Genomic DNA, 576716 nt, shown 5'->3' on the forward strand with positions numbered 1-576716 from the left:
TTCATTGTAAGCAAAGTTAACAGCGATTACAAGGTTTGTTTAATTTCTTTAAAGTGTTTTATGCACCGTCGTACATAGCCACTATTTAGCTCATAAATAGACCGACTACGAACAAACCATGTTTAGCCCAAAATAACCTTGAATTTAATAAAATTTTGTTTTTGCCAAAATAACTTGCAAGAATTATGATATTTTATCAGGCATGCAAATACACCAGTGAAATTAAGATGTTTGGTTTTATTTAACTTATCTGAATATCTGCTGTCACGCATAACATTCATTTTATTTGACCGTATTTCAAAGATAAACAAAATCCAGTTACAACTCCGAACCGCTAGATGGCAGCAGTACACAAACACGGGGCCAAATCTCACGAGAAAGATTTCCGCTGTTTGAAAAGCAACAACATCAGCGAGCAGCCACGAGGAGAGAGGAGAATAGGAAACGAAGGGAGGGGAATATCATTACTCGCCTTAGACTTGGACATTCTGGACTCAACGGTACACTATATAGAATTGGAAAGCACCCAACTGGAGAATGTATACATTGCAACCAGACAGTTGAGCATGTTTTACTTCAATGTGTAAAATGCAATGAGGAGAGGAATCGCCTTATTCAGTCATTGCAGAAAGTTAAACACTTTGATTTAACATTATCAGGAATATTAGGGAAAACAGCAAACAATGTATATGATTATGTTATTAAGTTTATTAAAGAATGTGAATTAAATAAGAGAATATAGAGTGTTTTTTTATTTTTTATTTTTAAGTATGTATATCTTGATCCACACTCCAGTCCAGTCGGTGGCGGTAATGCTCCTATAAGTTGGTTGCCAACCGCCAGTTAAACTCTAAAGAAGAAGAAGAAGCAGCCACGAGGAAAGCATGTACCACACTCGTTTGGTCTTGTAAGTGTTTTTATTATTTTATTTTACATGTGTTTAAAATTTATTTACTTTATTTGTTGTTGGAATCGCGACATTCTTGCGGGTAACTTAACAGTATAACGTAGTAAGTAACCCATGTTTTATAAAACCTAAACAGTACAACCTGCAATGTAATAAAATAGTGGAGGTAAATGAGTCTATGTAACGTTACACTGAAGATCAACATGAGTGATTTGTAGGCTGCTTTTTAGTAACAGCAGTAACTTAGCTAAGTTATTACTGTGTTGCTTACAGTAATGTAGGCAGTGTTGTGCTTTACAATTATGCATGCAGAGATAGATTGTGGGGGAAAGCTATTCCTCCATATGGATTTAACTTACAGGCCTTCAGTCTGTTGGAAAAAAGAGTTTTATTGTGTTAGTGAGGGAAAACTTGCAGGTCAGTGGGCATTAACCTTTAAGGTTCACTGTAAAAAAAAAATCCGTAAAAAAACGGTAAATCTCTGGCAGCAAAGTTGCCAGAGAAATTCCATCAAATTACGGTAAAAAAAAGTTTTTCAAAATTACATACAAAAACCGTAAAAATACAGAGAATATTTTACAGTCCTAATTCATTAAATTACAGAATATTACTGTTAATAATTGTTATAAAACTGTAGAAAAACAGATAAATTATGTGAAAATACATGAAATACAACTACTTTTCAGGTCAATCCCTGTAAATATACGGCTTTTATTAGTTATTTTATTAAATTGCTCTGTATTTACACAGTAATATTATTTAAAAATACAGTTTATCTTTGTAAAATAACTAAAAAAAACACCTGTATAAAAACGTATTAAGTATGTGAAAATACATGAAGTACACTGTAAAAAAAAATCCGTAAAAAAACGGTAAATCTCTGGCAGCAAAGTCGCCAGAGAAATTCCGTCAAATTACGGTAAAAAAAGGTTTTTCAAAATTACATACAAAAACTGTAAAAATACAGAGAATCTTTTACAGTCATAATTCATTAAATTACAGAATATTACTGTTAATAATTGTTATAAAACTGTAGAAAAACAGATAAATTATGTGAAAATACATGAAATACAACTACTTTTCAGGCCAATCCCTGTAAATATACGGCTTTTATTAGTTATTTTATTAAATTGCTCTGTATTTATACAGTAATATTATTTTAAAATACAGTTTATTTTTGTAAAATAACTAAAAACCACCTGTATAAAAACGTATTAAGTATGTGAAAATACATGAAATACAACTACTTTTCAGGTCAATCCCTGTAAATATACGGCTTTTATTAGTTATTTTATTTAATTGCTCTGCATTTATATAGTAAAATCCTTTTAAAATAACTAAAAAAACCTGTATAAAAACGTAATAAGTATGTTAAAATACATGAAAAACATCTACATTTCAGGTTAATCTCTGTAAATGTACGGCTTTTAATAGTTACTTTATTAAGTTGCTCTGTATTTATACAGTAATATTTTTTTTAAAATACAGTTTATCTTTGTAAAATAATTAAAAAGACCTGTGTAAAAACATAGCAAGTATGTGAAAATGCACGAAAAACAACTACTTTTCAGGTTAATCTCTGTAAATGTATGGTTTTTATTAGTCATTTTATTTAAAAGACATGTATAAAAGCGTAATAAGTATGTGAAAATACATTGTAAAAAAACTGTTTACTCTTAAATATAGCTTATCTTTACAAAACAACTAAGAACAATGTATAAAACCCAATAAGTACATAAAATCAAAGACTAAAATATTACAGAAATATATTTTAACAAAATTATTGGACAATAGAAAAATAATCATAGTATGTTAAAATACCTCAAAAGCTACATGCATAATCTGGAAATTAAGGTATGTAGTTGTCGTTATATAAAACAGCCATGTCTACCAACAATAATTTTGTGTTAAAATATAGCCAATCTCATGTATAGTAGCTAAGAAATGTTATTTCTTTCAGTAAAATAAAAACTATAAAAATGTAAAGGGTACCTCCTTTAAAACAGAACAGTCATTTAAGTGAATTGTAAACAAAAATGTTATGTTAATTGGACAGTAGAAATACAAGCAAAGCATGAAAAAATAGCTACATTATGATAATTAATAAAATAATTGTGTCAAATAAAATGTTTTACTGACTTTTCTCCACTCAATGGACTTCAATTGCAACCAAAATGTCGCACCTGAGAAATAGGGTCTTACAGTATCTGAAACGATCTATCATTTTATAAAATAATAATAATAATAATAATAATAATAATAATAGGTAACACTTTACAATAAGGTTCATTAGTTAACATTAGTTAATCTATTAACTAACTTGAACAAACCATGAGCAATACGTTTGTTACAGGATTTATTCATCTTTGTTAATGTTAGTTAATAAAAATGTAAGCTTTAATTGTTTGTTCATGTTGGTTCAGAGTCTATTAACTAATGTTAACAAGATTTTAATAAAGTATTAGTAATTGTTGAAATTAACATTAACAAAGATTAATAAATGCTGTATAAGTGCAGTTCATTATTAGTTCAGGTTAACTAATGTAGCTAACTAATGTTAACTAATGAACCTTATTGTAAAGTGTTACCATAATAATAATAATAAACATTTATATACTTTTTAACCACAAATGGTAATCTTGCCTGGCACATTGAAGACCAGCACATTACGTCATCACGTTTGAAAAATTTTAAATAATAATAAAATAAAAAACAAAGATGTTGAAATTGGAGGAAAAATGAGATGGAATTTGCTGCCCTTCCCTGCCTTTTTAAATGGAGTACACAGATAAATATATTAGATAAATGACATGACGGGTGACAATTCCAACGTGATGACGTAATGCCTGGCGCATCGCAGACCAGCACAAGCTGAACAATTGTGATAAAAAAAGTTTATAAATGTTCTGGGATTGTGACGTGTACAGCCTCTTGAAACTGCATTGATTTGCTATTGAGGTCCATTGTGTTGAGAAAAATCCTGAAATGTTTTCCTCAAACTTAACTTCTTTTACACTAAAGAAAGGAAAGAAAAGACATGGACATCTTGGATGGCATTGGTGAGTTAATGGTCAGGAAATGTTAATTTTGAGGTGAACTAATCCTTTAATAAAGGCCTTCTGAAGCAAAGAGATGCATGTGTAAAAACATATAACTTTGTAATCTAAATCATCTAGCTTCTGCCAGACGACAGTATGCATTCATATGGTGTCAAAAGAATTGTCCATCTTAGATTACACAGATCTCAGATTAAAAACAATCTACTATTTCCACACCTGGGTTGCCATGGTCATCCGATGTAGATCCACAAGCACAGGTTTTTCTATAATCTAAAATCACAAAAGGAGGAAATATAAAAAAAAAATATTAACATTTAGGTTTAGGACTAACTATGAATAACTCTTGCATAGTGCACCTTTAAAGTGTAATGGATTAGTTTAATGGGACACTCCACTTTTTTTAAGAAATATGCTCATTTTCCGGTTCCCCTAGAGTTAAACATTTGATTCTTACCGTTTTGGAATCCATTCAGCCGATTTCCGGGTCTGGCTTTACCACTTTTAGCATAGCTTAACAATCCATTGAATCTTATTAGTCCATTAGCAATGCATGTTTAAAAAAACCAAAGAGTTCCAATTTTTTTCCTATGTAAAACTTGACTTCTGTAGTTACATCGTGTACTAAGACCGACAGAAAATTAAGTTGTGATTTTCTAGGCAGATGTGGTTAGCACTATACTCTCATTCTGGTGTAATAATCAAGGACTTTGCTGCCATAACATGGCTGCAGCAGGCGCAATGATATAACGCAGTGCCCGAAATTAGTGCCCTGTGATTGAAAGTTACTAAGGGGACTACTTTTGGGCCCTGCATAATATAATTGCCCCTGCTGCAGCCATGTTATGGCAGCAAAGTCCTTGATTATTACACCAGAATGAGAGTATAGTCCTAACCATATCAGCCTTAAAAAAAGCAACTATTAATTTTCCATTGGTCTTAGTAACCTACACAACGTAACTTCAAGCTTTGAATCGGAAAAATATCGAAACTCTTATTTTTTTAAGCGCGATGCTAATGGTGTAATCAGATTCAATGGATTATGCTAAGCTATCCTAAAAGTGGTACAGCCAGACCCAGAGCGTTTAACTCTAGGGGAGCTGGAAAATTTGCATATTTTCAAAAATATTATGCATATTTATCCTTTATGCATTTTTTTTATTTCCAAACTCATTATGGAGGAAGCATTGATACCCCTTTTCCACCAAGGAAGAGCTGGTGCTGGTTTGGAGCCAGAGCAAAGCAAACCGGTTCTTAGTAAGCTTGTCAGTTAATCCATGTCTTTCTTTCCTCAGTGGAAGACAAAAATTATTTCTGAACTTTTCTTCACAGATTGGAGTTATATGGAACCCAAACTCTTCTTAGCTCAAATCAGCGCAGTTTCAAAGGTCTCTTAAGTGCTTTTACAGCCTCTGCACGATACCAGCTGAGGACAGGGGGTGGTGGTCTAGCAAAACAATTGGTTAAAAAAGGTATATACAATAGTTCGGATTGAGCTCAAGCCGGGAACTATGTCATCACACTCCACGGCGCATGCGCGAGCAGGAGGACTGCCCCACTATTTACACGCGAAACTTACATATATGGTACTAACGTTGGCCGAGCGTGATGACATACTAACGCCGCAGACCTAGTTCCCGGCTTCTTCCGGCCTGAGCTCAATCTGAACTATTTAATAAAAAGTACATACTTTTTTAGAAAATAATCCTTTTGTTAGATTGTTTCATTAGGATCCCCCTCGTCCTCAGCTGGAATTGTATTGAGCCCGTTGAAGCACTTCAAAGACCTTTGAAACTGCATTGATTTCAAACTGACAAGAGTTGGGTTCCACTGAACCCTATTTTGTAAAGAAAAGTCCAGAAATGTTTTCCTTTAAAAAAAAAAAAACTCTTTTTCACTGAGGAAAGATAGACATCGATATCTTGGATGGCATTGGAGTGAGTAAATTAAGAAATTTTCATTTTGAGGTAATAAAATTACCTTTAAAGGGTTAGAAATTAATCCTTTAAAGGGTTAGAACACCCAAAAATGAAATTTAGCCTGTGATTTACTCACCCTAAAGCGATCCTAGGTGTATGACATCCTTCTTTCAGACAAATAAAATCTGAGTTATATTAAAGTGCCCCTATTATGGAATTTTGAAAATTACCTTTCATAGTGTGTATCATAGATCTAAGTGAACGAAAACATCCAGAAATGCACTTTTATCATGGATAGATGCACTTTTATCAACTTCAAAACAGAAGCACCCATTGACTTCTAATATAAATCTGGGAAGAGCCAGGGAATTTGTTAATATGATTGTATTTGTCTGAAAGAAGAAGGTTTTATACAGCTAGAATGACTTGAGGGTGAGTAAATCATGGGCTAATTTTCATTGCAGGGTGAACTATCGCTTTAAGGCTTGAACATGCAGTAAAGGGACAGATTTGTTACCTTGTTTACAAATAGAATTAAAAAATATAACATTGGAGATTTTTTTCCCTAAAATAATTGTTTTCTGTACTCTTACCGTGCGTTCACACCAGACGTGTTAAGAGATGACAAAAAACGCTATTCATGCATAGTTGGACGCTTGAACATTTGGAGTTTACTCGCTTCATTCGCGCCTGAAAGCCGCACATGAAATTCTAGTTATTCAAGACATTTACGCAGAAATGTAATCATGGGAGGGGCTTCCACGACTCCGCTCGCTTCCTGTAATTACGTCACTACTAGAGAAAGCTCCTGATTGGTTAATGCGGGGCGTTTTTCTGCCAAAGGTCAGATTTTTCAACTGTGCAACCTAGACCCACAATTGAGGCAGATTTGCATCTACCGAACCACGGTAAATGCCTCATTAGCAATGCAAGACCTCCAGATGCGCGTAAATGCGTTTTTAAATTGACATAACATTGAAATAACTGGCGCTTGATGCCTCTACCGCAGCTGGTGTGAACGCAGCATTATGATAAGAAATAATGTAATAATCTGACCTGGAGTAATTCAGTTTGCCCAGTAGAAAATGACTAAAACAGTCCCCTCTTGGGAACTGGGATGCTGTGGTCATCTGCAGTAGATCTCCACCAAGCACAGGCTTTTCCACATAACCTGAAATCAAATTTAAATATTTTAAAATACTCTTTACACTTAGGATTTGTGAAATTGATAAGTTTAAGCATTCTTTAAAATTTCCAAACTCATTAATGGAGGAAACACTTAACCTGTTATTATGATTGATATTAAGGTTTGACCACAATACTGTGGTGAATATATCATTTGATTTAAAGAAAAAAAAAAGTTTACTTTAATGATACAAAATAATATAATTATTTGTCCACAGGATCACTTAACAGTAGCTACGTTTACATGGACACATTTTGCCTCCTATCATAGTGTTTACATGAACACTTAATGTGATCGGAATGATGTGCGTGTTGTGACACAAGATTTACATCAGATTTGATCATTTGACATGCACACATTGCACAAATATACTTTCACGCTGTTTCAAGATTTGCTTTGTGCCTCAATGATTATAAAGCAGTAGCAAAAAAACTCATTCACGTGTGCCCAAAAAGCGTATTTCACTTCACGCAGTGCTGCAGAGACCGTTATCGAGAGCAAGTCCAAACACACGCGTTTGTGGATCAGAGAATAAATCATGGACTGACCAGACAACGCTGTCTTGTATCACTTTATGGGGAATTGGAAGGATAATAGGAACAAGATTAACAAGACAATCACTTCTTGTGACTTCAAAACAGCCAAACATCAGTGTATCAACGGGGCAATTGCTTCTCTCTCACTCTTGTGTAGACACTAAGAGGCTGTTTACACTTGGTATTAAGATGTGTTTTCATCGATCGGATCACAAGTGGATGAGAGAGACACATTAAGTTTACACCTGGTATTTAAATCCGTCTCTTTTGTCCACTTTCGACTGCTTCTGTCCTGAATACTGTGAGGGGGGGGTCTGTGAGACTGTGGGCGAGTCTCTCTGCTGTCATTCAAACCCGAGCGGGAGTAATTATGAGTTTATATGGACGCAAACTAATATTATGTCGGAGTCCGCTGCTTGTGTTTAAGTTAACATGCTGCACAGTGTTTTGTACATGTATATGTTAGAGCTTTCTCTAAATTTTCCGCGCAATTGATGAAATAGGATCGTGCAACTTTCACACGCTTTCAAAACGAAACTACGGAGATCAGCCGCTTTAGTTGTATCAATGAAAGGCTAAAAATAGCGCTGTTCACCGTATGTTCACGCCAGAAGTAAAAAAAAAAGAGGTAAAACTTGTGTTTAGTATCTCAGATTAGATAAATGGGCAGAGAGAAGGCGGTCGCCTGTGGCTGTTCGAACACATTCAACCACATGGGCGTTCCGCAACTCCAAAGCGATCCGATCGAAAGTGGTTTCAACTACCTCTGGATGTGGTTGATAGTGGTCGAAAGTGGACGAGCTCAAAACGTTTTGAACACCGTTTACACCTGGCATTAGGGGTGTGACGGTCATTATATAACCGTGAGACCGACGGTTATAGTTGAACACCGTCATTAGAACTCTATAACCGCCAAAACCGTGTTATTAAAATATTTTTTAAAACATTTTTTATCATAAAGAATTTTTAAATACTAATTAAAAACAACTGTTATCAGTCTGTGTTACACGCGCCCCTCACGTTCTCACGCAGTGAAAAATACAGAGCGGAGCAGACACTGACAACGCGCTGACATACAGGACAGACCAGGTTACTTTTCGGTTACTTTTAAGATTTAACATATTAAACAAAGTCTCACCTTTCAAATCATCTCTTCCTTCTAGTTAATTTATAGCATCAAATAAACATGAATGACCATGAGAACGAATGTTGTTTTAACCGCGGAAAGGCGTCAGTACACTCCGCTTTTCAAGTTCAAATCCTCCCATGCTAATCTACTAACTCTCTTGAACGCACATTCACTGCTAGTTGTCTTGCTGTTAATTTTAAAGAAACATAGAGCAAGTATCTAATCAGTGTCTAGTTTATTCAAACGCCGGGTGAGCACTGTGCAGCGCATCTGCGGAGAGCGTTTGCTGCGCGTGGCCATTGTGCTTTTACACCGGCTGCGTTTAATAACAATCTCAAGTTCACATTACTTTCTTTTACCTGCATTTATGAGCAAAACCTCTTCAATACGCTTTTAATCCACGTTGTTTTCGTGCTTTTCTGGTCCGTGTAATGACAGATATAGACACAAATACAGACATAAAAAGCCCAATGCACAAATCTCTTTCTCTGAAGATTATTAAGATAGATGAAAGATAGAGGATTAATTTATGCTGGGCAGAGAGTGACAGCGCAGTCTTCTGGCAACAGTGTGTTTTTTTTAATATTTCATTGCTTTCTGTTAAATTGTTCAAAGTTATTACTGTTTAAAACACACTTGGCATCACATTCATGATTTTATGGTAAAATGACACTTTCCCCTCAATCCACGAGCATTTAAACGAGCAAAACGCCCCCCACCGACGGTTATGTGACGAACCGTCACATTTGACTCACGTCATAACCGTCATCACCAATTCTGAAACCGGCACACCCCTACCTGGCATTAACGTCGTCCACTTGTGATCCGATCGACGAAAACGCATGTTAATGCCAAGTGTAAACAGCCTCTAAGAAACATCCACTAGAGAAGCAACGTGCATGCACTCATCAGCCTTGCCCAGGTAAACTGATAATAACTTAGACAATAAAAAAATGATAATGAAATGCATGTAAATAAAGAAAACGGAATACAATATATAGATCTCTTATCTTCCTTATAAAACATCACATTAACATTCGTATTAAAGAAGAACTCCGGTCAATTTTAACATTTAGCTCTGTTGTTTGCAGATGTGGAGTGCTGTCCATACCGAGAACAATTAAAACAATCGCTGTTGCTTACAGTGTTATCCTCCTTTTAGAAAATGCCCCCTGTTTACTGAAACAGGGCCTGGGGCACGTTCAAGTTTAAAACAGTGTGCAACGTTTAGCTACAGTTTCCGGGTTGAACAACATATTTCCTGGAAACGGTGTGCACCGGTATGCAACGGGGTTTGAGATACGTTTTCTCTTGTTTGGTGGGTGTGTCAGAACTGCAGCAAACATGCGATACTAAAGAGACAGCTCGTACAATGGGTTTTAAAAATGATATTTAAAAAGACACAAGGAATGACCTTCTCAGCTACCGTAGTTGCAACTCTTGCGTCATTAGAACAGGGTGTTCAACACATCACCGTTTCTGTTTAAAAAACGTTGTGCAACGTTTTGTCGGGGCTGAATGCAGCCTTGTTGTAAATGTGCTTTTAGCTTCTTAACACCGTTGAAATGTCATTACAAGTGCCCAGCAATGTGAAGGGATTTATTCTGCTAAGATATGCATAAAAATGATCAGTCGTCGAACTCATGCAATCCACAAAAAAAAAACAATTTGCAGTGGTTATGTATGTCCATAAGTTACGGCCTATTTTACTTGCTACATAGTCATTACTATAGACATAACCACGGCAAGAACTTTTTTGTGGAATAAAAAAAATGTTTTCGACATATTGGATCATTTGAGTTCAACAATCGATTAATGTGGACTACACTGGAAAACAGAGAAGTAAACAGAGGTATGTGAGCTGGCTAAATTACCATCACTTTTAAGCATACCTTTCACATATTCTGCAGTCATATTTACAGTGTTCACTCAGAAGAAAACACTTTACATTGCTGGGCACTTGTGATAACATTTTCAGGGTGTTAAAGAGGCTAAAAGAACATAACTGGGCCCATTTTAGTCAACTGGGTGCAAATTTTAAAAGAGGATAACACAGTGTAGCCAACAACAATTGTATTAATTGTTCTCTGTACTGACAGCACTCCATTTACAAACAACAAAGCTAAAATGTTAAAATTGACCAAAGTTCTCCTTTAATGCAGTCTAATAGTGTATTATAAGTAACGTTATATAGCAACATTAAATATACTAGATTACTTTGAAATATGTTGTTAATTCATATTCTTATGATTTAACCTTCTAATGAAACAACTACAATGACATGAGAAACATCCAAATGAAACATTTACTACATTTAGCACCTACCTACATCATGTGCAGGCCTGACCACGTGCGTCACGCACAGCACAAAATATCATTCAAATGGATTCTTAAAACACGATGTACAATGCATGTTTATTAACAGTTAATCAGATCTATTTTCTTTCATAAAAATAATTAAACAAACAACATACCTGTAAACAGACCAACATCATCAGTGGATCAACGGCTTCTCTCTCACTGTCTGTCCTGAAGACACAGAGCATAACATGATTATTATAAGATTATGAAATTCATAATGTGCTTATTACACTTAAACACTTCATCACAACCGACACGATCAAATGCTGTTGAGCCCTTGAGCAAAAATATGCATTTGAACGATAAAACTCAGCATACCAGAGAAACGTCTACGAGAAAAGCACCATCACACGTTGTACATGGAGAAACCCGGGAGATGTTGCACCGATGACGTTCCCACCCTAAACGAAGACCCGAAGAAAAGTTCCCTTAATTCAACGTTATATTCTCTTCCTTGTGAACAATGATATGAACAAAATTGTTTGAGGTTCATTAACCCATTTTAATTATAAAACGGAGTATAACCACCAGTAAATTTAAGAAAATAATACAATATAGGGAAAAAAACGATTCAAATAATTCACACCAGTTACAAATGCATACTTTTTATATTGAACTGAAAACACTCTTACCTTCGTTCGAAACGCAGGAGAAAACACATTCCTTATTCCAAAATGCAAATGCAGCTCCATGATATCCGAGGATGGCTCACCTAAAGCAGTGAATCGAAGATATCCGCGCAAACCCGTTGAGGAGACGCATCTGACATCCGTTTGTGAATTCAAACTTCTAAAACACGTGACCAAATCATTGCTGCTCATTCGACTGTTACGACCTACGACACATTCGACGTTGTGGGCGGGAATTGGCGGCAAATTTGAATCTGTGTCGCACACATACACACACAAACAAGAGATGCATAAAGTGTGCTGTTGAATAAAATTGTGAATGTTAAATAGTTGTATGGAGTTGAAATTAGAATAATGTTATTTTTATTATTCTGTGGAAATATTTTGATCTTTGTCAAAACAAAGTCTGAAAAGGCAACAAAAGTTACAATCACATATATATATATATATATATATATATATATATATATATACACACACACACACACACACACACACACACACACACACACACACACACACACACACACACACACACACACACACACATACATACACACAGGAGATTCTGTTTCTTCAAGGTTGAGCTGCCCTGCCCCCATTAAGTTATTCTGTATGCAACCTTCATTTCATTGGTTAATACAAATTTATCAAAGACAACATCTTATATTTATTACATCAATTATTCAATGATTAATACTGATTAAGTAAGAAATACATTGCACATTTTATCCTGTGAACATTAAAGCATTAGTTAATGAAATAGTTGCCTGTTTGCTTTCCCCCTCAGGCCTCTCTCTTATCTTGATCTATACCATGCGTAAATTCCTCGCTAATCCTCCTTACAGCACACACACAAAAACTGGTAACTCTCCACTCTCAAACATAAACACCTCATTTCTACATAATAGCTCAGTGCATATATGAAACACACAATGTTTATAGAATAAAATGATAAATTAAAGAAATATAAAAATGGAACAAAATCAATTTCCACAGTCCTTATTTGGACATCTTTGTAACTTTAACACTTTTAGCAATCAGCATGAAATGTAGGCAGTAAATATGTAAAACATAATTATTCAACAACACAACAGTACTCCATTGTTCATGAATTGGTTAAATGCATTCATTAGTTAAACATACTAATTTTCACTTTCTCTAAATATAACATAGTTATAAAGCAAACAACTTGTTTATTGAAACCATCTGTTCTGCGTGTTTTCTCTTCAGGGCTTTGTTCCTACCCCCAACTGGAACAGCCTTTCAACTTTACACACAGACATTTACTCACATATCTCAGCACAGAAAGCATAATGGCACATATGGATTATAACATAACATACTGATTAATAAAACAACATAAAAATCCCACAATATATATATATATATATATATATATATATATACAAAGATTCTGTTGGGGTTTCTCCTGTAGCCTATGACTGTTGACCCTATACTTCACTACATCATCCACCCTATTTTTCAACATGGACAAATCAATTTCATACAAGATAATTTCATGTATGAGACTTTTCATTAGTCACTAGGTAAACAGCCTGAAAAATAACAAAAGTGTGGTAAACTGTAAAAATTACTTGTGCTTTATGATTATTGTATGTTTATGATTATGATTACACAAACTGTGTAATCACTTGCTGCACAGATTAAATTAAAATCTCTGAGAACTGTGGGCAGGATAATTAAGTGTATTAGGGGTGCTTTGCCCCATGCATTAATGTCCTGTATGAACTCAGCCCTGGTGGTTTTACACCCCAGAACTTGCCTGAGCTGAAGGTGACCCCTAAAAATGGATGAGTTGTAATATAAACCAGACTGCATTGTTGACAGGGATTTGGTTTTTCATAATGTGGCAAAGAAAAACGTTTGTGTGTAAAATCTGTGCATGTTGGACATTTGCAAGGAAAAACAGATACTAAATGAAGGGATAAAATCTCTATTTGTGAAGAAGTACATCCATCATGGAGAGTATTGTGTAAACATTCTATCTCCAAGCGATGTGGAGATCTTCAGTGTAGAGTTGTATTATAGCCTCAAATAGCTCGGTATCAAAGTTTAATAAGATTGTTCTGTCCTGTAATGCTTATGATGTTTTTCATATGTTTTTTGAATGTCCAAGACTTCCTTTATTTGTAATACTTGAAAGTTGATCACAAAATTGGGGTTTTCATATAACAATATCTTAGTTTATATTAGGATATAAATATAAAAGTTCATGGCAACAACAATGATTCTTGTAATTTTTTATTGGCCAAGCTAAGGCCTAGTCCACACAGACATGGGTATTTTTATAACCAGAGTTTTTCCTGCTGCGGTTTAAAGAAAATCCCCTCCACACATGCTCGCTTAAAGAAATCTCTGCCTACATGAACATGGAACAACACGAAATTACACGCTGTCAAGAGCATGCCACACTGGCAGGCGGTGATATTACTCAAATCATAAAGCCACCGTGGCCAATCAGAAGCCTAACACAAGTGACATTGCAAGGCGGTTTTACTGTCTACACAACAACACTGCACTCAGCGTTTCTTAAAATACACACCCTGGCAGGGGTTTTCAAAAATGTTCAGTTTTAGTGTTTAGTGTGGATGAAAGGCGTAAAAAAGTCACGGTTATAAAAATACCCATGTCCGTGTGAACAAGGCCTAAGTTTGCCATTTTGAAATCCCGCCAGTGCAAAAATGCAGGAAAATAAGGCCTAGTCCACATGGACATGGGTATTTCTAACCTGAGTTTTCCCTCCAAACAAATCCTGTTCACACATGCTCAGTTTAAAAGAAATCTCTGTCCACATGAAAAAGCAAAAACACGCTATCAAGCGCTGTCAAGAGCATGCCACACCAGTAGGCGACAATATAACCTCTGATGTCAAATACAGCAGATAATGGTGCACACTCTGACGTCGCAGGGCAAAAACCCTGGTTTAACTGTCTAAATGACAATACTGCATCCATCGTTTTCTTAAAATCCTTACCCTGGCAGGGATTTTCAAAAATGTTTGGTTTTAGTGCCCTGATACTGAATTTTTGCGTGGACAAACGGCCGAACCACGTTTAAAAATGCCACGGCTATAAAAATACTTGGGTCCGTGTGGACTAGGTCTAAGTCTTTAATAGAATGGTGAGTGTCCATTGAGTTTACATATTACAAATAAACAGATAATGTTGCTTTGTTTGAATGCAGATGGGATGTGAGAGAGGCTGACTTTTTAATAATGGTTGTTGTGGATCTTGTATCAAATTTGTCTTAAGCCCTGTTTTCTTTCTCTCTCTCTCTCTCCTATATAATTTGAAAATTACATTGCTGTAGTTTGCAATGAATTGTGGGAGCATGCTAAATGCAAATTTTACAGTATGTCTGCAATTTTGTATTTTTAAAATAGGCTAATATGTAAATGCTACAGGACAACATGTAATGACACTTATTATTTTATTTTATGTATTTATTTATTTATTGAAAATGTCAGCTGTGGTACTAGTTTGGAAATAAAAGCTTTGGCACTTTACAATAACTGCAATAAATGCAGCCTATTAAATGAATTATAAACATGCATGTAGATTCTTTTAATGTACAAATCTTTGTCAAAAATATTTGATAAGAAACACATTTAGACAACATGTATGTGTGATGTCACGATGTCATCAGCAAAATTTGCGCGCGGTGCACATGCGCATTGCGAGTATGCGCAGACAGGTGTCTACGGAGTGGAAAGAAGTTGTTGCATCTGATAATTCTTCAATCGTGTAAGTAATATTTTTATTTTGTCACATTGCAAACACAAGACGTTCATCAGAGTTGGGTATTAGCGTTAGTTTCTTTGCTGAATTTATTGGGCGAGTCTATAGCATATAATTTGATGTAATATGCGCGTGTTAGTTTGTTGCACATGGCATGCTGGAAGACAGGGCTCTCAAGTCAAGTCTCACGCATTCACCGTGATACACACGCATTTCAGTCAGCTCACACGCCAAACCTTGTATTTCTCAGGCTGAGAAGTAATAGATAAATTGTCCTGCTTCGAGGTTTTTTGTGCACTCAACTTTACGCAGCGCCGCAAGAACTGACAAAGATGACATCAGAGTACCGCGAGAAATGTTGCGGAAGAGGCTGATTTCAAATCGCTCTCGCGTTACTCTGATGTCATCCATATGTCGTTTATTGCAGCGCCTCGCCTCATGAAGTCAAGTACCTTGATCAATGACAAGTACAATTCTATAATCTACTCAAAGTGCTCTATTTTCATGTACTAATTTTGTACTTAATATAGCCTACATTTTTTGTTCCTTAGTACATATGAAATATGCTAAAATGTAATTTAAAAATGTATTTAGGTACCACTTGTAATACATTTGAACCCATCTTTGTATGAAAATTCATTTTGTAATACAAGATTATAGTATGTTAAATGCATTTCACTTCATATTCATGACATCTCAAACACGGAGGAAGATATTTTGAGGAATGTTTGTAACCCAATCTTTAATGAGCCCCATTCACTTCCAAAATAAGAAAAATAATACTTAGTCCCTTCTAATTGAAGCTGCCATATTTAGTTTTTTTTATGTCCTGTTTATATGAAATATAGTTTAATTTTTTTTAGGTAGCAGCAACTGCAGCTTACATGGAATGAGGATTATCGGATTCATCTACACTCACTGATCATCCAAGGTAATTTGGATACAATGAATACAAACTATTTTTTGTTTTCTTTTGTAATGATTAATTTTTTTCTAGTGTTATCTGTTTTTTTTTTTTGTTGTTTACACAAGGTACATACACTGCAATAAAGAGCTCAAGTAAATAAGAAAATTTACTCTTCGTATAGTCGAATAATCCAAAAAATATCATTTTAAATTATTTTTTATTCACTTAATTTAGATTGAAGCTAGACAAAATTTCTTGTCATTTTTCTTATCTTATATTCTGCATCTTGATTTAAGAATTTTAATATATTTAGACTGGAAAAAAGACAGAAATACTAAGCTCTTCTTTGCAGTGCATGCCATGAACCATACTGTCACAACCATTATTAATTCAAGTTTACTTTATATAGGTGAATTGATGACCTCAAGCAAATGGATGTTGTCATCTGAAGAGAAAGTTATCCTGGGCCCATGTTTAGAGGCATTTGGGGCATATCAGACACATATCAGAATCAAGCTGCATGCACACTTGAGTTTATTCAGAGGTAATTCAGAGCATAAACTCTTAACAAATATCTATTGTATACTTGCAAGTTTTTTTGACTTCTAGGTTAAGTTTTTTAGTTAGTGACTTCTTTTTTCAGGGGAGCAAATTCAAAATATGTGTTTGTTGTGTCATGTGAACCATGTGCATCATGTGTATTGTCAAAATGAGTGCCTGCTGAACACGCATCAAAAGGGTTTATGATAAGAGTGCAAACTCTACACTGTAAAAAAAAAACCCGTAAAAAAACGGTAAAAAGTCTGGCAGCAAAGTTGCCAAACACTTACCCTCAAATTACAGTGAAAAACCTTAAATTATTTTACGGGAAAATGTTGTTTTTTGAAAACGGATATTTACCGTAAACATTTTCTGTATTTTTACAGTCAACCTGCTGTAGAAAGAATAAAAAATTTCATAAAATAAATCTCCATTGAATGTTAAACGAAAGTATAAATCTGTATAAAAACTTTTAAAAATTGCAGAAATACCTTAAAATTACATAATTAAAACAAAGATTTCTGTTTTAATACAGTATTATTTAGTATATATTTAAGGTAATACAATTTATCTACGAGAACTCCTTGTCAAAGTAAAGACTTTTCCATTTAAAACACACAAAAAATTTAGTATAATTACCTTCAGATACGCTAATTTAAAGCCTAATACCAGTATATTGATCGACTTAAACTTTTATTTTATGTCATTATTCAATCTATTTACAGTAAATTCCTGTTAAATATTGGGTTTATCCTGTACAAAAAAATAAGATCTTGTGATATTACGTTTCATAAACATATTTTTAATAGTTATTTATTTATAAAAACATTATTTGACAGTAATTATAGACACATCTAAACTAAATTTAAAATTTTTACCATTAATGTATGCAGGTTTACATTATATAAACATTATTTGACATTAATTATAGACACATCTAAACTAAATTTACAAGCTTTTACCATTAATGTATGCAGGTTTACATTATATAAACATTATTTGACAGTAATAACAAGCAACTCTTCAATATATCTACATGTTTGTACCATTTAAATACTGGGGGGTTTACTTTATATAAAGATTTTTTGGCAGTAATAACAAGCAACTCTCCAATATTTCTACATATTTGTTACCTTTAATGTATGGGGGCTTTACCTTATAAAAAAAATTTTATTATGGTAATTATAAGCAACTTCCCAATATATCTACATACGTTTACCATTCATTTATGGGGGTTTACCTTATATAACCAATACTTGACATTAATTACAAAAACATCTCCAATAAATTTACATTTTTTTACCATCAATGTATGAGGTATACTTTATATAAACATTGCTTTATACTAATAAAACTTTATATCAACATGACATTTACTCAATGCATGGGTTCACTTTATATAAACATAAATGGACAGTAATTACAAGCAATTCTCCCATATATGTAAAAATACACATGTTTATTTTATGTAAACAATATTTGATAGCAATTACAAGCAACTGCCCTATATATATATATATATATATATATATATATATATATATATATACACACATATACTTTTTCCATTACATCATGGGGTTTACTTTATAAGCCAGTGGTTCTCAAACTTTTTCAGCGTGCGGCCCCCCTTTGTGTACGGTGCATTCCTTCGCGCCCCCCCCCAAAGAAAATTTATGACAAAAAACTGTTCTAAAACTTCACATTTTAATTAAACAAAACATTAAATTATACAAAGTAGTGCTACCTTTTTTTGGTTTAATTTCCCAGAATTCATTAGAATTTAATGTATTTTATAAAATGTCATAAAACTGGGGCCCCCCTGGCACCATCTCGCGGCCCCCCTGGGGGCCCCGGACCCCAGTTTGAGAACCACTGTTATAAGCAACTCCGATATATACAGACCTTTCTTATAAGTGCATGGGACTAACCTTATATGAATATAATTTGACAGTAATAACAAGCAACTCCAATATATCTACAGACTTTTCTTAATAGTACATGGGATTTACTTAATATAAACATTATTTGACAGTAATTGCAACCAACATTCCAGTTTATGTCCACACATTCTGTATTAGTATATTGTGTTTTAAATGTACAAAAAACAAACAGAAGGTCTATGTTAAGTGCATTTGCATCAACAACTTTTTCACTAAATACATACATACATACATACATACTTCTGATATTTTACAGCAATGTCCTTTCCATTCACTGCAGATCCCCATTTGAGATGTACATTTCCACTCAAAAGAAAAGTGTTCATTTTAATGTTAAGTGCATTCATTTGGTGCACTTTAAAAGCAAAATAAATAAGCTATGGCTCTATGAAGAATGTTACCCTATTGTTAATAATTTTGGGCCCTATGCACACTATTCCTACACCCCATGACGATTTGCGCGAATTATGGGTGCGACTTCTGGCGTGTAGTATCAGTAAACCAACGTTTTCCATGATGATTACGGTCATAAGCAGCAAAACAAAGGCGCTCTAAGGGAATTGAAGCGTTTTAGACCATTAATCATTTTTTGTTACATACCGGAAACATCTCCTCACTATCTGCTTGCTGCCTGTCCGTTGATCAAACTGTAAAAAAACGCGATCTCTGTAGACAGCCTAGACTTCACAAACGGCAATATCAACAAGTGGCCAAACCTAGCATCACAAAACAAAACAAAGTATTCCAGCCAATAAACGACAAAGGATTTGGGGGTGGGGGTTGGGCGCGTTCATGAAAGCACGGAAGGGAGGGGGAGGAGTTAGCTACGCTCCGTCTGTTTGAAAACAGTTTCAAACGTCAACAATAACTAACGTCTCGCAGATTCGCTTAGAGAGCCTTTAAACATGTGGGAACACAGCTTGTTACACCTCAAACAGAATAATGTTGTTATCCACATTATTTTCAAACGCGGGAGTAAGAGATGTGACGTATTTCCCTTCTTTGTGCGGGAGCTCAGTTTTAATGGCCAGCCAGTAGAAAACAGTGTGTTGGGAGCACGCATAAAACATGATTAAAACGGTTATGGTAAATATTTACTACACCAGCCATGTATGAGCCAGTGTGAGGATGAAATTAAGAAGTGTCCTGATATATCATATGAAGATATATTCAATCGTTTCATGTTGTTCCTAGGGGTGACGGGTCTTCAATGCATGCAAGTTTTTTTAAACTGCAATTTTAAATCGACTTTTGAGTTTTTGAGTGAACTCAAAGCTAAATGCTATCGAAGCGTCGCAGCGCGCTCCAGCGCTTACGTGCACGCACACAGATGATAAAGGGATGTATCAACAATTCTTAGTTAAGGTAATAACATATTATTGATATATGTTGAAATATGAAAATATGAAATAATATTGAAAATGATTAGACTATTCCTTTAAAATATGTGATTTATGTGGGTCTTTTCCAGGAGTATGACGTGTTGATAAAGTATTAATTAGACATGTTTATGATATTTGTTTTAGTTAAATTAAGTACAATCCGAGTAATGCTGAAACGTTTTAAATTAAATTTGGGCGCTGGTGTGTGTCTCGCATTGAACATTACGCCGCGGCAGTTGTGTGTGGCCTTGCTATGACGACCAGCTGCATTTAAGGGGTACTATCTCTGAGTATGATCTGCAATGGAAAATGGAGCACGGACAGAGCTGGTACGGGTAATGGTTGTTTAAGTACTGTTCATGCTTAACATCTAGAAAATGCACATAGGCTTAAAACTCCTTCTGTCAAACACAATAGAAGCTAAGTTCTTTCCAGTAACAAACAAACAAGTTCATATATAATCAGTATTAATATAAAGATGTGAATGTGCATGCTAAAAAAAGTTCATTTGGCAGATTGATATTCACCCACGTCCTTTCAGAACTTCAACGATGGCTATGATCCTCTGTAGTGGCTTTCACCAGGCCTTGTCCTGAAAAATAAAAAAGATGTATCATGCTTGCAAAAATTCCTACACATCAGCCGTGGCCACATTGTATTGTTTTCAATTTACACACAATGGCAACTTTGCCTCCCTCACAGCATCGCCAGAGCAGAGCCATTAGGTTGCCGCTCAACAATAATTTCAGTTTGGAGCTCGAATGAAAATTGAGCATGAACAAACTTTGCCTCTATTAATGCTTCTAATGCAGGAACATTAAAAGGCAGAGTCCACGATGTTTGAAAGCCAATGTTGATATTTGAAATCACCTAAACAAACATGCCCCTACCCCAATAGACTCTGGACCTTCTGTTGATAGACCCGCCCCACACATACGCAACCCGGCAAGGATGTCGGTTAGTAGACACGCTCCTTACTGCTGATTGGCTATAAGTGTGTTTTGGTAGTCAGCCCGTCTCCTTTTCCAAAGCGTTTTTCAAACATCGTGGACTCCGCCTTTAAGGGGTTAAAATGTCTTAAAAGGGTTCAAGCTGCTCTGTAGATGTGATCAACAAAATCTTAAATCCACTTGTAAATAATCTGGATAAACCAGTTGGATTTCCATACAAATCCTCACCTTGTGTTCATTAAGATGTGCTTTTCAGCTCTTCTTCGAACTCCTTTGCCGCTTCCCTCTTAGCTTCCAGGGTTTCAGCCTATCATGTTCTCAGCCATCTGGGTCACCAGCAAAGTAGAGTTTAACTTCACCCGGGCGATTCAAACTGTAGAGCAGGTTCAGAGGCTGGCTGTGCGAGAGCTGTCTGGTCTGGTTCCGACTTCACCACCTGGTCCTTGGCCTCTTGATCCTTGTCAAACTGAACACAGAATATGAACCATAACATGGGTGAGAAAGATTTGATAAACCCCTTTAGCGTCATATGGACAAATGTACAAACATTAAAATGCTACACATAACGTTAACTTACCTGTCCAAGTGGATTTCTCTTCCAGAAAATGGCCCTAACGTGATTTCTTGTTATTGAACAAAGCATTTGGTTTGTTAGATAATGATAAACCTTAACACCATCAAATAATTTTACCTGCAGCCACATTTATCCTATTATGTCTGAGGGTCTTTCCCTTAACAGTTTCCAGCAATTAAAGAAAGGACTGGTGAAGGTGACATGAATCTCCCCTTTCAGTGTGCCACTTCAGGAGAAGAAAGACAAAAGGACAGAAAGTTGCTCAGATTTGTAGAATGAATGTAAGAAAGTTTATTTGGTTACTGAACATAGGACAAAATATATTTACAGCAATTTCATTACAAACAAGGGGGGCAGCCGGAAAGGTGTAGGCTAAAGCCATGGATTATTACGCCTACCCTGTGTTACTTTATGAAATACAGTATGAAAATCATACTTAATACTATCCTTGGTTTTCGAATAGTACGTGGGTAAAATTGACTTACTGTAGTTGGTGAATGGGTCTTTCTGTTGGTTGTTCTCCCCCGATAAAAATCTTATTCCAATGCTTGATCTAAACAAGTAAGTTAAACAAATCAAATATCTTTTCAATGTCATTATAAAGAGGTTATGTAAACATATACTCTAACGAATAAATGACTGTTTTATCACTTTAAGTTACTCATTCCCACGCTTTTTTACCCCTCATGCGTTTGAGTTTTAAACTAACATTAGCTGACAACATTAATCATATAACGTCATATAAAACACAGCAATGTCAGATGGTAATGTACTACGAACACATTGAAATACGTGCTAATATCGCTACGCTAATAGCGAAGCAGTACAAAAACACACACAGCGATAACTTATTTAAGTTATCCTATGAGGTTGCAGTAACGTTATGCTACCCGTGTCCCTAAACGTTAGAGTGTTAATGAAAAATGATCTCTTACCTGATATGCAGCGAGCACCACTTGAGTATTTTTACAGACCCCGTACGACCCCTTCTTCTATTCACATTCCAGCTTTTGTTCTTCATTGACACATCAACTAAAATTAGCTGAAAATTTAAGAATTTAACAGGCAGATATAAAATAATCCAGGTCTGACAGAGAGATCAACGCAAAGCAGCAGCTGCTCCGACCGATAGTAACGGACGTATTTTCAAACTTAAAATAGGGGCGCAGACCCGCGCACAATATATATATATATATATCAACGTTTAAACAACAACTGACATTATTTTAATCATATCGACGTTAAAGGTAGATCATGTGCCGGCTGGGTAAATATATTAATTTACCTTTAGTGAAACCTGAATATCCTGAAAACGTTCCATACTTTATCAAGGCTCTCTACTCTGGCCACTGCCAGTATGGCGCGATCTTACGTTATGACGTATATCCCCCTCCAAAAGTCAAGCGATGTTATTGGTCGAGATTGCCTCTGCCGTACGATTCGTCCAATGATTGTACAACATTCAATTATTTGAATCTGCGCGCACTTTCTTGATACCTAAAGCACAGAGAGAGAGACTAGAAAAACAATTACGATGATTGTTTACACTTACACGGTTGTTTAATGTTTCAAGCATTTTAATGTCTTCAATTGCTTCACCCCCAGTTTACCAAAGCTCAAGTTTATGCAAGAGCCTTGGTTGAACTGTTGAGCCCCAGAATAAATTCCTAGTCTTTCACACATTGTTCACCTATTGTAAATTAAAAAATATAGCACCCCATTGTAAAGCTTTATTCATAGTGTGGCTGTTTTCCCCATCAACCGAGAAAATTGTGTAGTGGCCTAATGATTTCACAGTGAGGGCCTTGAATTTTGTTGAATATACAGATTGACTTTGTGTCTTCAATGTTTTTAAAGTGGACATGTGCCAATATAGTCTATGGTCAATATATACGATAACAGAAAACCACTGTCAGGGCAGCATTTCAAACAGACAAAAAGGACAATTTCACCCTTAAAATCCAAGCCAAAAGAGGACATATCAGGACACAAGATTCAGTCCTTTCACATCAACAAGCAGACAGGCATTAGGAGGTTAGTAGTTTCCAGCATTCTTAAGCCTGGTTGTCTTGCAGAAAAACTGTCCCAAAGCATGATGCTCAGAGACTTGAGGCTGCAGCACCACTTGCCAGACAGCAGCAGCTGATACAGTCCATGGGTGGGGTCTGAAAATGTTGCCATTCAATTTTTCTCTGCCACTTATGAAATTGTTACAGAACACTTCAGAATTGTAAACACTAAGTCAGTGCCTGACAGTAAAACACGGGAAATATGATGCATAAACAATCACTGACTATTCTTGATTTCAGAATTTTATATAAAACTTAAGCTGTGCAATTATTACCTGTACAATAACTGTATAGGCCTATTTAGCTGTGCAACAATACCTCCTGCAGTATTTCATCTTTCGAGGCAATATTTTTAGATCTGTGTCTGTAGTATAACACACAGTTATTATTATGTTCAATTTTTATTTACAACATATCTGCATGAAAGGTAGCCTACATAGCGCTTTTTATTTTTTTATTTTATGCATATATTTTTTATCTATCACTCTTATTTCTGCACTTGTTGAATCTTAAGCTGATGTGGCCAGCAAAGTTTATCTTTGCTTCTGAAATATAATACATTTCTTAATTGTATATTTCTGAATTGGTTGCAGGGGACTTGGAAGTTTTGCAGTTGCCCTGTATTTGATAGGTGTGAGGTGCTAATTTTAATTCCCAGCTGTCTGCATGCCATCTAACTGACATCAGAAGCCAAAGTTGATAAGATACAGACACAAAGTATGTACTGCAAAGTATGTACTGGAAAAAGAGCCTCAGGCCAGCATCTGTAATAGACTTTGGGGCTCATGGGCCCATGGACTCCGTAAAAGTGGGATGAAGATCACAAGATGGCCATTAATGACTGTGAAGTCAAAGACTTCTAACATGTTAGGATAGTACAAGCTTGTTTTACTCCATTCAGGTCGTCTGGCTCTGTCTGTCTCTGTTCTAAATACCCTCTGTGTACTGGTATTTTCATTCTGTATTTAGGCTATATGTTAGGGGAGTGGGCGTATGTATGATGTGAACTGGCTGCATTGTACTTTTTTTATTGCTGTGGTCGAAAACGGAAGTGTCCACAGCTAGCCACCGCCCGCCATTTCAGCAGCAATGTATAATGGCAATGGCATGCAACACGTCAGCCAAGTATGGGCAATGATGGCACTAGATCCATGATGGCAGGTAACATTTGGGCCAATTGTGGGTGGGAAGTATGTGGCCCAGATCAGTTTAGTGATTGTAAGCCACATTTGAAAACTGTGATTTACAATAAATAATTATAAGAATTTAAGTATTTTTAGGCTTTCTAAATCTTAATGTAATTTAACCCTTTTTAAATAGTTTTGTAATAAAAGAAGCTAATGTATTTGGACAATTATGTTTGTTTACATTTCAGTTACATAAACATGGTTTCAGATCATGGTCAAGATAATTTTGTTCAAGTGATCCTGAACTTCCAGACGTTTTTCTTTCTGAATTTTAAAGTATTGATAACGTTTCTTGAGCTGTACCATGGATTGTTTCTATTTAAATTTGCTTTTGCGCGCTTTTCATTGTAGCAGGGGGTTTATTCCTGCCCAACGAGAATTTTGTATGTTGGTGCTTTTGTTAATAAAAAAAGTTAGATACTGTATAAATAAACGATATATGTTTCACTGTGCTTTTTGCCTGCCGAAGTGTTAAAAACGATCGCGTTACATTTGGATGCGTAGTTTATTATGCAGTGCATCAAGAACCTACAAGCGGATGACATCAAAGTACTGCGAGAACGACTCGAAAAATCATGCGCAGGATTATGATCTCAAATCCCTCTCGCGTTATTTTAACGTCATCCGTTTGTACGTTCTTGCAACGCAGCATTATGTAGAACACCTTATCAAAAATGATTGAGATGGCCAATCAAATCAAAAAAAGGTGAGTGCCACTGGCCAATCACATAACAGATGACGAGCTTTCCTCTGCTTTCCTGTTGACGCAAGCCGAGCGGTGGCCAATCAAATAAACCAATAGGCGGGGTAACCGTTACAGGAGCAACGCTGCCTGCAGCCGGCCATCATAACGGACACAGATTTCAAAGCGGGTGAAAGATACTAGTTGCCAACCGCCAATAAAAGTTAAAGAAGAAGAAAGAACAAGATTACTAGTAAGTACCTGAACTTGAGTATTTAAACTTTTTCAATCATAAAATGTTTTAGTTTAAATGTCTAACAAACGAATAAAGGGATGCAAACGTTTACGTGATCATGTAGTATGTGTTATAGGCTATTGCAGTTTGATGGCCATTATTAGCTGTTGTTAGGCATAAGAATTACTGTAATCATATTATTAATGAAGTTAATTAAATTGGTTATCTGGTCTTCCCGTTGTTAGAACATTTATTAAAAAAATAATATTTGAAAATGTATTTCTGTAACGTTTAAATTTTCTTTTTTGGTGAAAGTGTGTCAGGTCTGTGTTCATCAAGACTTGGAAGACTATGGAGTAGGACAAAAAGGATGATGGGGTGTATATTCCAGTAGACACGTAAAACATCAAGGTAAATTAAATGTTGAGGCTCATGTTGTCATCTTTTTGTTTATATCCACCTGTTTCTTGACGTAAATGCGGGCGCCGCCATCTTTGAGCTTTCCGGTTTATGACTTCCGGTGAGCCACTATAGCTAACGGTAGCCTATTACGAAGGACACAAGTGTGCCGTTTTGTGCAATCAGGGGTTGCTATAATAGCTAACACAAATGCAGTAAATCTCTACAAAACATTTGTTTTAACCCCATCCAGTAAAACCTTTCATAGAAACTACCAGTAAACAATAAATACAAGAATTGTTTAAAAACACTTAAAATGCTGATAAAAAAATATGCTGATTTAACGTTAGCTGATTTATTTATTCTGCTACTATATATTATTACAAAAATGTGATTACAGTACATAATATACATGACATAATCCGCTTAGTTAATGTTTATAATAGTTCTTAATGTGTTTGAGCTTATTTTTGTTATGTTTTAAATAAAAAAGCAAATACTTTCATAAGCTCATGTCTCCACCTGCGTAAGAAGCGATGTTATAATATTTTCATAAACAAAAACAATACTCAATACATATGGAGTAGTTTAATGTTTATTAGGGTTTGTTCAAATAACTTGCACGGGTTGGTTGAATGATACTGCTGACTGTGTCAGAAAGCATCTTTTGCAGCGATTTTTGTGTGAGCATATCAATGAACACCCCTGACCACTCGGTGAGTTTCACGTCTTTGTAAACGAAAGTTTAATGCATTTAAGAAAGGATTGTTCCAGTGCACCTATTAGACCCATTATAGAGGTGGGAGGTGATACAAGAAACACCTGAAAATTCTCGGGGCAGCCACATATCTCGAAATTTCAGTCAAAACCGTTCTATTTCATCATAAACAATCCGAAAACAGGGCTTTAAGTGTAAAATACCGAACTTGTCCTTTAAGTACATGCTCAGATCTCATTTGCTTTTGAGTACCTTAATGAAAAGTACGTCTTTAAGGTCTAAGCTATGTTTCATTTTATTTAGACATTTAACACTTTCGTCCAAAGCAACTTCTAATGGTCTATCTGTCTGTTTTGAAGTATATCTTTATGCTTTTAATTGCTGTATTATATGGCTTTGGCTTAATAACAAATATTCATTTGCATCTATTTTCTTTAATATAACAGTGGGCTGCTGTAATGTTTACGTCTATGGAAAGAGGAGCTGAGAAGCAGTACTTCTTGTTGAGGACAATCTTGAACACTTTCTCATACACATTTATTATTATTATTAGTGTTGGATTGTTTTTGTTTCAATTTTATTAATTGTATTGTTTTAATTTTTCGATCGATTTGAAATTACCTCAGTTAGATTCATGCTAATACTTTAACTGGAACTTGTATCTTTCCGTAAAGCTGACTGTAGAGTTGGTTTCACATACACATGAAGTTGTAGTGTTTCTAATTAACTTAACTAACTTTTAAGTTCAGTTTGGTTCAAACTTGTATTTACCCATGGTAATTCATTTAAATTTTAATTCATGCTAATATGTTAATTTCAATGAAAAACTTCTGTATTTGTGTATAGCTGGTCATTTGGGCAAACTATGTTTCACACACCAGTGTAACTGTCACAATGTTTTTTTATTTTTTTTTATTATTAGTTTGTTCTAAACTTCTGTTTGTTTACTAAGGATTAAATTGCTTTGTAATTTAAGTTGTTGGTGTTAGATTCATGCCAATAATGTATTTGAACAAACTAGTATTTTTGTTTATTGCTGGCAGTTTATATTAGAATAGTTTTAACACATACAATGTGGATGTCGTAGTGTTATTGACTTGTGTTATTGATTAATAAAAATGGCAAATAATTTCAAAGTAATTTTTTGTGTTATTTATTAATATAATTTGGGCAAGATCAGGCTGAGTTATGGCTCAGTTTTGGAAGTTCTGGTTAAATGCTGGTTTTAATATGGTGACTTATGGCTGAGAACTGGTACCAATTAACCTGATCTGGGCCGGTTATGGGATATTATCTGGCCCTTGTCTCTAATCCAGAACTGGGCCATTGTAGGGCCGTCATTATTTGTTGTATGTGGGCCGAGGAAAAACTTCTTTTACTTTTGCCAAAATTGCTATGTGGGTCCTTAAATTAATGGGATAAGAATGTAGATATATTGGACAGTTGCTCTTAAATACTATAAAATAATGTTTATATAAAGTAAACCCTATACAGTAATGATAAAGTAATGTAGATATATTGGATAGTTGCTTTTATTTACTATAAAAACATTTATATAAACTGAACTTCATGAATTAATAGGAAAAGTATATAGATATATTAGATAGTTGTGTGTAATGACTATAAAAGTAAATTTATTCAACGTAAACCTATAGATTAATGGGAAAAGTACGTAAGTGTATTTGATAATTCCTTGTAATTACTATAAAAGTATGTTCATTTAAAGTAAACCCTGTAAATTAATAGGTAAAGTCTGTAAATATAATTGATAGTTCCTTTTAATTACTATAAAGTAATGTATTTATAAAGTTAACTTCATTCATTAATGAGAAGAGTCTGTAGATATATTGGATAGTTGCTTTTAATTACTATAAAAGTATGTTTTTTTCAAATTAAACCCTATACATTAATGGGAAAGGTATGTAGATATATTGGATAAATGCTTGTAATTACTGTGCAATATGGTTTATATAAAGTAATGACCATAAAAATATGGCTTTGCAAGCTATTATAATGTGATCTTATTTTTTCTACAGTTCAAAAACAAAATTTAACAGGAATTTAATATTAATAGATTTGATAATCCCATAAAATAAAAGCCTAAAGCTGTTAAAATACGGTATTTTAAGTAATGTTATGTAACTTTTTTGTGTTTTACATCTAAAAATCTGTACTTTGACAGATAGTTCTTGTGGATGTAATTGATAATGTTATGAATTTACCAAAGAATACTGTGTAAAAAAGAAGACTTCATTTAATTTTATCATTTTGAGGTATTTCTGCAATAATATCCAGTTTATATGCAGATTTATTCATTTCTTTTACATTCTACAGACATTTTTTAATGGGATTTTCTTTTCATTCTTCAGCAGTGGAACTGTAAAAATATAGTACATTTTACGGTAAATATCTGTATTTTAAAAAACAGAATTATTCCGTAGAATAACTTAAGGTTTTTTACTGTAATTTGAAGGTAAGTGTTTGGCAACTTTGCTGCCAGACTTTTTACCGTTTTTTTACGATTGTTTTTTTTACATGTATTTACCTTAAAGTTAAGGTTTCATATTAAAAAAACATATAGTTGTCTTAATTTTAAATATGTGATTTTTTTTGTATTTTTACATAGAATTCAATGTAATTTAACATTCAAGCCAATTAAAAATAAGAATAATCCTGTAAAAAAACTATGATTTCTCATTAAGTGAAATTACAGTTTATTAATTTTATTTTATGGTTAATGTTTTTAATAAAAGTTTTTTTCTTTATTTTAATGACATTTACACGTAATGTAAAAAAACAGAAAATTTCAGTAAAATAATACAGTATATTTCTGTGAAAAATTTTTTTTTTTTTTTTACAGTGTAGAGCAGATACTAATAACTATAACACTACAACCACTGCATTATGGGTTGAAATTAGTCAAAATAACAAATACATGGACATTTCTCGGCGAACTTGATGCACGTTACAACTGTATTTTACCATGCACAAACAAATGCCATAAGATTTAAATATATGAAATTCAGAATTTAAATGAATGTGTATTGATTTGTACAAATGGAGACATGTATGTGAATAAAAATTGTAATTTTTTTGTTATGTATTTATATATATCATAATTTGCCCATGCAAAAAAGGAGATGTGCATTTGTGGATCAGGTGACACGCCTGCATTTATCCCGTTCTGTTCATTTGGATTTTGAGATTTCCATTTTGCCGTTTAAAGCATTTTATGAGCCAAATACAAACAACTATCAATGAATGAACCAAACAAATGCGTTTCATTTTGTGTTGGAATTTAATTATGTGCATCAAACAGGATGAATGCACATGCATTGCCTGGTTCACAAATGCACATTGGTGGTTTTGTTTTTGCATGCACAAATTGTGATATTTGTGAATTTCAGTGATTATATTTTTTATTAGTTTATTACAATTTGTGTATGCAAAAACATCAATGTGCATTTGTGAATTAGGCGATGTACATGCATTCATCCTGTTTGGTTAAATACAAACCACGCAACAAAAGTCGCAAAATTTGAATGAACCAAACATGTGAATTTACATGTATCACCTGATTCACAAATGCACATCAGCATTTTTGCATGCACAAATTGTGATATAATGATACAAAATATAATCACTGAAATTCACAAATGTCTCTGTTTGTACAAATCTATGCACATTCATTTGAATATTGAATTTTACGGACACAAAAATGAAATGCATTTGTTTGGTTTATTCATCGATAGTTGTTTATATTTGGCTCATATAATGCTTTACATGGGGAAATGAGTCTCAAAATCCAAATAAACAGAATGGGATAAATGCAGGCGTGTCACCTGAACCACAAATGCATGCACATCTCATTTTTTGCATTTTTATTCACATACATGTCTCCATTTGTATAAATCAATACACATTAATTTAAATTCTGAATTTTATATATTCAAATTTAAGACATTTGTTCGTGGATGGTAAAATACATTTGTACTGTACATCAAGTTCACCAGTAAATGTGCATCTATTTGTGAATAATTTTCTAATTTCAACCCATACTGCATTGTTATAAACCCAGTATGAATTAAAGGATCTGCCCTGGACAGTTTTTATGTTTGGCAGAACTAAAACTTTAAAATCTTTTTCTAGCAAATTTTTATTTTATTGTTTTAGTATATGCTGATTTTTTATAATAAGATCTTCTGGTTGTTGTTTTTTTTAACAGAGAAGTTGTGGGCATCAGTCCGGAAACTGGATCAAAAATTTGCTGCTGGAATGTGAGACAAATAAAGGCATGGAATGAACCCAAATGTATGAACACTGCTACAAAAACTAATGGACTTTCAATGGCTTGCCAGTTAATTCCAATGGAATTGAAGAAGAGACTCTGACAAGATTTTCAAGTTGGTGTTTAATTTAAAAGTTTATCTTCATAGATAAGCAATTTAAAGGTAGGCACAGTTAAAACTATTTCTTGTGTGTTTGTTTAAACTGTAAATTTATGACTGAAGTTTGGTCACTATGTAGTAATGTGTTCCTTTGTGGTTAATTAAATGCTGCAGTGCTTTGTGGTATTCGTTGTTGTATTTCCAAGGCTAAAGCCTTATTTTGTGATCTGCATTGTATTGGAGAGTTTTGGAAACTAATACTTATTATCTTAATGCATTGGAAAGTTTTGGACTATTGAACAATAAATGCATTTGGCTACATCTGTGATTTTCTGTTATTTTAAGTGTTTTAGTTTACATTACATTAAATGATTTATCACAGCAGTTAAAAAAAATTACAGTAATTTTTTTACAGTGTAGGCTACCATGACACAAGTTGCAGCTCCAAAAACATTTCTTAGTCAAGTTGTATAGCTACAAGCAGCACAAAACCAAAGAAGTGGATTTGATGAAGTCATGTTGTAGTATTGCTGAACAATGTTCACCAGTTAGAGATTGAGGTGGAATGTGAGTTAACAGTGGACGTGGTCTTACTTTGCAGCAAGAGCAAAACCCTAAAAGTTTTAATGCTGAAGAGGGATACATTTAAAACACTATAAATTTACTGATTTATGTAATTTTACTTACATTTCTACAGAAAAATAATCAATAAAACATTTACAGAAATTTTCTGTAAAAATAATTTTTTAATCTGTAAAAATGAACGGCAAATTTCTGTGAAAATTAACGGCAAATGTCTGTGGAAATTAACGGCAAATGTCTGAAAATTAACGGCAAATGTCTGTAAAAATTAACGGCAAATGTCTGTGGAAATTAACGGCAAATGTCTGTGGAAATTAACGGCAAATGTCTGTGGAAATTAACGGCAAATGTCTGGAAATTAACGGCAAATTTCTGTGAAAATTAACGGCAAATGTCTGTGGAAATTAACGGCAAATGTCTGTGGAAATTAACGGCAAATGTCTGGAAATTAACGGCAAATTTCTGTGAAAATGAACGGCAAATGTCTGTGGAAATTAACGGCAAATGTCTGTGAAAATTAACGGCAAATGTCTGTAAAAATTAACGGAAAATGTCTGTGGAAATTAACGGCAAATGTCTGTGGAAATTAACGGAAAATGTCTGGAAATTAACGGCAAATTTCTGTGAAAATGAACGCAAATGTCTGTGGAAATTAACGGCAAATGTCTGAATATTAACGGCAAATGTCTGTGGAAATTAACGGCAAATTTCTGTGGAAATTAACGGCAAATTTCTGTGGAAATTAACGGCAAATGTCTGAAAATTAAAGGCAAATGTCTGTGAAAATTAACGGCAAATGTTTGTGAACATTAACGGCAAATGTCTGTGAAAATACATTTTTGATCTGTAAAAATAGTATGAATTGCCTTTAAAAAACATAATTTTGATGTGATTGTTAATTACAAGGAAATACTGTCATTTTAATGGTAAATCTTTAAATAACAGAAAATATCTGTAAAACAAAAGCATTTTACTGTTTAATAAAAAAATTGGAAAATTCTGTAAAAATATACAGAATATTACCTGTAAAAAAACGTTTTTTTTTACAGTGTTGGTAAACACTTGTACACTGAAGCATACAATACTGTACAATTACTGACATAGGCATGTGCTATTCAGGTGTCAAAGCTGTGCGAAACTGGAGGGAGAACCTTGAGAGACCGTGCCGGAAGAATGCTGGACAGGTAAATTCTCTAAACATGCAATATTAATCAGACATTGTGGTGTCAACACAGTCTTTCATGTGGTCACAAAAAATCAGAAAATATTTCAGTCTGCAACTGTTAACGACATTGTCTTTTGTATTTTAGAGTTCACTAAAATTAATTCATTTCAAAGTTCAACATGAATGGTGGTGGTCCACTGCAGAAGCAAGCATTTGAAAAAACATCAGTTCTCAGTTATTAAAGGTAAGTGTGTTTGTATGTAGTTTTAGGCTACATGGTGTTTCACAAAATAGTACTTTTAATATGACATTAGGTTATGTGAGGAGTAATTGACAACAGTCCGGTACTGCCTTAATATTTTCTAAATATTAAAAGCCCCAGATTAAATTACTCTTTGCCGATACAACAGTTTACTTATCCATACAATATTGTTTAGATGTTTTATTTTTAGACATTTGACAGGTTTTATGTCAATAAGATTGTATTGTGAATATTTTATGCTTGGCATCTTAAAGGGTATTTGCAGGGTATTTGATTTAGAAAAATACTAACTTTAGCCTACACGCACCAACGAGAAGCACACTCCTATCTCATTAACCAGTAAGACTAACAAAGTGAATAACATTACCAAAATAACCAACATAAACAACTGTTTTTATCCGAAATAAATACAGCACGTTTAGAAATTTGAAAAGATAAATATCATTACACTAATTCGTAAAGGAACACAAACTACATAAGCAACAAGTTTCATTAAAATACAATCTGAATCCATCAAAATAGAATCACACTGCATACCTACCTTTCCAAAAGAAACACTGCAACGACCCTTTCAGACCTGTAGCTGTTTCCATCTTGCAGAAAAGCAGTGAACTTACCAATGTTAATTTGGGTTTTTGCTCTTTGCTCATCCAGATGTTTTTTTGTTGTTTCAAAATGTCTTTCGTTTTGTAGCTCCTGTGTCAATTCAGCAGGAAGGTTTATTTGATTCTCCCTATTTTTACAGAGTGTGAACAGGTTGTGAAGTGGCATGCAAAACACGTTCACAGAAGAGGGGCAAAAATTTAATGCGTCCAATTATGGGCCGGAATGAGATTCTGGCAGTATGATAACCGTAAGCAAAAATACCACGGTGTTGTGGTATTGCCATTGTGACACTAAAATGTGTTATTTTCAAATGTCTGCATATTAAAACATCAACTTTTCAACTGGACACAATACAATTTATTTTTAAGCAACAAACAACGTTTATGCCAGGTAAAAATAAAGCCTTTAAATGATAATATTCTTTCAATTGTAAATGTAAACATGAATTCAATTACATGATTTAATTCACTTTGTGTAAACACAGTTCATACATTGAAAACGGTATCACAGAAAATTTTTGTGGTTTTTAAAACCTTGACTCTGAAAATCTCGGTATACCTTCAAACCGGTAACTGGCCCATGCCCACGTCCAATTATTGCATTCGGTCAGGGTTCAATGATATGTTGAACGTTTTTTGGTCCTACGCCTTTTACAGGTGACACAAATATATAAAAATACACATTTAGACAACTTAACATAGTGAGAGCTATCAATATTTGAGGAGACTTTCAACCAGCATAACTAAAATGTTTCTGGATCAAAATCAGATACCCTGCCTTTAAGCCTCTTTTGCTAGTTCCAAAAATGTCATTAAACACACGCAGAGAAACATGCACTTCTGTTAGTAATGAGAACGGTATGATTACTGTTGTTGACCTGTCAATGTTTATACATTACTTTTTCAAAAGAGAATGACTATCACATTTAACATAAAGCAGAAATACTTGTCTCATGCATTCTTTTCATATTTGGCAGATGCTGTGTTGAACAACTTCCCAGCAGCAACAGAACTGGAAGTGAAGGATGCAATGGGGGCATTTCAAACAGGCACCAGGGAGCACGGTAGTGATGGGTCGTTCGCGAACGCCGGCTCTGAGAGCTGATTCTTTGTAGCGAACGAGCAGAGCCGAATCTTCAGACGCAGGCCGGGGAGCCTGAGCCAGAAGAGCTGAGCCAGAAGAGCCGAATCAATGAAAAGAGCCGGACTGCCATGACTAAAATGTAGAGCCGGAGCTTGAGCCGAAAGAGCCGAATCAATGGAAAGAGCCGGACTGCCCATCACTAGAGCACGGGGGGGGGGGGTATAGAAATTAGTACAATTAATAAGTTGACGTGAACTGAAGATAGTTTGTTAATGTTTAGATGTTATTTCATTTTTAAAATTGTATTTTGTTATATATGCTTTTATTTTGTTACTGTTTTATTCTTTTTGTTAAGTAGTTTTTTGTCTTATCTGAATTTCTATTGTATTAACAATATTTTTTGTAATAAATTGCATGATTGCATGTTTATGAGAACCTTTTTTAATGGATTAAAAAGAATTCTTTAGCCATTCTTTTGTTCTTTATTAGACACACACGTATAGTCGTTTAATAGCCGTCTATTTAACGGCTAGTCTATTCTTGGGCTATGATAGACGTCTACTAGATTTTCACTGACAGCCCAAAATTAGCCTTGTTTTAGCCTAGACCCACATTCACCGTCTATTAGACGTATATATGTAGACGTTTAATAGCCGTCTATTTGATGACTAGTCTATTTCTTGGGCTATGATAGACGTCTACTAGATTTTCACTGACAGCCCAAAATTAGCCTTGTTTTAGCCTAGACGTCAGGGGGGTGTTTAGACGGCTACTAGACGTCTATTAGCCGCAAAATTGCTTGCTGGGTGCCCAATTCGGCCTAAAATGCCTTCAGGGGCATTCTTATGATGAGAAATGTCGTTTAAAGGCATTTCCAGCTCAGAAAAGCATTTTTCAAGCGATTTCAACATTTCAGGTTGGACTGTGACTTTTCATGCAAAAGTGCCCAATTCGGCCTAAAATGCCTTCAGGGGCATTCTTATGATGCGAAATGTCGTTTAAAGGCATTTCCAGCTCAGAAAAGCATTTTTCAAGCCATTTCAACATTTCAGGTTGGACTGTGACTTTTCATGCAAAAGTGCCCAATTCGGCCTAAAATGCCTTCAGGGGCATTCTTATGATGAGAAATGTCGTTTAAAGGCATTTCCAGATCAGAAAAGCATTTTTCAAGCGATTTCAACATTTCAGGTTGGACTGTGACTTTTTATGCAAAAGTGCCCAATTCGGCCTAAAATGCCTTCAGGGGCATTCTTATGATGAGACATGTCGTTTAAAGGCATTTCCAGCTCAGAAAAGCATTTTTCAAGCGATTTCAACATTTCAGGTTGGACTGTGACTTTTCATGCAAAAGTGCCCAATTCGGCCTAAAATGCCTTCAGGGGCATTCTTATGATGAGAAATGTCGTTTAAAGGCATTTCCAGCTCCGAAAAGCATTTTTCAAGCGATTTCAACATTTCAGGTTGGACTGTGACTTTTCATGCAAAAGTGCCCAATTCGGCCTAAAATGCCTTCAGGGGCATTCTTATGATGAGAAATGTCGTTTAAATGCATTTCCAGCTCAGAAAAGCATTTTTCAAGCGATTTCAACATTTCAGGTTGGACTGTGACTTTTCATGCAAAAGTGCCCAATTCGGCCTAAAATGCCTTCAGGGGCATTCTTATGATGAGAAATGTCGTTTAAAGGCATTTCCAGCTCAGAAAAGCATTTTTCAAGCGATTTCAACATTTCAGGTTGGACTGTGACTTTTCATGCAAAAGTGCCCAATTCGGCCTAAAATGCCGTCAGGGGCATTCTTATGATGAGAAATGTCGTTTAAAGGCATTTCCAGCTCAGAAAAGCATTTTTCAAGCGATTTCAACATTTCAGGTTTGACTTTGACTTTTCATGCAAAAGTGCCCAATTCGGCCTAAAATGCCTTCAGGGGCATTCTTATGATGAAAAATGTTGTTTAAAGGCATTTCCAGCTCAGAAAACCATTTTTCAAGCGATTTCAACATTTCAGGTTGGACTGTGACTTTTCATGCAAAAGTGCCCAATTCGGCTTAAAATGCCTTCAGGGGCATTCTTATGATGAGAAATGTCGTTTAAAGGCATTTCCAGCTCAGAAAAGCATTTTTCAAGCGATTTCAACATTTCAGGTTGGACTTTGACTTTTCATGCAAAAGTCCCCAATTCGGCCTAAAATGCCTTCAGGAGCATTCTTATGATGAGAAATGTCGTTTAAAGGCATTTCCAGCTCAGAAAAGCATTTTTCAAGCGATTTCAACATTTCAGGTTGGACTGTGACTTTTCATGCAAAAGTGCCCAATTCGGCCTAAAATGCCTTCAGGGGCATTCTTATGATGAGAAATGTCGTTTAAAGGCATTTCCAGCTCAGAAAAGCATTTTTCAAGCGATTTCAACATTTCAGGTTGGATTGTGACTTTTCATGCAAAAGTGTCTAATTCGGCCTAAAATGCCTTCAGGAGCATTCTTATGATGAGAAATGTCGTTTAAAGGCATTTCCAGCTCAGAAAAGCATTTTTCAAGCGATTTCAACATTTCAGGTTGGATTTTGACTTTTCATGCAAAAGTGCCCAAATCGGCCTAAATGCCTTCAGGAGCATTCTTATGATGAGAAATGTCATTTAAAGGCATTTCCAGCTCAAAAAAGCATTTTTCAAGCGATTTCAACATTTCAGGTTGGATTTTGACTTTTCATGCAAAAGTGCCCAATTCGGCCAAAAATGCCTTCAGGAGCATTCTTATGATGAGAAATGTCGTTTAAAGGCATTTCCAGCTCAGAAAAGCATTTTTCAAGCGATTTCAACATTTCAGGTTGGACTGTGACTTATCATGCAAAAGTGCCCAATTCGGCCTAAAATGCCTCCAGGGGCATTCTTATGATGAGAAATGTCGTTTAAAGGCATTTCCATCTCAGAAAAGCATTTTTCAAGCGATTTCAACATTTCAGGTTGGACTGTGACTTTTCATGCAAAAGTGCTCAATTCGGCCTAAAATGCCTCCAGGGGCATTCTTATGATGAGAAATGTCGTTTAAAGGCATTTCCAGCTCAGAAAAGCATTTTTCAAGCGATTTCAACATTTCAGGTTGGACTGTGACTTTTCATGCAAAAGTGCCCAATTCGGCCTAAAATGCCGTCAGGGGCATTCTTATGATGAGAAATGTCGTTTAAAGGCATTTCCAGCTCAGAAAAGCATTTTTCAAGCGATTTCAACATTTCAGGTTGGACTGTGACTTTTCATGCAAAAGTGCCCAATTCGGCCTAAAATGCCTTCAGGGGCATTCTTATGATGAGAAATGTCGTTTGAAGGCATTTCCAGCTCAGAAAAGCATTTTTCAAGCGATTTCAACATTTCAGGTTGGACTGTGACTTTTCATGCAAAAGTGCCCTATTCGGCCTAAAATGCCTTCAGGGGCATTCTTATGATGAGAAATGTCGTTTAAAGGCATTTCCAGCTCAGAAAAGCATTTTTCAAGCGATTTCAACATTTCAGGTTGGATTGTGACTTTTCATGCAAAAGTCCCCAATTCGGCCTAAAATGCCTTCAGGAGCATTCTTTTGATGAGAAATGTCGTTTAAAGGACTTTGACTTTTCATGCAAAAGTGCCCAATTCGGCCTAAAATGCCTTCAGGGGCATTCTTATGATGAGAAATGTCGTTTAAAGGCATTTCCAGCTCAGAAAAGCATTTTTCAAGCGATTTCAACATTTCAGGTTGGACTTTGACTTTTCAAAGTCAAAGGCATTTCAAAGGCATTTACTTTTTAAAATGCCTTCAGGAGCATTCTTATGATGAGAAATGTCGTTTAAAGGCATTTCCAGCTCAGAAAAGCATTTTTCAAGCGATTTCAACATTTCAGGTTGGATTTTGACTTTTCATGCAAAAGTGCCCAAATCGGCCTAAATGCCTTCAGGATTTCAATGCCTTCAGGATTTCAACATTTCAGGTTGGATTTTGACTTTTCATGCAAAAGTGCCCAAATTGGCCTAAATGCCTTCAGGAGCATTCTTATGATGAGAAATGTCGTTTAAAGGCATTTCCAGCTCAAAAAAGCATTTTTCAAGCGATTTCAACATTTCAGGTTGGATTTTGACTTTTCATGCAAAAGTCCCCAATTCGGCCTAAAATGCCTTCAGGAGCATTCTTATGATGAGAAATGTCGTTTAAAGGCATTTCCAGCTCAGAAAAGCATTTTTCAAGCGATTTCAACATTTCAGGTTGGACTGTGACTTTTCATGCAAAAGTGCCCAATTCGGCCTAAAATGCCTTCAGGGGCATTCTTATGATGAGAAATGTCGTTTAAAGGGATAGTTCGGGCAAAAATGATATTAAACCCATGATTTACTCACCCTCAAGTCGTTCGAGATGCATATGGCAATCATTCTTCAGACGAACACATTTTAAGTTATTTTAGAAAATGTTTTAGATCTTTCAGTGGATATAATGTGAGGTTATGGGGTCCACACCCGTCAAGTCCAAATAAAGTGCATGAATCCTTTACAAAATTCATCCATCCGGCTCCGGAGTGATAAACGAAGGCCTTCTGCAGGTAATCCGTGCGGTTTTGTCGTAAAAATACACATATTTAAAATGTTATAATTTAAAATAACTGGCTTCCGGTAACGGTACACGCGCGTTCACAGGAGATGGATGCCGGCGAATGACGTATGACGCAGCGTACGAAACGTGGTGACGTAGAACGTCTGCGACAGCGCAGCCAGAGAGCAGAGGTAAACAAAACTCCATTCAGGATTTCCGCGATCTAACAAACGTGCATTTAATCGAAAATGGCCGATGATTTTGATATTAGAGAAGAAGATATTGAGTTTTTTACACAGCCATATCTGTTTGAACCTGAGTACAGCGATGAAGAACTCAGGAATATGGAGGAGGCTGCATTAGCAGTGGCACAATTAACAGCTGCGAATAGACAAAGAGTCGGAGAGACGTGGTGGTGCTCATGCAGAAGATGCGAGGCCATGGCAACAGAGGTTGAGAGTGTTTGCTGCCTTGAATGGAACACTGAAATGCCACCTTTGGAAGCAATTGATACCGCTGTTGAGATGACCTCGTCCAGCTGCGTTACAGAAGATACTGGCTTTCCGCCTTTGTTGTGCCAAAGTGTTCTTGAGGTTATCTTCCGTTTACCTCGCATAAACTGGAGACGTCGTCCAAGGCCTGAAGGACCCGGGGGCAGACTAACGGTGGAGTAAGTGTAGTTTTTAGTAAGTAATATGATATTACATGAGCGGCAGATCTATTTTATTCACAAATTGCATTTTTTTTACAGTCAACTTCGTCTGGTAGCATACAGAGTTGTGCTTGAATGGATGCTGAAGGGGGAAAAACTTGGAAAAGGAAACCGCAAGGTTCTTCCCTCCTGTGTTGTTCTTGCCATAAGGGAAAAATACCCATCCCAGTCTGGATCCTATGTGGGTTTCAGAGAAGCAGATGATGCCTTTGCCGTGATGTAGTGTACAAGTCTGCTACCTACTACATTATCTTATATATATATATATATATATATATATATATATATATATATATATATATATATATATATATATATATATATATATATATATATATATATATACACACAAACATAGACTCACATTTTATATACTGTATATATTTTATATACCTTTTTTAAATGTTTAATTCAACAAATACATTGATTCAAACACTTTTACTTTACTGATAAAGATTTTTTTTATTTTATTTTTTATTTTATTTTTATAAAAATTGTAAAAATTTTGAGTATTGTGTTTCAAGTTCTTAAATAAATAATTACACAAACTTTTTAAATAAAGTAACATTATAATTTTTTTTATTTCTAAACAGTGTTGCTATTGTCACATCAATGCTTTTACTTCAAGGCAACAGTTCTCTAACATGACATAAAAACAAGAAAACAATGAAATGTTAGATAAAAATAACGTAAAACTAAAAAAGAAAATGAGCAGTGACCAATAATACTTTCATCAAAGTGACAGTAAGGCATAAGAGTCTATATAAAGCATTGTGCATATGCTTTACGTATAAAATCTTGACTCGTGCATTGAAATAGCAGCGTCTTAGGCAAGTTTTGGCACAATATTGTTCCCAGTAAGGCACAAGAGTCTATGTAAATATTGTGCAGATGCTTTACTTAGAAAACCTGGACTGGTGCATTGAAATAGCAGCCTCGATGGCAAGTTTTGGCACAATATTGTTCCCAGTAAGGCACAAGAGTCTATGTAAATATTGTGCAGATGCTTTACTTAGAAAACCTGGACTGGTGCATTGAAATAGCAGCCTCTTTGTCAGGTTTTGGCTTTGTTGCAATATTTGCAGGTAATGTGGGAATAGTACGATCAGATGTCTCGTCTGGAACTGCAGTGTTTGGGTTTCTTCGGTACTCCAGAACCGTATTAACCAGTTCATCTCGAAATGTTTGTGTGGTTGGGTTAAACAGTTTCTTTGCGACCCACTGCTTGGAGTGCTTGGGAAAAACAACATTGTAGCGCTGTACTCCTAAAATGAAAAAAGACATACATGTTACTGTGCAACTTATGATTAGCATAATGTTAAACTAATGATCCATTCAAATCAGCACTTTGCATCACATTTTATAATTTTGAATTCATTATTAGTTTAAACTTTTGTGGTGGTAATATTCTGCACTTACCAGAGGCAGTTGTGGCCTGTTGACGATTTACATTTTCATTATGATCCATAATTGCAAGCTGTGTGCGAGCAAACATGGAAGAATAATGAAAGTGTAGGTTCTTTGGACAGTACTTGAGTAGCATGGAGTGGAATACTTCAAGCTTGCCTGTAAAGTATGTAAACATAATAAGCATTTTGTTCTAAAATAATCTCTTTGCACACATATATACACATTGTATTGTTGGTGTAACATACCAGTATGCTTAAACAGGGACATTTGCTGCAGGTCCTTCAGAATACCTTTGTCCAGAACTATTTTCTCCAGTGTATGGTATGCACGAGACTCTTTAATAATCCACCTCTTCCGTCTCTGTTGGTCAGGATTGAGGTCAGGATGGAGACATCTCTTTTGTATTCCATCCTCGGTCCAGCGATGTTCCCCAGAGATGTGATGAAGTATTGACTTCCATTTCCAGATTAAGTCCTACATAACATTAGAGTTAAACATGTCATTATGTAATTTTAATGTAATATACTTGAATATCATATTTGTAATACTATATGGTGTACAATTTAAAACTTACTTCAGGGTCACCTCCACAACTAGAGCAGCAATACCACAAATGGTTGCAGATGCACTTGATCCAGGGCTGGAGATCTCTGTTGTCCTTGTATCTTGACAAGGATAATAATTTCTTTAGCAACCCTGCGAAAACATTATTAGTACTGTTATCACACTAAATACAATTAAATGTATATAAAAAATATATATTTTTTAATTACTCAAAGTAATCCTTGAGTAAACATTCACATTCATTCAAATTGTGAAAATTAAAAACAGTGTTGTTCATTTGCAGAATAAAATTTTAACTGATGTTTTCTTACCCTTCACCACGTGCCATATATCAAATTCATGGTGAATAAATGGATATTCCACCCGCATTATCTTTCTTATGGATGGAGATCTGTCAGTGGTCAACACATCTACTTTGATGCCTTTCTCCAAAATATGATTTAGGCCTCTTTTAAACCCAATGGGCTCCATGGCCGTTGAGCTAGATGCTTCTGTTACCTAAAAAATATAAAATACAAAAAAAATTTCCTTTATATTATGTTACAACATGTTTTACCTCTCTTGATACTGTTTTCTCTTAGGGTATAATAAGTATAATGTACTTTAAGATTGTACATTAATTTAGAAATATAGTACCATTTGTGGTGTTTAAATGATTTAAAATGTTGCATAATAGCACACTATCTATCAACATGCACACTCACCTGCACCAACTCAAAGTGTGCGATTTTATCCGTTGTGTCATCCATAAGACTGTATGTGTTGTATTTTGCAGAAAACCCAGGGCTGTAACAGGTACGACATAAGATGAAACGGTAAACTTTTAGTTTATCAGTAGTTTCTTATTATTGTAAGTAAGGTGTTTCAATTACCTGTCTGATCTCCCATCCCCTGATAAATGCACCTCAGTGTGTAATGCATTTTCAACTAGTAACTCATTCAAAATCGTATCTTGTTTTGGTTTGTAAGTGGCATTAACTGCTGGAATGAGGTATGACGACTGCATTGAATAGAAAGCGGTTTTCTTTGGCACCTGTAAGTTCAGCAGTGCAGCCCAATCAGCAAGGCTGGCATAAGTTGCACCACTAAATAGCACACTTGCAGAAACCAGAAGATTATTTAGGGGCATTCCCCGAACATCTTCGCATGAACTCCAATGGCCCTGATGCTTGTTCTCACATTCCCACAGCACTTCGATAAGGCTCCCCGAGGCTTTTTTCTTGGTGTCAGTAATTAGTGCTCCACAATCTTGACATCTTCTGAACATCTTCATCAAGTTTGATTCGTTTACAATCCATTTTCTTTCCTTCCACTTCTCATTTTCTCTTTCTTCCTCTGTGGTTGTAGTTGATGTTGATGATGTAGAGCTGGCAGGAACAAAACTTGAGTCCTTGTCTGATGGACAATCTATTGAAAGCATGCTGATATCCAAATCACAGTCTTCAGATTGTGGTTCAGTCTGTGATGTCTGATCCTACATGACATATAAAAAATGTAATCATGTAATCATGTTTAATTATAAAACTATTAATTGTGTTAATTCACGCATTATTATATTCCACACAATGATACATTTTTCGGGTAATTTAAAGATAATTTTTAGATATGTACGCATCACAACTATCATAGGTTGTAATAAAATTGAACGATAAAATCCTTTTTGTCAGTACTTACCAATTGATATGAACTTATGGGGGGTAAGGCAATATATGTCCCAGATGTAGATGGACCTGTCCTACTGTAAAAGGATTCTGGACTTCTAAGCGTGAACTTGAGTCCAGCTTTGCTGCTGTGTTTAACTGGAGTTGACTGTGGAACACCCTCTAGTGATGACACATCCAGGACAACTTTTTCCTGATCCTTTTCTGTTGATGTGAAAAACAAACTTGGCTGAGCCTGCACAGCAGAATCCCTTTGTGTTTCCTAAAACAATTCATAAAATAAATAGAGGTTAAAGTAGAAGTAATTTAAGTAAAAGTAGTTATGTAAACAACAGTTAAACAACATAATCCAAACAACACGACAACCGAGCTACACATTGCATGACGAAACACATAGGAGTACTTACTGGCTGACAGATACGTATTGGAGGAAAGGCAATGTATGTCCCAGATGTTGATGGACCTGTCCTACTTGGAATTGATTCAGGACTTTTAAGCATTAATTCGAGTCCGGACACAATTCCTTCATTATCTTCTTTGCTGCTATGTTTGACTGGAGTTGAGAGTGTAACATCTTCAACAAAAGTTGATACACCAAGGACATCTGTTTCCTGATCTTTTTGTGTAGGGTAACAGAGACTTGATTGAGTAGCAACAACAGGATCCCCTTGAGATTCCTACAACAATAGATCACACATGATTATAAATAAAAATCGAAATATTTATATTACAAAAAATTGTGTCAATGACATTTTAACGTCTTGTCTTATGGAAAAACTTTAAATAAATGAGATAATAAAATGTGTAAAATCAATATTTAATGTTTCTTAACTGTAATGTACTGATTGTTGCCGTTGTTATCGTGGCATAATACCCTACAGTGTGATACAAGACTATCTGGACTTATATTACAACCTGCTTCATATACATTATCCCATACATGTAGCATAACGATCAATACACAATACAATATACCCTACAAGAGTACTCAATACATACCGGATTTTGCGGGAGAAGTAACACAGGGACGGGCACGGCTGACGATTTCAGAAGTCGTTTTTTATTTCCAATCTTCTCCTCGTAGTCTTCTGGGCTGAAATGTTCACTGCACATCCTATATCGCAGGAGTTTTTCTTTTGGTGTATTTATATCCCAACCAATAGCCAGCAGCCATAACTGCAATCGCTCCGAATCATGTACTGGGAATCTATGAAATGTTACTGCCGCATCTTCCTTTGACGACCGGGCGCGTAACCTTACCGTTTTAAATAAGTTTAGGCATCCAGGGTAGATGCAGGCTCGAACCATTTTAAGCCTATTACAACGCTTCAATACAACTAAATTAACGAACTCTTCGCGGAAATCCTTAATGGAGTTTTGTTTACCTCTGCTCTCTGGCTGCGCTGTCGCGGACGTTCTACGTCACCACGTTTCGTACGCTGCGTCATACGTCATTCGCCGGCATCCATCTCCTGTGAACGCGCGTGTACCGTTACCGGAAGCCAGTTATTTTAAATTATAACATTTTAAATATGTGTATTTTTACGACAAAACCGCACGGATTACCTGCAGAAGGCCTTCGTTTATCACTCCGGAGCCGGATGGATGAATTTTGTAAAGGATTCATGCACTTTATTTGGACTTGACGGGTGTGGACCCCATAACCTCACATTATATCCACTGAAAGATCTAAAACATTTTCTAAAATAACTTAAAATGTGTTCGTCTGAAGAATGATTGCCATATGCATCTCGAACGACTTGAGGGTGAGTAAATCATGGGTTTAATATCATTTTTGCCCGAACTATCCCTTTAAAGGCATTTCCAGCTCAGAAAAGCATTTTTCAAGCGATTTCAACATTTCAGGTTGGATTGTGACTTTTCATGCAAAAGTGTCCAATTCGGCCTAAAATGCCTTCAGGAGCATTCTTATGATGAGAAATGTCGTTTAAAGGCATTTCCAGCTCAGAAAAGCATTTTTCAAGCGATTTCAACATTTCAAGTTGGACTTTGACTTTTCATGCAAAAGTGCCCAATTCGGCCTAAAATGCCTTCAGGGGCATTCTTATGATGAGAAATGTCGTTTAAAGGCATTTCCAGCTCAGAAAAGCATTTTTCAAGCGATTTCAACATTTCAGGTTGGACTGTGACTTTTCATGCAAAAGTGCCCAATTCGGCTTAAAATGCCTTCAGGGGCATTCTTATGATGAGAAATGTCGTTTAAAGGCATTTCCAGCTCAGAAAAGCATTTTTCAAGCGATTTCAACATTTCAGGTTGGATTGTGACTTTTCATGCAAAAGTCCCCAATTCGGCCTAAAATGCCTTCAGGAGCATTCTTATGATGAGAAATGTCGTTTAAAGGACTTTGACTTTTCATGCAAAAGTGCCCAATTCGGCCTAAAATGCCTTCAGGGGCATTCTTATGATGAGAAATGTCGTTTAAAGGCATTTCCAGCTCAGAAAAGCATTTTTCAAGCGATTTCAACATTTCAGGTTGGACTGTGACTTTTCATGCAAAAGTGCCCAATTCGGCCTAAAATGCCGTCAGGGGCATTCTTATGATGAGAAATGTCGTTTAAAGGCATTTCCAGCTCAGAAAAGCATTTTTCAAGCGATTTCAACATTTCAGGTTGGACTTTGACTTTTCATGCAAAAGTCCCCAATTCGGCCTAAAATGCCTTCAGGGGCATTCTTATGATGAGAAATGTCGTTTAAAGGCATTTCCAGCTCAGAAAAGCATTTTTCAAGCTATTTCAACATTTCAGGTTGGATTGTGACTTTTCATGCAAAAGTGTCCAATTCGGCCTAAAATGCCTTCAGGAGCATTCTTATGATGAGAAATGTCGTTTAAAGGCATTTCCAGCTCAGAAAAGCATTTTTCAAGCGATTTCAACATTTCAGGTTGGATTTTGACTTTTCATGCAAAAGTCCCCAATTCGGCCTAAAATGCCTTCAGGAGCATTCTTATGATGAGAAATGTCGTTTAAAGGCATTTCCAGCTCAGAAAAGCATTTTTCAAGCGATTTCAACATTTCAGGTTGGACTGTGACTTTTCATGCAAAAGTGCCCAATTCGGCCTAAAATGCTTTCAGGGGCATTCTTATGATGAGAAATGTCGTTTAAAGGCATTTCCAGCTCAGAAAAGCATTTTTCAAGCGATTTCAACATTTCAGGTTGGATTGTGACTTTTCATGCAAAAGTGTCCAATTCGGCCTAAAATGCCTTCAGGAGCATTCTTATGATGAGAAATGTCGTTTAAAGGCATTTCCAGCTCAGAAAAGCATTTTTCAAGCGATTTCAACATTTCAGGTTGGACTGTGACTTTTCATGCAAAAGTGCCCAATTCGGCCTAAAATGCCTTCAGGGGCATTCTTATGATGAGAAATGTCGTTTAAAGGCATTTCCATCTCAGAAAAGCATTTTTCAAGCGATTTCAACATTTCAGGTTGGACTTTGACTTTTCATGCAAAAGTGCCCAATTCGGCCTAAAATGCCTCCAGGGGCATTCTTATGATGAGAAATGTCGTTTAAAGGCATTTCCAGCTCAGAAAAGCATTTTTCAAGCGATTTCAACATTTCAGGTTGGACTGTGACTTTTCATGCAAAAGTGCCCAATTCGGCCTAAAATGCTTTCAGGGGCATTCTTATGATGAGAAATGTCGTTTAAAGGCATTTCCAGCTCAGAAAAGCATTTTTCAAGCGATTTCAACATTTCAGGTTGGATTGTGACTTTTCATGCAAAAGTGTCCAATTCGGCCTAAAATGCCTTCAGGAGCATTCTTATGATGAGAAATGTCGTTTAAAGGCATTTCCAGCTCAGAAAAGCATTTTTCAAGCGATTTCAACATTTCAGGTTGGATTGTGACTTTTCATGCAAAAGTGCCCAATTCGGCCTAAAATGCCGTCATGAGCATTCTTATCATGACAAATGTCGTTTAAAGGCATTTCCAGCTCAGAAAAGCATTTTTTCAAGCGATTTCAACATTTCAGGTTGGATTGTGACTTTTCATGCAAAAGTGCCCAATTCAGCCTAAAATGCCTTCAGGAGCATTATTATGATGAGAAATGTCGTTTAATGCCTGGCTCACACTACAGGATTTTTTAAATCCTGGCAGATTATGAAATCTGGTTGCAGCACACACATAAGGAGAATCTTGTCAGATATTCTTCTCTCAAATCTTAAACATGCTCACACTACAGGAATTTAAAATCCTAGTGCATCACACACTAAAGGATATTATTAGGATTATCTTGCCAGAGCAAGCACTTCACGTCACCTCAGGAGAAGAGTATATAAAGGAATGAAGATTATGATATATTTATTATGATTTCTTTTTAAATATTTACAAAGTAGCAGCTTTCATTTTGAAACCTAGATTTCTCCTCCTCAGCTCTTGTTTATGGCAATGATCATGATATGTTTTAAGGATGTGTTATGCAGGCAGTGTTTGAATGCATACTGTAGATGTATGCACAATCTAGCACCAACTCAGGTCTAATCCTTATGCAAGATTTACTTAAATTTAAACATCTATTTAAAACATATTTTAAATATAATTGGCTAGTCTATATATCACTTGTTTTTTGTTTTGTTTTTTTTGCACATTTAGGAGTTACTATTAAGTGATGTATGCTATTTCTATCAATGCTCTGTTTTCCTGTTTCTTCCTAACAGGAATATTATTGTAGGTTTATAAGCATTGCTGCTAAATGACTTATGCTTGGTTAAACTCTATTTTGCACTGTTGTTTGCATTATTTAATTCCACTGAATATATACTGCTCTGCAGTGATATTATTTTTAGCTATATACTAGGTAAATTCTATTTTTCTTGTTTATTCTTCTGAGGCTACTGGTCTTTGAGAGCTTCTAAACAAATTTCATTATAGTTTTATTATGACAGTAAAGTTTCTATTTTATTCTAATCTATTCTATCTTGCAGTGTAGTGTCTAGTGTTAAATTCAGTATTTACATTACCAATGGTTCTGGACAAATATGTAATTTAATGTGAAACGTTGTAATTCTGGAAATGAGGCGCATCAGATTCACAAGTGTGCGGTGTTTCAGCAATCAGTTTCTGTGCGTTTGTGGAGCACGTCACAAAAAAGAACTGAAAATCGTCATATCAATTTAAATTCGTTTTGTTAATATGCTAATTATTTAAGTGCAACATATTTCGTGTATGCCTATTTATTTTATTAAATTTCCTCTATACACAGAATAGCTGCAGGTGCGTGATGTGACTGACCATCATCATGTTCTGTTGTTTTTAAGATATTTTAGATAATGTTTATAAAAGAGTGAACAACGTGAATCAAGCAAGGAATTCATTTCGATATTTTAAATCGCCTGTCTGCCCCAACGAGCTGCAGTTGTGGCGTAATGAAAGTAGAATGAAACATTAACTTCCACAAACTATTTCTCCGGCTGCGCTGTCTACCCGTACTGCAGCTTGTTTGGCGATCCCGAAAGCTGTCAATCATCTCCGTCTCTCATTGATTATTGTGAAAGTACTGACGTAATTATGCGGATTTAAAATCCTAAATATCAAACATGTTTGATAAGATCGGGGCGGCCCCGATTTGCTTGAGAGCATATCGCAAGGTGTAAGTTTAGACTTTTAAACGTCTCACATTACAGGATAATCTGGGCCGAACTTCGGAGCCGATCAAGGTCCATTGCCCGATTTTCCCTCGGATTCTCGGGAGGGGAAAATCGGGGTAAATTCGGCCCGATTATCCTGTGGTGTGAGCCAGGCATAAAGGCATTTCCAGCTCAGAAAAGCATTTTTCAAGCGATTTCAACATTTCAGGTTGGACTGTGACTTTTCATGCAAAAGTGCCCAATTCGGCCTAAAATGCCTTCAGGAGCATTCTTATGATGAGAAATGTCGTTTAAAGGCATTTCCAGCTCAGAAAAGCATTTTTCAAGCGATTTCAACATTTCAGGTTGGATTTTGACTTTTCATGCAAAAGTGTCCAATTCGGCCTTAAATGCCTTCAGGAGCATTCTTATGATGAGAAATGTCGTTTAAAGGCATTTCCAGCTCAGAAAAGCATTTTTCAAGCGGTTTCAACATTTCAGGTTGGACTGTGACTTTTCATGCAAAAGTGCCCAATTCGGCCTAAAATGCCTTCAGGGGCATTCTTATGATGAGAAATGTCGTTTAAAGGCATTTCCAGCTCAGAAAAGCATTTTTCAAGCGATTTCAACATTTCAGGTTGGACTGTGACTTTTCATGCAAAAGTGCCCAATTCTGCCTAAAATGCCTTCAGGGGCATTCTTATGATGAGAAATGTCGTTTAAAGGCATTTCCAGCTCAGAAAAGCATTTTTCAAGCAATTTCAACATTTCAGGTTGGACTGTGACTTTTCATGCAAAAGTCCCCAATTCGGCCTAAAATGCCTTCAGGGGCATTCTTATGATGAGAAATGTCGTTTAAAGGCATTTCCAGCTCAGAAAAGCATTTTTCAAGCGATTTCAACATTTCAGGTTGGACTGTGACTTTTAATGCAAAAGTGCCCAATTCGGCCTAAAATGCCTTCAGGAGCATTCTTATGATTAGAAATGTCGTTTAAAGGCATTTCCAGCTCAGAAAAGCATTTTTCAAGCGATTTCAACATTTCAGGTTGGATTTTGATTTTCATGCAAAAGTGCCCAATTCTGCCTAAAATGCCTTCAGGAGCATTCTTATGATGAGAAATGTCGTTTAAAGGCATTTCCAGCTCAGAAAAGCATTTTTCAAGCGATTTCAACATTTCAGGTTGGATTGTGACTTTTCATGCAAAAGTGTCCAATTCGGCCTAAAATGCCTTCAGGAGCATTCTTATGATGAGAAATGTCGTTTAAAGGCATTTCCAGCTCAGAAAAGCATTTTTCAAGCGATTTCAACATTTCAGGTTGGACTGTGACTTTTAATGCAAAAGTGCCCAATTCGGCCTAAAATGCCTTCAGGAGCATTCTTATGATTAGAAATGTCGTTTAAAGGCATTTCCAGCTCAGAAAAGCCTTTTTCAAGCGATTTCAACATTTCAGGTTGGATTTTGATTTTCATGCAAAAGTGCCCAATTCGGCCTAAAATGCCTTCAGGAGCATTCTTATGATGAGAAATGTCGTTTAAAGGCATTTCCAGCTCAGAAAAGCATTTTTCAAGCGATTTCAACATTTCAGGTTGGATTGTGACTTTTCATGCAAAAGTGTCCAATTCGGCCTAAAATGCCTTCAGGAGCATTCTTATGATGAGAAATGTCGTTTAAAGGCATTTCCAGCTCAGAAAAGCATTTTTCAAGCGATTTCAACATTTCAGGTTGGATTGTGACTTTTCATGCAAAAGTGCCCAATTCGGCCTAAAATGCCTTCAGGGGCATTCTTATGATGAGAAATGTCGTTTAAAGGCATTTCCAGCTCAGAAAAGCCTTTTTCAAGCGATTTCAACATTTCAGGTTGGACTGTGACTTTTCATGCAAAAGTGTCCAATTCGGCCTAAAATGCCTTCAGGAGCATTCTTATGATGAGAAATGTCGTTTAAAGGCATTTCCAGCTCAGAAAAGCATTTTTCAAGCGATTTCAACATTTCAGGTTGGACTGTGACTTTTCATGCAAAAGTGCCCAATTCGGCCTAAAATGCCTTCAGGGGCATTCTTATGATGAGAAATGTCGTTTAAAGGCATTTCCAGCTCAGAAAAGCATTTTTCAAGCGATTTCAACATTTCAGGTTGGACTGTGACTTTTCATGCAAAAGTGCCCAATTCGGCCTAAAATGCCTTCAGGGGCATTCTTATGATGAGAAATGTCGTTTAAAGGCATTTCCAGCTCAGAAAAGCATTTTTCAAGCGATTTCAACATTTCAGGTTGGATTTTGACTTTTCATGCAAAAGTGCCCAATTCGGCCTAAAATGCCTTCAGGAGCATTCTTATGATGAGAAATGTCGTTTAAAAGGCATTTCCAGCTCAGAAAAGCATTTTTCAAGCGATTTCAACATTTCAAGTTGGAATGTGAATTTTCATGCAAAAGTGCCCAATTCTGCCTAAAACGCCTTCAGGAGCATTCTTATGATGAAACATGTCGTTTAAAGGCATTTCCAGCTCAGAAAAGCATTTTAGAATGAGATTTCAACATTTCAAGTTGGAATGTGACTTTTCATGCAAAAGTGCCCAATTCTGCCAAAAACGCCTTCAGGAGCATTCTTATGATGAAACATGTTGTTTAAAGGCATTTCCAGCTCAGAAAAGCATTTTAAAATGAGATTTCAACATTTCAAGTTGGAATTTGACTTTTCATGCAAAAGTGCCCAATTCTGCCTAAAACGCCTTCAGGGGCATTCTTATGATGAAACATGTCGTTTAAAGGCATTTCCAGCTCAGAAAAGCATTTTAGAATGAGATTTCAACATTTCAAGTTGGAATGTGACTTTTCATGCAAAAGTGCCCAATTCTGCCTAAAACACCTTTAGGAGCATTCTTATGATGAAACATGTCGTTTAAAGGTGCAATTTGTAAGATATTTGCAGTAAAATGTCCAAAAACCACTAGGCCAGTGTTATATATTTTGTCCAGCTGATTACTATCAATATCTGTAATGTTTTCAACTACTTGTAAATCGTGAGATAATTTCCATTCAAAACATTGTTACGGGGCAGTGCAGTCTCATGTCAATGATGTTAATATCCATGTGACCCTTTGTCACCGCCTTTACTGACGTAAACCACATGAAAACACTGGTCGAGTTCGAAAAAATAAAATGGCGGCCAAGGAAGCGACTGGAGCACAAATTTAGTGTAAATAAACGTATATTTTCACTTTTTACACATTTTAATTGCATTTCTAGCGAGAAATTAGTATTGTAGTTTTCAAATATGTGATTAGTTATCACAAAGGCGCTCTCTGTTCATATTTCAAACACGCTGCCTTTGAAGTGCGTCGGAAAGCCTTTCTCTGAGCTGCCTTCAGGCCTCCGAGTCCGAAGTCATTTCCTCATGAGGCAGCGAGGCAACAAGTCCTCACTGCCTTGAGTTTTCGGACGCAGCCAGTGTCGTGGACAAATGCAGAACTATGCGATAGCGCCTGTCGGGCTACGCGCTTGCTTATGAACTTATGGATAACTCTTTACCGTCTGCCGCTGGTTGTGTCAGCTCCTGTTAGCGTACGGGCCAACCAAACGACCCAAGAAGAGTTTGGAACAAAACGAGAGAGGATCAATTTGTTGTTGCATTATCTGGAGCTTCACGACAACATTTAACTATACCGAGATTCTGATCCTGCTTGTGTTTTACGCGATGGGTGAGTTGTTTTGATTCGTAACCCTTCAAAAAACGTATGCTATTATATTGATCACAACATTAGTGTGTAGATTGTAATCAGCGCGTCTTCCCGCAGACGATATGCACATCAAAGGTATTGTACAGCAATATAAATGGTCATTTTAAGACACTTCACAAAAAGATTTGAACTGTCAATACATTATGTAAAAAATCATTGTAGATTGTAAGTTGAAAACTTAATTCTGTGCTGTGTTAACCATCAAATTTGGACTAATACTGTAATATCTATGACTGAAAATTTCGTTTTGAACATCACATATAAACTTACATAATGAAATAAACGATGTCATCAAACGCAACATTTATAAGACTTGATTACCTTATCCATCAACGTGATTTCTCGTTCTCATCTGATTGATGGCCATCAGCGGTTGAGTTAAAGACTACAAATCCCATAATTCCACGCTGCTTCAGAGCGTCATCATTGTTATTGTTTGATCTGGCACCATCTAGCGGCGCAAATAATACAAACTGCATCTTTAAAGGCATTTCCAGCTCAGAAAAGCATTTTTGAATGAGATTTCAACATTTCAAGTTGGATTGTGACTTTTCATGCAAAAGTGCCAAATTCTGCCTAAAATGCCTCCAGGAGCACTCTTATGATGAAACATGTCGTTTAAAGGCATTTCCATCTCAGAAAAGCATTTTTGAATGAGTATTCAACATTTCAAGATTGAATGTGACTTTTCATGCAAAAGTGCCCAATTCTGCCTAAAATGCCTTCAGGAGCATTCTTATGATGAAACATGTCGTTTAAAGGCATTTCCAGCTCAGAAAAGCATTTTAGAATGAGATTTCAACATTTCATGTTGGATTGTGACTTTTCATGTGTTACCCTCCTCAAGTCTGGTAAGCCTGAGGGAGTAAGTTGCATGTACCACACTGGCCAGCACTGTAAAGTAATAATAAGAAACACTGTAAAACCGAATACTGGCTGCAGTCATGGACAATGTTTAATTGACTCTGATAGAAATATTGTTCCTTAAAGTCAAATATAAAACACTTTACAAAACATGTGCATTTATACAGTGACATAAATCACAGGTGCAAACGTCTTCATAAATGTGTTCAACATACGCCAAAATGTAAACTGTGAATATTTGCAGATCATTCAAAATGTATATCAAAATGTAAAAACTTTGTTACAAAACCAACATTTACATCATCATTTCAGTCATTTCTATGCATTAACATCATTAACATATTTCAATAAGGGTAGTTACATTTTAATCATAATCATTTTAATCTGAGTCTTTAACCAAATATCATATTGTTTACATCATAACAACATTCACAAGACATTGCCTTCATTTTCTAAACTGTCACAAATGAATATTGCATTTTGCTTCACATTATCCTCGTGTTTTACATCTACGTCACCATTTTGGCTCTGACTCACTCATGCTTACGCAGCCATTTTGGCTCGAGATACTTTCAGTTGCAAACGCATTTTAAACTCACTCAAAGTTTATCATCCGATAACAATCAACATTATAAACTCTTTAAACACATTAATGAACCCTTTTTAAATATATATTTTCTCATATTTCACTTTATATTCACCTATTCATCCATCTTATGTCTAATACATAAACGAGTAATGCTCCATGTGTCTTAAGAACAGTATTTCTCAGTCATCTAACAGAAATAAACACATACGTCTTTGAAGCACAGTGTTCCCTTTCAATACGGTTCAATTCGCATTGCGTCAGTTAGCTGACGCTATGGGGGAAACTCCTGTTTACTCCGTGACTGAAGCCTATTGGTTAACGTCTGTACAAAGTACAGACCAATGACGTTTGAACCCGCGCGCGGGATGCACACGTCCTTATATAAGCGCGGTTCAATCGTCAGGAGCTCATTATTTTCTCCTTCAGCGCGAACTTCTCGCTGCTCCGAAGAAAAAGAAGAAGCCTTACCTCGCCGTTGACAAAAGCCCTGAAGCGGAGTCCAGGCCTAGTGTCTTCCCCTGCCGTTTTCCGGCTGAGAACCGAAGATAGCAGAGTCCAGGTCTAGCGTCTTCCCCTGCCGCTTTCCGGCCGAGAACCGAAGATAGCCTTCGCTTGCCGTGGTACGAGCCCTGTGCAGCGGACACATGCCTGACGAGGTCTCCCCTGCCGCCCGGTAAGATCAATATTTTTAATATAAAGCTATAAGCTAAAAGAGCAGGCGCTGTTGTAATAGCGTCCAGCACAGCGGCTCGGTGAGCCTCTCTGCTATGAATTTCCTCCGAGCGCGTTACCGGTCTGGCACCTCCCACGCCGGGACCGCCCTTATATGCTTTGGTTGTCTTATCCATGTTTCGTGCTCCCCCTGCTGTTCCTCTCTCACCGGGATGAACACACGGCGAGCCATGAGACTAGATGGATGCATAGACAAGCACACACGGACTAACCCCCCTGTGTTCTGTCACACCGCAACCGTTCATGCTTACAGAGTCCCTTCGCTCCTCTCACATTCAGTGGGGAGATCTCTGGCACATATAATAATCCCCAGAGTGCATCGGGTGATACCGTTCATACGACGCATGGCTGTTCTGTCTGTGTTGCTGCTCCCCTCTGCCGTTCCTCTCTTGTTGAGATGAACAAGCGGGGAACCGTAGAACTGGATAGATGCATACCACAAGCAAACACGGGCGGTCTGCCCCTGTTCTCTGTCATAGCACAGCCACTCGTGCTCCACGCTCGCGGAGTCCCTCGCTCCTTTCCCCACAGTGGTGAGGTCTCTTAACGGCTTAGTTAGCACGCGGTATTACGGCTCGCTGCCTCTAAATGCAGCTGTCCAGTGTTCAACGATTACAGAGCTTCATGCCCCTCCCCTCCTGGAGCGGCGCGATCTCATTCGTCTGCTCGATAGGGCGGATTCGCGCTATTGGAGCACCAAGAACACTCATTATAAGAGAGCTTCATGCCCCTCCCCTCCTGGAGCGGCACGATCTCATTCGTCTGCTCGATAAGGCGGACACGCCTCTATTGGAGCGCTAAAACACTTATTATAGAGCTTTACTGGCCTGAGCCTATCTCACTTTGGATAGCTCACTATTCGTCTGCCCGATCATTTCTCTCTGGTTTAGACGGAATCAGAGGGAGAACGAATTTGTTTATAATATACTGAGGCCCGAATACCTCCCTTTATTCAGTCCCGTCCTATATCAGTGCGCTGAATATTGGTACATTCTTATATACCCGGTTTTCTGCCCTTTTAATAAACGGCAAAACCGCGGGCCTCACGGCAGACTTCCTCTCTGCGATGGGTTCAGTCTGACATTAAACCACCTAGACATACTGCTCTGCTCCGTGAGCCGTTCGGTCACCGTCACTACTGAGGCTTGTGCACCTGAACGGCTGAGCTCTGGTCTCCGCAGCACAGCTGCATCAACAGAGAACAAAACTGTCTGGGAGAAAAGGGGTTAAGTCGCGCCTCGGCTGGACTGCCCTGAAATGTTTTCTGTGTGCTGTTTATCCAAACATACTGTGTAATACTGTCGGTTATGCAACCTCACTATAGTGGCGAACGGTATTTAATTCCTCTAAAAAGAGTAATTTCCGTGCTTACTATACTGTGTATTGACACCCACGGTTGTACGGTGTCTCTAAACACTTTATCGCCTTAATGACAAGCAATCAGCAATACGCACACACGGCCCGCTGTCCATAATTCTATCGATGCTTGCCGAAAAAACCCCGGTTTGGCCATATACTGTGTATTGACACCCCACGACTGTACGGTGTCTCTAACACCTTTCTGCCAAATTCGCTCGCAGCCCACCTCAGTTTCTCCGCTACGATGCTGATGGCTCAAACGAGCATGGTCTTACGGCTGTTATTCTCTCTTCCTAGAGAGACGACAGCCTCAGACTTTTGCATGGCTCCAAGCGTTTGAATCGCGCCCTCTCCGGACGGCCACTCAAAGGCTTACAGCTAAGGTTTATGACGTTTTCCCCTCTAACGAGCCTCGGAAAGCTGAATATCGTGGCATTCTGTTCATAAGTCCACTTCAGTTTGACTAAGCAAAGGTCCCGCCCCGAGCTGACGGCCGGGAAGCTTGCTTAAGTTACACACGGCTGCATGAAGTGCTGTCATTACGAGCTAGCCCAGCATCTGCTGTGAGTTGAACACGCTTTACGACGGCAATCAGCCTTCGGCGCGTGGAACGCCGTTTGTCAATTCAATTTTATTTATATAGCGCTTTTCACAAAAGTCAATTGTTTCAAAGCAGCTTTACATAAATAGAAGCAGTGAAAAGCACAGAAAACGACAGATAGCACAACAGAATACATGATAGCATGAGCAGTTAAATTTGCTGCGGCTATGACTCAATATTATAATTGCACGTATTACTAAAGCAACGTATAGAAGAGGAAGCTAGGTAAAGCCCAAAAAGGCTGCCTCCCCGGGGTGAAAAACCCCCTAGGAGAAAAAAAAACCCTGTGCTTTTATCCGAGGAAAAATAAGTCCTAGGAGGGAAAAACCCTTGGGAGAACGGAAATGGAGATTTAGCGGTTCTGCCGGTGATCGTTGGTCAGGTATCAGCTGGGCATAACGTTGAAGGACGGCCAGTAGATCAGAGGTGTGCCGACTTTCACATCTACCGGGACTGGGTCTGTTTGTCTCGTCCTCGGGTCGAGGACGAGACAGGGAGAGAAAAACAAAATCGTATTAGCGTAGCAGCCGTTCATATGTATTGAAGTGTCACACAGTGATGTGGTTTAACTCAGCTTAGTTCCAGACAGACTAAATATTGCGGCATAATAATATTATCCACAGTTGAGGATTTAGCAAATTGGGGGCCCAATGCGAGGGTATATATGGTAAATAAGGGTCACCTTCCGATCTTTAAGAGAAAATGAAACCTGACGACCCGTTTGACTAAGGCCTAAAGCCCCACTGTCGTCGTTAATGCAGGTTCAGTGGCAAACGGGTCTATATTGTATACCATTTACAGGACCAGGAGAAGACGCCAAAAACATCGCAACCCGACCATACGTGTTAACCCGTTTGACTAAGGCCGGAAGCCCCACTGTCGTCGTTAATGCAGGTTCAGTGGCAAACGGGTCTGTATGGCATACTATTCATAAGACTTACAATAGCGCCAAAATCGCAGCCCGACCATACGTGCCAACCCGTTTGACTAAGGCTGGAGGCCCCACTGTCGTCGTTAATGCAGGTTTAGTGGCAAACGGGTCTGTATGGCATACTATTCGCAAGACACACGAAAGCGCGAAAAACGCAACCCGACCATACATACCAACCCGTTTGACTAAGGCTGGAGGCCCCACTGTCGTCGTTAATGCAGGTTCAGTGGCAAACAGGTCTGTATGGCATACTATTCACAAGACACACGAAAGCGCGAAAAACGCAACCCGACCATACATACCAACCCGTTTGACTAAGGCTGGAGGCCCCACTGTCGTCGTTAATGCAGGTTCAGTGGCAAACGGGTCTGTATGGCATACTATTCATAAGACTTACGATAGCGCCAAAATTGCAACCCGACCATACGTGCCAACCCGTTTGACTAAGGCTAGAGGCCCCACTGTCGTCGTTAATGCAGGTTCAGTGGCAAACGGGTATGTATGGCATACTATTCACAAGACACACGAAAGCGCGAAAAACGCAACCCGACCATACATACCAACCCGTTTGACTAAGGCTGGAGGCCCCACTGTCGTCGTTAATGCAGGTTCAGTGGCAAACGGGTCTGTATGGCATACTATTCACAAGACACACGAAAGCACCAAAATCGCAACCCGACCATACGTGCCAAACCGTTTGACTAAGGCCGAAAGCCCCACTGTCGTCGTTAATGCAGGTTCAGTGGCAAACGGTGGCAAACTATTTAATGCAATTCATTTTAAGTGTTCATGTAGAAAAGGTTTTTATTTATTTAATTGGTTGGTCTGTGTTATGACCGTGAGTGCTTTGTTCCGTGAAAATAACTATTGCGAGTTAAGAACCTTTACTAGACAAATTATGCGAATGCTTTGTTGAAGAGAAAAGTTTTAAGTCTAGATTTAAAATGATCGACTGTGTCTGATTCTCGGACATCGGTTGGTAAATCATTCCAGAGCTTAGGGGCTAAGTAGGAAAAGGATCTTCCACTTTTAGACACTTTTGATAGTCTAGGGATAATCAATAGGCCAGAATTTTGCGACCGTAGTGTGCGTGATGGATTGTATTCTGATAGTAATTCTCTAAGATATGAGGGTGCTAAGCCATTTAAAGCTTTGTAGGTGATTAATGATATTTTAAATTGGATGCGATATTTAACTGGTAGCCAGTGTAAAGATGCCAGAATTGGGCTTATGTGGTCATACTTCTTAGATCGAGTAAGTACCCTTGCAGAAGCGTTTTGAACTAGCTGAAGCTTGTTGACCTGATTTGAATGGCATCCCCCGAGTAGCGAGTTACAATAGTCTATTCTAGAGGTCATAAAAGCATGAATAAGCTTCTCTGCGTCAGATGTAGACAGTATATGGCGTATTTTTGAGATATTTCTAAGATGGAAGAATGCTGTGCGGCAGACGTTGGCTATCAAAGGATAAGTTGCTGTCGAACATCACACCTAAGTTCCTAACCGTGGAAGATGGCACCACAGTACAGCCATCTATGTGCAATTTGTAATCTGACATATTATGTTTGTAGCGATTTGGTTCAATAATAAGTACCTCTGTCTTATTGGAGTTGAGCTTAAGAAAGTTATGTGCCATCCAGTCACTAACATCGCTAATGCAGTCTTTTAGCTTAGAAAACGTGTGTGTTTCGCTGGGATGCGAGGAGATGTAAAGCTGGGTATCATCCGCATAGCAGTGAAAACTTATGTTGTGTTTCCTGATAATGTCTCCTAGGGGTAACATGTATAACGAGAACAGGATAGGACCTAAAACTGATCCCTGCGGTACACCGTATTTAACCAGGGAGTGATATGACTCTTCCTCATTTACATAAACAAAGTGATAGCGATTGGTTAGATATGACCTAAACCAGGCTAGCGCCTGACCACTGATACCAACATAGTTTTCTAGTCTATTGAGTAGGATTCTGTGGTCTATTGTGTCAAATGCTGCACTAAGGTCTAGTAATATAAGAATTGAGATTTCACCACGATCGGATGTTAATAGGAGGTCATTTGTAACTCTAAGCAACGCTGTCTCTGTGCTATGGTGGGGCCTGAATCCTGATTGGAACTTTTCATATGTACTATTATTTGTCAAGAATGTGCGTAACTGGCTTGCCACTACCTTTTCTAATATTTTCGAAAGAAAAGGGAGATTTGAGATTGGTCTAAAGTTATTAAGTTCTCCTTGGTCAAGCTGTGGTTTTTTAATCAGCGGTTTAATAACTGCTAGTTTGAAAGCTGTTGGAACATATCCTATTTCTAGCGATGAGTTAAAGATATTTAGAACCGGGGTTGACACTACAGGGAATACTTCTTTAAGTAGTTTTGTGGGAACGGGGTCTAATATACAGGACGATGATTTGGATGATGTGACTAGTTTAGAGAGCTCATCTATTGTAGTAGGTTTAAATGAATCAAGATGTTCGTATGGTAGTCTAGTGTTAAGTGAACTAATGGGTAGAGTGGTGGCTGCCTGGGTAGCTACGATGTTTTCCCTAATAGCCGAAATTTTGTTAGAAAAGAAGTTCATGAAGTCGTTACTATTGTGTTGAAGTTTACTATTGGTTTCTGTTTGTTCTTTGTTTCTAGTCAGTTTCGCAACTGTGCTAAAGAGGAAACGAGGGTTATTATGATTCTCATTTATAAGCTTGCTAAGATATGTAGATCTGGCGGTTTTAATAGCCTGTCTGTAGTGTTTAACACTCTGTTTCCATGCTGCGCGCCATACTTCTAACTTTGTGCTTCTATAATTTCTTTCCATTTTTCTAGCTGCCTTTTTAAGGGCTGCTGTGTGATGGTCATACCATGGAGCTGGTGGTTTTTCTTTGAATCTCTTTTTTCGAATGGGAGCAACGGCATCCAATGTGTTAGAACAGACATTGTTTAGGTTTTCTATTTCAATATCTAGATCGTCACAGTTATCTGCTACATGTTTCATTTGGGACAGGTCTGGAAGAGTGCTAATAAAGCTATCTTTAGTGGTGGAAATTATTGTTCTGGCTAGTCGGTAGCATGTTGTAGATTGAGTGATCCTATCTAGAAGTACAGTGTATGACACAAGGTAATGGTCAGAAACTGCATCACTCTGAGGTGATATTTCGACGTCATTAATATTGAGTCCGAGTGACAGAATTAAGTCTAATGTGTGATTACGAGTATGCATTGGCCCTGTCACGTTTTGTCTAATATTGAGAGAATTTAGAACATCTATAAACGCACGTCCTAATGCGTCTTTTGGGTTGTCCACATGGACATTAAAATCACCAACAATAAGAGCTTTATCTACAGTGACTACAAGCTCAGATAGGAAATCTGCTATTTCATTAAGGAAATCTGCATGGTGACCCGGTGGTCTATAGATTGTCGCTAAAGCAAAAGAAAGCTGTTTGTGGTTACGATCAGTTATTTCCATATTTAACAACATTACTTCAAATGATTTAAATTTTAGCTCAGATTTTTGGTTTACTTTAAACATTGTGTTGTATATTGTAGCTACACCACCCCCTCTCCCCTTTAATCGAGGTTCGTGTTTATAATAATAGTCTTGTGGGGTGGATTCATTTAAACTAATGTAGTCGTCTGCTTTAAGCCAGGTTTCTGTTAAACAGAGTACATCTAAGTTTTGGTCTGTAATTATTTCATTGACAATAGGTTCTTTATTGGTAAGCGATCTAATGTTAAGAAGGCCGAATTTTAAGATTCGAGATTCATCTGTTAATGTATTGTTTTCTAATTTTATTTGAATCAGATTTGTACCAGATGTAACAAGCGGTGCCCTGTATTTATTTGTTTGGGGAACAGATACAGTTGAAATGTGCTGATATTTCGGTAAGATTGACTCGAAGTGCTGGGATATAAGTGGTCTTGACATATCACGGCAGCTAACAGATGGACGGTTAAGCCGATCCGTCTGTTTCCTGACCTGGGCCCTGGATAGTCATACTATATCAGAATTAAGACTATTGATCAGATTTTTAGTGAGTATAGCACTTCCTTCCGATGACGGATGAAGGCCATCTCGGGTTAGGAGAAATGGTCTTCCCCAGAAATGCTTCCAATTGTCTATAAACCCTACATTATGCTGAGGGCACCACTTTAACATCCATCCATTGAGAGACACTAATCTACTATGTGTTTCATCTCCCCGGTAGGCGGGGAGGGGACCAGAGCATATTACATTGTCTGACATTGTTTTTGCAATTTCACACATCTCCTTAATATTATCTTTGGTGATTTCCGACTGGCGGAGCCTAGTGTCATTCGTGCCGGCGTGAATAACAATCTTAGAAAACTTCCGCTTAGCATTAGCCAGCACTTTAAGTTTGGATCTAATGTCAGACGTTCTGGCTCCCGGTATACAGTCGACTATGGTGTTTGGTGCCTCAATGTTAGTGTTCCTGAGTATAGAATCTCCAATGACCAGGGCACTTTTAAAAGGTGTTTCAGCTGGTATACTCCTTAGGGGATCGAATCTGTTAGAAATTGTCGTTATGTTATGGGTCTTAGAAGGACGCCTTATATGACTACGGTGGTTTAATTAGTTTGTCTCATATCAATCACCTTGTACTGTGAATACGGTACATTAAGGGGATGATTTAGCACTGCAGCACTCTCGACCGTGTTATTGTGATAATGCGGTCGGGCAAACTACCGTGGTTTCATTATTTACCGAACCAGACTGAGATCTCGCCCCCTGAACAAGCTGACGAGTCATCTCCTTTATAAACTCATTGCATCGCTTTATAAGCTATGTTCAATCAGAGTGATACGCATCTCATGCTTAAACTACCAAGATTCAAAATATTAACCCATTACGATGGGCGTGCGGAGATGGCATCCGTGGGACACGACCTACATTACGTGCCTTATGACACATTGACACAAGCTGCTAGGACCCCTTTCACGAGGCGTCCTTATGCAAAGTCTGATCCATTCTGTCTAGTGACATTGAAAGTCTAAACCCCCCGCGAATCGTGGGTGGAACACTTTTCTCCTCACTACAGAGGCACGGCGGCTCTCTCCCCTACCTATATCTATGTGGCCGTGATAACAGCGAACCACGCTTTTACGACCGACCATTCATTTAATTCACAAGCCTGTCATCTCTCAGATGCGGACGGCGGCGGTAACAGCGAACCATGCTTTTACGGCTGGCCATTCACTTTATTCATAAGCCTGTCATTTCTCAGATGCGGACGGTGCCCGAGGCACAGCGCTCTGGAACTGTCCAAGGTCCTGTATGACAGATACGTCTGACGTACATCAGAAGATCAGCTGTTCATCTGCGTCACAGATCACTCACTAGAGCACCTGTCAATACAGGTTATTTATGGATCGTTGACGTTATCACCTCCCGTGACAATTATGCTCACTTGTCTTAGAGCATGGGCATGGTCTTAGAGGTTTCTAATTTGACAATTGTGACACGGCCGGCTGGTCCCCGCCGTCCACGTTGTCAGTTTACAGCTTCGACATCCCTGCTTCGCGCACTACTGAGGTTTGTTGCATTAAAGGTGCGCCCATTAGCTCACCTGTATGCACGATATGGTTTTTAATTATATGCGTCCACCGTGCGCTTAGAGAAGCTCACATGTACACGCTATAACATTTTGGTATACAATAAGATGCCCTTGGAAAAGCTCACCTGTATACACAGCTGTGTTATGCTTTGTGACACATACATTGTTGCCCACCGTTACGTTCATCAATCATATCTGTACACATTCACGGCGCGTTCTGTGCACTGATTTATCTATACGCATTCACGGTGCACTGAAGAGTTCACCCGTGTGCGCCCAATTTATTATCAGAACACATGACGGCGCGCTCGAGAATCTTGCCGGCATGTGCATTATAACACTCTGATTCATCTATATGCATTCACGATGTATTCAAGTGTTCACCTGTGCCCGTGCAATTTATAGTCAATACACATTTACGGCGCGCTTGGAAAGCTCACCGATCTGTGCACTATAATACTACCTATATGCATCCCGATGCGCTCGAGGGTGCACCTGGGTTCACACTATTGTGGTATCTGTATAATCCCACGCTACGAACCGTTCTGCCGCATATTATAGTTAGATCGGCCGTTCGTGAGCTTCGCAGATCACTCACTACACGTATGTCTGTTGTGTACTGATACTGATTGATGCAACAGTTAACCAGTAGAGGGCGACATTTAGCTGTGTTGCTATGTGTTGTTTGTTCATGGAGGTGAAGCAATAAAGCACTCTTGAGAATGGCAGTCTGTGTGATGAGTTCAGTCAATACATGGTACCAGGAGTTAACTCGTAAAACATGAGTGTAATGAATAATATACGCCCACCGGACGAGTTGAAGTTGACGGGTAATGTCCACGCTAACTGGAAAGCTTTTAGACAAAGTTTTGAGCTTTATTTGTTAGCTATTGGACTCGATGAAAGAAACGATTGACGGAAGATAGCTCTGTTGCTAACTGTAGCTGGACGGGCTGCATTGGATGTATACAACACATTCGTCTTTTCGGAGGAGGAAAGGGACACGCTGCCCGCGGTACCATAAGTGCACTGTTTGTTCTAGTAGAGGAGGATAGATAGACAGCCGATTATAGGTCTGAAAGCAAGTGAAGGACTTGGGCTTATAAAGAGAGTTCATGTCATTGATAGTGCTCTAGTGACCACTAGGGGCGCAGCACATAGCAAACTAATGGACATATGTGCAGATTTTACCAAAGAGATAGAGAAAGAGTACAAAGATGTATTCCAGGGTATCGGTTGCTTGCCTAATCAGTACAAAATTCGGCTGAAAGAAAATGCAGAACCAGTTATCCATGCAGCAAGAAAAGTGCCATTAGCCCTGAAGGAAAAACTGAGAAAAGAACTGCAATCCTTGATAGACAGAGGAATAGTGAGAAAAGTAGAAAAACCTACAGACTGGGTAAATTCACTTGTCATTGTGGAAAAAAAGAACGGTGATCTGAGACTTTGTATCGATCCAAGAGATCTGAATTAATGGATCAAAAGAGAGCACTATAGGTTGCCAACTAAATCAGACATCACAAGCGCAATGGCTGGAGCACAATTCTTTTCCAAGTTGGATGCATCATCTGGATTCTACCAAGTTAAACTGGATGAGGAAAGTGCATTATTGTGCACATTTAACACCCCTTTTGGTAGACATTGCTTTCTACGCATGCCTTTTGGAATTGCCTCAGCTCCAGAGGTTTTTCACAGGACTGTACAACAAATATTTGATGGCATGGAAGGTGTGGGAGTCTTTCTAGATGATGTAGTCGTCTTGGGTGCCACAAGGGCAGAACATGATGAGCGACTGAGGAAAGTGATGGCACGAGTACGGGAAACAGGAATGAAACTAAACAAACAAAAGTGTCAGTTCGGGGTGAGTGACATTACTTACCTGGGAGACAGAATATCTGCTGCAGGAATACAGCCAGACCCTGAGAAAATAAGGGCTATACAAGAAATGCCACAACCCAAAGAAAAGACGGAGTTGCAACGTGCATTGGGCTTAGTCAATTATGTGGGAAGATTTATTCCAAATCTGTCGGCCAAAACCAAAGCATTGCGCAGTTTGCTGGAAAGCCGAACTGATTGGAGATGGGAGCATGAACAGCCTAGTTAAAGGACCAGTGCTGAAATTTTTTGATCCAGAGCTTCCAGTGAAAGTATCTACTGATGCTTCTAAGGACGGACTTGGAGCAGTTCTTTAAAAACATGATTTGGCATGGTTTCCAGTGGCATATGCATCACGAACGATGACCGAAGCAGAAAAAAACTATGCACAAATTGAAAAAGAGACATTAGGAGCAGTTTTTGGATGTGAAAAGTTTCACGAATATATTTATGGAAGAGAAGTGGTATTGGAAACAGATCATAAACCACTGATTGCGATCTCAGGAAAGGCACTGGGAGATGCTCCTCCTCGCATCCAACGGTTAATGCTTCGTCTCCAGAAATACAGTCTAAAGTTTGAGTTCACACCAGGAAAGCACCTGGTAATGGCAGATGCACTCAGCAGAGCATCTTTGAGCCAAACATGATCAAGTAAAACCGAAAACGATGTGCAGGTTCATATAGACTGCATACTGAAACACCTACCAGTGTCTGAAGATAAATGGAGACAGATTGCAGAAGCAACGGCAGAAGACCGTGAGCTAAAAGAAGTAATCGAAAAAATCCACCTGCCAAGAGACCAAAAGTTGTCAAATCCATATCAGAGCTTTAAAGATGAGCTGTCAGTGGTGCATGGGGTGCTCCTGAGAGGGGAACGGATCGTCATTCCTACCTCCATGCGCTCACAAATGGCAAAACTCGCGCATGAAGGACACTTGGGCATTGAGAAATGCAAGAGATGCGCAAGAGTTTTAATGTATTGGCCACACATGAACAGGGACATAGAAGCACTGGTACAGCGCTGCGAGACATGTCAGCGACACAGGTAAAAGCAACCTTAGGAACCCCTTATGCCCCACGATAAACCAGAAGAACCGTGGAGAAAAGTCGGAACGGACTTGTTTCACCTAGCAGGGAGGGACTACCTGGTCATCATGGACTATAAGTCAAACTATCCAGAGCTGGCGATGCTGACTAGCACAACAGCACAGCAGGTGATAAAACATACTAAAGCCATCTTCGCGCGACACGGAATTCCGGTGACGGTGGTAAGTGATAATGGACCACAGTTCAGCAGTCAAGACTACAGAAACTTTGCAGAGACTTATGGGTTTGAACATGTAACATCAAGTCCATTGTACCCCCAGTCAAACGGCTTGGCTGAAAAAGGAGTACAGATAGTGAAGCGCCTGTTAAAGAAAGCTGCTGAGACTGGAGAAGATCCTTATTTAGCACTGCTAAACTACAGAGCATCCCCTCTAGAATGTGGACGGTCTCCAAGTGAAATTCTCATGAACAGGAAGCTGAGAACACGGCTACCTTCAGCCGAACACTTGCTTCAGAGGAGACATGGAGATTATACAAAGTTAAACAGCCAGAGCAAAGCCTATGACAGGAATGCCAAACAGTTATGCCCACTGGAACAAAAGGACACGGTACGTGTCAGATGTGATGGAAAGTGGGGACCGGTTGCAAAGGTCATCAAAGTGACAACACCAAGATCCTACGAGGTACTTACAGAATATGGTAACACACTGCGAAGAAATCGCCGTCATCTGTTGAAAGTGCCAAACACCTGTATAGAAAGTACAGACATGGTTATCTCTGATGGACTAAATGAGCAAACAACGGTAGAAGAAAACTCACCTAGCTCTGCAACTATCCCTGAAAACATCACAAAAAACTTACCTTCCACTGAGATAAAAGGGGGAAGACCACGTCGTCACGTGATGAAACCTAAAAGACTGATAGAAGAGTGTTAAGAAGAGTAGTTATAGAAAACAAAATAATATATATATATATATAGTATGCAACAAAGTTTTGTGCAGTTAATGTTAAGAATATGCAGAAAGATAGTGTTGATCTAACATGTTTTCTTTGTTATAATGAGAAAGTGCTGTTACAGTTTACAGACCATGTTTAAGTTGTTGTTAAAAAAAAAGAAAAAAAAGGGGAGATGTACTGATACTGATTGATGCAACAGTTAACCAGTAGAGGGCGACATTTAGCTGTGTTGCTATGTGTTGTTTGTTCATGGAGGTGAAGCAATAAAGCACTCTTGAGAATGGCAGTCTGTGTGATGAGTTCAGTCAATACATGTTGCTAACAGTGGTTATTTAGATGGATCGTTGAAACCATCGCACTGGCTCACGCCCCTCTATGAGCTATGTCCTATATAGAGCCCACTCTGTCCGAGTGGCTTCTTCATGAACTTGGTCTACAGGGGTATCTATATTTGATATCTGCTACGCGGCCGAATGGTCTTCGCCGTCTACGTTGTCAGATTGTACAGCTTAGACGTCCCTGCCCTATGAGCGCAGGTTCTCTCGGCTCAATCATGCACGCTCATGCGTTTTATGTGTACACCACGGTGCGCACAGCGAGCTCACCAACGTGACTCTGAATTTACTTATCTCGCACAGCCGCGGCGCACTCGGTACCTCACCGTCTTGTGCTATGTTATGTGCCCCCGGTGCGTTTAAAACCCCACCGTGTGCGCGTCAACAATTTATATGGTGCTTACACATTTGCTTTAAAGCTGTGAATATGCCGGGTATAGGGCCACACGCAGTGTCTCTCCGGTAAGGCACTTCAGTACGTTGTGTATGCATGGCGTGATGGGATTACGTTCCCCCATAGCGTCAGCTAACTGACGCAATGCGAAGTGAACCGTATTGAAAGGGAACGCTTAGGTTACTCACGTAATCCCGGTTCCCTGAAATAACGGGAACGAAGCATTGCGTCTCTTGCCGTGCTACAAACGTCTACGCAGCGAGTGTTATTCGGCTGCGCGCTTCAGTCGAATAATAATGAGCTCCTGACGATTGAACCGCGCTTATATAAGGACGTGTGCATCCCGCGCACGGGTTCAAATCTCATTGGTCTGTACTTTGTACAGACGTTAACCAATAGGCTTCAGTCACGGAGTAAACAGGAGTTTCCCCCATAGCGTCAGCTAACTGACACAATGCTTCGTTCCCGTTATTTCAGGGAACCGGGGTTACGTGAGTAACCTAAGCGTTTTACATTAGTGTAAACCAGTTTTTGAAACAGTTTTGCTCACCTGTAAAGTAATAATAAGAAACACTGTGAAACCGGAGTACTGGCTGCAGTCATGGACAATGTTTAATTGACTCTGACTCGCCCGGTTCATCACCTAGAAGCAATAGCGCTCAGCGCCCTCTACAGGCAGCAATTATAAACAGCAACAAAGCATTATTTTTTCTACTCAATGAAAAGATGAATGAAAATGATGCATTTACATCAATTTATATCAATAAAATGAACTTAAGAATATGATGAAAATGCTTTTAACACATAAATGCCACATGACATTTAAATTTTAAAGGGGGGGTGTCTTTTTTTCCTTCCTCTCTACACATATACACATGCATTTTATTTTAAAACACATTCATTTTTTTCAACCCACTACACTCTCCCCTACTTTCTTAGATGGCTCCTGACATCTACATTACTTCTGCTACTGGTAAATGGCCAACCATTATTTTGATAACTGGTAAATGGCCAAACATTATTTTGATAACTGGTAAATGGCCAAACATTATTTTGATATCTGGTAAATGGCCAAACATTATTTTGATAACTGGTAAATGGCCAAACATTATTTTGATAGGTGAGAAGCTGCTAACCATTATTTTCTTTTTTTTATTTGCTACATTATATCTTCATATAAAACACACACTAACAAAATAAGTTATACTGTATACGGCTATTGTTAGCAACTTTAGCTACTTAACAACATACAGCAAACACTGTCTTACTAACAACTTGGTTACAGTACACACTGAGGTTATGCAAAGGCAAAACAGCATGTATTATCCAACACTTGCTAGCCACTTAAGCTAGTGGAATAGTAGCATTCTTGTTCAGACTAACAAAATATTTGAAACAACCGAACTTTAGAAGTCTAACAACGTTGCTTCACCTCAGTGTGTATATTGGTGAAAACGTTGAAGGTATGTAAAACCTTGTGCTAAACTAAGTGTTACACTTAAGTCCAATTCATTAACTGTATGCTATAACTTCAAACATATTTACATGTCAATGATTATCAATAGGAGAAAGTCATCGCTCCGATACAGGCCCTTGGACTCCCCTGGCATCCTGTGTACAGCATGAAGTTTTCAGCTTAGGAGGTATATTCCAGGCCTATGTCTTAGTGTGCAGTGTTTTAACAGTATTGAAAATGGTGCCTTTAGTTTTTATTTAAAAAAAACATGTTTGTAGATTTCCAGAGGCTACAAAATGAGAATCAAGCCCTGAGGTGTGACAACCAAGCCCTCAGGGGGGAGAACCAAGCTCTGAGGGAACGAAATGCACAAGCAGGTAAGAACATGCAATCTTTCTTAAATTTTACCATTTTGTCTGTGATGTTGGTCCAAATTTACCATATGCCTTTAATTTTGTAGTTTTGGATGACAGTGGCTCACTTCAAGAGCAGGTGAAGCAGGTTGGGGCAATGTTAAAGACGTTTACTCGCACTGGGCAATCAGGTATGACTTTCAAACAACACCTGTAGTGTAGTTGTTTAATTCCCAGTGGGGCCACCTGTACATATAGTAGACCTAGATATGTCATAGTTTAGTAGTTGAGGGACCAGGGCTGACTTTTTTTCTGGGAACCCCTGTAGGTGCAGATCAGACCCTAATGTTGCGACGTCTTGGAGAGTTTGGTTGTGCGTACCATGGACAACAAAATGGACACTATGCTGCAACATTTCAGTGCCAATGTGTCTGTTGGAGAGTTATGTCTCCCAGGGGATCTGTAACTTCCCCTAGACACCCAGGAAGATTTGGTGTTGCTTGACAACACTTTGAGGCAGGATATAGAGCTCCAGGAACGATTTGTAAGTGTGCAATTTCACCGTAGGCCAAAAAGTAAAATTAAAATTGTACACTGCATATAGAGTTTGAATCCACAGCCTGTCACATTTATGTATGAGAAACGTGAGAGAAATGTAATTTGTAACACTTTTTTTTTTAATTTTCAGCTTCGGTTTTTGGCAATCAAATGTGGGAGGGACCTAAAAACAACTGTGTGGCGAATGCTTCAGAGCTTCTTTACTAATCACCTTTCTATCAATACAACCTGGACTGGTGTAGGGAATAAAGCGTGTTTTAGAGACCTGTTCCTGAAGACCATTGTTCAAAGTAAGTTGTTTTTTTATATTTAACTAGATGTTTATGGCCTTATGCTATTCAAATGGATTGACAAATCTGTGTTTTCTACAGGAGCTATCCGGAAGAACCCGGCAACCCAGGATGCCACAGATGAGGCTGTTCAGGTTAATGTTATGCGTTACCTGAAAGGTGCATCGGACCGTGAAGGTGGAAAAAGGCGGCGCACAGCTGAGAGAGACCCAGAGCTGACCCCTTAAACTGGAACCCTTTCTCTATCCTGCTTAACTGATTTTCTGTTAAGTACACGTCAAGTTTTGTTTATCCCAGATACAAAACTTCTACACTGATTACTGGCTATACTTGCCCATATGTACCACCCCTCTCTCCATCTCCCAATCTGGACATGGTCTAACATCATATTTGACCAATGGTTGATACCCTAAATCTATCCTTGCACTGCAGCAGGGGCGTCATGCACCAATTTTTTTTAAGGGGGCACAGTGTCAACAGCTCACAGAAATTTGTGCATACACAGACATCAAACGAAATATTATAGAGCTTTCAGTCTTTTCCATGGCACTTACATTTCTAACAATCTGAAAACCCCTGCTTTCATGCAAAAACCTCCAAAATAAAAGTGATGACTAACTTTCATATCAAATACTATTCAATCGGAATAATGACACATTTGCATCATATTCACATCTGAAACGGCATGTTTTATTTAAGTCTTAATGGCTTGTTTAATTGTGTCAATAATGCATTTTGCACAACAACTACATTATCATATAAAATTAATGTAATTTTAAATCCATAAAGTATATAAACAACGAAAATGACATAAGCTATAGCCACGTGATTGATTTTAATGTTCAATAATGATTTAAAAAAATATGTTTAGATAAAATTATTAGAGGAACGGATTTTTGCATTAAATTTTACCTCATGTGAGCATGTGAGATTCCGCGCCCGCGTGAACTTTGGCGAACTTTGGCGTTGTGCCAAGAAGATGAATCTCTGCTAATATAACGTTGAGACGGTCACATTTAAAACCATACATTTTCTACACAGAGAAGGTTAACTGCACATTACCGTACTGGGGTTTGGAAATGTTGTGAGCGTTTCTAACACGTTTTAATTCCTCAGATAGCCAAATGCAGCAGCAAGCCAGCAACAGCAGAGAGCTCGTGAGCGCGCCCAGACACTGATGACGTCTGCGACTGCGCTCTGACTGCAGCGCCAGCTGCCGCCAGAATAAAAGTAATGTAACATGATCAAAACACGATCAAAACGGGGAAAATCTCTGAAAAGTGACAAGGATGCAGCACAGAATGTATAATATTGTGCATATTAACAGATTAAGAGTCAAATAACAGATTAATGGACGCTTATTTGATTTTGAGGTTGGATGCAAAATCCATTGGCTCAAAAAAAAACCAAGGGGGCAGGTGCCCCCTCAGTTTGAATGGGCATGACGCCTCTGCACTGCAGCTATAACTCTTATTACTAGGTTTACCCTTTTCTCTTATTGTCCATATTTAATACTGGTCTCTTATATTGTCTATATTTATTGTTGTTCACTACACTTTAACCTTGCACTGTTACACTTTAACTTTGCACTTTTGCACTTTACTACCACTGATACGTACCTACTTAGCACCTTACCACGGCATACTGAACCACAGGGTCAGTCACTGCAAGTGCCTTATACATTACATTCATTTGGATTCTTGTTTTAATATTTTAGTGTGTTTTTACTGTTCATTTTAGTCGTGTGGATTTTTTTAATTCTGTTTGTTAATGTGTGTGGTGTTATTAGCTACTGGGACCTTTCATTTCCCCTTGGGGATCAATAAAGTACCACTTATCCTATTGTTATAAATTACTTGTAAATGTGATGTTATACCTCCATTTATTTGGTATCCTGCACATTCTTTGGTACCAAATATCCTCATTACTTGATATAATGTTTACTGGTAGCCTCTGTACATTATTAAAAAATATAGTGTAATAATAGAGTGTTCTAATTTTCTTGTAATGTGTTGTTTTTTAACCAAATTTTATTTGGAAAACTGCATGTTCTTTAGTTCTTTTTTATTATTATTTATATTTCGGTGCTCTTAAACATCCTGTGTCAATGACGGTTACAGTACTTTGAAATGTGCAATAAAAAACGCCAAATGGGAATTTGTCTGGTTTGATCAATCATTATTCTTGATAAACTGCATGCTCTTAATAAAATGTATATATTAAATATATATATATATATATATATATATATATATATATATATATATATATATATATATATATATATATACACACAATAAGCGGCGGAAAAAAAGCATTTGCCTCCGGCGGGCCGCGGAACAGCCGCCTTTAATATAAGGCGGCCGAACGGCGGTTGTCCAGCGGCCCAGCCGCAGAATGAAGGCGGTAGACAGCCGGCTGCCGCTTTTAAAATGCAGCTGCCGCCGGCGGTGCGCCGTCAGACGTGTTTGCGATTACGCCTTTATGACGCTTCTACTGTCTCCAGAGCACCGCCGGTGGTCCGCCGACTCATTGCTATCTTTTGCTATCTGGGACCTCAGTAACTAGTAGGACACCACTGGCAGCAGGGATGAGGGGGCATATACTGGTGGTAAGGGGCATTTACATGTGGGATGTATTGCGGTAAGGACCAAAGTGCATTTGCTTCTGCTGTCCAAGGTCGATATGATGGTTTGCCCAGTGTGCCATAGGTAAACATTTCTCTTGGTTTTCCCACTCTTTGTGTCCTTCTCACATTTCCTTCTTCCATCGCTTTTCTTTCTAGTTCATTTTCTGCAACTTTGTCTTTCCTTATCTTTATCTGGTGTCACAGACCTATGATTTGGGCCAGGGACACATGGAGTTTCAAAGATTTGTTCCAACTCCTCAACTTGATTTCTTTCGTCAGGATAGAATTCTGTTGCAGTTGGACGGAGGTAAGAACGGTTTAGGGTTGTCTGAGTCTCAGGTTCACCTTCTGTTGGTGGAACTGTCACAAATCTGTAGCAAGGTATGTTTGTACCAAGGTTATACTGGTAAGTATGTTCATCCTCCTCTGAAGCATCAGAGTCTGACTCATTCTCCAGCTGATTTCTCACTTGTTTTCTGTGTTTTCCTTTCCTTGTTTCCTTTGTTTCAGCAACAGGATCTTCCAAAGGTAAATCATTGACTGCGAGCAAGATGTTGCGATGAAGTACACGAAGGGTCTTGGAACCAGTCTCGGATTGTATCTTGTACACTGGGCCATCACCGATGCGCTCTACGACCCGATGCACCTCCTTTTCCCAGTATGCACGTAACTTTCCCGGGCCACCTCTTTCCGAAAGGTTTCTGACCAACACCCGGTCTCCTGGTTGAAGAATGGCACCTCTTACTGCTCGGTCATAGTATTTCTTGCCCTTTGCTGAAGATTTTTGATTGTTCTCTTTTGCAATTTGATATGCTTGCCTCATTCTGTCTTCCCATTTCCTTGCAAAAGCTTGTTGGTTTGAACTCTCTGTCTTGTGTTCCAGGTTAAACAGCAAGTCGACAGGCAAATGGGGTGAGCCAATAGAAGCGTTCACGAGCAAGATGGAGCACTTTCTCCACTCCTACATGTCCCATTTCATTGTGCAAGTTTTTAAGTACTCTTGTTTTGAACTGCGGAGGGAGAACTAGTTGTCTGGTCTGTCCTATTTTACGGTACAAAATCCCATCCTCTAGCTCCAATTTGGTCCATTCAAAGAGAAGCCGCCTTGTTCTTTGTTTCATGTTTTTCTTGTCTTTTTTGTTTGGTGTCCAGCCCTGTTCTTTCAACTTGATTATCTCACATATCGTTGGATCATCTCGTTGTGCAGATTTGATATCTTCAGGGGTCACTGTGGAGATGCTGCCCTCAGTGCACATTACCTATTCCCTTGGAGTGTTTAGCTCTAAGGCGGCAACCCATGGAACATCACTGTCAGCCACAGCTTTACTACCCTGCCAAACAGCAGACACAGTTTCAGGTGATAAGGTTTGTGTGTGTTCACCCATGACTTTGTTCAGTTTCAGAGGATGTCTTGACAGTGTATCGGCGTCAACATTTGCTTTACCCGACCTGTATCGAATGTCAAAGTGAAAGTCTGCTAACTCACCCACACAGCGCTGCCCTACTGCACTCAACCTTGCTGTGCTGAGAACATAGGTCAGTGGGTTATTATCGGTGTAAACTGTGAATGTTGGAGCATAGTAGAGATAGTCTCTAAACTTGTCACAGATGGCCCATTTGAGTGCCAAAAATTCCAGTTTACCCGAGTGCAGGTGGTAGTTCTTTTCTGCCGGAGTTAGTGTGCGAGACCCATACCCAATGACACAGAGTTTGTTGTTCTGTTGCTGATAAAGTACAGCCCCCAACCCTTCGTTTGAAGCATCCGTGTGTAATACAAAGGGCAGTTCAAAATTTGGGTAAGCTAATATTGGTGGGTTTGTCAACATGTCCACAAATTTGGAAACAACACTCTGATGTTCTGCAGTCCAAACGATTGGGGTTCTGGAGTTAAGCTGCCCTTTTTCACTCTTTCTCGGTGCACCTCGACGACTGGGAGTCTGGGGGTTTTGTGTACTCTCACTTGTTCCAGGTGGCATTTGGAGAAGCTCAAAGAGTGGCTTGGCCAGTCTCGAGAAGTCTTGGCTGTAAGACCTGTAATAGCTCAGGAATCCTAGCAGCGTCCGCACTTCTCCCACTGTGCGGGGTTCTTTATTCTTCAGGGCACGGACAACCTCCAAGTCTGCTGGATCTATCTGGATTCCATCTCCCGACACCAAGCGACCAATGTATCGCACTTGACTTTTAAAGAACTCACATTTTTTTGGTCGGAGTTTAATTCCATGAGCCCTCATTTTACAAAACACATTTCGGAGGTGGTCAACATGATCGCTAAATGATTTTGAGTAGCACAGCACATCATCTAAATAGGGGGCGCAGCACTCATCTCTAAGACCCTTTAATACCCATTCCATGCCTTGCTGAAATGCAGCTCGGGAATTTGTTAGGCCAAAGGGGATACGCACCCACTCATATAATCCCTATGGAGTGTTAAAGGCGGTGTCATGTCTTGAGTCCTCACTCACAAATCCCTGATGGTATGCGCTTCCCTGATCCAGAATAGAAAACCATGAATTTCCCCCAAGGCTGTCTAACAGATCTTGAATCCTCGGGAGAGGGTGTCGATCAGGGAGGGTCTTGTGGTTAAGAGCTCGAAAATCGACACACAAGCGTAAGCTACTGTCTTTCTTTCTAACGCATACCACTGGTGACGAATACGATGAGGACGACTTCTTGATCCAACCTCTGTTCAACAGATTTTGCACATAGTCTTTGACCTCCTTTTAAAGTGGTTTTGGGATGGCATTATAACACCTCTGAACTGGTGTGTTATCTGATAGACGGATTTTCAGCTGCAGATCAGGAATACACCCGATGTCTCCCTCATCCTGAGCAAACACATCTGACTCCTCAAACAACATTTCCCTCATAATATCTTGTTCCTGTTTATTGAGGTGTTCAAGAGCAACAGGTGGGTGCCATTTTTCTCCTACCCCTCTCTCATGATGTTCTTTTCTTTTACAGGCATCGTCCGCTGACGTGAGCTGAGATGAACACAAAAGTGCATGACTGATCTGTTTATTCAATTCAATTCAATTCAATTTTATTTATATAACGCTTTTCACAATTGTTAATTGTTGCAAAGCAGCTTTACATGAGTAGATGTAGAGGAGAAAATTGAAAATCAATACATAGTATAAGAAGTAGAATATAGCGGCTAAGGATAAAAAACCGTGTAAGCGAGCATATTAATAATGTAACGTATACAGTAAAGTGCTAAGTTAAGCCAAAGTTGGCTGACTCTCCCTGGGACTAAAAAAGCCCCTAGGAGAAAACCCAATGGGAAAAAATCCTAGAAGGACAAAAAACCCTAGGGAGAAATTAATATTTATAATATATAGACACGGTAGGGATAGGAAGCGTGTAAGCGGATTAAACTGGTTCAGCCGGTGGCCGTTGGTCGCGCATCGGTTGGGCGTCACGTTGAAGGACAGCCAGTAGATCAGTGGTGCGATGACCTTCACAGCAACAGGAACTGGGTCTGTTTGTCTCATTGTCCTCAGGGTCGAGGACGAGACAGGGAGACAAAAACAGAATTCTATTAGCGTAGGGGCCGTTCGCATGTAATGCAAGTGTCATACATTATAGTGGTTTAATTCAGCTCGGTTCCAGACAGGCTAACTATTGCGGCAAGAGTAAATTACCCGTATGAGGTATGTGAGTGCTTTGTTCTAGACAAAATAACTACTGCGGGAAAAGTACATTTACTGGACATTCTATGTGAACGCTTTGTTAAAGTTTATCTGTCTGTTGAATGTTGGAGGACAGGCAAACTGGTCTGATTTCACTGATGGGTTAGATATAACCTAACACAAGTGTCTGAGGTAGGTAAATGTTATGGTTTGTGGAATTTTGGACTGGAATTTTCACTGTCTTTGAGGAGTCACCAGGAGGCACATTTATAACAGCAGGAAATAACTCCAACCCTTCTGAGATTAAACGTTCTGACACTGGTTCAAACATCATGGTCCCACCTTTGTGCCATGCTTTTACTCTGCATTTCACCTCTAAGACTTGACCACAGGCGATGGTGACCCCCAACTTCCCAGTATTTACTGTATAGCTGGCAGTGCTTTCTTGGGAAAAGTTAGAATTCACTGCAGACACCAAGGTTTCAGCAACACCTTTTTGCATCTGCAAGGCCTCAGAAAGAAGATCAATTAGACTGATGTTATTTGCACAATCATTATTCTCCCTTATGATCTCTTAGATCACATTGAATCCAAGCAGTGGACAGTCCATGCTCCTTTGACTCACCAACAGGTGCACTTGGATGGCGATTTTGTTTTGGTTGCCACTTGATATATGTAATGAAACCTCAACCCATCCATCAAAGGGTACAGCTGTCCCATTTACTGCAGTGACGTGAAGTTGGTTATCTGCTAGTAGAGATTCTAGTGGTTGGATTTCGATGTTTGGTAAGTGTTTTTTTAGCCACACTCGTCCAGCCATGCTGACCTGGGCTCCACTGTCCAAAAGCATTTGAGTCTGGACACCATTTAAATGGCAAGTTATCATGCAACGACTGCCAATCAGCTGTGCAACACGTCTCTCTCCAATCTCTTTTGCTTTGTTGGATGTGTTCTGTGTTACAGGTTGCTCACCTTTAGATGCACGGGAAGGAGGTTGGGACACAAGATCTTCTTCGGTCACTGGTGGTCCCTCCCCAGTGACCTCTTCTCTTTTAAAGCCCGACTTTTCATGAGACAACCCACAGCTCGGTGCCCTGCTTGACCGCACAAGAAACAGTGAGTACACATTTCAACATTTTGGGATATACACTGTTTGCATCTGCCCTTTGTCTCTGATTTTAATGGTTGTTGTGCACTTGCCGCGACTGTTTGGGTTTGCTGTTGAACACCAGGGCCCATTGACATGACTACTTTCTCTAGATTCTTTGTCAACGCAGATACTTGTGCAGAAAGTTCATGAATGGCATCACGATTGGCTTTAACTTCTGCGTGAGTCAGGGGAGAACATTGCATATTCACATCATCCTGCTGTGTCACACTCACAATTATGACCTTAGATTTATATGTGTGACCTATTCGTTTTTGTCTTTCCGTTTCCTCACTAACAGACTGTGTAATCAGTTCTAGGATTTGATCATCTGAAGTTTCCTGTGTCACTATTGCTGTTTTGATGTCCCTCCGGACAAACATGTATTTTTCATTTAGACCCTGATATAGTGAATGTAGAAAAACACCTTGGACCAGTTTACGATCATACTGAAACTCAGATTCTGTCTGTTCTGAAGCAAACACTACCCTCTGCTTAAGCCCCATTAACCTATACATAAACTGTTGTGGGGATTCTTTGTCCTGTTGTTTTGCATTGCTTAGTTCCTGAAATAATTCAGTACTACTTTTGTCCCTAAGGTGAGCTCTAAGGAACCGTTTCAACTCAGCTACGGTAAGGCTGTCTTTTGTAATAAGCATCTCTTTGAAAGTACCAGGTTTGATAACTTTTAACACTGTTTGAATAACTTCTGACTCAGAGAAGTTTTCTGCTATACCTTCATCAATTTGCTTACATATGCTTTTGAAACTCAAGTCTGAATTTGAATCAGAGATTTGACCACCATAAATTTTGAATTCCCTACGTGGCAAATATGATGCTACATCAGAGAATTTAATCAAACCAGTCATTTGTTCAGACACTCTAGGCAGTGGAACAGTCTGTTCAGCTCGTGAATGTGATGTCAGACCTGCAGTTTGCGCTACCTGCACCCTTGCAGCCACTGATGTCGATGCAGAATGCGATACCAGTCCCAAAGTCTCTTCGTTTTCGGTGATATCTGAGGCAGAATAATGTTCCATAGCGGTCAACTCACGAACGAGGTCATGAAGGGTCAGCAAGCGGGCCATTCCTTGGTCCTCCAAACTCTGCAGTTGTTCTCCTGGCATGAAATCAACAATAAAGTCGTAGATTTCCACTTCTGTTGCCTCCCCATCTGGGACCCCCACTCCTTTCTCCACTGCGCAACACAGGGCTACCTTGTAGAGGGCTTTGCAGTTCGAAGAGCTGACCAGCAGGTGGAGCTGCTTCTCGATCTCCCACCGTAGTTCCCGAAGAGTAGCCATGGCTGGACTGCTGGTGTCTGCCGTTCAACTCACTGGTCTGGGATGTATGAGATTTAACCACTGTGGTTCTTTACTGATCAGCACCCATCCACCAGGTGGCGCTGATCCCGGACGAGCCCCCAAATTGTTACCCTCCTCAAGTCTGGTAAGTCTGAGGGAGTAAGTTGCATGTACCACACTGGCCAGCACTGTAAAGTAATAATAAGAAACACTGTGAAACCGGAGTACTGGGTGCAGTCATGGACAATGTTTAATTGACTCTGATAGAAATATTGTTCCTTAAAGTCAAATATAAAACACTTTACAAAACATGTGCATTTATACAGTGACATAAATCACAAGTGCAAACGTCTTCATAAATGTGTTCAACATACACCAAAATGTAAACTGTGAACATTTGCAGATCATTCAAAATGTATATCAAAATGTATGTTCTATGCATTAACATATTTCAATAAGGGTAGTTACATTTTAATCATAATCATTTTAATCTGAGTCTTTAACCAAATATCATATTGTTCACATCATAACAACATTCACAAGACATTGCTTTCATTTTCTAAACTGTCACAAATGAATATTGCATTTTGCTTCACGTTATCCTCGTGTTTTACATGTACGTCGCCATTTTGGCTCTGACTCACTCATTCTTACGCAGCCATTTTGGCTCGAGATACTTTCAGTTGCAAACGCATTTTAAACTCACTCAAAGTTTATCATCCGATAACAATCAACATTATAAACTCTTTAAACTCATTAATGAACACTTTTTAAATGTATATTTTCTCATGTTTCACTTTATATTCACCTATTCATCCATCTTATGTCTAATACATAAACCAGTAATGCTCCATGTGTCTTAAAGGGGTCATATGATGAAAATGTTAGCATTGCCACTTTGTAGGTTTGAGCAAAAATGTGTCGTTTTGGGTGTGTTTTTTAAAATGCAAATGAGCGGATGAAGTGCAAACACTGATCACAATGATGGTGGTTTGTTGTAATTGAAACTCTATTGTGCTGTCAAGTCCAAAAATGTGTCGTTTTGGGTGTGTTTTTTAAAATGCAAATGAGCGGCTGAAGTGCAGATACTAATCACAATGATGGTGGTTTGTTGTAATTCAAACTCTATTGTGCTGTCAAGTCCTTCCTTTCTCTTTCTTTCTCTCTGCACTAAACGGCAGTGCAGTGGTTGGAGAGTTCAGATTAAGGAGGCGGTATTATTCTAATAAGATATCCTTATGACATCATAATGAAAGCCAAATTTCAATGACCTATTTTTGCTCATACCTACAAAGTGGCAATGCTAACATTTTCATCATATGACCCCTTTAATAACAGTATTTCTCAGTCATCTAACAGAAATAAACACATACGTCTTTGAAGCACAGTGTTTTACATTAGTGTAAACCAGTTTTTGAAACAGTTTTGCTCACCTGTAAAGTAATAATAAGAAACACTGTGAAACCGGAGTACTGGCTGCAGTCATGGACAATGTTTAATTGACTCTGACTCGCCCGGTTCATCACCTGGAAGCAATAGCGCTCAGCGCCCTCTACAGGCAGCAATTATAAACAGCAACAAAGCATTATTTTTTCTACTCAATGAAAAGATGAATGAAAATGATGAATTTACATCAATTTATATCAATAAAATGAACTGAAGAATGAAAATTATGCATTTACATCAATTTATATCAATAAAATGAACTTAAGAATATGATGAAAATGCTTTTAACACATAAATGCCACATGACATTTAAATTTTAAGGGGGGGGGGTGTCTTTTTTCCTTCCTCTCTACACATATACACATGCATTTTATTTTAAAAAAACACATTCACTTTTTTCAACCCACTACACTTGCAAAAGTGCCCAATTCTGCCTAAAATGCCTTCAGGAGCATTCTTATGATGAAACATGTCGTTTAAAGGCATTTCCAGCTCAGAAAAGCATTTTAGAATGAGATTTCAACATTTCAAGTTGGAATGTGAGTTTTCATGCAAAAGTGCCCAATTCTGCCTAAAATGCCTTCAGGAGCATTCTTATGGTGAAAAGGGTTGTTTAAAAGACATATCCAGCTCAGAAAAGCATTTTAGAATGAGAATTCAACATTTCAAGTTGGAATGTGACTTCTCATGCAAAATTGCCCAATTCTGCTTAAAATGCTTACAGGAGCATTCTTATGATGAAACAAGTCATTTAAAGGCATATCCAGCTCAGAAAAGCATTTTAGAACGAGAAATCAACATTTCAAGTTGGAATGTGACTTCTCATGCAAAAGTGACCAATTCTGCTTAAAATGCTTACAGGAGTATTTTTATGATGAAACATGTCATTTAAAGGCATTTCCAGCTAAGAAAAGCATTTTAGAACGAGAAATCAACATTTCAATTTGGAATTTGACTTCTCATGCAAAAGTGCCCAATTCTGCTTAAAATGCTTACAGGAGCATTCTTATGATGAAACAAGTCGTTTAAAGGCATATCTAGCTCAGAAAAGCATTTTAGAATGAGAAATCAACATTTCAAGTTGGAATGTGACTTCTCATGCAAAAGTGCCCAATTCTGCTTAAAATGAAATTTGGTTGAAATAACGTCAGTTGTTTGTTCAACATTGATACAACGTTGAAACAACGGTGAATGGTAAACGGTTGCAAAGAGACAATAAAATAATGTTTTATAATTTGTGAATCATTCAGAAAAAAAATTTAAAAACTCATTTTATGAAATTGATGAAAATATTTAAAAATGTAACAAATAATTGAATATACAGGTAGCGAGGTAATCTCGCGAGATTACACGAGACTGGAGTGTTTTAATGGCTGTCTGCGAGATCGTGCGTATCACACGAGAAAATGCTTCGGAGAAAGAAGAGGTAGGGAAATATAAAGTCAATAAGTCAATGTTTTAAACGCATAACGTTATTTTATTCACATATACAAAGTGGTATGACAAAAAGCACTATGCCAATTCGGGTTTTTTCTGTTAGTTGCGAATATATCCGTTATAGTAGTTCATTTGCTAGTTCACGGGATGTTCCAGCCAAAATTGGACTTCGTTATTATGAATAATAATAAATTAATATGATATGTGTTGTTATCAACTTAACCACTTGGTTATTTTTGCTTCAGAAAAGCAACTAGTTATAAATGTAAGGGCTTTTTTGGACAACTTCGGTGAAAAAGTGTTGATATCGTAGTTCAGTCAGTGTATATCCGAGAGGTCTTACATGCGCCACAGACACCTATCAGCCTTTTGTAAGGAGGAGCAGCTTGAGTGCGGTGCGGTCAGTTAAGCTGCTTGCTTTCTCAAATTCATATTACTGATTAAGTGTTAAAACTTGATGAGATGTTGGTGTTTTATGGCTCACGAATTTGCAATAACGGATACATTTAGCATTTTGTGTTAGTGACATTAATCTAAACTTATTGATGACATTATAACATGGGCATCGAATCCAATCTTAATCATTCTGAAGTTTTCCACGACGGGGTAATGTGTTTAAATGCAGTTAAAAGGGACAAGATAGTCGACATGACCTTCATGTTTCCATGGCAATCAGTCAATCACATGTTACGTTTATGCTGCGGTCCTTCACGCAGTTTCCATGATTTTAAGCGGCATAAAACACTTAAGTTAATTCCTTTGTACGAAAATGTCATGTTGTGTCAGTTGGCATGTTCTATTCGAATTGAAATAAATTGTAATGGTGCAATTTTGCTTACTTCTCTTGTTGAATAGTTAGTGTAGAATATTGGTTTAACATATATTCATAGATGTGGGTGTAGTGTCTGTTTAAGAATCAATACGGGGCGGGGACTAGGAGAACGGAGTGTGCGGAAACCTAAGGAAGTACACATTAAAACAAGTTCATCAAAAAGAGCTTACACGACTCCTCATTTTATTGGGCACATCTACATGGTGTCAGAAGCGGGATCGCTGACGAATCATGGCACAAAATCTACGACGCATAGAACCGCTAGTTTTTGATGATGACATCGCTAACAACTGGTCGAAATTCAAGAGGGAATGGGAAGTGTACAGCCAAGCAGGACTTTCAAACAAATCAAAAAAGGTGCAAGCTTACACTTTCCTAAACTTAGCCGGTTCAGATGCACTAGATAAATACGAGTCATTTCACTTTCAAGAGGATGAGGACAAAGAGGATCCTCGTGTCTTAATTAAAAAATTTTATGAGATATGCTTACCGGAACGGAACGTAATAATGGACAGGCATGCATTCAATATCACAGTGCAAAAACCTGACAAAGGCATACAATCTTACGTGGCCACGTTAAGACTGTTGGGAAAGAAATGTGATTTTGGTGCATTGACAGATGAACTAATACGTGACAGAATTGTCTGTGGCATCCACAACGATGCAGTTCGCGCACAGTTATTAAGGGAAAAAGATTTGACATTAGAATCAGCCATTAGAATATGTATGCTGTTTGAGCGTTCTGAAAGGGGCACTAAAGAACTAAAAAAAGAAACAGAAGTGTTTGCAGTGCAGCAGAACAGAAGGCGATGTAACAATTGCGGTGGTGAGCACGCTACAGAGCGCAACAAATGCCCAGCTTTTAACAAACGTTGCAACTCATGCAACAAATGGAATCATTTTGCCCAGTGCTGTAGATCCAAGCCTCAAAACACTGGTGGATGGATGGCGCCATCTAGTGGAACTGGCGGAAAAAACCTGCATAGGATAAATGAAGTAGAAAGTGTGGACCAACATGATCATTTTCATTGTGAATGTGTGGATTTGATGGTGACAGTGGGGCCTCCAGCCTTAGTCAAACGGGTTGGCACGTATGGTCGGGTTGCGTTTTTCGCGCTTTCGTGTGTCTTGTGAATAGTATGCCATACAGACCCGTTTGCCACTGAACCTGCATTAACGACGACAGTGGGGCCTCTCAGCCTTAGTCAAACGGGTTGGCACGTATGGTCGGGTTGCGATTTTGGCGCTATCGTAAGTCTTATGAATAGTATGCCATACAGACCCGTTTGCCACTGAACCTGCATTAACGACGACAGTGGGGCTTCCGGCCTTAGTCAAACGGGTTAACACGTATGGTCGGGTTGCGATGTTTTTGGCGTTTTCTCCTGGTCCTGTAAATGGTATACAATATAGACCCGTTTGCCACTGAACCTGCATTAACGACGACAGTGGGGCTTTAGGCCTTAGTCAAACGGGTCGTCAGGTTTCATTTTCTCTTAAAGATCGGAAGGTGACCCTTATTTACCATATATACCCTCGCATTGGGCCCCCAATTTGCTAAATCCTCAACTGTGGATAACATAATTATGCCGCAATATTTAGTCTGTCTGGAACTAAGCTGAGTTAAACCACACCACTGTGTGACACTTCAATACATATGAACGGCCGCTACGCTAATACGATTTTGTTTTTCTCTCCCTGTCTCGTCCTCGACCCGAGGACGGGACAAACAGACCCAGTCCCGGTAGATGTGAAAGTCGGCACACCTCTGATCTACTGGCTGTCCTTCAACGTTATGCCCAGCTGATACCTGACCAACGATCATCGGCAGAACCGCTTAATCTCCGCTAAATCTCCATTTCCGTTCTCCCAAGGGTTTTTCCCTCCTAGGACTTATTTTTCCTCGGATAAAAGCCCGGGGTTTTTTTTTCTCCTAGGGGGTTTTTCAGCCCGGGGAGGCAGCCTTTTTGGGCTTTACCAAGCTTCCTCTTCTATACGTTGCTTTAGTAATACGTGCAATTATAATATTGAGTCATAGCCGCAGCAAATTTAACTGCTCATGCTATCATGTATTTTGTTGTGCTATCTGTCGTTTTCTGTGCTTTTCACTGCTTCTATTTATGTAAAGCTGCTTTGAAACAATTGACTTTTGTGAAAAGCGCTATATAAATAAAATTGAATTGAATTGAAAAAAATGGTAAATAAAGGAGAAATTTTCACCACTCTCTTAACAACCTGCAACAAAAAGGTCAAATTGAAAATAGACACTGGTGCTAAATGTAATGTCATGTCCCTATCCACATTGCAGTATGTTGACCCCCATGCTCAAATTAATCAGTCAAATAGGGTAAACCTGATAGCCTATGGTGGTCAAACTATTCAGACGCTGGGTACTGCCACCCTCATCCTCTCAGCTGATGAATTGCTATTCCATATAGTGGATAGAAATGTTAAAAGCCTTTTAGGCTTAAAAGACAGCATTAGGTTAAATCTCATACAACTCAGCCCAGAGGTACATACTGTACAACAACAGGCTCCTGAGATGACAGATTATGAGGATTTATTTTGTACTGACAGCATCGGCAAGCTTCCAGTCACTTATCACATGCGCCTGGATGAATCAGTGCACCCCACTGTGTGTGCCCCCAGAAGGATCCCGCTGGCCATGAAAGACAATGTTGCCAAAGAATTGGAAAGAATGACTAGACTGGGCATCATCTCGCCAGTAGAGGAAGCAACCCCTTGGGTGTCTGCCATGTCAGCTGCAGTAAAAAAAGATGGCTCCGTACGCATATGCTTAATAAATATCTTAATAAAGCTCTCTTAAGGCCTCATCACCCATTAAAGACTATTGAACAAGTGATCGCTGATATGCCACAGGCAAAGGTCTTCAGCATACTAGATGCGAAGTGCGGATTTTGGCAAATCCCTCTGGATGAGGAATCTTTGAATCTCACAACTTTTATGACGCCACTCGGAAGATTCAAATTTCTAAGAATGCCGTACGGAATTTCCACCAGAAGTGAAGTTTTTCAGAGATGTATGGAACAGCTCTTTTCTGGACAGCCATGTGAAATAGTTGTGGATGACATACTGGTCTGGGGCTCTTCTGTCGAAGAACATGACAAACACCTTAAATGTATCCTAGATCATGTCAGAGCCATAAATATTCAACTGACCCCCACAAAATGTCGTTTCAGGGTCTCCGAGGTGCCATATGAGGGCCACCTTCTCAAGGATAAAGGTGTAAAACCCGACCCAGACAAAACTAAGGCCATTTGTCACATGCCTATTCCAGAAGAAAAAAATTGGTTTGCAGAGGTTTCTTGGCATGACCAATTATATCTCAAAGTTCATACATCGTTACAGTGAGATAACATCTCCTCTACGTCAACTCCTGCGCCAAGACGTAGAATGGTGTTGGACTGAACAACATTCTGCTGCTGTTGAGACACTCAAGGCACATTTGATATGTCCACCTGTCCTACAGTATTTTGATGTGCACAAGCCAGTAACACTGTCTGCTGATGCTTCACAGCATGGCCTCGGTGCAGTCTGTCTCCAGGATGGCAGGCCTGTTGCCTTTGCATCGAGAGCTCTCACTGACACTGAAGTGCGCTATGCACAGATTGAAAAAGAACTCTTGGGATTAGTCTTTGCCTGTGTTAATTTTCATGATTACACCTATGGCCGGCCAGTGACTGTGGAGACAGACCATCAGCCACTTATAACGATACTGAGAAGACTCTGCATACAGCACCTGTGCTTATCCAGCGAATGATGCTCAAGCTTCAGAGTTACCATCTAAATGTGATCTATAAACGAGGCCGTTAACTGTATGTTTCTGATGCTCTTTCACGTGCGCACCTCCCCACCACAGACAGTCCTGAAGCCATTGAGGACTATTATGTTTTAGCTCTGGAAGGGGTCTTGTCGTCCAGAAGGATTGAGGAACTTAGGCACAGCACACAAGCAGATGCTGTCTGCAAACGCCTCATGGACACCATCCTCGCTGGGTGACCTGGCTCCTACAAGGAGGTCCCACATGACATCCGTCCATTCTATGCTATGAGGGATGAACTAACAGTGGATGATGGATTGATTCTGCAAGGTCAGAGGTATGTTATTCCTCATTCTCTACAGAAATACTACTTGACACAGCTTTATCAAGGCCATCCTGGCATTCAGTCCACCAAGCAAAGAGCTTGTGAAACTATGTTTTGGCCAACCATATACAGTGACATTGAAAGAGAAGTTTCCAGATGTGCTCCATGCAATGCGCTACGGCAGCACCAGATGAGAGAACCTTTACAACTTCACGAGATACCAGACAGTCCGTGGTCCATCACAGCAGCTGATATTTTTGAATGGGCAGGCAACAATTACCTTGTCTTGGTGGATTCATACTCTGGCTGGTGGGAGTTTGATGTTCTTCCAAATCTGAGCAGTAATAATGCAATCAAACAATTGAAACAGCATTTCTCTGTACATGGAATTCCCCACCAATTGATGACAGACAATGCAACAGCATTTTCAAGTAGGGAATTCAAAGACTTTGCTCACCTGTGGGATTTTCAACATGTCACAAGCAGTCCCAATTATCCCAAATCTAATGGTCTGGCAGAGCGTGCTGTCAGGTCAGCAAAGCATCTCCTAAAGAAGTATGCCCGTGATGGTTCTGACATTTATGCAGCCCTGCTCAACCTGCGTAATACACCCAGGGATGGCATGCCTTCTCCAGCGCAACGTTTGCTGTCACGTCGCACCAGATCTCTGATCCCCATGGTACCTTTCCAACTAATGCCAAGAGTTGAAACTGATGTTCAGGCTGCGTTGTTTGCACACAGACAAAGAGGAAAGATAAGCCATGACAAATCAGCCAGACGTCTTTCATCCTTGAAGCCTGGACAGACTGTAAGGATGGAGACAACCAGTGGATTTGACAAATTGGCTAAAGTTTCTGAAAAGGCCTGCCAACCTAACAGCTATGTTGTCCAATCTAATGGTAAGACCTATAGGAACCGCCGCCATCTCCTACGGGTAGCTGAGTCATATTGTCCTACTACCACCTTGTCAGTGCCCATACTCTCCTCAGAAACCCAAGCAAGACCATGTACTGTAGTCCCACAGGACACTTCAATAAAATAAATGTAACATGGCAATACCACAAAATAATGATAGTTCCAGGCATGAGGGTTCAGGCTTACAGGCCCCATTGGTGGTCACTCGATCAGGAAGAGTGTCCAAACCTAATTCTAGGTTTAAAGACTTTGTCACAACCTGATTACTTTCTCAGCATGTTCTGTTTAAATATAGGAGCATGGGTGCATGATGTTACTGTTCATTGCTATGCTGCACCTATGCTTTATGTTAGTTTATGTTATGTTATTGCGTAAAAACAATACAAAAAAGAGAGGATGTAGAATATTGGTTTAACATATATTCGTAGATGTGGGTGTAGTGCAGGGGTACTCAAATATGAACTTGAAAGGTCCACTTACCAAATTTCCATTCAGTCCGAGGTCCGGAAAAGTGATGGTCAAATTCCAAATAGAGAACTCTAACAAAAAAGGGTAATCCCCAAAACTTTCGAACTATACACAAAAAACAACATGTTATGTCTTTTAGTGTGAAAGGTGACACCTTCTTTGTGCCACCAGTTGTTTAAACTTGGGCATAAAAGGTGTGAGGGCCAGGCGGAGGCACTGATGTAGTGTTCATTGGTGAGTGTGGTGCGATATGCATTTTTCACCATGTTCATGGTTGAAAAGGCAGATTCACAGCAGTATGTTGAGGGAAACATTGTGAGAATTTGAAGGGCCATCTTCTGCAGGAGAGGAACACCTGCTGCAGTAACCATCTTCGTCCAGAAGGTGACAGGGTCACAGTGAGATTCCTGCAGTGCTAGGTTTTCTTGGAGCTCAATTAGCTCTGTTTGGAGAGAAGCAGCACTGGCCCATGTGAAGACTTTTGTGGCTTCAATTGAGAATTCTGCAATATTTTTGACAAGAAATGGATTTTCGATTCACAGCAAGACTTGTTTTCCAAGAGGGAAATCTTCAAAGCGAGTTTGGAAATTTTTAATCAGCTTGTCCAGGAATTCAGCATAATTGTGATGGTAATTTTTTCCTGCAGTCTGATCCAAAAGTCTTGGGAAGTGAAGCAGGTCCTGTTGTAAGTCACATTTGAACACCTCCAGCTTCCTCTGGAATGCACGGACAGCTGACATAAGGCCACACACTGTGCTGTTTTTGCCTTGGAGCTTTATATTAAGGTCATTGAGATGGGAAGTAATGTCAGTTAGAAAAGCAACAATTTCCATTTCCTCTTCATTCTGCATGAAATCCAAAAACGGTTTGGCTTTTGCACTCTTCTGGTCCAACAGAAATATCTCCAGCTCTTTTCGCAGGGCCCAAAAACCGCTCCAGTACCCTGCCTTTACTAAGCCACCGGACATTGTTGTGAAGAAGCAAATCATCAAATGTTGCATTCACCTCTATTAGAAATGAGCGCAACAAACGATGTTGCAGAGCAGAGGATGCTCTCAGATAGTTGACAAGTTTCATGACTGTTGTCATGACTTCGGAGTACCTTTCTCCAAGGTTGGCACACAAAACCATCAGGTGAATTATGCAGTGGTATGCCATGAGTTCAGGGTGGTGAGCTCTCAAGCGTGACACTAATCCCCTCTCTCTCCCAATCATACTTGGCGCTCCATCAGTAGCAATGGAAACAACATTCTTCAGGTCTATCTCTCTGTCTCGAAGCATCTGTGTCACTGCTTCATAAATATCATCCCCCCTTGTGTGTCCATGGAGGTTTGTGAGACCCAAAACATCTTCATGAAATTCTCCCTTTTCTTCATCCAAAAATCTGACAAAGACCATGAGTTGTGCATTGTCTGTGTTGTCTGTGGATTCATCCACAGCCAATGAAATGAATTTTTAAATCATAATCCAAATTAGTTTTCCATGCAGTGCGCAATCGTGATTCCGCGCTATATAATATGAGTGAGCGAGCGACGTTGCAGACCCAAACACGGGTAAATCTGGACCGACGCCAAAACCAAATTGCTATTTATAGCAATTTGGTTTTGGCGTCGGTCCAGATTTACCCGTGTTTGGGTCCGCACACGGACCGGAGTCCGCCTATTGAGTACCCCTGGTGTAGTGTCTGTTTAAGAATCAATACGGGGCGGGGACTAGGAGAACGGAGTGTGCTGAAACCTAAGGAGTACACATTAAAACAAGTTCATCAAAAAGAGCTTACACGACTTCTCATTTTATTGTGCACATCTACAGTTAGCAAGTTTTAATGGAAATAGAAAATATTGGTTATCTAGACAAATGTGCTCTTGTTTTCAGTATATTTTATAAATCTTTTGTAATGTCTTCGTTATCAGAGCCCTTCAAATTAGAATAGTGATGATGATCTTGTCAATGCTGAGATTTTCATGCATCAACAGCCACTACATCTGGATCAGGTTGTGTTAACCCTGCTATTCTACAGTATTTACTTAAATGCAGTATGCAAGTGTATGCATTCATGTTCTGATAAAGGTCATTATAGAATTCTCTTCCAATATTGCACTAATTTTACTTTTTTATATTTTGTCAGGATTGAACAAGAAACAGACAGCAAGGTCTGTCAGGTCAGAAACAGAATCATACAAACACAAGAAACTTCACAGGTGAGAATTGAGAGTGTTTTTTTAAAAACACCTGCTACTTGTTTCTCAAGACAATTATTGTCATTAGGAAAATATAAGAAACTAATTTAGGATACAATGGTTACTTTTCAGCACAGCAATTAATTTATTTTGTATGCCACTATTCCTTCTACAGTATTTAGGCCTACATATTTCAAACCCTTTGTTTTCAGTATACAGAGACAAAAGTTAATTAATAGTTCAGAGTGGATGTTGATGCAAGTTTCATAGAGGCTTCATATATTGACAGAAAAAAAATGGGTCTTTGTGGTGGTGTACATAACATCATTAATTTGTTCCTATCTTTATGTATTATGGCTTTAATTATAATATTTTTAATTGTCCATGAGCTACCACCCACCCTGGTAATGCACCACCAAGCTGGGAGATGAGACTTCCATTGGTTTATTGCACGTTACTCTGAAAACACACCATTACTCAATACGCAAATAGGAATCACCTTAAGCATTTTCCCCATGTTAAATTACTGTAACACAAGTGAATTCGGACACACTCTTTCAGACTGTACGCAGTGCGCTTTAGACCATTAGACCATTAAAATAGGGCCCCCCAGACTCTATTTGCTGTAGAAACAATAGGAGACACATTTATTTCTGGTTGCAGTTTGAAGCTTTTATCAGATCCTTTGAAGATATCACAAGACAAAGTCATAAATAAGGAACAACAACTTATACACAACAGACATCAAAACAGATGAGAACAATGAAACTGATAAACAGGCAAAACAGTAGGACCAACGAGAATTGATTTATGATGAGATAAGGACCAACAAACACAATTTAATTTGCTTTGTGTTGCAGTGACAACTTTACTAATATATAAAGAGATTTCAACAGGAATACAAACCCAAATAACTTAAAGGACAAGTTTGGTATTTTAGACTTAAAACCCTGTTTTCAGATTGTTTATTGTGAAATAGAATGGTTTTGACTGAAATTTCGACATTTGCGGCTGCCCTGAGAATTTTCGCGTGTTTGTGTTTCATCTCACCCCTCTACAATGGGTGTAATGGTGCACTGGAACAATCCCTCCTAAAATGCATTAAACTTTCGTTTACAAAGATGTGAAACTCACCGAGTGGTCAGGGGTGTTCACTGGTATGCTCACACAGAAATCGCTGCAAAAGACGCATTCCAACAGGTTTTATCGTAGTTTTTACCAACTCCATTGACTTGTATTAGATGTCCTGTGAGGTACAGTATTACTCCGTGCAGGGAACTTTGTTTCTATTCTTGCAATTGGCAATGGCGGATTAGCGCCACCACCTGGGCTGGAGTGTCTATTATTCAAGCTCTAAGCGGAAGAATGTACGGGTGTGAGCCGTTTGGACAAATAGGTCCACAGGTTAACAATGAATGCCAACTTTGGCTTAACTTAGCACTTTACTGTATACGTTACATTATTAATATGCACGCTTGTACGGTTTTAACCTTAGCCGCTTTATTCTACTTCTTCAATTGAATTGAATTGAATTGAATGCTAAAACAGCTGTTGGAAAGCATCTTTTGCAGCGATTTTTGTGTGAGCATATCAGTGAACACCCCTGACCACTCGGTGAGTTTCACGTCTTTGTAAACGAAAGTTTAATGCATTTTAGGAAGGATTGTTCCAGTGCACCATTACACCCATTGTAGAGGTGTGAGGTGAAACACAAACACGCAAAAAATCTCAGGGCAGCCGCAAATGTCGAAATTTCAGTCAAAACCATTCTATTTCACCATAAACAATCTGAAAACAGGGCTTTAAGTCTAAAATACTGAACTTGTCCTTTAACAGATGACATCAACTGAATCTTCCACTTCCTGTTTGCTGATTTAATCATTACAATCTGAACAATTATAAGCACTTTCCACTAACAGGGTAGAAAACATACAGTGTAAAAAGAATACCGTATTTCCCCCATTTCCACTTATGGTCAGTAAAAGGAAGCACTTAAATTTCAGAAAAGTTTGACTGTCAACCTCAGTCAGGAGGTTTAACACAAAATGAAAGAGTCGTTTAGTTTGGTATTAATTACAGCCTATACAGTATGAGGCTCGTAATCCAATTAGCAAATCCTTTTGAATGAACCATCATGTTAACAGAATGTGACAAAATTATAATGTTGTTTTATTATAATAAATGTTGGAGATAAAAAGTTCAAGGTCCCTGACGATGCATTTTAATACATAACTTATAGTTTTCGCAAGAAACATGTTGGAACATTTTTAAATGGTATAGGACACCAAAGTCTACCCTGTTTGTGGATGAAATACACTCTCTAATAAGATGCTGTTGCTGTATATTGTATTACTGTTCAAATAAGCTGCAAGATCTGTTCAAATTGCAACATCAACATTCTAAATAGAGAAAAAGCCTATAAGGAGCCTGTGCTGAGGAAAAGAAAATTAGCAATTTCAACTACAGTTTTTCCATTCTGAGCGATAGAGACAGAGCAAGGAAAAGAAACCTGAAAGAGAAATAAATGAAAGAAATGTAGAGTGAAGAATAAACATTCAAATGGAACACAAAATCTTTACAAAGAACAAAATTGCTGATGTCGCTGAACAAATAATGTTGTGAATATCTCTATAGAGTTCATTTGGCTGACTGTGATACACAAAATCTCTTCCAGACAGTTCCAGACAAGGCCTCGTCCACTACATACAGTAGGCAGCTACCTTCTATGGTAGCATCTTTACTGTTAGGGAACCTGAAAGTGACTTATTTCAAATGTTCTAGATAGACACAAGAAACAATAGACACAAAACTAATTTCAAGGTTTGGCATTAGCATGTTGCTAAGCTAATGATATGATGGTCTTATGGTTATAAACATGCATTAAAAACACAAACAGAAAGTAAAACAAACATTTTCTTAATTACACAGAATTCTTTCCTGATACTTGCCCAAATTATAAATAATAAACTATTTTCCATTGTAATTTTACAGAGCTCATCACAATGCATTATGGGATGCCTTCTCTGCGAAGGATACATGCGCTGTTGCCTTTGGAAAAGGTGTTTGTCTCTGCACCTATGATGTCTTTAAAACCTACATAGACAACCCATATGGTTTTGGAAAACAGTCATATTCAGACATCTCACAAACACAGATTTCCACAGGAACTTGGTGAATATCACACAATATCAAATCACTTTGATTGTCGCACATGCTGTGTGCCTATCGTAAAGACTGACAAACAACCAAATGTTTGGAAATTAAATTTTTTAACACAACATCACTTTCAATCGTTGTAACTTAACACCACACTATTCTTTCCCAAGTCATGTAATCTCTGCGCTAATGTTTCGCTGTGTACACTGCCGTCACCTCTTAGAAGTGAATTACCGAACAAAGAGACACATCAGTTCTCTTTTTGGCTCATGATGAAGTAACTTTTGTAACTGCACTGGTCTCATTGCATCTGCCAACCCCCATCTACGGTTTTACCCTATGATGTTCCTACGAATCTGTTTGTGTCAGAGCCCTCTGTCGTAACAGTTCTGCCACACGCTAACATGCTAAAGTCCATCCCCGGTCGGAGGGGTCACAGGGCGGACACTTTGACGATGTTGGAACTGGCGGTGGTGCTGATGGTGGCAGGAAGGTTGGATGGTCCGTGTCCATACCCATCAGAGGACGGTGAGGGGAGGCTAATGATGGCTGTAGTGATCTGCTGACCTCGGTTGTTCAGTCGACTCATCTCATTTGGGTTCAGGTTGAGGCTGGAACGTCTGGAAAAAAGCATTTAGGACAAATCAAGAGATTAATGTACTATTTTTATAACAAATATTTCACCCAAAAATGAATATTTTGTCATTAATTATTCTTACTGATGTTACTCCTGAAATTTTGCCTTCTTTTTGTTGACCCAACATCATAGCGTTTTTTTTTTTTTTTTGCAGAATCATCTGTGAATTGGTTAATCTGGTTCATAAATCGGACTCATCTGATTCAGTTTGACTCCTGTCTTGGTTCTTGAGTTAACAGCTCACTGGAGTTGTTTACATATTAGGTCTGTCAAAACTAAGATTTTGGTTTTAAAACATGTTGGAGTTAGAAAATAAAGTCCAGGACTTGTTTGATGTTAAAAAAGTTATTAAGAGAGATAAAGTTCAGGACCTGATTGATGTTAAAATAATTATTAAGAGCGACAAGACTCGAAAACTATCTTCCTTGCACTATTGCTCATAAAATCCTAAAAAAACCTTGACTCTTTCTGGTTGGGGGGCAGTATATTTTAAGGCCTAGTACGTATATTGAATTATCAGCCAATATTGAACTGAATTTCAGTTCTTCATACAAAGCTATCATATTACTTGAGAGACTTTTAGCACACAGGGCTTTTGGGTGTATGGAGCGAATTTTGTGCCAAAATTTTACAAACAAATACAGCATTTTGCAAACAAACTCAATCTGCTTTGCAAAGGGAAAACTTGACTCGCAAACAAACAGAAAACGCTTTGCAAATAATAAAGGCAATTTGAGAGAAAATGCAGATGTGTTACAAATATGTACTGTGTTTTGTAAATGTGACCATGATTTTTTCACAAATGTGACCATGTTTTTTCACAAATGTGACCATGATTTTCTCACAAATGGGACCATGATTTTCTCACAAATGTGACCATGATTTTCTCACAAATGGGACCATGATTTTCTCACAAATGGGACCATGATTTTCTCACAAATGGGACCATGATTTTCTCACAAATGGGACCATGCAATCCAGAACAGCAGATGGCGCTGTTTCAACTTTTTCAGGCATTGGAAAAAAGCCCAGGGGAAAAGCCCTGAATTTTAACATACATATCACCCCTGACAGTGGCAGCAACTGAATAAAGACATTTCATTTGTCGGGCTTCATTCTGTTAATCTCACTGATTTTATTGTAAGTGTTAATAATAATAAATGTTTGTTAATAGTAAACAAATTCTGTGTGTCAAGACAATGAATTCAACTTACAATGCTTATCAAAAGATGCAGGATAATAAATGAAACTCTTTGGAGAAAGAGTGTGGTAGGGACATAATAAACCCAACATCAGCTGTCTGGACAGAGTGGCCAGTTCAAGCAACAGTAACCAACCAACCAACCAGGATCATAGTCATTTGAGCACTCTGAACAAGATAAACTTCTACAAAATGTTAATCCTTTTAAAGTTGGTCTTATCTTGTCAGGCTAGGAGGACCAGTTTAAACCAGCTTCTTTCACAATAGCCAAGCTGGCAAAGCTTCCAGCCTAGTCAAGCTGGTTTGGGCTGGTGTGATCAGCCTGACCAGCTACAGTATAAAAGCAAAAATCCTTCTAATACTAGCTTAAGCTAAAACCAGGCTGGAACACCATCTTAACACTCTGGGGTCGGCTGCGGCGCGGGCGCCGCAAACTCTTTATTTTTCAATCACTCCCCAAAGAGACTTAGATAACTCTGCTGATTTTGGACATACAGATATGATTTATACATCATTTAAAACGTTAAAGTGTCTAGTTTTTTTCTGTCCACTCCCAATAAAAACAGAATGTTGTGCTTTTCGCAAAATTAAGAAAATAAACATGAGTCGCGTTTTGTTCTCTCTCCCTAAGTGAAGTCCTTTCAGAAACACGTCAGAAAAATGAACTGTAACTTAACGAATACTTGTCATACAAACAAAAGATAAATGTCTACATAATGCTTCGAATGTCTGCTTTTAAATGATGTAAGTGAAATCGAAAACAAATATTGTAATTCGTTGTTAACTGTATTAGAAGAGAGAGATGTACCGTCTTTCTTCTGTTGCTTCATTATCTATAATGAGCCACGCCCCGCTCCATTGAAGAGAAGAGCAGAGATCATCCATATTCATTAATCAACCCCACAGTCAATGGACATTCCGTCTCTGCAGCCATTCACTGCTGTGTTGAGTTTTAATCCGAGTGCTGGAAACATGACATCTACTTGTTTACTAGTGACTGTAACTAAAGTTATCTCCAGATGCGAGTGTGACTCGATCGACATCCAAACGCACACACAAACACACAATGCCTCATATTTGAAGCGCTTTGTGGTATCATTATAAAAGATGCGATTGCACACACCACATAACTGTTTACTCGCTCCTAAATCTCCAGACAGACGCGAGTGTGTGTGCTTCGTCAGTGTGATGGGATCGATGTTCAAACTCACACACACACGATGCCTCATTTTTGACGCGCTTTGTGGTATTCTTAAGATGCAAGTGTGTGTGCTTTGTCTGTGTGACGCGATGTCCAAACTCACACACAAACATACGATGCCTCATATTTGACGCACTTTGTGGTGTTCTTATAAAAGATGCAAGTGTGTGTGCTTCGACGGTGTGACGCGATGTACAAATGCACACACAAAGACACGATGCCTCATTTGACGCGCTTTTTGGTATTCTTATAAAAGACGATTGCAAACATCACATCTACTTGGTTACTCTCGCCTAGTAAATAAAAGTTATCTCCATGCGCTTATGTTTTCTTTGTGCTTCCGTCAGACGTGATCAACGGCCAAACGCATACACAAACACACAATCATATTTGACGCACTTTGTATTAAGACGCATCTAAACACATCTAAAACCCAGTTTATTCGCGTATATCTCTGCACAGTAAGTTTATTTAATGCAGGATCATGCATGTGAAGGCATTTCTTTTGTCTTGCTTTCACAAACAAACACTTAACAATAATGGCATCTTCACATTCCTGCCTAAAGGCTCATTATGCAGCTCATTATGCAAGTGTATTGTTCTTCAGCAGTGTATTGTCAATCACAGATTATTCAAGAGCTTCCAGCCTCCTTGCATATTGCCTTCCTAACCAAAAAGTGACTTTGAAATTGTAAATCAATATATTGTGTTATGTGAAGGAGTAAGCAGAATGATTTTCACATCATTTTAAAGAAAAAACTCTAGACTACTAGATCCTGCTTTGAAAAGTTTTAGGAAAACATGTTTAGAATGAGTTTTGTGGACTTATATCAGTCACTTAAATTTTTTTCTTTTTCAAAAACCACGCATAAACATTTTTCTCTCAAAAATACAAACATGTACATACATGTTAATCATATAATATAGTAGCCCAGTTTGTGTTGAATGCAGTGTTATAAGACTTTTGCCATTATTATGTTTTTAAGCAACTGAAAAAAGCACAAATGTCAGTGCAGGTCAAAACTTCTCCAGGGCCCTAAAAACCCCTTAGACCCCAGAGGGTTAAACCAGTCAACCAGCATAGGCTGGTATTAGCTGTTATTTTTCTGCAGGGGATATAATACATTTTATTTATAATGCACTTTCTAAAACTCAAAGCACCATAATATATGAGATTCTCAGGAACATACACATAGAAAAGTAAACAAGTTAGTAATAATCATTTTGCAATAGTAAGCTATTTTAAAAGGATAAGTCTTTAAGGATCACTTAAAACAGTCCAGTGATGGTGAGTTTCTTATCACCAAAAGAAGAGAATTTAGAGAATCAGACGGGGTATAGGGATTGACAATTGCAAATGTATAGAATTCAGATGGAATTCAATGTCTTTACACACAGAATGTGTTTACTATTAACAGACATTAATTATTATCAACACTTTCAATAAATCCAGAGATTAACAACATGAACCACGAAAAATTAATTTAGTCTTCATTCAGTTGCTGGCACTGTCCGGGGTGATATGTAAGTTAAAATTCAGGGCTTTTCAGGGAGACTAGTTGAAAATGCCTAATAAGGTTGAAACAGCGCCATCTGCTGTTTTGGATTGCATGGTCACATTTGTGAGAAAATCATGGTCCCGTTTGTGAGAAAATCATGGTCCCATTTGTGAGAAAATCATGGTCCCATTTGTGAGAAAATCATGGTCACATTTGTGAGAAAATCAAGGTCACATTTGTGAGAAAATCATGGTCCCATTTGTGAGAAAATCATGGTCACATTTGTGAAAAAATCATGGTCATATTTACAAAACACAGTACATATTTGTAACACCTCTGCATTTTCTCTCAAATTGCCTTTATTATTTGCAAAGTTTTTTCTGTTAGTTTGCGAGTCAAGTTTTCCCTTTGCAAAGCAGATTGAGTTTGTTTGCAAAATGCCAAATTTGTTTGTAAAATTATGGCACAAAATTCGCTCCATAGGTATTGTTATTGAGGTTTTTGTCTTTATATAGAAAAACGTGAAGTATTTAAACATTCTCATTTTGAATTTTTAAAAGAAAATAAACTAACACATGGATTAAAGTTTTCCGTCGCTAGACGTATTTCCGTCAATTGAAAAATTATTAAATTCACTTTTCATAAAGACGACGTTTATTCACCTTTTTAAGTGGGATGTGATCAAAGCCTGGAGTGGAGCCAAATCACGTTCCTCTATCCACGGTAAGTGTTCTGTAATCACGACGCACCGGATCCACTCCGGGTTTTCTGGCTGTATCACGTTAAGCTGAGGTAAAACTTTATTTCAGCTAGCATGGACAAACTTATAATGCAGGTAGGCTCCGATGTTTTGAAGATCGATAAAGGAGTAAAAGACCAATGGAGATTGACTTGGCTTAGCGAAATTATGAAGATTGGCAAGCCTTTCAGTTTGTGGGCTAAGAAAACCAAAAAGCCAGGTAACTTGCGTGTCTTTGCACAGTATGACTAGGGGTCCTGTATTTTGGGGGTAAATGATTTCTCCCGTACGTGATCACCCGCGTCCCGTTTTTGACTGCTATGCTGATCTAACCAGTGGCTGATACAACGGGTTTGTTAAACTCATGGGTAAACTTCATGTGGCGCCACAAGAACCAGGAGGCAGATGACATCAAAATCCTGTGAGAGCGATTCAAGGAATCTTAAGAGGAGACCGCTTCCGAAATGCTCTCGCGGTAGTTTGATGTAATCCACCTGTCGGTTCTTGCAGTTGCATTTGCGTGTGGTCACAAAAACGTAACATTTGTACATATATTTAAGCACTGCAGTTTAAAAACAAGTGATTTAAGCCATTCAAACAACAGTGCTAAATGCGGCCGCTGTTTCTGTGTCAGATGGGCACGCAAAGCCGCGCATTCGCTTCTCATAGTGTGAGTATTTTTGCCACTTTATTGGCCTTAAATAAACATATGCGTCAAAAATCCAGTCTTTGCAAGTATCCTCATATAAACACAACCATTTAGGTCTTAGGAGAAAGTAAACAGCAGAAACTTTGCGCACAAAATAGCACATCAGCGCTGCCTCTATGGTAACATAATAATTTGTTGATAAAGGTACAGTCATTCAATTTACATCTTTCACAATGGTTACAGACATCCTGTGCGAATTGTACACGAGTTTGACTCGAGTTACTCGTTCAGGGTTTTTATTCATACATAACATTACTGTATTAAAGCTGTGACTGTAAGCTGTTGTGTGAACAGAACAGACCCTGGATTATTTGTTTATGTGTACTGAATAATATGATATGAAAAAGTTGTATTTGTTTACATTAGTAAATGCATTATAAAACATGAACAAACAATGAAAATATAGAGTATATAAGCATTCTTGTTTATGTCATTACAGTAATTGACGGTAGTTCATGGTGCATTCACTTATGTTAACAGTTTCAACTTTGATTTTAAAAAAATATTAGTAAATGCTCAAATTAATATACAGTCTTGTTCAAAATAATAGCAGTACAATGTGACTAACCAGAAAAATCAAGGTTTTTAGTATATTTTTTATTGCTACGTGGCAAACAAGTTACCAGTAGGTTCAGTAGATTCTCAGAAAACAAATGAGACCCAGCATTCATGATATGCACGCTCTTAAGGCTGTGCAATTGGGCAAGTAGTTGAATTAGTTGAAAGGGGTGTGTTCAAAAAAATAGCAGTGTGGCATTCAATAACTGAGGTCATCAATTTTGTGAAGAAACAGGTGTGAATCAGGTGGCACCTATTTAAGGATGAAGCCAACACTTGTTGAACATGCATTTGAAAGCTGAGGAAAATGGGTCGTTCAAGACATTGTTCAGAAGAACAGCGTACTTTGATTAAAAAGTTGATTGGAGAGGGGAAAACCTATAATGAGGTGCAAAAAATGATAGGCTGTTCAGCTAAAAGGATCTCCAATGCCTTAAAATTGAGAGCAAAACCAGAGAGATGTGGAAGAAAACGGAAGACAACCATCAAAATGGATAGAAGAATAACCAGAATGGCAAAGGCTCAGCCAATGATCACCTCCAGGATGATCAAAGACAGTCTGGAGTTACCTGTAAGTACTGTGACAGTTAGAAGACATCTGTGTGAAGCTAATCTATTTTAAAGAATCCCCCGCAAAGTCCCTCTGTTAAAAAAAAGGCATGTGCAGAAGAGGTTACAATTTGCCAAAGAACACATCAACTGGCCTAAAGAGAAATGGAGGAACATTTTGTGGACTGATGAGAGTAAAATTGTTCTTTTTGGGTCCAAGGGCCACAGGCAGTTTGTGAGACGACCCCCAAACTCTGAATTCAAGCCACAGTACACAGTGAAGACAGTGAAGCATGGAGCATGATATGGGCATGTTTCTCCTACTATGGTGTTGGGCCTATTTATCGCATACCAGGGATCATGGATCAGTTTGCATATGTTAAAATACTTGAAGAGGTCATGTTGCCCTATGCTGAAGAGGACATGCCCTTGAAATGGTTGTTTCAACAAGACAATGACCCAAAACACACTAGTAAACGGGCAAAGTCTTGGTTCCAAACCAACAAAATTAATGTTATGGAGTGGCCAGCCCAATCTCCAGACCTTAATCCAATTGAGAACTTGTGGGGTGATATCAAAAATGCTGTTTCTGAAGCAAAACCAAGAAATGTGAATGAATTGTTAAAGAATCATGGAGTGGAATAACAGCGGAGAGGTGCCACAAGTTGGTTGACTCCATGCCACACAGATGTCAAGCAGTTTTAAAAAACTGTGGTCATACAACTAAATATTAGTTTAGTGATTCACAGGATTGCTAAATCCCAGAAAAAAAATGTTTGTACAAAATAGTTTTGAGTTTGTACAGTCAAAAGTAGACACTGCTATTTTTTTGAACACACCCCTTTCAACTAATTGCCCAATTGCACAGCCTTAAGAGCGTGCATATCATGAATGCTGGGTCTTGTTTGTTTTCTGAGAATCTACTGAACCTACTGGTAACTTGTTTGCCACATAGCAATAAAAAATATACTAAAAACCTTGATTATTCTGGTTAGTCACATTGTACTGCTATTATTTTGAACAAGACTGTATTTACAATTAATTAATAAATAAATAATTTATAAAAGATTAATTAAAGGTGGTGATATTCATGTTTTCTTTTAATATGCTGAGTTATTTAGCTGTTTCGCCTTAATCTGAAATTCCCTGCAAACTACAGCTACCACAGGAGACTTTAATATGGAATTAATGGGAAAAAATCTCCCCTTAAAATGTTATTGGTCTCGCCTACATAAAGTGTTAGTTAAAGGAATATGACTTGGCCTGAAAAATATTTCAAAATTTGTTTTCAATGTTTATTTAAGATTTAGACCAGCTAATTCCTAAATTGTACTACGCACAAAAAGTTAATGGTTACTGCTGATATTTAAATGCATATTCTATCGAGTAAGCATCTAGCTTAATTCGTTAATATAGAAATAATTGTTACTTATCCTATAGGGTCATTAAATTTTACATTAAAAAAAATTTTTTAAAAGGAAGGGTTCAAATGCAAAACCCTCTAAGTCCATCTGACATGTTTTCTTGCAGTTTTTTTTATCAGGCTCTCATGTTTAAGTTCAGTAATGTCACTTCAGTGGCAATGAAAAGGTTATTAGTCAATAATTTAATTTCCATATTTTTACAAATGTCACTTAAGTCATTTAATTGTTTTTTTTTTTTTAGATCTGAGTAGAAACACACATTTGTGTTATATTTCGTTTATCATTCATTCAAATATATAATTTATTTATTTTATCATTCACTTTTATTCTTATTTATATAATATCCATTTTAATTTAATTATCTATTTATTTTATTCTACAATACATTTCTTAATGTTGTTTAATCTTAGGTGGGTGCTGTATTGTCTTTTAAAGGGGACATACCATGAAAATGAGACTTTTTCCATATTTAACTATTTCACCGCCAGCGTTTTTTAAAAAAAGTTGCCAGCCAGCGCCAGCGTTTTCATGATTTTCACCAAAGTTTAATGCCTTCCAGAAAATGTTCTTCTTTAAATATATAAACATACAATATACCAAATAAAAGAACAGACCCTCTGCTTTCAAACAAAAAAAAACGTTTCATCCTACCTTCAGTGGTTCTTTTGCAATCAGCTTTTGAATATGGGTAGGTTTCTGCAAAAACACCACATTTTGAGCAAAAAGCAGAGATAATTTCATTTTTGTGACGGACTTTTCATAGAGATCCCATTCAGAGCGATCTTTAAAACAGACACGGACATGCGGCCGCTTGCCATAGGGCAATACTTCCGGGTTTAAAAAGTTGCGGAAGGGCGCCACCTGGTGGATAATAGCGGTATTGCGGAAAGACAGAAAATCTCGTCATTGGCAGGGAAGCGTTTTCTCTTAATTGACGAGATATCTCGTCAATGGCGGGGAAAGAGTTAAGTGCTATAATTGGGTCCCCAGTGCTTTTATCAAACTAGAAAATGTGAATAGATCAACCCAGTAACTTAGTTTTGTTAACCATTCGCTGCAAGCATGTGAAAAAATAGCTCATTGAAATTTGGCTCCCCTGGTGATGTCAGAAGGGGATAATACCGCCCTTTAATCTGCACCATCCAACCACGCCACTGACATTTAGTACAGAGATCAGCTAATTTGCATTTTAAAAGACACATTTTTACACACACCTACAGTACAAAGTGACAATGTTAACTTGTTATAATAAATTATCTATATGTTATTTTGAGCTAAAACTTCACTTATGTGCTCTGGGGACACCCAAGATTTATTGACATCTTAAAAAAGTCTTGTGAAATGTCCACTTTAATGCTGATATGAGTCTCCAATGGTCTCTATCTCAGTTTTTATTAACGTCACGGGAATGTTGTGAAACAGTACATTTCTACCTGCTAAATCTGCTTCTAGTCAGGCGAAGTTAGTAAGATAATCGAAGAGGTCAGACAGACCATTGAGAATGCAAATAAGATTATTGAAACCATCTTTATTATATTTAAATCACTTTGTCTCCTGCCTGATGCTGTTCCCTTTATCTCTGTATCTGCCTTGATCTAGTGATACTGGACTTTAATCGGATCTATAAGATCTGCAAGCCATATCCATAGTTTGATATATCATATTTAACAAATTTGAATGTCTTCGGCTGCAAAATCCTCTGAGTCATGAATAAATGGTCTTTTAAATGAATTTGAACCAAAAGTATTTAAGACGTGCTAAGAGAGAGCATTTTTCTCATTTGTAGCCCATTTTTGACGGAGGTGGCATTTAGTGGATTTTGCATCTGAACTCTTCATTGTTTTCCTAATGCAAGTTTATGATCCTATTGCGTACAATTCATCCGCACTTGTTATTCAACATTAAACATGTTTTTAGACATCTTGACATAAAATGCAATAACTTGTCATTTGGACTGTTGGTATGAATCCCTGTGTTTTTTTCAATCTACATATGAAGAGTTTGGTTCCAAAACGCAATAAATCCATTTTGACATATTTCGGTAAAAACTTGTTTTCTATACCAAGAAAGTGTCAAGATGAAAACCACTATTTTCTGTTACAACCTTTCACACAGCATCTTTAGGTTATTAAAACATAAAAAATTCAAATCCATAACTTGATTTTCAAAGATTTATTATAAAAAGATTATTTTTTCCACAAAATGCAATAAATCCATGACAAGTTTTTATTCAAAATGCTATAAATCTATTCAATCAATCGGCTATATAAATGTGCATTCATCTTTGCCATGTTATATTCATTTAGTTGACTAGTGGTATTCACTGATTAAAAATATAAACATTAATGTCATTAATCAAAACACTTACTTTGTCATATTAAGAACACTGTCATTGCTGTGGTTATACTTGACGTCGTTGCTTAACGTTTTTCACAGCGATCAGCTGTAAAATGTTTTGGTCCTGCTCGATTTTCGTTGACTTTGAGTAAAATTATGGAAAGTTTTTCATAAGATCTCCTGGGGTCAATGTGTTATCATGACAGAAACTTGATGCTGTCGGCCCGGGCAAACAAGCACCCGTCTCCCTAGTGCCTCTTGCGTAAATTATTAGATGTTGATGACTTACGTTTCTTTCCCGTCACAGAAAACCATCACAGGTTTATCAATGCTATTAAAGTATTATTTTGTTTTTGTTTGTTTGTTGATCACGAAGTAGAAAGTAGATGAGTAAACTAGGACTCTGTGTACTCATGGCGCCGCCATAGTTTGTTTACATTGCGTGGAATAGTGCGCTGTAATTTCTGGAACGGATTTATTGCGTTCTGTAAAAAAGGAGTAGTGGCGTTTATTGCGTTTTGGGAAAAAAGGGAGAAAAGATGACAGAATAACACGGCGGATATTGGATTTTACGTAAAATTAAGAATTTACTTTTTAATACTGACCTGATATAATACTGATTCTGGCAGTAACTCATTTTTTTTTTTTTCAAAAATGGCGTTTATTGCGTTTTGGAACCAAACTCTTCATATATCCCTGATTCATTATCCAGTACTAAAAATACCATGTAAAAGTAAAATTGTATCTTATATCGTATTGCATCTCATATGGACTTTGCTGCGGTACTTTCATAGTCATGCCTTGTCTTTACAACTTATAAATAAAAAAACTGTGGTATTATGGGCAATATTAACTCAAACATTAGCAGTGCAAAGGTCATGGGTTCAATTTTCACATAATTACCATCTTCCAGTATACTGTAAGTCACTTTCTATAGTGTCTGCCAAATGCACAAATGTAAACAGCATACATAGTTATAAAATCTAAAAATATGATAGCATTGTTGCCTTGCTATCATTTAAAATATTTGTATATATGCTCTATATTGAGATGTTTAGAAACCTTTTTGATAACCTGTTGTTTTGTAATGTTGTGTTGTAATTTCCAGTGGGTGGCATTGCATGAGCTATTGTTAGGGCTGGAAAAAGGGCAGAAATATGTGACGTGCTTGGCAGGTGGGAAAGGAACAGTTTTTAAGCTAGTTTAAATATCTTATTCGCTACTAAGTTTATATCTTCTACCTTGAAAATAAAAAAATGCAATTTATGAAACACGCATCCTTTCTGGACGCATCCTTTCGTCTCCTAAACCTGCACTGCCATCTAGTGTATGCAGATGAAAATGACTGGATACAGTAATGTCTTATTGATTTCTGACCTTATACTGTGGCCCGGATGATCCACACACTGAATGTCAAAAGCACTTAGCTCCTGCAGGCCTTGTGAGTGCATATGAGTGTGTGTGGTGGACATGCTGGAGTTTGGAAGCGGGATATTCTTCCTGGATCGTCGAGAGCAACACGTGCCGGTAAAACCCTCATGACTGGAAAGAGAGGGGCTGCGGGATGGGAAACTCTGAAGAGCATTCTCTGTACAGTTCTGGTCATACATCTGCTCGTCTACAAACTCATGGGCCTAGAGAGAGAGAGAGAGAGAGAGAGAGAGAGAAATAGAGAGAGAGAGAGAGAGAGAGAGAGAGAGAGAGAGAGAGAGAGAGAGAGAGAGAGAGAGAGAGAGAGAGAGAGAGAGAGAGAGAGAGAGAAGTAGGATACAAAAATTTCCACACTTAAACAGTTATCTTTAAAATATATGAGAAACACGTGAAGTATACAGTCTCTAATTTCCGAGAAAACGGCAATAACAATGGGAATATAATCTCTGTGTTATTTGAATGGTCTGACAGTTTGGAAACAAGGGCTCTGGTTAGTTTCAGTTTCAGCTATGCAAATATGAAAATAGTGTCTACTCCCCCCAGTGAAACATGACTTCTGCACTCTCAAAGAAAATGCCCAAAAGCATTACTGGAGCGTTATCTTTTCAAAAAGTACACAACTGTACCTAAATGTACCTTTTTAAAGAGTACAGTCTCAGTGACAGGTTTGTACCCTTTAATTTTTGACAGTGTGTGCAGGACCCACAATATGACATGTTGACATTCTTATTCAAAGACCATCAATCTTTTCTCTGTTTAAATCATTATATCGTAAATTATATCTTAGTGTTAATTTTGTCAGACGAGACGAAATATGTTCGTCAACGACCTTTTTTTCCATGACTAAGACGAGACGATGACGAGACTGCACCAATGTCCAAAAACGCTGACTAAGACTAAATTAACATGCATTTTTGTTGACGAAAAAAGACGAGACTAAAATGTTTTGCATAAAATAAAAACTAAGATAAAATCTCTCTTCATTTTCGTCTACAATCGTCTCTACTACATTTTATGCAATGAGGTCATATTTAAATGTGAATTAATTCATAAAAAGACTGCGTGCTCTTATTATGAAACTGCGCGTCTGTCATAACTCCAAACGAGCTCGCGCTGCTGAAGTCTCCATGCTAAGTGTCCACAATATATCATCCATTTGCAGTTTTAGTCCACAAACGTATTACATATGAGAAATATTGATATTTCTCCGTTGTTTCCATCGGATTTTGTATCAAATAATCTTCATATGGTTTTTCAACAATTGCACACGCAGCGATTCTACTATGGAAAAGGCATACGCGATCAGGTCAGTAAGAGTCTCATGTGTAAAATGACCCCACACACATTATGATTAACATTTCACAAACAGCTAAAAAGTTTAGTGTTATGCAGCACTGTGTAGATGTTTTTGTGTCGTATTCTCGTGCACCTGTTGTCTTCAGTAAGACGGCTTGTCTTTCTGATCCACATTCGCTATTTACCAAAATTGTTGATGTACCTTATATTATTCAAGTATTCTGAATGTACAGTATATTGTGAGGACAAAAGCTTATTATAAGTTACTGATCGCTGTCTGGGTGCTTTCCTATCGCCCATCACTGAATGAATGGTGGCGCAATTAACATGCGATAGAGATCGTCACCGCCATTAACAAAGTTGCATTCAACAAAAATCATTCAAAAAGTGTATTTTGTCAGGTGATTATGACATTTAACCAATATTTGAGATGTATGTAACACTATTTGACTGAAATGTTTATCAGAAATAATCTCAGAAATAATTTATTTAAAAAAAAGACAAAAATGTTTTAACTAAAACTTGATCAAGATATATTAAGTCTTCTTTTGACTAAAATTAGACTAAAATGACAAGACGTTTAGTTGACTAAAACTAGACAAAAATGACGGGACTTTTAGTCGACAAAAACTTGACTAAGATACCTTGAGTTGTCTTTTGACTAAAACTAGACTAAAATGATGAGACTTTTAGTCGACTAAAACTTGACTAACAAAAAAGATATGCACAAGACTAAGACTAAGACTAAATTAAAAATAGGTGACAAAATTAACACTATATCGGATCATTAACAGTGTGGTAGATCTATATAATATAATTTCCTCTTTTATTTTCAAAAATATTAAAGTAAGCCAAAAGTAATAATATAGTACTGTTTATCCTCAGTTATATGAATAGCATTGTGCTGATTTGATGTCATAGGGAAAGCAAAGCAGAGTAATTCACCACATGTTGTTAAAAAAAAAAAAACTAAAGTGTCCACTAAAGATGAACAAGAAAGCTAAAAGATTTCTCCAATCATTATGTACTTGGTATAGTTTCTTACTAAGTATTTTTGTCTTGTTTTCAGTACAATATCTAAATGTTCTTAAATCAAGATGTATTTTTTTTATAAGCAAAAATATTAAATTTAAGTGAATTTGTGCTTAAAACAAGCTAAGGAAATCTGCCAATTGGGTAAGATTTTTTAAAATAAAGTGTTTAAATGGCACCTACGGTCCGATTCACATTTTTACATTTCCTTTGTTGTGTTAGTGTGTATTAGAACATGTTAACGATATGCAAAAGGTACATACCCCAAAGTAAACGATGACGCAAGTTATCGTCTCCAACGTAAATCTCTTTTCTTGGACTACAACAAACATACGGATTGTTTACTTCCCGTGATTGATAATGTAGACAAAACCGACATTATCATAATTCCTCTCGTTTCGGACTCAGCCTGTAAGTTACACTCAAAAAAAAAAAAAATGTTGACTTTAATTAATTTTATTTCGTCAACAGGTTCCACATAATTTAATTATTTAATTTGAAAACAATTTTTTTAGGTTGTCCAACATAATAAAGGTTGTTTTAGGGACAAGTAATTTTTTTTAAGTTTAGCCAACTATTATCACTTATTTTTACTCAACAAAAAACGTTTAAGTTTAAATAACTAAAATCAGTTATGTTCTATGGACTAACAAAATTTGTTTAGAAGTAACATATTACACATGTGTCTATTCAAAGTAAACTAATGATTTTACAACAAAACATTAAATTCAAGCTTAATCAATCAAAATTTTATAATTTCAATAAATTAAATTTTTACTAGTTAGGTTTAATTAATTTTAGTTTGTCAACAGGTTCCACACAAATAAATTAAGTAAACTCAACTTAAAATTTGTTAGTTCCTTTAATAAACAAGTTTTTAATAACATCAGTTTTATGAAATTTTCTTAAACGAGAAAAAACTGTTAAACACACATGAGTGGCAGCATTTAAAGGTGGTAATTTAAAAAAAATAAAACTCCTGAGCAGTGCATTTAATAGACAAACACTTGAAAGATTGTATTTTTTATCTTTGTGTTTAACAAGCAGACAAAAAAGATAAAAAAAATACAATCTGTCAAGTGTTTTTTATAAAATGGTTTTAAGTTTAAAGCAGGCCTTTATGTTAAACGCCACAAACTTTTAAGTGCTCAATGTTGGTTCACTCATTTAATACATACATGTCAGAGAAACATGTCTCCCAGAACACTGTTGCATCCACACAAAAAAGATAAAATGAATACCATTTTTCAAGTTCTCAATATAATGGTTTCAAGTACAAAGCGGGTGTTTGTGGCGTTTAACACAGTTTTAAGTGCTCAATGTTGGTTCACTCATTAAGTACATACATGACAGAGAAACATGTCAACCAGAACACTGTTGCATCCACACAAAAAATATCAAATGAATACAATCTTAAGTGTTTTCAATAAAATGGTTTCAAGTACACAGCAGGCATTTCTGGCGTTAAAAGTTTTAAGTGCTCAATGTTGGTTCACTCATTGTTTAAGTACATACATGACAGAGAAACATTCCACCCAGAATACCGTTGCATCCACACAAAAAAAGATCAAATTTATACCATTTTTGAAGTGTTTTCAATAAAACGATTTCAAGTGCAAAGCCGGTGTTTGTGGTGTTTAACAAACAATGAGTGAACCAACATTGAGCACTTAAAACTTTAAGTACATACATGACAGAGAAACATGTCACCCAGAACACTGTTGCATTCACACAAAAAAGATCAAATGAATTCCATTTTTCAAGTGTTTTCAATAAAATGGTTTCAAGTACAAAGCAAGTGTTTGTGGCGTTTAACAAAGTTTTAAGTGCTCAATGTTGGTTCACTCATTAAGTACATACATGACAGCGAAACATGTCAACCAGAACACTGTTGCATCCACACAAAAAGATCAAATGAATACAATCTTAAGTGTTTTCAACAAAATGGTCTCAAGTACAAAGCAGGCGTTTGTGGTGTTTAACAAACAATGAGTGAACCAACATTGAGCACTTAAAACTTTAAGTACATATATGACAGAGAAACATGTCACCCAGAACACTGTTGCATCCACACAAAAAAGATCAAATGAATACAAACTTTTAAGTGTTTACAATAAAATGGTTTCAAGTACAAAGCAGGCATTTAACAAAGTTTTAAGTGCTCAATGTTGGTTCACTCATTGTTTAAGTACATACATGACAGAGAAACATGTCAACCAGAACACTGGTGCATGCCACACACACAATAAAATATAAAATGGTAAATGAACTTAAGTGTGAAGCACTTCAACACTCTCTATCACTTTAACACTGTAAACTGGAGTGGTGGCGGCATGACCTCCCTCAGCATTAATGCTGTGAAAAAAATTCTTGACACGCGTTACATGACAAAGAAACATGTCACCCAGAACAGTGGTGCGCGTCACAAAAAAAAGAAAAAAAAAGCTTTATTTTTTCAATTCAATGGTTTCAAGTGCAAATCAGTCCTTCATGTAAAACGCCAAACTTTCAATGTTGGTTCACTCATAAAGTTTGTTTCAAGTGCAAATCAGTCCTTCATGTAAAGCGCCAAACTTTCAACGTTGGTTCACTCATAAAATTTGATTCAAGTGCAAATCAGTCCTTCATGTAAAACGCCAAACTTTCAATGTTGGTTCACTCATAAAGTTTGTTTTTAAGCATCTGTACCTTGGGTGAGAGTCTGGAAGCATCCAGCTGCAGGAAGATTTTCTGAAGCACCTCAAAGAACATTTTTAGTTCCTGAGGATAGCTGAGGTTCATTGCATATATGACACCCATTAAGATTGCACATGCAGAAGCTATGTCTCCCAAGTCATGAAGCACTTCAACACCCTCGATCACTATTCCAACATCAACTGGAGTGCTGTTGGCATCACCTCCCTCAGCATTAATGCTGTAGATGCCAAAGACAAGTTCATCAAGCTCCCTCTGGGCAGTACAGCCATCTGAATCCTTTCCACATACAAAAAAAAAGGACAACAATGAAATCACCAGCCAATTATAAAATTCCAAAGAGCTCATTTCCATTGCAGTTTTCTAAATAAATGTTTAAAAATAGTGCTTGATTACTAACTTATTGTGGTATATGACTTTTAGGAATGGCAATTATGGTCTAGACTAAATCAAGTTTATGATCGTTTGATCTTAAAAAATGGAAGAACTATAATCTTATTAAAATAGAACTTATGGCAGAGCTGATGTAAGATGGCTTTAGATCATACAGGTGTACTTACTAAAGTGGCCATCAAGTGTACAAAATCAGTTTGGACAAAACTGATTTTTTGTCCAAACTGATTTTGTTAATCTCAATCTGTTGGAAGCTGATCAGCTCATCAGAGTGCTGAAGTTTGTCCAAACTGATTTTGTACACTTGATGGCCACTTCAGTAAGTACACCTGTATGATCTGAAGCCATCTTACATCAGCTCTGCCATAAGTTCTATTTTAATAAGATTATAGTTCTTCCATTTTTTAAGATCAAACAATCATAAACATGATTTAGTCTAGACCATAATTGCCATTCCTAAAAGCCATATACCACAATGAGTGTGTTTACATGCACAGTCTTACACAGATTATGCTTAATAAACTGATAACATGTGCGGTCACCCTGCTGGAAAACCAGCAAGACCAGCATATGTTGTGTTTTGGTGCTGGTATGCTGGTGACCACCAGCACCCAACAAGCATGGGAATGATGCTGGTATATGCTGTTTTTAAGCAGGGCATGTAAACTCATAAAACGGGTTTTCTTGTAAAGGAAAAAGCCCCTAAGTTGCACAAGCAAAAACTGATCGACACAGGTAACTTTTTTGCTCATTACCCCAATTTTGCGTTGCAAGTAAACACCTTAACCAGTTTTCACGCAGTTTTGTTCACGTGTGCATGTCTCCGCGTGTGAAAGATAAACGTCACACGTGGAAGCACAAAGTAACACATAAAAGTCTGCATTCAACTTAAGCAATTGACAGAGAAACTGTGGAAATAAAATCTCATGTTACATTTTCAAGTGTAGATATGAGAAGAGATATGACAGCATAGCTTAAAACAGATTTCCCATTGGCTTTTAGGCAGTGAAAATACGGACTGCGAGAAACCTGACAAATCTCCAAATGTAAACGCAGTTTTCTGCATAGCAGTTTATTGATTTGCATGTAAATGCAAGAAAACAGGTTTATATAATAAACAGATTTTTGATACTTATCCGCTTATTCTGTGCATGTATACGCACCCAATGTTAAATGGATAATTTGATATTCTTAAGAGCCCTAGACCACAGTTACTGCTGCAATAATTGTTAGCATTACCTACCATATACTCTTTGAAGAGACTGCTCGGATTTTCATTTAGATAGATACAAAGTGCCCGGAGGAGGCACTCCCTCTTCCTTTCAACGGTTTCATTCTAAATAAGAAAAAAAACAGCATTAATATAATATACACCTATTGCATCAGTATATCAGTTTCCTCAAAATTCTGGTCATTTATCCAGTGTGTGTAGATACGAAATAGCAATTATTTAAAAGGGGAAAAAAATTCTGTTAATCTCAAAAATCTTTGTAAAAATAAAATAAATAAATTCATATGGGGTGCATTTGCAGATGTTATTGGTTTCTGAAAAATGACAACACAAACTAGACAAAATGTACTTATTCCTAAATGTGTTCTACGAGAGTTAACTATACCCGTGCAGTCGGTGCAAAGATGAGGTCCTTTAGATCCACCTGCCTTCTTCAGCACTCTGATGAGCTGATCAGCGTGGTGGTCAAGTTGTGCAAAAAACTTTGTGACGAGGGGAACAGTGGTAATTCTCAGAAATTCTGCTTCCACCTTTGAATAATGTCCACAAACAAAATGTTATTGATGTATACTACAATTATATTGAAAGACACTATGTTACTATATTCTTTAATTCCTTCACATGGTCATTTAATGCATTATACAACATTGTTCATTGATGTTTTAATAAGCCGTTTATACCTCAGGCACAGTGAACAGTCCTGGCCATCTGGTCTTGAACTCCGATATCATGGGTTGGTCTCTGACTACCTCCCGTCTCCTGTACGCAAAGGTCTTGGCCATCTTCTCCTTAATAACTGCATTGTTGTGTCTTTTTTTGACCTCAGACAATAGTGACACTCTTTCGCCTTCAAGGCTGTCCTGGGTCTCGCCAGCAGGAAAAGGGGGGCAGAAATTTACTTCTGCCTTTCTGGGTTTTTTAACCTTATAGGCCGGCTGGCACTTATCTGCAGGTTTGTTTTTGAGGGAATTAATGCTCATTTCTGGGCACCCCAAGTTTCTTAATTTTGTCCTATAGTTGGCCATCTTGTACTTGAGGCTAATTTTCCATCCATAGTAACCACTAGAGGATCCCTGTTCCCTCAAACATGGGTGAGCTTTGATTAAAGCTTCAGCAACAGATTCTATTTCCAAATTTGAAGGATACGCCTTGAACTTAATTATTTTCTCAGCCAGACTTTCCAAGATGTCCGACTTCAGTTTGTGGCTGGGGTTTAGGAAAACTCTGTTTGACATGAAGGCCTGGTTTGCACTTTGAAGTTGCATCTCCACATCATATGGAAACGTAGGTATTTGAAATTCTGTAGGCCACTGTGATCGGGCAGTCCCTGAGTCAGGGGAGGGGAGTATTACAGTGTCAGTAGAGGATGAAGATGTGTCCTCACCACTCTGGTTCAAACTGTTGACTGACTGACTGACATCTGGCGCATCTGACAATAAGATGACTTTCACTGTACTCTTGTCTTGTATTTCACTAATTTGATTAAGGTTAACAAAGTTATTATCAAAGTCGGTGTCCATGTACTGGAGTCTAATTTCCCCCTCTATATCAAACTGACGTTTGATCTCAATTGAAAGATCCTTCACAGAATTTGGCATACCCGATTCTATGGTCAGCTTTTCAGCATTATTGGCACCAAGGATAATCCGCAGTTTCACCGGTGCAGCCATCACGCAAACACTTCAACCTAAAAAAAAGCCATGGTGGGTATTAAAGAATGAAAATTGAAAAAGTCAGCAACTTGATAAAAACTGAAATCAAAGCAAACTTCACAAAAGGAAATTGTCTCCCCACAATAGCCTTCTTAAATGCAATTTGTGTTGTACATTTTTTAAAGTAAAATTAGTACTGACATATCTCTTTTTTCTATAGACATGCAGGTTATATGGAGATTTTAAATGTAGGTGTGAGAATGTGTTTAAACGGCTGTTTTTACAGTATGTGTTGGCCCTGTGATGGACAGATCAACAATTCTGATAAACACTTAGGAAGATATTTTGAGAAACGTTTGTAACCAAACCGTTCGTAGACCCCATTCACTTCCATAGTGGGGAAAAATGCGTACAATGGAAGTAAATTGGGTCCACAAAAGGTTTGTTTAAAAACATCTCAAAATATCTTCCTTTGTTTTCATCAGAACAAAGAAATGTCTACATCATCAATCCCAGGAAGTAAACTGATGCCTAAAATCCATGTGTTTGTTGTAGTCCAAGAGATTTACATTGGATTTGATAACTCGCGTCATCGTTTACTTTGGGGTTTGTACCTTTTGCATATCATTAACATGTACTAATATACACTTACACACCAAAGGAAATGTAAAAACGTGAATCGGAGAATAGGTGCTCTTTAAACAAATTACGTGTTATCTTGTACTTACTGTGATCAATTAAATATTTTTTTTTTACATTTCAGACTCAACATCAACAAAATTGAACTGTGATAAAACACCACCAAATTCCTGCTACTACAGTGTGCACCCGTTTATTATCCCTTTACAGACTGACAAGTATATACATAAGTGAAAAGTTAGTGTTAGGTGCTCATGCTAGAGATCATTGTACATTTAGAAGGGTTAGTAAGAACAGCTCTTTAACACCACCTACTTTTGATATAAGGATATCTTTTAAATGTAACCAGTCGGAGCGGCCCAACGAAGTAGTCATGTAGTGGGTACTTCTCGGTCAGGGCATCATGTGATATCAGGAACATTTGACCAGTTGGACATGGTTGCAGTTCAAAGGCCCGATAGTGCTCTCTAAACCAAGCTGAGAACTTCTTGACTATGAAATTAACTGTATCCTGAAGTATACATATCCTTATTATCTGTGCAAATTCAGGCAGCCCATCAGTAAATTCACAGATGACCATCATTCCTGTTCTATAGCAGATCCCTTTGCAATCTGCACTTTTTGCCATGTCTACTTCTGCTATTGCTGGGTACATCTGCTGGATAGGCAATGATACCTCCTCTTTTAGTACCTCAAGAGGAACTCTCGAGGCACCTGAAACTTCAAAGCCAGGTTTACGTGAAGTCGATGAGTGTAAGTGATAGGCAATCATCAGCTGATGTTTCTTTGCCAGTGTCAAAGCAATATTCTTGAAACACTTGCTATGATGAGCAACATTTTTAAAAAAGCTGTGTTTGCCCTCAAATCGCATGGTCCACAGGCCAACCAAAGGGCCAAAACACTGGATCATGTGAGGGTAATGCTCCAAGTAGTGATGTTTGGGCAAAAGTTTCTGATTAGGAAATGCTTCTTGGTATTTTTGCCTGTGATCAGAAATTTTGCACTGAAGATATCCAATGGATTCTTCTGTATGTACCTGGGCAACTACAAGTTCCACAATCTCTTTTAAATCCAAGATAATCTGCCACACTGATTCCCCTTCAGGTATAACTTCTCCAATCATGAAAGGCAACAACCTTAAGAGAGTCCAGTTTTCAGCAGCATTGCCACCAATTGTGTTTTTGTTTTTAAATGACTGTGGCACAATATGGGGGCGGTTTGTTTTATCATCTCCCTTGTAGGGAAAATTGAGGATTACCTTATTTAGAGTATCCAAAGAAAAGTATTTTTTTGGACATTAACGTACCCAGACACTGTGCAAGTTCCACTGGAACAATACCCTCAAACAGATCATGGAGTATATCAGGAGGATATCCAGTTGTGACATTAAAATGAGAAAGAGTCTCTGTCAGCACACATGCCCTTTTCACTCCAACACAAGGTTTTCCAACCTCCTCTGCACTTTTCACATGTTGATTATGGCTTTCTTTAAATCTTAGACGAAAATCACCTGACAGAACCTGCTTGTACTGAATTTCACTGAAACTGCCGGTGCAAAATCGGCACACGTACTCTCCAGAAAAATTTTCTACAAAGCCTGCAAGCCCATGGGCACCCAGATTGTCTGCAACTACAGACTGTACAGTGCCTTTAATATTTTTTCCCATCTTTGGGACAAATACTCCATGCTTTTCCAATACAACCAAATCATGCAAGAGAGGTTCAAGCACTTTACCATATCCATAAGTCTTGATATGTTTACTTTTACACAGCAAAGCCAAATAGATAGATGATAAAGAGGACTGCTGACCTGGGGGTAAGTTGCCTAAAATCCAGTACATAGCACAAAGTTTGTGCTTCGTTCTAGAAGTTCCTAGAGGATTACAAACTTCAAAGTCATCAATATAAAGAGTGACAGAAAGTTTCAACTCCCCTTCAGATAGAAACTGATTTTGTTTAAAAAAACTCTCCATCGTGAAACGACTTGTATTCTCCTGCAGTTTCATTTGAGTAAGCTCTACAGTTTGCTAGTACATCATCAATGATACAATCTTTGCTAAGGAGCTGCTGCAGTGACTGTAGTAATGATACATATTGGTATGTATGTTTGCTGTCCTTATTCAAAACATACTCCACTGGTTCAACTAACTGAAACTTCTCTTTGAAGTATTTTTTCCGCTTATAAGCAGAATAAAGTGGGCCCTGATCTCCCATACATTTTGCCAATGGGTTAGAGACACATGCTGCAGAGGCCAACTCCGCAATTTCTGCATCATTAAGAGCAAGATTATGCTTGGTACAAAAATCTGAAACTATGGCATGCAATGCAGGCAGAGCAGCCGAACTTATAAGAAAGTGCAAATCCTGTAAAAGTTCATCGACTGCACTGCTGGGAACATGGAGTATATATTCAAGCTTAAGCAGCACTGCTGCTAATTTCTCCTCTATTGACTTCTCATCTCTTTCTTCTGTCTGAAAATTAGAGAGCACCTCTCCCAATTCTGCACCTTCTTCATGTTCCTCTGGAAGGCTTGGGATTTCAGAACTGTCTCTTACTGTAACTATTCCAGGTTTAAAATCACTATAAGAATAAGAAAGGTGCTTTCTATTTCTATGCGATTTGAATGTCCCATAAATGTTTATCGTAAATGCACAATCTTTGAACATACAGGAGATGGTTTCATGAGATTTAAGATGCAGATTTATGTGATTAAAATATTCCTTATCATTGCCAAGTTCAGCGAATGCACAAACATGACATCTGAATGTAGACAATGCTGTTGTTCGCTGAGATGAGTCTCTTTTATGGAATCTACAGAGGTGTGATCTAAGTGCATTCCATGACTTGAATGTACATGGACAACTAGTATATGGGCAAGGATATGGGTGCCTACGCCCATAGTGAGGATGTTTTAACCTATAATGTTTTAGTAACTGAAATCTAGTTGAGGTCTTTGAACCGCAACCTTTACACTGCCACATTTAATATCTGTAACAAGCACACACACCACCAAAACAAAAAATAACAGATGCATATGACTTAAAATAATAATAAAAAAAATAAATTCAATAAACCGTTAAAAACTGAAATTATCAATTGCTACTAATACTTTAAAGGTATAGCAGAAGATTTTTTTTCCGGATGGATTATTAAGACTATTGGTCATCCCAGTTGTCAATCATTTTGGTGAAATGTTGACGTAAGGCCGTGTACATGCTCGTCCCTAGGTTCGCTTTCTGCACATGTGCACTTTTAGGTGTACGTGTGGTGGTCTACGGTTTCAACCATTCATTGAAGCTCCCGTTCTCACCGTGTTTTTCAAAATAACTGAGGGTCGCAAGAGAAAAAGTGTGGCATGCTATTTGGAGAAATCCATTTAAAATCACTGCTAGTAAAAGTTGATGTAAGCTATGATTAGCGATGCTAGCCCTGGCACAAGTCATGAATAGGGTGACCATACATGCCATTCTTCCCGGACGCATCCCGTCCAGGATTTTGTGTTCGTCTTCCGGAAGTCGTATTTGTCGACCGCATCCGTCATAGAGGATTATTATTATTATTACAGAAAAGCAACCGTTACATTTTAAGGTAAGAATAAAACTACGATTGTATATCTTTTGTTTTTAACTGAATGGTGTATGCGGTCAACAAATACGACTTTCGGAAGACGCACCGAAATCCTGGACGGGATGCGTCCGGGAAAAATGGCACGTATGGTCACCCTAGTCATGAACCGCACAGACACGGTAAACATGCCGACAGCAACTTTAACAGAGTGAAGAGAAGAGGCTCGTGCATGCTCTCGTGCCACGTTTTATAGGTGTTCCCTCTCGGGAGCAGCTAGAGTGTTGCGCATGTGCATTTTTTTTTTAAGTGGAGGGGCAGTTCTTTAAAAAAAAAAAAAATCGAAAATCTTCCAGCATACCTTTAAAAGTAAACAGGAACAAACAGATGAAAAGATCACGCAAGAAAGAGTATTTACATTAGTAGATGTTGCAGATCTTACCTATTGTGAGTGAAACACCTTGGCAGGAACAGAAAACACACCTTTTATTAAAGACCTGGAAAATTGCAAAGGATAAACAAACAAAACAATTTAATAAAGATTTTGTGAAATTGAATTAACAATAAAATAATCATGCTTTGTTATTTTTATTTAAAATATCACAACAAAATGGTTTAACTGGTTAACTTTGTATATCTCTTAAATATTTCTGCAAAACACTTAGGGGCGGTTTCCCAGGCAGGGATCAGACTAGTCCTACACTAAAATAAATTTAAGAGCTGTCCAAACTGAAAACAACTTGCACTGACATATCTTAAAAAACATCAGTGCCCTTTGTTTTGCCTGAAGATGCACACAAGTAATGTTTTTAGTAGACATGTCTCTTAAAACTAGTTATATTTCCTAAATAAACTAGGGCATAGTCCTGGCTTAAACTAATCCCTTTCCGGGAAACCACCCGTACACACTGCATATTAATTCGGTTGTCACTTCACATTTAAATGCTTCATCCTGTTCTGTACACACACACACACACTTTATGGGACTGACAACCGCATTCTACAACCGAATAGGCTTTATGCCCAGCTGCACTACTTCCTGAACTTCAGCCAGCTCCTTGTTTCCTGGCTGCCATTATTGGCCAAACTGATTAATCCAAGTCAACAATAAAACAACAATAATCAGACACACCTGGATTAATCAGTTTGTCCAACAATGGCAGACAGGAAACAAGGAGCTGGCTGAAGTTAAGGAAGTAGTGCAGCTGGCCATAAAACCTATTAACTCCCGCAAAATGCAGGTAGTGACAACCGCATTTACAGAAACTCTGCATAGTGTGTACATAACCGAACTGAACAACTAGTAGTTAATCAAGTATTTAAACGTGCATCATCAGGTCTCTGTTCCAAAAAAATAAATGCCTAGAAGGGGAAAAAGTCTTCTGTATGCGCAGTTCAGAAAATGACAGAGGACCGAGCGTTTGCTGTGAACTAACCTGCGCCACGTGGCTAAGCAAGCATGCTAACTTCAAAGCTAGAACTGAAGTTAGAACACTAGAACTCTCTTAAACAGTTTGGCCAGTTGCATAAACATAAGTCACTAAGTTAAAACGGTGTCTTAAGAAATATTTTGACAAACTAGAAATTAGTTAGGACAGTCTTACTTTTTGGCTTCAAATTAGACCAATCTACATTTTTTATGACTGACAATAAAACGTTATCATGTCTTGAAGAAAAAAATTGTTGACTAACTTTGTAAGACTAGTCTAAGCAGTTAATGCAACTAGCCACATGTCAAAAATAAAGAAAATATATCTTATTAAAAATAAAAAGATCGATACTGGTGGAAAAACAAATATCCTCCTACCTTTACCAGCCGTTGAAAAAGACATCCGTCTGTGAAACCAATCGACGAAAAACTTTGCAGGGGTCTTTCCGCACGTGTAGTCTGGCGAGTCACGCTCTTCTTCTTCTTCTTCTTATTTGAGGTTTATGGCAGATCGCGTCGCACTATACTGCCACCCTCTGGATGTTAGAATTTTAAAGTTAACATAAAGAGTTTGTGTTTAAACAATGTGTTAGGATTTTGTACAGTTAATTTGAGACATAATTACATAGACTTTAATAGAAAAAAACATTTCAAGTCAACAAATACAATTATTATAATTAAACTGAATATAAATATATAATGTAAAGTCCACAACCTTCCTCGTTAATTTTTTTGAGTGTAACTCCTGTTAGCAACTGAATCTTTTAAACATGGTAAGGAGCGTCATGATGAGTTTTGTACAAAATCTGTGCATTTCAGGAAGAGAGGGAAATCTGGAGCTACAAAAATGTACAGTATGTGGGAAATAATGTGTTTTTTGAACCATAAACCATGCAAATACAATATGTTATACCAAATACACAAAATAACGTTTCTTTTTAGCAATAAAATAGGTCCCCTTTAAAAAAAATATAAACTTATTTCAATATTTTTTTCTTACCCCATTAGCTAGTCTTAAGATATTTGTACTGAAAACAAAACAAAAATAACAAGGAAGTCATTTTTTGAGGTGTATCTGTTTTTGTTTTTTTGTTTGTTTTTTAATATATGATTGTGGATTTAATTTTGTGACGTAGTCTTAATGAGGTATTCAGTCATTCAGTTTGATTGGAAATTGATTATTTGTCAAGTTACCATTTTAAATACAAGTTTGAGTTTGAATAGTATGTTGATGCCTGATGAGGAGCATGCAATAAAAACTTTGCTAATAAATACATTTTTATACAGTTTTGCAAGCAAATAGTTTGTGGGATTGTTTTTGTTTGCACTGTATATAGAATTTGGTGCTATCAACATTAGCGTGCTATTAACGCAACATGCAATTACTGTTTGGTTTTTCATTTTTAAAACATGCAGGAATTCGAAAATAAAGTGCAGGACCTGCTTGATGTTAAAATAATTATTAAGAGAGATAAAGTTTGCATCCTGATTAATGTTAAAAGAGTTATTATAAGCGACAGGTAATAAAACCTACTGCCTCACACTGACTGACTGATCTGAACCGCATGCACACAAACGTGCGAATCTGCAACCCGATATACAAACATCTACACAGAATTACAGTTAAAAAAAATCAGTTTTGACAATAATTCACACAGATATAATCTTTTATGTCTAAAATGAATGTTGCTGAAAATATCTGATCCGTAACATTATATTAGATCCTGTAGATCTCAATGTCTCAATGTCAATCAAACAATTAAAGAAAAAGTCGAATATATTGTTTTTGACATTGTGTTTGCCAAATCTATTAGTTTTACCAGTGATTTTAAGATTTTTTTTCTCAAAATTGACTTTGCTGACTCTGTCAACTTCAAAAAGGTGTAGTTCGTCATGTTTTGTCAGATACCAACAAATAATGCATTGTTTTCAAGTTTCTAAATATAGAATGTCAAAATATAAAGTACTCATTTTTAAAAATGTGCTCATTCCGACTGAATTTGCCAGCACAGGTCACAAATGATGCAGCAGCAAAGAGAAATGGAGAAAAAAGGGTCTTCTGAAAGGAAGATTCACGTACAAAACAATGGCTGATTGTTCTGTTGAAAATGTAAACAGGCTGAGGCATTTGCATAAAGCATCTATATTTATCCACACCCATGTTAAGAGTAGGGATGGGTACCGAAACCCGGTATTAAACTGGCCCCGGGGCTAAATTATGAAAGACCGTAGTATCAGTAAGATCTGACGCTATCGGTTCTGCTTTCGGTCCTGGAGAAACAAATTAAAATATATGTACTATGTATTCTTGCTTAATAATGTTTTCGTGCACATTTGATCTCAACAAACATTTCTAATTTGCGATTAAATCAAGACGTTTGTCTGTGAGATCAGAGAGATCTCTCGTGCACGCCGCGGAAGCTGTCTGTCACACACAACAACGAGCACGGCCGCACGCAAATGTAACAGCACACAAATCCCGCTTAATTTAAAGAGTGACGATGGCGGATAGAGGAAAACGTTCAAAAGTGTGGTTATACTTCACAAGAGTTGATGCAGACAACGCTCGTTGTCATACAGGTAAGTTCAACAAGATGTTTGCATGTAAGGGGGGAAACACAAGCAATCTCAAAGCATCTTTCAGAAGTGCATTACGTGCAGTCAGAAACTGTCCCAATTCAAGGGCTGCAATCTTCTAAGCATGCAACCTTACCGAGCACTTGGTCTTTCAAGGTGGCACCCTCAGAAGTCCGCGAAGAGAACGTCTCGGTTACGTATGTAACCCTCGTTCCCTAAAAGAAGGGAACGGAGACGTCACGTCGTGACCGACGAATTGGGAATTGGGAACCGCTTCGCGGGTGACCTATCTACTTCGAAAACTATCAGAAACGCCAATGAACTTGGCATGCAGGTATTTGCATAATGCCGGCGCCGCCCCGCTAGGTGCGTATATAAGCCGCAGGTGCATAATACCAAATCAGCTATATTATTGCTGAGAAGCCGAGCAACAGTGCCCGGCCTGAAAACAGCAATGGAACAGCAAACTGTGGCGACGGGACGGGACGTCTCCGTTCCCTTCCATCAGGGAACGAGGGTTACATACGTAACCGAGACGTTCCCTTTCAGTCGGTCACTACGACGTCACGTTGTGACCAACGAATTGGGAATCCCTACCAAAACGCCACTGCAGCTGAACCCTTCCAGTGTCTGTAAAAGCCCTCCGCCCTCCACATAAGGGGCGGAACCTAAGGCGAAATGCAGAAGGCCGGTCACTACCTGTTCCTTAACCCACGATAGTGAAGCAGCGAACTGGGGAAGCGTCTAAACTGAGCGGAGCTAGAACACTGCGGAAGCCATACCCTAAGAAGGTTGAATGGATGACATAAAAATATGAAACAACCGATAGGTTGCTCATAAGAAGTCTCTGAACAAAACATAGTATGCAGAGAGATGCAGAGCAGGCTCTGCTAAGGAAAACGTGGAGGATTAGTACCCCACGGAGTATACACACAAATGAACCCCACGTAGGGGACAAATGTGGACGCCTAGCCTACACAGGTTTACAGAGAATACATCAGTGATAGGTTGACAGCGGATGCTCCGCAACACCAGCTATCAGGGCGGTGGAGGAGAGGCAAAAAGAGTTTTTGCGACGTTTTTACCCCGATGGCCTTCCATATTGGTGCAAATGTGCAGCACCAAAATAGAGGCTCCAAGCCGACACACGAGCCGACCCTCGGCATTCTTAACTAGTTAGTAGAAAGAACCCGAGTGGAAACCGGTTCGACACGAACACTATAGAATCTTGTGAACGTATTAGGTGTCGCCCAGCCTGCAGCTCTACAAATATCTGTTAGCGAGGAAGCACGAGCCAGTGCCCAAGATGATGCCACACTGCGTTTAGAGTGGGCACGTAAATTAAACAAGGCACGTCCTGCTTCTGATATGCAAAGGCTATAGTATCCACAATCCAATGTGACATACTCTGCTTAGTGACAGCTTTTCCTTTCTGCTGACCACTGTAACAAACGAAGAGCTGATCTGAGGTCCTAAAGCTTTGCGTCCTGTCTATATACACACATAGTGCACGAACAGGGCATAACAAAGCCATGGCTGGGTCTGCCTCCTCCAAAGGCAGCGCTTGCAGGTTCACCACTTGATCTCTGAAAGGAGTGGTGGGAACTTTGGGCACGAAGCCGGGCCGGGGTCTCAGTGTTATACTGGATGCAGCCGGACCGAACTGAAGGCACGAATCATCGACCGAAAATGCATGAATATCCCCTATCCTCTTAACAGAAGCCAAAGCAAGGAGAGTTGATGTTTTCATAGTAAGAAATTTAACACTCACACTATGCAGAGGCTCAAATGGGGCTTCCTGGAGTGATTTCAGCACCAAGGACAGGTCCCAAGGAGGAATAGAGGGAGGACGCGAAGGATTCAGTCTTCGAGCGCCTCTGAGAAATCTAATGACCAGGTCGTGCTGACCCACTGTCCTACCGTTTATGGGTGAATGGTGAGCTGATATCGCAGCGATATCGACCTTAATAGTGGATGGTGACAACCTATTCTCCAAACGACGCTGGAGATACAAAAGCACAACACTAATCGGGCATTCTCAGGGGTTCTCACGTTGGGAAGAACACCAGTCGACAAACAGGTTCCATTTAAGCGCGTAAGCCTGCCTCGTAGACGGCGCTCGCGCTGCAGCAATAGTGTTAGATACCTCTTGCGGTAAATCACTCAAATCCTCCGTGCCCTGTCCAGAGACCACACATGGAGGTTCCACAGGTCGGGGCGCAGGTGCCATAATGTGCCCTCTTGTTGAGAAAGAAGGTCCTTCCTCAGGGGAATCTTCCAAGGAGGGGCTGTCGCGAGGAGAGAGAGTTCTGGAAACCAACTCCTGGTTGTCCAATACGGTGCCACCAACAGCACGCTCTCCTCGTCCTCCCGGATTTTGCATAGGGTTTGCGGAATGAGGCTCACCGGAGGGAACGCGTATTTGCGCATGTTTCGCGGCCAGCTGTGTGCCAATGCATCCACACCGAGCGAGTCGTCGGCTAGTGAATAGAACAGGCGACAATGGGTCGTCTCTGGGGAAGCAAACAGATCTATCTGCGCTTTGCCGAAACGTCTCCAAATCTGCTGAACCGCAATGGGGTGGAGCCGCCATTCGCCGGGATGCGCAGCCCGAGAGAGCGCATCCACCTCTACATTGAGCGTGCCCGGAATGTAAATGGCACGAAGAGACCTCAAATTCTTCTGACTCCAAGTGAGGAGGTGACGGGCGAGATGCGACAGGTGACGCGAGCGTAAACCGCCTTGACGATTGATGTACGCCACGGTCGCAGTGTTGTCTGTGCGAACTAATACATCTTTGCCCTGTAACTCGTTGCTGAAACAGACGAGCGCAAGATATACAGCCCACATTCTCGGCAATTTATGTGCCAATGCAGCTGGGGTGCCGTCCAGACCCCCGAAGCCGCAAGCCCATCGTACGTGGCCCCCCACCCCGTGTCCGAAGCATCTGTGCATACTATTGCATGCCTGGAGACCTGTCTCAGAGTCACACCGGCTCGGAGAAACGCACGGTCTGACCACGGAGTGAAAGTGCGACGACATGCAGGTGTAATGATAACACGGTGAATGCCGCACAGCCACGCTGTCCTCGGGACTTGATCGTGAAGCCAATGCTGAAGCGGTCGCATATGAAGCAGTCCGAGCGGAGTTACAGCTGCGGCTGCTGCCATATGCCCCAGGAGCTTCTGAAATTGTTTCAGCAGGACCGCGCTCTTGCTCTTGAATGTATTCAGGCAAGTCAGAATCGACTGTACACGCGCTTCTGTTAGACGAGCTGTCAAATCGATCGAGTCCAGTTCCATCCCGAGAAAAGAGATTCTCTGCACGGGGCAAAGCTTGCTCTTTTCCCAGTTGACCCGAAGACCCAAACAAGCGAGGTGTTCTAGAGTTAAATCCCTGTGATCGCACAGCGTCTGACGTGTTTGAGCTATTATGAGCCAATCGTCTAGATACGCAAGAATGCGCACACCTTTCTCTCTCAGGGGTTTTAAAGCCCCCTCCACTACTTTGGTGAATACACGGGGCGACAGAGAGAGCCCGAATGGGAGGACTTTGTACTGGTATGCTTGCCCCTCGAACGCAAAGCGGAGAAACGGCCTGTGCCGGGGGAGAATCGATACGTGGAAGTACGCGTCCTTCAGGTCGATAGATGCGAACCAATCGTTTGGACGAATGGATGGAAATATGCGCTTGGGCGTCAGCATCTTGAACGGCATTCTGTGAAGTGCACGGTTCAGCGAACGCAGGTCCAGGATCGGTCGCAAGCCGCCGGTTTTCTTGGGTAAAATAAAGTAAGGGCTGTAAAACCCCGACCTCATCTCGGCTGGAGGGACCGGCTCGATCGCGTCCTTCGCCAATAGGACAGCGATCTCCGCACGGAGGACGTGCACATAATTAACTTAATCATGTGAACATAGCTTCATGATCAAATGTTAACATTGGCCAAAGTACCAATAAGAATACCGTTAAAGTACCGGACCGTTAAGCAGTATCGGTAAGAGTAGTAATACTGTTATAACCTTAACGATACCCATCCCTAGTTAAGAGTATTAAAAACTTAAAGGCGTGGTTTCAGGGATTAGCCTAAACCAGGACTATGCCTTAGTTAAGTTAAGAAATATAAATTATAAACTATAACTTTAACAAACATGCTTTACTAAAAACATTATTGGTGTGCATTTTGAGGCAAACAAAGGGCAGTGATATAATTTGAGATATGTCACTGCAAGTTGTTTTCAGTTTGGACAGCTTTTACATTATATTAGTCTAGGACTAGTCTAATCCCTGTCCAGGAAACCACCCAATAAGTGTTAAACTAAGGTACATTTAGAAAAGATGTGCGATTCATTTGTGATTAATTGCAAGTTAACTTATGAAATAATGCGATTAATCTAGATTAAATAATTAAATCGATTGAAAGCCATAATAGAAATACTTAAAAGTCTATATATATTATTTTTGAAAAGTACTGTATATACCTTATTGTGCAAAAGTCTTGGGCAGCCTGGCGCCAGGATGGCATAACTTGGGGGCATTTAATCCCTTGGGAGGGGGGGCTCCCAATAAGTTATACCTTATTGCAACTGATTCCCAGTGGCGTGTTTACCTACCACGCAAACCACGCAATTGCGTAGGGCCTCGCGGGCTTGGGGGGACCCCTACTGGCCACAAGGTGTGTGAAAGTATGTTGCGTTTATTCGGACCCAAATCTAAGGCACGGAGCGAGCGAGAGATGTGCAAGTATGCACGCAGAATAATATATGCGCGCATCCTCTCGAGGGCACATATAATATGGGAAGCCGAACTCATCAAAAGAAGGACGAAACTGCGCCACTTGAGTGATCTGCGCTGCGCGAACCAATTATATGCGCGGCTATGGCGTTTAATCAGACCCAAAAGTCGCGCGCACAAAAACGCAGATGAGCGAACTCTACGGGACAGCACACCTCTGCACAGCATGCACAAATGCAGCCACACAAGTGCTGGAATGAGCGCTCGCTCGACTCTCTCTGTGCTCTCGTAACTGCACAACATTCACTCGATGATCAAGTTTACTTTAAAGACTTTGGGCTTCACACTTGTGATTGGTGGTTTGGTTTGATCGGTGACACGCATCTTTCCACACTCGTTCAGGTATAAACATGATAAAGACACCACAGAGGGGTTTAAATAATGTCTAAAATAAATAAATCATATTCTGTATCTCATCATTGTCATTAAAATCTCATCTTTAGTGTATGTCTAGTAGTCTATATGCTTTTTGTATCTCACAGTAAGTTTGTTTTTACCATATGAACATGAGAGTTATGTGATTCCCATCCATAAATTCAAGCAATAACCAACTTACAATTTTCTTTGCTGGTGTTTGTTAGTTCAGTTTTTTAGATCAGTCTAAATCATAATCTAATGCTTCCTCTTTTTCCTCATTTAGTTTTTTTAGTAAGATGTCAGACACTGAAGTTGCAGTATTAATTACATTGTTTTAAATACATCCTATAATACATTTGCAAGCAAAAGAAATATCTGAGAGGGGCGCGAAACATTTTTTTTAAACCAAGAATTTTTGTCATGCCAAACTGTAACAATTTAGTGTTATTTTAAGCAGTGTAAAACAAAATAAACCCGGTTTATATATATCTCACTTAATTCTATATACTGAATATTATTGTTGTGCAATTCAATTGAAAAACCTTGGGCAATGCTGGGGCATTGGGGGCCTTGGATCTTGGACTTTGCATAGGGCCCCCGAAATGGTAAACACACCACTGCTGATTCCCAGCTCCTTTTTATTTATATTATTTATTTATTACAGCTACACTTCAAGACAGGGTGTGTTAATTTGATAATTTTTGGTGTTATGCTATTTAACATGATATTTTGTTTTTATTTTGTGTTATAATAAAACACAAGTTGTATTAAATGTAATTTAATGATTTAATCCAGTTATCTCTCACCTAATCTAAGGCGGATGGCTTCAGCATGCAAATGAAAAACATAAGGCGCAGTGGAATTTTGCGACAAAAGTGACGTTTCCTTGATTGATGTTTCAGCCTTGCAAGGTTTTTAACATTCGTTTCTTAAATGCAACTCACATGATCTAGTTAGGCCACTGTCACTATTATCATCATGGGAAAAGCAGACACAAAAGCGAACTGTGAAGATAAATCAGACTTTATTAATGAAACTGAATCAGGAATGCCATCCAGGCTGAGGCTCCATCTTCTGCAAAAACGAAGTGACTGAAATAAGTTGTAGCACTGAATTATCTGAAAATAAAAAGCTCATCCCTTTAAATGGTAAGTAAAATGTTTGTGACCTTGCTTTTTTGTTATGGGAGGCGTTAATGTGCAAAAAATATAATTAAGATTATTATAATGCTACAGTACACAGCAGTCTTATATAAAAAAGAAAAGAAACAGTAATGAGCAGTAGGCTACTTTTTAGAACAATGAAACAAATGTTGGAAAAGTGATATATTTGATTGTTTTTTATGAACTGTGTCTCCGCTCATCATAGAGATTTTTCTTTCGGAATTGGTGGTGCTTCTGGTTTGTTACTCTCTGTGCTGTCTGTGGTCCTGGATGGCTTTTTGATCTCTCTGCTGCACGTCTGACTCCACACCTGCTCTTTCGATTCTTCCATCTTCTGACTGGACTCCCCCAATAGCAAACTGGACTGCATGTCTCTCTGCCATGCTGCAGTTGTTAGCCGTGAACAGTAGCCATTATGTTTATTAGTAAAGTCTAATTAATATTTGCATGAAGTTCGCTGTGATGATGATAGTGACAGCGATATTACTAAGCTCGTGTGAGTTGCTTTTAAGAAACAAACTGAATTGAAGGAAACGGAGGCGTCATGTCCCGTTGCTACAGTTGCTGTACCACTGCTGACCCGGCCGGTCTCCAAGGCTTGGCTCCACAGTGAAAAACTACTGATGCGCACCTGTTGCCCTTTAATACACACCCAGTGGGGTATTGCCAGCAAATGCTGCATGCCAACACTTATTGGCTTTTTTCCGTAACAGGGACAATTTACTGTGACCTCTCTTGGTGTTAAACACAAGGTTGTACTTATTCTTGAGAAGTGGAACAAAAACAGGTTCGATGTTAAAAAAAATCTACTTGTACTCAGAAAAATTAAACTACATTTATGTTTGACACAACATCCCAATTTTTTTCTTTCTTAAATTGGATTATGTAATATGGTTACACTTTATTTTGATAGTCCACTTTAGACATTCTGCTAACTATAAATAACTTTGCAACTACATTTCAACTTACTTTCATTAATTTGAAACTATATGTCAACGAACTGTCATTAGAGCATAGACAGTAAGGTTTGGGGTTAGGTAAGAGGTTTGGGGTAGTGGAATAAGTTGACATGCACCTGCAAAGATACTTATAGACAGTTGAATGTCTGTTAAGATATAATCACAATAACGTGCTAGTAGATATTAAGCAGACAGTTTACTAATTCTCTAAAGATGTAGTTGATAAGTAGTTGCAAAGTTACTTATAATTAGTAAAATGTCTAAAGTGGACTATCCAAATAAAGTGTTACCTGTAATATAATTTTAAAGTGACACTTTGTAGTTTTTCAACCTTCATAATATATTTTCAAGACCCTTGTGATGGTACATCGACTTAAAATAGGTTAAATGACATGTCCACCATAGACTGACGGCATCTGTATTGCTTTTACTCATCTTTTTAAACTTGGGGTTTCGGCAGTAACCCGGCACATAAAAAGAACTACAAAAATCTGCTTTACGGCATACGTCACTTCCTCCACTTACTCAAATTCGGACGTGAGAGTGCAACTATCTATTTCCCTGATGTTTTTGTCATGGCTGAAGCAGCAACTAAGAATAAGAAACCCAAGGTTTTGTCGAAGGAGACCAGAAAGTGAAACGGGAGAGTGACAGAAGAAAAGCAAGGACGAGGATCAGTATTGGGTCAGCGTTCGCTTTTTGGCGTGAACTAAAGGAGGAGGAGGAGTTTCTGACCGATGCTGACTTGGCCGTCATGGTTTTGGACTAGTAAGTAATGTTATAGTGCTTGCATATATGTCCTGTCTGTTTGTTTGAACGTGAATTTTGCTGAAGGCTACTGTTGAGAGTGTAGAGAGTGACTGGTAGTGTCACGGACCTATGACACAGTGACCCGGGTTCGATTCCTATTTCAGGCAATATTTTTTTTATATTAACTTTAACCAAGCGACCACCATTACAACTGGCTTGTAAACGTGAGCTATGCGATCTCTATGCGATCTCTTGGCAATAAAGCCATGAAATTATATTCATATGACATGCTGGAAGGCACAAGCAGACTTTTTGGTTTTATTTTTCCCCCCTCCCTCTTTTTACTTTTAATTACAAGAAATACATTTAGTAATTCTCCAAATTTGCTTGGATTTATACTGCATAGGATTAGCTTTGTTACATTAGATTAAGCTAAAGTCCATTAGCTACACAAGTACAGATGCAGAAATATAGGCTATAATACATATTGCATATTTGTATAATTGTAGTTTGTGTTGATAACAATAGCGTTTTAATAAGTTCAATTCACACACATACTATATTTGAGATTTTGTTGTTGTTTTTATAACTAAAAACCACTGTGAAAGTCTGCTTAGGGCACCCATATAGCCACCCTGAGCAGGGCTTTAAGTGGGCCAAAAGAGGTGCCGGTACTCTATTTTTTTTGTTTTTTTTTTGCTGAATCGACTTCTACATTGAAGGGGGTTTATATTCAGCAGTCAACAGACGACATTGTAAAAAACGTATAAATCCTTTTATAATTTTGTGGATTTGCTTGAGCTAGAAAGAGCTACTGAACATAAATAAAATATGCAAAAGGATTTTGAAAAAATACCCTTAGAAAGAGCTACTGTAGAAAGAGCTATTATTGAACATAAATAAAATGTGCAAAAGGTAGATATGTGAGTAAAAATTTCAGCATGGTTAAATGCTAAAACTAGTTGTTCAGAAAGAAAGAGCTTAAAAAAAATTTAAAATGACACCAAGACCATGATCTATGGGTTCAAGAATAACAAAATACTGGCCATTTAAAACTAGAAAGTTATGACTTTATTTTGTCCCATTGTTTTCCATTTTGCGGGTGGTAAAACTACTTTGCGTGTCGTTCAAATTCATTGAAATCTCGTTCACTTGTAGTTTAGCAATTAAACTAAATGTCTATTACAATTTCAAGAATGTTTTTACCCTGCACATCACCTGAGAAAATCCAATATTGCGTCGAGGGGAACCAAATTGACAGCCGCGGCAGTGGAGATTATCACGTACAGTACCTACAAAAGGGTATTGGATAAAGCTTTGCGTCTGACCTGCAGTAATATCATTCTGGCTTGGTGGGATGTCAGGCAGCGAGTCCTCTGATTCTGACCTTGTTCTTTTACTACTCAGAGTCTAAAACAAGGAGGGCATATTAAGTGTTCATTGTATTTTAATTTTAACCGAGCAGGTTGCACATTTCACACACAAACACACACCTCCCCAGACCTGACTGACAGCAGCAAAAGCGGCGCATGCGCTTTTAATTTGTAAACTCAAGGGTGTATGGGTAATGTAGTCTCTGCTCTCGGTGGGACGAATTAGGAAGCGTACATTGTCAGCGCAGCCAGAGGATTAAATTAAACAGATGTGCAAATGAGCGTTCCGGTACGCCAAAAGCACGTTCTGGGCGCACAGATAGGTGGTGGTACCCTCAAGAGCTATATTTGGAAGTGGCGGTACTGAGTACCGGCGCCTTCCGGCCCACTTAAAGCACTGACCCTGAGTGTGTTCAATCAAGACATGAAAGATCAGATTTTTGTGTAATTATTTTTAGACAGAATAGATCAGTTGCACCAACAAGGATTAGGGCTAAATCTGGTTTAAATCCAATCTTATTTATTTATATTTTATTCTGTTGCACCAAACTTTAAACCTGTTTAAAAATAATCAGGGTAACATTTAAACTGTCATTTTGATCCAGGTTTAAATTGTACAGTAAACCTAGATTATCTTTTATCCTGTTGCTCCATTACTTTAAAGAGATACTCCATCATTCTGTCGTATTAAACTATGTAATTACCTTAACTAAGAACAGATTGATACATACCTCTATCATTTTAGTGCGTGCGCTTAAGCACTGTGGCGTAATAAAGAATATTTTGAATGATTGTGTTTGACAAGTGTTGCTTTTTTAAATGCACGTTGTGACTCAGACTCGTAATGATTTTAGATTGATAAGGACTTCCTACTGATCAAAGACCCATAGTACACGCATAAGCTGCGCATAAAAACACACAATCAGAGTCTTGTGATTCAGAATTAATTTCAGATAGGTCTTTTTAATGGGAAACACAATGCATCATCACAGCTCTAAAAAACCAGGGGCCTCATTTATAAAACTGTACGTAGGATCCTTACTAAAAGTCTAAGTTACGCACAAAAGCCAAAAATGGCAAACCCCCCAAAATATTAAGACTTTAAATAAAGCACTGTTCCCTTTATAAATCACACATCACCTGCAAGTGTGCGCACATAAATCATCCTCAGATCCCACCATGCAAAGCCCATTCTTCAATTAAGTTTGTTTTTTATAAATCACAACCTTTGTCTGGGAATTGGCATACGCACGTTTTGACCCCCGTTTTGTGCGTACGCACGCTTTATAAATGAGACCCCAGACCCTCTGCTTTCAAAAAAAACAAAAAACTTTTCATACTACTTCTACTTTTTCTCTTTAATCACCTCTCAAATATTTGTAGGTTTCTGTAAAAATACCAAAATTTGAGCAAAAAGGTGAGATAATTGCATGAAGCACTTTTGATAGAGATCAGATTCAGAGCGATGATCAAAACATACACAGGTTTTATAAGTTGGGTAAGAGCACCACCTTCTGGATAGTATGGGAAATACGGAGTGCCGGAAAAACTCCTCATTGGCAGATAAGCGTTTTCTCAGGGAAGCGTTAACATCAGCGAGGACAGGTACTGGTACTCATATACTGCTCTTCCCCTCTGTCGTGGATGCTCCAGTCAGGAGCTGAAGAGCAGTGAATGAACATCTTGTTCATTATGTCACAATATATGTGCTTTGCGATATTTCCTGCCACATTACTCCATTAATCAATACATTAGATTGTTTTAATAGATCATCATGTTTTTATTTGAATCAGCCCTTTAGATTACCGATGTATGTAGGTACTGATTTATATAAAATTACAATCTTTAAACTGTTTATTTCCTTTTTGAATGATAACGTCAACATTGTTGCTATTTAATTACACCAGCAAATTCATCATGGCGGACAAAATAGGTTTTAATACAGCTTAAAGTTTTAATCTAAGATTTGTTTATCAGTGTTTACATTTAAGTGGTGCAACACAACTTGAATTAAAATTAAACTGAGATCAACAGACCCTAGATTAGCTCTAAACTCTGCTTAATTTAATCCTTGTTGGTGCAAACCACCCATTATGTTTGTTGTCAATATCATTGACTTAGATGAAGATCAGATCACATTTAAAGGCTAATTCACACTGGTCAGACAACTACCAACTCCAACAGACACCAACAAATACCAACAGACACCAACAGACACCCACTGTCTGTTGGAGTCTGTTGGAGTCTGTCTGACCAGTGTGAACTGGCCTTTACAGAATTCATTCAGAAAACCATGAAATTCAAAAAGGTTCACATACTTTGCCTTGCCACTGCATGTCGGCCTATACACTATGAACTATAATTTAATATGTGGCCCAATAAAATATTTTTCTATAGCTTATTGAGAAGGTTTACTTATATTTGCAGTTTTATTTGATGCCACTAATGGTGCAGGCAATACACATATCCTTTAAATAAAACAAGACATTATCATGAATGCCTTTAACAATATACTCACAGTTGTCTTTTCTAAGCAGTGCAATAGGTGGTGGTGTTGACTCTCCAGTAGAGATGTTGTCTTATTCCGATGCAGTTCCTCTCCTTCTGATCCCTGCCATACACACACAAATGCATGCATGAATGCATACAGGCTACACTTTACTCTTTAATCCCTCACAGATCCCTCCAAATGCATGCTGTATGTAATGTATGCTTTATCCCATTTAGGAAAAATCATGCATGAAGCCCAGTTTTCAGTTTGTTTACTCAAATAAACTGGTTCATCAATACCACTTGAAATCCAGACACTGCATGAGTATTGATGCAGACGGTACACACTGAAACTCTTTTATTTGATGTATCAAATGCCTAAACTCAATGAATGTATAATTTAGTCTATGACGTTTAATGGTGGTTTGGTGTTATGTATGTTCTGTATTTAGTACATGGGTCAGTGACATAACATGCATATTTTTGTGTTAAAGGGCATTTTTTACTATAAAAAGATTACTTGATACATCCAAGACACAGTCCACTTTATTCTACAACACCTTCTTATTTTAAATACATTTTCAGTATTATTTCAGTATTATGTTTGCTTTGGCATCTCACACTTGTAAAATATCATTTGGGTCAACTTTCCATACAAATTTGCAGTTTAAGACAACTGTTAAAATGGTCTTTAAATTATTTACAAAATTCAAATTAAGATATGTTTGCATTATTTTATGTTGAAAACCTTTCCTGTAAACAAATTCCACAAATATCAGTAGCTGATGGGATGTTAGGATAATTGAAAAACTTTTTGCTAACAATTTGGATATTTCTCAAATGTCCAGGTAGTATAACCAACCACAATCATGGTCCTTTTAATAAAAAGTATACAAGTGTAAACAGTAAACATCACATAATATCCTTTCCAATAATGTAAAAAAAACTAAGTAACAGGTAGGCTGGTACACTTTGTGTGTCAGGTTCACAACCAATTTAAAACTAGAAAAAACCATACCAGAAAAAAACATACCAGCTTTCATAAAAGGTGCAACTGCTCTGATTTTCACAAAGAAATAAAAGACATTAAGGTAAATCATTTTGATAAACTAATCATTAAGCTTATAATTTAGGTTTTAATTAATGCAAGCTAAGGTTTTAGCTAAGGTCTATAATTGTTACTATATATTTTTAAATTATTAATCTTAAATGTATAGTTCTCAAAAGTTAGTTGTACACTTTAAAAAGTTGTTTTACACTTTTAAACTTTGTTACACTTTAAAAAATGCTGGGTTGTTTTTAACCCAGGGCTGGGTCACTATTGGACAGAACACACTGCCGGGTTAAAATGACCCAACTGCTGGGTTGTTTTAACCCAATTGCTGGGTTATTGTCAAGCATCCATGTTGAAACAACCCAGCAGTTGGGTCATTTTTACCCGGCAGTGTGTTCTGTCCAATAGTGACCCAGCCCTGGGTTAAAAACAACCCAGCATTTTTTAGAGTGTAGGATTATAATTTTAAATTCATCTATCAAATAAACAACAATCAGCATGACACAGCACTCTTAGAAGGGAAATGTTGTCCCAGAAACCACACATCTCTGTGATTATTAGAACAAACCCATTTTTTAAAACAACTTTTGTTTTGACACATAATGTGTAAAAGCATAACACATACACACAAAAATGTGTAAAAAATTAACACATCCTGACCACCTTTTTTAAAGGGGGTATATAAATATTGTGGTAAGTCACTAAAATGTACTGAAATATTGTTCAATTAGCAAAATCTTTTAAACACATTGTTTCTGACCCTTTCTGACAAATATTCATTAATCGTTTTTTTTTATATTAACACATGTTCAGGAGCTTGTTTTTTCATTGACCCTTAATTGCGAGGAGTACACTCTGTACGAATTTATGAGTGAGAATAACAAGTAACTCTAGAAACTAATCCAAGACTGTACCACAACCGTACAACAGCTTTTCACATGGTTTCTCAAGGTCTTGCATTTTATTCTGTTTGACATTCACTTCCCACGCAGCTTTGAGAAATAATGATGACATGCCTGTAATTCAAAGTGCCAAACCAATGACAGCTCCATCACACTCCTTTGTTCAAAAAATTCCCCACTAAATGAAGCCGAATTATGCAAAGACAGAACAGAATATGAATGTCCTTGCTTTACAACTAACATGTTTTCATCTCCGTAGCGGTATGACACGCACAAATGCCGCTGATGGTTTAGATGGACGTCTGCCATCCCAAATCGTTTTGCGCGTCTCGTTCCTGCATTCCCCGCCACTCGACAGATACCGCAAGCTCGCCATCAAGGTCTGCTGGGTTGAGCTGAGTATTTTTTTAATGAATGCAAATGAATGTTAATTAGAGGTATTATTTTCAGATCTTCCATTTAATCGGGTGCAACATTCGTAGAAAGAAAACGGGAGGGGCAGGTCAGCGAGAGAAGCTCTCCACATGTAGACAGTCAAGGTCCCTTTTAAAGTCATCAGAACTTCTAATTAGGATGGAATGAGAGTAAGTTTAATCTGGCCTGATTTCATTAGCGTACGACTCGACTCACCCTTGATGGGAACATCAACAGTGAAAAATAAAAAATGGTGTCAAAGGCACTGGGATTTGACAGAGTAAATCTGGCCACTGCAGGTTAAAGAGTTGGACAAGATAGTGTCTAAGAAGTGCACGAGCTGTGTGTACTGTAGTGTGTAAGCGTTTGCTCTAATATATTCATGTATTGATACCTATTACACTGCTGGGTTGTTTCAACCCATAGCTGTGTAAAATTGGGAGAAATTTGAACGCATGGGACAGCCTAATATTTTCTTAAAAAACATGTATTTACTGTAATGATTTTCATTTGTTTACAATCAAAGCACCATTGATTTTTTTGTTTTAACATTATAATCGCTAACATGCAGGCTTGTGGAAAAATACATTGTCTATTATCATTTGTCATAACTAATTTATAAATGACTCAGCATCATCTGTATTAAAGAGAAAATAATCACTTGATCTGATGTTTAAAGTGGGCAAAATAGCTTTGACAGCCGACTTCCTGGAGTTTCACAAGTACTGAACAACTCTCTCACTCTCTGGTTCTCTCTCACCAATGTGTATAAATGCAATAAAGAGAGAAAGAAGGCAATGGACCAAAGCACTGTGAGGCAAGGGAGGAGGGACCCAAAATGTTTCTAAACTTAAAACACTTTTTTGCAATGTTTTACCACTTACAAAAATATTGAAAGAATATATTTTTATGTAATTTATAATACACATGATTTTTAATTAGGACTTTTATTTTCTATGAAATCCTGGATTATACAGTAATAAAAGTCCTCACTGTGACTGATGGTAGGAGGGCTGTCAATCAATTACATTTTTAATTATGTGGTATGCTCATTAATTATTGAAATCAATCCGAATTAATCACATATCATCACATCAGAATTTTTAGAAAAATGTGCCCACGTTTCATTACACTAGTGTAGAAGACAAATAAATCATTCACTAGACACTACAAAAATGGCCTTAGAAGTTAATATAATTTCACTGGTCTACAGTCTTCAGAAATCCTTTTTGCAGTCAAGTTTGTAGGTAGGCTTGGAGTCTTTCACACAGGACACATTATTTCATTTGTGATATTTTTCATTGTTTTAGTATATCTTCTTAAGGGTTAAATATCCTGTGGTCAGAATGACAGAATTGTACTGAAAGTACCACATTTTTAGAGATCTAATTCAAGATTTACACATTTGTATTGTACTGTAAACCAGATAAAATATGAACATGATGAATAGGACATGTGGTTTTGCATGGCTAAATAACATACTGTATATCTATTATCACTTAGGGTGTACTCACTTTTATTGTCAGCTATGTTAAGGTATTTGCAGAGGACAGTTAATATACACTGCTATACAAGTAGCACATTGACTACTCTAAGATATATCTAAATTTAATTCTATAGTAAAGATATAATAATGTTGCTGAAATGTGAGGGGTGTACTCACTTTTGTGAGATAATGTACATGTGCAGACACATGTCCATACATTTAGTCATTAGCAATGCTTTTATCCAAAGCGAGGAATAACAACAATTTTTTTAAAATGTTGCATTATATCTAAAAAATTTTTAGCACTCAACCTTGTTAAGTAAAGATGCTTAAGACCCCTGCGCTATGTGATATACATGTTGTTTCTCTATGTTTACTTTAACTTTCTTAGTGAACATTGTTTTTTCATCTTACAACCTGCTGGCATCATTACATCCTTATTATCCATCACCTTGTGCCAACATCCACAAAATGAATTGTATTACATTTAAATATTTTTATTTGATTATTTATTTAACATATTTATTGCTTTGTTTCCTTGTCTCTTGTTCCCCCATAAGTGCATTCTGAACTCTCAGTATTGTTGTAATGTCATGGTTTGGAAAGCAGGCACGTCAACATACAGTGTGCCCAATGTAGTGATTGCCATTTTCTGTATTAGACCCTCACTGTAGCATTATTGACACTGTTTTTATAGTTTAGTTAGAGCGTCATTGACACCAAAGACTTTTAATTCTCTTTGAATTCTTTTTGGCTAGTCAGTGTAAAGAGGTAAACAAAAGTTAGGTGCGTTTGATCTTTTGATTGTTTAATGTATTTGCTTGCCACATGCATATCCCTTTCCTGTATGTTGATTCTCACTGTAAACATTGCAAATATTATATATACTTTCTTTACATTTTCACTCTATTGCACTAATCTTACTACTTTGTGTAAACAATGGAAATTTGCATTATACCATTGTTTTGTGATTTGGTTTGCATCGTACATATTTTTTTAACACAGTCTCACCCCATGGCGTCAATATTTGACGACACTTGACCATGCGTCAATATGTTGACGCGGAGGGTATACCTTTCGCGTCATTTTTTGACGAACTGGGGACTTCAATACTATTATGTCTGTTGCATTCTCTTTCCTATTTTCTTACCATTTTCGCGTCGGTTTAGGGTTAGATTACGCAAAATTAAACCTGGCGTTGGGGTTAGAGTTAGGTACGGGAAATTAAACAGTTGTCACCTGGCGTTGGGGTTAGAGTTAGGTTTGGGTAGGGATGTCATTATGTAAATCTAACCCTAAACCGACGCGAAAATGGTAAGAAAATAGGAAAGAGAATGCAACGGACATAATAGTATTGAAGTCCCCAGTTCGTCAAAAAATGACGCGAAAGGTATACCCTCCGTGTCAACATATTGACGAATGGTCAAGTGTCGTCAAATATTGACGCCATGGGGTGAGACTGGGTTGATTTTTTATAGACCTGTTATGAGACAGTTCACACGATTACCCATTGGTAATAACTTTGAATCGCACCTTGTTGGTGCAACTAAGCTGATGTCTAGGCTTTGACAACTACACCACAACACCCCACCCCAAAAACCTCACAACTTTATCTTCACAAGAATAACACTAGTTTTGACATCAATGCACCTTGATGTATGCACAGATTTGCAGCATTGTTAAAAGACCCACTTTGGAGAAATACATTGTGATATGATTAATTTACTTGATATTCATAGTGAAACTGTAAGAGGAAAACCTCAAGAAATGGTCTCAATATATTTTACCTGTCTTGTCATATATTAGTGCAGCACTGGATGGAAACAGGTTGTTCGGGGGAAGAATTTTTTCTTAGAAAGTCTCACTTACCGTCAGATCCAACAGCTGGTTGAGAAGTCCGTTGCGTTTGCTCTGCAGGTAGGCGTTGGAGCTGCCCATCTTAGCTATTCTTATCCGGGCCAAACGGGCTTTCTGTGTGGGCAGAGAGGGACCAGAATCAGATGGCTGGTGCGTAGTGTAATGAATTATCTACCAGGATCCAATCAGTTATCCCATTCATCCATGCCAAGCCAGAGAAACATCGGGAAGGTGGTAAGAGTTGGGGGCTCTTTTGGGTGGAATTATTTTTTACATTGTTCAATTAAAGATCTTGTGTACATGATTCGGAGATAGACGGACCTTCAGAAATCTATAAAGGAATTGTGAGAAAAATTGTATGAAATGATTTTGATAACAAAAGTCCTTTAAATATAATATTTCTTCTTCAATTTATTTATTTTACCCTTGACTGAAATTGCATAATTAAAGCATATGAAAATTAAGTGCAAAATGAAAAAAAAGTATAATTATGTAAAAAGTGTGCAAAAGAATAAAAAATTTTAACAGTAACAGACCAAAGGCCTCATTTATAAAACTTTAGGATCCTTACTAAAAGTCTAGGTACGCCAAAAAAAATCAGATTTATAAAACCATGCGTATGCACATCAGCAAGTAATGTTCCTTTTATAAATAACAGATCACCTGAAAGTGTGCGTATGTGAATCTGCCTCATATCCCGCCCTGTACACGCCCATTTTTAGCCATAAATAGTCGATTCAAATCACCTCATGAATGCTGCCCACATTTTAATAAAGCTGGCATCCAATTGTTCATTCATAAGCTAAATGCGCCCGGACAATAAACACAAGTCACTGGCGTAATCCTCCAGAATTGCAATCACGTAGCATTACACACGGTGGTAACCGCAGCATTTATATATTTTTACAGCAATTACATCGTACAGCTTGTCAAAATTATAGCATAAATGAGAGGTATCACTAAAATAAAATAAATATGTGTTTTCTGCTCCTTCAGTACATGCGGCTGATGCGAGCTCTTCTCCAGCAGCACGAGCATTCTCCTCTGCTCTACAAAGAGCAGTCATATAAAAATGAATAATTTTAATTTAAAAACATAAATAGTAATTTCCTTTGACCTAACAGACTTGCACTTGAGACTAAATATTTATTTTAGTGTTATTGGCATACAAATGTTTCTTCATGTCGATTTTGTTATAATTAGGACTATTTTAACAATAACATAGGCGAAATAACTGTCCGGGAGCTTAATGGCTGTATTTCCAGACTTTGACATTTGATGATAAAAATACACAGTAAGTAAGGAAAATATTTGGTTATGTACACTGTGTTCTGCAGTTATCTAATGTTGGGGTATTTTATGCTATCCTGTATTCCATACAGTCAGGCCATCTCACGCACCTGTAGTGTACATTGTAATGGTAAGACAGCGCTGATTAAATATTTAAAATGAATTGTGAATTAATATTGGATTTTACAAGATGTTTATGAAACCATTATCACTCAGTACAAGCGCAAATAACACTGCTAGATTTCGTCGTCATAAAAACGTGGATCTTATATATGATATAGACGCTTTCAGCAGTAACAACATATAAAAGGGCTTTCGTGGAACAAATGTAACGTCCGGTAAACTCTGCTAAGAATCAATAACAACAAAGTCCTTTTAGAGTTGTTTATTTCTGATAACAAGCAAAATAAACAAGTAGATTACCATAGTTCATATTTCATAGCTAAACCGTATAAAAAACGTCACTGAGCTAACGTTGTGTTAAAGCTAAAGTTACTTTTAAAAGTAATGCATTACAATATTAAGTTACTTCCAAATAAAAGTAATTGCGTTACTTAGTTACTTTTCATGGAAAGTAATGCTTATGTTACTTTTTGGTTACTTGTGCTTTACTTTTTCTTGGCCGAGGCTTTATCTCTTTCAGGCCTTGCAGGTATTTTTTATAATTGAAAAGTTCTGCATTCAGAAATTGCATATTTCATCGCTACGTTTAGTTTAATTTAGTACATTTTTTTTTTCAAATTAATTAAACTAAAAAAGTAACTTGCATTAATTTTAAAAAAAGTAACTCAAATATTAATGTGTACATTTAAAAAGTAATGCATTACTTTACTCGTTACTTCAGAAAAGTAATATTATTACGTAATGCACATTACTTGTAACGCGTTACCACCAACACTGGTGGTGATCCATGATCACCGGTTCCTTCCCTCTTTAGGAAACCAAAACATTTGTTTTTTGTGATGAGGTATTTGTTTCAGAGTTCATTTTAGCCACTAGTCTGACCATTAAACAAACAAAATACGGAAGTAATGTTCCGACCAGACGCATAACTGCGACAATGCACGTGCGTCCGATAAAACTGATAAAAAAAGGAATATATTTGCAATCAAGCAGAAAGTAGGAGCACAGTTGCAGAACCACTGTATACAGGCTTAGGGCAACATGATGTTGAGTAAATATTGACAGAATAAAAATTTTTGGGTGAACTATCCATTTAAAATAACTTGGAGTGTGCTTGGTTAAAAGAATTGTCATGTACAGCTGAACTGTTTCCTTAATGTAATACACCTGATTCCACCATTCACTGTAAAGATATATATTACACATACAAAAAATTGTATGTTGTATCTATAGGGGAACAACCAGTGCAATATAGCACTTCTCTACCCTTTTAAAAATAATGGTGCTTCTCGATGCCATAGAAGAACCTTTTTTGTCTAAATGGTTTTTAAAGCACCTTTAACATCTGAAGAACCTTTCTGTTTCACAAATGTTTTTTTTGTGGTGGAAAAAGGTTATTCAGATTAAAGTTATGTAAGAAAAGGTTCTTCAAAGAATCTTTGACTAAATGGTTCTTTGAGGAACCAAAAATGGTTCTTCTATGGCATCGCTGTGAAGAACCTTTAAAGCACCTTTACTATGTTTAAAAGTGTAAGTGGTGCTATAGCATGACTGAAGCACCACTTACATAGGTTTACATAGGTGATATACTGTAGCACTTAACAGTGTTCCCCTATGATAACACTCCAGTGAACCACTTTTAGTACTATTAAGTGTATATTAGATTGTAGGTTTCTTTAGTCATTTCATTTTAGGATAAATACTAATTCTACTCATATGGTGCTTGTGCCATAATTTGTAGTTAGTGAATGCATTTGTCTTGGCTTCGTCATTGGCATGGCTTTTTGTGTACAGCAAAGAAGATCTAACCAGCATTATGTGAAGATCTAACCACTGTTATGTGACACATTTCACATAGCAGTATGTGGACAGGATCAGCTGGGAACAGAAATGAAAAGAGAATGAGGTGAGGTGGCTAAAACAGATGGGAAACAGAGGATCTCAGAAATGGCTGATATCAGTCCTAATTGCTTTTGTCCTATTCAAGGTGAGTATCAATTCTTAAGAGCCTATCACCTACTTGTTGGCAGATGCTCCCTAGTGACATATGAAGAACACAGCTGAATGGAGAAGGCTTAATTTTAACATAAGCCATTTGGTGCGAAAAACGGTTTGTTTTTCTGAAGACGCGGGGCGATGATGCTTTCCAACATAATGGTGTTTAGACATATTGAGGATTTTCCCTACGTTCGCCCTCCCCGCTGGCAAAGACAGAGTTGAAGTTTAATTAAGTAATGAACTTACAAAACAACATACGGCGTTCAAAGTCGCAAAAGATTTCAAAGAGCTAACAACTCTCCAAATCCACAAATGTCACGACTGTAACAGCTAAACCAATTGTGCTAATGGAATAAACAGTTTAAAATAGAAGCCCATTGCTCACAGGTGAAGCCATGTGTCATATAAAGCTCTAGAGACCAGCGCTGGATGTCTTTGCTTATGAAAATAGCCATGGGGAGGTAATGGAATAGAGTCCCCGCACTAATCTAAGCTCAATTCACTAAATGACTCTTCACGAACCATTATTCAAGAGCCGAGGCAGAGCATCTGCTATTTGCTCGGAGCTGCGTGCACTTTCAATTATTCACAATTTCAAAAGTTCAAAACAGCAGAGATCAAAAGTGTAAAATTGCAGAAATGATAGACAACCTGGAAATTGTTTTCAGTTATTTTTTCCATGGCCATAGGTACCTAAATGTATTGATGAAAGCAAAATGAGCAGAAAATATATTTTGATGTTTTGACAAGTAATAATATATGCCTGTTGAGCCGAGTCCTGACAACAAAAGACATAGGGAAACGCTCATCTTGCACAAAAAGGAACCAAAATATTTATGCGCTTTATGACAGCCTTCCCATTTCTAAATTTCTCTCTTGCAGACTCTGCTAATGGCAAATTCTTCCTCCCCGGCATGGTCCTGCTATATCCATCATTATGTTTTTAAAGCGTCACATAAAATTCACTTTAAACGTAGCTTTCGCACATCCACAGTACGTCTCAGCTGTCAGACGCTTCAAAAACTAGATGTCCTCTCGGCTTCCAAGATTGCTCTGGTCAGGTGGTCCTCCAAATCAGTGTCTTCTGACTTTAAATGAAGTGCCCCTTGACATACTCTGTGTCCTTCCTTGTCGTTTCACGCTTGACGTGTTTACAGCTCCCTGATTTCGGCCCATGCGAGGCAGCACTCAACTTTGCTCCCACATTACTGTCATGACCCCGGCTGCCCATTTAGGGCAGCCTCCAAAACAGGGTGGAGCAACAGTATGCATTCTGCCTCTCTGTCGGTCCAGTAAATTGGCTCTGTGATTTGGGCAGGGGGTAAAAGAATAGAAAGCCAATTGCCGTGTCCCTGCACACCAATGGTGAACTGCATCCAAATTCGACTTACAATGAGGTCAGCTTTCTGGATCAGCGGTCAATTTTAAATGATATTTTATGGGCAGTGAGCGTATGCGCGCTGTTTATGTGCGCCGAACGCCTTGCGTTTTTTGCCGCCGGTCGCATTACGCATTTTTTTAGGAGCACTGAGAGCAGAAAGCACCCAACTTCATTTGCATCTAAAATATTGTCCAATTGAATGAGGGGAGAGGCAGGCCTTACGTCATGGTGAGGGAAGTTTACAGTTGCTTTGAAGAACCGGACTCCACTCGCTCACTCTCTCCTGCGTGTTTGTGCACCTCTTACCCTCAAACAAGGTCAGAGCAAGTTCCCTCTTTTTAAAGTTTCTGCTAACATGACAGTAAACAGCAAAAGAGCGCTCACGCTTCAATATTTGATTGACAAGACAGCTGACTCTTTGGTTGCCTAGCAATATAAAAAGCTGCGTCAAGCCTTCCGTTTCCAAGCGTTTAAAACGCGTTTGGTGTGTTTAGCCCCTGAGAAAGCAAAAAAGCAAGCAGATCTCATCCTCATGGAATAAGACACCTGCATTGATATTGCTGAGATTTGTTTGGGTGTAAGAGAGATACAGAGGCAAGATGAAGCCCGACTAATTGTAATGTTCAGCCTGGAGCAGGCCAGTATTAGACTGAAATGAAGACAAATGAGAGACGGACAGAAGTGCAAAGGCTTATCCTGGTAATATCCACTCCCTTTAATCAGTGTATTGAGGCTTTGGGTGTTTTGAATGATGAGGCCTGCAGGAACGAGAGCAGGATTGGTCTGGTGGGAGGAGGATGATGAGAAGATCATTACTGATCACATCCAAACTGTAGAGAAATCGCCCAAAAGCACTCAATGGGGAGCAACAGGTTAGGGGAGTAAAGTGATAACGATTATCACTGGAATCTTGCTCACCTGAAGGTTAGAACTGTTGACATGGAGCATCATATGAAGAAGTCAGACAGTAATAGCAGGTGCCGTAGAATTTTCATTGATAAAGCAAAGAACAAACAGAAACCAATAGTAAACTTCAACACAATAGTAACGACTTCATGAACTTCTTTTCTAACAAAATTTCGGCTATTAGGGAAAACATCGTAGCTACCCAGGCAGCCACCACTCTACCCATTAGTTCACTTAACACTAGACTACCATACGAACATCTTGATTCATTTAAACCTACTACAATAGATGAGCTCTCTAAACTAGTCACATCATCCAAATCATCGTCCTGTATATTAGACCACGTTCCCACAAAACTACTTAAAGAAGTATTCCCTGTAGTGTCAACCCCGGTTCTAAATATCTTTAACTCATCGCTAGAAATAGGATACGTTCCAACAGCTTTCAAACTAGCAGTTATTAAACCGCTGATTAAAAAACCACAGCTTGACCAAGGAGAACTTAATAACTTTAGACCAATCTCAAATCTCCCTTTTCTTTCGAAAATATTAGAAAAGGTAGTGGCAAGCCAGTTACGCACATTCTTGACAAATAATAGTACATATGAAAAGTTCCAATCAGGATTCAGGCCCCACCATAGCACAGAGACAGCGTTGCTTAGAGTTACAAATGACCTCCTATTAACATCCGATCGTGGTGAAATCTCAATTCTTATATTACTAGACCTTAGTGCAGCCTTTGACACAATAGATCACAGAATCTTACTCAATAGACTAGAAAACTATGTTGGTATCAGCGGTCAGGCGCTAGCCTGGTTTAGGTCATATCTAACCAATCGCTATCACTTTGTTTATGTAAATGAGGAAGAGTCATATCACTCCCTGGTTAAATACGGTGTACCGCAGGGATCAGATTTAGGTCCTATCCTGTTCTCGTTATACATGTTACCCCTAGGAGACATTATCAGGAAACATAACATAAGTTTTCACTGCTATGCGGATGATACCCAGCTTTACATCTCCTCGCATCCCAGCGAAACACACACGTTTTCTAAGCTAAAAGACTGCATTAGCGATGTTAGTGACTGGATGGCACATAACTTTCTTAAGCTCAACTCCAATAAGACAGAGGTACTTATTATTGAACCAAATCGCTACAAACATAATATGTCAGATTACAAATTGCACATTGATGGCTGTACTGTGGTGCCATCTTCAACGGTTAGGAACTTAGGTGTGATGTTCGACAGCAACTTATCCTTTGATAGTCATATCGCCAACGTCTGCCGCACAGCATTCTTCCATCTTAGAAATATCTCAAAAATACGCCATATACTGTCTACATCTGACGCAGAGAAGCTTATTCATGCTTTTATGACCTCTAGAATAGACTATTGTAACTCGCTACTCGGGGGATGCCATTCAAATCAGGTCAATAAGCTTCAGCTAGTTCAAAACGCTTCTGCAAGGGTACTTACTCGATCTAAGAAGTATGACCACATAAGCCCAATTCTGGCATCTTTACACTGGCTACCAGTTAAATATCGCATCCAATTTAAAATATCACTAATCACCTACAAAGCTTTAAATGGCTTAGCACCCTCATATCTTAGAGAATTACTATCAGAATACAATCCATCACGCACACTACGGTCGCAAAATTCTGGCCTATTGATTATCCCTAGACTATCAAAAGTGTCTAAAAGTGGAAGATCCTTTTCCTACTTAGCCCCTAAGCTCTGGAATGATTTACCAACCGATGTCCGAGAATCAGACACAGTCGATCATTTTAAATCTAGAATTAAAACTTTTCTCTTCAACAAAGCATTCGCATAATTTGTCTAGTAAAGGTTCTTAACTCGCAATAGTTATTTTCACGGAACAAAGCACTCACGGTCATAACACAGACCAACCAAATAAATAAATAAAAACCTTTTCTGCATGAACACTTAAAATTAATTGCATTAAATAGTTTGCCACCGTTTGCCACTGAACCTGCATTAACGACGACAGTGGGGCTTCCGGCCTTAGTCAAACGGTTTGGCACGTATGGTTGGGTTGCGATTTTGGTGCTTTCGTGTGTCTTGTGAATAGTATGCCATACAGACCCGTTTGCCACTGAACCTGCATTAACGACGACAGTGGGGCCTCCAGCCTTAGTCAAACGGGTTGGCACGTATGGTCGGGTTGTGATTTTGACGCTATCGTAAGTCTTATGAATAGTATGCCATACAGACCCGTTTGCCACTGAACCTGCATTAACGACGACAGTGGGGCCTCCAGCCTTAGTCAAACGGGTTGGTATGTATGGTCGGGTTGCGTTTTTCGCGCTTTCGTGTGTCTTGTGAATAGTATGCCATACAGACCCGTTTGCCACTGAACCTGCATTAACGACGACAGTGGGGCTTCCGGCCTTAGTCAAACGGGTTAGCATGTATGGTCGGGTTGGGTTGTTTTTGGCGTTTTCTCCTGGTCCTGTAAATGGTATACAATATAGACCCGTTTGCCACTGAACCTCCATTAACGACGACAGTGGGGCTTTAGGCCTTAGTCAAACGGGTCGTCAGGTTTCATTTTCTCTTAAAGATCGGAAGGTGACCCTTATTTACCATATATACCCTCGCATTGGGTCCCCAATTTGCTAAATCCTCAACTGTGGATAACATAATTATGCCGCAATATGTAGTCTGTCTGAAACTAAGCTGAGTTAAACCACATCACTGTGTGACACTTCAATACATATGAACGGCCGCTACGCTAATACGATTTTGTTTTTCTCTCCCTGTCTCGTCCTCGACCCGAGGACAACAAGACAAACAGACCCAGTCCCGGTAGATGTGAAAGTCGGCACACATCTGACCTACTGGCCGTCCTTCAACGTTATGCCCAGCTGATGCCTGACCAACGATCACCGGCAGAACCGCTTAATCTCCGCTAAATCTCCATATCCGTTCTCCCAAGGGTTTTTCCCTCCTAGGACTTATTTTTCCTCGGATAAAAGCCCGGGGGTTTTTTTTCTCCTAGGGGGTTTTTCACCCCGGGGAGGCAGCCTTTTTGGGCTTTACCTAGCTTCCTCTTCTATACGTTGCTTTAGTAATACGTGCACTTATAATATTGAGTCATAGCCGCAGCAAATTTAACTGCTCATGCTATCATGTATTTTGTTGTGCAATCTGTCGTTTTTCTGTGCTTTTCACTGCTTTTACTTATGTAAAGCTGCTTTGAAACAATTGACTTTTGTGAAAAGCGCTATATAAATAAAATTGAATTGAAAAATTTAATTGAATATCTGAAACTATTATAACACACACAAAAGGATCAACCTCATCATGTTAATAAGCTAAATTTTATCTCATCTTGATGTCTTTATAAAAAGCAACTAATTTCAATTATTTTCCAATGCACACGTTTTAACTTAAACACGTACAAACACTGAAAAAAATAAAGATTTCACTTAGTGAATGTTGAAAGTCAAGGGCCCAACCAAAGCAGACACTGATCACCATAATGGTGGTTTATTGAAATGTCAAAAGTTTTAATATTAATGGAGGGTGCAAACGTGATTTTTATTCTTAACAGTGTTTTAATAGCTGCTTGCTATCTGGGATACTGAGACACGTTGTACTTTACATCCAACTGTAACTACAGCGGCAGTGGCCTAGTGGTTCATGTAGGTTGTCTACAAACCGGAAGGTTGGTGGTTCAATCCCCGGCTCCACCGGACCAAGTGTCGAGGTGTCCTTGAGCAAGACACCTAACCCCAGCTGCTCCCGACGAGCTGGCTGGCGCCTTGCATGGCTGACACCGCCGTCGGTGTATGAATGTGGGAGTGAATGGGTGAATGTGAGGCTAATTGTAAAGCGCTTTGGATGGCCATAGGTCTATTAAAAGCGCTATATAAATGCAGTCCATTTACCATTTTACAAGAGGATGTAACTGACAGAACTAGCAGGTCTGGTGTTTCCCATATAAACTCCTGCAGTGTACATTTAACACTGGTGATTTTGCTGTGTAATATCATCTAAGTGAGCAAAACCTTTAAGTCACAAACCTTTAACTTGCCTTTTAAAAAGGATAAAGCAATAATTTCAATACACATAAAAAATTAATCATCCATGATACCTGATTTACATTACAATAACCTAACTTCTACATTAGTATCTCAGAAATTTTTTACAGAGTGCATTTCATGGTTCATGTGTGAATCATTGAAGCATCATTACAGTTCTTTTGATTTTAGTATTGTCTTGTTACTGCTTATTACACGGCTCTCTGGAATGCTTGATTCTGATTGGTCAGTTGAGACATTTGCAGGTTCGTTCTTTTCAAATAATAACCGCTCCAAAATAATAACGCATAGCCGGACTACTTGTACGAGTAAAATCGCTCCGCGCCAATAAAGATCAATAAAGATTACTGTCTGTTTGGCGCCATCTTGTGACAAACACTCGACAACCACGACAAGACACAGACAGCTTACTGAGACTGAACTTGACAAAATAGAGCATGACAGCTACGAAGCCAACACACAAAAAAATACAGAATGGGCATTAAAACTTCTCAAAGACTGGCTAAAAGAGAAAAAATGGAGACAGACAAGTATGAAGCAGAGGATCTTAATAAGGTATTACGATCATTTTATGCATCGGTGCAAAGTTTCGCGGAAGGATAAAAATGTTAATTTAAAACAAATATGCCAATAAAATGTTTCCAATTCATATTCATGTCCAGTTTTTTTCTTATGTGGCAAGTAGCCGTGTAATAAGCGGGATAATGTAGAGGCAGCCGGTAGTTATTGGGAAATAAGCCCCTTCAGTGTGATACAAGACCCTCCGCTTCGCGTCGGGTCCTGATCACACTGTCGGGGCTTATTTCCCAATAACTACCGGCTGCCTCTACATTATCCCTTACATATCAACACTTTTAACATCACTAGTCGTGACGGTTATTAAAAGTAAAGCGCCCCTCTCATGCTTGTATTTGTTTAAGGTCTCTGTTGGCGGAGTCTCTTACAGCTTTTAAAATCTACCATTCTGAAAAAAATTATCTCCCTCTTTTAATGTGTCCACAAGCTTCACTTTAATGTGCATGTCCATGAGCTAACCGTAGTAACCAGTTTCAAAATAATTATTTGCACCATCCAGACACTATTTGAATAAAATGAAGATAACAGGTAGTGAAATTATAAATATGCAGAAGTTTACATAGACTGGATCAGCATCATACAAAACAAACTCCAAAAGCTTATGCTTACATGCTTGAATTTGGTGTATCCAAATATATGACATTTTTTGTAATTTATTTTTTTTCCTGTTGGAGCAGACAGTGAACAAGAAGCTAATATTTTTTGATTGGGTGTTTAGCATTGCACTGGCCATTGAAAACTCACTAATATGTCCATTTATATGTTATTTCATAGTTTAAAATGAGTTAGTATAGTTTCAATATGAGAACAATATATGTAAAATAAAGAAAGAACAGTGGTGGTGTAGTAGTAGTGTCCTTGTCATCCACTCAAGACATGAACAAATACCCAAGATCAGCAAACTAAGTTTACTATCTCAGCATTTTAATGATGTTATTAAATGACTTTGAAACAAAAACTCGAAAATGAAAGTTTTGAGCACTCAGGATGAGATAAATGGGAGTATGTAATGTGGGGAGATGGACTTAAATAAGAGTTTCTGAAAAATGTAAAGAATCAATATGCTACAGTTGGAGAGGTACAGTAAGAAGAAAACTGTAAAAACAAACAAAAAAGAAATTCCATTTCAAAGTTCTTAACATCTACAATCAATCCAGTTGAGTTCATGTCTGATAATCTCAGTATGATAATATCTCACCTGTTGTCCCTCCGATCAGCTTTTAATTATTAAGTTTTTCAAACCATCAGTAAACTTATGATTTTTGCATTAATAGTAATGTGTTAGGGCAGGATCCTGTAGTTTAGCTCTTCTTCTGGATAGCCGTTGCATCCTGGAGTGTTTAGTTTCAACCCTGTTCCTGACCTTTATCAGCTGTTTCATTTGGGTTGGAACTAAACCCTGCAGAATTGTGTTAGGACGTGTGGCAGGTCTGAGATCACCGGGGTCCACAAGGCCATTCAGCACATGCTGGTAGGTGTTAGTAGGGAATTTGCGATGGGGAGGCGGGGCACAGGTATGTTCACAAACTCACACTCGCACGCACAAGCAAACTGCTCACCCTTTACCCTGCGTCAGTGTAGCAAAGCTCAGCGACTAGTTAAATGTGTTCACCTGTACCTTCTGAGCACGACGCTTATCTGCCCTCTGGTTCTGATGATAGATTCGGCTAAAGTTGGACACGATGACGGGCACAGGCAGGGCTATTACCAGCACCCCGCTCAGCGAGCAGATGGAACCGAAAATCTTCCCCGCTATCGTCTTGGGCACCATGTCTCCGTAACTGGAAGAAAGAGTGAATCAGAAATGTAGAATGTACAACAAAATCATACTGAAAGTAACGGACACATGGGGAAAGGGGAAGAATGGACAAAAAAGCACACATTAGCTGCAATCAAGAAATACAAACATTCAAACATTTTGCTGAGGCAAATGTTCTCTTTAGTGCAGTTGTATTGTTCCTTCAGATATACATTGCAGAAATTGTCGCATTAACAACAGCAAACTTCCCTCAGTGCTTTAAACAGAGGTCACTGTGGCCTTGCCAGATTGTTGTAATTCAGTTTCATGGAAACCAAAAGCCCTGTCACATGTGGAGGTGAAGAACAGCTATCTGCAAAACCAGTTCAGCTTAAATAAAACCTGCCAGCCCACTCCTACGCCAACCTCTGTCTAGGGACAACAGTAAAGGTGTGTAACAGGCTAGCAGGAGCCCACAGCTTTATCTTACTCACAGGTACAAGCTGGTATGTATGGGTGCCAATACGCCAACTCCATAAGTATCTTAAATTATTAACTACTGTAGATGAACATTACATAAAGTTGTACAGTTTCAAAATTTGTCTGGAGTCCAAGACTTGGAACAAGAAAGGCCAATTTTACTCAACCTGTTTCATTCACGCATTCCAAAGCCAAAAGTTCCCCCATTGACCCAAATTGACTTCAACAGAAAGGACAGGTCACTAGGAACCAGACAAAATTAACACATTTTAGCGATATAAAGATTTTACCCCTAAGCTCTGGAATGATTTACCAAATAGTGTCCAAGAATCATACACAGTCGATCACTTTAAGTCTAAACTTAAGACATTCTTCTTTAACAAAGCATTCACATAAAGTTTCATGTAAATGTACCTATTCCCCAATAGTTAGTTTGTCCAGAACAAAGCATTCACGTAACTCATTTGGGTAATATACTTATGCCGCAATAGTTAGCCTGTCTGGAGCCGAGCTGATTTAAACCACAATACTATATGACACTTGCATTACATGCGAACGGCCCCTATGCTAATAGGATTCTGTTTCTCTCTCCCTGTCTCGTCCTCGACCCTGAGGACAATGAGACAAACAGACCCAGTTCCTGCTGCTTTGAAGGTCATCACACCACTGATCTACTGACGTCCTTCAACGTCAAGGGTTTTTCTCCTTCTAGGAGTTTTCCCACAGGGTTTTTCTCCTATGGGGTTTTTCATCCCCTGGAGAGTCAGCCAACATTGGCTTAACTTAGCACTTTACTGTATACATTACATTATTACTACGCTCGCTTGTATGGTTTATTCTTAGCCGCTGTATTCTGCTTCTTATATTTTCTATCAATTATTCTGTGTTTTCCCCTACATCAGGGGTGTCAAACTCATTTTAGGCTGTGGGCCGGATGGTAAATTACGCCATGAAGTGCGGGCCGGATAATTTTTTTAAACCTTAGTGTGCTGATAATTGTGTTAAAATTAACTTAACAAACCAATTAATTAGTTTGTTTAGCAAGAAAACCAGAGAAACACACAGCTCTGTGAAAACTAAATTTCATAAGGTCACACTCATACTGTATATTATACACACAAATTTACATCTGTACAAAACCCACTGGCCTTATAGGTTGAAAAGCTTTAATTTAACTTCTTTTGCCTTAATGCCAAAATTATTTATGAACCATTCACTTTTCTTTGGAATATATTTGTAATGAGAACAGTCATTTAGAAAATGCTAGATGGGGCAGTGGCCCAAACCAAAAATGGGACTATGGGGGGTGGTACTATTATTATGGTTTTAATAAAGTATTATAAATATAATGTATTATATTACTATCATCAACTTAGACAAGTGATTATAATGGGAAATATAATAAGAATTAAAGTGTGACAATCTGCTAAATATTCAATATGATTTACCTGCTGGCTTGATGGAGCTTTGAATCCATGTTTGCAATGTTGAACTGCTGCTAAAAGCCTCTCTTTCCGTTCTCTGTCGTTATTTTGTGAAGGCATTGGTGTTTTTTGTATTTTTTGTCTACAAAGTGTGCCAACAACAGCAAATTTAGTGTTTATATTAACTTAGATCTGATCAGGAACATTAAATCGATTAGACAAGCATTGTAACGTTAATAAGAATGTGGATATTTTGTTTTTGTTAGCTTGCTAAGTTGTTAGCACTTTTAGAACACTGACAGCAAATCATTACCGAAAGAAATACATAAACATACTTACAAGTTACTAATTCTGCGGTTTAACAACTGATATAATGTAATGAATCTACCTGTTAATGCAACGAACTTCGGAAACTGTCGTCTTCGCTCTCCAGGCAGAGAGTGGACACAGAGATGCTGCGGAGCGGGCGAGAAAACACGAAGTGGATCACCGGAATCAGTGGATCTTTAGCGGAGCGGTAACAATAAAACGGCAGGATTTTTGGGCACCGTGTTTAGTCTATGTTCCGCGTTTTGCTGCTTTCCGCAAGTCTCTCATATTAAAAACGAACTAGACACCTGCCTAAAAGGGTTTTTAAAATATGTATTTAATATTTAATAATACTGTATAAATCATCACGCGGGCCGGATTGGACACCTTTGCGGGCCGTAAACCGGCCCGCGGGCCGCATGTTTGACACCCCTGCCCCACATCTATTCATATAAAGCTGCTTTGAAACAATTAACAATTGTGAAAAGCGCTATCAGGGTGTCCGCGGGGTTTTAAAAAGTATTAAAAAGTGATATATCAAAATTGTCAAATTTAAGGCCATTAAAAGTGTAAAATTTGGTCTCAGAGGTATCATTTTTTTCCAAATTAGGTATTATTTTTTCAGACTATCAGGTGTCCTATTCTGATTGAAATTATATCTGCGTTAGTTCGTTTAAATATGGGCTTTGGCATATCTGGGCACATAATCAAAGATCTTTCGTCTCTGTGATGTGATCAAAGCCTGGAGTGGAGCCAAATCACGTTCCTCTCTCCACCGTAAGCGTTCTGTAATCACTACGCACCGGATCCACTCCGGGTTTTTGACTGTATCACGTTAAGCTGAGGTGAAACTTTATTTCAGCTAGCATGGCCAAACTTATAATGCAGGAAGGCTTCGATGTTTTGGAGATCGATAAAGGTGTAAAAGACCAATGGAGATTGACTATGGAGGGAAATGAGGAAGATTGGCAAGCTTTTCAGTTCGTGGGCTAAGAAAACCAATCAGCCAGGTAACTTGCGTGTCTTTGCACAGTATGACTAATGGGGGTCCTGTATTTTGAGGGTAAATGATTTCTCACGTACGTGATCATCCGCGTCTCACGTTTTTTAATGCTATGCTGATCTAGCCAGTGGCTGATACAACAGGTTTGTTAAACTCGTGTGTAAGCTTCATGTAGCACCACAAGAACCAAGAGGCAGATGACATCCAAATCCCGTGAGAGCGATTGACGAGGAATCATAAGAGGAGACTGCTTCCGAAATGCTCTCGCGGGACTTTGATGTCATCCACCTGTCGGTTCTTGCAGTTGCATTTGCGTGTGGTTCATAAAAACGTAACATTTGTACATACCGTATATTTAAGCACCGCAGTTTAAAAACAAGTGATTTTAAGCCATTCAAACACAAATGGCCTTAAATAACACATATGCCTCAAAAATCCCATCTTTGCACATATCCTCATATAAACATGACCATTTAGGTCTTAGGAGAAAGTAAACAGCAGAAACATTGCGCATAAAATAGCACATCAGCGCTGCCTCTATTGTAACATAAAATTTTGTTTATAAAGGTACAGTCATTCAATTTACAACTGTCACTTTACAACTATGGTTACAGACATCCTGTGCGAATTGTACACGAGTTTGACTCGAGTTACTCCTTCAGGGTTTATTTTCATACATAACGTTACTGTATTAGAGCTGTGACTGTAAGCTGTTGTGTAAACAGAATAGACCCTGGATTATTCGTTTGTGTACTGAATAATATGATATGAAAAAGTTGTATTTGTTCAGATTAGTAAATGCATTATATAACATGAACAAACAATGAAAAATAAAGAGTATAAAAGCATTAATTAATTCTTGTTTATGTCATTACAGTAATTGACGGTAGTTCATGGTGCATTTACTAATGTTAAAAGTTTCAACTTTGATTTCAAAAAATTATTAGTAAATGCTAAAATAAATACATTAACAATTAATAATTAATAATTAAAAGATTCATTAAAGGTGGTGAAATTCATGTTTTCTTTTTATATAGTGAGTTATTTAGCTGTTTGCCTTAATCTGAAATGCCCTGCAAACTGCAGCTACCTATATATGCCACAGGAGACTTCAATATGGAATTTATGTCAAATAAATCTCCCCTTAAAATGCTATTGGTCTCGCCTACATAAAGTGTTAGTTAAAGGAATATGACTTGGCCTGAAAAACATTTAAGTCAGAAGAATTTTTTTCACTTTAATCCATGTATATTCTTTTTTGTATGTTATATATGTCAAAATCTGTGTAAATAATAGAAAGGTCGCTGATTAACACTTGCAATTCAGTGTCGTGATGGTATTAAAAAATATTCTGAAGGTAGTAAAAAATGTATTAAAAAGTAGTAAATTTAACTTAAGGATTGCTGTATATACCATGGCTATATAAATTGCATTGAATTGAATTGAATTACCTAAGAATTTAAATTATCAACACTTTTAAACTGTCATCTGATACCACCACACTTTCTTCACGCCCACCGCACAAAAGTAATGGTCTTCCATTACTCCATGTTCTCGATTATTTGCAAGAGAAGACACAGAGATGTGACAGGTCTGTTGCTCATTCTTTAAAGATTTGCTTCAAAAACTCAAACTTTTAACACAGAAACACTCTGTGTGACACTTTAATGACATCATTGCATGAGAGGCGACACTTGCCAATGCTATAGAACTACACAGAGCTTTATTCAAATTGTTTTAACAGCGGAGTTAAGAAGATTTCCTTGAGGAAACTTTCCAGCCTAAGTTTGACAAATCCATATGTAAAATGTGTGACAGATATTTAAAACAACATTAAGGTTTACTTATTATGTTTACTAGCTATATTTTGTTAAACATGTCTCTGTATCTCTCATGTAGCTCAATTGGTAGAGCAGTGCGTTAGCATTGCAAAGGTCATTGGCTTGATTTCCAGGGAACACATAAACCAGGTGAATAGCTTGAATGTAAATAAATAAAAGCATCATTAATGAATACGTTTTCTCTCATAAACTCTCATAGTGATTAGACCATTTCTTCAGGAAAAGACAATCAAATTGTCCTTCAATAGGTCGACCTTTCTCCATTTATACAATCTGCACTGTGATTGGCTGGATTAGTTCCACATTGTATTGCTCACATAATGTGCTCACATGGGGATATTATCAAATAGGTTTCACTGTAAAACATGAAAGCCTCATTAAGTTGTCTATTTCTATTTAATTCAAATAAGCATGGCAAGCTTTAGATATTAAATGCATTTTTGAAAGTTTCCAAAAAGTTAAATGTAAAGTGTTAGTTGAAACAAAGCGTATCATTAAGTTTATTTAACTCACATTTTCATGGTGGCGTCTGTAATAGCTCGAGACAGGTTTGGATTTCATTCGCTGACCTACTCATACTTAACGAGCTTAGGTGTATGGTCATGCTGTATTCTGTATGCTGTATTCTGATTGGCTGAAAAATTTTCCATGGGTGTTGAATATTGTTTTGTAAACTCCACCCCTAACCTGTCAAATGTCTTAAAAATAGGCACCAGAGCAATGTTTGTGTTAATCGTGGTATAGAGTATACGTGGGAGTATCTGACTCCGGTCCTTTGAATTATATGGAAATAATGCACACCCACAGTGTGACACCACCTTGGGTGTGAATTATTTTCTTGTAATTCAACAGCCCGTCTTCAATTATTCCTTACGTAATGCACACCCAAGGTAGAAATGCAGAATGTCATGAAATTTTGTAATTCAATAGACCTCATCAATAAGTACTGTATATTGTATGTATTAGTAAATGCTGAAATGAATCTGAAAATGATGTAGACAGGGGGGGGGGCAGGGGGGGCACGGGCCACCCCCACAATTTGATTGGCCACCCCAAGTGCCCCCCCCCACACCATCAGTCTCGTCAGTATTAATTATGTACTAGTGGTTTTGCTTTTCTTAAAATAAAACTTCATATTTTACAGGGCTTTGATTTATTTATATTACATTTTTTTTATTAGCTTAAAATATTAAAATAAAAATTTTTGTGGAGGCTCCGCCTATGAAAAATTGTCTAGACCCGAGGAACCACTCTACCGTGACATGTTGTTATCAGAGTCAATTAGTAGGCGCACACAGTAACGAACGGTGGTGGCACCAAGAAAAAGCAAGGAAAAACACAGAGGACGGAGAAAGGAGTTTTATGCAGATAGTGAAAAAGGACAACAAAGTCATAGGTGAGTCAGCTGAGTTTTGATATGTTTCCTTAAATGTGGAAAGCTACGATTAGTAAGTTAGAGCTAGCTCCTCTCTGTTACTGTCGAGAATGCTCATTACTAAAGTTGAAGACAACCTAACGGTACATTAAAAGAATATATAAAGTCCCGTTTGCCTTTGCGTTTGTAATAAATAGTGGTGTGTTAGATCGCAGTTTATCCATACGGATCAGAACCCATGTTTCGACCCGCATGCGATTCGATCGAGGATTAAACAGGGATAGTTTATAATTTACACGTGTTTTAAAAGCTTGCAAATGTTAACTTTCAAGTGCTTTTAAGCAATTTAACACTAAAAAGGCACTAAGTGAGTAGCTGTATGCAAAGACAGGTTGAATGTGTCCGGTCCCGTTCCAATCAGACGTAATCCTTCTTATATCCTTCAAATATTGATGTGTAAACTTTAGGGAAAGTTGCGCTATTGTATCTCATAGTGTATGGAATAGATCAATGAAAAACAAAGTAACGTTTTTATGTGGAGTGACTGTTTAAGCTGCGCCGTCTGTGTGTGCATGCATTTATTTAAGACGACAAGTGCCCTCAATAGTTGACACACGGAGAGAGCTTTGCATTGATTCGGCGCATGCAAAAACATTAACATGTCATACGACTATGAATAAACGTTTACAATTTCCTCAGCCTCTAAACTTTCATTGCTATTAACTGTTTTCCTTTTGTTAAGTACATTTTCTGTTGCATGAAGCAGGTTTCACTTTCAGGTGCACAGGCTTCGCAAACTCTAGATAAAACACAAAGTTTAAACCAAGCATTGTCCAACATCTGATCCTGATCTAAACCAGTTTGGATTTATCTGGATTTGTCGACTCCAAACTTACTCTGAATTTTGAAAATAAAGAGTTTGTTGTTCAAATAGCTTCATGCAACAGACCACAGCCTCAGAAGCATATTTAAAGAAAACAACATTATTTTTTTCTATACATTAACTCATTGGGGCTCTGCGCAATATGCCATTTAATACAACCAACTGTAATATCTTTATTAAGATGATATGCGGACAACATTCAACTTAAGGAAATAAATTAGTTTATGACTTGACAAAGCAGAGGGAGGTTAAAACAAAAACACATCAGGAGGTTTAAATGTACTGAATGTATCAGGATACAGTATACAGTATTGTTACCTTCAATGTAGGGCAAGTTACACTAATTCACTGTTTATATGTATTTAAATGTGCCAACCCTCTCTAAGTCTGTGCCCCAGTCCGGCCCCCCCATGAAAAATTCTCTAGACCCGCCCCTGGCTGTAGAAGAATTGGTGATCATAAGTTCAAGTTAGCTAATGTATTAACTAGTGTTAGCAAATACAACCTTATTGTAAAACTAGGCATAATACTAAAATACTATGCATCATTGATATAAACTTATGATAGCGAATTTCCCTCTGTGAAAAACTGCTGTTAAAGATTAAGTCCTGACATGTGTTCTTCTTAATAAATGTCTTGATTGAAATCTCTCACTTACATCAGCAAGAAACAATTATTATTTTCACATTGATTTTTTTATATGATAATGTCTCGGTATCTTATAAACAATATACAATTTTATTAGTTATTTTACTTGCATTCTGTTTTTGGCAAATATATATTTGACTTGACTTCTTTGTTTGCACTAGTTTAGATTTGTTTAAACCAATAAAAGGCAAAAACGTTTTTAGTGAGGAGAAAGACTGAAAAAAATATGTTTTCTTAGAAGTGACAGAATGAGCTGTGTGCCACATTTGCGTGCAACTAAAACTAATACTGTAGTATGCTCTACTTAAACTTCAGCTGATGTGTTTGGACTGTTTCACACTGGAAGATTCTGGTATTTACAGACCTGCCTTCCTAGTTTAACATTCAGACCTCACATACATTCATATTTTACATAGATTTTTTTTGGGCTGAACGTAAGATGGTGACAGGTTGACCATATGCTGCCAACGGTCTCAGAGCCCAAGGGAGAGATATGGGTTGCTCTCCACCATCCTCATGGCTACCGTTTCAGACAATTTCTTTTAAAAAATCCCTGTGTACTGCCAAAATAAAGTCTGTCTTACATATATTGGCCAAAGGATATCTGAAAGGCAGAACAAAATGTCTCAAATTGTTCTAAAAACTGTGTGAAATGGACACCTCCCAGCAGCCAAATCTAGCTTTAAATGACCCTACCTAGTCTTAGTCAAAGTACTTTGTATGTAAATGCAACAGTTATGCACAAAACTTATTTAAAATAAAAAACATGAAAATAACAATAATTTAAAAACTTTCGTTGGCACGTATGGTCGGGTTGCAATTGTGGCGCTATCGTAAGTCTTATGAATAGTATGCCATACAGACCCGTTTGCCACTGAACCTGCATTAACGACGACAGTGGGGCCTCCAGCCTTAGTCAAACGGGTTGGTATGTATGGTCGGGTTGCGTTTTTCGCGCTTTCGTGTGTCTTGTGAATAGTATGCCATACAGACCCGTTTGCCACTGAACCTGCATTAACGACGACAGTGGGGCCTCCAGCCTTAGTCAAACGGGTTGGCACGTATGGTCGGGTTGCGATTTTGGCGCTATCGTAAGTCTTATGAATAGTATGCCATACAGACCCGTTTGCCACTGAACCTGCATTAACGACGACAGTGGGGCTTCCGGCCTTAGTCAAACGGGTTAACACGTATGGTCGGGTTGCGATGTTTTTGGCGTCTTCTCCTGGTCCTGTAAATGGTATACAATATAGACCCGTTTGCCACTGAACCTGCATTAACGACGACAGTGGGGCTTTAGGCCTTAGTCAAACGGGTCGTCAGGTTTCATTTTCTCTTAAAGATCGGAAGGTGACCCTTATTTACCATATATACCCTCGCATTGGGCCCCCAATTTGCTAAATCCTCAACTGTGGATAACATAATTATGCCGCAATATTTAGTCTGTCTGGAACTAAGCTGAGTTAAACCACATCACTGTGTGACACTTCAATACATATGAACGGCTGCTACGCTAATACGATTTTGTTTTTCTCTCCCTGTCTCGTCCTCGACCCGAGGACGAGACAAACAGACCCAGTCCCGGTAGATGTGAAAGTCGGCACACCTCTGATCTACTGGCCGTCCTTCAACGTTATGCCCAGCTGATACCTGACCAACGATCACCGGCAGAACCGCTTAATCTCCGCTAAATCTCCATTTCCGTTCTCCCAAGGGTTTTTCCCTCCTAGGACTTATTTTTCCTCGGATAAAAGCCCGGGGTTTTTTTTCTCCTAGGCAGCCTTTTTGGGCTTTATCCTAGCTTCCTCTTCTATACGTTGCTTTAGTAATACGTGCAATTATAATATTGAGTCATAGCCGCAGCAAATTTAACTGCTCATGCTATCAAGTATTCTGTTGTGCTATCTGTCGTTTTCTGTGCTTTTCACTGCTTCTATTTATGTAAAGCTGCTTTGAAACAATTGACTTTTGTGAAAAGCGCTATATAAATAAAATTGAATTGAATTGAAAAAATTGAATTTGATTGAACACACACATAAAAGCACAACCCCCTGAAACACAGACTAGAAAATAAACAGGACAGGTGGAGTGTATAGTGTATAGAATACAGAAACTTTACAGCAAGTTGATTTATCTTTCAATTCTAAAGGGAGATCAAAGCAGTTTCTATTATCCAAAAAGAGATTACATTTAAAGAAAGGGCTGCCATTGACAGGAGGGTAACATGGGAAATAAAGCAATTTGGTCTTCCATTGGAGATGAATTCAAACACAGGGTACAGGTCTAAAGCCTCTTTCAAAAAACAATACAGCATTCATTTCCATCTCATTTAAATAATAAATGACAATGTTTTGATACAGTTTGTCATGATGACTTAACCCAAGAACATTTACTGTAAGAACAACACTTCAGTGACTGCATTTTTTACAGTGTTTACACTACACTGTCCTATTACTTTGAAGTCTTGGTTTTCATTAACATGCACGTGGGTTGTTCATCATTTACACTACATAAACCACACATTAATCACACTGAAACCTGTTTCACTTCTAAAAGCATCATAATTCAAAAAAGTATAAAATAACAAATCTCACCCAAATGCAAATCAAATCACTAACAAGTCTATAGTATGTTCAGTATAAAAGATGGAATAGACAGTGACTCACAACAACTTTGAGACATGGAAAATATAGAAGCTTTTATCGGAGTGAGCCTGAGCCGGAGTGAGCTTACGGTCGGTATTTATTCATCAGTCTGGCTAGTGGCTAAACTGATCTCTGAAACAAATACCTTGTCGAAAATAAAATGTTTTGGTTTGCTAAAGACAAGGGGAGATGACAAGCATGGATGGGTGGAGAGTTTTGGCAGCCAGGCAAGAATTCAAAGACTTGTAGCTTACATTGTATACATTAATTTTACAAAGTAACATTAACTATGTGTAATAGTTGATACGCATTAGAAATTATATATAAACGAAGATCATTTATTTCCCTTGTTATCAGAAATAAACTACGGTAAAATGACTGTTGTTATTGTCTATGTGGAAGTCTACAGAAAGTTGTGTTTAGTCCACAACAGCCGTTTGTTTATGTTGTTGCTGCTGAATCCGTCTATAGGGTAAAATGAATTAAACTGTGTAGTGTAAACACTGTAAAAAATAAATTGTTGGCTCAATGAATTATTTTTTAGTAACTAGTTCCACAGAAATTTTACGTTCACTCAATTTCTGACTCCAAAGTGTTTCCTGGATTGATGTTTTTTAGTTGGCCCAAACTTGACTCAAATATAAAAAAGTATGTTTGCTCAACTAGCTTTATAGTTCATTCAACTAAAATGTTTTTGTTCAGAAAATCAGTTGAATCTTTAAAAACTTATAGCAAAGACTCTGTCAATTAAAATTTAAGTATTTAGTCAATGTTTTATGTGTTACTTCAATTAATATTTATTATTTGGGAATTTTTAATAAACTTTTTAAAATTATTTATCAAATAATTTATGCTGGTGTTGTTAACAAATACTTAACTTCAGTCACATAAAAACAAAAGCTTTATTCACTTATCATACAGACTGAACATACAGAATTAAGTCTTTTCTAAATAGAAGGCATAAAACAGTCCAAAAAGCACTCCAAAGTCAGTCAGAACATCTGAAGGGCCATTTAGGAAAACTTATTTCGCCATGTATCCCTCTGGTCTGCTTTCTCCACATCATCACCGCTCTGGTTTGATAAACAGAGGAATATAAATACACACACACATACATAAATACATGTTTAATATAATAAAGCTTGACGGTGAAAGACTTTATACCCTAAAATTGCCAAATTTCCCTCAGACATCACACGTAATTGAATTAAACACTATTGGGCGGTTTTCTCGGACAGGACTAATCACTGACTAAAATACTGACATCTCTTAACATATGAGTACTATTGTTTTGTCTCAAAATGCACGCCAGTATTGTATTTTATAAGGTTTGTTTGTAAAAATGTCCCAATTATAATTAAGACAGAGTAATAAACCCTGTCCGGTAATCTTAACTAAAATAGCTCCACTTTAACTCGGACACATAACATAACACACCTTTATATAACTTATATCTTTACAAAAATGTCGAGTATTTGCGTCTTTGCCAATTAATATAGTCTAAAATTAACATTTATTTACAAACACTTACCTGACGTGAACTTGACGAAACGGCTGATGACTTGTGTCATGTGAATCAGTAAGTGATTCTGGCTGTTAGGTGCGGATTGATCTCAGATGAAATGACCTGTGATCCAGATCCTTCCGAGTTAAGACATTTTAAATTAAAAACTCACGCACATACTGTACATACACAAACGCGCGTGCACACAGGTACACACACGGGTATATTTAGAAGTTTTATTTAAGATTGTTATGATATTGGGACTATTTCTCCATCCGCTCCTTCAGCTCTGAAGTTCAAATTCGCATGCAGTCCGGTTATAACAAATGTAAAAGATTTGAAACATCACTCAACAGCGATATCAATTAAGTGCAATCCTAAAATATGATTTAAAACATAACCCTTTCATTGTTAAGTATGAGAAATTAAAATGAATGAAATCACGTTTAAACGCCACAGAGAAATCAGAGCCAGCAGTCGATTTCTGATGCGCTTGCCGAGGCGAGGCTGCGCTGGGCGGGGTGTGAGCGCTTAAGCACCGGTGATTTTCTGGAGCTCATGTGGAGGTCATCTCCGTCCGAAAGTGTCCAAGCACATTTTTAAATAGACACTATCTTTATTAACCGACCGCATATTTAAACTTTAAGCACATACATTCACGCCTGAACAACTCTTACAATTACATTTTGTGACCAAATAACAGTAATATTTTGAGCATTTTGTTGTCAGGAAAAATAGCTGTCATAAGTCCACATATTTACCTGATTTGACTAAATTAGTTCAGTCAACACTAGCCATTCTGAATGTTGACTGGATTTGAAAATAACCATTCATTTAATGTTTTAAACACAGATTTATCTAGACTTAAATAATATGTCTTCTCAACTAGCTCAAACTAAAAAATTGGTTTAACTTATATATTTTTGCCTGTCCAACATTTCATTAATTGGATTTTTTACAGTGAAGATACAACATAGATAACGTATTTTTTTTTAAATTTACTGCTTTCTACATAAAATCATCAAAAATACCAGAACAAAATTAAACCAGTCCAACATAGCTACAGTATATTGGTTTGAGAACAAGCACAAGAACAACCCGACAGCTTTACAGTGGTCATCTGGATGTAATATCTAAACAATTCCTGATCTACGGGTGCCTGTCATAATGTTAATGATGTCATCCCTCTAGCCACTGCACCTCTGACATATGGACCTGTGTTGAAGAGGGACGGTGATTTGAAAAATATCACTATGTGTATTGAGCTTTATACTGCCTGGGGTTTTCAATAACGATACTTTAAGAAGTTTGCAGAAGCTATAGAATTTGGTAGCATTTTGAACTAGCACTTGATTTTACAGTACGTGTACTTACCTTGTACATATATAACACACACAATGCTTTTGGGAACATGGAACATTCTTAGATCATGCTGAGATAACATAAACCATCAGAGCTCCTCCGGTTCATGATGCCATTAAAGAAAAAAGGGAACATTCTCAATTTCACAATATTTTCTAAGTATTTTTCAAAGTGAGCTCTTTAAACCATTTATTTGTTAGTTTAAATAGTGGAAATAATGCACTGATGTGGTGGCACCACTGATAACATTGTACACACACACACACACACACACACACACACACACACACACACACACACACACACACACACACACACACACACACACACACACACACACACATTCTGGTTTCCATGTTTTGTGGGGACATTCCATAGACGTAATGCATTTTATACTGCACAAACTGTATATTCTATTCCCCTTACCTACCCCATTCCCTAACCCCAACCATCACAAAAAACATTCTGCTACTTCACATTTTCAAGAAACATCATTCTGTTTGATTTATAAGCTTGTTTCCTCATGGGGACATCAAAATGTCCCCACAAGGTCACAAAAACACTGGTATTCCTATCTTTGTGGGGACAATTGGTCCCCACAACGTGATAATTACCAGGTACACACACACACACACACACACACACACACACACACACACACACACACACACACACACACACATAATATAATATAATATAATATGTGATGGAAACAACTTGGTAATATGTGGCAGTAAGTGGACTATTTAGGTTGCAAATGTCAGTTTAACAGAATAAAAAGTATACACAATGACACACTAAAGCCCTATAGACCAGCTGTAAATATCCACACAAATATTTCATAATTCCCTGTAATTTTGCGTGTTCAAATATGTTGAGGTTGAAGAAGCATTCACTTGCGTTCTAGGCGGTGGAACAAGTCAGTGGCAAAGCTTACATTTTTCCTGCATTCAATGACACAGACCTTTAAAAAAAGGTCAAAGCACTTCTCAGAGGCACTGAACTTCTGTTTGCATCAGGTTAGTGCCTATTACAAACAGAATCCAATCATCAGAAGGTAATAAATTGAATTAATAAATTGTTCGACTGGACCCAAATATTATACATAAATCTTTATTTATATTATATATATATTATTTTATTATTATCATTATTATTATGTTCTGTATTATTATTATTATGTACCTTTGTGTGTGCGTATATATATATATATATATATATATATATATATATATATATATATATATATATATATATATATATGTGTGCATGTGATGACGAGGGAGGTGATGGCGCTGAGTTACCCCTCCCACTTCTGAACGTTTTACTGCAATTTAAATGTGCCAATTGGCCATCAATATTACAGATGTCCTGTGGTAAATTTGCATTGCTCCATACCCCTGTAAAACTAATCCCGTCCGAATAGGGCTTAAGTGTCAGTGATCACCAATAATTGATTAATATGTTCCTATTCGTTATGATAACTTTTATCATATGTGATTGTGTCTGTGACTAAAATAAACACTTAAAAGACAGTTTATTAGATGTATAAGTGAACTTCGCATATCCAGTGTTTCTCTTTATCAGCACCTACATTGTAAAAAATTTACTTCAAATCAACATATATTTTTATTTTGCATTAACTTAACAAAATTATTAAATTAAATTAATTACATGTTTTATAAGTTAAGTCAAAACTCAAAGTCGCAATGAAGAAATTTTTTTTTTTGTTCTGGAATATTGCGGTATTTTTCTGTGAGCTTGATTATTTTCAAATAATCATATACACTCATAATCTTTAATCAGAATCAGAATCTTTGAAACAAGGGAAGGAAAAATTTCCTTTCCTTTCTTTCCGGTCATATGGTATGATCACAGAGATTAGCAAATAGCAACATTACCCAGCTTCAAACGAACCAATCTGTTCTCGATGGATGAATTCAAATCCAGCTCTACTTTCCCGTCACCACGGGAAAAATATGACAATCACCAATTCCTTTTCATTTTCAACTTTGAAATAATAGGTTGAATTGACTTGAAAAACCAAGTTATTTTTACTTCATGCTGCATTTTTTTCTACAGTGTTACGTCACCACTTGTTCTGAAATCACAAATTCTGGCTTCAACAGTTAAATAGCATCACTGTATATTTTTTATGTGCAAAAGATAATTTATACATTGTTGTTGTAGTTACAGTAGCTCCTTCTTTATATTCCACACAGGGCTCGTGTCTGGTGCTTGACAAGAACTTCCAAGTTCCTTAACAAATGGCGAATTCCCAGCTTAAAGAACTGTTAGAATCCGAAACAGTAATTAAGATTAAGAAATCTGAATTATTTTCTTTTCAGCAGAAATGAAAAGTGTAAAAAAAGTATAAGATTTAATTTTAGCTTTCACTTGAAAGTGAATCTTTCTCAACTTTATAGAATACAAACACAAACCTCGACTAAATGACATACACTTATTTAGCTGCGAAACAATCTTCTGGGTACAAAAATAAACAATCATTTTTGAGTTAATGTTGCTTTATATGAGGGTTATTTATTTAGTCTTCTATAAATACATTTATGGCACTGTAAGAATAAATTGAATTGAATTGAATAAGAACATTACATCTCAAACGGAATCAGTAGATTTGATCCTCAATGTGGCCCCTGTGCACATTGATGAGTCTCATTTGTTTCAAAAACTGCCAGTATTTTTAATAATGTCTAGTTGTAATAAGAAATGATCCATGAGCTCATGACAGATTGCTCAACATCACTGTACACTGAAAAGAAATTAAGTCTGAGACAACAGGTGATATTTATCTTGATAATGAAAGTTTTCTGCTGATTGTTATTGTGGGTAATCAGAATAATTCCTGCATTTTGTTACAGGTCTGTTACAACCGGAGAATGAAACATCAAGAAAAATCAATCCGGGGAAAATTAATTCCTATTGTAACCTTTTGGTCCTATGATTACTCAGGTCTTTATTAAAACCCCTGTGCCAAAGCTTCCAGGACACGAGCAAATTTCTCCCAAGTTGATGGGCATCAGATGAAATAAGTGAGATTGGTTGTGCAGAAATTCAATAGGTGCTGGAAAACAAAACTATACCCTTCTGCCCAATGATTGGAATCTTGTTTTAGATTGGTCTTAAATCATGATGAAATGGCTTAAACATCCCAGCGTATGCCTTCCATCACGAGATAATGTGCACCTTAGACATCAACCTGATTCATAACTTTGAATGATTTTACTACTTTACTATACAATTAATGTCCTATTTAACATGGCATGTACCACTGGTACCTTTATGTACCTTTCAAGTAATAATATGAAGTGCAAATGAGTACATTTTGAAAAGGTACCTCCCAAGTGACATCTACGGACCATTTATTGGCCATTTTAACTGACAGTGCAGTAATGTATGTCAGATTGCAATATTTTGCAATTCTCCCAGTTGGAACCAACTTCCAATTTTCATATGCATGATTTGTGAATTTATCTGATTTTTGTATGACTATGTCATTTAAGATCTTAAACAACACAGGTATTGTTTGCATGCAAAACATCAATGCTATTAGTCACTCATAATAAATTACACCCCAAGATTTTTAGGTGTACACGTGACGGACATATTTACTTTAACAATGCTGATCCGTGACCTCCATCACTGACCTGCGTGAAGTTGGCCCCCCAACTTGACCCAACGCAAAACGTCGGCAAAATATGCTCAATCGTTTGTGCTCCGTTTGTGCTGGTTTGTGCCGCAAACATTTTCGTTTGTGCTGCTTTGGTTTTTTAGATAATTAAAGAACATTTAAAGGTCATACTGAGGTCACGTAGCCCCCAACATAGTCTTAAACGTTTGTGCTTCGTTTGTGCTGGTTTGTGCAGGTAAAATTTTCGTTTGTGCTGCTTCGGTTTTTATAATATTTGACTTTGAAATAAGGCGATGACGTCACTTAGCCCCCCCACATGCTTCAAGTTCACCCAAAGTATTCTTGTTTGATTGTGCTTCGTTTATGCTGGTTTGTGCAGGTAAAAATGTTGTTTGTGCAGTTTTCGTTTTTTAGATATTAAAAGAACATTTATAGGTCATACAGAGGTCACTCAGCCCCCCCTCCACATGCTCAAAATTAACCCAAAATAGTCTTAAACGTTTGTGCTTCGTTTGTGCTGGTTTGTGCAGGTAAAAATGTCGTTTGTGCAGTTTTCGTTTTTTAGATATTAAAACAGTTATTGGTCATACTGAGGTCACGTAGCCCCCAACATGCTGCAAATTTACCCAAAATAGTCTTAAACGTTTGTGCTTCGTTTGTGCTGGTTTGTGAAGGTGAAAGTTTCGTTTGTGCTGCTTCGGTTTTTATAATATTTGAGATTGAATTACGACGATGACGTAACTCAGCCTACCGCATGCTTCAAGTTCACTCCAAACTATATTTGTTTGTTTGTGCTTCGTTTGTGCTGGTTTGTGCAGGTAAAAGCTTTGTTTGTGCTGATTCGGTTTTTATAATATTTGACATTGAATTATGGCGATGACGTAACTCAGCCTACCGCATGCTTCAAGTTCACTCAAAACTATATTTGTTCGTTTGTGCTTCGTTTGTGCTGGTTTGTGCAGGTAAAAGTTTAGTTTGTGCTGTTTTGGTTTTTATAATATTTGACATTGAATTATGGCGATGAAGTCACTCAGCCTACCGCATGCTTCAAGTTCACCCAGACTATTCTTGTTCGATTGTGCTTCGTTTGTGCTGATTTGTGCTGTAAAAATGGATCACAGGATGTGTTGTTGAACAAGAATTTTGAGGTAAGCGTTTTTATTATGTGTTACAGAATTACCTAGGTTACCTAGGTGACCTCAGTATGACCTATAAATGTTTTAATATCTAAAAAACGAAAACTGGCAAACGAAACGTTTACCTGCACAAACCAGCACAAACGAAGCACAAACGTTAAAGACTATTTTGGGTTAATTTTGAGCATGTGGGGGGCTGAGTGACCTCTGTATGACCTATAAATGTTCTTTTAATATCTAAAAAACGAAAACTGCACAAACGAAATTTTTACCTGCACAAACCAGCACAAACGATGCACAATCAACAAGAATACTTTGAGTGTACTTGAAGCATGTGGGGGGGCTGAGTGACGTCATTGCCTTTTTTCAATGTCAAATATTATAAAAACCAAGGCAGCACACACGAAGATTTTACCTGCACAAAACAGCACAAACGAAGCACAAACGTTTAAGACTATTTTGGGTAAATTTGGAGCATGTTGGGGGGCTACGTGACCTCAGTATGACCTATAAATGTTCTTTTAATATCTAAAAAACCAATGCAGCACAAACTAAAAATTTTGCGGCACAAACGGAGCACAAACGATTAAGCATATTTTGCCGACGTTTTGCATTGGGTGGGGGGCCAACTTCACGCACGTCCATCACGGTGTGTTTATTTGTGACTGCTGACAGCCCCCACCACACACACACTTGTTCGAGAAGATTGAAAGCCGTGTCTAATCAACATGCGGCTCCACAGGCTGTTGAAGAGAGAAGCTAATGAGAGAGGTGAAATAAAAATGGATCTATTCACGGTAAGATAGAATCAAGGGAGCCGCCTAATTTCTGCCTGTGCCCTGAGGGAGCGAGTCAAGCCTTTATATAAAAGCGTGACATAAAGAGATGAACATGAAATAACTCCAAAAGAGAAGGCTTTGCTTGACTAAGGTCTCCGTATGACAATTGTAAAGTGGTAAATGCTTTTATGCAATGAATGCATGTGGGCATTAAAGCAGGAATGTACAGAACTCCACAGCTTAGTCTTCTGTAACAGTTTGCTTAACTGAAAGTCTAATACTTACTGTACATTCAGCATGAGGCAAAGATTCATGGTGCTCTAGGTCTGTTCCAAATGTTCAAAGATGGAGCTGAATTCTGGTTTCACTCTGTTTATAATAAAACTTTCCAGTCCTTGATTCTGATTGATCAAAATCTGTTTTATTCATGATGACGGCTGTACACAATAATTCTGATTTTCGCTGCACAGCACTCTTAGCAATATAAATATACGTGTGACACATTTTGTTAATGTTCACAGTCGGTCAGGGGCTATTTTTTCAGTGGAAAAATGTTTTTTTGTGTGTGTGATTTGTTGATACATATTTTTTACTTTAATATTTGAATTGTGTAGTAACCATTTTATAACAGGAATAATTTCCTGTGCTGTATCATGAATAAGTCACGGCTGAAGGGGCTGCATTGACTCCACTTCGCATAGTGGCTAACAACGCCCTTCAGCCGTGCCTTATTCACAATACACAAAAGCCTGTCATACCTAATTGCTTACTTAAAATTACTTTAAAGCCAGCAAGTGGCCTTTAATATTCATTCTCCACACTTTGTTTGCCTGGAAGAGCTGAGAACACATAAATGTTTTTACTCCATTAAACAATGCTCAACTTATTCTGAACCATCGTTTTGTTGAAGTAAACTTTCCTAATAAAACTGATACAACAGAACCAAATAGAGAGAAAACAATGTATGATTTTGCTGCAAATGACACTTTTCACAATAAAACAGTTTGTTCTTGTAACGGCACATTTCCCCATTTATTCCCTTCTATTTCAGTGTGTTAAGGTGCTTCCCTTTGGCCTAAACGTTAAAGTATTTGAACAGAAAAATTGCACTTAATGAAGCAGTGATGTACAGCCTAGGGCAGGACACGCTCTGCTCAGTTTATCTATTCAGATGATACGTCTTTTGTGTCTGTTATGGGAAAACACAAGCCTGAGTCCCACCAGCGATAATAGAGGACTTTGCAGAGGACGAGTTCCATGTTATTGTGCAAGCTGGAGAGGAGCCAAGGTGGCTAAATGATCTAAGTATTGTCATGATTTCGGTCTTATTGGCCGCTTTGTCTTTGTTTCACCATGTGTTGTGTTGTGTTTATGTTTTGACAGCTCCACACGTGCGCGCCTTCCACCTGGTGACCTCATTATCTCCGACTCTTCTCACCGGCGTCCCACACCTGATCCTTATTATTTGCCCATCCGGTTTGATTTAAATTCCCCTCGTTTCCTCTGTTCCTTGCAAGTTCGTCTTAGTATGTTCCTGCCCGCTAGCTTGTCTAGTTCTAGTCCTGTCGTGTCTTGGTTTCTGTCTCTTGTTGTCATTTTGGATTACTCACCGTGCTCTCTGCTGCCTTTTCCCCGTTAGACTCCGAGCCCTGCTGTCAGTCTCTCCCGAGTGGTGTGTCACCGTCAAAACTCAGTGCTCTCTCTGTCTGTGGATTCTCCGAGCGCCAGTCTACCTCTTGCGCTGTCCAGCAGCAGTGCGCTTTCGGGCGCGTAATTCTGCGTAAGGCTCGGACTGCCGCTGTGCGCTGTCCAGCACAGACTCTGCTGAAGACTCTTACTGCCTCTCTCTCTCTCTGTGCCCCGCCAGGATTTCTTCTCTGAGGATTTCGGATGTGCGAGTGGACGTTCTACGGCCGTGCTGTGTTTCCCACTCGGAGCCTTTCCCGAAGGGATTCCGTTGAGCCTGTCTCGCCTGTGTTGTCTCCTCCTCGCATACATCTCCACGAACACAGAGTGTCATCTCATATACATATTGACTTTCACTGAGTGTCTCCAGTTATACATCTTGAATAAACACCTCTGCGCTGGGATCCTTGTATTTGTCATTCCTAACAGGACGAACTTGCCAGAATGGATCCCGCGGAGGTTGAGGACTTATCTGCCCGTATGTCGGACCTTTCCTCACGTTTGGACCAGCTCAGTGCCGATGCCACCCAACTCAGCCTGCCATCGCAGACGGAGCCTCATGTTACTGCCCCACCTCCATACGACGGTAATCCTACCTCCTGTCGGGCTTTTTTGACTCAATGCTCTTTGGTTTTTGCCCTCCAGCCCCGCCGCTATTTCTTGGAGATCACCCGGGTTGCGTTTGTGATCACCCTTCTGATTGGCAAGGCGCGCGAGTGGGCTACGGCCGTGTGGGACGCCCGCGATCCTTGCTGTCGGTCGTTTTAGGAGTTTCGCGAGGAGATGGAGAAGCTTTTCGACCGTTCAGTGCGCGGGGAAGCCGCTGCGGCTCGGTTGGCACATCTGGTTCAGGGAGGACACACAGTCACCGAGTACGCCATCGAGTTTAAGACCCTAGCGGCTACCTGCCACTGGAATGAAGCGGCTCTCCGAGCGCAGTTTGTCGAGGGGTTGTCTGATGATCTCCAGGACGAGATCGCTGTCCATGATCTTCCTCCCTCTTTGGATGCCATCATTGACCTCGCTCTTCGGATCGAAGCCCGGAGATTGCTTCGCGATCAGCGACGCTCCATTCGCCAGCGAGCGTTTTCGGACAAGACCACCACTTCCCCCTCTTCACCCTCTGCCGTGTCTGAGCCCATGCAGCTGGGGCGCATGCGCCTGTCACAGAGAGAGAGAGAGAGATGCTTGCAGAAGGCTCTGTGCTTGTATTGCGGGAGATCCGGACATTTTGCTAAGACCTGCCCGTTAAAAGGCCGCTGCCCATCTGTGAATACGGGAGTCCTGGTGGGCGCCACTTCTTCAAAGCTCTCCCCTGCCTCTAGTACCCAGCTTCCCGTCATGTTGTCCTTCGCCGGGCGTGACCATCCATCCACTGCCCTTCTCGACTCTGGCGCAGAGGGCAACTTCATTGATGAAGCGCTGGTGCGCGCCTGGGGTGTCCCGGTTGTTCCTCTCCAATCCCCATTGGATGTCTGGTCCCTTAAAGGGACACTTCACCCATTTGCATTAAGCTTTGTATAGTTAGAACCCCAGTCATGTTTTTGAATGGTCGTGCATCATGTTCTCAGTTGCTGCTGAGACAGGAGAAATACAGATTTTAGTGTTGCACTTCCTTCTTTCAATGATGTAAAAATCATCATTTTGCATCATTGAAAGAAGGAAGTCCAAAATCTTTGTTAAGGGAGTGAGACTACAAAAACCCTTTTTCTCGGTCAAATAGGCACCAAATTCTAAATGTATGTTACATTTCGACTACAAATATGACACACTTTCAGCAAAGATTAATGTTTCTACGGGTGAAATGCTCCTTTAAGGGGCAGCAGATGGCGCGGATTACACATTGCACTTCTCCTGTGAGTCTCTCTGTGTCTGGTAATCATCGTGAGGAGATTGTGTTGCACGTCCTTCATGCGTCTCTATCTCCTATTATTTTAGGGCATGGATGGTTAGCGCAACACAATCCTCACGTTGATTGGCAGCATAGTATTATCTTGTCTTGGTCCCAGTCTTGTCATGTGTCATGTCTTGGTTCTGCTGTTTCTGGTTCTGTTCTTTCTCTTCCTCAGGTTCCGGCGGTCGATTTGACCGGGGTCCCGGCGGAGTATGCGGATATCGCTCAGGTGTTTAGTAAAGCCCGGGCCACCTCCCTGCCTCCTCACCGGCCATATGATTGCGCTATTGATCTCCTCCCCGGCACTTCTCCGCCTAAGGGTAGACTTTATTCGTTATCGGGTCCTGAGAGAGAGGCTATGGACCAGTATATTAATGATGCCCTGCGTGCCGGTCTCATCCGTCCCTCCACCTCGCCCGCAGGGGCGGGGTTTTTCTTTGTTGGCAAGAAAGACGGCTCCCTGCGCCCTTGTATTGATTATAGGGGCTTAAATGACATTACGGTTAAGAATAGGTACCCCCTTCCCTTAATGTCCACTGCGTTTGAGCTCCTGCAGGGGGCGCAGTTCTTTACTAAGCTAGATTTACGCAACGCCTATCATCTGGTGCGAATAAGAGAGGGAGATGAATGGAAGACAGCCTTTAACACCCCTACTGGACACTTTGAGTACTGCGTTCTGCCGTTCGGCCTTTGTAACGCCCCCTCTGTCTTCCAAACTCTGGTTAATGATGTGCTGAGAGACATGGTTAACAAGTTTGTCTTTGTGTACATAGATGATATTCTCATCTTTTCTCCCTCTATGCAGGAACACACTCAGCATGTTCGCCGAGTCTTACGCCGCCTGTTAGAAAATAAGCTGTATGTCAAGGCGGAGAAGTGCGAATTCCATCGTAAGTCAGTTTCGTTCCTGGGTTTTGTTGTTGCCCCCGGTGAGATCCGTCCCGACCCTGCCAAGATCAAAGCGGTGGCCGAATGGCCAGTCCCCGACTCCCGTAAGGATTTATTAAGATTTCTGGGTTTCGCCAATTTTTACCGGCGATTTATCAGAAATTATGGTCAGATTGCTCAACCTCTTACTGCTCTCACTTCCACTAAGGAGAGGTTTGTCTGGAATTCCAGTGCTCAGGAGGCCTTTGATATTTTAAAGTCCCGGTTTATCTCTGCTCCTGTTCTCTCTATTTCAGATCCGGCTGCTCAATTTATTGTGGAGGTGGATGCTTCGGATGTCGGGGTAGGCGCCGTTTTGTCTCAGCGGTCTGCTAAGGATGGCAAGGTGCATCCCTGTGCCTTCTTCTCCCATCGGTTAAACCCAGCAGAGCGAAATTATGACATAGGCAATCGGGAGCTGCTGGCGGTCAGACTGGCTTTGGGTGAGTGGCGTCACTGGTTAGAGGGGACCTCGGAGCCCTTCCTGGTCTGGACGGATCATAAGAATCTCGAATACATCCGTTCAGCCAGGAGGTTATCTTCTCGTCAGGCTCGTTGGGCGCTCTTCTTTGACAGATTTAACTTCACCCTTTCGTACCGGCCCGGTTCCAAGAATACAAAGCCCGATGCTCTCTCTCGTTTGTTCGAAAGCCCCGGTTCTGCTGGGGACGAAACCATCCTCCCGGAGGGGCGGGTGGTGGGTGCCCTGCGCTGGGGAATAGAACAACGGGTGAGACGGGCCGGCCGGGAGGGGGAAGTGCCAGAAGGGTGCCCAGCGGGTCGATTGTGGGTTCCGAATGCGCTTCTCTCCGAGGTCATCCGGTGGGGTCACGAGTCCAAGTTTGTTTGCCATCCAGGGGTTCGGAGAACGTTGGCTACCGTACGTCAGCGTTTTTGGTGGCCCTCTATGGGTCCCGATGTCAGACAGTTTGTGTTAGCCTGTCAGGTTTGTGCCCGTAATAAGGCCTCTCATCAAGCCCCTATTGGTCTGCTTAAACCATTCCCTCTCGTCCTTGGTCACATATCGCCATCGATTTTGTAACCAATTTGCCTAGTTCTAAGGGAAACACTGTAGTTTTGACCATTGTTGACCGCTTCTCCAAGGCGGCTCACTTTGTCCCTTTGCCCAAATTGCCCACTGCTAAGGAAACTGCCCAGGTTATGATCGAGCACGTCTTTCGCTTACATGGTCTGCCCACAGACGTTGTTTCAGATAGGGGTCCTCAGTTTATTTCTCGTTTCTGGCAGGAATTTTGTAGACAAATAGGCTCCACAGCTAGCTTGTCTTCACGGTATCATCCTCAGACCAACGGGCAATGTGAACGGGTTAACCAAGATTTAGGTAGAGCTCTCCGCTGTCTGACATCGCAATATCCGAGCTCCTGGTGCCAACAGTTACCCTGGGTTGAATACGCCCATAATTCTCTTCCTGTCTCTTCCCTTAACATGTCCCCTTTTGAAGCGTCCATGGGGTTTCAGCCCCCTTTATTCCCATCACAGGAACCTGATGCGGTGGTTCCGTCTGCGCTAGCTTTTGTCCGTCGTTGCAAACGCACCTGGAGAAAGGCTAGATTTACATTACGCCAGGTTTCCAGACGAACCAAAGCCGCGGCCGACCGTCACCGTAGAACCGCGCCCCGTTTTATCTGTGGGCAGAAAGTATGGCTTTCGTCCAAGGATTTACCTCTCCGTGAGCCTTCTCGCAAGCTGGCTCCACGATTCCTTGGGCCATACAGCATTGTTAAGGTCATTAATCCCGTGACGGTCAGGCTCAGATTGCCCCCAGCACTCGGTCGGGTTCATCCAGTTTTTCATGTGTCTAAACTGAAGCCTGTGTATTTTTCCCACCTTAACCCTGTTCCCTCTGCCCCCACCCCTCCCACCCCTCAGCTTATAGATGGTGCCCCTGTGTATTCGGTTAAATCGTTACTGGATATGCGTCGCCGGGGCAGGGGATTTCAATATCTCGTTGACTGGGAAGGATATGGTCCGGAGGAGAGGTGTTGGGTACCGGCCCGGGACATCCTGGACCCTGGGCTGATAGAGGATCTCCGCCGGCGACGGGGTGAGCCCCCTCATGGACCGCCCGGTGGCGGTCGTGGGGGGGGAGTCCTGTCATGATTTCGGTCTTATTGGCCGCTTTGTCTTTGTTTCACCATGTGTTGTGTTGTGTTTATGTTTTGACAGCTCCACACGTGCGCGCCTTCCACCTGGTGACCTCATTATCTCCGACTCTTCTCACCGGCGTCCCACACCTGATCCTTATTATTTGCCCATCCGGTTTGATTTAAATTCCCCTCGTTTCCTCTGTTCCTTGCAAGTTCGTCTTAGTATGTTCCTGCCCGCTAGCTTGTCTAGTTCTAGTCCTGTCGTGTCTTGGTTTCTGTCTCTTGTTGTCATTTTGGATTACTCACCGTGCTCTCTGCTGCCTTTTCCCCGTTAGACTCCGAGCCCTGCTGTCAGTCTCTCCCGAGTGGTGTGTCACCGTCAAAACTCAGTGCTCTCTCTGTCTGTGGATTCTCCGAGCGCCAGTCTACCTCTTGCGCTGTCCAGCAGCAGTGCGCTTTCGGGCGCGTAATTCTGCGTAAGGCTCGGACTGCCGCTGTGCGCTGTCCAGCACAGACTCTGCTGAAGACTCTTACTGCCTCTCTCTCTCTCTGTGCCCCGCCAGGATTTCTTCTCTGAGGATTTCGGATGTGCGAGTGGACGTTCTACGGCCGTGCTGTGTTTCCCACTCGGAGCCTTTCCCGAAGGGATTCCGTTGAGCCTGTCTCGCCTGTGTTGTCTCCTCCTCGTATACATCTCCACGAACACAGAGTGTCATCTCATATACATATTGACTTTCACTGAGTGTCTCCAGTTATACATCTTGAATAAACACCTCTGCGCTGGGATCCTTGTATTTGTCATTCCTAACAAGTATGTGATACCTTCACCTGTGTCATTAACTTAACACACACATACACACACACATGCACACACATTGGTCTTTTATGACTGTAGAATATAAAGATAGTGAATATGATTCAGCACTCTGGACAGCCCCTGCGTGCCAGCTGTGTGATTGTGGCCTAGCAGATTCAAAGTCATAGGTCTGTCTGATAGAGTTGCATACACCAGGGCTATTTTGTATACTTTAAAATATTAAATATATATATATATTTATATGTCACATTGAAAGAAAAACTTTGTATGTTATAAACCTGTAAACATAACAGATTTGAGAGGTGCAATATTTTCAACTGCAAAATATATAATTATCATTTTATATTTCATACATTCAATTCAATTCAATTTTATTTATATAGCGCTTTTCACAAAAGTCAATTGTTTCAAAGCAGCTTTACATAAATAGAAGCAGTGAAAAGCACAGAAAAACGACAGATAGCACAACAAAATGCATGATAGCATGAGCAGTTAAATTTGCTGCGGCTATGACTCAATATTATAAGTGCACATATTACTAAAGCAACGTCTAGAAGAGGAAGCTAAGTAAAGCCCAAAAAGGCTGCCTCCCCGGGGTGAAAAACCCCCTAGGAGAAAAAAACGTCTCGGTTACGTATGTAACCCTCGTTCCCTGAAGGAAGGGAACGGAGACGTCACGTCGTGACCGACGAATTGGGAACTCGCTTAGAGAGACCAATCTGCTTCGTACTCTACTAAAACGCCAATGAACTTGGCATTGAGATATTTGCATAATGCTGGCGCCGCCCCGCCAGGTGCGTATATAAGCCACAGGTGCAAATATGGAAATTAGCTTCATTTCGCTGAGAAAGCCGGAAAGTGTGACCGGCCGATAAACAGCAGGGAGCAGCCCTGTGGCGACGGGACCTGACGTCTCCGTTCCCTTCCTTCAGGGAACGAGGGTTACATACGTAACCGAGACGTTCCCTTTCAGTCGGTCACTACGACGTCACGTCGTGACCGACGAATTGAGAATCCCTACCAAAACGCCACTGAGGGCTGACCTCTTCCAGTGTCTGCGTAAAGCCCTCCGGTTCCACTTAAGGACAAGGAGAATTAGGTTTTAAGGCAGAAGGCCGGGCACTAGATGTTCCTTTAACCCCACAGTAGTGCTAGCGACTGGGAAGCGCCCTATCTCAGCGGTATAGGGACGCTGCGGAAGCCACCGCCCCGTTAAGGGCTATTGGTGGGCGAAAGTCAACCGTAGTTGAGGTATAAATGACAGCCGTGGCTGTGTAAGCAAAGCAGTGCTCTGCTGAGGGAAACGTGGGCTAGTAGGATTAACCCCACGGAAAATACTCACAAAGGAACCCGGTGGGACGCAATGTGGATGCCCGAGCCAAACACAGGTTCGCGAGGATGCAGCTAGTGAGAGGCTGGCAGCGGATGCTCCGCAACATCAGGCTGCCAAGGCAGCGGAGGAAGGCAAAACAAATTATTACGCGTTTTTGCCTTGATGGCCTTCCATACTGAGCTCAGTTTGGAGCAGCAGTCGGAGGCTGCAAGCCGACCTGCGAGCCTGTTCTCTGTGCTTCCCCTAACGAGGAAAGGGCACGAGAGGAGACAGGCTCGACACGAACACTAAAATCTAATGAACGTATTAGGTGTCGCCCAACCATCAGCTCTGCAGATGTCTGTTAGCGAGGAACCACGAGCGAATGCCCAAAATGAGGCAACACTTCTAGTAGAGTGAGCTCTCAAATTAAATGGACAAGGAATGCCCTGCAGATTATAAGCAAGGGCGATAGTATCAACTATCCAATGAGACATCCTCTGCTTAGTGACAGCTTTCCCTCTCTGCTGACCACCATAACAAACAAAGAGCTGATCTGAGGTCTTAAGGCTTTGTGTGCGATCCACGTAGATGCGTAACGCTCGTACGGGGCATAATAAAGCCATGGTTGGGTCTGCCCTCCTCCGGGGGGCAGCGCTTGCAAGCTCACCACCTTATCTCTGAAGGGAGTGGTGGGAACTTTGGGCACGTAGCCTGGTCTGGGTCTCAGTGAGACAGCAGGACCAAACTGAAGGCACGAATCGTCAACAGAGAATGCATGTAAATTCCTTACTCTCTTCACGGAGACCAATGCTAGCAGGGTCAGAGTTTTCATTGACAAAAACTTCAGACTCGCAGACTGCAAAGGCTCGAACGCGGAACCTGTAGTAGGGCTTCAGCACCATGGACAGGTCTCAGGAGGAATAGAGGGAGGGCGCGAGGGGTTTAGCCTGCGAGCGCCTCTTAAAATCTAATAACCAAATCATGCTGCCAACTGATCTGCCGTTAATAAGCGAGTGATGAGCAGAAATAGCGGCGATATCAACTTTAATGGTGGAGGGTGACAGCCTACCATCTAACCTATGTTGAGGATATATAAAAGCACAATGTTAAGCATTCTCTGGGGTCCTCGCGTTGCGAAGAGCACCAGGTGACGAAAAGGGTTTCATTTAAGCGCGTAAGCCCGTCTTGTGGACGGTGCTCGAACCGCGTCGATGGTGTTAGATACCGCTTGCGATAAATCACCTAAACCTTGCGCGCACTCAATGACCATACATGGAGATCCCACAGGTCGGGGCGCGGGTGCCATAATGTGCCCCTTCCTAAAGAAAGAAAGTCCTTCCTAGGGGAATTCGCCAGGGAGGGGCTGTCGCGAGGAGCGTTAACTCTGAAAACCAATTCCTGGTCGTCCAGTATGGGGCGACTAACGAAAGGCTCTCCTCGTCCTGCCTGACTTTGCACAGTGTCTGTGCAATTAAGCTCACTGGAGTGAATGCGTATTTTCGCGTCCCCCGCGGCCAGCTGTGTGCCAACGCATCCACGCCGAGGCTGCCCTCGGTTAGTGAATAAAAACCGGCGACAGTGGGTATCGTCCGGCAACGCAAACAGATATATCTGCGCACGACCAAACTTCTTCCAAATTAGCTGGACCGTCTGGGGGTGGAGTCGCCATTCACCGGGGCGCGCAGCTCGGGAAAGCGCGTCTGCCGCTGTATTGAGCGAACCCGGGATGTAAATGGCACGAAGGGACCTCAGATGCTTCTGACTCCAAAGGAGGAGATGACGAGCGAGATGCGACAGGTGACGAGAGCGCAAAAACCGCCTTAACGGTAAAATGGGGTCCGAGGAGGAGAACAGAGGTGGCCGCTGCAGGACGCCGACGGCGAGAGGCAGACTGAGGAGCCGGCGTTGGTGGACCAAGGGCAGCTCTCATCCGCCGGGGCACGACCTAGGAGATCGCCTCAGTCTGCGCAGCGGAGCTGTACGACTCCCCGGGCTCGCCGAAGAGGCCGGTCTGTGAGACAGGAGCATTCATGAAGTTGTTCCGTCATATAAGCCAGACATAGCCAAAGGTGGCGATCTTGAACACTGTGGTGGACATCGCACGACTGAAGGTCGCGGCTTCCCTCGTATATCTCTAAAGCCTTCGCTTGGTGAACCTGCAGTACGTTAATGCGTGCAGGGCTGAAGCCGCGTCTCCGCATGCCTGATGGGCAGCGCCCGTAACCGGACGACTGTCTATACAAACACGGGAGGGAAGGGTTGGGTGGTCCCTCCAGGAACGCAGCTGCATCGCAACCCCCCGCTCCACTGAAGGGATCCCCCTTAGCGGCTCCGTTAGTGAGGGAGATGAGGGGTGAAAGCTGAATGGCCGAGACGGCCGCAAATCACGTCAGCTCTTCGTGCCGTCGGGAAAGGAAGGCACAGGAGGTGAGGACCGTAGAGGTCCGGGCAGCTCCGAAGTACCAATCATGTGGGCGGGACGGTTCGGGCGGAGAGGGATTAACCCCTCCAACTCTACCGTTTCCGCCGCTCGAGCGGGCACGGCCGCCATCTCCGGGACGACTCCGCCTCGGAGGGAAAAAATGGGCACCCCTCTGATGCTGCAGAAGTGACGGGACCAGAAGGAGGTCCAATGGATTCAGCAGAAATCGCAGAACACGACTCTGCAGTCTCCACCGGAGCCTCAACCGGCTGAGGATGAGAAGGCCGGTAGGTGAAGGACGCATCCTCCGTCCTACTCAGCGTAGTGATGCGAAGAGCGTCCTGCGAGCGCTTGACAGCCGCACCATGACGGCGTTCAGCACTGCAAAGGCGCGGACGTCGTTCCCGTAGAAACGACAGTCGTCTCCGCAATCCAAGAGGGTTATGCTCTCACAGAGAGAACAAAAGCTCTCCACGAACGCAGCCTCGGAGTGCTCGATGCCCAAGCACGAAGACAGCGCTCGTGACCGTCACTGGAATCCCTGTACTTCTCGCATCCAAGATCGCACAGAGGAAAAGCTATCCTGAAAAGGACGCTGATCTCCGAATATACGAGAGAGTGGCTGTCTTTAAAAAGACACAGAGCTCTCACGTATCACTCTTTAGGGAAATCACTCTTTAGGTGCTCAGCTGATGATGCGCACAGGGAGAGGCAACGCACACACTAAACTCAAAACAAAAAATATGCAGAGCAGTGGAATACTGCGAGCGTCCGCTGTGTCAGTACTGCTTGTCAATCAACTTCAGCAACCGTTCCCAGAAGAGCAGAGAGTAGCTTCTCAGTAGCAGATAATGCCGGCTTTCGAAGCGAAAAAAGCTAATTTCCATATTTGCACCTGTGGCTTATATACGCACCTGGCGGGGCGGCGCCAGCATTATGCAAATATCTCAATGCCAAGTTCATTGGCGTTTTAGTAGAGTACGAAGCAGATTGGTCTCTCTAAGCGAGTTCCCAATTCGTCGGTCACGACGTGACGTCGTAGTGACCGACTGAAAGGGAACCCCGGGTTATAAAATGTACATGCTTATACATTTTATAATTGTACTTTTTCAAAATTCTAAAATATATTTAATTAAGCTTTACTTTCTAAAATAATTATTGAGCATATATTTAAAACATATTTTTGGCCATGCAATTTTTTCCCCCATATAAATAAACCAATGCTGGGTTGTTATTACCCAACCAGGGGTGTAACGTCCCAGAATTTGGGCTTAACAACCAGGAATAGATTTATAAATAACCCAATGGTTGGGTTTATTCAAATTTGACCTAACTATGCTTTAAAACAATCCAACATTTGTCGGGTGTATAAAAGGTAGAAGATAATATAATCCAGATACATTTCACCTGCAGCAAAGACACACATGGCTTGTGCTGATCACAATGCCATAATTACTATGACAAAATGTATTTAAATCTTTTCATCAAAGTTTCTGTTCATAATGAGGTGGCCTAAGCAGTTTATTGTAGTAATAATTAATGCATTTTTCTTAACTTTTGAGTTGAATAAGAATAAAACATTTTGTTTCTTTTGGTACAGTTTTGGGTCACCACCAGATAATATAATAATATTAAATACAGGTCATGATATAATCCAGTTTAGAATCACAGCGCCAAAGCTTTTAGGTTGAAGGGACTTTGGACTGCTATGGATGTAACAATGCATGCAAACCCTATGAGCTTTTAACTCTTCATCTAACTAGACAAACATTGCAGCGCAAGTTTTCATATTTTCATGAAATGAATTTAATGAAAAGGTACTGAAATCGCAGTCATATAAAAAGAGCATGTTTTTACATGCCACTCATGTCTGTGATATTCAGATGTCATTTGTTTAGGCATCCACTCATATTCTGAGACAATTTACACAAATCCTTACATTATTAGCATTTATTTTCCCTTGGTTTTTCCTGTCTAAGATTTTTGTCCGAGTTTACACCTCTCTGAATTGTTGACAAACCCTATGTTTATATTCCTGATGGTTTCAGGGAACCAGTAAATCACTTCAGCTGGAAAATGCATTAAAAATGCGATTTGTTATATTCAGCATGTGATATTTCCTAAAACCATAAACTTCGGGTTTTGTGAACCTACACAAATTTTTTTATTACTATCGATGTGTGAACTAAGCGAGTCTAGTAACGCTATAACACACACTATACAAATCTACAGTCATAGCGGATTATGTCAAAACAACACAATATAAAAAGAGACATTTTCCCCTAAAAACTTTATTTATCATATGACAAAAATACACATGGCAGTTTTATAAATTCAGAATGCATTAAAGTCACAAAAAGCCTTTTTTCACAAACATGTTTTTGTTCTGCTGCCTGAAACTCTCCTGATAACAATTGCCATGTTAAGAGATCTAAAAACCATAAAATGTTTGTCCAATCATTGCATTTGGTCCAAAGTCCCCAGGACATCGTACAGTATCCTTGCCTAGAAGCAAAATACCCTTATGAGCAATGTCAAAGTCCACCTGTCTCCAATTCTCAAAGCTTTCCAGGAAAAAATTGTGTCTGATGGTCAACCAACCACCTGCAGCCAAACCGAGTTTGGCCTTGACAGCATCAAGAGGAAAATCATCCAACATATTTACACTCTTACACCAAAGAAACAAACACTTGCGGCCCATGAATTCCTCTCTCGACTGCTACATGATCTTACAGGGTGTATTGTCAGGGAGCACTCAAATTATCCTTTACTGTACTGAACTGTACACAAGTGTGATTGCCCCATTCCCACTTTTAAATCGCACAACAAAGCTCAAAATTACCTAGATTCTAGGAGTTTACAGTGTGGATAAACTCAGATCTGCCTAATACTGCTTGGATATTTGGGCTTGTTATAATAGTTACTAAAACTCAAGTTATTAGTATGAGTAAGTAAAGGTAAAACATTATCACTGACTGTTTGAAAGCCTGACATAGCAACAAAAGGATACAAATGTGGTGCAGACTACTCAAATCTAATTAGATATGCTGTGGAAAGACCATTATAAAGCATGATGTCTAACCACTTTATAATGGAAGACGTAATTGCACCAGCGACTGAAGTTTCGGCAAATAAATCTGTTGTCACTTAATTGGATGTCTCTCTCCTGAGCTAATCTCTGTTCCTAACGCTGTGCTTGCTAAACGCGATCAATAGTGTCTGAGTCTGTCAGACACTTGATAAAATAGTGAATACAGAGTAATTAGGCAAAACTGCTACAATGTAATAGTGGCACGGCAATGCTAATGTACCTGAAATTAAACTGGCAAACTATAACGTGTTCTTGTATTGTTCCTGTATTGCTAGAACAGTGTTGTATCATCTCATGATTGGGTCAGATATGGACACTTCATGTAAGCCCAACAGTTTGGTTGGTCTGTATTTTACTCAACCATGGTTAAACAATCCAGCATATATTCAAAATGAATGGCCTAATGCAACCTTAAAGTATGGACGTTACTTTTTTTTTTAAAAAGCTAAGATGTTTCTATTTACAGTATGTGAGTGAAAAGCCTAGAACAATATTATATGTAAAAAACTTGAATTGTTTGGGATGTTTAGCCACTAGGATTCATAATGGAAAAATTATTTGTTTACTTGGAAAATAGAAGCCATATGAACGTTTTTTATTTTATTTTTTTGGTGTTTTTACTTTATAATGCTCTTTGCCACTAATTGGTCAATAAAACCCCTGAGGTAGCACCATACAGGATTTTCATGTTAATAAACAAACTTAACCATGCTCTACGGCTGCACAGGTGACCAGCGTATATACCGACCGACTCACTCTTCCTGAACCTGTTCACTCTATTTAATAAAGCGGAACTCCCTTAAAACTAACTCCAGCTTTGAAGACAGAAATGAATGCTTTTCCTGGGTTCCTACCCTGGCAGGTTTAAAAAAGCCTCTAAGTAGGTTACAGGCGAAAGAAAGAGTAAGAGAATGAGCGAGAGAGATAAGTAGGCTGCTGCTGAGACTTGGGAAAGTGAGGCCTGCTTCAGTGTTCCCCAGCAGCTACATTTCAGTACTGTGGGAAATTAATGTTAAGGTTTTATGATGCAGCACATAATTTCAGAGCCAGTCCTTTTACCAAAAACGCCTGTAAATCTTGTTCTCAATTTGATAGTTTCAAATGCATATATGTCCTGCGGCCTCATACCTATGCCTGAAAAACAACACCCTAAAATAGGCCTTAGCACAATCTTTTTTACAATGAAAAAAATCTCTTAGGGCCAGTTTTACTAAAAGCTTCTGCCCGCTAGGGCAAACCATCATTTTGGTTTACTAAAAACGCGCAGTGGATAATTAGTGTTAAAAAGGTGTGGTTAACTCTGCTTATTTGCAACCCTGAACTCATTTGCGCTGCTCTTAATAGATAGTGTTGGTCATTATGAAAATGAGATGTTGCTCCTTTGTGATTTAATTTGCAAATTTTTTGGTAAATTACCCACATATAATACCCATCTATGCTTTTATGGAATTGTGCTATCTCGCTAATTTGTCCCGTTTAGTAAACCTGGCCCTTAGTGTGTGTTTGCGCGAACGCTTGTGTGTGTGTGTCTAATAGCAAAAAAAAATTTTCTAATATTCAAATATGGTATTTTGTAATAAAACCCCTCGTAATAGAAGCTAACCAAAATCAGACAAAGGCCTTTATTGACGGACTGCAAAACATGATTCCCCCCCCCCCCCCCAAAAAAAAACCATGAACATAACTACGTTAAAACGTTAGGCTTTTTTGTATATTTCAAAATATACAAAAAAGGCCCAAAAATATAAATTTTATAAAATTTCAAATACAATTTTTTTCACCTATATATTTTTATAAAAACATAAACAAACGGCTTTTGTGGACTAAACACAACTTTCTGTAGACTTCCGCATAGAATCAATAACAACAAAGTCCTATTACAGTAGTTTATTTCTGACAACAAGGAAAATAAATGACAAGTTAATTACCCTTGTTCATATATCAAATCTAACGCTATCAACTACTACATTGAGCTAACGTTACAAACTAAAATTAATGTATTCAATGTTAGCTTCAATTTCAACAAGGTCAGAGATCACTTTAGCCACTAGCCAGACAGATAAATAAATACAGAACAAAACTTAACCTTGGTTCAGGGGCATAACCGCAACAACGTCCAATGAAACGGTCTATACTTCGCTACCCAGTGGTGCAAACGGATGGCGTATGATATCAAAGTATCACAAGAGCAGACTGCTCCCCTTGCTTTCTAATCGATCTCACTGTACTTTTATGTTTTTTTGCAAATCAATTTGCGCAGCACCATTGAACACATATGATCATCTGCAGTCAGGTGGCGGGTTGCAGAGATGCGGGGATGGCACGTTGTGTCATCTGCTTTTTAACGGCAAAATACTGTATAACGTCATATAGTTTGTATGTATGTTGTTAGGGGTCAAGCCCAGAATGGGCGAGACCCCTATTGGGATTGTTAGTTCCCTTTCAGTCGGTCACTACGACGTCACATCGTGACCGACGAATTTGGAACTCGCTTAGAGAGACCAATCTGCTTCGAATACTACTAAAACGCCAATGAACTTGGCATTGAGATATTTGCATAATGCTGGCGCCGCCCCGCCAGGTGCGTATATAAGCAGCAGGTGCAAATAGGGAAATTAGCTTTTTATCGCTTCGAAAGCCCGCAGTATCTGCTACTGAGAAGCTACTTGCTCTTCTGGGAATGGTTGCTGAAGTTGATTGACAAGCAGTACTAACACAGCGGACGCTCGCAGTATTCCACTGCTCTGCATATTTTTTGTTTTGAGTTTTGTGTGTTCGTTGCCTCTCCCTGTGCGCATCATCAGCTGAGCACCTAAAGAGTGATTTCCCTAAAGAGTGATACGTGAGAGCTCTGTGTCTTTTTAAAGACACCCACTCTCTCGTATATTCAGAGATCAGCGTCCTTTTCAGGATTGCTTTTCGTCCGTGCGATCTTGGATGCGAGAGGTATAAGGGTTCCAGTGACGGTCACGAGCGCTGTCCTCGTGCTTCGGCATCAAGCACTCCGAGGCTGCGTTCGTGGAGAGTTTTTGTTCTCTCTGTGAGAGCATAACCCTCTTGGATTGCGGAGACGACTGACGTTTCTACGGGAACGACGTCCGCGCCTTTGCAGTGCTGACGCCGCCATGGTGCGGCTGTCAAGCGCTCGCAGGACGCTCTTCGCATCACTATGCTGAGTAGGACGGAGGATACGTCCTCCACCTACCGGCCTTCTCATCCTCAGCCGGTTGAGGCTCCGGTGGAGACTGCAGAGTCGTGTTCTACGATTTCTGCCGAATCCATTGGACCTCCTTCTGGTTCCGTCACTTCTGCAGCATCAGAGGGGTGTCCATTTTTTCCTCCAAGGCGGAGTCGTCCCGGAGATGGCGGCCGTGCCCGCTCGAGCGGCGGAAACGGTAGAGTTGGAGAGGTTAACCCCTCTCCGCCCGAACCGTACTGCCCACATGATTGGTACTTCGGAGCTGTTCAGGCCTCTTGGTCCTCTCCTCCTGTGCCTTTCTTTCCCAACGGCATGAAGAGCTGACGTGATTTGCGGCCGTCTCGGCCGTTCAGCTTTCACCCCTCACCTCCCTCACCAACGGAGCCGCTAAGGGCGGGGACCCCTTCAGTGGAGCGGAGGGTTGCGATGCAGCTGCCTTCCTGGAGGGACCACCCAACCCTTCCCTCCCGTGTTTGTAGACAGTCGTCCAGTTACGGGCACTGCCCATCAGGCATGCGGAAAGGCGGCTTCAGCCCTGCTCGCAATAACTTTGCTACAGGTTCAAAGACAAGGATTTACGAGGGAGGCCGCGACCTTCAGTCGTGCGATGTCCACCACAGTGGTTCAAGATCGCCACCTTTGGCTGTGTCTGGCTGATGACGGACGCAGACGAGAACAACTTCTTGAATGTTCCTGTCTCACAGACCGGCCTCTTCGGCGAGCCCGTGGAGTCGTACAGCTTCACTGCGCAGACTCCGAGGCGATCTCCTAGGTCATGCCCCAGCGAAAGAGAGCTGCCCTTGGTCCACCACGCCGGCTCCTCAGTCTGCCTCTCGCTGTCGGCGTCCTGCGGCGGCCACCTCCGTTCCCCTCCTCGGACCCCATCTCGGCAGCGCAGGGGAACCGGTCGTCAGCAGCTCACCCCGCCCGCTTAGCCGCTTCCCGTTAAGAACGGGAGTTTAAGTGGCCAGTGACGGGCGACCCGGATTGGCAGAGGATCACTCTTCAGGAGACGGTGATTCGCTCCTTCCCCCCGGTAGAGGGTCGGGTGGAAAATTCTTGGTTTGCATGTGTTCCACCGGCTGTTAAGCCGGTACCCACTTAACCACACATAAGAGTGCATTCCTCTTCCCTCTCCAGGTCTCCGGAGGATCGAGAGAGCTGTGAGCGGCACTCCAGTTCACCCTACCTCTCCTCTATCGCCAGCGGGTGTCCTGAGGAGTCCGAGCTCTCCACTGAGGAGACCGGACCACCAGCACCCTCATCGGAGTCTGCGCTCTTCGCAGAGGAGACCAGACGACCGTCACTCTCACCGGGCTCAGGTCAGTGTCACACACACATACTGTAGATGTTTATGCTGTCACAGCAGACGCACGATCCGCCTCGGTTACGAAATACAATTACCAGCACCCCCCCAAAATTCTCGGGCTTTCGTTTCACTACAGTGAAAGCGTCCGACGCACATGTACTCCGTGCAAAAGTCGATGTCCTGCTGGCGAAGGATCGAGCCGGTCCCTCTTACCGAGATGATGATAGGGTTTTTCCAGCCTTTATCTCATAGTACCCAAAATACGCGGCGGGTTATGATCAATTTTATTTACGCACCGGCTCTACAAAGGTTATCCTTTAGGATGATAACGCCGAGGCTCGTATTTCAATATTCAGATTGGTTTGCAGCCTTAGACCTATAAGACGTGTACTTCATGTGTCCATCTCCCCTCGCCTTAGACCGTTTTTTCGCTCTGCGTCGTGGGGTGGGCATATTAATACTAAGTACACCATTCGAGCTGTCTCTCTCTCCCCGTGTCTCCATGAAAGTGCTAGTCACGGCATTAAAATCTCAGAGAGAGAGCGTTGTTCGCATTCTGCTTATATTTACGTCGACTTGTAATAGCCCGTTCTTGGCAGACGTGCGCGAACACAGAGAGTGAATGCTTCGGCATCTCGCTCGTTTAAGTCATCAGGTCAACTGGGAAAAAACAACTTTGCCCCTTGCAGAGGATCCTTTTTCTCAGTATGGAAAAAGACTCGATCGACTAATTGGCGTGTTTTACAAGAGCGCGCAACCAGTCAGTTCTGACTTGCCTCGGTTTAATTCGAGGGAAGTACGCGGTCCCTCTGAAACAATTTCAGAAGCTCCTGGACATATGGCAGCAGCTGCAGCTGTGACAGTGCTCGAGCTGCTTCATATGAGACCGCTTCAGCGTTGGCTTTACGAGTCTCGAGGAGAGCGTGGCGCACCGGCATGCACCGTGTAAACATTACACCGACGTGTCATTTCAATTTTACCCCGTAGTAGACCCAGCATTTCTGGGTCTCCTGGCATTCTGTAGAATGCGATGTCCTCAGCAGGGGATGATCAGCCACGTATGACGGGCTTGCAGTCTCAGGGGTGTGCATAGCACCCCAACTGCCGCGAGCGGTGCGCTGTATATCTGGGACTTGTACGCTCCGCTATGGAGATGCGAGGGAAGGATGTATTAGCCGACACCGACAACATTGCGACTGTTGCGTTATCTACCGTTAAGGCGGTTTTGCGCTCTCGTCAACTGTCGAATCTCGCTCGTCATCTCCTCCTTTGGAGTCAGAAGCATCTGAGGTCCCTTCGTGCCATTTACATCCCGGGTACGCTCAATTCAGCGGCAGACGCGCTTTCTCGAGCTGCGCGCCCCGGCGAATGGCGACTCCACCCCCAGACGGTCCAGCTAATTTGGAAGAAGTTCGGTCGTGCGTAGATATATCTGTTTGCGTCGCCGGACGATACCCACTGTCGCCTATTTTATTCACTAACCGAGGGCAGCCTCGCCGTGGATGCGTTGGCACACAGCTGGCCGCGGGGGATGCGCAATTACGCATTCCTTCCAGTGAGCTTAATCGCACAGACACTGTGCAAAGTCAGGCAGGACGAGGATAGCCCTTTATTAATCGTCCGTACTGGACGACCAGGAATTGGGTTTCATAGTTAATACTCCTTGCGACAGCCCTCCCTGGCGTATTCCCCTGAGGAAGGACTTTCTTTCTCAAGGAAGGGGCACATTTGGCACTCGCGCCCCGACCTGTGGGATCTCCATGTATGGTTGTTGAGCGCGCTCAAGGTTTAGGTGATTTATCGCAGCCGGTATCTAACACCATCGACGCGGTTCGAGCACCGTCCACAAGACGGGCTTACGCGCTTAATGAAACCTTTTTCGTCACCCGGTGCTCTTCGCAACGCGAGGACCCCAGAGAATGCCCATTAACATTGTGCTTTTATATCTTCTACATAGGTTAGATGGTAGGCTGTCCCTCCACCATTAAAGTTGATATCGCCGCTATTTCTGCTCATCACTCACTTATCAACGGCAGATCAGTTAGCCAGCATGATTTGGTTATTACATTTTAAGAGGCGCTCGCAGGCTAAACCCCTCGAGCCCTCCCTCTTTCATCCTGAGACCTGTCCATGGTGCTGAAGCCTACAGGTCCCCCATTTGAGCCTTTGCAGTCTGCGAGTCTGAAGTTTTTTATCAATGAAAACTCTGACCCTGCTAGCATTGGCCCCCATGAAGAGAGTAGGGGATTTACATGCATTCTCTGTTGACGATTCGTGCCTTTAGTTTGGTCCTGCTGTCTCACTGAGACCCAGACCAGGCTACGTGCCCAAAGATCCCACCACTCCCTTCAGAGATCAGGTGGTGAGCTTGCAAGCGCTGCCCCCGGAGGAGGCAGACCCAACCATGGCTTTGTTGTGCAGTCTCGCAGGTCGGCTTGCAGCCTCCAACTGATGCTTCATAACTGTTTCAGTATGGAAGGCCTTCAGAGCAAAAATGCGTAATGGTTTGAAATGTTCTTCCTCCGTTGCCTTGGCAGCCTTTGTTGCGGAGCATTGGCTGTCAGCCTTTCACTAGCTGTATCCTCGCGAACCTACATGTTTGGCTCGGGCTCCACATTGTGTCCCACCGGGTTCCTTTGTGAGTATTTTTCCGTGGGGTTAATCCTACCAGCCCACGTTTCCCTTAGCAGAGCACTGCTTTGTTTACACAGCCACGGCTGTCTTTATTTTTATCATCCACCATTAGCCCTTAAGAGGGGCGGTGGCTTCCGCAGCATTCCTATCCCGCTCAGGTAGGGCGCTTCCCAGTCGCTGGCACTCTGTGGGGCTAAAGGAACATCTAGTGCCCGGCCTTTCTGCCCTATCCTATTTCTCCATTCCCTAAGGGGATTTGGAGGGGTTTTCTGCAGACACTGGAAGAGGTCAGCCCCTAGTCGCGTTTTGGTAGGGATTCCCAATTCGTCGGTCACGACGTGACGTCGTAGTGACCGACTGAAAGGGAACGTCTCGGTTACGGATGTCACCCTCGTTCCCTGAAGGAGGGAACGGAGACGTCACGTCCCGTCGCCACTGGTGCTGCAACCTGCTGTTACGGCCGGTCACACTTTCCGGCTTTCTCAGCGAAAAAGAAGCTAATTTCCCTATTTGCACCTGCTGCTTATATACGCACCTGGCGGGGCGGTGCCAGCATTATGCAAATATCTCAATGCCAAGTTCATTGGCATTTTAGTAGTATTCGAAGCAGATTGGTTTCTCTAAGTGAGTTCCCAATTCGTCGGTCACGACGTGACGTCTCCGTTCCCTCATTCAGGGAACGAGGTTTACATCCGTAACCGAGACGTTTTCTTCTTCTTATTATTATTATTATTATTATCTATTATTCTTCTTCTTCCGCCATTGCGTCTATGGCAGCCCATAGAACCGTACGTAGGAAAGTTATGAAATTTGGCACACTCAAAGAGGACATTCCATATACTCAACACACCAAATTTGGAGTGTCCATGTCAAACCCAATAGCGCCACCAACAGTCCAAATTTTCACTTACATTTTTGGTTATAACTGCTGACCTGTACGTCATAGAAACGCAATTCTTGATTCTTCTGATTCCTTGGCTCATGCCAATTTGATATGACGTCATTTCCGTTATTCTTATTATTTCGATATTTTGAATTGTTTGTAAAACCTACTTTTTCGAACTCGTCCTAGAGCTTGTGTCCAATTTGCGTAAATAATGGGTGTGTAGAATCTAGTGACACTCATTTGAGTGTGGAGACCTGAGGATTCGTGCCCAGTTTCGTCACAGCGCCACCTAGTGTTCACGAGATTTGAAAGATGGCTATTTTTGCTTATAACTACTGCAAACTTGAGTCTAAAATTATAAAAGTGCTATTGTTAGATTCCGTGAGTCATGCCGAGTCAAATGATACCAAATGGTTTTCGGTCGGCCACTTTGGGGGTCGGCCATTTTGAATTTTAACTGTTTTTGTAGGAAAGTTATGAAATTTGGCACACTCGAAGAGGACATTCCAAATAGTCCCCACACCAAATTTGGAGTGTCTATGTCAAACCCGATAGCGCCACCAACAGTCCAAATTTTCACTTACATCTTTGGTTATAACTGCTGACCCATACGTCATAGAAACACAATTCTTGTTTCTTCTGATTCCTTGGCTCATGCCGATTCGATTGCACCATATGACGTCATTTCCGTTATGTTAATTATTTCGATATTTTGAATTGTTTGTAAAATCTACTTTTTCGAACTCGTCCTAGAGCTTTTGTCCAATTTGCGTAAAGAATGGGTGTGTAGCATCTAGAGACACTAATGGCAAAAAGTTATGGAATTTGTGTCGATTCACCAATCCGTTTCCGTATACCGCGCCATTAAATTTTACGTAGAGCGCGAACAAACGGATTTGAGGCTGTATCTTCGCCAAAGTAGTTTTAATGGCAGTCACGACATGAGGGTGCATGCACAGTTTTGTCACAGCGCCACCTAGTGTTCACGAGATTTTAAAAAATTGCTATTTTTGCTTATATCTAATGCTAACTTGATTTTAAAATTACGAATTTGAGGCTATATCTTCGCAAAAGTTTTGCACATTAATGTGCGTATTGCCAGTGGTTCAGTGGTTAGTGTAGATCAGGGATGGGCAACTGGCGGCCCGAGGGCCGCACACAGCCCGGGGTAAATTTTAATACGGCCCGCTGGACCATATTATACTTAATCAAATACTTTTAAAATTATGATTTTTGTATTAGGACTTAAAACCTCCCAACCAGGAGGGGGCGCTAGGTCCTGCGGATCGTCACAGTAAGCATAGTCCCGTGTTTGGGCTTATGTGAAGAAGAGGTCTTCACGGGGTCCGAAAACCCAAGGTCAGACCCAAGGCCGAGACCTGATAAGGTTCGGGTCTAAATGTTTCATGCGTGCCTTGGACACAGGTCGGGTACAATAATCGGGTCTCTGGTTATTTAAAATGAATGTGTTTTTGCCGAACGGACCCGAGAAGCCCTGAACTATGTGTGTTAATGTGTGTGTTAATGTCCTTTTCAAACCTCTCCTCTGTTTGCCAAGAGCGCTTAATTGTGACATTGTGTGGCTGGCGATAGGTAAATTTTCGTTGAGACAGACATGTCAGATCATTTTAAATGTACATTTTAGCGGTTACATTGGTGTCATCGTCATATAAACAAATGGAGCAGCTCGCCAAATTGGTTGCGAGCCCACCGGGGCTGCAGACTGCAGACTGCACACACGTCAGTTTACATTTGGGTCCAGTCGGGTTCAAAACAATGCCACTGGTTTGGGTGACGGATCGGACTCGAGCCAGATTTACTCTTAGATTTGAAAGGTAAAATACATTGTTATTAAAAATTTTATATATTTTGTTTTGAATGTATGTATTGTTTATTATTATTATTATGTATATTTATTTTAAATAATTTTGTTCTCTGAGGGCAGGATGAGAAACTCCTCTATACTAATTTAAAAGTGCCTTGTTTGTTACAGATGTTAAAGCAATGCAGTTAAGAAGTTTTATTTTAAAAATGCTTTGTCCACTGAAAATAAAGTTATGATTTAGAATTAGCATAGTTGCCAAGTTTAATAGTTAAAATCTTTAAAGACCGGTTCATTGTATAGTGTGGTTTTTTTAATTAAGAAAATTAAGAGTGATGTAAATTGTGCGTGTGGTTCTGGCCCCCTTGGTATAAATGAGAAAAATGCTGGCCCTCGTCCTTATCAAAGTTGCCCATCCCTGGTGTAGATTGTCTACGAATCTGTAGGTTGGTGGTTCAAACCCCAGCTCCACCTGACCAAGTGTTGAGGTGTCCATGAGCGAGACATCTAACCCCAACTGTTATATGTCATAAAAGTCACTGAGGGTGCATGGAACGGTTTGTCACAGGGCCACCTAGTTGTCACGAGATTTGAAAAGAAACTTTTTCTGCTTATAACTACTGCAAAATTTAGTCTAAAATCATGAAATTGCTATTGATAGATTCCTTGAGGCATGCCTTGAAGCAATCTCCTCCTACAGGGTTCGGTTGATTGGTTTGGATTTGGTACACACAATCTAGACTCTAGACAAAAAGTCATAAAACGATTTTGATAGACCAATCAGTTATTGTATAGCGCATCAACAAATATGATGTACGAGCACGCCGAAATGGATTTGAGGCTATATCTTCGCAAAAGTTTTGCACATTAATGGGCATATTTCCAGTGGTTCAGTGGTTAGTGTAAGTTATTTACAAATCGGAAGGTTGGTGGTTCAAACCCCAGCTCCACCTGACCAAGTGTTTAGGTATCTTTGAGCGAGACATCTACACCCCAACTGCTCCTGATGAGCTGCATGGGTGACACTGTATGAATAGGTGAATGTTTCACAACTTGTAAATGTCATTAACTGAGGGTGCATGGAATTTTTTGTTACAGCGGCTATTTCATTAGCGACATTTTTTGAATGCCCTTGTAAACTTTTCAGTGCCCCCTAGTGGTTAAGAGTTTTGAGGTTTTATCTCCAGATTGCTTTATTGTGTGTACACCATATTTGGTGGGTGTCATCACAATCATGACCTGAGGCACCATCTATTGTTTCGGTGCAGTGCCCCCAGTGGTCAAGTAATTTGAGGCTATATCTTAACATTGCTTAATCATATGTATATCAAATTTGGTGGGTGTCATCACAATCATGACCCGAGGCACCATCTATTGTTTCGGTGCAGAGCCACCTAGTAGTCTCAAGATTTAAAAAATTGCCATTTTTGCCTTAATCTACTGAAAACTTAGATCTAAAATCATGACAGTCATTACTGATACTTCATTCTGTGCCCTTTTTGGCTTGACCCCGGTATCGCTGCTTTGCAGCTATATTTGTGATTTGTATTTATACAGAATTAAGCATTTTTATTTTCTGAGCAACCGAGATGGTGCCCCTCGGGCAAGTTGGTGCCCTACATAGACAAATTATACAACATAGTCTATTTATAAAATAGACATAGCCCTACATAGGTACTCTGCGTATAGGCAGAGTTATTATCAATACATTTATACATTTGATTAATAATATAGTTGAGATATATTACAAATTTAGTGTTCCCCTAAGTATTGATCACAGTTAAATAAGGGTAAATGTACAGCCAATTATCGCGTGATAGCACCTTGAAGGGATTTATTTGCCATAACGCAACTGGCTGTACTGCAGGGGCGGATCTACCGGGGTGGCAGTTGCCACCCTAAAAAAAGCATTGCCACCCCATATGCCACCCCAGCGCTGGTATCCTAATATACATAATATATACCCGAGTAGGCTCTTTTAGCCAGAAAGGCAATGTTCTCTAGTGTGCATGTGTTTGGGGGTGGGAGACACATATCTGATGATGATTCGTGTGTGTGCGTCTTAGAGGAGGTGGGACAACCACATAGCTGATGATGATTGGCTTAATTTCCATCGTTAGCCAACCAGAGGCAGCAGAGTTCATTACCCGGTCAAAGACAAGCACGCACAGTCCAAGCAGAAAGTCTCAACAGTATAAAAAAAGTCTGCGCAGTCTTGCCAACTTGGTGACTTTGTCACTAGATTAAGAAACTTTTTAAGACCCCTTCAGCGACTTTATTAAAAAAGCGACCAGGACAAATCTAGCAATCTTTTCTAGCGTGGTTGGAGACTTTTGAAAACTGCTGTGAAAGCATGCATCGCCCTATCCAAGGCACTCACATGCAGCCCGGTTCTAGCGCTGCAGTCGCACAAACCCGCAACAACAGAGCGATGGCAAGTACAACGAGCTCAAAACAAAGGTAGCGGACGCAAACATAAAGTATAAAAATCACAAACGTTACTTTTCCATCGTTGAAGTGAAAGGCAAGAATGATTATGTAACGTGCAACTTATGCCCATGAAAAAAGAGTCTCTACACGTCTGTAGCAAGTAATTCTGATCTAATGAAGCACCTCACATTGTCACATGCTGCCAAAAAATTTGTGGTTTCTCTTTAGTGTCTCAAAGTGATTAAGTTGAGCATCACATCAGCAAATCAGAGTACTGAATACGGTCATGTTTTACAGATAAATGTTGCATTAAACTGTTGATTGTTTAATATTGCCTAGGTAGTTGTATAGGTATAGTTAGTTGCTTGGTAGTTAAAACAACTGAACTGCAGGTTTGTGTAAGTGTCACAGGACGGAGCGGACCACAGATGTTGCGAGTCACGCCCCTTCCTAGTTTTCTCCTCGAGGAGCTCCCAAAGACACCCCAATGACCAGACACAAGAGAGAAGATATGTATAATTAAAACAAGCTTTATTAATTTACTTAATAAAGATAATGGAATTCACAGGGCTTCGATGCAGATCGCCCTTACCGGATGTACATACAGGGGGTCAGATAGGGCAGATTTCGACCTCCACTTACTCTCCCAAGACTCACTTCAGCCTAGAGGCGGTCACTGACGACACAAGCACAGCATAGCACTGCAAACCTTCTCAAGTGTACACACTCACGACAAGGACATGGAATCACCCACTGCACTCCACACACTTTAGTGAAATAAGGTCACGACCATCGACTGACTGGGGTTTGTCCTGGAATTCACTGGCCGCTGACTTCGATGAAGATCGAGCTACAGCCGTCGCCATCTTGACACCCCTGTCTCTTCCTCTACTCGCGACTTCCGGCTCGCCCATAACTTTTTTTTTTTTTTTTTTTTTTTATATAGCGCTTTTCACAAAAGTCAATTGTTTCAAAGCAGCTTTACATAAATAGAAGCAGTGAAAAGCACAGAAAACGACAGATAGCACAACAGAATACATGATAGCATGAGCAGTTAAATTTGCTGCGGCTATGACTCAATATTATAATTGCACGTATTACTAAAGCAACGTATAGAAGAGGAAGCTAGGTAAAGCCCAAAAAGGCTGCCTCCCCGGGGTGAAAAACCCCCTAGGAGAAAAAAAAACCCCGGGCTTTTATCCGAGGAAAAATAAGTCCTAGGAGGGAAAAACCCTTGGGAGAACGGAAATGGAGATTTAGCGGAGATGAAGCGGTTCTGCCGGTGATCGTTGGTCAGGTATCAGCTGGGCATAACGTTGAAGGACGGCCAGTAGATTAGAGGTTTGCCGACTTTCACATCTACCGTGACTGGGTCTGTTTGTCTCGTCCTCGGGTCGAGGACGAGACAGGGAGAGAAAGAACAAAATCGTATTAGCGTAGCAGCCGTTCATATGTATTGAAGTGTCACACAGTGATGTGGTTTAACTCAGCTTAGTTCCAGACAGACTAAATATTGCGGCATAATTATGTTATCCACAGTTGAGGATTTAGCAAATTGGGGGCCCAATGTGAGGGTATATATGGTAAATAAGGGTCACCTTCCGATCTTTAAGAGAAAGTGAAACCTGACGACCCGTTTGACTAAGGCCTAAAGCCCCACTGTCGTCGTTAATGCAGGTTCAGTGGCAAACGGGTCTATATTGTATACCATTTACTCTCTTCCACGTTGGGCCGTTCACCTGCGAGGACTAGAACTCACAATATTTGCTGCGTGATTCACTCTCCCATAAGATGTAGCTTTCAAAGATGTTCAGAGGTACTTACAAGCACACACTAATACTCTCCTTTTGTCTCTTTCTCCTCCCAGTGGTCAGCTGAATCCTCTTTCCTTCGGTTTTCCTGACACCAGAAATCCTCCTTCGGAGACGCTTTTGGTGAGTATTCCTGTTGCACACACTCAGAACATATCACTTGTTTGCACACGTTGTTTCACACATCATCATTGAAAAGTATAAATACTCAGCCCAATCTCTTGTGTCCCTATATTCTTCTTCACCCAGTCACTCGTTATTCCTCCACCTTCACAATACTGCGCTCGCGCAGACACTCCACTTCCTCTCACCGGATCGGCTAGAACGAACTGCCTCGTTTGCAACTTCAGAAGCCCTTGATATCCTCCTCCGCTTCTCTCTGTTGTCCAATCCGTGATCGCCACATTCGCCTACCACACCTGTGCCTGATCAAACCTAATTTTCCCTCCCGGAGTTCCCGGAAGTGCCGGTGTTTGCACTTTACGGTCTGGGCGGAACCAATCTCCCACATCTTAGTTCCGCCCTCAGAAAGTCACCCCGTGACATCCTCCCCCGCCAATCCGTTCTAGGCACATTCACAGGGCTTCGTGGGATCACAGCCCATCCCCCAATCCACGGGGCTACGGGCACCGGCTCCTTAGGAGCCTCTTCTACGGGGCTAGGGTAGTTTGGACAGGGCTGGATCATGTTGCGATGCACCACTCGGTTCGGTCCAGCCTTCCCTTCGGGGCGGATCGTGTACACCGGTTGTCCAGGTCGCTGCTGGCCCTGAATTACATACAGATGTGGCCTTTAAAAACGCGCGTTTTCTCCCGCGGCATTCGCCAATTTGTCTCGCAGAGTCTCGCAGCATTCTGCAAGTGCTTTCGGCTACTTTCTCTTTTCCCTAAATGTGTTTCGCTTCACAGAATATCCACCAGGTGGTGCATAAAATCATTGTCATTGCCATTGTTTCCAGAAGTTAATAAGGGCATTGCTGAATATTTTACATTGCTACTGTATTAAAACAGCAAAGTGATATGTCAACCCCTTCTTGCCAGCATAACAGCGCATACAACTATTAAGATGTACATGCAATGCGAATTTATAGTAAGTGCAACAGAGAATTTAGTGTGAGCCTAAATGCGACTCTATTTACAATGAATATCTTAATTATTTGTGTTGTCGAATTTTGACACCGTTTCATTGTTTGTTCATAATATTTATAATTGTCAGTTTTTCTAAAAGTATCAATATTTTAAAGAGATTAATGTGGTATAAAAACGACATGTTTTAAAGTTAAAAATGTTGTAAAAAATATAGTAGTATTCTTATATTTTAAGAATAACAATATGATACATTTATACTGCGCTAAAATGCTTTACATGGAAAGAGGAATTCTTCTCAACCACTACCAATAAAGTTTAAAAATTATTCTTTAGAAAAAAGGCGTTTAAACCTGTACAGTTGGCATATGATATCTTTTTTATTTCGTTTTTACATATTTATATTTATAAAATCTTTAATAATAGGCTACCTTTCTTGCGCATATGCAGTCAGTGTTTCTACGTAATTCATAATTGTAAAAAATATTATTGTAAAATAGAATATCACTAAAACAATTTATTAAAGTAACTTAATAAAATGTCTTAATGTCACTTATGTGTTTTTTTAGTTGGTCAAACCAAAATAATTGACTAGAAATAGAACAGATATTTGTATCTATAATGATATGGGGTTATTATTAAGACGTTGGTTACTCTAATAAAATAGCGAACAGAGAACTGTGCCTTTTGCGGACGAAAAACACCTCCGAAATGTTGAGTTTATGAATATTTACACTTACAATATGTACTTTGTGAAATTTGTGTGTAAAATAATCAATTTTATAACATGTGGCTGTAGAGACAAACACGCCGCATCGCCTTCCAGATATCTTACCCGTTCGCATGCAACACTTTTCAAAACTTATTTATATTAAATCTAATTAATAATTATAAATTATGACATGAGAAAATTAGAAGTGTGCAAAAGAGCACAGTTCAGATATTGTTAATTAAAGCGGTTTTATACACCTTTCTGCCTTGTTTAAATTAACAAGCATTTTATTTGCCACTGTCAACACGTTTTGTGATTGATTTAATGATTTATTACAGAAACTTCTATGAGGCAAAACTATTGTACTAAGCATCTTTATATATATATATATATATATATATATATATATATATATATATATATATATATATAAAAAATATATTAGTATTCTTATATATTAAGAATAACAACATGATAAATTTATATTGCGCTAAAATGCGTTACATATGAAAGAGGAATTATTCTCAAACACCACGGCACCACCAATAAAGTTTTAACATTATTCTTTAGAAAAACGCCTCCGAGTTTATGAATATTTACACTTACAATATATACTTTGTGAAATGTGTGTTTAAAATAATAAATTTCATAACTGTAAAGACAAACACGCCGCATTGCATGATTTTATAAATACCGAGGTCCATAAAAGTATTTTCTAGGGCATGCACCCCAGGAAAAAAAGCTTCTTATTTCCCTGCTCTACATATATGAATTTTAATACATCAGAAAACCAAAGAATCAAATACCTATAGATTTCAAACCATGTCAGGATGCAGAAGACTTGTGTTGCACTGTAAAAAATTACCGTTAATTTACGGCCTAATTTTACGGTACTGAACTGTTTTATAAATTTACAGTTTCTTGCCGTAAATGGTTGCATGAGTGGTGAGCGTGGGGGAGGAACTGCACTGAAATTACTGAGTGGTATGTGTTGGCCACTTATTAATATGCATTTTATGTCTGGACTTGTATTATAAAGACTGAATAATTTTGAAACGTCATCAGTAGATGGCCAAGTACTGTTCCAATTCAAAGTTAACTTCTAGCAAAGAACAGTTAAAATCCTAGATGTGTTCCTACATCATACCTTTAATCGGGGACCCTTATGAAAATTAACCATGTTGTCTTGCTTTATTGATTGGCAAAACATGGTTTTACTACAGTAAACAAAAAATAATAATATTGAGGACACACTCCACGATAATGAAACCTTTAGTTTGATTAAAAGTCGATTAATATTTCTGTTTTATTAAATAAATATTCTATGTTGGCTCTAAACAGGCAACTTTCTTTCTTGGAAGCAGCACTGGAAGAAGCACTTTACTTTCATCTTTTATATCTTTATTTACTTTTATTATGTTATTATTGGCGGAGGCGCGTAAGGCGCGTGTCCGTATACCGAATGCTTTGATCACGTGATTATTCAAACCAGGAGACGCGCAATCTGGATTAACCGCTGTCCTCCTTAGACGAGTGTTTCGGTGGTATTATGAGGTAAGTTTCTTTACATTCGTGGTTACTTTACTGAAATTAGTTCACAGTGATGTTTATTCAGTTGTCAGTGTATTTCGATATGTCTAATATAATAAACCTTGATGTTGACCGTTGGTTCGTGTCGTTCGAGCGCTGAGTGGGGTGAGCTGAGCTCGGCGCAGCTGTGAGCTAATGGAGATCTTTTATTTGTCTTTATATCTTCTATAAAAATGTGTTATGCATGTTCTTAAAAGTATTTAACATAGTTAAGTTAATTATAACGCAAGTTTTCTCCAAGTATTGCAATGTGGGCTTAGTTCAGCTCCCGCCTAGATTGACTTAGCTCGTGAGTTTACGTTAGTGGAGATCTTTTAACTTATTTGTTTTTTTTATCTTTTAAAAAAATGTGTTGTGCTTGTTGTTAAATGTATTTGACATCGTTTAGTTAATTATAACGCAGGTTAACTACAAGTATTGCAATATGGGATTTGTTCAACAGGTCCCTCTTATGAAAAACAATGTTACCGTTTTACAGTAAACTTAAACGAGTTAAAGGCCATTCTGAATTAATAACTGTCGTATATTTATGGTTACTTCTTTCAGATCCCTTTCTTGGTGTGTCTTGATGTTTTATATTGGCTAAAGACAAGAGTAAGTATTACTTGGTTTATATTTGCACAGCCACCAGAATCAAACACAAGTCAAGTGCTCAAAAGTGAAATAGCATGTTGGTCTTTATAATGCAATGGATAAATGAAATTGCAATAACTAATGAAATAGTCAGACCACACTTTGACTTGATGTACAGTATGAGCGAAGTCAGAACACAGCTCATTCACACAAATCAAATCACTTTCAAACTTAAAGGGATAGTTCACGCAAAAATAAACATTATGTTATCATTTACTCAGACTCATGTTGTTCAATTTTGAGAAGCTTGATAAATATGGACGCAGGTGTCTAACTTGATATTAACTTCAGTTTTTACCTTTCCTAACAGTATGTCTGCAAATGCTGGTTCCATGTCACATGGCTTATTCGAGACTAGATCTACAAAAAAACACTCCAGGTGAGTCGTCATCATCATGAGAAATGTGCTCACTGCGATGTTTAATAGCAGGTAGCGAAACAACTTCATAGGTGCATACCACCACCTACTGTATTGGGAGCCCCATATAGTGTATATGTGCCCTCATGCTGTGCACCCGATACAGTAGGGGGCAAACATTAAACATTAGATGAATAAGAAGGTAATGTGAATGCGCGTATTGCTCTGGGGATAGTGTTGTATTATGGCACTTTTCCATTGCATAGTACTCCACGGTTTAGTTTAGTTTGGGTCGGGTCATCTCATCTCACTTTGGTGTGGTTAGCTTTTCCATCGAGTTTAGTAACACTTCGGAGTGGGAGGGATTATAGGCGTGTCGTTATATTTGCGCTACTTACTGCTGTGACATCATACAAGTGAGAGCGTCGCTGTACATTCCCATACATTTATTTATTTCTCAGTCCACCACAAAATTAAAATTGGCCACCACAAATAGATGTTTGCACATCGCGATTATCACTACCTATGTCTCACATGACAGTTTCTGTATAAACACCCGACTCGTGGCGTCAGTCGAATGCGCTGCGCTGAGCCTCATTGAAGTTGCATTTAAGCATATATAATGCTGACGTGCTCATGTTTTCGCGTCACGTTTGGTATCAGCTCGGGTTGCTTGGAACCCCAACCGAGGTGGTACGAAAAAAGTATCGGGTACTACGCACTGCACCCAGTGGAAAAGCTCCCAAAAGTAAGCTGACCCGACCCAAACTAAACCAAACCGTGGGGTACTATGCAATGGAAAAGTGCCATTTGAGGTTAAAAAAATTATATAAATACTGTTCGGTTATTCACACAAACCAATTGTTTCATTTCTTAGTATATGAATGTGTTGTCATAAGCCACATGGTTTAATTTGTATTTGTCTGTGCATGTTCTTTTTTCTCTATCAGATTTTGTTACCATCAGCTTGCATTATACAACTGACAGACTGAAACGGTTGGACTCAAAAATCTACATTTGTGTTCCACTGGAGAAACAAAGTCACCTACATCTTGGATGGCCTGGGGGTAAGCTGATAAACATAAAAATAATTTTAAGATGAACTATAGCTTTAACTTCGAGCCGATGCTAGAGTTATTTAAGTAAATGTCCAGGGATCAGGGAACATTTTCTGACTTTTAACCCCAAAAAAGTGCATTCATCCTTCACAGAGGTAATCCACACGGCTCCAATAGGTTAATAAAGGTCTTCTGGGGTAATGGTTATGATTGTGTAAGAAATATATTTTAAACTTTATAAACTGTATTAACTAGCTTCCGGTAACGGCACCATCTTGGACTCACATGATTCACACGAGTTTTAACGTAGTGAGCACTCGTTGACATGGGTATGTTGTGCAGTTACTCTTGAGTCCAAGATGGCATCATTACCGGAATCACTTAGGGTGTACTCACTTTTGCACTCACGAAGGAATATATTTTGAGTTATGTTTGTAAACAAACCGTTCATGAGCCCCACTCACTTCCATAGTAGGAAACAAGAATACTATGGAAGTGAATGGGGCTCATGAACGGTTTGTCTACAAACATTTCTCAAAATATATTCCTTCATGTTCATCGGAACAAAAATATTTAATCAGGTTTGTAACAACATAAGCGTGAGTAAATGATGAGAGACACACTATTACTGCCACGTGTAGTGTTAAATTTACTTTAAACACACTGCTTACAAAGTTTTTTTTAATGTTTATCTTTCAGACTACCTGACCTGTTCCTGTTAAGAGCTAGTCACTTTTTGTGGAATGTTCCTGGCCCATTTTTCCCAAGTTTTTACAAAAGTTTTTTCAATGACCTCAAAATTGATGTGTAAAAATTATAATAAACTTGAATTTGTTTAAATATTGTCTATAGACTGGGTTATTTTTGCACAAACCTATTTGGTAATTTTATGGTTCCTCATCTTATCTTTGCCATTCTAATATTTAATTACAAAGCAGCAATTTAGAATACGGTAATTAAACAGTAGGATTACAGTATGCAGCTGGAAACCCTGCTGCCAGTATTTTACCGTAAATTTAAAGAACAACCGTAATTTAGAATACGGTAATGAAACCGTAGGATTACGGTACACCGCTAAAACAGGCTTGCGGTATTTTACAATTAATTTACAGAACAGCCGTAATTTAGAATACGGTAATGAAACCGTAAAATTACGGTTATCTGCTGGAACCCCAGCTGCCAGTACTTTACCGTAAAATTACAGCGAAATTTTTTACAGTGTGGTCATTAGGAATACATTGTAATAATTACCTATTTTACCATCCTGGGCACACTGCTGCACACTTTCTCTTCTTTTGTTATTTATTTAACTTATGACTTCAACAGGTACTGTTTATTAGGCTTTAAGACTGAATGCAATAAAATGTTCAAGCCAAAATATGAACATTTAAACTACGTGCACGCGCGCTACGGGTGGATGAAGCGTTGTACCACGCACGTGATGCATCGCGTTTTCAAGTTCAAGCTTAGCAGAAGTCCAGTGCAACACAGTGAATCTTATCATTATACAGTAAAAAACATATCTTCAAGAATTAAAGGGTGGTGTTGAAATTTTGTTAATAAACACGCTGAATAACGGAAAGTGAATTACTGGAGGGAGAGAAAGCAGCGCATTAAATTTGGACACCCATATGTGCTCAGCTGGAGTAATGTTTCTTGTCCTGTCACCTTGACAGTCACTGTGGTTTTATATTGCTCGTCATTAAACTGCTGTATAATAGTCAGCGTTTGATTGCTTACATCTTTCTTGCACTTCCACTAACTGCGCATCTGACCTCTGTGTTGCACCTCTGTCTGCCTGGTTTGATTTTATTGGTCATCTCGGTTTCATTTTGACTTCATCTTACGTAATAGACCCTTTAACTGTTTGTACATAATGACATGGCACCGTATGCGTGCGCATTTAGGCAACGGAGGTATGGCAAGAATCAGCAGTGAAGCAACCTACCCATTTCACAAAAAATTCACACGGCCGCGCCGCTCTCAGAAAACCTGCATCTATGAAAAAAATGTGCACCATCTGCATGCAGAGTGCACACGCGCTGCCTGCACGACATCCAATCACTGCAGTCCCAGGTTGGTTTGGATGTTGGGACCGTACCAGCAGTACAGCTCAGCAGTGGTGTAGTCTACTAGGAATTGTGAAGGATTTCCGTATACCCGCTAAAAATAGCGTGAGGATGCGTAACATGGTTTTGTGACATTTTAAATTTTTAGTCATAGTGAAGCACTGACCATTAGCATGCTACACTTGCTACTTTAGTGGGTTGAAATGCATATATATTTGGTGTGTTTGACTTTCTGCCGAACTGCGCGATCCAATCGGCATATGAAATTACTATAGCGGCGCGAAAGTGACTGGGGAGCAGACTGGTGTGGCGCTACAAAAACCCACAGCCGAGTGACAGAAAAGTACCGCGAGAGCGATTCCAGTTATCACGTGGAGAAATCCGCTTTGAATCGCTCTCGCGGTACTTTGACATCACCCAGAGGTCTGCTTAGTGCAAATTAAGTCTAACCGGCTTTGACTTTTGACTCGACTTGGGACTTGCCTCATCTTTGACTCGGGACTCGAGGTCAAAGACTTACTTGTGACTTGCATAACAATGACTTTGTCCCACCTCTGCTTATTAGATGTCACATGCCGATCGGTCTGCGCGGCGCAGCAAGAAGCCACACGAGCGCTGAGCGTTGAGTCAAATTATAAGACGAGAAAATGACCGAGGTCTGGTCAGGGAATTAACCCAACACAAAAGTGAAAATGATAGCAATGACTCTATAGATAAGATCTATAGACATGCACATCAGTGTTTTATTTGTCTGGAGAAAAGGACAATTTGATATCCAAAATAGTGTCCACCACAATACTTACTCTATCATTATACTCAAATAAGTAGGGCCTACATGCACTGCTATCAAACGTGATGTTTTTTTGGTGTTTGTTGTAATCTGGAACTTGGTGTATTTCAAATGTGTTTGTTAAGTGTCTCCACATGAAAACGGAATTCCCTCCCCCAGCACAGTCCTGCAATGAGAACCAGAAAAACTGGTTTCTAACCATTTTATTTACATGTGAATAGTGAGAGCACCCCCTCAGGAGCTGTAGCAGGGTTTGTGCGGGGTCTTTATAAGCTTAAGCTAGGACTAAGCCTTAGTTTAAATAGGAAATAGAACTAGCTCCGCCTCCTCGGGTCCACAACACACATTGCCGGAGCTCCGGTCCGTCTCCTTCAGCAACAGGGTTTGGCTGAAGGTCTTGGTCCTTCGTCTGACTGGAGTGCGCGTGACAGAGGAGAGGAGACAGAGGGCCAACTTCCGGTTTGTGACGTCACGCTGAACAGATCCTGCATCGTAGCTCCGTCGAGTTCATCATCTAAAAGCTTCTTTTTACCATCTTATTCCTATTTATATAATATAACTTATTAGTTTTACATAGGAATACTTTACCATGACGATTATTGAGCAGTACTACCACGTGAAACTATTTATCACTAATAAACACCCAGTGTTAGCTTATAGCCCAATAGCATCCACACGGTGGAGGCTGAAGCTAGCTTTTTCCGATCTAATGGCGGATTCATCTGATATATGCTTTTCTGACCTATCCTCACCTGAGCGGGAAGCTGTGGAGGAGTTGTTTCCCGGTTTTAGCAGATCCAAGGCGAGGTACAGCGCCCACTTCACCCTGCCTTCCGACGTCCACAAGCGAGCAACAAAAAAAAGCTGTGGAGGAACCGCTGCCCGGCCTTCGCAGATTCAGCAAGCCAAACATCACCCTGGACCCAGACGTTCGCAGGCGACCGAGGCGTGTCACAACCGAACACCCCACGCGATGCAGCTCCGGGGACCGCGTTCGGGTAAACGAAGACGCCATCGCCCAGCATGAAAGCGGTAAGACTCCGCTTGTTATTGTTACATGTACTACTTGCCACATGTATAGTTTAGCTTCTGCTGTTAGCATAGAGGGGTTTACATGCACTAAGTGTATTGAAGTATTAAGGTTAACTGAGAAGGTTGCTGAACTAGAATTGCGCATCCGAACGCTAGTTGAGGATAGCAAAACTGCTAATGTTACGGTCGCAAATAATCTATCGAGCGAAAAGACTAATGGCTCGGTTCCGACATCAGATGCTAATATAAATATTACAAATACTGTATCGAGCGCGCATAGTGTTTATCAAAATACACATGGCTCGGTTCCGTCATCAGAGTCAAGTCGGCGGTCAAACTGGGTGACTGTTAGGCGGCATAGTCATATAAGGCGTCCTTCTAAGACCCATAACGTAACGACAATTTCTAACAGATTCGATCCCCTAAGGAGTATACCAGCTGAAACACCTTTTAAAAGTGCCCTGGTCATTGGAGATTCTATACTCAGGAACACTAACATTGAGGCACCAAACACCATAGTCGACTGTATACCGGGAGCCAGAACGTCTGACATTAGATCCAAACTTAAAGTGCTGGCTAATGCTAAGCGGAAGTTTTCTAAGATTGTTATTCACGCCGGCACGAATGACACTAGGCTCCGCCAGTCGGAAATCACCAAAGATAATATTAAGGAGATGTGTGAAATTGCAAAAACAATGTCAGACAATGTAATATGCTCTGGTCCCCTCCCCGCCTACCGGGGAGATGAAACACATAGTAGATTAGTGTCTCTCAATGGATGGATGTCAAAGTGGTGCCCTCAGCATAACGTAGGGTTTATAGACAATTGGAAGCATTTCTGGGGAAGACCATTTCTCCTAACCCGAGATGGCCTTCATCCGTCATCGGAAGGAAGTGCTATACTCACTAAAAAGCTGATCAATAGTCTTAATTCTGATATAGTCTGACTATCCAGGGCCCAGGTCAGGAAACAGACGGATCGGCTTAACCGTCCATCTGTTAGCTGCCGTGATATGTCAAGACCACTTATATCCCAGCACTTCGAGTCAATCTTACCGAAATATCAGCACATTTCAACTGTATCTGTTCCCCGAACAAATAAATACAGGGCACAGCTTGTTACATCTGGTACAAATCTGATTCAAATAAAATTAGAAAACAATACATTAACAGATGAATCTCGAATGTTAAAATTCGGCCTTCTTAACATTAGATCGCTTACCAATAAAGAACCTATTGTCAATTAAATAATTACAGACCAAAACTTAGATGTACTCTGTTTAACAGAAACCTGGCTTAAAGCAGACGACTACATTAGTTTAAATGAATCCACCCCACAAGACTATTATTATAAACACGAACCTCGATTAAAGGGGAGAGGGGGTGGTGTAGCTACAATATACAACACAATTTTTAAAGTAAACCAAAAATCTGAGCTAAAATTTAAATCATTTGAAGTAATGTTGTTAAATATGGAAATAACTGATCGTAACCACAAACAGCTTTCTTTTGCTTTAGCGACAATCTATAGACCACCGGGCCACCATGCAGATTTCCTTAATGAAATAGCAGATTTCCTATCTGAGCTTGTAGTCACTGTAGATCAGTGTTGGGAACGTTACTTTAAAAAAGTAATTAGTTATAGTTACTAATTACTTCTCAAAAATAGTAACTGAGTTAGTAACTGCGTTACATTATTATAAAAGTAATTAATTACCAGGAAAAGTAATTATTGCGTTACTTAAAAAAATCTAATATTTCAAATAACTTGAATACCCCTTACAAATTCAATATGTTAAATGACTAAAATGAATACTAAAGAGAAATCACCAATTTTTTGGCAGCATGTGACGATTTGAGGTGCTTTATTAGATCAGAATTACTTGCCACAGACGTGGAGAGACTTTTTCTTCATGGGCATAAGTTGCACATTACACAAACATTCTTGCGTTTCACATCAAAAATGGAAAAGTAGTGCTTTATACTTCGTGTTTGCGATCGCTACCTTTGAGCTTGTTGTACTTGCCATCACCCTGTCGCCTGTGTTTTCCGAGTGATTGATGCGCGATGACCGGGCTGCATGTCAGTGCTTTGAGATGGGGCACAGCAGCAGCACGCACCGCTGCTCGTTGAGAAGAGAAAAACGACGCGCATTTTCATGTCAGTCTACAAATGTCTCCAACCACGTCAGAAAAGATCGCTAGATTAGTCCTATAAAGTCGCTAAAGTGATAGAAAGTTCCTAAATCTAGCGACAAAGTGACTCAGTTGCTCTACACTGCTCGCTCGCTCAGACTCGGACTGTGCGAGTGGGCGTGCCTGTTTGTGAACTCTGCCTCTGGTTGGCTAACGTTGGAAACTAAGCCAATCACCATCAGCTATGTGGTTCTCCCACCCCCTCTAACACAGAGACACACCAATCATTATGTTTCTCCTAACACACACACAAGAGAACAACAGTGTTTGGCTGAGAGAGTGAGCATACGCGGCTGAAAATCACTTCAGTGAGATCAATTTTAGTAACGCGCAGCATTTTAATGTCAGTAACGATAACGGCGTTATAACGGGGGAAACAGTAATTTATTTGATTACTCGTTACTGAAAAAAATAACGCAGTTACTAACGCCAATTACTTATAACGCCGTTATTCCCATCACTGCTGTAGATAAAGCTCTTATTGTTGGTGATTTTAATGTCCATGTGGACAACCCAAAAGACGCGTTAGGACGTGCGTTTATAGATGTTCTAAATTCTCTCAATATTAGACAAAACGTAACAGGGCCAACGCATACTCGTAATCACACATTAGACTTAATTCTGTCACTCGGACTCAATATTAATGACGTCGAAATATCACCTCAGAGTGATGCAGTTTCTGCATGGAAACAGAGTGTTAAACACTACAGACAGGCTATTAAAACCGCCAGATCTACATATCTTAGCAAGCTTATAAATGAGAATCATAATAACCCTCGTTTCCTCTTTAGCACAGTTGCGAAACTGACTAGAAACAAAGAACAAACAGAAACCAATAGTAAACTTCAACACAATAGTAACGACTTCATGAACTTCTTTTCTAACAAAATTTCGGCTATTAGGGAAAACATCGTAGCTACCCAGGCAGCCACCACTCTACCCATTAGTTCACTTAACACTAGACTACCATACGAACATCTTGATTCATTTAAACCTACTACAATAGATGAGCTCTCTAAACTAGTCACATCATCCAAATCATCGTCCTGTATATTAGACCCCGTTCCCACAAAACTTCTTAAAGAAGTATTCCCTGTAGTGTCAACCCCGGTTCTAAACATCTTTAACTCATCGCTAGAAATAGGATACGTTCCAGCAGCTTTCAAACTAGCAGTTATTAAACCGCTGATTAAAAAACCACAGCTTGACCAAGGAGAACTTAATAACTTTAGACCAAACTTTCTTAAGCTCAACTCCAATAAGACAGAGGTACTTATTATTGAACCAAATCGCTACAAACATAATATGTCAGATTACAAATTGCACATAGATGGCTGTACTGTGGTGCCATCTTCCACGGTTAGGAACTTAAGTGTGATGTTCGACAGCAACTTATCCTTTGATAGTCATATCGCCAACGTCTGCCGCACAGCATTCTTCCATCTTAGAAATATCTCAAAAATACGCCATATGCTGTCTACATCTGACGCAGAGAAGCTTATTCATGCTTTTATGACCTCTAGAATAGACTATTGTAACTCGCTACTCGGGGGATGCCATTCAAATCAGATCAACAAGCTTCAGCTAGTTCAAAACGCTTCTGCAAGGGTACTTACTCGATCTAAGAAGTATGACCACATAAGCCCAATTCTGGCATCTTTACACTGGCTACCAGTTAAATATCGCATCCAATTTAAAATATCACTAATCACCTACAAAGCTTTTTGATTATCCCTAGACTATCAAAAGTGTCTAAAAGTGGAAGATCCTTTTCCTACTTGCATTATATAGTTTGCTACCGTTTGCCACTGAACCTGCATTAACGACGACAGTGGGGCTTCCGGCCTTAGTCAAACGGTTTGGCACGTATGGTCGGGTTGCGATTTTGGTGCTTTCGTGTGTCTTGTGAATAGTATGCCATACAGACCCGTTTGCCACTGAACCTGCATTAACGACGACAGTGGGGCCTCCAGCCTTAGTCAAACGGGTTGGTATGTATGGTCGGGTTGCGTTTTTCGTGCTTTCGTGTGTCTTGTGAATAGTATGCCATACATACCCGTTTGCCACTGAACCTGCATTAACGACGACAGTGGGGCCTCCAGCCTTAGTCAAACGGGTTGGCACGTATGGTCGGGTTGCGATTTTGGCGCTATCGTAAGTCTTATGAATAGTATGCCATACAGACCCGTTTGCCACTGAACCTGCATTAACGACGACAGTGGGGCCTCCAGCCTTAGTCAAACGGGTTGGTATGTATGGTCGGGTTGCGTTTTTCGCGCTTTCGTGTGTCTTGTGAATAGTATGCCATACAGACCCGTTTGCCACTGAACCTGCATTAACGACGACAGTGGGGCCTCTCAGCCTTAGTCAAACGGGTTGGCACGTATGGTCGGGTTGCGATTTTGGCGCTATCGTAAGTCTTATGAATAGTATGCCATACAGACCCGTTTGCCACTGAACCTGCATTAACGACGACAGTGGGGCTTCCGGCCTTAGTCAAACGGGTTAACACGTATGGTCGGGTTGCGATGTTTTTGGCGTTTTCTCCTGGTCCTGTAAATGGTATACAATATAGACCCGTTTGCCACTGAACCTGTATTAACGACGACAGTGGGGCTTTAGGCCTTAGTCAAACGGGTCGTCAGGTTTCATTTTCTCTTAAAGATCGGAAGGTGACCCTTATTTACCATATATACCCTCGCATTGGGCCCCCAATTTGCTAAATCCTCAACTATGGATAACATAATTATGCCGCAATATTTAGTCTGTCTGGAACTAAGCTGAGTTAAACCACATCACTGTGTGACACTTCAATACATATGAACGGCCGCTACGCTAATACGATTTTGTTTTTCTCTCCCTGTCTCGTCCTCGACCCGAGGACGAGACAAACAGACCCAGTCCCGGTAGATGTGAAAGTCGGCACACCTCTGATCTACTGGCTGTCCTTCAACGTTATGCCCAGCTGATACCTGACCAACGATCACCGACAGAACCGCTTAATCTCCGCTAAATCTCCATTTCCGTTCTCCCAAGGGTTTTTCCCTCCTAGGACTTATTTTTCCTCGGATAAAAGCACGGGGTTTTTTTTTTCTCCTAGGGGGTTTTTCACCCCGGGGAGGCAGCCTTTTTGGGCTTTACCTAGCTTCCTCTTCTATACGTTGCTTTAGTAATACGTGCAATTATAATATTGAGTCATAGCCGCAGCAAATTTAACTGCTCATGCTTTCATGTATTTTGTTGTGCTATCTGTCGTTTTCTGTGCTTTTCACTGCTTCTATTTATGTAAAGCTGCTTTGAAACAATTGACTTTTGTGAAAAGCGCTATATAAATAAAATTGAATTGAATTGAATTGCTCTGCTCCGCGCCAGTGTACGCGCTGCGCTGGTGCGTGTGAAATGACGCAAAGCGAATAATAACGTTTTCATTCATAGGCTTCACACTCGTGCTTGTGGGGCACCCTCGACAAAAATCATTTTGAGAAAATCATGCTTCTCCGAGGTCCACTGTGTTTTTAATCCCGTCTGAATCGGCCATGTCTGTGTTTTTCTCTGACGACCTTTGTAATCTGTAAATTTCAGAGCATTTTACCTACTGTTTTTCGCCGAACTCAGAGGTCATCTGAGAAATGTAATTGCGTCCGGATGAAAACGTCTGTGTTTGTTCCAATATCTTTTGAAAACGCGTTTCTTTTCGTGTTTTGGCAAACGTGATCTGCCGAAAGGTCTTACTAACTGATTTCCTGAATCCCATTCATTCAGATAGCCTATGGATTTTTTCCATTCGGCGGAATAAAATAATTAAATCAAGACGAGCTGAATATCATACACTGTTAAAACTGGACAAAACGGTAGTTAGTTTTGTAGGTGTTCAGCTTGGGAGTTATACTCGGTTTAACAAAAAATGGGAATAATAATACAACAGAATATTTGGAATTGGGGCAGGCAGAACATGAATTCACAAATCACAAAAATTTAAAATTAGATAAATTAGTTAATGCTCAAAAATGAAATTAAAAATAAAATATATAATTGCTTTCTTCAAATTAATATTATTATACTATGATGTACTTACTATTTTTACATTGATATTATTTGAGTAAATGTAGGCAAAAAAAATAAAAATAATAATAAGTAAGAATTATAAGAATTTATATAATAATAAGAATTTATGAATATTTACACTCACAATATGATTTTATTTACTTACTACAAAAGTATAACACCTTATACAAATTTATTCAACACCATTGCACACTTTATATCGAGTTTCATACCATGTAAAGGAAAACATGATAATATAAAAAGTACAGTAATGCAGAAAAGCGCATTACAACCATGTTCAAGCTATTAAAAACGTTCAGATGCAAAAATGAACTAAATGTACAATTAGATAAACTAGTTGATGATATTGCGCAAATGCTCTCGGTCTCTTCAAGGTCTACGCGAATTAGATGTTTGTTATAAGACTCAGTTATACATCACGTCTCTTCTAATTGCACAGAAAAATGAATCAAATGATGCGCATTTAAGTCGGATTTTTATGGAGAATAGGCTATGAGACGGTTTAACCCACGTGGACCGAACTAGAAAACGTATGCTTTCATGGAGTCCGTGTATGACATCTCTTTTATTCAGTTTTACATATTTTTATTTATATGCATTTAATAATACCGTAAGATCATGTATACACTGTAAAAATGATTCAGTGGCTTTGTAAATGTAGGCTATCTAAAATAAATGATTAAAGTAACCTAATAAAATAATTTAATGTCAGTTATTTGATTTTTTTTAGTTAGACAAACCAAAATTACAGTAATGACTAGAAATAGATATTTTGTTTAATATGTACATATTTTATTTGATGTATACGCCTTAATAATATAAGTATTTAATTTACAGATTATTTTAATCAATATATTTGATAAGGTCAGAATTATATATTTAAGTTTTTAAAACTGTAATAATTGCTTTCTTCAAATTAATATTATTTGTATTTAACATCAACTTAAAAAAATGTAAGTTTTACGCCTAACTTGAACTATGATTTACTTACTATTTTTACATTGATATTATTTAAGTAAATGTAGGCAAAAAAAATAAAATAATAAGTAGAACAAATGTTAATTTAAAAAAATCCCATATAGCCAACGGGTTTTAATCAGCAACAGAGAAACTGCGCCTTTTGCCGATGACAAACACCTCAGAAACTCCTCGAATTGAATATTTACACTCACAATATGATTTTATTTACTTACTACAAAAATAAAACACATTATACAAATTTATTCAACACCATTGCACACTTTATATCGAGTTTCATACCATATAAAAAGTACAGTAATGCAGAAAAGCGCATTACAACCATGTTCAAGCTATTAAAAACGTTCAGATGCAAAAGGGAACTAAATGTACAATTAGGTAAACTAGTTAATGATATTGCGCAAATGCTCTCGGTCTCTTCAAAGGTCTTCACAAATTATTTTGTTATAAGACTCAGCTATCACATCACGTCTCTTCTACTGTAAGTACACAAAAAAATAAGACGAATGATCCGCGTTAAAGTCAGATTTTTATGAAGAATATTTGACTGTTTATGTAACTGGCAAAAGAAAACTTCGCCAACCAAATGTTTTGTCAAAAAGCTTGCATATGACATCAAAGTACTGCCAAAGCACCGAGAATCCCTGTCATTTTATTTCAGTAGCATATAGTATGCTTAAAGCATAAAGTCGAGCACACATATTGTCGTCAGTATGGCCTACTTGAAACACGACTGCCCTCTACAGGTTTTTAATTTCCTGCGTCCCCCACCGAATCCCCCTTCTGCGGGATCTCGCAGAATTTCGGAAGTGCTCGCGGCATTCTGCTCTCAGAGACGCGCATTTTTAAAGGCCACATCTGTATGGGGTGGCCTCCCACCGATCTCTCAGCTTTCCTTTATCTTGCCGCCTGTTGTCCCGTACAAGCACTCTCTCTCCAGGGAGTAGGGGGGCCTCTCGGGCTGTCCGGTCGTATAGCCACTTATTTTTGTTTCCGGCCGCTCGTATTCTCTTGGTAACCGGCTCATAAACGAAGTGAAGACGTTGATGGTGGCGTCCCACCCACCCTGTCAAGCCCACCTCTTCCTCGGTCGACGCCGTTCCCAACACCAGATCTGTGGGCATCCGCACATGTCTGCCAAACATCAGGTAAGTAGGGGCGTACCCCGTAATACTGTGCATGCTGTTATTATATGCCTGGATTAGATTTGGCAAGGCACTCACCCAGTCGTTCTGTTGCTCCTGATCTAATGTCCCCAGGAGACCCAACAAGGTCTGATTGAACTCCTCGCACCCCCCGTTGCCCTGGGGATGGTAGGATGTGGTATGCGTCTTCGTACACCCATACAGTTGTCACAGCTCCACTTTACAGTGCTTTGTCCATTGTCCCAGCAATTTCCGTTCTGTTCATTTTGTGTTTGCCTTTCCGCCGGCGTTGGCCTTCGGCCCTGTTCCAACCATTTGCACAAGGTCCTCACCTCTCTATCTCCCTGTTGCCTCTCCCTCCAACGTCGGGGGTCCCACCCCCAGCTTACGGGTACCACCTCTCGTTGACTCCCATGCGCTTCCACCAGGCCCACCATGTACCTGTCCTCCTCTTGGTCTGTTGTCGTTTCCAATGGACTCCTTGAGCTCCCCGCGTCCGGGAGTCGGGACAGGTCATCGGCATTTGTGTGCTCCCGCCCAGGCCGATACTGGAGCTGGTAATTGTAATTTGCTAACTGAGCCACCCACCGCTGCTCCACAGCCCCCAGCTTTGCTGTCTGTAGGTGTACAAGCGGGTTGTTATCAGTGACCACTGTTATCTGTGCGCCCCAGAGGTAGTCTTTGAATTTTTCACTGAGTGCCCACTTCAGCGCCAATAACTCCAGTTTAAAGGAACTATAATTGGCATCGTTCCTCTCAGCGGGATGAAGGCTCCAGCTAGCATATGCAATAACCCGCTCTACTCCTTCCTGCTGCTGGGCTAACACGGCCCCCAAGCCGAGGTTGCTGGCATCTGTGTAGAGAACGAAGGGTTTGGTGAAATCAGCGTAGGCCAAAACCGCTGAAAAGCAGTCTCACACTCGGGACTCCACGTAATGGCAGGGGACCCGCGACCTCGAGGGCGTCCCGTCCTGGACAGCGGCTGATTCAGAGGCTTTGCGATCTTAGAGAAATTTTTGATAAACCGTTGATAGTATCCTACAAATCCTAAGAATGATCTCACTTGCCTCACTGTTTTTGGAGCACTCCACTCTCGTACTGCCGCTACCTTTTCTGGGTCCACAGAGACACCTGCAGCACTCACCCGGTGGCCTAGAAACTGGACCTCTCGCCGTAGCAGGTGGCACTTATCTGGTTGGAGCTACAACCCATACCTTTCCATCGCCTGAAAGACCTTCTCCAGATGTTGCAGATGGGATTCAAAATCTGGGGAATAGACAATCACATCGTCAAGATATACAAGTGTAGACTTCATCAACTGACCTCCCAGACATCGTTGCATCAGCCGCTGGAACGTGGCGGGGGCGTTACAAAGGCCGAAGGGCATCCTGTCCCATTCAAAAAGACCAAATGGGGTTGTAAAGGTGGTCTTTTCCCGGTCTACCTCTTCCACCTGCACCTGCCAATAGCCACTGGCCAAATCCAATGTGGAGTACCAAGCTGATTTTGTCAAGCTGGCAAGTGAGTCTTCAATTCTAGGCAATGGAAAGGCATCTTTCTTAGTCACTTGGTTCAATATGGGGTAGTCGACACAGAACCTCCAGGCCCCTGTCTTTTTCTGCCCTAATACAATAGGGGCTGCCCACAGACTGCTACTATCTCGAACGACTCCCCGGTCGAGCATACCTTGCAACCAGTGGTGGACAGTAACGAAGTAAATGTAATTCGTTACTGTACTTAAGTAGTTTTTTCGCGTATCTGTACTTTACTCAAGTACTTTTATTTTGGGAGACTTTTACTTTTACTTTACTACATTTTAAAGTCAAATATCTTACTTTTTACTCCACTACATTTTTAAAAAATCGGTCGTTCCTTTTTATTTATCAGTGGATAAAAAACGTAACTTGGCAAACTAAAGCTGCACAAAAAAAAACTAAGATGCACACGTGATGCGTCAAACCACCAATCAGGGTACAGCATGCGCTTCGTTTTGAACTTGTTTTGGTTGCCGCGCTGTTTCACGTAAGCTACGCGAGTCACTCGATTGCAGCAGCCAGCCAATGCATCGTTTGGAGAATCAAAAACAACGGAGGAGATAACTGACCCGTCACAACAACAATGGCCTTATTTACGCGCGTTTTTTTAAGTCCTTGAATAAAAGAACGAGTCCTTCGTGTCTTCTCTGCCTGCCTTGAAACTTTGCTATTTCGTTTTAAAAGAATACTCTTTCAAATCTAAGGAAACGCGTAGAGGTAAGCCATTTTTATTCTGGTTATATTTTTAAATGAGCAATCTTAACAGTAGCTTGCAGAAAACTGTTAATTGTGTTGCTAAAATATATAGGACGTTATCATGAATGAACTTTAAGCTATGCAGGCTGAAGCTATTTTTAGCCGTATAGTTAGCTGTTTCACTTCTGAAGCTCAGTGCTCTGTTATTTTGAAATGACAATGAATCACTATCAACACTGTTGTAAAATATAAATGACATTTTGACTAGCCATGCAGTGTATGATGCTTAAACAAGCAGGTGGATTGGAGTGCTCCCTATTAACTGAGATTGTTATTAATATTTTCAAAAGTTTTGCTTCCAAAATATATAAATACATTTAATTATGTATTACAATATACATATGACATGCTAAAGCACATGAAACGTTTCCGAAATTATATTATGTAAGGCTTGTTTTATTTGTCAAAGAAAGGGAGACTGATTTCTAGATAACGTTATGTATTTAATGTTTTGAAAACTATTGTGAACCTGTGCTTAAGTCAAGTTTTTATTACACTTAAACTGTTAAATTATTTAACAAATAAATCTTGAAATGAGACTTACTGCTCTCAAATCCTGTTATTTCATTTGATGCTAAAGGAAATTTTTTGTTTTTAAGGTTTTAGGCTTATGATAATTTTAATAGACATCAGTGTCTGATTTATTAATGTCCTTCTATTAATTGATTGGTTAGCCAAGAGAGTTATTTCACATAATTTGAGTTTTGTGACAAAAATGATACGGCCATAATAAATCACAGTACTTTTGTACTTAAGTACATTTTGAGGCAGATACTTTTGTACTTTTACTCAAGTAAACATTTTAAGCAAGTACTTCTACTTTTACTTGAGTAATATTTTACCCTGGGTATCTTTACTTTTACTCAAGTACACGATTTGTGTAATTCGTCCACCACTGTTTGCAACAGAGTCCTAACTTCCGTATATAAGGTGGGTGGTATCGGGCGATATCTCTCGCAACTGGGTCCAGCTTCCCCCATGGGGATCCGATGCTTCACGATGTTTCTACACCCATAATCTTCATCATGGGCAGAGAAGACATGTTGCCACTTCCTCAGAAGTTCCTGTAGCTTAAGTATCTGAGCCTGCTCCAATTCCTCTCCTCGTAAGGATTCGCCCAATAGATGGCCGGGCATCCCCTCCCCAGTGTTCCTAGAGGGCGAGTCTGCTTGAGTCAGGGCCACTTCGACCACGGTAGGGCATACCTGGCGGAAACTCACGTCCCTTTCTTCTCGCACTTGGTGGGGCTCTACCATCGTTATTCTCGCCAGACGTTGGTGTTTGTGTGGCTGCATGGCATATGGCTTCTCATTCCGTACCTTTACTGGAACTTGTCCCCGTCGGACCACCGCCAGACCTTGGGCCACTTCCACATGCTGGCAATCCAAGTGGGGTTCTACCAGTACCCAGCCCTCTGGTCCATGTTCTCGTTGGGGGACCCTTCCCATATTATGGCCTCACTCCTGGCTGGTACGGACAGTGCATAGCAACACGCTACTCGACCAGTCTCTTCCCTGTCCCTCCGGACCCTGGTCATCTGCATCCGGCGACAGTCAGCCACAACTCGTTCCCATTCTTGTCGTTCTCCAAACTGTATTTTCTGAACGGGCTTTGCCCGAAATAATTCCTCCCAGCACTCCGAGAGGACGTTCATACCTAGGAGGGCCCTGTGCGTTCCCAAGCAGTGGTCTTGGACAATGATCACTCCTTTCTGGGGCACGACAATTTTGTGGATTTCCAAGTCCGCCAATCTATAGCCAATATAGGGGATGTCCAACCCATTCGCTCCTTTCAGGGTGAGCCAGGGGGCCTCTGTTTCTTGCGTGTTCTGTTTCCCAAACAGCTCTTGCGACAGGCTCTCCGAAAATAGAGTGACTTGAGATCCTGTATCGACGAGACATTGTATCTTAACGCCGCACACTTGGACCTCTACCACAGGGCTTTGCCCAATCATCTTATCCTTCGAGCCAGCTTCCATGGATGGGTCATCTAAAGGGGTCCCGACCACACAACCCACTGTGGCCGGTCGACCTAAAAACCCCCCTCCGAGCCTCTTCGGGGGCCGCACTGTCGACTATAGTGGCCCGGTTCTCCACAACGGATACAAATAGGTCGCCCCTGTTCATCCCATTCGAATCTAGGGCGGGTTGGCCGGCTAGGTCACACCTTCGGAGTATACACGGTCTCGGGGGGCAGGCCTTACCTCATTCCTCGAGGCGCCAAGTCGTAGCTCCTCTAACAGCGTCTTGGACTACTCCGTCATTTGTTCCCTGACGTCTTTAAGGAGTTCCAATTTCAGGGCGTGTTTCCAGTCTGCTGCTTCCGAGGCAGACGCTGCAGAGCTACTTACGGCCGCACACACAGGAGGGTCTTTTACTTCAGCCTGATCGGTCTTCAAAGCCACCACCTCCTTCTTTAGGTCCTCGAACGTGAGCTCGGGGTCTCTTCGAAACTGTACTCGCAGGCTCTGGCGTACTGGGCCTTCTCTCAACCCCAACAGGAATTGATCTCTCAACAGGGTCTCTCCATCCGCGAGACCATGATCCTGACGTCCTTGTAGCCGTGTAAACTGCTACCGTAGTCTCAGGGCAAAGGCTCGGATGGGTTGGCGGGGGCCTTGTTTACAATTAAAGAACTGGGCTCTAAAGACAGCTACTGGGGTGGTATCGCCATACTGGTCTCTCAAGAACTGGAAGACAGTTTTGGCGGTGGCTCGGACGGCATCTGGGGCGGCCTGGACTTCCCGCCGTGCTTCCCCCTCTAGGGAGTTGAGGACAAATTGCAGCTGCTGTGCCGCACTCAGCCATTGGAGTCGGCCAAGTATTCGATTTGGGCTTTCCACTCGGACAGGCGTACTTCAGACACGGAACCACCATACTTCTGGACCCAGGGGTTTCCCATGAATACGGGCATGACACGGGGTGGGGCCTCTGGTAACTCGTTGTCGGCCATTGGGGGACCTTGGTCGCTCAACCCGAGATGGCCCTGCCAACTATGCCAAATTCTGTCACAGGTCAGAGCGGACCACAGATGTTGCAAGTCACGCCCCTTCCTAGTTTTCACCTCGAGGAGTTCCCAAAGACACCCCAATGACCAGACACACAAGAGAAGGTATGTATAATTAAAACAAGCTTTATTAATTTACTTAAAAAGATCAGGGAAGGGGGAAAGGGAAACTAAAATCCAATGGATTGGAGGGCACAGTCTTGAGTCACTATGACTTAGTCGCAGGTAGGTCTCAGGTGGGTCCTTTTCCTACTTCCTCTCCTTTCCTTGCGACGTTAATAGTTTCTTCACTGATCCTCTGCTGTGTTCTTTTCACAGGGCGCCAATCCCGAGGCTCTCGCCTTCTCCTGGGTGTAAAGAGAACAAGGGTGAGTAGTTTGGAAGATGGAGTTCAATACCTGGGCTTTCTGTGCGCCTGGCTGCCAACTCAGCTCCGCCCGTCGGATGGCAATGCAGAGGGACACTGAGGTAAGTATTTCACCGACTTCCTAGATGGAGGCACAGGTGGGTACTGCAGGAGAGGGCGCACTCGAGCTGTGGTGGAAACACAGGTAAGTATCGGCAAGTTGTAGGTAAAAGACAGACACAGTGTGCTCTTCGGCCGGCAAAGAGGTGTGTAACGCACTAAGCTGGTTCCCAATTATTTCCAGACAACAGACACTATACAACTAACAGAGGCTTTTGCCTTGTCTTCCAACAGCACAAATCGGTGGCCAGTAGCTGTTGGCAAACGGCAAGTATTCACAGGGGCTGGGGCTTTGCTTTAACTTGGGCAGCGTACAACACAGTCTAGCAGCTCATAGCTATAGACAGAAGGTAAGTAATTTCACTGGTGACTGGGGCTTTACTTCCACATGGACTACGTTCAACACAGTCGGGTAGATCTTAGCTATAGACAGAAGGTAAGTACTTCCACTGGTTACTGGGGCTTTACTTTCACATGGACAACGTGCAACACAATCGGGCAGCTCTTAGCTATAAATGACGGTAAGTACTTTCACTGGTGACTGGGGCTTTACTTTCACATAGACCACGTGCAACACAGTTTGGGTAGCTCTTAGCTATTGACAGGAGGTAAGTACTTTCACAGGTGACTGGGGTCTACTTTCACATGGACAACGTGCAACACAATCAGGTAGCTCTTAGCTATAGACGACGGTAAGTACTTCCACTGGTGACTGGGTCTTTACTTTCGCATAGACAACGTGCAACACAGTTTGGGTAGCACTTAGCTATCAACAGTAGGTAAGTACTTTCACAGGTGACTGGGGCTTTACTTTCACATGGACAACGTGCAACACAGTTTGGAAGCTCTTGGCTATAAACAAAAGGTGAGTATTTTCACAGGTGGACCAGGGCTTTACTTTCACTTGGACGGCGTGCAACGCAATTTGGTAGCTCTCAGCTATCGACAGAAGGTAAGTACTTTCACAGGTGACTGGGGCGTTACATTCACTGGTGACTAGGGCTTGACTTTCACTTTGGCAACGTGCAACACATTCTGGTGGCTCCTAACTATGGACGAAGGTAATGGCTTTACAGGTGACTGGGGCTTTACTTTCACTTCGGCAGGTGGGGACTCACATAGAACGATTTCATCAGGGCTGATTGACTTGTGGCAGTTGAGACTACAGGATAGTGAGCAAAAAGTAAGTTCTATATCTTAAGCGGTGGTTGGCATCCTGGCGTTGGCCTGCTCTGAGACTCCAATGGAAAACGGTAAAGCTGAAAACTGCTGCGGTGGGCCGAATATTCGCTGCTTGATTCACTCTCCCATAAGATGTAGCTTTCAAAGATGTTCAGAGGTACTTACAAGCACACACTAATACTCTCCTTTTGTCTCTTTCTCCTTCCAGTGGTCAGCTGAATCCTCTTTCCTTCGGTTTTCCTGACACCAGAAATCCTCCTTCTGAGACGCTTTTGGTGAGTATTCCTGTTGCACACACTCAGAACATAGCACTTGTTTGCACACGTTGTTTCACACATCATCATTGAAAGGTATAAATACTCAGCCCAATCTCTTGTGTCCCTATATCCTTCTTCACCCAGTCACTCATTATTCCTCCGCCTTCACAATACTGCGCTCGCGCAGACACTCCACTTCCTCTCACCGGATCGGCTAGAACGAACTGCCTCGTTTGCAACTTCAGAAGCCCTTGATACCCTTCTCCGCTTCTCTCTGTTGTCCAATCCGTGATCGCCACATTCGCTTACCACACCTGTGCCCGATCAAACCTAATTTTCCCTCCCGGAGTTCCCGGAAGTGCCTTTGTTTGCACTTTACGGTCCGGGCGGAACCAATCTCCAACATCTTAGTTCCGCCCTCAGAAAGTCACCCCGTGACATAAGCAGTAAATATCTTTTAAGCAGCTCGTTTTTAGAGTTAGCCTGTCAAGTCTTCTTAGCTAGTGTGCAGCAATCAAAATATTCCATACGTGCATATGCTATCGCTCGTTATGATATTGTCTAATGTTTTTATTTGTCTTCATTAAGGAGACAAAACTATTCAGTGTTGTGTATGTTTAGAAAGCTTAAAAGACAATTTAATGCTGCGTTTTCCATGATACTATGAAAAGAAAGGCTGATATCCATTTTTTTAACCAGAAAGAATAGAAAAATCAAATACTATGGGAGTGGAAGGTACAAATAAAACAGAAAAATATGTTGTGAAAGGCAGAGGAGTAGATAAAGTCATGAAAGAAAGAAACACAGAAATGGATGGCAAAGAGCTAAAAAGAAGTGAAAAGACAGAAATCCATCATGAAGTGAGTGAAAGGATTAAAGAAGAGGGTTATGAGAGAAGGAGATGTGTGCCTTTCATATGTTTTACATTAATATAAACTAGGCAAACCTATTTTATTTATATAACAGTCTTTATACCATTATGTTCAACCTTGCTCATCATGGTTACAGTCAGTGTTTTTAGGTATTGGTAAGATGTATGTATTAACTTAGTATTAAGACAAAGGGTGCTACAGTAGAGATGCTAAAGGTACTTATGGGAACATTGTTGCCTTTTTTTATGTTATAAAAATTTGAGGTCCAGTGTATACCCCGAATATAGTATATACAGTATATAATTTCTTGCATCCACGACAACCATGCAAGGATGCTTAGTTCATTGCCACCCCTCGTAGTTCTCATGCCACCCCCTTGCCACCCCATAAAAAATTTTCTAGATCCGCCCCTGCTGTACTGTACTTTATCCCACCTATTACACTTCTATTTGCTATACACTCTAAAAAACGTTGGGTTGTTTATTCAACCCAACTGCTGGGTTGAGCCAGTTGGGTTATTTTAGTGGGTTGTTTTATTAGTGTTGGGTAGTTTCTGTTTAACCTTGTTGGGTTGCATGTTGGGTCATTTTTCACATGACATAACTGTTATTAAACTAGTTTTGTCAGCTTCCGTTTGCTAGTCTGTAATGTCCAGTAGACCTTAACTATTTTAATGCTTGCTTTTACATGATTTAAACTAGGGCTGAAACAGTTCATCAAGTTACTCGATTAACTTGATTACAAAAATTCCTCGCTAAATTCCTATGACGCACACTATAGATGCAGGGATATGATTCACACGGACCGTTGTTCAATGTTGAGCAAGCACACCATAGTGCTTCATACATTTTGAATTTAGTTGGCGCGATGGCAGAGAGTAAAGATGTCCATAAACGGCAGAGAATGTCTAAAGTTTGGAATCATAACATTCTTATCATTACATTCAGCATCTGAACCGAAAACATCCACTGCTGTTTCACCAAGCGTTGCTCAAACAACGTAGCCTAAGCCTATTGATGTTCGCTGATTTTAATCCCATACTGTATTTGTAGCAATGTTGTGGTGCGATTTGACTGGATATGATGTTTAGCTTTGATGTTTTCAGGTAGTAAACGTATTCTGGTTTAATTGCAAGATAGTATAGCATAAAAAAGAATCCCTTCACACACACACACGCATGCATCCTCGTCTCTCTCACGCACCAAAATGCTACACTTATTCACCAGGTCCCACAGACACACTCCTCACAATGTGTAAACACTAATTGCTTTACTGATCACTTACCAATCACTGCTTTACTTTATAGTAGTATAGATAAGCCTAAAAATAGGTCAAACGTCAGATTACCCGTTTTGGCAATCTGCACCCCACCCACCTGCAAATTCCTGGACCGGGACACAACACACAATTTACTCAGAGGCGTCATGCCCATTCAAACTGAGGGGGCACGTGCCCCCTTGGTTTTTTGAGCCAAATGGATTTTGCATGCAACCTGAAAATCAAACAAGCGTCCATCAATCGGTAACTTGTCTTTTAATCTGTTTAATATGCACAATATTATTAATTCTGTGCTGCATCCTTGTTACTTTTGAGAGGTTTTTGCCATTATGATAGTGTTTTGAACATGTTACATTACTTTCTGGCGGCAGGCGCTGCAGTCAGAGCAGCCACAGACGTCATCAGCGTGAGCGCGCTCACGAGCTTTCATGTTGCTGCTGCATTTGGCTATCTGAGGAATTAAAACACGCAAGAAACGCTCACAACATTTTCAAACCCCAGTACGGTAATGTGCAGTTAACGTCCTCTCTGTAGAAAATGTTTAAAATGTGACCGTCTCGACGTTATATTAGTAGAAAGTTCTAGATTCATCTTCTTGGCACAACGCCAAAGTTCGCCAGAGTTCAAGTGGGCGCGGGATCACACATGCTCACAAATGAGGTAAAATTTAATGTAAATTCGTTCCTCTAATCATTTTATCTAAACATATTTTTTAAAATCATTATTGAACATTAAAATCAATCACGTTGCTCTATAGCTTATGTCATTTTCGTTGTTTATATACTTTATGGATTTAAAATGACATTAATTTCATAATGCAGTTGTTGTGCCAAATGCATTAATGACACAATTAAACAAGTCATTAAACAAAACTTAAATAAATAAAACATGTCGTATCTGTTTTAAATATGATACCAATATCATGTCATTATTCCGATTGAATAGTATTTGAAATGAAAGTGAGTCAACACTTTTATTTTGGAGTTTTTTGCATGAAGTCAGGGGCGCTCATATTGTTAGAAATGTAAGTGCCATGGAAAAAACTGAAAGCTCTATAATATAATTCGTTTGATGTATGTGTATGCACAAATTTCTGTGAACTGTGCACACTCTGCCCCCTTAAAAAAAATTGGTGCATGACGCCCCTGAATTTACTGTATTCTACTGTAAAGAATATACTTTTGGTTTACATGTTTATAGTTTGGTTGTATGCTAATGTATACAACAGTAATGTTTGGACTAATAAATATTTTTTGTTTCTACATTGGATTGGCGTTTCCGGTGTACTTGTTACCCCTCTCAGCAGATTACTTTCACTGAAGAACATTGTATTGAAATGTAGATATAAGCCTATGAAAGACCAAAGAGCTTTAGATTTAGAACAGCAGTGTTTACATGGTATATCCAAAAATGTATTATTATGAAAGAAGTGTTTGCCATTTGATGCAAATGCTTCATTCTGACATGTGTTTGTGGCATTTTGAATGCAGTGTTGCATTTTGAAGGAGATGTGAGCTACTTTGCATTTTGTGTGTGCAGTTTTAAGAATTATGTGTAGAGTTTTGAAAAAAGGAGACTTATTTTTGAAAACGTGTGTAAGCAATTGGTAAAAACTGTAATAAATTAAATTGCTTAATTGTTGGCACTGGCACTTATAACACTAAATAGGTAAAAATAGCAATCAAAAGGCTTAGTTTTGGAGCCAAATGTTTTGGTTGTTTAAAAACACAAAAAGGTTATCTGATTAATCGATCGATTAAGTGCTAGATTAATCGATTGATTAAGTGCTAGATTAATCGATTACAAAAAGAATCGATACCTGCAGCCCTAATTTAAACGTTTCATTTGTTCATTCGTTTTATGAAATATGTCTGAAACATTGCTTATTTTAATCATTTTAGAAACGTCATTTAGTTAGAAGGTAATATAACTGTTTAGAAATCCGGTCCAAAACAGCTAATAAGAGGAACCATGTAGGTTTTAAATAAATAATCGTTTGTTGTAAAAGTTGATATTGTAGTTAGTTGATATTTACTTTTCATTTACTTATGCTCTTTGTTATGATGGTCAGCAGAAAGGGAAAGCTGTCACCAAGCAAAGGATGTCTCACTGGGTTGTAGACACTTCGCCCTTGCTTACGAAAAGCAGGGCATTCCATGCCCCTTTATTTGAGAGCCCACTCTACTAGAAGTGTGGCTTCATCTAAGACATTGGCTCGTGGTTCCTCGCTAACAGACATTGTAGAGCAGCTGGCTGGGCGACACCTAACACGTTCACCAGATTTTACAGTGTTCGTGTTGAGCTGTTATCCTCTCGTGTTCTCTCCTCAAACTGGTAGAGATACTCAGAGTCGGCTCCTGTGTCGGCTTGCAGCCTCCGTTTTGGTGCTGCACGACTGCACCACTATCGAAGGCTATAAGGTCAAAACGTCAGAAAATAAGGTTTTGACTTTCCTCCATCGCCTTGACAGTCGATGTAGCGGAGCATCGGCTGTCAGCCTCTCACTAGCTGTATTCTTGAAAACCTGTGTTTGGCTAGGCACCCGTATAGCACCCCCTTGAGGTGTCCTATGCGCGTATTTTCCGTGGAGCTAATCTACCACGTTTTTCCTTGCAGAGTCCGCTCTGCTCTCTCTCTAGTATAAATATAGAGAGTCACGTCATAGACCTACGGGCTATTTTGCGCCACCCATTCGTACAATCTCCTCTGGGTAGGCTCCGCAGTGTCTCCTAGTTCCGCCAGGCCGGATTCGCTTCCCAATTTGCCTAGTTCGCTACCGTGGGTTTAGGAACAAGTAATGACCGGCCTTCTGCAGTAAGCCCAGATTCCGTCTCTCGTAAAGTGAAGACGGAAGGTTTTACGCAGGCACTGGAAGGGTCAGCTCCAGTGGTGCTTTGCTAGGGATTCCCAATCCGTCGGTCACGACGTGACGTCGTAGTGACCGACTGAAAGGGAACGTCTCGATCACGTATGTAACCCTTGTTCCCTGAAGGAAGGGAACGGAGACGTCACGTCCCGTTGCCACAGTTGCTGTTCCACTGCTGAGTGTGGCCGGGCACTAGATGCTCGGCTTTCTCAGCGAAAAGAGTAATTTGTATACGCACCTGCCTCTTGTTAAATACTCGCGCGGCGCCGGCAGATGCAAATACCTGCATGCCAATTTCATTGGCTTTTTAATAGTTTATCGAAGAAGATAGGTCCCCACGAAGCGGTTCCCAATTCGTCGGTCACGGCGTGACGTCTCCGTTCCAGGGAACGAGGGTTACATACGTAACCGAGACGTTGTTCCAAACCTGTATCAATTTCTTTCTTCTGCTAAAATTTGTACTTTTAAACCACACAAATTGCCAATCCCACCCCCCCCCCCCCATTTAAAAAAAAACAGAACTCACCATTTCTTAAATCAGAACGTGTCATGAGTTTACTCATAATCATATAAAAAAATGTCTCTTAGCATCTACCGATTAAGGCAACTCTTATGTACATTGAATAAAAAAAAAACTCTTATACTGTAGATTATTTTTTCTAATGAAAGAGTGCCTAATCCTATAACTGTAATTATAAAATAAGGAAACAACACACAGATAGCTATTAATGTTTATTTATTAAATATTTCACACAAGCATGCAAAAACATTTCTCTGTCTTTATCACCTTCAAATGTTACAACCGAAAAGCACGATGGGAAAAGACTTGCTTACGTCACAGCTTAATGCTTATTTGCCAGGGAATGTCAGCTTATGACTTTTTAACTCTAAAAACTCCACTTCCTGTAGTAGTTTTTATATTCATTCAACTTGTTCTTGACTTATGACATTTATACTTTTAATGAATTCCTTTAAACATTTGTATTTGTGTTGTATTATTTGTACTGTGTGCTGTTTATATTTCACACAGAAACAAATTTGTAGACTTAGATTACATCCCAACATTTACTAAGCCTTTTCCAGTAATGAACAGTTCATCTTTGTTGATTCTCCTTATAAACCTCTTAATGTAAATGCATTTTTTGGTATTGCATCTATTTAATCTGCGATAAAATACCCGAACGCGATCTTTTCCATTGCTGACGTTTGCAGTCACAGCGAGATTCATGAAGCGTCCGGCTTGCCTGCACTTTTTTCACTCCTCCCCTCACTGCAGCCGGCTACTCTCGCCTATATTTCAGGCGAGGCAAGCTGCATCACAAACAAGCCTTTTTTGTGTATGTGTTTGTCTTCATGTTTTGATGCAAGAACTGACGTCAAAGTACCGTGAGAGCGAGTCGAATTAAACTACTCCATAAGATTTCTTATGGATTTCTCCATAAGATTTTCTAAGGTACTTTGACGTCATCCGACTGCGGCGCCGCATAAAGTCAGTGACACGGAACTACAGTCACGTGACTTCACGCTCGAGCCGAAAGAGAAGACAATGCTGAATAAAGTTGTAATTCTTGCTATTTTTGGACCAAACTGTATTCTTGATGCTTCAACACATTCTTACTGACCCACCGATGTCACATGGACTACTTTGATGATGTTTTTATCTTTCTGGACATGGAAACCATACATAGATTTTCAATGGAGGAGACATAAAGCTTTCAGACTAAATCTAACGTTAAAACATCTTAAACTGTGTTCCGAAGATGAACGGAGGTCTTTTGAGTTTAGAACGACATAAGGGTAAGTCATTACTTACATTATTTTCATTTTTGGGCGAACTATCCTTATTTAGTATTCATGCTATTCCCTTTGGGGGCGAAAACCAAGCTGCTTATACAGTATGTAAATACACACAGACAATGACGCCCCCCGCTGCACGCTAGAATCTCCGGAAAAACAAGCCTATTTCAACCGCAAAATGTACGCTTTTAAATATACAAAAAACTGCTATCTCAAACATGGAGAGGCTTCTTCGTGATGTCAACTAACAGATTCTGCAATAAAACGAAAATCACAAATTTTGAAAATAAACACTTTGTTGCTCATTATCTCGAAATTTGCGCTGCTGACTTGTGTCCCTACTTTCCGTGACTGGTCACAAATATTTAAATCGATTGACAGCCCAACTGGAAAAACATGCTTACAAGAGGAGATACCATTAGTTAGATAATGACCACTAGTTTGGCAGTCTGTCAAAAGAGCAAACTATTTCAAAGTGCAAACTATTTCACCTGAGGTGATTTTAATGACATAAAATGGACTAATTAGCCACCAAATGTTTTGCTTGAATTATGTAAATCTGTGTTTTTAAAATGTTTAAGTAAAAATCCATAAGCCAACATTCTCACAGCAGCAGGCTGTTTGTGTTCCACTGGCAGCGCCTGTGTCGTTCTTGCTCAAAGCATTAGAAGACAGGTTTTAATATTAGATTAAGATGAAAAGTGAAACAAAGCTGTTGACATTAGTCCCCTGTGGCTTTATTCAGAGTAGAGGACATGCGAGATAAATGTAGCAGCTGGCATGGCTGATGAATTCTATAAAAGAAATGCTCATAGCCGCCGCACTAATATTTATCTGTCTCCATTGCAACCATGTCATGACACAGATCGAACTGGCTTTTTCAGACCTGTTTTATTGTACCTCTCAAAGACATAAGTCATGTACGTCTTGCTAATGATTTCTAAACAATCATAACAATGTTACCAAAAATGCATTACTGATAATTTGCATATATAAATATTCCAAAGACATAAGAAGAACACAAATACAATGTAAATAAGAAACCCATTGCTGGAATATGTTGGCTGTTTTGGGCTAGACATAATTATGGATGTATTGTTGACAGGAGATTTAAAATTACGGCATCAATCAGGACCAAACTGTGTCTTGAAAAGCGATTGTAAGGTTATATCTCTTTGACAGCATCACAGGAATCTCATTAGACATTTTTTACATATCCAAGCCTCAAAAGGTTGTTTATTTTAAGTACAGAAAATGCTTTGTTGTGTTTCTCTTTTCTCTAAACTTTCAAGGTTTTGATGTCTCTTTTTTCTCTTCTATCTCACAAAAAACCATCAAAGGGTAAAGCACTATTGGAATCAAAAGTCTTACTTGGTCTGTCCCTTTGCTTTCCATTTGCTCCTCACTCACTAATTGCTGCTAATTATAATTGGTTGTTAACTATCTTACACTCAGAGTGGTCTCAAGATGAAATACACCAAAGAAAAACATGGGTGGTCTCTTAGTTGATGCGAGTTTCTCCAAACTTAAAAGGAACAGTTCACCCAAAATGAAAACTCTTAATAAATTTGTTAAAGGGGACATATCATGAAAATCTGACTTTTTCATGTTTAAGTACTATACAGGTAATTGGGTCCCCAGAGCTTTTATTAACCTAGAAAATGTGAAAAAGATCAACACAGTAACTTAGTTTTACTAAACCATTCTCTGCAAACATGTAAAAAAATAGGTAATTAAAATTTGGCTCCCCTTGTGATGTCAGAAGTGATAATACCGCCCCATAATCTGCACTATCCAACCACAGCACTGCCATTTAGTGCAGACATCAGCTCATTTGCATTTTAAAAGGACACACCCAAAAACGACAAAGTGTGCTCACACCTACAAAGTGGCAATTTTAACATGCTATAATAAATTATCTATATGGTATTTTGTGCTAGACCTTAACATACGTACTCTGGGGACACCAAAGATTTATTTGACATAAAATGGTCTTGTGAAATGTTCCTTTTAATATCTTCAAGGCATATTAGGCAGAATGTTAGTCAATCAGCATTTATCTTCACTGTATGGAAAAACAGCTGCCTGAGTTTTATCAAAGTCCTTTTAGTGAAGTCGCACCACTAGGCGGTTATCTTTGCAATGCCTACGGACAATAGTTTATGTCATGCAAGTCTAAAGTCCTATTTACCTAAAAGGGGAAAGACAGATATCTCTAAAATCACGTGCAAAAATAACAATTAAACAACATATTTCTGACCAAGAAGTAAACCTAACATTAACTGTTACATCCCCTAGTTTCACAAATAAGGCTTAAGGCTAGTCCTAGACTAAGACACATGTATGAAAGGTCTCAACTGAAAATAACTTGCAATGACAGATCTAAAAATGTGTCAGTACCATTGATTTGTCTCAAGATACACACCCTTAACATCTTTTTCTAAGGCATGTTTATAAAAGATGCTTAAACATCTTAGTTTAAGTAAGGCCTAACCCTTGCTTTAGCTAAGCCTTGTCTGTGAAGCCAGGCCCGTAACTTTTGTTTCTTTAGCTCAAACTTAAAAAAAAAACAAATTATTCAAGGTCGTTTCAGCTGTGGCACATGCGCGCAGGTTAAAAAGCAGGTAGTGAGTGGGTAGCGAGTGGATGCGTTAAACCACCGAAAATTGAAAATTATCTATAAAATGTAAACGCATTTAAAATTCTGGGCATGTGATAATTTACTGGTCTGCCGTGCTTTATGTGTGTGACAGACACAAGAACTTTAAATACATGTTCATTTAAAAACATATTAATTTAATATATCATATGTCTGTCACAGTAAAGGTAAAGCGACTATATATTGAGAGTTAGGGGCTGATCACACCAAACGCATTTATGGCAGTTGTATGCGCTTTTTTAATGTTTTCTATAGGCAGTGAGCGTTATGCGTGCTGTTTAGGTGCACCAAACGCCTTGTGTTTTTTGCCGCCAGCACGTGCTTTTGAAGGAGTGCTGAGAGTGGAAAAACGCACGTCATTCATGTCTTTCCATTGTCCAATCGAATGAGGGGAGAGGCGGGCCTTTCTTTGTGGTGACAGGAGTTGCTTGAAAGAACCGGACTCCACTCACTCACTGTCTCCTGTGTGTTTGTGCACCTCTCACCCTCAAACAAGGTTTTTTTTAAGTTTCTGCTAATATGACCGTTAACAGCAAAACAGCGCTCACACGTCAATATTGGATTAACAAGACAGCTGACTCTGTGACCAAAAAAAGGCTCTGCAAGGTGCCTTGCGTTTCCAAGCGTTTAAAACGCCAGTGTTTCCTCTATATACATTCTACCGTGACGGCCCGCCACGCCTAAAACATTCTCGCCACGAAATCTCGCCGGATTAGCACTGTTTTATCCTAATCCTTCACCCAAACCCAACTCTAAACACAACATTTCACAGGATTTAGCCTACACGAAATATGTTACACTTAAATAATTATCAAATTGACAAAACGAATAAACAAGTATTTGAGTTTCTGTTCTTTTTTTGTGACGCCCTGTAAAACCAAAGCAGCAGAAAGCACGTCATGTTTTTAATGATTTTAAAATTGGCTAAGCACAATGTTTTCTCCTTATTGTGAGTTTACACAAATACAAATAGCTTAGACCATTTACAGTTCCATATCGTGCATACAGGTGAGCTAATGGGCGCACCTTTAATGCAACAAACCTCAGTAGTGCGCGAAGCAGGGATGTCGAAGCTGTACACTGACAACGTGGACGGCGGGGACCAGCCGGCCGTGTCACAATTGTCAAATGAGAAACCTCTAAGACCATGCCCATGCTCTAAGACAAGTGAGCATAATTGTCACGGGAGGTGATAACGTCAACGATCCATAAATAACCTGTATTGACAGGTGCTCTAGTGAGTGATCTGTGACGCAGATGAACAGCTGATCGTCTGATGTACGTCAGACGTATCTGTCATACAGGACCTTGGACAGTTCCAGAGCGCTGTGCCTCGGGCACCGTCCGCATCTGAGAAATGACAGGCTTATGAATAAAGTGAATGGCCAGCCGTAAAAGCATGGTTCGCTGTTACCGCTGCCGTCCGCATCTGAGAGATGACAGGCTTGTGAATTAAATGAATGGTCGGTCGTAAAAGCGTGGTTCGCTGTTATCACGGCCACATAGATATAGGTAGGGGAGAGAGCCGCCGTGCCTCTGTAGTGAGGAGAAAAGTGTTCCACCCACGATTCGCGGGGGGTTTAGACTTTCAATGTCACTAGACAGAATGGATCAGACTTTGCATAAGGACGCCTCGTGAAAGGGGTCCTAGCAGCTTGTGTCAATGTGTCATAAGGCACGTAATGTAGGTCGTGTCCCACGGATGCCATCTCCGCACGCCCATCGTAATGGGTTAATATTTGAATCTTGGTAGTTTAAGCATGAGATGCGTATCACTCTGATTGAACATAGCTTATGAAGCGATGCAATGAGTTTATAAAGGAGATGACTCGTCAGCTTGTTCAGGGGGCGAGATCTCAGTCTGGTTCGGTAAATAATGAAACCACCGTAGATTGCCCGACCGCATTATCACAATAACACGGTCGAGAGAGCTGCAGTGCTAAATCATCCCCTTAATGTACCGTATTCACAGTACAAGGTGATTTATATGAGACAAATGGTGTTCCACGCGCCGAAGGCTGATTGCCGTCATAAAGCGTGTTCAACCCACAGCAGATGCTGGGCTAGCTCGTAATGACAGCACTTCATGCAGCCGTGTGTAACTTAAGCAAGCTTCCCGGCCGTCAGCTCGGGGCGGGACCTTTGCTTAGTCAAACTGAAGTGGACTTATGAACAGAATGCCACAATATTCAGCTTTCTGAGGCTCGTTAGAGGGGTACGTGTGCCCGTCTTAAACGAGATGCCGCGCACGTCTGACTGTGCGCGCGCTTTGAGCTTTGAAACTTATTGTGGCGGGTAGCAAGCTCACTTGAGGTTGATATTACCCTTAATATCTCCGAGTATTGGAGCGGAGGTGTGAGCGTCTTCGGATCCGCTAATATAAATCAGCTATATGGCCGAAAAACGTCATAAACCGCTTGGCTGTAAGCCTTTGAGTGGCCGTCCGGAGAGGGCGCGATTCAAACACTTGGAGCCATGCAAAAGTCTGAGGCTGTCGTCTCTCTAGGAAGAGAGAATAACAGCCGTAAGACCGTGCTTGTTTGCGACATCAGCATTGTAGCGGAGAAACTGAGGTGGGCTGCGAGCGAATTTGGCAGAAAGGTGTTAGAGACACCGTACAGTCGTGGGGTGTCAATACACAGTATATGGCCAAATCGGGGTTTTTTCGGCAAGCGTCGATAGAATTATGGACAGCGGGCCGTGTGTGCGTATTACTGATTGCTTTTCAGTAAGGCGATAAAGTGTTTAGAGACACCGTACAACCGTGGGTGTCAATACACCGTATAGTTAGCACGGAAATTACTCTTTTTAGAGGAATTAAATACCGTTCGCCACTATAGTGAGGTCGCATAACCGACAGTATTACACAGTATGTTTGGATAAACAGCACACAGAAAACCTTTCAGGGCAGTCCAGCCGAGGCGCGACATAACCCCTTTTCTCCCAAACAGTTTCGTTCTCTGTTGATGCAGCTGGGCTGCGGAGACCAGAGCTCACCCGTTCAGGTGCACAAGCCTCAGTAGTGACGGTGACCGAACGGCTCACGGAGCAGGGCAGTATGTCTAGGTGGTTTAATGTCAGACTGAACCCATCGCAGAGAGGAAGTCTGCCGTGAGGCCCGCGGTTTTGCCGTTTATTAAAAGGGCAGAAAAACCGGGTATATAAGAATGTACCAATATTCAGCGCACTGATATAGGACGGGACTGAATAAAGGGAGGTATTCGGGCCTCAGTATATTATAAACAAATTTGTTCTGCCTCTGATTCCGTCTAAACCAGAGAGAAATGACCGGGCAGACGAATAGTGAGCTATCCGAAGTGAGATAGGCTCAGGCCAGTAATGCTCTATAATAAGTGTTTTAGCGCTCCAATAGAGGCGTGTCCGCCTTATCGAGCAGACGAATGAGATCGTGCCGCTCCAGGAGGGGAGGGGCATGAAGCTCTCTTATAATGAGTGTTCTTGGTGCTCCAATAGCGGCGAATCCGCCCTATCGAGCAGACGAATGAGATTGCGCCGCTCCAGGAGGGGAGGGGCATGAAGCTCTGTAATCGTTGAACACTGGACAGCTGCATTTAGAGGCAGCGAGCCGTAATACCGCGTGCTAACTAAGCCGTTAAGAGACCTCACCACTGTGGGGAAAGGAGCGAGGGACTCCGCGAGCGTGGAGCACGAGTGGCTGTGCTATGACAGAGAACAGGGGCAGACCGCCCGTGTTTGCTTGTCGTATGCATCTATCCAGTTCTACGGTTCCCCGCTTGATCATCTCAACAAGAGAGGAACGGCAGAGGGGAGCAGCAACACAAACAGAACGAACACCCATTCGTCGTATGAATGGTATCACCCGATGCACTCTGGGGATTAATATATGTGCCAGAGATCTCGCCACTGAATGTGAGAGGAGCGAAGGTACTCTGTAAGCATGAACGGTTGCGGTGTGACAGAACACAGGGGGGGTTAGTCTGTGTGTGCTTGTCTATGCATCCATCTAGTCTCATGGCTCGCCGTGTGTTCATCCCGGCGAGAGAGGAACAGCAGGGGGAGCACGAAACATGGATAAGACAACCAAAGCATATAAGCGCGGTCCCGGCGTGGGAGGTGCCAGACCGGTAACGCGCTCGGAGGAAATTCATAGCAGAGAGGCTCACCGAGCTTCTGTGCTGGACACTATTACAACAGCGCCTGCTCTTTTAGCTTATAGCTTTATATTAAAAATATTGATCTTACGGGGCGGCCGCAGGGGAGACCTCGTCAGGCATGTGTCCGCTGCACAGGGCTCATACCACGGCAAGCGAAGGCTATCTTCAGTTCTCGGCCGGAAAGCGGCAGGGGAAGACGCTAGGTTTGGACTCCGCTGCAGAGCTTTTGTCAACGGCGAGGTAAGGCTTCTTCTTTTTCTTCGGAGCAGCGAGAGGTTCGCGCTGAAGGAGAAAATAATGAGCTCCTGACGATTGAACCGCGCTTATATAAGGACGTGTGCATCCCGCGCGCGGGTTCAAACGTCATTGGTCTGTACTCTGTACAGACGTTAACCAATAGGCTTCAGTCACGGAGTAAACAGGAGTTTCCCCCCATAGCGTCAGCTAACTGACACAATGCAAAGTGAACTGTATTGAAAGGGAACTGATGCTTATGACATCACAGGCATCTAACTGCCCCTCCACTTTAAATAATTGGCTACATTTTTTGAGTGGTAGCAAAGTCAGCCAATCAGTAATGATATTGCAAGTTAAGCCAGTAGGGGGAGCCAAATAGGTGCATAACCACTTGTTTAAAATCCCCCACCCATCTGAGAGAGGTTTTTAGGAAGCTTCTAAGGCATTAGAGACCCAAACAAAACAAATTTTGTCTACATGTCACATCACAGAACAAGGATAAATATTCTGTTTAATAATACTATGTCACCTTTAAGTTGCAAGGTCATCACGCGTATGCTGTTTCACTGGCGCATATACACGGAAGCAGCGCATGGCTGCGAGAAAAGACATAATTAAACTTTTAATTTAACATATTACGAGTTTTTTGGACATTTCATGTGTAATCACTGTACTCATATTATCAAGTTATCAGGCCATTAGTCATTCAGAATATAGGCTATATAAGCAGCACACTGCTGACTGCTCAGCTGTCAATCTGCTGTGCTTCAGATCGACACTTACAAAGTTTCACATTAAATGACAAGAGTCAAATACTACTTATATGGGACTGCAAGACATAAAGAGTCGAATCTGCTTGGAAGGAAACTTACATTATTCCTGTGAAGAGAGGACGTTGGAATAAAAAGTTGAGGCAGACGGTGAGACTGTTTCATCTGTTTCAGACAGCAGGGTCAGGGTACCGGTGGGTGAAACGCATTATATTTGATGTAACGGGTGTAATAATATTAATGTGTCATTTGCGTTGTAGATGCAGGTCGGGACTCAATAGGCAAGAGTGAAATGAGGGTCTAACATCCAAGACCAGAATATGCTTATTTGTGTTTAAGCTCTGTCTGAAGAACGTGAAAGGTTTCTATTTAACTGTACGATTTGCGGTTGACCAGGTCGGAGTCTTTATGTCAAATGGACCGGGTGTGGAATAAAATTGCTGCTGATGTCGGATAACTGGTCGGGTGTTCTGTCAATCACAGCGGTGCGGATTATCAAACAGGAGTGTGCATGACTTTGCAACAGGGAACTGTAACGCTAAACACAGGCACGAACTTGCAATGCACACTACATTAAAACTACAATGAAAGACCCGTACTACGTAGCTATGTAACGTATTTTTAAGAAAATGCAGTGTAGATCAAACATAGAAAAGCAATATGCTATAAATATAAGGAAAAGTAAATGACAGCATGAAAATGATAAAAAAATACACGTTAGTTTACTATAGCCTATATTCTACATAAAAAAAAAATGTACATTTATAATCATCATGGGCTGAAAATCATTCCACAGCTGGAAAAAATCCTAGAGGAAACACTGAACGCATTTGGTGTGATTAGCCCCTTAAATGAAAGAAAATCAGAAGTTTTCCTGCCTGGGGGTAAGGTGGATCATTTATTATAACATGGTTCTGTGACATTAGCAGAGATGTATAAAGTACTAGGGACACAGACTTGAGTAAAAGTACAAGTGCTCTATCAAAAAAGTGACTTGAGTAGAAGTTAAAGTGTTCTTTAACACTCTGGGGTCGACTCAACTCTTTATTTTTCAATCACTCCGCAAAGAGACTTAAATTACTCTGCTGATTTTTGACATACAGATATGATTTATACATCATTTAAAACGTTAAAGTGTCTAGTTTTTTTCTGTCCACTCCCAATAAAAACAGAATGTTGTGCTTTTCGCAAAATTAAGAAAATAAACATGATGCGCGTTTTGTTCTCTCTCCCTCAGTGAAGTCCTTTCAGAAACGCGTCAGAAAAATAAACTGTAACTTAACGAATACTTGTCGTAGAAACAAAAGATAAATGTCTACATAATGCTTGGAATGTCTCCTTTTAAATTATGTAAGTGAGATTGAAAACAGATATTGTCATTCGGTCTAAACTGTATGAGAAGGAGGAGAAGTACCGTATTTCTCCAGTTACCTCATTATCTGTAATGAGATGAGATCGCCACACCCCCGCGCCATTGAAGTGAACGAGCAGAAACATCCATATGCATGACTCGTGCCTCCTGCAGTCAATGGATACGCAAATCCACAATCCAGTCTCTCTATTCCTTGTTGTTCAATCCGATTGCACCAAACATGACATCTAAATCTTTATTTACTTGCGTATGTGTGTCAGTATCTCCAGACGCGGGTGTTTTCTTTGTCTTCTGTCAAACAGTTGACGCGACGGGAACGCACATACACAAACACGCGAGTCAGTAAACTCGACGCACTTTTTGGTATTCTTATAAAATACGCGATTGCAAACAGTACCATCCTTTTTTAGTTGCGTCTAAGCGCATATCTCCGCACAGCAAGTTTATTAAACACAGGATCACTCGCATGTGCACACGTTTACTGCATTCATGATCAACAGGTGAGGTAATGGCGGCGGCTGTAAACAAACATTGATAAGTTTATCACGCTTGTCCCTTGTTGTGTTTCTACTATAATGATTACAAAAACACAAATAAGAGTCCAGAGAACGATAGGCATGTGGATAGAAGGGATACACCAAACAAAATCTTGCTGTATGAGCACTGTTTTATCATAATCCTTCACCCAAACCCAACTCTAAACACAAAATTTCACACGATTGTAGGATGTATTTGTATCTCATTTAGCCAGAGCCGCTGTTTTCATCCCAATAATCCTACCTCCAAATCTAATCCTAAACTTTTCGGCATTTGCTGTATCCCTTCTAGACAAAACCCACGGCGGCAGCTCGCAAAATAAAGAGTCCTGCCAGACTGGCTGTCTTTAAAAATAGATACATTTCTTTCTGGATTCGCGTTGTTCACTCATTTATAAATAAATAGCCTAAAATATCATAATTTCCCCCATGGGTTTAGTTTCATGCACAAATAGATTTAAATCAACAGATGATGATATGCTGGTCCGTGTACGTTTTGATAGTTTGTTTTTTCGTTTAAACCAAAAAACAAAATAACGAGAAACCACACGTTTTTCGTTTGTCGTTTCAAACTAAAAAACAAAAACCGCTAAAATAAGAGCCGTTCTTCCGTTTTTGGTTTCTGAATCTAAAAACGAAAAACGACTAAACCAAATTCAAATAACGGTCCGATTTTGGTTTTTGGAAATTACTTTTTTCATTTCTCCGTTTGAATATCTTCATTAAAAGAAAGACAGGTTGGCCACGTGACGCGGAAGTTATAGTAAATACAGCCTATCAAAATAAAAGCCGGTTATAATAATATGCAGCACCAGAGTAACGTTAGAAGAAAAAAATCAATCAATAAATAAATAGGCTTAGTGGTTACTGTTAGCGCAGAGTTGTTACTGTTAGCGCTATATTATATAATTAAATTAATATTTAATGTGGTTTCCACCAAACTGTTCCCCCTTTCTACCAGCAGGTGGCAGTATTTAAACGACTGACTGTATTGTGTCTTTGGTAACTGTGTTTTAAATCAAGATTACTGATACAGATGTATTTATTGTTGTTCATTTGCAACTAGTTATCATTATCGTCATTCACCCCCAGCCCAGAGTTAAACCTGCATGCCCTTCTGTTTTAACCTGATTCTAACACTGCATCAGCTTCTTAGCAGCTCAGATCAAACAAACATCAGAAATGTCTTAATGCAGTAGGCCACCTGGCCAAAATAATAATTTACCAGTGTGCTATATAGTGTGTGAATCTTTCTCCTCTATTCCAGTGTGTATAACATACAACACCCCCATTGTGTTACGCAAGTAAAGATGATCCAAGTCTTAAACATTTTTTCAACATATATAGCACATAAATGCTTTCAATGACATTGCATTTGCAATCTATGGCTGCCGAACATTAACTGTGAAGCCCTAAGGCTTAATTCTGTTTATTATAATTGCTTTATCCGTCTAGTATAAGCTTCCTCACATTATACAATTTGAATTAATGTTTGGGCAATGCGTGTATGCAGATGTGAAAGAGGAAAGTCTACTGGACAAGAGAAGACAACCAACCATGTATTTCATTCAGAGGTCTGAAATATGACAAAATACCCCCCACCCCCGTTTTCAATTCCACATCATTGTCCATCTGCACCCCCACATATTCTCACTCCTCCCTTTCTACTCAGGGAATTTAAAACTGTTCAATTTAAAAGTAGTGTACGATCAAATACAGGAGTATTTTGCATTAAATGGGTAAAATACAATTTATCAGCATTCATATAAAATGGGTCACTCCACGACTACAGCACTGACTCAGATTACTGATCGGAAACTGATCAGTTAACGGAAATTGATAAGAAAAATTTGGTTGGTACAGTTTTGTTGGATTTAAGTGCTGCGTTTGATGTTTTAGATCATAGTATATTAATAAAAAAAAATATGTTGTTATGGATTTGAAGCAGCTCCTATTAAATGGATGGAGAGTTATCTCAGTAACCGAGAGTATACTGTGTATTTTAATGGTAGTTACTCTGAGGTTGAAGAGATGAGGTGTGGAGTGCCCCAAGGTAGTTGTTTAGGGCCTCTTTTATTTTCTATCTTTACAAATGATTTTCCCCTTGTGTTGGAACATGCCACCATGGCAATATATGCAGATGACAGTACATTATATGCATCTGCAAGAACAGTAGATCAACTTAATAACATCTTAAATAAAGAAATGACCTTAATTACACAATGGATTAGTGCTAATAGATTAGTCATCAAAAAAGACAAAATGTATGGTAGTTGGGTCAAATTTTTTTTTAAACACGACACCCACATTAAACTTGTTATCTGGAGATACTTTGATTGAACAAGTAGAAGAAACTAAATTATTAGGTATGTTGATAGCAAGTTGTCTTGGAATAGTCAAATAAACCAAATTTTACAGAAAATGGGTAGAAGCAGGGCTATTATTAGACAATGTAGGAAGTTCATTCCTTGTTGGACAACAAAACAACTGGTTCAGTCATTAGTGCTTTCTCATTTGGATTATACCTCAGTTGTTTGGTCAAATACAAGTGAAAACAATCTACACAGACTTCAGGTTGCTCAAAATAAAGCAGCTCGAATTGTTTTGGGCTGTCCATATAGAACCAGTGTGATTGTTATGCATGATAGTTTGGGTTGGTTAACTGTAAAAATTAGACTTAAGTATTTTTTAGTAACATTTATGAGAAATATTATTGTATCCTAAACTCCAGAAACAATTTATAATTTTTTTCAGATACACATAATTATTGCACTAGACAAACAGGTGAGATGCGATGTGTGTTGCCTTTATGTCGAACAAACCAAATACAGCGGTCAGTGTTTTATCAAGCTATGGTGGCATGGAACTCATTACCAGGATTTTTGGTGCTGGAAAATAATAAAAAACACTTTCAAAAGAAGTTAAAACTTTTCTTGTTCACACAGTGATTATTGATAGGTGTATACTCTGCTTTTTATGAAGATTTATGTTGAATTCAATGACTTAGTTTTGTTTGTGAATATAGAATGTGTATTGGAGTATAGAATAATACCAGAAAATGAGCTGTTTTTGAGTTTTTCTTTTCTTTGACATTGAGCTGCTATGTCTTGTATATTGTTATTGTGTGTAGTTGTGTGAATGGTGTAAAAATATAAGTGAAACATGTAATGAATTTTGAGGAGACCCCAGGAAGAATAAACTAAAACACAATACAGTCAGTCGTTTAAATACTGCCACCTGCTGGTAGAAAGGGGGAACAGTTTGGTGGAAACCACATTAAATATTAATTTAATTATATAATATAGCGCTAACAGTAACAACTCTGCGCTAACAGTAACAACAAAGCCTATTTATTTATTTATTTTTTTTCTTCTAACGTTACTCTGGTGTTACGTTAGTGCTGCATGACCGGCTTTTATTTTGATAGGCTCTATTTACTATAAGAAATGAAAAAAGGAATTTCCAAAAACCAAAATCGAACCGTTATCTGAATTTGGTTTAGTCGTTTTTCGTTTTTAGATTCAGAAACCAAAAACGGAAGAACGGCTGTTATTTTAGCGGTTTTTGTTTTTTTGTTTGAAACGACAAACAAAAAACGTGTGGTTTCTCGTTATTTTGTTTTTTGGTTTAAACGAAAAAACAAACTATCAAAACGTACACGGACCTATGCTCTCTGTTTTGGAAAATAATATTAAAATAAATAAGCTTACACGAAATATGTTACACTTAAATAATTATCAAATTGACAAAACGAATAAAAAAGTATTTGAGTTTCTGTTCTTTTTTGTGACGCGCTGTAAAACTTAAGCAGCAGAAAGCACGTCATATGTTTTTAATTATTTTAAATAAGCACAAGGTTTTCTCCTTATTGTGAGTTAACACAAATAAAAATACAACATTTACAGTTTCAAATGTTGTTTTACTTTTATATCTATGACAATAAATGTAGGGTAATTTAAGGTGCAAGGTCATCACGCGTATGATGTTCACCTGCGCACACCGACGCAGCGCAGGGCTGCGAGAAAAGACATGATTAAACTTTCGATTTAACATATTATGAGTTTTTTGGACATTCATTTGTAATCACTGTACTCATATTATCAAGTTATCAGGCCATTAGTTATTCAGAATATAGACTAAGCGCAGCGCGCTGCTAAGCGCTCAGCTGTCAATCTTCCGTTCTTCAGATCGACACTCACAAAGTTTCACATTAAATGAGAAGATATTTGTCCAAAAAAAAGGCTAAATACTGAATACTACTCATATGGGACTGCAAGGCATTAATAGTCGAATGTTTGAAAGGAAACTTACATTATTCCCGTGGGAAGAGAAGGACGTTGGTAATAAAAAACTTGAGGCAGACGATGAGACTCTTTCATCTGTTTCAGACAGCAGGGTCGGGGTACACGCGGGTGAAACGCATAATATTTGATTTAACGGGTGTAATAATATTAACGTGTCATTTGCGTTAGACGCAGGTCGGGACTCAAGCAAGAGTAAACTGTGGGGCTTATATCCAAGACCAAAATTCGACTAGATTCCGATAGGTAGCAGTTTTTAAATGGCTCTGTGCTTATTTGTGTTAAGATCTGTCTGAAAACCCTTAAAGGTTTCTATCTAACTGCAAGATTTGCGGTGTGACTGGGTCGGGGTCTTTATGTCAAACTTGCCGGGTGCTGCTGATGTCGGATAACTGGTCGGGTGTTTTGTCAATCACAGCGGTGCGGATTGTCAAACAGGAATGTGCGTGACTTTGCAACAGGAAACTGTAACACTAAACACGAGCACGAACTTGCACACTACATTAAAACTACAATGAAAGATCCGTACAAAGCTATAAAACGTATTTTTTTAAGAAAATACAGTTTAGATCAAACATAGAAAAACAATATGCTATAAATATAAGGAAAAGTAAATGACAGCATGAAAATTATAAAAATACACGTTAGTTTACTGTAGCCTATATTCTACATTTAAAAAAAAAAAGTGCATTTATAATCATCATGGGCGCCCCCTGCCGCCACAGCTGGAAAAATAAAAAATATTTCAATAGAAATATATATAATGTGTGTGTGTATTTACATTATATTGTAAGTAAACCTTATCATGGTTTTACTACAGAGAAAGTTACATTCCTGTTGAACATCCCCACAAGGCTCATTATGTGGCTCATTATTCAACTCTTTTGTCTCTCAGCTGTCAATCACTGATTATTCAGGAGCTTTCCCGCCTCCACACATACGGTCTTTCCCAAGCAAAAGTGTCTTAGTAATTGTAAATCAATATCTTGCTTTATGTGAATGAGTAGGCCATATGATTTTCACATCATTTTGAAGAAAAAACTCTAGACTACTAGATTCTGTTTTGAAAAGTCTTGGGAAAACATGTTTAGAATGAGATTTGTGGAGTTATATCAGTGACTTAAAAATTTTGCTTTTTCAAAAACCACGCATAAACATTTTTCTCTCAAAAATACAAACATGTACATACATGTTGATTATATGATATTGTAGCCCAGTTTGTGATGAACACAGTGTTATGAGACTTTTGCCATTAATATGTTTTTAAGCAACTGAAAAAAACACAAATGTCAGTGCATGTCAAAACTTCCCCAGGGCCCTAAAAAACCCTTAGACCCCAGAGGGTTAAGCACAGCACTTACTGTAAGTGGAAGTACTAAAGTATTAATCATGTTTTGTACTTAAGTACTGCAAGTAGTTTATCTTAAAATATACTACTCAAGTACTGAAAGTAAAAGTACAAGTATTGCGTAATGTAGTTATTAAAGAAAACAGTTAAAAGTTTGCATATAGTATTGTTTATATTATTGTTTATGTTATTTCAAATGTTTAAGCTGAAGGACACTCACAATTCCTTTGGCTGTAGCAGCTAATAGGTAAATGTACAAGGTGTTTCAATGTATTAATGTTTCCTTCTTTCGCGCACACTCGCCATTTCTCGCGCATTCTCTCTCTCTCTCACACGCAAACTCTGTCTCTCTGCTTTGGCTCTCTCTTCGGTTCACATTTGTCCACACCCGCGGCTCATATTTGTGAGTGAGTGAGAGGGAGGAAGGGATCCGCCCTTCACTATCTCCGATTGGTTTAGACCACGATGTGTGTGTGTTTCTAATGTGTATCACCACAATGATAATGTGGGTTTGGAATGATTTGTAACATTTTTATAACGAGTGTAACAAGTAACGATGCAGCACATAAAAAATGTATCGGAGTAAAAGTATTAAACTCATCTAAAATATGTACTGAAGTAAAAGTGAAAGTAGGAGAAAAAAATAATACTTCAGTAGAGTACAGATACGGCCTTTTAGTACTTAAGTACAGTAGTGAAGTAGTTCTACTTCGTCTGGACATTAGAGCTGATCTGTGCATCTCTACTAGTCTATAGCTCTAAATTCTGTGCAAATTGGGTCATCAGGTCAGTGAAATTAGTGCTATTTACCTAGTTACCTTTCATAAAAGTTAAAGATGGCGTACCCGAAGTTTTATTCAGAAATTATCAGCTTTAAATTTTTTTGTATAGCATTGTAAATAAACTGTTTAACTTAAATAAAAAAAGTGCATAAGAAGATGAGTAAATAGAGAAGTAAAGAAGATTAGAAACTAAATAAATAATAATAGTAATTAAAAGATCTATCAGGGCTGTACACATAACAAATAAGCATTAAATATACACATTGTAAGACACTTTTACTTTCATATAAGAACATCACACACTTTTAAATAGCCTGCAAATGAAAACAAAAAAATAAAGTATCTGTATGACTTATACATCGGAACAGCATATAGACATAAAGTCACCAACATTTGCATCAACATTCTTTAAAATGTCTCCTCATGTTGCACAGGAGACAGAAAGTCACTTGGGTTTGGAAAATGTCAATTTTTTGATGAACTAACCTTAAAGGCATCTTTTTGGCATGGGCAACCAAGCTGTGATCAAGCCATCCTGGTGCTGTTGATTTATGAAAACAGCTGGTATTTGTAGCAATGCATATGAACCTGTGGCATAAGGAGCGCTCTGGAATATTGCAGTGAACAGACCAGTGCCAAGCTTATACCAGCTGGCTGGAAAGCTGTGGGTCGAGACCCAAACATATTTTTTTATCTTACACCCCAAAGGGCATCTTCTTATACATTTGAGCCTGATCTTACACTGAACATAAAACTCACATATGCTTCATTATTCATCTGCTGCTGTTTCCTATGCAATTTATGCAATTGCTTTACAAATTTGGCTCGTTTGGCAGAACGACATGCTTGAAACCGAGGCAATGTCGGGGTGCAATTTAAAAACAGAACAAACATCAAATTGCTTCAAAACACTGTCGAACGCTTAACCTTTCGACTTGGTTCAAAGGGTAGGACATGCCGTTTTATCACTCAGTTTTGTGCAATTGTGTTGATCTCATCTTTCAGTGCAAATAAGCACGTACTGTACGATCACCACCGGATCCGATTTTGAGGCTTGGCACATGGATGATTATCTCAATGGCAAAACAAACGTTGAGATAGAGCACTCCACTGTTTTTCACACAGACAGAAGGAAATTTCCAAAACAACAGCCTTTGAAATGCCACTGCTATGATATTAGAGCCATGCTTTATAAATAGGACTACCTTAGCACTGGCTCTTTATCTTCCTATGAGCGACTTCTTTTCTCTGTTTTTGCTTTCTCTGTCTGTCTAGAGCAGTGTTATTGATTGCGTAGCTCGCAAGGCCCCCTGCAGCTTCAATTTGTGGCTCGCATGGTAAATAATATGGTGATATGATCATGCAGTCATGTGCTTTTTCTGTCTTTTCTGCCCCGGACGGTAGCTTGGTTAGAAAACCATACCCATTGTATAAAGACGCATGTCGATAAGCATGTTCAACTGCACGTAGCGCTGCAGATCGATTGTCACATGACATCAAAAAACCGTGATCAGACTGCTTGCTATGCTTTCGAATTGTCATACAACAATGTCACATGCCAATCGTTCAGTGCTGCGTCGCATAAAATTAAGAGCAAAGGGGACCTCTAGTGGTGTGAGGAGGGGGGCTCTGCCGAGGGGCAACCTTTTAACCTCTCTGATGAAGCCAATACAGAAGTGACTTAAACTGCAATTCATCGACTGGCCGCTTGAGGCTGGATCCAAAAGAGAGTCAATACCCATAGTCTTTCATGTTAAAATGCCCAACTTTAAAGTAGAAAATAATGTTTACAGCCTGGTACAAAAGTGTTGTTGGTCTTTATAGCTAATTTTGCCCTTCATGAAAACTGGGGGGGGGGGGATTGGGTTGTAACTCATCCGTTTAAACCTCTGGGGTCCAACCATTTTGTGACACTGTCAGAGGTTCTGACATGCTCTTACATTTGGTCTTTTTTCAGTTGCTTTAAACATATTTTTGGACTGTTTAGGACTTTTTTATTAATTAATTAAATTATAAAATAATTAATTAAATTATAAAATAAAAATCGCAAAATATGTCCCAAATTTGAAAATGAAATGCTAAAATAAAAATTAAAACATTATATTAAATTATTTCATTTTTAACGTGATGAAGCAAAATTGAAAAAATAAATTAAATTGATGATTTGACATTTCATTTTCAACATAATCTTGAGTCAAGACTGACAATATTAAAATAAAAAGGCAAGATTGAAAAGGAATCTGTAAATACATTTTTAAAAGGCTTTTTATTCATGTCCAAGCAATAATTGGGACAAAATTAAAATGTAAAGTTCAGTTTTAATGTTATGTTCTGTTTTTCTTTTTCATTTTCGTTTTAATTTTCGTGTTCATTTTTATTTTCAACTTGTATGCAAATTTAATGTTAATTACTTGCTTAAAAAAGGGGATTGGCTGAAGCAGTGTTGCCAACTGACTGTGACTGTGTTGCTTGCCAACTTAGCGACCTTATTGCTATATCTAGCGACTTTTAGACCCATTTAGCCAAACTTAGCGACTGTTTGGATAAATCTTAGCTTCACATCTGTACAGATAGGCTACTGTAGCCGGGTGGCGCTGACACGGTGAAATGTTCGTCTACCCTCTGTGCATGGAGCTGAGCAGCGAGCAACATTTAGACTGTAGCCTACGAGCTGACTCTTGGATGAGATTCGAGTACATTGTTTACATTTCAAAGGAGGAACAAACACAAAAAAGTGGCTGGTCCGCTGTTATGTATGTGCGTATTTTCACAAATCTGATCCGGTGAGGCGTCAGTTCCATGAATTGCAGACATACACAAACAGTCACTTATGCCTGGCTCACACTTCAGGATAATCGGGCCGAATTTACCCCGATTTTCCCCTCCCGAGAATCCGAGGGACAATCGGGCAATGGACCTTGATCGGCTCCGAAGTTCGGCCCAGATTATCCTGTAATGTGAGAGGTTTAAAAATCTAAACTTACACCTTCCGATATGCTCTCAAGCAAATCGGGGCCGCCCCGATCTTATGAAACATGTTTGATATTTAGGATTTTAAATCCGCATAATTACGTCAGTACTTTCACAATAATCATTGAGAGACGGAGATGATTGACAGCTTTCGGGACCGCAAACCAAGCTGATGTACGGGTAGACAGCGCAGCCGGAGAAACAGTTTGTGGAAGTTAATGTTCCATTCTACTTTCATTCCGCCACAACTGCAGCTCGTTGGGGCAGACAGACTATTTAAAATATAGAAATTAATTCCTTGCTTGATTCACGTTGTCACTCACTTATAAACATTATCTAAAATATCTTAAAAACAACATGATGATGGTCAGTCACATCATGCACCTGCAGCTATTATGTGTATAGAGTAAATTTAATAAAACAAATAGGCATACACGAAATAAGTAACAAAACAAATTTAAAACAATATGACGATTTTCAGTTCTTTTTTGTGACTCGCTCCACAAACGCACAGAAACCGATGGGGCAGCCGGCAGAAAGCGCATTATGTTTTAAATATTACTTTACAGAAGCACAAAGTTTTTATCTGTATGACCATATAACTATAAAAGTAAATTAAGGTCATCATGCATGCATTGCTGTTCAGTGTTCACCGGCATGTAGGATATGTACTAACAAACATTACGTTATCACGCCATTATTGTTCGAAATATTAATGATCCGCTTGAACCTCACCCAAGTGCAGCGCTGATTGCTGAAACACCGCACACTTGAGAATCTGATGCGCCTCATATCGACACTTACAACGTTTCACATTAAATTACATATTTGTCAAAACCATTGGTAATGTTAATACTGAATTAAACACTAGACACTACACAGCAAGAATAAATAGAATAGAATAGAATAGAATAGAATAGAATAGAATAGAATAGAATAGAATAGAATAGAATAGAATAGAATAGAATAGAAACTTTACTGTCATTATAAAAATTTTATGAAATTTGTTTAGAAGCTCTCAAAGACCAGCAGCCTCAGAAGAATAAACAACAAAAATAGACCACATAGCACATAGCTACAAAATAATATCACTGCAGAGTAGTATATATACAGTGGAATTAAATAATGCAAACAACAGTGCAAAAACAAGTTTAACCAAGTATCAGTAATTTAACGCTTAGCCTACAATAATATTCCTGTTAGGAAGGAACAGGAAAACAGAGCATTAATAGAAATAGCCTAGATCACTTGTAATTACTCTTACATGTACAAAAAATAATGATATATAGGCTAGCCAATTATATAATTATATTTAAAATATGTTTTTAAATAAATGTATTTAAATTTAAATAAATCTTGCATGAGGATTAGACTTGAGTTGGTGCTAGAATGTGCACACATCTACAGTATGCATTCAAACACTGCCTGCATAACACATCCTTAAAACGTACCATGATGATCATTGCCATAAACAAGAGCTGAGGAGGAGAAATCACCTAGGTTTCAAATAGAAAGCTGCTAGCAAATGTAAATATTTAAAAAGAAATCATAATAAATGTGTCAATCTACATTCCTTTATAACCTTTTCTGCTGAGGTGGCATGAAGTGCCTGCTCTGGCAAGATAATCTTAATAATATCCTGTAGTGTGTGATGCACTAGGATTTTTAAATCCTGTAGTGTGAGCATGTTTAGGATTTGAGAGAAGAATATCTGACAAGATTCTCTTTATGTGTGTGCTGCAACCAGATTTCATAATCTGCCAGGATTTTAAAAACCCTGCAGTGTGAGCCAGGCATTACTTTTAAATGAACATTATCTGTGCTGTCTGTACCACCCCACAAGTATCACCCCTATGTGAGTCTTTCGGGGTCTACTCTGTACACTGCACTGGACACAACATAGGCTGCAGTTCTGACCATAGCTGAAGCGTGAAAGAAGAGCTACGCACATAAATGCGGTGCAGTGATGTCACGGCATATAGAAATACATATTATTTCATGTTGTTATTGCTAATATAATTTGTTGTTTTAATAATATATAAGATTACTGCTTTCCTGGGGTGGGTTGTTGTGCTGTTAACAGCCTACCGCGTGATTTTGTTGCTTCTTCACCGTGGTAAAACAAAATCCCGTACGGTCACAACCCACAAATCAGCGTTACAAATGAGGACCATTTACAAATATGCAGGGTTTAAAACTGGGCCGAAGCTGAACCCCGTCACAAAGGCTGAAGTCTTCTCCGGTGTGCCCGCTGCAAAAGTAATTTACTGGTCGCTGTGTATGTCCATTCTCATGAAATGCATACAAATAACACGCAGTGTGATTATGGTGCTATACGCCAAATTTCAATTTTGCGAGCATATGATACACCAGTCCTTCCCAGATTTCGCCGCATGTATTGCACGATTATCACACTGCGTGATACTGTATGTGTATGTGTATGCATATGAGAATGACTGACGCCTCACCGGATCAGATGTGTAAAAAATATGCACATACATAACGGCGGACCAGCTACTTTTAATGTTTGTTCCTCTGAAATGTAAACAATCCACACGTCAGCTCGTACAGTCTAAATGTTGCCCGCTGCCCAGCTCCATGCACAGAGGGTAGACGCACATTTCACCGTGACAGCGCCACCCAGCACTCGTTGGCCAGTACAATCGACACAGTAGCCTATCTGTACAGATGTGAAGCTTAGATTCATCCACCAGTCGCTAAGTTTGGCTAAATTGGTCTAAAAGTCGCTAGATGTAGCAATAAGGTCGCTAAGTTGGCAAGCAACAAAGTCACTGAGTTGGCAACACTGCTTCAGCCAATCCCCTTTTTTTAAGCAAGTAAGCCCCACCCACTGATTAACATTGAATTTGCATACAAGTTGAAAATAAAAATGAACACGAAAATTAAAACGAAAATGAAAAAGAAAAAAAGAACATAAAATTAAAACTGAAATTTACATTTTAATTTTGTCCCTATGATTGCTTGGGCATGAATAAAAACCCTTTCAAAAAATTTATTTACAGATTCCTTTTCAAGCTTGCCTTTTTATTTTAATATTGTCTTGACTCAAGATTATATTGAAAATGAAATGTCAAATCATCAATTTAATTTAATTTTTCAATTTGGCTGGAATGATGCTTCATCACGTTAAAAATGAAAATGAAATAATTTAATATAATGTTTTAATTTTTAATTTAGCATTTCATTTTCAAATTTGGGACATATTTTGCGATTTTTTTTATTTTATAATTTAATTAATTATTTTATAATTTTATTAATTAATTTAAAAAAGTCCAAAAATACCTTCCATACACAAAACCCATACTAAACATGTTTTAACAAGACTTTTCTAAACATAATCTAGTAGTCTAGAGTTTTTTCTTTAAAATTAAGTGAAAATCATCCTGCCTACTCATTCACATAAAACAATATATTGATTTAGAAATTGTAAGACACTTTTTGTTTAGAGGGGCCGTATGCGAGAAGGATTGATTGACAGCTTGCAAACAAAGGCTCGCATAATGAGCTGCATAATGAGGCAGTAATGTGAGAGGGAACTACAGTAAAGAATGTGAGGACAAATAAATGTATACATGTTTGTTTGAGGTTTATTAAGAAGTTAACAATATAATCAAAATAGAAATGAATGTCAGTAGGACATTTTCAGTTTATTTGGAAACAAACTCTATTCAAAAACTTAACTTGTATAAGAAACTGATAGACAAAAGAGCTGTAAACTTCATGTGGCTTATGTTACCATATAACTTTATGTCCAAAAAGTGTGAATGTTTTTCCACTTCATAGTTTTGTACTGATAAGAGGGATGCAGAACTGTAAGAGAGTTATAAACAGCTGTTAGCATAAATTGTCCACAGAAATACCCTTACATACATAACTGATGGGTAAATGATAGCACTACATTCAGATAAACTATCATGTACATAAACTAAATTTAGAACATCTCAGATAAACATCTGCAGTGATTAGTTATATAAAAAGCTGTTCAGATGACTGTTTTCAGATGCCCATCCCCTTATCGTCTAGCTTCTGTTTTAAACGCGTTTCTTTAAGCGAGTATGAACTTTAAAAACACATCGCATATGGCGTCCATGTGTGCGATCTCGCATCTCCGTGTAAACAACGCGGCGCTCATAACAAAACGGTGTCGCGTGTAAAGCGCAATGTATGGAATGCGTTGCATGTAAACAATATCATATTACAGCAGATCCCCCAGTGCAGCATTACTCAAAGTTGCCATGAAGGATACGAAAGTGAATAATGGTGTCTAACACTGTACAACAGAGGTTCCCAAACTTTTTTTCCTGCGCACCCCCTTCTATGTCCCAACCGGGTAGGCGCACCCCCCATCCCCACTTCAAAACAAAAAAAACAACGCTAAAAAGATTTGTTTTTAAAGACTCATGTTTAATCATGCGCAAATAACCAGGGGCCGGTTGCAACACCCGTACGTTAAGAAGTTGGGTGTTAAGTCCTACGTAGAGCTTAGCTACGTCTGACATTGTGAAAAATATTTACGCGTGTTGCACCATCTGAAACTACGACCAGACGCAGCTATGCTCAGCGTAGATGATGCGTGCCCCCGTGTATCCATTTAACCACTGTGATATTTAGATGCTATTCAAGTTTACTATGGTAAAAAACGTACAATTACTGCCGTCAGCTAATAGATGATATATGAGAGTTTCCTCATGTTTACCAGTGCACTCTCCTTCTAGATGCGTGCGTAACGTGCAGACCCATCATTCACGAAAGCCTTTACTGTTCGCACAAAAGGTGTATAATAGTTTCCAGATTCATTATAACAGCTCAAAATTAAATGAAAGCTTTAAATAAGTTCTCTACAGTGTCTTTGTAAGTATTTATGTATTTTATTATATAATTCATTGGCGGTCTCTTTACCATGCATGAACACACATTGCTCGCCTATCCTGTCCATTAGACGTGCCCATGTCTCGTCATATTTCATTATTTCTATTTTTGCCATAAAAAAGTCTCTCTCTCTTGGTCCCTCTCCTCCTTCGTGACTAACAACTTTATCATAAGACGTCCCACACTTTTTCCCTGATCTCAGCCAGTTAAGCATATTTATAATATATATGGAATGAATGAAATGAGTTGGCACGCATATAGGGGCTGCAGTGCATAGAAAAAGACAGCAGCTGTCTTCTACGTTTCTATCAAAAACTAATTAATTATAGTTTTTTATTTAAAATAAAAGCGATTACAAAGGAAATGTTTACTGTTCATTTTTTATTTATTTATTGTATGGAAAAATCCCACTTAAAGAAAAAGACCGCCAATACATTTTTCCTCTCGCGCACCCCCTGGTGGCAGCTTGCGTACCCCTGTGGGTGCGCGCACCACACTTTGGGAATCCCTGCTGTACAACATGTTAGAGATATCCGCCATTACGGGAGGTCACGCATACTCGTTTGTAAATAAGCATGAAAACAATATATGGAATCATATTACAACACACACTTAAAAGATCAAGCAGTGCAGCATTACTCAAAGATGCCATGAAGGATACGAAAGTGAATAACTGTGTCTAACACTGTACAGCATGTAACAATGAAATTGTTATTGTGAATGTACACTAATTAAAGAGGACCCTTCACAGTTTCAAATGATGTCAAACACATAAGTGTATGATTATTAATGATGGAGTATTTTAAGTAGAATCTGCTATGATAAGGAGAAAACACATCAATTTAAATTATATTAAGCGTTAAAGTTCTGCATAATTAAGGGCATGGCCACTTGATTGAAGGGTGAACTGCTACTGCTGTCACTAGAATTGTGCTAGGCGGGCGTGGTTTCAGCAACCAGCCACCTCAGCTTCACTCGTGTCCTAGCTCTTAACCCATTTTTGGTTATCTGCGAGTGATGCACGGTGATGTGCAGCCAAGATGGTGAATACAGGCACCGCCTTCTTTAAGCTTAAAAAATGCTCTTCACAAACCTATGAGTGTTGTCACGTACACTATGTCCATATTTTTTACGGTCTATGGGCACTGCATATGGACATTATAATTTAGCAATAAGGTAATCCTGGTTATGCCATGCAGCAGCCATTCACCCAGCTGCATCAGTAGATTATGTGTTTACCATTTTCGGGGCCCTAAGCAAAGTCCAAGGACCCAACAATGCAAAAGGTTTTTCATTTGAATTGCACAACAGTAATATTGAGTATATAGAATTAACTTAGACATATATTCAGTAAACCAGATTTATTTTATTTTAAACTGCTTAACAAAACACAATAAATAAATGTAGGTTAAAAAAAATACAAATGTCCATTGGCTTATTTGAAATGATACAGAATCGTTCTCTGTAAAAAGGGTCTTGATTTAATCTTAAACTAATGGATCAAAAACGTTTTTTACCGGGTACAGAAAAATATTTTCAAGCTGCTCTCACATATATCCTTATAGGATTTATTAAAAACAATGTACATTACAGCACTGCAACTTCAGTGTATAACATCTTACTGATTCAGACTGATCTAATAAACTGAACTAACAAACAGCAAACAAAGTTGTAAGTTTGTTATTGCCTGAATTTATGGATGGGAATCACAAAACTCACATGTTCATATTGCAGAAACAATCTTACTGTGAGATACAACAAGCCGAGTAAACAGACTAAATTTAGGATTCTGATGATATTTGATGCGATTTAGATACAGAATATGATTTATGTATTTTCTCAGTGATTTAAACCTCTGCGTGGTATCTTCATAGCCTATCATGTTTCTCCCTGTATTTCGCGACAAGTGTGGAACAAAAGATTATTCGCTTAAGATTAAGAGCTTTGTTCTACTTGTTTGCTTTGTCCTTTTGATTTATGTTATTGGTTGTTGTTGTTTTTTCTAACGATTATCTGTGTTTTATCATTCGTCAGGATTCAGGAGTAACTGCCACTTTGCATTTTTCTTATTAGTTAGCGTAGTATTTGTTTGGGCGCTGCATTCGCCAACATTTTTGGTTTCCTTCTACATTTTATTTTTGGTAGTCAGTTTAGTTTGGGGATTATTAGCTATTGGGGGTTTTGATTTAATAATTTATTTTCTTTGGCGTCACTCATTTTTTCCTTTTTCCCTTATTTGCTTTTTGAGCACGAGAAGGCAACAGCTGCACTGAAGGCAAATACGTTACCAAATGACAAATTCTTAGCCAGTGAAAAGATTTTTTAAATAAAGGTATTCCAAGCAGTATACGATAAATCAATCTGATTAAACTTTCACTGCAAAAAGTGAAACTTTCACTGTTACTCAATTATTATCATCAGGAAGCAATGCAAAAGTCACGGGTTTGATTCCAGGATATACACAGACTGAAAATGTATATAATAAATGCACTATAAGGATGAAAGTGACTTTTAAAAATGTAATTGTCTGCCAAATACTTATATCAAATAACTCTTTTATAATGTAATATGCATTAGTGCTTTCCTTGTACAAAACCTTGTGAGCTGCCTACAGATTTTAAAGTTTTAGAAAAATGAATTGCAATAGAAGAAGTTGCCATTTCATAGCTTGGGACTACAAATGGAGTTCTTGGTTATGCCTAAAATCTGGTCAAATTCTTTAGAAGACAGAAATGAGTCAATTATTGGCATACAATAGGAATAATGTGAATAGCTTAGCTCATCAGATTCTGATGAGAAATGAATCACTGTAATACAGATATCAATGACTTCTGATTGCAGGCTTTGGTATTGGGTGAACTTTGCAAAGACAATCCCATAATGCACTACCATGAGACCAAAAAGTTGAAATTTTAGGCACAGAAATGTCTGTTTTATAGTTTACAAAGTATAAATAGCATGAGTTCAGTTGTATATGTGTTTTGTATTTTATGCTTATTAACATATTATGTGGGTTCGGTCTGTTCACTTTAAAGTGGGTCTACAATAGCCATACAGTGTTTAGAAATGCAATTTTTCCCTTATATATTCATGATAAAGTTACTGCCTATAGAAAACATACAGTGTATTCAGTAATTATTTCACAGTTGTGTGTTTGCATTATAGATAGTATTATATAGTGTTGTATAGTGTGTGTACCTGATAATTATCATGTTGTGGGGACCAATTGTCCCCACAAATATAGGAATACCAGTAAATGTGTGACCTTTTGGGGACATTTTTTGGTCCCAGTAAGGAAACAAGCTTATAAATCAAACAGAATTATGTTTCTTTAAAATCTAAGGTGGCAGAAAGTTTAATGTGAAGGTTGGGGTAAGGGTTTGGGTTAGGGAAAGGGAATAGATACAGTTTGTATGGTACAAAATGCAGTACGTCTATAGAATGTCCCCACAAAACATGGAAACCAGAATGTGTGTGTGTGTGTGGGGGGGTGCGCATGCGTGCGTGTGTATAAAGTAACTCAGTCAGTTTTGGACAGAAAATCATCATTTCTCATGAGGGCCTCTCTGTATGTGGAGTCTCCGCGAGCTGCTCGATATTAAATGATTGATAAAACACCTGACATTTTCCAGGCAGTGATGATATAAACAAGGTCTGCCCGAGGAGAGACATATGTCTGGATAGAAGATAGTTGCCTTCATATTTCAAATATCTCTGCAATATGTCTTTTTAGACCAGCATGTCCTGATATTAACACAGACTATCTGTATATCTAATAAAAATGACTGAGATACATATCAAAAGAATATTATCTTCCATACAGACCATAAATCCTGATTTGTAACATGTTTTGGGATTGAATTTGGTACTACAACTGAATATTTTTTTTAACAATAAGAAATCAGAACTTTTTGCTTGTATTGTTTCATCTTGTGTATGGTTGCCTGAGCCTTGGATGTTACATCTATTAAATCACCAACAAAACCTCCTTACCACAGTCTCCATTGGAATTCAAACCAAATGCAAGAATTTCATAAAATTTCTGGATTTGGTGGACAAGGAGGGGGTGTGAGTCTGATGCAAAGATCACCTGTTTTCTTGCAATCACACACGTGAGACAGATACATGATTTGGACTTGAGTTTGACCAAAAACTGTGTCAAATTGGAGGAAAAGCTGTCAGGACTGTAAGACTGGAAAAGAGAGGCTGAACGACAGCTATGTCTGTGACAGAACAAGATGCAAGTTTTGCTCATTTTGCTAAAATGTGTGATACCGTGCTGATGCTTAACTAATCTATGTATAAGGAAAAGTAACCTCTCCATGTCTTGATTGAGCAACACATGCAAGCATCTATTGTCAGTGTTCTGGAACAATTGTCCAAGATGTAATTAGGACCTTCCCACTATGGGTCCCTTTGGTGTCGCTCCGACTTAACCACACCGCATATCTCGTGGTGGGCGGGTGAGGGTTGTCTTTGATTTCTCGCGTGCCGCTGACGGGCTACATAACATGAAGAATGGATACGTGAAGAGGGGCACTTCATCAAAAGATGAGACAAGAGAGAAAGCAATGAGAAATGGCAGAAGGAGGAGAAGATGGAAGGGGGTCTCATCTTCTGCTCCCCAGGGGGAATCTGTTTACAGCAATGGCCTTCAATCACATGCCAATATGAAGCTCTATATCACTGCTAAATCTGAGAGGCATTTCTCACCACAGTCAAATCTATTTATTTGCAAACACAGAGAAAATATACAGGTTGAAGTGAGGAAATAATTGGCCCGTGACGTCACCACGGAAAACGTTTTGTCCATACGTACGGATAGGGTGTCCGTGCTCTCTGTAGCTGCTGACCGCATGTTGGCCGCTTATTTGAGGTTGTCAAAGACAGAGTTATTGTAATGCATTCGGTTGATCCTTCTATTCAGATGCCCGTGTCACAAAACCGCAGACATCCAGCTGTTCGAGTGATTCAGGCTCACTGTGGTTGAACCACCTGATGAGAGCTCTTCTTTACTTCAATGAAAACTCACATCTTTACTGATCAATGAAACAAGGTGAACTCAGAAAGGGCAGAATGTCTGGCTGAACTTTAGCAAAGTCAAAGAGAAGTTGTATTGATCATGACCTTGTGTGAACTGGAAAAAGAGTCTCTTGATGACAGGTTATATATATTACACAACCGAAGTAGCTAAATTACTTTAAACTAAGTGGAAAACTAGCAATTAGGATTTATAGATTGATATATCAGTCAGTCCATTTAATTATTTAACCATTTTTGAACTTAACATTGAGGCATTTTATAAGATCTTGTTACAGGGTAATGCAACACTATAAAGCAACAATACAACATAATGCAAGTTTTTGTGTAAAATTGTTACTATTGTGTAAATAATTATATTTATTTTCTGATCTGATTCATGCCTTTGCTTGAGCTTTTTTTACATCAGATAAAGGGATAGTTCATCCAAAAATGAAAATTCTGTCTTCATTTACTCACCCTCAATGTTTTTGTTTCTTCAGACTAGCTTCATGGCGAGAACTGGTTAACTACAGAATACCTGTAGTAAACCTATGCTAACACAGGGGCTGCGTCGAAATGCCCACACCTGCGGGCTTGTCCACTTGAGAGCGCATGCATGCGACAGGAGGTAAGTGCGTAAGACTGTCCCATGTCACTGCTTTGGAGCGGCATTTAAGGCTAAGCGTATCCCATCCTGAGTTAATTTTTAATTACTCATATTTTATTAGTGTTTTTCTTTGGAAAACATACATTCCAAAACATATTATCATAATTTTTACTCCACTACATTTCATAATTTCAAGTTTTTGGTTTATATTTAATATTTAAGTACAGTAAACATCTAGTAATTTTTTGTACTTTTACTCAAGTAAAAATTATTTTCGTACTTTTACTCAAGAAAGTAAAAGTACACAATTTTTATGTAATTAGGCATTAAATCAATTTTAATATGCAATATATACTGAATACACAGTATGATTCTATGCTTTAGAATGTAGTGAACATTTTTTTGTAAAGAAAAGTAATTTTTTTCCCAAGACAAACACTCTGATAAAGCACAGATGCTTGGAAAATGTAACTAAAATACTTAAGTATTATAAACTTCTGATCCCATCATGCATCATGATCTGGATGTAAATCGCGAAACCCAGACCTCGCAAGGTGTCGCGAGGACTTTTAATTGAAAGTTAATAAATAGATATAACATATTTTGGTAGTAAAATGGAAAGTGTTGCACATTTCATTTGTGCAGACTGCACTGTGTATTTTGTAAAACATCTGCAACTGCTTTTATCACATAGGGCTAATTAGAAACAACTTGTGTCATTTATTCACTACTGAATAAACAATAAACTTTAATAAAGCTGTATGCACAAAATGAAGAGGTTTTTTTATATGTGCAAAGAATTCTGCTTCTGAAAGTTTTAGATAAGTATATTTAGAAAAATATAAAATGTTTTTCTTATAAGTAAATAAAAACAAATGCGTTTTGGTGCAAATTGCTGCCACTACCTGGATTGACATTTTCTACATGCACGCTTGGGATCTTCACGGCCACTAACACTTGGGCCAAATACAGGAAATACGTCATGTAAGTAGTCAATTGCAAAGACCGCAAGATATTTGAACGCAGCCTGGGAAAATGTGCCACCTGAACTAGCCAGTGCTCAAATTGGGGACCTTCTTTCTGTGAGGCAACAGTGCTACCCACTGTGCCACCATTCATGTTGTTTTAAACCTGTTTGAGTTTCTTGAGCGCGTACCATGCAACTTACCACCGGTACAACAATCTAAAGTTAAAATAGCTTTTTTACATTCTTTTATGAGCAAAACCTCTTCAAGATGCTTTTTTTGTCTGTAAAGAAGTTTATATAACTGCGATTTGTCAAATCCACATGTTCCGTGCTGTTCTGTTCAGTGTATAGACATTTACACAATTATAGACATAAAAAGCACATTATCCAATCTGTTTCTATGAAGTTTAAAAAAAGATACAATTGTGTTCACTTCCAACAGTAGCCTATAAGCATAAGATGTATGTGTTTTTTTGAAGTTTATTAAGCAAGTTGGGAATTTATTTTAGTGCTGAGCAGAGAACGCATTCTTCTGGCAAAGAGTGTGTATATGAAATAATTTATGCTTTCTGTTAAATTGTTTTTTTTTAAGTCATGATGATTATTTAAAACACACTTGGCATCACATTCATGATTTTATTGTTAATTTACAAATGTTTAGGTCAATTTCACAAGTTCGCCTGTCCGTTCAATCTTAAATGAACAAATGGTAAAACGACAATGGCTTGCTGTCCGAGGAGGGAACTCGAGCCCTAGACGCGGCTCGAGCTCGGAGCTTAAAAGATTGTTACCCATCTCTACTAGCCTCTGTTTCAGTGCATTTGATTGTGCCGTTTTGAGCTGGTCATTACATATTTATGAGCTGCTGCTCCTTTGATTACTCCCCAATACTAACGTCATGTGCGCATGCGCAATGTTATCACGAGCAGTGCATACTGTATTATTATTTTATATATTATATATTATTATTAACGGTTTATGTATTGCCAGCAGACAAATCAAGCAAAAAAGTATCACTAATAAGTACATTCCAGGTGAAGAAACTCATGACACATAATGATTCCAGAGTAAATTGTGATGTAGTAGTCTCAAAAATAGACTCGTTTTCCCTGGACAATGCTAACATATTACCGTTATAAAACATTTTCAAACGCATTATTTTCGCAAATTACAGAAATTAAGACCCGGCGGGGGATATATACTGCTTGTGGACAGCATGCTAATTGCTAGAAGCTAGCGGGAGGTCCGGACCGTATCTTGAGAAAGTGATGAGACTTGGGGGTACGTTAGCTTCGTCGGAAAAGCCGGGTCGGTAAGGCCCGGTCTTGGTTAGTTTGGCAAAACACTATTACTTAGTAAGTTCATGTAGAATTGTAAAACAAAGCAGTTAAATATTTCTTTTAACTTTCGAAAATTACGGTAGCTGGTCACTGGCTTTGCAGGAGAAACCACGCTTCAAACTAACTAGCATAGCGGTTAGCCACCTTGTCGTTCTCAATGGCAAATGACTGCTAAAACACACTCACAAGTTCACCCACTCAACGTGCACCAATTCGTGGGTGGGATGATGTCAGTTTTTTTCTGCTAACAATATCTATTTAGCCTACTGTCTACAAACATTAATAATATTAACAGTACTATACATCGTTTAAAAGGTCTATGGGTTTAGCATCAGTGTATGGTCTCTGTTTTGAGATACAGATGCTCTAGCATCATAAATGTTGTACTTTGTGACATAAGTCCAGATGACAACATGCAAAATATAAACGTAAATTCTTACCTTTATGTTGATATAACGATCGCAAATCGAATCCAGTCTGTTTCAGATGTGTGAATAATCCATAAAAGTCCAATAAAATACATCCAATGACCATTTTTGTCCACAAATGCGTATAATCCGTGAAATATAGATATGTCACAGGTCGGAGCGGACCCGAGATAGCTAAAGGGTCACGCCCCTTCCTAGTTTCCACCTCGAGGAGGTTCCCAAAGCCACCCCAATGACCAGACACACAAGGTACAAGTAAATTAAAATGCAACTTTATTAAATTATTTAAAATGAAATCAGGGAAGGGGACTTAAAATAAAGGCCTCTTCTGGCCTCCAGGCAAATTTAAAAGAACGGGGAGGGGACGGGCCTTTTGGGGTTCCTTCTATCCGTGGCGCCCTCCGTTCTCCTGGAGGCAGAATTGCAGGTAGCTGGTGCTAGTGGATACGGTAAGTACTCTTTGGGTAACTGGTTCGTGGTCTTCCTCCTTTAGAGGGCTCAGAGCTGTAACACAAGAGCACACGGCACCTTTAGCTGTGTCTTCCTCTCTTACTTACAGGTGGCCAACAACAATGGATACGGTAAGTATTCTTCGGGTAACTGGTTCGTAGTCTTCCTCCTTTAGAGGGTTCAGGGCTGTAACACAAGATCACACAGCACCTTTAACTGTGGCTCTTCTCTCTCATACAGGTGGGCTGGTAGCAGTGGATACGGTGAGTACGTTTACAGGTAACTGGTTCGCAGTCTTCCTCCTTTAGAGGGTTCAGGGCTGTAACACAAGATCACACGGCACCTTTAACTGTGGCTTTTCTCTCTCTTACAGGTGGGCTGATTGCAGTGGATACGGTGAGTATGTTCACAGGTAACTGGTTCGCAGTCTTCCTCCGTTAGAGGGTTCAGGGCTGTAACACAAGATCACACGGCACCTTAAACTGTGGCTTTTCTCTCTCTTACAGGTGGGCTAATAGCAGTGGATATGGTGAGTATGTTCACAGGTAACTGGTTCGCAGTCTTCCTCCTTTAGAGGGTTCAGGGCTGTAACACAAGATCACACGGCACCTTTAACTGTGGCTTTTCTCTCTCTTACAGGTGGGCTGGTAGCAGTGGATACGGTGGGTATTTCTCTGACCTCCAACTCGTACTTATATGGGACTTTTGATAGCCTACGATGTATGCAGTGGATGGATTTACACACAGACCTCCCGTGGTAAGATGATTACTTGTGGTTTTTACCTCCAAAGCCTCAGTCACAACGAGGGGGTAGAATACTGTCACCGTCGAGCCGAACGCTGCCCTCTCCTCTCCGTGCGTGTAGCTCCAGAGATCTGGACAGGGGCGCACCTTTGAAGAGGCTCCGTGACAGGCAGGTTACTACACGCTTACACTTCTACACACACTGTACTTTCCTTCCCAAAAGTATCAGCATTCAAATCTCTACTCACGCAAAGGTCTGGGTCTTCGGTATAATCCACCACCGACTTCACTTTCTCCACACAGGGGCTCTTTATGCCACACCCGTCTCCACACTGAATCACTGCACAACATATGATTTTGTAGCACTTTCTCCCACCGCACGGCGTCTTCACTCACGACCGACTCACTATAATGGCTCCTGACAACAAATACACAGCACAACACTGCACGACATCAAGTGTACACACTCAGCAAAGTCAAGACTCACCCACAACACACTTCAAGTGACAAATAGTAAGGTCAGGCCAAGATCTTCCCGGAGTCGGCTGTGGACCGGCGGGGCATTGTAATCGAAGGCTGATGGTTGAAAGTAGCTATTACAATGATCCTCCATCTTATAATGCTGTACTGCCGGCTCACCCTCCACTCTGCTCCGTGACAGGGCCGCTATCTTCGTTCGCTGGGGGCTTACACACACATGAGACGACGTACTCACAATAAATACATCCAACAGTAAATTTCCTTGTACTCACGGTAAGTTGTCACACTCTCTCTCTTGGTCTCCGTGGTATCCACACGGGCTAATTCCTTACTTGTTGCATATAATCCGGTCGTATTTAGCCAACGATTTCACTAAGAATATGCATGTCAAATAGTCTCACAACATCAATAACTTTCAATATACTCAGCCAACGATTTCTCCTCTTCTTCTATTTCCAGCTCACGTCACATTTAATCCTCCGTCGGTACACCACAGCAGCACAGTATCCACTTCACCACCGAACACAATGAATCCAGCCAGCACAACAACCCGATGGGCAAAAACACAGCACAGGTGTTCGTGTCCTCTTCCATGCTGCTCCTTGCATCAACAATCTCCACTCCTCTCTTCCGGCTCCTTTAGCCGTCTTCTCTCCGTTTGCCTTAGCGATCCCCGGATTAACGGCGCCTTTTGAGGAGTGGATATTTAATCCACCTTTGGTGGAGCAGAGCTTACCCATCAGCTGCTTCCCCGAAATCTACCGTCACTTTGTGTTTCACAGGTCTACTTATCGTGCCCATCTGCATCACCTCTTCCAATCACACGCTGCCACATTAAACTGGCACACCTGTTGCTCGTCAATCCATAATTTAAGTTGCCAAGGAGACCAGGAAGCACAGGTGCGTGAAAATTCGGGCCCGGGCGTAAACCCTCTTCAAGCGGAACCAATCTCCGCCGCTTTTGGGTTCCGGCCTACCATGGTCACCTTGTGACGTAAACAACAGACTATGTATCTATCAGATTTCGCATGAACATCTTGTAAAAGTATAATATCGCCTACAATCTGAGGACTATTTGCGTCGTAACACACTGTATATGAGATTACACTTTAGGTTCCTGTAAACACATAAACACGCGTTAATACTTTGTTTTTGAAAGTAGGCGGGAGTATAATCCATAATATCCAAATAGCGCTGTTATTTCCGTGAGCCATGATAACAGTATAGACCAGTAATTCTCAAAGTGTGGTCCGCGGGCCACTAGTGGTCCGCCAACCCCCCCAGTGGTCCGCCAAAAGATGACCTAAACTAGGCAAGTGTTTATACAATCGTCACTTTTTTAAGTAGATTTTTAATGCACTTGTAAAACTGTGATATCACAGTTTGCCATTCTGTTTTAATAACGTAAAAATGGATCGGTGGGCTAAACCAAAGAGAAGTCAAAAGAAGGATCAAGCGTCAACTGAAAGCAGCTAAAATCCACAGATCTATTAGTTTTGTAATGTATTAGTTTTTGTTTCATGTGTAAAATTCCTGTAATTTCAGTGATTTGGACATTAAGGGTAACATTTTTTTCAGCATTTTATTGTAACCATAGTTACAACCATAGACTTCATATACCCACCACCTCAGTTTTAAACTAAGGGCTCTTTGGAATGACATTAAGTGGGACCTAGGCTGTTATACTATGTTTAATTGCAGTTTTTTTCATATGTGCAGTTTGTTGTTCACATTAAGCTGTAACTCATTTCACAATTACTTGTTCAAATGAAATAAAATTCATATAATAATTTCTGAACATAGCATTGCATTTGTGTTTAAAAAATTAGTTTTGACTTGAAACAGTTGCATATTAAACTTAAATTTAGCTTATCCTTCCTATTTTGCTGTTTTTTGGAGGCGTGTTAGAGTGGGATTCTGTTAGGTGGTCATCAGAAAAAAAATGGAAGATAAAGTGGTCCTTGGGCTGAAAAAGTTTGAGAAACACTGGATAGAGGATATCAGTGAAGTGACTGCTCTGTGCTCTCTAGCTACCAGAGACACAAAATAACACCCCAAAACCCAGAAAAAGTGAGTTTTTCATAATATGGGCACTTTAATTAAGCGTGAGAATCGGCAACGAAACTATTGTAGCACTGATGCTTCAGCACCGCTTCTGCTATGTAAGTACTATACATGCTGACGTGTGCGGTGTGCATGCTTTAACTTGTCAACATGGGTGCTGAAAAACATGCGCTGCTTAAGTGCTACTCGCGCATGCTGTGTGAAACCAACAATACAGATTTAAAACAACATGACGGTGAGTAAATGATGACAGAATCTATTCCATTAAGTTCAGGATTTCACAGGCTCCTCCCCTAACCCTTTTGCATGCCTGGGTAATTTTAAACTTTGCATGCTAGATATTTCAGAAGCTGAAATTTGTTTAATACGTTAAATGATATGTAACTTGATATGTTAGTGTTGGTGTTACATAAATTAATCTGAAAAAAAAAAAACATTTCTGAAACTGAGCAGAGGATTTCCAGTTCCCAGCATGCATTGCAAAATGAGAATAAGGGGTTGTGCACACCAAAACTTATAAACGCGGCTGAAAATGCCTGGAGGACACCGATTGCCAGCTGTTTTTTTCAGCTTTCTTCAGCCAAGTGCTTTGGTAGCTGTGATACTTGAGCTGTGAGCTGGTTGGTTGCTGTGATACTTGTCCCGCCCCTCCTTCACTGTGATTGGATGGCCGTGTGAGAACTGACATTGACGAGTGGAACGTTTTACCCAAAGTTGAATCTCTTTCAACTGGCAACGCTCAACGCCAAGCGTGGAAAAACTGCTGAGCGCCGGTTTTCAGCGCAGAAAAACACAGCTTGCTGCTGGCTTATTTGAAAAACGGCAAGCTTCCATTGGAAACAATTGAAAACATGCGCCGGCCGTGGGCGTAAAAGCTTTGGTGTGCACGCCCCCTTAATGTAGAAATAGTGTTATTTTACACATGTTTAATTAAGCTGAGAACAGTAAGAGACACATTAATGTTTAGTATTCTGTTGTGTTGGTAAAGTTTACTATTGTGAAGAAGAGCACAGCATCTTTTTAAGTTAGAGACAGGCTCATGGAGTGTTATCTTGAGTGTTGCATTTTTAAATACCTGTGCTGAAATTAAAATGATAATCAGATTAACTCAATATTGGTTATAATTTCATTAGAAATTGTCAGAACTCAAAAACTGTTGCATACTTTTCTGTGGAGTCTAAACAATATTTGTACAGTGCAGTATTTCAATCCAGCTTCAACTATGAAATAAAAACAGCGACAAAGATTGGACAGCCAATAACTTTTGGGTCACAGCCCACGCCAGTCACAGCCTCCTCAGCAGGCGTGTTTGATAAAAGTCTGGCCACTGCATCCTGCTTTGAGGTTTCTCCTCATCTCCCCCAGAGCTTTACTGTGACCTTCACCTGTGCTCGCACGGGGAAGACCACTTTAATTTAAAATCACTCATATCACACTCTTTAAATCTTCTCTTTCCCGCAGCAAAAGCTATATAAAGGACGTGTGAGGCATTTGTCAAAAATTCAATTTACACATTGTCTGCAAATGCAAGCGGGAGTAGATAAAAATTGTCCTGTATGGCGGACCTACTGTTTTGCCTTGAAAACAAATAAACAGCTTAAAAAATACAAAGCTACGTCATACACTGACAATTAAAAGGAAAAATTAATACTCACAGCAGGTAAAATATATATATTTTTATAATTTTTTGTTTTGTTGTATACATGTAAGGCTTCATTCCAGTCACCTTCATGTGGTTTCTCTCTAGTGGGCAGCTAGCGTTTGTTTACAGTGATTGTATGATGAGGTGGCAGAACAATCAATACAATTCAATAAAATAAATAAACTGGAAATAAACCAAATCCAGCTTACTAAGACTTGGTAGGTATTGTAAAAAATGGTTTGTGGCAGAAGGGTCTCTTTCACCAGAGCTTTCCACTACAGGCGTAGGTCTAATGAGCTGTGTAATTAATGATACCTTTAACAAATCTTCATTCATCTAGAATAAAGAGCGTGTTGCTTTGGGTTATTTGTCAATTTTATTTACATCAAGCTTTCACCGACTACATTACAAGAATTTGTTTATTTAATTCATACAGTAACAGAAAAAAGACACAAAGTCAGTCCATTGAAGAAGTGAAACACATGAAATGAAGTAATGAGTGAATCGATCCAAGTAAGTGCTGGATGGCAAGTATTGATTCACTGGAGTTCTATTCACCTGCCATGTCTTTTCTTGACATGTGAAGAGAGATTCTGGAAAATACAAATGTTCTCATTTCTATTAAATACTATGAAGTTACTATGAAGTTGTTAGTGGCATTTGCTTGGCAAGCATCAATTTTAAGATTGTGCATTAGGTTAGAGATTAGAACAAAATACTCTATATAGACAAGAGTATCGGGACACTCCCTTCTAATAAACAGGTTAAACTACTTCTGTAACCACAAATCTTAATATACAGTAATGATATTCTAGACTAGAGAATTGTGTTGTTGTCATTTTATAGCAATAGTTTCGACAAAACATCTTTTTTATCGTATGTGTATGCATAGGAATACACTGTACCCAACTGTTTGGTTCATCCATATTTGACCCAATTTTTGAGTGTAGAATCATTCATATCTTTTTGTATTTGGTATCTATTTTGCGTTTCATATGCACGATGTCATAAGTTGCAAGTTTCTAAACAGGACTAAACCGTCAACACTGTTTCTCAGTTGTTGAATACTTTCAGGTGCACTTTCTCAATTGCAATTGCAGTTTTTAGTTCACCTGTCATTTTCGCTGGAAACCAGTGGCGGAGTGGCAATCGGGAGAGTCGGGACTTTTCCCGGTGGGCCGGTAGTGTTTTAAGGCTGCGAGGGCTGGTCTGATAATAGCCGTGCTTTCAGTCTTTAGTCATGCACTCCGGCCACACTAAAACCTATTTATCATATATTTTAAATGCTTCAGCGCTCAAAATGTATCTGGCCGCACCGCTCTCTCTATCAAGCCCGTCTCCCCTGGAGTTCTATCAGCCAATCAAAAAATAAAGAAAGAGGCTACACAATAGCCAATCAGAAAATAGGACTGTTGTATCTGGGTAAGATTTAACGCAACAACCAATTAAAAGCATAGCCTCGCACACCACAGAGGAATGGAGCTCCGAGCATCACTTTGAGCAGCACAGAGTAAGTCTGATCTCTGTTTTAATGTTACAACAAATGCACAACTTTGACACAAACAATGACAACTTGACTGCTGTTAGAGAATGTTTCCCAGATCCCAAATCAGCATCAGTTTTTTACGAGTGTCTGTAACTTATGCTGCGTTCCAAGCAGGTTTTTAAATCCGTGAGTTACGACTTCAAAACCACGACTCACGACCTTATGCGTTCCAGGCAGCCTGAAACTCGTGTTTTTACCTCCTTCTACCGGTGAAAGTGCACTGGAACGGCAGTCAAACCCGTGACTTCCCACCCGTGAACTCGTAGTAGATCGATGTACTCCCAGTTCAGAGTCGTGAGTCGTGGTTTTGAAGTCGTGAGTTACGGGTTACAGGTTGCCTGGACCGCAGCATTAGCCAACAGTTTACAGCCTGTTCACTGACAACACCTGCTCAGAACACGTAAATTAGTTTAAGCCTCGTTATATTTTCGTTATCAGACGATGACTGACATTTTGTCACATAAAATATCTCTCTCCAAACAGGCTTAATAATTTTATAAGCAACTGCTTTGCTACCAAAGTAAGCTTTAGCTTACCTAAAACTAGGGAACTGTTGACTTTAAGATCTTTTAAATAATAATTATTACACTTGGTATTTCATGTTGTTTAGCAGTCATTTTATTGTAATTTTAGATTTAAGCATTTGCTTATTTACAGCGAACCATTTTCTTTTTTCTTTTTTTTTGACCACAGAGGGCTGGTGGTCTATGAAATTTCACGGTAGATTTTTGTGTCCCACTCCGCCCCTGCTGGAAACTGACACATTTTGAGTCCATTCAGAGGTTGAAGTACTCTGTAAACCACCGGAGTGAAAGAATTATGCAAAAATAGGACACTAGATATGATGGAAATAATTTTACACTTTTAGCTGGATAGTGTAAATGCCTACACAGAGTATAATGGCAGCACTAAGAAGTACATATTTTGCATACGTTACATTCTGACTTCATAGGATGAAAAAAGTGAGATAGGTCAAATGCTGCTACTTAGGGACCAGCAATGGTTAGACTTTAGCTCAGCTGGTGGGCTTGGAAAAGTGTCCTTTGAATTACAGCATCATGATGAAAGAAGATTTCTTTAGCCAAAGGTCAAAAAGAACAGACAGATTGGTTTCTGGCCATTACTACCACCTGGACTTTTAGGTTGAAATTAAATTTTTTGGAATCTGATGATGGAAAGAATGGATGTGCATAATATCTCACACTGCTAAACAGGTGTGAAATTTCTCATTTTCACACATTTTCTCAGAAAAACCGGACCAGATTTCTAATAGGAAAAAGCTATAGGACAAATGAGATCTGTTAAATAGCTTCTGGACAGAGAGAATGAGAATTAAACTAAGATCAAATGGGAAATTTTGCTGAAGTTTCTTACTTCCAGATGTTTCTTCTGAGAAACAGAACACAGTAATATCACATGTGACTCTTGAGATCTCAGGAGTCTCAACCTTTGCTCAGATTTACTTACAACCAGGGCGGACGATTTGATATAAACTCAGACATTTCTTATCACTGTTCAAACACACAACAAAAATCTGAGCTACGCTTCACATATTCAATTTATAGCACACTATTCTTAGCTTATGCTAACAAAAGACTCTTAGCGTCGTCTTGTATCTGAGATACAGTATGTACAGTATGATGATAGCCGAGAGGTGTGTGTTACTTTATTGGGTGTGCTTGATATTTTGCATTAGTGCTGAGAGCCATTGACATTGCAGGCCCATTAAAACACACATTCATTTGACAATATGTCGAACCATGTCACTGTAGTGACAAATGCAACCATGTTGATTTCCCTGGAGCAAGCAAGTCCAATCTGTGTGATCTGAGAGTTTCCACAATGTTTGAGGTCTGGGCTTGCATTAATTCTGCTGTCGCTAGGTCCCAGTAAAAAAAATAGAGAAAACATAAAACACTGCGGTATGCTTTTTAAATCAACTTCCTAACATTTACTAGAAGTTTACTTTAAAAATACATTTACTCACACTTCGTATGTCTCCAAAGCTTTTAAGAAATAAAATTAGCACAACAACAGTGACATGTTTAAGTGACATGAAAATGGTTTATTTGACCTATGTGCTATATCTGAGGTCTTCTACTGTCATTCGATAGCTTTGTGTAAGAATCAGACGTAATTGAGACATTATTTTCTGATAACCTTTCTCTCTTCAACCCATTCTCACCAAAAGCGTACAAATGACACGCAGTGTGATTATCGTGCAATAGATACGCCAAATTCCGATTTTGCGTGCATATGATACGCCAGTCCATCCCATTCACTTATATGGCGAATCGTTTCGTGACGTTTTATTTATTGTTTTCTCATTTGTTTTCTGTTTTTTTTACCATTTTCGCTTGGGTTTAGGGTTAGAACAACTTTTTGTTATATAAAAATGACATCCTTCCCCAAACCCCAACTCTAACCCCAACTCCAAGCGACCATGGCTTAAATATAGATAAAAACTTAGAGAAACCTGTATATTAAATAACCTGCTTAAACAAATGTGAAATCTAACCCTAAACCCTAAAGCGAAAATGGTTTAAAAAACAGAAAACAAATGAGAAAACAATAAATAAAACGTCACGAAACGATTCGCCATCGTTTCAATGGGAAGGACTGGCGTATCATATGCACGCAAAATCGGAATTTGGCGTATCTATTGCACGATAATCACACTGCGTGTCATTTGTACGCATCTTGGTGAGAACGGGTTGCTCTCTTGTAAGCAGGATTATTGAGTCAGTGGTGTCAAGCAGGAACCAGAGTCAATCTTAACACATTGTTTGAACCAGATCAACTGTTTTATGAAAGAACAGACCCTTTTCTTGAATAAACTCATATTAATTTCACAAAATTTCAATATGTTCTTCACACAAATCATTTGGCATTAGAAGACGAATGGCACAGAAGTTATACGGGCCACTTTCATGGTACTTTTGTAATGCAACTAACTGAATTAAAACACAAAAGAACACATCAATTAAAGTCATACAGGCTTAGAATGACATAAGAGAAAATATTTATTTTGGGGTGAATTATAGGTGTGTAAATCGGCCAGTTCATTAGTTCATTGCGATGAGATACAATATAGATTTTTTTCGCGCCAGCGATGTGACATTTGCCGATATATCAATCACTTCTTCGATGCAATTACAATTCGATTTGATCCGATTAATATTTTGATCTTTTATATTACGTGCTTAGTTATGCAGTTACATTTTTACTTTCAAATGCAACCTAAATATATAATATGAACGTTTAATTAAACTCTTTTAAATGGCACAATCTATGTCCCAACATTTACAACAACAAACTAACAAAAAAAACCTTTTTAAAATAAAGAAAAATAAATAATAAGGGCAAAAATGTCCTATGATGACAACAAAGTCTTTCAGTATTTTGTGGCAATATGTGCAATAGTGACAAGCACTAGTTTTAGAGAAAAAAAATAATTTATATAAAAATAAAGCTGTTAAACTTAAGCATTTGATCTGTCACACAAAGTCAGATCAAACAACCAGACAAATGGTGCAGTGGTCTCTTTTGAGAGATTTTTATTTTTTAATCAACTGATGTTCAGGAGAGGAGACACTGAGTTTTGCATGGACAATATCACCTGCAATGCTAAAGACACACTCGTCTTAGGCATAAAACTTTTGCATAAATTACAGGCCACAAACTTTACAAATGTTTATCATGAATAAAAGTTTAGTGTAATATATAAAATATATAAAACCTCCATTGCCTACCCCTGGTATAGGCTTACATGTGATCTAAACATTACATATGGTGTATACCATACACTAAAAGGCTTGTGAAGACTGCACATAGATCTCCTCTGTATGTGTACATGAGTAATTCACCACAGTTCACTTTGTTTCAACATATTACTTAGGGCCGTAGTTATCTGGATTAAGTTAAACCCAAGTGGCAACGTTCAGGTCTCTATCATCGATTGACCGACTGTCTGCTAGAGACTATCTCCAAAAGGGAATCAATCCCATATGCCCAACTTTACACCAGACATAAATATGTTTACAGCCTGGTACAAAAAGTGTTTTTGGTCTACAAAATGTACCCTATATGACAACTGTGGGGGGTGAATGTTTTTATAACTCATTTGTTTTATATTTATTAAGCCTTAAAGTTCTGCAAAATTAAGGACGTGGCCACTTGAGTGACAGGTGCATTGCCCCTGCTGTCATTACTGTTGAGCTAGGTGGGCGTGGTTTCAACAACCTGGCACCTATTTTCCGCCCCTTTTCACATTTTCAGTTATATGCAAATGACTCGCTGCCAAGATGGCGATGACAGGCCATGCAACTTTGGACTTTACAAACCTACGGGTGACGTCTATCACCACATTTTTTACAGTCTATGGTTAAACCACACAACAGACCTGCAAAGAAAAATGTTCCTTATACAGAAAACATTTACAACAATAGCAGAAACTGTGCAAATACTTTTATATCAGTATTTCTGTTAGTCAAAAAGTAATAAATACAGAATATTTCAAAGTTAGACATGAAGTTTAATATACTTTAAATTTATTCTTGTGGATATCTAATTTACTTGCTAAGTATGTACCCAAAACAAAACTTGGATGCCACTGACTGTTTTCTTTTAAAGTGCTCAGAGGTGACTGATGAATAATACCACTGTGCTTATACCTCTAAAGGTAGTATAAAGGCAGTCAATCTTAGTGGTTATCAGCCAGTTCTTGTGCAAATTTTTCTGTTTAATATGCATCAGACGGTCAGTAAAGAGACTGTAAGAGTGTGCAGCCTAAGTTCACATAACCACAAGACTGTTCACTTATTTAAAAAGCAAAACTATACACACTTAAATATTTCTATTTTACGGTTATTGAACCACCTGCCTCAAGCTGAAGTCAAGATGAAAACAAAAAGCTTATTTCTGTCTTTGCAATATTGAAAGAAATCTTGAGATTGAGGGCAGTATTACATTTTTCATTAAACCATCCCTTTAAATGTATGTTAAAAATCTGTTAGTGTTGTGCGAACATCTCTAAATAAGAGCTTTCTCTGAGTTTACGCCATGTTTTCCATTTAGCTCATGACTGCCTACGTGACTCACTGTAAGGGCAACATGTGCGCTGCTCTGATAATTAACAGCAAACAATGTGGAGTGGTGCATACTTGAGTTCCCCTTCGAGTGAACTCGAGCTGCGTCGCCGAAGCTACGCTATGGGAACGCCCTCTGCGTGATTGCGTCTGAAGCACGTATGTCAAATCAGTCCAATGGTCAAGTGACACGTCATAGGCGGGTGACGTGGGAACCAGGAAGCTATAAAAAGAGCACCCAGCAAGCCAACTTCAGCTCTTTGTGCCTCAGCAAGCGAGTGTGTGTCATTATCATGTCTAAGTCCAAACAAAGTTTTAAGGAGTGTGCTTCCCCGTGTCCTCGTTTCATTACGAGCGAGGACTCGCATCATCTCTGTGTTATGTGCCTCGGGGCACAACACGCACGATCATCTCTTGAGAGGGGTGGTTGTGCACATTGTGATAGGATGCCGCTCCGTACGTTGCGCTCGCGGCTCGCACTCTTCGAGGAGGGTGGGGAGCCGCGTGTTCCCCACGGTTCTGGCCCCGCTGCTGCCGAGGCAGAGCGGAAGCTGCGATCGTGGGGATCACAACTAGATCTCGCGGACGAGCTTGAGACGGGTCTCCCCCTTTCTCAGCCTTCACCCGCGGGATCTAGTGCCCCGTCTCTGGATTCGGAAGCACGCGCTGCGGTTTCTTCCGCCCAGGGTGGGAGCCCAGATTTGCATTTATCGTCGTCCGAGGAAGTCGATATTATGTCTGTCGACGTGGTGGACGCTGAGGAGCCTTCTCATTCGTCCCCCGCGTTCGATGATTTGATGGAGGTTGTTACTAATGCCGTGGCTCGCTTAAAATTAGACTGGCCGGCGGAGACTCAGAGCGCGCGTCCTCAGAGTATGTTAGATGAGCGCTTTTTAAAACAGAAACCTCAACCTTCGCGGCGCAACATGCCTTTCTTTCCTGATCTCCACAGCGAGCTGTCGAGATCATGGAAAGCTCCGTATTCAGCCCGTGTTCATACCCCTCACGCCACCATGTATTCCAACATTGTGGGGATGGGTGAGCACGGATATTTAACGATGCCCCGGGTGGAGCAGACGCTTGCGAGCTATCTCTCCCCCGCTGCGGCGTCATCATTAAAATCGCCTTCGCTTCCCACGAAACCGGTTAGGTTAACCTCATCTTTAGTGGGTAAAGCTTATAAGTCTGCAGGGCAGGCTGGGGCTTCACTGCATACCTTAGCTGTCTTACAGGCGTACCAAGCAGAACTGCTTAAAGATTTAGATGCCGAGGCGGGGGGTACATCTGATTTATTTAAAGAGCTTCGTCGAGTCACTGATGTGTCACTCAGGGCGATTAAAGAAACTGCGAAAGCCGTGGGTAGATCGATGGGAGCTCTCGTAGCCACGGAACGCCATTTATGGCTTAATCTGTCCGAGCTTAAAACCTCAGATAGGGCTTTTCTCTTAGACGCGCCCGTTGCGCCCTCCGGTCTCTTCGGCGATGCCGTTAATACTGTCGTCGAGAGATTTGCGGAGGCTCGTAAGCAGTCGGCGGCGTTCGAACGCTATCTCCCCCGCCGTGCTCTTGATTATAGGGCTGCTGGGCGGGAGCAGCCATCGACATCATATAGAGCATCGCAAAAGCATAGTGTTGCCACTCGTGGTCCCCCTCAAAAAAAACTGGGGTTCGGGCGGTCGCGCTCAGACATCATCCAAGCAGAAAACAGACCTGAGGGCTGTTATTATGGCGAGGAAGGCGTCGGCTAAAAGAAGTCCTGAGGGACGTAGTGTCATATTTCCGAGGGCAGCCCCCAATCGGGGAGAGCCGGCAGTCACCTCACAACACGGTGCCCGTCTCTCCTCGATGCCCTCGGGATGCCAGTGTGTTAACCCCGCCGCGGTGTGTGTTTCGGGGCACAGCGGCTTCATATTCTTGTGTGACTCGTGCGCGGGGCACGCAACACCTCTCTCCGAGGAGGGAGGCATTAATATCACCCAGGTTGAACCCTGCCAGTTTGGTTCAGGGCACCGGGAAAAGTTTAAGCAGTACACAAAAAGCCAGTCTCGAGAGGCTGGTCCCCCTTATAGAAAATTTGGCAGCGTGGAAACTCCTGCCAAACGTGTCTCAGTGGGTTCTGCAAATAATAGAAAAGGGCTACAAAATTCAGTTTTGCAACCAGCCACCCCAATTCAACGGCGTGTTATCCACCATAGTGGGTGCTGGGCAGACTCTAACAATGGAACAAGAAGTAAAAACTCTCTTGTGCAAGGAAGCCATAGAATGTGTTCCTCCTCACAACAGGGAGTCAGGGTTTTACAGCCGCTATTTCATAGTTCCAAAGAAAGACGGGGGGTTACGTCCGATTTTAGATCTACGTCATCTGAACCGGTCTGTTGCAAAACTAAAGTTCAAGATGTTAACTATAAAGCAGATCGTCACACAAATCAGATCCGAGGACTGGTTTGTGACGATAGATCTAAAAGACGCGTATTTTCACATATCTATCCTCCCGCAACACAGGAGATTCCTGAGGTTCGCCTTCGGGGGCGTGGCTTACCAATATCGGGTTCTCCCTTTCGGTCTATCTCTGTCACCCCGTACATTTACAAAGTGCATGGATGCAGCGCTGGCTCCATTACGACTCCGGGGCATCCGTGTCTTAAACTACATAGACGATTGGCTAATTTTAGCCCAATCAGAGAGTATGGCAGCGCAGCATCGAGATGCTGTGCTGACCCACATGAGAGAACTGGGGTTAAGGCTAAATGCAAAGAAAAGCATGCTCTCTCCAGTACAGAGGACAGCTTTTCTTGGCGTTATATGGGATTCAACGACAATGCAGGCACATCTGTCCCCTGCTCGTGTGGAATCCATTCTTTTGGCTGTAGGCAGAGTGAAGTTAGGCCAGTCACACACTGTAAAACAATTTCAGAGGTTGTTGGGGCTCATGGCAGCAGCGTCCAATGTGATACCCCTTGGGCTGCTTCACATGAGACCGCTACAGTGGTGGCTCAAAACCAAAGGGTTTTCCCCGAGGGGCAACCCGTTCCGTCTGATCAAGGTCACGCGCAGATGTCTTCGTGCCTTAGATCTTTGGAAGAGACCATGGTTTTTCTCCCAAGGACTGATGTTGGGGGCTCAGTTCCGTCGAGTTACGCTGACAACGGATGCTTCCCTCACAGGCTGGGGAGCAACTATGGGGAGCCATCTGGCTCATGGATTATGGGGGGCCAGACAGCTCAGCTGGCACATAAATTGCCTAGAGATGATGGCAGTGTTCTACGCCCTGAGATGTTTCATCCCTCACCTGCGGGGCCATCACGTGTTAGTCCGGACAGACAACACGTCGGTAGTCGCGTACATCAACCACCAGGGGGGTTTGCGTTCACGCCCTTTGTACAAATTGGCGCGGCATATCCTTCTGTGGACACAGGGGAAGTTGCTGTCCCTCAGAGCAGTGTACATTCCCGGGTGTCTGAATCAGGGAGCAGACGTCCTGTCGAGACAGGGGCTGGGGCCCGGGGAGTGGAGGCTCCACCCTCAGGTGGTGGAGTCCATCTGGACGAGATTTTACCAGGCGGAAGTGGATCTGTTTGCGTCCAGAGAGACGACACACTGTCCGCTATGGTTTTCTCTCACACATCCAGCACCGCTGGGACTGGATGCCATGGTTCAGCCGTGGCCGAGGCTACGGCTGTACGCTTTTCCCCCGATCGCTCTGCTCCCGGGAGTTCTGGAGAGGGTTCGTCGCAACAACGTCCGCTTGTTGTTGGTAGCCCCACTCTGGCCGAACCGGATATGGTTCTCGGACCTGGTGTCCCTCCTCGACGGCTCACCTTGGGAAATACCCGTCAGGAGGGATCTCCTCTCTCTGGCGGGTGGCTCGATTCTTCACCCCCGCCCAGAGTTATGGAAACTGTGGGTCTGGCCACTGAGGGGGCCGGACTCATAGAATCTGGTCTCTCAGCTGAGGCTGCTGAGACCATTCTTCACTCCAGAGCTCCCTCCACGAGGAAGCTTTATGCCTTTAAATGGAGAGTCTTTACTTCCTGGTGCAGCAAACACCTGCATGACCCTGTGAACTGCCCAATTGGTACAGTCTTGGAGTTTCTGCAGGAAAAGTTCACCGCAGGGTTATCTCCTTCTACACTGAAGGTGTATGTGGCGGCCATCTCGGCTTACCATGTTCCTTTGGTCGGGCAATCCCTTGGGAGAGACCCGCTGGTGGTTCGCTTCCTTCGTGGCACTCGGAGGCTGAGGCCTGTAGTCCGACCCAGGGTCCCAGCTTGGGACCTGGCCGTTGTGCTGGAAGGTCTGTCCATGGCTCCGTTTGAGCCCATTGAGACCGTTCCAGTCAAGTTTGTGGCACTTAAGACAGTACTTCTGTTGGCAGTCACTTCTCTGAGGAGAGTGGGTGACCTTCAGGCCCTGTCGGTTTCCCCTACGTGCCTTGAATTCGCACCGGGGATGGTTAAGGCTTTCTTGTACCCAAGGCCCAGCTATGTGCCTAAGGTACCGACTAATGTGCCACGACCTGTCGTACTTCAGGCCCTCTGTCCTCCCCCATTTAGGGATAGGAATCAGGAAAAGCTTAACTTGGTGTGTCCAGTGCGAGCACTGGATGCCTATGTTCACAGATCTTCTTTGTGGAGGAGGTCTGAGCAACTGTTTGTGTGCTTTGGCTCGCCCAAGAAAGGCCTGCCGGCGACCAAGCAGACACTCAGTAAGTGGATAGTTGAGACTATCTCTCTGGCTTATGAGACCACTGGACGGCCTTCACCTATCGCCGTCAGGGCTCATTCTACCCGGGGTATGGCAGCCTCTAAGGCCTTGTGGCTAGGGGCTTCAATGCAGGATGTCTGTGATGCGGCAGGCTGGTCCTCTCCGGTCACATTCGTTCGGTTTTACGAGTTAGATGTTGGTGCTACGCCTGGAGCCCAGGTGCTCATGTCTTAAGCTGTGCGCGTTTTTACACACAGACAGGCATTTGGTAGTATGGTGTTTTGGTACATCGTTCCCATAGCGTAGCTTCGGCGACGCAGCTCGAGTTCCCTCGAAGGGGAACGTCTCGGGTTACGAATGTAACCATTGTTCCCCGAGAAGGGAACGAGACGCTGCGTCTCCCTGCCATACTCCCTGCATCCCTGTCTCGCCTTGCTTCGGCACAATTTAGCTGAAGTTGGCTTGCTGGGTGCTCTTTTTATAGCTTCCTGGTTCCCACGTCACCCGCCTATGACGTGTCACTTGACCATTGGACTGATTTGACATACGTGCTTCAGACGCAATCACGCAGAGGGCGTTCCCATAGCGTAGCTTCGGCGACGCAGCGTCTCGTTCCCTTCTCGGGGAACAATGGTTACATTCGTAACCCGAGACGTTTTGTCCTAATATGATTTTACACCTGGGGACCTTAAGCCCTCAGCGCAAGAAACCAATGGTATTCAGAACTGTAGATGAAACACATCCTGATAATCCAGACGAAGACACTTCAAGCTGTACTGATGAGCGAGATGCTGAATAAATAGTTGGAGCCCTTGCATGATTTGAATGTGTGAAATCTTCGTTTGTAATTAAGGGTCCTGTTTATCTTTTGTGACCTTCAACTATGCACATACAATTAGATATGCCTCATCCACCACGTCCAGCCCTACTAATAGACTTCACATAGCTTGCCGCAATCGTCCCGTATTGCTTTGATCTCCACATGAAAAGCATTGCAGATAGCGTTACTGCAAGGCGATCATATGAGTTTGCTAGGTCACGAGAAAGTGGGAAGTCTACACAGTCAACAGTGAGAGCTCTGAACATTGAGTTTAAAAAGTCATAATGACTGCTTTGAAACATCAAACAAAGAGGAAAAGATTAAGTGAATGTGGGTTCACGAAACTTCAGGGATGCTGAGTTTTGGTAAATTTTAATTGGCTCATAAACCAATTCAACTTGACAGCAGGTTTTAGTCTCATTTTAAAAAATTTCTAATATTGACAGTAATAAGTTACAGTAAAACAAAGCAAGCTTTATATTTAATTTTACATTTGCCAGATTCTACTAATGTGCATTGCGTTTAAGGTAAACATTTTTGAGTTTGTGCGTTTCCAGGGATTTTAACCCATGCACGTTGAATGAGTTGAGCTACAGGAAAACATACGAGATTTACTGTTTTCTACATAAAATCATCAAAGAACATGGGATGAATGAAGTCTGATATTGCATCAGTGCCGCTACAACGTACATCAAGGTGCTCCTGTGCATGGCACAGGGCGATTCATGTGCACCAAAAACAAAACATATCCAATGCATTTAGATTCTACACAGAATGATGTCTGCAAATGGTAAGTCAGCCTCAACATTATAAACAGAACTGACGAATAGAAGAGAAGTCAAACACCGCTGCATGCATACAGAGGCATAGCTAGACCACTTTTACTGGGGCATGTGCCCCAGTGAAAATCTGCTGTGCCCAAGCATTGTATTAATTTTAAGTTTCAAATTTTAACAATTCAATATTTTTATTATTTTCATTTACATTGACAATCACGGGCAAAAATTTATCCATATGGTGAAACGCAGACGCAGTTATTCAATTCACGCTTGTAAAAGATGCCGTAGCACTTAACTGCAAACTGCACTGCACTGCAAACATAAAGTGACGCACGCATGCAGAAATCCATGGCTGCGCACCGCACACGTCTCTGTGTTTCCCAAATGCATCACGCAGCCGCAAACATCGAAGTTCATGTGATAGCAGGCGACTGAGGGTAGGCTATTAAAGCATTATGAAACAAGTACGTTTCTAAATAATATTAAGAATCTTGTTTTGACTTTTATTGGCTCCTAGATGGACATCAGAAATATTTATAAACAACAAGACTTACTAAACAAAACAACAAAATACAAGACTTTATAAACAAACTACATCCTCAAAAGTAAGTTCTTACTTAACTGGAGCTGGGTGGGCAAACTACAGCCCAGGTGAATATACACATTTGTATTTTAGTGTCCATATTGACATGATAACATCACGCAGTTGCTGCAGATTTGTCGGCTGCACATACAGGGCACAAAGCTCCCGTTCCACCAAATCACAAAGATGTTCCATTGGGTTGAGATCTGGTGACTGTGGAGGCCATTTGAGTACAGTGAACTTTGTCATATTCAAGAAAACAGTCTGAGATGATTTGCGCTTTATGACATGGCGCGTTATCCTGCTGGAAGTAGCCATCAGAGGATGGGTACACTGTGGTCATAAAGGAATGAACATGGTCAGAAACAATGCACAATGCTCAACTGGTACAAATGGGCCCAAAGTGTGCCAAGAAAATAGCCCCCACACCATTACACCAGCCCCACCAGCCTGAACCATTGATACAAGGCAGGGTGGATCCATGCTTTCATGTTGTTGACGCCAAATTCGGAAAATTCAAACCATCTGAATGTCGCAGCAGAAACAAGACTAATCAGGCCAGGCAACTTTTTCCAATCTTCTTTTGTCCAATTTTGGTGAGCCTGTGTGAATTGTAGCCTTAGTTTCCTGTTCTTAGCTGTCAGGAGTGGCACCCGGTGTGGTCTTCTGCTGCTGTAACCCATCCGCCTCAAGGTTTGACGTTTTGACATTCAGAGATGCTCTTCTGTATATCTCGGTTGTAACGAGTGGTTATTTGAGTAACTGTTTCCTTTCTAACAGCTCGAACCAGGCTGGCCATTCTTCTCTGACCTTTGGCATCAACAAGGCATTTGCGCCCACAGAACTGCCACTCACTGGATATTTTCTCCTTTCGGACCATTCTCTATAAACCCTTGAGATGGTTGTGTGTGAAACTCCCAGTAGATCAGCAGTTTCTGAAATACTCAGACCAGCCCGTCTGGCACCAAAAACCATGCCACTTTCAAAGTCACTTAAATCACCTTTCTTCCCCATTCTGACGCTCGGTTTGAACTGCAGCAGATGGTCTTGACCATGTCTACATGCCTAAATATCTTGAGTTGCTGCCATGTGTTTCGCTGATAGGAAATTTGCATTAACGCGCAGTTGGACAGGTGTACCTAATAAAGTGGCTGGTGAGTGTATATAGCAGTGTGTATTTATAAAAACAGGTTCAACACTATAGAAGACATGTTAATTTACAACAACTACAGAACAGCAGTAATTAGGATTCAATTCAATTTGGAATAAGTTCAAGGCATAATTTGCCATGCACATCACTTACATAATGAAAATTAACTGATAATTAATAGTAACAATAGAAAGACAATGTTTTCAATTATTTTACTACAAATTAAACCAAAACATCTGCCGATGCTATAGTTAAACCATACTAAGTTATCATAACTGTGCGTTCACACTGCCACCGGCGAGAGTGTCAATAAAACATAACATTTATTCTTACGAGTGTCTTCTTTGTTCTTCCGTCAAACACATCACGCGATGGGAACGCACATACACAAATCCACGAGTCAGGAAACTCGACGCGCTTTTTGGTATTCTTATAAAATACGCGATTGCAAACAGTACAATCCTTATGTAGTTGCGTCTAAGCATATATCTCCACACAGCAAGTTTATTAAACACAGGATCACTTGCATGTGCACACATTCACTGCTTTCACAACCCAGTCTCACCCCATGGCGTCAATATTTGACGACACTTGACCATGCGTCAATATGTTGACGCGGAGGGTATACCTTTCGCTTCATTTTTTGACGAACTGGGGACTTCAATACTATTAAGTCCGTTGCATTCTCTTTCCTATTTTCTTACCATTTTCGCGTAGGTTTAGGGTTAGATTTACATAATGACATCCCTACCCAAACCTAACTCTAACCCCAACGCCAGGTGACAACTGTTTAATTTCGCGTACCTAACTCTAAACCCAACGCCAGGTGACAACTGTTTAATTTCGCGTACACTGTTTAATTTTGCGTTATCTAACCCTAAACCGACGCGAAAATGGTAAGAAAATAGGAAAGAGAATGCAACGGACGTAATAGTATTGAAGTCCCCAGTTCGTCAAAAAATGACGCGAAAGGTATACCCTCCGCGTCAACATATTGACGCATGGTCAAGTGTCGTCAAATATTGACGCCATGGGGTGAGACTGTGTTAGCTTTCATGATCAACACGTGAGGTAATGGCGGCGGCTGTGAACAAACATTGATAAGTTTATCACACGTGTCCCTTGTTGTGTTTCTACTATAATGATTACAAAAACACAAATAAGAGTCCAGACAACGATAGGCAGTTGTTCTTTTGAGCTTTTTACTGCACAAAAGTAAACCTCTCGCTGGCCAACCAAACACTAACCCTGTGTTCATTTTACGATGGCCAAACAGTATCTTTACCATGATAAGGCTACTATGTTTTTAAAAGATAACTTATATTTGTTAAATTAATAGAAAATATTTCAATAAAAATATATATAATGTGTGTGTGTGTGTGTGTGTGTGTGTGTTTACATTATATTGAAAAGTAAACCTTATCATGGTTTTACTACAGAGAAAATCACATTCCTACAAGGCTCATTATGTGGCTCATTATGCAACTCTTTTGTTCCTCAGCTGTCAATCACTGATTATTCAGGAGCTTTCCCGCCTTCACACATACGGTCTTTCCCAAGCAAAAGTGTCTTAGAAATTGTTAATCAATATATTGTTTTATGTGAATGAGTAGGCATAATGATTTTCACATCATTTTGAAGAAAAAACTCTAGACTACTAGATCCTGTTTAGAAAAGTCTTGGGAAAACATGTTTAGAATGAGTTTTGTGGACTTATATCAGTGACTTAAATATTTTGCTTTTTCAAAAACCACGCATAAACATTTTTCTCTTAAAAATACAAACATGTACATATGTTGATTATATAATATTTGTAGCCCAGTTTGTGCTGAACACAGTGTTATGAGACTTTTGCCATTAATATGTTTTTAAGCAACTGAAAAAAGCACAAATGTCAGTGCATGTCAAAACTTCCCCAGGGCCCTAAAAACCCCTTAGACCCCAGAGGGTTAAAGTAAACCATCCAGAGGCCGTTTATGTGCATTGCTATGCACATCAGCTTTACCTAGTTTTATGTCATATTTGTCAGGCCATACCGGAGGCCAAGGATCTCTCTGACCAGCTTCAGAGTGTGAACTCATTTTTTTAGACTTTCACTTGTGAATCATCCATAATTGTTGTTTGTAAAAAGATGTTTAAAATCATCTGAGGTTAGGGGCTGGACACACCAAAACTTTTAAATGCGTCTGAAAAACGCGACCTGGACAACGCCGAATGCCAGCTGTATTTCAGCTGAGTGCCAGCTTTCTTCAGCTAAGCGCTTTGGTAGCTCTGATACGTCAGCTGTGAGACGGTTGGTTGCTCTGATACTTGTCCCGCCCCACCTCCACTGTGATTGGACAGCCGCGTGAGAACTGACATTGATGAGCGGAGCTTTTCATCCAAAGTTAAACATTTTTCAACTCTCGGTGCTCAGCGCTGAGCGTGGAAAAACTGCTGGGCGCCGGTTTTCAGCGCGGAAGAAAACCGCTAGCTGCTGGCTTATTTCAAAAACGCCGAGCTTCCATTGGAAACAATTGAAAACATGGGCCGGCCGCGGGCGTAAAAGTTTTGGTGTACACAATCCCTTACAGCCATTCGAACTTGTGCAGCTTTCAAAGACCCGATGCTCAAGTCAGCTGCGGTCTGTAAATGCTATCTTACAGAATCTTCCTGCAGTTCTCTGCAGCATCAACAACTCCATGCCAAACTTAGCAGACTTTCCACAATATACCTACTGATGATGTTCAAAAATGTTCTGTCTGTATCTAAGAATCTGCACATATATTTGCAGAGTAAAACAATAGACCTTGCTAAAGCTGCTGAGTACAAAGAAGCTGTGTGTGACACTTTAAAGTAGACTAGCAAAGATGAGAAACCTGCTATGCTTCATGACACTGTCAGGACCATTTGTGCAGCAAATAAGATCTCAGAGCCATGTACTGCTACTAGAAAAGGGCAGAAGCAGAAACGCATGGAGGTTTATGTAGTGGACTCTAGTTGTGGAGCAGTAAGTGACCTCAGTGATGCAGAGAAGCTGAAAAGGAACCTGTATCTACCCTGCCTTGACAGAATGGTTGGTGAGATGGATCAACGTTTTTCATCTCTTAATGGACAAACTTTGAAAGGTTTTCAGGTCTGTAATTCTGGATCAGATAGCTTTCTTTGTGTGGAGCATCTCAGAGGCCTTGCAGATCATTACAATGTGGATCTAAAACCATAGGAGTTTTAGTGACTAAAACTATCTGGCTCACAAAAAGGAAAGCCTTTCCATTAAGGATATACAATGTGTTTTCAACTTGCTGGATAAACTTATGTTCCCAAGCTTGACACAGGTTATGCAGATCTCTCTGATAATTTCAGTCAATAGCTGTAGTTGTGAATGGTTGTTCAGTGTGCTGAGATGGCTCCACACTTGGCTGAGGTGCAAAATGGGACAAGACAGGCTTTACCATCTTGCCGGTTGAGAGGGAAGTTTGAACTTCAAAAAATGAGTGAAGTGACTATTTTGCCAAAATGAAGAATAGGTGGTACAGTTTAATGCAAAAAATAAAAAGAGGCAACTAAGTTTGGATTTAGCTGCAAACTGGGGAATTACTTTGCTTTTTTAGTTACAGTACATATGCTTTATTCTAACTTGCAGCCATTAAATGAGTTTTTTTCGCGAAAAAAAAGAAGAATTAAATTATTCGTTATTATAATTTTGTAATGTAGAAGAATGAAAATTCCTATACATGCATGTTTTTTATGCATAAAACATGTTAATAATGCTCATGTTAAGCAGAGGCGTCATGCCCATTCAAACTGAGGGGGCATGTGCCCCCTTGTTTTTTTTTTTTTTTTTTTTGAGGAAATGGATTTTGCATGCAACCTCAAAATCAAAGAAGCATACATTAATCTGTTAATATGCACAATATTACCAATTCTGTGCTGCATCTTTGTCACTTTTTTTCCAGAGATTTTCACCGTTATGATCGTGTTACATTACTTAATTTTGGCAGCATGCAATGAAGACCGCGCACTCACAGGCTCTTTGCTGTTCGCATATGAGGTAAAATTCGATGCAAAAATGCGTTCCTCTAATAATTATATCTACATTTTTTTATCATTATTGAACATAACATGACGTGACTATAGCTTACGCCTATGTCATTTATATTTGTGACCAGTCAAGGAAAGTAATGACACAAGTCGGATGTGGGGCATTTTGAGTTATTCACATATTCTGAAAGTGCAGTTCCCTTTCGAGGGAACTCGCGCTGCGTCGCCATAGAGACGCTTTGGGAACGCCTTCAGGTGAGTGCGTCTGAATGTGTATATCAAATCCAACCAATGGTGGGGCGTGACGTCACCGGCGGGGTGACGCAGGAGCCGGAAAGCATAAAAGGCGACGTTACAACCACGCCCACACTATCTCTATTGCCTCAGATGGCTATCTGTGTGTGTGTGTGTCAAAGAGTGTCTGAATAGCTTAAAAACTGTGTGACTGAATAGTTTAACTGTGTGGCTGATAATGAAGGAAAATAAGAAATCAGAAAGTTTAAGAGCTGAGCACGCTCACGCCGCTCTTGAGAGAGCGGTGTGACGTGTGTTCATTATGATAACTTACCTTTCAAAATGCTCCGTTGTTCCTCCTCTGGGTGTGGAAGCCTGCACTGCAGTCACTTCCCCTCATTGAGAGGGACGTTATCTCGTGTAATCTTCCCCCGAGGGGGTTGATGTATTCGAGTACAGGGTGGTGAGGACTCATAGCTATCCTCCCTCCGCAATGTAATGATTTAATCAAGCTCAGTATACGAGCTGCATGTGTCGAAGTTTAATCCGAATGGCCGGAAGAGCATCCGCACGTTAAGCTGCCAGAGCACTTCCAAAATGCTTAAACTCAGCCACACACCACTCGTGCTGTGTGTCGTTGTTTTGATGAGTCAAGACAATGATCGCGTTTCTCGCGGCTTAAGTCCTGCGTCCACTGAGGTGGTGTAACGTTAGTGTACTTTGACCGTGAAAGCTCTGCCTCGGGAGGGTTTGGAAGCACGCATTGCGGTCACTTCCAACCCGAACGGGAGCTCTATGCAATGTTTTACCTCTGAGGAGATATATGTTGTAAACACAGCCCTTCTCTTCACCGACCGGTTCAGATCCGCGTCCGCTAAGGCGGTGTGCACTTATCATTGCTATCGGGAGGGATTCGGGAGCCCGCATGTCGGTTTCTCCCGCCCCGATCGGTAGCCCGTGCTTTACTGTTTGACTGTGTCAGACGATGTTCGCGTGTCTTGCGGTTCGAGGCCCGTCTCAACCGGTCTATTAAATGAGAAGTTTATCGAGGTTGTTTCTCGTAACTGCTAGTTTTAATATGTATGAACCAGCATATATATATATATAAAATATAAAATATATAAATAAATATATATATAAAGAAAAGAAACTATATCATCCAGCAAATTAGATGAGAGTTTTCTTACAAAATGAGTGCAATCTCAACACCAGAGGCTTTATTTCTTTCCTGATCTCCATTATTATGCAAGTCATGGAAAAGACCATCTGACCATGTTTACACAAGCACTTCAGCTAGCTTTTAAACATAATAGGCTATATTTAGAGGATGTTTTTATGTTGCCATGAGTGGCTTCATCCCTTAAGCCTCCAACATTGTCAAATATATATATAAAGCCCTATCAGGGTATGCCCTCCTGGGGAGTGTGGGTTGTATCCGCCTTTTACGGGTCCCCACACTTCTCAGTACCCTCCTGTATTAACTGTGAACACTCTGCCTCTTGTAGTACAGAGCACAGTAAATCAGGGGGGTATTGCACAAAAGTAGAATTAAGAAAGCCAGGATAACAGAAAAGGCCCAGCTTGACCTAGTTTAATCAGCCCATCCTGGCTAAGTCTGTTGCACGATTGCTAAGTCAGGATGAGAACGGGCAGCTATGTCAAGCCAGGTGTAGCTAGCTTGGATAAGTGCACATTCATGGAATTCTTAGACAGACCACAGGATCGGTCACAGAATCACTGATGCAAAAATGGATAAAACTCATAAAAATTCATAATGAAACTGCAAACACTTAACTACTAATATGTGTATCTACAGTATTTGATGCAAAAAAGTGTGCATTATCTTAAAAAAGCTATTTATTTCCTATAACGATTTATATTTGGTGGAACTAAACCAAAATCATTGAATTATTATAAGATTTATGTACAGGATTTGACCATATGAAGAATTTTTTAAAGAAAATATTAGGAAAAGGCAACAATAAAAATGCCACCTCCTAAGCAGCAAACATGCTGGTGTCTCTGTAATACCAAGAAGCCCTCAATATGGGATCCTTCAGTGCATAAAAGTGGATTTCAACCCCACCCCCAAACTAAAGCTTCCAAAATTACTACATTTACTGTGACCTTCATGAAGTTTTCAAACAGTTTTATTCATCGACATGCCATAATACACTAAATAGTATATTCTGGATTGTTGGTGAATAGCCATCATGTTCAAACAAGGCTGGTTTGGACTGGAATATTGGGAAGTAAGATGGTAAGTCCCTTGAGGGGGCCAAAATTACATCTGGAAGATATGTACTGTAGAGTACCTAAAAGATGGGGAAAAGGAATCATGTCTTCTGAAATTAATTTACTTTCATGTAGGACAATACACTATAGCATGCTGCAAAAAAGCAACACTGACTATTTTAATATGGGCATGAAATAAGAAAAAAATTAAGGTACAGTATGAATACTATCCTCTGACCTTAGTCTCAGGAGTCTATGAAGCATCATTATAGTGCTGTCCATCTTTGAGGTGGACAGCACTATAATTCATATTCAAACATCAACTCTGGGATGCATCTTCAAGTGAAATAAAGACAGAAAATATAGACTTACAAGTTTAATAAATGGGAGAGTTAAAGTCCTGTACTGTCAAAAATATGCTCATATATTATTATGTAACTTAATAAATTATTTGATTTACAATGTTTTTTTTTCATTATCTGTCCATGCAGCACATTTGACAGATATCTGTTTTGTGGATTATTTTAACACACTAAATTTTGATAAAGTGCATTTTGCATAATAATTTGGAAAAGCACAATTTGCATATTTTTTTAAGTATTAAAGTATCTTTTGACATTTTAAATATGTCAAATTGTGTATTTAAATAGAATAACATGCACACTGTCATATAACTATTGAGATTAAAAACAATTTGTAAACTTATTGACTTTATTAAAAAAAATAGCATGTGCATAATAATTTGGACAATCCATCACAATTTTAACATTAAAAAAGTCTTGTATATCTGCCACAGGGGTGGTTGCAGTCCACTGCATCCAATGACAACAGGGAAAGCTGTAAAACAAAAGAATGCCTGTTCTACTGTGACTGCCCTAACACTTTATGGAGTCATCTGTTTATGTTACTTGCAATCTTGAAGAAGTGATTTCAGTGCTAGACTGACATTTCTTCACCTGAGAATCTATACCTCTGTGTCAGATATTTCTCATGCCTTAATGCTAGTCTACATATGTACTTAATTGAAACTTAATTGAAGCCTTTTAACTTCATCAGCCATTTCTTATCTCAACAACTGCATTGATAAATATATTCATCAAACCCCTGACAGCAGTCTTAATAATAACACTAAAATAACAGTAAATAAATTACAGTATATCTAGTATTTTAATGCAGGACCACGAAGTGACTAAAACACATGAATATCTAGTAGGATTGACAGAGAATAGCCGATTAATCTGAAATGGTATAGTCTGCTATACCATGCTGTGGATGTTTTATGAGGTGTTTAGCATCATTTTTTATGTAGTGGTCTGTTGGGGAATTGGCATGAAGGTGGTGGACAAATAAACTGGACAAGTTAATAAGAGGTTCTGGCTCTGTACATGGTATGGAGCTGGACTCTGTTCATGTTGTGGCTGAAAGAAGAATACTGTCAAAACTAAATTCAATTCTGAACAATCCCTTTCACCCACTACATAGGATGCTAGCCGACCAGAGAAGTTACATTTAGTCAGAGACTGATCACTGCTAAGTGTTTTACTGAGCGTTTTAGAAGATCCTTTATACCTGTGGCCATTAGGCTGTATAACTCCTCTTTGTAAGTGCTAGGACAATTCATTGTTGAAGTAAATTACCTTTTTTATGTTTTTTGATTTCTTTTCTATTAATTTTTAAATTAATGATGGGCATATAATTATGTTTTTATTTCTTTTTTCTTTCATTTCTTTCTTTCTATAGTTGTAACATTAAAGCAATTTCCCCCTGGGATTAATACAATTCTTTGAATTGAATTAATCACTTTAATCTTAGCCTGGTTGTTAGCCTGCTCTGGAGCAGGCTAGCTGCAAAGAGTATATATCCATAGTAACTTCATCTAGATTAATTTAGCCTCCCTTCATGCAACCAAGTCAGGGCTAAATTCAGCCAGGATAACTGGAAAATCCCAGCTTAATCCCTTATCTTGCTTTTGTGCAATACCCCTCAGGTTCCCTTGGTAAGAAATATAATAGCATGGAAAAACATTCCAAACATATCTCAATGGGTGTTATGCACAGAAAATTAGGCTATGCCTAATTTTAGAGCAGGAATTGGAGTTCCTTTTATTCAAAGGCTACACGAAACTGTCACAAAATTATGGTTCATGATGTTGACAGTCACTCACATTTATCTCAAATCAGATCCGAGGACTGGTTTTTGTTAATGGATTTTTCCTGCTCACAGAATCTCAGGTTTGCCTTTGGGGCATGGCATACCAATATCAGCCTTCCCTTCGGCCTAGATCTATCCCTTCACACATTTACAAAATGTGTAAATGCTGCCCTGGCGTCATTGCATCTTTAGGGCATTTGCATACTATTTATATTGATGATTGGCTAATATTAGCACAGTCAGCACAGATGGCAGCACAGCATCGAGATGTTGTGTTTGCACATCTAGATACCTAGCGTTGAGACTGAACACCAAGAAAAGTATGTTAGTCCCAACACAGGTGATCACATTTTGGGGATATTATGGAACTCTACGATGATGCAGGCGTCTCCTGCTCGTGTCATGTCCATTTTTCACATAAGTGAATGAGTTGAAGCTAGGTCAATCGCACACCAAGTAATGGTTTTAAAATCAGGGTTTTTCCTCGAGGGGCAACCCTTTTTGCCTGTTCAGGGTTACGCGCACATGTCTTCGTACTCTAGAATATGTAAAGATTTCGGGTTTCTGTCTCAAAGCCCGAGGTGAGGTGTGGTCTGCCGCTGCATGACATTAATGACAGATGCATCTCTCTTAAGCTGCGGATCAGCTATGGGAGGCCAATAGGACAAAAATCTCCAATCAGCTAAAACGCCAGGAAAAGTGTGCTTCTCCAGTACAGAGGAATTCTTTTCTGGGTGTAGTATGGATTTCTACGATAGCAGGCACTGTTGTCCCCTGCTCGTAAAGAATCCATCCTTTAACCATGGGGTTCCTTGAGGGGCAACCCGTTTCTCATGATCAAGGTCACACGCAGATGCTTTGTGCCTTAGTATTATGGAAGAAACAATGGTTCCTTTCGGCCAGTGTTGGCCGTTTTACCATGTTCAGGGTTACGCGCGCATGTCTTCGTGCCCTAAGAATATGGAAAAATGCTGGGTTTCTGTCTAAGGCCCGGAGTGAGGTGCAGACTGTTGTCGCATGACATTAATGACAGATGCATTTCTGTTAAGCTGAGGATCGGCTATGGAAAGCCAAAAGGACAAAAATATCCAATCAGCTAAATGCCAGGAAAATTGTGCTTCTCCAGTACAGAGGACCTCTTTTCTGGGCGTAGTATGGATTTCAACGACTGCAGGCACGGTTGTCTCCTGCTCGTATAGAATCCATCCTTTAACCATGGGGTTCCCTGAGGGGCAACCCGTTTTTGCATAATCAAGGTCACACGCGAATGCTTTGTGCCTTAGTATTATGGCAGAAACTATGGTTCCTTTCTCAAAAAAGGCCAGTGTTGGCTTTTTCACATGTTCAGGGTTACGCGCATATGTCTTCGTGCCCTAAGAATATGGAAAAATTTTTGGGTATTTGTTTACAGGCCCCAAGTTAGGTGCGGTCTGTCGTCGCAAAACATTAATGACAGACGCATCCCTTTCTAGCTGTGATCAGTTATGGAAAGCCAAAAGGGACAAAAATGTCCCATCAAATAAACGCCAGGAAAAGTATGTTTCTCCAGCACAGAGGACCTCTTTTCTGGGCGTGGTATGGATTTCAATGACTGCAGGCACGGTTGTCTCCTGCTCGTAAAGAATCCATCCTTTTAACCATGGAGTTCCCTGAGGGGCAACCTGTTTCTCATGATCAAGGTCACACGCAGATGCTTTGTGCCTTAGTATTATGGAAGAAACCATGGTTCCTTTCCCATGAAGGCCAATATCGGGGGCTCAAGGTCGTCACATCAGGCTTACGATGGATGCATCCCTCTAAGGCCGGGAAATGGCTATGGAAGACCATAAGGTCAAAATCTATGTAAGTCCACATGGAGCAGACGTTCTGCTGCGGCAGGCGTTGAGCTTGGGGAATGAAAACTCCACCCACATGTGGGGGAGCAAATTTGGCTCAGGTTCGGCCAAGCGAAAGCTGACCTGTTTGCAATTCAGGAGAATTCACATTGTACGTTTTGGTTTTCTCTTTTTCACCCAGTCCCACTCGGACTGGTTGCCATGACACAGGAAGGGTCTGAGGGCCTCCTGTGTGTTTTTCCCCAATTGCTCAGCTCCCGGGAGTTCTGGAGAGGGTCCGGCAGCACAGGCGCAGCTGTTGCTCGTAGCCCCGTGTTGGCTGACCCGAGTGTGGTTTTCGAACCTGGTCTCCCTCTTAGACGGCTCCCCATTTCAGGGGCCAATCTGGAGGGATCGGTGGTCTCAGGCAAGGGGCACTGTGTTTTACCCCTGCCTAGAGTTTTTGGTTCTGGCCTCTGAGGAGGACAGACTCATAGAAATGGGTCTCTCAACTGAGGTTGTGCAGACTATTTTATTTCCAGAGCTCCCTCCACCAGGAAATTATATGCATTTGAAGAAAGACTTTAATTATGTGGTGCCAAGAGCACTTATATGACCCAGTTAACTGCCCCTTGGTACAGTTCTGGAGTTTTTATAAGAGCAGTTTGCAGCAGGGCTGCCTCATTTGACCATTAAGGCTTATGTGGCAGTTATATCTGTCTTTCATACCTTAGTGGTCGGTCCCTCATTAAGTAGAGACCATCTATTCATGCGTTTCCTGTGTGGCCTCGGAGGCTGAGGCCTGCGAGTCATTTTAGGATCCCTGCATGGGATCTGTCTGTGGTCCTGGAGGACTTATTAGGGGCACCATTTGAGCCATTGATATAATTTCAGAAAGTTTCTTACTCTGGAAACTATATTTCTCCTAGCTATTACCTCCCTTAAGAGGGTAGGAGATTTAGAGGCTCTCAGTTTCGCCAACCTGTCTCGAGTTCGCTCCAGGCATGGTAAAGGTTTTTCTATACCCTAGATCGGGCTACGTTCCGAAGGTTTTGAGCAACATACCATGCCCCATAGTCTTGCAGACGTTCTGCCCTCCACCATTTAAGGACGCGAGCCAAAGAAAGCTTAATTTACTCTGTCCAGTACGAGAACTGGACATGTATGTGCTCAGAACAGCGGAGTTCAGGAAAGCAGAGCAGTTATTTTTGTGCTTTGGTTCGGCCCGGAAAGCTTTCCTGGCCACAAAGCAAACTTTGAGTAAATGGATAGTCGAGGCTATCTCTTTTGCTTATGAAGCCTCTGTATGGCCCTCTCCTTTAACCGTCAGAGCGCATTCAACTAGAGGTATGGCAGCATCTAAAGCCCTGTGGGCAAGTGCCTCTGTCCAGGATGTCTGTGATGCGGCAGGCTGGTCCTCACCGCTCACTTTTGTACAGTTTTATGAGTTGGATCTCACTCCTACTCCTGGATCTTTGGTGCTTAGGTCTTAGTTGTGCTTTTTACACACAGACAGGCACTCGTAGTCTGGCGGATTGGGTATAGCATTCCCAAAGCGTCTCTATGGCGACGCAGCGCGAGTTCCCTCGAAAGGGAACGTCTCGGGTTACGTATGTAACCCTTGTTCCCTGAGAAGGGAACGAGACGCTGCGTCTCCTTTGCCATACTTCCTGCGTACCTGTAAGCCGTCTTCGGCAATATTTCAGATAGTGTGGGCGTGGTTGTACGTCGCCTTTTATGCTTTCCGGCTCCTGTGTCACCCCGCCGGTGACGTCACGCCCCACCATTGGTTGGATTTGATATACACATTCAGGCCCACTCACACCTGAAGGCGTTCCCAAAGCGTCTCTATGGCGACGCAGCGTCTCGTTCCCTTCTCAGGGAACAAGGGTTACATACGTAACCCGAGACGTTTCTAAGCTTTCCAACGATGTGTAACACATGGAAATCTGATAATATTTGGAGAAGTTGTGGCCATTTGAATGTAACACATTCAAGAAAGAGAATGTTGAGAAATTTGAGAAAGAAAAAAGTTAACACTTTCCCTTTTCCCTGGCTGGAGAGACAATAGGGCTCATTTACATCTCATTTAGCTAAGCCATACCCCCTGTAAAGCCATTTTGAGATACAGATGTTCTAGCATCATATGTAGTATTTTATTACAGAAGTCCGAATGACAACATGCAATAATAAACAGGACTTTTACCTTTGTGGGGATCACAAGTCGAATCCAGTCTGTTTCAGATGTGTGAATCATCCAATGATTTTTGTCCACAAATGCGTATAATCCGTGAAATATAGATATAAAGTCTATTGTTTACATCAGATTTCGCATGAACTTCTAGGAGATAAGATAAACTTTTATTGTCCCGAAGGAAATTTGTTTTAGACACACAATACAGCTGCTGCACAATAACATACTACATTCATACAGTCATACAGTGCAAAGAGAAGGCCAACACTGCCTTGCTCACAGTATACATTGAACAACTAAGTTGAACCCCACCCAGTGTTCAACACACCCTTGGTCAACATAACATATGTTGTCACACACACTAGGGATTGGGAAAAAAACAAAAACAACTATTATTGTTGACCACTACCTAATTATTGGTTTAGTGCTTTAATGGACAGTGGGACAAAATAATTTTTAAAGCGGTTAAGCCTACATTGAGGGACTCGAAAGCGTCTTCCCGAGGGAAGAAGTTGGTACTCGGGGTGAAGGACGTGAGTAGGATCTGAAATAATTTTTTGAGCCTGTCTAGTAATGGTTTCTTCAAAAAGAGCCTGAAGTGTGGTATCCTGCTTGACCCCCATAATTTTCATGGTTCTCTGTATTAACCGTGTAATCTGGGCTTTTAAGTGTACACCAAGGTTTCCCAACCAGGCTGAGATGCCATATCGTAAAATGCTCTCAATTACAGCATGGTAATAGAGAAGCAACACTTTCTGATTTACACCAAAGACTCTCAACCTTCGAAGAAAGTACAGAAGCTATTGGATCCTAATACAAACATTTTCCACCTGAGTATTCCATGTAAGTTTATTATCAATATGAATGCCCAGATATCTGTAAGAATCCACCTGGGCTATATTCTAACCGTTAATGACTACTGGTGAGTGGTCTCCGGTGGATTTAGGGTCAAACACCATCTCCACTGTTTTCTTTGTGTTGATACTAAGGAAATGTTTATCACACCACTGGACAAAATTCTGTACCTCATGTTTATATGTAATAACATCTGATGTTCCAGATATGAGGCCTAAAATAGCTGTATCATCAGAAAATGTAATCATGTAATTGTTATTAGTACTGCATGTACATTCATTAGTGAATAATGTGAACAAGACTGGAGAACTAACACACCCCTGTGGGGCACCAGTGCTAATGTTCATAGGGACAGACAGTGACTTATTCACCCTGACCTGCTGACTACGGTTGGTCAAAAATGAGTGGAACCACTTAATAACAAAGGGGTTCACTTTCATCTGCTGCATGTTTTTCAGAAGAATATGAGGCTGTAAGGTGTTAAAGGCTGAACTAAAATCGACAAGCAGCAGTCTGGCATATACCCTAGGAGTATCAAGATGTTTAGCCACTAGGTGCACTAAACTGTTGATTGCATCATCAGTGCCTCTGCTGTGTTTATAAGCGAACTGATACGGATCTAACTGTGGGCCTACTTCCAGTTTTAGTTGGCTTATGATAATGTTTTCATGCACTTCATCACAACAGAAGTCAAGGCAATAGGTCTAAAGTCATTGTTTTCTTGTGGGCAGGATTTTTTTAGGAACCGGAGTAATAATTGCCTTCTTCCATAGAGTTGGTACAGTGTGAGAGTTTAGGGACCTCTGGAAGATAGGGCTCCAGACTAATGAAAGTTCCTCTGCGCATGTTCTCAATAGACGAGGAGAAATGCCATCTGGACCTGTGGCCTTAGTAACAATAACTTGCTTAAAAATCTTGTGAATGGTTTTAGGGTCAATATCCAATGTATAGGCATCATTAATAACGATACTGCCAAGCACTGAATCACATTCAGCTGAGAAATCATAATTTATCAAACCTTTTATAAAAATGGTTCAACTCATTTGCTTTTGCCAGTTCATCTGTAAGATGCAAGGGCTTATCTGTTGATTTCATGTTAATTGCTATTTTCACTGAGTCCCATAATTTTTTAGAGTTCATGTTTTGAAAATTTTCCTCTATCAGCCCCTTGTGGTGTTCTTTTGCCTCTTTCAGCCTGTGGTTTAACTCTTTTTGTACAGTTTTAAGTTGTAGATGATCCTTTATCTTAAATGGGTGATGTTTCCTGTTAATGCAGTCCTTCAGTTCCTTTGTGATATAGGTATAGGGTTTGTTGTTGGGATAGACTTTTACATTCTTTTTTGGAATCACACTATCAACACAGAACTTAATATAATCTGTAGTAACTATTGTGGCATCATCCAGGCTTGATTCCGTGGAAAATAGGTCCCAATCAGTGCATAGAAAACCGCCTTTCAGTGCTTCTATGCTATCCTCTGACCAAACGTTAATAGATTTCACCAAGGGTTTGGAACTTTTAAGGGCAGTCTTATAGGTAGGGATCAACTGAACAGTATTGTGATCAGAAATAGACAAGGGGGGTTTAGCTATGGCTGTGTATGCATGTTTTAGGTTACCATAGCATTTGTCTAAAATCCGATTTTTCCTGGTAAAACATTTAATGTACTGTTCAAAACCTGGCAGGGCAGTATTCAAATCACAATGATTGAAATCTCCAATGATGAAAATAGGGGCATTTGGAGTACGTTGCAATTGTTCGTGAACACAGTCGGCCACCTGTGTAGCAGCCCATGAAGCATTGCCATTGGGGGGTACATACACAGAGCAGATGAGAATATTGCCAAACTCTCGGGGCAGGTAAAATGGCCTGAGACTTACACATAACAGTTCAACATCAGAGTTGCTGATTTTCTCCCGGACTGTGTGTTGTCTACACCACTTGTCATTTACAAGCTTACAGTAAACGATCGGGAAGAATCGACTGCGTCTCCACACCATCGCAGCGACAAAAGCAGTTCCCTTGAGTAGATTCGGACCCCATTCCCACCGGTGTTGCAGGTAGAGAGGGGGTCGAATAATAGCGACATCGTCAACAACAGCAAAAAAGTAATAAAACACACGCCGCCATCTAGTAGTTCTCCCAATCCGTGCAAATCATACACACAAAAGAAAAGGAAAACGCTCAAGGACTGAGCATACAAAACAAAACCGAGTTGTTTTGGACTATTTTAAACAAACAAACAAAACAGACAGCAGCAGCGTAAGTGCGTGTCCATGTCGCAGAGCAGCGCATTTCTGGTAATACAACATAATATACAATCTGAGGACTATTTACATCGTAACATGTAAGGGTATATCAGATTACACTCCGGTATTTACGTTCCGTTAAACACATGAACCCCCCTTCAAAGTTTGTATTTAAAATAGTGAGGTAGTATAATAGATAATCCAAAAACAGCACAGTCGAAAACGTGAAGTCCTTAAGAGATGTTACCAATCGCTCGCTCGTTCCTCCATCAGCCAATGACTTCATGGAAAATATTGATAGACAAAACATGTAGCCAATTATATAAAGAATTCAATGATCTCTGTATAACTTATATGAGTTTGACTTCATGCTACGCTGCAAGACGTCAAAGTACCGCGAGAGCGAGTCGAAATTAAACTACTCCGTAAGATATCTTGAAGAGCTCTTGCGGTACTTTGACGTCATCCGACTGCGGCGCCCCATAAAGTCAGTGATGCGGCTGACGTACGATGCGGCTGACTGTTATTTGTTCCCCCCCAGCTTCTTTTACTTTTCTTTTGTTTTGTGCGCCCGAGCTTTGTTTACAGTCTGGGGAGACGCACGCTATAAGTTAAAAAATAAAAAATAAAACTAAGCAAACATGTCTGAGGAACAGGGCAGCCGCGTCACTACAGTCACGTGACTTCACGCTCGAGCCGGTAGAGAAGACAATGCTGAATAAAGACATAATTCTTGCTATTTTTGGACCAAACTGTATTTTCGATGCTTCAACAAAATCTTACTGACCCACTGATGTCACATGGACTACTTTGATGATGTTTTTATTACCTTTCTGGACATGGAAACCGTACATAGATTTTCAATGGAGGAGACCGAAAGCTCTCGGACTAAATCTAACGTTAAAACATCTTAAACTGTGTTCCGAAGATGAACGGAGGTCTTCCGAGTTTAGAACGACATAAGGGTGAGTCATTAATTACATTATTTTCAGTTTTGGGCGAACTATCCTTATTCAGTAGTCACGCTGTTCCCTTTGGGGGCGGAGGCGAAAACACAAGCGTATCCAGTATGTAAATATACACACAGACAATGACGCCCCCCGCTGCATGCTAGAATCTCCGGAAAAACAAGCCAATTTCAACCGCAAAATGTACGCTTTTAAATATACATAAACTGCTATCTGAAACATGAAGAGGCTTCTTCGGGATCTCAACTAACAGATTCTGCAATAAAACGAAAAAAAAAAAAAACTTTGTTTCTCATTTTCTCGAAACTTGTGCTGCCGACTTGTGTCACTGGTTTCCGTGACGGGTCACATTTGTGGATTTAAAATTACATACATTTAATAGGATAATGCAGTTGTTGTGCAAAATGCATTGACACAATTAAACCACTGATTCTTGGGAATTTTGGATAATACAGCTTTAAATTTTAGGAAAAAAAGTTAGTTAAATTACAAAATCTGAAGGTATATCATTATAGACCAAGGTCTTGGCTGTTCAGCAATTTACTGGTGCAACCTCCCCTGTTCGTATTTTTTCATAAAATGAAATGTTTCATGTGGTAAATATATTATTCAATTCAATTATTACTTTTGGCTTTTTTAATCAAGTTGAAATGATTATCTCTTAACCGAGGACAGCTGATTTTGTAGGCAATGGGCCAGCATATAATCATTAAATTAATAAAAAACAAAAATAAACCTATAAAAGAACCTTACATATGTGCAAAGGACCCCCTGATTATAACATTGATTCTTTTTCTTCATGAAAATGTTATTAATTTCCAACAGAATTAGCACTTTTCTTAGTGGGACATGTTTTTGCCAAAGTTTCAAGAATCAGTGAAACAAGTAATTTATTAAAACTTAAATAAATAAAACATGCCGATTCAGGTGTAAATATGATACCAATGTCATTATAGTATTTGATATGAAAGTTAGTCAACACTTTTATTTTGGAATTTTTTGTATGAAAGCAGGGGTGTTCAGATTTTAGAAATGTAGGTGCCATGGAAAAGACTGAAAGCTCTCTAATATTTAGTTTGATGTCTGTGTATGCACAAATTTCAGTGAGCTGTGCACACTGTGCCCCCTTAAAAAAATTGGTGCATGACGCCCCTAATGTTAAGTATGTTGAGGATACTTCAATAAAAATTTTACATACATGTTTGCCTTTCTCAGTACTTGCAGTGTAGGAATAGTGGGTTAAGCAAGGGAAATGTGATTTGTGTGTTGTGCAAACTTCTTGCACGCAGAAGTTTTTCAAGAAACAAATGATAGAAAAAGTATTGGGGGGCTTTTGCCCCAGTAGAGCCACTGTTATCATTGTTTTTATTCTGTAATAACAGTTTTATATTATATCTAAATCGGTACTCTATTAAACGTAATTTTTTATACAACTGTGGCGCTCACAAACTGTTAAATCTGGCTTTACTGGACTGTGCCATAAACAAAACGCTATTTGTTATTCTAAAAAGGGGGTGGGTCTACTTGAAAGTTCTGTACCGACTTACTGTTTTAATCGAAATTATGTCACCACACCAAATAATGTAACACGTTCCACGGCACTTCAGTGGAGCTTTAACCAGACAATCTACTAATACTATAATGACTTACGACTACAATCTACAATACTATAATGACTACAACAATACTATTAATAATACTATACTCATACTACTGTATAATGACTTATAATACTATAATTGCAAAGTTACTTACTGTATGGTTAATAAAATGTATGAAGTAGAATGTTATATATAAAAATGTTACCTAGTCTTGTATGTGACAAATACACATTTTACACAAAATTATAATAATGCAAGAATATTGATATGCTGAAATAACTGCCTGCATGTTGCATGTGCTCATCAGAAATCCCAGGTGTATAATTTTGCCACAGGATGAGATGTTTTTCACTAAATGCTTTTCAGTTTTATGCTAAACATAGATTTGAATAGACCTGCACTATTATCAGTATCAAAAATGCCACAGTTTGCCTCCGAAGGACAGATATATCCATTAACAAGGGCACTTGTATTTGTAAATGTATAATGTTTTGATATTCTCCAGATGGATATAGATCCAGACTCACTGACAGCTCTCCATACAGTACAGCATTGCTGCTCAGGATGTTGGTCTAAACATTTACAAAAAGTAGCGTGCTTTATTCTCTAAGTGCGGTGATTACCATGAGTCTCTTAAAAGCTCGCCATAACAAAAGTACCACAGGGTCCTTTGAAAACCTAAAAACCTACAGAGTTGCAAGAAAAACAGTGTTGAGTTGCAGACGCAGGCAGTGGGGCTTTGTAAATGAGCCTGAGAGGCAGGGGAAAGGCTAAGACAATTTAGCAGAGCTCCTGATGTCTCTATGACGACCTCATGCTGAGGGTCCGACAACTTTCCCGGCACGCTGAAAAATCTATTTTCTACTTTCTCTGCATCTCTACAGGTATATGGTCTTGAAAGCTCAAGGTGAGATTCATGCCGAGCGAATGGCTCGCAAAGAGGATCATCAAATAGATATTCTATTTGCACGCTTTCTAGATTTTAGATTACAATAAAAAATAAAAACCTATACCTGTCTCGTTGTACATCAAATTGCAAAATCTTAACACTAACAAGTTGCTTATACTCAGAGGATCTGAGAATTGTATTGCTCAGACAATGCAAATAGAGAACTTTGTACTCAGCAGCTTTATCAAGGTCTATTGTTGAAATCCTAATTAAATAAGCATTAAAAGTCCTGAAAAGTAGTTTTAATGAAAACCGCCTAACTAACCTATCTATGAACGACCTATTACTATATTTTTATAATATTATAAGGCCCCATCATCATAATTTCTCCTTCCTTCTTCCTAAAGAGTTTTATAAGAATTGTCTTAGACAAGCTTATTATTTAAAACTCACTTCTTAGCAATATGATTTGCTTATATGCTGACATTTAAGACTTTTGAAATTCAAGTAAATGTAATAAACTAATTTTGAGATGAGCACTGTCAACAAATTTTAACCTAACATAAATATATAAACATACAATATATCAAATGAAAGAACAGACCCTCTGCTTTCCAAAAAAATCTTCAAAACTATCAAAATTTTTAGCAAAAAGCTGAGATAATTGCATTTTAAATGTTATTTGTTAGAGAATAGGTTCAGAACGATGATCAAAACATACACAGAGTTTTTAGTGTTTTTAAAACCGTGGATGCTTTAGTGTTTGTTTTATTGTAATTTGGGTAAGAGCACCACCTAGTGGATAATAGCGGAAATATGGATTGCCATAAAAACTTCATGGGCAAGGAAATGTTTTCTCTTAATTGACGAGATAACTTGTCAATGGCGGGGAAATAGTTAAATCAGGTTCCCAAACACACATTTATTGCCGTTTAGTATAAAATTATGAATCATAAATTATGTTTAATTGCAATATTATAATAGCATATAGTAGGACTGTCCAATTATGGCAGAAATCATTATAATTGTAATCATTGTAATTGTAAATATTTATGTTGATTACAGATGTGGCCTTTAAAAACGCGCGTTTTCTCCCGCGGCATTCGCCAATTCGTCTCGCAGAGTCTCGCAGCATTCTGCAAGTGCTTTCAGGGGGGCTACTTTCCCTTTTCCCTTAATGTGTTTCGCTTCACAGAATATCCACCAGGTGGCGCATAAAAACATTGTCATTGCCGTTGTTTCCAGAAGTTAATAAGGGCATTGCTGAATATATTACATTGCTATTAAAATAGGAAAGTGATATGTCAACCCCTTCTTGCCAGCCAGGGGCGTAGCACAAGGTCCCGGGCCCTATGCATAGGCAGTCCTGATGGGCCCCCCATTTTTCCATATAGTTTTCTAATCACTACACGAACAAACTGTATGATAACCAAACAAGAATTGATTCAGAAATATTTTATTTTGCTGAAGTAACAAGACATAAAATTTTAGAACATTTATTTTTATTATGCTTTATTACTTTAAGGCATAAATTAAATCTTAAATATGCCATTTTAGTTTTGTACATTAACAAAAAGCTCCATTCATATTAAAAGACGAACAAAACATGTATCACTAGTCATTTTATATGGAAAAAAGGCAAAATGAAACAAATGCTATTGCTTGCATACTATAGCCTATTCATTTAAAATTAAACATTTTTTTTCAAAAATAGGCTATTGTTTTGTATGCAAACAGCTGTTAGTATACAGTTTATTTATTTAGCCTTTCAACTCAATTTGCATGTAGTCTATGACCAAATTATCATCTGAAAGTGTATATTCTGCTTTTTCATTGGGTTGTCTCAGTTCATTTTAGCACTAACAATCGCAGCCAGGAAAATTCAAACAGTTTAGCCAGAGGTGGAAAGAGTAATAAGATATTCTACTTAAGTAAAAGTAAAGTTACTTTAATAATATTTTACTTAAGTAGTAAAAGTAAAGTTACTTGTCTAAAAATCTACTCAAGTAAAAGTAAAAAGTAAGTCACTTTAACTTTACTCAGAGTAAAAGTTACTTTTTTACAGCGAGAAGAAGTGGAGAATTCTAGTATAGTTCAAAAACGACAAGGGAATATACATTTCAAACTACACTAGTCAACATTTGAAGTGGATCAAAACCTTTTCTAAAAGTTTTCTTAAAACCAATATCCAATACCCGTTCTTGTTTTAGGACAAATTTGGTGAATGTTTTTGATCCACTTCAAATGTTGACTACTATAGTTGTTTTTAATTGTAGGAATATCTTTACAATTAAAGTGCAATAGCAAAAAGTTAATAAAGTAAAAGCTTTTATATAACTAAGAAACATTTATGGAATAGTTTAATGATTTTTACAGGTGAGTATGCACTTTTAAAGCAAAAATAATGAGGTCAGCAGCTTGTAAATACAATCACTATAGTAAGGTTGAAATTGATGTATTGCTGGGAACATTGTTATATAGTTTAAATGAGCATATCATGAGATGAGTGCATGGCTATATACTTTCATCCTTATTGTCTTTTATCTTACTTCCCAGACCTGGGTACCTGATGTAAGACCTTTATTCTTATTTCTCTCTCTCTCTCTCTCCAATGTCTAATGACCTGCGCATTCTCAAGGACGTTCTTAAGTTGTGGTTGACTTGATGCAAAGCTGATTGACATCGGAAGATAATGCGCATGGTATTAAAAACGCGTCGTGCAAATGAGCGATAAAACCCCGGTCCACAATTCCGTTCTCATAAGCATAAATCCTACCTTACATAGGAATGAAACACTCGCTTCACGTCAGAGGAAAGTGGTCGCTTAAATATGGCCAGAGGTTTCTTTCATAAGAAATTAATTGAGGGTCTGCATTAGCGCGTGCCTGTCTCGTCCGTCTCCATGGTTCTTTTTGTGAGTTTAGCGCGTTCCCCGCCCATCAATCAATCATCATTCATCCGTGATTACCTTGCATTTTTAAAAATATTCTTTACTCAGTAACGGATATGATTTAAAAAATGTAGCGAAGTAGTATAGTAGGAAGTTTGTTTTTTTCTTCTGCTGTCTTTTCTTTCTGTTTTGGTGGCCCAATTTAGCTTTCTTTGACAAAGACATTTCAACCGCACGCAGAAGTTTGCGCTCTACCAGACGCACAACTACAAACAAAATGCGCGTGCAGATGGACTAAACCATTTGGTGCATTAGGAAGGGGTGGGACCGTGAGACTTTAGATAGTTTTTTACTTATACAAAATATATTCAAACAGTTATTCAGCAAATACACTAACTTTACATTTCATTTGACATTATAAAATTAAAATAAGAAATGAAAATATCCAGGTAAAATAAAATATATTCCAGACTTTCAAGGGCCCGCTTTCCCCTTGGGGCCCTGGTAATCAGTACTGGTTTTACCCCCAGTCCGACGCCCCTGTTGCCAGCATAACAGCGCATACAACTATTAAGATGACTGTACGTGCATTGCGCATTTATAGTAAGTGCAACAGAGAATTTAGTGTGAGCCTAATAAACCCAACTCTATTTACAATGAATGTTGTCGAATTTTGACACCGTTTCATTGTTTGTTCATAATATTTATAATTGTCAGTTTTTCTAAAAGTATCAAATTTTTAAAGAGATTAATGTGGTATAAAAAAGACATGTTTTTAAGTTAAAAATGTTGTAAAAATATAGTAGTATTCTTATATTTTAAGAATAAAAATATGATAGATTTATACTGCCCTAAAATGCTTTACATATGGAAAGAGGGATTCTTCTCAACCACTGCCAATAAAGTTTAAAAATTATTCTTTAGAAAAACGGTTGCGGGGTGTACAGTTGGCATATGATATCTTTTTTATTTCGTTTTTACATATTTATATTTATAAAATCTTTAATAATAGGCTACATTTCTTGCGCATATGCATTACTACGTAATTCATAATTGTAAAAAATATTATTGTAAAATAGAATATCACTAAAATCATTTATTAAAGTAACTTAAAAAAATGTCTTAATGTCACTTATATGTTTTTTTAGTTGATCAAACCAAAATAATTGACCAGAAATAGAACAGATATTTTTAGGTTATTATTAAGACGTACATCTAATAAAATAGCGAACAGAGAAACTGTGCCTTTTGCGGACGAAATAAACCTCCGAAATGTTGAGTTTATGAATATTTACACTTACAATATGTACTTTGTGAAATGTGTGTGTCAATTTTATAACATGTGGCTGTATAGACAAACACGCCGCGTCACCTTCCAGATATCTTACACGTTCGCATTCAACACTTTTCAAAACTTATTTATATTAAATCTAATTCATAATTATAAATTATGACATGAGAAAATTAGAAGTGTGCAAAAGAGCACAATTCAGATATTGCTAATTAAAGCGGTTTATACACCTTTCTGCCTTAGATTAAATTAAATTGGCAAATAAAAATGAAATTTTATTTGCCACTGTCAACATTTTGTGATTGATTTAATGATTTATTACAGAAACTTCTATGAAGCAAAGCTATTGTACTTAGCATCTTTATATATATAAATGTGGTATAAAAAATACATGTTTTTTTTAAGTTATAAATGTTGTAAAAAATATATTAGTATTCTCATATATTAAGAATAACAATATGATACATTTATATTGCGCTAAAATGCGTTACATATGGAAAGAGGAATTATTCTCAACCACCACCAATAAAGTTTAAACATTATTCTTTAGAAAAACGCCTCTGAAGTGTTGAGTTTATGAATATTTACACTTACAATATACACTTTTTGAAATGTAGTGTGATCCAGTATTGTCAAGTCTAGTCTAGTGTTTTGTGTCAGCAGTCTATGCTGTTTGCCCCCACGTGGGCTTTTGTTTGTCTTGTCTATTATTAAAATCCTTTGTTAACCCCTTCATCGTCCGCAATTGGGTTCATCTGTGCTATTCCTAACAGAATGAACCTGCCAACATTGAACCCAGCGACGGTGTCGGGGTCAGCTGGAGCCCCCGTTTTTGTTTTGTTGCCGGTCGTGGTACGTCCTTTCCCGGAGTGGCTTAACAGAGGGGTCCGTGACCGGTTCTTCTCCGAGCTGTGGAGGGCCGCTGTAAATTCAGATACGGACCTTGAGGACTTGGCGGCCTCTTTCGGCCCAATCTCCGGCTTGGCCGCTGTGTGGTTTCCTATTGGGCTGGCCGAGCCCGCGCCGCCCACCGAGCCCGCGCAGTCCGCGCCGCCCACCGAGCCCGCGCAGTCCGCGCCGCCCACCGAGCCCGCGCCGCCCACCGAGCCCGCGCAGTCCGCGCCGCCCACCGAGCCCGCGCAGTCCGCGCCGCCCGAGCCTGGGCATCAGCTGCAGCCTCCACCACCCAAGCCCCCTTGGACTGTTTTTTGATTAATGTCATGGACTTTTGTGTGTCTGATGTAGTTTTGTTTTTATTTTGTTTTTTGCACCTTTTGTTATTTTTATAGTCTGATGTTCATTGTCTGGTCATGCTGTTTTCTGTCATGTTTTCTTGTCTTGTGTGTTCCCTTTTGGGACGCCAGGTGGCGTCCCTTGAGGGAGGGCTACTGTCAGGACTCTGCCTTGAAGTCTTGTGTTATATTTGTATTTTGTCATGGTGGCAGAGTTCTGGCAGTCCCAGGCCTTATGTGGAGGCTCATGCCTTGTTTACTGTGGCATGTGCCTCCGGTGTCTTGTCATTTGTACCCCCCCCTCGTCCTCCTGCTTATTGTTAATTATTACTTATTCCCATCACCTGTTCCCTCCTCGTTATCTTGTTTAGTTTCTCTTATATAATGTTCTCTTGTCCTTGTTTCTGTGCAGGTTCATTTTGTATTGTCGGTGTGTGATCCAGTATTGTCAAGTCAAGTCAAGTGTTTTATTGTCAAGTCTAGTCTAGTGTTTTGTGTCAGCAGTCTTTGCTGTTTGCCCCCACGTGGGCTTTTGTTTGTCTTGTCTATTATTAAAATCCTTTGTTAACCCCTTCATCGTCCGCAATTGGGTTCATCTGTGCTATTCCTAACACTACCCAGTCTCACGTAGATCCGTATAAATAGCACAAACTGGAAAAATCGTGCATGCACCCCAGAAAAAAAATCTTCTTATTTCCCTGCTCTACATATATGAATTTTAATACATCAGAAAACCAAAGAATCAAATACCTATAGATTTCAAACCATGCCAGTATGCAGAAGACTTTAGGAATACATTGTAATAATTATTTTACCATCCTGGGCACACTGCTGCACACTTTCTCTTCTTTTGTTATTTAAAGTGCCCATCTTATGACTGCTTTTTCACAAGTTATATAGGTGTATGAGTTCCATAAAGCATGTTTCAAAAGTTGTTTGCTCGAAATAGCTTGTAGGAAAAGATTGTTACCCATCTCTAGTAGCCTCTGTTTCAGGGCAGTTCAGATTGTGCCGTTTTGAGCTAGTCTTACATATTTATGAGCTGCTGCTCCTTTGATCACGCCCCACTACTAACGTCATGTGATCGTGCGCATGCTCAGTGGTCTCATGAGCAGTACAGACCATACTGTGTTATTATTTTATATATTATTATTATTATTAACGGTTTATGTTGCCAACAGACAAATCATGCAGAAAAGTATCACTAATAAGTACACTACAGGTGAAGAAACTCATGACACACAATGAGTAAATTGTGATGTTACGTTAGCAGTCACAACAATAAACTCATTTTCCCTGGACAATGCTAACATATTCCCATTATAAAACATTTTCAAGCGCATTATTTTCACAAATTACAGAAATTAAGACCCGGCAGGGGAAGTATACTGCTTGTGGGCCACGTGCTAATTGCTAGAAGCTAGCGGGAGGTCCGGACCGTAAAGTTTTAAGAGGCTCGGGGGTTAGCATCGTCAGAAAAGCCGGGGCTGTAAGGCCTGGTCTCGGTGTGTCAAACTCATCATGACACAAAGATTCCAGCGTAAATTGTGATGTAGCAGTCTGAACAATACACTCGTTTTCCCTGGACAATACTAACATATTCCCGTTATAAACATTTTCAAACGCATTATTTTCGCAAATTACAGAAATTAAGACCCGGCGGGGGATGTATCATGCTTGTGGACTGCGTGCTAATTGCTAGAAGCTAGCGGGAGGTCCGGACCGTGTAACTTATATATCTATGCGGACCGTAAAGTTATTAGAGGCTCGCCTTGTCAGAAAAGCCGGGGCGTACGGTCTCGGTTAGTTTGGCAAAAAGCTTTTAGCTCTAGCATCATAAATGTAGTATTTTGTGACAGAAGATGACAACATGCAAAATATAACGTGACTTCTTACCTTTGTGATGAAACAACGCGATCGCGAATCGAATCCAGTCTGTTTCAGATGTGTGAATGATCCATGAAAGTCCAATAAAATACATCCAATGACCATTTTTGTCCACAAATGCTTATAATCCGTGAAATATAGATACATAGTCTGTTGTTTACATCAGATTTCGCATGAAGGTCTTATCGCCTACAATCTGAGGACTGTTTGCGTGGTAACAAAGTGTATATAAGATTACTCCGGGTTCCAATAACCACGCGTTAAAACTTTGTTTTTAAAAGTAGGTGGGAGTATAATCCATAATATCCAAATAGCGCTGTTATTTCCGTGAGACATGATAACAGCACAGAGGGTCTCATTCAAGTGACTGCTCTATGCTCTCTAGCTACCTGGTGGGTGGAGACCTGCGAGTGGGGTGGTGGGCGGGAAAATTCAAACTGAATGTGACGAAACTTTTTGTTACGTCACAACGGAGCTGAGTTTTAACTCGCGCAATCTGAGACTCAAGGCAGAGGACATTCAGAAACCTGTATCTCACTCAAAACAGCATGGATGGATTTTTTTCCAAGTTTGTATGCATGTGGAAGCATCAGAGACACAAATGAACACCCCAAAACCCAGAAAAAGTGAGTTTTTCATAATACCGGCACTTTAATTAACTTTAATGACTTCAACATGTACTGTTTATTAGGCTTTAAGACTGAATGCAATAAAATGTTCAAGCCAAAATATGAACATTTAAACTCCGTGCACGCGCGCTACGGGTGGATGAAGCGTTGTACCGCACACGTGATGCATCGCGTTTTCAAGTTCAAGCTTAGCAGCAGTCCAGTACAACACAGTGAATCTAATCATTATACAGTAAAAAACATATCTTCAAGAATTAAAGGGTGGCATTGAATTTTGTTAATAAACACGCTGAATAACGGAAATTTGAATAATAAATTTGGACACCCATATGTGCTCAGCTGCAGTACGTCACCTTGACAGTCACTGCGGTTTCATATTTCTCGTCATTAAACTGCTGTATAATAGTCAGCGTTTGATTAATTACATCTTTCTTGCACTTCCACTAACTGCGCATCTGACCTCTGTGTTGGACCTCTGTCTGCCTGGTTTGATTTTATTGGTCATATCGGTTTCATTTTGACTTTATCTTACTTAAAAGACCCTTAAACTGTTTGTACACAATGATGACATGGCACCGTATGCGTGCGCATTTAGGCAACGGAGGTATGGCAAGAATCAGCAGTGAAGCAACCTACCCATTTCACAAAAAATTCACACGGCCGCGCCGCTCTCATCTGTCTGCATCTATGAAAAAAATGTGCACCACCTGCATGCAGAGAGCACGCGCGCTGCCTGCACGACATCCAATCACTGTAGTCACACGTTGATTTGGATGTTGGCACCGTACCAGCAGAACAGCTCAGCAGTGGTGTAGTCTATGTGATACGCAGGTACACGCCTTATACCCACTAGGAATTGTAAAGGATTTCCGTATACCTGCTAAAAATAGAGTGGGGATGCGTAACAGCATGGTTTTGTGACATTTCAAACTTTTAGTCATAGTGAAGCACTGACCATTAGCATGCTACACTGTAAAAAGAATACTGTGAAAAATACAGTAACTTGCTGGCAGCAATTAGCAAGTAAGTTGCTGTATTTCATTTCACAGTATTCTTACTGTAAATGTAATAGCAGTAAAATTAAAATTACTGTAAACTCTTTTACAGTAATAATCACAGAACTGTATTTCATAACTACTACTGTAATAGGGATTACTGAATTTATTTTGTGTACTGTAAAATGAAGACACTGTTTGTCACAAAAATGCCATTTATTTTATCACTTTAAATTACAAAAATTCATAAATTAAAAATAGCATAGCATACATTTTTTGTGATACATTTTTTCTGTGAACATCTCAAAACTTTTCTGAACATATACATTTTTTTTTATATGTTAAAGCTTTTCTGTGAATATTTCATTTAATTTCAACACTTTTCTGAACATACAAAAACACTTTTTTTCTGAAAACACGACGCCACGTCGCCTCCCACCATTGTAATGAATTGAAGCCAGAAATGTCCGACCACGGTCGCCGCCTTGTTACGTAAAAACGTCAGTTTGGAGCCAAGGCATGCGCAGAAGGAATCGTCCGTGGAGGCAGAGCCTTTTGCAATCAAAGAGCCAGAGGCTTCACTTTTCGGGCTCTCTCTGCCTCCCGTGTATTCACCAAAGTAGTGGAGGGGGCTTTAAAACCCCTGAGAGAGAAAGGTGTGCGCATTCTCGCGTATTTAGACGATTGGCTCATAATAGCTCAAACACGTCAGACGCTGTGCGATCACAGAGATTTAACTCTAAAACACCTCGCTCGTTTGGGTCTTCGGGTCAACTGGGAAAAGAGTAGCTTTGCCCCATGCAGAGAATCTCTTTTCTCGGGATGGAACTGGACTCGATCGATTTGACAGCTCGTCTAACAGAAGCGCGTGTACAGTCGATTCTGACTTGCCTGAATACATTCAAGAGCAAGAGCGCGGTCCCGCTGAAACAATTTCAGAAGCTCCTGGGGCATATGGCAGCAGCCGCAGCTGTAACTCCGCTCGGACTGCTTCATATGCGACCGCTTCAGCATTGGCTTCACGATCGAGTCCTGAGGAGAGCGTGGCTGCGCGGCATTCACCATGTTATCATTACACCTGCGTGTCGTCGCACTTTCACTCCGTGTGCCTCTGAGACAGGTCTCCAGGCATGCGATAGTATGCACAGATGCTTCAGACACGGGGTGGGGGGCCACGTACGATGGGCTGGTGGTTTCGGGGGTCTGGACGACACCCCAGCTGCATTGGCACATAAACTGCCGGGAAATGTGGGCTGTATATCTTGCGCTCGTCCGTTTCAGCAACGAGTTACGGGGCAAAGATGTATTAGTTCGCACAGACAACACTGCGACCGTGGCGTACATCAATCGTCAAGGCGGTTTACGCTCGCGTCACCTGTCGCATCTCGCCCGTCATCTCCTCACTTGGAGTCAGAAGAATTTGAGGTCTCTTTGTGCCATTTACATCCCGGGCACGCTCAATGTAGAGGCGGATGCGCTCTCTCGGGCTGCGCGTCCCGGCGAATGGCGACTCCACCCCATTGCGGTTCAGCAGATTTGGAGACGTTTCGGCAAAGCGCAGATAGATCTGTTTGCTTCCCCAGAGACGACCCATTGTCGCCTGTTCTATTCACTAGCCGACGACTCGCTCGGCGTGGATGCATTGGCACACAGCTGGCCGCGAAACATGCGCAAATACGCGTTCCCTCCGGTAAGCCTCATTGCGCAAACCTTATGCAAAATCCGGGAGGACGAGGAGAGCGTGCTGTTGGTGGCACCGTATTGGACAACCAGGAGTTGGTTTCCAGAACTCTCTCTCCTCGCGACAGCCCCTCCTTGGAAGATTCCCCTGAGGAAGGACCTTCTTTCTCAACAAGAGGGCACATTATGGCACCCGCGCCCCGACCTGTGGAACCTCCATGTGTGGTCTCTGGACGGGGCACGGAGGATTTGAGTGATTTACCGCAAGAGGTATCTAACACTATTGCTGCAGCGCGAGCGCCGTCTACGAGACAGGCTTACGCGCTTAAATGGAACCTGTTTGTCGACTGGTGTTCTTCCCAAAGTGAAACCCCCCGAGAATGCCCGATTAGTGTTGTGCTTTTATATCTCCAGCGCCGTTTGGAGAATAGGCTGTCACCATCCACTATTAAGGTCGATATCGCTGCGATATCAGCTCACCATTCACCAGTAAACGGTAGGACAGTGGGTAAGCACGACCTGGTCATTAGATTTCTTAGAGGCGCTCGAAGACTGAATCCTTTGCGTCCTCCCTCTATTCCTCCTTGGGACCTGTCCTTGGTGCTGAAATCACTCCAGGAAGCCCCATTTGAGCCTCTGCATAGTGTGAGTGTTACATTTCTTACTATTAAGACATTAACTCTCCTTGCTTTGGCTTCTGTTAAGAGGATAGGGGATATTCATGCATTTTCGGTCGACGATTCGATTCAGTTTGGGCCTGGCTTTGTGCCCAAAGTTCCCACCACTCCTTTCAGAGATCAAGTGGTGAGCCTGCAAGCGCTGCCTTTGGAGGAGGCAGACCCAGCCATGGCTTTGTTATGCCCTGTTCGTGCACTACGTGTGTATATAGACAGGACGCAAAGCTTTAGGACCTCAGATCAGCTCTTTGTTTGTTACGGTGGTCAGCAGAAAGGAAAAGCTGTCACCAAGCAGAGGATGTCACATTGGATTGTGGATACTATAGCCCTTGCATATCAGAAGCAGGACGTGCCTTGTCCGTTTAATTTACGTGCCCACTCTACACGCAGTGTGGCATCATCTTGGGCTCTGGCTCGCGGATCCTCGCTAACAGATATTTGTAGAGCTGCAGGCTGGGCGACACCTAATACGTTCACAAGATTCTATAGTGTTCGTGTCGAACCGGTTTCCACTCGGGATCTTTCTACTAACTAGTTAAGAATGCCGAGGGTCGGCTCGTGTGTCGGCTTGGAGCCTCTATTTTGGTGCTGCACATTTGCACCAATATGGAAGGCCATCGGGAAAAAACGTCACAAAAACTGTTTTTGCCTCTACTCCACCGCCCGGATAGCTGGTGTTGCGGAGCATCCGCTGTCAACCTATCACTGATGTATTCTCTGTAATCCTGTGTAGGCTAGGCGTCCACATTTGTCCCCTACGTGGGGTTCATTTGTGTGTATACCCCGTGGGGTACTAATCCTCCACGTTTTCCTTAGCAGAGCCTGCTCTGCATCTCTCTGCATACTATGTTTTGTTCAGAGACTTCTTATGAGCAACCTATCGGTTGTTTCATATTTTAGTCATCCATTCAACCTTCTTAGGGGATGGCTTCCGCAGTGTTCTAGCTCCGCTCAGTTTAGACGCTTCCCCAGTTCGCTGCTTCACTATCGTGGGTTAAGGAACAGGTAGTGACCGGCCTTCTGCATTTCGCCTTAGGTTCCGCCCCTTATGTGGAGGGCGGAGGGCTTTTACAGACACTGGAAGGGTTCAGCTGCAGTGGCGTTTTGTTAGGGATTCCCAATTCGTCGGTCACGACGTGACGTCGTAGTGACCGACTGAAAGGGAACGTCTCGGTTACGTATGTAACCCTCGTTCCCTGAAGGAAGGGAACGGAGACGTCACGTCCCGTCGCCACAGTTTGCTGTTCCATTGCTGTTTTCAGGCCGGGCACTGTTGCTCGGCTTCTCAGCAATAATATAGCTAATTTGGTATTGTGCACCTGTGGATTATATACGCACCTCGCGGGGCGGTGCCGGCATTATGCAAATACCTGCATGCCAAGTTCATTGGCGTTTTTATATTTTCTCGAAGTAGATATTTCACCCGCGGAGCGGTTCCCAATTCGTCGGTCACGACGTGACGTCTCTGTTCCCTTCCTTCAGGGAACGAGGGTTACATACGTAACCGAGACGTTCCCATCCCTAGTCAAAACTATATTAAAAAAAATAAGTGCTTACCTCTGGATAAATCCCAATGTAGTGGCTGCCTCATACATAGTATGACACAAAAAGGCTGGAGCAGAAGTGAAATCACAACGGTCACTCAATTGGAGGAGAACTCTGCCCTCGATGGAAAGCATCCATTTTTTGCCCTCAGAATGGACTCTCCTAAAAAATATTAAATAAAAGTTGACATTGCACAGTATTCAATCTGATGTGGTTTACTATTTTACATAAGCAACATTAATTGAAAACACTAGCCCTACATAACTACCTCTTTCTTTATTAGATCAATAACCACTAGAGATTTTTGGAATGTAGGTGCAAGATGACATAAAACTTTGTTCACACACAGTGACTCGATACAAATACGCTTTATAGATGAAGTAACCCTTAAAATTGGCATCTATTGTGAATGTCGAGGGCCGGGATCTTACCGAGCATGATGAGCCTTGGAGTGCTTGGCAGGGAAATCTGGGCCTCAGCATCTGCTTACTGTAGGTGGAAGTTTCCTGTAACACAAAATAAACAACAACAACAAAAAAAACTTTTAGAAATCACAAGTACAATATTCATAAGAGTAAAAGTGTGTCAACAAAAATAACTTAGCATCAACCAAGAGAAAAACAGTTTCTTCATGTTACATGGTTTCTGTGCACTTTAACGTGTTTGATATATTAATATATATAAATCATAGAGAAACAACATTCATTGCATTTGAAAAGCATCATGCATTCCAGTTCATGTAGTTTATGTACCTGGAACGATGGTCGATGGCTCTTGTCTGCAGTCAAGGGAAAAAAAAGAGGTGAATAAAAGAACGAGTAAGATCTCGAAATATCTTACAGTGCGAGAATATTATAATAGTATAATATATATACACAATTTCAAACTATTTTGAATTCAGCAATGCTAACGTTAGATACTCTTTAATCAAATAAAAGACGTTAATGTCGCCAGATAAGACAAATATTTATACAATATGCTCCCAAAAGTCGGTTATAACACTTCAAATTAGGCTATTAACAATCTAACGTTATAGTTTCTGCAGTTTGACCTGCAATGAAGTTCAGAAAAATCGTGAAATTATGAAAAATGTGTGTTATGTTTTCTTTCGAATCGGCCTGCTTAACTCTAATGTCCGTTTCCTCAGGCAGCAACGTAAGCGAGCAAGAGAAAAAACAAGAGATTTAAACGAATATCGCGCCAATAAATACAAAAATACATACTTTTAAATTAATTTTGGTTCACAATGCTAACGCTTTAATTAAATTAAAGACGTTATAAATATAATGTTGCCGGATAAGTCTTACCTCATATCTCCTCAGCTGCGTTTTCTTTCAGCTCGAGAGACTGGTTTCAGCCTTCGGAGGTCGCACTCGTCTCGCATATGCAGGGTCCATACGCCATCAACCCTGGTTTATTTAAGTTAACTGACCATTAGATTCGCAAGTCATAAGCATATTAAACTATTTACTATTAACTAAGAATAACAGTCAACTTTATAATTGTTAATATTCTGAAACAAGACAGTTTTGATGACGTATGCAGCCGAGAAATGCGACTTCCGGAGCCTGCAGCCTTCGCATTGAGACACGGCCAATTACTATTATTATTAAATTATTATCCTTCTCTAAACTAATGACATTATAAAATGTTGCCAGACTAGAAAATATATCGAAATCATGCAGAAATATATATTTGTGGTAATAAAATTACAAAATGCACACACCAGACGGTGAAGTGTGCTGCTCATTCTCTCTCAGTGCACTCTTAAAGTTGAACAAACAGACTTTACAAGAGTAAACTTTGGAATTAAATTAGCAAATTTACCTTTCTGAAGTAAAAATTCAGATGAAAGTGTGGAATCTCGTAGCTTTCCTTGGCTGAAGAAAAAAATCCTTTAGAAATTGCTGTATTGTGATTCACAGGAAAAATATTTTTACTGTAAAATGTACCCGCCGTTGAAAAAAGACCATGATGGTTTGCAGATCTACAGCAACATGCTGTATACAAGTTCTACAGTAAGCATTTGCTCATTATACAGTAATAATGCTGTGAAAACTACAGAAATTTGCTTCGCCAACCAAATGTTTGCCAAAAAGCGTGCATGTGACATCAAAGTACTGCCAAAGCACCGAGAATCCCTGTCATGTTACTTCAATATCATATAGTATGCTTAAAGCATAAAGTCGAGCACACATATTGTCCTCAGTATGGCCAACTTGAAACACGAATGCCATCTACAGGTTTTTGTATTTCCTGCATCCCCCACCGAACCCCCCTTCTGCGGGATCTCGCAGAATTTCGGAAGTGCTCGCGGCATTCTGCTCTCAGAGACGCGCATTTTTAAAGGCCACATCTGTAAAAGTATTTTTTAACCTTCTCTGAGGCAACTGCATGCCCAGCGTCATATTCGTCATAGGTATTTAAACAAACTGCTCCTGAAATTATTAGTGTTTGAATATTCTCCAAGGGTCAACACATTTTACACATTAAAACTAATCAAAGCTAAAAACGAATAAAAGCTAAAAAAATCTAAATCTATCAAAACTCAGAAATGCGGCAATTAAGCAACAATCTTAGCCCACACTGTAAACATGCTGCATGCGCATCCAGTGTTCAAGCACAATAAACATGTGAACTAATAAAAAAGTATAATTGTTAGTCTTTGGAATCAACAAAGCAAAGTGACTTTGCGCGACCCACCTTATTTCCATGTGTGACCCACTTCTGGATTGTGACTTACAGGATGGGAACCCCTGATATAAATGACTCTTTCAAAGGCAAGTGAAGGCATACTGCGGGTGAAGCAGGTTGATTCATGATATTGGGCATGAGGTTGCGTTTTTGCACACTCATTTTGAAATTATATAAAATATACAGTAGTTTGCAGTTTGTATTATTTTTGCACAATAGTAAAACTAAATGTAATTTTTACTTTCCCACTGCTATCTCACAAAACACAGTGAAGATAAATCTGCACAGAGTAAATAACTAATTGTTGAGTGATCTATATCAACAAATTCAGCACCACCGCCATGGACAGCACCTGGTAATGTCGTACGTAAGAAAGTATACCTTATCAACCTGTTAAGGTATAGTTTGGAGAAAACATCTAGCCAGTAGTTAAGGTATACCTTTTAAGAGTTTTTATCATTATTGGGAAATGCATCCAAGAACTATAAAGCTGAAGTGTCTGAATTCAGACTCAAGTCTCTGACTGTAGATTTTGGTATCTTGGAAAATCTTAGCACAGTCAAGACGTTGTTGAGATTTTTTTTAGCAAAGACACATTTGAGATTATTTTGATTACATGAAACTTAAACAAAATACTTTATTTGAACCCATTGCTGTCTAGATCAACAACTGTAACGAGATCTTATTGTTATATGTTTTGAACATTTTACTATTTTATACCAACTTCCCATAATTTGTCACATTTTCCTAAACATAAATCCTTTACATCTAAATACATTTTCCACTACAATTCATACATCTGTGAACGTGTCCTGCATGTCTTAACCGTGAGAAAATACAGACCTATCTTACATGACAGAAAAAAAACTTGTTGATAAATACAGCAATGGAAGTTTTAATAAATAGGTCAGACTGTCACCTAGTTTACACTAGCTTGAGTATGCAGCCTAATTGCATTCATCAACTCAGCGGAAAGACCCCAGACTCTAGGAAAAATCTGTGCTAAACCAGTCTAGAAATTATCCAGGGATGAGAAATGGAAATGAGAAAAAAAAAAACAAATATATAAAACTAAACTGAGCCAAGCCTGAGTTCATTCAATACCACTAGGTTTAAAGGTTTGTTAACACTTGGCATTTCTGTGGCAGATTGTTTCAAATTGGATGATTTTTTGCATCCGTCCCATTTGTTTCATGTCACTGTCTATAGTTTTTATTACATTTATAGTTTCTATGTTAACACTAAATAATTGAAAAGAATTGAAAAACGAATTTGTGGACATCAGAAATACAATTTTGTGAAGGTGGAAAATCGTGAGGATATTAACAATCCATGTGTAATGGATTTCAACATGTCAACATTTTAATTGCTTGTGGTATAAGAAACCAAAAAGTCTTCTCTCTAGGGTGTCTGGTGTCCAAATGCAGTCAGCACACTGCAGGTGCAAAAGCTGTGGCCAAAAGATGACTCCTTTAAACCAGTTTCCTATGTAGCATCACATGTATTCTTCATAGAAAAGACAATCCCAGAATGCACTGCAGTACGCTTATGCAATACTTATTTTGACATGCTGGCTAGCCCTGCTCACAGAGAAATCTCATTGGTCTAAAACTATGAATAGCTTATGTTATATACATAGCAATCACACTGTTCCCTAACCAAGCATGACACTAAGTTTCTTATGGCAAGTTTTCTGGTTTGTCTTTCTACAATGAAAGTGTTGTGTAACACCATACAGTAATAAACCATTTATTTTGTATGTGAATATAGTATTTACTGTAGCACCTGATTAAACATACCAAGATATTATATCTGTAACACTCAAATGTTTCTGTGATGTGAGGATTTTGTAGATTTTTTGTGATGTCTTCATGGGACACACTTGACAATTTTCAAATCTTATCTTATTTTAAAGGGCCCATATTATGAAAAATACATTTTTACAAGGTGTTTGGACATAAATGTGTTTTTGTAGTGTGTGAACACCATAACCCTAAAATTGAAAAAAATGCACCCCATTAAACCAAAGCCATCTCATTGGACATACTCAGGGTTTCCCGCAGCATTTTGCAGTTCGGGCGGCCCGCCTAAGCTGGGATACCCTACCGCCTTAACTAGGTCGTCCAAAATAAATAATACAAAAACTTCATCACTTCATCTTCATTCACTTCATCTTGCAGCTATTCCTGTTAGAGGTATCTGTTAAAAACATTTAATTCATTAATAATCTAGTATGTGTTCATTTTCTCTCATAGTTTCTTCAAAATTAAGTTTTATTTGAGTGTTTTAAATAAAAATATTTAAATATTTAAATTTTCAGCATCAGCGTAAGCGTAATGGCCCGTAAGTGTAAGTGATTGCCACGCCCCCGGCCCCGCCCAACCCTACCACCTTAATGAACAAATTTTCTGATACTGTTCTGATTCTCTTGTTAACGTGACATCACATTGATATAGCCCTGCCCACGGCCACTGACTGCCTGGTTAATTTTACCCAAAAGCTTTTCTAAATATGTCTGCTATAGCACACAGTAGCACTAAAGTGCTAAAGATACTATCGTCTCAGACTGTATTTACAGGAATTAGATCTATTTTTAACTGAAAGCCCTCACTGTCAGGATAATTTTGTACATGATATAACAAATGATCTGTGGGGTATTTTTTGTAGCTAACATTTACAGGCACTTTCTTGGCACTACTAAGACTTACAACATGTGCCCTGTAAAGCCATGGGAGATGACATACATAAGGACATTATCAACTGATTTTTAACATTATAATCCTCTAAATGCACACCCTAGACCAGTCGACCAGACAGAGATAACACACCTGCTGGCTTTAGTAATGATTTCACAGAGACAAAAGATCTCACAGAAACTTCCCAAAACGTGACTTCAGAAGATTAAAAAACATGTTGTGATTGTTGGAATGAGAACAGTAAAATAATTATACTGACACAATACAATTTATACAATAAAAGTCCCTGTAAAAGCTAGGGGTTGCAAATCAGGCCCAAAAATCGGGCTTAAAACTTTCAGGTGTGGTGTCTGCCTTAAATAATGTGTTATGTATAAGGCAAAATAGCTATCAAATTATGTTGTTTCAACATATGTGTTGTAACTGCAGAAACTGTAATATGTACCGTGAAACTAGTTTATATATCATGTTTGAGAAGAAATATCTGCATTGTGTAGTTGTATTGGCATATTTCATGAAAACATATGAGTTGCTCTTCCCTCACTTATCCTGATAAAAAACAAATGGTGACGTCCACCATCAAAGATATGCTGCTGACATTGAATGAGATAGACAATCAGATGCTATTGATTCCCACAGATCACACACATTGCTTGAGACCAACGCAAATTGAGACTATGAATATATTTACTAGAGCAAAGCTGGTGTAGAGTTAATTATTAAACTCAATGGCAGATGGCCACATTTTAAGGACAGAGGATCAAAGGAAGTGATTTCTTTATTACAGAGCTCAACATTTTAGAAGCCGTCTGTATTGCTGCATTGCAAATTGCTAACAACCCCATGCAAATACATCCACATAGACATGAAAGAAAACAGACATGAGTATGCATAATGAACATTTTACTTTTTCAATTGGTTTACCCCTTGAAGCTGCCTTATATACTGTAGTTAGCTTTTTATTATTCAAAATACATTTCTTTGGTGTCCTTTGCATTAATTCACACTTCTTTTAAATTGTTTCTAGAATTACATTTGTAAATTGGCCTTTTTTGAGGCAAAAAGAAGAATATGTCATATTTACTTCTGCCAATGTCCATTTTTACACAACCACTTCATGCCTTTCATATCTGCACGATACCTGAATATTATTATTTTTCCACATTCCATTTAAACATGGCCACAGAAATTCATCTCCATTAGCCTGAAACCCAATTGCACCGGTCCTGTTTTTCCTGAATATGATTATAAATCTGGAGAAGCTAATTTTCCATGGTGCATCTGTAGTCACAGCAACTGCCACCCAAATTCCGTCTTTACATGAATTTATGTACATTTGAGCTTGAGGAATAACTATGTAAATCCTCTGATATTATTGTTGTTTCCGTTTTCATTGTTCTGTTTGGCCATTTCTTCCCAATTTCTACCTATATCTCTCTGCTGTAATCATATATTGCTGAATCTTTTTTCCTGCTGCGCAGTCGAGTTGTTTACTTTCCTCTAGCGAGTGATCAGAACATCAGTGATCAGTCTCACCATGTCTCCAGAATCAGATACTATAAAAAACAAGATATCTGAAAAAAGACTTTAATCATGAAGTAAAAACACACTGAGGTTATAAAATAACATTTTTAATCCATACAATTACTAGGAGAAATCGGTATATAAAAGTAAGTTGCCACAGTTGCAAACAGAAGCTTTACGAATTAAGTTAGAAATAAGCTTTATACATTTGTAAGATTCTTGACCATTTCAGTTCCAGCTTAACAATTTGGGTAGCAAATTCAGCACTGATCTGCCACAATGTTTAATGCAGGCTTTGCATAGAGGCTGAACGATGGACCAGTTAAAGGGATAGTTTGGCCAAAAATGATATTAAACCCATGATTTAGGCTTCAGTCACACCAAAAGCGCTTTAAACGCTTGCAAACGCAAGGCGCGACGCACTGCCTTTTGTAAAAAAAGAGCAGTGCGACGCGGCTTTTCATATTGCTAAGCAACCACCGAGTCAGCTGTCTTGTCAATCAAATATTGAAGCGTGAGCGCTCTTTTGCTGTTAACTGTCATATCAGCAGAAACTTTAAAAAGAGGACACTTGCTCTGACCTTGTTTGAGGGTGAGAGGTGCACAAACACACAGGAGAGAGTGAGCGAGTGGTGTCCGGTTCTTCAAAGCAACTGTAAACTTCCCTCACCACAACGTAAGGCCCGCCTCTCCCCTCATTCGATTGGACAATGGAAAGACACGAATGACGTCGGGCGCTTCTCCGCTCTCAGCGCTCCTTCAAAAACGCGTGCGCGGCAGGCGGCAAAAAACCGCAAGGCGCTCGGCGCGCATAAACAGCGCGCAAACGCGCCCTGCCCATAGAATATCATTCAAAAAAGGCGCCCGCAACTGCCATAAACGCTATTGGTGTGACTGGCCCCTTACTCACCCTCAAGCCGTCCGAGATGCATATGTCCATCATTTTTTCAGACAAACGCATTTTCAGTTATTTTAGAAAATGTACTAGATCTCTAGAAATGTGCATCCATCCTTCAAAAAAGTAATTCAACTGGCTCAAGGGGGATAAACAAAGGCCTTCTGAGGGTAATCCGTGCGGTTTCGTCGCAGAATTATCCACTTTTAAAACTTTATAAACGAAAATAACTAGCTTCCAGTAACGCTGCCATCTTAGTTGCATCCACATTCAGATGGGAGTGTATGCAGTTTGCAAAGGGTTTTTTGCTGCTACTCTGCACCTACGCCCTCCGCATTTCTCATACGTCAATTAGAAAAGTAGATTGCAGCATTCCCGGAAGCTAGTTATTTTCCTTTGTAACATTCTTAAATATGGATATTTCTACAACAAAACCGTGCAGATCACCCTCAGAAGGCCTTTGTTTATCCCCCTGGAGCCGTCTGAAATGCTTTTGTGAATTGATGCACATTTTTTGGGCTTGAAGGAGGTGGACCCCATATCTTTATATTTTAACAACTGAAATATCTAGGACATTTTATAAAATAACTGAAGATGTGTTTGTCTGAAAAATGATGGACATATGCATCTTGGTCGGCTTTGGGGTAAGTAAATCATGGGTATCAGTAGCATTTTTTGGCACAAGTGAACCGGGCAACTGCCCTGGGTGGCAATTTTTTATGAAACATGAGGGGGCGGCACGACGAGCAGTAAAAAAGCTGAGCAGTAAAAAAGAGCTTCAGCGAAGCTGGTTCTAATCTATCATTTTACTGTGGGGAATTTGTACCCCTGCTCGCTGAGAAATTGTGGCCCACAGAAGCTGTGTGAGACAGGGAAAGCGGAGCAGGGTGCAATGCAGGGGACAATTCACCTCTGGGTCTCTCCCAAATGGTACAGACAGGGGGACGGGGATAGGGTTGCCGCGGTGACAGAATTTTCCCACTGGTTAATCAGCGCGTCACAAACCCTGTGACCCATCTGACACCTCCTGCTCTGTGACGTGATGCGCGTTCAGCTCCGCTGAATTCATGCAGCAAACACATTCAGATGTTAGTGTGTTTGCCCCCTCTAACGAAACTAAATGATTTAATTACACGAAAATATCAAAACGACGGTGAAAGACGGTGTCGCGGTGGGCAAGTGATCTAACCGGTGAGAGGCTGAATTACCGGTAATCACTGTGTCACAGACTATCGCGGCAAGCCTAGATGGGGATTCACTGTATAGTGGAAAAATTTTGATTTTCTTCCAAATAACGCACATTTGATTCATAATATTATAAATACAGGCCTATAGTTTCTGTACATTTTTGTTTTTCTGAATAATGTAAAATGGCTGATAAAAATAGGTAATACATAATGATTATATGGTCACCAAGATGAATTGGTTTGGTCTTTTCTTCTGGTTGTGAGTGACAGGGTTGAGGGGATGGGAAATTGGTTGATTACCGAGTGCCAAATAAACAGAGATGGCCACGAAAATGTCAAAATCATCAGGTGCTTAATTTAGAAAGAAAAAAGAGGAGAAACGAGCAAAACATGAAGGTATGCACCATGTATGATTACTAAGGTATCCACGTCATGAATGAAGTGCTAAGGTTAATTGGAGGGTAACTTATAACTCTTAAGATTGTTAGCCTTTTTGCTATGATGCTTCCTATACAACATTATACCATGGTCTGTTTAAATACTCGATTCTGATTGGCTGGAAGGTGTGCATTAAACCGTTTAATGCACAGGTAGTTCCAGCCAGTTTGATTACAGTTAGAAACATTGGTAACCATAGTAACACAATTACACTTGCAGAGAGAGAGAGAGAGAGAGAGAGAGAGAGAGAGAGAGAGAGAGAGAGAGAGAGAGAGAGAGGGGGAGACGTAAGTGCATCTCTCTTTAAAGTGCGGCGGTAACAGTCAAGTGATAAATAAACCTACAATACGTTATACCTACTGTATAACCAAACAGAATGTCTAAAACATAATATAAACAGGACATCTAAAACCAAATATAAACGTATTGCTGCTGGAGACTTGCCATTGGCTGTTGTAATTGAATTAATAATGAGGTCAGTGTAAGAAAAGATTATAGGGGCTATTTTGGGGATGTTTTATAGATATTATTTTGTTTCATGGTACTATGTTTTATATAATTAAGTTTAATGTACTAATGTGTTAAATTATCTGATTTAAATATTAAAGATACTTTTCAAATTACTATTGTAAAGATCAGTAGTTCCATTCCGGTAGCTAAATAGTGCTCTCGTTAGCTCCTCCCCTACCTGTTGCATATTCAACAGAGTGGCAGAAACGGAGTAGCCCATAGGCTACCAACAGCAGAGAAACGCTATGCATCGGGTGGTTCATCGCCTCTACGTCGTGCATTAAAACCCTTTAATGCATGGCTAGCCGTGGATAAATACATAATTTGGTTTTAACTAAACAAACACGAGTTCTGTTGAGGTTGGAGTGGTCAAGTTTTAGTTTTATTTTGTGTTTCCTGTTCTTAGTGCAATAGTGTAATAATTGGATTCTCTTAAGTGTGTTTTCACATTTATGTGATAAAGGAGTTGTGTTATTTCGAATATTTATTCTATATTTTAAGTGGATATTATTCTTAATATTTTATATTATTTTTGCTCTCTGCTCATTAAATTTTTCATGTAGGATCTGATTGTATATATTTTTGGCACATTTATGCATTTAGTGAATATTTATTTAAGTTCTGAAAACTTATAGTGTGACATTTTGTGCAAAAATTGTGTATTGTCTTTTGTTGAAAGTAAAGTTGGAGGCAATGTTGAAGGTGGACATTGTGTAGCATGGCTCCGCCCTCCTACGTGCTTCCGCTTAATTTTCATTTCGCTTCAGCACTACGTGTGGGACTGCTGTGTAGAGTTTCGTTTTCTCCTGCAAAAATCTGCAGGTCCAATCAGCAAACAGAGGGGGTGGCTAAGAACGATGACGTTGAGGTTGTGCGTCAGTTTGAGTTGTAGTTCAGTAATGGCAGTGGAGACTTGAGAAAAGCTATTCGGTCCGTTGTTTGCAAAACTGCCGAATATACAGAAGCTAAAGCCGGAACAAGAACAATGTTTGCTAAGTTTTGTTGGTCTGATCATTTGGACTTGTTGTTTCCGGCCGGTTTTGGCGCATGATATACATCACGACCACACGTTAGCGATCGCCTATGGCAGATCCTGAGTGACTCTGAGCAGATCCAATAGTTTTAAACTTCAACAGAGGACCCTCCTTAACGGAAGTAATGCTTTGCAATGGAGCGTGGCCAGACTCTCTGTACAAATTAAACGAATGTACGAGAGTCTGGTTGGACCAGGCTAGACATTGTGCACCTCAAAAAGTGTTTCCTGTTGTAATTGCAATAACTGGATTTTCTGATGTGTGTTTTTTTTTATCTTATAATGAAGAATTTTTGCAATTGAGAAGTACTGTTTATTTTTCTCTTTCACCTATGTTGTTTTAATAAAATAAAAATATAACTAAAACGATATAGTTTTTTTTAAAAAAAACAATTGTATTGTAAAATATACAATACGACCTCTTTCAGTAGGTTTTAGCAAAAACTTCTTTGAGTCTCAGTATTAAAGGAAAGTTAAAAACATCTGGAGATGTCTTAAACAGACACACATCACAATAAGCTTAAAGCTAAAAATGACACAATCAACAGAATGTATTTTTTACATGTAATTATTGATTCACCACAAAACACAGACTTGATAGAAAATCCTTCTAAAAACAGACATTTAACAGAAACCGAGTTCATTTCAACACGCTAGAGTGACTATTACCGAGCGCACGTTGCCCATCTCAGAAGTAAGTCAGTGGAGCATGAACACAAATGCCCGTCTCCCCTGTGAATACTTCTGCTGCTATTTTAGGAGGGAACAGATGCGGTGACAATTAAAATGTGCTAAATATGGCTTAGACAAACACTTTCATCGAAAGCAAATAATGCTGCTCTGCAAAGAAATGAGAGAGAATTGAGCCTATGAACATAACGTTTGGAAAATTGGATTTAATTAAACAATCTATGACAGCAGTGGCTACAGTGTTGACACACATTTGTGTTCTGGAAATGTTTCTGCTTCTAACAAAGCAGATGAAGCACAGAAAGATGCCTGTGACAATAAATTGGCAGAGAAACAGAATCATGGGGAAGAAACAGACGGTTCCTTGGTATTACACTCGGTGGTCCAGTGAACATGACTCACCCCACAGCGGCCCAGTTTACCTGTTGATTGAGCGGATGCTTCCACAAATATTTCTTCTGTATCAGATTAGTCAATGAAACACTACTGAAAGGTGACACTTGATTTATATAGCAAATTAGGTGAGACCGTTTTATATGGGGGTTTTACAAACCTCCTCTTGGAGACCCACTGGCCTGCTAAAAATGACTGTAATGCTGTTAAAACATCTTATCCAAAACATGATGAGCTGCAGTAGGTGTGTCTGTTTAGGGTTGGAGCTAATTTCAGAACAATGGGTTACCAGAAAAGGGACTGAAAACCCTTGGCCTATTCAATTTAAAAATACCCTAAGTGAGGACTTTAATTGAATTAGTTTTTAGTTTTTGGAAAGCTCTTTGGGGGCTTGTCTCAGCCTCAGATGACATGCTTATTGTGGGCTAAATAGCATAACTAAATAGCAGGCACCACTCACATTGTGTGCAATTTTTTCTGTCTAGCCAAAATAAGTGCTCTGTGAGTTTTGTTAATTTACTTTATTACATTTATTTATTACTTTATTACTTTTATGTAATCTTCTGTTATTACAATGTGTATATATGCTGAATTATATGTCAACTGTTTACCCAAACCCACCTCATGCAGGTTAAAAATTAGAATATTTGCAGGGTCTGCAGTATTTACAGAAGTCTCTGTTTACATGGGTCGGAAACTCCTAAGTAATATGATGCCAGGCGTAAGTAATGCGTTTAAAAATGAAAACACACTAATGTAAACACAGTCTTATTCTACTAACCCTAACCTCTTTCCTATGCATTACAGGCTTCTAATTCTCTAATGAGAGTTAGTTGACATGTAATTGTAAAATAATTTATATTCAGTAAATTGTATACATTGGAGTATCGAAATAAAGTGTACCCTCTGTTACTATGGCAAGATTACTGCCTAGAAAGTCTTCTGAATACAACGGAAGGATATGGTGGTTTAGAACCAAACAGGGGTAAGTGATTTGTGATAAAATTGCCACTAACCATTTAAAAGTACAAAGTCTTTCTTGCCTTTTTACAGTCTAAAAATAACCTTTTTTCCACTTCTTTCTACCTTCTATGCTATAGTTCTGTAAATGTTGAAGACACTTTATGGAACCATACAGCCTGACAAAGAATCTCACAAGACTCTTTATTGTATATAAAACAGGTTATAATATGTAATCTAGTCTTGGTAGAATGTTGTTGTAAAAACTTTGCCCACTAACATCACAACACCCATTGGCGGAGTGTCTAGATGGGAACTAACAGAAAGTTTTGGGGTGGGCAGTGAGGCTGTCATGCTGTCTGTACAATAGGGGCTCCAAGCATCTTAGATGGTGGTTGCTATGGATGTGTTCCTCCAATTTGTCATTGGCCATGCATTAATTCCCTCTGAGATTACAGAAACCCAACAGAACATGGCTGTGTTCTTGATGCAACGACAGATTTCCAATTCATATCCCAGACCGTTCATAAAACAGAACTTCTGAATGTTCCCTGTACAAAGGCCATTTCTGACGCACTGCTTTTGGTGGATTTTATCCAAAAAGCATTCTATGCCAATGGTTATTTAAGACCGATCCGTGCTTAGCCCTTTATTCCATAATGAATAGGTCTTAAACTTAATTCTCCCACAATTACATTTTAGCATACGTGTATTGAGCATTCTGGACAAGCGACTGATCAGCTCACAGATGGACATCTGGTATTTCTGCAAAGGCTGCCCAGGAATCTAAGACAAGGATTGTTGGTCTGGGTTCTGCATCTACCCAGCAAATGATAACTGCAGGCCTTTTTTTACAATCTCTGTTCAAAGCCAGCAGCCCAACCTACTGTAACTAGATTACATGCCAGGGCTTTGTAATTGCACCACTGATAAAATCGCATCAGATACACTGAGTCAAAACATACACAGGTAGCCAGCCGTTCAGGAACTTCTCGATGTCTGTCAAACTGGCCAAACAAAGAGGGATATGCGAATGAAATCCAAGCACAATATCTTCATACCTTTAAATGCTTATGACAACAGCATGCATTATTCTCGAAACCCCGATACATCTAGAGGCAAAGAGTCTGGCGTAAATGGCTTGATTCGGATTGTGTTAACTGTTGCTTGTCAGCCATCAGACAGAGCGAGCAGGGTTTGATTGAATTTAGTCATCTACATAAACAGACTGTGATTAACAAACGTAATTGCCCGCAAATGTCAGCTTGGTTTCTGTGGGTCGCAGTTGTCATCAATCACTTTCTTTTCAACGCTACCGATCATTCCACCTGATTACGACACGTTAGCTAAGAGGGATGACTCCTGTCTACAGTCCAGTAGACCTGCAGCACTACAAGAACAATGTGAGTGGTTGGTTATATTAGATTTACGAAGGTTATGACCCAGGAACACATTATTAGCAATATTTACTTAACTTAGGCTACGGCTGTTATGGAAAGCATGCTAACATGCTACTCTTACTGTTTGTGTTGTGCAAAGTATGCAAATTATCAATATGCAACACCTATGCAGATGAACAAGTACTCTTGCCAAAGCACGGTGCTCTCAATTTGACCTTCCATTTCCAGTGTGCCGAATGACCTGAAAGTAATTATAGCCCGGCTTTAAACTTTTTTATTTACAAGATGATACTGACGACGTCTTTATTGTCTACGGAAGACTTTTGTAACACAATCATGTTACAAACAGTAAGTAAAACAAATATACATATGTCATGGACGCAAACACAATTTTTTTTGCCTCTTACACATTTAACATCAACAAAACCCAATTTGCACTGCAAAACGAAAACAATCTACGGTAATAGTGCATGTAAAATTACCAGTATTAATGCACTTACAGGGAAAGCGGGAAATCATGTTAATAGGAAACCCCTACCAGGTTATTTCGGAAAATGAAAATCCCTAATGGCCCATGGGGAAGGATACATTTGAACTGCTTTGGTTTTTAGCACTCAAATCAGCAATGAAAGATAACAGGGGCATATCTGCCCTTAAGGAACAGGTGCAGCAAAACAATTAATAAAAAACTGATTCTGTGTTGAATTCAAAGTCCCCTTATCCCTCAAGCGTATTTATCTTATTAGACAGAAAAATGTCAGCAGAGATAAAGAATGTATTAGGGACAACTCAATGTTAAATTTTCCACTCATCTTATCTAGTCTGATTCAATCAATTCTTAGACAGCCATAACAAGCCCGTTGCTTTTACATCATTCCCAGAGTGGCCCTGTATAATGGCGAAAAGACATCTTCAGGTCACAAAGCTTGACAAATAACATGTAATGTGAACAAGAAGTTAGAACGATCCCTTGAACAAAGACATCCTTAAAGGGATAGTTCACTTTAAAATGAAAATTCTATCATCATTTACTCATCCTCATGTTGTTTTAAACCTGTATGAATTTCTTTATTCTGATGAGCACAAAAGAAGATAATTTGAGAAATGATGGTAAACACACAGCAGTAAGTGACCATTGACTTCCATAGTAGGAAAAAACTATTCTGGAAGTATTGTGATAAACGATGAGGAAAATAATTTAATAAATGATGGTAAGCACCCATTAAATTCCATCATATTTTTTATTCCTACTATGGGAGTCTATGGTCACTTACTGCTGTGTGTTTACCATCATTTCTCAAAATATCTTCTTTTGTGTTCATCAGAAAAAAGAAATTCATACAGGTTTAGAACAACATGCGGATGAGTAAATGATGACAGAATTTTCATTTTAAAGTGAACTATCCCTTTAATGACTACTTAGCAGATCAACTGCTCAATATACAATATACTAAACAAAACAAAGTTTTTTTAAGTTTAGAATTATTTTTAAGTTTAGTAGTATTATATTGAAAGCGAGAAAGTATGCCAATATTTAAACACAACACAGTTTTCAGGTCTAATGTATTGACTTGCTTCATTGTGTAATCCACTTTGAGGTGAGCCAGTTGTGCAGTTTCATTAAAAAACAACAGGAACAAACATAAACACTAAACTTAACATGAACAAAACAATGGCATGACATGGCATGAGAATCACCAAATGACTGAACATTACATATGAACAAAGCTTAACCAAGGACAATGGAACATGAGGGCATATATGAAGACAGGGAACCATTCAGAACATGACACATCAGGGAAAGGGAAACTAGAGACAACCATGACAGTAAACAGTTTCAAAATAAATAATAAAATAAAATATCATAAAAGACAATGAACAATAAACAAGACAAGAACACAATACAAAACCATTACAGTCAGATGTGGATTTACATTGACTGACTGATTTAAAAAAAAACAGATGTGTGAGTTTATTTTACTCTTTTGCTACAGAGAGAATATTTTAAACAATTGATTTATATAATGTAATAGTGTTTTATTATAGTCAGAGTTTCTTAAGGTTGTTTAATATCAGTGGTGGTGAAACTACACCAACACCACCCATGGCTTTTAAAAAACTTAGGTACACGTAAAGTTTAGTGTACACAAGTAAAAACCTGAAGACATACAAATCTCAAATTACATTTGTTTGTGTGAAGGTGAAGAAAATATTAACAAATCAAGACGACCAACATTCTGGTCACTGCAAAATTATGTTAACCACAATAAGATTATCTCACTGTAGGTGTGGCCATCCGTGTTAAAATGTGAACCACTGTACATAAATATTGTATTAGTTATTGAATATGTAAGGGGATTTTAGAAGTGATGGCTATAATACTGCATTCACCAAAGGGACAAGAGGCAGATGTCTGATATAACCTTACGTTTGAATGAATTATTCATATTTTTGTAGGTGTACCACCTTGTTTGTACATCACTGCTATCATCAGTTTAACATTTGGCATTTTCCTTGATACTTTTGAACTTTTCACATCTGCAGTATGTCATGAATGCATTCATAAATCATGAAGTGTACATTTAAGAAAGATTTCTGTTTTCTCTGGATCTTAGATATCTGCTTTGAAAATTTGACCTTATTGGTTTGTCCTAATAGGATTTACATTTGAATTGTTGATTCCAAACTGTGTTATACATTCAAATATACTTAATATTTTTTGCATTTTCACTGTAGATTCACTAGCGGTGATATTTCAACCATGAAAATCATTCTAGTAACAATGCACTGGACTTATAGTTTTGATTACGTCATCACATCACATGGTCAGCCTGATAGTCTACTGCCACAAGTATTGACACCAATTTCCCTGTATTAAAGACATACTGTAAACATCCACTTGGACTAATGTTATTTTTGCAGATGATGGGATGCATAGAAAGCTGCTCTCCAAAGAAACATATTACCTGAGCCATATAAAGATGCAAATCAAACATTACCACCTGCAATTGACTTTCCAACTACAGCAAATCGAGTTTGCAAGAACCGAAAACAAGACCACCAAGACTAGGGTCTCCATCAAAACCCCTAGCTGCTTCAGCACATACTGTATGTTTTGACACAAACATTTTAGAAAATGTGACTCGTGTAAAAGGTCTAAATGAAAAAGTGATATGTATCAATCGTTAATAACGATGTGGGATATGGTCTGAAAGGTCTTTTGGGTTTCAGAATTTTGCCAAACAAAAGACTCTTGATTTATATCTTTCAATCTTTCCAAGTGATAAGATTAAAGGAGCATTTCACCCTTAGAAAAATTAATCTTTATTGAAAGTGTTTCATATTTGTAGTCGAAATGTAACATACATTTAGAATTTGGTGCCTATTTGACAGAGAAAATGGTTGTTTGTAGTCTCACTCCCTCAACAAAGACATTGCACTTCCTTCTTTCAATGATGCAAAATGATGATTTTTACATCATTGAAAGAAGGAGGTGCAGCACTGAAATCTGTATTTCTCCTGTCTCAGTGGAAACTGAGGAAATGATGCATGACCATTCAAAAACATGACTGGGGTTCTAACTATACAAAGCTTAATGCAAATGGGTGAAGTGTCCCTTTAAGTGTACCTTTAAATCGCAATGGCTCAGGGTTAATTTTCCAGCGAGCGACAGGTCTCTAAAAGAAATACTGAATGTTGCCAACGCTGAGAATTTGAGGAACATGTTCGCTGCCAGCTGACAGAAGGCATAATTTGTGGCACTCATTTATTTCTGAGTCTATAAATTTGAATGAGTGAATACAAAGCTTAAGTCTGTCAGACAGCAAAATAATGGCAATTTGCCTGGTTGCCTTCTGAGCCAACTAAAGGACCTTTTTGTTGTTGTCTCTTTATATTCAGCTGATATCTCATGCGATTCGATGCCAGAATATCATTCTAAATCAAAATAAAAATTTCCCTTACATCAAATCACAGTAACAACCAAAACCATTTGAGCCAGATTTATGACTCATTAGGCCAAATGCATGCCAATGCATGAATGCAAATGTCAGTAGAAATCCATCTGGTGGTAATAAGAAATTGGACATATTATTATGTTGGATAAAGTAAATATTCAAGCAAGATGGGACAAAACCACACCATCTCTACTCATAAAGTCACATAAGGCTTATAGCTTTACATTTTAATGTAAGTCTTTTAAAGTAAGCCATATGTGTGAAGTACAAGTGAATGAAGTACTTGTATACGATTTTATTTGATGTGGTTTGATTTGGTTTCACCGTACATCTGTCCAGGACCTGACCTCGCCCAGCTGCGTGCTGAGATAAGCTGCCAGCCTCAAATCATTACATCCATTTGGTCACACACCTGCATGGTGAGTTTGTCCTCTGTCCTGATGGAGACTTATCTAAGGATATGTGCTGCAAGTCCTTTGCAGATGCTGCTCTGTTTGAGAGCGTTTGATCAGCACATTTGACACGTCAAGAGCTCTTTCCATTCACATAAAGGCAATCACACTACATTCTGTTGTGCTCTAAATGTGAAAAATTAACCAGAACCAGATGCTATCTCTGCATAAATTTTCATTAAGTAAAATGCTACAAACATAGGCACATTTTTATCCTCTTGCATTACAGTAGATAAGCTCTTTATAAATTGGAATTCGATAAACAAGAACAAATTTTCTAAAACTAGTGTTGTTGTGTGACAAGATACTATTCTAAATGTTATTGTTGCAATATACTTTGCATTGTAGCATGGACAACTTTACAGATGAGGAAGTTAAGGCAATAATGAACTTGCACTGGTTTAAAGATAGGTAAGTCCCAGTGCATACACCCCTGAATTTTTGGTTATATAAATGAATGCATCTTGTATAATTGGTTGTATTTAATCTTCAATGTTATCTTTATTGTCTTGACAGATCAGTAATTAGTTTATTTACTGATAATTGAAAATATCATAAAAATTGGTGTGTATTTTTACATACCACACGTTCATTTACTTAAGTGTTAACACACACTGAAATGTATAATTTATTACTCATATTAATGGCATGTTTTCAATAACTTATTGACTCATTTACCTAATGAAATGTTCATGACTTTCATAAAATGACTTATTAAACAAGACTACACTTTAAAATCTTAAAATAAATAACATTTCTGTAATAATTTAACCATTTTGTAATATTTAGTTTGTTTGCCATGACACACAAAAGGCGTTTTCTCCTACATTAATTACACCAAAACACAACATAAATTTACAATAGATGTTAAATTTATTCAATCGCTGTAATCAACATCTTTAACATTCAGAGCATGCGCGTAATTTGCACGGGGGTTACGGGGGTCATGACCCCCGCAAAAATCAAATCCAGCTAATATAACCCCCCAAAAATCATCACATCATTCAGATTAAAATAAATATGAAATATTCGTATGTACACTTTTTTCAAACGATTTTCATTGTTGGTCGACACCAGCCAAAAAGAGGAAAAATCCTGACCAAACGGAGGTACGCTAGTTAGCTCAGCGTTTCTCAAAGTCAGTGTGTGGCATAGAGACATGACAAGTGGGGCGCGACAAACAGGTTTTGTGCCCATCTTTTTAATTCCTTTATTTATTGACCATACGCTCAAAACGAAACATAGACACATGTAAATGTAAGCCTTACTTAACCTTTTCACACGTAAGTCAAAAAGTTTTTTAAAAGTTTTTTAAGGCGACCGTTATTGATCGTAGGATCACTTTATTGCATTGATTCCCATTGAGATGCAGGCTATTTTTAACCTTTCATTGATAAAACTAAAGCAGCTGATCTCCGTAGTTTCATTTTGAAAGCGTGTGAAAGTTGCGTGATCCTATTTCATCAATCGGGTTGAAAATTCAGAGAAAGCTCTAACAAATACACCTAAAAACAATGTGCAGCATGTTTACTTGCTAAACAAGCAGTGGGCTCTGACATAATATTAGTTCACGTCCATATAAACTCATAATTACTCCCGCTCGCATTTGAATGACAGCAGAGAGACTCGCCCACTGTCTTGACAGACCACCCCCTCACAGTATATCAGGACAGAAGTGGTCGAAAGTGGACAAAAGAGACGGATTTAACCCTCTGGGGTCTAAGGGGTTTTTAGGGCCCTGGGGAAGTTTTGAGATGCACTGACATTTGTGCTTTTTTCAGTTGCTTAAAAACATATTAATGGCAATAGTCTCATAACACTGTGTTCATCACAAACTGGGCTACAATATCATATAATCAACATGTATGTACATGCTTGTATTTTTGAGAGAAAAATGTTTATGCGTGGTTTTTGAAAAAGCTAAATTTTTAAGTCACTGATATAACTCCACAAAACTCATTCTAACCCTTGTGTGGTGTTCGGGTCTGTGGGACCCGTTTTTAATGTTTACTAAAAGAAAAAATATGCAATTCATTGTTGTTTTAACCTCAGATTCATTGGCCTTGGCTCATTTTTATGAAGAACATAAAAATAAACATCTTTATAATTATTGTACACCCCCCTACACATTTATATTACATATGTGGTGTTCGGGTCCACTGGACCCGGGGGTAATAAGAGAGTAAAAATTTAATGTGCTAAGTAACTTCACTTATCTGGGACTCCTGTGAGGGCATGAGTGTGTTTGTATATATGTCTATACATTAGGGGTGGCACGATCCATGAAAAAAATCCGAACCGTTCGGTTCGCTTGTCTCTGTTCGGAGCGCGTGTGTGCCGCACGGTTTAACGGTTCATGGCATGCGCAATGTAGTCTCATGCCCTGTATGTGACCTCAGATAGCGTGTTTCCCTTTCGCGTGAAAGTAGAGGTGACTGGTTTGCAGTGTTAATTTTGTTGACGAAGACGATGACGAAAAATATTCGTCAACGAACCTTTTTTCACGGACGAAGACTAAATAAAAACTAAATAAAAGTCAGATATGGTGACGAAGACTGTAACGAAATATAACTGACACTTTAGTCAACAAATAAAAATAAGACGAAAATGTTAGGGAGGGACGAATGGAGAAGAGATCCAATCAGAGCTACTCATTTTGTGGGGAAAGTTTTGTGGGATCCTATCAGAGCGAATCTTTGAGGGTATGTTGATCTACGCAGGCAGCAGGCAGTAGAGGCATTTTAAAAACCCGAGGCAAAGTTCGTTTTCACAACAGGTTGTTTACATTACATTTAGTTGTACAGTCTTCGTTACCCAGCTTTGGCTGATTTCAGTTGACTTCGCTCATTAGCAACACGCTAACGTGTTGCGGTGCACCAGGTCTGAAGACATGTCTCATTAACAACAACAATGTCAGAGCTAGCGTCTAATCTGGTTACACTTCAAATATGACAAGACGACAGCCTGTAAAAATGACTCATCCAGAAATACATGCAAAGGTAAACATGCACGCTAAGGTTATTTTATAAGATAAACCACCGTGTTTTCGCTAATCTTGGAATAACATAGAAACAAATGGAATACACATCTGAACTGTATTGATTGTATTGGATTGTCTGAATTAATACTGAGTATAAATATTCAGTGTCCTCAAATTGAATGAAATGTGTAACGTTACTATTATAGTATATGTTGTGGTTTTACATGACTGGACAAAGTGCGTAAGTGCGTGTGTGTGTCTCTGTCTGTGTGTCTGCCCGCGTGTGTATCTGTGTGTGCATGTCATTTAGGGAGAAGGCATATCTTTTTCAGGGACCATGTATATTTTTTAGGTAGAGCGGGCCTTATGCTTATTTTATGTGATATTATCTTTTGTGAAAAAGCCACGGTCAGTTTTTTTGACATTAAGAATAAAATAAAATACGTGTTTTCTTTAACAACCATTAAATCTGTCTCTGTATTGCATATTCAAACCTTAATACCATTCCATAACAGACAAAAAAACTTAAGACTAGACTAAGACTAAAACTCTTATGATATTTCGTCGACTAAGACTAAAATATTTCAGATGACTAAAATAAGACTAAAACTAAATGGTGTGTTATTCAAAAGACTAAGACTAAGACTACATCAGAATTTGCTGCCAAAATTAACACTGCTGGTTTGGAGTATAAGTACTGCAGGTTATGTTACGTGTAGAAATGGCAAGTGAGATAGAAAAGGAAGTCTGCCCGCAGTTGAAGGATGCGCCAGCGTTGTATAAGTTTGGTGTGGGGAAACATATTTTTATTTCATGTTACCTATGATGACAGCGGAAATAAAACAATAGATTGAACTGCAGCCTATGGGTTGAATGTGCTGGAACAGCCACAGGAGACCGCCTTCTCTCCGACCATTTATCTAATCTGAGGTCTTTTACGTCTTTAGGGCTATTTTTAGCCTTTCATTGATAAAATTAAAGCGGCTGATTTCTGCGTAGTTTCATTTTGCTAGCGTGTGAAAGTTGTGCAATCTTATTTCAGAAATTGCCCCTCAAAGTAATCAGGACAGAAGTGGTCAAAAGTGGACAAAAGAGACGGATTTAAATATTACAGGTGTAAAGGTTATGTTTCTCTCTCGTCCACATATACTCTCAGTATTAAAGCAGCCTCTCAGTGATAAATCTAAGAGCTACACTGAAGTTGGCATTTTAATAAATGCAAGTTATCTTGGTGTGCTAAAAAGGCACACAAAGTTCATGTAGATGGCAATACACTTTCTCTTTTTTGCCAAATAAATGAAAAGCATGTTGAAATCATCAATGTCTTCCCTCTTGCTCTATCAAAATCTCATCTGGCTTTCCTCAGAGATGGTCCCAATAATGTGCTTAAAGTCAAATTCAGTTTGTGCATGATAACATGATATAACTTTTTTTTAATACTGTATCCTAAATTATGGATAATTAATACATTAATAAGATAATACATTTCTGGAGTGTTAAAAATTTAAAGAAAAAATAACAACAAGAACCGTACTGAACCGAGAACCATGACCATAGAACCGTGATACGAACCGAACCGAGGGTTTTGTGAACCGTGCCACCCCTACTATACATATGTGATGGATGTCAAAGTTTTGTCCTTCTGCACTTGCTGTAACAGCGCAAGGATACAACATGTTATATATCAAGCATGAACACTTGTCTGCCCCCACTGTCCCAAACACTTTACCTTTTGTCTAACAGGAACCATTCTACATTTTACTATTTTAATCATGGTTGTATTATAGTAAAAGTGTAGTAATCATGGTAAATTGGTGTCTTGATTACCATTTGTAAAACCATGAGTTTACCACAAAACCTATGGTGTGTGTGTGTGTGTGTGTGTGTGTGTGTGTGTGTGTGTGTGTGTGTGTGTGTGTGTGTGTGTGTGTGTGTGTATGAGTGTGTGAGAGAGAGAAATAGAGAAAGTAAAATTTCATATCCAAAGCATTTTCCTCATTTTAGGTTATAGCCAATAGCAACACATTTTACTGCAGTGTGTGGACATATGATGGACAGGAAGACACAAGCTGTGTCCCAATTCAAGGGCTGCGACCTTATAAGCATGGGACCTTAAAGATGAGCACTCGGTCTTTCAAGGTGGCAGCCTCAGAAGTTCGCGTAGAGAACTGAAATGAGACGGTCTAACCTTCGGACGACCCATAATTGGGGTCACCTGCTGCACGCGCCTCTCAGCAGGACATAGCGGAAACGTTTCTGACTTATTAAAATAAATATGAAATCAGAAAAATATTAATTTAGTTTAGAAAATATGACACGTTGATGTAGATTAAACTATTCAACAGTATATTAAATTAATCAACATTAGAAATATATGCATCATAAAAATAATAATATTAACACAAAACATAACTTATAATACTAAAACAGTGACAAGAAAAAATGTTTTCTGAAAAATACACTTTTTTAATAAAGGTTTTAATTGTTTATTTTAGAATATCCAGCCGTTATATGCAGCCGTTGCAGGCGCGCAATGAATCTTGGGATATCCTCGGCTGTTAAGGATCCATTCGTTCTATCCTTAACATCGCGGAGAAATGAGGACGCATTTTGAGGCTTCATTCTAAGCATCCTTTGAATTGGGACGTCCTTACCAGCCTCAAGTCGCGCTGCTGTGACGCAATCGGTCTTAAAATACGACCTTAGAAGGTCGCAGCCCTTGAATTGGGACACAGCTACAGTATACGTCAGTAAAAATCTGCTTCTTATGTGTTATGTAGGCCCGCATGAACAGGTTATGTGTTCAGTGTGGATAATGTGTTATGATACCGCATCTTTTCAGATGGGGCTTGTGCTGTGTAGACGGACACAAATGTGTACAATTTCAAACTAAGTTCAAAGAATTAAACATCAAAGTGATGAAAAACATTTTTGAGATGAAAAAGTGATGAAAATACTTATTTAAGAAAAAAATCTGGGGAGAATAGAATTTTCTTCTATTATTTCATTTTATCACAAAAACGAATAGCACTTTAATCTATAAATAGTTCTCTACCAGTGGTAAATTACAAGTATTAACCATAAATTCTGTCTATATTACTTGCAATAAGGCTAAAGTAATCATCTGTAAACAGTTATACATAAATTTGTATGACTGCATTGGTTTAAGATACGAATAATACAGTGGGTCCACTAGACCCACAAACATTGTCTTAGTAACAGAAATATGAACACCACACGAGGGTTTCCCAAAGACTTTTCAAAACAGGATCTAGTAGTCTAGAGTTTTTTCTTCAAAATGATGTGAAAATCATATGGCCTACTCATTCACATAAAGCAAGATATTGATTTTTCAATTTCTAAGACACTTTTGCTTGGTTAAGGCTGTATGCGTGAGGCAGGAAAGCTCCTGAATAATCAGATGTAAACATAATGTGTTTCTCTCGTCCACTTGTGATCCGATCGATGAAAACTCATCTTAATACCAAGTGTAATAGCCCCCAGGTTACGCACAGCTATGACACAGCAGAGGCTGAACCATGTTGCAGTGTGTCACATCCATCAGGACAAATTGGACCTCTTAACTAAGAAGTCAGCTTTTATCTGAATGGTATGTGTGTTAAGTTGCAGCCTAATATGTTGTAACATGTTGTGATTTACAGATAGGCCTTCTTTTGTATTTACATGCTTTTGTTTAGATTTTGTTAGTGGATAGTGAGTTTTGGTGATGCCCACCAATATGTGAAATCCTTTCTGAATAAAGGTGCAAGCTGCACTCCAGTGTGCCACCCTGTATTGTGCAATGTATTGAGAGTTGAATTGTTCATAAGACATTTGCTGCATGTAGGTGCCAATACAGTGATTCAATTGATTAATCTTTAAGTTCTTGTTTCTTAAATATTTATAAATATATATTGATAAAATATTAAACACACACAAAAAATCAATTAAGTGGAAGCTGCCACTGCTAGTGCTTAACAGTGTTGGGCAAGTTACTTCCAAAGTGTAATACATTATATATTACAAATTACTGTCATTCGAAAGTAATTAGTTACATTACAATATTACTGACTCTGAACTGTAATGAGATACACTACTTTTGCGTTACTTTTGAGTTACTTTCATCAAAATAACAGAAGTATGACTAGGCATTATAAAATGTTAAAATGTAGTTTATTGATGCTTATAAATCTAGAAGTTATGTGTTGGCCCTCGAGCTTTGAATAGGCACAGTGAAGAGTTATGGCAAAAAACAGTAACAATGACTGTCAGAGTCATAAACATGGACAAATAATCTGGTAAAAGTCTGGTAAATGATGGTAGACATACCAAACACAATAAAGCTAGAGCCCACTATAATGCAACCTATAGACTAATAACATGGCAAGACACACAACCTCTTTTCATTTCTATTCTTTAATTCACTTTTAATTCAGATTCACAGCACAAACCTGGCATGCACTGGGTTGACACAACTTATCAAAAAGTGCTATTGGAGGATCAGGCCTCAAGGAATACAGCTCATTTCAGTACAATATAAGGATTATATGTAGGTTAACATATAATTGCTTAATAAAACACAGACAAACAGAGGAACACTGCTTTTTGCCAAACAATGAATATAGGCTTAAAAACTTTAAACAGTGATGTTTAAATGTACTATTTAAATAACCATGTTTAAGTCTACATTAATGTTATGTTGTAGTTTAGGTTGCTGTTTGTAATAAAACTGTAGATAGCATAGGAATAGCCTAGCAATCTATTATGTATATGGACTGTAACCATAGCAACGTTAGCTTACCTTGTCATTGCTGGTGTGGTGAAATGGATTTTACTGGCAAGATTTCTAAAAGTCTTTACTTCTGAAGTTCAAGCAGCACAGGAGAACGATAGAAACTTTCTGTTGCTTTTACTTAGTGCTCTCATTCGCAGAATTATGCGTGTGCGGCGCTACCGGACCTGATTGCGACCACTTTAGTCAATGCTTATACAGCCGCGGACTTTCCAGATTCGGCTCTTTAAGAAACGCGTCAAATACAAAATTAAAGAAAAAATGAACATGCTGCATACAGCACCTGGAAACAGACATACGCTGCGTCCCAAACCGCCAACTTCCATACTATATAGTAGGCAAAGAGTACGAGAAGTAGTGCTTTTCGCCTACTATATAGTATGGAAGTATGCTGTTTGGGGCGCAGCTATTACTATTTTACCCGCAGGTTTTTCCTGTGTGGATGCTGGTCGCGCGCATTGGCCAAAAATAAAAAAAATTAAAATAAAACGTCTATTTTTGAAATGCATTGTTGTAACGCGCTCGTTACTAAGACTGTAACGAGTAAAATATTACCAAAATTTTATTAGTAATGCGTTATATTACTGCGTTACAGCAAAAAATAATATATTACTGTAAAATATTATATTTTGTAATGCGTTACTCCCAACACTGGTGCTTAAACACTTAATTTAACTACTATGTCATTATGGCATAATTAGTAAAGTGAACAGCTGCATTTATGTTAAGTAGTCTAAATCAGTGTACGGTCCCTTTTCCGGGTCCGCCCACAGGTCCAACGACGGTAGCCAATGGCGCGGCAGAAGTATATTTGCACGTTGCTGTCTTTCCTTTTCGCAACATAACAGAATTGGTTTAAAGATATTTGTTTACAAACAAATATGAATTAATATACATTACCTCGTTATTTCATGTGACTCCTTAATGAAACAGTTTAAGAATTTATTGGTGATTATTAAATTTAGATAAAATGATGGAATTTGGATAAACGTTTGATCATTCTATTTACTCATGTTTACATTGAACTCGTTCATTAGATCATCACTGTGTAGCTCCTATAGTCACATACACACATTCTTCCCTGTTATAGCAGAGGATAACAAATATTAGCATGTAATGCTAATCTTCCCTGCCTAAACAGAGGATAACAAATTCTTCCCTGCTATAACAGAGGATAACAGATATTAGCATGTAATGCTAATCTTCCCTGCCTAAACAGAGGATAACCAATACTTCCCTACTATAGCAGAGGATAACAAATAATAGCATGTGATGCTAATCTTCCCTGCCTGAACAGAGGATAACGTCTCGGTTACGGATGTAACCCTCGTTCCCTGAAGGAGGGAACGGAGACGTCACGTCGTGACCGACGAATTGGGAACTCGCTTAGAGGACCAATCTGCTTCGAATACTACTAAAACGCCAATGAACTTGGCATTGAGATATTTGCATAATGCTGGCGCCGCCCCGCCAGGTGCGTATATAAGCAGCAGGTGCAAATAGGGAAATTAGCTTCTTTTTCGCTGAGAAAGCCGGAAAGTGTGACCGGCCGTAACAGCAGGTGGCAGCACCTGTGGCGACGGGACGTGACGTCTCCGTTCCCTCCTTCAGGGAACGAGGGTTACATCCGTAACCGAGACGTTCCCTTTCAGTCGGTCACTACGACGTCACGTCGTGACCGACGAATTGGGAATCCCTACCAAAACGCCACTAGGGGCTGACCTCTTCCAGTGTCTGCAGAGAATCCTCCAAAATCCCCTCGGGGACATGGAGAAATAAGATAGGGCAGAAAGGCCGGGCACTAGATGTTCCTTTAACCCACAGAAGTGCCAGCGACTGGGAAGCGCCCTACCTGAGCGGGATAGGAACGCTGCGGAAGCCACCGCCCCTCTTAAGGGCTAATGGTGGACGATAAGAATAAAGACAGCCGTGGCTGTGTAAGCAAAGCAGTGCTCTGCTAAGGGAAACGTGGGCTGGTAGGATTAACCCCACGGAAAATACTCACAAAGGAACCTGGTGGGACACAATGTGGAGCCCGAGCCAACACGTAGGTTCGCGAGGATGCAGCTAGTGAAGGCTGACAGCCAATGCTCCGCAACAAAGGCTGCCAAGGCAGCGGAGGAAGAACAATTCAAACCATTACGCATTTTTGTTCTGAAGGCCTTCCATACTGACACAGTTATGAAGCATCAGTTGGAGGCTGCAAGCCGACCTGCGAGTCTGCTCTCCGTGCCCTCCCTGGTGAGGAAAGAACACGAGAGGATACAGGCTCGATACGAACACTGTAAAATCAAATGAACGTATTAGGTGTCGCCCAACCAGCAGCTCTACAGATGTCTGTTAGCGAGGAACCACGAGCTAGAGCCCAAGATGAGGCAACACTCCGTGTGGAGTGCGCTCTCAAATTAAAGGGGCAAGGAATACCCTGAAGATTATAAGCCAGGGTGATAGTATCAACTATCCAATGAGACATCCTCTGCTTAGTGACAGCTTTCCCTTTCTGCTGGCCACCATAACAAACAAAGAGCTGGTCTGAGGTCCTGAGGCTTTGCGTGCGATCCACGCAGAGTCGCAGTGCGCGTACGGGGCACAGCAAAGCCATGGCTGGGTCTGCGTCCTCCGGAGGCAGCGCTTGCAAGCTCACCACTTGGTCTCTGAAAGGAGTAGTGGGAACTTTGGGCACGTAGCCTGGTCTGGGCCTCAATGTTACGCTTGAGGCAGCAGGACCAAACTGAAGGCACGAGTCGTCAACAGAGAATGCATGTAAATCTCCTACTCTCTTTACTGAAGCCAATGCTAGCAGGGTCAGAGCTTTCATTGATAAAAGCTTCAGACTCGCAGACTGCAAAGGCTCGAACGGGGGGGCCTGAAGGGCTTTCAGCACCATGGACAGGTCCCAGGGAGGAATAGAAGGAGAGCGCGAGGGGTTTAGCCTACGAGCGCCTCTTAAAAATCTAATAACTAAATCATGCTGGCCAACTGATCTGCCGTTGATAAGTGAGTGATGAGCAGAAATAGCAGCGATATCAACTTTAATGGTGGAGGGTGACAGCCTACCGTCTAACCTATGTTGAAGATATAAAAGCACGATGTTAATAGGGCATTCTCTGGGGTCCTCGCGTTGCAAAGAGCACCAGGTGACGAAAAGGTTCCATTTAAACGCGTAAGCCCATCTTGTGGACGGAGCTCGAGCCGCGTCGATTTTGTTAGATACCGCTTGCGGTAAATCACCTAAACCTTGCGCGCTCAACGACCACACATGGAGATCCCACAGGTCGGGGCGCGGGTGCCATAATGTGCCCCCTCCTTGAGAAAGAAGGTCCTTCCTCAGGGGAATCCGCCAGGGAGGGGCTGTCGCGAGGAGCATTAACTCTGGAAACCAATTCTTGCTCGTCCAATATGGGGCGATCAGTAAAAGGCTCTCCTCGTCCTGCCTGACTTTGCACAGTGTCTGCGCGATTAAGCTCACTGGGGGGAATGCGTATTTGCGCATCCCCCGAGGCCAGCTGTGTGCCAATGCGTCCACGCCGAGGCTGCCCTCGGTTAGTGAATAAAATAGGCGACAGTGGGTATCGTCCGGCGACGCAAACAGGTCTATCTGCGCACGACCGAACTTCTTCCAAATTAGCTGGACCGTCTGGGGGTGGAGTCGCCATTCGCCGGGGCGCGCAGCTCGAGAAAGCGCGTCCGCCGCTGTATTGAGCGAGCCCGGAATGTGAATGGCACGAAGGGACCTCAGATGCTTCTGACTCCAAAGGAGGAGATGACGAGCGAGATGCGACAGGTGACGGGAGCGCAAACCGCCTTGACGGTTGATATACGCAACGGTCGCAGTGTTGTCGGTGCGTACTAGTACATCCTTCCCTCGCAGCTCCGTAGCGAAGCGTACAAGTCCCAGATATACTGCCCACAACTCTCGGCAATTGATGTGCCCGTGTCGGACGCATCTGTGTGTACAACAGCATGCTGAGCGATCTGTCTCATGGACACACCGGACCTGAGAAACGCGGGGTCCGACCACGGGGGGAATGTTAGGCGACACGCAGGTGTAATAGTTACAAGATGGATGCCGGCGCGCCACGCTCTCCTCGGGACTCGATCGTGAAGCCAACGCTGAAGCGGTCTCATATGGAGCAGTCCGAGCGGTGTCACGGCCGCTGCTGCTGCCATATGCCCCAGGAGCTTTTGAAATTGTTTCAGCGGGACCGCATTCTTCCCTCGGTATGAACCGAGGCAAGTCAGAATTGACTGGACGCGCTCTTCTGTCAAACGCGCCGATAAATCGATCGAGTCCAGTTCCATCCCGAGAAAAGAGATCCTCTGCGTGGGGCAGAGTTTGCTCTTTTCCCAGTTGACCCGAAGACCCAAACGGGTGAGATGCCGAAGCGTTAAATCTCTGTGCTCGCACAGCGTCCGTCGAGAATGCGCTATTATAAGCCAATCGTCGAGGTAAGCCAATATGCGAACGCCGCTCTTTCTGAGGGGTTTTAACGCCGCCTCCACTACTTTCGTGAACACACGGGGAGAGAGGGATAGCCCGAACGGTAAAACTTTGTACTGGTATGCCCGTCCCTCGAATGCAAACCGGAGAAACGGTCTGTGACGAGGGATAATGGACACATGAAAGTACGCGTCTTTCAGGTCTATTGCCGCAAACCAATCTTGGGGGCGAATTGAATTGAATATTTGCTTCGGTGTTATCACCCTGAAGGACCTCTTCTGCAGAGATTTGTTCAGAACGCGCAAATCCAAGATCGGTCGCAACCCACCGCCTTTTTTGGGTACTATAAAATACGGGCTGTAGAAACCCGATCTCATCTCGGTTGGAGGGACCGGCTCGATCGCGTCCTTCGCCAGCAGGACTTCGACCTCTGCACGCAGTACGTGTGCATCGGACGCTTTCACCGTAGTGAAACGAATGCCCGAGAATTTGGGTGTGTGCCGGATGAATTGAATTTCGTAACCGAGGCGAACAGTGCGTAAAACCCAACGAGACGGGCTGGGAAGCTGAAGCCACGCCCCCAGGGACCGTACGAGGGGAATTAACGGCACTGTCGGGGTACCCGCGGTGGGGCGGCTGAGCGGGACAGGTGGTACTGCCGGTACGTCTGCTGGGACAGCATAAGTATCTACAGTATGTGTGTGTGTGACACTGACCTGAGCCCGCTGAGGGTGACGGTCGTCTGGTCTCCTCAGCGGAGAGCACAGACTCCGAGGAGGGTGCTGGTGGTCCCGTCTCCTCAGCGGAGAGCTGGAACTCCTCAGAACACTCGCTGGCGATAGAGGAGAGGGAGGAAGAGCATGTAAATGCCCGCTCACATCTCTCTCGATCCTCTGGAGACCTGGAGAAGGAATAGGAATGCACTCTTTTTGTGGTTTTGTGGGTGCCGGCTGAGAAGCCGGCGGAACAGAAACAAAACGAAACCAAAGATTCTCCACCCGGCCCTCTACCGGTGGAGGGAGCGATGCCATCACCGTCTCCCGTAGAGTGATCCCATCCAAATCCAGGTCGCCCGTCTCAGGGCCGCTTCGATTTCCGTTTACCACGGGAAGCGGGTGGGGCGGGCGGGGCGGGCTGTCGACGGCTGTTCCCCCTCCGTGGCCTGGAAGATGTTCTAGTGGGGGGGGCGGAGGCAGCCGCCGCAGGGCGCCCTCGGCGAGGAGCAGACGGGCCCGCCGGCGCTGGAGGGCGAGATGCAGGTCGCTTGCGCCAGGGCATGATCTGAGCGATCGCCTCTGTCTGCTTCTGGGCGGCGGAGAACTGCTGGGCGAAGGACTCCACCGACTCACCGAAAAGGCCAGCCTGGGACACTGGAGCGTCCAAGAACTTGTTCTTCTCCGCATCCGACATGTCCGCCAGACATAGCCATAAGTGGCGTTCCTGGACCACCATCGTGGACATGGCACGACCAATTGCCTGCGCTGTCACCTTCGTAGCGCGAAGAGCCAGATCAGTGGCAGCCCGGAGCTCCGAAAGGACAGGCGAGTCGTGTCCTCCCTCGTGCAGATCCCTCAAGGCCTTCGCTTGGTGAACCTGCAGCAACGCCATAGCGTGCAGGGCTGAAGCCGCCTCTCCACATGCCTGGTGGGCAGCGCCCGTTAAACCGGAGGACTGTCTGCAGGCACGAGAGGGGAGGGTTGGGCGGTCCTTCCAAGAGGGAGCGTTGGCCGGACACAGCTGCATCGCGACCGCACGCTCCACAGGAGGGATCCCCGTATAACCCTTAGCGGCTCCGCTGGTGAGGGAGGTGAGGGGGGAGGGCTGAAACGGCCGTAATCTCATGGAAAACGGCGACTTCCAGGTTCTAGTCAGCTCCTCGTGCACCTCGGGGAAGAAAGGCACCGGTGGAGAGGGTTGAGAAACCCGGGCAGCTCCAAAGAACCAATCATCCAGGCGGGACGGTTCGGGCTGAGGGGGGGAACCCACTCTAACCCTACGGTCTCCGCCGCTCGAGCGAGCACGGCCACCATCTCTGGATCGAACTCCGGCGTCCCAACCCGACCAGAGGGAGGAAGGGCGTCGGGGTCCACGTCAGGGGGAGGAGGCCCACCCTCGGATGCTGCGGCGTCGGTGGACCCGGAGGGCGGCACGATGGATTCTAGAGACATCGTAGAACACGACGCTGAAGTCTCCATCGGCACATCAACCGGCTGTGGATGAGGAGGCTGAGAGCCTGAGGACGAATCCCCCGCTCGGCTCAGCACAGTGATGCGCAGGTCGTCCTTTGAGAGCTTCACAGCCGCACCGTGGCGACGTTCAGCACTCGCATGACGAGGGTTGCGTTTTTCCCGGAGGAAAGACAACCGTCTGCGCAAATCCACAAGGGACATGTTCTCGCAGTGAGAACACTTACCCCCAGCGAATGCAAAACGTAACAATTTATTAACCAGGTAACAATACAATTATTCAAAGGTCAATTCAACCAATAATAGTACATTACTCAATCATAAGACATATCAATATTATGAAATCATTCAAATTAATGTAATACATTGACCAATCATTCAAAACCCTTAATGGTACGAAATGAGAAAGTTTGAAAATGTTACTTGGAGATGAAAACTACACACAGTGCTCGTGTGGGAACTCTGTCTACAGACTCCTAGAGTAATTTGCCAACTATCCTTAAATACCCAGATCAAATAAACATTTATGTAAATACTTTTTAACAATTGGGATTTGAAGTGGGATTTGGATCCTACAAACCTGTGGGAGGCACCTCACCTGTATACTGCTGAGATGGGGTACACCCCCTTGTATTGAGTCATGTTTTTCTTAATTCTGTTAAACCTCGTTTATCCTTTGTTTTTTATTATTGTATAAATATATGAATGAGACCCTTATACCAGTCGCAACCGAACCTTTGCAAAGATAGGAAACATGAACACTTTAAATTGTTATTTGCATGGGATATGACTTTTCACATTATCATTTAATGAAACCTTAGAATGTCCTGTGTCAAGAGTGTAGAGAGAGAAAGGAGGGGCAGAGGGGGTTAGGCTTTTTGGCCGCAGAGTCAAAGTTTGCCTCAGGATGTGTTGTTTGAAAACCAAATGTTACCCTGTGGGGAGTCCCCTGGGTTCTGGTTCTCGAGGGAGGTGTTGCAGGATCTCGACTCCCTTGCTGTGAGTTCGGGAGGAAACCGGTAGTAATATAAAGATATCTCTTTGAAAGTACTTGTTGTCTCAAACACCTGTGGCCCCGCTGTGTCTCCCAGGAGGTGGTGCCTTTTGGTCAGGATATTACAGAAAATCTTACATCAGTAAAGGTATCACAATGTATTTCTAATACAGGAACGGCAAATTAGCATGTTACTTTTTACAAAAGAAAATGATTCAATAAATAAATAAATATGCCGTGAGTTTAACCCCCCCAATGGTCGACCCAAAGTTATGCACTTGATTCAGAGTATTTAAGCCCTTTATCCAGCGATCTTGATTCCATTTCTCATCAGTGACCGTAAACGGCAAATATTGCGATCGTTATAAATTTGAATTCAAATATTGCACCTCCGGAGGCTGCATCTTCCAAATGAGCAACAGCCATTGGGTCTTCCTTGCTACATCAGATTTGCGACATTGAAGTCTTTTAGTCAATGTACTTTTGAAATGTGAACCTTGACAGGGAGAAGCTGGATTAATGCTCTGGTGGATTAATAACGTTAATACTTCTCTGTAGTTCATAAACTCCAGAGAGGACCACGACTGCAGCACATCAACATTTTAACTACTTTTGGTACTGCTTTTGAAATTTCACAATAAATAAGTTATTGTGCTTACACTTGTATGTCTGTTATGCTTTTTATTTCTAACAGTACATGATTTAGTAAACTGTTTTAGGTAGGTTAGGGGTAGTACTGTATTAACAGGTTAAATATATATTTTCAATGTTGTATTGTTACTAAAATGTTCTACACATTTCTGTCTGTTACGGTGCATTCATATAAAATGAATAGTTATTTTTTTGATAAAAATAGAGGGTTAGGTTTGGGGTAGGGTTAGGGTGGTAACATTATTGATCAAATGGTTAAATGGAAATTATACAGCAATCTTTATGGTATATAAGCTAGGTTTAAAAAAAATGTTAACTGTAAAAACATAATAATGCTAGGATAAAATGTTGCATAGACATCTACATTGTACACTTCAGTATCTATTTGAATTTTAATACTATTTACAAGACCAAGCTGGATAATTACATATTTAAAAATATACTTTACATGCTTTTAGTGGAGCTGACTGTAGTTTAACTGCCTGAATTATTAGTAACATGTAGTTTAATAAGCAGCAGTTTCAAAGATTTAGACACATTATATATCAGGTGTCTTTAACTCTTTCACCGCCACCTACGAGATATCTCGTCAATTGAGAGAAAACGCTTCCCCGCCAATGACGAGATTTTCCGTCTTTCTGCAATACCGCTATTATCCACCAGGTGGTAGGGCTGCTCGATTATGGGAAAAATCATAATCCCGGTTGTTTTGATAAAAGTCTTAATCTCGATTATTTAACACGATTACTTAAATGACTGTAAAAACATGAATTTATACATGGGCTTGACATTTACTTTTTTGCTCAACAGCCAAAGTGGCTAGTTGTTTTCCAAAGTTACTAGCCACTCATCATTTTCACAGGCTACAATTTTGTTGCTGGTAAAATAAATTTTATATGATTAAACTTGACTTTAGCATCCTAAAATGACTTTAATTCAAGCAAATTTACTTGGTTTAGCTAAATTAGATGCAGATTGAATTTCAAATGCAGTCTGACCACCCAAATTAGGACAACATTTATTAGCTGGTATATACCAGGTATATCAGTATAGATCATATCATATATTTAGGTGCATGAAAAACATCCTAGTAAGGCATAAATAGTTTTACATTGAATGAATATATTAAAAGTGGAGCAGGGGTGTAGAAGATTAACTGAAAAGATAAACACAAAACCCCTCGACAACCACTTTAAATTATCAACAACAGCAGTCAAGAAATGTACATGAATTTTACTTTCAACTTGTTTTTGCAGATTGTATTTTCTAAGCTTGATCATGGTTTCTGTTAAAAGTGATTCAAGACTTTTAATGACAATTGTCGAGAGGGCATTATTGTTGTCCAAAGTAGCCTACATTAAAATGATGCGCAAACCTCTCAGCTGGCGGGTTTCCTTTGATTTCGTGTGCATTCAGGTATGCGCTAAATTTCTCTCCGCTCTTGCCCTGAGAATGTGCACGCAATATATATCTCTCCAATCACTTCCATGCAATTGTTTTATCTTTTCCGAAGTGTGTATAAGCTCAGACTGCGTCCTCTTGTGCATTCGCAAATCCATCACCTCTCGCGCGCTCTCTGGGAGGTGGCGCTTTGGTCCGCAACACTCCGCTGATCGCGCGCGCGTCTCCACAAACGGTCTCTGTGTGTTGCACTCGGTGCAGGGAGTGCTCATGAGAGTTGTAGTTTCCCAGTGACGAATTGCGCATTGGTTATCATTTTGCATAACTTTTAAGAAAACTACAATAAAAAATGTATATTCAACCAGCCAAAGTGGCTAGTGAGATTGGCTGTCTTACCCGCCACAGCCGAAATCTACCCGCATTTGGCGGGTGTTAATGTCAAGCCCTGCATACATACACCACACACACACACACACACACACACACACACACACACACACACACACACACACACACACACACACACACACACACACACACACACACACACACACACACACACACACACACACACACACACACACACACTTTACTCAGTTCAATGCATTGTTTAGTGTTGCTGCAGAAGGCTACACGTGTCAAAGCAGTATTGTTTGAGTGCCAGCAGAACGCGATTCACATTTTAAACAGGATCGCTTGAAATGCATATAACTTTACAAACATAAACAGGATTATTACCTAGTGACCTGACTTTAAACAGATGCCTGAGCGCGCAGCTCTCTGCACGTGTGTGAGAGAGATAGAGAGAGAGAGAGAGAGAGAGACAGAGAGCGGCCCACGATCCGGCTGATAATATTTTAAACGTGAGGGATAGTTTGCCTCAGCTCGCTTGAAAAGCATAAAACATGAGGATTTCTACTTTGTGTGCGAGGCGCAGCTGCTTATGACGCGCTGGATTAATAACTCAAAACGAAATAACAGAAATGCTGCACACTAATCGATCTCCCTCGATTATCTTATTTTTGCAATTGAAATGTGCAAAAATCGAAATTGAAATCGAAAAACGATTAATTGCACAGCCCTTCCAGGTGGCGCACTTCCGCAACTTATACAACCCGGAAGTAGCGCCTCACGTGAAAGAGGAAGAACTCCGTGTATGTTTTAAAGATCACTCTGCATCTGATCTCTATGAAAAGTCCTTCGCAAAAATGGAATTATCTCCATTACCAAAATTGAGTGTTTTTGAAGAAACCTACCCATGTTTGAGAGGTGATTACAAGAGAACTAATGAAGGTAGGATGAAACGTTTTTTTTTGTTTGAAAGCAGAGGGTCTGTTCTTTCATCTGATATATTGTTTGTTTATATATTTAAAGAAGAACGTTTTCTGGAAGGCATTAAACTTTTGTGAAAATCATGAAAAATGTTGCCGCTGGCTGGCAACTTTTTTTTAAATGCTGGCGGGGAAAGAGTTAACTGATATGTACTTGGGGAAAAGTATACAATATTGTGTACATTTAAGGTATCTTCATGTAATTACAATACACACCTGTTCCAAACTCTAACCCTAAACCCACCCTAACCCTAAACAAATGCATTTTTTTTATGTATACAGTATTTAAAGGAACAGTGTGTAGGATTGTTGCCAAAACTGGTATTGCAATCACAAAGCTTGTGGCTAAAACTGGTACTGCAATCACACAACTGGTGGCCAATACACAAAATGACAACATAAACATCAGTTGAGGGCTGCAACTCCACTTTTTAAATGACAATATCCTGCCGGACCACTGTTGGCAGTGATATAAGTATTTGAAATGAAAATGATTTCTTAATGTCTAGTGACAAATCAGGGCCATTTTATGATTAATTGATTTACATTTCTTACATACTGTTCCTTTAAGGACACATAATACAAAATGTGTCTAACTCCCAGTATAAGGCTTTTCAATGCAACATTTGCTGTCAGACAGATTCAACTGAGCAACACAATTGTGCAGATGTGATAAATAATCATTTCTGTGAGTAACCTTGCAGAAATCAAGAGAGATGCCAGGGAATCAGACCACAGCAGGTACTGTATGTGCTTCCTTGACAGAACAACTACAAAATAATTTTTATTACAGTAGTAAACACGCTCAAACATCTTTACGGGAAGACTGTACCTACAGTATAATAATCCTCATAAAACATGCAATATTGTGTAGATAAACAATCCTTCACCTTTTCAGTCTCTAAAATGAAAGGGGTGAATACACTCCAAATGAGTTGCACCCATATAATTGTTTATTTGAACAAGCTATTGTCTACGCAACTAGACCTGGCATATGCTACTGGAACGGTACAGCATCACCCTGCCGCAGCAGCAGTCTTTTTTAAAATGCGGAAAGCATGCTCGATTATACAGTGCATCTGGATGTATGCCCGGTCATAATGCTTTTTCCATCATTAGATCATCATTTCATGAATTAGTGCCGCAATGATCAATAACAATTTGTAAACAAAGATTATTTTAAAATAAAATGAGTAATAACACAACATTCTCGTTGTAAATCTTAAATATTTAAAAAGCCTGCTTTAGAAAGTAGGGACGTCTGAGCTGAAACAGAACGACAATGACTTAATTGAAATACACGTGGTGTGGCACCTCAGCAGCTCAACAGATGTTGAATAAATGACATTGTTAGTAAATAAGACAGTTTATTTTTGGGTGGTTTCCTGGACAGGGATTAGCTTAAGACAGGACTAGGCCTTAGTTTAATTAAGAAATATAACTAGTTTTAACAAATATGCCTTACTAAAAACATTACTTACAGCCCTTACATTTATTTTAGTCTAGGACTAGTCTAATCCCTGTCCGGGAAACCGCCCCTTTAAGTTTAAGTTTATTAAGTTTATTTTGTCCTGCATGACACAATTGTTAATTGTGGTTGCAAGATGCCATTCCAAGACTGGTACTAAAAGAAACCAAGCATTTCTGACACTGTCAGTAATTCCTTTTCAATGAGTTTACACCATAAATGAAGCTCTGGCACAGCTAAATTTAATTTTGCAGCTATCATTAAAGGGTCCCATTAATGGGGTCTGCGTTGGAAAATTGCCTGCAAGTTCTCGCACTGATAGAAGAGATATTTTTAATTTGCCTTCTCATTTTGATCTACAGGTCTGTAGGGTGTAAAAATGCTGCATTAATTTAATCTGAGACAAGGTTATGTCATCAAGGATTAGTGGGTGCTATCGCTCTTCAATTAATTCAAACAAGACGACTTGTCCTTTTAAAACATTTACAGAATGATAGATGCTTATAGAGAAGTTGTTTCCTGTCAAGGTACAATTGCTTATAATTCAAGCCTATGTGCTATATACCTTTGTTCAACATGAAAGACAAGTTCAGTTGATAAATGCACGACTGAGATTTATAATGAATCTCTACAAACAGATTTAATCCAAACTCAAAACTCCAACAAGCACAAGAGCTCTGTTCTGAAAGCTGGTGAGATGCTCTTTGTGGGTAGCATTTTCAAACAACATAAGAGCACTCTTCATGAAAATGCAGTGACAAAAAGACAGCGGGATAATTTATTTTAGGATAAATACTAAGCGGGACATATATCCACAGGGGATTAAATCCCAGAATGCACTTCAGCAACTCCAACAAAACAATCCATGTAAAGTTGTTGGCTGATGCAAAAGTAATGTTGATAATAAATGAATATAAACAACCCTACAAATTAGAATCAATAGTCATGTCTTTTCGCTACACCTGATGGCTTTACCAATGATTGACAGCTCTAGCATCCAATCAGCTCAGCTTTCAGACGCACTCACACAGAGCCCACATATTAACCTCATTTCCATTCTGAATTTTTAAAATGGAGAAGTAGGGTGTCAAAAAGAGCCGGCATCACCTTGTGACCTACCACTTAAGATATCCGATGAGGAACATGTCATTTTTTTCAGGGGTGTGGGAGTGTGTGTGCCATTGAATATGTCATTTTGAGATGATACCACTTAACAAAGCAATTACGTATATTACCCTTTGCATGTCTCTTCATGTGCATTAACAAAGATCATCTTCTTCAGTTGTTGGGTTTCATTGGATCAGTTAACCCAGTTGGTGTTTGTGGGGGCATTGTGCAATAACAGTTACATCCAACAGCGAACCTCACATTAAGTGAACTGTTGCCGTCTGTTGGTTTTTGCCGGCTCATTGTGAACTAGCCTTAATAGACACAAACATACATTCAACTTTAACCAGATGTAAAGCTCCCAGTTGGCACATAAGTGTTTCTTTAGGTTCACACTCCTCACAATTACATGACCCTGGCTAACAGCCCAGGCCTACATTTGTGCCACTGAAGCGCCTTCTGAATATCTTCACCTCACTTTCCATCTCCGAATAAATGATTAGCACACAGGAGAGAGTGCTAAACGCTGCTTTGAAGCAGATTATATATAGCCACTGATTAAGTCAGACAAGAACATGACCCACATGCATAACATTTCTCTGGCGTTATGGTCTGTTACTGAATGCGTTCGGGGCTTTACAGCTGGGAAAATTGCTCTAATTATAACGCAATGTCATACTTCATTGTGCGGAGAAAGCACCAAGGCGTTGGTGAGATGATTTGTGCCATCTGTAGGTGACAGAACGGAAAGTTACAGTATCGAAACTGAAGTTAAGAGTACGTAGTCCCAGCTGCCTAATTGCAATTCATACACAAATTGTTTAGTTATCCGGCTGGGAGGGGGGTCTTGCAAGGGAATGAGGTGCATCCACCTGCTCATCCATCATGTAGCTGACATCCCAGTGACTGGACATCCGGCAACAAAAAACATATCTAGCCGACAATCACAATCCCTTCATCAGCCTCCTGACCTTGATTTAATGCTTTGTTCCCTGGGAGTGCACTTGTGATTACAGACCCTTTCCAACCTCTGTACTTCCTATTACCTCCAGTCGTGTGCAGTGTCTGCAGTTCCTCAGAGGTGGAGGAGAGGGCAGATAGACCAAACGTCGAGAGATGCGGGGGTTAAGTACAATCATTTTTGGCTGGGAGAGCTCAGACAAGTCAGCAAACAGGTCGATTATGGATGATAGACTGCACTGAGAAATGCTCTGTGAGGAGATCTGAAGGTTAACAACGCAACAGTTTGTGTTCTGAGGACTGTGTTTCTTTTCAAACCTGCTATTTATGTTGGTCTCAGATGATAGGGATATAATGACGGCTGGGTTGTGCAAAAGTCAGAATTTAAGAGCATGGAGGTGAAGTGGCCACACCCCACAGGAAGTTCAAATAATCAATTCAAAGTCAACAGGTGTGGTGTCAACTTAATGACCTTGGTGCTAGATATACGCTGCCTCCGAAAGCTTTAAAATGCTGCCAGGAAGGAATCAAGGCACGTCCGGATACAATGTTTGGTTTACTCAATGTCTCCTGAGAAACCTTCATCTTCTTGTCCCATAATTCTATGTACTGCATGTTGTTTGTGCGTAGGGAATGTGATTGGTTTGAAAAAGTGTCTGGAGCCCATATTTTGTGTAAATAAAGTTATGTTTTACTTTGTACACCTTTTAATTGCATTTCTAGCAAGACATTGGTATTGTCGTTTTTTAATATGCGATTTATTACCACAGTGGTGCTCTCTGTTTATATATTTCTGTTTATATTTTTTATTAATTCCGTTACACTGTCTATGAAGGCTATCCAAATGTGTTTTCTGGAGCTGCCCTAAAAGCGCCGTAGTCATGCCCTCATGAGCACTGAGGCAAACAGTCAGCTGTTTAAGCTTTCGGACCCAGTCTTAATGCTAGACATAAAAAATCATGTAGTAATTCTAGTAACATTTGGACAGACTTCAGCTAGAGCGCTGTACTCTAGCTGAACCAGATGCAACAGAGCACGGCACAGGACAATATTTGATAGGTGCGGAAAGTAGACAATCATGTGTGTACGGGTGGCCGACCATACAATAATTTTATATAAATATAAACAGAATTATCTAAATATAAAATATCCAAAACGTACAAATAAATTGTTATCTGTCTCTTGGACAACAGCAGCAACAACAAATAAACATCTTAAGGTCTATGTTTAATATGATATGGATCACTGTGCCGTACACGGCACAACGCCTCCCTCGGACGTGAGGCTGCATAAACGTCATTGTAACTTTGAAGTATAAAATCTTCAAAATATACGGTCATGCGGCACATCGTTTGAAAGCTTAGACTTTCAGGATTCCTTTAAGCCCACAAACAAAGCATCAGGGTTTCCCGCAGCACTTTGCAGTTCGCACGGCCCACCTAAGCTGGGAAACCCTACCGCCTTAACTAGGTCGTCCAAAAAATATATAAATTCACTGCACATAAGGCAGTCAAGTGCATCTCGGAGAATAGCGTGGACGCGCTTCACACTGCGAGCGGGCACGCGGGACACATGGCCGAAATGAGAAAGACTATCTATCTATCTTTGTGCTATCTATCATCGTTCACAAAACATTCTACAACATCTGCTTCAGTTTGTGCTTATTAACCCTTTAGTTTCACTTCATCAAGCTGCTATTCCCATTAGAGGTATCTGTTAAAAACATTTAATTCATTAATAATCTAGTATGTGTTCATTTTCTGTCATAGTTTCTTCAAAATTAAGTTTTATTTGAGTGTTTTTAATACAAATATTTTCATCATGATGCGTACGCCCCGTCCCTTTGATTGCATTGCCCCCGGCCCCACCCACCCGCCTGCCCAACCCTACCACCTTAGGTTTTTTACTTTTTAGGTTATTTACTTACCTTCAAAATCTTGAAATGTAATATCCAAGCCTTTTAATCCAAAACCATTTGTGACCCGTCACGGAAACCAGGGACTCAAGTCGGCAGCACAAGTTTCGAGAAAATGAGAAACAAAGTTTTTTTTTTCGAAATTTGTGATTTTCGTTTTATTGCAGAATCTGTTAGTTGAGATCACGAAGAAGCCTCTCCATGTTTGAGATAGCAGTTTTTGTATATTTAAAAGCGTACATTTTGCGGTTAAAATAGGCTTGTTTTTCCGGAGATTCTAGCGTGCAGCGGGGGGCGTCATTGTCTGTGTGTATATTTACATACTGGATAAGCTTGTGTTTTCGCCTCCGCCCCCAAAGGGAACAGCGTGACTACTAAATAAGGATAGTTCGCCCAAAAATGAAAATAATGTAAGTAATGACTCACCCTTATGTCGTTCTAAACTCGGAAGACCTCCGTTCATCTTCGGAACACAGTTTAAGATGTTTTATCGTTAGATTTAGTCCGAGAGCTTTCCCCTTCATTGAAAATCTATGTATGGTTTCCATGTCCAGAAAGTTAATAAAAACATCATCAAAGTAGTCCATGTGACATCAGTGGGTCAGTAAGATTGTGTTGATGCATCGAAAATACAGTTTGGTCCAAAAATAGCAGAATTACGATTTTATTCAGCATTGTCTTCTCTTCCGGCTCGAGCGTGAAGTCACGTGACTGTAGTGACGCGCTGCCCTGTTCCTCAGATATGATTGCTAAGTTTTTTTTTTTTCAAACTTATAGCCTGCGTCTCCCCAGACTGTAAAGCTCGGGCACACAAAACAAAAGAAAAATAAAAGAAGCTGGGGCGGAACAAATAACAGTCAGCCGCATCGTACGTCAGCCGCGTCACTGACTTTATGCGGCGCCGCAGTCGGAAGACGTCAAAGTACCGCGAGAGCTCTTCAAGAAATCTTACGGAGTAGTTTAATTTCGACTCGCTCTCGCGGTACTTTGACGTCATCTGTATGTCAGTTCTTGCAGCGCAGCATGAGTCCAAACACACAGAAGTTACACAGATATCGTTGTATTCTTCATGTAATTGGCTACATGTTTTGTCTATCAATATTTTCCATGAAGTCATTGGCTGATGGAGGAACGAGCGAGCCATTGGTAACATCTCTAAAGGATGTCACGTTTTCGACGGCGCTGTTTGGATGATCTATTATACTACTTCCCTATTTTAAATACAAACTTTGAAGGCCGGTTCATGTGTTTAACGGAGTGTAATCTCATATACCCTTACATGTTACGATTTAAATAGTCTTCAGATTATATATTATATTGTATTACCAGACATTCATGCGAAATCTGATGTAAACAATCTATATTTCACGGATTGTACGCATTTGTGGACAAATATGGTCATTGGATAATCTGAAACAGACTGGATTCGACTTGTGATCCCCACAAAGGTAAAAGAGTCATGTTTATTTTTGCGGGTTGTCATTTGGTCATAAAATACTACATATGATGCTAGAACATCTCAAAAAGGGTTTTACAGGGGGCATGGCTTAGCTAAATGAGATGTAAATGAGCCCTATTGTCTCCCCCAGCTGAAAAGAAGAGTCCCTTTCGTCTCGATTTTCTCGGTTTGAGTATTTCTGAGTTCCTATATTCAAATGGCCACAACTTCTCCAAATCTTATCAGATTTCCATGTGTTACACATCGTTGGAAAGCTTAGAAACTGCACTTTCAGAATCTGTGAATAACTCAAAATGCCCAGATCCGACTTGTGTCCCTACTTTCCGTGACTGGTCACATTTGTTTGTCTCACAATCTTGACGTTTCTGACCGAATCACGATATAAATACTGTAAAACAATTGTTCACTACCGGACATTCGTTCGACTCTCACTTCTCATTCAAGACTTATAAGGCTACATTTGAGTATCACATTTATTGTGCAACCTCTGTGGAATTGCAGCCGTTTCATAAGAGGTTAACCTTTTCTCCTGGGATTATGTGTCAGAAAGTAGCCCACCACAAAATACCAAAAAAAATCTGATCATGACACAGCAGGTGGATCTCTTAGTTTAAAAAAATACTATGGACAAAAGTTCAGGTCTAACTATTTGTGTACAGTTTTAAAATCCAGATATACAGGTTTTACTGGATTCTGTCATTTTATGGTGAGATTTTTTGAGTCTTAAACTGTCTTGGGAAAGATTAAATGGTAGATGTGCTTTAAATGGGACATTTTTTAAGATGTCAAATAAATCTTTGGTGTCCCCAGAGTAAGTATGTGCATTTCTAGCTCAAAATACCATATAGATTATATTATTATAGCATGGTAAAATTAACACTTTGTAGGTGTGAGCAAAAATGTGCTGTTTTGGGGTGTGTCCTTTAAAATGCAAATGTGTTGATCTCTGCAATAACTGGAAGTGCCGTGGTTGGTTAGTGAAGATTAATGGGCGGTGTTATCCCCTTCTGACATCACAAGTAGATCCAAATTTCAATGAGGTATTTTTTCACATGTTTGCAGAGAATGGTTTGCTGAAACTAAGTTACTGGGTTGTTATTTTTCACATTTTCTAAGTTGATAGAAGCACTGGGGACCCAATTATAGCACTTAGACATGGAAAAAGTCAGATTTTCTAAATATGTCCCCTTTAAATAGTGTGCTATAAGTTTGGAGCAATGCTTTTGTTGCTTTAATTAAAATACTGATATGCCACTAAGTTCTGCACCAGTCTTGTCACTGTTTAACTAATGAAAGCTTAAAATACTTATGGATTGCACTAGAGAGGACCTAAGTGGACTATAACATATGTGTATTTTAGTTTCCATGGTCGCTCTTCAAAGCCATGTGTACAAATAAATGCTGTATTTGACAGCATTGCTGTGGCTGCTCTGGCTTTTTTATTTTTTGCACTTGTTACCAGTGGGAAAAAATAATTTTCTGTGTGTTTGATTTTAAAGGAGCATTTCACCCGTGGAAACATTAATCTCTGTTAAAAGCGGATCATATTTGTAGTCAAAATGTAACATTAATTTAGAATTTGGTGCCTATTTGACTGAGAAAAGGAGTGTTTGTAGTCTCACCCCCTCTACAAAGATATAGGACTTCCTTCTTTCAATGATGCAAAATGATGATTTTTACATCATTGAAAGAAGGAAGTGCAACACTGAAATCTGTATTTCTCCCGTCTCAGGGGAAACAGAGGGAATGATGCATGACCATTCAAAAACATGTTTCTAACTATTCAAAGCTTAATGCAAATGGGTGAAGTGTCCCTTTAAGTGTCACATATGCAACAGGACTAAACAAATCATTTAAGAAAAGGTTCAAAGGAATCAATAAATAGATTAATAAATGTACATGCAAATTTTGCCTACATAAATGATTGACAAGTTTATTGGCTTTTCTGAAGTATATTAAAAGCCATAGTCAAAACATGAGAGGCAATTTCCAATAACCACATAAAATTGTTTGGGAAATTAATTGCTTCCGTGCTTTGAATTTATATGTTGGTAATGAACCTAAATGGATACCTAAAAGTATTTTAGTGTAATCATCTTTTTACATCTGATCAGGCTTTAAAATCCTGTGAAATGGAAATTATTAACATTAACAGCAACACGCACAGCATAAAACTCAAAACACATGCATACCCCTCTGCATGCACGTAATTTGCACGGGGGTTACGGGGGTCATGACCCCCTCAAAAATCAAATCCAGCTAATATAACCCCCCCAATATAATCACATCATTCAGATTCAGAAAATAAATATGAAATGTTCCAAATGAACACTTTTGTTTGTTTTCTTTATTAATTTCATTTGCCAGCAAGAAAGATAGTATTATATTTTAAATAATCTGTATTGTACCCCCCGCCCCGACAACTTGGTATGACCCAGTGCTGTAGTCCAGGGTATACGCAGGTAATACGGCGTATTCTCACTTCGTTTTCAGTCGGATTTGCGTATACCCACTTCTAAACAGTGATTTAGTGCAGGGTATACGCAGGTATACGGCGTATTTCCACTTTTACAAATATACCCTAAAACACTCAGTAAAATAAGTTACTATGCGAGAGGAGGACCGAGGCACCAGATTCCATTGAAATATGATTAGCCAAAATGCCATTGGGCTAGGTTGCCGTCATTCTGACAATGTCCAAGCAATTGGATTAGAGAACTGTCAATCACTACCTGGTTCACTGCCTGCCATCATTCATAGGAAAGATGAAGCGAACTAATGAAACCTTTTTTTTTTCAGATTTACAAACAACATCGCAATGCTACATCCCCGTTTTTATCTAACAGTTCAAGCTAACGATAGTAATCAACATCAGTGTTGTTAACCAGCAGCTCAGCTAACGACTGCCAAGCGCCCTTGTCCGCTCCATCTGCCTCCCACACCCCAAGTCAGCGAGGATGCCGACAGAGATCCAGCCCGTCCCGCTACAGTTTCCAGCAAAGACATTAAACAAAGTGAGCACTGTTAAGTAACAGGAACTTGTAAATTATGTTAATAACTTATCGCAGGGCTCGAAATTACAATTTGCCCGGCCATCGTTGTATGTCAAAACTGCACTGACAATGAATCTGTTTAAAATCATTAAATCAGTTATTTGTTATGTCATATTTAGAGCTGCACTACCCAACTACAGTACTTGACATTAGGTTCCTTGACTAAAATATATAAGCATCAATTTAGAAACCCTGTATTAGGTTAAGAGTGTCATATGTTGTAAAATGTATTTAAATACAGATTAAATACTGTTATTTTTATATTTTTGTGAAAATATTAAGGCTTTTATCCAAAGCGACTTACAGTGCATTACAAAATATACAGAATATTAAAGTTTGTTAAAAAAACGAATAAACTATAACTAATAACTATGAACTAATCTCTTAAAACATCATGCTTCCCTCATCTTTTATGTTTTAGAATATAGTATTAATATATTTTTTATTAATGTATTAGGCCTACCTGCAATATTTGTAAAATGTCCCCCAAAATATATAATGTTAGCATATTCTGGCCTACACTTTCTGTTGCAAATCAGCTGTTCCAAAAGATAGTTTACAAGAAAAACTACTAGACCAGACTATGTGCAAGGTGAAAGAATAGTCTAATTATAATGTGTGAACAGTTTCTTATCTGCTATTTCTTATCCTGGACTAAAAGTATCACTAATGTATTTCTAATACAGGAAAGGCAAATTAGCATGTTACCCTTTACACAAGAAAATGATTCAATAAATAAATAAATATGCTGTGAGTTTAACCCCCCCAATGGTAGACCCAAAGTTAAGCCCTTGCCCCTCTGGTCCATCAATAAAACATCATCAAAAAATGATGTACTGCTGTTCTGCTTTCTATCTGTGAGGACATGTTAGTCCCTGTGATGTAATCAATATATGCTATCAATCACAGTATTAGAAGACGCCTCACAAACTCCCAAATCATAGATAACAATGTAAGCAACTGTTTCTAGCTTGCAATGTTTGTGCTTCACAATCCGTGACTGTAAATATCTATAACCAACATCAGTCCTATCTGATTTGTTGAAGCTGGATTGTGTAAAGGTGTAGATATTTGCTATGGCAAGCATCACTATTGGAATTAAATATATAATGTACTTTATAAAACGGTTAGTTCCAATCCTTCATTCTGATTGGTCAATAGGTGTGCTTTATTCACGATAAAACATGACTATGACCGCTTTACCCAACGGTTTTGTTTATCAATGCGCCCTTAGCAGCCACAAGTATCGGTTTGTTGTTTTTATTTCAGCTTTCATGCATATTACACATTGGAACACTTTTTTGTTCATGGTCAGGGACTATTTTTTACTCGAGGCAAGTGCTGTATCGTGAATAAGTAACGGTTACTTATTCACGATACAGCACAGCCTCTCGTACCTTATTGCTTACGTATATACATATTTGGGGTAAGAAATGTAAACTCCTGACCCTAAATTTAAACCTGTCCAACACTTTTTTGTGCTACAGACATCAATCATACTTCACATATACGTGGCTTTCTAAGGGGACATTTACTTTTTTAAAGCTATAGGATTGATTTCCATTTGTCAGATGATAAAAGGGAAAGAAAATCCCACAGACGAACATCAAAGGAAGAATCCAAGCCACATACAGTAACCAGATATCATAGAGATTTGGAAATGGGCTTTTATAAGTTGGGCCAATAAGTAACCACCTAGCAACCACAAAACCCTAGCAACCGCCTAGTGAAAGCCTGAGTGCATTGTGCTACAAATCACTTTGAACACTTTTGGCAACAGCAAAGCAACACCTTAACAGCCACCCACAACACCCGAGCATCTTGAAATGGCCCCTTTTAGCTTGAGTCAGTATGCAACCACACAGAATACCTCAGCAATAAATGCACCACTAAAGGCTATTCAAAACATCTTAACAACTGCATAGCAAACAGTCTTTCCAAATGAGTTTCACACAGACACATTCTTTTAAAACTTTTTTTTTTTTAATAAAGTTTCTGCTTCAAATCTATATCAATTAAAAGTGTCAAAGTGATTTTATATTGACAGGGCGTTGCTCAAATGTTGACATTTACATAATGGGAACAGATGGAAGCTGGTGACCTCATCACCTGAGCATATGACTGTTCAGCAGGTGAGGAGAAGGCAGCTTCTGCTACACCCTCTCTGCACACACACAAAAAACTTTTTTAAACCGGCAGGAATGGAAAACTCACCATCTGAAAGATCGATATCAGAGCACCAATGGGCATTGTTGCTTCTGTCTTTTATACAAAACAAACAATACACACAATACTCTGGTGTAGGATGGTCTTCTAAAATAATAAAACTGTTCTACATAGCATGTTTTGTCACTATGTTGTCTCAGACGCTGGTATGTTTGTCCTGTGATGGCTAACGTAGCTTCTCTATGCATTTCAAAAGGGAGGGGTGAGCTGTGGACAGAGCTGAATGTCCATAAAATCTACACACCCCACCTTTATAATAAAACCTAAATGTTGTAATACCCCCCAATATTGAAATTTTCTAATTATAATTAAGTTTTACATGTGAGGATATGCCTGTGCAGATGTGAATGTACTCTTAACATGGTGCAATACTATTTGCCTGTAGAATATTATATGCAATTCAACTTTATACACTGATGTTGCTTTTACACATATATGTTTACACACACTTTTCTGTTCAAATTGTTGAGACGACATTGAGTCTGGGTCTTCTAAATGGCTCTGCTAAGATGTTTACCATAGGGGTCAAGTAAACAGCATTGAGAAAGTGAACTAAACGCTTCAAACACTTAGTTTCTTCTAAAGCCTGTGAACTTAAGCGTGTTGTAATGAGTGATTTTCACTTTTGCCCAAAGCTGGGTTACTAAGAGGTGGAAGTGAAATAAAAATGCATTGATTTGTGTATTCCTGAGCGCGGCTTGTCTGCATAAAGCAATCGCATCTCCTGATACTTCTAAAATGAGACCTGCATATCAATACTTCCTCAAAGCCTGTGGAGGGCCTATGAGAAAAAAGCATTCATTTGTTATGCCCTCACTATACAAAATGCAGTGGTCCCATATGGCCCCCTGTCATGTCAGAATGAATTCTTGTTGTCTCACAATTGCACTCCAAATGGAGGAATGTAGGAGATTGAGATCAATATGGTACATTTAGCAGAGCTAAATCGCTCTTCTGTTCATAGAAAAGTGAGAGCGAATTTATTTATCCAAGGACAAATCACTCGGTTACCGAGGCTGAAGTCGCCTTCAAAATGAATGACTTGTTCGCCCAAATGCAATTAAAAAAATATCCTGATCTGATTTTGCATGACCTGTGATGAAGGAGAATCTGGCTGATGCATGATAAAAACAATCGTCTTGGCGGATTTGTGAAGAGCATTTGATCTTTATGCTCGAAAAGAGCATTAGGCGATAATTGAATCAAGCAAAAAAACAGAAAAGAGCAAAGTATAACCATTTTGTTTGTGTCATTGAAGTCATAGCCTGGTGCAGTGGGGTTTAAATGGTTGGTTGTGCTTCCCATATTTGTTCCTGACATAAAAAACCATACACCCAATAAAATTATGATTTTTTGTCCAGAATTAATGTAGAATTAGGCAGGATCCATCACGGGCAGGTTATGCAAAAAATGCATAAAAGTAAAAAAATATATGTACTTTCATACTTCTATTGTTTATGCATTTAAAAAAGTTACTGTTTTTCTATTCACCTTATGAAAATGTTATTTTTTTCTTTTATTATTTTTTTTAGCTCAAATGAAAATGCCCTATACAGCCAGGTCTGATGTTTGGACTGTAGAGGTTTAATGCAAGGTTTAATCATAGCACTCAAAATCGGCATGCAAGACAGGAAATAACTGAATGTATGGACATTAATATAAGGTTCAATAGCTTACAGTCCTCAGTTTATTTACATCTGATATTTGAACTGTGATGACAAATTAAATGTAAGTATTAACTCGAATAGCAATTTCCCACAGCAACTCTTTACTTTTAAATATATGCTCGTAGTTGCTGTACACCTGCTTTCAGTTTTGTAGTGAAAAGTATCCTGTCCTCTATGTCACGTGCTGTTGCCATGGTGAATTGTAATATCGGAGCTCAACTGATGATGGCTTTTGATCAGACGCTTAACTTAGAGTCAACCTACTTAAAGTCAATTGAACTTACTAATTTCAGCTGTTCTGTAACAAAAAACCACTTAGGTTACTCACGTAACCCTGGTTCCCTGAAATAACGGGAACGAAGCATTGCGTCAGTTAGCTGACGCTATGGGGGAAACTCCTGTTTACTCCGTGACTGAAGCCTATTGGTTAACGTCTGTACAAAGTAGGTACCGAGGTACCGAGCGCGCCGCGGCTGTGCGAGATAAGTAAATTCAGAGTCACGTTGGTGAGCTCGCTGAATGCACCGTGGTGTACACATAAAACGCATGAGCGTGCATGATTGAGCCGAGAGAACCTGCGCTCGTAGGGCAGGGACGTTTAAGCTGTACAATCTGACAACGTAGACGGCGAAGACCAGCCGGCCGCGTAGCAGATATCAAATATAGATACTCCTGTAGACCAAGTTCATGAAGAAGCCAAACTCGCACAGAGTGGGCTCTGTATAGGACATAGCTCATAGAGGGGCGTGAGCCAGTGCGATGGTTTCAACGATCCATCTAAATAACCATTGTTAGCAACAGACATACGTGTAGTGAGTGATCTGCGAAGCTCACGAACGGCCGATCTGACTATAATATGCGGCAGAACGGTTCGTAGCGTGGGATTATACAGATACCACAATAGTGTGAACAGGGGCGTAGCAAGCTTTTTAAAAGTGTGGGGGATGGATGTATATCATTTTAAATTTGATATAAACGCACCAGAAACACGCGTATGTGCACCTGGGATGGAATTAAGCACCACCCATGACACAAACACACCCTCTCTTCCTTCATAGACCTCTTTCACAAACTGTAACATTCATTTTTCATTGCTCACCTGTGAAACTTTCTGTGTCTCTCTCTCTCTTTAAACTGATGCCTTCAGCAACCTCATCTCCTAAACAAGGTGATAAAGGAATAAGGCTGTGGTACTAGCAAACCTTATTGAAACTTGAAAAGTAATATATTAAATTAATGCAAAAATATATAATGGTAATAGGCTACTGTTGTTTAATGTCAACATTTATCAACGTCCAGCTTTCAACTTCACTTACAGGATTTCTCTTGAAAAAGGTGTCAATCTTCTCCTGCCTCTTTCTTTTCTGTATCTTATTGATACTGCGTGACAAAAAGATAATGGTAAGCTCGATAGTGACATGGGTCTGACAGGACTGTTACTGCTAAATTTTGCTACTTGTGCCCTGAAAAGCTTTTTCTCTGGTGGTCTAAATGATGTAACAATTTACCGTTTTTACATTTAAATAATATAGGCTACACTTTTCTTTCATTGTTTCAAGTTACCTGTTGAAGAACTATGTTATCATTTCTCATTTTTTTCTCCTCAACAAGTACAATCATACACAACAGGTAGTATTAACAAAGTATTCAGCTAATCAACAAACAATGCTCAAAATATCAAATCGATTGCAATTTGTCCCTCATCCTCGTCAATTTCCTGCCTTCTTCATCACAGGTTATACATTGCATGCCACATTGTCTACATGGCCGAATTTAGCCAGCTGCTGAACAATAACCCAATAAGCATTAGTCCCAAACACATATCAAGCTTATTCAAAAACCTCAAAAGCATAGAGTTGATTAAAGTGTTTAATAAAGTTTTTTAAACACTCATTCAAAGTAGCCTACCTGAAAAAGGGAGATGTAAATAAACAAAGTTCCCGCCTCCTCAGCGCGAGCTGACCGATCAATCTAACCCACCAAGAGAGGCGGGACTTAAGGCAGAACAGCCAATCATCAGCCGGTAACACTCAAAGCCGGCGTCATGTTTGAGAGGGGAGGGGGAGAGAATGCAGCGCAGCGCAGCAGACAGAGAGCGGCCAGAGAAACGGAGGAGCGACTTTAATAAGGCGTTCTTGCAAAACTGCATAAAAAGTGTGGGTGTTGAACCCTCTCACCGGGAAAAGTGTGGGTGTTAAAACACCCACATCCCCCACGGGTGCGACGCCCCTGAGTGTGAACCCAGGTGCGCCCTCGAGCGCATCGGGATGCATATAGGTAGTATTATAGTGCACAGATCGGTGAGATTTCCAAGCGCGCCGTAAATGTGTATTGACTATAAATTGCACGGGCACAGGTGAACACTTGAATACATCGTGAATGCATATAGATGAATCAGAGTGTTATAATGCACAGGCCGGCAAGATTCTCGAGCGCGCCGTCATGTGTTCTGATAATAAATTGTGCGAACTCTTCAGTGCACCGTGAATGCGTATAGATAAATCAGTGCACAGAACGCGCCGTGAATGTGTACAGATATGATTGATGAACGTAACGGTGGGCACCCAACGCACCGTGAACGTACACAGATGAACAACAATGTATGTGTCACAAAGCATAACACAGCTGTGTATACAGGTGAGCTTTTCCAAGCGCATCTTATTGTATACCAAAATGTTATAGCGTGCACATGTGAGCTTCTCTAAGCGCACCGTGGATGCATATAATTAAAAACCATATCGTGCATACAGGTGAGCTAATGGGCGCACCTTTAATGCAACAAACCTCAGTAGTGTGCGAAGCAGGGATGTCGAAGCTGTAAACTGACAACGTGGACGGCGGGGACCAGCCGGCCGTGTCACAATTGTCAAATGAGAAACCTCTAAGACCATGCCCATGCTCTAAGACAAGTGAGCATAATTGTCACGGGAGGTGATAACGTCAACGATCCATAAATAGCCTGTATTGACCAGTGCGCAGATGAACAGCTGATCGTCTGATGTACGTCAGACGTATCTGTCATACAGGACCTTGGACAGTTCCAGAGCGCTGTGCCTCGGGCACCGTCCGCATCTGAAAAATGACAGGCTTATGAATAAAGTGAATGGCCAGCCGTAAAAGCATGGTTCGCTGTTACCGCCGCCGTCCGCATCTGAGAGATAACAGGCTTGTGAATTAAATGAATGGTCGGTCGTAAAAGCGTGGTTCGCTGTTATCACGGCCACATAGATATAGGTAGGGGAGAAAGCCGCCGTGCCTCTGTAGTGAGGAGAAAAGTGTTCCACCCACAATTCGGGGGGGGTTTAGACTTTCAATGTCACTAGACAGAATGGATCAGACTTTGCATAAGGACGCCTCGTGAAAGGGGTCCTAGCAGCTTAAGTCAATGTGTCATAAGGCACGTAATGTAGGTCGTGTCCCACGGATGCCATCTCCGCATGCCCATCGTAATGGGTTAATATTTTGAAGCTTGGTAGTTTAAGCATGAGATGCGTATCACTCTGATTGAACATAGCTTATAAAGCGATGCAATGAGTTTATAAAGGAGAAGACTCGTCAGCTTGTTCAGGGTGCGAGATCTCAGTCTGGTTCGGTAAATAATGAAACCACCGTAGTTTGCCCGACCGCATTATCACAATAACACGGTCGAGAGTGCTGCAGTGCTAAATCATCCCCTTAATGTACCGTATTCGCAGTACAAGGTGATTGATATGAGACAAACGGCGTTCCACGCGCCGAAGGCTGATTGCCGTCGTAAAGCGTGTTCAACCCACAGCAGATGCTGGGCTAGCTCGTAATGACAGCACTTCATGCAGCCGTGTGTAACTTAAGCATAAGTTTCCCGGCCGTCAGCTCGGGGCGGGACCTTTGCTTAGTCAAACTGAAGTGGACTTATGAACAGAATGCCATGATATTCAGCTTTCTGAGGCTCGTTAGAGGGGTACGTGTGCCCGTCTTAAACAAGATGCCGCGCGCTTCTGACCGCATCGTAGCGGAGAAACTGAGGTGGGCTGCGAGCGAATTTGGCAGAAAGGTGTTAGAGACACCGTACAGTCGTGGGGTGTCAATACACAGTATATGGCCAAACCGGGTTTTTTTTTGGCAAGCGTCGATAGAATTATGGACAGCGGGCCATGTGTGCGTATTACTGATTGCTTGTCAGTAAGGCGATAAAGTGTTTAGAGACACCGTACAACCGTGGGTGTCAAGCAATACACAGTATAGTAAGCACGGAAATTACTCTTTTTAGAGGAATTAAATACCGTTCGCCACTATAGTGAGGTCACATAACCGACAGTATTACACAGTATGTTTGTATAAACAGCACACAGAAAACATTTCAGGGCAGTCTAGCCGAGGCGCGACTTCACCCCTTTATTCCCAGACAGTTTCGTTCTCTGTTGATGCATCTGTGCAGCGGAGACCAGAGATCAGCCGTTCAGGTGCACAAGCCTCAGTAGTGACGGGGACCGAACGGCTCACGGAGCAGAGCAGTATGTCTAGGTGGTTTAATGTCAGACTGAACCCATCGCAGAGAGGAAGTCTGCTGTGAGGCCCGCGGTTTTGCCGTTTATTAAAAGGGCAGAAAAACCGGGTATATAAGAATGTACCAATATTCAGCGCACTGATATAGGACGGGACTAAATAAAGGGAGGTATTCGGGCCTCAGTATATTATAAACAAATTCGTTCTGCCTCTGATTCCGTCTAAACCAGAGAGAAATGACCGGGCAGACGAATAGTGAGCTATCCGAAGTGAGACAGGCTCAGGCCAGTAAAGCTCTATAATAAGTGTTTTAGCGCTCCAATAGAGGCGTGTCCGCCTTATCGAGCAGACGAATGAGATCGTGCCACTCCAGGAGGGGAGGGGCATGAAGCTCTCTTATAATGAGTGTTCTTGGTGCTCCAATAGCGGCGAATCCGCCCTATCGAGCAGACGAATGAGATCGCGCTGCTCCAGGAGGGGAGGGGCATGAAGCTCTGTAATCGTTGAACACTAGACAGCTGCATTTAGAGGCAGCGAGCCGTAATACCGCGTGCTAACTAAGCCGTTAAGAGACCTCACCACTGTGGGGAAAGGAGCGAGAGACTCCGCGAGCATGGAGCACGAGTGGCTGTGCTATGACAGAGAACAGGGGCAGACCGCCCGTGTTTGCTTGTCGTATGCATCTATCCAGTTCTACGGTTCCCCGCTTGTTCATCTCAACAAGAGAGGAACGGCAGAGGGGAGCAGCAACACAGACAGAACAGCCATGCGTCGTATGAACGGTATCACCCGATGCACTCGGGGGATTAATATATGTGCCAGAGATCTCGCCACTGAATGTGAGAGGAGCAAAGGACTCTGTAAGCATGAACGGTTGCGGTGTGACAGAACACAGGGGGGGTTAGTCCGTGTGTGCTTGTCTATGCATCCATCTAGTCTTATGGCTCGCCGTGTGTTCATCCCGGCGAGAGAGGAACAGCAGGGGGAGCACGAAACATGGATAAGACAACCAAAGCATATAAACGTGGTCCCGGCGTGGAAGGTGCCAGACCGGTAACGCGCTCGGAGGAAATTCATAGCAGAGAGGCTCACCGAGCCGCTGTGCTGGACGCTATTACAACAGCGCCTGCTCTTTTAGCTTATAGCTTTATATTAAAAATATTGATCTTACCGGGCGGCCGCAGGGGAGACCTCGTCAGGCATGTGTCCGCTGCACAGGGCTCGTACCACGGCAAGCGAAGGCTATCTTCGGTTCTCGGCCGGAAAGCGGCAGGGGAAGACGCTAGACCTGGACTCTGCTATCTTCGGTTCTCAGCCGGAAAACGGCAGGGGAAGACGCTAGGCCTGGACTCCGCTGCAGGGCTTTTGTCAACGGCGATGTAAGGCTTCTTCTTTTTCTTCGGAGCAGCGAGAGGTTCGCGCTGAAGGAGAAAATAATGAGCTCCTGACGATTGAACCGCGCTTATATAAGGACGTGTGCATCCCGCGCGCGGGTTCAAACGTCATTGGTCTGTACTTTGTACAGACGTTAACCAATAGGCTTCAGTCACGGAGTAAACAGGAGTTTCCCCCATAGCGTCAGCTAACTGACGCAATGCAAAGTGAACCGTATTGAAAGGGAACTAAAAGTTTCCCATCTCAGAGAAAGTCAACTCAGAGTTCAAGTTTGAACTCAGAGTTGGTTGAACCTCGTTTTTGAAACGGCCCCTGAAGACGGGGGGAGACCACGAGCATGGATCACAACTGTGCGGCACGAATTCAAGGACCTGTAGTTAACATTGTATACATTAATTTTACACAGTAATGTTAGCTTGGTGTAATAGTTAAAATGCGTTAGATAGGATACAGTATTTAAACGGAGGTAATTTACTAGTCATTTATTTCCCTTGTCATTAGAAATAAACTACTGCATAAGGCAGGGGTGTCCACTCCTGCTCCTGGAGGGCCGGTGTCTCTGCAGAGTTTTATTCCAACCCTAATCAAACACACCTGATCCAGATAATCAAGGTCTTACTAGGCAGACTAGATACTTTGAGGCAGGTGTGTTGAGGGAAGTTTTAGATAAACTCTGCAGGACACAGGACCGACTTTGGACACCCCTGGCATAAGGTCTCTGTTGTTATTGATTCTGTGTGGAAGTCTACCGGAAGTTGCATTAAGTCCACAAAAGCCATTTGTTTATGTTGTTGCTGCTGAAAGTCTATACAGATGGCACATGCAAATAATGAACAAAATCAGTCAGCAATCAACAAAATTTTTGTCCACTTTTGTGGCATAAATGTTGTACTATTGTTTTGGGTTATCTTTTAATAAAAGGCTTATTTACAATACAGCTCTACTGTTCAAGTTTAAATCCAGCTTGTGTCATTTTCTTACTTCTTTGCGTAATCTCCTGTCTTCTCTTAACAAAAACAATTCTTCAGCATTGAAACACAAAAAAGATTTTGACATGATTTATTCACCTCATGTCTTCCCAAACTGCTTATCTGTGGAACACTTAGAAAAACTTTAAATAAAAGTACCGTTCTGCTGCTTTTGCAAATTTGGAAGTCATATCACATCAGGTTATAGTGACCCGTTTATAGTTTTTCCTCAAAAAGGACAAAAATGCTGCTGTCATTAAAGTAAAATAAAGGCAGTCGTTAAAACTTGTCTTGCCATATGATATCTTTGCATAATAGTTCATCATTAACAACTGCAAATTCTTTAGATTCTTTAACAACTTTTGTGTTTTTTGCAAAATATTTAACAGTATAGGACTTTAGAATGATACAAGGGTGACAAATAATGACAGGAATTTCATTTTTAGGTGAACTATTCGCATGAACTTCACATGCCATGATTGGCTCATTCGCACACATTTCCCACTTCTAATAGGAACAGAATCGTTATGGTGGAAAATTTGGCAGTGCTTTGTAACTGGCCAGAAAAGGCGGATCTGTCAGCTCATCCTAACCTCCTGCTCCAATCTGTCCAATTATATGCAGAGCAGAGGGAAGCAGTGTGAGCCGGAAGCTTCTCTGAATAGCGTTAAGATAAGAAGCCTGTGCTAATTGAACCTGGCAGTGATGAATGAAGTCCTTTGAAGTTCTTTCTGAGTTTTCTCGGTGGACAGACGACATGACAATTTTTCACTGTGCTTGCGTCAACAAATCCTCAGAGCCATTCCACGATCTAAACAAAGCTAGGGTACGTTCGTCTGCCATCAAACGGTAACAGCAAACCATTCCAGGACATTTTTAAACAAATTAATCTGAAACGAAAACAAAAGATTGTCCTGAAATAAGTCTGTTCTTTAACTTTTATACAAAGCATCTCTTTTCATTGGCTCAAGGACATGCATGTCTTGTGGGGCTGTCTCACCGTCATAGATGTGCACATTCTTGCCTAAAGCCATGAATCTTGTGAACGTCCCTGCTTTACCTTTAAGGTCTTTGCAGGAGTAATGTAGACTTGAGAATAAAAGACTGCATTCTTCTTCAATGTCACAAGTGTACTGTAAGATGAAGTAATTACAATTATTTCTTCATTTAAAAATGCCATTTCATGGCAGCATGTCATTTTCACCATTGTCTTTTTTGGTTTGAGTTCACTCTCCATTCATTCAGATAAATAAAGGCGCATTTAGAGAATCTGGCGTGGGAACAATGGGCTTTCCAACCGAGTGAAAGGACAAAGTTAATGAGCATTGTCTGCTATGTTGTATCATTAAGAAGTCAAAGATTCTCAAGCCTCAATCTTTCTTTTGCTTTTCAATAATGTGCAGACTTTCCAGCTCTTACTCATTGCTTTAGGTTCACTCGATTTGAGAGAGAGAAAATTACAAAAAGGTCAAACACAAAATTAACACATTAAAATGTTTACAGTAGTTTCGCAAAGCATGACTTTTGCTTAATGTCTAGTTAACTTTGCATCTTTATTTGGCCAAGAACTGCCCACTTCCACAAAAAGAGATAGCACAGTATGAACAAATGTTAAGTGAGCAATCAAGGTTCTTTTTGTTTTTAATAAATTGGAAATTAGTGTTAACAAATGTCTGTCTGTCCAACAGTAATAAGTCCTAACTTTTTCACATACTGTAAAATAAATATATTGTAAATTCTACCCTGTTCACTGAATGAATTTGTATAATGTATGGATCAGTCTTCAGTTGCTTTAGATGAAAGGATCTGCCAGGTAAAAACATTTAAATATTTTGCCACTCCATTTCTAGATGAATTATGCAAATCAGATAACAGCGCACGGCACACGGCCAGAGAATTAGTGCCGAATGCAGAATCTGTTTTCTTCATTTTTAAATATGCATATTTGAAATTCATCTTTAGGATTTTTACAATATTTGATGTCTGCAGCCTAGCAAACTTAGGCAAACCATTAAACACAATTTTATCAGCTCTGTACCTCGTAAACACACCTGTGCTTCCGGTTAGGCTAATTTCAAATGTTGCCAGCCAATCAGATTGAAATTGTTTATTTTCTGCTAGCACTTGCCAGTTTGATGTGCAGGACACATCAGACAGGCAGTGAATTCACTTAACACTGCTTTCATCTTTTCTACTTACTTTTCAGGGTCAGCCGACCTTGAAAATTAGAAGTGGAGCCTTGTTCGCATCAGTTTGAGGCCTTGATAAATGTGATATCGCCCTTCTTTTGTGAGCTGGTGGATCTCATCAGAGTTTACTTGTGAGCTGTAAGAGGTCTCAAAGAGCAGACTTGGGACGAAGGCAGCAATTGTAGATTGGACGACGTGCCATTTAAACGGCCGACATATGGTCTGATTTATACACCTGAGCCATTGTAAATTCTGACCCGTTGACTGCCACAGTAAAAAACTATTTCCTTACAGTGCTCACCACAATGAAGCTGAGACACAGGGTTCAAAATACCAGGCAGGTTTTCTCCTAGCGGCAGATAAGAGATCAAGTCGCTGCTGCTAATAAAAGTCATTAGCCCTCAGGACACACCTGGACCATGCTGTCGGTTTGTTGCGTGTTCCCTCACTGGGGGGCATTTTCCAAATGACATTTATGCACCATTGAAGGGCCCTTCGTGTAGAGGGCGAGCCATTTGTAGGGAAGTTCCAAAAGTGCAGCACGTGCAGCGTTTTCAATGTAACATTGGTCTGTCAGTCCCTTCGCCAAGGGAGATCCAAATGCAAACATGGGACCATAAATCCCCTATAGACGGTTTCAACAACATAAGCAGCCTTCGTGGTCAACACATTACTTCTGGTAAACAAAGTCCTTTTAAAGTAGTTCATTTATATAACAAGCTAAATAAACAACATGTAGATTACCTAGGAAACCAAAACATTTGTTATTTTCAACAAGGTTTTTGTTCAAGAGTATAGTTTAGCAACTAGTCAGACCATTAAAAAAACTGAAACCGGAGGTAAAGTTCTGACCAGACGCATAATCGCGTCACCGCACGTGCATCCAATGAAACCGTCTTTACCCTAAAGGGACCCTGTGAAGGGAGTAGGGATGCTTACTTCCATTTGCAAATCGCCCTGGGTTAGATTTGTCTTAATAACGTCGGCCAGCTGAGATTTGAAATGCACATTTGATCGAGGTCCAGCTGCAAATCTCTGTCTGAACTACCTCTGTAGGATTCAGATCTGTTTATACAATGTTATCAGATTGTTGTGTTGATATATTGAGGATCGTGTGACAGACTTTACTCTTTGACAGATCGTCTATCATATGCAAATTGGATATTGAATTTCATCTCTTAAAAGTCAACAAACACTTTTCACAACCAATTTTACCTTTGGCATTGCACATATTTACAAACAAAACCAGACATAGGAATGATGTACAGGTGTAATTTGAGTTTAAGCTGAAACTGATTGAATTCTTTATCAAATTATTTATAAATAAAGACATTTGTGCCCAAGTCCGTGAAAACCAAGCAAAAATATTTTTTTGTGATTTACTACATATGATCCTACATCATTTAAAGAAAATTCTGTGAAAATATAACCTTGATATTTTGTAATATTGAAGTAAAATCATGTCAAAGATTGAAATCATTGAGTGAAATCAACCTTTGATGCTTCAAATCTCATTTTCAGATTATGAGACTTTAACCTGGATTTTTTACACACATAATCACTTTAAAACTTTTAAATCTATGCTTAAATAAATAAAAATATTGCCGTTTAACTGACCTGAGGGTTTTGTATGTGTTCAGTCTAATTGTGTAAATCTACCTCCTAGATATTTCCTCAAAAGAATTGAGAGATTTATGTGGAAAAAATCATTTAGTAATACATTTAGAGTGAGGGCAGGCAGAAGATAAAATAGTCTCCAGGAATTTGAGAGACATTTGAGAAAGTCGTTGCCTAAACATCAATCAACCTTCAAAAGATATAAGCACCGACCATCAATCTTTCTGCTCCACAACACCCATGACAGTGCTAGATTGTGGCCATGACTCTGTCTCATTGTTAACTGTAAACTGTTCCACCACTTTCAATTCAGACCTTTTCAACCCTGACATTTCTTTAAATTTCATTTTTTTGTCATTTCTGTAAATTGAACTAAGACAATTAAAAGAAAACCTTGAATTTGACAATTTTGAAGGAGATTAGTATATAAATATGTGTTTATATACTGTAGGTTACTTCTGAGTCTGAAATTCAAGTTAAAACTAACTTTCAAAAACATTTAGACAGCATACAGATAAATAGCTAAATTATACAATGTTGGTTGACTTATATACATTGGCCCACCCAAGCAGGGCCGTGCACAGACCTTTTCAGGGGCATGTGCTGAAACTGAAAAAGGGCACCCCCTCCAAATAAATATCACTTAATAATCATCTTAATAGCTTTATATTTATTCGCTATTAATGATTGAAAAAAATCACTATTAATGAATGAAAAATGACATTTTATGATAGCTTGGCATTATACAGTGCAAACGATATCTGCCCTTTTAAGTTGGCTTTAACAATTTACATCCTGGGTGTTTGTCTGTATTAGGCCTATTTGTAGTCATGTGTTTGTGAAGTGCTCTTGTGAACTCGCTCTTATTTAATTGTAGAATATATTAATTTTAATTTTTTCCTCTGCTTACATAAAGTTACATTAAAATATGTTTGAAGAAAAAAAAGGTATTCTGTTTGTTTTATAAGCTAATTTTTATTATTTGGTTAACATGTTTGTGTGATTGATATGTGATTGAGAAGAGGGGAAATAGGAGATTAAAGATCAAAATAGGAGATTATACTATACTATAGCCATACCATTAGCATATTCAACATGTATCTCTGCCTACCTGGCAAAAACTGTGCTGAGGACCAGGAACCTTGGTCTTTTGAAGGTGCAAATAACTGCATTACTAAAAAATATACTAAATACTAAGTAGACTTAACTCTATGCAGTTGATTTCAGAATAAAAAGTTATGAACCAAATAATCATACAACTCCCTTGACTAATTCAATGCATAAGATACATGCATATACAATAAATTATATCCAGATTGCATACTGTAATGAGTGACAGGGCAATATAATGTACATACTTGTATCCTTTACACGTTTTTCGTCTCTATCCAGTTTTCCCAACTGGGCATCTGATATCTAAGACCTTTCTAATCTGATATGTTTTTGGTGTTAATGTAGGCTAGTCATTTACCCGCGCGGGCGCGTCTTCTCGCGTGAGATGTGTTGACTTTAGTTTAACGATTGAGACGCGTCATGCAAAAAAAGCGGTAAAAAACCGACCGTGCATTCCGTATTGTTGTCACGGGTGCCCTTCACATGGGTGAACACTTGTTTAAAAACCGCTCGCGCTTTGTCAAAAACTCAATTTGGTCGCAGTTTGGAGCCCTTAGTGCCCCCTGATTGCCCACTCGACCAATCCCGTCTATGGATAATTCGGCTCTGCTCAAATTTATAAAACATGCGCCGTTATATACTAGTGTTTCTTTCGTAATGAGACAGCATTGTACTCAAACAACAAGATACTTATTTACCGTTGCAAGACGTTCAGCTGCCTCTGACTGCTGAACTTCAGCTCGCTGCACTCAGGGGGCGGAGTTAAGATGTTTGACAGACAGTTTGAGCGGATCCAAAAATATTTAGTTTTTTAATAGTTTTATTTGATAAATATATTTGTAAAACACACAGACAGAGGTAAATGTTTAACAATATCATTAATTTATATATATAAAATAATAATAATAAAATACCTCCAAAAAAGGGCACTTCGGAGTGTAAGGACAAAAAGGGCATGTGTTCTGCGCAGGTTGAGCCCTATCTGTGCACGTGCCTGCACCCAAGCACTATATTTTTACTACAGTAAAAAATAGGAAAGTAATATCATTTCAAAAAACTATTTTAGAGATACTTTTATTCAAGATGTACGTTACTAATAAAAAAGGTCACATCTAAAGAATCTCATAACTTGGAAAAAGCACACATTTTAATTTTACTAAGGTCTTTGATGACAATATTTCATTCTGGCCTTCAAAGTTTGTATAACATAGTTTAGTCCCAACTAACTAAACCTGACCAGAGCATGTGAGCGTAGCATAGCGGGGAGCAAGCGAGGAGCGGAGCGTGCAAAATATAGTCGGGGCGCAGAGCGGCTTACCCTTCTGTCATTCACTCGACGTCCAATAGCTTTGATTCTCTCTTAAAAGAGCCAATGAAAATTAGCGAATAAAATGCGAAGGGAATTTGCATACTGGGACTCCATCCGGGAATCTGGCTATAAAACAAAGGCCGGTAAGCGATTTTATTCAGATTTTATTATTCGGAGTCGATGTTAACATGTGTTTCGCCCAAAAAAAATATCCTAATTGCTCTGCGGCTTTTGGTGTTGACCATTCAATCAGCGATCCCTTGAAGATTCCTCTTGCCATTTCAGCAGCTAGTGAAAGAGTAAATTTCCTGCATACACAATCATTTTTCGTGTATACTGGGTATGATTGATACAGGGACGTCAGTTTGTGTTTAAAAGTGGTGGGGACAAAAGATCAGATGAAAAAACATTACAGCAGTATGGGAAAAATACTAAATAACGGCGCATCAAAAATGGGCATAGCGTAGGCCAGTCAACAACACAAAAATACTCAGCATAAAACCCTTAACAATGTCGACTGCACATATAACTGTCCCTGCAACACCAGCTTAAACGAATAGTGCCAAAGCACCACAGCAGCGCATTAAGTCAATAATTACAATGAAATTCATTACATATGTAAAAGAAAACTATAAGCATACAACGCAACATATGTGACCCTGGACCACAAAACTAGTCGTAAGTCCCCAGGTGAAAAAGTAGTACACTTCCATAGTGTACTTAAGGTGCTTTATGTTCGCACACTAGTTTTGTACTTAATATAAAATGAGCTGATTTAAAAGGGTAACTATATTTTATGGCGTAATAGCACTTTTGGGAGTACTTCGACTCGGCGCAGTAACACTCTCCCTCTCCCATTATGAGAGGGAGAAGGGGAGCGGATTTTTCAGGCGAGTCGAAGTACTCCCAACAGTGCTATTACGCCATACAATATAGTTACCCTTTTAAATCCGCTCCGAAAAGTGCTACGTTTTATTTTGTGCCCCCAAACTTGCTCGTATAACTACTCGTCTTAAATAGGAAAAACGTTGATGTGTTTGGTCACTTCTAACTTTATCTCTGTTTGGTACCATTGAATGAATGGGGTTAAGCTAAATGCTAATCAAGTGTCGCAGCGATGCACTTTCACTTTACATGCAAAGTGAAACCAAGATAATGAGCAAAAAACTACCTGTGCCGATCGGTTTTTGCTTATGACGTTCATGGGCTTTCCCCAATAAAAGAAAATCGTTTTAAGCGTTTACAAGACCCCACACTTTATCAGTTTATTAAGCATAATTGGCAAAAGACTGTGCATGTAAGCACATTCAGTGTTAGTTATTTTATATTCAAAAGAGAATGTCAATTATTGAGGTCATTCAAATATACATGTCTTAAATGCATAATAAGTCATTTTTACTGCTAGTAAAGTCTTACGGTACATTCACACGGGGCGTAAGCGTTAACGCTTAACGGAAGGCTTGTCTGAAGCGTGGCCAACAGCCAATCACTGTGGCCGCAACACAAGCTCCGGTCTTCCATAAACGTAATTGGCTGGCTTTGCCTAGGTTATTTGCATAAGGCGTTATGATTGGCTGACGCACGCGTTGCCGCTTGAAAAGTTGAGAAATGTTCAACTTCTGCCGCGAGCAACGGCACTGACACGGCGCCAACGGATCCACAATTCAGTTCGCCAACGCTTGACGTCACCCATTAAAAGTGAATGGGAAGCGTCAACGCTTACGCCCCGTGTGAATGCGCCGTTAGTGCTTGTAGTCTTTACCTTCAGTGTCAATAGGAATCAATCTGACAGGACTCACAAATCATGTTCATGGATGATGTGTGGAAGTAAACTTTTATAAGTGTTGACTTGATGAACTGGGAATAGGGCTGCACGATTTGGAGAAAAAAATCTAATTACGATTTTTCTGATCAAAATTGCGATTCGCGATTTAAAGTGCGATTCATTAGTATATAATAAAAGAGCTACATCCAGGTTTGTTGTGGTGGTTTTAATAGCACCAAAGAAAGATGCTGTGCTACTGTTTATTTAAAACCTCTTAAACATTGTACCAAGTTGTCTGCAGGACTTTGCTCTTCTGCAGACAAACTTTTTTTTTATCTAAGAACATTAAAATACAATTTAACAAAAATGTATTGAAAGTTTTATTTAAAATAATATATAGGCCAATATATTTTGGCTGTCACTACAACAATGCTTCTGACAAGCAAATTTTCTTTTAATCATAAGACTATACTCATCTTGTTTTACTTTTCAGGCATCTGTAATAAATGTAAATATATTAGTTATTAGAATCTATGATTTAACATAAGCAAAAAAATACAAATAAAACACTGCACACAGTCCTCACTGTAGGATTTTAAATGTGGAGCTGCAGAAGCTTGTTCAGTTAAGAGTAAGGAGTGATTTTAATTGTTGGTGTGTAATAAACATTTCTGACACAGAAAGCACCAGGTTACTGTCACTTTAAGACACAAGACAGCATTAAAACTTCTCTGCTTTAATGTACTGATAAACATCCAGCTGTTTATGTTCACTTAGACAAGAAAGAAAACTTAAGTTTAGTGATCACGCGTGTGCTGACTGCTCTATGTGTGTGCGCTTCATGAACCCTTGTGCCTGTAAATATTCAAAGCGGTGCAGATGTGCGCGTGCAAGAAACTATACTGTACCTCTTTCGTCGGCTGTGTTCCGGGCTTTAATGAAACCTGCTTATAGTCTGATAAGGCGCTTGTCATTGTTTGCGATGCATGACGAGAAACGGACGTATATACACACCTTTCTTTAAGTCCAACATTACACAAAAGGGAAATGTTTTCGCGCATTTCTGTCCTTTCATTTGCCGCTAAATGAGTTATAATGGGTTTTTAAAATGACTGTTAATTCCATTTGTATCCATTTCGCGATTCTGTCCGTGTTTTCCGCAATCGCGGAAATCATATGGCCGTACACTTTGTTGAGGAGTTGAACTGCTGCTCGCGCTCATGTTTTCCTAATGGTGTTATCTGACGTTATCAGCACCTCAAGTGTTAATGCACTCTATTGGTTTAAACTGCATCAAACGTAAAATGCGTATGAAGCGAACTGTCAAAAACTGCGTACTAGATGATTGTTATATTTGATAGTTTTGAATCGAAATAATCGCAGCTCTTTCGATTTAAAAACGATTAATCGTGCAGCCCTAACTGGGACTTTATAGAAGCCACAATGAGCAACATGTGCTAGGTGTCACTACTTCTGCATTTCGCAAGCAACTACTGCGCAGTAAAAGAATAAACTGAGAATAACCCAGACATGACACCATTGACAAGAGACCCTATGAAGAGGGGAAGAATGCTTTATAAAACTGTTAACTCTGAATTAAAACATTTGAAAACATTTGGGATAATGTAAATACACATGTGGAAATACTATAACACTTGCTAGTAGGTTTTTTTTGTTGTTTGGATTTTTTGGATGTTTTACTGCAAAAAATCGTACATATTGCACCTTTAAACATACAATTGCAGAAAAGCAACCCATTCATCAATTTCCAAATATCTCATTGGAGGAAAATAAAGATTAAAAATGGTACCTTTAAGGGAAGTCTTAGCATCATCTGTCAAATAAAAGTCTTTGACTGTTTCAAAAAGAAAAAGATGCCCACCTCACATTTGGCCATGTTTTGCTGTAATGTAGACTGTGGCCTGAAGCTGAACAAGGAAAAATCAAGTAAGCAAATCAGATTCTGATTCAATTTCACCTGATCCAGATTCACTCCGAGGGGTAAAATCTCTAAGACAGTGTTTTTTCTAGCCTTGTTCTTCAAGGCACACAAACATTGCACATTTTAGATGCCCCTATAATCAAACACAGCCATTAACTACTATACTACAGCATTCAGCCATATTTCAGGGTGTAAAGCATAACACACACACAAAAAAATGGTCAAAAATACCATAAAAATACACTAGCTGTCACTGGGATTGTACCCTTTAAAAAATACATCTTTGCTCCCAAAGAGTTCATATTAGTATCTCAAAGATACAAATTGGTACAGTACCAAATGTTCTGCACCTAATGGTGAATATTAAGACCTTTAAAGGGTACTGCCCCAGTGACAGCTGATATGTACAAATTTTGACCATTTTGTTTTTCTTACAGTGCACTTTGATATAAGTACCTGATATTTTCTCAGTTACTCATTATCTGAATATTTCATACAACCATGAAAATGGAAAATCATTGGACAATGTACACAAATAGCTTGGATGTTGTGATGCTTTAATCACAAGACATCCAAGAACTAATAGCAAGGTTAAAATAAAACCAATAAAAGCCATAAATATAATTGATAAAGTAAATATGCTTTGCAGTTACCAAAAATAGCTAAAATATATTCTAAAAGCCACTCAGCTAAAATTAGGATATCCAGACAATAGTTTTATCCTTAAAAGATCACAGATAAACTCCAGAGATTTGACTCAACAGACTTTTCATCAAGAGCATCATAATATGAGAACTGTATGTTGTTTTGAATTAATGACTTGATTCTAAATAGCAATCTAATTTTAATATTAAGTTATCTCACAGCTTCAGATGACTTCAACGCACAAGTCATATGGACCACTTTTACCTTTTTGTTACTTCTTATTTTATTTTTTTTAAAATTAGGATTCGAAGACAGCACATTTCTAAAACACTGCACTGCTGTTTTAATGAACATCAGCTGAGATACAAAACCTTACCATGATTTGTGGGTGACTGGAATAACAAGTGCAGCGGCAAGAAGATGAATAAAATATGAATTCATAATTGTTTGAATTGTGTTACGCTGTTATGGTCTCTGCGGATGGCTTCTCTCTGATCTCCACAGCTGCTTAGAGAAAAATAAAAACACCCCCATGACGTCTCGACTCACCCCACTGTCAATTTAGGGTTAGATCTGAAACCATCTTAGACTGAGACTGCAGGAAAACCTGCCTACTGCAGATGGCATGAGGAAACACGCGGATTTCTCACTTGATAAAATCCATGGTAATATTCTAAATAATATAAAAATAGCAAATACATAGCAGAGTCTCAGCACACATGCAAATGGAAATCTACACTTTGTGCCAACATCACTTACAGGAAGTTTACTAAAAAGGTACACATATCTAACAACAATCTATCTAACAAGTAGAAAGGACTTCAGCTGGGTTTTCGCATCAGGGTCACAAATATTCTTTTCCATTTATCATGCATTTAAGTGCGCCCTCTTTCATACACAAATTAATCTCTATGTACTGTATGCAAAGTACAAACTTGTATGCCAAAAATGTGTCCTTAGATTTCTAAATGGTTTGAGCCTCTCTTCCACATTAGGTGAGAAATATCCTGCTTGTGGGTAACATAAATATCAATAAAATCTAAATAAATGTCAAGACCATTAAAAAGCTCACTTATTACCCATGATTTAGAAAAAAAACCTAAATATCACTGAAAACTTATTAGACTTGATTAGCCGCTGAATTTGAATTTTGTTAGCAGCTTGTTTAGAGGGCCATTTCATGGTACAGATGAGAAATGCTCTAATCAAACACATAAGACACTTACGTCTACTCTTTCCCCATGGGTGCCTGTGTCTGTTGTGCTGGGTGAGCCGGGCCCGAACCTAGCAGTGGGAAAAATAATGGAGCTACACGGCACTTAACCCCCAGGGGTCCAAAAACGCGTTGACGCTTTTTGACGTGTTTTCTCCTTATCATAGCAGAATCAACTTAAAATACTCCATCATTAATAATCATACACTTATGTGTTTGACATCATTTGAAACTGTGAAGGGTCCTCTTTAATATGTGTACATTCACAATAACAATAGATCTTTGTGTTTTTGTCAAATAAAGAAAATAAACAGGGTGCGCATTCAGACATTTCTGTCTCCGTCAGCTGTCTCTCAAATCACGGTACAAAAATCAGTTGAAACTCTGCGAATACTCGTCACACAAACATGATACACATATCCAAAGAAAGCCTGAAATGTCTACTTTTAAACAAGCTAATTATAATCAAAAACAAATATTGACTGTTTATATAATCTGCATTGAAGTAAAGATAGTACTGTTTTTCCTGGCTGACTTCATTATCTTTAATTCGGTCACGCCCACAGGCGGTACACGCTGGTGACATGGTAATGAGGAGCAGCTCAACACAATAACAAACAGACGAAGTAAAGTTTGATCAGATTTAAAGACTTTACCGCATGTTTGGATTATAAACTTTATACACACGTGAGGAATATCTTCATTTATGTCTGAACATTGAAGAAGAGAAGTGTTTATCTTTAACGTTACCTAAGAAGAACAATGGAGGACGCACTGGAGGAGGATATATTCCTGAAGAAACTGTAAGTCATTTGTCTTCATTTATATTTGCTATCATGTTGTAATATGCTTATGGCTTGTGCAGTTCAGCCTACATAAGCGACCTCAGCAGACTGCACGCTTCGGATTGAAAAACTTTTGCATTGTTTACAAACAAGGACTCGCGATCACGTTATGGGGGATTTCATTGTTAAATGCTGTACAGTGTTAGACACCATTATTCACTTTCGTATCCTTCATGGCAACTTTGAGTAATGCTGCACTGCTGTATCTTTTAAGTGTGTGCTGTAATATGACTCCATGTTTACATGCGATGTGTTTTTAAAGTTCATACTCGCTTACAGAAACGCATTTAAAACAGAAGCTAGAGGATAAGGGGATGGGCATCTGAAAACAGTCATCTGAAAACAGCTTTTTATATAACTAATCACTGCAGATGTTTATCTGAGATACTAATTTAGTTTATTTACATGATAGTTTAGTTTATCTAGATGTAGTGCTATCATTTACCCATCAGTTATGTATGTAAGGGTATTTCTGTGGACAATTTATGCTAACAGCTGTTTATAACTCTCTTACAGGTCTCATCAGTACAAAACTATGAAGTGGAAAAACATTCACACTTTTTGGACATAAAGTTATATGGTAACATGAGCCACATGAAGTTTACAGCTCTGTTGTTTATCAGTTTCTTCTACAAGTTAAGTTTTTGAATAGAGTTTGTTTCCAAATAAACTGAAAATGTCCTACTGACCTTCATTTCTATTTTGATTATATTGTTAACTCCTTAATAAACCTCAAACAAACATGTATAGATTTGTCCTCACATTCTTTACTGTAGTTCCCTCTCACATTACTGCCTCATTATGCAGCTCATTATGCGAGGCTTTGTTTGCTAGCTGTCAATCAATCCTTCTCGCATACGGCTATGGGGGTAATATGATGCCAATATTATTGAAAATGGACAGACTAAAAGTCACAAATGGATATTACAACCTGTAAACACAAAACGCAATCTACAAATAGATTAAAAATCCACAAACACAGTCCTCGTAATCCGCAAATGTAAAACAAGATCTACGAATCGTCTTTGTGATCCACAAATATAAAACATGATTTACAAAAAGAAATCAGTGACTTGTACTTGAAAACCAGAATTTGAATGAATGTAAAGTGACTTCTTTGCAGATGAATATCATTTTCTATTTGTAGATTGTGTCACATTTGTTTTCAGAATTCTGACACTATTGTTTCGCTTTGGTGACAAAATAATGCCATAATCGTTGAAAATGAAGAGACTACAATTTGTAAACACGAAACAAATCTGCAAATAGGTTCCAAATCTGCAAACAAACTCCTCATGATCCGCAAATGTAAAACGAGATCTACAAATATATAAAAATCCACGAACAGACTCTTCATGACATACAAATATAAAATGCGATTTACAAATAGATTTAAAATCCGCAAACCAACTCTTTATGATTCACAAATAGAAATCATCGACTTGTACTTGACAAACAGAATTTAAATGAATGCAAAGTGATTTGTCTGCGCATGAGGGTCATTATTTGTTTGTAGATTGTGTTGCATTTGTTTTCAGAATTTTGGCACAACTGTTTCGCTGTTTTCCATTTAAAAAATCTACAAATGCCCTCCTCACAATTTGCAAACAAACCCAGTCTAACTTGTATTTTCCAACCATTGTAAAAAGACATTCTTACACATTCTGTGCAAAGTTCAGCATGCAAGTGTTGAATCTGTGTTTGCAAATCACAGGGCATTCACGAATCCTTCTGCACAAGTCTACAGATCTTTTTGGCACTATCTTTCCGCAGAGTTTGTCACTACGATCCACGCGTGTAGTCAGCCAATCAGGGGTATTGCTTCAAAGTAATGCCACGCCCCCTCAATAAGCTCTTTTCAAAATAAAAGCTGGGCTCACTGCCATTTACGTTGCCGGTGTTACAGCGCTGAAAGGCGGCCAGACCGCGTTATCGATATTATATTAATGATATTAAAGCATTTATGTATAGCATGGCAAATATGTAGCATTAACGTGAACTAGAACAACCCCTCGTTTAAGTTATTATCAGTGCCTGACAATTCAGCCGAGGTCGTTAAATCGTTAAAAACACTGCATGAAGCGGTTTTATCCTTAAAACATCAGTGTCTCTTCAACGAACATTTGCCGAGCGTCAGCGAGCCAGCTGGATGGAGTGGAGCTGCTAAGGTGACGCAGCTAAAATAAAGCAAGCGGGTGCAACGATAATATTGGATGTAACTTGCCGTAATTAACAAAAACATGAGCCTTTTTTGACAGCAGCACTAATTGAACTATTTGACCATATGCATTTGATATACATACCGTATATATATATTCCGGAATGCACTTACAAATCGCGCTGTTATTAGAAACATTTAACTGTTTCCAGACTGAGCATGGAGACAAACAAGCACAAGCCGTTTATAGAAGCAGCTGCCTTTCAGCGTGTACGGAATGAAGTCAAAACGGTCTCGGTTTTTAGACCGGCAGTCTGCCTGTGCCATTCCTACCTAATCCGGACTGCAAATTACATGTTAATATTATATCCACCATTTACAATCCTTCCTTTAAGGTCTGTTCTGCTTTTAACAGCTCAAAGCTATTACTCTCTGTAGCTTTCGAGTCCGTTGTAGGCTACAGGTAAATTTTGCAGTTGTTTTAGTTAACTTTGCAGCACATTTTATTGTCGGAAATGGTCCTGGGCTGGGTTTTCCTATAACGATTGAACTTAGCACTCAAGAGCGCTTTCTACAAGGTAAAACGATCGCTCGCAGCTGGGTTTTAAGTGCTACTAACGAGTCGCTATCCCTTTGTCAAGTGCTGAAATGTCACTTACTGAATGACTCGTAATTGTAGCAGAAGCTTGTTTAGGCTAATGATCTTCAGCCGATGTGCACTAATATTTTTTAAAATATTATTAATTATTTTTCAATGACTTATTAAATGTTTTAATAATTTGTGCATCATGAAATATTCTTTTTTCATATTTAGTTAGGACTCGTCCCACTGCGCAATGCCTTCTGCATTTTATAATATAGTTTAGATTTTTCTTTTTATTTGTTGTTTATTATCTATGTTTATTTATTATTAAGGATTATTGCATTACCCAGTTGCGAGCGATCGTTATACGTGCATCTTTGGGAAACGCACGTAAATGAACAACGAATGTTCGTTAAGCTCGTAGAAAGCGCTCTTAAGTGCTAAGTTTAATCGTTATCGGGAAACCCAGCCCTAGGGGTGGGCGATAAACCGGTAGACAAAATTAACCGGTAGAAATTTGTCAACCGGTAGAGATTTTGGACTATCGTTTCTATCGAGGTTACGTGCCCACGTCACGCTCCTGTGCGTGTGGTCGCGAAAACGTAACGTTTGTACACGTATTTAAGCACTGCAGTTTTAAAACAAGTTACTTTAAGCCATTGAAACACAGACAACAGATCTGTATGCGTGCGTTCTTTCTGTGTGTCAGGAGCGGACAAGTCGCGCAACCGCTGCTCTTTCTGTCTGTGAGGAGCGCGCAAGTCGCGCGACCTCTGCTTATTAAGCTCGTGAGCATTTTTCCCGCTTTATTGGCCTTAAATACACATATGCGTCAAAATTCCCGTCTTTGCAAGCATCATCATAAACACGACCAGTAAGGTCTTAAGAGAAAGTAAACAGCTTAAAGAGAAAGCGCATGTGTTACAGTGTATTGGATCCGGACTTTGGTCTTAAAGGGGAAGTTACCTAATTTTGCTCCTGTCTGTCACTCGTGTTAATCAAACAGCATTGAGAAAAAAATCTCTCACTGCTCCTGATTAAATCACTTTTCTACCTTAAATAAAAATATTTATAGGCCTATACATACATGCATAATTATTTATTATCATTCTTATTGACTGTGTATCTTCAGAGAGCTTGAGTTTTGTTTGTTTTTATCTTCTTTCTATGCTTTGTAATGTTTTTTGTGAGAATTATGAACATTTCTATGGTATTAAAGATTTAAACCTTATTAAAACATAAAAAAACTCTACCGTGATACATATCGTTATCATGATATAAAATTAATCCTATCGTGATAGAAGATTTTGTTCATATCGCCCACCCCTACCCAGCCCTGTTCGTTTGGAATGTGACTGGCACAAAGCTCTAGTCAGGACTGATTAGGCTATCCATTTATCAAGTATTGATTAATTATTTTCACTTAATCCCTTTTGCATTTTACAAAAAGTAGAATAGGCAGGCATATTCTGAATTTAATCAAAATTATGACTGTGGCGTTGAAGGAACCTTCCTTTAGTGATAAATAAATAAGTTCTTTTGCTATTATTATCTAGCAAATATGACTGTTTTAAACAAACTAAGTAGCCTATTTATTTATTTATTGGCAAATGCAGAACAACAAGGAACATGTAGAACATAGGCGACACGCCTCTACCTTGCGATGAAAAGATTAATCATGGGGAACATAAGCTAAATGTAATTTTAAAATGTATTTAATTTAAAAACTAATTTAAACCGAAAGCGGACTGTTTATGCTTGTCAAATTTATGCTGGCTCGGTCACAAAATTTCGTCAGGCAGTATTTGATATATGTATTTGTGTATATGGACTCGCTGACTATTCAAATAATATAATTAAATCCTCAGTAGCCATATCTGCTATACTGTTCTCTGCAGCCTTGAAAATTCATTGTATTTTTCTAATATATCATTTCCAATTCAGTGCAAATACAGTAGCCTAAACAATTATGATTTTGCCATAATTGTGCAGCCCTATATTTTAATATTATTTAAGTAAACTTGTTAAAAAACTACTAAAAGGGAACAAATGTGTTTTCCCCTATATTTCTATAAAAAAATGTAGGTCTTGTAAATACGTATGGGGTTGCAATAGTTTGGAACCTACTGATATACAAAACTGGCTAATATGTCCTGACTGGAGCTGTGCGCGTCTGCGAAAAAAAAAAAAAACGAAATAGGCGTCAGCTCATTTAATGTCATTGTGCTTTCAGTTAACCTGTTTAGAATTAGAAGTGTGCGCCCTGCCACCTCGACTTTAGGCGGTGCGTTCAAGTTCATATACAGCGCGAGGGGGAAAAGTCCGCGGGAGAAACTCAACAGCTTTAATGTACAAAAACCTTACGACAAACGAGAAACGTTCTAACGGAAGCCTTCAGTCAAGCAGGATTAAAAAGAGGATGAGAAACGTGCAAAATATACAATGTACAGTATATACAGTTATGTCATTAATAACTACTGCTTTTAAAAGGACTTTTAAGTTATTGTTTTTGTTTCATTTTCAAAGTTTGATACATTGTGCATAATGACATACTTGGAAAAAGGGATAATTCAACAATAATTTATAATTGTATATCTTTTATTAATTTTATGAAATACATTCAACTATATTTCAATGCACATTTAGGCCCTGAACAAAAAACAACTCGCGAGGGGAGGACTATGTACCCTTAATTAACTTTAAGGAATTAACTTTAGTGTTTAGAATTCAGTTAAAAACCAAAAAAAGAATTCTGTGTGCTTTTTGTTTAAAGTGCTTGTTTTTATTTAATGTATTTATTTATTCACTGGTGGTAGGGTTGGGGGACAATGAAGGGGAGTGGGGGGGGTTCAGCACATATGCTTGAACCACTACTGATTTGATGTAACGGGTGGAATAATTTTAACATGTCACCTGCAGTCCGGGTTAGGGTGGATTGCAGACTGCGGGTCTAAAAGCCAAGACTGTTTTGACTCGATTTGAGTGCCTAGCTCGATTTGAGTGTCTAGCTGGGTATGTGGTTTTACCTACTTTGTTTTTCTTATTTTACACTGTAAAAAATGTTTTGTGGCTTAGTAAATTTAACTAAATAAAATTAGTCAATTATATAAAAAAATAGGTTAAAACAAAAACTATTTTTGAGTACAAATAATGCAAAAATGTGAGTAATTCTAGATTAACACATTATTTAGTTAATTCCTAAATTTTATCATGTAAAATTTGTAAGAAGGAAATTAAATAATTATAAAAAAATAATAGGCTGTATTAACTTAAAAATATAGTGCATCATTTTTGCATCCACTTTTTAAAGTAAATTTTACATGGAATTTTTAGTAGGCCTAATTGCTTCTCCATGTAAAACTTACTTAAACATTGCAATTGCTTAAATTGCAAAGGCTTAAATTCAATGTAAAACTTAATTTAAAAAAGTGTATGTAAAAATTATGCACTGTATTTTTTTTTAGTAAATCCAGCGTATAATTTTTTTCATATTATTTTTATCAGTGTACTTAGTTTGTTTAAAACGGTCATATTTGTTATTAAAAATCATCAATATATGCTACGTAATAATAGCAAAATAACTTATTTATTTTTCACTAAAATAGGAAAGTTTCTTCATGCCACAGTCATAATTTTGGCTAAATGCAGAATATGCGTGCCTATTCTACTTTTTGTAAAAAGCAAAAAGGATTAAGTGAAAATAATGAATCGATACTTGATAAATGGGTGACTTGTTCATTATTGTAATATAAAGAAATGCATTACATTTTTTAAAAACAAAGCCCGCCTTTTAATCTTTCTGACTAGAGCTGTGCGCCAGGCAAATTCCAAACGAGCAGGGCCGGGTTTCCCAAAAGCATCGCTAAGTAGATCGTAAAAACAATCTTAAAATTCATCTTAGAATTATGGGCCGTTTCCCAAAAGCTTTGTAGCTTAAGTAGCACTCGAAAATCATCGTAGATCTACGAGTGCTCTGGAGTAATCGTTAATTTATAAGTGCATCGTAAGACAGCAGTTTTACAAGGTCACCTGCAGGACAACCAGCAAATTGCACTCCTGCAACAACGATAATGTAATGTTTTAAATGTAGGCTATATTTATTTATTGGGTTTTTTTTCTTTGTTTATTTGTTTAAATTACTTTAATATAATATATTTAAAATTCAAACGAGAAATGAAATTTAAATGACTAAACATAAATTAATTAAGAAGGAAAACGTATTTGGTACAATTTTGGTAAAAGTTGGTACTAGCAAATTGATAAATGGTTCCTACCAATTGCTGCTATAATTCATCTAGGCTACAGTAAAAAAATATTTTTTTGAAGGGTATGGCATCTGATTAAAGAAACCAAATAAATATTTACGGTACAATGCAATAATCCTTAATAATAAATAAACATAGATAATAATGCAGAAGGCATTGCGCAGTGGGACGAGTCCTAACTAAATATGAAAAAAGAATATTTCATGATGCACAAATTATTAAAACATTTAATAAGTCATTGAAAAATAATTAATAATATTTTAGCGCGACTTGCGCGCTCCTCACAGACAGAAAGAGCAGCGGTTGCGCGACTTGTCCGCTCCTGACACACAGAAAGAACGCACGCATACAGATCTGTTGTCTGTGTTTCAATGGCTTAAAGTAACTTGTTTTAAAACTGCAGTGCTTAAATACGTGTACAAACGTTACGTTTTCGCGACCACACGCACAGGAGCGTGACGTGGGCACGTAACCTCGATAGAAACGATAGTCCAAAATCTCTACCGGTTGACAAATTTCTACCGGTTAATTTTGTCTACCGGTTTATCGCCCACCCCTAGGGCTGGGTTTCCCGATAACGATTAAACTTAGCACTTAAGAGCGCTTTCTACGAGCTTAACGAACATTCGTTGTTCATTTACGTGCGTTTCCCAAAGATGCACGTATAACGATCGCTCGCAACTGGGTAATGCAATAATCCTTAATAATAAATAAACATAGATAATAAACAACAAATAAAAAGAAAAATCTAAACTATATTATAAAATGCAGAAGGCATTGCGCAGTGGGACGAGTCCTAACTAAATATGAAAAAAGAATATTTCATGATGCACAAATTATTAAAACATTTAATAAGTCATTGAAAAATAATTAATAATATTTTAAAAAATATTAGTGCACATCGGCTGAAGATCATTAGCCTAAACAAGCTTCTGCTACAATTACGAGTCATTCAGTAAGTGACATTTCAGCACTTGACAAAGGGATAGCGACTCGTTAGTAGCACTTAAAACCCAGCTGCGAGCGATCGTTTTACCTTGTAGAAAGCGCTCTTGAGTGCTAAGTTCAATCGTTATAGGAAAACCCAGCCCAGGACCATTTCCGACAATAAAATGTGCTGCAAAGTTAACTAAAACAACTGCAAAATTTACCTGTAGCCTACAACGGACTCGAAAGCTACAGAGAGTAATAGCTTTGAGCTGTTAAAAGCAGAACAGACCTTAAAGGAAGGATTGTAAATGGTGGATATAATATTAACATGTAATTTGCAGTCCGGATTAGGGTGGAATGGCACAGGCAGACTGCCGGTCTAAAAACCGAGACCGTTTTGACTTCATTCCGTACACGCTGAAAGGCAGCTGCTTCTATAAACGGCTTGTGCTTGTTTGTCTCCATGCTCAGTCTGGAAACAGTTAAATGTTTCTAATAACAGCGCGATTTGTAAGTGCATTCCGGTATATATATATACGGTATGTATATCAAATGCATATGGTCAAATAGTTCAATTAGTGCTGCTGTCAAATAAGGCTCATGTTTTTGTTAATTACGGCAAGTTACATCCAATATTATCGTTGCACCCGCTTGCTTTATTTTAGCTGCGTCACCTTAGCAGCTCCACTCCATCCAGCTGGCTCGCTGATGCTCGGCAAATGTTCGTTGAAGAGACACTGATGTTTTAAGGATAAAACCGCTTCATGCTGTGTTTTTAACGATTTAACCCTCTGGGGTCTAAGGGGTTTTTAGGGCCCTTGGGAAGTTTTGACATGCACTGACATTTGTGCTTTTTTCAGTTGCTTAAAAACATATTAATGGCAAAAGTCTCATAACACTGTGTTCATCACAAACTGGGCTACAATATCATATAATCAACATGTATGTACATGTTTGTATTTTTGAGAGAAAAATGTTTATGCGTGGTTTTTGAAAAAGCAAAATTTTTAAGTCACTGATATAACTCCACAAAACTCATTCTAAACATGTTTTCCCAAGACTTTCCAAACTGGATCTAGTAGTCTAGAGTTTTTTCTTCAAAATGATGTGAAAATCATATGGCCTACTCAATCACATAAAGCAAGATATTGATTTACAATTTCTAAGACACTTTTGCTTGGGAAAGGCTGTATGCATAGAGGCGGGAAAGCTCCTGAATAATCAGTGATTGACAGCTGAGAGACAAAAGAGTTGAATAATGAGCCACTAATGAGCCTTGTGTGGATGTTCAACAGGAATAACTTTCTCTGTAGTAAAAGGTTTACTTTTCAATATAATGTAAATACACACACACACACACACATTATATATATTTATATATATTTATATTGAAATATTTTCTATTAATTTCACAAGTATAAGTTACCTTTTAAAACCATAGTAGCTTAATCATGGTAAAGATACTGTTTGGCCATCTTAACATGAACACACTTCAACCCAGGGTTAGTGTTTGGTTGGCCAGCGAGAGGTTTACTTTTGTGCAGTAAAAAGCTCAAAAGAACAACTGCCTATCGTTGTCTGGACTCTTATTTGTGTATTTGTAATCATTATAGTAGAAACACAACAAGGGACACGCGTGGTAAACGTATCAATGTTTGTTTACAACCGCCGCCATTACCTCACGTGTTGATCATGAAAGCAGTGAATGTGTGCACACGCGAGTGATCCTGTGTTTAATAAACTTGCTGTGCGGAGATATGCGCTTAGACGCAACTAAATAAGGATTGTACTGTTTGGAATCGCGCATTATATAAGAATACCAAAAAGCGCGTCGAGTTTCCTGACTCGCGTGTTTGTGTATGTGTGTTCCAATCGCGTGAACTGTTTGACGGAAGAACAAAGAAAACACTCGCGTCTGGAGATACTGACACACATACGCAAGGAAATAAGGATTTATGTCATGTTTGGTGCAATCGGATGGAACAACAAGGAATGGAGAGACTGGATTGTGGATTGCATATCCATTGACTGCAGGAGGCACGAGTCATGCATATGGATGTTTCTGCTCATTCACTTCAATGGCGCGGGGGTGTGGCGATCCGATCTCATTACAGATAATGAGGTAACTAGAGAAATACGGTACTTCTCCTTTTCATACAGTTTACACTGAATGACAATATCTGTTTTCAATTTCACTTATATCATTTAAAAGGAGACATTCCAAGCATTATGTAGACATTTATCTTTTGTTTCTACACCAAGTATTCGTTAAGTTACAGTTTATTTTTCTGACGCGTTTCTGAAAGGACTTCACTGAGGGAGAGAGAACAGAACGTGCATCATGTTTATTTTCTTAATTTTTCGAAAAGCACAACATTCTGTTTTTATTGGGAGTGGACAGAAAAAAAACTAGACACTTTAACGTTTGAAATGATGTATAAATCATATCTGTATGTCAAAAATCAGCAGAGTAATTTAAGTCTCTTTGCGGAGTGATTGAAAAATAAAGAGTTTGCGGCGCCCGCGCCACCGTCGACCCCAGAGTGTTAATGACCTCGGCTGAATTGTCAGTTACTGATAATAACTTAAATGAGGGGTTGTTCTAGTTCACATTAATGCTACATATTTGCCATGCTATACATAAATGCTTTAATATCATTAATATAATATCGATAACGCGGTCTGGCCGCCTTTCAGCGCTGTAACACCGGCAACGGTAAATGGCAGTGAGCCCAGCTTTTATTTTGAAAAGAGCTTATTGAGGGGGCGTGGCATTACTTTGAAGCAATACCCCTGATTGGCTGACTACACGCATGGATCGTAGTGACAAACTCTGCGGAAAGATAGTGCCAAAAAGATCTGTAGACTTGTGCAGAAGGATTCGTGAATGCCCTGTGATTTGCAAACACAGATTCAACACTTGCATGCTGAACTTTGCACAGAATGTGTAAGAATGTCTTTTTACAATGGTTGGAAAATACAAGTTAGACTGTGTTTGTTTGCAAATTGTGAGGAGGGCATTTGTAGATTTTTTAAATGGAAAACAGCGAAACAGTTGTGCCAAAATTCTGAAAACAAATGCAACACAATCTACAAACAAATAATGACCCTCATGCGCAGACAAATCACTTTGCATTCATTTAAATTCTGTTTGTCAAGTACAAGTCGATGATTTCTATTTGTGAATCATAAAGAGTTGGTTTGCGGATTTTAAATCTATTTGTAAATCGCAATTTATATTTGTATGTCATGAAGAGTCTGTTCGTGGATTTTTATATATTTGTAGATCTCGTTTTACATTTGCGGATCATGAGGAGTTTGTTTGCAGATTTGGAACCTATTTGCAGATTTGTTTCGTGTTTTCAAATTGTAGTCTCTTCATTTTCAACGATTATGGCATTATTTTGTCACCAAAGCGAAACAATAGTGTCAGAATTCTGAAAACAAATGTGACACAATCTACAAATAGAAAATGATATTCATCTGCAAAGAAGTCTCTTTACATTCATTCAAATTCTGGTTTTCAAGTACAAGTCACTGATTTCTTTTTGTAAATCATGCTTTATATTTGTGGATCACAAAGACGATTCGTAGATCTTGTTTTACATTTGCGGATCACGAGGACTGTGTTTGTAGATTTTTAATCTATTTGTAGATTGCGTTTTGTGTTTACAAGTTGTAATATCTATTTGTGACTTTTAATCTGTCCATTTTCAATAATATTGGCATCAAATTACCCCCATATACGGCCCCTCTAAACTAAAAGTGTCTTACAATTTCTAAATCAATATATTGTTTTATGTGAATGAGTAGGCAGGATGAATTTCACATCATTTTAAAGAAAAAACTATAGACTACTAGATTCTGTTTAGGAAAGTCTTGTTAAAACATGTTTAGTATGGTTTTTGTGGACTTATATCAGTGACTTAAAAATGTTGCTTTTTTAAAAACCACGCATAAACATTTTTCTCTCAAAAATACAAACATGTACCTACATGTAGCTCATATAATATTTTAGCCCAGTTTGTGCTGAACACAGTGGTATGAGACACTTGCCATTATTATGTTTTAAAGCAACTGAAAAAAGACCAAATGTAAGAGCATGTTAAAACCTCTGACAGTGTCCCAAAATGGTCGGACCCCAGAGGGTTAAACCGACAAGCAGGGGTTTGAAAGCTCTGGGTCAACAACCATGTTGAAGCACTTTGGGTCAGACGGTGTTTAAATCAGCTTGCTTCACCCATGCAGCCCCTGCTGCGTACAGCAAATGAGGTCAACACTCAGACTGAGAGACCCGCGTGCTTCAGGGTAGTCAGTACTTGTTGCTTTTGAAGATCCTTGTGTGACCCAGTTTATTCACAAACACTCCTTACAATTATGAAGGTCAATGTGGGCCACAGTTTAGAGGATTCTTCACCATGGATGTAAATTTCATCTAACAAACGATAAACATAAAATTTCTCTATAGCAAGGGACACAAATACTTGAAAAGTCCAATATTCTTCTTCATAACTATTTATTTATTGCAATGTTTTTGAAGTTGTTTACAATTAAGCCACCACTAAAATTTGAACTTAATTTTAAATACTGTTAGCTAGGTAACGTTATAATCGATTTCAGCGCAGATATGGAAAATACATCAATTATCATCACTTTTTCATGATTAATTTAATAATGACTCAGCATCATCTGTATTAAAGTGAAAATAATAACTTCATCTTATCTTTAAAGTGAATAAAATTGACGATAGCCGTGGGAACGTATTTTTAGCAGGGGGTGCTGAGAAAAAAATTGTGTAACTATAAAAAAAATTTACACTGGAGGTATAAAACGGAGCAAGCACTCTACGTAAATTGTCTGTCAAAATTGTGTGTAAAAACTGTGTCTTAGTCAGAACTATTACTATACTACTCAAGAAATAGTTTTAATGGCTAGTGAGCAGTTCAGAAAGTGTGTGTTCGTCTGTTCTCGTTTCATAACAGGTGGGGACACTCACGAGTTATGTGTGCAGTATTTGGGGGCACTGACGCAAAGCATATGGTCTTATACAGTGCCGGTCCTAGATGCTGGGGGGCCCTAAGCAACTTTGTGAGGGGGCCCTGTCAGTGCCTTTATAAAACCCATTTACTGTCTCTGCTTAAATGTAGATATAAACAAAATGTTAACTAAAACCATGTTGTATTATCTTATAGCTGTACAGTTTTGCCAGATGGACTTTACTGGGACACTCATCAAAATACTTCCTAAGTATGACAGTGACACGTGTTTTCTGAAAAGCCCTACCCTTACAAAAATTATACATAGTTTTACCACAGTTTAAAAAAACCATGGTTACTGTAGTAAAACCATGGTTACCACAAAAATAAACCGTAAACAAAACCTTAGTAAAACCATACTGTAGTAAAACCAGGGTTTTGCTAATAGTAATCACACTAAACAATGGTTCCTACAGTTTTACCACAAAAACATGGTTAATTTTCGTAACGGTTAATCTGTTACATTGGTATTTACAAAACAAGGTCTACTGCCAAATATATTCTTTAAAATATGCAAGAACATCAGGCAAGCAAATGAAAAATTATGGATAAAATAAAACCAAAACAGCTTTTTGAAAATCTATAACAAACAACTCAACAGATTTTCCAATTTGCTTAAAAACTAAGGCATGATCAGACTCCAGAGGTAAACAAACCAAAATACATAGATATTTGTCTAAATATGCTTTAAATATGTCTAAATATACTTTAAATGTAATGTGCATTGTTTTAAAATGCTGTCACGAGTCACAAAACAGCTGGCATGAATGAATGTGTTTATTGTTTTTACACGCAAGTTATGAAAGATTTAGATTATTTATGTGTACATGTGTACATAACAGAACACACAGGACTAATGTTGAATGTGGGGATTTGGACTGAGTGTAATAAATTATTGCATGGTTAGTCAAAACTAAATAGGAATTTAAAATGTGTTCTTGGATCTTTTTACTTTACCTTTATGACAGTTTTTTTTCTGCTCCGGACGGATATCTTTAACCCAAATCCATAAAATAAAGATCGACTGACAACTTGAATTAAAGTATCGTGAGATTTTACTGCTTGTTATGCTTTTGAATGGCTCTCTTGGCACAATGATGTCACTCGCCATCTGGTTTGTGCAGCGCCAGATGATGTTAAGAGCAAGGGGGCCCCCTAGTGGTTCGGGGACTACGCACCATGTGTACTCTGCGTATAGAGAGGACCGGCTCTGGTCTTGTATAACACGGAAGGGGCTTATCTCGCGTACACTGTACATTATCTTGCATATTTTACAGCTCTTTACCTCATTAGTAATCTAAGGAACAGTACATTTTGATTTGAAATATTTAATTTGCTTATTTGTAACGAATGCAAAACTTTAGCGAGTAAAACCCATTTAATTTCGGTTTCAGCAAGACGTTCAAATGTCACAAACACACAATTTGGTTTAATCATCTGAAAATATAATGTAATATAAAAATGTCTTTTAATAACATATATTTAATTTTGTGTAATATTAAACTATACCTATCAAAATGATATTTGTTCGCATGCACCTCTAGAAACGTGTTAAATGCAGGTCAAGGCGCTTCTTCCTTCCAGAGTGCGTGGTAAAGTATAGCTTAAGACAGATATGCTGTCCACTTTTTGAACAACTATTATGTACTATAGGCAGTGATGTCATTGCTTGTGAGAAACCTGTCAATTTATTAAGTCCCATGTAAACGCAGTTGTCTACATACTTAATGATTTGCATGAACTCATGAAAAATTTTTCTATAATAAGCAGATTTTTGATAGTTATCCGCTTATTCTGTGCATATAAACTCACTAACTGACTGATGTTCAGGTGAACCTAATATTAAAGGTGAGCCTTAAAGTTTTATGTTTATGTGACACTGCGTTTACATTTAATTTTATATGAAGGCTAAATACAAATAAAAAATTAACCTCAAATTATTTATACCAGTATTATTATTATTGTTATTAAATATGATATAGTTTTATAGGAGGAGGCTTCATAGACTTGGCAAAATCATTTGTTCAGAAGTTTGTACATTTATTGTGGGCATTCTTTGCATTTTATCCCAAGGCTTTTTTAACATTCATACCGTTATCAGATTTATACCATATCGACCGAAATTTAGAAGTAGGCCTATACCGGCAAAGAGGCATTTTGGCCATATCGTCCAGTCCTAGCCCCTCCCCTTCAATAAAAATCTTTAAATGCAACATATCATGAAAATCTGACTTTTTCCATGTTTAAGTGTTATAATTGGGTCCACATCAGAAAAGGAATCTTATTATAATTATAATGTCTTTTAATCTGCACTATCCAACCACAGCACTGCCATTTGCTCACCCATCCCTTTCGAAACACACACAAAGCTATGTTAGCCAGCCGCCACAGGACAAACATGTCATCATCTTAGACACTGAAGTGACAAAACGCACTCTATAGAACAGTTTGTCCTCTAAGGGTTACTGTAGAAACATGACGGCGACTTCCATTTAAGGGGACCCGTGGTGTATGTAGATAAAAACGGCTCATTCTAAGGTAATAATTTATAATTTAATAATGCAGTTCATTATGAGAAGTCTTTAAACACCACTGATAATATAGTTATGTATATTAAATTGCATTTCTGTCAAGAGATCCTCCTAAAAGTTACACAGTGCACCTTTCATTTGAAACTGGTACTACAGCATAATCACAGTGATAATAGTAATGTATAATTTATGTTTATGTTTATGTGTGTAAGGCAGTGATGTTTGTCATCTTTTCTACTCGTCAGTGTTGTTTATAATGTTGATGCTGTCTAACCGTTTGAAATCTTTGATCTCCACAGTGTTTTAGAATACATCATGATGTGTAAACGGGTCTGATACGTTTTATTTATATCACAGATTTGTGCATATGATCCGCCTGTGCTATTGTGCTGAACTGTCGTACTTCAGTTAGCCATAAGGAAAGCACATTTACACAGTCTCAGTGGTTCTTAAACTTTTAATGAACTCATTTAATGAACTCATAAAAGGATTGTACGGTGGCCCTGAAGTGCAAACCACAACAACAAATTACTAAACAACAACAACAAATTAAAAAACAACAACAAATTTAAAAAACACTACAACAAATTAAAAAACACCACAATACATTAAAAACACTACAGCAAATTAAAAAACACTATAACAAATTAAAAAAACACTACAACAAATAAAAAAACACTACAGCAAATGAAAAAACACTACAACAAATTAAAAAACACCACAACAAATTAAAAAACACTACAGCAAATAAAAAAACACTACAACAAATTAAAAAACACTACAACAAATAAAAAAACACTGCAACAAATTAAAAAACAACAACAAATTAAAAAACACTACAGCAAATTAAAAACCACAACAGCAAACTAAAAAACACTACAACAAAATAAAAAACAAATACAAAATAAAAAACACAACAGCAAGTTAAAAAAAACACTACAGCAAATTAAAAAACACAACAAAAAATAAAAAAACACTACAACAAAATAAAAACCATAAAAAAATAAAAAACACAACAGCAAGTTAAAAAAACACTACAACAAATTAAAAAACCATAACAAAATAAAAAACACTACAACAAATTAAAAAACACAACAACAAATTAAAAACACAACTACAAATAAAAAACACAACTACATTAACCTACCGGAAGAGGTAGGTCCCAGTGGGCACCATGAGACATCGCTGATTGGACGACACTGCAGTTCGGCTATTGAACCGGACGTTATTCTTCCTGTAGCGCGTGGTTTGGAGAGGAGGAAGGACAGCAAAATGTTTTGCCCAAACTGCGGAAAAGAACTGGTTGAGCCGTCCCCGAACTTTTTCAGCGGCTGTGGCAAAAGGCTTAAAGAAATATCTACCATCGGAGACACCCAACAACCTTCGAGTAAGTTAATAAGAATAGTGTAATGCTTACGTTGCTTGTGGATGTAACGTTAGCTTACTACTATCGTTAGCGGTTTCCTGACCGTACCCTTAGCCGGCCCCAGCAGCTGCTACATTTGGGTCATCTGTAACATTCATGTTTGAAAAAAATGCGCTACAGTAAGAATAACTTCCGGTTTAAAAGCCGAACTGCAGTGTCGTCCAATCAGCGATGTCTCATGTTGCCCACTGGTACCTACCTCTTCCGGTAGGTTAATGGAGTTGTGTTTTTTAATTTGTAGTTGTGTTTTTAATTTGTTGTAGTGCTTTTTATTTTGTAGTTGTTTTTTATTTTGTTGTAGTGTTTTTTAATTTGTTGTAGTGTTTTTTTAACTTGCTGTTGTGTTTTTTATTTTGTTATGGTTTTTTATTTTGTTGTAGTGTTTTTTAATTTGTAGTTGTGTTTTTAATTTGTTGTAGTGTTTTTTAATTTGTAGTTGTGTTTTTTAATTTGCTGTAGTGTTTTTTTAACTTGCTGTTGTGTTTTTTATTTTGTATTTGTTTTTTATTTTGTTGTAGTGTTTTTTAATTTGTAGTTGTGTTTTTAATTTGTTGTAGTGTTTTTTAATTTGTAGTTGTGTTTTTTAGTTTGCTGTAGTGTTTTTTTAACTTGCTGTTGTGTTTTTTATTTTGTATTTGTTTTTTATTTTGTTGTAGTGTTTTTTAATTTGCTGTAGTGATTTTTCATTTGCTGTAGTGTTTTTTTAATTTGTTGTTGTTTTTTAATTTGTTGCAGTGTTTTTTAATTTGTTGTGGTGTTTTTTAATTTGTTGTAGTGTTTTTTAATTTGATGTAGTGTTTTTTTATTTGTTGTGGTGTTTTTTAATTTGTTATAGTGTTTTTTAATTTGCTGTAGTGTTTTTTAAATTTGCTGTAGTATTTTTTATGTGTTGTGGTGTTTTTTTAGTTTGTTGTAGTGTATGCAATAGTTAACAGTTTTCGTTGTGCAGTGAGATTAATAAACATTATGGCTTACAGTAAACACTCAGATTACAACATAAAAGTATTTCTCTGGCCGGATAGGGAAAATCGAGTGTATTTAGGATTTCCATGAGACACGGTTTCATAAACATTTGTAAACACGCTCATCTTAAGACAAACAACGCATTTCTGATGAAGCAACCACATTATCATCCACCTGCAATAGTAATCCCTTAATCTTTTAGCAAATTGCATTTATCTTTCATTCTGTAGGAAAAACGCACAAAAATGAACATAAATGTAAAGCTATAGAAAATTGTATCACTGACGTCAAATAACTTGCCTGAGCAAAAAGCCTCTGTCAAAAGACCTCTGTCACTTTAAACTCTGTCACCTGGGTCAGGTCAGTGTTGTTTTGTAAATTTTCTCTGGACTTTGTAAGGTCTTTTGAGCTTATGTTAAGGACATACAAGCCACGTCAGCAACGTCCACCCCACCTCACTTTTGTCCTTATTCGGCCTGTTCTCCGTGCAGTAAACGATGGATATCAGAAAGGTTTATATTTGTTAGCAGATGTAGCTTCACAGGTTATTACTCACCGTGACAGCTACTTATGCCTTCAGGGCTATTGAGGAGACGCAGCGTTTGCCTTTACGCCAGTGCTACACGCTCACTATGGCTCCGGTCCATTTTCCGCTTATTCACCACAGAACAATAAACATGCAATAAAACGAGGATGTGAATCACTGCTCGTAGTGGGTGAAATCTGTGTCATGCCATTGTGACATCACTTCAATTAAACCTAACTTTGTTTCTTATCATGGAGCAGTGTGGGGTTAACACAGAGAAAGCAGGCACTGGATTTTCTTAATATAGTATTTTAGTCGTGGAAACATAATATGACGTTTTTCTTGGGCTAGTAATGTGATGTTATTAAAAACATCATTATGCATAAATAATGAATATCTGATGAATAAGATTGGTGACTGTGGAGGCGTACGCATTAGTACGTCTTGCCAAAAAGCTACCAGTCTGTTCACTGTAATTCAGTGTTTTGCTGTATTATATGAATATTATATTTGCAATACAATACAGCTTAGTCAAGGTAGACACCGTATAGATTTTTTGACAAATTTTTACAAACATTTCAACAGAAGTTTCCTTACATTACCCTGTTCAATGTCATGCTAAAAATGAATGTAGCCCAACTTTTTTCTCCCCCATGCCAAAAGACTAGGCTGTACAAAGGGGAACTTAGTGCACCTTATTTAAATGCCCAAGACAACATTGTCACCCCCTACAATAGCCCTGCTACAGGTTACAAATTGGCACAGTTGAAGCAATAAGAACCAGACTTACCCAAGTGTAGTCATGGTGACAATGGTATACCAGAAAGAGGCTGGAATGCTAGTGAATTTGCTGGAGCTGGATCCCTTTTCTGCATAAAACATGACCGTGGCGAAGATGATGATGGCCATGGTAAGGGAGAAGAGAAGAAAGCCGAGCTCAGAGGCACAGCTCTTTAGCGTGTATCCCAGAATCCTCAGCCCCTGAGAGTGACGTGAAAACTTGAAAATGCGAAAGACCCGAAAGACTCGCAGGGTGACGAACGCTCCGCTCACGTCTTCGTTGTTGGTCATTACCAGGCCGATGTAGTAGGGCAAGATGGCCACCACGTCAATGATGCTCATCACGCTTCGCATGAAGCGGTAACGACTGGGGGCTGCGAAGAGGCGCATGAGGTACTCCACGGTGAAGATCATCACACAGGCTGTGTCCATGCAGAAAAATGCCACGGTGTAACGTTCGCCGCACGGCACGTCTTTTTGGTTGGGCATGGAACCGCAAGGGACCGTCTCCACTACATTGGTTATGACCGAGATTGCGATGAAGAACCCGGTCACGTAGTAGAACACCAAGGCCATGGTGCTAGTGTGAGGGTTCTCGAAGGCTCGCCACATGGTCTCACGAAAGTTCATGTTGGGCAGTTTGATATCTTTGTTCTCCTCCTGGTCGTCCATGAGTCTCTCTGCGTTTTCCCGCTTACGATCCTTGTATTCTTCGTAGCAGCAGTCGCCGATAATCTCAGGAATGATGCCAAAGAAAGCGAGTTCCTCGTCGTAGGCTGAGATGCACTCATATCGAGGATAGTGGAGCTTCCCGGTGCGGTAAAAGTTAAGGACGCTTCGAAAGGCGTCCGGGTCCCTGTCAAAGAAGTACTCCTTAGTCTCTTCGTTATAAAAGAACTCTTTCTCTGTACTGCCAAGAAGTGTGTCTGGGTAGCGGTCCAGTGTCGTTCTCCAGGTTTGAAAACGGCGCCCACTGACGTTCAATACGATAAGCTCATCTTGCCTCTTGCTGTGATCCCTGGGTGCCAGAGGCATAGGGCAGTTTGCCACTGGCATCCAGCCAATGGCAGCTGCTCGGGCAAAGGGAAGCCATGCCGCAACTCCAGCTGCCATGGTGACTCAAACCCAAGAGCTCTGGTCAGGTGTGCCACCTTCAAATGTTCCTCGCTCTAAAATCAGCCATCATCTGGGAGAGAGAAATCATATAAAGAGAGGTCAAACTGCTGGATGTCTGGGAGCTATTTAAACACACTAGAGGTGAACTGTGTGACTACCATACCCACTTATGGCATGGCAATCTGTTTGTTTAAGTGACCCAACTGGATACATAAGAACACTGGCTTAACCAGTTTAATGTATCTGTGGTGGGCCTACCTGATTGTTCAAATAATGGGAGAACATTCGCTAATTTAGCTATTACTTTTGGTGCCAGAAGTAGCACAGAAATTACACACTTCATCACTAAGATGCACAATGATGTTGTACTTAAACAAATATACAGTTTGTGATCCTGTCTGTGACATCCATTCTAAAGTTTCATATTTAAGCATCAAAGTTGGGTTTCCCTCATTGATTTTAATCTTTGACATGATCTTACTTAATATTTACAATATCAAGGTTATATTTTCACAGAATGTTCTTTATTATGTAGGATGATTTTATATAGAAAACAGTAAATTACAAAAAGTATGCTTTATCTGGGTTTCCACAGGCAAGGTCACATATTCTGGATTCAATTTAAGTGGGCCAGAAAGTAATAGTATATCTTATTAAATCTGTTTCAATACATGCCAGCCATGTCATTGCAGTCTTTTGTGATATATTAAGTAATTCTACCACAGTTACAATATTTTTACACAGTAAAAAGTGCAGGTGATAACTCCCTCATCAGAGCCTTTTAAATGACTTAACAGTCAGATCAATTTGATCATGTTAAATAATAAAACAATTTATATAATATCACATAAAGGGCACATTTTTTTGTTATGTGATAAAAAAAATAATCTACTGTAAATAATAATAAATGTATGTTGGATGGTTGTCAGAAAAGTGTAAATGGATTAAAACATCTATTATTTATAAACGTGGTGTATTGTGAATTAAATGTAGTATATTATTATTGCAATGTAATTAATGTTTAATGTAGTGAATTACTGTAACGCTATGCATAAAATGAACGAAACTAGTTATTAAGCTATCAAGCACAACTTGCATGATGTTTATTTGTAAAACCCTGGAGTGCTGTAACTGAATGAGATACAGTACCTGTTGAGTCGTGCGCTATAAAAAGTGAAAATGTGCACTTGTTACCTTAAAGAGCAAAATCTACCTGAGGTAACCTTTAAAACTAATGCAACGGTTTAATTCACGTAATCAGGTTTATTCCGCAATATTAAACAATTTTCTGCCATACAAGTGATGAAGTCTTACTGAGGTAAAATAATAGATGCTTCTGAACAAAAAACAAAACCAGAAAGAAAGAAAGAAAGAAAGAAAGAAAGAAAGAAAGAAAGAAAGGGAAATACAATTATAAGATCAATTCAATGAGGCTGCTGTATTTTCGCGTTAATGTCACGTGAATAAAAGCGCATTTCTCTTACGTGAAACCATAAACGGTTACTACAGCAATATATATCGTCTTCATTAAATTATGTGACCATTGTGTCCGGAACAGAAAGCGCGCAACACTTACCTAAAAGTCCGCGATGTGAAACTGGTTCAGCCGAAAACAGTAAATCCGCTTGGATATGAACTCTTGCGCGTTATCCACATAGGAGTGAGAAAGTGATAGATGAACAGACTCAGCTGAAGTGAGTATATGATGCTCACTGAATGTAACATGTCATTTTCACATCAGTCTCTCCATCAGCAACAGCATCAGCAGCACCTACAAAAGGACTGAAGACTCCAACTCTAAATACACCTGATAGCACAGTAGCCCTCCCCTCCTCTCTCTCTCTCCTCCCCCCCTCTCTCTCTCTCTCCGAATGTAAAGTACAATGGTACAAATACTTCATGTTTAAATAGTTTTTCATTTTCATATTTTAACAGTGAATAAAGTCAAATAAAATAGAATAAAAATACAGTGTACAAATATTTGCTAATTTACATAGACTTACCTTACTAAAGCAATACAAATGATACAATAAGCTACATCGAATCAGGGCAGATCACTCACTGTCACTTATATTTTGGCATGCAAGCACATATTGTACTGATAACACACAACAATTAGCCTTGTGTCCTCCTAATGCCTGGCTCACACTACAGGATTTTAAAAATCCTGGCAGATTATGAAATCTGGTTGCAGCACACACATAAGGAGAATCTTGTCAGATATTCTTCTCTCAAATCTTAAACATGATCACACTACAGGATTTAAAAATCCTAGTGCATCACACTACAGGATATTATTAGGATACTCTTGCCAGAGCAAGAACTTCACGTCACCTCAGGCGAAGAGAATATAAAGGAATGTTGACACATTTATTATGATTTCTTTTTAAATATTTACATTTGCTAGCAGCTTTCTATGTGAAACCTAGGTGATTTCTCCTCCTCAGCTCTTGTTTATGGCAACGATCATCATAATACGTTTTAAGGATGTGTTATGCAGGCAGTGTTTGAATGCATACTGTAGTAGCTGTGTGCACAATCTAGCACCAACTCAAATCTAATCCTCATGCAAGATTTATTTAAATTTAAATACATTTAAAAAAATATTTTAAATATAATTGGCTAGCCTATATATCACAATTTTTTGCACATTTAAGAGTTATTATTAAGTGATCTAGGCTATTTCTATTAATGCTCTGTTTTCCTGTAACAGGAATATTATTGTAGGTTATAAGTGTTGCTGCTAAATGACTGATGCTTGGTTAAACTAGATTTTGTTGTTTACATTATTTAATTCCACTGTATATATACTACTCTGCAATGATATTATTTTGTAGCTATATACTATGTGGATTCTATTTTTGTTGTTTATTCTTCTGAGGCTGCTGGTCTTTGAGAGCTTCTAAACAAATGTAATTATATTTTTATAATGACAGTAACGTTTCTATTCTATTCTATTCTATTCAATTCTATTCTATTCTATCTTGCAGTCTAGTGTTAAATTCAGTATTTACATTAACAATGTTTTTGGACAAATATGTAATTTAACGTGAAACGTTGTAGCGTACATTTGTTTTCTGTTTTTTTTTTACCATTTTCGCTTGGGTTTAGGGTTAGAACAACTTTTTGTTATATAAAAATGACATCCTAACCCAAACCCCAACTCTAACCCCAACTCCAAGCGACCATGGCTTAAATATAGATAAAAACTTAGAGAAATCTGTATATTAAATAACCTGCTTAAACAAATGTGAAATCTAACCCTAAACCCAAGCGAAAATGGTTTAAAAAACAGAAAACAAATGAGAAAACAATAAATAAAACGTCACGAAACGATTCGCCATATAAGTGAATGGGAAGGACTGGCGTATCATATGCACGCAAAATCGTAATTTGGCGTATCTATTGCACGATAATCACACTGCGTGTCATTTGTACGCATCTTGGTGAGAACGGGTAGGGATATGAGGCGGATCAGATTCACAAGTGAGTGGTGTTTCAGCAATCAGTTTCTGTGCGTTGGTGGAGCGCGTCACAAAAAAAGAACTGAAAATCGTCTAATCATTTTAAATTCGTTTTGTTAATATGTTAATTATTTAAGTGCAACATATTTCGTGTATGCCTATTTATTTATTAAATTTCCTCTATACAGAATAGCTGTAGGTGCGTGATGTGACTGACCATCATAATGTTCTGTTGTTTTTAAGATATTTAAGATAATGTTTATAAAACAGTGAACAACGTGAATCAAGCAAGGAATTAATTTCGATATTTTAAATAGTCTGTCTGCCCCAACGAGCTGCAGTTGTGGCGGAATGAAAGTAGAATGAAAACAGGATTTCACAAACTGTTTCTCTGGCTGCGCTGTCTACCCGTACAGCAGCTTAATTCGTGGTCCCGAAAGCTGTCAATCATCTCCATCTCTCAATGATTATTGTGAAAGTACTGACGTAATTTTCCGGATTTAAAATCCTTAATATCAAACGGGGCAGCCCTGATTTGCTTGAGAGCATATCGGAAGGTGTAAGTTTAGATTTTTAAACGTCTCACATTACGGGAGCCAAACAAGGTCCATTGCCTGATTTTCCCTCGGATTCTCGGAAGGGGAAAATCGGGGTAAATTCGGCCCGATTATCCTGAAGTGTGAGCCAGGCATTACAGGAAGGGCTGTTTTCTTTGAATGATAGAGTTTCGAATACTGGACTCAGTCTCCCATTTATCTTACATTTTGTGTAGGGGTGCGTGGGGCAAAAAATAACGTGGGATTAGTTGTTACAAGGACTGTTTACATTGTTGCACAAGGTTGAGCATTTTGGTTTTCCGCTATTTTTTCATGCTGCCAAAAGACAATCTCCCACAAATTATTGGAAATGTATAATGTTTTTCTAGAGAGTTATTGATGAAATAATGTTTTATTAACAAAGTTCGGGAGGAGCACGTTCAAATAATCAACCTAATTACCTTGTAACTATGACCAGCTGTCAACAATCAGCAATCAAGTGTTCACCTGATCGGCATCAACAGAAACCTATATAGACTGGAAATCAACTCACCCTCATTCCTTGATAGTTTCAGCATGAATTGGACATTGCTTTAAGACAAACATCAACCAATGGCAGGGGCGGAGTGGGACCCAAAAATCTACCGGGAAATTTCATAGACCACCAGCCCTCCGTGGTCAAAAAAAGAAAAAGAAAATGGTTCCCTGTAAATAAGCAAATGCTGAAATTTAAAATTACAATAAAATGACTGCACAACAACATGAAATACCATGTGTAATAATTATTATTTAAAAGATCTTAAAGTCAACAACAGTTCCCTAGTTTTAGGTAAGCTTAAGCTTACTATGGTTGCAAAGCAGTTGCTTATAAAATTATTAAGCCTGTTTGGAGAGAGATGTTTTATGTGACAAAATGTCAGTCATCGTGTGATAATGAAAATATAAAGAGGCTTATGCTGCGTTCCAGGCAGGTTTGTAAACCCGTGAATTACGACTTCAAAACCACGACTCTATGCGTTCCAGGCAGCCTGTAACCCGTGTTTTTATATCCTTCTACCTGTGAAAGTGCACTGGAACGGCAGTCAAACTCGTGACTTCCCACCCGTGAACTCGTACTAGATCGATGTACTCCCAGTTCAGAGTCGTGAGTCGTGGTTTTGAAGTCGTGATTCACGGGTTACCGGTTGCCTGGAACGCAGCATTAGACTAACTTACATGTTCTGAGCAGGTGTTGTCAGTGAACAGGCTGTAAACTGTTGGCTAAGTTACAGACACTCATGAATAACTGATGCTGATTATCTGGGAAACATTCTCTAACAGCAGTCAAGTTGTCATTGTTTGTGTCATTGTGTCAAAGTTGTGCATTTGTTGTAACATTAAAACAGAAGATCAGACTTAGGCTACTCTGAGCTGCTCAAAGTGATGCTCGGACTGCAGCTCCATTCCCCTGAGGGTGTGTGAGGCTATGCTTTTTTATTGGTTGTTGCGTTAAATCTTACCCAGATACAACAGTGCTATTTTCTGATTGGCTATTGTGTAGCCTCTTTCTTTTTTTTTTGATTGGCTGATAGAACTCCAGGGGAGACGGGCTTGATAGAGAGAGCGGTGCGGCCAGATACATTTTGAGCGCTGAAGCATATTAAATATATGATAAATAGTTTTTAGTGTGGCCGGAGTGCATGACTAAAGACTGAAAGCACGGCTATTATCAGACCATCCTTCGCGGCCTTAAAACACTACCGGCCCACCGGGAAAAGTCCCGACTCTCCCGATTGCCACTCCGCCACTGACCAATGGCAACATCTTCTCTAAAAAGTTCCACAATCTTCACATCTCTCTCCAACCAACTCTTCCATCTACAAAATCCACACCCCGCCGCAAAGCCAGAAACTAAACAAGGAAAGATCACAAAGCTACATCTCTACTCACCAAAGGTTTTCTATCCTCGCAAGAGCGGTTTCGTCAGACCGCACCAGCAGGCCTTCAGCCTGTCCAGGTTGTGATCCAGATTCTGCCACCAATCCTCAATCATCTTTTCGCTCCGAAGATCGCCTGCCATGCACTGCACAATGCAACATATCCCAGCAATACAGGTTTCCCATCCAGCTCAAGCATGTTATAGCCCTGCCTTCACAAACCTTTCCGTCTAATTTCTAAAAAGCAACTTTGTCGCACATCCGTCGCTGAACTATGTTGGCTCAGCAATAAAGTAAATGATGTCAAGACAAATTAATCCGTTCAGATCAATTTAATTTCATCTTATTGCTGTAAACTACTTACATCACATCTAAAGACTGCTTTTGTTTTAGTTCTCTGTTGTTTAAATCCAAGATTCGTCTTTCATTCGCAAGTTTCCTTCTACGTCACTTATTCCAGGGATTCCCCAGGGTCTTAAAGCTCGTAATTCTACGCAGTTTTCCAAAAACAGCGCTTCAATTTTGTTTACAAGCTAAAAGACATGAAACAGACTTTGTATATATTTAGATTACGGTTATAGAAGGCACTGCATGCTGCTTTCTTATTTTGTTTAAAAGCATGATCTACCCAAGTCTACATGTTATACTAACTAGGAACTATATGTAATGAGGTCCTTTTATGGGTCCTTTTATTTTAAAATGTACCTTTTTCTAAAAGCATAAAAACCGTAGCCCCTTTAAGAGGTAGGCCCCAGTGAGTGCATTGCCCCTTTAAGTGCATTGCCCCTTTAAGAGGAAGTGTCCCGATTAGCGTGAGCAAATGAACAAACGCTTCAGATTCCGTACTCTTATAAAGTGTCTGAGCCGCTGTGAGGAATGGTTGTAATGTGCAGTAAGGTGTTAGTCCCGTAGATGGCAGCAATGCAACTTTTTTGGATGCTGGCTGCCGTAAAACCTCAAAGAAGAAGAAGAAGAAGAAGAGGAATGGTTGCTGCTTGATTGCTTGTTTGTTTCATCGTCAGAGTTCTTTTCTAATAAGGTGAGCAATCGATGTTGTTTTCTTTTGTGTTCAGGTAGAAAGAAGTATTGTTTTATGAGGCTTTTCTCTTCCATAGGCTGTGTTTATCCTTCATGTGCAAGTGTTGTGCATTTAATAAGAGGTAAGGGAGGATAATTTTCCCCGTGTGGTGTTTGGTTGCTATCCTGCTTTTTTAATCTGTAATAGTTTGGTTTTAGGGTGATCAGATTTGCTCTTTGGCAGCTGGACTGTGGATGTGCTGTTTGTTTGCCATTTGAGTATGGTATTGTGCAGGCCTGGTTAAACGGAGGGGTTCGTAGGGTTTTATTTAATAAATAATGCTAAACGTGTGTTTTTAGTAATATGTGATTATGCAGTTCTAATGTTTTATTTTGTTTATTTTTTAGGAACTGCATTTGGTCACTGCTGTCCTTTACCCTTTATTTTTGGGTTTTGTGATTTAATGTGTGTTTGGTTTTTTTTATTTAAGGCACCCATCACGTTGTATGGATGCTGTGTTTAGCTGATTGTTAAAAAGACTATAGGGGGATTGTTTGCAGATATTTTACTGTATGATAACCAACTGATTTTGTGTATCTGTTCCTTTCCAGTGGATCATCTGGGAGCACTGGTTGGATTGTGGGTGTTGGTCCTTTGATGGTGGAATCTGTGCTACGGTTTACACTGCATGCTGTGTGAATTTTGTGAATTTACGGTGTGTGGCACTTTGCGTTTGTGTGTGTGCGTGTGCGTGTGTGTGTGTTGTGTTTTTCTTTACAGGCACCATTTTGGGTGAACCTTTTGGGGTTAAAGTGGGCCTGCACCCGTGGCCCGTCAGTCTTCCTTTGTATCCACTGGAATGTTTGGTGTTAATTGGTAATTGTAACAGTTGGTATCCTTTTAATGATTCATGTTGCAGTTTTAAATAAAATAAGGTACCAATAATAAAGGTTTATATTTTAACTGATTCTGGATGTGTTGAGGAGGTTAATAAAATTCAACACTAAAATAAGAAATCTGTCTCTGTTCCTTTTTATTTGGTACACACTGAACCTGTATAATTTAAATTAGTATTTCCCATGGGTAGATCCCAGGGTGGCGTAGTCGAGTAATAAGTACATATTGGGGTCTTTTGAGCCCCTTGCGCTACAATCTGGCTTAGTCGGCAGGGCGTGTATAAACAGAGACATTTTTCTTTATTTTTGTCCCCCTGTAGTTCTTTTTGGTTGTTGTGTTTTCTTTTTCTTTTCTTTTTTTTTTTTTGTTTAGAAGGACAATATGTATCAATCTTCGCTATTCAACAAGCATTGTAAGAGGCTTTTGGTGGACACGATTTTCTGGTCTTCATTAAGATGGACAACGAGCTGCAGGAGCTTCGAGACTTGGTGATCCAATTAGGAGCAGAAAATGAGAGACTTGTACATGAACGGACTGAGGTGACATTAGTACCTTCATCAGGGGCCTCGGGTTCCAACAACCCTGGTTCACATAATAATGTTACCCCAACAACGGGCGCTGAACGTCTTTTATATGTGCCACGAGAGAGAAAATGTCCCTTGTTCCGTGGTAATGTAGGGCTCAATATTGTTGAATGGATTGAAGAGGTACGTGCAAGTATTCGGGCTCGACATTTAGCCCCAATAGATCAAGCTTATTTTATTTATGATCATTTGGAGGGAGAAGCTAAAAATGAAATAAGGTATAGATCTAAGGAAGAGCGGGAAGATCCTGAAAAGATTTTGTCCATTTTGCAAGAACTATATGGTTGTTCTCAATCTTATGTTGCCTTACAGGAGGACTTTTTCTCTAGGAAGCAGCTAGAGGGAGAGTCCTTAAAAGAGTATTCACATGCCCTGTTTAGTTTAATGGAAAGAGTGGTTAAGTGTGCACCTAATGGACTGCCTAATTCTGCTGTTTTACTTAGAGATCAGTTTGTTGAACATGTTAATGATCCTAATCTTCGCAGGACTTTGAAGCAGATGGTCCGAGCGAAACCAGGTTGCACACTACTTGATGTAAGGGCTGAAGCAATTCGATGGGAACGGGAAGGTAGACCTATTATTGATAGGGCTAGGAGTCATTCTGTTCCATCCATTTGTGCCATACAGACTTCTAAGGATAATAGTGGACAGCAGCAGCCCTCTATCCAGATATCTGAATTAGCAGAATTGAAAGAGATGATGTTGAAACAACAGCAACAGCTTAATGAACTTTCTGAACGATTTATGTCTTTGCAGCAACCTCGTACACACACTTCATTGTCACGTAATGCCCCAATAATATGTAGACGTTGTCAGCAGCCGGGCCATTTCACTAGTAGTTGTGATAATGAGCGTGTTTTGCAGGCTCTGCACCATCAGCCTCGTGTGCAGCCTCGCCCGCCACAGAATGTGGCTCCCAATCAGCCGACGGAAAACTAGCACCCTCTGTTTTGCAGAGCCACAGAGCAGAAGGGGATATTACTGGCTCAAGGTTGCCCAGTCCTGTAAGTAATGAGACTGTTTCTCAATTAGTTGGTATGTGTCCATCAATTACTGTGACAATGGGGGGAGTGCAAGTAAAATGTCTTTTAGACACTGGGTCGATGGTTTCTACCATTTCTGATACCTATTTTTTTCAGCATTTTTCACAAGTTCCTCATGCATGTCAGTGATTACAGCTTAAGGCCGCTAACGGTCTTGACATTCCTTACATTGGGTATGTGGAGCTTGATGTTCAAGTACTGGATAGGGTTATTCCTAAGCGTGGCATCCTGGTGGTGCGAGGCTCTCAAACCTCTACATCCACAACTTCCGTGCCTGGTGTGTTGGGCATGATTATTATAAGGGAATGTTACACTGAGTTATTTGGGCACTACGGGCCAGATTTATTTGCCCTCCCACAGGTCACGCAAGCTCCTGATGTTTTGCAACAAGCCCTTCAGTTATGCCATCAAACTCACCCTGAGCGTACTGGGTGTTTGGCTAGGGTTAGGGGTAGATATGCTATGTCTGTCCCTGCTGAGTAGGGCTGTCAAATTTTAATTCGAATTTCGAATATTCGTCGAATGTAAAAAAATATGCATATTCGAACGTAAAACTTTGCATTCGAATTTTACCTGTGTCAGGAAGCTCACGCAACGTGATAATGCATAACTGACGCGGATTGTTATACAGAGCGTTAGCGGCTCAGCCAACTATGCGGAGCAAGCCAGCGTTATTCATTTGAAAAATAGCAAGAAAAGACAGTGGGGATTACGAGTCGGACAGAATACATATTAAAAGGGCTGTGTGATGCTGCTTTGGTTTTTGGAGCATCAACTGGAATTCAAATGCAAAGTGAAACTAACTGAGATGAATTATTGTCGTCTGCTTCTAAATGCAGTTTTAAAGTTTAAAATAACTGATCAACACAAAAGTGCCATAATACAGCTGCTTGTTCAGCAACATTAAAACCATATGTGCATCTACATAGTCCACACCGCATATGAGAGAGTTGCAATGTAACGCCGCAGTGTTTATTTTAACTGACTGGAAACTTGACTTTCACCTGGACATTTGATATGCAAGTTTTTCATCAACATTATCTGCGTGAAATATAAACATGATGATCATCTGCCAACTCGACTGTTTCAGCACGTCCTCTGTTAATTACGGAGAGTCTGCTTTATTAACGGCTTCACTCTGCGCGTAAGTTAAACATTTCTGTTCTGTACTTTATAACTCACATATATTTCTACATATTTTCAACCAAGGAACACACAAAATATAATATAAGTTGTTGTGAATAGCGTTTAAGCTTGACAACATTTAAATGACTAATGATCTTTCCCACTTATTTTGGCTTAAGATTAATTCGTTTTCATACTTTATTAGAAACACGTTAATTTATCTACTTATTTAAAATGCCCTATAATAATATGCATTGTCTATGTATGGCATTCGTTTTGTACATTTAAAGGTGCACAACTATACTGGTTAATTTTGATTTCATTAGTAGTGTTTATAACATTCGTTTTAACAAAAAATATGCTGTGCATGATTATATTATTGGGGCTTTGTGCTGCGCCCTCTTGTGGGCTTTTAGGAGTATTTTCTCCAAGATAAAGTAGGTCTTTACTGTATAATTCGAATATAATTCGAATTTTATTATTTTTCAAGGACGAATTTCGAATGTACTTGTTCAGCCATTTTGACAGCCCTACTGCTGAGTCTGTAAGGTTTATTGCAGTTACATGCTCCCAGCAGGTGTTTTCATTAGCCAATACTGCACTTTTTGAGCCGTCTTCTGGATGTACTTCTCTTCCGTCAGGTCTAGTACTTTATCCAGCTGTAGTCAAGGTTTGTAGGGGTACAGCCTATGTCCCCATAGTGAATGTTAATAGAACTGCTGTAAAGCTTCGTCCCCGATGCCCATTAGGAATGTTACATCAAGCTCAAATTGTCAGTTTACCGGCAGGGATTTCAGAAGTATACACTGAATCCAACGATCTAGAGGTAGCTAGGGTAAATTCCCACGTAGGTCAGGTGGACCCCATGTATGAGATTATAAAATCTGTAGATCTGCAGGCGTTGTCTGCGTTAGATCAGCTGAAGGTGAGAGACTTGTTGAGTAAATATGCTTCTGTATTTTCAGCACATGAGGGTGACCTGGGATGTACAAATCTTATAATGCATGAAATTCCCTTAGTCGATGATGTGCCTGTTCGGCAGAGGTACAGACGTATACCTCCATCTGATTATGATACTGTTATGGCCCATATAAACCAGCTTTTAGAGACCCAGGTGATTCGGGAGAGCTGCAGTCCTTATGCATCCCCTATAGTTCTTGTTAAAAAGAAAGCCGGAAGCCTGCGGATGTGTTTGGACTATAGACAGCTAAACAGTAAGACTCGTCGAGATGCCTTTCCATTACCACGCAGTGAAGAATCCCTGGATGCACTTTCTGGGGCTAAATGGTTCTCTACCTTAGATTTGGCCAGTGGATACAACCAGGTGCCCGTGGCTGAGAAGGATAAGGGGAAGACTGCATTTTGCACGCCATTTGGACTTTTTGAATTCAATCGTATGCCCTTTGGCCTCTGCAATGCACCTAGCACATTCCAGAGACTTATGGAACGGCTTTTCGGTGCACAACATTTTCAGTCTTTACTGTTGTACCTGGATGACGTTATTGTGTTTTCGTCTACCGTAGATCAGCACCTTGTCCGGTTGGAGTCTGTGCTGTCTAGACTACAGAAGGAGGGACTAAAAGTTAAGCTGGAAAAATGCTGCTTCTTTCAAACAGAAGTGAAGTATCTAGGCCATGTGATCACTGAAGAGGGTGTTTCCACCGACCCTGAAAAGGTAGCGGCTGTGTCAACTTGGGGTCATCCCACCACAGTGTCTGAGTTGAGATCATTCCTTGGATTCGCCAGTTATTATAGACGTTTTGTGGAGGGTTTCTCCAAATTAGCTGCACCATTGCATCATCTGGTTGCTACGCTTGCTGGCAAACATCATAGGGCGAGTGCAAGGCACCCAATAGGAACTGCATGGACTAAGGAGTGTGAAGAGGGTTTTTATAACTTAAAAGTCTCCCTGACCACTGCCCCAGTGTTGGCTTATGCAGACTTTTCCCTGCCTTTTATTTTGGAGATCGATGCCAGTCATAGTGGCTTGGGAGCTGTGCTGTCTCAAGATCAGGATGGACGAGTAAGGCCAGTTGCCTATGCCAGCAGAGCTTTATCCCCCTCTGAAAGAAATATGTCCAATTACAGCTCTATGAAGCTTGAGTTTTTGGCCTTGAAGTGGGCAATGACAGAAAAGTTTTGCGAGTATCTTTTGGGACATACGTGTGTTGTGTGGACTGACAACAATCCACTCAGTTATTTGAATACATCAAAATTGGGAGCGACTGAACAGAGGTGGGCAGCCCAGTTATCTGACTTTGATTTTACAATTCGTTACCGCTCAGGAAGAACAAATGTTAATGCAGACTCTCTTTCAAGGCAACCTCATGCTGTTGACATCTCATCAGGTTTAGAACCTCTTCTTCCAGGGACTCCTCTTCCAGAAAGTTTGCAGTTACATCCTGATTTAATACCTACTTTGGTAACCCAACTGGCAATTTCTGTGCTCCCAAGTCATGACATTAATCACTTGATCACTCTTCAGCAACAGGATCCAGTTATAGGCCCTTTTCTTAATTTTTGGCATCAGAAAAGAAGCCCTGATCGGTTGGAACGGAAAAGACTGTCTAGGTCTGTTCAAGAACTGGTACGGCAATGGGATCGTTTGTTTGATCAAGAGGGGCTCCTGTATCGTAGATTCCACCGGCCCGATGGTGGTGAAGAACAATACCAGTTGATCCTCCCTGAAGCCTTGAGGGAAGAAGTATTGCAGCAGTTGCATCAGGGTCACGGGCACCAGGGCATCGAGAGGACAACGGAGTTGGTGCGTCAGAGGTGCTATTGGCCAGGGATGTATGAACATATAAAACAGTGGTGCCAGTGCTGTCAGTGATGTGCTATGGCAAAACCCCTTCCATCCATAACTCGTACTCCAATGGGGCATCTGTTGGCCTCTAGACCAAATCAGATCTTAGCCATAGATTTCACCCTTCTCGATCGCTCAAGGGATGGAAGAGAGCATGTCTTAATTATGACTGATGTCTTCTCTAAGTTTACCCAGGCAGTTTCTACTAGAGATCAACGGGCCCCTACAGTGGCAAGAATACTTGTTCAAGAGTGGTTCTATAAGTTTGGGGTGCCTGCTCGTATCCACTCCGACCAAGGTCGAAATTTTGAAAGTGCTCTAATTCAGCAGTTGTGTGAACTCTATGGAATCCAGAAGACCCGCACTTCTCCTTCTCATCCCCAAGGAAATGGACAGTGCGAACGTTTTAATAGGACGTTGCATGGCCTTCTGAGAACTCTTCAGCCAGATCAGAAGCATGATTGGCCCCTTTATCTCCCCCAGATGATTTTTTCATATAACACCACTATTCATCAATCTACAGGGGAGTCCCCTTATTTTTTTAATGTTTGGTCAAGAACCTCATTAGGGCCCGAGCACACCGGGGTGTGAGGACCCTATTGTTCTTCAAGGAGTTATTAGGGCCCGAGCACACCGGGGTGTGAGGACCCTATTGTTCTTCAAGGAGTTATTAGGGCTCGAGCACCGAGGAGCAGGCCAGAATGGCCTGCACCGTAGGTGCGAAGCCCTATTGTTTTTGCTCGGATTATTATTTTTATTTTTTTTATTTTTTTATTTTTTATTTTTTTTAACACTTTTGGACTTTTTGGGGGCCTTAACATACTCGAAAACTCTTGAAAATTGGCACAGACGTCAGAGTCGTCCGTCATCGCAGAAATCCAAAGGCTGGAACACGGGCGTGGCACGGGGGCTCTATAGCGCCCCCTGTAATGCAAAAAAAAACATTGATGCACAGATCGGGCAAAAATTTACGCACATGTACGAGAGTTGGTACGCATATAGATCTCATCGACCCGAACAACTTTCGCCCTCTAACATTTAAGCTCCGCCCAACAGGAAGTCGGCTATTTTGGATTGTTTAAAAAATGCATTCGTTGAACTTTTAAATACTCCTCCTAGTGGATTCATGGGATTGACACCAAACGTGGTGATCATGATGTCGAGACATTGTACTTGCTAAATTGCGAAGGGATTTTTGATATCTCGAACGGTTCTGCCATGGCGAGGCGACGAATTTATGGCGAATTTAGAGAAACAGGAAGTGTCTAATTTCTAAGGCAAAAAATATCTTATTGTGATGCCATGCAGGGTGTTTGTTCGTCTGAAGATTCCGATCGCATCGATGTGCCTATTGTGACTCCCGGGTATAGCGCCACCACCAGGCGCCAGGAAGTGTATCAGTCACAAAGCTGGATTTTTTTTGACAATTCCATGCTATGTTCTTTTAAATACTCCTTCTAGAAAAATCATGCAATTGACACCAAAAGTGGTAAACATGAAGCCGAGAGATTGTAGATGATAAATTGCGAAGGGATTTTTGATATCTCAAACGCTGTTCCCATGGCAACGCGTCAAAGTTTACTTTCATTTTAAAGGCATATTTAAGCCTTTCAGTTGACGCCGATGTTCCTTTAAATACTCCTTCTAGGATATTCATGCAATTGACACCAAAAGTGGTCAACATGATGCCGAGACATTGTAGATGATAAATTGCAAAGGGATTTTTGATATCTCAAACGCTGTTCCCATGGCAACGCGTCAAACTTTACTTTCATTTTAAAGGCATATTTAAGCCTTTTAGTTGACGCCGATGTTCCTTTAATATACTTCTTCTAGGATATTCATGCGATTAACACCAGAAGTGGTCAACATGATGGCGAGACATTGTAGATGATAAATTGCGAAGGGATTTTTGATATCTCGAACGCTATTCCCATGGCAACGTGTCAAACTTTACTTTCATTTTAAAGGCATATTTAAGCCTTACAGTTGCATGCAGTGAACTTTTATATACTCCTTCTAGAATAATCATGCAATTGACACCAAAAGTGGTCAACATGAAGCCGAGATATTGTAGATGATAAATTGCGAAGGGATTCTTGATATTTCAAACGCTGTTCCCATGACAACCTGTCAAACTTTACTTTCATTTTTAAGGCATATTTAAACCTTACAGCTGCATGCGGTAAATTTTTAAATACTCCCCCTGAGGAAATAATGTGATTGACTCCAGAAGTGGTCAACATAATGCTGAGACATTGTAGTTGATAAATTGCGAAGGGATTTTTGATATCTCAAACGCTGTTCCCATGGCAACGCGTCAGATTTTACTTTCATTTTAAAGGCATATTTAAGCCTTTCAGTTGACGCCGATGTTCCTTTAAATACTCTGTAAGATAATTTCCTAAATAAGATAGCACCTCCCCAAAGGACACTGTATGGGGGCAAAGTGAGTGCGCGAGAAAAGCCTCTCTCCACGATTCACAGTGGACTTCCCACTGAGACACATTTGGGTTTCAAAGACACACCTTTAGGGTGTCATACATTTGTATTCTTTTCTCTAAAAGCAAACTGTATATGAAATGCTACATGCACAAAGAATCTAAAATCTGTATCTTATTTGTTTTCTATTGGAATGTCTCATTGCAAGTGGTTACAGGTCTCACTCATATAACAACAGAATTCAATGTTAAAGTATATGTGAAACTTCATTCAATGTTGATAGACACCTCCCTTTCTAAGCATAAACCAATCACCCACTGTATACAGATTAAGGACAGCCCTTAGTTTTACCAACAACCAATCAGTACCAAATTCCTATGTGCTTTGTTCTCTGGTTATTTAAGGAGATGTGTAGAAGATTTAGGCGGGACTTTCAATATCGAGAAATGCACCCCCATGATGCTGTCCTTGCACAGCATCATGTATTGTTATTTTACTTTGAGGAATCTGTAACCAGATCTTCATCTCATTACCAGGTATGCAATGGGTTTTCGTTTGATTTTCGTATTCGAATTGGAATGTAAATTGGCTTCTGAATTATGTTTTACCTACCTGGTTAATAAATTGTGTTTGGATTATTCTGTGTTGCTACGAAAGTTATTGACATGATTAGTAAATTACGATGTATCCTTGTTACCGCAATGTCTGAAAATCAGGCTAGTATTACGGACCAAAATCCCAGACTAGATGGCATAGTAGTACATCAGCGGAGGATTTTGGAGATCCGACTAGCACTTGGCGTTAGTTTAAGTTAAATTAGATGCGTGGAGGCTAATTTCCTGTTTAGAGTAACAAGTAAATGTTGTCTGACCACTCTAAGTCAGATGAGCCTCAGCCTCTGGTTATTTCAATATTAATCTATCTAAGTTGCATATTAAATTATGACACGATTATACAAAGCTATCATTGGAGAAGACGGTCAGTTTGTTTTATGATAGTGGTCGTGAGCCTCTGGTTAGAAATAAATATTGTAATAATTAAGTTGCACCTCTATGGGGACTAAATAAAGTATGTTCAGAGATGAGCACGCGTAAAGGGCGGCCTTCTGAACATATGGTCTAACCTCTAGCAGCGACCAAGCCTGATTCGGTTGTGATCGTGGGCCCGCATGATTATTAAGTATTAATAAACGGCCGGTGCGTGAGTCCAAAGCGACATGAGTAGCCGAATGAACGGATGCAATAACAAGTAGGGCTAAACAAGAATAACCAAACATCCACCCAAATTCTGTAACTGTTAAAAGTAATTCTCAATCCGATTTATATTAACATTATCTTGGAGTCAGATAATAATACAAAATTGCATAATGCCAAAACGTCATCTGCAAGCGCCGGAAAAGACAGAACGCGCTATAATCCTCGTTTGGATTCCGCCGTTGGGCCAAACGGATGGATGGGGTCATATTTGGACCCTTACAACTCCTTCTAGGATATTCATGCGATTGACACCAAAAGGGGTCAACATGATGCCGAGACATTGTAGATGATAAATTGCGAAGGGATTTCTGATATCTCAAACGCTGTTCCCATGGCAACGCGTCAAACTTTACTTTCATTTCAAAGGCATTTTTAAGCCTTTCAGTTGATGCCGATGTTCCTTTAAATACTCCTTCTAGGATATTCATGCGATTAACACCAGAAGTGGTCAACATGATGGCGAGACATTGTAGATGATAAATTGCGAAGGGATTTTTGATATCTCGAACGCTGTTCCCATGGCAACCCCCCAAACTTTACATTTATTTCAGGCATATTTAGGACTCTTGGCGTGCTTAGATTAACCTAAAAGTCGCCACAAACATCAGAGTTGTCGGCTGTTCAGAGTGGACAAATAGGTCAGACAAAGGCGTGTCTCTTTAGTGGCTCACTAGCGCCCCCGTTTGTCTAAAATGTGGGGTTTTTCTTTTACCTACAGTCCCCAAATGGCTCAGTAACAACATTAAATAGCCCACTGATGTTTACCCACTTGATGCCCTTGCCCGCCGTGCATCGTTTTCTCGGACGCATCGTGTAGCGGTAAAAAAACGTGCGAGGGCCCGCCATTGCTGCTTGCAGCTATATTTATTATTTTTTTTCTTTTTCTCCGACTTCAGCGGGACTTTAGAGGGCCTAAACATACTCGAAAACTCATGAAATTTTGCACAGATGTCAAGAGTGATGAAAATTTACATGTGGTGTATGCTTTAGAATTAGGCGTGAGAAAATGGCTCTATAGCGCCACCTACAAATTTTCAACGAAGCAGCCCTCGGACTGTGTTTGACGTACAATTACGAAATTCGGTACGCGTCTGTAGCATGACAAGACCTACAAAAAAGTCTCTTGGAGCGAAGCCGTAAACCAAACAGGAAGTCAGCTATTCTGAGTTATTTTTGTGATTTGGGCGCAGTTTTTGTCATTTCCAGGCGTCATACTTTAACTAACTCGTCCTACAGTTTTCGTCGGATCATCTTCATATTTGGTGAGTGTCATCTTAAGGCCTTTGTGATGCTAAATTGCGAAGGATTTGACTCTACGTAAAAATTTGTGTCGGTTCTGGCCCGACAAAGTTTGATGTTTTCCAATGAAACAGGAAGTTGCTGGAACTCATGCATACAGTGTCCGATCTGTCCCAAATTTCACATGATTGCTAAGAGTCCTGACCTGAACACATCTACACAGAGATGTATAAAGTACTAGCGACCCAGACTTGAGTAAAAGTACAAGTGCTCTATCAAAAAAGTGACTTGAGTAGAAGTTGAAGTGCTCTTTAAGCACAGCACTTAAGTGGAAGTACTAAAGTATTAAACATGCTTTGTACTTAAGTATTGCAAGTAGTTTATTTTAAAATATACTACTCAAGTACTGAAAGTAAAAGTACAAGTATTGTGTAATGTAGTTATTAAAGAAAACAGTCAAAAGTTTGAATATAATATTGTTTATATTATTTCAAATGTTTAAGCTAAAGGACACTTACAATTCCTTTGGCTGTAGCAGGAGTACAAGGACATGAATGTTCAGATAATTCAGATTACTTTAACTGATATGGCGATAGAGAATTCAGAATTAATGAAATATTAGTCGATAAAATGGTAATAGGTAAAGGTACAAGGTGTTTCATTGAATTTAGGTTTCCTTCTTTCGCGCACACTCGCCCTTTCTTGCGCATTCTCTCTCTCTCTGTCTTTCTTGCGCACTTTGGTTCTCTCTTCGCTTCACATTTGTCAACAACCCTGGCTCATATTTGTGAGTGAGAGGTTGGGAGGGGTCGCCCTTTACTATCTCCAATTGGTTCAGACCACCATGTGACCATGATTCGTAACATTTGAGAGTAACGAGTAACTATGCAGCACATCAAAAATGTATTGGAGTAAAAGTATTAAACTCAAAGAAAAAATGTACTGAAGTAAAAGTGGAAGTAGGAGAAAAAAATAATACTTCAGTAGAGTACAGATACTGTCTTTTAGTACTTAAGTACAGTAGTGAAGTAGTTCTACTTCGTTACTATACATCTCTGCATCTACATAACAATTTTCATTTATAGCCATAGTGCCACCAGCTGGCAACCTGAAGGAACATGTTTTAGCGCCACTTTCAAATATTGAATGAAGCAGCCCTTGGACTGTGTTTAACTTACATGTACGAATTTCGGTATGCTCATGTATTATTACAAGCCCTACAAAAAAGTCTCTTGGAGCAACGCCCTAAACCAAACAGGAAGTCAGCTATTTTGAATTATTTCTCAGATTTTGGCTCAGTTTTTCTCATTTCCAGCAGTCATACTTTAACTAACTCCTCCTACAGTTTTCGTCGGATCATCATCATATTTGGCGAGTGTCATCTTAAGGCCTTTGTGATGCTAAATTGCGAAGGATTTGATTCTATATTAAAATTTGTGTCTGTTTCGGCCAGCCAAAGTTTGATGTTTCGCTATGAAACAGGTTGCTGGAACTCAGGCATACAGTGTCCGATCTGTCCCAAACTTCACATGATTGCTAATGGCGCTTTTCCATTGCATAGTACCCCACGGTTTAGTTTAGTTTGGGTCGGGTCAGTTTACTTTTGGGAGCTTTTCCATTGGGTGCAGTACGTAGTACCCGATACTTTTTTTCGTACCACCTCGGTTGGGGTTCCAAGCGACCCGAGCTGATACCAAACGTGACGCGAAAACACTGTAGATCACTGATTGGTCTGAGAGAATCGTCACGTCATCGCTATGTAAATATTAGCTTTAGCTTACTGCTAGCTTGCACTGTCTCAAGCAAACATGTCATCTGTGTTCTGCTATAAGTTTCCAAACACCCTTTTAGCGATGAAAAACATCCACAGGTTGAGAATCCGGGACACCATAACAGTTTTTTCCAGACTTGCAGTTTGTGGCGGCACATTCGCGACGTGCACGTCCGCATTATATATGCTTAAATGCAACTTGAATGAGGCTCAGCGGAGCGCCGTCGACTGACGCCACGGGTCGGGTGTTTGAACAGAAACTGTCATGTGAGACAGAGGTAGTTATAAACGCGATGTGCAAACATCTATTTGTGATGGCCAATTTTAATTTTGTGGCAGACTGAGAAATAAATGAATGTATGGGAATGTACAACAACGCTCTCACGTGTATGATGTCACAGCAGTAGGCAGCGTAAATATAATGACACGCCTATAATCCCTCCCACTCTGAAGTGATACTAAACTCGATGGAAAAGCTAACCACGCCAAAGTGAGGTGAGCTGACCCGACCCAAACTAAACTAAACCGTGGGGTACTATGCAATGGAAAAGCGCCATAAGAGTCATGACCTGAACACATCTACATGTCAATAGTCACTTATGGTTATAGCGCCACCAGCTGGCAACAGGAAGTGACATGTTTACAATGATTATCCAATGTCTGATCTGTCCCAAACTTCACATGATTAATAAGAGTCCTGGACTGAACACATCTACATGTCAATAGTCACTTATGGTTATAGCGCCACCAGCTGGCAACAGGAAGTGACATGTTTACAATGATTATCCAATGTCTGATCTGTCCCAAACTTCACATGATTAATAAGAGTCCTGGAGTGAACACATCTACATGTCATTAGTCACTTATGGTTATAGCGCCACCAGCTGGCAACAGGAAGTGACATGTTTACAATGATTATCCAATGTCTGATCTGTCCAAAACTTCACATGATTAATAAGAGTCCTGGAGTGAACACATCTACATGTCAATAGTCACTTATGGTTATAGCGCCACCAGCTGGCAACAGGAAGTGACATGTTTACACTGATTATGCAATGTCCGATCTTTCCCTAACTTCACATGATTAATAAGAGTCCTGGACTGAACACATCTACATGTCAATAGTCACTTATGGTTATAGCGCCACCAGCTGGCAACAGGAAGTGACATGTTTACACTGATTATGCAATGTCCGATCTTTCCCTAACTTCACATGATTAATAAGAGTCCTGGACTGAACACATCTACATGTCAATAGTCACCAGTGTTGGGCAAGTTACTAAAAAATTAGTAATTAGTTACAGTTACTAATTACTTCTTTTAAAAGTAACTGAATTACTCTACCGGTTACTGTATATCAAAAGTAATTAGTTACTTAGAAAAGTAACTTTTAAGTTACTTTTATGTCTGCTTTTTAAATGTAAATATGAACAGTACTGAACAGTCAAACAGTAAAATGATATGGATGGGCTATTTTACACATTTTTTATATTTATATCACATACTGTAGGAGCCTATTATGCTTTAGATTCAACCTTTGAATATTTTTGTTAGAAATTATCTTAATATTTAAACTTAGTTTATTTATGTATATCATTTAGACCATTTAGACAAATATTCTGCATGTTTACAAAAATATAAAATGTGTTAAAATTGTGTAGTGTCTCTTTAAAAATTTGGAGACAATTGTGTCAACATGTCAAATTTTCTAAAATAAATAATAATTTTTCTGATTTCATATTTATTTTAATAAGTTAGAAACGTCTCCGCTGTGTCCTGCTGACAGGCACGATGCGTGTGCAGCAGATGAGGCAAATTATGGGTCCTCCGAAGGTTAGACCGTCTCATTTCAGTTCTCTTCGCGAACTTCTGAGCGCCTTGAATGGGCAAGTGCTCACCTTTTATTGCATGCTTAGTAGGGTGCAGCACTTGAATTGGAACACAGCTTGTGAAGCTTGCCACAGGGACTGCGCTCTTTGGTCATATATTGTTTGTTTTCTGTTGGATTTAAATGATACACCGGATTAAAGGAAGATATTTATTCAGAAAACGGAGTAGGCTACGTGGATTGTTTTGTCGGACGGACACAGAGCGAGTGGATTTTTTGTTCGGATACGGAGAGACTAAAACTAAAACTAAAAGCGAGCTCACACATACTATGGAGTTTTAACACGGGTGTACACCGCAGTGTGAATATTTTAGTGGAAACAACAATCGCGGATCGTTCTCTTCCATGAAGCCGATGTAAACATCTAAGAATATATGATCATTTCTTAGATTTATTACCTTTGTGGACTACAAATGCAAGTTGATGTCATACTGCGATTGCTTGGTGAAGATAATTTACAAACATGAGACCGGATGGATTATGACTTGCGCACAATTTTTAAACAAAGGTATGTTGTCCCGTTTAGATTTTTCATGTTCATTCTATATGCACTGTCAGCTATGATGAAGTGTAATGAATTATTGCGCCGCCAACTACAGTCCTGCGACGTCAGATATGTCTTGTCTATTTTTTACAAAATAGAGTAACGCGCGTAACAAACTCATTTAAATTTCAGTAATTGTAATTGCGTTACTTGATTTAAAAAATAGTGGAGTTACAGTAACGCGTTACTCCCATCACTGATAGTCACTTATGATGCCAATAGTCAGTTACGTTCATAGCGCCACCAGCTGGTAACAGGAAGTAACATGTTTACAATGATAATGCAATGTCAGATTTGTCCCAAACTTCACATGATTGATAAGAGTCCTGGACAGAACACATCTACGTGCCAATATTTACATGTAGTCACTCATACACACACACACTCGCTCACTCACTCTCTCTCTCTCTCTCTCTCATGCTATCTTACACGATGCTACCTCGCTGTCATTTGTAATTAGCAACAGGAAATGTGGCACATTATACTACACTTTTAAATGGTTCACCTATGTTTACATGCTTAAATGCCTATTTACTACTGTTCCCTTTAATTCCTCTCATGCCACGGCGTGGCGGTGTCAGGTGTGCGAGGGCCCTTCCATCACTGCTTGCAGTTATAATTTACCTGTTGACTTTCTTTTGGGTAGAGTTAAGGAGCCAGTAACAGGATCTGTGAGTGAGTGGGTACAAGAACATCGCCAATGTGTGCAAATAGCTTTTGATACAGCTAAGGAACGGCTGAAAGCTGCTGCAGTCCTTCGGAAGGAACGTCATGACCAGCAGGTGACTTCTGTGGGTTACAGGGAAGGTGAGCTGGTCTATCTTCGAGCTAATGATATTCGAGGAAGAGCAAAAATCCAAGATGTTTGGGGGCCTACAGTTTATAGAATAATTAAAGCCCCCAAGGACGGTGGGGCTGTTTATTAGGGCCCGAGCACACCGGGGTGTGAGGACCCTATTGTTCTTCAAGGAGTTATTAGGGCCCGAGCACACCGGGGTGTGAGGACCCTATTGTTCTTCAAGGAGTTATTATTATTATTTTTTTTCTTTTTCTCCGACTTCAGCGGGACTTTAGAGGGCCTAAACATACTCGAAAACTCATGAAATTTTGCACAGATGTCAAGAGTGATGAAAATTTACATGTGGTGTATGCTTTAGAATTAGGCGTGAGAAAATGGCTCTATAGCGCCACCTACAAATTTTCAACGAAGCAGCCCTCGGACTGTGTTTGACGTACAATTACGAAATTCGGTACGCGTCTGTAGCATGACAAGACCTACAAAAAAGTCTCTTGGAGCGAAGCCGTAAACCAAACAGGAAGTCAGCTATTCTGAGTTATTTTTGTGATTTGGGCGCAGTTTTTGTCATTTCCAGGCGTCATACTTTAACTAACTCCTCCTACAGTTTTCGTCGGATCATCTTCATATTTGGTGAGTGTCATCTTAAGGCCTTTGTGATGCTAAATTGCGAAGGATTTGACTCTACGTAAAAATTTGTGTCGGTTCTGGCCCGACAAAGTTTGATGTTTTCCAATGAAAGAGGAAGTTGCTGGAACTCATGCATACAGTGTCCGATCTGTCCCAAATTTCACATGATTGCTAAGAGTCCTGACCTGAACACATCTACATAACAATTTTCATTTATAGCCATAGCGCCACCAGCTGGCAACCTGAAGGAACATGTTTTAGCGCCACTTTCAAATATTGAATGAAGCAGCCCTTGGACTGTGTTTAACTTACATGTACGAATTTCGGTAAGCTCATGTATTATTACAAGCCCTACAAAAAGTATCTTGGAGCAACGCCCTAAACCAAACAGGAAGTCAGCTATTTTGAATTATTTCTCAGATTTTGGCTCAGTTTTTCTCATTTCCAGCAGTCATACTTTAACTAACTCCTCCTACAGTTTTCGTCGGATCATCATCATATTTGGCGAGTGTCATCTTAAGGCCTTTGTGATGCTAAATTGCGAAGGATTTGATTCTATATTAAAATTTGTGTCTGTTTCGGCCAGCCAAAGTTTGATGTTTCGCTATGAAACAGGTTGCTGGAACTCAGGCATACAGTGTCCGATCTGTCCCAAACTTCACATGATTGCTAAGAGTCATGACCTGAACACATCTACATGTCAATAGTCACTTATGGTTATAGCGCCACCAGCTGGCAACAGGAAGTGACATGTTTACACTGATTATGCAATGTCCGATCTTTCCCTAACTTCACATGATTAATAAGAGTCCTGGACTGAACACATCTACATGTCAATAGTCACTTATGGTTATAGCGCCACCAGCTGACAACAGGAAGTGACATGTTTACACTGATTATGCAATGTCTGATCTGTCCCAAACTTCACATGATTAATAAGAGTCCTGGACTGAACACATCTACATGTCAATAGTCACTTATGGTTATAGCGCCACCAGCTGACAACAGGAAGTGACATGTTTACACTGATTATGCAATGTCCGATCTTTCCCTAACTTCACATGATTAATAAGAGTCCTGGTCTGAACACATCTACATGTCAATAGTCACCAGTGTTGGGCAAGTTACTAAAAAATTAGTAATTAGTTACAGTTACTAATTACTTCTTTTAAAAGTAACTGAATTACTCTACCGGTTACTGTATATCAAAAGTAATTAGTTACTTAGAAAAGTAACTTTTAAGTTACTTTTATGTCTGCTTTTTAAATGTAAATATGAACAGTACTGAACAGTCAAACAGTAAAATGATATGGATGGGCTATTTTACACATAAGACTCTAATATATCACATACTGTAGGAGCCTATTTTGCTTTAGATTCAACCTTTGAATATTTTTGTTAGAAATTATCTTAATATTTAAACTTAGTTTATTTATGTATATCATTTAGACCATTTAGACAAATATTCTGCATGTTTACAAAAATATAAAATGTGTTAAAATTGTGTAGTGTCTCTTTAAAAATTTGGAGACAATTGTGTCAACATGTCAAATTTTCTAAAATAAATTATAATTTTTCTGATTTCATATTTATTTTAATAAGTTAGAAACGTCTCCGCTGTGTCCTGCTGACAGGCACGATGCGTGTGCAGCAGATGAGGCAAATTATGGGTCCTCCGAAGGTTAGACCGTCTCATTTCAGTTCTCTTCGCGAACTTCTGAGCGCCTTGAATGGGCAAGTGCTCACCTTTTATTGCATGCTTAGTAGGGTGCAGCACTTGAATTGGAACACAGCTTGTGAAGCTTGCCACAGGGACTGCGCTCTTTGGTCATATATTGTTTGTTTTCTGTTGGATTTAAATGATACACAGGATTAAAGGAAGATATTTATTCAGAAAACGGAGTAGGCTACGTGGATTGTTTTGTCGGACGGACACAGAGCGAGTGGATTGTTTTGTCAGATGGACACAGAGCGAGTGGATTTTTTGTTCGGATACGGAGAGACTGAAACTAAAACTAAAAGCGAGCTCACACATACTATGGAGTTTTAACACGGGTGTACACCGCAGTGTGAATATTTTAGTGGAAACAACAATCGCGGATCGTTCTCTTCCATGAAGCCGATGTAAACATCTAAGAATATATGATCATTTCTTAGATTTATTACCTTTGTGGACTACAAATGCAAGTTGATGTCATACTGCGATTGCTTGGTGAAGATAATTTACAAACATGAGACCGGATGGATTATGACTTGCGCACAATTTTTAAACAAAGGTATGTTGTCCCGTTTAGATTTTTCATGTTCATTCTATATGCACTGTCAGCTATGATGAAGTGTAATGAATTATTGCGCCGCCAACTACAGTCCTGCGACGTCAGATATGTCTTGTCTATTTTTTACAAAATAGAGTAACGCGCGTAACGAACTCATTTAAATTTCAGTAATTGTAATTGCGTTACTTGATTTAAAAAAAATAGTGGAGTTACAGTAACGCGTTACTCCCATCACTGATAGTCACTTATGATGCCAATAGTCAGTTACGGTCATAGCGCCACCAGCTGGTAACAGGAAGTAACATGTTTACAATGATAATGCAATGTCAGATTTGTCCCAAACTTCACATGATTGATAAGAGTCCTGGACAGAACACATCTACGTGCCAATATTTACATGTAGTCACTCATACACACACACACTCGCTCACTCACTCTCTCTCTCTCTCTCTCATGCTATCTTACACGATGCTACCTCGCTGTCATTTGTAATTAGCAACAGGAAATGTGGCACATTATACTACACTTTTAAATGGTTCACCTATGTTTACATGCTTAAATGCCTATTTACTACTGTTCCCTTTAATTCTTCTCATGCCACGGCGTGGCGGTGTCAGGTGTGCGAGGGCCCTTCCATCACTGCTTGCAGTTTTAATTATTATTATTTTTCTCCGACTTCAGCGGGACTTTAGAGGGCCTAAACATACTCAAAAACTCATGAAATTTTGCACAGATGTCAAGAGTGATAAAAATTTACATGTGGTGTGGGCTTTGGAATTAGGCGTGGGAAAATGGCTCTATAGCGCCACCTACAAATTTTCAACGAAGCAGCCCTCGGACTGTGTTTAACGTACAATTACGAAATTTGGTACGCTTCTGTAGCATGACAAGACCTACAAAAAAGTCTCTTGGAGCGAAGCTGTAAACCAAACAGGAAGTCAGCTATTCTGAGTTATTTTTGTGATTTGGGCGCAGTTTGTGATGCTAAATTGCGAAGGATTTGACTCTACGTAAAAATTTGTGTCGGTTCTGGCCCGACAAAGTTTGATGTTTTCCAATGAAACAGGAAGTTGCTGGAACTCATGCATACAATGTCCGATCTGTGCTAAATTTCACATGATTGCTAAGAGTCCTGACCTGAACACATCTACATAACAATTTTCATTTATAGCCATAGCGCCACCAGCTGGCAACCTGAAGGAACATGTTTTAGCGCCACTTTCAAATATTCAATGCAGCAGCCCTTGGACTGTGTATAACTTACATGTACGAATTTCGGTATGCTCATGTATTATTACAAGCCCTACAAAAAAGTATTTTGGAGCAATGCCCTACACCAAACAGGAAGTCAGCTATTTTTAATTATTTCTCAGATTTTGGCTCAGTTTTTCTCATTTCCAGCAGTCATTCTTTAACCCTTGTGTGGTGTTCGGGTCTGAGGGACCCGTTTTTAATGTTTACTAAAAGAAAAATTATGCAATTAATTGTTGTTTCAACTTCAGATTCATTGGCCTTGGCTCATTTTCTATAAAGAACATAAAAATAAACAACTTGATAATGACTGTCCACTATACACCCCCCCTACACATTTATATTACATATGTGGTGTTCGGGTCCCCTGGACCCGGAGTTAATAAGAGTGTAAAAATTGAATGTGCTATGTAACTTTACTCTGTTTTTCTTCTATCTGGGACTCCTGTGAGTGCATGAGTGTGTTTGTGTATATGTCTGTACATAGATGATGGATGCATGTCAGAGTTTTGTCCTTCTGCATTTGCTGTAACAGCGCAAAGATACAACATTATATATCATCTAACAGGAACCATTCTACATTTTACCATTATATCCCTTACAAAAAAATAACCATGGTTGTATTTTAGTAAAAGTGTAGTAATCATGGTAAATTGGTGTATTGATTACCATTTGTAAAACCATGGGTTTACCACAAAACCTATGGTGTGCGCGCAGGTGTGTGTGTGTGTACCTGGTAATTATCACATTGTGGGGACCAATTGTCCCCACAAAGATAGGAATACCAGTGTTTTTGTGACCTTGTGGGGACATTTTGATGTCCCCATGAGGAAACAAGCTTATAAATCAAACAAGATGATGTTTATTGAAAATCTAAGGTACAAGAAAGGTTTTTGTGATGGTTGGGGTTAGGACATGGGGCAGGTAAGGGGAATAGAATATACAGTTTGTATGGTATAAAATGCATTACGTCTATGGAATGTCCCCACAAAACATGGAAACCAGAATGTGTGTGTGTGTGTGTGTGTGTGTGTGTGTGTGTGTGTGTGTGTGTGTGTGTGTGTGTGTGTGTGTGTGTGTGTGTGTGTGTGTGTGTGTGTGTGTGTGTGTGTGTGCGTGAGAGAGAGAAAGTAAATAGAGAAGTAGAAATAGAGAAAGTAAAATTTTATATCCAAGCATTTTCATCATTTTAGGGTTGTAGCCAATAGCAACACATTGTACTGCAGTGTGTGTGGACATAAGATGGACAGGAACACACAGTATATGTCTACAAAATGTAAGAAATGCATATGCAACACAACTACACAGTAAAAATCTTCTTCTTATGTGTTGTGTAGGCTTGAATGAACAGTTTATGTGTTCAATGTGGATGATGTGTTATGATACCGCATCTTTTCAGATGGGGCTTGTGCTATGTAAACTGACACAAATGTGTACAATTTCAAACTAAGTTCAAAGAATTAATCATCAAAGTGATGAAAAACGTATTTGAGATGAAAAAGTGATAAATATCTATTTAAGATAAACATGTTTTTCCGCAATATCTGGGGGAGAATAGAATTTTCTTCTTTTATTTCATATTGTCGCTTCTGTAGCATGACAAGACCTACAAAAAAGTCTCTTGGAGCGAAGCTGTAAACCAAACAGGAAGTCAGCTATTCTGAGTTATTTTTGTGATTTGGGCGCAGTTTGTGATGCTAAATTGCGAAGGATTTGACTCTACGTAAAAATTTGTGTCGGTTCTGGCCCGACAAAGTTTGATGTTTTCCAATGAAACAGGAAGTTGCTGGAACTCATGCATACAATGTCCGATCTGTGCTAAATTTCACATGATTGCTAAGAGTCCTGACCTGAACACATCTACATAACAATTTTCATTTATAGCCATAGCGCCACCAGCTGGCAACCTGAAGGAACATGTTTTAGCGCCACTTTCAAATATTCAATGCAGCAGCCCTTGGACTGTGTATAACTTACATGTACGAATTTCGGTATGCTCATGTATTATTACAAGCCCTACAAAAAAGTATTTTGGAGCAATGCCCTACACCAAACAGGAAGTCAGCTATTTTTTATTATTTCTCAGATTTTGGCTCAGTTTTTCTCATTTCCAGCAGTCATTCTTTAACTAACTCCTCCTACAGTTTTTGTCGGATCATCATCATATTTGGCGAGTCTCATCTTAAGGCCTTTGTGATGCTAAATTGCGAAGGATTTGATTCTATATTAAAATTTGTGTCTGTTTCGGCCAGCCAAAGTTTGATGTTTCGCTATGAAACAGGTTGCTTGAACTCAGGCATACAGTGTCCAATCTGTCCCAAACTTCATATGATTGCTAAGAGTCCTGACCTGAACACCTCTACATGTCAATAGTCACTTATGGTTATAGCGCCACCAGCTGGCAACAGGAAGTGACATGTTTACACTGATTATGCAATGTCCGATCTGTCCCAAACTTCACATGATTAATGAGAGTCCTGGACTGAACACATCTACATGTCAATAGTCACTTATGGTTATAGCGCCACCAGCTGGCAACAGGAAGTGACATGTTTACACTGATTATGCAATGTCCGATCTTTCCCTAACTTCACATGATTAATAAGAGTCCTGGACTGAACACATCTACATGTCAATAGTCACTTATGGTTATAGCGCCACCAGCTGGCAACAGGAAGTGACATGTTTACACTGATTATGCAATGTCCGATCTTTCCCTAACTTCACATGATTAATAAGAGTCCTGAACTTAACACATCTACATGTCAATAGTCACTTATGGTTATAGCGCCACCAGCTGGCAACAGGAAGTGACATGTTTACACTGATTATGCAATGTCCGATCTTTCCCTAACTTCACATGATTAAGAGTCCTGAACTGAACACATCTTCATGTCAATAGTCACTTATAGTTATAGCGCCACCAGCTGGCAACAGGAAGTGACATGTTTACACTGATTATGCAATGTCTGATCTGTCCCAAACTTTACATAATTGACAAGAGTCCTGGACTGAACACATCTACATGCCAATAGTCACTTATGGCCATAGCGCCACCTGCTGGCAACAAGAAGTAACATGTTTTACACTGATTATTCAAAGTCAGATCTGCCCTACATTTTACATGATCAATAAGAGTCCTGGACTGAACACATCTACGTGCCAATATTTACATGTAGTCACTCATACTCTCATACACTTTTAAATGGTTCACCAATGTTTACATGCTTAAATGCCTATTTACTACTGTTCCATTTAATTCTTATGCCATGGCGTGGCGGTGTCATTTGTGCGAGGGCCCTTCCATCACTGCTTGCAGTTTTAATTCCATCTTGCCCCTTAATGGAAGTGGTAATGTCAAACATGTGCATTGTGTCCATCTTCGAGCTGCACCTGTTAACTTGCCACCTGCATCCCCGGTTCCATCAACAGATACTGTCTCATCAGTAGGTGATGAAGAGCTGGAGAGAGATTGGTGGATTGCTCCTCAGTCTGTAGAAGAGGCCCCAACTTTGGATCTTGTTGAACGTACCTTGAGTCAAGAAGTGGGTGTCCCAGTCGTTGATGAAGATGTAAATCATACGGACGAAAGTTGGGATTCTGTTCCTAGTACTAGTGGATTTCAGCCCAGACGGAGTACCAGAGAGACTGCAGGAAGACATTCCAATTCCCATCATTTGCCAGTAGCTATAAGTAGAGTTGATAGGGCTGCAGCCTCTCAAGTCCCTGGGTCTAGTAATATGACATTGGCTGTTTTTAGGCCATGGGTTTAGTTTCTCTCTTATCGTCGGGGTGCCGATAACAAAAGGGGGGTAGATTGTAGTGAGGTCCTTTTATGGGTCCTTTTATTTTAAAATGTACCTTTTTCTAAAAGCATAAAAACCGTAGCCCCTTTAAGAAGTAGGCCCCAGTGAGTGCATTGCCCCTTTAAGTGCATTGTCCCTTTAAGAGGAAGTGTCCCGATTAGCGTGAGCAAATGAACAAACGCTTCAGATTCCGTACTCTTATAAAGTGTCTGAGCCGCTGTGAGGAATGGTTGCTGCTTGATTGCTTGTTTGTTTCATCGTCAGAGTTCTTTTCTAATAAGGTGAGCAATCGATGTTGTTTTCTTTTGTGTTCAGGTAGAAAGAAGTATTGTTTTATGAGGCTTTTCTCTTCCATAGGCTGTGTTTATCCTTCATGTGCAAGTGTTGTGCATTTAATAAGAGGTAAGGAAGGATAATTTTCCCTGTGTGGTGTTTGGTTGCTATCCTGCTTTTTTAATCTGTAATAGTTTGGTTTTAGGGTGATCAGATTTGCTCTTTGGCAGCTGGACTGTGGATGTGCTGTTTGTTTGCCATTTGAGTATGGTATTGTGCAGGCCTGGTTAAACGGAGGGGTTCGTAGGGTTTTATTTAATAAATAATGCTAAACGTGTGTTTTTAGTAATATGATGTGATTATGCAGTTCTAATGTTTTATTTTGTTTATTTTTTAGGAACTGCATTTGGTCACTGCTGTCCTTTACCCTTTATTTTTGGGTTTTGTGATTTAATGTTTGTTTGGTTTTCTTTATTTAAGGCACCCATCACGTTGTATGGATGCTGTGTTTAGCTGATTGTTAAAAAGACTATAGGGGGATTGTTTGCAGATATTTTACTGTATGATAACCAACTGATTTTGTGTATCTGTTCCTTTCCAGTGGATCATCTGGGAGCACTGGTTGGATTGTGGGTGTTGGTCCTTTGATGGTGGAATCTGTGCTACGGTTTACACTGCATGCTGTGTGAATTTTGTGAATTTACGGTGTGTGGCACTTTGCGTTTTTGTGTGTGTGTGTGTGTGTGTGTGTGTGTGTGTGTGCATGTGTGTGTACCTGGTAATTATCACGTTGTGGGGACCAATTGTCCCCATAAAGATAGGAATACCAGTGTTTTTGTGACATTGTGGGGACATTTTGATGTCCCCATGAGGAAACATGCTTATAAATCAAACAGAATGATGTTTATTGAGAGTGTGAAGTATCAGAAAGTTTTGTGTGATGGTTGGGGTTAGGGATTGGGGTAGGTAAGGGGAATAGAATATACAGTTTGTGTGGTATAAAATACATTACGTCTATGGAATGTCCCCACAAAACATGGAAACCAGAATGTGTGTGTGTGTGTGTGTGTGTGTGTGTGTGTGTGTGTGTGTGTGTGTGTGTGTGTGTGTGTGTGTGTGTGTGTGTGTGTGTGTGTGTGTGTGTGTGTGTGTGTTGTGTTTTTCTTTACAGGCACCATTTTGGGTGAACCTTTTGGGGTTAAAGTGGGCCTGCACCCGTGGCCCGTCAGTCTTCCTTTGTATCCACTGGAATGTTTGGTGTTAATTGGTAATTGTAACAGTTGGTATCCTTTTAATGATTCATGTTGCAGTTTAAAAAAATAAGGTACCAATAATAAAGGTTTATATTTTAACTGATTCTGGATGTGTTGAGGAGGTTAATAAAATTCAACACTAAAATAAGAAATCTGTCTCTGTTCCTTTTTATTTGGTACACACTGAACCTGTATAATTTAAATTAGTATTTCCCATGGGTAGATCCCAGGGTGGCGTAGTCGAGTAATAAGTACATATTGGGGTCTTTTGAGCCCCTCGCGCTACATATACTTCTAACCACAGCCGTCCAACTGATATTTGGACATTTAATGCGGCTGATAAATAACGTCACTGAGCCTGACTAAACTTAAGAGCACTTTATTTGAGATCTTTTCAAATAAAAGATCATATCATTTAATTCAACATGGATGAAAGTGCAATTTTAAATAAATTATTTATTAATAAATATTGTTTTATTAAAGAAGTGGATTTTGTTTGTAGCCTATTGCCATCAATTATAGTTCTTGGAAATAAAATTGGAATCAACCAAAACCTGTATCGGCATGTCACAATTAAAGTAAAACCAAAATTCTGAATTGGCCAAGGAAATGGAATCAGTGCATCTTCACTTGAAACCCCCACCTCAAGTTTCTAGTTAGTTTAGATGCCATCCTCCAAGCTGTATCCCCCAGAACCCCGTAACAGATGGCTCAGAGTCAGATCGAGGCCGTTTGGCGTCTGGATCGTAAAAGCCCTAAAATTGTGATAATTAGATAACCCTGTCTCCGTTGTGACAATTGTCGAGATCTCCATCACCTATCAAGGTTGTAAAATGGGCGACAATTAATTCAAATTTTTTTTTTTTATTTATATAGCGCTTTTCACAAAAGTCAATTGTTTCAAAGCAGCTTTACATAAATAGAAGCAGTGAAAAGCACAGAAAACGACAGATAGCACAACAAAATACATTATAGCATGAGCAGTTAAATTTGCTGCGGCTATGACTCAATATTATAATTGCACGTATTACTAAAGCAACGTATAGAAGAGGAAGCTAGGTAAAGCCCAAAAAGGCTGCCTCCCCGGGGTGAAAAACCCCCTAGGAGAAAAAAAAAACCCCGGGCTTTTATCCGAGGAAAAATAAGTCCTAGGAGGGAAAAACCCTTGGGAGAACGGAAATGGAGATTTAGCGGAGATTAAGCGGTTCTGCCGGTGATCGTTGGTGAGGTATCAGCTGGGCATAACGTTGAAGGACAGCCAGTAGATCAGAGGTGTGCCGACTTTCACATCTACCGGGACTGGGTCTGTTTGTCTCGTCCTCGGGTCGAGGACGAGACAGGGAGAGAAAAACAAAATCGTATTAGCGTAGCGGCCGTTCATATGTATTGAAGTGTCACACAGTGATGTGGTTTAACTCAGCTTAGTTCCAGACAGACTAAATATTGCGGCATAATTATGTTATCCACAGTTGAGGATTTAGCAAATTGTGGGCCCAATGCGAGGGTATATATGGTAAATAAGGGTCACCTTCCGATCTTTAAGAGAAAATGAAACCTGACGACCCGTTTGACTAAGGCCTAAAGCCCCACTGTCGTCGTTAATGCAGGTTCAGTGGCAAACGGGTCTATATTGTATACCATTCATAAGACTTACGATAGCGCCAAAATCGCAACCCGACCATACGTGCCAACCCGTTTGACTAAGGCCGGAAGCCCCACTGTCGTCGTTAATGCAGGTTCAGTGGCAAACGGGTCTGTATGGCATACTATTCACAAGACACACGAAAGCGCGAAAAACGCAACCCGACCATACGTGCCAACCCGTTTGACTAAGGCTGAGAGGCCCCACTGTCGTCGTTAATGCAGGTTCAGTGGCAAACGGGTCTGTATGGCATACTATTCACAAGACACACGAAAGCGCGAAAAACGCAACCTGACCATACGTGCCAACCCGTTTGACTAAGGCTGGAGGCCCCACTGTCGTCGTTAATGCAGGTTCAGTGGCAAACGGGTCTGTATGGCATACTATTCATAAGACTTACGATAGCGCCAAAATCGCAGCCCGACCATACGTGCCAACCCGTTTGACTAAGGCTGGAGGCCCCACTGTCGTCGTTAATGCAGGTTCAGTGGCAAACGGGTCTGTATGGCATACTATTCACAAGACACACGAAAGCGCGAAAAACGCAACCCGACCATACGTGCCAACCCGTTTGACTAAGGCTGGAGGCCCCACTGTCGTCGTTAATGCAGGTTCAGTGGCAAACGGGTCTGTATGGCATACTATTCATAAGACTTACGATAGCGCCAAAATCGCAGCCCGACCATACGTGCCAACCCGTTTGACTAAGGCTGGAGGCCCCACTGTCGTCGTTAATGCAGGTTCAGTGGCAAACGGGTATGTATGGCATACTATTCACAAGACACACGAAAGCGCGAAAAACGCAACCCGACCATACATACCAACCCGTTTGACTAAGGCTGGAGGCCCCACTGTCGTCGTTAATGCAGGTTCAGTGGCAAACGGGTCTGTATGGCATACTATTCACAAGACACACGAAAGCACCAAAATCGCAACCCGACCATACGTGCCAAACCGTTTGACTAAGGCCGGAAGCCCCACTGTCGTCGTTAATGCAGGTTCAGTGGCAAACGGTGGCAAACTATTTAATGCAATTCATTTTAAGTGTTCATGCAGAAAAGGTTTTTATTTATTTATTTGGTTGGTCTGTGTTATGACCGTGAGTGCTTTGTTCCGTGAAAATAACTATTGCGAGTTAAGAACCTTTACTAGACAAATTATGCGAATGCTTTGTTGAAGAGAAAAGTTTTAAGTCTAGATTTAAAATGATCGACTGTGTCTGATTCTCGGACATCGGTTGGTAAATCATTCCAGAGCTTTGGGGCTAAGTAGGAAAAGGATCTTCCACTTTTAGACACTTTTGATAGTCTAGGGATAATCAATAGGCCAGAATTTTGCGACCGTAGTGTGCGTGATGGATTGTATTCTGATAGTAATTCTCTAAGATATGAGGGTGCTAAGCCATTTAAAGCTTTGTAGGTGATTAGTGATATTTTAAATTGGATGCGATATTTAACTGGTAGCCAGTGTAAAGATGCCAGAATTGGGCTTATGTGGTCATACTTCTTAGATCGAGTAAGTACCCTTGCAGAAGCGTTTTGAACTAGCTGAAGCTTGTTGATCTGTTTTGAATGGCATCCCCCGAGTAGCGAGTTACAATAGTCTATTCTAGAGGTCATAAAAGCATGAATAAGCTTCTCCGCGTCAGATGTAGACAGTATATGGCGTATTTTTGAGATATTTCTAAGATGGAAGAATGCTGTGCGGCAGACGTTGGCGATATGACTATCAAAGGATAAGTTGCTGTCGAACATCACACCTAAGTTCCTAACCGTGGAAGATGGCACCACAGTACAGCCATCTATGTGCCATTTGTAATCTGACATATTATGTTTGTAGCGATTTGGTTCAATAATAAGTACCTCTGTCTTATTGGAGTTGAGCTTAAGAAAGTTATGTGCCATCCAGTCACTAACATCGCTAATGCAGTCTTTTAGCTTAGAAAACGTGTGTGTTTCGCTGGGATGCGAGGAGATGTAAAGCTGGGTATCATCCGCATAGCAGTGAAAACTTATGTTATGTTTCCTGATAATGTCTCCTAGGGGTAAGATGTATAACGAGAACAGGATAGGACCTAAAAAAATGCAGTCGTCAAAGGAGGTTCAAAGGAATTCCACCAGAGAAACCTGAGAGGCGATCGAACAGCAATCGCCAGAGACACAGCAGGGGGCACAGACTATAGGTCTCTGATGAAACCACGTTTAAAGATCACAATGAGCTTTTTAAATGTATATATATTTTATATCCCTTTACTGCATGATGGTGTATATGTGATGTAACTGTGTGTTAACACTTTAGTTAGATTTTATTCACTGTAGCATGGTTCATATCTTGGGTATGAAATTATTATTCAATTATTATTCAATTGGTTTTACTTTAATTGGGGCGGCAGTGGCTCAGTGGTTCATGTAGGTTGTCTACAAACCGGAAGGTTGGTGGTTCGATCTCCGGCTCCACTGGACCAAGTGTCGAGATGTCCTTGAGCAAGGCACCTAATCCCAGCTGCTCCCGACGAGCTGGATGGCGCCTTGCATGGCTGACACCGCCGTCGGTGTATGAATGTGTGAGTGAATGGGTGAATGTGAGGCAACATGTACAGCGCTTTGGATGGCCATAGGTCTGTTAAAAGCGCTATATAAATGCAGTCCATTTACCATTTATTTCCTAATCATTGCTATGTATCATATTACCATAAGCCACATCAATGTCATTTAATATCGATTTGAAGAGTTATGGAAACAAACTTTTATCATTATGCAATTATGCAAATGTGATGTCTGAAAGAACAAAGGCTTGTTTCCTGCGCGATCGAACACTTCGCACATTGGTCATTCACCTAAAATGGGCTGGGCGCGTGAAAGGTCAAAACGGCCTGTCGCCCAAGCCATCATTGCTCAGTAGCTCAGACCGCTCAGTTCGCTCAGTTGCTCGGTTACTCAGGTAACCCGTCAGAGCAGTTTGGAAACTCGCTGAGACTCACCCAGAGTCCCTCGGATTCTTCATCTTTTTTCTGAGCCCTGTCCTACTCTTCGGGACAGTAATTTCCTGGCTTTGCGCTAGTTCAGAAAACCAAGTGGACCAATCCGCCCTACGAAACAACTTAACGGACTCTTTCATCTTACGAACACACCTGGATTCTCTCTCTCCCTGCTCGCACAGCCCGCATCAGTAACTTCCTACATCACAAAGAGCCAAATGCAAGTATTAACCTTGTTTTACTCACTGATGTTTAAGCTTTACCCCTTATGAGAATTAAGGCGATCCTTAGAGATTTTCTGATGGTTTGTGCAGATGTTAAGCAATAGTGCTATTGCCAATCTTTTACTCTCTCTCTAGCTTTTCAGTCTTTTCTTTCTCATCTACGTTTTATGTTATTGTATGTTTAGTTAGTCGTTGTGTGTACTTCGTTTTGTAGTTAATAAACCGGTTTTGCATTTTCACAATTGAATTGTGTCTGTGAATTAAACCACTATAATGTATGACACTTGCATTACATGCGAACGGCCCCTACGCTAATAGAATTCTGTTTTTGTCTCCCTGTCTCGTCCTCGACTCTGAGGACAATGAGACAAACAGACCCAGTTCCTGTTGCTGTGAAGGTCATCGCACCACTAATCAACTGGCTGTCCTTCAACGTGACGCCCAACCGATGCGCGACCAACGGCCACCGGCTGAACCAGTTTAATCCGCTTACACGCTTCCTATCCCTACCGTGTCTATATATTATAAATATAAATATTAATCTCTCCCTAGGGTTTTTTGTCCTTCTAGGATTTTTTCCCATTGGGTTTTCTCCTAGGGGGTTTTTTAGTCCCAGGGAGAGTCAGCCAACTTTGGCTTAACTTAGCACTTTACTGTATACGTTACATTATTAATATGCTCGCTTACACGGTTTTTTATCCTTAGCCGCTATATTCTACTTCTTATACTATGTATTGATTTTCATTGTTCTCCTCTACATCTACTCATGTAAAGCTGCTTTGCAACAATTAACAATTGTGAAAAGAGCTATATAAATAAAATTGAATTGTGTTCAATGCTCATGAAATTAAAGTCACTATTTCTGCCTTTTGATCCAGCTATAAGCTGCGAGTAGCTCTGTATATCAGTGAGAAGGTTAATTTTAAAGGCCATGAAATTAAAATTTCTTAGACGTTAATATACGATTATGGATATATCTTCGGTGGACGAACATATTAATTAATTGTTATTATTAATTCTGCTACGCCAGGTAAAACCTGATAAACTTGTATAGTTAATTACAGTTAATTATACATAATATTCCCTTTTGAGCTAAAATCTAAGATTCCCTTGGGAATCCCCGTAGTATTTCGGTCGGAGGTTTATAGTGTTTCAAATAACGTTATTCCCCTCCTCCCGCTGAATCGCTACATATTAATGGTTGAGAACGGGCGGGCAGATTTAAACATTATTTTCTGAGCAAACCAGTTACAAGTCAAATGTGTTTTGCATTGTGTGAATGAAAAATAACTATCAGCTATAACTGATTTCGTTCTTTATTTGTATGAATGAAAATGTAATTTCCTGTATCATTTTCAGGACGTAACAGACTCGCGCCCTTGTTATGTATAGTTAACTGCAGTCTTTAAGGTAACCGTATTAAAAACCCTTTGATACGCTGCATTACCGTCTGATCCGCCTAATAAAGAGTAGAATTCCTTTATTTAGAGCGAAGCGGTGGTCGAGTGAGTACTTTCATCTGATAAGGCCTTTTTGTTAAATCTCCAGGAAATGATTTACAATTAGAGAAGCTGTCTATTGTATTTTTCCATTTTATTCACGTACGTGGATTTTTTTAAATTGTAAGCACCGAGGGTAAGACTTAAATTTTTTTAAGGAGATGAAAACTTGATCAAGTATTTATAGTCACAACGTACGATAAAGCATGTTGGACTCTTTGTTTATTGCGTGTCCCGGTAACTAAGCCAAAATTAAAATAGGCAACGCGAACACGAGCAAATTACATCCGTCGTCTTAGCAACGCAGCGGCTGCCGATGTAATTGTTTAATAGAAGCGAATCTTTGTCAGTTTAAAGCGTACTACCTAGTTCTAACACTAGATGCAGGGGCGCCGTAAGGGGGGGAAGTTAGGACGATTCTAAGGGCCCATGAACTTTTGAGGGCCCCAGCCAAGGACTGTGCCGCACACGCAACCCCCTTATTAAGCTGAGCTCTCTTAGCTCCGCCCCGTCTTTACTCTGCGTTTTAGCGCCGTCTTCAATCCACGGTCTCACAGTGCAGAGTGAACTTCACAAGAGAGCAAGGTGTGTGTATTTACTGCTATTTGTTATGATATCTGCATATGTGCACTTCCTTACTATAAATGCATTTTACACAATGTGACGCAGGATCAATACAATGTAGTTTTCTTTCCACTGTAATAAGTCTTCGCTCTGTTCACCTCAGTTTAAAAAAAAAACACAAGGGGATTTACGTTCCCTGTTTTGTGTTATGATTCTAACGCGAAGTCAGCCCTTATAAGCTGTTTAATTAACGTAGCCCGTATAAGCTAATTAACATAAACTAGAAATGCGATCAGTTACACACTAGTTTTGTAACGCAATATGCCAAGGAAGTATTTTTATGCAGTCGTGAATCGAGTTTGTTGTGAAAAAACTGAAATGCAACTAAGGCTAAACTAGTCCAGTTATGTATATTAAAGCTTCTCAACTTGTAACAGGTTTAAGAAATCAATGGAAATCTATGTCGTAATCTGCTATAGTTGTCATTCATTTCATTTTAGAGCCCCGTTGATTAAAAAACAGTCTGAAGAATCATTTAATAACAGTATAGCTGTTTTCTTAAAGAGTAATAAACCATAATACAACTTTTTTTAGTTAATGATCTGTAAGAATGGGGTTTTATTAGTGCTGTTCATTGATTTTATTAGTTTTTTTTGACATTTGGATATAAAGTGTTTCAATACTGGTGTAAAAATGTCTGAGTGCTGCCCTCTTCAGGTTAAACGATGGCTACTGCAGTTTAATTTTTGTATTGGATGTTGGGTCCAAAAAATGCTGCAACCTCATCATCCAGCTAAAACTAGGTGAAAGGAACGTCGCCCAACTGGAACAGGATGCAGCAGCTGTACAGCTCCAAGCGGCAGAGGCACGGAGGAATCAGGAGGACGCGCAGAATCGTCTAGATCAGCTGACACAGGGATTAGAGGATCAACAACCATCAACGGAGGAGGAGCACTGGAAGCTAAAGGACAAGATTGGACAACTCCAAGAGGCCTTGTCAAAACTCCGCACAAGAGCGCAAGGAGCAACAGGAAAAGACAGCCAGAGAAGTGCTGTCTGGAAAGCTCCAGCAGGCTGAAAATCTTCTGGTGAGAGCAAAGGCAGAACTGAAGGAACGTGATGCCAAGCTGAAAGCCTGTGTGAGTCACCTGCGAGCGGCTCGAGATGAAGGTCGAGCTCTGGCTCAGCAACGAGACCAGGCTAGGGATGACCTTGACTCTGCTCAAAGAGAACTTATTTATGCGTATAAACTGCAAGCTGAACAAGTAAGGGAAAAAGCAACCTTTCGCTTTCATTTAACCAGTGAGCCTGCACCCCCCCACCAAAGCTTTTCTGTTGAAAAGGGGGGCGAGAGCCCACTGTTAAAGACATCAGCCAGCATCCCAGAACCTCTCACTACCACAGAGGGGTGGGGACAAACAAATTTCCCGAGGTCACCTGCAGACATGCCCGGCGTGGCACCCAAAGACCTCGACAAGCTGGCTAGAAATATCCCAACATTTACCCCCCTGCAGGTGGCAATGATATCCACTCTTACCTGCAGGACATTGACTTTTATGTGCAAACACTGCCAAATGTAACCACAAGAGACAAACTGTATCTGCTACGGGTTACTTCCAGTCGTGAGGTGAAGAGTTTCCTTGACCGGCAGCCAGAAAACGTCAAGATGGATTACGAGCAGCTGCAAAAAGCTTTAATAGTAGAGTTTTCGGATCCAGAGTCAGAACAAGGACTAGTTACAGCAATGGACCTCAAACAGAGCAGAACCGAAACTCCACAGGCCTACTACAACAGACTCAGGCGAGCTTACTTTGGCTCACGGAATGAGCCAGGAATGGAGGAGGACTTTAACTTCAGGACCCTTTTCCTGCGAAATCTTCATTTCACAGTAAGCCAACACTTAGGGGTTATGGCCTGCCCTCGCACGATGACAACCAGGCAGCTGCGGGACTTGGCCCATAAAGCTTATGGTAAACAAAGAGCGGCCTCTGAAAAGACTGTTAAAAACCCTGTCATTCTCCCTGTCTCTGAACTGTACCCTGAACTACCACTGGAGGGCGCACGGCAGCGTCACAGTGAAAGACCTTCCAACAGAGGGTCAAGAGACTTTACTGCCAGCCAGGAATGGTACGGCCATGAAGGGACTCGTCCCAAGCTCCAAATGGGATGCGCCGAGAGGTCATGGAGCCGGCCAAACTCATCAGACAACCAGAAGGGTGGTGGCTCATGGGAACCTGGCCGACGACCTAGAGGTATCCGTCCTGCACCTGGCAGATCAAATACTGGTAACAGTCCAAACAGTCAACAGAGAGATCAGTCTCGATACACACAGAGCAAGGCTAAGTCTGAACTACCCCAGAAGTAGTCTGAATCAGCAGAGATTCTGAGAATATTAAAGGAGTTAATCCAGGGGCGTCAGTTTGTGTTGAAAAGTGGTGGGTACAAAAGATCAGATGAAAAAAACATTACAGCAGGATGGGAAAAATATGGAATAATGGCGTATCAAAAATGGGCATAGTGTCAACAACACAAAAATACTCAGCATAAAACCCTTAACAATGTCGACTGCACATGTAACAGTCCCAGAAACACAAGCTCAACCGAACAGAGCCAAAGCACCATACTGTAGAAAACAGCAGCACGTTAAGTCAATGAATACAATGAAATTCATTATATATGTAAAAGAAAACACACTATAAGCACACAACGCAACATATGTGACCCTGGACCACAAAACCAGTTGTACACTACAAAAAATGATTTAAGAAAAAATATTATTTGTATTTTTGTCTTGTTTTCAGTAAAAATATTAAAAAATTCTTAAATTAAGATGCTTTTTCTTGATGAGCAAATGACCTAAGAATATAAGCCTAGTTTTTAGACCAAAAATATCAAATTTAAGTGATTTTGTGAATAAAACAAGCAAAAAATCTGCCAATGGGATAAGCAAAAAATCTTGAACATTTTTCTTAAACAATTAATTCAAGAAAAATTAAAGAAAAAATTGCTTACCCCATTGACAGATTTTGCTGGTTTTATGCACTTAAATTTGATATTTTGTGTCTAAAAACTAGATTTTTGCTCATCAAGAAAAAGCATCTTAATTTAAGAATTTTTAGATATTTTTACTGAAAACAAGACAAAAATACTAATACTTTTTTTCTTGAAAATCTGCCTTTCTTTGTCTTGTTTTCAGTAGAAATATCTAAAAATTCTTAAATCAAGATGTATTTTCTTGATGAGCAAAATGATGTAAGAAAATAAGTCTAGTTTTTAGACAAAAACTATACAATTTAAGTGAATTTGTGCTTAAAACAAGCAAAAATATCTGCCGATGGGGTGAGAAAATTTTACTTAAATTAAGTGCTTAAGAAAAAAGAAATCTCACCCCATTGACAGATATGTTTGCTTGTTTTAATCACAAATTCACTTTAATTGTATATTTTTTTGTCTAAAAAGCATCTTGATTTAAGAATTTTTAGATATTTCTACTGAAAACAAGACAAAAATACTAAGTGAGAAAGTCATTTTTGCTGTGTAAGTCGCACAGGTATTGTTTGATTTTTCAGAACATTTTAACCAAATGCTTTCAAAAAGTGGTGGGGACAAAATCAGCCATTTCAAAAAGTGGTGGGGACATGTCCCCAGCGTCCCCAGTGTAAATGACACCTATGAGTTAATCCAAAAGAGGCCCCACATGAAGGACCACGAAGACAAACCAGACTCCTTATTCATTCCACAAACTAAAGACTTTGGCGTACAAACAATATCTCAGACACCAACAAACGAAAGCCTGCAAGTACCAGAGAGTGCTGTGTTAACTGTCTCCTTCCCTACAGAGTCACAGGAAACCAGCCTGAACTGCCTTCCTATTAATAGAACAGCCCCAGTACCAAGCCTCCTGGGAAACCTGATCGAAAGAGGAGAAGCCAAAAAGCTATATCTATCCATCACCTTGGAAAATGAGGTCGAACTAGAAGCCCTCGTCGACACCGGAGCTGACCTAACGCTGATGTCATCCCAGCTTTTCACCAGACTCCAGAACAGAGCTAAGGCCCAAAATCTGACCCTTAAACCCCAAAGGTGTATGCTGAATGTGCAGTCTTACAGCCAGACTGAAGTTCAACTGCAACAGGTGATTCCCGTCCACCTGACAATCGGTCCAATGAGCATCATACACCCTGTGTACATCTCACCAATGGGCTCATACCATATCACAAACTCTGACCTGTCTGCTGCTCCAACCCTCAAACGTCTCAACGATATCAAGCACCTGCTGCGCATACAACACGACATCCTCTGGTATGTCCCTGATGACCGCACTACACTTACGCTTGTGGTACCTCAGGGCCATAGGGGGGTCCTACTGATGTATGCGCATGACACAGCATGTGCCGGACACCACCGCACAAAAGCCACGTATGAAATACTGAAACAGATGGCATACTGGCCTGGAATGCAGCAGGATGTAGCAGAATACATCAAGGGATGTCTGGTTTGCTGCCAGTTCCAACCGGCTAACCCAAACCATGGAGCACCACTGCAAAAAAGAGGTGTCAACTTCCCATTGTCAGACCTCCAGATAGACTGGGCTGGACCATTACCCAGGTCAACCAGGGGCAACAAATACTTTCTCACGGTCATCTGCCCATTCATAAAGTTGTTAGAATGCCTTCCAGCACCCAATGACACCACCCAGACCACAGCATACACCACTCACCAGTATCTGGATGAACTTCATCTGGGAACGACCTTCGCCTTTCAAACGACCAAGATCTGGTACTACAGTTTCGCCCTCGCCAATTCAGACAGCTCACCGTCAGCTGTCAAAGAAATTTCTGCCACACTGGACAGGACCTCATGAGATTGTGGACAAACTCTCTCCCGTTGCATACCGGATCAAGATGGGCAGGAGTCAGAAGGAACCAATTTTCAGAGGGGTCCACCGGAACCAAGTCAAGAGACACTCAACATTGTGGCATGACAGTAGAGGGGGGACTAGCACTAACCAGGCCAAACTCCCTCCACACTGCCTCATCACTAGAACTCTGCCACCTAGGGAACAGCCGCTAATGAAAAGAAAGAGAGCTGTCCTGACCAAACAAGGACCAGTAGCGCTCACCTATTGTTTTTTCTCTCTCTCTCTCTCTCTCTGTCACCAGGATGCTGCTGTGGATCACTGTTCTGTACATCAGCCTACAGGGGGGGTGGTCGCAACCTTAAATCGTGTCGCCGGGTCCAGCCGCAGGCATCGTCCTAAAAGAGCAACCTGGACTCCTGATCACGAACTGCAAAACACATAGCCAAAAAGTCTATGTCCGACTCAACCCCCGTGATGTCTACAGAGCACACTACACAGCATCAGCACCAGAAACCAGTTGGGCAGGAGAACGATGGGCGCAGAACGCTATGTTTCACGCAGAGGCCGACATCACACACATGCTGTACCAACTTCAGAAGATGACTTTCACACAAGCAGATCTCAGCGGACAAACCAAGCGTCCCAAGCAGTTCCTGGGAGCCCTACTCGGAGCCGCCGCAGCAGTCGGAACTTTATTCAACATTGGAGTCACCAGTGTCAATGCAGTCAGCATAGCCACGGTGAGACGACATGTGAATGAGATCCAGGAGGAAATACCTCAACTGAGAGTTGCAAATCACTGCAAACCATGGGAAAATCCTTAAAGAGCACCTATTATGCTAATAAATTAGCACGTTAGCACGTTATTGTAATATCCCATAGTACATACATGTTATTAAAACTTTAACTAATACATTGTGAGTCTTATAAATTGCTTGCATACCTCACCGATTTCTCCCTGTCTGGAAAACGGATTTAGTTCCTGTCTCCGCCTCCCAAAATGTCTAGTGTACTCGGATTGGTCAGATGACTACTTAACTGTTATTGGTCAACTGGGTTCGGCGTGTGTTTGAAAGGTTATGCCCCTGACTACGCGTGGGTTTTCCGGTTCTGACTGAGAGTCACAGGCAACATGAACAAGCGTTATATTTCTCTATAAACGATGGTGTCTGTACTGCCTTACCACTTCGAGCTCGATCCAGAGAGTTCAGACGGCCGTTACGATATAAACGATCTCCGTCAATGAACGCGATTGGATTTAACTTTTTTAGGTGTCCTTAGCTCTGCCAGAATGCTAAATGAAGACGAAAATGTGTTGCAAAGACATCCAAAAGGTAATTATAACGTACTACATTACTTTGCAAACTATATGGAAACACCAAATGTAGCATATAGAAAGTATTTGTTGAAATGATTATAAAATGATTTCATTTGTTAACATTATTTTACTATAGTAAACTTTATTATAAAAGACTGCTTACCTACTATATCACTGTGCAAACTATATGGAAACACCAATATAGCACATAGAAAGTATTTGTTGAAATGATTATAAAACGATTTCACTTGGTAATTTCTACATTATTTTACTATAGTAAACTTTATTATAAAAGACTGCTTACATACTATTTTACTGTGCAAACTATATGGAAACACCAAATGTAGCACAAAGAAAGTATTAATTGAAATGAATGTTAGTTCTACATTATTTTACTATGGTAAACTTTATTATGAAAGACTGCTTACTTATAAGTGCTATGTTTTTACTTATTAGGTTTTAAGGAGAAGGTTCCAGGGCCTCTTACCTGCATGATTCATCATCCAGGTTTTGCACAAATTGTCTAAATTCCTACACACAGAACATTTATTGTACCGACTATAAACCTTTGAGGCGCAGGACTAGAGTAAGTTTTATTACATTTTTAAACCAATAACACTAAAGTATCATTATAGTAACAAAGTACCCAAAAAAACAAAAGATGTAACTTTAAAGAAAATATAGTAGTCAGTCAAAATTTTTTTTTATTTATTACAAATATATATTTAAATGTTAAACAATATACAAATAAACATACTTTAGTAACCATATTGTGCTCTTCTTTTAAAAATTGTTCAATTAACTTCTTACAGCTATCTATTCAGATAAATGGCATATCCAAGCTTTGTCAGCTGGTGCTATTTAAGACGACACTATTTATCCTCCTGTCGTGTGTTGTTCTCCAGATATGCTTGGAGCTTCCTGATCAGAATGTTGGCTTCCGACAACCCCTGCACTGAAGATGGTATGCAATCACGTCCTCCTTTGAAGGTCTCTCAAACTGTGATGCCAGGTCCATTGGAATCGGGGTTTCCTTCAGCTTATCTTCAAATACCTCATCAAACAGAAGCCTGATCACATCATCCACATACCTGTACAAATATTGCAGTTTTGATCATTTATTTCACTGCTTTATACATTAAGTTTTTAATTATGAATGTATTTGAAATAAAACATTACTGCTTACAGTATGTCACTTGTGTGTTTTGGGACATAGCTTTGTACTTTCCCTCTCCTGCTTTTGTTACGGCTTGGTGACATTGTAATGGATGGCTGCAAGGTACAACCTGTAAAAATATAAACAAGCAATACATTTATTGTAAAAGTAAATACTACTTTATTTAACACAGTTACTAAAATACTTAAATACCTGCACATCATTCCAATAAATGGGAAAATCAAGTTTTTTGCTGCAAATCTGAAATCTCAGGCTACGGACGGCAAAGGCATCCACTGATGATGGTGATGAAAACATTGTGAAACGATGCTACTGCCTGGGTTCCTATGATTATGCAGAGAAAAAAAACTTTGTCATCATCAGTTATACATTTAAGACTGGTAGTGGTTTCACTAGCTAAATACATAATATGTGTTAAACACCTTTGCTCCTCATATGCCAGTCTGACTCCTTGTACTGTGTGTAATGATGTTGCATGTTTGCATACAGTGTAGAAGCATGTGTCCAGCTGCAAATCTAGGATATAGACAAATAAAACAAACATGTATTCAGTCAAAAAGACATATTATATCAATAGAGTACAACGACTATAAATCGTTAGACTATTCATTAAAACGTTAATGTATTACATATTACATGGCCCAACATTAGCAACACACATTACGTGTTTACTTCGTTTCAAAATCTAAGAAAGCTTTAAGTAAATACAACAGTAAAATACATATAACGGTAAACAAATCATCTGTACTTAGAGTTTCTTGAGTTTGATCATGAGAACAAACTTTACCGGTAACAGTTTAGCTGGAACAGCTTAGCAAGTTTGTTAACACGTCTAAATCAACATCAATAAAAAATGATAGTCTGCATAATTCAACATACACGTGTGTAAATATGGTACGTTGTTTATGAAATACATTATTACAACACAAAACAATTAGCTTGCAAGCTTAGCTCTACAAACACATAATGTTAAGCTCCGGTTACCGGTAACGTAACTTACAGTAAAAGGCAAATAATAAACATGAATACTTACAGCCTGTGATCCAGAAGTGCATGATAATCCAACTTTCAGGAGGAGACGTTGCGCAAATCCAGCTTCGGTTCATGAGAAGCAGTTATAGTGAAAATGTCACAAGGTGACGATCTTTTAAGGGGCGGAACCAAAGTTAGGGAAGTTTGGTTCCGCCCGGAAGGTTTCCCACCGGGCCGATAAGAGGAACACCGGACTTCCGGTAGCGCTGTAAGAGGGAAAATCAACAAATCGAGCGCAGCTGTGTCTAGTTAGGAGAAGCGATTGATGATTGGAGGATACGCTAAACAAAGACAGTATTTAAGAACAGCTAAAATGACAGTTTGGTGTGGTTGTGTGCAGTGTGAAGCGTGGTTGTTCGTATCCTCCAGTACGTTGGCCGTGGGCTGTTTATCTCTCTCTCTCGCTGGAGCTTATATGACTGTGTGGACTTTGGACACCTTAAGGGTTGAAGCAAGATTGAAAACATTGGATACTGAGACAAAATAACGAAGAGGCTGCCGGTCTCAGTGTGGTTACCAAATCTATGTTGTGAGCACGCCCCAGGTGGAGAGTAACTGTGCCTCTTGTGTCCCAGCTGTTGCCTGTGGAAAGAGAGAGAGAAAGAGAGTGAGCAACACGAAAAGGAATTGTGTGAAACCCGTACTTACTGTACGCTGTGTCCAGCAGAGAGGTGAGAGTAAACCAAGTCCAAGTAACTGTGTCTCTGTGTCCCAGCCGCCGCCTGTGGAGAAAGAGAGAGAGAGAGAGAGTGAGCGACACGAAAAGGAACTGTGTGAAACCCAGCCTGTGAAGCGAACGAGAGCCCGAAGAGGCCCTTATTTTTAAGTTCCCCTTCCTCCCTCCCCTATTTATCCTTTTAAGTACAATAAATAAAGTGTATTTTAAGATTATGTTTACCTTGTGTGTCTGGTCATTGGGGTGGCTTTGGGAACCTCCTCGAGGTGGAAAAAGGGACGTGACCTTATTAACATCTGGGTCCACCCCTACCTGTGACAAAAACTCCGTGAACAACTTCTGACTGGATTTTTCAGGAACCGTATTAAACATGATGTCCTCTGTGTAAGTCCATGAAGTGCTATTTTGCCCTCGCATCTAAAGAGACAGCGTCTACTCGAGAGATTTAATCACTTAAACGATGAGACAAGAGTTTGCAAACAGAGTCAAAGCAGGGACTCCCAACCTCCGCCACTTTAGCTCTCTTCTGACTCAGCGCTCTCCACCCCGTCTTTGAGGGCGTACCCAAGCAAAGCAGAGAGGGCTGAACTATGATAATGTTGGTCTTCTCTACGTCACTAATCCCAGGAAGTAAACTGTTGCCTACAATCCGAGAGTTTTTTGTAGTCCTCGAACGTTAGAGACGATAACTGACCAACGACCAACACGACACAGCCACCCGCATCAGTCTACCAAACCGGACAATGTGGATTCAAGTTCCAAAAGATGCGATTCTTCACATCGATGAACTCGCACTTTATCACCTTCCCAGTGAGGAGTACCACACCGAACTGGAAATTTCAACTTTCTTCAGGGACCACAACTTCACTTTAGACCCTGAACTGGAGATGAGGATTCCAGAAGGGGGGACTCAACTAATTGATGTCACGCCCATTGACACTGCCCTCCAGGCACTTGCTCGGATGCCAGCTATGCACAGCCTCCCTGTTGTCCGAGCCTGGACCGCCACTGACACGGTACTGTGCCTCTCCACAGGAGTAGGATACGCCCTTACCCTTGGCCTAGCTTTCATCCTGTACCAAAGAGTCAGCGGGATGCAGGAGTCAGTGAACAAGTGCACAGCTACCCTCCCTCGGGCCTTCAAGAGGAACCGTGGAAAGAAAGACACACAAGCCGAGCAAGAGCCCAACTTCATTGAAATCACCCCTCTGTCTGCACGCCGAAGCACTGCAGAAAATTAAGATACACCTGCCATCCAGACCAAATGGCCTGTCCAACCATCCCCTATTGAACCATCGCCCACCAAAGTCTCTCAGGACCTTGGTGGCCGTGAAAGGGGGGAATATGTAACAGATGGCTCAGAGTCAGATCGAGGCCATTTGGCGTCTGGATCGTAAAAGCCCTAAAATTGTGATAATTAGATAACCCTGTCTCCTTTGTGACAATTGTAGAGATCTCTATCACCTATCAAGGTTGTACAATGGGCGACAATTAAAACAAATGCAGTCGTCAAAGGAGGTTCAAAGGAATTCCACCAGAGAAACCTGAGAGGCGAACGAACAACAATCGCCAGAGACACAGCAGGGGGCACAGACTATAGGTCTCTGATGAAACCACGTTTAAAGATCACAATGAGATGTTTAAATGTATATATATTTTATATCCCTTTACTGCATGATGGTGTATATGTGATGTAACTGTGTGTTAACACTTTAGTTAGATTTTGTTCACTGTAGCATGGTTCATATCTTAGGTATGAAATTATTATTCAATGTGATCTTAAACCCATGTCTTGTCTAGTATCAAATTAATCTACTTTTTATTTCCTAATCATTGCTATGTATCATATTACTAGGGCTGGGATAAACGATTATTTTTTAAACGATTAATCTAGCGATTCTTTTTTCGATGCATCGATTAATCTAACGATTCATTTTATCAGTCCGATTCGACTTCGACTCGATTATCTCCCCATTAATTAACTAATAGCAATTTTTACATGTTGATTTACATATCTGAATGTAAACATTTCAATATATGTTGATTGCTCTTGAAATTTCAAAATAAAAAAGACTATACAAGTGCAAAATAATGCATTCTTAGTCAGAGGTAGCATTTCATAAAGCGTTTGCAGCTCATTCTGTGCTGTTTAGTAACAGTATAAAAATCTCAAGTTTAAATGACTTTATTTTGCATGCATTTATGAGCAAAACCTCTTCAATGTGCCTTTTGATGGTCACACAGTGTAATTTTTATAACTTGATTTGTTTAATCCACATTGTTTTCGTGCTGTTCTAGTCCATGTAATGACAGATATAAACACAATTAAACTTAAGAAGCACATACATTATTAAATCTCTTTCTCTTAAGTTGATTAAGATAGATGAGGACTCATTTACTGCTGTACAGAGAGTGAATGAAAACGCAGTCTTCTGGCAACAGTGTGTTTTTACATATTTCATTGCTTTTTGTTAAATTGCTCTGTTTAAAACACACTTGGCATCACATTCATGATTTCATGGTAAAATGACACTCTTTCGCGTCAATCCACGAGCATTTAAACCATAAACAAAGCACTTTCACTTTAAATGAGCTTGAGCAGCGCAGCAGAACCCAAGCAGAAACGATTGCAGCACTGTTGCTAAGGAGCCTCGAGCTCGCGCTCCTCATGCGGCAGGGTGCATGCTTGGGCGCTAAAAAACATGCGCCGCTTACGCACTGCTCACACTTGCTGTGAAGCCGGTGTGGACTGGAGCCACTCGCGTTGCTACTACTCAACGGCGCCGTCTTTTTGGGTCTGACGAATCGACGCGCATATTTTGCGTCGACGTATTTTTTGCGTCGACGTCGCCGATTATGTCGACGCGTTGTCCCAGCCCTACAGATTACCATAAGCCACATCAATGTCATTTAATGTCGATTTGAAGAGTTATGGAAACAAACTTTTATCATTATGCAATTACGCAAATGTGATGTCTGAAAGAACCAAGGCTTGTTTCCCGCGCGATCGAACACTTTGCACATTGGTCATTCACCTAAAATGGGCTGGGCGCGTGAAAGGTCAAAACGGCCTATCGCCCAAGCCATCATTGCTCAGTAGCTCAGACCGCTCAGTCGATCGGTTACTTAGGTAACCCGTCAGCGCAGTTTGGAAACTCGCTGAGACTCACCCAGAGTCCCTCAGATTCATCATCTTTTCTCTGAGCCCTGTCCTACTCTTCGGGACAGTAATTTCCTGGCTTTGCACTATTTCGGAAAACCAAGCGGACCAATCCGCCCTAGAAACAACTTAACGGACTCTTTCATCTTACGAACACACCTGGATTCTCTCTCTCCCTGCTCGCACAGCGCGCATCAGAAACTTCCTACATCATCACAAAGAGCCAAATGCAAGTATTACCCTTGTTTTACTCGCTGATGTTTAAGCTTTACCCCTTATGAGAATTAAGGCGATCCTTAGAGATTTTCCGATGGTTTGTGCAGATGTTAAGCAATAGTGCTATTGCCAATCTTTTACTCTCTCTCTAGCTTTTCAGTCTTTTCTTTCTCATCTACATTTTATGTTATTGTATGTGTGTATGTTTAGTTAGTCGTTGTGTGTACTTCGTTTTGTAGTTAATAAACCGGTTTTGCATTTTCACAATTGAATTGTGTCTGTGTTCAATGCTCATGAAATTAAAGTCACTATTTCTGCCTTTTGATCCAGCTACAAGCTGCGAGTAGCACTGTATATCAGTGAGAAGGTTAATTTTAAAGGCCATGAAATTAACATTTCTTAGACGTTAATATACGATTATGGATATATGTCTTTGGTGGGTGAACATATTCATTAATTGTTATTATTAATTCTGCTACGCCAGGCAAAACCTGATAAACTTGTATAATTAATTACAGTTAATTATACATAATATTCCCTTTTGAGCTCAAATCTAAGATTCCCTTGGGAATCCCCGTAGTATTTCGGTCGGAGGTTTATAGTGTTTCAAATAACGTTATTCCCCTCCTCCCGCTGAATCGCTACAACCCTACAAACCTACCTAACCCCTTGAAAGAGCTTCAAGACTTTCTACTCTTCTTACAACCTGTTTTTCCTGATTTTGTCCCTACTCACCATCTCATTCATATCCTACCTCAATCAACACAAGAATCTCAAAGCTAGCTCCATTAAAGGATACCTAAGTGGAATCCAAATTTTTCCACAAACTTACTTTTCGGCTCACCCTCTCCAGTAATAGCTAGCACCCAGACATCCACGCTCGTTAGGAATCCAAAAAACCCACCCCACCCGTCCTGATGCAAGACAGCCAGTAGCCTTAGAAATACTCACCATATGCATCGCCACCCTCTGTCATGGTTACCACTCCACTAGCATCGCCCTCATACTCTACGCAATGTTCATTCTGGCCATCCCTTGCAACTTCAATCCAAATAATCGCCCAACAGTTTCAGATCTATCACTTCTGGACAACGATACAATTTCTTATTCCATCAAAAAAAGCAAGACGGACCAAATGAGAAAAGGCCATTCCATTTACATCTTCCACTTCCAAACACCAATTCAACCATACCAGACTCTCCTAGCATACCTACATTCCAGAGACTCCCAGGCTAGATCCACATCAAACCCACACTTCATAGATGACTCAAATTGCCTGGTTAAACACTTCAGGTTCCAAAACACCTTAAATCTGTCCTACTCATATCTGGCTTCCCAGCAGACCTCTTCTCCAAAACCTACATTCGGTCAAATTGCTCCCACATCAGAGAAGCTCAACGAACCTTCATCAGCGGATCCCACTAACTCCAAGACCATATACACTATCAGACTTTATCCACTGCCGCAGCAGTGACATTCTCTGCTCCTGCAGGAGTCCCCCCCCTTTTTCCCTGCACTCTACTAACCCCCACTGCTATAGAAGTGGTTTCCCTCTCCTCCTGCAGGAGCCCTCCCTTCCACAATTTCTCCACCGCCACAGCAGTGATGTTTTCCTCTGCTCTCATATCAAACCGCTCCCCCATCAGAGAACCCCAACGAACCCTCATCAGTGGATCCCACCAGCTCCAGGACAACACAAACTATAAGACTCTCTCCACTGCCACAGCATTGATTTTCCCTCTGCTATCACAGGAGCCAGCTTTTTACTAAAATACACTGCCGCAGTAGTGGTGTTTTTACCATCACCCGCAGGATATCTGTTCTCCATTGCTGCAGCGGTGTCATTTTCTCTGCTCCAGCAGGAGCCCTGCTTTTACTAAACCCCACTGCAATAGCAGTGATGTTTTCCCTGCTTCCGCAGAAGCCCTACTCTCCACTGCCGTAGCAGTGACGTTTCCTCTGCTCCCACAGGAGCCCTGTTTTCCACCGCTGCAGCGTTGTTGTTTCCTCTGCTCTCGCAGGAGCCCTACTTTCCACTGCCATCGCAGTGATGTTTCCCTCTGCTCCCGCAGGAACCTGTTTCCACTGCCGCAGCAGTGATGTTTCCCCTGCCTCCTGCAGATGCCTGTCTCTCCACCGCCGCAGCAATGTTGTTTCCTCTGCTCCGCAGGAGCACCGCTTTCACTAACCTCCACTGCCGTAGCAGTGACGTTTCCTCTGCTCCCACAGGAGCCCTGTTTTCCACCGCCGCAGCGTTGTTGTTTCCTCTGCTCTCGCAGGAGCCCTACTTTCCACTGCCATCGCAGTGATGTTTCCCTCTGCTCCCGCAGGAACCTGTTTCCACTGCCGCAGCAGTGATGTTTCCCCTGCCTCCTGCAGATGCCTGTCTCTCCACCGCCGCAGCAATGTTGTTTCCTCTCCTCCGCAGGAGCACCGCTTTCACTAACCTCCACTGCCACAGCAGTGATTTTTCCTCTGCTTCTGCAGGAGCCCTGCTTTCCACAATTTTCCTCCACTGCCGCAGCAGCGATGTTTCCCCTGCCCTCGCAGGAACCCTATTTTCACAGCGGTGCCATTTCCTCTGCTCCCGCAGGAGCACTGCTTTCCACTAATCTCTACTGCCATTGCAGTACAGTCTCCTCTGCTCCTGCAGGAGTCCTACATTTCACAAATTCTCCACTGCCACAGCAGTGATGTTTCCTCTGCTCCCGCAGGTGCCCTAATATTCACAATTTCTCCACTGCCACAGCAGTGATGTCTGTACTGCTCTCGCAGGAGCCCTACCTTTTACAAATTCTCCACTGCCACAGCAGTGATGTTTCCTCTGCTCCCGCAGGAGCCCTATTTTTCACAATTTCTCAACTGCCACAGCAGTGATGTTCCCCCTGCTCCCGCAGGAGCCACGTTTACCGCCATTTCACATTCCGCTTTTTTGGGGGGCACTTACACTGTTCCCGGCTGCTGTCCAATGCCAGTATTGCGATCTTTTGGGGGATTATTCTGGGTTCGGGCCTAAGGCAGAGCCCGGAACCTTCTCCCCACCAGGAGGCGCTTCCGGCTCAGGCCATTCACAAGCTCGGAGCCCTCTCCTCAGACAGCACGCCAAATACGCTTATTACTAACCCTGTTCATAATTATTTGTAAGTGTGAATGTCACAGGTCGAAGCAGACCACTAATGCCGTGAGTCCCGCCCCTCCCTAACTTCCACCTCGAGGAGGTCCCAAAAACACCCAATGACCAGACACACAAGAGAAAGTAAGTAAAATTAAAACAAACTTTATCAAATTATTTAAATGGTAAAATAGGGCAGGGGAAAGGGATGACTAAAATTTAGCTCTCTGGGCCAAGAGAGCGTTGATCCAGAGTCGCCTTGGACTCTCACAGGGACTTTAGGTAGGTCGTTCCAACTTCCTATTCTGCTTCGTCCACACGTGACTTAAAAGTGAGTATTCCTACTTTTGTCCTTTGTGTCTTCCAGGCAAGCTGCAGACGGGGCTTCTCGACCTCCCTTCCTGGACATAGAAGATGGACACAGGTAAGTACACAGGTAAGTATGTGAGTAAATACCTCAAGAGACGACCTTGTCGGGCGATTGGCACAATGATTCCAATCCAAGGTGTCTAGAAGGACCACAAGTGTGTCCCGGAGGGCAGGGCTGAAGGCGCCTAGGAGGTACACAGGTAAGTACTCAGGTGTGTATGTAGGTACAGTACTCTTAACTTTGGGCGTACAGGTAAGTATGCAGGGAAAGTACACTGGGCTCTTGGCTTTGGACGTACAAGTGAGTACGCAGGGTAAGTACACTGGGCTCTTGGCTTTGGGCGTACGGGTGAGTATGCAGAGAAAGTCCACTGGGCTCTTGGCTTTGGGCGTACAGGTGAGTATACAGGGAAAGTACACTGGGCTTTGGGCGTACAGGTGAGTATGCCAGGAAAAGTACACTGGGCTCTTGGCTTTAGGCGTACAGGTGAGTATACAGGGAAAGTACACTGGGCTCTTGGCTTTGGGCATACAAGTGAGCATGCAGGGTAAGTACACTGGGCTCTTGGCTTTGGGCGTACAGGGGAGTATGCAGGGAAAGTACACTGGGCTCTTGGCTTTGGGCGTACAGGTGAGTATGCAGGGAAAGTACACTGGGCTCATGGCTTGGGCGTACAGGTGAGCATGCAGGTAAGATACCCTCTTACCTCTAAACAGATTTGACTCACCGACCCTGAGGTAAGCGGACGTCGACTTTTGCTCTTTCAGACAGGGGCGGGCATCTGAAAACACTCAAACAGGCGTATGATCATACACAAAGCAGCACATCCACCTGTTTCCACGCAGCAGCCAATCAAATCTCCTCCTCCTTCAGTACTCCACACACTATTTACAACAAATCCTTACTTCTTGCAGATTTTATGTCACCACCAGGTGGGAGAAGGAATTATGAGTTACTGTCGGGTGTATATAAATGTATCAATCATCCACCATCACCAGCTCACTCCCTTTATCAGAGTTCTCCTCTTCGGCCTAGGGGGTGATTTCTGACAACATTGACATGGCACCACACTTTAATCCTTTAAGTGTACACACATCAAACAGAAAGACTCACCCACTGCACTCCACCCACTCACGGTGAATTAGGGTCACACCACCACGTTGGGCTGGGAATTGATCCTGAACAAATAGAAAGGGGCTGATGCGAAGGATGGTCAGATGAAATGTCCACCCTGCAACTGGTAACCACACTCCTTCCTCGCTTTAGTAAACTTCAGCTCACCCACCACTCCTTTCCACTGGTGGGGCCACAAACACACTGTGTCAGCACACAGGGAACACAATGGAACACAATATTAGCAGTGGAGGCACTCACAAGGCAGCAAACTGCACATACTCAGTGGTTTGTTGACACTCGATGTTTGCCTCTCTTTCCCAAAGGTCTGGTGTATACAAGACGGCTAGACCATGCTCCTTCATTCCTTCAGATGTATTTCCCAAAGACTTATCCAATATACACGATATCTTAAGGTAAGCAGTGTATGTCAATATGGATGCTACAACAGGGAATGGTTTAAATACTCAGCTCTATCTTTCTTCTGCCCAATCATCCGTGTTCACGCTGCCAAGTCTGCAATATCCTCAAGACTACGTCTCTCCAAGCCCACTGATTGCTCCGTCTCGCCCACAGCATTGACCGGAATAAACAACAACTCTCTTCCTGTTCCTCAGATGCTTTATTTACACTCCTCCTCTCCGTCGAATTGCCCAATCGCTAATCGCCACGTTCTTTGTACACCTGTCTTCAATAAAGCCCAAATCTGGTTGCCCGGAGTTACCGGAAGTAGCGGGGTGTTTCATGGACACTCGTCCGGGCGGAACGATTCTTCGCCATTTTGGGGTTCCGCCATCTTAAGTCACTCCGTGACATGAACTCGTGATATTCCGGTTTGTGACGTCACGCTGAACAGATCCTGCATCGTAGCTCCGTCGAGTTCATCATCTAAAAGCTTCTTTTTACCATCTTATTCCTATTTATATAATATAACTTATTAGTTTTACATAGGAATACTTTACCGTGACGATTATTGAGCAGTACTACCACGTGAAACTATTTATCACTAATAAACACCCAGTGTTAGCTTATAGCCCAATAGCATCCACACGGTGGAGGCTGAAGCTAGCTTTTTCCGATCTAATGGCGGATTCATCTGATATATGCTTTTCTGACCTATCCTCACCTGAGCGGGAAGCTGTGGAGGAGTTGTTTCCCGGTTTTAGCAGATCCAAGGCGAGGTACAGCGCCCACTTCACCCTGCCTTCCGACGTCCACAAGCGAGCAACAAACATGCATTCCACGCGATGCAGCTTCACGGACCGTGAACGACATGAAAGCGATCGGGAAGCTGTGGAGGAACCGCTGCCCGGCCTTCGCAGATTCAGCAAGCCAAACATCACCCTGGACCCAGACGTTCGCAGGCGACCGAGGCGTGTCACAACCGAACACCCCACGCGATGCAGCTCCGGGGACCGCGTTCGGGTAAACGAAGACGCCATCGCCCAGCATGAAAGCGGTAAGACTCCGCTTGTTATTGTAACATGTACTACTTGCCACATGTATAGTTTAGCTTCTGCTGTTAGCATAGAGGGGTTTACATGCACTAAGTGTATTGAAGTATTAAGGTTAACTGAGAAGGTTGCTGAACTAGAATCGCGCATCCGAACGCTAGTTGAGGATAGCAAAACCGCTAATGTTACGGTCGCAAATAATCTATCGAGCGAAAAGACTAATGGCTCGGTTCCGACATCAGATGCTAATATAAATATTACAAATACTGTATCGAGCGCGCATAGTGTTTATCAAAATACACATGGCTCGATTCCGTCATCAGAGTCAAGTCGGCGGTCAAACTGGGTGACTGTTAGGCGGCATAGTCATATAAGGCGTCCTTCTAAGACCCATAACGTAACGACAATTTCTAACAGATTCGATCCCCTAAGGAGTATACCAGCTGAAACACCTTTTAAAAGTGCCCTGGTCATTGGAGATTCTATACTCAGGAACACTAACATTGAGGCTCCAAACACCATAGTCGACTGTATACCGGGAGCCAGAACGTCTGACATTAGATCCAAACTTAAAGTGCTGGCTAATGCTAAGCGGAAGTTTTCTAAGATTGTTATTCACGCCGGCACGAATGACACTAGGCTCCGCCAGTCGGAAATCACCAAAGATAATATTAAGGAGATGTGTGAAATTGCAAAAACAATGTCAGACAATGTAATATGCTCTGGTCCCCTCCCCGCCTACCGGGGAGATGAAACACATAGTAGATTAGTGTCTCTCAATGGATGGATGTTAAAGTGGTGCCTTCAGCAAAACGTAGGGTTTATAGACAATTGGAAGCATTTCTGGGGAAGACCATTTCTCCTAACCCGAGATGGCCTTCATCCGTCATCGGAAGGAAGTGCTATACTTACTAAAAATCTGATCAATAGTCTTAATTCTGATATAGTATGACTATCCAGGGCCCAGGTCAGGAAACAGACGGATCGGCTTAACCGTCCATCTGTTAGCTGCCGTGATATGTCAAGACCACTTATATCCCAGCACTTCGAGTCAATCTTACCGAAATATCAGCACATTTCAACTGTATCTGTTCCCCGAACAAATAAATACAGGGCACCGCTTGTTACATCTGTTACATCTGGTACAAATCTGATTCAAATAAAATTAGAAAACAATACATTAACAGATGAATCTCGAATCTTAAAATTCGGCCTTCTTAACATTAGATCGCTTACCAATAAAGAACCTATTGTCAATGAAATAATTACAGACCAAAACTTAGATGTACTCTGTTTAACAGAAACCTGGCTTAAAGCAGACGACTACATTAGTTTAAATGAATCCACCCCACAAGACTATTATTATAAACACGAACCTCGATTAAAGGGGAGAGGGGGTGGTGTAGCTACAATATACAACACAATGTTTAAAGTAAACCAAAAATCTGAGCTAAAATTTAAATCATTTGAAGTAATGTTGTTAAATATGGAAATAACTGATCGTAACCACAAACAGCTTTCTTTTGCTTTAGCGACAATCTATAGACCACCGGGCCACCATGCAGATTTCCTTAATGAAATAGCAGATTTCCTATCTGAGCTTGTAGTCACTGTAGACAAAGCTCTTATTGTTGGTGATTTTAATGTCCATGTGGACAACCCAAAAGACGCGTTAGGACGTGCGTTTATAGATGTTCTAAATTCTCTCAATATTAGACAAAACGTAACAGGGCCAACGCATACTCGTAATCACACATTAGACTTAATTCTGTCACTCGGACTCAATATTAATGACGTGGAAATATCACCTCAGAGTGATGCAGTTTCTGACCATTACCTTGTGTCATACACTGTACTTCTAGATAGGATCACTCAATCTACAACATGCTACCGACTAGCCAGAACAATAATTTCCACCACTAAAGATAGCTTTATTAGCACTCTTCCAGACCTGTCCCAAATGAAACATGTAGCAGATAATTGTGACGATTTAGATATTGAAATAGAAAACCTATACAATGTCTGTTCTAACACATTGGATGCCGTTGCTCCCATTCGAAAAAAGAGATTCAAAGAAAAACCGCCAGCTCCATGGTATGACCATCACACAGCAGCCCTTAAAAAGGCAGCTAGAAAAATGGAAAGAAATTATAGAAGCACAAAGTTAGAAGTATGGCGCGCAGCATGGAAACAGAGTGTTAAACACTACAGACAGGCTATTAAAACCGCCAGATCTACATATCTTAGCAAGCTTATAAATGAGAATCATAATAACCCTCGTTTCCTCTTTAGCACAGTTGCGAAACTGACTAGAAACAAAGAACAAACAGAAACCAATAGTAAACTTCAACACAATAGTAACGACTTCATGAACTTCTTTTCTAACAAAATTTCGGCTATTAGGGAAAACATCGTAGCTACCCAGGCAGCCACCACTCTACCCATTAGTTCACTTAACACTAGACTACCATACGAACATCTTGATTCATTTAAACCTACTACAATAGATGAGATCTCTAAACTAGTCACATCATCCAAATCATCGTCCTGTATATTAGACCCCGTTCCCACAAAACTACTTAAAGAAGTATTCCCTGTAGTGTCAACCCCGGTTCTAAACATCTTTAACTCATCGCTAGAAATAGGATACGTTCCAACAGCTTTCAAACTAGCAGTTATTAAACCGCTGATTAAAAAACCACAGCTTGACCAAGGAGAACTTAATAACTTTAGACCAATCTCAAATCTCCCTTTTCTTTCGAAAATATTAGAAAAGGTAGTGGCAAGCCAGTTACGCACATTCTTGACAAATAATAGTACATATGAAAAGTTCCAATCAGGATTCAGGCCCCACCATAGCACAGAGACAGCGTTGCTTAGAGTTACAAATGACCTCCTATTAACATCCGATCGTGGTGAAATCTCAATTCTTATATTACTAGACCTTAGTGCAGCATTTGACACAATAGACCACAGAATCCTACTCAATAGACTAGAAAACTATGTTGGTATCAGTGGTCAGGCGCTAGCCTGGTTAAGGTCATATCTAACCAATCGCTATCACTTTGTTTATGTAAATGAGGAAGAGTCATATCACTCCCTGGTTAAATACGGTGTACCGCAGGGATCAGTTTTAGGTCCTATCCTGTTCTCGTTATACATGTTACCCCTAGGAGACATTATCAGGAAACATAACATAAGTTTTCACTGCTATGCGGATGATACCCAGCTTTACATCTCCTCGCATCCCAGCGAAACACACACGTTTTCTAAGCTAAAAGACTGCATTAGCGATGTTAGTGACTGGATGGCACATAACTTTCTTAAGCTCAACTCCAATAAGACAGAGGTACTTATTATTGAACCAAATCGCTACAAACATAATATGTCAGATTACAAATTGCACATAGATGGCTGTACTGTGGTGCCATCTTCCACGGTTAGGAACTTAGGTGTGATGTTCGACAGCAACTTATCCTTTAATAGTCATATCGCCAACGTCTGCCGCACAGCATTCTTCCATCTTAGAAATATCTCAAAAATACGCCATATGCTGTCTACATCTGACGCAGAGAAGCTTATTCATGCTTTTATGACCTCTAGAATAGACTATTGTAACTCGCTACTCGGGGGATGCCATTCAAATCAGATCAACAAGCTTCAGCTAGTTCAAAACGCTTCTGCAAGGGTACTTACTCGATCTAAGAAGTATGACCACATAAGCCCAATTCTGGCATCTTTACACTGGCTACCAGTTAAATATCGCATCCAATTTAAAATATCACTAATCACCTACAAAGCTTTAAATGGCTTAGCACCCTCATATCTTAGAGAATTACTATCAGAATACAATCCATCACGCACACTACGGTCGCAAAATTCTGGCCTATTGATTATCCCTAGACTATCAAAAGTGTCTAAAAGTGGAAGATCCTTTTCCTACTTAGCCCCTAAGCTCTGGAATGATTTACCAACCGATGTCCGAGAATCAGACACAGTCGATCATTTTAAATCTAGACTTAAAACTTTTCTCTTCAACAAAGCATTCGCATAATTTGTCTAGTAAAGGTTCTTAACTCGCAATAGTTATTTTCACGGAACAAAGCACTCACGGTCATAACACAGACCAACCAAATAAATAAATAAAAACCTTTTCTGCATGAACACTTAAAATGAATTGCATTAAATAGTTTGCCACCGTTTGCCACTGAACCTGCATTAACGACGACAGTGGGGCTTCCGGCCTTAGTCAAACGGTTTGGCACGTATGGTCGGGTTGCGATTTTGGTGCTTTCGTGTGTCTTGTGAATAGTATGCCATACAGACCCGTTTGCCACTGAACCTGCATTAACGACGACAGTGGGGCCTCCAGCCTTAGTCAAACGGGTTGGTATGTATGGTCGGGTTGCGTTTTTCACGCTTTCGTGTGTCTTTTGAATAGTATGCCATACATACCCGTTTGCCACTGAACCTGCATTAACGACGACAGTGGGGCCTCCAGCCTTAGTCAAACGGGTTGGCACGTATGGTCGGGTTGCGATTTTGGCGCTATCGTAAGTCTTATGAATAGTATGCCATACAGACCCGTTTGCCACTGAACCTGCATTAACGACGACAGTGGGGCCTCCAGCCTTAGTCAAACGGGTTGGTATGTATGGTCGGGTTGCGGTTTTCGCGCTTTCGTGTGTCTTGCGAATAGTATGCCATACAGACCCGTTTGCCACTGAACCTGCATTAACGACGACAGTGGGGCCTCTCAGCCTTAGTCAAACGGGTTGGCACGTATGGTCGGGTTGCGATTTTGGCGCTATCGTAAGTCTTATGAATAGTATGCCATACAGACCCGTTTGCCACTGAACCTGCATTAACGACAACAGTGGGGCTTCCGGCCTTAGTCAAACGGGTTAACACGTATGGTCGGGTTGCGATGTTTTTGGCGTTTTCTCCTGGTCCTGTAAATGGTATACAATATAGACCCGTTTGCCACTGAACCTGTATTAACGACGACAGTGGGGCTTAAGGCCTTAGTCAAACGGGTCGTCAGGTTTCATTTTCTCTTAAAGATCGGAAGGTGACCCTTATTTACCATATATACCCTCGCATTGGGCCCCCAATTTGCTAAATCCTCAACTGTGGATAACATAATTATGCCGCAATATTTAGTCTGTCTGGAACTAAGCTGAGTTAAACCACATCACTGTGTGACACTTCAATACATATGAACGGCCGCTACGCTAATACGATTTTGTTTTTCTCTCCCTGTCTCGTCCTCGACCCGAGGACGAGACAAACAGACCCAGTCCCGGTAGATGTGAAAGTCGGCACACCTCTGATCTACTGGCTGTCCTTCAACGTTATGCCCAGCTGATACCTGACCAACGATCACCGGCAGAACCGCTTAATCTCCGCTAAATCTCCATTTCCGTTCTCCCAAGGGTTTTTCCCTCCTAGGACTTATTTTTCCTCGGATAAAAGCACGGGGTTTTTTTTTCTCCTAGGGGGTTTTTCACCCCGGGGAGGCAGCCTTTTTGGGCTTTACCTAGCTTCCTCTTCTATACGTTGCTTTAGTAATACGTGCAATTATAATATTGAGTCATAGCCGCAGCAAATTTAACTGCTCATGCTTTCATGTATTTTGTTGTGCTATCTGTCGTTTTCTGTGCTTTTCACTGCTTCTATTTATGTAAAGCTGCTTTGAAACAATTGACTTTTGTGAAAAGCGCTATATAAATAAAATTGAATTGAATTGAATTGAAAATGATGTTTTATTAACAAAGTTCGGGAGGAGCATGTTCAAATAATCAACCTAATTATCTTGTAACTACGACCAGCTGTCGACAATCAACAATCAGGTGTTCACCTGATCAGCATCAACAGAAACCTATATAGACTGGAAATCAATTCACCCTCATTCCTTGATAGTTTCAGCATCCCTCCACCTCCCCTTCTCCGCACGATTGCCTAGTCACCTTACTAACCAGAACAGGGGGGATTATTCTGGGTTCAGGCCTAAGGCAGAGCCCGGAACCCTCTCCCCGCCAGGAGGCGCTCCGGGCTCAGAACATTAACGAGCTCATAGCCCTCTCCTCGGACAGCACGCCAAATACGCATATTAATAACCCTGTTCAGAATTATTTGTAAGTGTGAACTCGTGAACGAGTGTTTTGGTGGCTTGTAAGTAAATTTTTTCATCATATGTTTTTTTTTGGTTTCTAAGTTGGGTGTGTAAGATACCAAATCGAATGCTATGTCATATTAATCAGTGTCTTGTTGACTAAAACATAGCATCATTTTGAAATTTGTCTGCAGCTCTTAGCAATTTTTTTGCTGGGCTTGAAAATATTTTGACTCAGCGGGGTCAAACGCGTGTAACACTATGTTACAACTAACCCCTCAGCACTTACGATATGAAAACCCCTAACGTTAGCGTAATTCTTGCCGTTGTTTTAAATAGGCTACACATGAATGTTTGTTGGCTGCCAACAAAATAAATGTGCCCGTCTTATCAAAAATTATGTGTCAAATTAATTTTTGTTTAAATCTTTAATATTGATTGAATAAGGGGTAAGTTGTAACATTTGCACTTCTGTCACATTTGGTGTAATTGTCCAAGAGTGGTAAGTAAAAGAAACAAACGTTCATTTGTAGCAGAGATGTGTGTGTTGCTTGTGTAAAAATATAATTAATCAAACTCAAATATTTTTTGAATGATTGAGCCAAAACCAAAAAGCGTTAGGTTGTGCCCTGCTCTCCCTTATATACTGTAGCCCCTGTTTGGTTCTGTTTCTTGTTGTTGTTGTTGTTTTTTCAGTTTATATTACAGTTTTTCTGAATTACTAAAACACTAAACCCCAATCTCTGAACCAAATTCATAGTGGCCTAAACCCATTTGTCAAATCATGAACTCTTTTTGCAAAATTCTAAACACAATCTTCTCACTAAAACACACATTTCTCACTGCAATGCACTTGTATTATAAATGCTAAACACAAGCAGGCAAAAGTTGAACACAACTACAACACCGTTAAACTTGTTTAATGTAAGTAAGGTGGTGCAGGGTAAGGGACATTATATTGCATCTATTGTCCTTTAGGGACCTTCTTGGCACTCCCAGTTTTGTTCTGTCTGAAAACTGCATTGCTTCATTTGGTTGATATGAATGTACCAGTCTCACTGATCAGAAAACGAAAAAGCAAGGTTGCTCCTGTATGCATCTGCAGTTTTCATTTTACTACACAATATTTTGTTGAGCTGTCCTGTGAAGCCATCTGTCGTAAATATACTCAATGTGCTTTGTGAGAGAAAAGCTAAAACTGGGTATCCAAAGATCTTCTTTTTTTTTTAGAAAATGTGAGGGGTGTTTGACCATGCAAAACTTGCCACAACAAATGGTTGCCAGAGTGTTTCTTTGTGGTTCCTAAAATGTTTTGAGTGGTGGTTTATGCAACACTTTATGATCGCTAAGGTGTTTTGAGTGGTGGGTGCTGTATGTGTTCAAACGATGACTGTGATCTTCTGGCCTCTAAATATAGCTTGGGGCACTTAAATGTGTACAAGATTTCTTTGCCCCTTTTATCATCTTTCAGGCAAAAGTCAGACGTTTGGGAAACTTTCAACCTATTTTCACACCCGTAAAGTGTGATCAGTTAGGTAATTTGTCTATTCCCCTAAATACAACCCACAGATGGGATTACTAAATTAGCCTACCGGAAGCAACTGAAACTTTTTTCCTTTAATAATCATGATTCATCAGATTATATGAAGAGTTTGGTTCCAAAACGAGGTAACTCGATTTGATTTTAAATAAAAAATTGTGTTTTTTGCATTCCAATAATATCAATCAAACAGCAATTGTTTTATTAAAAATTAAGCCTTCATAACTACATCTAAGCAGCACAATAAAACATATTAATTTCCCACGTCTTTATGTCTGTGAAGGATTTTGACATTTGTTGTTGTCATTTTTTGGCATACAATATCATTATTAATAAAAAGCTCCAATTTTATTAAGATAACATGCCTTTTTGAATGCTTCATGATTGTTTGGGTCTGTCATTATGTCAGAGTGTTCATGCAGAAACTTCATAGTGCTTTAAAAAAAAATCACAGGGTTTTTAAATTTCACCATTAAAATTGGGCTTTGACAATCATTAATTTGAAGCGTCGAGACCCTGAATTATGAACTAAGCAGATTTCCACAAGCAATGGTTTTTCCTCACTGCAAGGCCTAATGAGGCAAGGCCTTATGCGATAAAAGATTTGGTAAACCCTCACAGTATCCCACCACAAAAGCATCTCCTTATTTGAGTGAATCAAAGCTGCTCAGACACAACACTAATGAATTATTGACCTGTAAGAGAGGTCTGCTCTCAGTGGATATGCGGGGGCATACTGATAAAGTCATTATTAAGTGTTATGTGCTCTGCATTGAATCTCTTCTCAGTTCTTACACAATCAACTCTCAGCTTCGGCTTTTTTAACATGCTCTATGCAGGCATACCAATTCTGCTCTTTCAAACTATAACAAAGGTAGAATCTGAGGGCGGATGTAACATAAAGCTTTAACCTTGCTGAAACCCCTGCTTTACAGTTTATTGTAACAGGGGTGCTTTAATGAAAGCGAAGGAGATGTGAATCCATGTGCGAAAAGGTTTATTAAAGTAAAATCCCAATAAGGGCCAGCAAACAAATCCAAAGGGTAAATCCACAATCAGAATCCAAAAACAGGTAATAGTTCAGGGCAGGCAGAAATCAAAGAATCCAGAAACAGGCAAGGGTCAAAAACAGGAACAGATATCAAAAACAGGACACACAGATCAACAGGTAAACAGGAAGAGTATGGCTAAGTATTAATCAGCCAGGAACAGGGGCCTGTTGCACAAAAGTAGAATTAAGACATCCAGGCTAAATGACTGAGCTGAGCTCAATGAAGCCAAAACAAGTGCGTCCACGCTTAATTGGTTGCACAAAGACCAAGCCAGGATGATCAGACACGGATTCATCAAGCCAAGTGAAACCAATCCTGGATAGGTGCGCGCTCACGGCTCACTCAACTAGACCCCGCCACCGATCACAGATTCACCGATTCACCAGCGGCGTTCTTTTCCCCGTCAGAGGCACAAATCCATACGAGGAGGTAAAAGACATAATTAAGAAGAAAGGCAACACTGCCACAGTGGCAAAAAAAAAGCGTGGCAAAGTATTGCAGACCGCCTGAATGCGTAAGTAGTGCACAATTACACACTCACCGCTCCGCTGAAACATCACAATTACAATTAAAATATTTAATTCACATCTCCAAAAACGCAATTGTACTCTGATTATAAAACAGTTAATTTTTTATTGAAATGGACTGCAAATATGAGTGAAATTGTGTAAAGTAACTCCATCACACTGGATAAGGCTTTTTTTCTTTTTCTTTTTTTTCTGCTTTTATTAATGTAAAGCTGCTTTGAAACAATAAAACAATTGTGAAAAGCGCTTTATAAATAAAATTGAATTGAATAAATAAATAGATGAGCTATTAATAATAATCAATTTAATTTATAAAGCGCCTTTCAAAGAACCCAAGGTCACTTGCTCATTGTACTGCAAAAAAATGACTTTCTTCGTGTTCTTGTCTTGTTTTCAGTACAAATATCAAAAAATTCTTAAATTAAGATGTATTAAAAGTTTTCTTGAAATATACTTTTTCATAAACACTTAATTTAAAACATTTTTTTTTATTCCATTGGCTGATATTTTTGCTTATTTTCCTAGGTCATTTTGCTCATCAAGAAAATGCATCTTAATTGAAGAATTTTTTGATATTTTTACTGAAAACAAGACAACAATACAAAGTAAGTCATTTTTTGCAGTGTGACTCCATTGAATGTTCTTGTGTGTTAAAGAAAGTCTCGCTTTTTGTGTGTGGTGTTGTGTGATGTAGATTAAATATGACCGGGCCAAAACGGACATGGCAGCAGGTCAAAATCAATATCTGCAGAATGGTAAGGGCCCTGACTAATACTTAATAATGCACAAGCATAGATTGTACCCAGAAGGTGCCTGCTCACACATTGTCTGTACTGTTTTAGCAGTGAAAAAGAATTCCCAGAGACAAGGCACGGGTGGTGGGTCACCAAAAGCTGACCTCACCCCAGTAGAGGCCAGCTTTGGAGCTAAATAAAGGCAGGCCTGTTGGAGGGGATCCCTGGGGGAAAAGAGACACGCATAGGTCCCTCACAAGATGCCAACCGCTTCATACAAGGTATGTTCTTCCATCTCCACATGGGACACAATCACATTCATATTGAATCTATTTGGACTGTCTGACTTTGGTTTGCCTATTGCCTTGTAGTGTCTGGCAGCACTGTGTTACTGTTAAAGCCACCAGCACGAGCACCTGACGATGCTGAACCAGTGAGTACTCCATCAAAGGCATACTGTAGGCCTGGCACGTCTTGTCTACTAGCTTCAATATGAATCCGATTAAATGTGATGGGGTCAAGGCCCCATTTCATCAGCACATAACGGCGATGATGATGAGGAGACCATCTCGCTGGATTCCAAAAGGCATAAGGTATCATGTCAAACTTGTGAAAGTACTATACAAAGGAGTCATCATTGGGAGCCATCACAAAATCTCATTTCTTTTACAGGACCCAGAGTCATTGGTGCACTGGACTGCACAAACATAAGGATAAAAGCCCCCTCAGGTGCCCATGAGGCAGATTTTGTAAATATGAAATCTTTTTACAGCATTAATGTTCAGGTGAACATAACTTTTTGATCTTTTCCATTGAACACTGGCAAAATGGCCTGGCTCAGTCCATGACTCCAGAATCTTTTGGACCTCTGAAATCTATCAGCGCCTATCACAAGGTGAGCCACACAACCCATATATAACCACTTTTTACATAATGGCTGTGTCAACAATATCACTGTGTTTTATTAGTAATGATGAGATTTTGTGTTGACAGGTGAATTCTCTGGTGTGTTGCTGGTAGACAGGGGGTAAGGCTGCCAGCCGTTTTTCCTGACACCTTTCACAGACCCCCAGGAAGCAAAGCAGGCCTACAACTATGCCCATGCTAGGGCCAGAGTTCAAATGACCTTTGGTCTGGACTGGGACAATCCGGAAATCTGCCCTGATGACAACAGTGGTCGGCTGCTGAGGGACCAATATGTGTTGAATTATTTTAGTCAGTATGTGTGCTTTCACATTTTTTTGATGTTTGTGCTGTATACTGTGTGTATACTGTTTGTAATACAAGCTTGCAGGGAGGCTACAGCATCCGTTAATTGTCTTGTTTTCAGTTGTCTGAAATTGTCTGTTCAGTTAATGTGTATGAATTTGTCCTGCATTTATTTCAGTGTGCAGACATGCAGGGTGTGTTATATACAGACCTTCGAATATGTATTTATCCTTTGGTTGTATAAATGCTTTGATTTTGTGCTTTCCATCTTGTAGAGTCACTGTGTGACTTCAGTTTCGAAAGGAGCTGAATGGTTTACCTGCTTTGTTTTGTCCTTATTCAATAAAGAAACATAATGTTACACTTTGTGCTTTTATATTTATATGAAATGTGTATTTTATACGACAGAGTATAAGGGCCACACAGAGGAAAGGAGAAAGTCATACATTTGAGGCTGGTTCTTTCTGTGGAAAGATGCATATTGTTTTTACAGTCCTGATAACAATTTGATTAAGTATTTCCTTGTTTCTGAAACCATACTGAAGTACAATTCCACGAAATGCCCCACAACTGTTATTGTAACAACTGTCCTCCTCTAAAACAACAAGTTACAATATTACGACTTCATTCTCTGTCTGTTTTTTTCCTCTGTGGCCCTAATGTTCTATCATTTTATATATAGCCTTATAGTCTTTAGGAAACTGTAAATTATCTAATGATAGCAACATCATCTAAAAATCATAATTTATCCAAAATTATAAAAATTAATGATCACAAACATTTAATAAAATTACAGTGGGTCTAGTTATATGTGATAACAATGTATATTGGGCAGTGAAATAATTATTGGTTTCCATTTGTGGTGATTGCTGACTGACATAAGGGATGAGATTAAATAGATCCTGGAATTTAGCCTGGTCTGGAGCAGGCTAGCTCCACAGAATAGATCTCCATGGTAATTTATACCATAACATATCCTCCTGCCCCCTATACAGCTTTAGTGCAACCGGATCACGTATCAATTGAGCCAGAATCACCAAGATATCCCGGCTTAATCCCTTATCATAGTTTTGTGTAGTGATGTTACCAGTGACACCGAAGCTCCGAAGCGTGTGTCAAAAAAACGAACCGATTTTCATTGAAGCTTTGTATCGAAGCTTGATTCGTTCTGGCAAAATCACGTGACCAATGACGTCCGAAGCTTCGTTTCACACACACCCACGTGACTGCTTCGTTATCTGATTCAAAGGTTTAGAATTGTGCGATGCGTGGCGCGCCCTCATGGGTTGTATTGGAGTATTACATTACCACGGAATCGATTACTGTATAGTGAGTTTATGAGATATATATATATATATATATATATATATATATATATATATATATATATATATATATATATATATATATATAGTAGTAAAAGCCTTTTCTGCTTTACTTAATATCATGATATATTTTTTAATTGGTTCACACTTTATCCTTTTGAGTCAAGGTCTATCCTTAATTTGTTTTTTTGTTTGGAGTACCATTCGCATGAAATGGAACATGCTTTGGTCATGTATTTAATATTGTTACATTTATTTATGAATCTATCCTTAATTTGTCAATCCATTATCTTTTGCATTTATAATCAATACGTTGTTTGGTTGTGGAACATGTTGTGAAACAGCACTTTCACCAGCAGAGGTCCTCATTGAGCTCTGATTTGAAAAGCTTCGAGTAATGAACCTTTTTCCGATACAATTGGGTTGAAAGCTTCACTGCTTCAAGCAAGCTTCACTTCGCCATCACTAGTTTTGTGCAATAGGCCCCCGGTCTACAGGAAGTGCTTAAATACCAAACAGACAGTGTGAAGTCTGAAGCGTGATATGGCATGTGGGTATCAAAATAAAAGTCAGAACAGAACAGAGTATCAAAATAAAAGTCATAATAACAAAAACACACAGAACACCAGAAAACACAGTTTTACATTTACATTTATAAATGTAAAACCTTACATTTATAAATCCACAGGGGACGGTTTTGAGTAATTTCAAACTGATTAGATTGGAAATAACATGTTTTTAAATCTAAAAACTAATGTACAGCAGAGATAATTCTTTAAAAGAGAACTCTACATGGAATAGGTAATCTAAATTGTCATTTTGAGGTTAAACTACTTTTCTGGGTTTGTTTAATTGTTGTACAAATCTTTGGACAGGGTCTGCTTCATGTAAACTGGATAACATATATCAGTTACAAATTAGATTACACTCCAATATAGTTTAAATATATAATAAAAAATACTTAACTTTTGGGATAAGTCTTCCTTCAGGTTGTTGTGGAGTTTAATGAATGATAAACATTTTTTTAAATAACATTTAGGTTATTCTAATTCACTGGTGTCGTGATGAGCCTTTTAAAATGTTGTCCTTACTGTGACTAGTAAAATGGCAGTCAGGAATATGTGGTGTTGAAATTATTAAGCCATATAATCCGATGAGAGAGAGACGCTGAGAGAGAGAGACGCTGAGAGAGAGACGAGGAGAGGAGTCGCAAGCCTGAAGCTCCGTTGAGCTTATCAGCTAAAAATTCTATTTTTTCAATATCTTATTCCTATCTATATAATATAACTTATTAGTTTATCTCAGGAATAGTTTACCTTGACGATTACTGAATTGTATTACTAAGCGAAACGATTTTATCACTAGTAACACCCAGTGTTAGCATATAGCCCGCTAGCATCACGGGTGCCGGCTGAAGCTAGCATTTCTTACCGTCTGTTTACTAAACCTGCCTTCATTGGTGATCTAATGGCAGATTCATACGATGTATGCTTTTCTGAACTGTCCACACCAGATCGGGAAGCTGTGAAGGAGGTGCTGCCCGGCCTTCGCAGAGTCAGCGTGCCTCACATCACCCTGACCACAGACGCTCGTAGGCGGCCGAGGCGTGCTGCAAGCCAGCACCCGTCTCGATGCAGCTTCACGGACTGCGTTCGGGCGAACGGAGACGCCATCGCCCAGCATGAGAACCGTAAGACTCCGCTTGTCATTGTAACCTGCACTACTTGCCACATGTACAGTTTAGCTTCTTCCGTCAGCATAGAGGGGTTTACATGTGCTAAGTGTATTGAAGTAGTAAGGCTGACGGAGAAGGTTGCAGAACTAGAAGCGCGCATCCGAACGCTAGTTGAGGACAGTAAGACCGCTAATGTTAATGTTACAAACACTGTTTCGGGTTCGCCTAGTGTTAAGCGTAATACACATGGCTCGGTTCCGACTTCAGAGTCAAGGCGGCTGACTAACTGGGTGACTGTCAGGCGGCATAGTCACATTCGGCACCCAAATCACGCTCCTGTTTTAATATCAAACAGATTTTCTCCACTCAGCAATACACCGGCTGAGACGTATATTAAAAGTGCCCTGGTTATTGGAGATTCGATACTCAGGAACGTTGACATTGAGGCACCAGCCACCATAGTCGATTGTATACCGGGAGCCAGAGCGTCTGACATTAGATCAAAACTTGAAGTGCTGGCTAATGCTAAACGTAAGTTTTCTAAGATTGTTATTCACGCCAGCACGAATGACACCAGACTCCGCCAGTCGGAGATCACCATACTATTAAAGAGGTGTGTGAAATGGCAAAAACAATGTCAGACAATGTAATTTGCTCTGGTCCCCTCCCCGCCTACCGGGGGGATGAAACTTACAGTAGATTAGTGTCTCTTCATGGCTGGATGTCAAAGTGGTGCCCTCAGCATAATGTAGGGTTTATAGACAATTGGAAGCATTTCTGGGGAAGACCTGACCTGCTAAAGAGAGATGGCCTCCATCCGTCTCCGGAAGGAAGTGCTATACTCTCTAGAAATCTGACCAATAGTCTTACTTTTGATATTGTCTGACTATCCAGGGCCCAGGTCAGGAAACAGACAGATCGGCTTACCCATCAGTCTGTTAGCTGCTTTGACATGTCAAGATCACATATATCCCAGCACATAGAGCCTTTTTTACCAGAGTACCAACACATCTCGACTGTGTCTGTTCCTCGAACAAATAAATACAGAGCACCGTTTACCTCGTCTCGTACAAATCTTATTAACATAAAATTAGAACACAATACATTAACAGATGAAACTCAAATGTTAAAATTCTGCCTTCTTAACATTAGATCGCTTACCAATAAAGAACCTATTATCAATGAAATAATTACTGACCAAAACTTAGATGCACTCTGTTTGACAGAGACCTGGCTTAAAGCAGACGGTTACATCAGTTTAAACGAATCCACCCCAGAAGACTATTATTATAAACACGTTCCTCGTCTAAAAGGGAGAGGGGGCGGTGTAGCTACAATATACAACAAAGTGTTCAAAGTAAACCATAAATCAGAACTAACATTTAATTCGTTTGAAATTATACTGTTAAACATGGAAATAACTGATCATAACAACAAACAGCTTTCGTTCATTTTAGCTACCATATATAGGCCTCCGGGCCACCACACAGATTTTCTAAAAGAAATAGCAGACTTCCTATCTGAGCATCGCTCTGTATGTCACTACTTCCTATTTGTTTATCTTACAGTCACTGTAGATAAACCTCTTATCGTTGGTGATTTTAATATCCATGTGGATAACTGTAGATAAAGCTCTTATCGTTGGTGATTTTAATATCTATGTGGATAACTCAAAAGATGCATTAGGACGTGCGTTTATGGATGTTCTAAATTCTCTCGGTATTAAACAAAACGTGTCAGGGCCCACGCATACTCGTAAGCACACATTAGACTTAATTCTGTCACTCGGACTCAATATTAATGACATCGAAATATCACCCCAGAGCGATGCCGTTTCAGACCATTGCCTTGTGTCATACACAATACTTCTAGATAGGACCGCTCAGTCTACAACATGCTACAGATTAGCCAGAACAATAATTATCCAGAACAAAACAGTCACTGTAGATAAAGCTCTTATCGTTGGTGATTTTAATATCCATGTGGATAACTGTAGATAAAGCTCTTATCGTTGGTGATTTTAATATCCATGAGGATAACTCAAAAGATGCATTAGGACGTGCGTTTATGGATGTTCTAAATTCTCTCGGTATTAAACAAAACGTGTCAGGGCCCACGCATACTCGTAAGCACACATTAGACTTAATTCTGTCACTCGGACTCAATATTAATGACATCGAAATATCACCCCAGAGCGATGCCGTTTCAGACCATTGCCTTGTGTCATACACAATACTTCTAGATAGGACCGCTCAGTCTACAACATGCTACAGATTAGCCAGAACAATATTTCCCACCACTAAAGATAGCTTTATTAGCACTCTTACAGACCTGTCTCAAATTAAACATGTAGCAGATAACCGTGAAGATCTGGATATTATAATAGAAAACCTGAACAACGTTTGCTCTAGCACGATGGATGCCGTTGCTCCCATTCGAAAAAAGAGAATCAAAGAAAAAACGCCAGCTCCATGGTATGACCATCATACTGCAGCCCTTAAAAAAATAGCTAGAAAAATGGAAAGAAACTACCGAAACACAAAGTTAGAGGTATGGCGTTCAGCATGGAAAGAGAGTGTTCAACACTACAGGGTTACACTTTATTTTGATAGTCCACTTTAGACATTCCACTAACTATAAATAACTTTGCAACTACATGTCAACTAACTTTCAATTATTTGCAACTATACGTCAAGTAACTGTCATTAGAGTATTAATAGACTGTAAGGGTTGGGGTTAGGGAATAGGGTTTGGGTTAGTGGAATAAGTTGACATGCACCTGCAAAGATACTTATAGTCAGTAGGCTTGCCGCGATAGTCTGTGAAACGGCGATTACCGGTGCTTCAGCCTCTCACCGGTTGGATCACTTTCCCACCGCGACATCGTCTTTCATCGCCGTTTTGATATTTTCGTGTAATTAAATCATTTAGTTTCGTAAGAGAGAGCAAACACACTAACAACGGAATGTGTCTGCTGCCTGAATTCAGCGGAGCTGAACGCGCGTCACGTCACAGAGCAGCAGGTGTCAGATTTCATTTATTTCTGTCAGTGTGCGAGACAAGCTGACTGATCAGACGATGGCAGATGCCGCGTGCTTACTCGTTTTTGTTATAATATACATATATGATGTTTAATATAAGCGAGATCGTTTTGTTGTTGTGTTTTTCATCAAGAAAAATAATAAACCCATCATTCAAGCAGCGCTATATGGAGAAGTAGCCGGTTGCTCTGCTTGGGACTGGCAGGTTCTGTGAGAATTACCTGCGCACATTGACTCAAGCACTTAATTACCAGCTGTTGCACTCTAATTGCACGCAGATTCATATGCGATTTAACGCAGCGTACACAAGCACTGCATTAAAACAGTTGCGTAATTCAAAAGTGAAAGTAAAATGTAAACGTCTGCATGCACATTTATAAGCCCCTCCCACCCGGTGATACCAGGATCACTGTGTTTGTGATGCGCTGATTAACCGGTGGGAAAATTCTGTCACCGCGGAAACCCCAAGTCAGTTGAATATCTGTTGAGATATCATCACAATAAAGTGTTAGTAGACATTAAGCAGACAGTCTACTAATTCTCTAAAGATTGGTAGTTGATAAGTAGTTGCAAAGTTACTTATAATTAGTAAAATGTCTAAAGTGGACTATCGAAATAAAGTGTTACCCACTACAGAGAGGCTATTAAAACCGCCAGATCTACCTATCTCAGTACGCTTATTAAAGAAAATCATAACAACCCTCGTTTCCTCTTTAGCACAGTTGCGAAACTGACTAGAAACAAAGAACAAACAGAAACCAATAGTAAACTCCAACACAATAGTAACGACTTCATGAACTTCTTTCCTAACAAAATTATGTTTATAAGGGAAAACATAGAAACTACGCAAACAGCCAGAACTCTACCCAATAGTACATTTACCACTAGATTATCATATGAACATCTTGAGTCATTTAAACCTACTACAATAGAAGAGCTCACTAAATTAGTAACGTCATCTAAATCATCGTCCTGTATATTAGACCCCGTTCCCACAAAATTACTAAAAAAGGTATTTCATGTAGTGTCCGACACGGTACTAAATATCTTTAACTCATCGCTAGAATTAGGATACGTTCCAACAGCTTTCAAACTAGCAGTTATTAGACCGCTCATTAAAAAACCAAACCTTGACCAGGGAGATCTTAATAACTTTAGACCAATCTCAAATCTACCTTTCTTTCTAAAATATTAGAAAAAGTAGTGGCAAGCCAGCTACGCACATTCATAGCGAATAATAATACATATGAAAAGTTCCAATCAGGATTCAGGCCCCACCATAGCACAGAAACAGCGCTGCTTAGAGTTACAAATGACCTCCTATTAACATCCGATCGTGGTTAAATCTCAATCCTTATATTACTAGACCTTAGTGCAGCCTTTGACACAATAGATCACAGAATCCTACTCAATAGACTAGAAAACTATGTTGGCATCAGTGGTCAGGCGTTAGCCTGGTTTAGATCGTATCTAACCAATCGATATCACTTTGTTTATGTAAATGAGGAAGAGTCCTATCACTCCCCCGTTAAATACGGCATACCTCAGGGATCAGTTCTAGGCCCTATCCTATTCTCGTTATATGTTACCTCTAGGAGACATTATCAGGAAACATAACGTAAGTTTTCACTGCTATGCGGATGATACCCAGCTTTACATCTCGTCACATCCTAGCGAAACCCACCAGTTTGCTAAGCTAACAGACTGCATTAGTGATATTAGGGACTGGATGGCACATAACTTTCTTATGCTAAACTCCAATAAGACTGAGATACTTATTATTGAACCAAATCGCTCCAAACATAATATGTCAGATTACAAGTTGCCCATAGATGGCTGCACGGTGGTGCCATCTTCCACGGTTAAGAATTTAGGCGTAATGTTTGACAGCAATCTATCTTTCGATAGTCATATCTCCAACGTCTGCCGCACAGCATTCTTCCATCTTAGAAATATCTCAAAAATACGTAGCCATCTTTACACTGGCTACCAGTTAAATATCGCATACAATTTAAAATATTACTAATCACCTACAAAGCCTTAAATGGCCTAGCGCCCTCGTATATTAAAGAACTACTATCAGAATACAATCCACCACGTAAACTGCGATCACAAAATTCTGGTTACTTAATTATCCCTAGAATATCAAAAGTGTCTAAAGGTGGTAGATCCTTTTCCTACTTGGCCCCTAAGCTCTGGAATGATTTACCAATTAATGTTCGAGTATCAGACACAGTCGAGCATTTTAAATCTAAACTTAAGACATTCTTCTTTAACAAAGCATTCACATAGAATGTCCAGTAAATGTACTTTTCCCGCAGTAGTTATTTTGTCTAGAACAAAGCACTCACATACCTCATATGGGTAATTTACTCTTGCCGCAATAGTTAGCCTGTCTGGAACCGAGCTGAATTAAACCACTATAATGTATGACACTTGCATTGCATGCGAACGGCCCCTACGCTAATAGAATTCTCCTTTTGTCTCCCTGTCTCGTCCTCGACCCCGAGGACAATGAGACAAACAGACCCAGTTCCTGTTGCTGTGAAGGTCATCGCACCACTCATCTACTGGCTGTCCTTCAACGAGATGCCCAGCCCATGCGCGACCAACGACCACCGGCTGAACCAGTTTAATCCGCTTACCCGCTTCCTATCCCTACCGTGTCTATATATACATAAATATTAATTTCTCCCTAGGGTTTTTCGTCCTTCTAGGATTTGTTTTTGGTTTTTTAGTCCCAGGGAGAGTCAGCCAACTTTGGCTTAACTTAACACTTTACTGTATACGTTAAATTATTAATACGCTCGCTTACACGGTTTATCCTTAGCCGCTATATTCTACTTCTTATACTATGTATTGATTTTCAGTGTTCTACTCTTCATCCACTCATGTAAAGCTGCTTTGCAACAATTAACAATTGTGAAAAGCGCTATATAAATAAAATTGAATTGAATTGAACAATACCATGCTATCAGAGATGAGAAAAGTTCACAAAACCTTCACATCATTTTAATACATTAATACAAAATGATTTCAGCTTGCAAAGCAGCTCCCTACTCTTACCTGTTACATTTTAAACTGAGGTGATTATTCATGTGACAAAAAGCACAAATAATTTATTTTATCATTTTTTTAACAAAATGTTATTATGTTAAGACAAATATGGCTTCCTTACCAATGTATTTTAATTCCCTTAAACTCATGAAATTGTTTCATACTCAACAGGCTTTTAGAAAATAATCAATTCACATACTCGTACTGGCTTAAAAATGAATCAATGTTGGGTTGTTGTTATACAACCATCAGTTATAATAACCCAGCAGTTGGCTTAAAACAACCCGACAGTTGAGTTAAAACAACCCATTGGGTCAGTTTTAACCCAGCAGTTCTGTTCTGTCCAATATTTACATGTGTAAAAAAATACATTATTTTAGAGTGAAGAGACCATGGTCTTCTTTAGCCTTAATTAGCAAAATTACAAAGTTTGCTAGGACACTTTTTCAGGAAGTTTTGAGATTTTGGTTTATTTAGTGTATATTCCTTATCCTTATTTTAGTATTTAATTTTTTAAATACAAAGTTATATGGTATATTATTTAAGCCTACTACCCTTTATCTGTTTGTAGATGTAAAAGATTTCTTCTAAAATAACCAAAACATGCTAATATGTAAATTTAAACAACATTTCAAAGGAAAAGTCATTAACTGGGAAAGATCTGTGGTGATATGGCTTATCTATTTTACTTATTTACCTGCAGTGCTTTGTCAAATGTATGCACGTGACATCAGCAAATTTTAATTTGTCAACACCTAATTTGTATGTGGTGATTGTGATGACATTATTAGACATAAATTTTACTGTATCCATTTGTAGTGTCTCCATTATAAATGGACTATTACAGTACATAAGCATGTATGGCCATGATATAGGCTTTTTGCGTTAACAAAACTTTAGCTAACTTATAATACAAGCTGCTTACGAGTCATGTTAGCAGGACACAAGTTTAAAAAATGTCTTGGCTATTTAGTATTTTGTTCTTTACACACCTATACTACAAGCCAAGAAATATAAAAAACAACTGAATTAGGAGCTGGGAAGGGCTAGGCTACTGTGGACATGCGCAGGGGCGGAGGGAGGGAGAGATTGCATGGAAACAAGACAAATCTCCCGACATGATTTTGTAAAAAAAAAAATACAGGTTAAAGTCAGTTTTGCAAAAAAAAACCAGTAAAAAGTACAGATATATTTAAAAAAAAAAAAAAGTAAGAATTAAGTAAGAATAATAAAAATAAGTACTTCATTTCATCCCATATCTGCATGCCATGACCTGTGACCTTCTTCATGTGGGAATAAAACTAAAGCCAAGAGTTATTGGGAGTTATCTGAGACATAAAGTAGTTACAGTATCTAAGACATGTTTCTGAATATTATGCTATTTTACTTCCTCAACAAATGTTTAACTTTATAACTTAAAATGTTTGTATAAAGGAAGTTATGTGTGAAACAGAATGAAGCATTTACTGTATGCAAAATTTTGTGGTGTGGAATTTGACTTATTTTTATCAACAAAAAATTATTAAGATATTAAATTACTTCATTCTGAGTTTAATGGTGACATACCTGACATATACTGATGTTCTTCTGTGTTTAATCATTATTTTATTTATTTGAATTTTACAGTAAGTAGCAAATTCTAGACAGTAGGTTATAAAAAGGAAATTTCATATTGTTACAAAGGTCAGCTGAGACACATTATATTTCTTGGTCATGAGTATGTATGTGCGGGTCTCTCTCTCTCTCTCTCTCTCTCTCTCTCTCTCTCTCTCTCTCTCTCTCTCTCTCACTTCCAGTGTGAATGTGAATCTTTATTTTCTGGCTTTTTCTTTGTTAGTTGTTTTTGTGTGTGTTTGATTATCGTTATAGTTGTTTTGGGCCGCGTGCAACCTGTTTATCGGGAGCATGACGGCCCCGCGCTCGCAGTGCTTGGGTTCATTGACCCGGCGCCATGGGGTGAAGGTAGCATCCGCGTTCAGTGTAGAGGAATGCTGCCTAGCAGTGGGGGTTGTTGTCGGGCATGAAAGCATACTGTCTGCCTCCAGGATGAATAACGCTACTGTTATATTTCTCAGGGATTGTTGTTGATGATCTTTTTATTCCTGTGCTTCCACTTTCTACACCATCAAAGAAAGTCACATTGTCTAATGTACCGCCGTTTTTAAGTGATGAGATATTAGTTAATGCTTTGTCTCGTTACGGCAAACTGGTCTCTCCCATTAAAAAGATCCCTATCAGTAGCGGATCACCTTTACTGAAACATGTTGTTTACATGATTATGAATGATGATATTGAGCTAGACGTGTCTTTGCACTTTCGGGCTGATGAGTATGATTACATTATTTACGCAACTACTGATAAAATGAAATGTTTCAATTGCGGGAAATCTGGTCATCTTATTCGTACTTGTCCCACAAAAAATGTAAACAAACCGTCAGCTGACGTTGACGCTGCTGCCATCAGAAATGACGTTGTCGCTGAACCTGCTGTAGCAGGACCGTCAGATGAGATTCCGGGTGTGTCAGAGTTAGGAATAGTAAATGACAAAAATGATGCTTCACCTGCGATTACGGCAAATGGTGCTCAAGAATTAGCGCCTCAAAACACATTTTCAAGTATTGAAGTGTCTAATGTTCAGACGGAGGTAGCCGCTTTTAAGACCCCTGATGCTCTCAAAAATGATTCGCAGGTGGTTGTGAGCCAATGTGAGGGTAATCAAATGGAAGCAGAACAGGCAGACTTTAAAGTTCGGCAAATGGTGCTCAAGAATTAGCGCCTCAAAACACATTTTCAAGTATTGAAGTGTCTAATGTTCAGACGGAGGTAGCCGCTTTTAAGACCCCTGATGCTCTCAAAAATGATTCGCAGGTGGTTGTGAGCCAATGTGAGGGTAATCAAATGGAAGCAGAACAGGCAGACTTTAAAGTTCCGTTAAAAAGAAAGAAGTCTGGCAAAGTTTTAATTTCCAGACATGCAAAGAAGGCTGATATAGGCTGATATATAGTTGAGTGATCAGGATGAAACCGAAAGTGAAAGTGAATCTTCTGATTCAAGTATTAGTCTTCCTCAGAGCGATTTTTCTGAACGTCATTATGAGGTAGATGACATTAAATTGTTCCTCAGAGCAACTAAAAATAAGAGAGGAGTGAATGTTAATAAATATTTGGTAACATTTTATTTTACGACCCGCAAAGTACGGCGTAATTAAACCGAATTTAAAGCGTACCTATTTGTAACAACAGGGTACCTCTACAGTACGTACTTGTAGGTATAAGGGAATAATATTTTAAGTTTGGGGTAATAAGGGGGTAAGAATATGAAGAATTATAAATTATTTATACTCTAAGTATTTTATAACAACAGGGTACCTATTGTAATATTACGTGGTATGTATGACTTAGTCAAGTCTATGGGGAAATTATGTTTTATTTTTTTTATTTTTTTATTGTGAATTTTTCATATTGACTACTGAATGTTGTATACAGTCAATGTCTACGAGCCACATCGGCAAATAAATATAACAGCATATCACTTTTTTTTATTTAAGTAGCCTATATTACTTGCTTTTAATAACAAAAGTCCAGCTGATTTAATGTGGTTATCTTTTTTTTAAGGTAAGTACAATAAAAATAGCAACTTATTCCCTATTTACCAGGAAACTCGTACATTTGCGGACATATTTGAAGTGGTGCTTTGCAATTTATTTACTGTAAACACAAGTATTTTAGCCAAATATAATTTATGCAATGGCAAACCAGAATGAAACAACAGCAGATATCAGCTCCCGCTAAAACAAATGACGACTACATGCGTAGGCTACTGCGCAGGTATAGAACGAGCGGCCGTCTGCAGGAGGTTTGCTGGAACGCGATCCTGAGGTGAAATTTCTTTAAGAGGTTTTAAAAACGTTCTACACTGTGTACGGCTGCGAGTGATGTCAGCAGGATCCGCATGCTGGATAAGGTGACTGGTTTTGTTAATACATGACTCACGCATTTCAAACAATGTTTTTTCAAGAAAGTTGCCAGCTAACGGTAGCAGGTTAGCTAGCACATAAGTTAGCCTAAAGTTATTAACGTAACTGGCTCAGAAAACTCTGTTTCTGTCAAGGCACAGTGAAGAAACATTTACTGAAGGCTTTCATTTATGTTTTTTATATATAATGCAGAACAGCATTTGTGAGACAACATCAACTCATCATCCGAGTGGACAAGAACACCAACAGAGGAAGCCAAACAATGAAAATTTGTCATGACTTTTTATTTTAAAGAGTAACTAAACCCCTGGTCAGAGCCTGACTACACCCACTGCAATATTTGAAAAATGCAAGAAAAGTGGGCAGATCCCAACGGTGATAAAGGGGACGAACTAAGTGTGAGGTGAGATCGTAACAAGGGTGTGGTGATCTTGAACCTGCTTACGTCACAAGTTATTTCTTGGACCCAACATCCAATAGGAAAATTCAACTGCAGTAGCCACCGTTCAACCTGAAGAGGGCAGCACTCAGACGTTTTTACACCATATATTGTAGTATTGAAACCCTTTATATCCAAATTAGAGCTGCAACTAACGACTATTTCTTCTGTCGACTAATCTAGCGATTATTTTCCGATTAGTCTACTACTACTAACGACTATTTTTTATTATTAATACAGTGTTCTTTTTTTGATTAGCTATTTAATCTGTTGGATAATCTGTTTTTCTACTCTCTGTCTGATCTGACAGTCATTGTTTTTTTTTTTTAACACAACTGAATGCTATTTTCACATATTATCTGTTCTGTTGTCAGACAAATAGGGGCGGTTTCCCAGACAGGGATTAGACTAGTCCTAGACTAAAATAAATATAAGAGCTGTCCAAACTGAAAACATCTTGCACTGTCATATCTTTAAATACATCAGTGCCCTTAGTTTGGCCTCAAAATGCACACAAGTAATGTTTTTAGTAAGGCATGTTTGTTTAAACTAATTATATTTCCTAATTAAACTAAGGTCTAGTCCTGGCATAAGCTAATCTCTGTCCAGGAAACCACCCCAAAGACTATTAAAATAGTGACTAAACATGACCCAATAACCTTGTGTTTAATCCAACCAGCTGTTACTTTAACTACTAAGTTACTAAAATCTTGATTTATAAACGCGACATCGCAGACAATTCGGCGCAAATTAAAAAATTGCCATTACACAGAGTTACTACAGAAGGCATGCGCGGGCATACATACCACGTAATATTACAATAGGTACCCTGTAGTTATGAATACTTAGAGAATAATTTTCCATATGTTTTTACCCACTTATTACCCCAAACTTAAAATATTGTTCCCTTATTACTACAAGTACGTTCTGTGGAGGTACTCTGTTGTTACAAATAGGTACGCTGTAAATTCGGTTTAATAACGCGGTACTTTGCGGGTCGTAAAATAAAGTGTTACCGAATATTTTCCTGACACAAAGCAGCTTGTTGAGAAAACAAGATGCTTTATGATGGAAGGCTCCTTTACAAATAAAGAGGTTTACAGACTGAAAAAGATAGTAAGGAGACTTAACTCTGAGCTTGATAATGAGGACTGTGAGAAAGCCTAATCCCATGTATTTTAGTAGTGTGCTCCTGTGGGCAGGGATTTTTTTATTTTCCTTAAGTATGTGTCATGTTAATGTTGCTACTCTGAATCTGAATGGTGCTAGAGATATGCACAAAAGAGCTGGTTTATTTGAAACAGTTCATCGGAAAAAAATTGATGTCACCCTGTTACAAGAAACACATACTGATTCTAAAAATGCTGCTGATTGGGCAGTAGAATGGAATGGAATTACTGTATTAAGTCACAATACTTCACTTAGTGGTGTAGTCTTAGTGGTGGAGTTGCCATTCTTTTTGCTAAGAGTTTTAGCCCAAGTTCTTATCAGGTTGAAGAGGTTATTAAAGGAAGATTTTTGAAAGTAAGGGCCTCTTTTGAAAATGTTGTTTTTGTTTTTATTTGTGTATACGCACCAACTTCAGCTGTTGAAAGAATTTTGTTCTTAAATTGTTTGTGTTCTGTTTTGCAGAATGTTGGTGTTGCATATGTATTTATGGAGAGTTTTACAAGCTTTTGGTCTTTGTGAAAAATTTATAGATCAGGTGAAAGTTCTCAAGGTCAACGGTGGTTTGTCTGCTCCTTTTGGAGCTTGTAGAGGTATTAGACAGGGATGCTCCCTTTCTGGTATGCTCTATTCTCTGGCCATAGAGCCTTTGTTACAGAAAATAAGAACAAAACTTCAAGGTATTTCTTTGCCGAATTGTAATAGCAATTTTTTATTATCAGCATATGCTGATGATAGTGTAATCATGATTAGCAAGCAAAGTGATGTACAGTTTTTATCTGAACTGCTTGGAAAGTTTAAAGTTTTATCTTCTGCCAATATAAATTGGAACAAAAGTGAAGCACTATTAATAGGAAGATGGAAAGATGGAAAACCACACCTTCCTGCTGGTTTATATTGGGGCAAAGAAGGTTTTAAATATTTGGGGGTCTATTTAGGCGATGAGACAACAGTTAACAAAAACTGGGAAGGGTTAATTGAAAAAATCAAAGGACGCTGTGTTGCCCTTTAAGAAATTTAACTTTTAAATATCTGCTTTATTTTTGTTGATACATATTCTCAGGTAAAATTAGAAGTTCATAATTACTTTTTGGTTTATCTACCTCATTTGTAAAAATTAATATTATTTGTTACGTGATGATGTCACTTCCTGTTTAGTCACTTCCTGTCAGTTGTTCCTGGTCCTACTTGAAAACATGAGACAGTCATCGTGTGCTCTCACTTTCAATCCATTGCATCCACTTTAATACTTCATAGAGGCAATGCCGTAAGTTCATCTATGTGACATTAAACATGTTAAGGATTATATATTTGTAAGGATTTTGTTGAAAAGATGATGTTTGGTATGTTATTAAAAACAAGCTAACATTGGTGCTAATAGCCATTATAGCTGCTACTACAGTGAGAACAGCTGTGATTGTGATTGTTCACATTGTTGAGACATTTATAATTGTATGATTGATCAAGACATGTACATTGAATATTGTTGTATTGTTTTATTACAGTTTTCACCGCAACATGTTTATGAAAAGAGAGTGACAGTAAATGATCAATCTTACTACGACTCTGTCTTCATTGGCTGTGGTTTAACTTGGTGTTTAGTCAGAGTTTCAACACACTGCACGAGAACACTATAGTGAAAAGGCACCATTTGATGTTTAAAGTGGATAAGATGGCAGCAAACAGCAAGTCGTCTGTGTACAGCGCTAGAAGTGGCAAGTCATCCACGTCATCTACGAGCGCAGCTCACGCCCGGGCCAGAGCTGAAGCTGCTAAAGTAAGAGCATCATATGCCAGCCAAGAGGCTAAGTTAAAAATTGAAAAGGCTGCAAAAGAAGCTCAAAATCAACTGGAAACCATAAGAATAGACACTGAGTTGGAAGTGCTAACGCTGCATAGAGAAGCTGATGCAGCCGCAGTGGAGGCACAAGTGCTGGAAGATGCTGAACTATCAATGCATGCTGCAGTTGAAAGGGGAAGATCTGAATCGGAGAAAGTTAAAATTGAACGTACAAGTGAATATGTCAATTCTCAAATCAACCTTCAGAGTCATTCTCCCTCTCCAGTCTTATCGGCCTTACCTGTCACTCCTCCATCCCACGTTGACTCACATAACAGCTTCATAACATGGAGTCCGACTGTGAAAGACATTTCACATAAACAGTCTATCCATAAGCCAAAGTCTGAGAAAGCTGATAGTATGCACTTACCCTCAACAAACCTACCTGATCTGTCTGCAGGTGCGATGAAGTCTGAAGTCAGAAGCCCCATCATGAATATGCACGCAAAGTCATATGTCCCTCGATACATTCCTCAAGTTAACACGCCACCTCAAGCAGAGCCTTTGGCACAGTATATAGCACGACGGGACCTTGTTAATTCAGGACTGTATCAATTTGATGATAAGCCCGAAAATTATCGGTCATGGTATTCTTCATTCACCAGTGCAGCTCGTGAAGTTCACCTCACAGCAAGCCAAGAGTTAGACCTCATGACTAAATGGCTGGGAAAAGAATCTGGCGAACAGGTGAAACGCATCCGCTCAGTGTATGTCAACAATCCCAATCTCGCTTTACACAAAGCATGGGAGAGACTATGTGAGTGCTATGCTGCACCAGAAATCATTGAACAGTCACTATTTCAGAGGTTGGACAGCTTTCCTAGGATTTCAGCAAAAGACCACACCAAATTACGAGAACTTGGAGATTTACTTATGGAAATCCAAGGTGCTAAAGAAGATGGTTATCTCACAGGCCTGTCATACCTTGACACTTCACGCGGAATTGGACCAATTGTAAACAAGCTTCCATATGGGCTTCAGGACAAGTGGGTGAATTCTGGTTCATTCTACAAGGAAGAAAACTACGGTCAGTTTCCTCCCTTTGAGTATTTCTGTAACTTTGTGTGTCATGAGGCAAAGAAACGAAATGACCCTAGCTTTATGCAAAGCATTTCTACGGCACCCACAAAACCTGACAGATCCATTGTGAAGAGTTTCCATACCAACAAACCCATCTCAGTGCATAAAACAAACGTGTATGCGGCCAATGACGACCCTAATAAAAACTGTCCATTGCACAATAAACCACACCCCTTGAAAAAATGCAGAACATTCAGAAACAAACTCCTCGATGACAGAAAGGCCTTCCTCAAGGAGAAAGGAATATGTTTCAAATGCTGTTCTTCGGTTTCGCACCTCGCCAAAGAATGCAAGTCTTCTGTGAAGTGCACGGAATGTGGCAGCACTAATCATGATGCGGCCATGCACCCAGGCCCATCACCTCAAGCAGCTAAGGCTTCTTCACCACCACAAGAGGATGGCGGGGAGGGAGAAGATGGTTCTAACACGGCTGTTGTCAGCACAAGCTGCACAGAAGTTTGTGGTCAAGGTCAGTGGAGCCGCTCATGCTCAAAAATCTGCCTTGTGAAGATATACCCCAAGAGTTCCAAAGACTTGGCCATCAAAGCCTACGTAATTCTGGATGATCAAAGCAATCGTTCATTAGCTAGACCAGAGTTCTTTGAGCTGTTCAACGTGGAGAGCAAACCATTCTCATATAATCTCAGAACTTGCTCTGGCATTATAGAAACATCTGGTAGGAAGGCAGAAGGTTTCCAGATTGAATCACTGGATGGAAAAGTTCTCATCTCCCTTCCATCACTCCTAGAGTGTCATGAGATCTTGAATAATCGTTCTGAAATTCCAACGCCAAGTGCAGTTCTACACCAGCCCCATCTTCGAAACATTGCCAAGCACATTCCAGAACTGGAGCCAGAAGCAGAAATACTTCTGTTACTTGGAAGAGATGTCATAAGGGCACACAAGGTCAGGCAGCAGATCAATGGACCAATCAACGCCCCCTTTGCCCAACGTCTGGACCTGGGCTGGGTAGTAATAGGAGAGGTGTGTCTGGGTAATGTACATAAGCCAACAGTCAATACATTCAAGACCAATGTGTTAGAAAGTGGTCGCCATTCAATCTTTCAACCCTGCACAAGCTTTATGCAAATCAAAGAGATTCAGCAAAGCTGTAACATGTCTAGCAAGGCAACTGAGAAGACACTTGGACAGGCAGTGTTTAACAGAACTGAGCATGACAACAGACCTGCTCCATCTGTGGAAGATACAGCTTTCCTAAAAATAATGGACTCGAATGTCTACAGAAATGAGGCAAACAGCTGGGTAGCTCCTCTACCATTTAGAGAACCACGCAAGCCCCTGCCAAACAACAAAGGGCAAGTAGTTAATCGATTCACATCCCTGCAACGTACCCTGAAGAGGAAACCTGAGATGCAGCAGCAGTATGTGGCATTTATGAAAAAGATCTTCGATAATGGTCATGCTGAGGTAGCACCGCCACTGAAAGAAGAGGATGAATGCTGGTATCTTCCAACATTCGGGGTCTACCATCCACAAAAACCCAACCAGATCAGGGTGGTCTTTGATTCCAGTGCTCGATACTCTGGTGTCTCTCTCAACGACGTGCTCCTCACAGGCCCCGACCTCAATAACTCCCTTGTGGGCGTCCTCCTACGCTTTCGGAAAGAGAAGGTTGCAATACTAGCAGACATTCAACAGATGTTCCACTGTTTCTTGGTGCGTGAAGACCATCGCAACTTCCTGCGTTTTCTATGGCACAAGGACAATGATATTAAGAAGGAAATTGTTGAGTATCGGATGAAGGTCCACGTCTTTGGAAATGGGCCATCTCCTGCAGTGGCCATCTATGGGCTGCGAAGAGCCATCAGAGAAGGTGCACAGAAGCATGGTGCTGATACTGTCAAGTTTGTGGAAAGACATTTCTATGTTGATGATGGTTTGATATCTGTACCATCTGAAGCTGAGGCAATTGATTTGCTACAACGAACACAGGCTTCACTTGCTGAGTCAAATCTCCGCCTACACAAGTTTGCTTCAAACTCTCAGACAGTCATGGAAGCTTTCCCACCTGACGATTGTGCTCCAGTAATCAAGGACTTAGACCTGAGTGGAGAGACTTCACCCACACAACGGAGTTTAGGTCTGCTGTGGGAGATCACTACTGACACATTCACCTACTCCACATCGACCATTAACAAACCATTCACCCGCCGTGGAGTCCTTTCCACTGTCAACAGTGTTTTCGATCCTCTGGGTCTACTGGCACCTGTCACAATCCAGGGAAGAGCCCTTCTCAGAGAACTTACATCTGAACTGTCCGACTGGGACACGCCCCTCCCAGAGGACAAACTTAGCAAATGGGAAGCCTGGAGAGATTCTCTGCAAGACTTAAAACAGCTTCATGTTCGACGTACATATACAACCATTTCACTCACTGAAGCTGTGCACACAGAATTGTGTGTATTCTCAGATGCATCAACAAAGGCCATAGGTACTGTGGCTTATCTGAAAGCACTTCAGAAAGATGGGAAAGTTGAGGTAGGATTTGTTATGGGCAAGGCAAAGCTGGCACCCCTGTCCAAACCTACAATCCCAAGGCTTGAGCTGTGTGCTGCTGTCTTAGCAGTAGAGATGGCAGATCTCATCCAGGATGAGCTAGATCTAGGGTTGAATGATGTAAAGTTCTTTACAGACAGCAAGGTGGTCCTTGGCTACATTTATAATGAGTCAAAACGATTCTATGTTTATGTTCACAATAGAGTCCAACGTATCCGCCAGTCCTCAAGACCTGAGCAGTGGCACTATGTACGTACGGAAGAAAACCCTGCAGATCATGCATCGAGATCCTTACCTGCATCCTGTCTCGCGAAGACTTCTTGGTTCACCGGTCCCTCCTTCCTGCATCAGCCACCTGTAGAGAAAACACAAACAAATGAGACATTTGAGCTAATTGAACCTGAAAAGGACTCAGAAATCCAGCCACAAGTACAAACATGTGCTACTAACCTGGAAAAACCAGAGCTTACCTCTGACCGATTTCAAAGGTTCTCCACCTTTGCTTCCCTAGTAAGAGGAGTAGCATTTCTAGTTCACATGGCAAAATCCTGCAAACACACGAACCAAAACAGTAAATGCAAAGGTTGGCACCGATGCGACTTACCTCGTACTCCAGATGAAATGGACCAAGCAAGGAACGTTATCCTTAAAGCAACACAAAAAGCTGCTTTTGCAAAAGAACTGTCAGCTCTCCAATCTAACCAAGCTGTATCCAAAAGTAGCCGCTTGTGGAAACTCAGTCCAGTCATAGAGAATGATTTCATCTGTGTTGGAGGACGACTAAAGCACTCTCAGGTTGCAGCTGCAGAAAAGAACCCAATAATTCTGCCCAAAGATGGCCACATCTCCCTACTGCTCACTCGGCATCACCATGAGCAAGTGAAACATCAAGGCCGTCACTTGACCGAAGGAGCAATTAGGGCAGCAGGGCTGTGGATCTTGGGAGGCAAGGGACTGGTCAATTCAGTACTCCACAAATGCATAATTTGTCGCAAGCTGCGCGGAAAGCTGGAAGAACAGCGCATGGCGGACCTGCCATCTGAACGCCTCAAAACCTGCCCTCCTTTTACATATGTGGGGCTAGATGTATTTGGACCCTGGTCTGTCACAACCAGACGCACCAGAGGAGGACAGGCAGAAAGCAAGCGGTGGGCCATCATGTTCTGCTGTATGAGTTCGAGAGCTGTACATGTCGAGGTCATAGAGTCTATGGACACCTCAAGCTGCATAAATGCTCTCAGACGATTCTTTGCACTCAGAGGACCTGCAAAACAGCTCCGTTCCGATTGCGGTACAAATTTCATTGGAGCATGCAAGGAGCTTGGAATGGACACAATGGTGCAGCGGTACCTCAGTGAACAAGGATGCAGCTGGGAATTCAACCCACCACATAGTTCTCACATGGGAGGCTTGTGGGAGCGTATGATTGGCATTGCCAGAAGAATCTTAGATTCAATGTTTCTGCAGCTGAACACTCGCTTAACCCATGATGTTCTTTGTACACTGATGGCAGAAGTTACTGCTATCATTAATGCACGACCACTCTTACCCGTCTCTGCAGACCCGGAACAGCCTTTCATACTTTCACCATCAATGCTTCTTACCCAGAAGACAGGAGTTCCACCTCCTCCTGGAGACTTCTCAGACAGGGACCTGTACACAAAGCAATGGAGACAAGTTCAGGCTCTCGCAAACCAGTTCTGGACGCGTTGGAGCCGTGAATACTTACCTTGCTTGCAACAAAGACAGAAGTGGACAGTACCTCGCAAAAACCTTCAAGTTGGAGATGTAGTTCTGCTCAGGGACAAGCAGATAGCCCGCAACTGCTGGCCTATGGCTAGAATCACTGCCATATTCCCTGGACTGGATGGTCATGTAAGAAAAGTTGAGGTAACTACAAGTGACCAAGGCAATATAAAAACCTTTCTAAGGCCAATTGCAGAAGTTGTTCTACTTCTACCCAAAGACTGATCTAGAGGTTAAGGTTCAACACTCTAACAAGTTCATAGTGACCTTACATAGGTCAGGCGGGGAGTGTGTTGCCCTTTAAGAAATTTAACTTTTAAATATCTGCTTTATTTTTGTTGATACATATTCTCAGGTAAAATTAGAAGTTCATAATTACTTTTTGGTTTATCTACCTCATTTGTAAAAATTAATATTATTTGTTACGTGATGATGTCACTTCCTGTTTAGTCACTTCCTGTCAGTTGTTCCTGGTCCTACTTGAAAACATGAGACAGTCATCGTGTGCTCTCACTTTCAATCCATTGCATCCACTTTAATACTTCATAGAGGCAATGCCGTAAGTTCATCTATGTGACATTAAACATGTTAAGGATTATATATTTGTAAGGATTTTGTTGAAAAGATGATGTTTGGTATGTTATTAAAAACAAGCTAACATTGGTGCTAATAGCCATTATAGCTGCTACTACAGTGAGAACAGCTGTGATTGTGATTGTTCACATTGTTGAGACATTTATAATTGTATGATTGATCAAGACATGTACATTGAATATTGTTGTATTGTTTTATTACAGTTTTCACCGCAACATGTTTATGAAAAGAGAGTGACAGTAAATGATCAATCTTACTACGACTCTGTCTTCATTGGCTGTGGTTTAACTTGGTGTTTAGTCAGAGTTTCAACACACTGCACGAGAACACTATAGACGCCTTGAAAAATTGTCGTACAAAGGACGTATTTTAATTGTTAATAATCTGGTGGCGTCTTCCTTATGGCATAAGTTTTGCCTGTGTAGATCCTCCTTTCCAATTGCTTTCAAAAATCCAGACTATTCTGGTGGATTTTTTTTGGGATAAATTTGGGATCCCTTAAAACTGGATACCTCCTTGCTACCGATTTTTTATAAGAACATTTTTAAAGTCTGGAGTCTCTTTGCTGTTCAACAACTAGAAAACCCTTCTTCTCTGCATTGGCTACTGGAAGAGCCTTTAATTTATGGCTCCCGGTTGGATTTAACAGACAATTTCTTTTTTCCTGGACTTAGTAAATTGTTGATTGAACACAACATTGTTACTTTGAGTCAGTTACTGAACATTGTAGGGACGGACTTTAAGAATGAAGCAGCATTAGCTCAACATTTGGGAATTAGGTCTATTCGTTTGGTCACCCAGCTGCTCGTGAAATGGAAAGCAGCGCTTAACCTCTTGAAAAGCACCCCCATTCTGGCCCAAAACCATGAAAATACCTACTTTCACTAAAAGGGCTGTTTTTACTAAACCATTTATAGTATAAGCATAACTGTGGTATCATTAGATAGAAGACACTTTGAACTTCGTTTTCCATGTTTAAAATTATTTTAAGATAAAAATTTAAAAAGTTAGAGAGGCTGAAGTACATTGTAATAAAAATTTTATCTTTTTTAACACTAATTATCTTAATGATAAATATATGTGTGAAACCTAGAAATGCAATGAGGCCAAAGCCACAAGTCTAAAGTTATATTTCACGTTTGAAGTCAATAGACCCAAAAATGAGGTTCTTGCAAGAGTTTTTTAAGACTAGTGCCTTTTCTAAGTGCCAGTCAGCCACAAAATAAAAGTATTTTGTTTACATGCATACTCGTTCGTTCTTTTTATTGTTTATCCTTATATAAGCGTATAAAATGCCGTATCCACACCAGGAAATAAAGCTTCACAGAAAGATCGTTGAACTCGTTATCTAATTGGCTACACATTCTGTCTATCAATATTTTCCATGAAATCATTGGAGGAACGCGCGAGTCAGATGACGTCACGATATTTGACAGCGCTGTTTGGATATTATGTATACTCCCGCCTACTTGTACAAGCAGGTTTGAGCGCTGGTTTTGAACGCTAGTGTAATCTCATATACAAGTGTTACGATGTAAATAGTCCTCAGATTGTATATTATAATCTATTACAAGACCTATTACATGTGAAATCTGATGTAAACAATGGAAAATATATCTATATTTCACGGATTATACGCATTTGTGGACAAAAATGGTCATTGGATGTACTTTGTTGGAGAGTTTTTATGGGTTATTCACACATCTGAAACAGACTGGATTCGATTCGCGTTCCTTATAACAGCACAAAGGTAAGGAGTCAGTTATTATGCATGTTGTTATCTGGACTTCTGTAACAAAATACTATATTTTTGATGCTAGAGCAATTGTATCTCAAAACGGACACCATACACTGATGCTAAACCCTTAGACCTTTTAAACGATGTATAGTAGTGTTAATATTATTGTTGTTTGTACACAGTAGGCTATATATATATTGTTAGCAGCATTAAAAAAACTGACGTCTTTCCGTCCTCAAGCTAGTGCGCGTCGAGAGGTTAAATCAACTGAAGTGGATCTGTTAACAGAGTATTGCGCTGGTTCTCAATCTCCTAATCCCAAAGACTCCTTTCCTGACTTGCTTTTGTCCATAAATGTTGAGGGGATTACCTCTCCTTTTATTGAAAATGATGTATCTCTGTGTAGAGACTTTTTTTTAAGTACTGGTAAATCATTGTACAGGTCTTGTGGCTTGGTTTTTAGCAAAAAGGTTTTAGATGGGAAAGTTGATACTCCCTGGCGTGATGTTTTTAAACTGGATCAAAGCATAAAACCTGAGTGGAGGTCTTTGTACAAACCACCGTTGATCAAGAGAACGGGTGACCTGCAATGGAAAATACTCCATGGTGCCATCGCAGTCAATGCTTTTATTTCAGTTTTAAATTCTGAGGTTGCTTCTACATGTCCTTTCTGTCTTGATAGAGAAACTATCTTTCATGCTTTTATGAATTGCAACCTTTATTTCTAGTTGTAAGTGATATTTTTAGGAATTGTAATGAAAATTTCTCTTTGGAGACGTTTATTTTGGGGTTCAAATATGTGAAAGAAAAAATACTTGTTTGTCAACTTCTGAATTTTGTTCTAGGCCAAGCGAAATTGGCAATTTATACAAGCAGGAAAAAGAAAATAGAACAAAATACAAATCAGAATATAATAGCCTTGTTTTCCAATTTGGTGAAATCAAGAGTTATGGTTGATTTCCTTTACTATAAGTCTGTTAATGATGTTATTACTTTCGAAAGTATTTGGTGTTGTAATGAGGCTCTGTGCTCTGTTTTTGAGGGTGAATTGACATGTATGCACATTTTGTAATAGTTTTTCTGTGTGTTTTTTTTGTAAGAGTTCATTGTCAATAGACTTTTGTAATAAAGTTTTGTTAAAATTCAAATTCTCTCTCTCTCTCTCTCTCTCTCTCTCTCTCTCTCTCTCTCTCTCTCTCTCCTGAAGGTCTGCATCATCATCTTCATTTCAGTCTGGGTCATCAAATCTATCAGTCATTAGCATATCTTTATTGTACTTAATATTATACTGTAAAACCCACAGACAATTGAAAAGATGAAGCTCTACATCGTGGAGATATTTATCCAAATGACAATTATGGAGGTGGTGTTTATTTATAACATTTTTCAATAATTTATGATTTTACTATCCACTTTTAAGCCTTAAAGGTATTCTGTAGTAACAGTACAGTACATACATTAAAATAGAAGTTTATGTAAATGTTTTAAAACACTGAAAAAAATAAGCTGTTGTAGAAAACTTAAATATGTAAAATGAAAATAGCTTATCTGTGAGGGTTGGGACTTGGGATCTTTTAAATACTATTAATTTAAAAATACTATCTATAAAACACTATCTAATTTATTTTTTCTGGATTTAATGAGAAAATGTTAAAATACGAAAAATATGAATGTTCTGAAAACATAGAATTTAAAGTTATGTGACATTCACCCTGTGAAAGGGAGAGTCTTACTGAAGCAGCCTAAGGTTAAATGCATTAATAGAAATGAAATGGAATCTGTTTAATGCTTTAAATGATTGATCCACCCACAACCTGAGATTAAACCTGTGACCTTTGCATTAGCATACAATCAAAAAAAAGAAAAAAAAACATTTGTAAATTCGGTTTGACATTCAATGGGATATACAGGACAAAGCCAAAGAAGATAAAGCTGTGTACTTTTAAAACCCTTAATTGGCATGGTTTCACCTTTAATAATGAAAATCTTAATCATGTCAATGCTATCCAAATGATCTTTAATCTTTATTGTAGGTTTTTGAATGTGCCATTGCCTTGCAGGAATTATGATGGTATTACCATGCAAATAATGCAGAAAAGATACTCCCAAATACAAAATCAGCAAGTCCAGCTGCAGCTTTTGTGGTATTGCTTACAGTTTCCTCACTGGACAGGAAAGATTTAGGTGTTATAATCAGCTTTTGGATTTGATAGTAATCCACCTGGTTCAGTTTTGGCCACACTCATGTGTTAAAAACAAATTGCACTACACTGACAAAGGTTTTTAGATGCATGTTGAATATTTCTTTTAAGACACTTTCAAAAAAATAAAGATGCTTAAAAGGTTCTTCACAGCCATGCCAACCTTTTTGGTTCCACAAAGAAACTTTCAGTCCAAGTTCTTTAAAGAACCATTTCTTTCTTACATTTTTATAATCTGAAGATCTATTTTAGATCTATTTTGTGTAACCATTTAGACAAAAAAGGTTCTTCAATGGCATTCTGGTTGGTTGCTGACAATTGTTAGTGTCATGTACAGTATTACTGATGTACAGTAGTGTCAAAAAGTGTTGTCCCCCTTCCTGATTTTTGCATGTTTGTCACAGATTATGAACCACTTTTAAATATTAATAAGATAACTGTGAAAAAGTGCTTGCCCCTAAACCTAATAACTGGTTGAGCACTTTTTCCACACAGGGCCATGTGGGTTGGATTTTGCTTTCCCTTCATAACACCACTGTATTTACAAAGAATAACAGGTGTTCACTTTTGCTTGAAAGTGCCTAAAAAGTTTCTTTACAGCAATGCTGTAGAAGATCCATTATAAAGAACCGTTCAAAAGAAAGTGCAAAAGAAAGGTTCTTTACGGAACCATACTGAATAGCCTAACGCAGAACCTTTAGGTACCTTTAATTTTAACAGTGTAATGTACTTCATCATTTACTAAAAATACAAATTATCTTTCCTATGTGGTGTTTTATGTTCCCAGATATATAAAGCAAGTTTTAGGCCAAATTTTTATTTGAAATAAGATGAACAATATCTTGTCTGGTCAATACTTATGGCTTTGACCGCGGTACTGAGGTCATCATTGTCATCAAGGCACTTTTAAATATCAAAGTATAAATATTATTTAGTGCACGTGTGATGAACTATACATAATAATCATATTTATCATAATTACTGTATATGTTTAAGGGCTTCTGAAGAAACCGCAAAAGGGAGTTTGTATTTTCTTTGTCTTCTTACAGGTGCATGATTGCGGTTTACTTTTATTGAAAGCATTGTGATTTTTTGGAGAGTGTGTTTTGTTTTGTTATTCATTTTTGTGTGATTTATTTATCTTGGACCAACTAATATCCTTTGGGTTCCCTTTTCTTATATATGATTTGCTTTGTTAAGGTGGCAGGAACAACTTCTAGTGGTGTGATGTTATGATTTACTGAACTTTAGCTTTGGAGTGTGGTGTGATATGGGTCTTTGTTTAATTTGTGATTAAGTGTGCACTTATTTGCAGAGCAATTGCCATTAGATATGAATGGGAACCCTGTTGTCTGTAGTGGTTAGTTTTTTCTCTTTTTTATTTGTTTATTTGTTTTTTGGTCTCCTTGCCATTTTGATTTCCTGTGGTGCTACTTTTGAATGCTGTATAATAAACCTTGTTATATTTGCAAAGAAACACACTGTAGTTGTTGCCCTTTTTAAGCTTCTCCTCATCCGTTGTGAAATGCCGGAGTAAGATAGAAATTATGTTTGTTAACTCTCTCTCTCTCTCTGCAATGATGGTCTAATTCAGACATCAGATATTGGAAGAGGTCACCTTCAGCTTCACTTACCTGCACTGTTTTTGCATTTTGGTAGATCCAAATAGAATTTATTATATAAATATATAGCCTGGTCTTACTGTTAACAAGTAGCATTAATGCATAACTTTCAGAAACACAAAACGTCTCAGGTTACGTATGTAACCCTTGTTCCCTGAGAAGGGAACGAGACACTGCGTCAGAGCTGACGCAATGGGGAACGCCTAGAGCGTGACGGCGTCTGAGTATGTATATCAAATTCGACCAATGGTTGGGCGTGACGTCGTAGACGGAAGCCAGAGAGCATAAATACTGCAGAAAGGAACGCCCACTTTATCTCGCATAAGCCGAAGCGGGTATTCAGGCACGCCGGAAGTATGACCAGGAAGACGCAGCATCTCGTTCCCTTCTCAGGGAACAAGGGTTACATACGTAACCTGAGACGTTCCCTTTCGAGGGAACTTCGACGCTGCGTCAGAGCTGACGCTATGGTGAACGTTATACCCAATCCGCCAGACTACAAGTGCCTGTCTGTGTGTAGAAAGCACAACTGAGACCAAAGCACAACTGAGACCAAAGCACAACTAAGACCAAAGCACACAATCACCAGGAATAGAGTTGAGATCCAACTCAAAAGTGTACAAAAGTGAGCGGTGAGGACCTGCCTGCCGCATCACAGATATCCTGGATCGAGGCCCCTGCCCACAGGGCCCTATATTCTGCCATACCTTAAGTTGAATGCGCTCTGACGGTTAAAGTAAAGGGCCGTCAATAGGCTTCATAAGAACATGGGATAGCCTCGGCTATCCATCTATCTAAAAGCTGCTTGGTGGCCGGGAACTCAGTCCGAGCCGAAACGAAGCATTTAAATAACTGCTCTTTTCACCGGCAGTACAATGCACATACATGTCCAGTGCATGCACTAAGCATAGCAAATTAAGCGCCCTCTGGCTAAATCCTTAAAAGGTGGAGGGCTGAAAGCCTGCAATATTATGGAGCATGGAATATTATTCCGAACCTTAGACCCGTAATCCGACCTAGGGTAGAAAGCCTTCACCATGTCTGGAGCGAACCCGAGGCAAGTGAGTGAAGCAGAGAGAGCCAATAAAATTCCTACCCTCTAAAGGGAGGTTATAGCTAGGAGAAATATAGTTTCCAGAGTAAAAAACTTTCTGAAATGGTATCAATGGCTCAAATGGTGCCCCTGATAAGTCCTCCAGGACCACAGACAGATCCCACACAGGGATCCTAAAATGACTCGCAGGCCTCAGCCTCTGAGTGCCACACAGGAAACGCATGAATAGATGGTCTCTACTTAATGAGGGACCAACCACTAAGGTATGAAAGACAGATATAACTGCCACATAAGCCTTAATGGTCAAAGAAGGCAGCCCTTCTGCAAACTGCTCCTATAAAAACTCCAGAACTGTACCAAGGGGCAGTTAACTGGGTCATATAAGTGCTCTTGGCACCACGTAATTAAAATTTTTCTTCAAATGCATATGATTTCCTGGTGGATGGAGCTCTGGAAGTAAAATAGTCTGCACAACCTCAGTTGAGAGACCCGTTTCTATGAGTCTGTCCTCATCAGAGGCCAGACCCAAAAACTCTAGGCAGGGGTAAAACACAGTGCCCCTTGCCTGAGACTACCGATCCCTCCATATCGGCCCCTGAAATTAGGAGCCGTCTAGGAGGGAGACCAGGTTCGAAAACCACACTCGGGTCAGCCAACACGGGGCTATGAGCAACAGCTGTGCCTGTGCTGCTGGACCCTCTCCAGAACTCCCGGGAGCTGAGCAATTGGAGAAAAACACACCGGAGGCCCTCAGACCCTTCCTGTGTCATGGCAACCAGTCCGAGTGGAAATGGGTGAAAGAGAAAAAACCAAAGAGTACAATGTGAATTCTCCTGAATTGCAAACAGGTCAGCTTTCGCTTGGCCGAACCTGAGCCAAATTTGCTCCCCCATATGTGGGTGGAGTCTTCATTCCCCAAGCTCAACGCCTGCCTCAGCAGAACGTCTGCTCCATGTGGACTTACATAGATTTTGACCTTATGGTCTTCCATAGCCACTTCCCGGCCTTAGAGGGATGCATCCGTCGTAAGCCTGATGTGATGACCCTGAGCCCCCAATATTGGCCTTCATGGGAAAGGAACCATGGTTTCTTCCATAATACTAAGGCACAAAGCATCTGCGTGTGACCTTGATCATGATAAACGGGTTGCCCCTCAGGGAACCCCATGGTTAAAGAATGGATTCTTTACGGGCAGGAGACAACCGTGCCTGCAGTCGTTGAAATCCATACCACGCCCAGAAAAGAGGTCCTCTGTGCTGGAGAAGCATACTTTTCCTGGCGTTTTAGCTGATTGGACATTTTTGTCCCTTTTGGCTTTCCATAACTGATCACAGCTAGAAAGGGATGGGTCTGTCATTAATGTTATGCGGCGACAGACCGAACCTAACTTGGGGCCTGTAAAGAAATATCCAAATTTTTTTCCATATTCTTAGGGCACGAAGACATATGCGCGTAACCCTGAACATGTGAAAAAGCCAACACTGGCCTTTTTGAGAAAGGAAGCATAGTTTCTGCCATAATACTAAGGCACAAAGCATTCGCGTGTGACCTTGATTATGCAAAACGGGTTGCCCCTCAGGGAACCCCATGGTTACAGGATGGATTCTATACGAGCAGGAGACAACCGTGCCTGCAGTCGTTGAAATCCATACTACGCCCAGAAAAGAGGTCCTCTGTACTGGAGAAGCACACTTTTCCTGGCGTTTTAGCTGATTGGACATTTTTGCCCTAACGACCTTCCATAGATGATCCTCAGTTTAAGAGAGCTGCATCTGTCATTAATGTCATGCAGCGACAGACCACACCTCACCTCGGGCTTTGAGACAGAAACCCGAAATCTTTACATATTGTAGAGCAGTGGTTCTCAAATGGGGGTACGCGTACCCCTAGGGGTACTTTGGGGTACTGCAGGGGGTACGTGAGAGAAAGTGGAAACTGACATTTAGGAATAAATTAATAAAATCAGTAATTCATGATGATAGTATTTTTATATGACATTAGGACTACACAAAGATGCATTAAAAAAATCATAAATTTAAATCACATTGTACAAAATGCATGTGCGATTTCGACCTTGTCTGGCGCATGCACAAGGTTTCAGTTCAGCAGCTTCAGCAACGGAGATACACGGAGTCTGCTCCTGTTATCATTTCATACTTAAAGTTTACTTTCTTTTGTGGTGTTGCTGTGCGTATATATATATATATATATATATATATATATATTCAAGTAAGTGACATCTGTCAGTGTTGTAAATATGTTTGAGTTTTATTTAAATGTACCTCATTAAATCTTCCATAATAACTTTGGGAAAGCAGCTGTATTCCACACAAATTCCTACAGGTAGCTCGCGTCTTAATTGAAGGTAGCTCGCTCGTGGGTTTATTTATTTTCGGTGGTTATGGCGCATTTGGATGTCTGGTTACAAGCGCCTGTGGTAAAGACTGGGTACGTGTTTGACGTCGCGTTGAGCTGTGCAGAGCGGCGTATCATATGACATCAGTAATTTAACATGTATGATTCAAAAACAAAAAGATAAGTCGGCGCACCCGCGCCGGACGATCCGCGCAACCATGGGCGTCGGAACCATTATACGTGGGTGGGACAGGACCCACCCACTTTTTAAGACCAATGATAATGGACCCACCCACTTTTTCTCTAATTTAGCGCATTTGTCTGTTCACTTATCAAAGCGCTGTTAGTCCAAATCCATTCCACTAGAGCAGGGATCCCTAACCTTTGCTTTTTTTACACCGCGGACCCGTTTCAGCTTTTAAACATAATTCGCGGGGGTGAGTGGACGCTGAGTTGCTGTTCGAACATAGTGCTGAAAAACCTCCTTTGCCAAATGTTTTAAACAGAAGTAAATGTCAAACAACCATGCATTAGGAAAATTAATAACTGCTTTATTTATAGTATATTTTCTATAGACGTGTAAAACCATATTATAGCGGATTATTTTACTTTCATTGTTTCACGAGTTTGCCTGCCCATTTAGTCTTAAAGGGGCCATGACATGAAAATCTGACTTTTTCCATGTTTAAGTGCTATGATTGGGTCCCTAGTGATGCTATCAACCTAGAAAATTTGAAAAAGATCAACCCAGTAACTTAGTTTCGGTAAACCATTCTCTACAAGCACATGAAAAAATAGGTCGTTGAAATTTGGCTCTCCTTATGATGTCATAAGGAGCTCTTATTATAATAATCCAACCCCTTAATCCAACCACAGCACTGCCATTTAGTGCAGAGAGAAAATAATTCACAGAACAATTGAGTTTCAATTTCAACAAACCACCATCATTGTGATCAGTGTTTGCACTTGATCTGCACATGTGCATTTTAGAGAACACACCCAAAACGGCACATTTTTGCACACACCTACAAAGTGGCAATTTTAACATGCTATAATAAATTATTTATATGGTATTTTGAGCTAAAACTTCACACATGTGCTCTGGGGACACCAAAGATGTATTTGACATCTTAAAAAAGTCCTGTGACATGGGCCCTTTAATAATTAACGGTAAACGAACTTAGCTTGGTGTTCTTAAAGGCAGCTCAAACCTTAGGTCGGACTCGAGCCCCAAGTTCAAGACACAGAAGAAAAAAAGAGGAGATAATGAGGAGAGATGCCAGAAGAATTGCGTCTGTCGCGGAGGCACAGAGACTCCCGTTTTGCTTTTAATGATAATTAACACAGCACTAAATGTGGTTCCTTTCAAACGTTAAAAGTGTAGGCTAATCGTTAAAATATTATTACCGCTGTAAAATAGTTTATTTTTATTATGGTCCCACGATCGCTGGATAATTTTCAAGTTTTTTTTTTACAGAAGCCTGCAATTACTTTTCATTTTCGACATGAACGTCCTCACGTATTGTTATTATTTGCGAGGTACATTTGCAGAATTCATAAAGTCATACCTCTGTTTAATCGATTGTGTTTTAGAAGTACACATGCTCAAACTCTTATGACAGCATTGTTTCCCGACGGATACCATAAAATAAAGTGATCTCATTTCCAGAATCTCACATTTATATTTCTCTAAGAGAGAGAAAGAGAAATTGGGTATAACAAATAAAAAAGGTATACAAAAGTTGTATCAGTTTACCTTCATTCGTTTTTCTTACCTTTTATTTCCTCAAAATAAAAAAAATAAAAATTGTAGCCTACTGTCAGCAGAGTAGAGAAAAAAAATGACACAGAGAAAGATAAATGAAACATGACATCTGTCATTATTTGCAAAATATTTAAAGGGCTATTACCAGAATTTCGACCGTAATAGGCTACTGTCTTTAATTTAATAAACGCAAATGTTCAGGCTAATTAAAAGGAAACATGAAAATGTCATCTATTGCAGTAAATGTATTTTTCGGGGTGGGGTATGTGGGGACCCACCCACTTTTCATTTGCTTCCGACGCCCATGCGCGCAACGCTATGAAGCCCGCGACGCGGCAACCGGACGATCCGCGCATATCTCGAGTCAAGGCACTATGGTTAAAATGGATGCCGTCATTTTCGGATTCATTTTTGATAAAACGAAAATACAGTCGTCACAAGTTCAATATCATCTCATATTTAAACATCAAATGTCAAGAGATACCAGAGAGCCATACATGACATACATGCACATCCCTATTATGAATCCAAAAGCAGTAAATACTCTATGTTTGGATCATCTTTCTAAATCTGATCTTTAATAATTTATTTTTTTATTCAAAATGTGGTATTTTTGGACGAATCCTACCCATATAAAGAGGTGATAAAAAAGTATAAATAAAGACAACATGAAAGTTTTTTTGTTGTTTAAAAGGATCTGTTCTTTCATTTGATGTATTGTATGTTTATGTTTAAAGAAAAACATTTTCTGGAAGGTATTACAATTTTGTGAAAAATAAAAAAAATGCTGGCACTGGCTGGCAACTTTTTTTTTTAAATGCTGGCGGGGAAAGAGTTCAAATCACAGTGAGTTCATAGACAGGTGTCTATGAACTCACTAATTTAGGTATAAGGTGACACAAGTAGCTCTCGACCACTTTTATTTTTTAGAAAGTAGCTCTCCAATAAAAAAAGGTTGGAGACCCCTGATATATGTTCAGTACTGAGATCATTAACAGTATTTATTGAGACCTGAATCCAAAATCAGGAGCAGGGTCTGCGCGAAATAATAAAAGTTATGAGAGGTGGCTTCTTAAAAGAGGATGCTAAAAAGAAAAAACAAACCAGAGCCTCAAAAATACCACCAGTTTCGTGATGAATACTAATAAGCAATAAACCTGCTCTGGGGCATCAGATATAATAACTGTCTCACTCTCATTTCGCTGTATCTCAAAATCAAATGTTGTTGACTGGTTAAGGGGTACTTGGCTTGAAAAAATCATAAAAAGGGGTACTTCAGCCAAAAAAGTTTGAGAACCACTGTTCTAGAGTACGAAGACATGTGCGCGTAACCCTGAACATGCAAAAAGGGTTGCCCCTCGAGGAAAACCCTGATTTTAAAACCACCACTTGGTGTGCGATTGACCTAGCTTCAACTCATTCACTTATGTGAAAAATGGACATGACACGAGCAGGAGACATCTATGCCTGCATCATCGTCGAGTTCCATATTATCCCCAAAATGCGATCACCTGTGTTGGGACTAACATACTTTTCTTGGTGTTCAGTCTCAACGCTAGGTATCTAGATGTGCAAACACAACATCTCGATGCTGTGCTGCCATCTGTGCTAACTATTATATATTAGCTGACTGTGCTAATATTAGCCAATCGTCAATATAAATAATATGCAAATGCCCTAAACATGCAATGGTGCCAGGGCAGCATTTACACATTTTGTAAATGTGTGAAGGGATAGAGCTAGGCCGAAGGGAAGGCTGATATTGTTATGCCATGCCCCTAAAGGCAAACCTGAGATTCTGTTAGCAGGAAAAATCCATTAACAAAAAACAGTCCTCGGATCTGATTTGTGATTAATGTGAGTGACTGTCAACATCATGAACCATAATTTTGTGACGGTAATGTGTAGCCTTTGAATAAAAGGAATTACAATTCCTGCTCTAAAATTAGGGATGTTGCCTAATTTTCTGTGCATAACACCCATAGAGATATGTTTGGAATGTTTTTCCATGCTATTATAATTTTTACAAGGGAACGTCTGAAGGAGGGAACGGAGACGTCACGTCGTGACCGACGAATTGGGAACTCGCTTAGAGAGACCAATCTGCTTCGAATACTACTAAAATGCCAATGAACTTGGCATTGAGATATTTGTATAATGCTGGCGCCACCCCGCCAGGTGCGTATATAAACAGCAGGTGCAAATAGGGAAATTAGCTTCTTTTTCGCTGAGAAAGCCGGAAAGTGTGACCTGCCGTAACAGCAGGTGGCAGCACCTGTGTCGACGGGACGTGACGTCTCCGTTCCCTCCTTCAGGGAACGCGGGTTACATCCGTAACCGAGACGTTCCCTTTCAGTCGGTCACTACGACGTCACATCGTGACCGACGAATTGGGAATCCCTACCAAAACGCCACTAGGGGCTGACCTCTTCCAGTGTCTGCAGAAAACCCTCCAAATCCCCTTATGGAAATGGAGAAATAGGATAAGGCAGAAAGGCCGGGCACTAGATGTTCCTTTAACCCCACAGAAGGGCCAGTGACTGGGAAGCGCCCTACCTGAGCGGGATAGGAATGCTGCGGAAGCCACCGCCCCTCTTAAGGGCTAATGGTGGACAAAGAAATAAAGACAGCCGTGGCTGTGTAAGCAAAGCAGAGCTCTGCTAAGGGAAACGTGGGCTGGTAGGATTAACCCCACGGAATAATACTCACAAAGGAACTTGGTGGGACACAATGTGGAGCCCGAGCCAGACACGTAGGTTCACGAAGATACAGCTAGTGAAAGGCTGACAGCCAGTGCTCCGCAACAAAGAGGAGGAAAAATTCAAACCATTACGCATTTTTGTTCTGAAGGCCTTCCATACTGACACAGCTATGGAGCATCAGTTGGAGGCTGCAAGCCGACCTGCGAGACTGCTCTCCGTGCTCCCCCTGATGAGGAAAGAACACGAGAGTATACAGGCTCGATACGAACACTGTAGAATTCAATGAACGTATTAGGTGTCGCCCAACTAGCAGCTCTGCAGGAACCATGAACTTCTTTTCATGAACTTCTTTTCTAACAAAATTTCGGCTATTAGGGAAAACATTGTAGCTACCCAGGCAGCCACCACTCTACCCATTAGTTCACTTAACACTAGACTACCATACGAACATCTTGATTCATTTAAACCTACTACAATAGATGAGCTCTCTAAACTAGTCACATCATCCAAATCATCGTCCTGTATATTAGACCCCGTTCCCACAAAACTACTAAAAGAGGTATTCCTTGTAGTGTCAACCCCGGTTCTAAATATCTTTAACACTCTGGGGTCGGCTGCAGCGCGGGCGCCGCAAACTCTTTATTTTTCAATCACTCCCCAAAGAGACTTAGATAACTCTGCTGATTTTGGACATACAGATATGATTTATACATCATTTAAAACGTTAAATTGTCTAGTTTTTTTCTGTCCACTCCCAATATAAACAGTATGTTGTGCTTTTTGCAAAATTAAGAAAATAAACATGATGCGCGTTTTGTTCTCTCTCCCTCAGTGAAGTCCTTTCAGAAACACGTCAGAAAAATTAACTCTAACTTAACGAATATTTGTCATAGAAACAAAAGATAAATGTCTACATAATGCTTGGAATGTCTGCTTTTGGATGATGTAAGTGAAATCGAAACAAATATTGTAATTCGTTGTTAACTGTATTAGAAGAGAGAGATGTACCGTCTTTCTTCTGTTGCTTCATTATCTATAATGAGCCACGCCCCGCTCCTTGAAGAGAAGAGCAGAGATCATCCATATTCATTGGTCAACCCCACAGTCAATGGACATTCCGTCTCTGCAGCCATTCACTGCTGTGTTGAGTTTTAATCCGAGCGCTGGAAACATGACATATACTGGTTTACTCGTGACTGTAACTAAAGTTATCTCCAGACGCGAGTGTGACTCGATCGACGTCCAAACGCACACACAAACACACAATGCCTCATATTTGAAGCGCTTTGTGGTATCATTATAAAAGATGCAATTGCACACATCACATAACTGTTTACTCGCGCCTAAATCTCCAGACAGACGCGAGTGTGTGTGCTTCGTCAGTGTGAAGGGATCGATGTCCGACATCTAAATCCTTATTTACTTGCGGATGTGTGTCAGTTTCTCCAGACGCGAGTGTTTTCTTTGTCTTCCGTGAAACAGTTGACGCGACGGGAACACACATACACAAACACGCGAGTCAGGAAACCTGACGCGCTTTTTGGAATTCTTATAAAATACGCGATTGCAAACAGTACAATCCTTATTTAGTTGCGTCTAAGCGCATATCTCCGCACAGCAAGTTTATTAAACACAGGATCACTCGCATGTGCACACATTTACTGCATTCATGATCAACACGTGAGGTAATGGCGGCGGCTGTAAACAAACATTGATAAGTTTACCATGCGTGTCCCTGGTTGTGTTTCTAATGATTACAAAAACACAAATAGGAGTCCAGACAACAATAGGCAGTTGTTCTTTTGAGCTTTTTACTGCACAAAAGTAAACCTCTCACTGGCCAACCAAACACAAACCCTGTGTTCACTTTACGATGGCCAAACAGTACCTTTACCATGATTAGGCTACTATGGTTTTTAAAGGGTAACTTATACTTGTGATATTAATAGAAAATATTTCAATAGAAATATATATATAATGTGTGTCTGTGTGTTTACATTATATTGAAAAGTAAACCTTATCATGGTTTTACTACAGAGAAAGTTACATTCCTGTTGAACATCCCCACAAGGCTCATTATGTGGCTCATTATTCAACTCTTTTGTCTCTCAGCTGTCAATCACTGATTATTCAGGAGCTTTCCCGCCTCCACGCCTACAGCCTTTCACAAGCAAAAGTGTCTTAGAAATTGTAAATCAATATCTTGCTTTATGTGAATAAGTAGGCCATATGATTTTCACAGCATTTTGAAGAAAAAACTCCAGACTACTAGATGCTGTTTTGAAAAGTCTTGGGAAAACATGTTTAGAATGAGTTTTGTGAAGTTATATCAGTGACTTAAAAATTTTTCTTTTTCAAAAACCATGCATAAACATTTTTCTCTCAAAAATACAAACATGTACATACATGTTGATTATATGATATTGAAGCCCAGTTTGTGATGAACACAGTGTTATGAGACTTTTGCCATTAATATGTTTTCAAGCTACTGAAAAAAGCACAAATGTCAGTGCATGTCAAAACTTCCCCAGGGCCCTAAAAACCCCTTAGACCCCAGAGGGTTAACTCATCGCTAGAAATAGGATACGTTCCAACAGCTTTCAAACTAGCAGTTATTAAACCGCTGATTAAAAAAAACACAGCTTGATCAAGGAGAGCTTAATAACTTTAGACCAATCTCAAATCTCCCTTTTCTTTCGAAAATATTAGAAAAGGTAGTGGCAAGCCAGTTACGCACATACTTGACAAATAATAGTACATATGAAAAGTTCCAATCAGGATTCAGGCCCCACCATAGCACAGAGACAGCGTTGCTTAGAGTTACAAATGACCTCCTATTAACATCCGATCGTGGTGAAATCTCAATTCTTATATTACTAGACCTTAGTGCAGCCTTTGACACAATAGATCACACAATCTTACTCAATAGACTAGAAAACTATGTTGGTATCAGTGGTCAGGCGCTAGCCTGGTTTAGGTCGTAAATGAGGAAGAGTCATATCACTCCCTGGTTAAATACGGTGTACCGCAGGGATCAGTTTTAGGTCCTATCCTGTTCTCGTTATACATGTTACCCCTAGGAGACATTATCAGGAAACATAACACAAGTTTTCACTGCTATGCGGATGATACCCAGCTTTACATCTCCTCGCATCCCAGCGAAACACACACGTTTTCTAAGCTAAAAGACTGCATTAGCGATGTTAGTGACTGGATGGCACATAACTTTCTTAAGCTCAACACCAATAAGACAGAGATACTTATTGTTTAACCAAATCGCTACAAACATAATATGTAAGATTACAAATTGCACATAGATGGCTGTACTGTGGTGCCATCTTCCACGGTTAGGAACTTAGGTGTGATGTTCGACAGCAACTTATCCTTTGATAGTCATATCGCCAACGTCTGCCGCACAGCATTATTCCATCTTAGAAACATCTAAAAAATACGCCATATACTGTCTACATCTGACGCAGAGAAGCTTATTCATGCTTTTGTGACCTCTAGAATAGACTATTGTAACTCGCTACTCGGGGGATGCCATTCAAATCAGGTCAACAAGCTTCAGCTAGTTCAAAATGCTTCTGCAAGGGTACTTACTCGATCTAAGAAGTATGACCACATAAGCCCAATTCTGGCATCTTTACACTGGCTACCAGTTAAATATCGCATACAATTTAAAATATCACTAATCACCTACAAAGCTTTAAATGGCTTAGCACCCTCATATCTTAGAGAATTACTATCAGAATACAATCCATCACACACACTACGGTCGCATAATTCTGGCCTATTGATTATCCCTAGACTATCAAAAGTGTCTAAAAGTGGAAGATCCTTTACCTACTTAGCCCCTAAGCTCTGGAATGATTTACCAACCGATGTCCGAGAATCAGACACAGTCGATCATTTTAAATCTAGACTTAAAACTTTTCTCTTCAACAAAGCATTCGCATAATTTGTCTAGTAAAGGTACTTAACTCGCAATAGTTATTTTTACGGAACAAAGCACTCACGGTCATAACACAGACCAACCAAATAAATAAATAAAAACCTTTTCTGCATGAACACTTAAAATGAATTGCATTAAATAGTTTGCCACCGTTTGCCACTGAACCTGCATTAACGACGACAGTGGGGCTTCCGGCCTTAGTCAAACGGTTTGGCACGTATGGTTGGGCTGCGATTTTGGTGCTTTCGTGTGTTTTGTGAATAGTATGCCCTACCGACCCGTTTGCCACTGAACGTGCATTAACGACGACAGTGGGGCCTCCAGCCTTAGTCAAACGGGTTGGCACGTATGGTCGGGTTGCGATTTTGGCGCTATGGTATGAGGGGCCGTACAAGCCAAAATTCATTCTGGAACTCTCACTCACATACATTCTCCTTTCACACACATACATCCTCCTTTCACACACATACATCCTTCTTTCACTTACATACATTCTCCTTTCACGTACATACATTTCTACCCTCTCACACACATGTATTCTCCTTTTACACACATACATTCTTCTTTCACACACATACATTCTCCTTTCACATACATACATTTCTACACTCTCACACACATACATTCTGCTTTCATACGCATACATTCTCCTTTCACACACAAACATTCTCCTTTCACATACATACATACATTTCTCTTTCTCTCACACACATACATTCTCCTTTCACATACATATATTTTTACTCTCACACACATACATTCTTCTTTCGCATGCATATATTTCTACTCTCTCACACACATACATTCTCCTTTCACATACACACATTTCTACTCTCTTACATACATACATTCTCCTTTCACATACATATATTTTACTCTCTGTCACATATATGCATTATCCTTTCACATACATACATTTCTACTCTTACACACATACATCCTCCATTTACATACATACATACATACATTTCTACTTTTTCACACACATACATTCTCTGTTCATGTACATATATTTTTACTCTCTCTCACATACACAAATTCTTCTTTTACATACATATATATTTGTACTCTCACACACATACATTCTCCTTACACATGGTTTTTCTGTTGGTATCCATTATTTCCTCTTTTAGCAGGAAGTCACTCTTAGACCAGGAAATACATGTGCAAGACTTGATCAGCTCTTCCTCACAACTTAACCATGATGCTATTCAAAGTCATCCTGTTTTCTTTTAAAGTACACTTCTGGTAAAAATTTGCAATAATCATGACATCAGACAATTTTTATATAATGTGCTGGAATGTACTGAACAAATGGAAAGGATAGCAGATGATTATTATTTAGGGCATGATAGGCTGGCATAGAGAACTTTTTCATCATGCAGACTGTTGGGACTAAATCGTAAAAATAAAGAAAAGGTAATTTGGGAAAATAATTGTCAAATACAAATATAATAGCAACAGAAAAGGTAACTAATGAATATTGATGATGGGCCATTTAAAAATAATGCACACTCGAGTTGGTGCTTTGCGCTACGTGGCCGATACACCATGAGATCCAAACCAAAACATATTTTTATGTTACATTAACTAATAAATTCAGGTTGAAATTGTTTAACTAATTTTTTTAAGTTATGTTAACTTCTTAAAGCCAAAACTTAAAATAGTATGATGAATTGACTTGCAAATTCTTTACACTTGAGTTTGGAGTAATGGGAACAATGGGAACAAGTTGGCCTATTAATATTTCTATACTTTTTTTTCCGGTATTTATGTATAATTTGTTCTAGTTTTATATTATCAGAAGTTAAGCAAAAACAAAACTGAGCAAGCAGGCAATCATTGTTAATTTACTGCTTTATTCATTCTTTCCAATTAATTTATTTTGCTATCACACGTACCTGTACTGTATATGCTTTATTTGTTAAAAATTAAATAAATCTTATTACAGTTAAACTTGGTGTATAGTGATATGGAATGTAACGCTGCCCACAGACCTGGAACTACTCTAATGCACACCTGTAAAATGTTTCTCAACCAAATAAACATTTAACAGTCCTATGATATAAACTGTTATATAATACTATTATATAAACATTTACAAAATAAATAATAAATAATCCAACATAAAGCCAACAGAAGATATGTGAACCATGCTGGCAAAATTAGTCTGAATGAGCTAATTTTCAAAAATGAGCTATTTATATTTTGACATTCTCTATGTATAATTTGTTGGAATCTGACAAAAAATGACAGAGCTACACCTGTTTTAAGTTGACAGAGTTAGCATAGTCAATTTTTTGATAAATCGAGTTTCTTGAAAAATCGAAAATAAAATCGGTGCATACATACCTTAAAATCACTGGTAAAACTTACAGATTTAGCACACACAAAGTCAAAAACAATATAGGAAGAATATGGGCCCTATTTTAACGATCTAAGCGCATTGTCTAAAGCGCACAGCGCAACGTCTAAATGGGCGTGTCCGAATCCACTTTTGCTAATTTAACGACGGGAAAAATGGTTTGTGTGCCGAGGGCATGGTCGAAAAGGGTTGGTCCTATTGTAATGGGAGTATTTTGGTTGTAACGTGCAGTAAACCAATGAGAGACTCAGCTCTCATCCCCTTTAAAAGCAAGTTGCGCTGGCGCTATGTCTAATCCCTATTTAGATGACGAACTTTGTAAACTGAAAAACTAAGCGGAGGAAGAAGATCCCCAGTTTAAGATTAATGTTAAATAATTGTGTTGTTTTTCACTTGTATTGAAATTGTTATTTTTTTATTAAAACCTTTAAAACCCGTTTTCTTTTAGTCATGGAAGTAAAAAGCAGGCTTGTAATTGCTTTAAATGTATGGCTATCCAATATCATAAAAAAAAATTTTACAAGTATGTAAGATAAGGTTTGTACTCTAAAAATACTTTATTTGTAACAAACAGGAGATAAAGAATTTACAAACGGCTCTCCTCACGTTTCAGCACTTTGGACAGCGGTTTTTTAGCTAAGAGTTTTTTTAAGCATTAATTAAAAATGTTTCTCATCTCACCATATCCGCAGGTACAGAGTCATCATATACAATAAATCCGTGAGGTAGCATTAAAAAAAAAAAAACATTTAAAAACAGATGCATTTGTTCAAAGCAAAGCATTTATTTACTTACCAGGCTGCAGGTGAAGCAGTTTTTTTGCGCCTTTTAACGTCTCATAATTAGTCCTCATTTATGTCCAAGAGACTCAATAATAATCTTTTACATTCAATCCTTTAATCTTTCATATTTAAAAGCATTTTTGTGATGCTGCGCCGTTATAAGCAAGCGTTGTCCTCCCGTTTATAGGCGCATTTTACTAATGCACTTTTTAAATAACATAAAACACATTGCGCCATTGACTTTAGACTTTAGACCAGGTTTTTGTTGGTCAATGGCGTAGTCTATTTTAGTTGCCTCAAAATCAGGCACGTGCAGAGGGTGGGGCGGCGGGTGCCCAAGCACCTGCCCCTTTACCCCTGGATGACCAAAGTGCCCTTTTTGTCAAGGCATTTTTTTGTAATTAAATGCCCTTTTGTGAAGGCCTGCCCAATCTAACTATTAGTAAAATTAATAAAAAATAATTTAGACGCAAATAAAATTAGTCACATGATGACGTATTGACCTTTCATTGGACAATCTCTTTAGGGACGATCATCACTAGCTAGCTCACAGCGCTAGTAGCAGGCAGCGCCCACACGTGCACGACACGGTGCGCAGTACAGGGAGGATCCCCCTCAAGCCGGCATTGAACCGAAGCGATATGCTTGTTATATTATTATTATTTTACAAGAACAACGTGAGGAGAGCATGCACAGCTTTTGTTTATTGCTGTCTGTGTGTATTAACATCTCTACAACGTTAGATGCAAACAGGGCTCTCAAGTCTAACGCATTCGGCGGGAGACACACGCATTTCAGCCAGTTTACACGCCAGTGATGCCACACCTTGCATTTCTCACGCTGAAAATAAAACATTCTTCCCATATAAAAACAATGGATGAGGCAAAGGCAGGGACGTTCTCTGCCGGGAGTTCATACAGGTAGCTGTCTCGAGTTTTTAGGTGTGCTCAACTTCACGCAGCAATGCAAGAACCGAAACGCATATGACATCAAAGTACCGCGAGAAATATTCGGGAAATCATACGGAGGAGTTTGATTTCAAATCGCTCTCGCGCTGTTCTAATGTCATCCACTTGTCACGCGGAGTTTGTTGGAAGAGCAAGATCCGATGAATACGGTAAAAAAAACTTGTTTAATTTTTGTATCATATTGAATTTACGATTCCTGGACTCGCCTTTGATAAAAGACAATGTGAGCTGATGTTAGGTAATATAGCCATACTCGTGCTAAATTATTAACTCAGTCAAAAACTCTCCAGCTTTGCAACCAGTTTTAGTTTACCTGAAAATAAAGAAAGTACTAGAGGCTTCATGAAATGAATGAAAGGAGAGATGAATGTCATTATTTTATTGCCCTGTCATCAAGGCATCAAAGTGTGCAAAAACACAACACAAACACGATTCAAAACTATAGGCTACTCTCTTTGTATACAAATTTTGAACAGGATTAGAATAGAATAGAATTATATTTTAAATATGACAACAAAAACACAAGACTGTAAACGTAATAAATATCTTAATGTCACAATGCAATAATATCATATAATTTCAAAACTGCATATACACTCTAAAAAAACGTTGGGTTAAAATTAACCCAACTTGGGTTGTTTTGCAACCCAACATTGGGTTAAATATGGACCAACCCAACACTGGGTTATTTTAACCCAACAAGTTGGGTTGTACAATCAACCCAACCAGTTGGGTTGATTTTTTAACCCATCTGTTGGGTAGAAATAACTTTTTGTTGGGTTGAAACAACCCAACGTTTGGTTAATGTGTTTAAAGCTGAAATTTTGTGGTTTAAATTGCTTTCATACCTTTCATTGTGGTGTCTATAAATAACAAAGCATAGATTTAATTGAAAAAGCATATTTATTGCACATGAACAATAAAAGAGTACATAGCCCTACACAAACAATCAACTTTCTAATAAAAAAAATATATTAGTATTATATCTCACAATCTAAAATGACAGATACCCGGTTAACATTACAATTACATCAAGTAAAAAGTTGTACAAGTAAGGGATAATGTATTGGCAGCATGTCATCACAGAAAAAAGCCCCAACAGTTTCTTCAGGACAAATGTCACAAACACATTGGTTTATTCATTTGTAAATTTAATGTCGGATATGTAATTAATAGACATTGATATTTAATTTTTGTGTAATAAAAAACTGTACCTGTCAAAATGATTTGCAGCATTAGAGTTTTTAGTTTTGAGCAGTAGTAGAATGTCTCAACTGGCCAATCAGAATCTAGCATTTTAGAGAACCGTGTAATAAGAAATGGTTAATGTAACACATAAGATCAACACTAAGTTGCACAAACAGTCAATATATGATCAACATGAGTTATCACCCTAGCATGACAAATAACTACACAGACTTCTTATAGAAAGGGATTCCGTTCTTGGGAGTTTGTAAACAACAGTCTTCAAAAACACCCACACTGATGTGCACTGCTTAGTAAAATTAATGTCCAAAACATAAAAAAAGTTTAAAACATGTCAACATCACCAAAGAGGGTGTATTGCTGGAGTGACTGTCTGTCAAAAACAACGAAGGCTTGATGGCAGAGATCGTCATCTTCCAATCCAAGGACAAATGGGAATGGTTTTGTCACCTCAGCCTCTCAGAAGAATGCAACCATGTTGGTCCCAACCTGTTGAAAACAGACAAAACACTTGTTAGAATGCAGGCAAAGACTCTAAATGCATGATGCAGCATTATTATACAAAACCAAACAATTCATATTTCATACACACAAATGTAGTATGTAGTTTAATTGTAATGAAATGTATAAATTTCTGTTTTATTTCAATAACCTTACAATATACTCTTTGTTCATGCCAATAACTCAGATTCACAGTAATTTCAGATTCTGCCACGTCACTTTACCTGGCAGTAAGCCCGATTTTTTAGATTTTGCATCAACCTGCATACTTGCCCTTATTACTTAATATAGCCAACACTTTATTAGCATATATTATGTAATGAATACAGGGCTGGACATTAAAGGAATAGTCTATTCATTTTCAATATTAAACTATGTTATTACCTTAACTAAGAAAAGTTGATACATCCCTCTATCATCTGTGTGCATGCACATAAGCGCTGGAGCGCGCTGCGACACTTCGATGGCATTTAGCTTAGCCCCATTCATTCAATGGTACCACTCATAGATAAAGTTAGAAGTGACCAAACACATCAACGTTTTTCCTATTTAAGATGAGTAGCTATACGAGCAAGTTTGGTGGTACAAAATAAAACGTAGCGCTTTTCTAAGCGGATTTAAAAGAGGAACTATATTCAGTGTTTCCGCTATATACATTCAATCGTGGCGGCCCGCCACTCCTAAAACATCCCCGCCACGCCTGCGGTTGTGGATAGAAGGGATACAGCAAACGAAATCTCGTTGGATGAGCACAGTTTTATCCTAATCCTTTAACCAAACCCAACTCTAAACACAACATTTCACACGATTGTAGGATGTATTTGTATCTAATTTAGCCAGAACCGCTGTTTTCATCCTAATAATCCTACCTCCAAATCTAATCCTTAACTTTTCGGCATTTGCTGTATCCCTTCTAGACAAAACCCACAGCGGAAGCTCGCAAAAAAGCTACCGAAATGTCCGCTCTGCGGACTGGCTGTCTAGAAATAAATTCCTTTCTGGATTTGCGTTGTTCACTCATTTATAAATAAATCTCCTAAAATATCATAATTTCCTCCATGGGTTTAGTTTCATGCACAACTAGATTTAAATCAACAGAGGATTATTAAGCTACGTTTCTGTTTTGAGAAATAATAATAAAGTAAATAAGCCTATACGAAATATGTTGCACTTAAATAATTATTAAATTGACAAAACGAATAAAAAAGTATTTGAGTTTCTGTTCTTTTTTTGTGACGCGCTCTAAAACCAAACCAGCAGAAAGCACGTCATGTTTTTAATGATTATAAATAAGCACAAGGTTTTCTTCTTATTGTGAGTTTACACAAATAAAAATACATCATTTGAAGTTTCGAATGTTGTTTTACTTTTATCTTTATGACTATGAATTTAGGGTAATTTAAGCTGCAAGGTCATCACGCATATGATGTTCACCGGCGCATATCTACACCAACACAGCGCAGGGCTGCGAGAAAAGACATTATTAAACTTTTGATTTAACATATAACGAGTTTTTTGGACATTCATTTGGAATCACTGTACTCATATTATCAACTTATCTGGCCATTAGTTATTCAGTATAGGCTATAAGCGCAGCGCGCTGCTGACCGCTCAGCTGTCAGTCAATCGTCTGTGCTTTAGATCGACACTCAGAAAGTTTCACATTAAATTATAAGATATTTGTCCCAAAACAAAAGGCTAAATACTGAATACTACTTATATGCGACTGCAAGACATTAATAGTCGAATCTGTTTGTAAGGAAACTTACATTATTCCCGTGGAAGAGAAGAACGTTGGTAATAGAAACTTGAGGCAGACGGTGAGACTGTTTTATCTGTTTTCAGACGAAACAGCAGGGTCGGGGTACCCGCGGGTGAACCGCACAATATATTTTATTTAACGGGTGTAATAGGCTATTCGCGTGTCATTTGTGTTGTAGATGCAGGTAGGGACTCAATAGACGAGTAAAATGCGGGTCTATTTGCGGTGTGACCGGCTCGGGGTCACAGTCTTTATGTCAAATAGTACGGGTGTGAAATAAAATTGCTGCTGATGTCGGATAACTGGTCGGTTGTTCTGTCAATCACAGCGGTGCGGATTATCAAACAGGACTGCATGACTTTGTAACAGCTCTGTACGCTAAACACGAGGACGAACTTGCAATGCAAACTACATTAAAACTACAATGAAATATCCTAACTACGTACGTAGCTGTGTAACGTTTTTTTAATAAAATACAATTTAGATCAAACATAGAAAAGCAATATGCTATAAATATAAGGAAAAGTAAATGACAGCCTGAAAATGATAAAAAAAATACATGTTAGTTTACTATAGCCTATATTCTACATAAATTTTTTTTTTACATTTATAATCATCATGGGCGCCCCCTGCCGCCACAGCTGAAAAAAATCCTAGAGGAAACACTGTATATTTTATGGCGTAATAGCACTTTTGGGAGTACTTCGACTCGCCTGAAAAGTCCGCTCCCCTTCTCCCTCTCATAATGGGAGAGGGAGGGTGTTACTGCGCCGAGTCGAAGTACTCCCAAAAGTGCTATTACGCCATAAAATAAAGTTACTCTTTTAAATCCGCTTAGAAAAGTGCTACGTTTTATTTTGTACCACCAAACTTGCTCGTATAACTACTCGTCTTAAATAGGAAAAACGTTGATGTGTTTGGTCACTTCTAACTTTATCTCTAAATGGTACCATTGAATGAATGGGGCTAAGCTAAATGCTATCGAAGCGCTGCAGCGCGCTCCAGCGCTTACGTGCACGCACACAGATGATAGAGGGATGTATCAACAATTCTTAGTTAAGGTAATAACATATTTTAATATTGAAAATGAGTAGACTATTCCTTTAACGTTTGTCCCTAAAGTTAATGTTTTAGAGTTGCGAGTAAAAGAACATTTTTCTTGGCCAAGTTTTGACTCTATTCCTACTTGTAAACATGTCTTCTTGCTAGTTCACAAACAAAATATTAAATGTTTTAGGTTGCTTGCAAAGCAGTGTGCAATACTTCCATTACTTACATAAACTTAAGATTTTCTTCCCACTTTTGTAGACAGGAGTTGGAATATCATCATGGGGTTCTGTAAAGAAAAATGTTTAGGTTAAATTAGTAACTTTACTGTCATAATACTCAGCAAACAACAATTGTATTCCCAAGTGTACCTGTAGGTGATTTGTTGATGCTCCTGGTTCTTGGCTGGGAAGTTGCAGGATTCTGTCTGTAAAATCCAGTGCCCAAGTTTCAAATAGCTTTTCGGCATGGTCAGGGAATAACACAGATACCGATGAGATGGGCTTGACAATTGTATACAATTAAAGAGATAGTTGGGCCAAAAATTATATTAAACCCATGATTACTCACCTCCAAGCCATCCAAGATGCATACGTCCATCATTTTTCAGACTAACACATTTTCAGTTATTTTAGAAAATGTTTTAGATCTTTCAGTTAATCAAATGTAAAGTTATGGGATCCACTCCTTCAAGTCCAAAAATATTTGCATCCATCCTTCACAAAATAAATCCATATGGCTCCACGATAATAAACAAAGGCCTTCTGAGGGTAATCCGTGCAGTGTTGTTGTAGAATTATAACAAAAATAACTAGCTTCTGCTAATGGCGCCATCTTGGTCGCGTCCGCATTTAAGATGAGAGCTGTCCTGAATACAGAGGAGTCTAAGATGGCGGTATTACTTGAAGCTAATTATTTTTGTTTATAAAGTTTAAATATAGATATTTCTACAAAAAAACGGCACGGATTACCCTCAGAAGACCTTTGTTTATCATCGTGGAGCCATTTGGATTTCTTTTGTGAAGGATGGATGCACATTTTTTGGACGTGAAGGAGTGGACCCTGTAACATTACATTTGATTAACTGAAAGATCTAAGACATTTTCTAAAATATCTCAAAATGTGTTTGTCTAAAAAATTATGGACATATGCATCTCGAATGGCTTGGGGGTGAGTAAATCATGAGTTTAATATAACTTTTGGGTGAACTATTCCTTTAATCGTGCAACCTTACTACTTTTGAAAATGACATACTCACAGCAAAATAAGCAGGGATTCTTAATAAAGAAATGCTTTGATATGCCTCATTGTATTATAAACATATCACTTTAAATAATAAAAAACAAGTGCATTTTCATGTTACCTGTAAATAACTTTGTAAAAGCTGGTTTCAGAACCTCAAAGTGACATTGTTTTAGCTTCTCCAGGAAAAAAATATCCATCTTTTATCCATCAGGGTCTGAGGAAAAGAGCCAAAACTGTGATTTAAGTGGGCATCATCAAAAACATTTGAAAAAGATAAAAATGTCTGTAACTTACAGACCAAATGAGAGTTCACACCCTGTCTGTGAACTCAAGGCTAAAGTTTCATGATCTAAACATGATATTAAAAGCATCAGTTTGATTTCAACTTTTACAACAAACGATTATTTATTTAAAACGTACACGTTTCTTCCTCATATTAACGTTATCTGTTTTAAACTGAATTTCTAAACCATTAGAATACGTTACATTCTAACGTTTCTAAAATTATTAAAACAAGCCGTGTTTTAGACATATTTCATAAAACGTTTGATCAAACGAAATATTTAAATCATTTAAAAGCAAGCATATAGATTTACTGAGCATTACAGACTAGCCAACGGACGCTAATAAAACTTTTAATAAGAGTTATGTCTTGTAAACCATCATTTTGCATACTTTTGCATTCAGAAATAGTTTAAATGATTAAAAACAATGACACAAACCTTTTCCTTCAAATAAATCAAAGATAAGTCGATGAAAAACCGTTTATGAATCCTGAAGTGATGTTAAATTCCCGCGTCAGGTAGCGTGCTGTGGCAGGAGGAGTCTGACGTGTCTGTGTGGGGGAAGGGAGAAGTTCTCTCTGGGGAAGAACAACACTGACACCCGGTGGTCGCGCCGGTAACATTCCGACTTTTTGAAATTAAACTTTAAAATTGGCGTTCACTTTACAAACCGACTGCAAATTTGAACATTATACATATATATTCTCGCCTGAACTTATGTTTAAAATACATTTTGTGGACTAGAGAAAGTAATATTGAGAAACAGCTATATGTATCTATTAAGTTGGCTCTGCTTCAAAATTACCCAACATATAACCCAACAAGTTGGGTTACACAAAAACTACCCAACACTGATAAAACAACCCAACAAAATAACCCAACTGGCTCAACCCAGCAGTTGGGTTGAAAAAACAACCCAACGTTTTTTAGAGTGTACTGTTGACACACACAAACACAAAATGAAATGCACTGTAAGTCGTTTTGGATAAAAGTGGCTGCCAAATGCATAAATATATAGATATAAAACTCAGTCTATATAGATTTTTCTCTCTCACTCTATTTGCAAGGAAAATAAAGGAAAACGTTAGACTTAAAATCATCTTTCTATTTTGTATTACTTTATTATTTGTTTCAGTTGTGTGCTTGCGTGTCAGCGAGCAAAGTGCCCTTTTTATTTTTTGAGCACCTGCCTCTCCAATTGTCTCTGCACGGCCCTGCTCAAAATAGCAACGCGCCAACAATGCGCCTGAACACACCTCGTTTTCAGACCAGAACGTCCATGGGCGAAAAAGGGGCGCAAATGCATTTGCTATTTAAACAACGCGGCGCTAAACGTGAAAATTAGGGTGGAAACTAGCAAAAGACACTTGCGTCGCGCATTGCGATGCATTGCGCCGGGTGTAAGATAGAGCCCTATATGTTAAACTTTGTTTTTCTTTTGTTGTTTTATTGACATTGAGGCAGCTTTAAGATGTAATGAAAGGATCTATGTAATGTTACACATCAGATATTTTTTATATTTTTTCAGGCTTTCGAAGCGATAAAAAGCTAATTTCCCTATTTGCACCTGCTGCTTATATACGCACCTGGCGGGGCGGCGCCAGCATTATGCAAATATCTCAATGCCAAGTTCATTGGCGTTTTAGTAGTATTCGAAGCAGATTGGTCTCTCTAAACGAGTTCCCAATTCGTCGGTCACGACGTGACGTCGTAGTGACCGACTGAAAGGGAACCTGATTTACTGTGCTCTGTACTATGAGAGGCAGAGTGTTCACAGTTAATACAGGAGGGCACTGAGAGGTGTGGACCCGTAAATGGCGGATAAAACCCACACTCCCCAGGAGGGCATACCCTGATAGGGCCTTATACACAAATATTGAGAATGTTACATGCAACATAAAAACATTCTCTAAATATAGCCTATTATGTTTAAAAGCTAGCTGAAGTGCTTGTGTAAACATGGTCAGAGAATGGTCTTTTCCATGACTTGCATAATAATGGAGATCAGGAAAGAAAGGAAGCCTCTGGTGTTGAGATTGCACTCATTTTGTAAGAAATCTCTCATCTAATTCGCTGGATGATATAGTTTTTTTTTTCTTATGTGCTAGTTCATACATATTAAAACTAGCAGTTACGAGAAACAACCTCGATCAACTTCTCATTTAATAAACCGGTCGATGCGGGCCTGGAACCGCAAGCCACGCGAACATCGTCTGACACAGTCAAACAGTAAAGCACGGGCTACCGATCGGGCCGAGTCCCTCCTGATAGCAAGGATAAGTGCACACCGCCTTAGCGGACGCGGATCTTTGAACCGGTCGCTGAAGAGAAGGGCTGTGTTTACAACATATATCTCTTGACTCATCAAAACAATGACACACAGCCCGAGTGGTGTGTGGCTGAGTTTTAGCATGTTGGAAGGGCTCTGGCAGCTTATCGTGCGGACGCCCTTCCGGCCATTCGGATTAAACTTCGACACGTGCCTCGTATACTGAGCTGGATTAAAACATTACATGGCGGAGGGAGGATAGCTGTGCACCCTCACTACCCTGTACTCGAATATATCAACCCCCTTGGGGGAAGATTATACGACATCACGTCCCTCTCAATGAGGGGAAGTAGCTGCAACGCAGGCTTCCACACCCAGAGGAGGAACAATGGAGCATTTTGAAAGGTTAGTTATCATAATGAACACACATCACACCACTCCCTCAAGAGCGGCATGAGCATGTCACGCCCAACCATTGGTCGAATTTGATATACATACTCAGACGTCATGCCGTAGGCGTTCCCCATAGCGTCAGCTCTGACGCAGCGTCGAAGTTCCCTCGAAAGGTAACATATGTTTTTTCAATGTTTTATATAGATGCTGAAGCTTACAATGTAGACGTATCTGCAACATTTTTACAGCTACAAAACACAAAACATTTACAAATCTTTCATATCATAAAGACTGCTGTATAATTTCCCTTTAACCATGTTATCAAAAATGTTACCACGCTAACCCTTATTTTTATATTATGGAATGAATTGACAGAAATGTGTGAGAATTTTTTTGTAACAATAGTAAAATCGTAGTAGTAGTAGTAGTAAAATTGTAGTAATAGTAGTAAAATCATGTTCTGTTATAAAAAAATACAGAACAAAAAATAAATAACAAATAACAGACAGACAAGTGTAATAACAAATAATGAATTGCGAAAAGTAGTTAAAATGCTAATGTGCTGCAGCCGTGGCCCTCTCTGCACTCTAAAAACAAACAGTGCTAAATAGCACTAAAAGTGGTTCACTGGCTCGTAATCATAGGGGAACCATTTTGTGTGCCATTTAGCACTAATTTATTTTTGAGTGTGGAGTATATGAACTACAGGGAAGTATTGAAGTTATTAATCAATGAAAACATTAATCCAGCTTCTCTTTGTCAAGGTGCGCATCTCAAATTTCAAAAGCACATCCACTGAAAGACAGCAATGTCGCAGATCTGTGATGTAGCACGCAAGAGTCAATGAGCTTTGATATCCCTGTTAAGCCTAACAGTTAAGCTACTTTAATTGTAGCTCCAGTTAACAGTTTAAAACACATCATGCCAACAAACAACAACAACAGAAAACGTCTCAGGTAACGTTTGTAACCTGAAACAAGCACACTCGCTACCAAGTGGTGAAGCATGTGCCTACAGAAATGCAGGGAGTATGGCATAGAGACGCAGCATCTTGTTCCCTTCTCAAGATACCAGGGTTACAACATAACTTAACACGTTCGCTTTCGAGAGAACTCAAACTCAATGCTTCCATACTACCAAATGCTTGTAGTGTGTATACTGAATATAGTCAAGGCAACAGTATCTGGGACCACAAGGGGGGAGCAAAGCCCCTGACCCCAAGGCCTAAAAGGCAGCCATACCCTAGGTAAAGTGGGCCCTCACAGTGACAGGTGTGGGTATGAGTGGGATAGTATCCACTATCCATCAGCTCAAAGAATGCCTGGTTGCCGGAAAACCTTTCTGGGTAAACCAAGGCTTCCACTGAGCAGTCCTGTGAACATATGATTCCTATGCTCGAACAGGACACACCAAATTAGCTTTTCCTGGCCCACACTCCTGAACGGGGGAGAAAAAGAGGCCTGCAAAACAACATTTGGCCTGCACACTGTTCAATACCTAGTCACATATCCTGGTTTTGGGTACAGAAAGGCCTTCGGGACCCCTGGGGAAAATCCAAAACCTCATTCACATAGCACTTTGGTCCCAGAAAATTCCAAAACCTCATTCGGGTAAGATACCCGGAAAACACTCGGTGTAAACAAGAAGCTGAAACAATGCCGTAATGGACATGTCGTACTGAGGACGCATGTGTAATCACAACAATAAAGTTATGGTTCAGCTCTTTAAAACAAGAGATCCCGGGTGCGATATTAGTGACTGGAAGGACTCAAGACGCGTAAGAGATACCGACAGGGCCTAAGGGTCTCCTTCTCGCTTTAGGGAGCTAATAGCCAGAATAAACACTGTCTAAAATGAACAGAACCCTGTTGTGCCGTGTCAGAACCCTGTTGTGCAGTTAACTGGGTTTGTCAAGTTAACTGAAAACCAATAGGTGAAGATTCTCCACTTAGGGCCTAAGCTTCCTAGTTGAGGGAGCTTTGGAGAAAAGTATGGTCTAGACCACCTCAGTTGGGAGCATGAGGTCCTTCCAAGGAAGTATGGTAGGCAGAGACTGCTGCCACATAAACTTTAAGGGTGGAAGGAGTAAAACCAGCTCAGAACCACTCCTACAGAAACGTCAGCACCAAATCATGAGGGCAGTTGATTGGGTTTGTCAGGAGTAAAGTATGGTCTCCACAACCCCAGTTGGGAGACCTGAGTCTACAAGTCTGGCCCCCTCAGAGGCCAGACCAACAGCTTCCATATCTCTGGCACCATAACTGAGGTGTAAGCCTGACTCTTGTGCTAGGCGTCTTTACGATCCTGGCGAGAGAGAGAGGCGTATGTCACGGGTGCAGGCAGAGATTTTTTTAGTTCACTTTTTTTTTAAATATTGATTCAGTTCAAAATTTTCTGTTGGTTGTTTTTTGTTCTAATATTAATTAATATTAATATTTTGTCCAGTGTTAAAAACTGAAACAAGGAGTGCTTCTAGATCAATGTTGTTTACATGCAAAATGGTGTACAGCATAAATGTTCACAAAAATACGTTTCTGACTGTTTTGGTTAATGTTATAATTGTTCATTGTTTAGTTGGATGGCAGTTGCGTAGCGCTGAGTGAGCCAAAAGAACAAGATGTTCTGTCCTAGCAAGACTGTGGTCTCCAGTATGATAATATAAAATACCATACTGGAAAAAAAGCATATCTTAACTTAAACTTAATAAACTGGAGGTCAATTCAAATTTAAATTTATAAAGTGACACATAGTAACCCATACTCAAAATGTGACCTCTGCATAAATCCCAGTGAGTAGTAAACACACGTGAAGCATTGGTCAGCTATCACTACAGCACCCAGGGAGCAATTCGAGATAATGTGCCTTTTTAAGGACTGTCACCAAAGCTCAACATTAATGTTCTTGTATATAACATTTTCATGTGTCAGACAACTATGGAAAAAGTGATGTGGATGACAGCCATGTGTATTCCAGATTTACTATCCAGATTTACTAGCCAGATTTACTATCTTTCTTTAGTTACCCTTCTCTTTATCTCTTTCTCTATTTACCTTCCTCTTTATCTAAAAAAAAAAAAAAAAAAAATACTAACATACCCTTAGCTATGTATATTGTGTTGGACTTGATGAGACTATTTCCAGTGCACTTATGTATTGCTGTTCTTATGTTGCCATAATTGCTTCTATTGTTTACCTCACTTGTAAGTCGCTTTGGACAAAAGCGTCTGCTAAATGACTAAATGTAAATGTATTCTGTTAGGGCAGTGGTTCTCAACTCCAGTCCTCGGCCCCCTTCCCAAAATGTTTCAGATGTCTCTTTATATGAAACACCTGATTCTACTCATCAGGCTCCTGCCAGAATGTTTAAAACACTTCCTTAATTAACACACTAACAAGCTGATGAACTGAATCAGGTGTTTTATATATGGAGACATTTAAACGTTCTGGGAGGGGGGGGTCTGAGGACTGCAGTTGAGAACCAGTGTGTTAAGACAAAAAGATTTATATCCAATAACAAAAGAATTTTAAAAGGAAGACACCAATCTTCTCTTCCTGGTTGTTCCAAACCGATATGTTTAGAAGAGATCAATGGTGAGCTATAAATTGGGTGTCTGTAAAACAAACACACGCATAACTGTAAAGCAATCAACTATGGATCAAATTGACAAACACAAAAACCGTGCACACATGCCTGCAAATGTACACGCGCACACGCATGCACGCACGCACGCACACACACACACACACACACACACACACACACACACACACACACACTCGTGAGAAGTCCATGTCAAAATGACAATATCAGTGTGCTAACTGTTCCAGCACTGTTAGTGGTGTTCAAGCAAAAGCAATTTAATTCTCCTTGACATACTGGAGATCAAAGAAAAAACGAGAGAGAGAGAGCGAGAGAGAGAGAGAGAGAGAGAGAGAGAGAGAGAGAGAGGTAAAGAGGTGAAGCAGTAATGAATAAAGTGAAGAGGTCGCAGAGTCCTCAAAAAAAAAGATGGAGGATGGAGTTCAGAGAAACCTCATACAAAGAACAAACTTCAGTGGACAAGAACGACCCTGAAAGTCAACAACAAAGTAAACAGTAGGAGCAAATGAAAAATTGTTTGGGTAATGCTTTATATTACGATTTTATAAGTATTTTTATTCCAACCTGATCTCACGAATTTCCGTGGCATAGTCACGGAATTTTGTGCTCATTTTTCCGTGGCATTCTCACGGATCTCCGCATTTTTCCGTGGCCCTGCAACGGACTGTCTTTTTCCGTGGCATTCTCACGGATTGGTTACTCAACTGTTTTGTCCTATTTTCTTACCATTTTCGCTTCGGTTTAGGGTTAGATTTACATGAAATGACATCCCTACCCAAACCCAACTCTAACCCCAACGCCAGGCGACAATTGTTTAAAGTTTAGAAAATATAAAAGAATACATCAGAAAAAATTATATAAACCAATAGTTAAAGTGACATACTAATGCAAAAACCAAATCTAACCCTTAACCGAAGCGAAAATGGTTTGAAAATAGGAAAAAGCAGTTGAGTAACCAATCCGTGAGAATGCCACGGAAAAAGACAGTCCGTAGCAGGGCCACGGAAAAATGCGGAGATCCGTGAGAATGCCACGGAAAAATGAGCACAAAATTCCGTGACTATCCCACGGAACTTTGTGAGATCATGTTGTTTTATTCACTATTTACCATGTAATTAAACAGAATTTACAATATTCCTATTTGTAACAACAGAGTACAATATGGAGCTAGAAGAGTCTCAATAAAGATAAATGCACACACTACATTCACATATGCACACACAGGATTCATAAATACACACGCAGGATACACAAATGCACACAAAATTCACAAATGCACACACAAAATTTAAGAAGCACAGAAGATTCACAAATGCACAAAAAATTCAGAAATGCACACAAAATTCATAAATACACAACCAATTCAGAAATGAACTTTACCTTTTTTTAAACAGGGAATGATCTGCAACCAATTAGATATCTCCCTTGTTTTAGCCAATCACAAGAATGCACCCCACGTTGGGGATTGTTTACTTATAAGCCAATCACATGACCTTTAAGCTGGTTTGCCAACCGCCAATAAAACCGAAGAAGAAGAAGTTTACACAGCGTGAAATGCACGTGGTGCGGGCGCGAGCTAACGTTAGCGCGGTGGAGTTCTATCTGTCAGTTGGTTGGTTGAGACCTCAACATGGCTTCTGGCAACCACAGCGGAGCGGTATGTAGAACTTAAAGTGTTTAGCTAGTTATCGCCTTGTTATAATCACCAAAAGCCTCAATTACAACTATCCATTTGTGCTTATTTTTGTGCGTTTCGGACGTATGTTTGGACACCAAATACAGATAATCGTGATTACAATATCAATGTGAATAATCTGCAATTATTCTCAACCAACCAACCGACAGGCAGAACTTCACCGCGCTAACTTTAGCTCGCGCCCGCACCATGTGCATATCACGCTGTGTAAACTACTTCTTTTTCGGTTTTATTGGCGGTTGGCAAACCAGCTTAAAGGTCATGTGATTGGCTTATAAGTAAACAATCCCCCAAGTGGGGTGCGTTCTTGTGATTGGCTAAAACAAGGGAGATATCTAATTGGTTGCAGATCATTCCCTGTTTAAAAAAAGGCATTTGTGTGTCGAGCCAAGTCAGAGGAGTCTCAAAAAAATGCAGTAAAGTTCACAGACCAAAAACAGTTTGTAAATCAAGATATATTTGTGTGTGCATCAGAAATACATTTCTGAATCTTGTCCTGTGCATTTGTGAATCTTGAGTGCATTTGTAAATGTTGTTTGCATTTCTGAATTGGTTGTGTATTTATAAATTTTGTGTGCATTTCTGAATATTGTGTGCATTTGTGAATCTTCTGTGCTTCTTAAATTTTGTGTGTGCATTTGTGTATCCTGCGTGTGTATTTATGAATCCTGTGTGTGCATATGTAAATGTAGTGTGTGCATTTATCTTTATTGAGACTCTTCTAGCTCCATACTACAGTACATACTTGGAGGTATACGGGAACAATATGTTTAGTTTGGGGTAATAAGGTGGTAAGAATATGGAAAATTATAAATTATTTATTAAGTATTTTATAACTAGGGTACTATTGTAATATTACGTTTTATGTATGAGTTAGGCAAGTCTATGGGGAAATTATGTATTGATTTTTTTATGATTTTATTGTAAATTTTTCATATTCACTACTTACCTGATGAAAGTGTATTGTATACAGTCAATGTCTATGAGCCACATTGGCAAATAAAATATAACAGCAAATCTTTTTTATTTTAGTAGCCTACAGTACATTACTGATATGTGACTGTTAGGCGGCATAGTCATATAAGGCGTCCTTCTAAGACCCATAACGTAACGACAATTTCTAACAGATTCGATCCCCTAAGGAGTATACCAGCTGAAACACCTTTTAAAAGTGCCCTGGTCATTGGAGATTCTATACTCAGGAACACTAACATTGAGGCACCAAACACCATAGTCGACTGTATACCGGGAGCCAGAACGTCTGACATTAGATCCAAACTTAAAGTGCTGGCTAATGCTAAGCGGAAGTTTTCTAAGATTGTTATTCACGCCGGCACGAATGACACTAGGCTCCGCCAGTCGGAAATCACCAAAGATAATATTAAGGAGATGTGTGAAATTGCAAAAACAATGTCAGACAATGTAATATGCTCTGGTCCCCTCCCCGCCTACCGGGGAGATGAAACACATAGTAGATTAGTGTCTCTCAATGGATGGATGTTAAAGTGGTGCCCTCAGCATAATGTAGGGTTTATAGACAATTGGAAGCATTTCTGGGGAAGACCATTTCTCCTAACCCGAGATGGCCTTCATCCGTCATCGGAAGGAAGTGCTATACTCACTAAAAATCTGATCAATAGTCTTAATTCTGATATAGTATGACTATCCAGGGCCCAGGTCAGGAAACAGACGGATCGGCTTAACCGTCCATCTGTTAGCTGCCGTGATATGTCAAGACCACTTATATCCCAGCACTTCGAGTCAATCTTACCGAAATATCAGCACATTTCAACTGTATCTGTTCCCCGAACAAATAAATACAGGGCACCGCTTGTTACATCTGGTACAAATCTGATTCAAATAAAATTAGAAAACAATACATTAACAGATGAATCTCGAATCTTAAAATTCGGCCTTCTTAACATTAGATCGCTTACCAATAAAGAACCTATTGTCAATGAAATAATTACAGACCAAAACTTAGATGTACTCTGTTTAACAGAAACCTGGCTTAAAGCAGACGACTACATTAGTTTAAATGAATCCACCCCACAAGACTATTATTATAAACACGAACCTCGATTAAAGGGGAGAGGGGGTGGTGTAGCTACAATATACAACACAATGTTTAAAGTAAACCAAAAATCTGAGCTAAAATTTAAATCATTTGAAGTAATGTTGTTAAATATGGAAATAACGGATCGTAACCACAAACAGCTTTCTTTTGCTTTAGCGACAATCTATAGACCACCGGGTCACCATGCAGATTTCCTTAATGAAATAGCAGATTTCCTATCTGAGCTTGTAGTCACTGTAGATAAAGCTCTTATTGTTGGTGATTTTAATGTCCATGTGGACAACCCAAAAGACGCATTAGGACGTGCGTTTATAGATGTTCTAAATTCTCTCAATATTAGACAAAACGTGACAGGGCCAACGCATACTCGTAATCACACATTAGACTTAATTCTGTCACTCGGACTCAATATTAATGACGTCGAAATATCACCTCAGAGTGATGCAGTTTCTGACCATTACCTTGTGTCATACACTGTACTTCTAGATAGGATCACTCAATCTACAACATGCTACCGACTAGCCAGAACAATAATTTCCACCACTAAAGATAGCTTTATTAGCACTCTTCCAGACCTGTCCCAAATGAAACATGTAGCAGATAACTGTGACGATCTAGATATTGAAATAGAAAACCTAAACAATGTCTGTTCTAACACATTGGATGCCGTTGCTCCCATTCGAAAAAAGAGATTCAAAGAAAAACCACCAGCTCCATGGTATGACCATCACACAGCAGCCCTTAAAAAGGCAGCTAGAAAAATGGAAAGAAATTATAAAAGCACAAAGTTAGAAGTATGGCGCGCAGCATGGAAACAGAGTGTTAAACACTACAGACAGGCTATTAAAACCGCCAGATCTACATATCTTAGCAAGCTTATAAATGAGAATCATAATAACCCTCGTTTCCTCTTTAGCACAGTTGCGAAACTGACTAGAAACAAAGAACAAACAGAAACCAATAGTAAACTTCAACACAATAGTAACGACTTCATGAACTTCTTTTCTAACAAAATTTCGGCTATTAGGGAAAACATCGTAGCTACCCAGGCAGCCACCACTCTACCCATTAGTTCACTTAACACTAGACTACCATACGAACATCTTGATTCATTTAAACCTACTACAATAGATGAGCTCTCTAAACTAGTCACATCATCCAAATCATCGTCCTGTATATTAGACCCCGTTCCCACAAAACTACTTAAAGAAGTATTCCCTGTAGTGTCAACCCCGGTTCTAAATATCTTTAACTCATCGCTAGAAATAGGATACGTTCCAACAGCTTTCAAACTAGCAGTTATTAAACCGCTGATTAAAAAACCACAGCTTGACCAAGGAGAACTTAATAACTTTAGACCAATCTCAAATCTCCCTTTTCTTTCGAAAATATTAGAAAAGGTAGTGGCAAGCCAGTTACGCACATTCTTGACAAATAATAGTACATATGAAAAGTTCCAATCAGGATTCAGGCCCCACCATAGCACAGAGACAGCGTTGCTTAGAGTTACAAATGACCTCCTATTAACATCCGATCGTGGTGAAATCTCAATTCTTATATTACTAGACCTTAGTGCAGCATTTGACACAATAGACCACAGAATCCTACTCAATAGACTAGAAAACTATGTTGGTATCAGTGGTCAGGCGCTAGCCTGGTTTAGGTCATATCTAACCAATCGCTATCACTTTGTTTATGTAAATGAGGAAGAGTCATATCACTCCCTGGTTAAATACGGTGTACCGCAGGGATCAGTTTTAGGCCCAATCCTGTTCTCGTTATACATGTTACCCCTAGGAGACATTATCAGGAAACACAACATAAGTTTTCACTGCTATGCGGATGATACCCAGCTTTACATCTCCTCGCATCCCAGCGAAACACACACGTTTTCTAAGCTAAAAGACTGCATTAGCGATGTTAGTGACTGGATGGCACATTACTTTCTTAAGCTCAACTCCAATAAGACAGAGGTACTTATTATTGAACCAAATCGCTACAAACATAATATGTCAGATTACAAATTGCACATAGATGGCTGTACTGTGGTGCCATCTTCCACGGTTAGGAACTTAGGTGTGATGTTCGACAGCAACTTATCCTTTGATAGTCAAAAATACGCCATATACTGTCTACATCTGACGCAGAGAAGCTTATTCATGCTTTTATGACCTCTAGAATAGACTATTGTAACTCGCTACTCGGGGGATGCCATTCAAATCAGGTCAACAAGCTTCAGCTAGTTCAAAACGCTTCTGCAAGGGTACTTACTCGATCTAAGAAGTATGACCACATAAGCCCAATTCTGGCATCTTTACACTGGCTACCAGTTAAATATCGCATCCAATTTAAAATATCATTAATCACCTACAAAGCTTTAAATGGCTTAGCACCCTCATATCTTAGAGAATTACTATCAGAATACAATCCATCACGCACACTACGGTCGCAAAATTCTGGCCTATTGATTATCCCTAGACTATCAAAAGTGTCTAAAAGTGGAAGATCATTTTCCTACTTAGCCCCTAAGCTCTGGAATGATTTACCAACCGATGTCCGAGAATCAGACACAGTCGATCATTTTAAATCTAGACTTAAAACTTTTCTCTTCAACAAAGCATTCGCATAATTTGTCTAGTAAAGGTTCTTAACTCGCAATAGTTATTTTCACGGAACAAAGCACTCACGGTCATAACACAGACCAACCAAATAAATAAATAAAAACCTTTTCTACATGAACACTTAAAATGAATTGCATTAAATAGTTTGCCACCGTTTGCCACTGAACCTGCATTAACGACGACAGTGGGGCTTTCGGCCTTAGTCAAACGGTTTGGCACGTATGGTCGGGTTGCGATTTTGGTGCTTTCGTGTGTCTTGTGAATAGTATGCCATACAGACCCGTTTGCCACTGAACCTGCATTAACGACGACAGTGGGGCCTCCAGCCTTAGTCAAACGGGTTGGTATGTATGGTCGGGTTGCGTTTTTCGCGCTTTCGTGTGTCTTGTGAATAGTATGCCATACATACCCGTTTGCCACTGAACCTGCATTAACGACGACAGTGGGGCCTCCAGCCTTAGTCAAACGGGTTGGCACGTATGGTCGGGTTGCAATTTTGGCGCTATCGTAAGTCTTATGAATAGTATGCCATACAGACCCGTTTGCCACTGAACCTGCATTAACGACGACAGTGGGGCCTCCAGCCTTAGTCAAACGGGTTGGTATGTATGGTCGGGTTGCGTTTTTCGCGCTTTCGTGTGTCTTGTGAATAGTATGCCATACAGACCCGTTTGCCACTGAACCTGCATTAACGACGACAGTGGGGCCTCCAGCCTTAGTCAAACGGGTTGGCACGTATGGTCGGGCTGCGATTTTGGCGCTATCGTAAGTCTTATGAATAGTATGCCATACAGACCCGTTTGCCACTGAACCTGCATTAACGACGACAGTGGGGCTTCCGGCCTTAGTCAAACGGGTTAACACGTATGGTCGGGTTGCGATGTTTTTGGCGTCTTCTCCTGGTCCTGTAAATGGTATACAATATAGACCCGTTTGCCACTGAACCTGCATTAACGACGACAGTGGGGCTTTAGGCCTTAGTCAAACGGGTCGTCAGGTTTCATTTTCTCTTAAAGATCGGAAGGTGACCCTTATTTACCATATATACCCTCGCATTGGGCCCCCAATTTGCTAAATCCTCAACTGTGGATAATATTATTATGCCGCAATATTTAGTCTGTCTGGAACTAAGCTGAGTTAAACCACATCACTGTGTGACACTTCAATACATATGAACGGCTGCTACGCTAATACGATTTTGTTTTTCTCTCCCTGTCTCGTCCTCGACCCGAGGACGAGACAAACAGACCCAGTCCCGGTAGATGTGAAAGTCGGCACACCTCTGATCTACTGGCCGTCCTTCAACGTTATGCCCAGCTGATACCTGACCAACGATCACCGGCAGAACCGCTTAATCTCCGCTAAATCTCCATTTCCGTTCTCCCAAGGGTTTTTCCCTCCTAGGACTTATTTTTCCTCGGATAAAAGCACGGGGTTTTTTTTTTCTCCTAGGGGGTTTTTCACCCCGGGGAGGCAGCCTTTTTGGGCTTTACCTAGCTTCCTCTTCTATACGTTGCTTTAGTAATACGTGCAATTATAATATTGAGTCATAGCCGCAGCAAATTTAACTGCTCATGCTATCATGTATTCTGTTGTGCTATCTGTCGTTTTCTGTGCTTTTCACTGCTTCTATTTATGTAAAGCTGCTTTGAAACAATTGACTTTTGTGAAAAGCGCTATATAAATAAAATTGAATTGAATTGAATATGCTTTTAATAGTCCAGCTAAATTAATGTGGGTTATCTGTGTTTAAGGCAAGTACAATTAAAATTGCAACTTATCCCATATTTACCAGGTAACGCTAACATTTGCAGGCTGTAATTTGAAGTTTGTATTTTGCTTTGTTCCCCCTTGAGCTATGAAATTATAGGGTAAATACAGTTTGCTGTGTACATACAATCAGATATGCTTGACTCTGAAACTCTTGTTAAAAATGTTTTATTTCAAATGTCACAATAATGACAACAAAGCAGCACCCTATTTGTTCATTTTTAATAGGTGTTATCACTGGTAGAATAAAATTAGCAACATGTGCAAATACAAGCATTTTAGCCAAATATATTTATGCAATGCCAAACCAGAATGAAACAACAGCAGATGGGTATCCAGCTCGCACTGAAACAAACAAAGGGGTTTAAAAACGTTCTACACTGTGGAGTATGGCTGCGAGTGATGTGAGCAGGATCCGATTTAATTTACAGTATAATTTTTTTATATGTAATGCAGAACAGCTACATTTGTGAGACTACATCAACTCAACATCTGAGTACTTGGTGAACAAGAAGACCAACAGAGGAAGCTAAGCCACAAAAACAATGAAAATTGTCATGACTTTTATTTGAAATAAAAGTTAATAAGTGTTGACTTAAATATAGTGTTGTAAGGATGTTTTGAAATAAGTTGTTGTTAAAATAAAGATCACAATCTTGTGTATGTTTATGGTATTTACTCTATAACTAAATTAATAACAAGAGGTAAACAAAGCACCACTTTAGTTTAAAGCCCGCAAATGTACGAATTACCTGGTAAATACACAGTACCAGGGGTTAACAAAGACCACTTTTATTTACAATCCACAAAGGTAAGACATACCTGGTAAATACACAGTACAAGTGGGTAACAAATACCACTTTAATATACAGCCCGCAAACCAAATTAAATTAGCTGCACTTTTGCTATTATAATACTGTCAGGAATCAGGACACAGAGAACCCAAATGCAGACACGGATAAGGACAGAATAATTATTTATTAAACAAAACTGAAAACAAAACCCACTAGGGGGCAAACAAACAGGGCAAACACTAAACTATACAGAACTACACTAAACATGACATATAAACAAAACACTAAACTTAAACAGGAACACACTGGAACCACTTGACTGGCAAGACCAACATAGTAATACAGACGAACCCGCACTTGACAACAAACACAAGGACTCTTAAATAGGGAGAAAGTAAATTACAAACACCTGGAAAAATCACAAGTAAGGGATCGGGGAAAAAGTGACGAGACCCGGGAAATGCGTGGTCAGAATAAATCAATACTAACACCACGCATCTCCCACATAAAACATTGTACTGTCAGAACCCTGCCATGATGACTAGATCTAAATAAAAACAAGGATCTGGCAGGATTCTGACAAATACAGTCTATACCGAAATAATAGTGATGTGCTGTTATATTTTATTTGCCGACGTGGCTTGGAGACATATACAATACACTTTTATCAGGTAAGTAGCGAATATGAATATTGAAAAAATCAATAGCCAATAAGTCATACATACAAATAATATTACATTAGGTACCCTGGAGTTATAATTAGAGTATAAGTAATTTATAATTTTCCATATTCCCAGCCAACATTGAAATGTGGGCCACATGTAGGTCCCATCTGGGCAGCATGGGTTACATGTGTGCATGGGCTTCACATGGGCAATATATGTGGGTCCCATGTGGGTTTCACTATGTGGGCCCCATATAGGTTTGCTCATGTGGGATAATAATGTGGGGCCCTCATGGCACCTATGTGGGCAAAATAATTTTGTGCTTGAAATACATCTTTATACATTTCAAATATTCTGGAAGGAGTCTGATTAGTGGAGTCAGGTGTTTCATATAAGGGGCATTGCTAGACATAAAGCTCTACTGGGGCACAGGACCCCCATTTTTTGCTGACTTTTTTAAAAGCCTGCTGTGTGCAAAAAGTGTGCAACAGTGTGCAACCAGGGCCGGATTAACATAAGGGCTAGGTGGGGCTGAAGCCCCAGGGCCCGCGGGATTAGGGGGCCCGTGATTGGCTGGAGGAAATGAGATTGTCAAATCATAGGTGGTTGATTTGTGTATAATAAAATAACAAGACGTTATTGGAAAATGTGACTTGAATTATATAATTCACCGCCCAATCAAATTAACTCTACAATTTGCGCCAAGACGTTGGGAAACGCCTCTTTTCGTTATGGTTTCATGAACATTGTAGCGCTATAAAACGCTCGCTGGAGCAATAGTTACGCCCCTCTCTTGCAGACAGACCCATCTCCGCTGGAGTTCAAAAATGATGAAAAAAGTGATAGTGGTTCACAAAAAAAGGAAAAACAAGCTTCACCTCCCTGCCTTGTCCCCGATCCGCGTGTTTTATATGTCGAAAAGGGTAAGCAAGCAGCTGAAGTTAATGAGTTAAGCACTATTTGGATGATAATCGCAGTGTTTCCCATACATTATTTGTGGCGCGCCGCCACAGAATCAACACTGGGCACCACGAATAGATTTTTCATGATTACCATTTACATTTTTATTTTAATATTTAAAACGGCTTCATTCACTATTCCTAGGGCTCAGCGGCGCCTCTCTCGTGCGCACGCGCTCTCTGTCTCATGCTGTGTGCGGCACCTCGACAGTGCATCTCTCACATGACACTGATTGAAAGAATTAAAAGTTGGCGGTGTTTTCATGTCATTTTTCAATGTACTTGTATTTTCACGTAAACGTCAACAGATGTTACTGACAGAGAAGACGGCTGACAGACTTTATCATGACTTAACGAAAGGTTAGTAGTGTTTTCCCACACACACATCGGTTCTCTGTGTGCGAGCTCTCTCCTTCCCTATGGTGCGGTGCGTTATGCGCGCGTGTTCTGTAGTTCTGTGTAACAGTGTATTCTCTCATATTTTTGAATTTGCGCCGAATTGTCTTCGCCATACGCGATCTACAATCCAACTATCACTTGCATTTAAAATTAAAAGCGCTCATAAACACAACAAGCTGAGAAGAGCATCAGTAGCCTAAAGCTCTGCAATGCTTGAGAGGTAGTGTAGCCAAAATCACCTTGTATATTAGCTCTTCAATAAACTCTTCTAAAATAACAATCATAGCATTTATGTAATTGTAAATGCAGTGTAAATGTAGGCTATTAACAGGGTTCCCGCGGGGTCTTAAAAAGTCTAAAATTCAGAATGTTAAATTTAAGGCCTTAAAAAGTCTTAAAAACACTCAGATTTTTATCCCAGGTCTTAAATTTAATTTACCCAAGTCTTAAATTTCTTACCTCTTTTCATTCCCAAAAAGCGTTGTCCGCAGAAAATAAAATAGTAATTTAAAACGCTGAAGAACTAACTTAATCAGTGGCGGAGGCAGAAAGTGTATGATGGTGGGTCTCTAAAAAGAAACGTTTCGCCCTTTGTCATAATCCACGCAAATCGTGCCATAAGCTATGTTTCAGGTGTTGTGATCTGACTGTTTACTGTGGGTTTGGCGAGAAACAATCCTTAAACTTAGTTCTGTATAGGCAAAAATCTTTTTCGGGGTAATTTATAAGCCCGTGGCTTACCTGAGCATTTGCCAGGTTCTGAAACATAGAGGACATAGAAGCGAACAAAAATCAATGCTGCTTTATTGAAAATCAACTTAAACAGTCGGGCCGTCAAGTCACGAGCCACCAACAGCGTGTCAACTTTAGCGTTAAACAGTTTTATATTTTAGACTTTAATATTGCTCTCTGCTGCGATGCACTTGAACCTAACGCTTTTCCCTTCAGCTCTCCACAAACAGCAGCGATTGGCAGACGGAAAGCAAGAAAGTACCGTAATAAGCCATATATTTAAAAAAAGTGCAATTATTTTCTTTTAGGAACAATTCAAACTTTTTGATTGCGCAAATGCTTCAGGAGTTACGGTTAAATGAACAGCGGTAGATCAGAGCCCTTTCGCATAGGCAGGCTGCTGCATACGGCATCGCCTGGTTTATTTAAGTTAACTGAGCATTACATTCGCAAGTCATAAGCATATTACAACAATTAACGATTAACTAAGAATAATAATCAATATTTTAAAGTTAATTTCAAAGTTAATATTCTGAAATAAAACCATTTCTGAAATAAGAAATGCGACCCTTCGGAGGCTACAGCCTTCGGATTGAGAAACGGTCTTAGTGTATAACGTTAGCAACACATATCAAACAGCCTTTTAATGGTAAATTTCATTTTCTTAATGCAGATTCATCCGTTATTGTGTAATTAGAGAGGCTATTAAACCTGATGGCGGTATATAGTGCATATTTATGCATAAAACGTATGGGTGGAGTGTTTTTTTGGCTCTGTGATTCTGTATATAAATGCAATACATTAATTTATTAATAACTTGTATTAATAAAATGCATATATTAATGATTTTAGGGATTAATAATAATTGAAAGTGGTATTTTGTTCTTTGTATATTTATAAACAGGCACAAGATATATACACAGCACACAGCCAGTTGTACATTAAACATTATGGGGTGGTTTCCCGGGCAGGGATTAGCTTAAACCAGGACTAGGCCTTAGTTTAATTATGACATATAACTAGTTTTAATAAACATGCCTTACTAAAACCATTACTTGTGTGCATTTTGATGTATTTTAAGATATGTCTGTGCAAATTGTTTTCAAGTTTGGAAAGCTCTTAAAACTAGTCTAATCCCTGTCTGGGAAACCTCCCCTATAAGCTTACGTACTACAGAGTGTGATGCATTTTAAAGCTTTAAAGTTGTATGAGGCAGTGTAAAACTAGGCACAAACCAGCAGCTGACCATACTAACTGATCTAATATTAGTGAATTTTATTTGTCAAAAAACATTGTTGATAGAATTTTATAAAAATACTACTTACACATATTAGTGTGATGTATAAATATTGTAAATCAATGCATTTCTTGACTATTAATTAAGAAAAATCACAGCTCTTTGCCTCTAACTCCATGTATTTCAATGGCTCACTATGAGCCATTTTAGGGCTTCTATTGTCAGAAGTCTCTTCCTAAAGGGCTATGGGTAAAATTTGTCGGCGCCAACACTCGCGGTCTAATAGAGTTAAACATACTGTACTTCCATGTATTTTGATTATCTGTTTTAAAACTGCGTTCATTTTATATTTTTCTATAACTGAATCAATAAAAATAGAACGTTTTAAGAATTTCTGAGATCATTCGAATGCTTCTAGTAATGTGTCGTGTTGGTCTTAAATTTTACTCATAATGGTCTTAAAAGGTCTTAAAAAGGTCTTAAATTTAACTTGCTGAAACCTGCAAGAACCCTGTATTAATAACCCTCATGCTATCAACATGAGGGTGATGTTTTTGAACTATCCCTAAATTATTCATGGTTAAGTACTTATTGAGGAAGTATGACTGAAGTAGGAGTAATGTTTTTGCTGATTTTTGGCAACCTTTATGTTTTTGAGTTCATATCTGGAGTAAATGCACTACATAGAGTACAAATGTTTTATCAATAAAATGTTCCCAAAATCTGTGCAGTTGAGGGTTACTGTGTTAAATAGCCTGAACTCTTTAGTGTGCAAAAATAATAATAATAAATAATGATAAAGAAAAACATTAATTAAATACATTGATTAATAATAACAAAAAATATGTAGGCTATTGCGGTAGAAGACTGGCTTGGCAATCAGATGAAGGGGGGCCTTTGGTGTTTGCTATAGCCCCAGGGCCCAAAGTCCTCTTAATCCGGGCCTGTGTGCAACCCACTTTTTTACAGTGCAACAGGTACTGCGAAAGATAAATATATACAAGTGTAATCTTCATCATACCTAACATTATTAATATGTTTGGAGGCATAAATGGCATAACATGTTTGGAAATAATGACAGCAGAGAAATATTTTCTAAATTATACAATGATAGCAATGATTAATAACTTATTTTTACAAGAATTTTTTTTTACATTTTATGACTGCTATACTAAATAATCTCAGTCGTAGTTACTGCTAACTGTTATGTAAGTAAGTGTCTTAGAGTTAAATATTAGTAAACTAAATATTAATTTCATATCTGAAAATACAGAACAGTATAAGACATACATCTGTTGATTTTCTCAGCAACAATGCAATTCTATAGACTTGACAAGAGGTTTTCCTGAGATTTTTCCTCTAATGTTTGAGACCTGATGAGAGGTAAAGATGTAGTTTGTCTAACCTCCCTTAAACTCATCATCTCTCCTTTCTGCTTCCCTTTCCCTGCTTTGCACAAAAACATTTCTGATGTCCATCTACAGAAGCCAATAATGATCGAGTCAAAGATAAGCCTTATTTTTTAGAAACTTACTTTAGTCTCGTTATGTTTTCATAAGCTAACTCACTCGCGTGGCATCACCTTTTGAATGCGGTTGTGCGCGCCGCGAATGAACGCAAAGACGCGCGCGGACATGGATACGTGCGTGCACGCGTCAATGCGGCTGCTTCGTCGCTTTTACAAACGTAAATTGGGTAACTACATTGCATATAGATCCGTTTTTGCCGCGATTGTCTTCGTATTGCACTAGTTAACTGCTAAAATTTTAACTTGAGATTTACACTGGGGCACAAAAGATTTACACTGGGGCACGTGCCCCAGTAAAAGGGGTCTAGCAACGCCCCTGGAATCCAAATCAAAGTTCGCATCAAGCCCAAGTTCACATAAAATCCCCGGATGTGTTCTTGATCCGCCATTTTATCGAGGATGCATCAGAGGAGACTTGTGTGGACTTTTGAAAGCGAAGTTTCCCAGAATGCACTTCGCATCAGGAGTTTGTTCTTCCGAGTCTGAACTTGAAAGTTCAAACTACGAAGGACACAAGTCCGAGTTTGATGTACTTGGTATTGAGAAACGGCTCTGCTCACTGCTACGACACATTATGCTTGACAAAGTAGTCCTGCTTTCAATTTTTTTTTTAAACATAATATAATATGTAATGCTTAATTGTAACATTACTGTACTTAACAAATAAATGTACAGTATAAGTATTTAGTATTTACAGGCAAGTTAGGGTAAATGACAGATATTTATAGTGTACATATATGATAACTAATATAAAACACTACTGTACTTACAAATTGTATATACACAATAAGTGTGTACTAGTGAATGTACCCAGTAGTTATTCATATGATAGTCAATGGTTGGGTGACATGTTGTATCACAGTGACATGTGTATGATGCTATATCTTAGATGTAAGGTCCTATGTAATAACTGTGTAAAAACAACACTTTATTTTACAGTCCTGTTTCCATGCAGTTATCATGTACGTAGTGAATGTACCCAGTAGTTATTCATATGATGGTCAATGGTTGGGTTTGCCTCACATTGACATGTATATGATGCTATATCTTAGGTGGTAGGTCCTATATAATAAATGTGTAAAAAGCAACACTTTATTTTACAGTCCTGTTTCCATGCAGTTACCATGGACGTGCTAGTGAATGTACCCAGTAGTTATTCATATGATAGTCAATAGTTGGGTTTGCCTCACAGTGACATGTATATGATGCTATATCTTAGGTGGTAGGTCCTATATAATAAATGTGTAAAAAGCAACACTTTATTTTACAGTCCTGTTTCCATGCAGTTACCATGGACGTGCTAGTGAATGTACCCAGTAGTTAATGCATACGGTTATTTAATGCTTGGTTTAAAGGACAAAGATACTGAGTACCAAAATGGCACATCAGTAATGTTTGTTCTTAGTTAACATATACGTATGGTATAAGTATAACTTATACTTGCCTGCAGGTACCACACAATTATCATGTATATACAATTGGTAAGTACAGTAGTGTTTGATATTAGTTATCATATATGTACACTATAAATACCTGTCATTTACCCTAACTTGCCTGTAAATACTTAATACTTATATTGTACATTTATTTGTCAGTACAGTAATGTTTCTCGTTAGTTACAGTATACCTACACTATAAGTATGTATCTGTTGTTACCCAGTACTTATCTAGAGTTGCATAATAACCAAGCATGTACTGGTAAGTACAGTAATGATACCAATTAAGTACCATGTAGATACCTAAAAGTAAGTACCACACATTTGTCGGTAAGTACAACTTATTTACCATATATGTACAAGGTAAGTACATGTACTGTAAAATACAGTGCTACCAGAAAGTCTTATACTGTATAGTCAAATATTTAAACTGCTATTAAAAGATAAGGGTATATATAGTCCATATCAAGATTACATTTTCTGTTGTGTTAGAACATTCAGAGAAGGATTTTTTCAATTTGTAGAGATATTGAATACACATCAACCAAACATTACAATCCAATAAAACTTACAAAAGGGAAAAGTCTTTAGATGCTGAGGTACAGAGAGTGTAACAGACAACAGACACGAACAATCTTTACTCACATCAAACACGCATACAGCTTGATCAAATCTCGATTTCATCATATTTGTATACAGACATGCCACACAGAAGATATTTCACAGCCCAAAGGTGCTCGTGGTAAAAACTAATTTGAGAAGTATTTAATCAGAGGTCAGAAAGCACAAAGCGAAGATTATATCATTTTTATTATTCTTAAAGAGCACCTATTTCATTGCTAAAAATAACATTATTTTGTGTATTTGGTATAATACAATGTGTTTGGTTTATGGTTAAAAAACACATTGTTTTCCATACCGTACATTTTTGTAGCTCCAGATTTTACTCTCTTCCTGAAACGCACAGGTTTGAAAACCTCTGTGTCCCTGATTGGCCGCTAATCTGTACATTGTGATTGGCCTGAATACCTCTGACGTCAGCTGGAAACGTCACGCTCCTAACCATGTTTAAAAGATTCGGTTGCTAACATGAGTTAACTTACAGGCTGTAAGTCCAAATGGGGAGGAATTATGATATTAAGGAAACTGTTGCCTACAATCCGTGTGTTTGTTGTAGTCCAAGAAAAGAGATTTACGTTGGAGATGATAACTTGCGTCACCGTTTACTTTGGGGTTTCTCTTGTTAACATGTACTAATACATACTTAAAAAATTGTGAATCGGACAATAGGTGCTCTTTAATAAATATTCAAATCAGAGAGTTCTTACAAAGCATTTTATTCTAACATGGAAATCTGTAATACTGCAGAATATCTGCACTGAAAAAAGGCTGAACAACAGTCTGTTAAAATAAAAATGTATGTAAAACTATGTACAAATATTGTTTTAAAATATCAAAAAACTACTAGCACAATTTTTTATATTTTTTATCTTTAATCTTACTTTTAAAATATGTGGTCAATATCAGCTTAATAGGACTGTTATTTCTAGAACTAGTAAAAGTTAACAAAAAAGCTACAGAGCATGTTGTACAGTACTTCATGTTGTTTATCTTGTTCAGCATATGGTAGTGTCACAATATATTTGTTAGACTTATTTCATCGTATTGAGGGGTCGCAATAAATGTTCATGTTAACATGATGTACTTACAATCCATCATAGACAAACATACAGGTACTGTATTCAGTCGTATCTCAGCATGTATCCACCAATGTATTTGATCTTGATGGATCTTCTGTGTTGGTGGTCAATATAAAAAGAAGATTTCCTGTTCGGTGCAAGTCGCCTTATTAATTAGAAACATTATCCCGGTCAACGTTTTAATTAAAACTCAAATGAGCAGACAGAATGGACCAGACTCAAACAGAGAAATGTCAAAATAATGAATTGCCTTCAATAATTGGAACGACTAAATTAGGCATGACTTCATACTGTACTGTAGGTAGATACGCACACACACGCACGCACACACACACACGCACACACACGCACGCGCGCGCGCGCACGCACGCACGCACGCACGCACACACACACACACACACCAATACGAACGTTTTTAAGGGGAAATAGGTTGTTCGCTGGCACTGAGCCACATGTGAACCATTTTTTGGGTGAAAAGTGAATAACAGTAAGTAGAACACAGGTTTTCATGTATAGGATAATGAACCAAAATGTGCCTGACAGATTATTCAGTTACTAGAAATGTGGAGTGTGCTGGGGCGGGTGGAGTTGAGTCTTTTTACCTAGATCCCCTGGAGCAATGGTTCATTACTTTTTAACAGCTTTGAGCTACATTAACTCCTGAGTCCCCAACATTTCTCAAGACTCCACTGACACCTGTTAGTCTCCCCAGTAACAGGTGTCAACAGGAAGATGGTCTGGGAACTGGTTTTTATTGTGTGTTTGAGGTCAGCCATAAACCCACCAGCTCACTTTATCTTTTGAAATTGAGTATACCTGAGTGTATTGCACGCACTGTCTGCCTTGTTTCACCATGTGAGTCACTAAAGGAATTATGGAAATCAGGTAAGAAACCAGGCTCAAATGCCTCAACAAATCTGTGCTGCACACAATCTGCATGTCGCAACTGCCAAAACGAGAGGGCGATTCAAATGAGTACCAGAGAGTGTTGTGATTTTGGCATACTATTTAGCATTGGCATTCATCACATTTTGACATTCTTAAAAATAAAGATGCCTATCACAACCTTTTGGGTTTTTTTCTATAAAGAACCGTTAACATCCGGAGAACCTTTCTGTTTAAAAAAGGTTCTTTGTAGTAAAAAGATCTTTAGATTAGAAAAGGCTATAAAACAACGAAGTGCCCTTGTTGGCAAAATTTGTTCACAAAAGCTCTGTCTGTTTGGACTGCTTAATAAATATAATGTACACTCTATGTTATTATTGCATTCTGTTAATGGAAGAAGTACAGAGGTGCAATTAGTATCTAATTTACACATGGTGCAACTGCTACTTTTGCATGGTGTAACTACTATATATCACCATTTTCAGAAAACTCTGCTATTGACACTTAGTGTAAATACCATCTAACACTAAGAAAATGATATTTTCTTTGAAAAATTGTATCAAATGCTATTAGCACGTAGTGTAAACAGCTGCTGCCACAAAAGAAATGATTCTTCTAAGAACCTCTAACTGTTTTATATCATCACTTTGAAAAACCTTTTAAGCACCTTTATTTTTAAGAGTGTAAACACAATTCTCGTTTGGCTCTCAGCGAAGGCGGTCGCATTTTATCTCCTCTCCTCCCCGTAACCTTCCCTGCTTTGCTCCTCTCGTGTTGTATAGTCTTTTGTCTTAACTTTGAGAGACTCTCTCTGCACTGCTCTTAAAAAACAAAAAAAATCATGGATTTGATCAACTGGTCTCTCAACGTAATTGACACCATATTCTCAACGAGAAGCTTGGGTTCGGGGGAACCTGTCTGCCCTGCCGGAACGTTCGCTGCTGGCTACACGATGGACGCATGGGAGAGGTGGCGGGTCGTGTGTCTGGCGGCTCTTTCCGTGGAGGACATTAAAGATATCTATCTATTTGGAACCATGGTAACCTGGGGTTTGCTGACTGGATTATGCTTTGCCCTCGTTAATCGAGAAATTAAGAAGACGGTGACAGCTGCCAAAAGTCCAAAAAAGCTGCCCGGGATGATTGAAGCGGTGGGCAAGAGCGGTCAGCGCTCAGGCTGGGACTATTAACCGCATTTAGGATAACAACTTGGAAATGACCCGCAATATGGATACCATCAAGGAGATGCAAACGGATTTGTTAATGGATTTGAAAAAACAGATGGACCAGAATGGACTAAGAGAGTAGTCGTGTAAAGGAATGCGGCTACTCGACCCAAGACCAAATAATTGCAATCTTATCTGCTTTCGGCCCCCTTATCCAGCACTGGCCTCGGCCAAGGCCGGTGCTGGAACAACAACTCCCTCGGAAGAGCACTGCAGCGAGACGCTCTTGCACTCCCTTACCCCTCTCCCAAAGACACCTAATGATTGTTGACTCTGTTTGGACCTAATCAAGGTTGTCTCCATGGCAATTTGCTATGTTAACGCTTTAACATCTTGCGGACTGAGGCACCGAGATTTGGGATGTTGTAAGATGTACTAAATATGTGCTTATGTTGCTGAGGTGTTTTTTTTCCCTGTTCCCAAACTGTACTCCTTTTGGAGCATAGTCTGGGGGTTTGTTTTTTTAACCTACTCAATATTCTCAAAATTCTCAATACTCTGTCGACCTGTTCTGTCTACCCCCCTTGTTTTTATGTATTGTATGTATGGACAGGTTGATGGCTGTAATTTCGTGTACTTGTACAATGACAAATAAAGCTTCATTCATTCATTCACTATACATAAGAAATAAAAATGCCAATGAAATTTCTTTAATATGACTTCTCTAAATTATAATTTCTCCTATCCACAGGTTTCCTGCGTCCCATGAGGCCTTGCGTCAAAAGTGGGTGCATCTTCCAGTTCGAAAGTAAACAAGAGGGAAGCATAGCGGGGCGTGACACTCATTCATTCATAAGTTTACAGTAACTAAAGATATAGCGATCCAAACTTACTAACGATGTGGGAACACAACCTCAACAAAATTAAAAAGGATGAAATAACAGTACCTTTACCCTTTGCAGTAAATGGTTGGGTACGGGTTATCCTGTGTTGGTTTCTTATCCACGAAGTGAAACAAGCCCAAAAACAAACAAATGTTTTGGGGGTGTTTTGAGTTTTCAACCATATTTTTTTATTCGTCGTCTTATGGGAGGTGATGGAAACTGTACAGTCGTTGGCAGGAACACTCCGATTCAGTTTCAGGCTTATGTTCAAAACACTCACATTTAAGCCACTGACTTAATTTATTCCGGTTATATGTACAACCACAAACAGCACATGTTGTCCCTGAGCTCAGTAACGACATCTCTCATACAGGTTTGCGACTTTAAATAGTAAAAAAATATCCGAAAAACACCTAACCTGTTCGCTATACACCACACAAAATACCATTGACATACTACTTCCGCTGCCTCACCGGAAGTTTTACCCAAGTTTTACCCAAACTTGTGGATAGACTTCTATAAAATTAAACAGATAGCAAAAGGAAAAGTCTCCTGTGTTTGAAAGATATAAGAATGTCATAAGCTCAGACATTTCTTATCAAATTTACACAAATCCAGATTATTTTACCACCACATTCTACATAATGGGACTGCTCCATTCTTAATGCATCATAGCATTCTGTCATTTCTTCTAAGCAGTTTAATGCTGCGTTTATACCAACCGCGATAGAGGCGTCAAGTGCGAGTGATTTCAATGTACAGTCAATGTGAAGATGCATTGACGCGTGTCTGGAGGTCTCGCCCCACGAATTGAGCGTATGCCGCGGTATGCTCGAATGTTGCTTTTTGTGCATTTTGCATTTGACAAAATTTGCAGCTGAAGCCCGAGTTGAAAAATTTGAACTTTGGCGGATTTTTGCGCCGCGTTTACCAATCAGGAGCCCGCATGCTGCTATTGGAAGAGTGTCAGTGTGGATATTGGGCAATCTGGTAAGTTGTAATACACATTTCACTTTTGAGTCACGTGACCCGCGTCGTTTATTTTCCCCCTATAGTAAGATGTCTAAATACAAACCGGTAACTCTCTCGATAAATGCACAATTAACATCAGCCATCCTGCAAACAGACAACTGCATAGCACTTACTCCTCCCACAAGAAGCAGATTTTGCCTCTGACGCGCGTCAAATGCTTGCTTTATCCACGTGTCTACTTTGCTCTAGACGCGCGAATGCATTCAAACTGTTCAAGCGGCACGATAGAAACGATTTTGACACCTGAAACGTGGTTGTTGTAAACTCAGCATTAGAGAACAAAAAATGGTTCTTCTAAGAAGCTTGGAGTAAATTGTTCTTGAGGAACCAAAAATGGTTCTCTGTTCTCTGGTTATGGCATCACTGTGAAGGACCTTTTAAGCACCTTCACTTTCTGCATTGTATCCCTTTGCAATGCAGAAAGTATACTTGTTCATAACAAGGTTATTTCCGTAAACGAAAACTGAAACTAAGACTATAACTATCAGGTGAAAAACATTTTTGTTAACTGAAATAAAATTTAAAAATCATAATAAATGAAAAACTAAAACTAAACGAAACAAGCAACAGTTATTAAAAAACTAACTGAAATAAAATAATAATTATCAAAAATTAGTATTCATTTTCGTAATTAATAATCTCTCATCCCGTGGCGGAAAATCGGATGTGGTTTAGTTTAAAACCAAACAGGACCCCTTAATTGCCTACGTCACTGTGACGTCACCACTCTAGCTGGAGGCAAAACATAAGGAAGAACTCATAACAGGCGCGCTAAATGTTGAGGTTTTGACTTTAAAATGTCGTCTTGTTGTGTTTTTGGCTACCACAATATAAGGAACAGCACTTTTGGTTCAAAACCAAAGTTTTACCGGGTCCCGACAGACATTCCTTCACAGAAATAACATTAAAGAAGATGGACGGACGGAGTTGAATAGATGGAGACGATCATAAATAATGCTCGTGTTTGCAGTGCACACTTCATATCAGGTAAAATAATCTATGCAAATGTACTGGTGTGTTGGTTTTATCTAGTACAAATCAGCAAGTTTCTGTTTTTATATAAAAACATACAGCAATAGATGTTTGTGCCATGCTTTGAATGGTCTCTTAAAATAATCCACATTGCTAATCATAGTTATCCCAGCGATAGGTTACATTAGACAATAAATTTTAACAAAATTCCCCAAACCAGCCGAATGGAGTAGAGTTCTCAACGGGCCTGAAAATTACAACCCGACCCGGCCCGTGGCTTTTAAAGCCCGGACCCGATTTAACCCGACGCATCAATGTGAATTATCTGTCCGAACCCCCCCTTGCCATTTTTTCCTCATACACGTAGGCTATTATCATGAACAGCAGACGGGAATTCAAATCAAGATTTAATGTCTACGCCTTTTAACAATACAAAAAACTGAAACAATAAACTTTAAATATAGGCTATATAAATATGCCTTAAATAAAAATTACACAATAATAAATAAAAAGAACTCAAACATGTACCCAGCGCCAGCGGCTTTTCCACCTGTGGTAGCAAGCAACTGTGAATTCACCTGCGGCAAGTTTACTTTTCTCCATCTCTTCTTCTCCAGGCAACAGGCGTGCACGCAGTTATAACAATAAGCTCCATTGTTGATCCGCCCCGGAGCTTATTGCTATCCCCCGTCCCTCTCTGTGATGCACGTTGCACGCAGCAGCCAGACCAGACTTTCTTTACGGTGAACAGCAGTGATGATTAATAATTTTTTTCATGGAGCGTAAAAGATTAAGCCCGAGGTCCGACCCGACTCATTTGCTTATATTTTTGACCCGAATCCGCGGGTCCCGTCGGGTTTGTCGGGCCGGCCCAACCCGTTGAGAACTCTAGAATGTAGTTTATATGTTGTCTAGGAAATATCCAAAACCTGGTTAAAATGTTTTCAATGAGAACAAGATACAAGAAATAACTGTTACAGACTTAATTTACAAAAATATCTCTCACAGTCCCGCAGAGTCAGTGACTGTATATATTCAGCCAGTTCCGAACATTCTTCTGCATGCATGTTAAATAAATTCCTCCTAAAACGTGCTAGCTTACGCTTGTCAGCATTGCATCTGTGCCTCTTTTTGCCTCCAGCTAAGCCCCGCCCACCCAGAGATGTTGCAATGTTTGCAAACTTTTAATGGGTTTTTATCTGTAGATGGTGCTTTATGCATGTGAGGATAGCTGAGGCCAACAGCAGGATCAGTTAACTGATAAATATGTCAGACAGTCTGTTGCTGTAAGCTACTAAACTATAATTACTAAAACTATTACTGAAACTAAATAAAATAAAAACTAAATAAAAATGTGTTTGCAAAATAAAAACTTAACTAAAACTAACAAAACCATTCATGAAACTAACTAAAGCTAAACTTAAAATGGACTGCATTTGAATTGAAAACGATATTAAAATAAAACTAATTTAAAAAAGCAAAACTATAATAACCTTGGTTCATAATGCAACAGATGTGATGGGAAAATGTTTTTTGGAAGGGCTTCAGCATTGATCTGGAGGCTTCTAGACCGTCTCTTGAGAAACCACAAGTGGAAATTGCCATAAACAGCTCTCGTAGACTCTACAACTCTTTGACCATTCAGAAGATGAAACAACAACATCCACTGTGTAAATCAACCACATTGTCCAAACACCCCGGGGTCAATACCTTGACAGGGTCTGGTGGTTGACATATTTCTATGATCTAGATGACATTTTGGTGGCATTTTTTGAAAAAATACTAGCACAAAACTCATGTCTCTGTCTCTTCTTTTGTATAAGGTGTTGTGGATCGCCATTTGGCTTCTCTCTTGGAATATTAATAAAAAATGTACAGTCAATACTGTATTTTTTCCAAAACAATCTGAGATTGTGTCATAACCTCGCAGGGTAATGGTAAAGGTTTGTTATTTAAAGGCTGTGTTGTGCGTTTATTTCATGGTTCTAGCTGTCATTTTTGTAACACTGCCTGTGTCGTATTACTTTCAATTCTCCACCCCATGAGAAAATGATTGAAAATGGCTTTGACCCGGGATGATGAGAATCTTCACGGGAGGTTGGAGCTATGGCAACCCAACGGGCTCGATAAGAGTCAAAACCGTTCCCCCTACCGATAACAAAGACTGTCGTTGCGTAAATTGATAGGCCCTGCTATTTTGTGGATCTCCGTTTCTCTCATTAAACAGTTCTTCATCGCAGGTAAATTGCTTTGGGCAATTGACACAGTTGGGGACTCTGCGTTTCAAATTATTCAAAGATACAACCCTCAAATGAGTTTAACAATGAAATGGCAAATGTGAAATGCTCCTATAATGCATGCGGAATATGCCATTTATTTCACACTCATAGTATCAAAGCATGCATTAGCAAATATGATTGGGTTCGTTTTATGTGGAGTGACTTTATTTTGGTTGACTGAATTCAGATTATTAGCAGTTCATAAACTGATTATGAATGCATTACGAGGCACACTGATGGCTGTGAATCTGTGCGGGGTCTTTGAACTCTTATTGAAACACCCAAACATGCAGCGATATAGAGATCAAGTTTCAAGTGATTTGTTTATTATTATTTGGGAAAATTTGGAAAAGTTTCAGGACCTAGTGCTTTAAAAATGGTTTAGTACAACACTGGCTGATGATACTGGCTATGCAGGGTTCAGTGCATGAAAAGCTATGGTTTCAGCTTCCTGAAATTGAAATTTGTTTTGGAACATTGTGGTATTTTTTTACAAATTACTTATCTGTGAGCTTCATTACTTTTAAAAAATTCATGTGACCTCATACAGTAATCTTTAATCAAAAACGCAAATCTCCTCATCACAGCAATTAGCAACATGACCCAACTTCAAATGATCCAATCAATTCTCTGTGGATGAATTCAAGTACATCCCTACCTTTTTTTTCGGAAGCTGTTTCGCTCAGATATAAATCACCATGGGAAAAATAATACAATTGCTACTTCCATTCCATGTTTGCTATATACAGTGGCTTATTGTTCACGTTGGTTCTTTATGCATTACATATGTTAGCATACATTAGCTAAGATTACAGGCAATGTTGAAGTGTTCATTTTTTTGGTTCGTAATAAATTAGCTTGTTAAGAAATGGAACCTTACTCATTGTTTTTTTTAAGAACTTTTTATTTATATTTTCACAGATCAAAACAAAAAGAAGGAACCTTACTTATTGTAAAGTGTTACCTTATGGTTTTTATACTTGAGCTAGAAAGCCTTGTTACTTTGAACCAGTTTAATTTGAGACCACCATGAGAAATAAAATAGTAAGTTTATGGTCGGCTTTATAAGGGTAACAGACAGATTACAAAGCTAAAGTCATGTCTCCACAAGCAATGATTGTGCCGCCAAGTTTACAACAATATTTTGGTAGCATTTCTAAGGATCACACAGGTCAATACAGAAGCTTTCTTTTAAGATACATCATATTTTTCTTGTCTTTTTTCAGTCATTGTTCACAAAGGTGGGTCTGTTGCTATGACATTTTTCGGGTGTCCAAATATAGCCCATGGCCAAAACTATTTTCTGTCATTTTTACTGAAAAAACGACACTGGATCCTGCAAATAACCAGTAAAAACATGTACGTTCTGGTATCTCCAAAAATGCGGTATATGTTCAATGGTTCCTTATATGTATTTATTGCAAACTTCTGGTAGTAGTTTTCATAAGTATGTTTGAAGAAGAAATGAAAAGAGATCAACAAAAACAAAGGCATGCTCATTTATAATCCAGAAAAACCAGTGGTGAGCCAAAGCTATCTATCAGCTTTAGTGATGCTGTTTTTTCCTCTGCAGGCATATCCAAGCAAATCCTTTCAAAGTGGACCTTGATGTATTGAAGATGTGGGGGTGGCTTTGAAGAGTCTGATGATTTGAGGCTCTGTATCGATGCTGCAGCTTTTTCAACTCTGAATCTTGAGAGAGATCACACAGCTGCAGAAGCATTTCTTGTCATGTGTGGACTTCCCTTACCATCAACACTGAAAGCACCTTTGAAACATACACTTATGACAGGCTTTTGAAAGTATACAAAAGTAGTGAGAATATAGGCTACTATACAGTCAGAATGAATGTAATTGCTCTTTCTGGAATACTTGAATCTGATTATCAGATATGCTTGAAAAGCGGCAGTTAACACCATTTAAAGTTTAACAAGACAAACAAATTGTTTTTCACAATTTATTTTTCATTATTTCTCAATACATTTCTCTCAATAGCTTGACAAGCATGAGTTTCTTTCCCATAATTTGAATATATGAGAGTTTCATGAAATGACAATGCTCACTATGCCATAAAGTAAATGTGTCTGTCCTATGGTAAAAGTCAACCATGCACCAATTCAGGACATAAGAATGTGGGAACCAGGTAAAGATGGGAGGTCTAAACTGTAAAATCTCATAAACATGTGTTGTGAAGACCCCCCTGCCACATCATACACATTTTACATAGATCCTGGTAAAATGTGCCCTATCTAGCGGAAGTGAAGGCATAGCGTGCACCTCATAAGCTACGCAAAGTAAACCTAAAAGTAGAGGGTGCTAGATCTGATAAAAAAGGTCTTGAAGAAATTCCAAAAACTGAAGCCTCTGGCCAGTAAACTGGATCAATATGTCTATCACTACTCCAAAGAGTGAAAACCCTCCATTTAATATATAAAGTTTCTGGTAGATGGAGCACCAGAGTTCAGAATAATCTCTACAACATCTGTAGGCTACCAGAATCAAACTGATCAACCCAGTCTCACCCCATGGCGTCAATATTTGACGACACTTGACCATGCGTCAATATGTTGATGCGGAGGGTATACCTTTCGCGTCATTTTTTGACGAACTGGGGACTTCAATACTATTAAGTCCGTTGCATTCTCTTTCCTATTTTCTTACCATTTTCGCGTCGGTTTAGGGTTAGATTACTCAAAATTAAACAGTGTACGCGAAATTAAACAGTTGTCACCTGGCGTTGGGGTTAGAGTTAGGTACGCGAAATTAAACAGTTGTCACCTGGCGTTGGGGTTAGAGTTAGGTTTGGGATGTCATTATGTAAATCTAACCCTAAACCGATGCGAAAATGGTAAGAAAATAGGAAAGAGAATGCAACGGACATAATAGTATTGAAGTCCTCAGTTCGTCAAAAAATGACGCGAAAGGTATACCCTCCGCGTCAACATATTGACGCATGGTCAAGTGTCGTCAAATATTGACGCCATGGGGTGAGACTGTGTTAAACTGATCCCTTGTAGGTGAACTCTCTTTAATATTCCTGAAAACAGAACAAGCAAAAGAAAAGCATGCAGGCACCTCCTCAGCTATGCTTGTCCCATAGCGCCTAGGCCCAACATGGGTCGATGAGTCAGAGAAAACCATAACTGGCAGTGGATTGTCTCTCAGGATGCAAACAGGTCTACCATTGCTGAACCGTATCTCTTCCAAATTTGAGTCTTCATTCCCTGGGCCTCATCCCTCGACAGGATGTCTGCTCCCACATTCTGAACTTCAGAAAAAAATTCTCCTGGGCCCAGAGAAGGATATGATAAGCTAATCTGCATATGTGATAGGGCCCGCCGACTGTCAATCAAATTCTTCCAGTCGGGCGGGCCCCTGATTGGTCCGGGGCCAGTAAGCTAGCTTACCCTGCTTACCGATAGTTACGCCCCGGTTGTGCCAGTGTGACATCATTGCTATAGAAACAGTGCAGATAATCCGGAAAACAGCAAAACGCTACAGGACGCACAGATCCGATCTAAACAGTTGTGATACACAATGTGGACAGTGAGTCTGTCAAATCAGACATGTACCAAAATCAGATTTGGACTGACAGTGTTAACAAGGTCTTAGTCTCGATAGAGAGGCTGCAAATAGCAGGGAATGTGAGCAGAGACTTCCTGGTGAAACTCAGGCCAGATATCCATCCAACTCTTTGCTGGCTTAATGTGGCTCGTTGAAAAGGCCCTCTCAGGTAGGATAAGGGACACCAAGGGTGAATGCCTGGGACTTAAGGCGACCGAGCTACGGACGTTTGAAGTTCAGAAGACCGTCGGACGCAGAAAGGGTTAGAGAGTGGGGGGTTGGCTCATTGAAAAGGCCCTCTCGGGTAATATAAGGGACCCGAAGGGCGAACGCCACGGACTTAAGGTGCCTGAGCTACGGCCATATGAATTTTAGGGAGTGGCACGCTGGATCTCGGCCAAGGAAAATAAATAACATTTAAATTAAACTGGCCGTCAACGCAATTCAATTGGTTTGGTAAGAGTAAGGGAAAATAGAATAAAGTGATATCCGAAAAATAAGTACTTTTGACTGTAAATAAAACTGTAAGGAGTAAAAAAGAGTAAAACATTTTTTTTCTTAAAAAATGTAATTAAGTAAAAGTAAAAGTACTGATTTTAAATTGTACTCAAGTAAAGTAAAAATACCCAAAAATAATACTTAAGTACAGTAATCAAGTGAAATTACTCAAGTACTTTTACCCCTCTGAATTTTTGTCAATATCGCACATCCCTAGGCTGCATAAATGCGCAAGGGTAAGCTATTATTAGAGTAATAAGTTATTTTTCACTTTTATGTGCATGCCTAGTTACGTGATTGGTCATGTTTCATGCGTTTTTATGGTCATGTATAGTGTGGATGAAGATTCTTTTTAAAATGCCAGGATAAACAAGGATCGTTTTCATTTTAAAATGCTGTTTTAAAACGCAAATGCTCTAATGTAAACAGGGCCTAAGATAAAGGTGGAGATGTGGAAGTAGGTGTCCTTAGACACTTAGTAGACCTATTGTGACAAACCAGTCCTCAAATCTGGTACTGGTCACAATAACAGCGGTTAGCATTCTGAACCTGAATTTCCTTTCTGGGTAGCACTTTATTTTACAGTACGTGTACTTACCTTGTACATATATGGTAAATAAGTTGTACTTACTTACAAATGTGTGGTACTTACTTTTAAGTATCTTTATACTAATTAACTGGTATCTTTACTGTACTTACCAGTAGTACATACTTGGTAGTTATTATGTAACTCTAGATAAGTACTGGGTAATAACAGATACATACTTATAGTGTAGGTATACTGTAACTAAAGAGAAACATTACTGTACTAACAAATAAATGTACAATATAAGTATTTAGTATTTACAGGCAAGTTAGGGTAAATGACAGGTATTTATAGTACATATATGATATAATATCAAACACTACTGTACTTACAAATTGCATATACATGATTATTGTGTGATACCTGTAGGCCATAAATTAATGACCTGCACATATGGTGTATGTATACTGTAACTAACAAGAAACACTACTGTACTTACAAATTGTATATACATGACAAGTGTGTTGTACCTGCAGGCAAGTGTAAGTTATACTTATACCATACGTATATGATAACTAAGAACAAACATTACTGATGTGCCATTGACCCAACCATTGACTATCACACGCATTAACTACTGGGTACATTCACTAGTACGTCCATGGTAACTGCATGGAAACAGGACTGTAAAATAAAGTGTTGCTTTTTACACAGTTATTACCTAGGACCTACCACCTAAAATATAGCATCATATACATGTCACTGTGAGGCAAACCCAACTATTGACTATCATATGAATAACTACTGGGTACATGCACTAGTACACACTTATTGTGTATATACAATTTGTAAGTACAGTAGTGTTTGATATTAGTTATCATATATGTACACTACTAATACCTGTCATTTACCCTAACTTGCCTGTAAATACTAAATACTTATATTGTACATTTATTTGTTAGTACAGTAATGTTTCTCGTTAGTTACAGTATACCTACACTATAAGTATGTATCTGTTATTTCCCAAAACTTATCTAGAGTTACATAATAACTACCAAGTATGTACCCACTGGTAAGTACAGTAGTAATACCAATTAATTACCATGTAGATACCTAAAAGTAAGTACCACACATTTGTCGGTAAGTACAACTTATTTACCATATATGTACAAGGTAGACGTACTGTAAAATAAAGTGCTACCGAAAACTGCACTAATGCAAACAAAGGTTAGCTTGGGGTGTAAGGTGTGTTAGTTTGATGCCCTAAACAACTATATGGTAATAGAACGTAAAATAAATTTTACTACAGTATTTTCAGATTACTAGTTCTACAACATTTCTGAGTAGAAAGTGAGGTAACACTTTATATTATGACCCGCAATGTACCGCGTAATTAAACCGAATTTACAGTGTACCTATTTGTAACAACAGGGTACCTCTACAGCAGAGGTCCCCAACCACCGGGTCGCGACCCAGGGTCGTGGACAAGTTGCCACCGGGTCGCAAGAACGTCCCGAAAAAATGTGTATAATAGCCACGTAATAGCTTAATCGGGTATTTTGTACTGTAAGAGCCGACTTATAACATCAATCATTTCCACTTTTGAACAGAGCCGTGCTCTCTCTCTTTTTCTCCGCCTCTCTCTCTCTACCAGCGCATCAGTGATCACATTGCTGTCATTAGAGTTTGAGCATACAGTACTTCTAAAACACAATCGATCAAAGAATTGCGGAGGTATGACTTTATGAATCATTTGCAAATGTACGTCGCAATGATGTACGTATGCGGAGACGTTCAAATGTGTGACAGCCCAAATGACTGAAAAGTAATTATTTTATTCTTCTTTAAAACAACTTCAGAAATATCTATCGATCGTAGCACCATGAACAAAGAAAACTATTAGGCTAATAATATTTTAACGGCTACACTTTTAACGTAGGTTTGAAAGGAACCTATAAACTTGTCAATCATCATTAATCATGGTAAACGTGAGTCTCCGTGCCTCTGCACCCAGTCGCAATTCTTCTGGCATCTCTCCTCCTTCACTGCATTTTTCTTCTCTTTTGTTACTTGGAATTGGGTCTCGAGCCCGACCAAGATTCGAGCTGCCTTCGAGAACAGCAAGCCAAGTTCGTTTAGGTTCCATTAATTATTAAGACTAAAAGGGCAGGCAAACTAGTAAAAATAATGAAAGTAAAAAACAATCTGCCAAAATATGGTTTTACACGTCTATAGAAAATATACTATAGCCTAAATAAAGCAATTATTCATTTTCCTAATGCATGGTTGTTATCTTTACTTCCGTTTAAAAAGTAAATTTCGAAAAGGAGGATTTTCAGCACTCACCCCCCGGTCCGCGAATTATTTTTAAAGCTGAAACCGGTCCGTGGTGAAAAAAAGGTTGGGGACCCCTGCTCTACAGTACGTACTTGTACACTCTAAAAAACGTTGGGTTGTTTTTTCAACCCAACTGCTGGGTTGAGCCAGTTGGGTTATTTTGTTGGGTTGTTTTATCAGTGTTGGGTAGTTTTTGTGTAACCCAACTTGTTGGGTTATATGTTGGGTAATTTTGAAGCAGAGCCAACTTAATAGATACATATAGCTGTTTCTCAATATTACTTTCTCTAGTCCACAAAATGTATTTTAAACATAAGTTCAGGCGAGAATATATATGTATAATGTTCAAATTTGCAGTCGGTTTGTAAAGTGAACGCCAATTTTAAAGTTTAATTTCAAAAAGTCGGAATGTTACCGGCGCGACCACCGGGTGTCAGTGTTGTTCTTCCCCAGAGAGAACTTCTCCCTTCCCCCACACAGACACGTCAGACTCCTCCTGCCACAGCACGCTACCTGACGCGGGAATTTAACATCACTTCAGGATTCATAAACGGTTTTTCATCGACTTATCTTTGATTTATTTGAAGGAAAAGGTTTGTGTCATTGTTTTTAATCATTTAAACTATTTCTGAATGCAAAAGTATGCAAAATGATGGTTTACAAGACATAACTCTTATTAAAAGTTTTATTAGCGTCCGTTGGCTAGTCTGTAATGCTCAGTAAATCTATATGCTTGCTTTTAAATGATTTAAATATTTCGTTTGATCAAACGTTTTATGAAATATGTCTAAAACACGGCTTGTTTTAATAATTTTAGAAACGTTAGAATGTAACGTATTCTAATGGTTTAGAAATTCAGTTTAAAACAGATAACGTTAATATGAGGAAGAAACGTGTACGTTTTAAATAAATAATCGTTTGTTGTAAAAGTTGAAATCAAACTGATGCTTTTAATATCATGTTTAGATCATGAAACTTTAGCCTTGAGTTCACAGACAGGGTGTGAACTCTCATTTGGTCTGTAAGTTACAGACATTTTTATCTTTTTCAAATGTTTTTGATGATGCCCACTTAAATCACAGTTTTGGCTCTTTTCCTCAGACCCTGATGGATAAAAGATGGATATTTTTTTCCTGGAGAAGCTAAAACAATGTCACTTTGAGGTTCTGAAACCAGCTTTTACAAAGTTATTTACAGGTAACATGAAAATGCACTTGTTTTTTATTATTTAAAGTGATATGTTTATAATACAATGAGGCATATCAAAGCATTTCTTTATTAAGAATCCCTGCTTATTTTGCTGTGAGTATGTCATTTTCAAAAGTAGTAAGGTTGCACGATTAAAGGAATAGTTCACCCAAAAGTTATATTAAACTCATGATTTACTCACCCCCAAGCCATTCGAGATGCATATGTCCATAATTTTTTAGACAAACACATTTTGAGATATTTTAGAAAATGTCTTAGATCTTTCAGTTAATCAAATGTAATGTTACAGGGTCCACTCCTTCACGTCCAAAAAATGTGCATCCATCCTTCACAAAAGAAATCCAAATGGCTCCACGATGATAAACAAAGGTCTTCTGAGGGTAATCCGTGCCGTTTTTTTGTAGAAATATCTATATTTAAACTTTATAAACAAAAATAATTAGCTTCAAGTAATACCGCCATCTTAGACTCCTCTGTATTCAGGACAGCTCTCATCTTAAATGCGGACGCGACCAAGATGGCGCCATTAGCTGAAGCTAGTTATTTTTGTTATAATTCTACAACAACACTGCACGGATTACCCTTAGAAGGCCTTTGTTTATTATCGTGGAGCCATATGGATTTATTTTGTGAAGGATGGATGCAAATATTTTTGGACTTGAAGGAGTGGATCCCATAACTTTACATTTGATTAACTGAAAGATCTAAAACATTTTCTAAAATAACTGAAAATGTGTTAGTCTGAAAAATGATGGACGTATGCATCTTGGATGGCTTGGAGGTGAGTAATCATGGGTTTAATATAATTTTTGGCCCAACTATCTCTTTAATTGTATACAATTGTCAAGCCCATCTCATCGGTATCTGTGTTATTCCCTGACCATGCCGAAAAGCTATTTGAAACTTGGGCACTGCATTTTACAGACAGAATCCTGCAACTTCCCTGCCAAGAACCAGGAGCATCAACAAATCACCTACAGGTACACTTGGGAATACAATTGTTGTTTGCTGAGTATTATGACAGTAAAGTTACTAATTTAACCTAAACATTTTTCTTTACAGAACCCCATGATGATATTCCAACTCCTGTCTACAAAAGTGGGAAGAAAATCTTAAGTTTATGTAAGTAATGGAAGTATTGCACACTGCTTTGCAAGCAACCTAAAACATTTAATATTTTGTTTGTGAACTAGCAAGAAGACATGTTTACAAGTAGGAATAGAGTCAAAACTTGGCCAAGAAAAATGTTCTTTTACTCGCAACTCTAAAACATTAACTTTAGGGACAAACGTTAAAGGAATAGTCTACTCATTTTCAATATTAAAATATGTTATTACCTTAACTAAGAATTGTTGATACATCCCTCTATCATCTGTGTGCGTGCACGTAAGCGCTGGAGCGCGCTGCAGCGCTTCGATAGCATTTAGCTTAGCCCCATTCATTCAATGGTACCATTTAGAGATAAAGTTAGAAGTGACCAAACACATCAACGTTTTTCCTATTTAAGACGAGTAGTTATACGAGCAAGTTTGGTGGTACAAAATAAAACGTAGCACTTTTCTAAGCGGATTTAAAAGAGTAACTATATTTTATGGCGTAATAGCACTTTTGGGAGTACTTCGACTCGGCGCAGTAACACCCTCCCTCTCCCATTATGAGAGGGAGAAGGGGAGCGGACTTTTCAGGCGAGTCGAAGTACTCCCAAAAGTGCTATTACGCCATAAAATATACAGTGTTTCCTCTAGGATTTTTTTCAGCTGTGGCGGCAGGGGGCGCCCATGATGATTATAAATGTAAAAAAAAAATTTATGTAGAATATAGGCTATAGTAAACTAACATGTATTTTTTTTATCATTTTCAGGCTGTCATTTACTTTTCCTTATATTTATAGCATATTGCTTTTCTATGTTTGATCTAAATTGTATTTTATTAAAAAAACGTTACACAGCTACGTACGTAGTTAGGATATTTCATTGTAGTTTTAATGTAGTTTGCATTGCAAGTTCGTCCTCGTGTTTAGCGTACAGAGCTGTTACAAAGTCATGCAGTCCTGTTTGATAATCCGCACCGCTGTGATTGACAGAACAACCGACCAGTTATCCGACATCAGCAGCAATTTTATTTCACACCCGTACTATTTGACATAAAGACTGTGACCCCGAGCCGGTCACACCGCAAATAGACATTTTACTCGTCTATTGAGTCCCTACCTGCATCTACAACACAAATGACACGCGAATAGCCTATTACACCCGTTAGATAAAATATATTGTGCGGTTCACCCGCGGGTACCCCGACCCTGCTGTTTCGTCTGAAAACAGATAAAACTCTCACCGTCTGCCTCAAGTTTCTATTACCAACGTTCTTCTCTTCCACGGGAATAATGTAAGTTTCCTTACAAACAGATTCGACTATTAATGTCTTGCAGTCGCATATAAGTAGTATTCAGTATTTAGCCTTTTGTTTTGGGACAAATATCTTATAATTTAATGTGAAACTTTCTGAGTGTCGATCTAAAGCACAGACGATTGACTGACAGCTGAGCGGTCAGCAGCGCGCTGCGCTTATAGCCTATACTGAATAACTAATGGCCAGATAAGTTGATAATATGAGTACAGTGATTCCAAATGAATGTCCAAAAAACTCGTAATATGTTAAATCAAAAGTTTAATAATGTCTTTTCTCGCAGCCCTGCGCTGTGTTGGTGTAGATATGCGCCGGTGAACATCATATGCGTGATGACCTTGCAGCTTAAATTACCCTAAATTCATAGTCATAAAGATAAAAGTAAAACAACATTCGAAACTTCAAATGATGTATTTTTATTTGTGTAAACTCACAATAAGAAGAAAACCTTGTGCTTATTTATAATCATTAAAAACATGACGTGCTTTCTGCTGGTTTGGTTTTAGAGCGCGTCACAAAAAAAGAACAGAAACTCAAATACTTTTTTATTCGTTTTGTCAATTTAATAATTATTTAAGTGCAACATATTTCGTATAGGCTTATTTACTTTATTATTATTTCTCAAAACAGAAACGTAGCTTAATAATCCTCTGTTGATTTAAATCTAGTTGTGCATGAAACTAAACCCATGGAGGAAATTATGATATTTTAGGAGATTTATTTATAAATGAGTGAACAACGCAAATCCAGAAAGGAATTTATTTCTAGACAGCCAGTCCGCAGAGCGGACATTTCGGTAGCTTTTTTGCGAGCTTCCGCTGTGGGTTTTGTCTAGAAGGGATACAGCAAATGCCGAAAAGTTAAGGATTAGATTTGGAGGTAGGATTATTAGGATGAAAACAGCGGTTCTGGCTAAATTAGATACAAATACATCCTACAATCGTGTGAAATTTTGTGTTTAGAGTTGGGTTTGGTTAAAGGATTAGGATAAAACTGTGCTCATCCAACGAGATTTCGTTTGCTGTATCCCTTCTATCCACAACCGCAGGCGTGGCGGGGATGTTTTAGGAGTGGCGGGCCGCCACGATTGAATGTATATAGCGGAAACACTGAATATAGTTCCTCTTTTAAATCCGCTTAGAAAAGCGCTACGTTTTATTTTGTACCACCAAACTTGCTCGTATAGCTACTCATCTTAAATAGGAAAAACGTTGATGTGTTTGGTCACTTCTAACTTTATCTATGAGTGGTACCATTGAATGAATGGGGCTAAGCTAAATGCCATCGAAGTGTCGCAGCGCGCTCCAGCGCTTATGTGCATGCACACAGATGATAGAGGGATGTATCAACTTTTCTTAGTTAAGGTAATAACATAGTTTAATATTGAAAATGAATAGACTATTCCTTTAATGTCCAGCCCTGTATTCATTACATAATATATGCTAATAAAGTGTTGGCTATATTAAGTAATAAGGGCAAGTATGCAGGTTGTTGCAAAATCTAAAAAATCGGGCTTACTGCCAGGTAAAGTGACGTGGCAGAATCTGAAATTACTGTGAATCTGAGTTATTGGCATGAACAAAGAGTATATTGTAAGGTTATTGAAATAAAACAGAAATTTATACATTTCATTACAATTAAACTACATACTACATTTGTGTGTATGAAATATGAATTGTTTGGTTTTGTATAATAATGCTGCATCATGCATTTAGAGTCTTTGCCTGCATTCTAACAAGTGTTTTGTCTGTTTTCAACAGGTTGGGACCAACATGGTTGCATTCTTCTGAGAGGCTGAGGTGACAAAACCATTCCCATTTGTCCTTGGATTGGAAGATGACGATCTCTGCCATCAAGCCTTCGTTGTTTTTGACAGACAGTCACTCCAGCAATACACCCTCTTTGGTGATGTTGACATGTTTTAAACTTTTTTTATGTTTTGGACATTAATTTTACTAAGCAGTGCACATCAGTGTGGGTGTTTTTGAAGACTGTTGTTTACAAACTCCCAAGAACGGAATCCCTTTCTATAAGAAGTCTGTGTAGTTATTTGTCATGCTAGGGTGATAACTCATGTTGATCATATATTGACTGTTTGTGCAACTTAGTGTTGATCTTATGTGTTACATTAACCATTTCTTATTACACGGTTCTCTAAAATGCTAGATTCTGATTGGCCAGTTGAGACATTCTACTACTGCTCAAAACTAAAAACTCTAATGCTGCAAATCATTTTGACAGGTACAGTTTTTTATTACACAAAAATTAAATATCAATGTCTATTAATTACATATCCGACATTAAATTTACAAATGAATAAACCAATGTGTTTGTGACATTTGTCCTGAAGAAACTGTTGGGGCTTTTTTCTGTGATGACATGCTGCCAATACATTATCCCTTACTTGTACAACTTTTTACTTGATGTAATTGTAATGTTAACCGGGTATCTGTCATTTTAGATTGTGAGATATAATACTAATATATTTTTTTTATTAGAAAGTTGATTGTTTGTGTAGGGCTATGTACTCTTTTATTGTTCATGTGCAATAAATATGCTTTTTCAATTAAATCTATGCTTTGTTATTTATAGACACCACAATGAAAGGTATGAAAGCAATTTAAACCACAAAATTTCAGCTTTAAACACATTAACCAAACGTTGGGTTGTTTCAACCCAACAAAAAGTTATTTCTACCCAACAGATGGGTTAAAAAATCAACCCAACTGGTTGGGTTGATTGTACAACCCAACTTGTTGGGTTAAAATAACCCAGTGTTGGGTTGGTCCATATTTAACCCAATGTTGGGTTGCAAAACAACCCAAGTTGGGTTAATTTTAACCCAACGTTTTTTAGAGTGTAGGTATAAGGGAATAATATTTTAAGTTTGGGGTAATAAGGGGGTAAGAATATGAAGAATTATTAATTATTTATACGCTAAGTATTTTATAACTACAGGGTACCTATTGTAATATTACGTGGTATGTATGACTTAGTCAAGTCTATGGGGAAATTATGTATTCATTTTTTATGATTTTCTTGTGAATTTTTCATTTTGACTACTGAATGTTGTATACCAGGGGTTCTCAAAGTCCGGACTCCGGTCTGGATCTGGACCCGACGGCAACTTGATCCGGACCCGCGTCCACTTCATATTACAAGTGCATTAATTTCTATGTGATTGATTAAATGTGTGCATTTGCTATTTTACAAATGCATATTAAACTTGTAAACCATTCGTTTAGTTTTTTTTTTCTTTTTAGATTTAAGAGTATTCCTGGTCCGAAAATAAAACAAGTTATTTTTAAAATTTCCTGTGTGACGCTGTAGCCATCACACCCAGATATTATGCACAGCTACTTCATGTACTATGGCTTTTGATCAGTCCTTACCAATCACTGTTGGTTTGAGTCGTTTAAAACATGCATTTAAAAAAGTAACACTCGTCAAACATAATCTTATACATATTCTTTATTATCATGAAAATACCTGAAAAGGTTTGAAGAACAGTAATATAAATATATCCTTAAGCCATTTCCTGGAGCTCCGTGTGTCTGGTTCTTCGTCTGCAGCGCATATTGCATTTCTGCATGAGAGCGCCCCCTGGCTTTTGGATGTAGCGGCATTTCACCGTAATTTATTGAGAAGCATAGCAAGCATCATCAGCCAATTTATAGGTGCACCCCTAATTTTGGTCAGTGTTTCTGCCTACCAACCACACTTTTTTGCCATGGTTTATGCATATATGATGGAGAACAAACTGTGCCATTTCTCTAATTAGGTTGCTCTGTATTTTGCACCTGGTTACTTTTGGCATATTTCTTGTGTTTATTTTATTTTATTTAAATTTACTTTAAATGCAAAATACACTTATGTTTTTCCCAAACTATTTGTGTTGATTTGTTATATAAACCAATGATTTACATAAAGTTTTTCCGGACCTATGAAAATTATGGGAATTCAGATTTGGACCTTTGAGTGTAAACTTTGAGAACCCCTGTTGTATACAGTCGATGTCTACAAGCCACATCGGCAAATAAAGACAACAGCACATCACTTTTATTTTAGTAGCCTATATTACTTGCTTTTAATCACGAAAGTCCAGCTGATTTAATGTGGCTATCTTTTTTTAAGGCAAGTACCCTAAAAATAGCAACTTATTCCCTATTTACCAGGTAACTCTAACATTTGCGGACATATTTGAAGTGGTGCTTTGCAACTGGATATGCTTGACTTTGAAACTCTTTTATTTCAAATGACACAATAATGACCACAAAGCAGCACGCTATTTGTTTATTTTTAATAGGTGTTATCATTGGTAGTATAAAACTTTGCAACATGTGTAAACACAAGTATTTTAGCCAAATAATTTATGCAATGGCAAACCAGAATGAAACAACAGCAGATATCAGCTCCCGCTAAAGCAAAAGACGACTACATGCGTAGGCTACTGCACAGGTGTAGAGCGCGCGGCCGTCTGCAGGAGGTTTGCTGGAACGCGATCCTGAGGTGAAATTTCTTTAAGAGGTTTTAAAAACGTTTTACACTGTGGGGTACGGCTGCGAGTGATTTGAGCAGGATCCGCATGCTGGATAAGGTGACTGGTTTTATTAATAACGCATTTCAAACAATGTTTTTTCAAGAACGTTGCCAGCTAACGGTAGCAGTTAGCTAGCACATAAGTTAGCCTAAAGTTAATAACTGGCTCAGAAAACTCAGTTTCTGTCAAGGCACAGTGAAGAAACATTTACTGAAGGCTTTCATTTATGTTTTTTATATGTAATGCAGAACAGCATTTGTGAGACGACATCAACTCATCATCCGAGTGGACAAGAACACCAACAGAGGAAGCCAAGCCGCAAAAACAACAAAAAATTGTCATGAATTTTTATTTGAAATAAAAGTTTTGGGTTAATAAAAATTTATTGTTGGCTTAATTATAGTGTTGTAAAGAGGTTTTGAAATAAGTTGTTTTAAAATAAAAAAACAATATTCTGTATGTTTATGGTATTTACCCTATAAAATTTATATCAAGAGGTGAACAAAGCACCACTTTAGTTTACAGCCTGCAAATATAAGAGTTACCTAGTAAATAAACAGAACAAGGGGGTCCTCATAAGCAATAATTACATTTCTCAGATCTGTATAGATTTTTTGTTCCATAATCACTCCTCTCGTGTTTAGAGCAAAGCGCGCAAAGCTGCAGCCTCACAAAGCCCTCTCAAGAACTAACTGTTTATGACCTCTCCCAGAATAAAATATAAATCATATTTATTCCTGTACGTAATGGAGTGAGGCAGAGGCGATTCTAGGGTTAGAGCTTTAGGGGTGCTGAGCACCCAATGAGCTCCACTGCCACCACCCGCTCTTTTTTCCTACAGAAACCAATAATATGTCTATTGTTAAATAGCTATCATTTTAACATTGGTTCTACTAACTCCAAAATAAAGATTTTTTTGGAGACCTTTCAGGCATGAAAATGGGTCAGGGGTGAAAAAGATGAGAAGAATATTACCCCTCTAGGGTCCGGGAGCATGTCCCCCTTAGAATTATTTTTAAAATAACATATTTTAAAGCATCAATCTGATGAGTTTTCAGATGCATTGTTTTGCCAACCTTTTTATTTCTAATTAATGGTGAGCTAGCACATTTTTGCCATTAATGCCATATTAAAGTCTCAGGACAAAAGGTGGGCTACAGCAGCAGTGTGGGTATGGTTTTATGTGAATATACAGTGTATCGTTTTAAGCCTTTATCAAAATGTCAAATCTCCTAATTTATAACTTTTATGCCTACAACATATGGTAGGTTTATTAATAGTTTGTTAATTTGCAGCTTTTCCTTTAACAGTCCTTTAATTGAACCATTATATGTCTAAAACAAAACACTTGTGACTCCTGCACTAAGGGTTAAAAACGTTTTCCCCTTCATATTAGTCTACATGTGACAAACTAAAAACTATTTATTGTCTAGTTTGATAGTCAGACAGTTAGTGATTTGACACATAACTTACCGGTACTGGTGGTATACAGTGATATGTAGTTTGTTTTCACTCTGTTCCAAACGCCATGTTTTCATGACGACTGACCAGAAAAGACGCAAGTGATGTCATGTTTACATAACTCCCGATTGTTAAAATGAGTCTCAAATTAACGATAAATCATATAATAAACTTTAACAACGGAGACACACGTATGCAACTTTCCCACTGAGACGCACAAAACTGCATGCGTCTTGCGGAAAAACATTGTAACCGGCGCTACTTCTCTCTGTTTAAGTCTATGGACGAGTCACCCAGGTACTGTACTACTCCGCAGCGCGCGGGTAGTGTACCCGCCGGACTAAAATAATCCGAAAATAAATACTTATTATACGTGTACCATGGTGATTCAGTATAAGACAAAAACACGGCTTGAAAGATTGATTCGTGATGTACTCGCTCATTATAAACATAACGTAAACATTTTGTAAGATTTGAACAAAAAAGTTGCATCACAACACTTTTAACTGATTCTATCTCTGCGTGTGTTTCGCGCTGAATGACGGACGGGGCGATGCAGGTACAGAGAAGTAGAAGAGGATGACACCATTTGCTAAGGGCGGAGGTTTTCATTTTCTACCTTATTATACATTTTAAACCACAAACTACGGAGTATGTTTTGGACATTATTTAACCTTGTCAAAGACGAACGAACATTTTAGAATAATTAAATTTCTTGCCCCAAGTTTTAGGGGTGCTGAGATCCTTTTTAGGGGTGCTGAAGCACCCCTAAAAAGGGGCTAGCCTCGCCCATGGAGTGAGGGCAGAGGGATAAAACCCAAATAAATAGCTGAAAAACTACATTTCTGTTTAGGAAGATGACAAACTCCGATAATGAGGCTGTGAACTAAGCTTTATTTCTCATGTATCCACGTGTCAGCATTTGTTATACATTGAATGCTTAATGTTCGCTCTTAAAATATATGTGGGGAAGGAGATGCCTGTGTGTCTTTTTTGCAATAACAATGACTACAAACAGTAGCAAGGGCATCTAACTGAGAGCCCCAAGACCGCAAACCCTGCGTGGTCTCAGTGCAGATCTATAAAATAAACAGTACAGCCAGTCGAAGCAGAACAAACCCACCACAGCCACTAGCCCCACATTGCCTCAACAACACACGACCAGAGCCGTGGGGTGCAAATCTATTAACAAAGCAACAACAGCCTCACCAGCAGTCACCCTGTTAACAGTCAACCCTCTCAAAAGCTGACCGACGTGCTTCACTCCCAAACAAAGCTAATGCTCACCCATGCCCGTAAGAAACACGGACAAGAAGTAACATTTTAAATAAATGACAACCCATATATATATATATGTGTAAGACAGACAAACATATGTGGACAAACAAATCACGAAGAATGCTGAAGAAATGGCAGAAGCGCTACGTTTCCCGCACTCTACCAAGCCAGAAGTCCTTGCCAAAGAGAAATCAGACCAATCAGACGATGGAAGGTAGGAGTTCACACTGATGGGCAATTTCTCTTCCTATTTACAGTGTGACACTTGAGTCTATCCAAAATACAACTTTGGTTCACCCTCTTGGTGTTATGATGGTGTGAAGGATGAACCCAAGTGCAGACAGAGATGAACACTAAAGACTTTTATTATGACAAAAAACAGAAAGCAAAACCCACGAGGGGGCAAAACAATATAAACAGGAAGACTAAAGAACACTAAACTAGACAGGAGACTGGACTAAACTGTGACACTAAACTGGATACACTTAACAATAAACAAGACAAAACACTATATAAACACAAGACTAGACTTGACTTTTTAACAGAGTACTCACAAGGACTTGGAAACAATGCACAAGCACAGGACAATGAATACAAG

At 39.5% G+C, this 576716-nt stretch overlaps 3 protein-coding genes and 9 long non-coding RNA genes across 19 annotated transcripts; 6 read left to right on the top strand and 6 right to left on the bottom strand.

The window, feature by feature from the left end:
* The first annotated feature begins 853 nt into the window (after positions 1 to 853).
* Positions 854 to 35460, top strand: LOC141280723 (uncharacterized). Of its 2 annotated transcripts, none has more exons than XR_012335033.1 (3): positions 854 to 907; positions 33351 to 33449; positions 35050 to 35460. It is a non-coding gene; the product is annotated as an uncharacterized lncRNA (long non-coding RNA). The 2 variants fall into 2 exon arrangements; XR_012335032.1 differs by lacking the exon at positions 854 to 907 and adding an exon at positions 33174 to 33224.
* Positions 2664 to 12026, bottom strand: LOC135758178 (uncharacterized). Its single transcript, XR_010536476.2, has 4 exons — positions 11727 to 12026; positions 11413 to 11495; positions 11208 to 11262; positions 2664 to 4236 (listed from the first exon to the last, which is right to left on the bottom strand). It is a non-coding gene; the product is annotated as an uncharacterized lncRNA (long non-coding RNA).
* LOC135758154 (uncharacterized) lies at positions 15432 to 32023 on the top strand. Its single transcript, XR_010536466.2, has 4 exons — positions 15432 to 15490; positions 16348 to 16415; positions 16801 to 16935; positions 31296 to 32023. It is a non-coding gene; the product is annotated as an uncharacterized lncRNA (long non-coding RNA).
* Positions 18487 to 23111, bottom strand: LOC135758139 (uncharacterized). The gene is made up of 5 exons (XR_012334993.1): positions 22716 to 23111; positions 22266 to 22333; positions 21784 to 22006; positions 21435 to 21672; positions 18487 to 20848 (listed from the first exon to the last, which is right to left on the bottom strand). It is a non-coding gene; the product is annotated as an uncharacterized lncRNA (long non-coding RNA).
* Positions 25516 to 28441, top strand: LOC135758163 (uncharacterized). Its single transcript, XR_010536470.2, has 3 exons — positions 25516 to 25971; positions 26269 to 26364; positions 27517 to 28441. It is a non-coding gene; the product is annotated as an uncharacterized lncRNA (long non-coding RNA).
* Positions 35461 to 41022: 5562 nt separating the features above from the next.
* Positions 41023 to 43839, bottom strand: LOC135758182 (uncharacterized). Its single transcript, XM_065273044.2, has 7 exons — positions 43260 to 43839; positions 43092 to 43173; positions 42699 to 42885; positions 42398 to 42519; positions 42069 to 42297; positions 41833 to 41979; positions 41023 to 41678 (listed from the first exon to the last, which is right to left on the bottom strand). The coding sequence occupies exons 1-7, from the start codon at positions 43805 to 43807 to the stop codon at positions 41422 to 41424; spliced, it is 1572 nt and encodes a 523-aa protein (XP_065129116.2). The 5' UTR covers positions 43808 to 43839; the 3' UTR covers positions 41023 to 41421.
* A 49325-nt stretch (positions 43840 to 93164) lies between these two features.
* On the bottom strand, positions 93165 to 409569 carry LOC135758142 (A-type voltage-gated potassium channel KCND3-like). The gene is made up of 7 exons (XM_065273005.2): positions 409388 to 409569; positions 406706 to 407881; positions 152865 to 153033; positions 140923 to 141024; positions 135226 to 135318; positions 106753 to 107009; positions 93165 to 95141 (listed from the first exon to the last, which is right to left on the bottom strand). Exons 2-7 carry the CDS (start codon positions 407806 to 407808, stop codon positions 94955 to 94957), a joined length of 1911 nt encoding a protein of 636 aa, XP_065129077.1. The 5' UTR covers positions 407809 to 407881; positions 409388 to 409569; the 3' UTR covers positions 93165 to 94954.
* On the bottom strand, positions 110776 to 117491 carry LOC135758144 (uncharacterized). Its single transcript, XM_065273007.2, has 5 exons — positions 116059 to 117491; positions 114133 to 115139; positions 113838 to 113982; positions 113465 to 113557; positions 110776 to 112107 (listed from the first exon to the last, which is right to left on the bottom strand). The coding sequence occupies exons 2-4, from the start codon at positions 115120 to 115122 to the stop codon at positions 113553 to 113555; spliced, it is 1140 nt and encodes a 379-aa protein (XP_065129079.1). The 5' UTR covers positions 115123 to 115139; positions 116059 to 117491; the 3' UTR covers positions 110776 to 112107; positions 113465 to 113552.
* On the top strand, positions 203540 to 206658 carry LOC135758145 (uncharacterized). 2 transcript variants are annotated; one of them, XR_010536449.2, is made up of 5 exons: positions 203540 to 203730; positions 204313 to 204360; positions 204710 to 204778; positions 205708 to 205824; positions 206515 to 206658. It is a non-coding gene; the product is annotated as an uncharacterized lncRNA (long non-coding RNA). The 2 variants fall into 2 exon arrangements; XR_010536448.2 differs by lacking the exon at positions 203540 to 203730 and having other exon boundaries at positions 204252 to 204360.
* Positions 409570 to 476353: 66784 nt separating the features above from the next.
* On the top strand, positions 476354 to 477104 carry LOC135758173 (uncharacterized). Its single transcript, XR_010536473.2, has 3 exons — positions 476354 to 476581; positions 476661 to 476883; positions 476982 to 477104. It is a non-coding gene; the product is annotated as an uncharacterized lncRNA (long non-coding RNA).
* Positions 477105 to 521791: 44687 nt separating this feature from the next.
* LOC135758141 (uncharacterized) lies at positions 521792 to 528140 on the bottom strand. Of its 3 annotated transcripts, XR_010536446.2 has the most exons (5): positions 527645 to 528140; positions 527041 to 527136; positions 526049 to 526104; positions 525907 to 525966; positions 521792 to 522856 (listed from the first exon to the last, which is right to left on the bottom strand). It is a non-coding gene; the product is annotated as an uncharacterized lncRNA (long non-coding RNA). The 3 variants fall into 3 exon arrangements; XR_010536445.2 differs by having other exon boundaries at positions 527041 to 528140; XR_012335034.1 differs by having other exon boundaries at positions 526049 to 526135; positions 527041 to 528140.
* A 37183-nt stretch (positions 528141 to 565323) lies between these two features.
* LOC135758186 (uncharacterized) lies at positions 565324 to 571695 on the top strand. 4 transcript variants are annotated; one of them, XR_010536486.2, is made up of 5 exons: positions 565324 to 566245; positions 566326 to 566421; positions 567327 to 567413; positions 567496 to 567555; positions 570600 to 571695. It is a non-coding gene; the product is annotated as an uncharacterized lncRNA (long non-coding RNA). The 4 variants fall into 4 exon arrangements; XR_012335035.1 differs by having other exon boundaries at positions 565324 to 565817; XR_010536484.2 differs by having other exon boundaries at positions 565324 to 566421.
* Positions 571696 to 576716: the final 5021 nt, after the last annotated feature.

This window comes from Paramisgurnus dabryanus, chromosome 14, assembly GCF_030506205.2.
Source record: "Paramisgurnus dabryanus chromosome 14, PD_genome_1.1, whole genome shotgun sequence".
NCBI classification, from domain to species: Eukaryota; Metazoa; Chordata; class Actinopteri; order Cypriniformes; family Cobitidae; genus Paramisgurnus; species Paramisgurnus dabryanus.

Bases quoted from the DNA above. Each gene is read 5' to 3' on its own strand.
- LOC135758182 (XM_065273044.2), bottom strand. From the start codon at position 43,807: ATGCTTTCAATAGATTGTCCATCAGACAAGGACTCAAGTTTTGTTCCT. The intron at 42,520-42,698 runs GTAAGAAAACAT...ATGTTTTCGCAG, and splicing joins TATATGGCACGTGGTGAAGG to GGTTGCTAAAGAAATTATTA. The intron at 41,679-41,832 runs GTAAGTGCAGAA...TTTTCATTTTAG, and splicing joins ACAGGCCACAACTGCCTCTG to GAGTACAGCGCTACAATGTT.
- LOC135758144 (XM_065273007.2), bottom strand. From the start codon at position 115,122: ATGGCTGCACCGGTGAAACTGCGGATTATCCTTGGTGCCAATAATGCT. The intron at 113,983-114,132 runs GTATAAACGGCT...CATTATTCAAAG, and splicing joins GACTGTTCACTGTGCCTGAG to GTGGAAGCAGAATTTCTGAG.
- LOC135758142 (XM_065273005.2), bottom strand. From the start codon at position 407,808: ATGGCAGCTGGAGTTGCGGCATGGCTTCCCTTTGCCCGAGCAGCTGCC. The intron at 153,034-406,705 runs GTAAGTCTGGTT...TCTTTCTTCCAG, and splicing joins GTCACCATGACTACACTTGG to TTACGGAGACATGGTGCCCA. The intron at 141,025-152,864 runs GTGAACACATTT...CTGCCCACACAG, and splicing joins GTCGTGCTCAGAAGGTACAG to AAAGCCCGTTTGGCCCGGAT.